This window comes from Ornithorhynchus anatinus, chromosome 3, assembly GCF_004115215.2.
Source record: "Ornithorhynchus anatinus isolate Pmale09 chromosome 3, mOrnAna1.pri.v4, whole genome shotgun sequence".
NCBI lineage: Eukaryota > Metazoa > Chordata > Mammalia > Monotremata > Ornithorhynchidae > Ornithorhynchus > Ornithorhynchus anatinus.
In genome coordinates, this window is record NC_041730.1 from 65,368,340 (window position 1) to 65,945,055 (window position 576,716).

The 576,716-nt window shown below is 44.7% G+C and overlaps 5 protein-coding genes, 1 long non-coding RNA gene and 4 other non-coding genes across 14 annotated transcripts; 4 read left to right on the forward strand and 6 right to left on the reverse strand.

The window, feature by feature from the left end:
• Positions 1 to 24,569: 24,569 nt before the first annotated feature.
• Positions 24,570 to 57,419, reverse strand: ACAA2 (acetyl-CoA acyltransferase 2). Its single transcript, XM_029060263.2, has 10 exons — positions 57,138 to 57,419; positions 47,100 to 47,266; positions 43,957 to 44,085; positions 42,098 to 42,214; positions 38,340 to 38,487; positions 35,755 to 35,930; positions 30,829 to 30,958; positions 28,870 to 28,940; positions 27,771 to 27,925; positions 24,570 to 25,089 (listed from the first exon to the last, which is right to left on the reverse strand). The coding sequence occupies exons 1-10, from the start codon at positions 57,151 to 57,153 to the stop codon at positions 25,005 to 25,007; spliced, it is 1,194 nt and encodes a 397-aa protein (XP_028916096.1). The 5' UTR covers positions 57,154 to 57,419; the 3' UTR covers positions 24,570 to 25,004.
• An 865-nt stretch (positions 57,420 to 58,284) lies between these two features.
• Positions 58,285 to 58,368, forward strand: LOC114810538. Its single transcript, XR_003758234.1, has one exon.
• A 4,313-nt stretch (positions 58,369 to 62,681) lies between these two features.
• Positions 62,682 to 62,819, reverse strand: LOC114810937. The gene has a single exon (XR_003758626.1). It is a non-coding gene; the product is annotated as a small nucleolar RNA SNORA7 (small nucleolar RNA).
• A 3,575-nt stretch (positions 62,820 to 66,394) lies between these two features.
• Positions 66,395 to 427,214, reverse strand: MYO5B (myosin VB). 3 transcript variants are annotated; one of them, XM_039911492.1, is made up of 40 exons: positions 426,992 to 427,214; positions 299,805 to 299,915; positions 290,021 to 290,192; positions 287,862 to 288,006; positions 258,780 to 258,936; positions 240,903 to 241,046; positions 239,089 to 239,170; positions 226,538 to 226,645; positions 223,555 to 223,664; positions 219,326 to 219,591; positions 202,943 to 203,024; positions 200,683 to 200,823; positions 192,702 to 192,824; positions 192,438 to 192,521; positions 181,174 to 181,326; positions 180,207 to 180,304; positions 174,557 to 174,643; positions 162,795 to 162,906; positions 153,453 to 153,664; positions 145,354 to 145,510; positions 144,417 to 144,656; positions 135,435 to 135,674; positions 125,351 to 125,435; positions 122,852 to 123,000; positions 121,383 to 121,502; positions 119,693 to 119,833; positions 109,780 to 109,842; positions 104,394 to 104,630; positions 103,660 to 103,760; positions 94,933 to 95,010; positions 91,891 to 92,089; positions 87,214 to 87,307; positions 85,425 to 85,565; positions 83,781 to 83,932; positions 81,699 to 81,788; positions 80,502 to 80,652; positions 79,066 to 79,351; positions 77,656 to 77,830; positions 72,953 to 73,033; positions 66,395 to 70,590 (listed from the first exon to the last, which is right to left on the reverse strand). In XM_039911492.1, the coding sequence occupies exons 1-40, from the start codon at positions 427,016 to 427,018 to the stop codon at positions 70,438 to 70,440; spliced, it is 5,547 nt and encodes a 1,848-aa protein (XP_039767426.1). In that variant the 5' UTR covers positions 427,019 to 427,214; the 3' UTR covers positions 66,395 to 70,437. The 3 variants fall into 3 exon arrangements, with proteins under 3 accessions (XP_039767426.1, XP_028916064.1, XP_028916062.1); XM_029060231.2 differs by having other exon boundaries at positions 85,425 to 85,568; positions 426,992 to 427,213; XM_029060229.2 differs by lacking the exon at positions 94,933 to 95,010 and having other exon boundaries at positions 85,425 to 85,568; positions 426,992 to 427,212.
• Positions 311,063 to 311,200, reverse strand: LOC114810556. The gene has a single exon (XR_003758252.1). It is a non-coding gene; the product is annotated as a small nucleolar RNA SNORA7 (small nucleolar RNA).
• Positions 406,242 to 406,379, forward strand: LOC114810741. Its single transcript, XR_003758436.1, has one exon. It is a non-coding gene; the product is annotated as a small nucleolar RNA SNORA7 (small nucleolar RNA).
• A 34,497-nt stretch (positions 427,215 to 461,711) lies between the features above and the next one.
• CFAP53 (cilia and flagella associated protein 53) lies at positions 461,712 to 490,618 on the reverse strand. Its single transcript, XM_029059859.2, has 8 exons — positions 490,415 to 490,618; positions 484,075 to 484,304; positions 479,246 to 479,419; positions 473,067 to 473,370; positions 469,989 to 470,207; positions 468,807 to 469,023; positions 464,474 to 464,576; positions 461,712 to 462,277 (listed from the first exon to the last, which is right to left on the reverse strand). The coding sequence occupies exons 1-8, from the start codon at positions 490,616 to 490,618 to the stop codon at positions 462,043 to 462,045; spliced, it is 1,686 nt and encodes a 561-aa protein (XP_028915692.1). The 3' UTR covers positions 461,712 to 462,042.
• A 9,392-nt stretch (positions 490,619 to 500,010) lies between these two features.
• On the forward strand, positions 500,011 to 524,300 carry LOC100077905 (tetraspanin-36-like). The gene is made up of 7 exons (XM_001508986.6): positions 500,011 to 500,199; positions 510,556 to 510,747; positions 512,859 to 512,933; positions 514,941 to 515,036; positions 517,871 to 518,023; positions 520,493 to 520,576; positions 522,851 to 524,300. The coding sequence occupies exons 1-7, from the start codon at positions 500,131 to 500,133 to the stop codon at positions 522,935 to 522,937; spliced, it is 756 nt and encodes a 251-aa protein (XP_001509036.1). The 5' UTR covers positions 500,011 to 500,130; the 3' UTR covers positions 522,938 to 524,300.
• A 1,427-nt stretch (positions 524,301 to 525,727) lies between these two features.
• Positions 525,728 to 546,362, forward strand: SKA1 (spindle and kinetochore associated complex subunit 1). Of its 3 annotated transcripts, XM_029061682.2 has the most exons (8): positions 525,728 to 525,788; positions 528,746 to 528,836; positions 531,104 to 531,228; positions 533,119 to 533,210; positions 535,175 to 535,312; positions 536,289 to 536,458; positions 539,280 to 539,396; positions 546,141 to 546,362. In XM_029061682.2, the coding sequence occupies exons 2-8, from the start codon at positions 528,749 to 528,751 to the stop codon at positions 546,146 to 546,148; spliced, it is 738 nt and encodes a 245-aa protein (XP_028917515.1). In that variant the 5' UTR covers positions 525,728 to 525,788; positions 528,746 to 528,748; the 3' UTR covers positions 546,149 to 546,362. The 3 variants fall into 3 exon arrangements, with proteins under 3 accessions (XP_028917515.1, XP_028917516.1, XP_001509072.2); XM_029061683.2 differs by lacking the exon at positions 539,280 to 539,396; XM_001509022.5 differs by lacking the exon at positions 546,141 to 546,362 and having other exon boundaries at positions 539,280 to 541,274.
• Positions 546,363 to 569,676: 23,314 nt separating this feature from the next.
• On the reverse strand, positions 569,677 to 575,053 carry LOC114810035. The gene is made up of 3 exons (XR_003757775.2): positions 574,927 to 575,053; positions 572,628 to 572,741; positions 569,677 to 569,981 (listed from the first exon to the last, which is right to left on the reverse strand). It is a non-coding gene; the product is annotated as an uncharacterized LOC114810035 (long non-coding RNA).
• Between the last annotated feature and the right edge of the window lie 1,663 nt (positions 575,054 to 576,716).

Sequence of the window (576,716 nt, forward strand, 5' to 3'; positions counted from 1 at the left end):
GGATGTTTTTGGGAGTAAATGTAACTGGAAGCTCTCACCCTAAGTTTGAGGCCCTCCTAAAGCTCTCTTGCCTGATATTTTCTTTCTCTTATCTCATTATTCTTTTCTCTTTTCCAGTCAAGACAGCCTCTTAGTCCTCCCCATCGTATTTTCCGTTCGTCCTGTCTCACGCTTGCTCTTAATCCCACTTTCTAAGCACTTAAACACTCACCCCGTTCCTACAACACTTATGCACGTATACATCACTCAGCTGCTTCCCTTACCCATATTTATTTTAATGCCCGCCTCCCCTGCTAGAACGTAAACTCCTTGAGGGCAGAGGTCGTGCCTCACAACTGTACTGTACCCTTCTAAGCATATAGGACACTACTCTGTGTTCAATAAATTCCTTTGAATGTTGGCAACATCAGTCAGTGGACTTAATGGAAATCTGATAGTGAGCCAAATAGAAGTGGACTCGCCGCTCCTTTCTGTTCATTTCTGATTGTTTTTCTGGTGCCTGTGTCCAGTGTGAAGGGGTTCTCTGTGTGTTTGCAGCTAGCAGATACTTCTTTTCCCAGCCTGGGCAGCAGAAGAAAGAGGAGATAGAACAAGAGAGGGGAGAGGGGTGTTTGTGCATTGTTCAGTGTTGGCAAGGGAAAGTTGAGAAGAAGCATGGCCTAGCAGATTGAACATGGGCCTGAAAGTCAAAAGGACAGGTGTTCTAATCCCAGATCCGCCAGTCATCTGCTGTGTGACCTTGGGCAAATCACTACATTTCTCTCTGCCTCAGTTACCTCATCTATAAAATGGGGATTAAGACTGTGAGCCCCATATGGGACATGGACCATGTCCAACCTGAGTAACTTGTGTCTACCGCAGTGCTTAATACAGTGCCTGGCACATAGTAAATGCTTAACAAATGCCATTAAACAAAATACAAGTTTTGAGGTCCAGAGAGTTTTCAAAAACCAAGGTATAGATGTGTGTCCTCCCTAGCTTTTAAGAAAAGTTGTCTCATCAGAAACTTTATACTGTGTAGATCCTCCAGGCAGAGCAAAGGGGGATGGCTGAGGAGGAATGTGCTAATCTTTTTCACAGGAACAAAAACCTTTCATCAAGAGCTGTCGGTCAGGCCCGACAGTAGTATCGAATAATGCAGGTATGATATGGGCACATTACACAAGGTTGGAGAGAGTGGGAGGAGGAAGAGAAAACTTAAGTCCCAACAGATGCCTGCCTTGAGACTGTTCTGCATCTGGAACCTCTAATTTGAGCATTGTGCTCCACATAATTTTCTTTCAAGTCTTTTGTAAGTAGATTATAAGGAGTGAACAAAGCTTCCCTCCCAAGCCAGGACATCAGCCATCTTTTCCACACCTGGACCTGGAGGGCATTTCTGAATCTTTGAGTCTGCGGTCTGGATCATTCTCTTCAATCAGTCTGTCTATGATATTTATTGACCACTTACTGTGGGCAGAACACTGTACTGAGCACTTAGGAGAGTACAATGCAATGGGCTTGATAGACATGTTCCCTGTCCACAAGGACCTTTAGGTCTGAAGGCTGACTCTGATATTGAGTTCTTTTCATCGTGGGGGTGGCCTCTTGCGAAGATCTCCTGGTGGGATTTTTTTCTCAGAGATACCGGGTACTCTAAGATGTTAATAATAATAATAATGTTGGTATTTGTTAAGTGCTTACTATGTGCCGAGCACTGTTCTAAGCGCTGGGGTAGACATAGGGGAATCAGGTTGTCCCACGTGGGGCTCACAGTCTTAATCCCCATTTTACAGATGAGGGAACTGAGGCACAGAGAAGTTAAGTGACTTGCCCACAGTCACACAGCCGACAAGTGGCAGAGCTGGGATTCAAACTCATGAACCCTGACTCCAAAGCCCGTGCTCTTTCCACTAAGCCACGAGATGTTGACGTAAGAGTGGCCATTCATTCTGTTTGAGTCTGGTATTCAGTTTTTGTGTCCCCTGTCTGGAACAAACCCAGCACCAGGAGTCTTTTTGAGCCACATTTTTATTTTTTGACTCCAGTCCCCTCAGCTGCAAGCCCAGTCACCTAGTTCTGTGGCCTGGAAGAGGCGCCTATGTTCACAGGGAACTGGGAAGGGAAAATAAAGACTCTGAAGCATGTGAGGGGGTGCAGGAGGCTCCCTGCCCCTCCACCCCAGATAAGAGTTGGAATACCATCTATTATTATCTCAGGATGGACTTGCACAAAAGGTTTCATAATGGTAATAATAGGTAATTGTGGTATTTGTTAAGCTTTTACTAGGAGCCAATTGCTGCAGCAGTTACAAGATAATCAGATCGGACATGGTCTCTGTCCCACATACGGTTACAGTCCCACATGTTCTCATTGCACTGTGCTGCCTGTCCGATATAATGTGCGGGACATCTTTCAGGTCTGGCTACCGCCCGGCCTCCACAAGAACCATCACTGACCATTCTCGCCGATGTGGTCGGAACTTCTGTCGTTTGGCTAATGGCTCCAAGTGTAGATTAATAAGTCCTCTGCTTCTCCTCCTCCTCCCTCTTTTGAGCCCCTTCCAGCAATGGGGCAGGGCGGTGAGAGGAAAAGAATGGGAGGGGAACGCAAATCTAGTTTTGCTGCTGCTGGTAAAAGACTAGGTGGGAATTGCTTGTCAATCATATTTATTGAGTACTTACTGTGGGCAGACCACTGTACTAAGCACTGGGAAGAGTACAGTATGACAGTAGAGCAGACCCATTCACTGTTCTCAACAAGCAATTACTAATAATAATAATGTTGGTATTTGTTAAGCGCTTACTATGTGCAGAGCACTGTTCTAAGCTCTGGGGTAGATACAGGGTAATCAGATCATCCCACACGAGGCTCACAGTCTTAATCCCCATTTTACAGATGAGGTAACTGAGGCCCAGAGAAGTTAAGTGACTTGCCCACAGTCACACAGCTAAGTGGCAGAGCTGGGATTCGAACCCATGACCTCTGACTCCTAAGCCCGTGCTCTTTCCACTGAGCCACGCTGCTTACTAGCTAAATTAGGATATAGGTTAATCTGAGGATTTGTTAACCGGCTCTCTGTCTGCCATTATCAGAGAGGATGAAAAGTTGGTTGATTTTTCTGGTACTTTTTTCTAAGCTCCTTCTTTCCATGAGAATACTTTCTAGCTAAATGCAGAGATTGTAGGAGGGAAGAAAGTGAGCATTTATGGATCCATTCACTGAACTAGGCCACCTGTTCCATGATTGACTCACTGGGAGACTTTGGTTCTAGCTCATCTAGTGGGTAAGAAATGGATTAGAGGATCCAAAATTAGAGTCTGTGAGGCAGTCAGTCATAAGCAGCATGGCTCAGTGGAAAGAGCCTGGGTTTCAGAGGTCATGGGTTCGACTCCCGGCTCTGCCACTTGTCAGCTGTGTGACTGTGGGCAAGTCACTTAACTTCTCTGTGCCTCAGTTACCTCATCTGTATAATGGGGATTAAGACTGTGAGCCCCACGTGGGACAACCTGATTCCCCTGTGTCTACCCCAGCGCTTAGAACAGTGCTCTGCACATAGTAAGTGCTTAACAAATACCAACATTATTATTATTATACTTATTGAGTGTTTACTGCTGCACTTGGGGGAGTACAATATAGCAATAAATAGACACATCCCCTGTCCACAACGAGGTTTGAGAGCAAGAATGCAGGTTGGGTGTCCCATGCTCACTTCCTGTTAATCTCTTTAAGTGCTGGGTCCTGGACCTGGACCAGCCTGGCCTAGTCACCAGAGAGAACCCCAAAATATGAAGAGATCTGACCCCCCCACTGTGGGTCCCAGTCTAAATCGAGATGCAATATGGTGTAGTGGATAGAGCACAGGCCTGAGAGTCAGAGGGTCATGGATTCTAATCCCAGCTCCTTCAATTTCTGCTGCGTAACCTTGAGCAAGTCACTTCACTTCTCTGTACCTCAGTTACCTCATTTGTAAAATGGGGATTGAGACTGTGAGCCCCAAGTGGGACAGGGACTGTGTCCCACTCGATCCACGGATCCACCCCTGTGCTTAGCACAGTGCTTGGCACATAGTAACTGCTTAACAAGTACCATTATCATTATTAAGTCTGGACTCAGGAACAAGACCCAGACCTCTAGAACTGACTAATAGCCCAGGCTACTCTGGTCCAGAGGCCCTTTCCTGCCCTGCTCCCCGCTTTCCCAGTCTGCTCCATCCTGCCCTGAAAGAGTTCAGTCTTAACTGGACAAGCCCTGGAAATTCCAGCCAACCAGTCCCATAGGAGACTCCTCACATTTTTGATCTTGTATGCGGAGAGAGAAATAGGGAGGTCATCCTCTCCTGACCTCTAGAGAGAGCGACTGCTCCAGCCAGAACAAAAAGTAGCAGTTCTGTTGGGCTTTTCCTGGATCCTGGGAGAGTCTCCAAGGTTCGTTGTGGGTAGGGAATGTGTCTATTACATTGTACTCTCCCAAGTGCTTAGTACAGTGCTCTGCCCTCAGTAAGCGCTCAATAAATATGATTGATTGAGAGATTCAAGCTGGCTGGGCTGCAGGAGTTAGCACCTATTCTGTGGCTGGCTCGACCGTCTCGGCCTCCCCCTCCCATTTCTTCCCTCCAGCATGTGACCCGCGGGCTCGTTGGGTCTCAAGTTTCCACATAGGACGATGTGGGCTGACTCTCAGCATCCAATCTCCGCCTTCGGTAGGACAGGCCGAACGGAAGGCTAGGAGGGTGGGTGGTGCTGTCGCACAAGGCCAAGCTGCCTCCGGTGGGAGGTAGAAAGCTGGACGGAGGAGGAAGAATAATGTCAGAGTCCCAAATGTGGAGCCTGCTCTCATTCAGTCCCTGGCAGCAGAATCATTCCTCCGCTGTTCTTACGTAGCAGTCTGCACCCCACCCCTTGCCCTCGGCCTATGTCCATCCAGGAGAACCTTTGCTCTCTCCTACTGACCAGAACATGGTTGCCACATCCTGGTCAGACAAGAAGTGGGCTGCTTCCTTCTCGGCATCCCCGGGGCCAAGGGGCTCCAAGTCGTTGGAGGAGCAGCAGGTGCTCAGGGAATAAGGGAAGAAGCTTGAGGGGTGAAGGAATTAGGCTTCGGCTGCAGCCAGAGGGATTTAGGCTAGACTCAAGGATGAATTTCCAGACAGCGTGGTTCAATATTGGAATAGGCTGCTGAGGGGGCACCTTGTGCAGAGGCATGTACTGGATGAAGGGCCACTGTTGACTTTTTGTTTTTTGGCTATGCTGGTTTGGAATCCTGGCCCCGAGGCCTCTTGGTCATTCCTAGATAGCTGGGGCTGGGGTCCCAGTAGGGAATCCAGGCTGGGGAGTTGTGTTGGTGAGGGGCTGCCTAGAGATAAGAATGGGGGTGGGTAGGATGCTGACTCCTAGCCCTAGCTCCTGCACAGTCGGGGGAAAAGCCAGTGAGGAGACGGAGGAGGGGGAACTAATTTCAGGAAGGATGGGAAAGATGTGGATTCATTCATTCATTCAATTGTACGTATTGAGCACTTATTGAGTGCAGAGCACTGTACTAAGCGCTTGGGAGAGTGCTATATAACAATAAACAGACACATCCCCTGCCCACAGTGAGTTTATGGTATGGAGTGGGAGACAGATGGAGTCTCCTCTCCTTATTGACAGATGAGTCTCAATCCCATCACCAAGGCTTCAGAACTAAGAACGTACGTGAAGAATTTAGTAGCAGTAGTTGTAGAAAGAGTGTTTACAGAGCTCCCACTGGAGACAGTGTGCTTGGGAAGTACAGAACCAAAAAGGGACATGTTCCCCGCCCAAATCAGGAAAGACAGGCTTATGAATATTTACAAATCCAGTCAATCAGTGATATTTGAGTGCTTACTATAGGCAGAGTACCGTACTGAGGTCTTGGGAAAGTAATAATAATAATTATAATAATGATGGCACTTGTTAAACACTTACTATGTGCAAAGCACTGTTCTAAGCGCTGGGGAGGATACAAATTTGATGAGGTTGTCCCACGTGGGACTCACAGTCTTAATGCCCATTTTACAGATGAGGTAACTGAGGCACAGAGAAAAAAGTTCAGTGACTTGCCCAATCTTACACAGCTGACAAGCGGCGGAGCAGGGATTTGAACTCATGACCTCTGGGTCCCAAGCCCGTGCTCTTTCCACTGAGCCATGCTGTTCCTACAGTGCAACAGAGACTCATTCTCTGCCCGCCAGGAGCTTGCAGTTTAGAGAGGGAGACAGACATTAAATTATGGATTGCTTTATGATATTTGTTGTGATCATTCATTCTGTCACATTTATTGAGCTCTTACTATGTGCAGAGCCTTGTGCTAAGCTTTTGGGAGAATACAATACAGGAATAATAAACAGTCACATTCTCTGCCCACAGTAAGGAGCTTGGGTTAGTGGAAAAAGCATGGTGTGGGAGTCAGAGGACATGAGTTCTAATCTCGGATCTGCCACTTATCTGCAGTGTGACCTTGGGCAAGCCACTTAACTTCTCTGTGGCTCAGTGCCTCAGTCATCTGCAAAATGGGGATTAAAATGGTGAGCCCCCATGGGGCAACCTGATTACCTTCTATCTATCTCAGTGCTTAGAAAAGTGCTCGGCACATAGTACGTGCTTAACAAATACCATAATTATTATTATTACTTTCTAGAGTGGTGGAGATAAACATCAATACAAATAAATAATAATGATGGCATTTGTTAAGCTCTTACTATGTGCAAAGCACTGCTCTAACCACTGGGGAGGATACAAGGTGATCAGGTTGTCCCACGTGGGACTCACAGTCCTAATCCCCATTTTACAAATGAGGTAACTGAGGCAGAGAGAAGTTAAGTGATTTGCCCAAAGTCACACAGCTGACAAGTGGTGGAATCGGGATTTGAACCCATGATCTCTGACTCCCCAGCCTGTGCTTTTTCCACTGAGTCACGCTGCTTCTTTGTAATTAAATTACAGATATGTACCTAAGTGCTGTGTAGCTGGGAGGGGGGAAAAGCAAAGGGAGCAAGTCAGGATGATGCAGAAGGGAGTGGAAGATGAGGAAAAGAGGGGCTTAGTCTGGGAAAGCCTCTTGGAGATGTGCCTACAATAAGGCTTTGGACGGGGGGAGTAAATGTCTGCCGGATTTGAGGAGGGAGGGCCTTCCAGGCAGAGGCTGGTCGTGGGCTAGGGGTTGGCAGTGAGGCAAGCGAGATCAAGGCACAGTGAGAAGGTTAGCACTAGAGGAACGAAGTGTGTGGTCTGGGTTGTAGAATTATAATAATAATAATAATAATAATGGCATTTGTTAAGCACTTACTATGTGATGGGCACTGTACTTAGTACAGTGCCGGGGTGGATACAAGCAAATCGGGTTCATTCATTCATTCAATCGTATTTCTTGAGGGCTTACCATATGCAGAGAACTGTACTAAGAACTTGGAAAGTACAATTCGACAACAGAGACGATCCCTACCCCAAAACGGGCTCACGGTCTAGAAGGGGGAGATAGACAACAAAACAAAAAAACACAAGTAGACAGGCATCAATACCTTCAGGATAGATAAACAGAATCATCAATATATGCACATCATTAATAAAACAAATAGAGTAATAAATACAAATATACACAGTGCTGTGGGGAGGGGAAAGGGATAGAGTGGAGGGAGGGAGTAGGGGCAATAGGGAGGGAAGGAGGAGCAGAAGGAAAGGGAGGGCTCAGTCTGGGAAGGCCTCCTGGAGGAGGTGAGCTCTCCGTAGGTGAGCTCTCAGTAGGGCTTTGAAGAGGGGAAGAGAGTTAGTTTGGCAGATGTGAGGAGGGAGGGCATTCCAGATCAGATGTAGGGCATGGGCCAGGGGTGGAAGGTGGGTCAGGTGAGAATAAGGTACAATGAGGGGGCTAGCGGGGTTGGACACAGTCCCTGTCCCACTTGGGGCTTACAGTCGCAATCCCCATTTTACAGATGAGTTAACTGAGGCCCAGAGCAGTGAAGTGACTTGCCCAAGGCCACACAGCAGACAAGTGGCAGAGTCAAGATTAGAACCCATGACCTTCTGATCCCAAGCCTCTACTCTGTTCATTACGCCATGCTGCTTGGAGAGGTGAGGTAGGAGGGGGCAAGGTGGTAGAGTGCTTTAAAGCCAATGGTGAGGGGGTTTTGTTTGATAGGAAGGTGGATGGGCAACAACTGGGGTTTTCTGAGGAGCAGGGTGACAGGTCCTGAATGTTTCGTAGAAAAATGATCTGAGTGAGGTGTGGGCTGGAGTGGGGAGAGACAGGAGGCTAGGAGGTCAGCAAGGAGGCTGATGCGATAACTGAGGCAGGATAGGATGAGCGACTGTATTAAAGTGGTAGCAGTTTGGGTGGAGAGGAAAGGGAAGATTTTAGCAATGTTATGAAGGTGGGACCGACAGGATTTAGTGATAGATTGAATATGTGGGTTGAATGACAGGTTACGGACTTGTGAGACAGGAAGGATGGTGGTGCCATCGTCAGTGATGGAAAAATCAAGCGAAGGACAGGGTTTGGGAGGGGAGATAAGGAGGTCTGTTTTGGACATGTCAAGTTTGAGGTGATGGGAGGACATCCAAGTAGAGATGTCTTGAAGGCAGGAGGAGATGTGAGACTGGAGAGAGGGAGAGAGATCAGGGTTGGAGATGTAGATTTGGGAATCATCCACAAAGAAGTGGTAGTTGAAGCAAATGAGTTCTCCAAGGGAGTGGGTGTAGATGAAGGATAGAAGGGGACCCAGAACTTAAACTTGAGGAACACCCACAGTTAGGGGGTGGGAGGCAGAGGAGGAGCCCGCAAAGGATACTGAAAAGAGCAGCCAGAAAGATAAGAGGAGAAGCAGGAGAGGACAGAGTCAGTGAAGCCAAGGTTGAATAACTTTTCCAGGAGAAGGGGGTGGTTCAAAGTGTCAAAGGCAACTGAAAGGTCAAGGAGGATTAGAATGGAGTAGAGGCCATTGGATTTGGCAATAAGATCATTGGTGACCTTTGAGAGGGAGGTTTCTGTTGAGTGAAGGGGGCAGAAGCCAGATTGGAGAAGGTCAAGAAGAGAATTGGAGGAGAGGAATTTGAGACAGTGGGTGTAGAGAACTTACTCAAGGAGTTTGGAGAGGAATGGTTGGCGGGAGATGAGGGCGATAACAGAATAGTGCTTGACACGTAATAATCAAGCCTCCTTGACCCCATGGCTCCCTCCTAAGTGCTGGAATAGATTCATTCATTTAATCAATTGTATTGATTGCTTACTGTGTGCAGAGCACTGTACTAAGCGCTTGGGAGAGTATATGATTCAAGTTGATCAGATCAAACTCAGTGACTGCCCAACATGGGATTCACAGTCTAAGTAGGAGGGAGAACAGATACTGAATCCCCATTTTACAGTTGAGAAAGCTGAGGTCACACAGCAGGCAAGTGGAAGAGCTATCCAGGCTTTTTGACTCCCAGGCTTATGCTTTTTCCACTAGGCCACGCTACTTCCCATACTGGACATAGGTGCCATGGGGCTGAGGGTCAGGTGAATGAAGGGTGCAAATCCAATTGCCCCGGTGATGCGGAAGGGAGAGGAAGTAGGGGAAATGAGAGCTGAGTTGGGGAAGACCTCTTGGAGGAGATGTGACTTTCATAAGGCTTTGAAAGTAGAGAAGCAGTTTTGCTTAGCAGATAGAGGATAGGTCTGGGAGTTAGAAGCACCTGAGTTCTAATCCCAGATTGGCCACTTCTCTGCTGTGTGATTTTAGTTAAGTCACTTAAATTCTCTGTGTCTCAGTTAACTCATCTGTAAAATGGGGATTAATACTATGAAATCCAGAGGGGATATGGATTGTAACCAAGCTCATCATCTTGTATTTACCCCAGCACTTAGTACAGGGCCTGGCGCATAGTAAGCATTTAATAAATACCATTTGAAAAAAAAAAAGATAGAGAGAATGTTAAGGCCAGAGACAGGATGTGGGCAGGATCAGTGGCGGGATCAGTAGTGAGATGAATGAGATTGAGCTACAACGACTAGGGTGACGGTAGAGGAGCGAAGTGTGCAGGCTGGATTGTAGTAGGAAATCAGAGAAACAAGTTAGAAGGGGCCAATGATAGAACAATTTAAAGTTGATGGCTAGGAGTTTCTGTTTGATGCAGAGGTGGATGGGCAACCACTGGAGGTTCTTGAGGAGTGGGGACAAGTGGACTGAATAAACTTCTTTAGAAAAATGATGTGGATGGCAGAATGAAGTATGGACTGGAGAGGGGAGAGAGAGAGGAGGCAGGGAAGTGAGCAAGGGGACTGTCCTTGATTGGAGACAATTCCAGTTAAGACAAATGGCACTTGCATCATTTCTAAGTTTTCACTGTTTAAGCTTTAGAGCACATTCATTTCAACCTTACAAGGCTAGCCTCCTTTCTGGCACTTGCTGTGGAGCACAGGAAAGGGAGAGAGAGAATGTTTAGGAGCTGAGGGGAAGATGGGAAGTTTATGCACTTTTGCACATATCCATAATTGTAATTATTATTATTAATGTCTGTCTCCCCTTCTAGGCTGTAAGCTCCTTTTGAACAAGGAACGTGCCTACCAACTCTGCTCTATTGTACTCTCCCAACCTCTTAGTACAGTGGTCTGCTCACAGTAAGTTCTCCGTAAATACATTTGATTGATTGATTCAGGTGGGATGATGGAGTGGGAGAAGTCAGGTGGGGTAGGAAGGATTACCTCACTGCCAGGAAAAGCCACCAGGGAGGGTCAGTACGTTCACTTCTGAGGAAGTTGGCTACCCTGCTCTAGCGCCTGTCTTACTCAACAGAGATTCATGAATGTGCTCTGTAATTGATGAACAAATGTGTGGATGAACAATTACACAGTTCTGGGTAGTGTTGGCAGAAATAGGATACCCAACCTTGGTTTAGGAACCAATCTCTCAATGTTGTTTCTAGAGGACAACTGGTTATGACTTCCAGTATTTCGATAGGACATAATTTTGGGGGAACCTACCAGGTTATAAGTCAGGGGACTGCTGGCAAAAGTATCAGCACAAGCAAGCGAATGGACAATTGAAAAACGCAAAAGCACAAGTGCATCTGTGGGGTGAATAAGAACAGAAGTGGAAAAATTGGTTGTTGCAACTAAATGACTTGGGGTATTGAGAATTAATTGGCAAAGACTTGATGAAAGTGAGATTTTAGGAAGGTTTTAAATACATGGAGAGCTGTGGCCTGTTGGCTTTGTCAGGGATGGGAAATCCAGGTTGGGTAATACTGTACGAAAGGTGATGGAGATGGAAGAGCCAAGAACAAGATGCAGTTGGAAGGCAGCTTAGGAGGAACAAAGAGAGTGAGCTGGGAAGTAGCGGGAGAAGAGAGAGGATATGTAAGAGGGGGTGAGATACTGGAGGGCCTTGAAGCCAATAATGAGGAGTTTCTGCTGGATGTGTGGGTTTTGAGTGGAAAGAGTTGCGTGTCGAGCAATACTTCAAGAAGATGATCTGTGCAGCTGTTGTAGGTATATTGGAAGAAGGAGAGGGGGGGAGGCAGGAAGACCAGGGAGAGAGCTGATACATCAGCCTGGCCATAAATAGTGAGAGCTTGGATCAGGGTGGTAACTGTTGGAGCAGAGAGGAAAAAGTGGTTCCTAGAAATGTATAGAAAGCAGGATTTGGAAGTAGGTTGTATGAGAATTGAAAGACAGAGAAGAGTCGAGGATGACAGCCAAGTGGTGGCCTTTTGTTGATAGGGAGGATGGTAGCATAAACTGAATTGGATTCTCCCAAGCACTTAATACGGTGGTCTGCATCCAGTAAATGCTACACATAGTCTGCACACTGATTAATGATGACAGGAAAGTAAGAAGGAGGAGGAGGACAAGTGGGATTAGGGATGGGGAATCTGAGTGGTTCTGTTTGACACAGCAAATCTGAGGCCTTGGTTGGACAGCTTTGTAAAGCTGTCCTAGAGGCCATAGGACATGCCGGATTTGTTGATCTAGGTGAGTGGACAAGTCACGCCTGGAGAGGTAGATCTGGGATTCTTCCGCAAACAGGTGGTAGCTGAAGCTATGTGAGTTGACGAGCTCCCTGTGAAAGATAAAGTGTAGAGTGAGAAGACTCGGGAACCCAGAACAGAGCTTGTGGAACAACCACTGTAAGATAAGAAGTCGAAGAGGAGCCAGGACTGGTCAGAAAGGTAGGAAGAGAACCAGGTTAATATTGGATCCACAAAACTGAGGCCTGATAGATTTTGAAGAGGAGAGAGTGGTCCACAGTGTCCAAAGCAGTTGAGAGGTCAAGAAAGATTGAGTATGAGATAGAGTCCTTTAAGGAGGTCAACGGTGACCTAAGGAAGTAGTCTCTATGGAGCAAAGGGGCCAAATGCCTGACTCAAGGGTTGAGAAGAGAATTAGTGGAAAGAGGCACTCAGTTGGTTTTGCCAGTTCCCCTTGTGTCCTTCCATCCCTGCCAGCTAGGCTGCCACTGGGGCAGCAGGTGTAGAAAGCGAGTAGGCAGATGGGGTGCAACCTATGGCTAGAGCAGCAGCTTGACTTAGTGGCAAGAGCACGGGCTTGGGAGTCAGAGGTTGTGGGTTCTAATTCCAACTCTGCCACTTATCAGCTGTGTGACTTTGGGCAAGTCACTTAACTTCTCTGTGCCTCAGTTACCTCATCTGTAAAATGGGGGTTAAAACTGTGAGTCCCACGTAGGACAACCTGATTACCTTGTATCTACCACAGCGCCTAGAACAGTGCTTGGCACATAGTAAGTGCTTAACAAGTACCATCATTATTATCATTATTGTGGCCAAGTGGATGCAGGTCTTTTGGTGTTATCAAACAGTCATATTTATTGAGAGCTTACTGTGTGCTGAGGGCTATACTAAGAGCTTGGGAGAGTAGTGTCAGAACTAATTTGCAGCCATGACGCCTGCAGCAAGATGTCATTGCTGTGTCGTAATGTGGCAAACAGGTGGGTGCCTGGGTCACCACCTTGGCAGCTGCCTCAGCCTTTACTGCCCAAGGATTCCTACCAAGCAAGATGCAGCAGATGGTTCCTCTGTTAGAACCCTTCATCCCTGATGGCCTGGTCTTGGCAGCCTCTCCTCTGCTTCTGGCTTTCGTTCCCCACATCCCAACTGCGGAGAGGTGTGGCTCAGACTTTGGGTGGGCAGGAGGTGGATGAGGATGTGACAGTGAAACTTACTGACTTTCAGAGAGGAGAACTAACGGTTCAAAAACCAGATTTTACCAGATTGGATCTTGCAAACCCCAGGACCAACTAGGTGACAATTTCTCAATAAAGGGAATGTGTTTTGGGGTGCTCAGAGTGGGACAGGGGATGGGACTGAGAAGAATCAGAATCAGAGGAAGAGGGTGAGATGGTACACACAGTAAGCACTCGATAAATACCATTGATAGGATGGGGGAAGGAGGAGACAGAGCGGTCAACCCCTATGTCCAAACTGATTACCTTGTAATAGCCCAGCGCTTAAAAGAGTGCTTGACACCCTATAATGCTTAACAAATGACATAATAATAATAATAATGATACCACACTCTCTCATCAAGGGGCTGCTGTGGCCTCCACTCAGATCACACCAGAGAGACTTTCCCACTGCCAATGCCATTTCCCATGCCATTTCGACCTGGTTGGAAATCTCCAGGGGAATTCTGGGAAGCAGCAGTGACAGCCCCACCCTGGTGGAAGCAGGGTGGGCTTCTGCTGCAATGGGTCAAGGGTCTCAGCAGCCTCTCCTCCAAGCCTCTGTTCCTCTATGCTCCTTCTCTGCCATCACAGTCTTCTCCCACCACACTAGCCAAAAGCAAAGCCCCAGTGAGTCCCTCCAGAGAGGCTTGGATGGAACTCCAAAATTTGGGAACACCTGCCTGACATTGACTATCTGGTCCCAGGGCCTTCTCCCTAGGATCCCCAAAATTGATAATTGTAATTAGGGTATTTAAGCGCTTACCATGGGCCACAATCGATCCTGTAGATGGACTTGCTTGACCCTCAATGAGGGAGAGAGTCCCTCTAACTCTTCCCCACCCACCCCCCTCCACCTCGTGTGGGCTTTGGTGGGGACGGGGAAAGCTAGAGACTGGTTACCACAATTGCTCAGGAAATCTAGAATTCCAAACAAGTGTTGGCAGGATTAACAGACTGTAAAAATTATATGTAACCTAAAGGAACCCTGGTTTTCATACTGCAGAAAGAAGCCTGCATGTTTACTGGGGAGTCTAAAGGGATTATAGTCCAAGGTAGTTATCCCACAGTTTCTTTTTTAACAAAACTAGCCCCTGGCCTGGGTTAGGGGACGTTGGGCTCGCAGGGTAAGGAGCTGCCATTCATCAGTTCCTGTTCTAAGCTTCCTCCCCCCAACTCACTTCTGAGCTCTTACCTTAGTGTCTTGGTTAGTTTCTGCCTCAGTTTCCTTAGCTGAAAAATGGGTTTAGCAATGATGAACTTTCCAGCTCTCTTCCAGTGCAGACCTGAGGATTTACGAGAGCATTACCGTGCTGTGGAGATCATTAAACTCCATCCTTTTTAGGGTGTTTCCTCCGAGGAAAAAATCTTCAACTCAAAGCTTCTCAGGACAGCATATTGGGACAGGATTTTCCGGGAGTTTTAAGAATGTTTGCGGGGGGGCGGGTGTGGGGGATGTGGAAGGAAAGAGGAGATTGGTTCCATTTCTATTGAACGTGGCTGTCTAAGACCCCAGTACATACTGTTGAGGTTTGTAATGTACCCAGATAAGCAGGAATGTTAATGGTGATTTCCTGTCTCTTTATTGCTCCTTGAAGTTGTACGCCAGCATTTTTTTAAGAGTCCCAGGAGCAAACTCATCCCCTCTTCATTGTTTGTCTTTAGTATTAAAAATGAGTTTAAGTTCCATGACAGGCCTGGCAATCACATCTTCCCAGCAAATGTCAGTATCTGGGAATCTGTTGGTGCTGGAGAAGAATCTGGCTGGGGCTTAGAAGGATTTGAGATGACTTATGATCTTGGTGGTTTGAATATAGAGGAATCAAACCAGTGATACGACACCCCAGATGCTTAAAGAAATTCCAAAGGGGCATCCGATGTCACACCCCTGGGGTCTCTCTAGGCAGCTGATGTACTATGGTGACTTGCAGTCTGGAAAGGGAAGGAATGAACCACTTTCATCTAGAAGAAGGTCTATTAAATGCTGAATCCTCTCCCCTCTTCAATCCAATTCAGTCAATTAATCACTACTATTTATTAAGTGCCCACTGTGGGTCAAGCACTGCAAGATTTTGGGAAACGGTGATAGAATGTAAGTCCCTTTAGGGCAGAGGTAACTAACAGGGGAAGCAGCACAAAATAATTTACAGGTAGGAGGAGGATAGAGAGATGAATAAGCGAATAAATATATTCTTCAGTGCTAGAGTGTGAATATTGATCAATCAGTTGCTTTTGTTGAACACTTACTGTGTGCAGAGCTTTGTACTAAGCACTTGGGAGAGCCCAATATAACAGAGTTGGTAGATACATTTCCTGCCCACAAAGAATTTACAGTTTAATAATAATAATAATAATACTAATGGTATTTGTTAAGTACTTACTGTGCGCCAAGCACTGTTCTAAGTGTTGGGTCAGATACAAGGTAATCAGTCCCATGTGGGGCTCACAGTCTTACTCCCCATTTTACAGATGAGGCAATTGAGGCACAGAGAAGTTAAGTGACTTGCCCAAAGTCACACAGCTGACAAATGGCAGAGCTGGGATTAGAACCCACAGCCTCTGATTCCCAACCCCGTGCTCTTTCCATTGAGCCATGCTGCTTCTATTTAGTGGGAGAGAGACACACATTTAAATAAATTACCGATATGAATGTATGTATGTATGAATGTTAGCACTGTGGGGCTGAGGGTGGGGTGAATATCAAGTGTTTAAAGGATACAGATCTAAGTGCATAGGTGACATGGAAGGGAGAGTGAGTAGGGGAGGTGAGCTTATTTGGGGAAGGCCTCTTGGGGGAGATATACCTTGAAGGTAGGGAGAGTGGTGGTTTGTCAGGTATGGAGGGAGAGGAGTTTCAGGACAAAGGGAGGAACTGGACAAGAATTTGACACCAAAACAGATGAAATCAAGGTACAGCGAATGTTAGAGGAGTGAAGCATTGTAGGCTGGGCTGTTGTAAGAAATCAGTGAAGGAAGATACTAGAGGGCGAGCTGATTGACTGCTTTAAAACTGATGGTAAAGAGTTTCTGTTTGATGAGAAGGTGGATGAACACTGGAGGTTCTGAGAAGTGAGGGAGTCGTAGACTGAGGTTTTGTTTATTAAAAAAATTGAGGGAGTCGTAGACTGAGGTAGGGGAAGCAGCGTGGCGCAGTGGAAAGAGCACGGGCTTTGGAGTCAGGGCTCATGAGTTCGAATCCCCGCTCTGCCACTTGTCAGCTGTGTGACTGTGGGCAAGTCACTTCACTTCTCTGTGCCTCAGTTCCCTCATCTGTAAAATGGGGATGAAGACTGTGAGCACCACGTGGGACAACCTGATTCCCCTGTGTTTACCCCAGCGCTTAGAACAGTGCTCTGCACGTAGTAAGCGCTTAACAAATACCAACATTAACAAATACCAACATTATTAAAAAAAGTGTTCCAGGCAGCAGGGTGAAACTTGGACAGGAGACAGGGAGGTCAGTGAGAAGGCTGATGCTCTTCTTCTACCCATTGGTCATAATTTCTGTTCTCCCTAAAATAACCTTCGTTCCCAATCTCATCCTTGGCTGACATCCTTCCTTTTACTTGTATCTTCCTCCTCCTTCAAATCTACCAGACCTCAGGTACCCTATCTACAAAGCCTTTCTGAAAATCCACACCCTCCAGGATACTTGAAGCAGCGTGGCTCAGTGGAAAGAGCCCGGGTTTGGGAGTCAGAGGTCATGGGTTTGAATCCCACCTCTGCCCCTTGTCAGCTGTGTGACTGTGGGCAAGTCACTTCACTTCTCTGTGCCTCAGTTCCCTCATCTGTAAAATGGGGGTGAAGACTGTGAGCCTCACGAGGGACAACCTCATTCCCCTGTATCTACCCCAGCGCTTAGAACAGTGCTCTGCACGTAGTAAGTGCTTAACAAATACCAACATTATTATTACTTGCCCCCTTTTCCCTTCTGCTTCCCCTGCTCCCCATTCCATAAGCCCTTCACTACATTGGATGTGTCTCCACTTTGGGTTGTAAGTTCCTGGAGAACAGGAACTGAGACGTTGACTTTTGCTGTCCTTTTCCAAGACTTAGTATGGTGCTTTGCACATGGTAAATGCTTCATGAATACTATTAATTGATTTGCACCCCCAGTTTTTGAGGGGCAGAGTGGTTGGAGATCTTGGTGGGCAAAGTGCTGCCAGTGTGGGGCTGAACTGGTCTCCCTAGTTTGGCACCCCCACTCCATTCTTACAGCTGGGCATCTTATAGCTGGGCACAGGACAGGGCAGGCTCTGGGACTCTGGGGCTCCCAGTGCTGTTAATCGCCTCCAGTAAGAAAGAAATTCCCAATCAGGAGCGAGCCAGTTGGTTGCCTGTTGCTGTTTGCCCTGTCTGGGAGCAGAGCTTTTTGAAGGATTCCCAAGTCAGGTAGACAATCAATCATATTTACTAATTCCTTACTGTTGTGCAGAACACTGTACTAAGCACCCGGGACACTACAATTCAACAATAAGCCTACACATTCCTGTCCCACAATGAGTTTACAATCTGGAGGGGAGGACAAGGTGTTCATTAGGGACTATATGTTTGGAACCTGATTCTGGCTTTCCTGGGTTCCACCACCACCTTTAATGGCAGTAGGGCTGTGATTGTAAAAGAACATCATCATCATTGGTATTTATTGAGGGCTAATAATGTGCAAAGCACTGTACTAAATGCTTGGGAGAGTACAATACAACAGTTGGTTGACACGTTCTCTGCTCACAGTGAGCTTACAGTCTAGATGGATACTAATATAAATAAATAATTTATAATATATAATTTAGAGATATGTACAAAAGTGCTGTGGGGTTGAGAGTGGAACAAATATCAAATGCCCAAAGGTCACAGATCCAAGGGCATAGATGCAGCAGAAGGGAAAAGAGAGCTTAATCAGGGACGGCCTCTTGGAGGAATTGTGACCTTAATAATGCCCTTACGTTGGGGAAGAGTGGTGGTCTGATGCATGTGGAGAGGAAGGGAGTTCCAGGCTAGGGGGAGGACATGGGCAAGAGGTAGGCCACGAGATAGATGAGATGGAGGTACTGTGAGGTGAGGTAGGAGGGGGAAAGCTGATAGAGTGCTCTAAAGCTGGTAGAAGGAGTTTCTGTTTGATGCTCGGGTGGATCCTCAACATAAGAAATGCCATCCCTGGGTCAGACCAATGGTTCAACCTGCTCAGTGTTTGTGGACAGTGGCAGATGATGCTCTGGTGGACAGAGTGGCATGATGGTGGCTGTGCTGGACATCCATCCTTAGGGGCCAATTAGTCCTAATTTTCATCTCTCCATCCCTAATTCATTGGGGACACGACCCCTCCGCATTCCTTAAGCATGTACATTTGACCTGCACAGTCTCTGGGCTGGATGGACCCTGGGTGGAAAGCTAGCTGTGGGTTCTATACAAGGGAGACTAACCTCCACCTTCCCAGGTATGCTTCATTTCATTCATTCATTCATTCAGTCATATTTATTGAGCACTTACTGTGTGCAGAGCACTGTACTCAGTGCTTGGGAGAGTATACCAGAACAATGAACAGGCACATTCCACCTGCTCCACCCAGCATTCAGTCTTTCCTGAGCTCTAACTCAGAGAAGCTTGGTGGAGTCGAGGGAGGGATGTGCGTAAAGGAGATGTCCTGTGGAGGGAATCTGTGTCCTTGGCAGAGGGGTTGAGAATCCAGGATCATCTGTAACTGGAGGGCAGATTCATTCATTCAATAGTATTTATTGAGCGCCTACTATGTGCAGAGCTGTACTAAGCGCTTGGAATGTACAAATCGGCAACAGATACAGTCCCTGCCCATTGATGGGCTTACAATCTAATCGGGGGAGGACAGGTTGCACCTGTCCTTCAATCAGTCAGTCAATTGTATTTTCTGAGCACTTACTGTGTGCAGAGCACTGAACTAAGTGCTTGGGAGAGTACATTACAAGAGTAAACAGACACATTCCCTGCCCACAGTGAGCTTCACTCTCTTTTTCTTCTCCCCTCTTCCATGAAACTCAGAGTGGGTTCAAAGCAGAAGGGAGGGAGCTGGAGGAGAGGATGATACTACGGAGGTCAGGGCCTCCACAGGTTCTGTATTTAGGTATCTACTTGACCTCTAACTGCGAGTATTGGAGGCTGCAAACAGTAAGAGGCTGCAAGTACTTAAGAAGCAGCATGGCTTAGTGGATAGAGCACAGTTCTGGGAGTCAGAAGCACCTGGGTTCTAATCCTGACTCCGCCACATGTCTGCTGCGTGACCTTGGGCAAGTCACTTAACTTCTCTGGGCCACAGTTACCTTATCTTACAGATTGGGATTAACAGTGTGAAACCCATGTGGGACAGGGACTGTGTCCAACCTGATTAACTTGTATCTACACCAGTGCTTGGAACAGTGCTTGGCACATAGTACCATAATATTATTATTATTATTATTATTACTTGAAGGCTGGAAGTACTTAGAGGCTGGTAGCTCCCGGTGACTATGTGGCTGTCCTACTGCCCTCCCTTCAAGACCGAGTGGCACTATCTGGACGGGGCAAGAGGAAGGAGGAAGGAAAGGGAAAAAAGGGAGGAGTGGGGCAGTGGTCTTAAGACTAACCCCAGCAGACACTCAGCCATGGGTTAACGTGGGCATTCTGGTGGCAGCATTAACTCATTCATTCTTTCACTGTGTGATCAATCAGTTGTATTGAGTCCCTACTGCTTGCAGAGCACTTGGAAAAATACAATAGTGCTAGTAGACAAAATCCCTGCCCTCAAAGAGGTTATCATCGAGCAGATTTTACCTGCTGCCCTTTGAATCACATCCTAACCCTATTTACCCATTCTGATCTGCAGCATGGCTGGGCTCTTCATGGGCCCGGTCAGGTACCCAGATTGTAGGAGGTCTCTAGAGGGAGGCCATGAGGCTGAAGCAAGGACTCTTTGGAGGGGAAGGGTGAGGATTTAAAGTCCAGGGGAAGAGGATAACATTTAAGAATAGAAGGGGCACTTTCCATCTCAGAGTCTGCTGAGGAGGAGAAGGTGGACTTTGTGGGGAAGGATCCTCAGGGCTCTTCATCTAACCATCCCTCTCTGCTTTCCAAACCCTTCTAGAAAGCCACCTCCTCCAAAAGGCATTTTCTGATTAATTTCCATCTTAGCAGTCATTTATTTGTCTATTTAATTCCTTGGTTTTTTTCACTGTATCCATGTTCTCCCTCTTATTGTATTTTTGGCAATTTGTGTCCACTCGCCTACCCACCTCCACCATTAGATTAACATCTCGTGGGTAAGTAGAAGTGTGGCGCAGTGGAAAGAGCACGGGCTTTGGAGTCAGGGCTCATGAGTTCGAATCCCAGCTCTGCCACTTGTCAACTGTGACTGTGGGCAAGTCACTTAACTTCTCTGTGCCTCAGTTCCCTCATCTGTAAAATGGGGATTAAGACTGTGAGCCCCACATGGGACAACCTGATTCCCCTGTGTCTACCCCAGCGCTTAGAACAGTGCTCTGCACATAGTAAGAGCTTAACAAATACCAACATTATTATTATTATTAGAAGTGCCTAGTACAGTAAATGCTTCGTCTGCTGTTATTGATGATGATCTTCATCATCATCTGTCATCTGTTGGATGTCATCTGTGAAGGAGGCCAGAACTGGAGGGAGTGTGATTTGTTAGGTGTCTATCTTCTCCGAAGATGATACCCCTGACTATGAAAGTTAATCTAGGGCAAATTGCTTACTCTCACACCTGTGCTTTCCATTAGGCCATGCTGCTTTTTTAAAAATCTTTGCCATTTTACTCCAGACTCCCTCTGGGACTCAGGCCATCTCTAGCTAGGCTCTCTCCTTGCAGGCATCTTCCCCTGCCAACAAAGGCTAGCCCAGTGGACATCTCCTCTGGGAATGTGTAGCACCCCTATTTAACTTCTCTGTACCCTAGTTACCTTATCTGTAAAATGGGGATTAAGACTGCGAGCCCTGTGTTGGACAGGGACTGTGCCTACCCTGATTAGCTTGTATCTATCCCAGCAGTTAGTACAGTGTCTGGCACATGATAAGTGCTTAACAAATACCATTCAAAAAAAAAAATAAGATGCTGTGTCATAGAACTGATCATGCCTCTGGGGACATTACCCTCAGCAAAGGATCTCACTCATGTGTTGAATTAGACTCGATTCAGATATTCGGTTCAATTATTAATAAAACCAGAAGACTCTGGCCTGGATTTAGGACACGTGAACTTCATCGCCTGCTCTAACGTGTTAACAGAGTGCCTCCTTGTGGCAGGCAAACAATTGAACGATTAGAGAGGGAGGACTCTTTTGTCAATGCTATTTATTGGAGCTTTCACTATTTGCAGAACACCTTATTAAGTACTTGAGAGAGTACAGGAGTAAGTAGAGCATCAAAGAGCTTACAATCCAGTGGGGAAGACGGGCATCAAAATAAATTACAGGTAGGGGGAACAACATAGTAAAATAATATGTGCGTGTGTGCTGTGCGGATAGACTCAAGAGGATGGAGAGAAATCAGGGTGGTCTTCCTGGAGGACATGTAATTTTAGTAGAGATTTGAAGTTGGGGATCTTTTGGCTGGGAAGTGGGAGTTCTAGACAGGAGGGAGGGCGAGAGATGATATTGAGGCCTAGTGAGTAGGACTGTATTAGTCTGAAGTGTGTGGGTTGGGTTGGGGGAGAGAGTGAGGTTGGACAGGAGGGGAAGAGCTGATTGCCTTAAAACCAAGGATGAGGAGTCTCTGCTTGGTGTGAAGATGAATGTCTGGCCGCTGGAGGTTTTTGAAGAGTGGAGCGAGAGATGTAGAATGATATATCAGAAAAATGAGCTGGCAACAGACTGAAATATGGATTGGAGGAAGGGGTGAGGCTGGAGCCAGAGAGGTCTGGGAGAATTTATATTACAAATTATAATAATAATAATAATGGCATTTGTTAGTAGCTGAAGTGGGAAATGACAGGATTTGGTAACAGACTGAATAATCAGAATGAGATGTTGAAGATGCCAGGTTTACAGGCTTGTAAGATGGATGACTGTGGTGTCAACAGTGACGGGAAAGTTGGGGTGAGGGAAGGTTTGGGAAGGATGAGGAGTTCATGTCGCATTTGAGACGGAACATCCACGTAGAGATATCCTGAAGGCCGGAGGAAACGCAGAGGTGAGGTCTGGGCTGGAGAGCACGATTTGGGACTCACCTGTTTAGAGACGGTAGTTGAAGTCATAGGAGCAGATGAGCTCCCCAAGGAAATTGGTGTCAATGGAGAAGAAAAGTAATTATTATTATTATTATATTAAGTGCTTACTATGTGCCAAGCACTGTTCTACTGCTGGGATAGATGCATGGTAGGTTGGACACAATCCCTGTCCCACATAGGGCTCACACTCTTAATCTCCATTTTATAGATGAGGTAACTGAGGCCCAGAGAAGTTAAGCGACTTGCCCAAGGTCACACAGCATACAAGTGATGGAGCTGGGATTAGAATCCATGACCTCCTGAGTCTCAGGCCTGTGCTCTAAACATTACCCAGAAGGGACCCACTCAGTCTGGGGGGAAGCAGAGGTGGATCTGTCAAAAGAGACTGACCAGGAGAGGCCAAAGAAGTAGGAAAATCAGAAGACAGCAAAATCAAAGTTATATAGTGTTTCTAAGGGAAGGGAGTGGTCCGCAGCATCAAATGGTGCTCAGAGGTCAAGGAGGATTGGGAAAAGCAGTGTGGTCTAATGGATAGAGCCCGGGCATGCAAGTAGGATCTGGGTTCTAATCCTTGCTCTGCCACTTGTCTGCTGGGTGAACATGAGCAAGTCACTAACTTCTCTGTGCCTCAGTTACCTCATCTGTAAAATGGAGATCAAGATTGTGAGCCCCATGTGGGACAGGGACCGTGTCCAACCACATTTGCTTGTATTCACCCCAGTGCTTAGAACAGTGTCTGACACATAGGGAAAGCTAAACAAATACCATGATTATTATTATTAGGATGGGGTACTGTCTTCTAGATTTGGGGCTCAAGGGGGTAGAACTTTAATCTTTCCTGTCCCAGTGTGTTTTCAAGGACTTTCCCCACCAGGAATCTGTAAAAGTGAAAACCTTACCTGCAGAGCAGGAGAGAGGTGGCTTTGGTAGTAGTGGAATCAGAAGGAAGGGTTAAGTGGCCAGCTCAGCACGAGTCTAGGGGGCATTGTCTTGGGTGACTTGCTTCATACCACAGGCCTCACAGATGTGGGCACCAGGCTGAGCGCCGGCAAACACCACCAGCTCTGTCCTTCTTGGAAGCCTCCCATGCATCCCCTGCCACCGTCACGGTTAGTGGGAGGTGAAGGAAGACTGAGCGTCTAGAAAAAAGGTATAGCAAGAAAATGAAGTGACCAAGGCAGAATGGGCAAAACTGACTTGATGAGCCATGACAATTGAGTCAAAAAGGTTCCGCTTTCCATGCATTGATTTTTTGCTGCCCACTGAGCTGTTTGTTCGGTGGTTTTGTTTGTTGTCTCCTGGCTTCCCCACAGGCGAATGACCTCCTGGGCGGCTGATGCTTTGAGGCCACCTTTGGTCTGGAAGCAGTGCTGCGAGTGTCTTTGTTTATCACACCTGTCTGCTACAGCTGAGGGGTCAGAGGAGACATGGAAGAGCTCAATGGCCCATCCTGGCTCACCCTTCTGCCATTTGGCTCAGCCCAAAAGGCCTGGGGGCAGCTCAGAAAATCCAGAGAGGCAGGATTTTCCACGCAGCCTATCGAAAAAGGAGCAACGTGATTTCTGCTAATCATCGAGGCTCTTCTTAGATGGCATCAAACCTAAGGTGACCAAAAGCCTCACCGTGGGTGGGAGTATCCCACTTCTCACCTCTTTATCTCACGGCATGGCTGTGGGACAGCTTACTTAACTCTTCCCTCTTGACCACACTTGCAAGCAACAGACAGATGGCAAGGAAGGAGAGGAAACAGGTGGCAAGGAATGGTGGCTTCCAGTCTTTCTTTCAAAATTTTTCCTGGGACCCAAATAATAATAATAATGATGGTGCTTGTTAAGCTCTTACTATTCATTCAATTGCATTTATTGAGCACTTACTGTGTGTAGAGCACTGTACTAAGTGCCGAGGTAGATACAAGTTAATTGGATTGGGCACAGTCCCATATGGTGCTTACACTCTTCATGGCCATTTTATAGGAGGTAACTCAGGCCCAGAGAAGTGCAGTGACTTACCCATGATCACAAAGCAGACACATGGGAGAGCTGGGATTAGAACCCAGGTCCTTCTGACTCCCAGGCCTGGGCTCTATCCACTAAACCATGCTGCTCCTCTAAAGCCAACCTTGCAAGTTACTGGAGCAGTAAAAGTCTATCCATCCCCCAAACTGCCATGCCTGCAAAGCCCAGTTCTCTTCCTTTTTTACCCCACTCTTTCAAAAACAGATCACACTGGTGGTGGTTTTTGAGAATTTATTAGGTGATGGAGCTGATAGCTTTCATTCTTGGAACGAGTGAACTACATGGGAGCAACAAGCAATGTAAATGCAACTTCCAAAACAAGAGAGAACCGGCTGAATCAGGAAGCTAAGGCACTGTTGGTGGATGACCCAGCATAGTAAGGCAGAGTTGGCAGAAGAGGTTTGGCAGGTATGTTATTTTCTTTGACGTTCTTTCTGTACCGCTATTTAACACTCAGAGCTATAATTTTATCCGTGTCTTTCTTTGCATGTTTAAAGTTTCCCTGAACACCGACTTCACCCGCAGGGGCCACCGTCCTGTCACTGCTGTAGCAGAGCGTGGTCCGTGTTTCTCCTTTGATTTTTCTCATGGATTTTCTTCAAGAAGCTGTTTGCAGGCTAAGGGGGTAGGGGAGAACAAAGACTTGTTCTCCTCAGGCTGTGTTCTGAATAAGGAGAGCGATGCCTTGGCCACCTCCAATGCACGCTGACCCAATGGCGTATTTTCCTCCACGACGTCTACAAAGCAAGCAATTGAAGTTGGTGAGTGAAAGTACAGGATAAAGTGACATGTTCATTGCCCACAAGGACCTTACATACTAACAGAGGAGGAGGCTACCAGAAATATTAACAGCAGAGTTAGGCTGTTTTCCTCACTCTCACCCATCACTGTGATGCTATCTTCAGGTATGTAAAACATAGGAATTTATTGACCCAAAAAACAATGGAAAACAGATACTGCCCAGGGTGTGATAATCCTCATTTTTCACCAGAAGGCCTGAATACAGTAAATTGCTTCCCTTCAAAGGCACCAATACCCAACACCATGCCCAGTGTCCTTCAACTGGATAGTAACTGTGCAATTTGCAATAGCCACCTAGAACTAGTCAACCCGTCACAGAAGTAACTACTACCTTAAATAATGTACAGAACTGCTCTTTATAAGCTGGTGCTATGTCAGGATGTTTTCACTTTCACTTTCACTTGTTTGTTTTTGAACAGCTGGCAACAATGGAAACATTCAGGCAACTTATTCAGACCCTCCAAATACAGTAGAGTTTTTTTATGGTATTTGTTAAGCATTTATTATGTGCCAGGCACCGTTTAAGCACTGGGGTAGATACAAGGTAATTAGGCTGGACACAGTTTATGTCCCACATGGGGCTTAGAGTCATAATCCCCATTTTACAGATGAGGTATGTGAGGCCCAGGGAAGTAAAGTGAGTGACTTGCCCAAGGTCACACAGCAGACAAGGGGTGAAGCTGGGACTAGAACCCGGGTCCTTCTGACTCTCACGTCTGTGTTCTATCTACTTTTGAGAAGCAGGATGGCGCTGTGGATAAAGCACAGGCCCGGGAGTCAGAAAGTCATGGGTTCTAATCCCAGCTTTGCCACTTGTTTGGGCAAGTCACTTCACTTCTCTGTGCCTCAGTTACCTCATCTGTAAAATGGGGATGGAGACTGAGCCCCATACGAGACAAGGAGTGTGTCCAACCCAATTTGCTTGTATCCACCCCTGTGCTTAGAACAGTGTCTGACACATTGTAAGCACTTTACAAATACAATTATTAGGCTATGCTGCTGCTCCTCCAGAAACACAGATCTCTGCTTGGCAGCAACACAGGGATACAGTTACTGAATTCTTCTGGGAAGAATTCCTCTGCATAATATGTAGGCTCCAACTCTGCCCTAAAATTCAGGTTTGGGTACTAAGTATGCAGTTCCCATCCAATTACCACTAACAAGCAATTTGGCCTAGTGGAAAGAGGACCTGGATTCTAATCCTGGCTCTGCTACTTGCCTGCTGTGTGATCCTCATCCAGTCACTTAACTTCTCTATGGCTCAGTTGCCTCATCTGTAAAATGGGGGTTCAAAACCTATTCTCCCTCCCCCTTAGGCTGTGAGCGCCATGTGGAACAGGGACTGTGACCGACTTGATTATCCTGTATCCACCCTGAGGCTTAGTACAGTACAGGGTAAGTGCTTAACAAATACCATAATCCATTAAATATGTGGGAGGTCACCTTCATCTTAATGTCATTTGTGGTGTCATTTATGTCAATACATAATATTGACATTATTATTTATAATGTCATTTATTCTTCTGAAGCTGAACTCTTTCACACCATATTTATTTGCATAATCTCCCCACTCCCAAATCAGGGAAGAGGCTATTACATTGGGACTTAAGGGAACAGGAGAGAAGGAAGAGAAAGGTAAGGTGACAGTTATTTTTCTACATTATGGTACTTGTTAATTGCTTACTATGTGCCAACATTAGTAGATATAAGGTAGGTTGGACACAGTCCCTGTTCCACATAGGGCTCACAGTCTAAACCCCCCAATTTACACATGAGGCCCAGAGAAATGAAGTGACTTGCCCTAGGTTACATAACAGATATGGGCAGAGCTGGGATTAGAACCCATAACCTCCCTGACTCACAGGCCCGTGCTCTATCCACTGAGCCACATATGTAATGAATTACAGTCACCCTCTTTTGCCTTACCTTTCTTCGCTGCCACCTCCCCGTCCTCTTTCCTCACAACTTCAAGGGATGGAACCATGGTCCCCCTTGACACTAGAGAGTCAAAAAGAGCCTTCTTCCTCTGCGGCAAGATTCTAACACCCATGGGCTGATTCTCTGTTCTGATTGCAGGCGGGCACCTGCCCCACAACTCTCATGTGCGCTCTTCTCTGCGTTGGAACAATGCAGAGTGCCCACTTGATGGATTCTTCTCTCCTGTATTCCTCCTGGGATGGGGAAGCCTGTGTTCCATTACTGACAAAGCTGCCAAAACCTCTTCCGTCCCCCAAATGATTCTTCGCCTTGTCTCGAAACATTGCAGGCTGTTCCCGGCCCAACCTCCCATTCTGAATTTCTCTTCCCCATGGTCGCCTTGCTCTTTGTGATTGCTTACTTGGGTTTTTCCCTAGGCCTGTCGCTGGGATCCTGCCCGTTTCATGCTTTGTGATGTGTCACCCAATCCGAGGGTGACGGAAGGGCCCGAGTGAGGAAAATCACCAACCTGACCTCTCTGGTAGGAAATATGTTTCCCTCGTTAGCAGGTAAGTTCCACGCGGGTGGGGCATGTGTCACTTTGCTAGGTACGCTGTGCAAACGAGTGGTAGTGAGTGCTGCTATCCCCCTTCCTTCTTCATGAATGCAGTGCTCAAATGCAGGGACTTGAAGCAGTTACCTTAACTCGTGAACCAGATGAGTGGTAATTCTTGATCCGGATCCTGCCAGCGGATGACCCAGTGCAATGGCTCCTCCGTTCACATTTGTTTTACTTGGGTCAAGGCCCAAACTCTTTTCAACCGCCAGATACTGAGCAGCAAAGGCCTCATTCACCTCAGAGAAAACAAAAGAAGAGTCAGGGCTTAACTCCTCCCAGCGGAGAGTGGCAGAAGCTCCAACACTTTCCAATGTACAAAGCCCTGGAACAGGAAACCCTGGAATGTATTCTGCGGGGGGCACAAAGTGGCCTTTAATGTCTTTTCCCATCTATGTTCTTTTAGATTCTCTGACACTACGACGCTGAATCCTTCCAGGAGACGGACCGTGAGGGATTTTACCAAGGAAATTTAATTCCCTAAAAAACGGGAATTCAAGTGAGAATGGAGGTGGAACCTGTCTTACAGGTGAGTTGGGGGAAAAATCCTGGGCCACCTTTAGAGCAGAGTGGTCGGTAATCTTGTAGCCTAGTGAACAGAACTTTACGCAGGCAGACTGGCTGGTTCTAGTTTGGGCTTCATCTATAGGCTGACCTTGACTCGGTCATCTAGCTTTTGAGTGACCCAGTCTCCTCAGGGATAAAATGAGGTCAATAGCCTGTCCTTGACCACTCTCAGAATGCTGCACAGACCGAGTTAATATCTGCAGTTTTTTGGGGAAATACAGTGCTCTGCATGATAAGCACTCAACAAACATTACTGAATGAATAAACTAACGTGACTCCAGGTAGTACTGGAAAAATCCTAATTCTTTAGCAATACAGCTTTTTCAAAATCTCAATAATAACAATTGCACAATTTGCTAAGTGTGTACTGTGTGCTGAGCACTGTAGTACATACAAGATCATCAGATCCCACATGAAGTTCAAAGTCTAAGTAGGTAGGAGAGTAAGTAATAAATCCCCATTTTTGAATCCCCACAGAAGTGACCTGATAGAGGTCACACAGCAGGAAAATGATCCTATGAACTCTATGATCCAAATGGGCATCAAAGCAAACAAGTTATATCTACACAGCACTAATATGCTGCAAAAGGCAGCCTGGTCTCTCTACTTTCCTTACCTCCACCAAATCCAGGTCTTTGAGACTCAACCCTGCCTTCTTCAGAGCCCCAGTGATGGCTGGCACAGGACCTAAACAGAATGAAAAATAATATTTAAATTCTCCCCTCTCCTTTTACAAAATCAATAGAAACAGGACAGAGCAATGACCAGATAGGTTTATCACAACTAAATTTGACTACCTCAGAAGCAGTACACCAAACTCCGCACTGACAAAATAGAGGTAGCCTTTGATAACAATAATAGTTAAGCGGTTACTATGTGCCCAGCACTGTTCTAGGCACTGGGGTAGATACAAGGTAATCAGGTTGTCCTACGTGGGGCTCACAGCCTTAATCCCCAAAAGTTTGGGATGGCGTTCTGCACACAGTAGCCCTTAAATACTGTGATTAAGATGGGTCGGCTTGACTCTCTCTTTCACTGTGGGTTCCTGATTTAAGACTGGATTCAATTTGAGGTTCCCATCATTCTTTCTACGGTGTGACATGGGATGAATTCATAGTCCCCAGATGGTAGTTCACTCACTGGCTTGAATATAGCTGTTCCCCATATTAATTTCAAAACAGAACAAGTGGAAATGTTCTTGGTAAAGAAAATGATTGAGCAATTTTTGGCTGTACAAAATAAAATCAACTTTTGGTACTGGCATTTAGCCTAATCTAGCTCAGGAATCCAGATCCTGTTTCCCATATATAAGAGAAGGGAAACTATGAGTTCTCTTCCTGTTGTCAATGCTAAATGAGACTGAAAGAACCTTTTAGAACCAATACCAAGTATCATTCATTCAACAGTATTTATTGAGCGCTTACTGTGTGCAGAGCAGGACCTAGTGGAAAGAGCCCATGCCTGGGAATCAGAGGATTTAAGTTCTAATCCCGGCTCTGCCACTTGTTCATTCATTCAGTAGCTCTTGGGCTAGTCCCTTAACTTCTCTGTGCCTCAGTTACCTCATCTGTAAAATGTGGATTAAGACTGTGAGCCCCACATGGGACATAGACTATGTCCAACCTGATTAGCTTGTATCTACCCCAGCATTTCATATAGTGCCTGGCACAAACTAAGAGCTTAACAAATACCAGTAGAAAAAAAAGCACCCTAGCTAAATAATTATTTAGCTCATAAACTACCAAGATTTACAAAACAAAGCTATTCTGCCAATCCCACAAGACCCAGTAATACCATCTGCAGGAAGTGTCTGGTCCCAGTAGATAGACTGGAAAGCACATGGGGACCTGTTGCTTCCCCATATGGCATCTGCAGCAACCTGAGGTTTTGCTCTGGGTCCAGGTAATCCTGGGGCTGGGAAAATTGCTTTAGCCTTCCCAGAAGACCCAGAACTGGATTCTGAAACTTGGTGGTCCTGCGCTTGGAAAAGACTAGCTGCCAGGACCAAATGACATGTATGTAAAATCCATTAGGGCATTCAAGGGTCCATCTATGTAGACAGTGAGACCACTGAAGGTCAGGCCCTCATTAGCTTGTAACTACCTCTGTACTTAACAAATACCACCATCATTATTCTTCTCTAGAATGTAAGATTGTTGTGGGCAGGAACGTTTCTTCCAACCTCTGTTGTACTGAACTCTCCCAGGCACTTAGTACAGAGCTCTGTACACAGTAAGGGCTCAATAACTACCACTGATCGAGCAAGCAAACCTTGGGGCCTTCAGCCCTCCGCTTGCTCTCTTCGAGAGCAGCATTACTGGGACAAAATTGGGGCTGTTTTCTTGAAGACAATGCTGGTGTGTCTTCACTGACCATATCCAAATGGCAATCCAACCCCAGCTGAGCCATGAAGAACCCATTTTCACTCTTAAACATGGCTAGTGGCCCAAGGAACTATCTCTCTCCTGCCACACTTGAACTCAATAACACCTCTGGCTTGGAACTAAAAATCTCCTTAACACTCCCCCACACCCCTAAATGAGAGAACTGAGTCATTTGCTTTTCTCCAATTTACCAATGCCCATGATAGAAGGGTCACAGCCAGCTGTGAAGTAGCTCACAATTCGTGCCAGTGGAGTGAGGTTGTGCTTTTTTACCGCATCTTCACTGGCTATGATTATTGCTCCGGCTCCATCAGACACGCCCTTAAAAACCAAAGCAACCAAGTTAGTATACTAATTCTGCGAACATCCTAAAGTGAAGAATAGGGATAAAACAGAGTGACTATGACACTGTTTTTAATCACGGAGAATTTGAGCCTGCAACATGACTTCTATTTCAGCACGAAAATGGATCCTTAGTTCCCATTTCTGAACAAAAATTTAGTCTTAGCTTTATACCGAGAAAACTGGGCTGGGTTATAATTTTCGACCATTGGATACTTTCAGAGTGACAATCAAGTCTAAAGGAGAAACTGGAATTCACAGGGAATGCAGCAATATATATTTTTTTTAACTGCATGTGTTCAGTCAAGATTACTAATAAACATAACTAAAAGGAATTTGGAGTTCAGTTTTTTAAATATTCACTGTGCAGAGCACTGTACTAAGCGCTGGAAAGAATACACAGTGGTGAGTTAGTCCCTGTCCCTTAGGAGGTTTACAATCTAAGAGTTTAAGTGGGGAGAAGGAATCAGAGACAGACATCAGCAGTGATGAAACACTACAACCCTCACAAAGTCTCAGGGGGGATGGAGTAGTCCAAGGGCAGGTGGGAAAATGCCAGGAGGGGAGGCAGTGGTAACCGCTGTGCTTTTCTTGACAGCAAGTGCTTTTGTGTCTAAACTAAATGCGTGGCGAATCCCTGGAAAATGTATTTCCTTGAGGAAAAAATATTTTCCAAATTAGGAAGAGTAGTAGTGATAATTATTTCATAGTAATAATCATTGTGGTATTTATTAAGAGCTTACTATGTGCCAAGTACTGCACTAAGAGCTGGGGTAGACACAGGATAGTCAGGTCCTACATGAGGCAAACAGAGTAAATAGGAGGGAGAACAAGTATTGAATCTCCATTTTGCAGATGAGTCAACTGAACCACAGAGAAGTTAAGTAACCTGCCCAACGTCACACAGCAGGTAAGTGGCAAAGCCAGGATTAGAACCCAGGTCCTCTGATTCAAAGGCTCATGCTCTTCCCACTAGGCAACACTGCTACAGAGTAACAGTATTTAGGTGTGTGTTTACCCTGTGTGGAGCCCTGTACTAAGTGCTGGACTATGAGGTGGGAATTAGACACTGCCTGGACCTCAAGGGACTCACAGTCTAAGTAAGGCCCTTTTTGGGAATGGGGTGGAGATGGAGGGGAGGAAGACAGGACTGAAGACAGACATTTAAGAAGTAATGAAACAATCATACCCTAAAACGACATAAGACAAAGGTAAATATACAGAATAAAAACCAAACCAGTAGGATGTTAGGGCTAGGGAAGTGGAACTTCAGGCTTCTCAGGGCTCAGAAACAGCAACCACTACTACCAGCCATGACAGCAATCCCAATGATGCTGCTTGAATGACCTTACAGCCAGACACATCAGGTACTCAGTCCACACCCACTTCTCTCCATTCCAGCTTATTCTGTACACCTTTCCTCTGCCCAGCTTTTAATAGCCTTCATCTCACTTTGATCCAATCACTGGTCACAGTGATAAGTATGTTTTTCTTCCCTGTTCTTTCTCTTAGCCCTTCAATCTCTGCACCAGACAGTGATGAGATTATGATCGCCTTACACCTACCCTGTACTTTGTCTAAACCTATTGAATAATATTGACTTGCCCAATCGATAAATCGTATTTATTGAGCACTTACTGTGTGCAGAGCATTGTACTAAGCGCTTGGGAGAGTACAGTATAACGACAGGTGGTAGACACAATCCCTGCCCACAAGGATCTTATGGTCTCGAGGCATACGGGTATTCTGCAGTTCTTTTCATTCAGCTCCTTTAAGCTTTCTCATTTTCACTCGCATTTGGGGATAACTAACTAGCTACAAGCTATCTGGCAGAATTGGAAGGAAAAAAAAAATAGCCAATTGCTGAATGCATTCCATTTATATTTAAAACATATTTAAAATGCACATTACATTATGTAATAGAAGAAATGTGGGAAACACTCTCTGAAGGACATGGACAAATGGGAGTTATTGAGGATGATCTTGAGCAATTTTATTTCTGTGTGGAGGATCAAAAAGCAGGCTAGATTGTGCCAGGATGAAATCGAGTGCAGAAGTCATTTAACCTTTTGTAAGGATTCTTTCAAGTAGGCCCCAAGCAAACACAAGACAGATACTCATTTCAAAGGAAGTTGAAATTATTATAGAATCAATAAATTTCTAAGGTCTCTGACCTCACAGACTTGAAGAATATATCTTAAATTTGGTAGTTGCTAGAGGGGAACTAAATGGTCAAATCCATCTTCTAACTGTATAGCCAATTCCTGGAATGCAGAAATACCAATTTCAAGGAAAAACCACGAATAGACAGGTTTTTAGCTCCCCAAACACACCAGGGCCTATTCCTGTCAAAAGCCTTATCTGATCCTTGAAGTGATCACACTGATTAGCTGAGCAAATTTTGAGCAATTAGCCATTAATAGTTGTACAATTTCTCCCCAGAGAAATCTTGAAAAGACCATTCTTAGTCTAAAAGCTGCATGTCCAATTTGTCAATTGTAGAGAATCACTTTACAGAATTCCAGGTAAATCATCTATCTTCATAATACTGAGCAAGCTGACTGTATCCAGAGTAACCTTTGTTCTCAAATTTGCCTAGGCCCCCGAGCCCTTAGCAAAAAACGGCAGGGACCAGATGGAGTGGGTGAGGGAAGTGAAACAGAAAAATCAACTGCTGCCTGCAGTTGCAGAAGAGGGACACAATCATTCCCAAAAGGCAGCACTGGTCAAACGAGAATTTCAACAAGCCCTTTGAGTTTTTTCCTTTCATATCCATCAAGGCAAACCCTGCAGCTAGTGCTACTTCTCAGCAGGTTGGTGCCACAGAAGGAGGTGAATTGGCCTGGCTACTCAGCCACCAGAAGAGACTGAATGAATGTGAATCCATCATCTTTTGAGAAGCAGTGGGGCCCGGTGAAAAGAGCAAGGCCTGGAAGTCAAAGGACCTGGGTTCTAGTCCTAGCTCTACCACTTGACTGCTGCGGGATCTAGGATAAGACATTTAACTTCTCTGTGCTTCAATCTCCTCATCTGTAAAATGGGGATTCAATACCTGTTCTTCCTCCTACTTAGACTGTGAGTCTCATGTAGTACAGGAACTGTGTCTAACTTGGTTATCTTGTACTGAGCATCAGTCTTAGTATAGTACTTAGCACACAGTAAGCTCCACGTAAATTCCACAATTAGTATTACTGGGGAATGTGAAACCACCAACCCAAGTAATTCTCTGCCTTAGGCAGCCCGGCTCAGTGGAAAGAGCACGGGCTTAGGAGTCAGAGGTCATGGGTTCTATTCTCAGCTCTGCCACCTGTCAGCTGTGTGACCTTGGGCAAGTCACTTAACTTCTCAGTGCCTCAGTTACCTCATCTGTAAAATGGGGATTAAGACTGTGAGCCTCACGTGGGACAATCTAATTACCCTGTATCTACCCCAGTGCTTAGAACAGTGCTCGGCACATAGTAAGCGCTTAACAAATACCAACATTATTATTACTATTTACCATCTTTTGTGGGAGAACAGCAATGAGGTAATTAAAAATGGACAAAAGCATGTTGATAAGATAGCTGTTCAACTACACTGAGCATTTATATTTGTGTTATCTATTTTTAAATTTCCGGGCGGAGTGTTGGGGACAGAAGTTAGGAGAAGCAGCGTGGCTCAGTGGAAAGAGCACGGGCTTTGGAGTCAGGGATCATGAGTTCGAATCCCAGCTCTGCCACTTGTCGGCTGTGTGACTGTGGGCAAGTCACTTAACTTCTCTGTGCCTCGGTTCCCTCATCTGTAAAATGGGGATTAAGACTGTGAGCCCCACGTGGGACAACCTGATTCCCCTATGTCTACCCCAGCGCTTAGAACAGTGCTCTGCACATAGTAAGCGCTTAACAAATACCAACATTATTATTATTAAGTGTATTCAGTCACCAAGGCTGACAGTGAAAGGTTCCCAAGGAGGAAGCAAAACTTTACAAGACAGTAGCAGTTCAGTGGTTGGGAGAAGCCAGGGAGAGGTCAGTCAATCATATTTATGAGTGTTTACTGTGTGCAGAGCACTGTACTAAGCACTTGGGAGAGAACAATATAACAATAAACAGACACATTCCCTGCCCACGATGAGCTTATAGGGACAATCTGAAAGGAACAGCATCGAAACCAAGGAAGATAGTAAAGAAAGCAATTTGGAGTCAGACATGGGAAGAACAGAGGAAAAAGGTGGAGGGCAAGACACAGGAGCAAAGGTGGGTTCCCTGGAGGAAGAGTGAGCAGGACAGTAAAAGCTAAGAGGAAGACGGAAGAGAGATGGGACTTAGTGGGAGTCAGCAAGTCAAGCAGCTTGGAGAACGGAAATTTACAGAACTCAATATTGAATAACTCATGCAGTTCTTTAGCTGCCAGCATTTAAAGAAATTAAGTGTGCATATATGTTTACGTATAAATTAGGTTTACATATATAGATGTATATATGAATATATATTTGTAAACTAGAGATCTTGGAATACAAATATAAAGGGAAGATGTTTAACACCTGTATCATCAGCCTGCTCAGGAGTAGCACTGGGTGATAGGGATTGCCTTGATAAACATGAAAAGGAAGAAACTCAAAAGCCTCACTGAACTTCAGATCCTGAAGTTTTCATGTGACTGTTGCTGCTGTAAGGAATGTTCTGCCACTGCAGCCAGTGACTGATTTTTCCTTGTCAACCTCCCTCACCCACTCCTGACACATTACTTACATTTACTTTTTATTTGCAGTTTAAGTAGCCCCTGGTTACACCTACCGAAGCATTTCCTGCGGTGACTGTTCCGTCTTTCTTGAAGACAGAAGGGAGTTTGGCTAACGACTCGAGTGTGGTCTGGGGCCGGGCATGTTCATCTACTTGTATGGTCTGTTTCCCTTTCTTTGTTTTCACTTCAATTGGCACCATCTCATTAGTAAAACAGCCTCCATCGTTAGCTGAAACAAGAATGGACATTTTCATGATCAATTAAAAAATGAAAGGTAAGGAGGGACAGAGAATAAGCAAAGTGCAGTACATCAATACCACTGATGGGTTGGTGTTACTCAATTTGCCTCATTAAATATTTATTGCAGACATTGATGACAAAATTCTGGCCTCACTCATCCCATGTCTGTCCACCAGACAGGAGTCAACAATAAGGGCTGAAAAGACCCAAAGTGGTGGCTTTCTGGCCTGCTCCCTCTTCCCACCCTCCCCCAGTACCTAAAGTTCCTGTCATGCTCTTGCTCCAGAACTCAAATGAAGAAGTGGCACCTACGACTGAATAATTTTTTTCTTCTCAAGAACATATTCCTCTGTTTGCCTGTAAAAGGTCAAAAACACTAGTTCCGGGTCTGCATCTTGTCCTCCATATCCCCCGTAAAGGATGAGAAGTTTACTTTTTGAATGAGTCTTACATTCAAAGGTTTTATGCTTGATGTTTTAGGCCTTCTGCAACCCTACTGGACAGAGGGCACCCAAAGAGGGCCCAGTGGAAAGCTGGGCTCCAGGAATGAAATCTGTATCATCTACTACATTACCACTGAGGCAGTTTCATAGCGGGCAGAAAAGCCAGGGAAAACGACAGCCACAAAAATCCGCAAATCAGTTCACTGAGACCAATCTTATGTCTCCATAAGGGCCTAAGCAAAGAAATCTGAAACTCAAGAAGTTTCTGATCAATGGGTTATGGTATGTTCAACTTAACTGATGGTATTTATTAAGCAATTACCGTGTGCAGAGCACTGTACTAAAAGCTTGGGAGAGTACAATAAAACAGAGCATTTGTCCAAAATAAGCTTATAGTCTAGAGGAAGAGTTTACAATCTAGAAGATACGCAAAGATGGGAAATATGACCAGATGTTGAGAATTTGGATAGTTGGGCCAAAACTAGAACTATTAAGGTACAGAAAATTAGTTGCATCTCCCTCAGCAGTCAACAGGTTTATAATGTTAAGGAAGAGGACCATGACCCAGTTAGCTTAATTGGTGTGGAATCAACAAGAGAGGATGGTCCATGGTCACAGAGGTGGGCATCGTCTTTGCTGGGCAAATTTACCTTACCTCAGCTTTTTCATCCATAAAATGGGAATGCTATCATTCAACTAACTCATTTTCATTTAATCGTGTTTATTGAGCACTTACTGTGTGCAGAGCACTGTACTAAGCACTTGGGAAAGTACAATACAACAATAAAGAGACACATTCCCTACCCATTACGAGCTTACAGCCTACAGGACGTGTGAGGGATCCCCCAAAATGAGTAGAGATCATCCGCAAATACTAATTGCTTCCTAAATGGTAATTTATTTATGGTAGGAGTTAATGGAGTTGGTTAAACATCAGTGGAACAAGATATCCATTTACCTTTTTTTCAAGACACAGTACAGTACTCAGCATATGGGAATAGCCTCCTTTCTCTAAGACAACAATAAGGTTTTTTATGGCACCTTCTACTTGTTAAAGGGCTGTTCAGTTCCCCTCTGTGTACAAACTGCTGGATGTAGGGATGGTGATTGTCCCTTAAAGACAGGGCTACTCTGAACATTTGTGAGGCCCTTTGGAAGCCTCCAGCTGAAAGGTATTTTGAAACCAAAAAAGTGACTGAGTTGGCCAGAAGGAAATGCTCTTTGGTTTGAAATCCACTAATAGTGACTCAAGGCACTTTAGTGACTGGAAAATGAAAGAACCTGAGTCATCAGGAGAACCTTCAGATAGCAAGTAATGTACCACTTTACCACCTTTACTAACTGTTCCCTTAACCACCAAAGTGTTGAAAGGAACAGCTCCCTCCAGACTTAATTCCCCAGAGGAGGGACACTTCCCTTCCCCTGCTGCTGCATCTCTGCCCACCCTTCCCCCCTCCACCGCCCGGTCCCAACCCCCATCCCCAATAATTTATCCAACACACCTAACAAACCTTGGAGAAAATCATTTCTCACTTTCAATTATGGGGTCACAGAAAAGGGACCATAAGTATTCCACATTCTAAAATCCATCTCGTGCCCAGTGAAAGTTGCTATCAAATAACAAAGGAGTGAGCCAATAAGTGAGATTAGAATCCACAAAAGAATTTCTGATGATCTAGCCAAAATATAAAGAGGCTTTGCCAGGGGAGTCAAATCGCCAAAAATGCTATGTTGGATTGAAAGACATTTCATGTGTGACTTTGATTAGACAATCTGAATAAATCTCATCTACTTACAATTAAGCTTCATATGAAACTGGAACTGTATCCAGCTTAATTAATTTGTATCTATCCTAGCCATTAGAAAATTCTTGACACATAGCAAGCACTTAACAAATACCATAAAAAAACAGAACTGTTTCTCTGCCTATTTTTGAAACAGTCAATTTTACTGACCAGCTTTCCATCTCTGTTGTGACTGAAGTGCGTATTTGTCACAGTCTTCTCTGCTTATTTTATGCTTGTCGGCAAGATTCTCCGCAGTGATTCCCATGGGTAGTTTAACATGTTGATCTGTCAATCCTTCCCACAGAGTGTCTACCAACTATTCAGGATATTGGGGAAAAAAGACAGAAGAGGGTTGTTACAATATGTTTCTTAATTATAGTATTTACCAGTTCATGGAATGCAGATAAAGGCATCTAAAAAATTAGAAATGAAAAATATCTGAGGTATTTGTATTGGAGTCAGTTGAATTTTGGGGAAGCCTACTTTGAAATTTTGGGATTTTTTAGTTTTCATTTTTAGCCCTTTAAATTGATTCACAATTAAAACAATTCAGAGCTTTATTTGAAAACAGGGGAACTGGGACTGCAATTCATCCAAATTAGATCCATGACATTATACTGGATTAGAAAATGGATTACTTAACTCAAAAGATCAGTTTTAAGAGAAAAGGCAGTTAGCTGCCAAATTGCTTACTAGCCAACTATGCACGTATTCAATAAATACAATGTGAAATACTGGTAAGGAATCAATGTCCTGGGTCCTCGTAGTCCTGGCTTTGCTAGGAAGAAAAAGTGTTGGTTTAGGCTACTGCTTGGGAGAAGCATTCATTATAGGGTCTGATTTATGGGGAGGGATACACTGAGAAGGTAGACAGCAAACTCATCTGTGGGCAAAGGACAGTGGCCAAAGAAATCCCAAGGTGTTTCAAGTGTTGGGGGATTTCAAAGTGAACTTTCAGGAGCTAACAGAAAAGATACAAATGAACAAAGTACATTGCCTATTTGCCATGTTTCTGGGTTTTCATCAGAGACTATCTGGTAAGACATTATGGCTCCAAATTAGAAGTTGAAGTTGAACAGTAATTGACACTTAGCAGGTGCTGAACAAGTGTCATTAAAAAAAAGCCCCTGAAAACCAAGGAGGTCCAAGAAGTGAACAGAAAATGAATAGGATAATTAGGTTATAATTAAAATTCCATTTGACTGCATGTTCCCTAAAGAGCAGAGACTCTGAGCAACTCACTTGGTTCAAGGGGGAATGAGTTCCCTCCCAACCACTGCCAATCCTCTGAACCTGCCACTGCTCATTTTATTTCTGCTCTCACCTCCATCCAGAGAAGCAGCAGCATGGCCTACAAGAGTATGGGCCTGTGAGTCAGAGCACCTGGATTCTAATGAGAGCCCTGCCACTTACCTGCTGTGTGACCTCGGACAAGTCACTTAACTTCTCTGTGCCTCAGTTCTCTCATATGCAGAATGGGAATTCAATACCTGCTCTCTCTCCTGCTTAGACTGTGAGCTCCATGTGGGACTTGACTACATCTACTACAGTGAATGGCATATGGTAAGTGCTTAACAAAAATGCTATTTATTAGTACCCACCAAACATTTGCAATTAAAGCCTTTACACAAGGTGGCTTACTTAATGCACTCCAAATTTGCCCAGTTTTATCCTCTAGATTGTGAGCTCATTGTGGACAGGGAATGTGTCTGTTTGTTGTTGTATTATACTTTCCCAAACTCTTAGTACAGTGCTTTGCACACAGTAAGTGCTCAATAAATATGACTGAATGAATCTTGTCTGCCTGACCATGACACTATAGGACACAAACTATATGTTTTCTGACTCTGACTTGCACAACATATAGGCTAGTGCTTTCTCCTAAAATTCTACAGATTAATTCCATGAAGGAATTCTGGAATTATTTGAGGATAATCTAGAGGTAGAGTATGCTACCCCTCTTTCTGTTTCAATCTCCATGACCCTCTTTAAAAGAAAAAAGGTATTTATTAAGCACTTACTCTGTGCGCTCAGGCACTGTACTGACTGCTGGTGTAAATACAAGCAAAATGGATTGGACACCGTTCCTGTCTCATTTAGGGCTCACAATCTCAATCGCCAATTTACAGATGAGGTAACTGAGGCCCAGTGAATTGCCTAAGGTCACACAGCAGAGAAGGGGCAGAGCAGGGATTAGAACCCATGAACTTCTGACTTCTATTTGCCAATACTCTGAACGTCAGTAGTGAGAGTCTCCCTCGACAGTAGGAGGGAAGTTAAGTAAGATCAGCCTTTTCACTCAATACCCATCTGTGCAGAAAAGGAGGCTTCTGGGGGAGCAGCATCCCCCTGCTCTGGGCTCTTCCACTTGTCTGCTGTGTGTGACCTTGGGCAAGTCACTTCACTTCTCTGTGCTTCTCCGTTACCTCATCTTTAAAATGGGGATTGAGATTGTGAGCCCCATGTGAGACAGGGACTGTGTCCAGCCCATCTGCCTTTATGTACCCCAGCACTTAGTACAGTGCCTGGCACACAGTAAGCCCTTAACAAATACCACAGTTACTATTAGTTATTTAGGCTTTAACTTTTTCTGTCCCACTCCACTCTGTTCAAGGGCTACTTCCATACCTGACCGCACCCTCCCTGGGGCTCTGAGGGATGAGGAAAAGTCGGTGCCCAAAAAGTAGAGCGTCACTGGTCCCACCCGGGCTGGCAGGATGTGAAGTTGATGCCATAGCACTGGGCGAGGTGGTTCAGCCTGGTTCTCAGAGGAGAAGGCTGGAGTTGCACCTTGTTTTGGAGAAGCGCTTTCTTACCAAACTGCTGAGTGCCCAGCGGTGGATCTGCAGTCCTTCCAAATACGCTCAGAGGCAAAAAATGACTGCCTGGTCAGACCTGCCTGACAGCACTACTCCCTACCACAACTACTTTTGCCACACATGTTCCTGCCATTTTCCATCTCTGGGCTTGAACTTGTTTGTTTTTTTTAAATGATATTTGTTAAGCATTTACTATGTGCCAGGCACTGTTCTATGTGCTGGAGTAGACTCAAGGTAATCAGGTTGGACACAGTCCATGTCCCACACAGGGCTCAAAGTCATAATCCCCATTTTACAGATGATGTAACTGAGGCACAGTGAAGTTATGAGACTTGCTTAAGGTCACAGAGTAGACAAGTGGCAAAGCCAGGACTAGAACCCAGGTCCTTCTGACTCCAGGCCCATGCTCCATCTACTAGACCATGCTCTTTCAAGAAAAGGAAAAGAGGAAAAGCCTGAATATGATATTCAAAACCAGGCAGGGGCTTTCAGGTGTCTGCTGGTGTTGAGGTCTCGGAGACACTCTGTTCTGTGTCCACAGACTGCACTTGCTATCCTTGCCCACACTGCATACTGCAACAGATTACCTTGCTGAGCGTAGGACTACTGGGTGAAAGTGGGAACAGTTAACTTCCACCACCGCAATGCATTTCCCATTGGGGATCGGACACACCTTTTCCCACTTCACCACTGGTGCCAGAACAACGCTCACCTAACATCAAGGGGGTCAGAAAGAGGCCCAGCTCTGTTGCCAAGGAGGATGGGTGAAAGTGACTCTTGGCATGACCCTCACCTACCCACGGATGCTATCTCTGTCAGCCACGCTGTTTCTGAACAGAAAGATAACTGTGATCCAGTGGGCAGACTGTTCAGGTTTCCCTTTTTCCTGGCTGCGCCCCACCTTTTGTCATTTCACAACTTGTTCTCACTTTGTGGGCCAAAGGGAAAGCTCAAATAAATACACTTTTCTACTCAGGCAGTGCTGGGAAAACGTTATGTGGGGAAAGAGATCGACACTAACTACAAAAAGTGAAGCTTGGGGATTTTCAAATGGGCTAGGATTCTTCAGACAACTCAATTAAAAAAAAAATCCAAAATGATTCCAACCTTCATGTCGGCTCCTAACTTGACTCCAAACCGTACATCTCTGACAGAAAAGGGAGTCTGGCTCATGCTTTCAGTGCCTCCGCAAAGGACGATTTCAGCATCTTTAGTACAGATTTCCTACAAAGGAGATAAAATAGACATCTTAATCAAGTTGAATATTTTTCTCGTGGCGATACTCTAGCTGAGCTTCACTGGGCCCGGTAGTAGTTCCCTGCAGGGGTGGGCGGAGAAGAGAAGGAGAAGGAGAGGAAGCTTAGAACCCCACCCTCCAGGACTCCTGGTGCTAGCAGATCCCAGGCTGCTTCAATACAGTGCTAGGGATTATAGCCCTAGCTATATGAGGAATGAACGCTGGACCCCGGATGTTTGTTTCTGGGGCTTAGAGCATGAAGGTTTTGGACAGTTTGCATTACTGTGGCTTCCAATGTGCCTTCTCTAAACTGTGGGTCGAAGCGGGTGATTACCCTGTATTTTAAGCAGGGTGGGCAGCCGTAGCTACCCTGCCCTGCCTCTTCTTCCCACCAGGACCTGGAACGAGGCCAGATTCTCTTCTTACCTGCAGCCCTGGACCCCAGTGAGGCATGCCCTAAGCCTTCCAATTAGTGGGCAGGCAGCTTGCGGAATGCCCCTGGGACAAGGGAGATGTTGGAGGCTTGGATCCATGGCAGTGGCCGTGTAAATCCCGTGGAGCCCTTTCATGCTTCTCCCCAGCCCTGAGCCTCCGTGGCCTTTCCCCACCATGAGCTTCGAGAGCCAGCTGCTTGGCTGGTGATGACTGCGGTGAACATGGTGTAAGTGGCAGCACAATACGGTCCTTCTCACTTTCCCTCTTCCCCACACTCCAGCTTTGGCTCCTTCGGGGTTAAGCACCAAGTTCAACCCTGGACTTGAAATGAAAAACGAGCACCCCAACTTTAAATTCTGCTCGGACTCCAGTTCCCATGTACTTCTTAGGACACCAAACCCAAACTCTATGTTGGGCCTATCGTGAGTAGGTTCCAGCACTGACTTCTCATCCCAGTTACCGTTTCTATAAACTCTAGAGTTTCGGGATACAACCTCAAGGCCCAGGGAAGAATTCAGAAGTCCAGTGGTTGGGGAGCCGGGGGGAACTGGGCTGGGGCTGAAGATGAGCTGAAATGGGAGAGATGTCTGGTTGAGAAAGGGGGAGCAGGGACAGGTTAAGGATGGGCCGGGATTTATCTGCTGTTCACCCAATGGCTTCACAGCAGTGAAGAAACCAGAATTACCAATCCCGTAATAGCTATCGAAACCCATTAATTTATATGCTAACAGTTTGAGCAAAACTTGTTTGAAATGTGTTCAAAGGTAGCATAGAAGATTTTGAAAGTATGTTCTGCTTCTTTTAGAGCACCGCTGAGGTAGAGCCAGGTTTTAGAGTGTCCTTGTCTGACATTCTGACCATGATACCCACCCCAGTTCATGTTTACTGGCTCCCTATAACCTCTGGCATAAAACAACTCTCTTCACCTTCAAGCTATCCTGCCACTCTGCCCTTGCTATATTTTTTTAAACAATCTATTTTCTGCTCCAGCATATGTCTCTGCCTCCTTCCTTCTTTTGCCCTACTTCTAAGCACTTTTCCCTGCTGTCTCATATGACTAGAAGAACCTTTTGCCATCTGACAACTGCCTTCTCGCAATCAAATCTCTCCGCAAGAGCCCCTTCTTTTGAATGAGGAATTTGTGGCTATTGAAAGATGACCAAAGTGGACTCAATAGTTTTGACCACATACCTTTTCAGGAAAGTGAATCACTAAGACCCTCGGGGCTATACTAACACCTGCCTTTCCCCCGAGTATTTTCCCAACCTTTCTCCAAACCACATCATCCCCATACCTGGCATCCACTGACTACAGACTGGAAACCGGAGCCACAGAGTCTATTAAGAGTGAGGGCTGGAACCTCCTTTGGAATTCCTACCCGCAAACCAACATGTCTGGCAAGGTAGGCAGCATCCGATGAACTCTAGGGTAAAAAAAAAAAATAAAAATCAATGACATTGGGAAAATGACAATGAACTTTAGGGGAGAAAAAAAAGACACCAATGATGTTGGGAACCTAGTAGGCCAAAAGTAAGCACCGGAAGAGTACAGCGAGGCCTAGAGGAAAGAGCCCAAACCTGGGAATCAGAGGATCTGGTTTCTAATCTTGGCTCTGCCATTTTCCCGCTGTGTGATCTTGGGCCAGTCACTGTATTCCTCTGTGCACAGTTTCTACATCTATAAAATGTAGATAAGATACCTGTTCTCTCTCCCACTGAGACTGTAAGTGCCATATGGGGCAAGGACTGTTTCAAAATTCATTATATTGCATTTAACCCAGCACTTAGTACAGCACTTCCACACAGTATGCACTTAAGAACCACAATTAGCATTATTTTTATTATCAGTAACAAGACACATGGAAACTCCCTTAAGAAGTTTACTGTTTAATGGGGGAAGAAAGCAAAAATTTAGAGATAGTTAAAGTCAGGGGAAGAACAAGTTTAAAGTACTTACATGTGCAAATGAAGGTATAAAGTACATAAGGGCTGAAGATAATAAAAATACACAAGGGTAAAGGGTGGGAAAAAAAAGGATCTTATGTTCCCTTTGTGGATCACAACACAGGTATATAAATATCAGTCACAGTCACTGAGCATCTACTATGTGTTAAGTCCTGTACCAGATCCTTGGGAACATACATGGAAGAGACACTGTCCCTAGCCTTGACAAGTTTACAGTCTAATGGGGGTGGCAAGCAAATATAAATTTCCAGATATACAGTAAAAGAATAAGAGCATGGGCTTAAATGGTAAGAAGAAAAATAAGAATTAAATATCACATACACATGAGTACTACACACCAACTGCTCCCTCACATATTCAGAGGCGGATAAGAAGAAATAAGATATGCGTATGGCCAAGCACTGGTAATCAAATATGATAAAGGATTTCTTGCCACAAATTTTGCAATGTCCTCAATGTAAACTACACTCATATTACCTTTATAGTTTCAGGACCTCCTGAAAATAGAGTGTATGTACAGTAGCTAACTTCCGATTACCTGCTTTTGATGGATCATTCTTCAAATTTCTCCAACCAGAACAGTCTGTAATAGTGGCTTTCTCCATGTTGGGATAGCTCACCACAAAACCCAGACAAATTGAGGGGAACAAATATATTTTCAACCAAAACTTAAATAAAAATAAAGATCTGCTTCCACAAAGAGGCTGACTGAAGTTTCTACCTAAGCAAAACTGTATTGTTTCCTTGCAAACTTTTTGGATTCCATGGGCCTGTTTGAAAGAGAGAAACTATTTTTAAGCCAAGGGAAAAAAGATCATTCTGAAACACTCATAGAGAGATATGTTAGCCTAAAACCACACCACCACTTACCCTAGCAGTCTATAGCCGGCATTTTTTTTAATGGTATTTGCTTAGTACTAATCTGCCAGACACTACTAAGCTCTGCAATAGACCCAAGCTAATCAGCTTGGACAAAGTCCACATCCCACATGGGGCTCACAACCTTAACCCCCATTTTACAGATGAGGTAACTGAGAACCAGAGATGTGAAGTGACTTACCCAAGGTCACACAGAAGACAAGTGGCGGAGCGGGAATTAGAACCCAGATGCTTTTGACTCCCTGACCCATTCTCTATCCATCAGGCCATGCTGCTTCACCTACCCTTCCAATCAATCATATTTATACTGTGTGCTAAGCACTATACTCAGCACTTGGGAGAGTACAATATAACAAACAGATTCCCTGCTTCTGATCACTGTTGCGATACTGGGGCTTTCCTGCCCTTCATTTGGAGGCAAGGCTGAAACTACCAGAAGGGAAAGGAGCATTCTGCTGTTATGGTGGTGGATGAGTAAGGCATGGTAACTGAAGTTGGGGACAGTAATAACGATCGCCTCCCCTCCCAGTGATCGTGAGGACAGACTGTAAACTCATTGTGGGCAGGGAATGTGTCTGTTTATTGTTATATTGTACTCTTCTAAGTGCCTAGGACAGCGCTCTGCACACAGTAAGCACTCAATAAATACGACTGAATGAATAAATCCACTAGGCTGAGGCCTCTCCATGCAGGTCAAAGGCTTTGACTCTTGGTCTAGAGCATGCCCTGTGCCACTGATGAAAACTCTGCAGCATATCAGAACAATTTTTGTTTTCACCAATTTATAGGAGAAAGCCCAAATGGAAAGTTAATTAGTCATGGTTGTGGTTGAGAAGGTAGCATCCAGGTCATAATAAACTGAATGAAGATTAATGTGTTTTTAAAGGAGGTGACCTTGTCTTTTCAACCTCTATAAACAATATATCCCTCTAGAGTATGGAATAAATAAATTTACTGCATACAGTTACATGGGGATAATGAACACTAAGAGAACGAAAATCGGTGGAAGAACATTTGAGAACTTTTAGCAATTTATATTTAGGAGTAAGGCCTATGGTTATTACTTTTAATAACTATTTGTGGAGCACCTAATATGTGCCATCCACTGTGCTAAACATAGGGACAGATTTAAAATAATCAGACCAGTCTCATTACTGAGGCAGGAGAAAACCAGGAAATCAAGTGGGATAAGGTTGGACTACACAGTTTCCAAAAAATGGCTCAAATGCCACTAAAAATGGCAAAATTATATTGAAGTCTTCATCAACAACTCTTCAGGTCAACCCAAATCAGAGAGTTTTCTAACAGCAATCACACACAAAAATATCAGGATTTTCAATAAAAATAATTCAGTGAGCCTCACAGAGGGAATAACTTTAAAAGATCAAAACCTTTGTGGTGACACCAAGAATTTTCTGGCAAGGAAAAAAAAGTTATTAAATTCAAAATGTTTTAAAACCTTCCTGAATGACTGTGACTCTTTAGGTGAAACCCGATGAATGGAAAAAGCTTTATATTTAGAAAGCTGGAGCAGGGACAAAATACTCATCAAGTGAGGGCAAATAAACATTTTCCTCCTGCCCCCAAAACTGACCTGGATGACATTGCCAACAATCACACTGTCAATAGCTTCCGGAGCGACTTTGCCAGCAGCCAAGGCAGCTCGAGCAGCGAATTCGCTTAAGTCGGTGGCTGTAAAATCCTTCAGCAAACCTCCGTAAGTCCCAAAGACTGTGCGCTTGGCAGCCACTATAAACACACCTAAAACAACAGGAGACAACAATCAGCTGATTAGGCAATCTTCAAGCTCGTAACCTTTCTCTTTACTAAGCCTACATGTTTCGATACCAGAAAAAGCTTTCTGTCTATGCAAAAGCTGGGGAATTCGGACTCTCGGGGACTCATAGTGCAGGTTTAAATTTTATTATAACCACAGCCCTAGTTTGCTGAGGTTGAGTCTCCCTACCTTTGGTAAGGAGGAAGTTACCTTGTGCAAACCTCTTGAAGGATAGACCGTTGCAGAATTAAAACAGGGAAACAGGAGAGGAAAAATCACGCCCATATCATGTGGTGGCTCTGCAAATATGCTCTTCCTGCAATTCCCATGGCCTCTAGATCGTAATCTCACTGTGGGCAGGGAATGTGTCTGTTATACTCCTGTGTTGTACTCTCCCAAGCGCTTAATAATAATAATAATAATAATAATAATAATAATAATAATGTTGGTATTTGTTAAGCGCTTACTATGTGCCGAGCACTGTTCTAAGCGCTGGGGTAGACAGAGGGGAATCAGGCTGTCCCACGTGGGGCTCATAGTGCTGTGCACCCAGTAAGCGCTCAATAAATACAATTGATCGATTCATCGCTCCAACTGTGGCACCGACCCTCAGAAACAGGAAGGCCAGAGCTGGAAGTGCAGTTGTGATTCGGCTAGATCACATGGCCCAACTCTTCCTCCGACACCAACTTCAAGTTTCTAATTCTATGCATTGAAAATAATTGCCTAGAACGTGTATTTCCTCAGCAAGTTAGCAATTAGCAAGGTGTTTTGAGGCATTGAGAAACAGTGACAAAAGGTCCACTTCAGCAGCAATCTCTTTTTTCCTGCTTTTGAGAAACTGTAATTGCTCTTGGATCTGTAGCCTTTGGACATTTGATATTTTGTCCCCACCCCACAGCACTTATATACATATCTTTAAATTATATACTAGATATTACTTATTTAAATTAATGTCGGTCTCCCCCTCTAGGTTGAAAGCTCACCGTGTGTGGGGAACGTGGCTGCTGACTCTGTTGTATTGTACTCTCCCAAGTGGTTAGTACAGTGCTTTGCACAGAGTAAGCACTCAATAAACAGGACTGAGTGATTACAATCCAATGGGTAAGTCAGAAAAGGAAATTCCTTAAGTGAAGGTTTCACAAACAGAGGTATCCATGTGTCCATTAGGACAGCGGTTTCCAATCGGGGTGAATTAGGAACTTTAAAAACTTCCAGGGACCACCACCTTTGATTGTAGTGCGTCCACTCAAACAAATAAAAGACGGGCTTTGGAGTCAGAGGTCATGGGTTCGAATCCTGGCTCGGCCACTTGTCAGCTGTGTGACTCTGGGCAAGTCACTTAACTTCTCGGTGCCTCAGTTACCTCATCTGTAAAATGGGGATTAAGACTGTGAGCCCCACGTGGGACAATCTGATTCCCCTGTGTCTACCCCTGCGCTTAGAACAGTGCTCGGCACCTAGTAAGCGCTTAACAAATACCAACATTATTATTATTATTATTAATGTGCCAAAGCAGGGCTTCCCATTTCAACCACCAGGAGCCGTATAAAAGTACAACTGCTCCTTCATCCCAACTTTCTCCCTGTCCCCTCAGAACTTTGGGTGCAGAGGGGGAGGGCGTATGTGGGCTTCCAGGCTGTGTCTCACCTACTTGGTGTACCCAAGCGGAACGGGCTGGCAAGCATTGCTCTTGGAGTTCACATTCCTAAACATGCCAATAAGTTACCCAGCTGCTCTGTCGCATTCCCTACTGCCTCACTCTTGAACTTAGTCCTAAATACTGCTTACGTGCATTACCAAAGAAAAAAAAATATCCTCTGTAGGTTTAGGGTCTCCAGGAGGCACGATTCATCCTGTCATGGAAATGGGACAAGTCCAAAATGTCGGGGGGAGATTGCTGCCTATTTCCAGTTGATCAGAGGGAAACTTTGAGAAGGAGGCAGCACTGGAAGCTCTCCCCTTTGGCTCTAAGGCTCCCCAGCCTGATATTTTCTATCTCATTTATTTTTCTCTTTTCCAGCCAAGAGAACCTCTTATTCTCCTTCCACCTATTTTTACTTCCTACTGCCTCACCCTTAAACTTAGTCCCAATTCCTAAGCACTTGTGTACACACTCGAACACTTCAATGTCTGTCTCCCCCTCTAGACCATACGCTCCGCTCCTCAAGGGCAGGGATCTGTTTACCACCTGTAATGCAATAATGATAATATTTGCTAAATCCTTACTATTTGCCAAGCCTTGCACTCTGCAGTAGGGTAGATACGAGATAAACAGGTTGGATGGGTCCCTGTCTCACGTGGGGTTCACAACCTAAGTAGCTCCCTGCACTCTCCCAAGTGTTTAGTACAATGCACTGCACAGAGCAAGTCTTCGCTAAGTGCCACTGGTTGATTGTTCACCAATGAGCATAGACTTTTTTCCTGTCCCCTACTGTGGATCTGTGCCCTCAGCTCATCCAAAGAAAATCTCTTAACCATCCCTCACTCTCAACTCTCCCGTTTTCAACCCGCTGCCACTTTCCCCCATTAGACGGTACACTCCTCGAGGGAGTGTACTTTAAATACTCCCAAACACCTAGTACAGTGTTCTGACACAACAGAAGGTCAACAAATGCTAATGAGATGGATGAATGGTGAAAGTTGGGAGGAGTTGGGCGTGTTGAAAGTCACTCTGTACATCCCAAAGCAGACATTCTTATACATTTAGGATAATTTCATACGTAGTCAAGAAAAAAGTATAACTGGGGTATTTGTTAAACGTGTACTCTGCGCTAAGCACGGTGCTAACTGTTCTGGGGTAATTACAACACAGTCAATTCAGGCACAGTCCCTATCCCACATGGGGAATCAGAGTCTGAGGGAAGGGAAAACAGGTTTTTCATCCCCATTTTACAGATGAGGAAACCGAGGAGCTGAGTGACTTGCCCAAGGTCACCCAGCTGGCAAGTGGCAGAGCTTGCATTAGAACCCAAGCCGTCTAACTCCCAATCTTTCCATCAGACCACTCTGCTTCACAGAAGTACTCTTATAAAGTGTCAACATTTCAGCTCCACTGGAGTAATATTAAAAAGTCTATTGGATTTCTCGGTTAGGCGAGCACAGCCAACTGTAGCCCTCCTTCCTCCTGCAAGCTTGCCTCTGCCCACAGAGGCTTCTGTCCTACTGCAAAAGGTGTGTGAATGGAATAAAGAATTGCAGACTAGAAGTACAGAAGACAACAGATGGAATATATTTATATATAAATATGCAAACCCATACATGAGATAGAGTACATGCCCAAGGAGGCAGAGAATGTGCATTTATTAAATGATAAACTCCCTGAGTGGTTTTGTTTTACTCTTCTAAGAACACTTTGAGGTGCTCTGCACTCAAAAGGTGCTCAATAAATACCATTGTTATATTTAATGGAAGAAAAAGACAGAATAGAAGGGAAACTCACATTCGCTTTCCGCTTTCCTCCATTTCTGATCATTTACAGCTCAGATGCTGAAGACTGGTTGCAAGCGATTCCTAGAGACCCTGACAACAGCCATCCCTGAAAAGTGGCCTAATGAAGAAAGCTGTGGATTCTTACCATTATAGGCAATTTAGACTTGAATTCTCTAATTAACTATCATTCACTTTGCCAAGTGGCAAAACTTCAGTCAAATTTTCAAACTGGATGTCAATTACTTCTTGAGGCACAAAGCTTCAAAGCTACCAAACTCAGACATTTTCAGGAGGTCTTTTTTTTAAAAAAAACATTTTAAAAAGATGCATAGACGAAAACGATTTCTCATATACATATCCCCTTTTTCTTCTTCTTCCTGTCTATACTTTATTTTAGTGTCTGATCTCCCCAGCTAGATCGTAATCTACATGATGGCAGGATCATGCCTATTAACTCAAAATACTCTCCGAGGGCTTAATACAGTGCTCGGCACTCAATCAGCCTGAATAAATACTACTGATTTCCAAGCAATGGCTTTCTAAATAACAATCTGAAATGAAGAAACCCAAAACTATTCAGTTTTGCTGTCCTTTGAAGCAGCATGGCATAGTGGATAGAGCACGGGCCTGGGAGTCGGAAGATCATGGGTTCTAATCTTGGCTCCATTTGTCTGCTTTGCCTTGGGCAAGTCACTTCACTTCTCCATGCCTCAGTTCCCTCATCTGTAAAATGGGGATTGAGACTGCGAGCCCCACGGGAGACAGGGACTGTATCCAACCCAATTTGCTTGGACAGTGTACAGTGCCTACCACAGAGTAAGCACTTAAAATTACCATAATTATTATTATTATTATTATTGATGGCAGGCAGTGATCATTCATTTAGGGGTCCATTAGCTCCCTCCCCTTTCCTTACACTTACCACATTGTGATTAGGCAGTTGAGCCAAGCCCAGGCAAGTTGTGGCTGGCGCAGTAGTTTGTGACCTTTGCCCATATAAAAATGAAAGCTGCCCCATATGGGTGACTACCGCCAGGCGCTTGGATCGGATCAGCGGGGGAAAGGCTCCCCAGGGGAGATTGGCTAGGCCGCCTCGGCCAAAGGAAGGGGGAGGGTTAAAGGGGCGATTGGGTGGGGAAAGGAGCAGGAAAAGGATGGAGTAAGAAACAGATAGGTTGAAGCCTGAGAGCCCGATACCATTCAAAAAGCCGGGGGAGAGAAAATGGGTCCAGCCAGTCCCAGGGAGAGAGAGTCGGTCAGTTGGTCAATTGTATTTATTGAGCGCTTACTGTGTACTAAGTGCTTGGGAGAGTACAATATTCAATAGACATATTCCCTGCCCACAATGAGGTTGCAGTCTAGAGGGGGGGAGTGCGCTGGGGAGGAGGAAATGGAGCAGGAGCAGGACAGAGATTGATGCATGAGAGGGAGCACTAAGCGGTGGCCAGGAAGGGGCTCACTGTGGGCAGGAAATGTGTCTATTTACTATTGTATTGTACTCTCCCAAGCGCTTAGTACAGTAAGTAAGAGCTCTTGGGGGAGATGTGACTTCACAAGGGCTTTTCAAGATGGGGAAAGCTATGGCCTCTCGGATTTAAAAATGGGAGGGAGTTCCAGGTAGGGAGTTCCAAAGAGGTAAGAGCAAGTCTGGGGAGTCAGGGGACCTGTTGGGTTTTCTTTATGGTATTTGTTAAGCGCTTAATATGTGCCAGGCAGGTTGGACACAGTCCATATCTCACGTGGGGCTCACAGTCTTAATCCCCGTTTTTCAGATGAGGTAACTGAGGCAAAGAGAAGTGCCTTGTCCAGAGTCACACAGCAGACATGTGATGGAGCTAGGATAAGGACAAAGGTCCTTCGGAAGCTGAGGTCTGTGTTCCATCCACTTGGCCAAGCTGCTTCTAATCCCAGCTCCACCACTTGCTAGCTGGGTGATCTTGGGCAAGTCGTTTAACTTGGGAATTAAACTCCAGTCTTCCCTCCCCTTAAAGCAACTGTCTAAGCCCTTGACCCATGACCCTCACATTGGACCAGGACTGTGTCTGCCCTTATTATCCCTACTCTTAGTAGAGTGCTTGGCACAAAGCACTGGTATTTTGGTATTTAACAAATCCCCCCAATTTTTATTATTATTAAGTCAGCGGTGGAAGAAACAGTGGGTAGGTTAGTTTGAGATAAATGAAGAGTGTGAAATGGGGTGCAGTGGAAGAAAAGAATGGCTGTGGAGGGTGAGAGACGATCGCGTGCCTAAAGCCAAAGGACTGAAGAGAGGGGAGACAGTGCAGCCAGCCAGATCAGCTGATGCAGTAATCAAGCTGGGACATGCTATGTGCTTGGATAAGCACGGAGAGGAGGAGGTGAACTCCACAAATTTTGTCTGGTGAGGGTGGGGGGGGGGGGCTGGGCGGGGAAATCAACAGAATTTGGCAAGGATTTGAAGAGAGGAAGGAGTCAAGGCCTACATAAGCATTGCAGGTTTCAGGAACTGGAAGGACGCGGCTGGCCTTTGCCGTGATGATAAAACAGCAGAAAAGCAGCATGGCTCAGTGGAAAGAGCACGGGCTTGGGAGTCAGAGGTCGTGGGTTCGAATTCCGGCTCTGCCACCTGTCAACTGTGTGACTGTGGGCAAGTCACTTAACTTCTCTGTGCCTCAGTTACCTCATCTGTAAAATGGGGATTAAGACTGTGAGCCTCACGTGGGACAACCTGATTACCCCGTATCTTCCCCAGCGCTTAGAACAGTGCTCTGCACATAGTAAGCACTTAACAAATATCAACATTATTATTATTATTCAATGTTGGTAGAGGAGAGGATTTGGTAAGGAAGAGTTTGGCTTGACCTGAGCCTTACTAGGGCCAGTAACTAGAGATCTACTGGGCTAGAGAGAAATAAATCAATCAATGCTATTTATTGGGTGCTTTCCACGCCTACACTAAACACTTGGGTGAGAACAGAGTTCACAATCATATTCCAGCTTCCAGTGTGGTGGGGGGTGGAGGGAAGACAGAAACTAATACTGCTAACTTCATAGATCCTGTGCAATCATACTATTGTGTGCTTACTAAGCACTTGAGAGAGTACAATATAACAGAGAGGGTAGGCACATTCCCTGCTCAAAAGCTTACAGTCTAGAGGGAGTGACAGACATTAATGTAAATAAATTACAGATATGTACACAAGTACTTGTGGGGCCAGGGGTGAATGAAGGGAGCAAATCAGGGTGACACAAAAAGGAGGGGGGCAAAATAGGAAATGAGGGCCTAGTCGGGGAAGGCCTCTTAGAGGAGATGAGCCTTCAATAAGGCTTTGAAGGTGGGGAGAGAAATTGTCTGCCGGATATGAAGAGGGAGGGTGTTCCAGGCCAGAAGCAAGTTAAGCAAGTCACTTAACTTGTCCGTGCCTCAGTTTCCTCATCTGTAAAATGGGGATTGAGACCTTGAGCCCCATGTGGGACGGGGTCTGTGTCCCACCCGATTTTTTTGTATCCATCCCAGTGTTCAGTACAGTGCCTCAGAACACAGTAGGCGCTTAAGAAATACGATCACTATGATTTCACGGTTTGAAGGAATGGAGTCGGAGGGGTGCATTCCCCAGGCCGTGCTCTGGGGTGACCCCGGGGGGCTGGAGGAGAGGGAGTGCCAGTGGATGTGGGCCCGAGTGGCTTAGTGGAAAGAGCCCGGGTTTGGGCGTCAGAGGTGGTGGGTTCTAATCCCGGCTCCCCCATTTGTCAAGTGTGTGACTTTGGGCAAGTCACTTCATCTCTATGCAGATGACACACAAATCTACATCTCTGCCCCTGTCCTCTCCCCCTCCCTTCAGGCTCGTATCTCCTCCTGCCTCGGGACGTCTCTACCTGGATGTCTGCCCGCCACCTAAAACTCAACATGTCTAACACTGAGCTCCTCACCTTCCCTCCCAAGCCCTGTTCCCTTCCTGACTTCCCTGTCACTGTGGATGGTACGACCATCCTTCCCGTCTCTCAAGCCCACAACCTCGGTGTCACCTTTGACTCGGCTCTCTCGTTCACCCCTCACATCCAATCCGTCACTGAGACCTGCCGGTCTCACCTTCATAATATCGCCAAGATCCGCCCTTTCCTCTCCACCCAAACGGCTACCTTACTGCTACGGGCTCTCGTTATATCCCGGCTAGACTACCGTGTCAGCCTTCTCTCTGACCTCCCTTCCTCCTCTCTCGCCCCGCTCCGGTCTATTCTTCACTCCGCTGCCCGGCTCATCTTCCCGCAGAAACGATCTGGGCATGTTACTCCCCTTCTTAAACAACTCCAGTGGTTGCCTATCGACCTCCGCTCCAAACAAAAACTCCTCACTCTAGGCTTCGAGGCTCTCCATCACCTTGCCCCCTCCTACCTCTCCTCCCTTCTCTCTTTCTACCGCCCACCCCGCACGCTCCGCTCCTCCGCCGCCCACCTTCTCACCGTCCCTCGGTCTCGCCTATCCCGCCGTCGACCCCTGGGCCACGTCCTCCCGCCGTCCTGGAATTCCCTCCCTTCTCACCTCCGCCAAACTAATTCTCTTCCCCTCTTCAAAGCCCGACTGAGAGCTCACCTCCTCCAAGAGGCCTTCCCAGACTGAGCTTCCCCTTTTCCTCTGCTCCCTCTGCTGCCCCTCTACTCCCCCCTTCACCTCCCCTCAGCTAAGTTCCCCCTTTCCCCCCCTTCCCCTCCTCTCCCTTCCCCTCCCCTCAGCACTATGCTCGTCCACTCATTTGTATATATTTTTATTGCCCTATTTTAATTAGATGTACATCCCCTTGATCCTATTTATTGCTATTGTTTTTGTCTGTCTCCCGCGATTAGACTGTAAGCCCGTCAATGCGCAGGAACTCTCTCTATCTGTTGCCAACTTGTCCATTCCAAGTGCTCTGCACATAGTAAACGCTGAATAAATACTATTGAATGAAACAGTGGAAAGAGCATGGGCTTTGGAGTCAGAGGCCATGGGTTCAAATCCGCGCTCTGCCACTTGTCAGCTGTGTGACTGTGGGCAAGTCACTTAACTTCTCTGTGCCTCAGTTCCCTCATCTGTAAAATGGGGATTAAAACAGTGAGCCCCACGTGGGACAACCTGATCAACCTGTATCTCCCCCAGTGCTTAGAACAGTGCTCTGCACATAGTAAGCGCTTTACAAATACCAACTTCTCTGGGCCCCCGTCAAACGGCAGGGACTGTATCTGTTGCTGACTTGTTCATTCCAAGCGCTTAGTAATAATAATAATAATGTTGGTATTTGTTAAGTGCTTACTATGTGCAGAGCACTGTTCTAAGCGCTGGGGTAGACAGAGGGGAATCAGGTTGTCCCACGTTGGGCTCACAGTCTTAATCCCCATTTTACAGATGAGGTAACTGAGGCACAGAGAAGTTAAGTGACTTGCCCACAGTCACACAGCTGACAAGTAGCCGAGCTGGGATTCATCATGACCTCTGACTCCCAAGCCCATGCTCTTTCCACTGAGCCACGCTTACAGTGCTCTGCACATAGTAAGCGCTCAATAAATACTATCGAATGAATGGGCCTCGGTTGCCTCATCTATAGAGGGGGGGATGAAGACTGTGAACCCCACATGGGTCAACCTGATTACCTTGTATCTACCCCAGCGCTTAGAACAATGCTTGGCACATAGTAAGCGCTTAACAAATACCATCACCATCTTTGATCCCTGACCTCCATCACCCTGGCACCCTCTAATTAAAATGTACTTTAGCGTATCCTAAAAGGCCGGGACATCTGAGAGAAGCAGTGTGGCTTAGTGGAAAGAGCCCGGGCTTGGGAGACAGAGGTCATGGGTTCTAATCCCGACTCCCCCACTTGTCAGCTGTGTAACCTTGGGCAAGTCACCTCACTTCTCTGGGCCTCAGTTTCCTCATCTGTAAAGGGGAGGATGAAGCCTGTGAGCCCCACATGGGTCAACCTGATTACCTTGTACCTACCCCAGAGCTTAGAACAGTGGTTGACACATAGTAAGCGATTAAAAAACATTACTACCATCACCGTATTTAATTCCTGACCTCAATCACCCTGGCACCCTGTACCTAAAAGGTACTTTAGCAAATCCTAAAAGGCCGGGATAGCTGAGAGAAGCAGCGTGGCTCAGTGGAAAGAGCCCGGGTTTGGGAGTCAGAGGTCGTGGGTTCGAATCCCAGCTCTGCCTCTTGTCAGCTGTGTGACTTTGGGCAAGTCACTTCACTTCTCAGTTCCCTCATCTGTCAAGGGGGGGGATGAAGGCGGTGAGCCCCACGTGGGACAACCTCATTCCCTGGTATCCCCCCCAGCGCTGAGAACAGTGCTTGGCACATAGTGAGCGCTTAAGAGAGGCCATTATCATCATCACCTTTGACCCCCGACCTCCATCACGACCCCTCTCCTTAGGGACAGGTCACTGGGGGGGGTCAGGACTCACCTCGGAGCAGGCCCATGGTCACCTGCTGCTGCTGCTGCTCTTCTTGTTGTTGCGGTGTGCGGCTGCTGTTGTGGCTGCAGCTGTTGCTGCTGTTCTGCCTGTTGTTGCTGCAGCTGTTGCGCCTGTTGTTGTTGCAGCGGTTGCAGCTGTTCTTGTTGCACTTGCGGCTGTTGCTGTGTGTTGCAGCTGTGGCAGTTGCTGCTGTTCTTGCAACGGTTGCTGCTTTCCTGCTGGTCCTGGTGAAGCCCGAAGGCCGCGCGCGCCGCCTCGATCCCGTGACGGGGCGGAGCGCGCGCTGCGTCTTCACCTTTCACCTACTTTCCCTCCGCCGGCCCCGCTGCTCAACCGCAACCCCACATTCGTCACGCTCGGCCCTCCGACCCTCGAAGATTTAGAAGCGGGGGGTAGAAAAAAAACAACCCCCAAACAACTTTCGGTTGACGTGCTCCGCTCCGCGTTTCAACTTTCTCTCCATCTTTTTTTTTTTTTAAAAAAAAACCTCTCTCAAACTAAGGCTGGCGGCGGGGCGGTTGGTCCCCTCTTCATGCCATCTGGCTGGGAATTTTTTCTGTCTGGTGCTCCTTCGGGGTCCCCAACTATGCTAAGATAGTCGGTTTTGGCGAATCTGCGATAGGAGGAAATGGGATGAATGATGGGCGGGGACGCGCGAGCTCGGGGACGCGCCGGGCGGGGGGGGCGGGGACGCGCGCGCCCGGGGACGCGCGCGGGGGCGGGGTGAAGCCGGGCGGAAGTGGGCTTGAAGGACAGGCTTGGGCAGACATGGGGGAGGAGTGGGCAAGGGCTTGGCAGGGCAGTTGATCGACCCCACATGATCCCATTATTTTCCTTATATGATCAGGCTTCACGACAAGGGCAGCCCTTGTTCGAAGCCTGAGGTGATTAGGAAACGCTGGCGATGGGGCTTAGGGTTCAGCGTGGGGCCTAGCGCAGCCTAGGACTGGCAGGCTTTTGAGGGTGGCCATTTTGAGGGCTTGGGGCCTAGTGCAGTTTGGCTCAGGCAGTCCTTGAGGGTGGCCATTTGGGGGGCAGGGAGCTGCTCAGGAGAGAGGGGCAATGGACTAGTTCCTTTGGCAGGAAGGGTGCGAGATGGAGGAGGGTCCTTTAGGAAAGGTGGTGGTGACCCCCGCGGTCTGTGATGACTGGCCCACTGCGCAATCCGAGTTCTCCGGAACTAAGTGATGGAAAGCGTGCTGAGAACAGACTGAGACCTCGGGGGTCACCGCCCGGATGAGCGCAGGGCCTGCAAGCTCCCCCCCAAGGCTCCCGCCACCTCCAGGGTGGCCTCCGGGATGGGCGAGGCGAGCTAGCGTGGCTCGGGAACTGCCACGGGGAGATGAGGAAAGTGCCCCAGGGGATGGGGAAGGGAACGGAAAAACTTGAACTGAACCGAAATCCCGTGGTCAGCCCAGGGTCAGGACAATACATTTTTAAATGGTGTTTGTTAAGCACTCCCAGCGGGTTGGTGACTCTTCTAAGCGCTGGGGTGGGTATGAGTTAATCAGGTCGGTCACAGTCCTGAACCACATCCTCCCTGAAAACTACTATCCTTGTCTCACAAGCCTCATAACCTTGGCATTTTTCTCAAGTAATCTTTCTTAACCCACGTATTCACTCTACCACCTAATCCTCTCAGTTTACCTTCCACAACATCTCTAGACTCCTCCATCCAAATTGCTACCAGGCTGGTCCAGTGAGCCTCACGTGGGACAACCTGATTACCCTATATCTCCCCCAGCGCTTAGAACAGTGCTCTGCACATAGTAAGCGCTTAACAAATGATTAGACTGTAAGCCCGTCGATTAGACTGTAAGCCCGTCAAAGGGCAGGGACTGTCTCTATCTGTTACCGATTTGTACTTTCCAAGCGCTTAGTACAGTGCTCTGCACATAGTAAGCGCTCAATAAATACTATTGAATGAAATACCAAATTCTTCTTCTTAGGTCCCACCTTGATTACTACATCAGCTTCCTCGCTGACCTCCCTGCCTCCTCTCTCTCCCCATCCTAGTCCTTATTTCACTCTGATGCCCAGGTCATTTTTCTAAAAAATCCATTCAGTCCATGTCTCCCCACTCCTCAAAAACCTCCAGTGGCTGTCTATCCACTTCCACAACAAACAGAAACTCCTTAACATCAACTTTAAGGCAGCCAACCTGCTCTATTTTAACACAAGCTGCACCCGCGGCTCCTCTTTAAAACCAATCCGTACCTCGATCTCATCTTGCCACCGACACCTTGCGCGCATTCTCCCTTAGATCTTGAACTCCTTTCTCCTTTCATATACAACATTCTCCCCACCTCCAAAATCTTATTAAAATCACATTTCCCTGACAGCCCTTTTTTTTCTCTTTTTATGTTATTCGTTTAGCACTTACTATATGGCAGGCACTCTACTAAGCACTGGGGTAGGTGCAAGCTAATCAGGCTGGACACAGTCCATGTCCCACCTGGGGCTCACAATCTTACTCCCCATTCTACAGATGAGGTGACTGAGGTAGAGAGAAGTTAAGTGACTTGCCCAAGATCACACAGCAGACAAGTGGTGGAGTCAGGATTAGGACCCAGGTCCTTCTGACTTCCAGGCCCATGCTCTATCCACTAGGCCATGCTTCACATGGAACTGCTCTGCTCTGTGGACCAGCAAAGCATTCAACATTGTAGGCTGCCAAATTATTTATCTGACTTCCTGAGGTTTGATATAAAACTCGTGAATGCGGGAGTCCAGCTGCCTGACATATCACAAGCAAACTGGAAAAGGGTTGCCCATCCACCTGTGCATCAAACAGAAATTCCTTATCATTGGTTTTAAAATACTTAATCACTTTGCCCCTCACCTTATCTTGCTGATTTCCTACTATAACCTAGCCCACACACTTCACTCCTCTAATGGCAACATATTCATTGTACCTTCATCTCATCTATCTCACCGCTGACTCTCGCTCATGTCCTGCCGCTGGCATGGAATTCCCTCCCCCTTCTTATGCAACAATCACTCTCCTAAGGCACATCTCCTCCAAAAAGGCCTTCCATGACTAAATAAATAAAATAAATGGTGGTATTTGTTAATCGCTTACTATGCGCAAAGCACTGTTCTATGCGCTGGGGGATACAAGGGGATCAGGTTGTCCCACGTGGGGCTCACAGTTTTAATCCCCATTTTCCAGTTGAGGTAACTGAGGCACAGAGAAGTTAAGTGACTTGCCCAAAGTCACATAGCTGGCAAGTGGCAGAGCTGGGATTAGAACCCACCACCTTTGACTCCCAAGCCCAGGCTCTTTCCACTGAGCCATGCTTTGGGCCAAAAAGGGAGTGTCAGAAGTGGGATTTGGGGAAATAAGGGACTAAACCTTATTATTGGTTATTGGTTTAGTCCCTTATTTCCCCAAATCCCTCTCCCTTCTGCATCACCCATGCACTTGCATTTGTACCCTTATTCATCCCACCCTCAGTCCCAGAGCACACATACAGATTCATAATTCCTTTTAATATCTATTTATCCCTTTAGGCTGAAAGCTCCTTGTACAGAGGGAACATGTCTACCAACTCTTCTATACTGCAAGCTACTGCAAGAGCTTAGTACAGTGCTCGGCACACAATAAGCGCTGCTCAATAAATATGATTGATTGATTGAAATGATGCTCTACCTATCCAATTATTGTGCAAGTAATAAACATCAGCCCAAGGGATATTTGCAGGATAGAACACTATTCTTATCAAATAGCATGAGATTAAGTAGACACTCCATATTTGCTGTTCATCTTCCAAGCCTTACATCTTACTTCTGGAAAGCCTTTCCTGCTTGAGTGAAACAATATGTAAAATTTCACCTGGTCCTACCCAATCAGTCAACCACTCCATGTTGAAAAACGATCTCATAGCAAGTCAAAGTTTCAGGTGTTCGCTTCATAGTTCTTTGAATACAGGCCTTTGTTTATATGGTCAGTACTCCTAGGGAGAATAGCCACTGGGATTTCCCCCTTCTCAAGCCTGTGAAACTCAATATAGAATGACATTTATTAGGTGAACCCTTAAAGTCATGGGAAAGGTAAATGGGACAAAGTTCATAGAAGAAACGCTGTGATAAAGAAAAAAAGTCACAATCCAAAGTAAAATAGAAACAGGAGGATCTAAGCAAGATAGAACATATTTCTCTAAACTGTAACTGACAGTGGAATTTAATGGATCGATTTCTACTCAGTTTGTGATGGGGTTGGTGTGAAAAAGAAAAAGTTTTCACAAGGAATACCCAAGGAGATATAATTCAGTGAAATTATGGCAAGAAGCATGAATGGAATAATGTAATCAAATGTTAGAAATTGGAGAATGTGAAGGATGGTATTATATAACTACTTTCAATCAATTGTATTCATTGAGTGCTTACTATGCGTAGAGCACTGTATTAAGGACTTGGAAGAGTACATTATAACAGAATTGGTAGATACTTTCCCTGCCTACAAGGGTCTTACATTCTAGAGACGGATAAATTGAAAAAAATTATGGATATATACATCAATGCTGTGGGACTGAGGGTGGGGTGAATATAAAGTACATAAGGGCACACATCCAAGAGCATAGATAACACAGAAGGGAGAGGGAGTAGGGGAAAAGAGTCCTTAATTAGGGAAGGCCTCTTAGAGGAGGTGCGATTGTATTAAGGTTTTGAAAGTGGAAAGAATGGTGGTCTGGAAGGGGAGGGAATTCCGGGCCAGAGGCAGAGTGTGAACATGAGATCAGTGGTGAGATAGATTAGATCAAGTTTATGGTGAGTAAGTTGGCATTAGAAGAGCAAAATGTATGGGCTGGGTTGTAACAGGAAATCAGGAAGGTAAGATAGGAGAGGGTGAGCTGACTGTCTTAAAGCCGAGGGTAAGGAGTTTCTGTTTGATATGGAAGTGAATGGGCAACCACTGGAGTGGGGAGATGTGGACTAACTTTTTATAGAAAATTGATTTGGGCACCAGAGTGAAATAAGGACAGGAGTGGGGAGAGACAGGAGGCAGGGAGGTCAGCGAAGAGGCTGAGGCAGAAATCGAGGCAGGAAAAGGTCAGTGCTTGGATCAACCTAGTAGCAGTTTGAATGAAGAGAAAAGGATGGATTTTAGTGATGTTGTGATGGTAAAACCAAGACCAATACCATTATCTGGGTAGAAATACCCTGTAAAACGCTACATCCTTCTAGCTGAATTTGTACTCACCAAACAGCCTTGGGATGTCATTTGCTTTTCCTAGCCTGTATTGCCCTGGGAAGTTGTCTTATGCTGTCAAGTCGTCTCTGACCCATAACAGTGCCATGGACACATCTCTCCCAGAACGCCCCACCTCCATCTGCAGTCATTCTGGTAGCATATCCACAGAGTGTTCTTGGTAAAAATACAGAAGTAGTTTACCATTTTTTTTTTGTTGGCATTTGTTAAGTGCTTACTATGTGCCGAGCACTGTTCACTGCTTCCTTCGGTGCAGTAAACTTAAGTCTCCACCCTTGATTCTCTCCCATGCCGCTGCTGCCCAGCACGGGTGAGTTTTGACTTGTAGAAGATGGCCTTTCATTCGCTAGCCACTGGCCAAGCTAGGAATGGAATGGACAGGCTTCTGCTTGACTCTCCCTCCCGTAGTCGAGACTGGTAGAGGACTGGAAACTCTCCAGGTGCGACCCTGAGAGGGGACCCTTGGGAAGACGGTACCACAGCCTTCTAGATGCACAGTAAATTGACATTCACTCTCCTGAACAATAATAGAACAGCCTATTTCTAGAGGTCTGGCGAGAAGAGCTTTAAGAATGCTGCTTTCCTGTATCCCCCACCCCCACCAAAAGGCCACCTCTGAGGGGGGTCCGAGAGTAGAAAAGCCTTGTAACAGCCAGATCTGGGCCCCCTCATACTCTGAGATGGGTCAGATGGCAAGATTTGGGTCAGATGGCAAGATTTGGGGGAGCTCAAAATGGGCCAGCGCCCATGTTGGGTTTAAAACAAGCTAAAAATCCTAAAACAGTTTAGGGCTGCATATTATGAGGAACTTCTAAATAGCAAAAAAAAAAAATTGATGGATGAAATTTCCCCAACACATAATGTCCATGACTGAGGTATGATGACTGCACATTTTATCATCCCAAAAGTAGTACTGCTTAGTTCTTTGCTAGAATAATGAACTTCTTATATAACTTTATGGGACAGGGCCCTGTCCTCAAATTTGCAGGTCAAAATACAGCCCTGGGAGACTGTCCAGGGATGGGGCCAAAAGGTAGGAAAGGGCAATGGGTACAGAGGGCAGGGGTCATGAACGCACACACACACACAGGCTCAAGCCCAGGGACAACTTACCAAGTCACCGCTGCTGTTTCTTGCCATCCCCACATCCAGCTGGGCACAGGAGCAGTGTTTTCCAGAATTGGTAAATATGCGGCCCAGGGCTCAAGCGGGACCCCTGAAACATGGAGCGGCTGATCGTGCCACTTTAGGGGGTGACTCCTCCTTGGGTGCCAGAAGCTGGGGCAGGGGTTAAAGCCAATAGGGGAGGGCACCTTTTGTGTTTGTTTTCTCCACTATGAGATTTTCCTGGCCAGAAGCCAGGGGGCCTAGGGATCCCTTTGGGCTGGATGTGGTTCCCACTATAGCCAGTTCCCGATGAGCCCAGGTGGGAGACACCTGGTAAGCTGATGTTGGAGTCCATGTTGAGACAGTCTGGAAGAAGAATCAAGTGATGCTCAGGGGCTTCGGCTCGATGGAGGCTGAGCTCTGTGCTCCACTCCGCCAACCCTCTGCAGCGTAGGATTACCTAACCGCACCCCCTCAGCCCCCAAAGTAAAACTCTGCTCCATCCCTGCCTTCACAATATGATTTCCTACTACTTTAACTACTTGCCAGGTAAACTGAGGTATTCCAAGTAACATTTCCACTTTTCCTGTTCCTTGAAACTCAGAGTTGGAGGCAGTATGGCCTAGTGGAAAAGACACAGGACAAGGAGACTCAGGTTCTAGTTCAGGACCTCTTAATAACTCTATGTGATCTTGGGCGAGTCACTTTCTCTCTCTCTGTGCCTCAGTTTCCCTATCTGTAAAATGGGGATACGATACTTGTTCTCCCTCCCTCAGACTGTGGGCCACATGTTGATATCTTGTCTCTACCTCAGTGCTAAATGCAATGCTTGGTATACAGTAGTCTCTTAATAAATACCATAGTAATCATTATTATAATGTTAAAGGATTTTTTAAAATGGTATTTGTAAAGCTCCATGTGCCAGGCACTGTACTAAGTACTGGGGTAGATACAAGCTAATCAGGTTGCACACAGTCCATGTCCCATATAGGGCTCACAGTCTTAATCCCCAGTGTTAACTCCTAGGTCTTTCAAAAAACTTAGTACAGTGCTTTGCACACAGTAAACGCTCAATAAATATGATTGACATACAATTGCATGAAAAACAGGGAGTGCCTTGTGAATTGTTGCCTCGTGAATAGAGCACAGGCCTGAGAGTCAGAAGGACCTGGGTTCTAATCCCTGCTCCATCACTTGTCTGCTGTGTGACCTTGGGCAAATCACTCTGGAAATCAGTTTCCCCATCTGTAAAATGGGGAATGAGACTGCGAGGCTCATGTCGAATGGGGACTGTGTCTAACCTGATAAGCTTGTATCTACCCACGTCCTTCCGACTATCAAACCTGTGCTCTATCCACTAAGCCTTGGAGTTTTCGCATTAAGATAATAATAATGTTGGTATTTGTTAAGCGCTTACTATGTGCAGAGCACTGTTCTAAGCGCTGGGGTAGATACAGGGTAATCAGGTTGTCCCACGTGAGGCTCACAGTCTTCATCCCCATTTTACAGATGACCTAACTGAAGCACAGAGAAGTTAAATGACTTGCCCATAGTCACACAGCTGACAAGTGGCAGAGCCAGGGTTCGAACCCATGACCTCTGACTCCCAAGCCCACGCTTTTTCCACTGCGACACGCTGAGGTAAAGTCACACTGAAGTACTCACCCCTCCTGACTCCATTTTGCCTGTGCACAAGCAGATCCTTTTAAAAAACGTAGCACACCGGGCCCAAGCAGGCTTGTCAGAAGACTCTTTCCTGCCCGTTCCTTAATTACATAATGGAAATACTTGTTAGGACAGAACTGAATACTAAAACTTAATACTAAACATACCAACACCGTGTTAATTGCCTGAAACCATGTAATAATAATGATAATGGTGGGTATTTATTAAGCACTTACTATGTGCCAAGGATTGCACTCATTTCTGGGGCTGGTACAAAATAATCTGGTCAGATACAGTTCCTGTCCCCCATGGATCTCATAGTTTCAGTAGGAGAATAGAAATTTAATCCCCATTTTATAGATGAGGAAACAGGCACAGAGAAATTAAGTGACTTGTCCAAGGTCGCATGACAGAAGCAGCATGGCCTAGTGGAAAGAGCACAGGCGTGAGAGTCAGAGGAGCTGAGTTCTAATCCCGGCTCCACTACGGATCTACTGTGTCACCTTGGGCAAGTCACTTAACTTTTCTATGCCTCAGCTTCCTCATTTGCAAAATGGGGATTCCATACCTGTTCTCCCTCCTACCATGTGGGATGTGACTATCTATCTACCCCAGTGCTTAGTACAGTCAGTGCTTGACATTTCATAAGTGCTTAACAAATACCAAAATTATTATTATTAACTGCCAGGATTAGATCCCAGGTCCTCTGATTCCCAACCCTTTCCACTAGACCATACTGTCTCATGTGATCTGCCTTAGATAGTCAAGGCTTAAAAATGGAGGACCTCATCTGTTTAACTTGTGCAGATACAAGGCCCCTGTTCAGTGCCCTCGGTTCTCTGCTGAGGATTCTGTCGCACTCTTTTGAACAACGATCCTTTTTCCCCTCCCACTCCCCCTTCCACCCCGAACTACTTTCCTCTGCCACATTACCCGATTCAACCAAAAACAGTCCTGTCAGTGCCAGGGGGAGAAAAAGGTTGACTCTGGCTGAATGAGGCACAATAGCTGCTCTTTGATGAGAAGGATTCAAATTTGGAAACACGAACCCTTGATTTGTTTCCCTAAGACGTATGTTTCCCACCCTTTCATTCACTTGTATTTGTTGAGTACTTACTGTGTGCAAAGCACTATACTAAGCACTTGGGAGAGTACAATATATCAATAAACAGACACATTCCCTGCCCACAACTACCTACAGTCTTTCTAGCCAAAATTCACTGGAAAGAATCCTGGATTGTATTGAGAGTTAAACACCACCTCATTTATTCAAAAGTATTTATTTCACAAATTTTTTTTTCCACAGCTGAATATTACAGCGACTATTACAAGCATTTTCCTATAAACAAAGGTGTAGTTTACAGATCGGTTTAAAATGGAAAAATATTTTTCTTTTCATCAGTAGTGTTTCAGCTAGAATATTAGATTCCCCCACCCCAGCCTGATTCAAACTTCTTTAGAAAGGTTGTAACCTTCTATATATCAATAGGTGGCAATGTTACCCCAGAATCTGGATGGGCTGGTGCCATAACACTACATTATTTTCCGAGTGTGCTATTTCAGATGAATCCTCTTTGCTAGCATGTATACTGAAGGAGGAAAAAAAATTGCTCTTTTGGCTTTTTATTAAAAAAAAAGAGTGTAAGAATGATCCTTGCGATTTATTTTCTGGGGTATTAATTCCTGTGCTGGGTCAGAATTTCTTTTCTTTGGCCAATGTAGCATCAGGGATAGGAGAGAAGTGAATGAAACGATCCGGGTTGTTCACTTATACTAGAAATTCTGGCTTATATCGGTACCCTTGGCAGAGGTAAAGCACTTACCGAGAGGTTCTACCCGGATGAGGAGAACAGGACTCTACAGGGGCAGATTTAGTAGCCAAAAGTGTATTGTTGTCAGTTATCCGCTACTCTGTGACCACAATATCAAGTCGATATCAATATCCAGTCAATCGTGAATAAATGGGTGCAGTGTATCGTTCACCCTAATGAAATGGGCTAGATTGGCCATGTATTGTTGAATGCTAAAGGATTTGACGGCAGTGCCACCTTTCAAAAAGTGTGATCCGGGCCTCTGAGCTAAAGCTTGAGGATTGTAGATGGTGGTGGTTGACTTGCCAAGCTCCCGATTTCCTTAGAAACAACTATAAAACTGCAGCTGTGGCAGATCAAAAGGAGCAGGTACAGACATGCGCATCAAGGAAAGACAAAAAGAGACTCCCATAAAAAAAAACTGTATCCTGCCTGTGCCCAGAAGTGCCGTAATAAAGCTGCGGAGTGGCTGCGGAGTGAGACCTCAGACCCGATGCATGCATTTGCAAATGTGAATGATCACCAGTTGCAGGAGGGAGATGCTGAATGATCTTTTGGGGGTTGGCGGGGAGGAGAGTAGGTAGCTCCCACATAATACTTACTTTAAAAAAAAAGTAATAAAGGAGTCATGTGATCTGTAAATATTTTGCTGCCTCTGTGATTTCTAGAAAGAGTTCAGTGTAATGTTTCAATGGAAAAATTATAAGCCCACTGGGATGCTATTAATATTCTTCCCACAGTAACATTTCCGTCAGAGAAATAGTGTTTGAGAAGTCAGTTACCTTAGTAACAGCTGAAGGCACATAGTGGGAAAAGTGCTCAACTTAATGATAAATAATTTAAAAATAAAGCTAGGTCTCTGAGATAAGGTATTCGCAAAGTTATAATTTCATATCGGTCTAAGTTCTACAAATCAAAATGCCATTCCTGATTTTCATGGACTTGAAATAGGCATGAGGGTGTGTCTAACTGAATTAGCCTAAAAAAACCCCTCCAAGAATAAAATAATGATATCATAAAGTTTTTGTACATTGAAGATTTTCTCTAAAGATTCCCCTTCCAAACAGTGACTAAGTGGATAAGTTAAATACAGCATTACAGACCCAAATGTTAAATAACCTATTCTTATGTATTACTATTCTTACCCTCCTTGAAAAGCACTTTTTAAATTATACACATAAATTAAGTTCTTTACAGCTCCAGTGAAAGACTTTTATCCCATGATGAATCTGAGCTCCAGTTTTACACCTGGGATAGATAATCTATAAGCCATTCATTCTACATATCCTTGGCAGGGGCAGTCATCAAGCAGAAGTTAAGGAACCTGCAAAGCCCGGGGGCATTACTGGGATAAATGATGCGTAAGGACAGCTGGGGAGAGTATTTGTATTTATACGGCTACTTTTTCATTCAAAGTGTCCTTTTGAATAGTCTGCTTTTCAACTCATCTGGTTATATAGAGGTTTAAAGATATTCCTTGCAGGAGAAGGAAGATTAAAACTTCCCAATAAAGTGCAACACAATTATTTTCAGGGTCCTTGAGCGGCTGGAGGCGGCCATATAAATGACTGTTGGCGGACCGTCCTTTGGAACCAAATAAGATTGGTTGCCAGACACAAAGGTCTACACCCAAGGTAACATGTTTGGCTCAGAGGTAGAGGAGGTCCTAGCCAAAAGTGACACGCTAACTGGGTTTGGGGACCCCACTGCACGCCCAAGGGGCTGCTGTGATGGCTGCCAGACAAGAGTCAGACTCAGAGGGAGAGGAGGGCAAGGGCCGGAGGCGGGGCTAGGAAAGGTTGACATGAGGGAAGCAGCAGGAGAGAACTTTGCACTGTGGCCATTTGGCCAAGTCAGGCAGGGAGCAGGACAGGGTGAGGTTGGGGTTGGGCATCATTGCTCTTATTCCCAGTCCCAACTTCCAGGAATACCTGGGCTACTGGGAAGGAGAACTGGGGTCATGGGGAGGAGAGGGGGGGAAGGAGGGGGCACCCCAGGACTTTGCAGAGTCACTACTGCCCTCTTGCCATCATGCCCAGGTGTCCTGGCTTAACTTCTCGTCCTTGGCAACGCTAATCGTTTTCTTCTTCTATTTCCAAATAGTGATTTTAATGGTAAAAGCCTCAAGAGAGCCAGTGCAAAGTACATAATGACACTGGAGTGTTTTAAAATAGACACTGACTTCTGAGAAATACCAACCCGTAGTTAAACACTACCATCTTACACTTTTGCAACTAGACGTGTACATTCATAGAATCAGTGTTGAACATGGCAAGTTCCTCTCTCCCCACCCCCAACATCCTTTCATTCTCGCTAGGGGAATTGCTAAAACCCCAAATTATCTTTGATTTGTGGCTTTTCATAAGCTAGACATTACGTTCGATTTGTACAAATCACATTCTTACATTCCAAAAATACCTTTTGATCTCAAGAAGAAGTTGCTGTTTGTTTTTCTGAGTTTGAATCACCCTAGGTTATTTATTTGATAATGAAATATCACTTACTTGCTTTCTGGACCCATGAGGCATTTCACCTTTAAGAAGGGTGATAGTGTTTTTGGTTTTCACTGCTGCCAGTCAAAAACTGGATGCTACTCCTGTCACTGCTCTTCGTCAACTTTCAGTCTCTGTGAATTACCTACGTAAAGGCCTCTAGTCTGGACACATGCAACATGGATTAAATCTAGGTACACAGCAAGCTCTCCTACCTCTTAACTGAGCAGTCTGAATTTACCAGAGGACAGCATCTTTAAAGTCACTCGCTCTTTCCATAAATCTACAGGTCTGTATAAAAGGAGGCTAAGTAGGGTCCTTCTCAGAAACTGATGCTCCAGGAAGCAACAATCAGCAAAACACTAAGGACTAGGGGAAAAGAACAGATGCCAACATCAGTGCCATCATCACTGAGATTGGGATAGATGCACAAGTGCATTGCGGGAATTTGGAGGACCTTTCCAAATAATCCTTCCATTCCCAATAGTATAACTCACTACACACCACTCAGGGCAACAACTGTTTACAACTGACTCTTCTCCCTGTGGAAATCTCAATTTGTGCCAAGAACATAATGTCTTCAATTCTTAGAAGCCCTCTGAAGGCAGATTAAATGCCTTATTTTGCAGTTGGTTTGACGTTTATGTGGATGAAGCTGTGAATAAAACTCTATCAGCTTCCCCTGGACAGGATTAGCTCTCCCTGACATGGGGAGACATTCTTACATAGCTATAGACTGCATTTAGTCTGAAATCAAACCATTAAAAAAAACACATCAAAAAACTTCTGTATTTCAAGTATTCTTATTCTGAGCTGCAGGCTATCAAGAAAAAAAATCACATTGAAGACCAGTGTCTTCTTATACTGCACGGTTCAGCATGTAGGGTTTCTTGAAAAATCTGATTTGGTCCATATTTACCGCATTAAAATAAAGATCCTTAAATTCATTTTGTTTTTGCTTAACTCATTGAGGCTGGAGCTGAGGTTGGCAGCCTTTGTCTTCAAACCTCGTTGAGAAATTCTAGGTTGAGAGAAGCTGGGATGTGAATAGAGTCCATGGTCAGGGATGACGGGTTGAAAGGAAACAAGACTGGGAACATGTGCTTGAAGTCTAAAAGCAGTTGCGGAGGGTCTTTTCGCTCCTGAAGCTGTGCCTAAGAGGAGGAAGAGGAGGGCGGGAGACAAGGAGGAGAGGACAAGTCAATCATTTTCCATGCTACTTGTGTTTTGCTTTACAGTGTCTTTTAGACTGTAAGCTAATTGTGGGCAGGGAACATGCCTACCAACTGTTTTATTGCACTCTCCCGAGCTCTCAGTTCAGTGCTCTGCACATAGTAAACACTCAATAAATATAATTGATTCCTTTAAATTTGTGGCCAAATGCAGGAGTAACATTTTGCATTACATATATGGCTGGTGCAAGAAACCTAGAGGAGAAAAGGAGACTTAACAGTCTGTTAGTATATGAAGGATGCCAGGAGGATGGGGTGGATCAGTTCTGCTTCATTTGCTCAGAGAGCCCAAGAGGTGAAATGGGCTTAAAAGTCAGAGAAAGCAAGTAAGGTTAGGTGAGAGGAGAGAAAGAACTTCAGGACTGGATGGTTGATTAAAACCCAGAAAAGTCTTCGAGACGTTTTGAACTAGGATAGGTCACCATCGGTCCTGAACATTTGCCTCCCTAGACCTCTTGAAGTCATCTTTGAAATTCAGATAAGAGTCACATCTAGGAAGGAAAATCTGGGAATCTCCAGGGTAAATCATCTTAAGAGACCTTAATTAAATAAACAGGGTAACCTAGTGGAAGCTTTTCCTTCAGGAAGACTATATTTATCACCAGGAGAGCAATTCGGCTTCTGTTGCATTAGAGTGCTCAATTACACCCAGAAATACCCTTTCGCGCACCTGCATTTTAGAGATGGCAAGGTGGAGAGATCCAAACTGGATGATGAATGCCAGACGTGGGATTTGAATTTACCACTACTGACTTCCAGTTTAGCCCACCGAACTGTATTGCCTCTTGAGGGAAAGAGTTCATTAAATGGGTCAGAATGATTTAATAACACAGCTGAACCAGGAATTTCCACGATCTTAAGATGAATCAGAGAGAGCTGGTCATGAGTCCTGTGTGCTATTTCACCTTTTCCTAAATGATCTGGACAGCATCACTGAAAGCATTTTTTTTTTGCAGCCAATGGTCTGAGAGTGGGAATTTGACCCATCCCTTGGTTGATGATTAGAATACAAATTGGAGAACTGGCCAAGGCAGAATGAAACTGAACAGGGTCAGGTCCATGGTAACACATGCAGAAAGGACTTTCCCACATATCAAATATATATATTATAAAATATATATATAAATATATATATAATGGCACTGAAATGCTGAATGAGAAGAGCTGAACAGAATATACTGAATGGATAACTCATTATTCCTAATAATATTATTATTCCTATATCATTCCTAATAATAATATTAACAGTAATAACATCAACAGCTGTGGTATTTGCTAAACACTCTGTGGCAAACACTGTGCTAAGCAGTGGGGCCTATAGAAGATAATCCGGCCAGACACAGGCCCTGTCCCATGTGGGGCTCTCACAGTTTAAGTAAGAAGGTGAACATGTACTGAACATGAACATGAACATGTCTACCAACTCTATTGTACCCTTCCAAGTGCTTAGTTCAGTGCTCTGCACACAGCAAGCGCTCAGTAAATATGATTGATTGATACTGAATCTTCATTTTACAGATGAGGAAATAGGCCCAGAGAAGCTGGATAACTTGGCCAGGGTATCACATCAGAAAAGAGGCAGAGCTGGGATTGGATCCTGGGTCCTCTGACTCCCAGGCCTGAGCTTTTTCCCACTAGACCATGCTTCACCGAGTTGTCTGAGGGCAAGTGGTTCAGATCATTAGAGTGGACCTGTTGTTGAAATTTTGAGTCTGAGAGACTGCTCTGGTAAAGTCCTGATGTGCACAAGATAGTACAGTGAGTTGTTCGTAGAGAACATCCATCAGTCAATGGTAGTCATTGACGCCGACTCTGTGCAGAGCACTGCCCTCAGCATTCGGGAGAATACAAGGGGAAGCAGCATGGTGTAATGGATTGAGCACAGACCTGGGAGTCAGAAGGACCTGGGTTCTAATCCCAGATCTGCCACTTGTCTGTTATGTGACCGTGGGCAAGACACTTACCTTCTTTGGGTCTCAGTTACTTCACCTGTAAAATGGGAATCGAGACTCAGAGCAACCTAACTTAGTACAGTGCCTGGCACATAGTAAGTGGTTAACAGATACCAAAAAAAAGAGAAAGCATTGGTCAGGGTTCTATGTCAGCCTTCTGTCTAAGCAGTTGGATAGTCCGACAAGTAACGATTTTCCAGCTTTGCCAGTACAGTTTAAGTAAGATGTTATCATCAAAGAAAAAAAGGGAAAAGTTAAAGCATTTCCTTTGGATTCTAGTAGTTGGTTCTGCTCTCCCCTTTCAGGAAGGTTACGTAGACTCCAAGACTCACCTGAATCGTTCGTATGAAGGCTACCGTCACTCGCTCTTCGAACTCATTCAGGGGAGTGTAGAGGTTTAGGATTTTCACAATCTGTGGGTAACAAAACAACACACCTTTAACAAAACCGCTGTTGTTTTACAGCATCACATGGCCACCCGACCAGGGCGAAAATGAAAACCCAGCAGCATCATGCTGACTCTCTCGATATTTTCTCACTGCCATGTAGTCCAACCTAGGGACTGTAGCATAGCTTAGGGAATGTGGTGAAGGAAGGTAAGAGGGATGTGGCGATTATCATCCATTCATTCAATCATATTTACTGAACATTTACTGGGTGCACATCATTGTACTAAGCACTTGGGTTAGTGCAATATAATACAGACACATTCCCTGCCTATAAGGAGCTCACAGTTTAGAGGGGGAGACAGACAATATAAATAAATAAATTACAGATATGTCCCTAAGTACTGTGGGACTGGGAGGGGGGATGAATAAAGGGAACAGGTCAGAGAGACGCAGAAGGGAGTGGGAGAAGATGAAAGGGGGGCTTAGTTAGGGAAGGTCGCATGGAGGAGACGTGCTTGGTCGCATGGAGGAGACGTGCTTTCAATAAGGTTTTCATTCATTCATTCAATAGTATTTATTGAGCGCTTACTATGTGCAGAGCACTGTACTAAGCGCTTGGGATGAACAAGTCGGCAACAGATAGAGACAGTCCCTGCCGTTTGACAGGCTTACAGTCTAATCGGGGGAGACGGACAGACAAGAACAATGGCACTAAACAGCGTCAAGGGGAAGAACATCTTGTAAAAACAATGGCAACTAAATAGAATCAAGGCGATGTACAATTCATTAACAAAATAAATAGGGTAACGAAAATATATACAGTTGAGCGGACGAGTACAGTGCTGTGGGGATGGGAAGGGAGAGGTGGAGGAGCAGAGGGAAAAGGGGAAAATGAGGCTTTAGCTGCGGAGAGGTAAAGGGGGGATGGCAGAGGGAGTAGAGGGGGAAGAGGAGCTCAGTCTGGGAAGGCCTCTTGGAGGAGGTGATTTTTAAGTAAGGTTTTGAAGAGGGAAAGAGAATCAGTTTGGCGGAGGTGAGGAGGGAGGGCGTTCCAGGACCGCGGGAGGACGTGACCCAGGGGTCGACGGCGGGATAGGCGAGACCGAGGGACGGCGAGGAGGTGGGCGGCAGAGGAGCGGAGCGTGCGGGGTGGGCGGTAGAAAGAGAGAAGGGAGGAGAGGTAGGAAGGGGCAAGGTGATGGAGAGCCTTGAAGCCTAGAGTGAGGAGTTTTTGTTTGGAGCGGAGGTCGATAGGCAACCACTGGAGTTGTTTAAGAAGGGGAGTGACATGCCCAGATCATTTCTGCGGGAAGATGAGCCGGGCAGCGGAGTGAAGAATAGACCGGAGTGGGGCGAGAGAGGAGGAAGGGAGGTCAGAGAGAAGGCTGACACAGTAGTCTAGCCGGGATATAACGAGAGCCCGTAATAGTAAGGTAGCCGTTTGGGTGGAGAGGAAAGGGCGGATCTTGGCGATATTGTAGAGGTGAAACCGGCAGGTCTCGGTAACGGATAGGATGTGTGGGGTGAACGAGAGGGACGAGTCAAGGATGACAACGAGATTGCGGGCCTGCGGGACGGGAAGGATGGTCGTGCCATCCACGGTGACGGAGAAGTCTGGGAGCGGACCGGGCTTGGGAGGGAAGATGAGGAGCTCAGTCTTGCTCATATTGAGTTTTAGGTGGCGGGCCGACATCCAGGTGGAGACGTCCCGGAGGCAGGAGGAGATGCGAGCCTGAAGGGAGGGGGAGAGGACAGGGGCGGAGATGTAGATCTGCGTGTCATCTGCGTAGAGATGGTAGTCAAAGCCGTGAGAGCGGATGAGTTCACCGAGGGAGTGAGTGTAAATGGAGAACAGAAGAGGGCCAAGAACTGACCCTTGAGGAACTCCAACAGTTAAAGGATGGGAGGGGGAGGAGGCTCCAGCGTAGGAGACCGAGAATGATCGGCCAGAGAGGTAAGAGGAGAACCAGGAGAGGACAGAGTCCGTGAAGCCAAGGTGAGATAAGGTATGGAGGAGGAGGGGATGGTCGACAGTGTCAAAGGCAGCAGAGAGGTCAAGGAGGATCAGAATGGAGTAGGAGCCATTGGATTTGGCAAGAAGGAGGTCATGGGTGACCTTAGAGAGAGCAGTCTCGGTAGAGCGGAGGGGACGGAAGCCAGATCGGAGGGGGTCTAGGAGAGAATGGGAGTTAAGGAATTCTAGGCATCGATTGTAGACGACTCGTTCTAAGATTTTGGAAAGGAAGGGTAGTAGGGAGATAGGACGATAACTGGAGGGGGAAGTGGGGTCAAGAGCGGGTTTTTTTAGGATGGGGGAGACGTGGGCATGTTTGAAGGCAGAGGGGAAGGAGCCCTTGGAGATTGAGTGGTTAAAAATAGAAGTTAAGGAAGGGAGGAGGGCAGGGGCGATGGTTTTAAGAAGGTGAGAGGGAATGGGGTCCGAGACGCAGGTGGAGGGGGTGGCACTTGCGAGGAGGGAGGAGATCTCCTCTGAGGATACTGCAGGGAAGGATGGGAAAGTAGGGGAGGGGGTTGTTGGGGGGGAGGGGAGAGGCGGAGGGGTGACTTTGGGGAGCTCAGACCTGATCGTGTTGATTTTCGTGAGGAAATAGGTGGCCAGATCATTAGGGGTGAGAGATGGGGGAGGGGGAGGAACAGGGGGCCTAAGGAGAGAGTTAAAGGTCCGGAACAATCGGCGGGGGTGACGGGCATGGGTGTCGATGAGGGAGGAGAAGAAGCTTTGCCTGGCGGAGGAGAGGGCAGAGTTAAGGCAGGAAAGGATAAATTTGAAGTGTGTGAGGTCGGCTTGGTGCTTGGACTTTCGCCAGCAGCGCTCAGCAGCTCGAGCATAGGAGCGTAGGAGGCGGACGGAGGAGGTGATCCGGGGCCGTGGGTTAGTGGAGCGAGAGCGGCGGAGGGAAAGGGGGGCGAGAGAGTCGAGATGAGTAGAGAGGGTGGAGTTGAGAGCGGAGACCCGCTCGTCGAGAGTGGGAAGAGAGGACAGGGTGGCAAGGTGAGGCGAGATGCTATTGGAAAGACGGATGGGATCGAGAGAGCGGAGGTCTCTGTGGGGCAGTAGCGAAGATTTGCAGGGGGAGGGAGTGTGAGAGATGAGGCAGGTGAGAAGGTTATGGTCAGAGAGAGGGATTTCAGAGTCGGTGAGGGAGGAGATAGTGCAGCGGTAGGAGATGACGAGATCGAGGGTGTGACCGAATCGGTGAGTGGGCGCGGTATGGTGGAGGAGGAGGTCGGCAGAGTCGAGGAGGGATAGCAGGCGGGCGGCAGAGGAGTCATCGGGTACATCCGTATGGATGTTGAAGTCTCCAAGGATCAGAGTGGGCAGAGAGAAGGAGAGGAGGAAGGTGAGAAAGGGGTCAAGGTGGTTGAAGAAGTTGGAGGTGGGACCGGGAGGGTGGTAGATGACGGCGACAAGTAACTGGAGTGGGTGGTAGAGGCGAATGATATGGGCTTCGAAGGAGGGGAAGGAGAGGGAGGGGGGAGGAGGGATAGTGCGGAAGTGGCATCGGGGCGAGAGGAGGAAGCCGACGCCTCCTCCCTTACCGGTGAGTCTGGGGGAGTGGGAGAAGGAGAGGGGTGGCAGATTCAGATTTGAGGAGGGAGGGCATTCCAGGCCAGAGGGAGGATGTGGGTGAGGGATCGGTGGTGAGATAGACAAGATCGAGGCACAGTGAGAAGGTTAGTATTAGAGGAGCAAAGTGTGCAGATTGGATCGTAGTAGGAGAGTAGCAAGGTGAGGTAGGAGGGGGCAAGGTGATTGAGTGCTTTAAAGCCAATGGTGAGGAGTTTCATGATCTGACGGCTGAGAATCATTCTAATACAGCTCCTAACTCAGGGGATCAAGTCTTCCTTGGGTTGGGCACCCTATTATAAACACCATGAGCTTCCGGGGCCCAAAAAAGTGCTTCAGTAGTTACAAAAAAACCTTCTTCCTTCCTGGGCACTCCTCCCTTGGGAACCCAAGGTACAGGAAGTCGCTAAGAAGCAGCGTGGCTTAGTGGACAGAGCACGGGCCTGGGAGTCAGTAGGAATGGGGATTATGTCAGACACAACATGTCTGTTGTGTGACCTGGAGCAAGTCACTTAACTTCTCTGGGCCTCAGTTATCTCATCTGCAAAAATAGGGATGAAGGGTGTGAGCCCCAAGTGGGACAGGGACTGTGTCCAACCTGATTCCCTTGTATCTACTCCAGCGCTTAGAACAGTACTTGGCACATAGTAAGCGTTTAACAAATACCATCATTATTAAAGGCGCAGGACCCAGGGTTGAGCAAATGCAGCGTCACCACTGCCCAACTGAGAACCACAACCTTGGCCTCCTCCCTGGGCCGTCAGAGTCATGGTGAGAAGTAGCAAGGTGTAGTGGATAGAGCACAAGCCTGGAAGTCAGAATGTCATGGGTTCTAATCCCAGATCTGCCACTTGTCTGCTGTGTGACCTTGGGCAAGTCACTTTGCTTCTCTGTGTCTCAGTTAGCCCATCTACAAAATGGGGATTAAGACGGTGAGCCCCATGTGCGTCAGGGACTGTAACTAACCTTATTTGCTGAACACACCTCAGAGCTTAGTACAGTGCACCCAGTAAGTCTTCGACAAATACCACAATTATGTTATTAATTAACAACAAACCTGCTGGGTGGTGAGGGAGGTGCACAGGGAGCAGATGGCCTCGGCGTCCTCGGAAGTCTTCTTCTTCAGCTGGAGGAGCTGGGCCGCCTGGATCAGGGGCTCCATGGTCAGCACCGCCCCGCTCTGATGGAGGTTCTTCCCCCGCAGCCACTCCTCCAGCTGGCTTATGTTGTACCTGCACTCACACGAGACAAAAGTGAAGCTGCAGGCACCGGCCTGGCAACCCCGAAGTGCCAAGAACCGGACCTGGCGTGAAGGCCACTTCCCTGCCCACCCTGCCCCAGCTGTGCTGGAGGCCCATTGCTCATTAAGTGCCCACGGGGCCCCAGCAATCAATCAATGGTATTAATTGAGCACTGATGAAGCACTTGGGAGAGCACAATAGAACCGAGTCAGTAGACGCAATCCCTGTCTTCAAGGAGCCGACAGCCTTGAGGGAGCTTATAGTCTACAGCATTGTAGAGGGCCTAGGAGGGGGCAACAAAATGACCCAAGCCAGTTCACTGGCCTGGGCTGCCATGCACACCCCCGTCCTAGCCATCTGCGGGGCATCTGCCCACCCCTCTGCTACGCTTATGTATTTGGCTTTGTACCCCTTAAGCACTTTGATACTCACTGTGTAAGTTCCCTATCTGTCATTCATTTTAATGTCTGTCTCCTCCTATAGAATGAAAGCTCCTTGTGGTCCAGGATCATGTTTATCAACTCTGTTGCTTTGTAATAATAATAACGTTAATTTTGATATTTGTTAAGAGCCTTCTTTGTGCCAGACATGTATTAAGCACTGGGGTGGATACAAGCAAATCGGGTTGGATGCAGTTCCTGTCCCACGTGGGGCTCACAGTCTTAATCCCCATTTTACAGATAAGGTAGCTGAGGCACAGAGAAGTCAAATGACCCAAGGCCACACAGCAGACCAGTGGCAGAGCCGGGATTAGAACCCATGACCTTCTGAATCTCAGGCCTGTGCCTTGTCCGCTACGCCATGCTGCTTCCCAAGTGCTTAGGGCAGTACTCTGCACACAGTAAGCATTCAATAAATACCACTGATGGATTGATTGATTGACAGACTCATGTGTCAGGCTCTGAGGAGGATCAGAGGGTAAATCGATTTAGACCCCTTTGCCCTCTAAACCCCTCACACTGCATTGTTCCTCCTCCCTGGCCTCAAGTGCCTCGGAAGGCTGGGACTCGATTTCCCCTTCGGTCCCAATCTCCCTTCTGTATGGGTGTGTTTATACACGCAGATATCGGTGAGTCATTCTTGGATTTTCAATGGGGCTGCTGCCCTCTGCCAAATTTCCCTATCCCAACTCTGCTCTGCAGGGATCGTGTCTGACTGTGGCACCTCGATTTGTGTCCCGGAATCCCCCTTTCCCAACCCCCCCTTCCTTATCCCCGTTCCCGTACCTGAGCTGCATTCCTGTGCTCCACGAACAGACATCCTTCCTCAGAAGGAGATTGTTGAGGGCCACAGCATTGATCATGTAGAAGAGCTGCTTGAAGACCTGCTGAATGATCTCGGGGTCGAGACCCTGGTCACACATGATGCTGTGAAAGGAATTCATCTGGCGAATAATGGCATCCAGGCAGTAGGAACTGTCCCCATCCACCATGCTGGACGACCGCTTCCTGTAGCCTGTGGGCTTCACTCCAGACAGACCCTGGATGCTTTCATTTTCCAACATGGCAGACACTGGAATGAAAACAGATTGGGGGTGAATGGATCCCAGAGAAGATTATGTCTTTCCCATAAAGGGGAGGCACCATAGCCTAGTGGAAGGAGTATGGACCTGGAAGGCAGGAGACCTGGGTTCTAGTTCTGGTGCTACCATTTGCCTGTTGGGAAACCTTGAGCAAGTCACTTACCCTCTTTATGCCTCAGTTCCTTCCTCAGTAAAATGGGGATAAAATAACTGATTTCCCTCTCTCCTACACTGGGAGCTCCCTGTGGGTCAGGAACTACCTTATATCAGCATTTCGCACAATGCTTGATTCAAGTGCTAAATATCTTCATAACATTCATATTCATTGCAGTACACTGAAGCACTCTGTTCTCAGATGATCTGGACTTGCAGACATTCTGGGTTTTAAATCCTCTTCACTCTTGGCAAGGGGAGAGGGGACTGACATCAGACTGGCTGTAGATTGTAAGCTCCTCGTAAACTCCATGTCCACCAACTCCTCTGCATTCTACCAAGTGGTTAGCACCAAGAGCTTGCAATGTGGTCTTTTGCATAACCTGTTGCTTAGGGGTTTCTCTTGTCACCTCTGTTCCCAAGCTAACCTCTGGAACTCATCGTTCCCTTTGCCTCATCTCTCACCTCCCAGATGGCTGCAAATCCTGCTACAGGGAGAGAGAAAAGTTAAGGTGTGTTGCCCCAACTCTGGGCAGTTTATCTCCCTGAACTCTAATAGGAGTGGGAGCTGGTGGCCTGGGTTCCAGTCCTGGCTTTAAAGAGGGACCCAAAGGGGGCCTTGGGGCAGATCATTCCTTCTCTTATTACCTTGTTTTGACTTTCTGTTCAGCCAACAGATTGCTGAAGATGTGCACAGCCTGGCTTCCTGGGGTAGGTGAGGGAGGGAGGACATATCGGCAGTGCATAAGAAGAAAAGGAAGGCCCAGGGCAAGGTGACTGACTACTCTTTCCCCACTGATTTCTGTCCGACCTCAAAAGTATCGCTTGCTCAGTGCTACGGTGCTGGGTGCCGGAGGGAAGCGTCATGTCTTGCCCCTCCTGGGGCAATCTGAGGTCAGGTGCTTGATCCAGGGAGATGCGGGGGGGCTGGGCCCTGAGACCCGGCCCGGAGGGGAAGCAGCATCGATCATGTTTCCAGGGGCTTACCTATCATAGGCTGCAGCATGCCCTCCGCGATCTTGATGAGCTGCTGATAGATCTGGATGGAAAGGTCACTCAGCACCTGGCGGTATTCGGTGAGGTCAAAGTTCTTGAGGCAGTGTTCGTTCTGCTTGGGGGTGTTCTGGGTCATGAAGCCCTGTCCGGGAGAAGGGATCCAGAGAGTTTCAGCAGATGCTTTCTTTCTCCTCCTTTCACCCACCCCGGCCTCACCCACCAGCAAAATATAATCCCAAACCATCTGTGCATCTGGATTTCAGCCTTCGCTATCAAAGAGATCCCCTTCTCTCCCTTTAAAACCTCCCAGCCTAAGGCATTTCAGTGTACCCTGCCTTGGAACATCAGTCTTGATATTTTTTTTAATGCTTGAATTTCAGGATTTGTTCCCTGGGTAGTTTTAGAGGCAGGGTGGGGAAGCTGGACTGTTGTAGCAGAATGCTTGGCCTGACAGGTGAGATGGTATAACATCATCCTTCTTTCCTTGGATCAATGTTATGCTCAGTGCCCTTTGTCATTAGGGAATCAGTCAATGCATCAATAAGTGAAGCAACATGTCCTAGTGGAGAGAGTACAGGCCTGGGAGTCAGAAGGACCTGGGTTCTAATCCTGGCTCTGTCACTTTTATGCTCTGGTAGAAAATCAATTCACTTCTCTGTGCCTCAGTTATCTCATCTGTAAAATGGGGATTAAGAGTGTGAGCCCCATAGGAGACAGGGACTGTGTCCAACTTGGTTTAACTTGTATCTAGAAGCACCATGCTTTAGTGGAAAGAGTACGGGCTTGGGAGTCAGAGGTCATGGGTTCTAAGCCCGCCTCTGCCACCCGTCAGTTGTGTGATCTTGGGAAAGTCACTTCACTTCTCTATGCCTCTATTACCTCATCTGTAAAATGGGGATGAAGACTGTGAGCCCCACGTGGGTCAATCTGATTACCTTGTATCTACCCCAGTGCTTAGAACTGTGCTTGGCACATAGTAAGCGCTTAACAAATACCAACATTATCATTATTATTACCCCATGCTTAGGACAGTGCTTGGCACATAGCAAGTGCCACAAGTAGTATAATTATTATGAAATGCTGGAAAGCAAAATTTAGGTGGCACTGAGCTTTCACATGGAAAGAAGAACACATTCCTTAAATTGATCAAGCCACAGTGACATTTTGGTCAGGTGGGCTGGTTCTCACCTCATCTCCGCTGTACTGTTTTAGGCAATGGAGGAGGCGACAGGCATTGGACAACCAGAACGATGTCATCTCGAAGTCTTCGTGGTGCTTCTGGAACGGAGAAAAGAGACACCCTCAGAGACTGTTGTTTTTTTATTGCACTCGCTGTTGTCTTGTACCCTCCCAAATGCTTAATACAGTGGTTTGCACACAGTAAGTGTTCAATAAATACGACTGAATGAATGACTGCCGTTCAGCCCTACACCAGGAGCGGAGGGCAGGGAGAAGCTCTGCCAGACCGCTGGGTCCCTCCCCATCCCTCTAGACTGAAAGCTCACTGTGGGCAGGGAACTTCTCTACCAACTCTTGTTATAATGTACACTCCCAAGCGCTAAATACAGTGCTCTGCACACAGTAAACGCTCAATAAATACCATTGATTGATACGCAGACGGGAGCCCTGGAAGTCCCACAAAATGCTGGGGATATCGTGGCAGTTTCTCTCCACAACTGCCACTGCAGCACTTCTGCATCTCCTAAGCCCATGAGTACTCACCGCTCTCCCACCCCCCACAGTACTTCTGTGCTTATCTTTAAACTTAGTTGTTTCCCTATCTTCATTTATTTTTCAGTCTCTTTGCCTAGATTGTATGTTACTCGTGGGCAGGGATTGTGTCTATTAACACTACTGTCCTCTCCAAAGTGCTTAGCCAATACTATCTGAGCGAGTTTTGATGCTACTCCGAAAAGGATTTAACTTGCTCATTTTTTTGTTGCCATTTTTAAATTATGGAATTTTAACTCATTTTACTTTGATTGATCACATTCTTATTCTTCTACATCTGACAATTACTCTGCCTTGCTTCAAATCCTTACTGAAGGCACATCTCCTCCAAGAAGTCTTCCTTAAACCCTCTTTTCCTCTTTTTCAACTCCCTTCTGTGTTACCCTGACTTACTCCCTTTATCCCAGCTCTGCCACTTGTCAGTTGTGTGACTGTGGGCAAGTCACTTCACTTCTCGGTGCCTCAGTTACCTCATCTGTAAAATGGGGATTAACTGTGAGCCTCACATGGGACAACATGATTCCCCTGTATCTCCCTCAGTGCTTAGAACAGTGTTCTGCACCTAGTAAGCACTTAACAAATACCACCATTATTATTCACCTCCCCCGTCCCAGCCCCACAGCACTTATGCACATATCTGTGATTTATTTATATTAACGTCTGTCTCCCCCTCTAGACTGTACGATTGTTGTGGGTGGGAACGTGTGATGTATTGTACTCTCCCAAGTGCCTAGTACAGCACTCTTCACACAGTAAGCACTAAATAAATATGACTGACTGCTCTCCCCCACTTAGACTGTGAGCTCCTTGTAGGCTAGGAACTGCATCTTGATTTGATTTTCGGGTAATTTCCCCTAGCAGTTAATACAGTGATTTGCAAACTTACAGAGTTGAATAAACATTAGTAGCCATAAAGGTCTTTCTGGGGTCTTTGCTTCTTCTTCAGTCTCTTTAAGATGGCCTCCTAGACAGAAGACACTAACTAAACTTGACACCCAACACAGCTGCATGGAGAGCGATGCTCTTCAAGCCAATATTTGCAAAATTGGTGACCTCTGCCATCTCTGAGGAGAAGAGGGACTTTTGTTGCTACTAGTAGGACAGGGATCACTATCACTTTAAGGAGGACAGGACCTTCTGCTGTAACTTTGTGGAGGACAGGGACTCCTCGTGCCACTTAGAGGAGGACAGAGGCCCCTGGTGTCACTCTGAGGAGGACAGAGGCCCCTGATGTCACTTTGAGGAGGACAGGGACTCCTATCACCTTAAGGAGGAGAGAAATTCCTGTCACTTTAAAGACAGATACCCCGGTCATTTTGAGGAGGACAGTGACCCCTGTGGCTTTGAGGAGGACAGGGACCCCTGATGTTTTGAGGAGAACAATGATCCCTGTCGCTCTGAGGAGGAAAGTGGCTCCTGTTGCTTTTAAGGAAGGATGCTTCTAGGAATCTTTTTTATTTCTGGCTGAGCTTGTGCAAGTAGGAAAAAAATAGGGAGGCAGTATAAGTTCATCAAGTTCATTTCAATCCAGGCTTTTACCTTTAGGACTTTCTTGATGCCATTGATGGTGGAGGTGAGCAAGGAGTGAACCTTCTGGTCATCGTTGATGTAATCTGCATGCCTGATGCACATGTAGAGGATGTAGGCGGGGAGACACGGCACTGTGCCTAACAGAGTCTGGGGCTTCAGATCTGTCAAATAAGAGACACTGTCAGGTTGAGGAGGGAGGCCCTCTGTGCTAAAAGTGTTTCATTCATTCATTCATTCAATTGTATTTACTTAGCGCTTACTGTGTGCAGAGCACTGTACTAAGCACTTGGAAAGTACAATTCAGCAACAAATAGAGACAATCCCTGCCCACAACGGGCTCACAGTCTAGAAGGGGGGAGACAGACTTCAAAACAAGTAAACAGGCATCAATATAAATACATTGAATTATAGATATATACACATCATTAATAAAAATAAACAGAATTATAGTTACGAATATGTACAAAAAATATTCATAAGTGCTGTGGGGCGGGAGGGGGGTAGAGCAAAGGGAGCGAGTCAGAATGATGGGGAGGGGAGGGAGAGCAGAGGAAAAGGGGGGCTTAGTCTGGGACTTTGTTTCAAAGTTTCAGCGTTATAGAGTTCCAAGTTTCAGAGACCTTGTTTAGAGTGACTCTCCTCTAAAATTGGATTACATTTCCTATAGGGGAGATCAGTGGTCTTACTGAAGATCGGGTTCTCTGGAAGGCTGAGATTTCCTATAAAATAGTCTCCTACCTAAGCTCTGGGCAGTCCCTAGAGGTGTGTGGTTTTAAGGGTCAGGGATCACTCTGGCCACTGTAGCAGCTCCATGGCCTTGGAAGTGGCACTGTGGGAACTGGGATTGGTTGTCAAAGGCGAGAAACATAATGGCTCCTATTGGGCCTTTAAGTTGGGTACTACCTGGGGAGGAGAGGGCAGGGCACAGCAAAAGCAGAGGAGGCTGTTCTCTCCTTTGCACCTTCCCAGCTCAGAGGCAGAATCAAAATCTCCACACATGTTAGTGCAGCAGCAACGCGCTGGCTGAAAAACCAAGCGACTGCCGTGTCCCGCCTCATTTCCCAAGCACCCATCACTCGAGCTGTACAGCCTAAATGAGTTTAATTAAAAAGCACATTACAGCACCCGTCCATCTTGATGAATGTGGAGGAAGACTTGCTCTGTTTCTTGGGCTAAGGTCCCTATCGCCCCGATCGAAGACGGGTCCCCCAGCAGAGCTCTATGGCCATGGTTCAGTCAGGCCACCTCCCTCCACTCCACTTGATTAAATACAAGCTCCTCTGTGATAGGTGCAGTGGGAACGTGAAATATTCTACCCGCAGGAAAGCACTGAAGCCTCCCTCCTATCAGAATCAAATCTAAGTCTGACTTAACCCCGCATCTAGTCTCTTGCCTCTCCGCTCCATTTCATCTCCCTGGAAGCCTCGGCTGCCCACCGAGACGCCCTGCTCCCTCCATTGGGTGGACCCCCTTCTCCCTGTGAAGCTTACTTACTAAGATTTAGAAGGACCCAGAGCCAAATCTGAGGCACTGGCTATTCCACTGGGCTGACTGTCCGAAAAATACCAAAGGCACAAGAACCGTTGATGAGCGGGAGGTAAGGACTGTGTCCGGGAGCAACAGACAGACAGGAAAATCAATGGGTGCTCTGACCTGTGACCAGATTTCGGATGAGAAGCGGCTCATCTTCTTTGTAGTATTCCAGCATCCCTTGGAAATCCTTCTCCTTGCGCTGGACGGCAACCTGTCTGTTGAGCTCATGCCTCTTCCTTTCACTCTGGGCTAGTGCCTGGGCTGCTGAATGGGGGATGAGACGGAGAAGTAGTCCAAGGGAGTGTCAGAACAAATGTTTAGCTATTGGGCTGAGCTCTACCCTGCAGCAGACCACAGCCTCAGGACACCTAATTGAATCACTCATTTCCCCAGCTCCAGTACAGCTGAGCACTGACTATGGGCTAAGCACTGGAGTAGGTACCAAATGATTACAGCGGATACAGTCCCTATCCCACATGGAGCTAATTTAAGTGGGAGATATTTTATCCTCATTTTATAGATTAGAAAACTGAGGAAAAGTGATTTGCCCAAGTTTACATAGAGACCAGTGATGGAGATGGGATTAGAAAGCAGGTGTCCTGTCTCTCAGTCTTGAGTCCTCTCCAGGAAGCCACACTGCTTCTCCATAGTGCAAATGATCCATTAAAGGACAAGCAAGAGAAGCCTGGATTCCTGGATCCAAAAGACAATCTCAAAAGTCACTCCCCATCTCCAAACAGACGTCACCTAATCATTCTAGAGGGATTGGGGTTGGTTTATCCAATAGGAAATGGGAAACTCCCCCATCTGCTCTCATCACTGCTCATACCACTGGGAAGTTCTCTCTCATGTAAATCCTAAAGTGATTGTTCTGGTTCTAGGAAGTATGGAACAAGAGTGAAAACTGCAGCGAGAAAGACTTCAGATAGACATGAGGCAGGACTAGAAAGCTAGCATGGTCTAGTGGAAAGAGCATGGGACTAAGACTCAGAAGACCTGGGTTCTGATCCTGACTCTGCCGCTTCTCTGCCATGTGACCTTGGCCATGTCACTTAACTCCTCTGAGCCTCAGTCATCTCATCTTTAAAATGAGAGAATAAGGCTGTGAATCCCACATGGGACAGGGACAGTGTCCAACTTGATTAACTTGTATTCATCCCAGTGCTTAGTTTAGTGCTTGGCAAATATTAAGCACTTAAATGCCATTATAGAGGAAAAAAAGAAAAAAAAAACTAGTGATAAGGGCTGGGAGACCTGAGGGAACAGCCGTATGATCAAGCAGTTAGGGAAGCAGTGTGACCTAGTGGATAGAGCATGGGTCTGGGAGTCGGAAAGACCTTGGTTCTAATCCCACGTGAGCTCCACATGAGACAGCGACTGTGTCCAACTTGATTAGCTTGTATTTTCTCCAGTGTTCAGAATAGTGTCTGGCACACAGTAAGCATTTAAATACCACTAAAAAAAGCTGTAGGAAACCTGGAGAACTATCATTTGTCAGGTGGGTATCAGGGAAACTGCCATCTGATGAGACGATTTTGTTCACGTTCCCCTCCTAGCAATTCCTCTCTCTCCATATTGCAGGATGGCAAACAGGGCCAGTGACGAGGGCCAGCCTCAACCAGTGGCTATCTGTTCACTGACAAGAAACTCTACAGGAATCCTTTCATGCCAGAGATGGTTCGAGAGTCACATCCCTTAGCCCCAGTCCAGGAAATGAGGAATCTGAGATGACGTTACAGCCTCACAACTGACTCTGCCCTCACTGTGCCCAGCAACTGAGAGAGCTCGGGCCAAACTGCCAGGGTTACCAAGAAGGTGAAGCAAAGTTACCTTGTAATGCTCAGGAAACGGGATTTCTGGTTCTCCACATCAACTTCCCAACCGGCTGCTCAAACCCCATGTCACTTACCTTCTAGATCCTGGACTTTCTTCATGTAAATCTTCAATTGCTTCTTCAGTTTCTTCTCATTTTTTTCCAGTTTTTCCACTACTTCCTTAAGGTCCTGAAATCAGGAGTAGAAAAATAAAGTTAATCCTAACATCCCCAAGGAAGGGAGGGGAGAAGCACTTGTCTCATACTGCATGGGCTGGCAGCTTCATCTCCGGCCACCTGCGGGTCGCTCCAGCTACCCTTTCCCTCTGTGCCCGTTGCCCGCTGTTCAGGCCCTCGGGAGTGTTGCACCATTCACTGCAAAGATAAGGTGGATTCCCCACTCAGTGACCCTTCAATCAAGCTTCCACATCTTTCTCTCTTTCTCTCTCTTTATGGTATTTGTTAAAGTGCTTACTCTGTGCCAGACACTGGGGTAGATATAAGCTAATCAGGTTGAACACAGTTCCTGCCTCGCAGAGTGCTCACAGTTCTAATCCCCATTTTACAGCAGAGGTACCTGAGGCATGGGGAAGTTAAGTGACTTGACTAAGGTCACCTAGCAGACACATGGCAGAGCTGGGATTAGAAGCCTTCCCAGCCCCACAGCACTTACGTACATATCTGTAATTTATTTATATTAATGTCCGCCTTCCCCTCTAGACTGTAAGCTCGTTATGGGCAACGACTGTGTCCGTTTATTGTTATAGTGTACTCTCTCGAGAGCTGAATACAGTGCTTGGTACAGAGTAAGCGCTTAACAAAATACCATTATTATTAACAACCAAACGACCCCAATTCTCTGGAGTCAAAGAACCTCTGGCTCCTCCCTTTATGCCTCCATTCAAAGAAAGACTAGTGAAGCCTTCTTGTTCGACTGTCCTGCTGCAAAAAAGAGCCCTGTGGTTCCAGCCCTCTAGACTGTAAGCTCACTGTGGGCAGGGAATGTATCTGCTTATTGTTATATTGTACTCTCCTAAATGCTTAGTACAGTGCTCTGTACACAGTAAATTCTCAATAAATACTATTGAATGAAGTCCACCCTATGAGGTCCAGCTCGGGGGTAGAAGAACTGGTCTCAGGACAAACCCGGTTTGAAAAACCAATGGGTTGGCGCTGTAGCCTCTTGGGAGTGAGGGAGAGGAAGGGGAGAAGGAGGAAGAATGAGAGAAAAAGGAAGGGAAAGAGAGAGAGGGGAAGACATGATAAGGGAAAGGAGGGGAGGAGAATACGAAAACAGAGAGGAGAGAAGAATAGGAGGAGAGGGGAGAAAATGGGGATGAATGGAAAACAAAGGGAAAAGAAAATGAGGGAGAAAAATGTGAGAGGAACCACTTCCACACATCCCCTGCCCCTGACAAACTCACCATATCCCTATTCTCCTCTCATTTTCACCCCCATACCCCCATCCCCAAAAATCCCCATTAACACCTCATCCCAAGCCACCCATCTCAAATTTGGCTGTTCTCTCCCGAGGGGGCTTTCCCTTCTCCGTCAGTCAGTCGGTCAATCACATTTATTCAGCACTTACTGTGTCCAGAGCATTATACTAAGCATTTGGGAGAGTACAATATAACAATGTATAGACACATTCCTTGCCCGCAACAACTTACAGTCTAGAGGGAAAGACAGACATTAATATAAATTACAGATATGAACGTAAGTGATGTGGGGCTGGTAGCGGGGGATGAATAAAGGGACAAGCCAGGGCAATGAAGAAGGAAATGGGAGAGGAGGAAAAGAGGGTTTAGTAAGGGAAGGAGATGTGTTTCAGTAAGGCTTTGAAGCTGGGGAGAGTAATTGTCTGTTGCATATGAGGAGGGAGGGAGTTCCAGGCCAGAGGTCCCAGCCTTAGCGGTAGGTGGAGGTTCCGGCCCGCTCCTCACCCACAGTGCTGTTTTCACACCATCTCATTCCCTCCATCTCACGGGGCAACATTGAACGCCGACTTCATCTGGCTCCTCCAGCCATCGAGGCTTCTAGCTGACCTATCAATCTCCTGGTGCCACATCTGCATTCCTGAGTCACTTTGATGTTTTTTCTCTTCTTCCTATTTCATTACCTCACAAATGGTTGGGTACTACACAATCTATGCTGACGATCTAGCTGACCCTCCTATACCACCCCCAAATCAACTCGGACACACACTACCTTTCTTCCCTGCCAGCTCCAACCTCTGACCCCACTAGAGATTTTACCTTCCACCTAAAGCCCCCCTGAGCAAATGGGACCATGTCTAATTCTTACCTCTCTATTCCCTCCCAGCACATAGTGCCGTGCTTAGCTCACAACAAGCACTTAATAAATATTACTATTATTATGATGATATTTTTGAAGAGCTATTTTCCAGGCACCATTCTAAGTGCTGGGGTGGATACAAGTTAATGAGAAGAGACACAGCCTCCATCCCACATGGGGTTCACAGATTAAGTAAGAGGGAGAAGGATTTAATCTCCATTTTACAGTTGAGGAAACTGAAAGTTGAGGCACAGAGCAGTTAAGTGATTTGCCCAAGGTCATACAGCAAGCAAGCTCATTGTGGGCAAGGAATGGGTCTGTTTATTGTTATATTGCACTCTCCAAAGCTCTTAGTACAGTGTTTTGCACACAGTAAACTCTCAATAAATATGACTCAATGAATGAATTGGCAGAACAGCGTGGTGCAGTGGAAAGAGCACGGGCTTTGGAGTCAGGGCTCATGAGTTCGAATCCCAGCTCTGCCACTTGTCAGCTGTGTGACTGTGGGCAAGTCACTTAACTTCTCTCTGCCTCAGTTCCCTCATCTGTAAAATGGGGATTAAGACTGTGAGCCCCATGTGGGACAGCCTGATTCCCCTGTGTTTATCCCAGCGCTTAGAACAGTGCTCTGCACATAGTAAGCGCTTAACAAATACCAACATTAAATTAAATTAAACCAGGATTAGAACCCAGGTCCTTTGACTCCCAGGCCCATGCACCTTCCACTATGCCATTTTGCTTCACTACTACTAAACCCTCAAAGCCTCTCCCATCTAACCCCGATGACCTTGCCACTTACCTAACTGGAAACATAGACACTGTACAATGTGCACTTCTCCAAGCCCCTTCCTTGCCTTTGAAAACCCCCATACTTCCACATCCTTGTCAATCTCTTCCCCAGCTGCCCTATGTGAAGAGCTCTCCGGCCTGCCCGCAAAATCCACCCCAACCCCTCTCACCTCTTGAAATCCCTGGCTTCCACTCTCCCTCCCTCTCTGCCATCTTTAATTCTCTGGTTCCTCCCCCTCCACTTTCAAACATGCTCCCTTTTGCTAAAAAAAACCCTTATTTGGATCCCACTCCTCCATTTTCATTAAAACTCTTTAAATGGGTGGTACACACGTGCTGCCTTCCCATCCTCTTTTTTTTTTAAGCGCTATTTGCCTGGTATGCTAAATCCCAGAGTAGAGATAATTAGTTGGAAACAGTCCTATCCATCACCTCTCTTCTTGCTCCTTTCCTATCAGGCTTTCACTCTTCTTCACTCCACCAAGACTGCACTCTCCAAGTCCACCAGTGACCTCCACAAGGCCACACCCAATAGATTCTACCCTGGGCCAATCCTCTTCGAACCCGTGGCCGCCTCTGACACTATCAACCATTCCATATTCCTGGAAATGCTATCCCATCTGTGGTCTACCTGATGTACAACTCTCCTGGTTCTCCTCCTCCCTCTTTCACTTTTCCTCCTCAGTTTCACACTAGGTCTTCCAGTTCTCACCTCCTAACTTTGAGAAGGCTCTGTTTCAGACCCTTTTTACCTTTCTTACCCTACATTCACTCCCTCGGGGGCCTCATGCACTTGCACAGCTTTAGCTACCACCTCTATCTCTACGCACAACTGGAGAAGCAGCATGTCCTAGTGGATAGAGCATGGCCCTGACATTCAGAAAGACCTGCATTCTAATCCCAGCTCTGCCACTTGTCTGCTGTATGACCTTGGACAAGTCACTTCACTTCTCTGTGCCTCTGATGCCTCATCTATAAAATGGGAATTAAGAATGTGAGCAGACGGTGGGCACCATATGGGACAGGGATTTCCTTGACAGCCCCTTTTCCCTTTTTTTACGTTACTTGTTTAGCACTTACTATATGCCAGGCACTGCATTAAGCACTGGCTTAGATACAAGCTAATCAGGTTGGACACAGTCCCTGTCTCATATGGTGCACCCAGTGCTTAGTACAGTCTTGGGTACATAGTGAGTGCTTAACAAATGCCATATAAATATAGAGACTCCCAAAACGACCTCACCAGCCACCAACTCTTTTCTCCTATACTATCATGTATTTCCTCTTAACCTTCTTTTTAAGATGAGTAGGGGAGCGCATTTAGATGGGAGAAGGTGGAGAGCACATGTGTGCCTGTGTGTGTGTCGGGGGGAGAGGGGTTTGGGTCTCCAATTCCTAATTCTGAGGTTTGCATGATTTTTAATGTGATCGAACACTGAAAATCCAAGGCACCTCCAAAATTATAAAGGGGCAGTGGCAGAAGCAGTTGTTTTGTTTGCTCAGCTGGGACTTGAGTGTTCATGGCAGGCTAAAACTCAGAGTTCAAGGCCCCCTCCCTGCCGCAGAGGGTGAGCTATCGCCTCAGATTTTGCCGTCTAAATCCCGAGCCTCCTTTGCCCAAACATCTCTGTCCCCAAGTGTCCCTGCCCCCAGGGACCACACCTCTAGGAGGTATCCGCTGCTCCTTACCAGGTTTTCGTTGGTCAGGCGAGTCATTTCTTGCTGGACTCCAAATTCCACCTGGGCTTCAGGTGATAAGAGCAGTGTCTGGCAGAAGGTTTGCTGCTGCTTCTCCATTTCCTCCTTCAGGCCTTCCACGCGGGCTTTGAGTGCTTCCACCTCTTCTTCGTGCTCTCTGCTCTGCGCCTGGAGCTGGGCCTCCAACAGCCTATCCCGGAAGGAAGAACACAGTGAATTGTGTAGGTCATGCAGCTTAGGCTGGGCACTGCCAAGTTCTGTTCCAGCACCTAGGATGGATTCTCCTCCAGAGGGTTATGGGGTGAAGCAGGGGAACTCCTTAACCAAGATATTCACTTTGGGGAGATCCTGGGGTCTTTCTGGGGTCAGGGCTGGGCAGTATATCTGACCAGCTAAAGGGGTTGGGAGAAGACCCTGTTGATTATTTCTTAAGCCATGCTAACTTCTCCCGAAGTTGGTAGCCCTAGTCATCCTGGAAAGCTCACTTTCAATCTCCTTACTTCCAACTTTATCTGCACCCAGGTGCCAACGTGTAGGGGCTTGAGATCAGATGGCTTCATGGAGAAGCATGGGACAGAGACCGGAGATCTGGATTCTAATCCCAGCTCTGCCACTGGCCTGCGATGTGACCATGGGGAAGGCACTTGGCTTCTCTGGGCCTCAGTTTCCTCATCTATAAGACACCCAATCTACCAAACTCTTAGGTTGTGAGCCCTGTGTAAAATGGAGATTGTGCTTGATTTAATTATCCTGTACTCGATCCAAATAGTGTGATGCTTGGCCCATAACAGAAGCTTGTATAACACTATAACTACTCTAGATCTGGCTTAGCCCCTTTTCTTCTATCACTTCAAAAATTAGCTCACATTATGGCTAATTATTTATATTGATTTCTGTCTCCCCCTGTGGGCAGGGAATGTGTCCATTTATTTTGTACTCTCCCAAGCACTTAGTACAGTACTTTGTACAGAGTAAGCACTCAGTAATATAGAATGAATGAATAAATGGCACACAAAACCCCCGCACCATACTTTGTATTTGGAGAAATGGCAATGTTGGGTTTTTATGGTGCAACGTGTTTGCTCTAGGTAACTCAATGGGAAAGCTCTCCTTGGGTCTACATTGTCCAAATGGTTCCTCCAAAGAGTTTACACGCACCACGAAAGTGGTCATTTCATGCCTGCACCTTTCACAAAGGGTTGGGATATGTCCATTCAGCTTAAGACTCATTTTAGAATTCAGAACGGAGTTTCACCTCTCAGCCATCACTTCAGTCAATGGTACTTACTGAGCACTTACTATGTGCAGAGCACTGTACTACATGGTTGGGAGAGTACCATATAACAGAATAATAAACACAATTCCTGCCCACGAGGAGCTAACAGTCAGCTGTTTCCAATGGCCCGGAGTAATGGGTTAGGAGAGTTGGCACCTTGCAGGAAGGTGAGAATGTTGGATCAGGGTGTCCCTGTCCCAGAGGATAACCATCCTATCCTCCATGTGGGCATCAGAGGCTTTGGGCCAGAGGGGCTCAGAAACAGGAAGTTGGCCAATGTGAAAGGGTGGAGCAATTTCTCTACTAAAGGTCTTGTGGACATTTGTTCTTTTTTTAAAAAAAAATGATATTTGTTAAGTGCTTACTATGCATCAAGCACTACATTAAGTGCTGGGGGTTGATACAAGTTAATTAGGTTGGACACAGTCCCTGCCCCACATAGGACTCACAATCTTAATCCCTATTTTACAGATGAGGAAACTGAGGCCCAAAGAAGTTAAGCAACTTGCCCAAAGTCACACAGCAGACAAGTGGCAGAGGCAGGATTAGAATTCAGGTCCTCCTGACTCCCAGGCCCATGCTTTATCCTCTAGGCTACACTGTTTCTCTGTGTCTTGCATCCTGCCCCTGCCTCTCTCCTCCACTGCCTGACCTGACCACCCTCATAGAAAAAAAGCAAAGCAGCATGGCCTAGTGGATAGAGTATGGACCAGGGAATCAGAAAGACCTGTGTTCTAAATCGCGGTTCCGCCATTTGTCTATGTGACCCTGGGAAAGTCACCCCACATCTCTGTGCCTCAGTCACCTCATTTGTGAAATGGAGATTAAGACTATGAGCCCCATGTGGGACATGAACTGTGTCCAACCTGACTAGCTTGTGTCTACCCCAGTGTTTAGTACAGTGCCTGGCACATAGTAAATGTAACAAATACCAAACAAAAATGCCATTAAAAAAAAAAGCAGGCTGGTAAATTTTGGATACTCATTTGAAAATCTGTGGTAACAGTAACAATTTTTAATTTGTCAGGGGTCTGCCACCCAAGGAAAACAAACATTTCCTAGACCACGCTACATCCCATGGAGAAGGTCAGAAATAAGCTTAAACTAATTTGCCGATACAGAGCATGCAAGGGAATGGAACATGGAAGAGACACTACCAGCCAGGGAAATCCATATCCTTTTCTAGAACAAGCTCATAGCCTTTCTGGGGAGATGTTGCTCTAGGGTTTTGGGTGAACCTGGTCTGACTTCTTTTCGCCTACTCCTAGGTACATTCTGGCCAGGGCTGGAGTTGAGCAAGGAGAGACCCTGGGGATATTAAATTTAGCAGGCCCTGATGGGGCGGAAGGGAGGGTGAGAACCATGATGCTTGTTGGTACACTGGATATGCTGCTCACCATGCAGGACTTTCCCATGATTGGTTGCTCTTTCTAATTGGCGCTCCTGGGCAGGTGAAGCAGGCACCCCCTCCTGCCACCCTGCGACCCCTACTTCAACCTAGTTGCACCCCTAGGTCTCTGATCTAGGCCTGATTGCCTAGCCCTCCATAATGCCATTCATGCCCCCGCCCATTCTCCCCACAATCCAGATAGACCTCGGTGGAATAAAATGTGCCAACACAGCCCAGATTTTAGCTGTCTGGCTAAAACTGCTCTGTTCTTCCCCGCCACTGAACAGAAGCCAAAGCAAGCACGTGAGGTGGGTGTGCAGACACAACAGATGCACTGGGAATGGAGGAGGAAAAGAAGAGATTTGACCTGGCAACTTGCTTTAGGCCTTGGTAGGCCAAGCCGAGTTCTCCATCTTCATTCAAATATCCCCAGTCCTCAGCCTTGCTAGAAACAAAGGACAGAGAAAAGAGAAAGCAGTGGATAGGAAAGAAAGGCAGAGGGTCAGCAACATCAGAAGGGAAAGCTAGGAGAACCCTACTGTGTCAGACCATACAGGAAAAGAGGCTCCCGGACAAGACTCCTCATTTCTCCCATCGGCAGTTTCTTCTAGGCCTCATTCAGTCTCTTTTAAGGGAGCAAAGCTCTGAGGTTGGCACCAGTCGCATCAGTGTGGTAGAGCAGAGGTAGGTGGATGATTCAAAAAGAGATAAATGTCTCCTATTTACCTACTGTGACATTGTGGTTGAGCAATGTTTGGAAAGAGCCCGAATAAAGTCCAGTGATTGCAGGGAATCACAAACTCATGCATACTGAAGAGTGCACTGGCCTGAATCAATCAATGGTTTTTTTTAATGGTATTTGTTAAGCACTTACTATGTACCAGACACCATACTAAGCGCTGGGGTAGATACAAGACAATCAGGGTGGACCTAGTCCACGTTTCACATGGGACTCACAGTTTTAATCCCTATTTTACAGATGAGGGCACAGAGAAGTGAAATGACTTGCCCAAAGTCACACAGCAGACATGTGGCAGAGTGCTTAATGGGTGCGGAACACTTATCCAACTACTTGGAAGAGTACAATATAACAGAGTTGGTAGACACTTTCCCTGGCCACGACAAGCTTATAATCCAGCTTCTGCATGAATGATTAAGAGAAGAAACAAGTAGCAGGAGCACGATCTCTGGAAAGTGATTAGTTGCAGGCCACCGATCAGAGACTCAAGTCAGGGACCCAAAGAAGAGACAGAGGGGCATCACAACTGTCCCTCCTACAAAATTCTGAGCTTTTAAAATCATTTGTCATTGTTTTAGTAGGAAACATCCTTGGTAAAGCAACCATGTTGGAGTAAAATGGCAGCAGCCTCTTTCTAAGGCACTAAAGGCTGTTTTACAGAATGATCCTGAATAATGGGATGCTTCATTGGAAAGTCTGCTAAATCTTTAGTCATCTGGGCTTCTGATTCCCCCTATGACTCTTCCCATTTCTCTCTGGGATACTTTTTCCAAGTTAAGGAAGAAGCAAACTGTGTCCTGGGCTCCAAATCTACTTCCCCCAAGAAGTCTTCCATCTTTAAAACACTCAATGAGCTCACCCTATCCTGCCTCATTTCACTGATTTACTGCCACAGACCCCGCACACTTCCCTCCCCTAGGACCATCTTACTCACTGAGCCCCGATCTTGCCTATCTCACCCCCGACTCCTTTCCCACCTCTACTTCCTAGCCTTGAACTCCTTCCCACTCCATATAGGTCAGACCATCACTTTCCCCATTTTCAAAGCACTATTCAGGTCACATCTCCTCCAAGAAGCCTTCCCTGATTAAGCCCTCTTTTCCCCCAGCTCCTTCTCCCTTCCACGTCAACTCTGCACTTGGATTTGTGACCTTCAGGGACTTGATATTCACCCTACCCTATGCACTTATGTTGTTGTCTTATGCTGTCAAGTCGGGTCCAGCCCATAGCGACGCCACATTCACCTCTCCCAAAACACCCCACTTCCATCTGCAATCATTCTGGTAGCGTATCCATAGTGTTTTTTTCGTAAAAATGTGGAAGTGGTTTACCACTGCCTCCTTCTGCGTAGTAACTGAGTCTCTGCCCTCGATTGTCTCCCGTGCCTCTGCTGCCCAGCACAGGGGAGTTTTGACTTGTAGTATATTGCCTTCCACTCAGTCACTGCGCAAGCTAGGGATGGCATGGGCATGCCTTTGCTTGACTCTCCCTCTCATGGCCAAGACTGTAATAATAATAATAATGCTGGAATTTGTTAAGCGCTTACTATGTGCAGGGCACTGTTCTAAGCGCTGAGGTAGATACAGGGTAATCAAGTTGTCCCACGTGAGGCTCACAGTTAATTCCCATTTTACAGATGAGGGTACTGAGGCCCAGAGAAGTTAAGTGACTTACCCACAGTCACACAGCTGACAAGTGGTGGAGCCAGAATTCGAACCCATGACCTCTGACTCCCAAGACTGTAGAGTACTGGAAACTCTCCAGGTGCAAACCTGAGAGGGCTGCACTTAAGTACATATCTTTAAATTATGTTAGCTACTTCATTCAATAGCATTTATTGAGGCTTACTGTATGCAAAGCACTGTACTAAGGACTTGGGAGAGTACAGTGTAACAACAGACACATTTCTGCCCACAGTGAGCTCACATTCTAGAGGGGGAGGCAGACATTAATATAAATAAATAGATGAATTAATAAATTACTGATCTATACATATGTGCTGTGGAGATGGGAGGGAGGATGAATGAAGGAGCAAGTAAGAGAGGTGAAGAAGGAAGGTGGGAGAAGAGGAGAGGAGGATTTAGTCAGGGGAGTCTTCTTGGAGATGTGCCTTGAATAAGGCAATAATTGGATATTTTTATTAATGTCTATCTCCCTCTCTAGACCATAAGCTCGTTGTGGGGAGGGAAGGTATCTTCTAGCTCTACTGTATTATACTCTCCCAAGCACTTTATACAGTGTTCTGCACAGAGTAAACGCTCAGTACATTTGATTGATTTTTAAAGAACAATCTACTGACTTCTCCCCTATGATGCATTCCTTCCATCCATTAATCAAAGCTTATGCCACCTTGTCCATCAGGTTTTTTCTAATCAAGCAGAAATAGAGTGTGAGCTGCACCCTCAAACAACTGCACCTCCTCCTCACCCCATGGCCAGATTGGGCTGTCCACCAGAGTGACTTTGTCTATCCTAGTTTCCAGCTGGTTAGTGCAGACAGCAGCCCAGGGACACAGAGGGCTGTCAACCTAAAGTCCAGGCAAGAAGGATGGTTGAAACGTTGGTAGACATGTTCTCTGCCCACAACAAACCTGTGGTCTAGGAGGGATACGGACTTTAATGTAAATAAATTATAGGCGTGTACATAAGAGCTGTGGGGCTGAGAGAGAGGTGAATAAAGGATGCAAATCCAAGTACCAGGATGATGCAGAAGGGAGTGGGAGAAGAAGAAATGAGGGCTTAGTTGGAAAGCCCTCTTGGAGGAGATGTCTTTTTTTTATAATGAGGCTTTGAAGGTAGGGATTGTGATCATCTGTCGGATATGAAGAAGGAAAGTAAGAAAAAGAAAACTTTAGATTGAAGTTTAGGTAGCTGGGTAGCCGATATACTTTTAAAACTATTCTGAAGGCCCGTCCTATGTTTAAACCTATTTTAAAGGGCCATCATCATACATTGGCAGGGCCTTGTTTAATATGAGATTTCTTTTTAACTCTACAATTAAGTATTAGTCATCAGGTGAAAGCACATTTCCAGCCACAGTTTGCCTTGATGCCCTCTAGACCTCGGGATGAAAAACTCTGAAACCTACAGCCAACTTCATGAGTTACACAAGTGCTTTGATCTTTCTGATCATGAAGGCCGCAGACAATTTCTTTTAGGTTAAAGGTCTGCAAATAATAAGGTGCAGAGGTCCCTGCCCAAGGCAGGGAAAGCACCTGTGACCTCAGAATGGCATAGAAGTAAGGTAAAACATGCTGTGGAAAAAGTTTGCTTTGCAAAGCCTGAGGGTCCCAGAGGCAGTTCTATCTTAATCTAAAGAGTGAAAAATGCCCATTTCCTGCTTCCCCACCAGGAGCAAAGTTAAGAATCTGTGCTTCCCCTAGCCACAGCTCAGTGATGATGATGATGGTATTTGTTAAGCGCTATGTGCCAAGCACTGTTCTAAATCGTGTTGTAGATACAAGGAAATCAGGTTGTCATTCATTCATTCATTCAATAGTATTTATTGAGTGCTTACTATGTACAGAGCACTGTACTAAGCGCTTGGAATGTACAAATCGGCAACAGATAGCGACAGTCCCTGCCCTCTGATGGGCTTACAGTCTAATTGGGGGAGACAGGCAGACGAGAACAATGGCAATAAATAGAGTCAAGGGGAAGAACATCTCATAAAAACAATGGCAAACAAATAGAATCAGGGTTATGTACATCTCATTAAACAAAGTGAACAAAATTCTCACAGTCTTAATCCCCATTTTACAGATGAGGGACCTGAGGCCCAGAGAAGTTAAGTGACTTGCCCAAGGTCACAGAGCAGACAGTGGAGGAGCCGGGATTAGAACCCACGTCCTCTGACTCCCAAGCCCATGCTCTTCCCACTAAGCCATGCTGCTTCTCAATGGAAACACTCCAACTCAGTGCAAAGCACACCCCACACAACGTTTAATCAATCAATCAGTGGCATTTATTGAATGCTTACTGAGTGCAGGGCATTTTACTCATTGAGTCCCCAGGAGAGTAAAATGTCATCCTGGCTAACTCTGAGAAGCAGTATGGCCTAGTGGATAGAGCACGGGCCTGGGAGTCAGAGGACTTGGGTTCTAATCCTGGATCCCCCATCTACGCTGCTGTGTGACCTTGGGCAATCACTTCATTTCTCTGTGCCTCAGTTCCCTCATCTGTAAAATGGGGATTAAAACCAGGAGCCCTGTGTGGGATGTGGACTGGGTCCAACCTCATTAGCTTGCATCTACCCCAACACTTAGTACACTGTCTGGCACATGGTAAGTGCTTAAATACCATTTAGAGGAAAAAAAAAAGGAATACCTAAACTTGGAATCAGCTCACACAGACTCAGCCCTTAAGGGCCAGATTCTTTCAGTATGCAGCGAGAAGCAGCGTGACCTATTGGTTAGAGCATGGGCCTGGAAGTCAGAAGGACCTGGGTTAATAATAAAAATGTTGGTATTTGTTAAGCGCTTACTATGTGCAGAGCACTGTTCTAAGCACTGGGGTAGATACAGGGTAATCAGAATGTCCCACATGAGGCACACAGTCTTGATCCCCATTTTACAGCTGAGGTAACTGAGGCTCAGAGAAGTGAAGTGACTTGCCCACAGTCCCACAGCTGACAAGTGGCAGTCGGGATTCAAACCCGTGACCTCTGACTCCCAAGCCCGGGCTCTTTCCACGGAGCCATGCTGCTTTTCCTGGCTCTGCCACTTGTCCGTGCTGTGACCTTGGACAACGTACTTCTCTGGGCCTCAGTTACCTCATTTGTAAAAAGGGGATTAAGACTGTGAGCTCCATGTGGGACATGGACTGTGTTCGACTTGATTAGCTTGTATCTATCCCAGTGGTTAGTACAGTGCTTGGACATGGGTTCGACTCCCAGCTCTGCCACTTGCCAGCTGTGTGACTGTGGGCAAGTCACTTAACTTCTCTGTGCCTCAGTTACCTCATCTGTAAAACGGGGATTAACTGTAGCCTCACGTGGGACAACCTGATTACCCTGTATCTGCCCCAGCGCTTAGAACAGTGCTCTGCACATAGTAAGCACTTAACAAATACCAACATTATTATTATTACAGTAGGTGCTTAACAAATACCAAAAAAAAAGACAAATGATTTGACCAGACTCACTTCACCAATCCCCAGGAGGCTGTGAACGCAGGGAGCCTGGAGATCAACAGGCTTGTACCTTTCTGACACCCACACAAGGGGTCAATGAGGACCAGGTGACCTCCAGGATGCCCCTGTGGGCACCAGTCAATCATATTTATTGAGGTCTTACTGTGTGCATAGCACCGTACTAAGCACTTGAAAGAATACAATATAATAAGCAGGCACATTCCCTGCCCACAACAAGCACCTGGGTTTGCATAAATATCCCTACCACCTATTCCCTTAGAAAGAAAGAGGGTCTCAGTATTGTCTATCTCAACCCTGACTTCTCAGTCACATCCTTCCTCTGGCCTGGAAATCCCTCCCTCTTCAAACCTGACAGACCATCACTCTCCCCACCTTCTAAGCCTTAATGAAGGCACATCTCCTCCAAGAGGCCAAGAATAAGCCCTCATTTCCTCTTTTCTCATTCCCTACTGCATTACCCTTGCCCTTGATTTGCTCCCTTTATTCACCCCTCCCTCAGACCCAAAGCACTTACATACTAGCAGTAATTTAGTTATATTAAAACCTGTCTTCCCCTGTAGCCTGTAAGCTCCTTCTGGGGAGGGTACATGTCTAACAACTCTGTTATAATGTACTCTCCCAAGTGCTTAAAACTGTGTTCTGCACACAGCAAGTGTTCAATAAATACGATTGATTGATTGAGTGAACCCTGACGAACTCACTCTAACAAAATTGCCATACCAGAAGAACCGAGTTTGGCTGGTTGTAACAACTTGTATGGCCTCGGGGTCTGTTCCTCTTGAAATGACCTTTTGTATCAGAATGAGGTTCTTGGGGAAACATTTTAGAAGTTTTGGAAATCCCAACCCTTTAAAACAAGGTGTGACAATTTTGCTAAGAGGAAATACATCGAGCAGCGTAAAAACTAATCTTAGTTTAAATCGAAAATGTTTACAGCCAAAAGAGAGCTTCTTTGCCAACAGAATGATGTCTGCGCTCCAAAGTCTGTCTGTTATTTAAGTCTGTGGACAATTTTCCTACGTCACTGGCTTTTCTTGGGTATAGGACGCAGGAACATTACTAATCAGAGGTGAAAAAAGTTCCCAAGATTCTGAATCTAAATACATCCAGTACAGACTCTTCTGAAACCCCAACACTGCTCACAAAAGGAATGTACAAATATAGATGAAACTGTTCCTTACCTACAGTGCTGAATTTCCATCTGCCTCTTAGTTCAGTAGATATTAAACTACAGTATTTTCTAAAAACAAAACATCATTTTGAACTCCTGAAAGATCCCCACGGCCGGAGTTATGACTAATGTTTTAGAATGCAGAGTCAGGAAGAATTACGATGCTTTTACGGTAATGAAGTTTTCTTTCACACAACAAAGAACCTGTAATCTATCTCCAACCCAACCTTGCCTTAAATATCCAGCCCAAGTTTGCTTCACTTTCTTCCCTCCCCCCGTCTCGTCCTCAATAAATATGGCTCTCCCTCTTCATTAGGAAAAAAAAACTTAATTGGCAGTAGAGTCATACATAGGTCATCTTTCAAAGAGTGAATCATTCACTCATACCAGCATATTTCACAGACGTTTTGGAGGGTTTCAGGGTTGTTACAGGCTGGAATTGAGGAGCTCCCAATACTCAATCAATGGTATTTATTAAGCCCAATAGCCTTTTTAGTGGGACCAGCTGCGCACTATGGGTTGAATGGGGGGGTTCTTTTATCTCAAAGCCCCCAACCCCTAGCCAGCTACACCCGCTCCCCACTTTTATGGTTTTCTGTCCTGCTGAGGGATAGAGAAGCTGGGTGTTTTGATTCTTGGGTAGAAGACTCATTTGGAACTGCCCCTCTCAGGGTGGGTGAGTGGCCTGGGAGGAAAGCAGAGAGGAGGGGTCGAAGAAGCCTTTGTGGCCACATGTAGTGGAAAACCCTGGAGAATCACGGCCAAATGTCCAGTTTCTGATAGTGTCAATTGCAGCTCTACCTCCTCCCCAAAAAAGTAGGTGGGAAGAATGGCGATATTCCAGGGACCAGATACTGACAGGGGGTCAAGGGGTTGAACCCTGTGGGTCCTAAGACCCCACCGGACAGGAGGGGAAGGAGGGAGCAGCAGGAAGGAGATCTGCTCCTCTCTACCAAGGCAAGAGGCACAATGGGCAAAGCCTGATTTTGGGGACTGGAGCCTTTGGCAACTGATTTCCCTTGCCCCATGGCTTTGCTTTCCCTTTATGGAGAGAGGAGATGTCACTTCGGAAGCTACTGAGGATCCTTATCTTTCACAAGGGGCTAAAAGGGATTTGCTAACCCTTCAGGAGCAGGAAAAAAAAGATCTGCTCCTAATACAATGGTAATAATAATAACTATGGTACGTTTAAAGCACTATGTTCCAAGCACTGTTTAAGCACTGGGGTAGAGACAAGTTAATCAGGTTGGACAGGTTGTCTTCCAACACCTTCCCTCCAACCCGAGCCTGTGTAATTTTAAAAATATCAAATGCAAAACTAGCTCTCTGTCTCCATCTCTCTCAAACCAATTCTACTCCTCGTGTGCAGCTTCTAAGCAAACCCTGAATGGGTGGAGATTTCCTCTTTCTGATCTTCCTCGACAACTCAGTCCTAATTCCAGCAACTCCCTCTTTGGCCAAGTCAGTGGCCAAAATCCATAGATAATCCCAAAATTTTATTTTAGCCGAGAACTTTGACCACTCCTGTCTACTGGGTGTTGGGCTACAACAGAGAAGAGGAGCAGTGTGGCCTAGTAGGTTAGATCCCAAGTCCTCTGACTCCTAGGCCCATGCTCTTTCCACTAGGTCAAACTGATTCTGCTGCTGGGCTTAGCAACAGCTGTTGCTGCCAGCAAGGATGGGAATGGAGAGGGGAGAAGAAGGGAATGGAGAGGTAAGGAAGGAAAAGGATGGGGGGGGCGGGGAATCTTGAATAATCTACAAATTGGGCTGAATTGTATCTGAATAACAGAGTATCGACTGAACAGTTAAACTTTGCCCTATGACTCCTGGGGGAATCTCTTATAGAGGCTTCACTGTATAGTAATTATTGATCAGTCATTATCACAGATCACCCAGTGAATCTGATTCAGGAGACGTCGAGGAGGAGCAATAATGGACTCTGTCCTTCAAACTCGGCCCGTCTCCAGTGACTTCCAAGTTGCCCCCATCCCCCTCCAAGGGCGCGCCTACCTGGTGCCAGATGGGACTTACCTGTTGGTCTGGCAGACCCCATGGTAGGCCTCGATTGCATCCTCTTGGTCGACGTGCTTCTCGCTGTTGGGCCAGCTTGTACGGGCGTTAATGTTGGGCTCCTAAATTTCCCCACGATAAAAACGCAGCATGTTTACATCACCGAAGTTTAAGCCACGAAATGTAAATGTGCTCACTCTGGCAGGGCTGGGATAGAGTTACCACAGGGGAGACGGCCCAGGACAAGGGGTACTTATGACCCTACCACAACTGCTGAGCAGCCCCGACACACCAACGGGCAGCAGTCCTGCTCTGCACAATGCTGGGAGGGTTTGGCCCATGATTCCCGAGTTTTATGGATAAACACAGTAACAAGACTAATCTCCCCCAGGAGCCTAATTGTTTTCAAGCAAAGGGCCACAGCAGGTGAGAGTGGAAGCTTCCAAGGTCCAGTCCGAGACAGCACCACAACCCCACATTTATCTCCCTCCTCTCCCAGGAGATGCTGGGAATTGGCGCCTCAGGCTGTTGTTGAGCTTAGAGTGCTTCAAGTTCCCAGTTGTTCTGAGCAATTCAAGAGACTCATCCAATCCCAAGGGTTGGGAGGGAATTTGAGGCGGGTCACGTGACCCTAATGGCCATGAGCCATACTCCCCCTCCTCCTCCCCTCTCCCCCACACACCTGACAATCCTGCCAAAGGGCGGGCAAACCGAAAAGACAAAGAAAATAGGAATTTAAAGCAGCCGCGGCTCACATTTCGGCCGGCCAGCCTCTTCTGGTCCGTGCTGACAATCTGGGTCCTCAGAATGAGCACCTCCTCCTTGCGGACCTCCAGTTCCTCGTTGGCCGACTTCAGCTGGTTCAGCAGGAGGGTGTAGCTGTCCTGGGTGTCATTGGTGGAGTTGTCCCGCGTGGCCTGGTCTGCCACGGCCTTCCTCAGTTCGTTGACCTCGTTCTTCAGTTTTTTGTTCTCTGACTCCAACTCTTGTCTCTGGAACAGACCCCGGCCCCATCTCAGCATCTCTCCCTCCAATTGGGCGAGCCTTCCTCTAGGAAGAATCCGCTCTCCCTCTACCTCACCCTGGCAGGCCTGGGAGTCAGGGTGGTATCCTGGGAGTCTGGGTGGTATCCATCTCCCCATTTCAGAGATGGAAACACAGCGGGCCAGGTGAAACTGGTAACTCCCAGGGGCGTGATGAGAATCGAGACCTTAAGGAGAGCAGGACCGCATTCTCTAGATTGTTAGCTCATTATGGGCAGGGAACATGTCTGGCTCATTCTCTTCTACCGTACTCTCCCAAGCGCTATGTACCCTGAACATAGTAAGCACTCAATAAATACCTTTGACTGATGGATTGAAACAGTTGACTTCTTTAGGGTAATGAAGGACTACCAAACACATCCATGATTCTCAGATTGGTATGTCTTCTAGTCCCACAGTGTTTTCAAAATGGATTCTGCCCCTTACCTAGTCTCCAACTGTAAACTGGACTATGATCGGTAGTTTCTCAAGGCTGAGACTTCGGCGAGTTGCTCCCGCCTCTTTTCCCCCTCCTTCATCCCTGCCCTGCTAAGCTGACCCACCTGCTAGGAGAACACAGGTGGATGGAAACCATAAGACACAAATAGCAACTGGTCCTGAACAAGGCTCCTGAACTGCACGTCACTGAGGAAGGAAAGGAGATGGAGGCATAGACTGCTACTCTCCAAGGTTTCTCAGTGTGGCTGTGTTTCTGCTGTCATCTTAGAATGGTGACTAGTTCCTGGATATCTCTGAACTCTGCTGGTGTTACATGCTCGAGAGAGTTTACTAAACTAAGCCCAGTCGTCCTTGGGTCAGTCTACAGACAGCAGGGGAGGCATACTCAGTGGAAAGAGCCTGGGCTTCGGAGTCAGAGGTCATGGGTTCGACTCCCGGATCTGCCCTTTGTCAGCTGTGTGACTGTGGGCAGGTCACTTCACTTCTCTGTGCCTCAGTTACCTCATCTATAAAATGGGGATGAAGACTGTGAGCCCCGTGTGGGACAACCTGATTACCCTGTATCTAACCCAGCGCTTAGAACAGTGCTCTGCACATAGTAAGTGCTTAACAAATGCCAACATTATTATTATTATACTGAACCTCTTAGACCAGCAGAGGGAGGTTTAGTGCTTTACTGCATCCACTGCTTGCACTTATGTATATATCTGCAACTTTATTTTTATTGATGTCTGTATCCCCCCCTCTACACTGTGAGCTCGTTGTGGTCAGGGACTGCTACCCTATATTGTTGTCTTGTACTTCCCCTAATGCTCTGCAGTGCTCTGCACACAGTAAGCATTTAATAAATACGATTGAATGAAGGAATGAACAGACTCCTCACAGTCAGGTTGAGTAACTCCTGCCAAAATTGTTAACATACTACTAGGCAGGGTTGCTGGGCATGGGGGAACTGGATTCACTGAATATTGATGACCTCAAAATATCTAATAATAATAATATGAGTTATTAGCAAGTAATAATAAGAAGAAGAATGTTGGTATTTGTTAAGCGCTTACTATGTGCAGAGCACTGTTCTAAGCGCTAGGGTAGATACAGGGTAATCAGGTTGTCCCACGTGAGGCTCACAGTCTTAATCCCCATTTTACAGATGAGGTAAATGAGGCACAGAGAAGTTAAGTGACTTGCTCACAGTCACACAGCTGACAAGTGGCAGAGCGGGGATTTGAACCCATGACCTCTGACTCCCAAGCTTGGACTCTTTCCACTGAGCCATGCTGCTTCTCTTAAGTACTCTTAACTACTTAAAATACTCTAATAGTAATACTAATGATCATTATTACTATATTATTATTAGGGTATTGCTAAAGTACTTACTATCTGCTAGGAACTGTACTAAGCACTGGGGTGGATACAAGCAAGCTGGGTTGGACACAGTCCCTGGCCCACGTGGGGCTCTCAGTCTCGTTCCCCATTTTACAGCTGAGGTAACTGAGGCACAGAGAAGTTAAAGGGACTTGCCCAAGGTCACACAGCAGACAAGTGCTGGAGCTGGGATTAGAACCCATGACCTTCTGACTCCCAGGCCCACGCTCTAATAATGTTGGTATTTGTTAAGCGCTTACTATGTGCCGAGCACTGTTCTAAGCGCTGGGGTAGACACAGGGTAATCAGGTTGTCCCACGTGAGGCTCACAGTTAATCCCCATTTTACAGATGAGGGAACTGAGGCACAGAGAAGTGAAGTGACTTGCCCACAGTCACACAGCTGCCAAGTGGCAGAGCTGGGATTCAAACTCATGACCTCTGACTCCCAAGCCCGTGCTCTTTCCACTGAGCCACGCTGCTTCTCTATCCACTACGCCATGCTGCTTCCCACTTGGAAAGCCCCATAGTGGAAAAACCAACATCAAATGGCTACTGCTCTGCTCAGAACCAGACCCCTGATGCTCCGAGAGGAAACAAAAAACTACTCTGGTCCAAAGGGGGCAGAGGGCAGCACCCCTGCCAAACCTGGGTGTTCCCTCTCTTTAGCCATCACAGGACTGGGGGTGGACTCCGTCTGGCCCCTGAAGGACACACAGGTGCGGCAGATGCCAGTCCTCCGTCTCTGTACCTCTGGGGCACGGGGAACCACCACTCTCTGAAGCCCCTGAAGGGACAATTTGCTCGATCAGCCTGGAACTGCAGAAGTTTCTGGCTCCAGCCAGTCACCTGGTCCCCAGTGGGAGCAGGGGTCTTTCCCACCAGGGAATGAGGGGTGCAGCCCAGGGGGAGGGGAAGGCGAGGAGGAGGGTCTTGAACTGTAAGCCCCTCATTAATTATGTTGGTATTTGTTAAGCGCTTACTATGTGCAGAGCACTGTTCTAAGAGCTCAGGTAGATACAGGGTAATCAAGTTGTCCCACGTGAGGCTCACGGTCTTAATCCCCATTTTACCGATGAGGTAACTGAGGCACAGAGAAGTTAAGTGATTTGCCCACAGTCACACAGCTGACAAATGGCGGAGCCGGGATTCAAACCCATGACCTCTGACTCCCAAGGCCGGGCTCTTTCCACTGAGCCACGTTGCCTCATCCACTGCTCCTGCCAGGCTGAGGTTGATGTCTGCACACTGTGGGCTCTCCATGTTGAAACACATGCAGGGTTGGAGGCCCTGCAGAACAGTGGGCAATGGGGAGCAAATTAGTGGCAACAGGGAGATCGGCAGCATGGCTTAGTGGATAAAGCACGGGCCTGGGAGTCAGAAGGACCCAGGTTCTAATCCCGGCTCTGCCACTTGTCTTGTCTGCTGTGGGGCCTTGGACAAGTCACCTAACTTCTTTGTGCCTCAGTTACCTCATGTGTAAAATGGGGATTAAGACTACAAGCCCCATGTGGGACAGGGAGCATGCCCAACCCGATTATCTTGTATCTACCCCAGTGCTTAGTACTTTCATTCGTTCAGTCATATTTTTTAAGTGCTTACTATATGCATAGCACTGTACTAAGCACTCGGGAGAATACAGTATAACAACAGATACATTCCTACCCACAACAAGCTCACAGTCTAGAGGGGGAGATATGAATATAAATGACCAGCACCTGGCACAGTGAAATACCAAATACCGATAGAAAAAGAAATACCAATAGAAAAAGAAAAAAAAATCGACTACCCTGCATGAGGCAGACAGCAGCTGCTGAGGCAGCCAGAGAGCGATAACTTGCTACAGATTCCCTAAGGAGCCCCAAGAAGGTGTCGCCTTAACTGGCATCACCAAGGTTTGGATGGTTGAAGACTTGAAGCCCTCCGATTCTTCTAGGAATCTGCCTCAAAATGGGATTTCCTGCCCACAGTCCTTCACCCCAGCAGTGGGAACATGTTGCTGCTCGGGAGAGACTGAGAGAGAGCTGCATAACATAGCATTTGTCCCTGCCAGTTCTTCAAAGGGATTTCAATCTAAAAAGCAACTTAAAGGAATGAAAGGAAAGCATTCACTGGAATCAACCTCCAGTGACCGTCCCTGTTTGTGCCAACTCTACCAATCACCTAGTCGCTCCTGGAAAGAAAAGGAGGGAAAGAGGCAAGTAAGTGAGACAGGGGAAGGGGGCAGAGGCTGGGCTAACTCGACTGCAGAAAGTCTCTCCGCAGCTTGGAATTGCCAGTTTTCCTTCATTCCACTGTTCCGGGGCCTTTTCGGCTCCAGGCTTCGCAGGACCAAGTGGTGGAGGATTCAGGAGGGAAGCAAGGGCTGGATGGGAAGCTGTTACATCTTCACAGAAGCCTGTGGCTGCTGGGGGCTCATGCCAAGGCCAGGCAAAATAGTCTGGTAAGCCACCTCCCTTGCTGACTGATGTCTGAAATGGGTATTAAAAGGAAACCCAGCTGGCCTTGCTGAAGGTGGCAATGATTTCTAGTCACTTGTGAGTGTGGCTGAAATGACCAGACGGACTTTTCCTCCAGCTGCAGGCAACAGGAACCTGTCAGCTGATCAGTCGGTGGGTGCGTAATTGTGCAGCGAACCAAACCAGACCCTCTCCTCCTGCTAGCCCACCCCAGGGCCATCCCATAGCAGAAGCCTTGGAGCTGGGGGAGAACGGGTTAATATTGGGAGAGGAGAGAGGCAAATGCATGCCCAAGCCTGAGAAACCAGAATTTCCTAGCTTGACTCCCTGTCAACATACCCTCTCCCTTCCTCTAAAACTGGACCTGAAAAGCTGAGAGACATCTGAGGAACACCTAGTTGTTAATGGGTTAAAGCTATTAGTCAGTCACACAGGCTCATTGCCATTTTGCAATGACCTCCGTGTCCCAGCAGTGTGTTCTGACACAGCATTAACAAGTTCATCAGAATTTTAGGCATGGCTTCGATTGTATCCTCTATCTGCCATAGCGCACAAAATGCTTTCAGCTGCTGATGTCATCAAAAGCCCAGATTAACTCACATTCAATTTCCTTCCTTTCCCTCACCTCCTGTGTTTCCCAGTGCTGTCAGCATCCAAGTGGCCGGGGTAAAAACAACTCTAAGCATTTGTTTCAACCTATGGGAGGCTAATTCCCCTTTGTGCCTGTCGACATCCAACTGATGTCATGGTTAACCCTGTCTCTTTGGCCTTAGGCTCCTCTCCATTTAGTAGCTGAGTCTGGTTTTAAAAGAAGGTGGTTTCAAACCAAGGCCTCACCTTCAGACTGTTGTAGGCCAGATCTGCCTCCTGGTCCATACCATCATCCTTCGGTTCGGTTACCTACACAAATTAAGAGAGAGAATTGTGACTGTCAAGAACTGGGAGAGATGTTCTCGGTGACTCTCTTCTTGAACTCCTGGGTGAAAAGCACTTCCTTAGAATGGTAGAAAGCGTGAAGGGAGGAGACCCCAATGACTTGATTTTCATATTTTCACACCCGCCTACTCCTCTCTTCCACCTTTTTGGTTTCAATAAGTTTAGGGGACAAAAGGTTTAGAGAAGCAGCGTGGCCTAGTGGAAAGTTCACAGGCCTGGGAGTCAGAGGACATTTTCATTCATTCAGTCGCATTTGTTGAGCGCTTACTGTGCACAGAGCCCTGTACTAAGCGCTTGAAAAGTACAATTCGGTAACAGATAGACACAATCTCTACCCAACAACAGGTTCACAGTCTAGATCGGGGAGACAGACAATGAAATAAAACAAGTAAACAGGCATCAGTAGCATCAAAATAAATAGAATTATAGATATATACACATCATTAATGGACTCTAATCCTGGCTCTGCCATTTGTCTGCCGTGTGACTTGGGCAAGTCACTTAACTTCTCTGTGCCATCACTTCGTCAACTGTAAAATGGGGATTCAGTGCCTGTTTTCCCTCCTACTTTGACTGTGAGCCCCATGAGGCACAGGGACTGCATCCAATCTATCTTGCATCTTTCCCAGCATTTAGTACAGTGCTTGGCACAAGTAAGCACTAAATACCATTAAAAAAAAATTCAAGAGGGAAAATGAGTGAAGAGGATTGAGAAGGCAGTTTAACAATTCCCATTTAACAGCTTCCTGGCAATTGGTGGCATATATGAAGGGAACATTTCTGGCAATCTCCTTGCCAGAACTCACTAGTTCCCTGAAAGGGTGAAACTTTCAAAATCAAGGTTGCCTAAAAGAAGTACCGCCATTAAAAAAGAATAAAGGAGATTAAATGACGAAGTTATAAAACAAATGAATATAGATGGACATGATGATGAGTAACACCCTTCTCAGCACTCGTGCATATATGTTCCCTCAACTTCTTCACTTTGGACCATTCAAGTTGCAAATATCATGTCTGCCTCCCCAGTTAGAGTGTAAGCCCCTGGTGGGCAGGTTTCATCATTATCTGATACTTCCCAAGCTCCTAGTACAGTGCACCACACCAAGTGGGCAACCAATAACTGCCACAATAACAAGCGCTTAGAACAGTGCTTGGCACATAGTAAATGCTTAAATTCCATTATTATTATTACTACTAATAATAATATAAGGCTGATCTTAAATTTAGTATTTTTCAGATGATCATCCTCATAATCTGGCTTTAACACTAACCCTGCAAATAGCCACTAGACCAGGAGGAGCAACCATGTAAAAAAGGCTGATTTTTTTTAAAGGAATTTATTAAGTGCTTACGTGTCAGGCATTGTACTAAGCACTGGGGTAGATACAAGATAATAACGTTGGACACAGTCCATGTCCCACATAGACAGTATTAATCCCCATTTTACAGATGAGGTAACTGAGGTTCAGAGAAGTTGAGTGGCTTGCCCAAGGTCACGCAGCAGACAAGTGGCTGTGCTCGGATAAGAACCCAGGTCCTTCTAACTTCCAGGCCCATTGGCTACTGCCACCTTTAACTTTCTGGGGAGCGGATGCATTGGAGGAATTTTAGAATCTATTTGTAGGCTAACTAAGCACTTACACAACCAGAACAAAACTGTTTCTGATGCTCTTTATTAGCTATTACTCTGTACCATGAACATTTTCAGCTATTTTTGAGAATTAGCAACCCCTCCCTACCTTAGATCATGCTTGCTAGGTGTCCCTGTATTTGCTCCAGGGCCTGCTACCATGCTGGCTCAAAGAAGTATGCTTAATAAACATTGTGGCGATCAGAGAGAGTCTGAATGGCTTCTCATATTTCTCACCCTGTTAAAAGAGCAATGTGGCTATACATTGGTTTATTTTCCATGTGGCCAAGAGAGCTGGATAACACCAATACCCCATCCAACACTCAACATTAACATCCAGCACCTCATCATGGGAATTTATATCTACATTTATGCCTACTTATGATAACCAGTGTTCCCTAGTGGAAACAGCTCAGGTCTGAGAGTCAGAGAACTTGGGTTCTGATCCCAGCTCTGCCATTTACCTGCTGTGTGATCTTGGACAAGTCACTTAACTTCTCTGATTCTCAGCTCCCTCATCTGCAAAATGGGGATTCAATTCTTGTTCTCTCTCCTATTTACTATGGGATCTGATTATCTTGAATCTAACCCAGCACCTAGTACAAAGCTTGATACACAGTAAGCACCTAACAAATATCTCAGTGATTTTTTAGGACGCTGAGCTCGTTGTGGGCAGGAATTGTCTTATTGCTGAATTGTACCATACAAGCGTTTAGTACAGTACTCTGCATACAGTAGGTGCTTAATAAATATGATTGAATGAATCAATGACTTGAGAATTCTCTCCTGGTTGATATAAATAACTTTTTCTTCCTTTGGTACTCTCAAAAGGAGCCACACATCTGACTTTTTTAATAGTATTTGTTAAGTACTTATGTGCCAGGCCCTGTTCGAAGTACTGGGGTAGATAGCAGCTAATCAGGTTAGACACAGTCCATGTCCCACATGGGACTCACAGTCATAATCCCCATTTTATAGATGAGGTAACTGAGGCACAGAGAAGTTAAGTAACCAAGGTAACACAGCAGACAAGTGACAGAGCGAGAATTAGAATCCAGGATCTTCTGACTCCCAGGCCCATGCTCTATCCCCTAGGCATCACTGCTTCTCCCTGACTTTGACACTAATCATCAATAGCAACATTAATTTTCCCGGGGTTTGAAATTTCATGAAGTATTTGATGCCTGCGATACAGAGAGAGTAGAGACACATTCATCCCAAGATCTTAGATTTCCACAAGACTTTGCCTGCCCACGTCCTACCAGAGATAAATTTCATTCAATTATTCCACCACTCAATACAGTGCATATTTGTAGTGTCTCCTGGGTGAATAGCCTTGATTTAAGTGCTTTGAGGGAAATGCTTACATGGAAAGAAAAAAAAAAATCCCAGCTGGCTGCCATCCTTCTTCTTTTGTCCTTTAACACTGGTGGGTTCAAGAGTTTGCCTTGGTGATACGAAGATTAACAGCCTGTGCTGCTTTGCTGACTGAGCACTGGACCTCAAGTAAGGAAATCTCCCTTCTGATGCTGCTCAGGCCCGAGAAAGGGGTCCCTCAACTTTTCTGAGCCTTGGTTGTGCACCTCCAAAATGGAAGGCAGGGCTGTGGCTGCTCAGGTTTTCCTTTGTAAAACCGAAGTTGCTTCCCAGATGTTCTGGAGAAGCAGCCTGGCCTAGCGGAAAGAGCCCGGGAGTCAGAGGACCAAGGTTCAAATCCCGGCTCTGACACGTGTCTGCTGCGTGACCTCGTGTGAGTCACTTACCTACTGTGCCTTAGTTTCCTCATCTGTAAAATGGGGATTCAAGAACTGTTCTTCCTCCTACTGAAATCGTGAGCCCCACGTGAGATAAGAAATTGTGTTGAACCCGATAAACTTGTATCTACCCCAGGGCTTAGAACAATGCTTGGAACATAGCACTTAAAATAATAATTATTATTATTACTATTATTACTATTTTCATTTTCCCCAGGGCTATGGTTCCAGAAGGGCAACTCCTAGATCAGCAACTTCGATTTTCTGTTCCTGCCTAGGGATGACAGGATGCACACTGGATTCCCTAGGGGACAAATGGCCAGGGTAACAAAGACCTATTTTACGCGACGGGTTTATGTGGGATTCATTGACCAAATTTGCATAAGAAAAATAACAGTAATTTTCCGGAACACATGAATAGGTGGGTAATAATGTTGGTATTTGTTAAGCGCTTACTATGTGCCGAGCACTGTTCTAAGCGCTGGGGTAGACATAGGGGAATCAGGTTGTCCCACATGGGGCTCACAGTCTTAATCCCCATTTTACAGATGAGGTAACTGAGGCCCAGAGAGGTTAAGTGACTTGCCCACAGTCACACAGCTGACAAGTGGCCGAGCCGGGATTCGAACTCATGACCTCTGACTCTAAAGCCCGTGCTCTTTCCCTGAGCCACGCTGCTTGGTGTAACAATTCAATTGTATTTATTGAGCTTACTGTGTGCAGAACACTGTACTAAGCGCTTGGAAAATACAAGTCAGCAATAAATAGAGACAATCCCTGCCCATAAGGGGCTCACAGTCTAGAAAAATCCCTGAGATATTTGTTACGAGTTACTATGTATCAAGCATTGTATTAAGTTCTGGAGTAGATACAAGAAAATCAAGTCCTACAGTAAATAGTACAGAGAGCAAGACTTGAATCCCCATTTTGCAGATGAGGAAGCTGAGAATCAGAGAAGTAAAGTGACTTTCCCAAGGTCACACAGCAGAGAAGTGGCAGAACTGGGATTAGAACCCAAGTTATCCGACTCTCAGACCTGCACTCTTTCCACTAGGGCCTACTGGTTTGCATAAGCAGATATAGTTGAAGGTATAAATTGGGAATGGGAAATGGGAAGCAGTGTGGCTTGGTGGAAAGAGCACGGGCCTGGGAGTCAGAGGTCATGGGTTCGAATCCCAGCTCTGCCACTTGCCAGCTGTGTAACTGTGGGCAAGTCACTTAACTGCTCTGTGCTTCAGTTACCTCATCTGTAAAATGGGGATTAAGACTGTGAGCCTCACATGGGACAACCTGATTACCCTGTATCTACCCCAGCGCTTAGAACAGTGTTCTACACATAGTAAGCGCTTAACAAATACCAACATTATTATTATTATAAATTTCCATGCTGAAGTGCTGGATGCTGATGTTGGGTATTGGATGAGGTGTTGGTTATGTCCAGCTCTCTTGGCTACATGGAAATAAACCACAGGATCACTGACACATGCCCCAACTCAAGAGAACCAGCACTGCAGAGTGGCTAGAGCATGGACCTGGGAGTCAGAAGGTCATGGGTTCTAATCTCAGTTCCGCCACTTCTCTGCTGTGTGACCTTGGGAAAGTCACTTTACTTCTCTGTGCCTCTGTTCCCTCATCTGTAAAATGGGGATTAAGCCTGTGAGTCCCACATGGGACAGGGACTGTGTCCAACCCAATTTGCTTTTCTCCACCTCAGCGCTTAGTACAGTGCCTGACACATAGTAAGCATTTAACAAATGCCATAATTATCATTATTTCGTTCTGGTATGACGATTATTTGGCCCTTCTGTCAACAGGGGAGAAGAGGCACACAAATTCATTCTATAGTATTTATTGAGCGCTTACTATGTGCAGAGCACTGTACTAAGCGCTTGGAATGTACAAATCAGTAACAGATAGAGACAGTTCCTGCCCTTTGACGGGCTTAGTCTAATTGAATAATGTTGGTATTTGTTAAGCGCTTACTATGTGCAGGGCACTGTTCTAAGTGCTGGGGTAGATACAGGGTAATCAGGTTGTCCCACGTGAGGCTCACAGTTAATCCCCATTTTACAGATGAGAGAACTGAGGCACAGAGAAGTTAAAGTGACTTGCCCACAGTCACACAGCTGACAAGTGGCAGAGCCGGGAGTCGAACCCATGACCTCTGACTCCGAAGCCCAGGCTCTTTCCACTGAGCCACGCTGCTTCCCCACAAATGAACTAAGGCCCGGAGTTGCTGTGATGCCTGATCCCAAACCCAGTCCCTGCTGGGGGAATGATCCGGGTCCTTCCCCTAGAGGTGGGATAAGCCCATATCCACCTCCCTCCCCGCAACCAATGCCCCACATGAATGGTCTGGGCTCCTGGCAGAGCCAGCCCATTGCAGCTGGGGCAAAGTGAGTGCCCTGAGGGCAAGAAGGCAAGGGAACAACAGGCAGAGAGCCACGCCCGTTTGAACCGGGGGTCTGTCGTTCGAGACAGTAGTACTGGGGCTTGTCACTGATGGGAACTGGATTTTTCCAGTGGCGGTCAGCGTGGACGAGGCGAGGCGGCTACCTCTGCCTCAGCCAAGCACAGCTGAGCAGGTTGGGTGATATCTTCCACCGAGCCTGCCTGCCCACCAGTCGCTTCTCCCCTTTGAGTCGGGCCCATCTTCTGTTCCCACCTCCCTGGTGGTTCCGATACGGGAGAGAGGAGCACTGTACAGGGTGCGCCGAGCGCTTGGCATGCTACGCTCACCAGAGAACGTGGCCCTTCTAATCTGCTGTTTGCTCCGTCCCCGCCCCTGGTTCCTGCCTCAGAATGAGTGCTCTCTCCCTGTTTCCCTTTTCTCCAGTTTCTTCCCTTGGCTGTGACCCTGTGCCAACCTTCCCCCGCAAACTCAATGCCCCCATTGAGCCATTCCAGTTAGAAAATATTTGATTTTCACCCCTGATTGCCAAACAAACCAGGGCCCTTCTGTGCTGTCTATGTATTTGGATCTGTGACATTTGGAAAAACTGATATCCACCTCACCCGCAACCCCACAGCACTTATGTACATATTTTAAATTATACATTATAAATTTATTCAAATTAATGCCTGTCTTCCCCTCTAGACCTTAAGCTCGTAAACTAGACCGTAAGTTCCCCGTGGGCGGGGAACGTGTTCGCTAATTCTGTTGTACTCTCCCAAGCGCTTAGTACAGTGCTCTGCACATAGCAAGTGTTCAATGAATACCACTGATTGATGAACAAATCATGGCAAGAGGAACTTTTGCGCATAAGACCATCAGTGTCCTATTTCACTAGTACAGTGCTGCCTCAGGGATGGGAAAGATGACTGCAAGTTTGCAGTCACTATTTGCTCTCTTCACCTTTAGAACATTTTACTCACATGGCAGACTACTTTTTTTTGTGGTATTTGGGAAGTGCTTACTATATGCCAGGCACTGTACTAAGCATTGGGGTAGATACAAGCTAATCAGTTTAAACACAGTCCCTATCCTTCAGGGGCCTCACAGTCTTAATCCCCATATTTCAGATGAGGTATCCGAGGCACAGAGAAGTGAAGTGACTTGCCCAAGGTCACAAAGCAGACAAGTGGCAGAGCCAGGATTAGACTCCAGATCCTTCTGACTCTCAGGCCTGTGCTCTATCCACTAGGCCACACTGCTTCTCTAAGGTTATTTAACCCTTAGCGGGAGAGCATAAACTCACCATATCCATAATACATACTTACATTTCTGTACACATTATAATTTACACGTATATATCCAAAATTTAATTTACACTGATAGCTGTCACCCTGCCAGACTGTAAGCTCACTATGGTTTGGGAATGTGTCTACCAACTCTGGTGAATTGTACTGTCCCAAGAGCTTAGTACAGTGCTTTGGACATAGTAAGCACTCAATAAATACCATTGACTGATTGATTGATTGATTAGCATGAAGTACGCATTTAGGAATGCTTGCAGAGGCCTCATGTTCAGAAGGGACTGGACCCACAGGTATTCTGAAGTTTCTAAATCTATCACCAGTCGCAAAAATGCACACATAGCGTGCATGTGTTTGTGTGTGTCTGCACCTATACTATCCTTCATTGTCTAGACCGAGAGGCTTCCGTTAGTGTTACTATCCACATGTGCAAGTGGATTTGAAAAGGCCCCCGTGTAATGACTTGTGGTTCTTTTTACATCGTATCCACAGCTCGTTGGCAGCCAGGGCCCATGGAGTCAGTCTCCAATTTCCCTCACCGGCCTTGTGAGCTGTAGTTCGGGAAAAGTCTTTGGTGGCGGAATGCTCAAGGCCTAGGTTGACTTTGCTGGCTCAGAGGCATTGCTACAATGTCCCAGCGGCAGTTTTCTGGATCGATAATGGCTCTAATTCATTCCGGGACTGGCCGGCCATCATCACTGCAGTCATTGGTGCTTCCAGGGAGTTAAATCATTTCCACATTGATTTTACATCCCATCGATTTCAGTGTCATTCCTCTCCCTTTCTCCAGGGCCAGAGAACACCGAGCCACAGATTTCCATTTCAGAAGAACAGCCTGGCTGACACTCCGTTTGGGACGAACAGGGTGGTTCGTTCCCAAGTCGACAGAATTGCCCCCTCAGCCTTATGACCTAGCTGGAGGTGGTATGGGTGGGGTAGCCAGGATTCTCACCTCAGCACCCCCGATTCTCTCTGGCTGAGTAAAGGACACTCCACAGGAGGGCACAGTCTCCTCCTCTGATCTCTGGTGCCCAGCTCTGCCCACTGTCAGGGATGACCAGGGGCCCAAAGTCTATGAGGCGATTCTTTAGCTAGAAACACTGGCCCAGATTTCAAGTTTTCAACATCACCCTGACCGTCTACATTTGGCAACGCAGGGAATAAAGAAATGAAACCCAATCTTGGCCCCGATCTGATCCAAGTTGTATCGCCTGATGCAATCTCCTTTCTCATTCATTTGATTAATTTCTCTCCAGGTAGTGTCTCTCCTAGCAGGCTATGTCATTTGTAAACCCAATCTTTTTACTCTCAAATCTGCAGATAACCACAGTTACTTAATCCATCAGGGAGTTTGAAATGCATAACCCTCTGTACTGCAGAGGGGATTTAAAAATAGCGACCCAGGGGAACCTCTATGGTACAGTCTTCTAGTGATCCCATGGGGAAGAAAGCTGCTGGGGAACAAAGCAGAGAGGAATGGCCTGCCCTTCCCGGTAAATCCCTTTATCCATCCAATCAATCAATCAGTGGTCTTTATTGAGCACTTATTATGTGCAGAGCACTGTACTAAGGGTTTGAGAGAGTACAACACAACAGAATTAGTGGATACATTCCCTGCCTATGATGATATAGAAAAGTTATCAGACTCAGTTGGGTCAAAAGAAGAGTACTCGATCAGGATATTTTGGAATCAAAGAAGGATGAGCTCCCGCATTTGACTGTGTGCTCGTTGAGGGCAGGAATTCTGCCATCCTTCTTTAGAACGTTTCCTAGGTAACTAGCACAGAGCCCTGCCGACTGGAGATGCTCAGGATGCAGTCAATTTGATGTTTCCTAGAAAACTAGATTAAGCTGACTGTGTGCATGTTCAAATGAGAAGTGGTGTGACTTAGTTAATAGAACATGGGCCTAGGGCTCAGAAGGACCTGGGTTCTAATTCCAACTCCTCTACTGGTCTACTGTGTGACCATGGGCAAGACACTTCACTTCTCCTTGCCTCACTTACCTCATCTTTAAAATGGGGATTAATAATAATAATAATAATAATGTTGGTATTTGTTAAGCGCTTACTATGTGCAGAGCACTGTTCTAAGCGCTGGGGTAGACACAGGGGAATCAGGTTGTCCCACATGGGGCTCACAGTTTTAATCCCCATTTTACAGATGAGGTAACTGAGGCACAGAGAAGTTAAGCGACTTGCCCACAGATTAAGACTATGAGGTTGTAGATTAGGGCCTGTGTCCAACCTGATTAGCTTTTATCTTCCCCAGCATTTCAGTGTCTGGGACATAGCCCTTAAATACCACAAAAATTAGAAAAAGCGATTTAGAGCAAGGGGTTGGTGTCTGGAAAACAACCATGCAGAGGACGGCTCTTGGTGTCTTGTCAAGGAGCTAGGCGGTAAGCTTGTTGTGGTCAGGGAACATGTCTACCAACTCTGTTGCATTGCACTCTCCCAAGCACTACGTACCCTGCAAGTCCTCAATAAATACCAATAAATACACCTAAGATAAAACGAACCGACCCTGACACTTAAATTCAGCGAGAACTCAGGGCATTTTGTTGGTACCTGCAGGGAGAAGCGCCTGTAAAGTTCAGTGACTTGCCTACTGTCACACAGCATTGGGTCATGGTGTATTTTCAACCAGCAGTGGGTAAGGGTATCCCATTGCCTTGTATTCTCATCCCATTCCCTGAGAAATTACAGTGGTTTTAATGAAGAAGCCTACCATACCTGGGCTTTCTTGTTTTCCTGTTGCTCTTTTTTCTCCAGCTGAGTTTGAAGCTTCTTCCTTTCTTGTTCCAGCTCTCTCACTCGCTTCTGGAGCTTTAAGAAGACAGTCATGTCCATGGCTGCTTTCTCCAAGCCAATTTCCTTCAAGAAAATGGGGGGGAGGGAGAGGGAGAGAAAGAGAGAGATGATTTTTTTTAACAGGTTAGAACCCCAATTCCAGCCCCACCAGACAGTTAGCCCATTGTGGGCAGGGAATGTGTTTGCTAACTCTGTTATATTGTGCTCTCCCAAGTACTTGGTACAGAGCTCTGCACAAAGTAAGTGTTCAATAAATATCCCTGATTGATCACGCTGTTACTTTTACCTCCAGCTGCACATCAGTTTTATAGGCATATAAAGTATACACTGCACATATCCCTTTCTACCATGAGAACATTAAAGACCAGAAAATTTGTTTTTTTCTTTCATAAACGAACACACATTTAAAATGGCTAATCAGGAAGCTAACAGCTAAATGGAGGCACAGGGGACTGTTTTCTGAAAATGAAAATGAGAAACTTCTAAACCCCATTCCATCCAGAAGACACTCACAAATTCAGATCATATTGCATGCTGTGATGTACTAATATGATCATTAATCACAGCAAATGCACTGTCAAACTCTGCTAGATTACACCTTGAAACAAAATTAACTCGTCTGGCGTGGAGGGCTCATTTATCTAAAAAATCCTGTAGTACCTGTTTTCAAGAGATATTTCAATTCAAGTTCATCCTTGGCGATCCTCTGGTGTGTGTGAGGATAGGTGCACATATGTGCACACGTATGTGAGCACACCTGACCCTGAGTCTTGGAATGGTATGGGAGAAGGAGTGCGACCTAGTGGAAAGAGCACATGCCTGGGAGTCAGGAGACTTGGGTTCTTGCCCTGGCTCTGCCATCTGCCTTCTGTGTGACTTAGGCAAGTCAATGAACTTTCCTCCTATGTAAAACGGTGCCTGTGGCCCAGAGAGTTCACTGTCATCAACCCAGTCATCAATCAATGGTACTTATTGAGCGCTTACTATGTGCAGAGGTCTGCCTTGGGACTACACCCTTGGGACTCTACACTTGGGAAAGTACAGTAGAACAGAGTTATTAGATGGTTCACTCTGCTTCCTGGATCATTTTTCTAAAATGTCATTCAGCACCCAAGTCTCCAAGCATTTCTCTTTCCATATTGCTCCTCTTTCAATTTCATCTGGGCTTTTGGAGGCCAGTGAATATTATAGCTATGGCAAGGCTCTGCAACATTATTTTCATGCATCCTGTTCAATGCCTTGCTGTAACATTTGCAGCTTGCTGTTTTACCCATCCTGTATACAGAATGATGGGAATCTCCTCCCTCTGCAGGTGCTCCAGGCCCAGAATAATGTCGTCAACAAATATCCCTCTAGAATGTAAGCTTGTCGCAGATAGGGAATGTGTCTACCAACACTGTTGTATTTACTCTCCCAAATGCTTAATGCAGTTCCCTGCATACAGTAAGTGCTCAATGAATCCACTGATGGACTGATATGAAATTCTGATTTCCAGAACAATGCTCTACCTAGTGTAGTCAGAGGAATTCGATGAAATTTGCAGAGTGGCCCCAAGACTCAGGCAGGCTGACTGGTTCATGACCCACGATGATTTTTGGCTGGTTTGACTTACCTCCACCTGCTGCATGGTGTCTTCGGTGTCTCCTATCTCGGATGTTGAGATTGAAGGGTAATTGGAGTCGGACTCCAGGCTGCTCTGATTCGATGGATTCCTCCTGTGCCCTGGGGTTTGCTGTCCAACGAGATCATTACATGTGTGATTTAACAGGCTGCAGTTTATGAAGGAGCAGTGGTAATAAGTGATGTTAATCTCATAGCAGCTGCAGCCCTGGGAATGTGCTTTTTGGCTTTTATGTTGCTAAAGAAAATTGGTATCATTAAATACGTGGAATGGTACTAATAGAAACTCTTCCCCAGCTGTTTTAATTACTCTCTATTGCCACAAAATAATGAAATTTCTACCCCAGGAAAACACTCTATGGCAAGGATTGAAAACCTTCCCCATTAATTAAATGCAAGGCCAATCCATTTAAAAATGCCTTTTGACATGATCCTTACTTCCGCAACTCCTTCACACATTGCTGGCTTGCAGACTTTCAAAAGGAAATTTGAGATTTTTATCATTCTATAGGTTTACGCATCATCATATTACCTTTCTTGCATATTCTGCTAGCATTAATATAACTCTCGCCTTTTTCCACACCTTCGTTACTGAGCTGGCAGTTTGATTTTATGAAAATCAAAAGATGTTAGAAATTGAACAATCCATTGATTTTCATTAAATTATTTCCTTTTTGACATAAGGCTCCATCTTAGAGCAAAACCAGCCTGTTTCTATGAACTTGTTTAGGTGGTGTAGGAATACATTTCTATAGGAAAATGTCACCTCAGGATAAATGTGCATTCGGTTTTGCCAAAATCCGGATTCTCACTGAATGTTTGGCCTAGAGTATTATTAGGGAATTAGGGAGAATGTTCATCCCACAACACAAACGTTTGGATACACTGAGACAGAAGAACTTGATGTGTGTGTGTGTGTGTGAGAGAGAGAGAGATAAAGAGAGAGAGAGAGAGAGAGAGAGAGAGAGAGAGAGAGAAAGAGAATGCTCTCGCAGGTCACTGGATCCTGGGCAACTGAATTTTACTTAATGTGGAGTTTTACAAGAATGCAATCCCACATTACAGCAAAACTGAGTTTATTGTTACTGAAATAAAGCAAACTTTTCTATCATAATGTTTTAATGTTTTTTAAAAAAAGGAATCTTGATTTGGAGCTTATATGAGATGCCAAAGTTCCCATGTGTGTGATATTTTTGAAGCCAGAACTAGAATGTCACAGCAGAAATCCTTTCAGACTTTTTTTTTATACAAATCAGAGATTTTATTAGAACTAGGAAATGCAGAAACACAAGTATCTGGAAATTTCCTTAAGAAGACATCTTTAAATTCCTTATAAAATAGAGTGAGAATTTCTAAATGTCTAAAATCCCCCCTGCAGAATGGGCTGGTCAAGACTACCCCTTTCTGCAATATTGTACTGGATTTCGATGGTGGGGGGCAAGGGTTGGGGGCCTCCTTTACCTTTATAATTGTCATCTCATCCCTCAGGTTGTCATATCTCTGCTCCAGCCGGGAATACTCCTTCACAAGATTCTGGTACCGTGATCTTTCGTCCTCCAGATCCTTTTTCATCAGCATGTTTTCCTTTATGGTGTTTTGGGCAAATTCATCTAAAAAGGACCACACATTAAATTACAATTTCTACTTCTGAAAGGATCTCTCTTACGTTTATCTCTAATTAATTGCTCATAAGAGGCTGCCTGAAGAGTTGAAACATCCACTCAGAATGAATCTACCCAGCCATCTCATGAACATCCTGGAAAATGGGAAAAACTCCAATCAATCCATTCATTCATTCATTCAATAGTATTTATTGAGCGCTTACTATGTGCAAAGCACTGTACTAAGCGCTTGGATCGTACAATTCAGCAACAGATAGAGACAATCCCTGCCCAATGATGGGCTCACAGTCTAACTGGGGGAGTCTAATCCAGCTGGCCTCAGAGGAAATGATGGAAGAAGATGATCCTCAATACCAGGGGAAGGGGACAGGACCCTGGGGGAAAAGCCAGAAATAAGTGTGGAGGCCCCGGTCGGTTTAAAGAACTGGGTTCTACTCTCATACTGCACAGCATCCTCTCTGCCTCTGTCTATCATCGAGACAGACGGAGGGGTCTGTGTCAGAGTTTGGCCCTCTGCTTCTCTTCCTGGAATTGCTAGAGGTGGGGTGAGGTTGTGGAAAGGTGAGGAGTGGGTGGGGAAAGACGGGCCCAGTTGTTAGAAAGGGTCAGAAGGACTGAATTTTCCTTTCTTCATTTCTTCCTGTCTTCATTTTCCCTGTCTCTGGTTCCATCAGACAATGGAATGTGAGGGGCTCCCAGGCTGGAAAAGGACATAATCCAATCAATCAATCAACTGTATTTATTGAACATTTACTATGAGCAGAGCACTGTATAAGTGCTTGGGTGAGTACAATGTAAAGGGATTGGAAGCACTCAGCCCTTCTCAACTGTCTTCAAAATCAGCACCGACTTTTAGAATTGCCAGCACTAAAGGCATTAATGCTGATCCTTTTAAAAAACATTTTCGGGGGTGCTGGAGGGCAAGAGGCAAGTGACAGAGGACAGGCATCCCTGGGGGCAGTGGTGATGATGAGTGATACTTGTGAGAACAAGACGGGCCCAGGCCAGGCCCACATGGACAGGAGTTCCACTACCCAATTAGCTGAAGCTTCAGTACAAGTGCAGTGCACCCCATCATTTCAGTAAAATGATAAAAAAAAAAAAGCAGTGAGTCAGCCTGGCCTAGTGGAAAGAGCTCAGGATTCTAGTCCCAGCTCTGGCATTGGCCTGCCGTGCCACCTTGGGCAAGTCATTTCATAATTCTGTGTCTCAGTACTCTCATCTACAAAACAGGGAAAAACTAGACCATGGACCCCATGAGCCATTAAGACTTTATGAGATCTGAAAATCTTTAATCCATTCCAGGACTTAGCACAGATTAAGTACTTAGTAAATAAAATAATAAAAATAATGTGGGTGCAAGTCATTATTTGGCCATTCCTTTCTTTTATGAGGATTTTAGAAGGCTTTTAAAAAAATTCAGGCTTGCTTCCTCTTCTCTTACACGCTGCCTTCCCCACACCTGATATGGCTTAACAAAAAGGCCAAACTGACTCTGTCCTGTAGATAGAGTCCTCTAGACTGTAAGTGCATTGTGAGCAGGGAAGGTGCTTATCAACTCTGTTGTACTATGTTCTCCTAAGCGCTTGTACAATGTTCTGCACACAAACACTCAATAAATATCACTGATTAATACAGCAAGAAGATTCTTTTTGCAGAGAAATGGCCCTATCTCAGGGAAGAGGGATTAGAGACTCACCTGGGGGTTACTAATATATATCTAGGTAAAGCAAGTTATTCACCTGCCTATTAATGTGCTGATTCAAGTGAACAAACTCCCCTTTCTTCTGGGGGATAAGTAGTATGAGTTGATTTTTTTTTTTTTAGACAGGCCCAGTCCTCATTAATCCCAGAAACACAAATGACATCTGGAAAAACCTCTTTTTGAGACAAAATGCATGGATTTTTCACTGGACTCTGCTACAGTCTGCCTTTTGAAATAATTCATTCTCTCATTCTTATCATCCTAAGATAAGTCTGACTCAGTGTTTCATTCATCACTGATATTGTGGCCCGGGGTTCCTCTGAAAATTCTTTGTGAGAATATTAGTAGAGCAGTTTTCCTGTTTAGCCACCCTGATAAAACCCCAAAATGTAATTTGAATGGGGGATTCTGTGGAAGCTCATTTCCTTCTTAATCCTGCCATGATTAAATCAGATTTCTTCTCTTTATTAATGTTCAGAAGCGAAACATGTAGACATGCTTGCAGCCTCTCGCAGGCAAATTTGAATGTGATGACAGTGAAGGGGGGGAAGGAATGGAAGTTGAAGGGATGAAAAACTTAAAAAAAAAGACTTTCCAATTTGCTGGTAAAGAACTATAAGCCTTTCCACTTACCTTTAGTTTGGCCAAGGATTTGGTTGTTGAGCTCCTCTTTTTCATGTTTCAAAAGAGCGTTTTCTTTCTCCAGAGCAGAGACTCGCTAAAAAAGAACATAGCAACAGCACGTTACCTTTTGGAATACAGGCCAATGCCAGGTCAGACCTCTTTTGAAGGGAAATAGCGTTTCACCTGGCTGAGTTTTCCTTTAGTTTTTCTTAAAAGAAAACAGTAACTAATCTCCTCCCCCCTCAATTTGGTAATTACTCTTGTTACTCTGAAAGCAAAAAACTCCACAAAAACAGACCTGGACCTGTGAAAAATTTCACTCACTAGCCTTGTTCTGCCTGCCAGATGTTCTTTGAAAAGGGTGTATTTAAAAGGATAATACTGTTCTCAGTGCTTGCAGACGCAGTAAGCTTATTACTGGGGATTGGTTTCATGATCCTGGAAATGCTAGAAAAGTAGAAACCCAAAGTGGGTTTTATGGAATACAAAGTTTACACTCTCAAGACTGTAAACTTCTTGTAGGCAGGAATCTTGTTCATCAACTCTTTCGTACTGTACTTTCCCAAGAGGTTCGTACACTGCTCTGTGCACAGTAACACTCAAACATTAATAATGGATCGATTGATGAATTTCCCCTTTCCCATTCTTTCTCCAGGCAGGTTTTAATATCTGGAAATCAAAAGATTTTGGTGTAACTTCTACCCACAGACTCAAAGGGTTTGACAACAGGGTCAGTATTTTTTTAATGGTATATGTTGAGCACTTACTATGCGCCAGGCATTGTACTGAGCGCTGGGATAGATACAAGTTAATCAGGTTGGACACAGTCCTTATCCCAAGTGTGGATCACAGTCTTAATCCCCACTTTACAGGAGATTGAGGCCCAGAGAAGTAAAGTGGCTTGCTCAAGGTCAAACAGCAGACAAGTGGCAGAGCTGAAATTCAAACTCAGGTCTGTGTTTCATCCACTGTGGTACACTGCCTCCCATTTTGCTTCTCAATGTGGCCTGAAATTCCCCTGTGAGGTAAGGGGAATAGGGGAGTCCTATCAGCCATGGTTTCTGGGACTCAGGGAGGATACCAGGCCTATCTTAGCTCCACAGCTCTCTGGGAAAGCCAGCCCCGAGGAGACCTCTGAGATTCTTCCTGACAATGGGATCTTGAATCACATTTCCCAGATCCCTGCCAATAGGGATAGAGATCTTCTCACAATCTCTGCTCAAGAAGGGTGGGAGTAAGGGCTGGGATTACTCTGTGTTTGACCCCTCCAACCCAGGCCTAATAGCTCCATGCAGAACCAGGTCGGCTTCAGGAAAAGCAGCAAGTAATAATAATAGTAATGATGATGGTATTTAAGTGCTATATGCCAAGCACTGTTCTAAGTACTGGGGTAGGTACAAGGTAATCAGGTTGTCCCACGTGGGGCTTTCAGTCTTAATCCCCCTTTTATAGATGAGGTAATGAGATGCAGAGAAGTGAAGTGACTTCCCCAAGGTCACAGAGCAGACAAGTGGCGGAGCTGAGATTAGAACCCACGACCTTCTGACTCCTTTACCATGCTGCTTCTCACAAGTAAAAAGGACCCATGTCAATCAGCAGGAGACCAGTACAGTTCAGGGCTCTCCACAGAGTAAGCATTCAATAAATGCCTCTGATTATCTGATTGATAGATGAGTTGTTGGGAACTGGGCAACAATCCCAATGACACAAGAGGTCTCCCAGCCCCTCTTCACCCAAGCTTTTCCCCACACACCTGGCAGCCAAAAGACCAAAGTTCTTGTAGGCCTTTGAGGGAGTACTTTGGTGTCACAAGACTGAGTTCCTCTTTTCCTAACTCCAGTTAAACTTTAGGCCAGATCTGAATTCTATGATTAGTTCAGGGCACTTGAGTTCCAGAGAGAAGCTGGCAAATTGAGGATTCTAGGAGGAAGGACTAAAGGATTCTGGGTCTGGGACTGGGGCCTCAGGAGAAATTAAATGAGGGAAAAACCAAAACCAAGTAAGGCCACAACCACCCCTGGTGTCAGTGTTGGAGGCTGCCACATTTCTGCAGGAGGTGTGGGTCAGTGTGAACCTTCTGCTACCTGGGCAGAACCACCTCTGGGTCTCTCCTGGCATCCTTGCACTGCATATGCCTCCTAGGGCTCTGCCTAGTGGCTCTGAAGTGTCTATGAGAAAAAGGATGTAGAGAGGCCAGGGCAGGGTTTTTATTGATGGGAAAAACCAGCCAGACCAGTAAACTACTGCTACAGGTTCCCAGAGTTTCTGTAGTTGGGCAGAGGTGAAGGGAGGGGGCAAAGGACAGCTGAACAAACTGTCTTCCTGCTGGATAAATGAAATACTTCCTCCATTAGATCAGCGATAACCTGGCAACTGCCCAAGGAGGACTCATTTTGGGCAACCCAACTCTACCTTCCCCTCTTCCAGTCCCACATCCCCCTCTGTAGTACAGTTTCTCTTTTGCCAGAAAGCCCAGATGGGCCGAATGATCAGCTCCGGAAATCATACTGCGCCTCCATTACTCTCAGGTCTATGGATTTGAATTAATCGAACGACAGGCATAATTTAAAAATTAGCTTTTTTGTTTCCAATGCCACTGGTTAATAGAGGTGGTTTTCCCCCTGTTCAAGTGAGTAAAACGGGACAATGTTTCTCCAGCTTGATGCTGAGTCCATTTCATTGGTTCAGGCTTGAAACTGAATATTTAACTGGAGGAATAAGGAGGTGGAAGTAAGTCAGTGGGGCTCATGAAGCACTGAGTGTGGAAAGGGCAGCTGGGACAGGGCCCCCATCCCTACAAGTTCAATGTATTCGAGAGTGAAGGTGAGTTGCTGCTTTCTCCTCAGGAACTCAGAGAAGCCGCATGGCCTTGTGGAAAAAGCACGGGCCTGGAAGTCAGAAGGACCTGGGTTCTGATTCCAGCTCAGTGACTTATCTGATGTGTGACCTTGGGCAAGTCACTTAACTTCTCTGTGCTTCAGTCTCTCTCATCTGTATAATGGGGACTAAGACTGTGAATTCCTTGTGGGACATTGCCTGTGTCCAACCTGATTAGCTTGTATCAACCCCAGAGCTTAATACAGTGCCTGGAACAGAGTAAACAGTTAACAGATATTATAAAAAAACAAACCCTCAAAACTCATGACCACTCATTTTGATGAAACTTTAGATGCCCCCGGAGGCGCTTGGCAACCAGAAACAGGAGAAGCTGGGACTCAGCCATGGCTCTCTAGGCAGCGGTCTGGTGTGGAGTGAGGTGGGACATTATCCCCTTCCCACATCTCTGGACTCTTCACAGTCTGGAATGTGAGCGGCCAGAACGTGGACACTCCCAGATTGAACATGACACTCCATTATCCCTAAAATTGAGCCCTGACACCTCCTCAAGGCAAGGCTCTGTTCCCTCAGAGGAATGGCAGCCCAACCGCTAACTCCTGGCCAACAGGAAGCTCCTGGAGCTGATCCAGGAGCTTGAGCTGCCACATTCCTCCATGGTACAGTGGGACCATCTGACAGCAGCAAACATCACACCCTCCCAAGAGGGATGGGGGAAGGGGAAGTGGAGAGACGGTGGCGTACGTTTGACCTCAACTTAAATTCCCCTGGCAGAGTCTGATTCCTTTGAGGCCCAGTCCAGTTTCTTCTAGAACCAGTGCCTTTGGACCCGAGCTAATTTACTGAGACACTGGCCGGTGTCCAACTTAACACAATGCTAATGATAAAGAAGCAGAATACACACTAATTCATGTGAGCTACTGGACCCACCCGCCCATGACTGAAAAGCCAAGATGCTTTTTATTCTCAACTCGAGGCTCGTCGGAGCCCTTCTGAGCAAAGGCTTTTGGACTTTTCTCTTGGGAGGGCCGGGTTTAAAGGTTTGAGAAGTTGTTTTTGCATCCACTCCTGCTTCTTGCCTTCTGATACCTAAATGCTTGGCTCTGACAAAACTGGGGTTTGCTACTCCTCTAGACTGTAAGCTCGTTGTGGGCAAGAAATGTGTCTACCAACTTTGTCATACTGTACTCTCCCAAGAGAACTGCACATAGTAAGTGCTCAGTAAATATGATTGATTGCTACAACGAGCCATCAATCAATGGGACATTAAGGGGAAATTTGCTCTTCTCACTTCAATCTATCGTATTTATTGAGTGCTTACTCTGTGCAGAGCATTCTTCTAAGCGCTTAGGAGAGTACAATATAAGAGTTAGTAGATAAGTTCCCTGCCCACAGTGAGCTTACAGTCCAGAGGATTTTCTGAAGAACTGGGTGAGAAGTAGCTCCACTTTTCCAATTGCCCAGCGAACGATTATACAGAATCTATTCAACTTAGAAACGGAACTTGATCCAAAGTAGCCCAGACTGTGGAAAATGCAGATACTTGATTCAGTCTAGATTTTCAAGGAAATAAGCCCAGGATCTATCAAGGGTCCATGCTGGCTGGAGAAAAAAAAAATCTGCATCCAATAGGTGTCCCTCTTGGAAATCCTTAGGCATGATGGAAAGCCTTGAGGATAAGCAATGTCAGTGTGCTTTACTTGTATACGATAAATGAAAGCCATTTTGTAGTTTAAAATTCATTTAACACCATTTTATACTCCTGAAAAATGAATTTAAACTATCTACCTCTATAGTGCTTATTGGGGCAACAAATCACAACATAAAACTGATATAAAAATTTGCTGTGCACACAGTAAGCACTCACTAAACATGACTGAATGAATGAATGCCTTAGTTCTGGTAATAGCATTTTTTCAAAATTAAAAAACCCTACTCCAAACTTTAGCCTCCATTTGAATAAAAGTCTTGAAAATAGTTATCTTCCTACTATAACATTTCTCATTCTTCCTATCATTAAACCCAGACCATACCATTTATTATTTTACTTCCTTAATGATAATAATAATGATGATGGTACTTGGAAAGTTCTTACTCTGTGCCTAGCAGTGTTCTAAGCACTGGGGTAGATACAAGGTAATCAGGTTGTCCAACGTGAGGCTCACAGTCTTCATCCCCATTTTACAAATGAAAGAACTGAGGCACAGAGAAGTTAAGTGACTTGCCCAAAGTCACACAGTTGATAAGTGGCAGAGCGGGATTGGAATTTAAGATTTCCCAGAACCGCCCCATCCTCTCCACCCAAACTACCATCACCCTGATCCTAGTTCTTGATATATTGCTATTAGATTACTGTATCAGCTTCCTCGCTGGTCTTTCTTCTTCCACCCTCTCTCCTTTTCGGTACATATTCCATGCTGCTGCACAGACCATGTTCCTGAAAGGTCACTCGGCACACCATTCTCCACTCCTTCAAAGCCTCTGACCCATGTTCCTCGGAAGTGAGCAAACACTCCTTACCACTACCAGCCAGGCTCTCCATCAGCTGATTCCACCTTACAGACAGAATTTGTCTTCCATGTTTTGAATTTACATCGTTTCATCTTTCCTATTGCATTGGTCTTCAAGCCCTTTCCCACCTTATTTTTCAGAGTGGGAGTCCTTGGAGGGCCAGGGACTGTATCAAACTTTCACATGTAGAGAAGCAGTGTGTCCTAGTAGACAGAACATGGGCCTGGGAGTCAGAAGAACAGGGGTTCTGATCTTGGCTCTGCCACTTGTCTGCTATGTGACCTCGGGTGAGTCATTTAACTTCTCTCTGCCTCAGTTACCTCGTGTAAAATTGGGATTGAGAAGCCCACATGGGACACGGACTGTGTCCAAACTAATTAGCTTGTACCTGCCCCAGCATTTAAAACAGTACCAGGCACATAGTAAGCACTTAATACCATAAAAATAAAAAAAATGAATATTATCACAACTATTACTGCTATATTTTTCACCTGACATTTTATAGCCTGCATTCTTCATTTCTTCCAAGCTTTTAACTGCACCTCACCCTCGATTCTTCCTCTTCTGGTCCATTGCTTCTGCTGTTTCCCCAGCCTGGAACCCCATCTCTCAGCCCCAATTCCATTGTACCACAGCTCTCCCCATTGGCAAAGAACTCCAAAAATCCCAAATTCTCCAAGAAGCCTTCCCCAACAAATTCACGACACCCTAGATCCATCACCCCCATAGCCACACTTAGCACCAATAGAATTAATTCCTATCCACAGTACCTATGTACATTTATATATTTAACTGTTCATTCAGTTATTTCATCCTGTCATACGTGACCTACTTCCTGACCTTTTTCCTCTTGCTCCCACTATTTGTAAATGCTTTATGTCTGTTTCCCCCACAAGATTGTAAGGTCACTGGGGATAGGGAACATCTATCTTGCAAACATATGGTAGCCTGTTCCCCACTCAATACTCAATTACCACTGATCGAAAGATTGAGAGGGTCCAGAGAAGAGTAACAAAAATAATGGAAGGGCTGAAAAATGGAAGGACTTAAGTGGAAAGGTTAAAGGAATTGGAGTTGCTTAGCTTAGAGAATTGGGGTTAAAGGGGTAACTAAGAGATGGTCTTATGTATAAGAAGGCTAATAGACTGGCAGCTCCACGTGGGCAAGGAACATGTCTCTCATTCCTGTTGTAGTGTACTCTCCCAAATGTTTAGTATAGTGCTTTGCACACAGTAAGTGCTCAATAAATTTGATTGATTTTATGAGGAGGCTGCTGACCAGCTGTATTCCATATTTACATGGGAATGGGTTGAAATTAAAGCAGAAGGCATCTTGGCTGGATGCAGTGAATGAGACAATCTATTTACTGAGCACTTACTGGTGCTGTAGTAAGCGCTTGGGAGAGAACAATATAACAGAGTTGGTAGACACATTCCCTCCCCAAAAGAAGCCTACAGTCTAGTAGGGGAGACAGATATAAAGATAAAGTACGGATATGCACACAAATGCTGAAGAACTTCATAACTTTCAGGATGATGAAACATGGTAAACAGCTTCCAAAGGAGAGTACACCTCCATCAACAGAGACTTTACTGAGAGAGTCGACAGTCATTTGTCCTAGTTGGTTTATTAGGGTTCCAGGGCAACAAGTCAGACTACACCGTAAAGCAGAGCATCCCCTGATTTGTTGGCCGTTAGTTGGCCCAATAAGTTACTCCCAATAAGTCACAGGCAGAGCCTGTGTTTCAATCTTTCTTACTGTGGACCTGGACAGAATCCTCCATATGGAAAGGGAGAACAGGGAACTAACGCAGAAGAGCCAGGGACATACAGGGTCACCAAAAAGAAAGGCTGATCGGGGGGATGGGAAGGGGGGAGTGGGAGGTGGAAGCCTACCCCCCATCATGGGCTGGACCTGGGAGATGAGAAGTCTCTGCCTGTTGGCCCCACTGTAAATGGAATTCCTGTCTCCTTGATCACCACGATATTAATAATAATAGTAATAATTGTGGCATTTGTTAAGCACTTACTATATGCCAAGTACCTTACTAAGCACCGGGGTGATACAAGCAAATCGGGTTGGACACAGTCCCTGCCCCAAGTGGGGCTCACAGTCTCAATCCCCATTGTACAGATGAAGTAACTGCGACACAGAGAAGTAAAGCAACTTGCCCATGTCACATGGCAGACGTGTGGTGGAGCGGGGATTAGAACCCATGACCTTCTGACTCCCAGGAATGCCATGCATTCCTGTATTAAACACTCAGAAAAGTCAATAGAGTTGGTAATAATGCTAATTAATAATTATGGCATTTAAGTGCTTACTATGTGCCAAGTATTGTACTAAGCACTGGAGAAAAGATGGCTGCTCGCAAGGAGCTTATCATCTAGATAGGGAAACAGAAGTTAAAATCAAATACAGAGAGGGGAAATATCAGAGTGTAAGCTATGTGCATAAGTGCTTTGGGGCTAAGCGTGGGATAAAATATCAAGTACCCCTTAAGACACAGATCCGAGTACATAGGCTATACAGAGAGGAAGGGTGGGAAGGGGAAGCAGCATGGCTTAGTGGATAGAGCATGGGCCTGGGAGTCAGAGAGACCTGCGTCCTAATTCCATCTCTGCCACTTATCTGTCATGTGACCTCGGGCAAGTCGCTTTACTTCTCTGTGCCTCAGTTACCTCTTCTGTAAAATGCAGAATAAGATTGTGAACCCCATGTGGGTTCAACCTGATTAGCTTGTATCTACCCCAGGGCTTAGATAGTGCCTGGGACATAGCGTGCTTAAGCAGCATGGCTCAGTGGAAAGAGCCCGGGCTTGGAAGTCAGAGGTCATGGGTTCTAATCCCGACTCCGCCACTTCTCAGCTGTATGACCTCGGGCAAGTCACTTCACTTCTCCGTGCCTCAGTTACCTCATCTGTAAAATGGGGGTGAAGACCGTGAGCCCTACGTGGGACAACCTGCTTACCTTGTATCTCCCCCAGCACTTAGAACAGTTCTTGGCACATAGTAAGTGCTTAAATACCAACATTATTATTATTAAATACCATAAAAAGGGGGGCTTAGTCAGGGAAGGCCTTCTTTACCAATGCCACATCCTTCCCTCCATAGCAGGGTTCACCCACTCTCCAGACTCCCTATTAATTTTACTCTTTTACTTTCCCTTCTGCATCATCTAAGCACTTTGGCCTGTACCCCTTTAAGCATTCTTAAACTCATCTGACTGCCCCCTCAGCCCTTCAGCCCTTATGGACATCTCCTCTAGACTCTAAGCTCCTTGGGGGTAGAGAACATGTCTACCAACTCCACTGTATTGTATTCTCCCAATCGCTCAGTACAGAGATCTGCACCCAGTAAGCACTCAATAGATGCTATTGATTGATTGATACTTTGCTACCTCCCCTATCTGTAAGCTCCTTAAAGGCAGAGATCATTTCTACCACCTCTATTCAATTGCACTTTCCCAAATGTTTAGTACAATGCTCTACACACAGTAAGCACTCAATAAATACACTGACTGAAGGATCTGCCTGCAGCAATTGTTTCCAGAGGCCTGAGTTCCCAGGACTGATTTCTACTAAAACCCAACAAGACCGTCAGCAGCAAAAAAGATTTCCCTGACTCCGCAAAAGAAAAAAAAGTGGAGATGAATGCACTGATTTAACTCTTTTATCTCATTTCTTTCAGGCCTATTTCAGTTGCTATTGTTCTGGGGCACTTAAGCACTTCCTATGTGTCAGGCACTGTTCTAAGTGTGTATGTAGGATGTGCACTGAGGTTTTTTTGTTTTAAATGGTATTTGTTAAGCACTTACTATGTATTAAGCACTGCTCTAGGCCCTAGGGCAGAATCAAGTTAATCAAGTCAAATAGTTCCTGTTCCACATGGGGCTCACAGTCTACATAGGAGGGAGAACAGATATTGAAACCCCATTTTGCCAGTTGAGGTAACTGAGGCAAAGAGAAGTTCAATGACTTTCCCAAGATCACACAGCTGGCAAGTGCAGAGCCAGAATTAGAACCCTGGTCCTCTGATTCTCAGTCCTGTGTTCTTTCCATTAGACCACGCTGCTTCTCACACTTCCGTTGGCGGTTGTTAACACAACTCCATCCTGCTAACTTCAGGAATCCACAGAGGAAAAAAAGCCCGGCTACAAATGCAATCCAAAGTGGCTCACAGCCCCAGGGTTCTATCACAGGCGCACAACATGAACCATGTTATTTATTCAGTGTACTTTCCCATAAACACATTACAATTGAGAGAGGAAAAGAGTAGAAAAACAGGAGGGAGGGATGAGGAATCGGAAACCGGGAGTTTTTCCCCTCCTTCCATCTGATGAAATCAAGATCCCAAACAGTGACTCTGGGGACCAGCCTGTGTGGAGACACCCCAATTGCCCCCCAACCCCAGCCGGTCCCGTAATCCCAACAGAAATTCATGAGGTAGGAGGGCACAGATGAGGGCTTTGTTGCAACTCAGAGTGGTGCTAAGAGGTGCTGGCAGAAAGAAGCGTTAGCTTTCCTTTGGCTTTTGATTCTAAGCCTCTCGAGTGCTTGGGAATTTAATAGGCAGGCATCAGACTGCTTGCTGTAAGGCTACAAGCACAGTGCTCCACTCCCAGTGGTGCTCAGTAAACATTATTGTCTGACCAACAGATGGGGACAAAGGACTCTGGGAGGATCCTGGATTTTCTGGTGGTGCTAGAATACGCTCCTGCTTCTGGCTGCAGCGGCCAGGGGCCTACCTTTCTCAGTTCATCCTTCTCTTGGGCATGGACATCCTCTAGGATCTTCTTCTCCGAGTGGGCTTTCCCGAGCTCCACCTTGAGGGTCTCGATTTCCTCTTGCAAACTGAGGCGCTGGCTGTCGTCCCCTCCCTGGCTCTGCTGGTAGCGGGCCAGCTCCTTCTTCAGCTTCTCCACCTCTATGGTGTGGGCAGAGGTCACTGTGGAAAGCTGCTCGTTCAGAGTCTTGAACTCTTTGTTCTATTAGGAGAAACCATCGAGCCATTGGGGAGGTGAGAGAAAGAGAGAAAGAGAAAAGTTATACGGGCTGGATGGAGGCACAAAAGCCGCAAGAAGAGGAACGACCAGGCAGAATCAAAATTACTATTTATGATGGTTTTTTTCCAGTCTTGCCAATGATCCTTATCCACAAAATCAAGCAAAATACAAAGGGGGGAAAAATCAATACCAACAACTCCAATAGAGTCACAAGAGCACTTAGCTCCTCTGGAACAAGAAAGAAAAAGTAGTTTTTTTCTAATAGGGGGCAGAGCAAACACGAGCAAGGAATGTGTCTGCTCTACTGTACTTTCCCAAGCGCTTAATACAGTGCTCTGCACACTGTAAGTGCTCAACAAATATGATTGACTGCATAGTTCTGGTCACAGTTTCCAAGGAAACAGAGTTCTTCAGTGCCCTGGGGCCACCACCCTTTGCTTTTCACGTTTCTCCACTGTTTCACGCCTGGCCCTGCTGCCCCCTTCTACAATGGGCTGCAACTTAAGAACAGGCAGGCGGACAAAGAGTCCCTTCAGGCTTCAAGCTCTACCTGGGGCAAGGTCTGGGTTTTCTTCCCCATTACCTGCCAGCCACCACCTGGCCCCAATCACCTCTCCCTCTTAATGGGCAGAGGCATGAAAACCAAGCCAGCCTGAGGCAAGGGAGCTGGAGGAGAGTTCGCTGACAAGGCCTGGTCCAAGCAGCGCTGGACACACAATGGGAACGTGATGTTGAGGAGACATTCCAGGCCGCTACACGGTCACACAAAGGAAAGTTAGGGCGTCCCACCACCACAAAAGCCCGCAAGTTACAGCCTGATACTCTAAACTTGTTGTGGGAAGGGAACATGTCTCCCAACTCTGTCTCCCAAGGGCTTTGTACAGTGCTCTGTACATAGAAAGTGCTTAATAAATACCACTGATTGATTCATACTCCACACGCCTATCCAGGGGTCACTCCTGCTCCTAAGGCCAGCTGTAATCCTGTCTAACTGGTTCCGCTTGAAATCTGGCATCCTGACCCTCCCTCAACCTCGGCCATTTTGTGTGTGAGCTGTGGATGACAGCCTGTGGATGGTCTTCTGGAGGGAGAGGATGTGCCCAAGTGGATGGTAGGGATCCGGCTCTCAGCATCCATCCACACACTGGTTCTCTTTGCGGCAAAAACCCACAAAGAGGAGTGGGATGGGGTGGGGTGAGAACAAATGGGGCTGTGGGTCCTTGGTTTATCTCACATTTTTCCAGCCAGGCAGAACCTCAATCTGGTACTGGAATGTGTAAAGAAGAAAGCAAAAGGAAATGGTCAAAAGAAGCTGTGTGGCCTAGTGGAAAGAGCCTGGGCCTGAGAGTCAGAGGACCTAGGTCCTAATTCATTCATTTAGTTGTATTTTTTGAGTGCTTACTATGTGCACAGCATTGTACTAAGTCCTTGGAAAGTACAATTTGGCAACAAATAGAGACAATCCCTAACAAACAATGGCCTAATCCTAGTTATGCCACTTTGCTGTGTGACCTTAGGCAAGTCACTTAACTTCTCTGTGCCTCAGTTCCTTCATCTGCAAAATGGGTATTCAATACCTGTTCTTCCTCTTAGTTACACTGTAAGCCCCACGTGGGACTTGATTATCTTGTATCTACCCCAGTCCTTAGTACAGTGCTTGACATAAAGGAAGCACTTAATAAATACCACAATTATCATTATTATTATTATTCATAGGGCAAGTTTTGAAGGAAGACTGCCTGGGGTCAGTGGCTTTGCTTGAAGTATCCTATAGGCTACAGGGCATGATATACACTTGATGATGTTCAGCAGGAGGTGGGGGAAATTGCAGGGCACCGGGGCCAAACTTTTCAAGGGGAAATTGCAGGGCACCTGGGCCAAACTTTTCAACTCCCAACTCCCAGCTGATAAACCTTTGCACTACCCCTCCAAGAAAACATTTTCCTGACTCTTATCTTGGAAGGATTTTTCTCAGCATCAGACAAAGAAAAGTGAGTTAGATTGTAATAAATCTGTCAGCAGCAAGCCTGGTTTTACTAAAGCGTAATCTCTTGAATGGCAACAAATCTCCGAGCTGAGGATTAATCTAGGAGGCTTTCCCCTTTGTTTGCTTACTTAATGCAGCCTGAGCCCAAGGCATCAGATCCTATAGGCCTGCAGCCCTGTGGGGCCTTAAAGAACTTGGGTACACATAGCACTGGGCTTGCTGGTTGCTTGGGCAGCCAAGTGGTGGAGCCGGGATTAGAACTCAGGTCCTTCTGACTCCCAGGCCTGTGCTCTCCCTGCTAGGACATGCTGCTTCTCATGCATTTAGCTTCTGTGGGACCTTGGGCAAATCACTTTAGTCCCCTTCTAGACTGTGAGCCCGTTGTTGGGTAGGGATTGTCTCTATCCCTTGCCGAACTGTACTTTCCAAGCGCTCAGTACAGTGCTCTGCACATAGCAAGCGCTCAGTAAATACTATTGAATGAATGAATAAGTTCTCTAAGCTCACTGTGGGCAGGGATTGCGTCTGCTAAATTTTTGTGTTATGCTCTTCCGAGCACTTAGTACAGTGCCCTGCACATGGTAAACTCTCAATATACAACTGATTGAATGATTAGCTCCTGGAGCCAAGCTCCCCTTCCTCAGCTAGAGTATGGATTTAGTCAATGTTATTTTTTTGAGTGCTGTACTGTGTGGCGGGAGCACGTGTACTAAGTTACTTAAGAACTGAGTGTCTGCTGTGGGCTGGGTTTCAGGTTTCTTCTAGGGATTTCCGTTGTGTGTCATATAAAGACAAAGGGCCCAACTTCTGTCTCCAATAATGTGCCACTAGAATCCTCCTCGAAGCCTGCTTACTGTCTCTTTCAACATCCTTGGACCCAGACTGACTGGAGTGAAACGTGAATCAGTGGGCTCCTTCAGATCTGCCTTGCACTTCCTGGCTGGAAGGCCAAAAGCAGGGCCTCCCCTATCTTAGAACCTGGGAGGGCAGTGAAGGTGATGGCAGAGGCTGCTTCTGCTAATGGAGGAGGCACTGTGCCTGCGGTTGTGATGATTGGACTCTGAGCCACTTTTGGTTTTTATTTTGTTGTGTGCCCTTGTCATTTATGTTTAAATATTTTTATTTCAACTCTCCATAAGTGCCAGTCACAAGTCCCTCTCCCACTTTATATTTTTAAATTGGGACCCCCCCCCCCCCCCGCCCCCCCCCCCCCCCCCCCCCCCCCCCCCCCCCCCCCCCCCCCCCCCCCCCCCCCCCCCCCCCCGGCAAGGGACAGGGAGTGTGCCTAATTTCCCAACCATGTGTGCTTTCACAGAATTTAGTAATAACAATAATAACGATAGTATTTGTTTAAGCTCTTGCTAGGTGCCAAGCACTGTTCTTAGTGCTGGATACAAGGTTATTAAGTTGTCCCAGGTGGGGCTCATGGTCTTAAGAGAAGCAGCAGGTTGTGGTTTAGTGGAAAGAGCAAGGGTTTAGGAGTCAGAGGTTCTGGGGTTCTAATCCCAGCTTTTGCCAACTATCAGCTGTGTGACTTTGGTCAAGTCGCTTAACTTCTCTGTACGCTCAGTTAACCTCATCTTGTAAAATGGGGATTAAGACTGGAGCCCCAGTGGGGGACAATCTGATTACCTTCTATCTACCTCAGCTCTGGTAGAACAGTGCTGGCACATAGTAAGCGCTTAACAAAATACTATTATTATTATTATTATTATTGTTAATCCCCATTTTACAGATGAGGGAACTGAGGCACAGAGAAGTTAAGTGACTTGTCCAAAGCCACACAGCTGACAATGGCAGAGCTGGGATGAGAATCCATGACCTCTGACTCCAAGCCCCGGCTCTTTCCACTGAGCCACGCTGCTTTCTCTAGTACAGTGTTCCGCACATGGTAACCCCTTAATCGATAGTATTACTATTCTCGTTACTACTCAAACAGCGGGTGGCTCTGCTCGGCTTGGTTAGTAATGTTATCATAATAGATTAAAGATTTATTTCCTCTACTAGGAGTCTTTAGCTCTCAAATCGATCATCTTGGCAAATGGGAGTCCTGAGGAGGAGAGGCTGCCCTTCAGCTGGGTGCAGGTGGTGAGTCCTTTGTGAGACAGGGTTGGGTGACTTTGTACTCGCCCCCAGTGCTTATACATACCCATGCTCGGCATAACAGCAAGTTCTCCACAAGAACTATCACCGCTCCTACTTCAATTTGGGGAGGACAAATGAGAGCAGGGAGGGCAAGGGTGGGGCTGCGCAAGCTCTAGTCTAGAAATGGCAGGTAACTGAAGGCATTCTACATTAGCTCTAGAATGGCCGCTAACGTGATGGTGCTTTAAGAGCTGCTGCTTGCACTCCCCTGGCTCTGGCTTCCTAGATGTATGATTTGCCTAACACCACTTTCCCCGATCACTGCTTAAGGCACCACAGGTGTCACGGGGGTGACAGGGACGGTCTTCCCCAGAGTGGTCTGAACTGGACCCTCGGCCTCGCTCAGCCCTAGCTCTCACTGAATCCCACTCGGGGCTGAAAGAAACTCCAAATGGTAGCTGACCTATTAGCTCTTGGAAGCCCAGCCCCTCCCAATCCTTACCTCCCACCTGAAATCCCTGTCCTTTTTCCATTCTTTCACTTAAAACAAGAAAGTGGCACTGCGTTATCCCTGGAATAGGGGCAGGGCTGGAGGGAGGGTCATGGAAGAGCCCAGGAAAATAACCGGATCTTCGAAGCAGCAGAACCTTTGCAGGATCCCAAAGATGCAGGGGTGGTGCCACACTCCGACCCACCTGCTCGGCCTGACTTAGGCCTCCTTTGGCTCATCCTCATATACTTCTCTTTCAGTCATCATCACCCTAAACACAGCACCTCCCAGGCAGGTTATGCACTCAACTTTCCTCTATGATTCCGGAGAAAAGAGGAAACCACGTCACCTTCCAAAGGCTAACTCTAGCTACAAAAACCCCATCTTCTCCAGGAAGCATTCACTGACTAAACCCTCATCCCCCAATCCCATTTCTCTCCCTACTGCATCACCTCTGCACCATCCCTTACCCTCACCCTACCTCTTGCCCCTACAACATTCATGTACTGATAATTAGTTGCTTCCCTACCTATAATTTATTTTAGTGTCTGTCTCCCCTGCTAGATTGTAAGCTCTTTGAGAGCTGCACTTTATGCTCTATTGAACTCTTCCAAGCTCTTACTACAGTGCTCAGCAGACAGTAAGCACTCAATAAATACCACTTATTGATGATTCAAGCAAGATGGAGTCTTTCCCCAATGCCCTGACCCCCCTGAATTGTTAACGCACCCTCTCTGAAGGAGAGAGGCCATTATCACCCCTGTTCCTTGACTGCTAGGGCATCTGCATGCCAATGAGATGCTAATGCCAGAGAAGCAACATGGCCTAGTAGATACAGCAAGGGACTGGAAGACAGAAGGACCTGGGTTCTAATCCCAGCTCCACTACTTGTTGGCTGTGTAAGCTTGTGTAAATCATTTCACTTCTCTGGGCCTCAGTTCTCTCATCTGTAAAATGGGGATTGAGTGTGAGCATGTGAGCCCTTTGTTGGGTAGGGATTGTCTCTGTTGCCGAATTGTACTTTCCAAGTGCTTAGTACAGTGCTCTGCACACAGTAAGTGCTCAATAAATATGATTGAATAAATCTGGGACCTTGGATCTGACACAAAGTAAACGCTTAACAAATACCACAAAAAATGTAAAAGGGCAGCCAGCTCTGGGGGATCCATACGCTGGCAGCACAGGTGTCTCCTTTGCAACTGTGGCTCGCCCTCAGCCCTGGATCCTTAAAAGGCACATCGGTCTTAATGGAGAAATTAGCTGGGTGAGATTTTTAAAATATCACATACAGTTTGGGAAAACAGGTGTTTTACTCAGAAATTTGTTCCTACCCTCACTCTTCTTCCATGAGCTCCCAAAATATGCTACAGCACTTACAGATGTTCTGGAGCAGGAAGTTTCAGCAGAATGCTCTTTTAAAAATAAGCCATGCCATAAATAGGCCTTTCAATTCTGCCTGTCTTTGATTTTCAACCACTTGGATCGCAGAATGCCTGGTTTATTTTTAACCTCCAGAATCAATTTAAAAGCCAGATTGTCAAGCCACGGAAATGAGGAGATTAAAGGTTGGAACTTCAGGGCTCCTTCCCAGGAGCACTTGAAAACACAGGGGTTTCAGCAGCCGATGAGCCGTGTATTTTCTGTTTTGGAGCTTTGAGGGTTAATCAGTGAAAACCGTACCATTCAAAAGCTGGACTGAGCATCCTGAGGCAGCTGAGAAAGCTTGAACAGTTTACCAACCACAGTTGGCTGTGTGTGAATCCACTTAATAAGATCCTATGGTCAGGAAAACTGTCACTTCTTTGCTTATATCCACTGCAGCGCTTAGTATAGTGCCTATTATAGTGTAAGCGCTTAGTAAATACCACAATTATTATTATTCGTTATCTTGTACCTTCCAAGTGCCTAGTGAAATGCAGCACATTGGGTGCTCAGTACTTACAACTGTTTTAGAGAGAGGCATTTGCTTGTTCATGGCTATTAGCACCCACGGAGGGGGTCAATTTGGATGACAATTCTGGCTTCACCAATGATAGGCTGAGTGACTCTGGGGAAATCATTTAATGTGCAAGTTTCCCTTCACATGCCATTTTTCCTAATGTCTAGAACTTACTGGTCTTGGAATAATGATAATAATAATGATCCATTCAATCGTATTTATTGAGCGCTTATCATGTGCAGAGCACTGTACTAAGCTATGTTAATAGTTTTGCTAAATGCCTACTATCTGTCAAGCACTGTACCAATTGCTAGGGTGGATACAGGTAATCTGGTGGGACACAGCTCCTGTCCCATAAGTGGCTCACAGTCTAAGTAGGAGGGAGAATGGGTACTGAATCTCCATTTTATAGACGAAAAAGCTGAGGCACAGAGTAGTTAAGTGACTTGTTGAAGGTCATACAGCAGGCAAGTGGTGGGGCCTAGTTCAGAACCTGGGTCCTCTGATTCCCAGGCCTGTTCTCTTTCCACCAGAACACATTGCTTATATGCTCCTGGATCCGCTGGAGTCAGAGGATCTGGGTTCTAATCCTGATCTGCCACTTATCTGCTATGTGACCTTTAGCAAATCAATTAACTTCTCTGTGCTAGAATTCCCTCATCTGCAAAATGGGGATTCAGTACCTGTTCTCCTTCCTTAGACTGTGAGTCCCATGTGGGACATGATTATCATGTATCTACCCCATGTTTAGTACAGAGATTGGCATGTAGTAAGCACTTAAATACCACAATTATTAGTATTTTTATTATATCCACTAATAATTTTACTGGGCAAGGTCAGTACTGAACATAAACTGGGGCTTGCTGACTGAGAAGAAGGCAACAAGCAGCGTCGCTTAGTGGATAGACCACGGGCCTGGGAATCAGAAGGACCTAGGTTCTAATTCTGGCTCTGCCACATGTCTGCTGTGTGACCTTGGGCAAGTCACTTCACTTCTCTGGGCCTCAGTTACCTCATCTGTAAAATGGGGATTAAGAGTGTGAGCCTCATGTGGGACAGGGACCTTGTCCAACCTGATAAACTTGTATCTACCCCAGCGATTAGAACAGCGCTTGGATCATATGAGAAGCAGTGTGGCTTAGTGGAAAGAGCCCAGGCTTGGGAGTCAGAGGTCGTGGGTTCTAATCCCGGCTCCGCCACTTGTCTGCTATGTGACCTTGGGCAAGTCACTTCATTTCTCTGTGCCTCAGTTACCTCATCTGTAAAAATGGGGATTAAAAAATGTGAGCCCCACGTGGGACAATCTGATTACCCTGTATCTAGCCCAGTGCTTAGAACAGTGCTCTGCACATAGTAAGCACTTAACAAATACCATTATTATGATTATTATCATAGTAAGCGCTTAACAAGAACCATAATTATCCCGACCAAAGACTAAGAAAATGAAATCATACAACGGATCTAGCAGTCAGTGGAAGTGGTTATATCTATGCCCAACTCAACGGAAAAGTGCAAAATTAGTATCCCTCCTCCAGAAATATGCCTGAACTCCTTCAGACCACTTAATTTCCCCAATACCCTGACCTGGGGAACCATGAGCTTAAGGTCACTGTAGAGATAATTAAGCTGAGGCTGAATCAAGTTAAGTGAAAGCAGTGCTCAGGGAAGAGTTCAGCTCTAAACTCATCCTGGATTTCCTGCTCTGATCCCTGGGGTGTACTGCCTCTCTCTGTTTTGTGTAGTGAGATTGCTTTATTCCTTCTACCTGGAAGGGTTCCCAGGCCAATAGCTCCTTCAGGACTAGCACATTTTCTAGAGCAAAGTGTCTAGAACATCTGTTTATCCCCTTCCCAAATGATGCCTTCAACGAGGGCCCCTTTCCCTCTTCTTCTCCCTCCTTCCAGGTGTCACTAGCCACGAGAAGCAGTGTGGCCTAGTGGAAAGAGCACGGATGTGCCTGGGAGTCAGAGGACCTGGGTTCTAACCCTGGCTCTTTCAACCGTTTGCTGGGTGACCCTGGGCAAGTCATTAATTTTTCTCTGCCTGTTACCTCATCTGTAAAATGAGGATTAAATCCTTCTCCCTCCAATTTAGATTATGAGCCCCATGTGGGACAGGGACTGGTAAACTTGTATCTACCACAGCAATGAGACTGGTGCTTGGGGCATAGTATGTGCTTACAAAGCACCATTGAAAAAAAAGGTGTCCAAGTGCACAACTCACCTGGTCATCAATCTTCCTCTGTAGCTGGACTACTTTGTTCTCCATCCCAACATTGAGCCGCTTCAGGTGCTGGGCAGACCGGGCCTCGATCTTGAGGGCCTTCAGCTCCCGCCTGGCCTTCAGTCGCCTGAAAGAGCACTGGATCACAATAGCCGCATTCCTTAACTGACGGAACCTCTTTCGGGCCATCCAGCCCCGGGAGTATTTCTGAACGATGGTGGCCTTGTGCTCCAACAGGACCTGGCAAGAGAATAAGTAACCATTAATTAGTCAATCAATGGTATTTATTGAGCGCTTACTGTGTGCAGAGTACTGCACTAAGTGCTTGGGAGAGTACAACAGAGTTGTTAGACATGTTCCTTGGCTGTAGCAGCTTATAGTCTAGAGGGAGAGACAGACATTAATATAAATAAATAATCATGCCAAGGGAGATCTAATTCAGCCTGTTGAGGGAGAAAGAGAGGCCTTTGTTCACTCAGGTTTCCACTTCTGGACATTTTTCAGCACGCTAGCCAATGTGCCAGAGTTGTTGTTAATGCATTTGTTAGGTGCTTTCACCTATGTGCCAGCCACTGTTCTAAGCACCGGGTGTGTTCGCTGAGCCACTCCAGCCTGCTGAACTCACACCGCAGCTAACGCAGCTTCCTCCGGTCTAATTTCCCTCCCAAACCACTTCAGATCATTCAGGTGATTAACTATGCAGATACCACCTCGCCCATGATTAACTATGCAGATACCACCTCGCCCACCCATCTGAACCTCTCACTGTGGTTCATCTGAGACCACTTTCCCCTCTACTCATCATCTTTGCCTGTCCAACTCCCGCTTTTTTTCCAATTTCCCATCTGGTCAGGTATTTCCCAGTCCAAGCCCCTTTCGCTTAGGGGCCACTGGGTGCCACTAGCCGGCACGGCCGGGTGGGAGGTCCGCCCAGTACCTGGCGATATGCTCTCCGCACGAACATGCCGCGGGTGAAGGCCTGGATGACGATGGCAGCACTGCGGATCCTCTGGTAGGCCTGGTAAATCCTCTGCATCCGATAGTACTTTTGCAGGACCGTGGCAGCTCTGGTTTGCCGTAGGTGCTCAGCCAGCCTGAGGAGCGGAGAGCACAGATGAGGCGGGAAGAGCCTTCCACCTGCTTCCCCAGCAGGAACCGGCTTCCCTCCCTGTTACCCATCCCTATCTTTCAAAAATCAGCCAGAAACCCCAGCTTGACCACTCCCCTGTCCCACCCAGAGATTGCAGATGTGAATCGCCTCTCTTCAGAACCACGTGAGCTGGCAGAGCCCAAGTCTTGCCAGTCTTCATAGTCCCAGCCTGGGTGCCAACTTTCCATAGTGTGTGTGGGGGATGAGTAAAGAGGGGTGAATAGGGGTTGGGATGGGACTGGCTAAAAACAGGCCAGAAAGCTACCATTTTAAGTCTTTAAGGTTCTGATTGGAAACTCTCAGTTCATTCATTCAATCTTACTTATTGATCACTTACTATGTGCCGAGGGCTATATTAAGCACTTGGAAAGTACAATACAGCAATAAAGAAAGACAATCCCTGCCCACAGCAGGTTTACAGTCTAGAGCAGGATCTTTTTGGAGACCTGAGATAGGCAAGGCTGGAAATTCAGTTCACATAGGAGAAGCAGCATGGCTTGATGGAAAGAGCACAGCCCTGGTTGTCAGAGGACTTGGGTCTTAAGCACAGCTCTGCCAATTGCCTGCTGTGTGATCTTGGGCAAGTTGCTTAGCTTCCTTGTGCCTCAGTTTCCTCAACTGTAAAATGAGGATTAAATACTGTTTTCCCATCTACTTAGACTGTGAACCCTATTTGAGGCAGGGACTATGTTAACTTGCATCTACCCTAATTCTTAGAACAGTGTTTGGTACTTAGTAAAACACATTTCAAATACCATAAAAAACCCCAAAAAACAAAACAGAAACACCACAGGGGTGATTGTTTTCTTAGCTCCTTGGAGATGGCGTCCATGGGCCCAGTGCAAACCTATCCTATTAAATGGGCATTTTCTGCTTAAATATGCTGGCCATCACTGCTTCACTTATGTATTTTAATTCAATGCTTTTGTTTTGTTCTTGCTCAATGACTCTACTTCTACTTACTCTCCCAATTGCCTAGTGCAGTGCTCTGTTCACAGGAGGCCCCTAGTAATTAGTATGGATGGCAATATTGGAAACGGCTAGATTTTACAAAGTGAAGACATCATGGCCATTCGGTACTGGGTGGAGAGAGTAATGGAGACTTAGGTGTTGAACAAGAAAAAGGGCAGAATTTAGATCTGATCCTGGACCTTATGCACGAAGTTCTTTCTTACACTTGGCTTTGGGTTGTGTTCTAGCCTGACAGTAAGAACACTTCTTCATTCCCCATTGAGCCACTTGAGGTCTCTAATGGGCTCAGTTAAATGTCTCCATCTTAATGCTTGGGGAAAAAACTGAGATCCCGGAAGAAAGATGTAAGAAGACACTTCCCATCAAACACCTCCAAGCCTCTTAGGTCTTCATCTTGTTTTCATAAATGGGTTTTCATTTTCAGTTTTCAGAAACAGAAAATCAAGGTAGTCGTAAAGCACTTACCATGTGCCAAGCACTGTTCTAAGCACTGAGGTGGATACAAGTTAATCGCATTGGACACAGACCCTGTCCCACATGGAGCTCACAGTATGAACAGGATTGAATCCCCATTTTACAAATGAAGAAACAGGTCCAGAGAAGTTAAGCGGCTTGTCCCAGATCACACAGCAGATAAATGGCAGAGCTGGGATCAAAACCTAATTCCTCTCACTTCCAGACCTGTGGTCTTCCCACTAGGCCAAGGACTTAAAATGTTTATTCGTGGTGTAAAGGTAGAGAGAGTCAATGTTAGGAAATTCAGGCAAAGTCCTGTAGGACTATTTCTCATTGAATTGTTATGAAATTCAGGCAAAGTCCTGTACGACTATTTCTCATTGAATTAATTATTGCTAATAGGCTGACAATGGCAAACCAATGATCTTGCACTGTAACAATTTTTTTTTATGGTATTTGTTAAGCACTTATTCTGTGCCAGGTGCTGTACTAAGCATGGGAATAGATAAAAGATCATCATGTTGGACACAGTCCATGTCCCACATGGGGCTCATGGCTTTCATCCCCATTTTCCAGATGAGGTAAATGAGGTGCAGAAGTTAAATGATTTGCCCAAAGTCACAGAGCAGACAAGAGGTGGAGCCAGGATTAGAACCGAGGTCCTCTGACTCCCAGGCCCGTGCTCTATCCATTAGGCAACACTGCTTCTAATCCTCTCTTCAGAGCTCCAAGTTCTTAAACTTTTGAAGTAAGTAAAGAAAACGAATGAAATCGTCAGCTTATTTTTCTTCCAAGATGCCTGAATTCTGAGAAAGTATTACTGTCTGACTTTAATAGCCATTACACATATACCTTCTTCCAAGAGAAAAAGAGAGGGAGGGAGATATAGGGGGAAAAAAATCAAGTGAGAACAACAAAGTCTACTGCCCGTCAGTTTTTGTAATTGCTTTTCACTCTCCCCGGATGTCATTTTATTTCAGATGTTTCATCTTCCAATTCTTAGAGTGGATGAACATCAAATGATTTAGTTGAGTGATTCCACTGACCTCTGAGTATCGGCTTTGGTGGGAGTGAGCAGAGGATGCCAAAACAAGGAGCAGACACTTGAGCTGATGTCCTCAGAATGTGTGCTAATTTGGGAGCTCTCCAGAGCTGAGGCCTGAGATGCAATCAGCTGTGGGATTAACCACCACCTGGACCCTAATGCTGCATGGGGGTGGGGAGGGCAGAAAGAGGAAGAATGGTGGTGGTGGGGGTGTGTGTGAAAACAAGATCAGAGGCCTGGCACTGCTCAGAGAATTAAAAAAAAAAAATCACAACTTCATTTCCCAGGTGGCTCATCTGATTGGCATCTGGACTGACCGTGGACAACTTGTTCTCAAGCCTGTGTCAAATAGGTTGCATTAGAAGTTCAACCATTAAATTAAAACTTAATTTAGCAATCTAGGCAAGTTTCTCTTTCCTCCTTACTCAACCCTCATCCACAACAGCAGGAGTCATTATTTGAGCCCTTCCACTGGGCAGAGGACTGAGGTCCTGCTGTTACGAAGGCAGAAAAAGGACAAGATTCCCTGCCCATAGAGAAGTTAATGTGGGAGCCAGGACAGAGAGAACTATCTGGATAGTCTGTTAGGGATAAATGCAATTGCCAGAGGCATGAACCAGCAACTATACACAATGTACAAACATACTTAAACATACACAAGATTTTCTGAGAAACATACATGTGCTGGTGTAATGGTGGGACCAGGGCCAGGAGGATGAGGTAAGCAGTTATACTACATCATGACTTCAGGAGGGTGTAAATTTTCTCACAGAGATTTGAAGCTGGGAAGGAGGTGAGGTGGGGGCTGGGGGTATTAAGGGAAATGGAGGATGTGACTTCTTATGTAGGAGGAAAGGAAGCCATCCCAGGAAACAGCATGGCTTAACAGAGCTCTGTAAATCAGAAGGAGCTGGGTTTTAACCCCAGCTCCACCACTTGTCTGCTGTGTGAGCTTGGGCAAATCACTTCACTTTTCTGTGTCTCAGTTCCCTCATCTGTATAATGGGGATTAAGACTGTGAGACCCATATGGGAAATGGACTGTGTCCAACCTGATCAACTCGTATCTACCCCAGCACATAATACAGTCCCTGACATAGACTAAGTGCTTAAAAAATACCACTGGGAAAAAAAAGGAACAGGGAATGGGATATGCCATTGCCTGGAAGCAAGCAGGATGGGAGGGTGGCAGTGAGCAGATTTCCTTGGGTGGAGCAGGAAAATAGGTTGGAATGAGGTTGGGGGGGTTGTAAAGGTGGGGCATCTGAAGAGACTGAAGCCCACCCTATTCAGATAGGTTCCTTTTCATCCCCATCCCTCCACATCCCTGGAATACTGGACAGTCATTCCTCTCTGCACCCAACTGTGCCAACAACAGCCTGCTCTGTCTTTACTTCTACTTTTTCCTACTCTGATACAGCTCAGCAAATTAGAGACAAGCCTGCTCAGACAGAATGCAAGATGTTGCCAAAACACAACTAAACAATAAAATCACACCATGATTTTACATAATTCCTTCAATCCTATCTTTCAAGGAGGGCAAAATATTTTTCACAGACTCTTATTCTCCCTCCCTACATCCTTAACAGGAAAGTAGTCAGTCAATGCTATCCTCATTTTACCATGTGGGGAAAGAAGCCCAGAGAAGTTGAATGACTTGGAGAAGATGATATAGCTTGGGATGGGGCAGATGTCTTGAATCCCAGTTTATGTAGCTTAACCACTCTGTAACTCCAAGACTGTGAAATTCTGCCCAAAGGGACACTTACAATCCTTGTCTGTTCTTTTTAGAATAAGGTCAAAATCTAACACATGTTTTTTCCATCAATCAATGCTATGAGCGCTTACTGTGTGCAGAGCACTGAACTGAACACTTGGCAGAGTGCATTGAAACACTACTCATAGATATGCTCCCTGCTCAAAATGAGGCATCATGGCCTAATAATAGAGCACGGGCCTGGGAGTCAGAAGGACCTGGGTTCTAATCCCAGCTCCATCACATCTTTGCTGGTAGACCTTGGGCAAATCAATCAATCAAACATTTATTGAGTGTTTATTATGTTCAGAGAACTGTACTGAGCACTTAGGAGAGTACAAGAGAATTAGCTGACACATTCTCTGTCCGTAACGAGTTTTCGGTCTAGAGGGGGAAGCCGCTTAACATCTCTGTGCCTCAGTTACCTCATCTGCAAAATGGGGATTAAGACTGTGAGCCCTATATGGACAGGGACTGGGTCTAACCTGATTAACTTGTATCTACCCCAGTGCTTAGAACAGTGCTTGGCATGTAGTCAGTGCTTAAGAAATACCATAAATTTTTTCCAAAAGCATGAGTTTACAGTCTAAGCTAGACTCATACTCCCAATCAGGCAACCAACAGTCTTTGCTGACCATGTGCAGTCTGCAAAGCACAATACTAAGCACTCAAGACACTCCAAAAAGAGGTAAGACACAATCCTTGTCCATCAGGAACTTCCCATCTATTTCAGAGTTCAGTCCCACACTCCAGAACTGTATGCTGGGAGCATCCAATGTCCACCAAGACTGGGCAATGTTCCTCTACCTCCCCATCACTCCTACCCCTTGGTGATAATGAGTTGAAACAGAAGCATATTTGCCATGGCCAGAGATGAATTAAGGGGGATCGATCCTTTCTGAAGGCAAGAAGATGATGTTTAAAAGTGCCCTCTAGCCTTGCCAGATAGCAACCCACAGCTGAAAAACCCTCAAACTCTCCCAATTCACCAAGTGAACTGGAGTGTTGGTGATAGTAGCATTGTTCTGGGGATAGTCTCCCAATTGCTTGAGTTAATGAACAAAATAAAAAAATCAGCACATCATGCATGCTCAGATACAGAACTCAAGATGTAATTGAAAAAAAAAAACTGAAAAGAAATCTTACATAGAAAATGTGTGCATTGTACTTAGAGCTCAAGAGAATGATTCATGCTTCCAGCATTGAAGTTTATCAGGCAGAATTAATCAGACTCTCACTACTTATGAATTAATACCTAAAATATATTTTTGGTCCATTATTGCTATCTCTCTAAGGATATTCTTATTAACCAATATCCTGGAAATGAATTTCTAATACTAGCTAAGAGAAGTGAGGGAGGCAGGCTGGAGAGATGAGGGAGCAGAAGCTGCTCCACTTATATCAAAGTTCATAGGGCAGAAATTGTGTCTTCCAATTCTATTTTACCCTCCCAAATACTCAGTACAGTGCTCAATACCACTGACTGATTCATCTAGGCATGTGTTTTGCTCTTCCACTGATTTTGACATGTAAATGAAATTCATGTCAGTGCATGGCTAATGACACCAAGAGGAAGTATTTTTTTTTAATTCTCTAAACTCCACTGCTCTTGAGTTCTGTTTAATATAATTAAATTAGGAAGATGTCAGGGATAGACCATCTGGGGTATTGTTTTTCCTGTCTATTCTGGTAAACTCTATGTGAAGAGTTGGGAGTGTAAGAACACTGCAGTAGTCACCATGATGGATACCAATCTAAAGGAAGGCATCAGATCAAGAACCAACCTGCAGAAAGCTAGGGAAGGGGACAGGGTCATGGGGGCATCTTGAAGGCAGAGGGACTGAGTGTGGAAGGAAGAAGGGGAAAAAGAGATGAAAATTCCTGCCATAAAGTACCCCCCTCTTCAACACCTAAGAATAGGGTGGGAACCTGGGAAAATAATCCCGCTAGCTCAGAGACAGACCTGTAGTCTCAGGAAGCCAGTCTTCAAGACCGTGTCTCTCCTCAGCATTGAAAAGAGAGGCTTGATGGGGAACTAGAAAATGATCTTCGAGGATAAGGAAGATTCTTGACCCAAAGTCTGGTCACTTACTATTTTCCTTTTCTTCTGGAGGCCAGTCCCTTAACTTTTTAGGCTCTAATTCCTCTAGACTGTAAACTTGTGGGCAGGGAATGTGCCTTCAAACTTTTTCTAGTCTCCCAAGAACTTAATATGATTGATTGATTGAATTTCCTCACCTGCAAAATGAGGATAATACCTGCCTCATCCTACTTCACAGGGATGGTATCAGGATGAAATGAGATACTTGATGTGAAAGTACTTTGGAAATAATAAAAGCATGGTACAAACTGAAAGAATTATGGATAACATTATTAGTTGAAGAGGGTAAAGACTTAATCTGCAGTCTGAGGTATGGATCAAGTAGAGGGAAGAATTGCCTAAGGGTTTGGGTTTTTAAACTGAACTGAAAAGTGGGTAACAAAGAAAGTTGTGGATTTTTAGGTGGAGTTTTTAGAAATGGAAGCAACATGGCTTAGTGGATAGAGGACAGGCCCGGAACTCAGACGGTCTAGGGTTTTAATCCTGGCTCTGCCACTTGTCTGCTGTGTGACCTTGCACAAGTTACTTCACTTCTCTGTTTCTCAGCTACTTCATTTGTAAAATGGGGATTAAGACTGTGAGCCCTATGTGGGAAAGGGTCTGTGTCCACACTGATTAACTTGTATCTAACCCAGCACTTAGTATACTGCCTGGCACATAGTAAGTGCTTAGCAAATATCATTAACAACACACAAAAACAAAACCAACAAGAAAACAGCAAATATTCACTCCTGCTAGGGATGGCTGATTCCTCCCTGGAGATAGCGGGGAGTTTAGCTGGCCTTGATGCTGAGATCTCCATGTGGGACCCACTGGGTACTGAAGAACTATGCAGGAATGACACTCACTGGGGAACTCCAAGCCAGGCTGGCTAGTGGACACCTGCTTTGTTCACTAGCACTCAAAGCACTCAATCACATTGCCCCCTCCTACCGCACCTTGCTACTCTCCTAACTCCAACCCAGCTGACAAACTTTACTCTTCTAATGCTAACCTTCTCACTGTACCTCGATCTCATCTATCTCCCCACAGACTTCACGCCCATGTCCTGCCTTTGGCCTGGAATGCCTTCCCTCTTCCTTTATTACAATTACTCCCCCACTCTTCAAAGCCTTACTGAAGGCACATTTCCTCCAAAGAGCCTTCCCAGACTAAGTCCTCCTTTGCTCTGCTCCCACTCCCTTTTGTGTCACTCTGACTTCCTCCCTTTATTCATCCTCCCTCCCAGCCCCACAGCACTATGTCCATATTTGTAATTTATTTATTTATATTAATGTCTTTCTCCCCCTTTAGACTGTAAGCTCATTTGGGGCAGGGACTATGTCTGTTTATTGTTATACTGTACTCTCCCAAGCGCTTAGTACAGTACTCTGCACACAGTAAGTGCTCAATAAATATGACTGACTGACTACTCTGGAGAACCAGCAGGCAGTGGCTAACTCTCTCACTGTATCACCCAATCTTCAGTCTCCTCGTCCCATGAGACATTTAACTGAACCAGTGAGCTGGGCGGCTTTCCTCAAAGGGGAAATAAGGGTGTCCTTCTCGACTGCTCACCTGCGAGCCAAGTATCCTCGTGTGTACTTCTGCAGGGTCATGGTGGCCCCTCGTAAACGACGATATTTCACCTTCTGCAGCCAGCCCCTCACGGTCTTCTGGATCATGATGGTGGCTGCCCGAAATTTGTCTGCCCGCAGCTTCTCCAAGTAGGCCACCTGGCCCGCCCGGAAAAAGATCTTCGTGCGACCGAACTGAAACTTGTCAGGGTCCTAAGGGAAGCAGAGAAGAAGGCTGGTTTGTTTTTACAGGAACTGTGGCCCAGTGGATTATCCCTCTCTTCTCTTGGAAACCTTAAGTTTCACCACCTTCCCTTTTCCTCCTAACAGATATATTGCCCTGTCCCTCCTACCTCCCAAGGAGAAACTACAAGCTGAGGTCAGGGTTTTGAGAAAGCCCAGACGCAAATACTGATTCACCAACACATAAAGCAGTGTGGCTTAGTGGCAAGAGCACAGACTTGGGAGTCAGAGGACATGGATTCTAACCCCAGCTCTGCCACTTGTCTGCTATGTGACCTTGGGTAAGTCAGTTAAATTCTCTGTGCCTCAGTTACATCATCTGTAAAATGGGGATTAAGACTGTCAGTTCCATGTGGGGACAACCCTGATTATTTTGTATCTACTCAGCACTTAGAACAGTGCTTGGCACATAGTAAGTGCTTAACAAGTACAATAATAATAATAATGTTGGTATTTGTTAAGCACTTACTATGTGCAGAGCACTGTTCTAAGCACTGGGGTAGATACAGGGTAATCAGGTTGTCCCCACGGGAGGCTCACAGTTAAATCCCCATTTTATAGATGAGGTAATGAGGCACAGAGAAGTTAGTGACTTGCCCACAGTCACACAGCTGACAAGTGGCAGAGCCGGGATTCGAACTCATGATCTCTGACTCCCAAGCCCGGACTCTTTCCACTGAGCCATGCTGCTTCTCCAATATAATAATAAAGACTTTAATATCACTCAGACATCCCTTGGTGGTATACCTTCACTCAGATGCACACGTGTCTACGCACAAATTAAAAATTCCCTCTCTCTTCCACATAGAAAATTTTTCCATAAACTCCTGGTGAGACAGTCAGTTGACCAATGCCATTTTAGAGATGGAGACACTTAGCTATCTAGAAAAAGACTGAAGATGTACTGGAATCCGAATGCCCTGCTGCCCTTGCAGTTAGAAGCAGCGTGGCTGGAGAAGCAGTGGTGGCTCAGTGGAAAGAGCATGGGCTTTGGAGTCAGGGCTCATGAGTTTGAATCCCAGCTCTGCCACTTGTCGGCTGTGTGACTGTGGGCAAGTCACTTAACTTCCTGTGCCTCAGTTCCCTCATCTGTAAAATGGGGATTAAGACTGTGAGCCCCACGTGGGACAACCTGATTCCCTATGTCTGCCCCAGCGCTTAGATCAGTGCTCGCACATAGTAAGCGCTTAACAAATACCAACATTATTATTTGCCCAGCTTGGGCCTATGAGCTGTGCTGCCCATCTTGAGGTCCCTTCTGGCTTACGCCTCATCTCCCTGTTGCCATTCCTATCCAAGCTCCTGGAATGGAAAATTGATGCTCAGGGGCTTCACTTCCTCTTCCCGACCCACTGCAATCAGGCTTTCGATCCCTTCACTCCATCGAGCCTGCGTGTCCTAAAGTCTCCAGGGACCTCTTTTAGCCAAACCCAAAGGGCTATAGTCCTCATTATTATTAATGCTAATGAGAAAATAATAATACAATGATATTTACTATGTACTTGCAGTGTGCAGAGCATTCCTAACTGCTTTGAAGGGTACAATTCAGCAGAGTATAATAATAATAATAAAAAAGTGGTATTTGTTAATAAAAGTAATTATATTTGTTAAGTGTTTACTATGTGCCAGGCATTATACTAAGCAGTAGGGTTGATACAAGCAAATTGGTTTGGACATATTCCCTGCCCCATTTGGGGATCACAGTCTCAATCCCCATTTTATAGGTGATGGAACTGAGACACAGAGCAGTAAAATGACTTGCCCAAAGGCTCACAGAAGACAAGTGGCGGGCTGGGATTAGAACCCATGACCTCTTTTGACTCCTAGGCCCAGTCACTATCCACTATACCATGCTGTTTCTGTATGTCAAGCACTTCTATAAGCATCTGGGTTAGATACAAAATGGAGAAGCAGCATAATGAAGCAATGGAAGCAAATGAGTTCTAAGAGAGTGGGTGTAGAGGGAGAACAGGAAGATCTAGAACTGAGCCTTGAAGGACCGCTAGAGTCAGAGGGTGGGAGGCAGAGGAGGAGCCAGGAAAGAGACCGAGAAGGAGTGGTCAGAGAGATAGGAGGAGAAACCAAGATGAGGACAGTTTTCAGTGAATCCAAGGTTCAATAAAGTTTCAAGGAGAAGGGAGTGGTCTACAGTTCCAAAGGCATCTGAGAGGTCTAGGAGGATTAGGAGGAGTAGAGGCTGTCAGATTTGGTGAGAAGAAGGTCATTGATTACTTTAGAGAGGGCTGTTTCTGTGAAGGGGGAGGAAGTTCACTCATTCAATAGTATTTATTGAGCGCTTACTATGTGCAGAGCACTGTACTAAGCGCTTGGGATGAACAAGTCAGCAACAGATAGAGACAGTCCCTGCCGTTTGATGGGCTTACAGTCTAATCGGGGGAGACGGACAGACAAGAACGATGGCAATAAACAGCGTCAAGGGGAAGAACATCTCGTAAAAACAATGGCAACTAAATAGAATCAAGGCGATGTACAATTCATTAACAAAATAAATAGGGTAACGAAAATATATACAGTTGAGCGGACGAGTACAGTGCTGTGGGGATGGGAAGGGAGAGGTGGAGGAGCAGAGGGAAAAGGGGAAAATGAGGCTTAGCTGCGGAGAGGTAAAGGGGGGATGGCAGAGGGAGTAGAGGGGGAAGAGGAGCTCAGTCTGGGAACACCTCTTGGAGGAGGTGATTTTTAAGTAGGGTTTTGAAGAGGGAAAGAGAATCAGTTTGGCGGAGGTGAGGAGGGAGGGCGTTCCGGGACCGCGGGAGGACGTGACCCAGGGGTCGACGGCGGGATAGGCGAGACCGAGGGACGGCGAGGAGGTGGGCGGCGGAGGAGCGGAGCGTGCGGGGTGGGCGGTAGAAAGAGAGAAGGGAGGAGAGGTAGGAAGGGGGCAAGGTGATGGAGAGCCTTGAAGCCTAGAGTGAGGAGTTTCTGTTTGGAGCGGAGGTCGATAGGCAACCACTGGAGTTGTTTAAGAAGGGGAGTGACACGCCCAGATCGTTTCTGCGGGAAGATGAGCCGGGCAGCGGAGTGAAGAATAGACCGGAGCGGGGGGCGAGAGAGGAGGAAGGGAGGTCAGAGAGAAGGCTGACACAGTAGTCTAGCCGGGATATAACGAGAGCCCGTAACAGTAAGGTAGCCGTCTGGGTGGAGAGGAAAGGGCGGATCTTGGCGATATTGTAGAGGTGAAACCCGGCAGGTCTCGGTAACGGATAGGAGTGTGGGGTGAACGAGAGGGACGAGTCAAGGATGACACCGAGATTGCGGGCCGAGAGACGGGAAGGATGGTCGTGCCATCCACGGTGATAGAGAAGTCTGGGAGAGGACCGGGTTTGGGAGGGAAGATGAGGAGCTCAGTCTTGCTCATGTTGAGTTTTAGGTGGCGGGCCGACATCCAGGTGGAGACATCCCGGAGGCAGGAGGAGATGCGAGCCTGAAGGGAGGGGGAGAGGACAGGGGCGGAGATGTAGATCTGCGTGTCATCTGCGTAGAGATGGTAGTCAAAGCCGTGAGAGCGGATGAGTTCACCGAGGGAGTGAGTGTAAATGGAGAACAGAAGAGGGCCAAGAACTGACCCTTGAGGAACTCCAACAGTTAAAGGATGGGAGGGGGGAGGAGGCTCCAGCGTAGGAGACCGAGAATGATCAGCCAGAGAGGTAAGAGGAGAACCAGGAGAAGACAGAGTCCGTGAAGCCAAGGTGAGATAAGGTATGGAGGAGGAGGGGATGGTCGACAGTGTCAAAGGCAGCAGAGAGGTCAAGGAGGATCAGAATGGAGTAGGAGCCATTGGATTTGGCAAGAAGGAGGTCACGGGTGACCTTAGAGAGAGCAGTCTCGGTAGAGTGGAGGGGACGGAAGCCAGATTGGAGGGGGTCTAGGAGAGAATGGGAGTTAAGGAATTCTAGGCATCGATTGTAGACGACTCGTTCTAAGATTTTGGAAAGGAAGGGTAGTAGGGAGATAGGACGATAACTGGAGGGGGAAGTGGGGTCAAGAGCGGGTTTTTTTAGGATGGGGGAGACGTGGGCATGTTTTGAAGGCAGAGGGGAAGGAGCCCTTGGAGATTGAGTGGTTAAAAATAGAAGTTAAGGAAGGTAGGAGGGCAGGGGCGATGGTTTTAAGAAGGTGAGAGGGGAATGGGGTCCGAGGCGCAGGTGGAGGGGGTGGCACTTGCGAGGAGGGAGGAGATCTCCTCTGAGGATACTGCAGGGAAGGATGGGAAAGTAGGGGAGGGGGTTGGTGGGGGGGGAGGGGAGAGGCGGAGGGGTGACTTTGGGGAGCTCAGACCTGATCGTGTTGATTTTCGTGAGGAAATAGGTGGCCAGATCATTGGGGGTGAGAGATGGGGGAGGGGGAGGAACAGGGGGCCTAAGGAGAGAGTTAAAGGTCTGGAACAATCGGCGGGGGTGACGGGCATGGGTGTCGATGAGGGAGGAGAAGAAGCTTTGCCTGGCGGAGGAGAGGGCAGAGTTAAGGCAGGAAAGGATAAATTTGAAGTGTTTGAGGTCAGCTTGGTGCTTGGACTTTCGCCAGCAGCGCTCAGCAGCTCGAGCATAGGAGCGTAGGAGGCGGACGGAGGAGGTGATCCAGGGCTGTGGGTTAGTGGAGCGAGAGCGGCGGAGGGAAAGGGGGGCGAGAGAGTCGAGATGAGTAGAGAGGGTGGAGTTGAGAGCGGAGACCTGATCGTCGAGAGTGGGAAGAGAGGACAGGGCGGCAAGGTGAGGAGAGATGCTATTGCAAAGACGGATGGGATCGAGAGAGCGGAGGTCTCTGTGGGGCAGTAGCGAAGATTTGCAGGGGGAGGGAGTGTGAGAGATGAGGCAGGTGAGAAGGTTATGGTCAGAGAGAGGGATTTCAGAGTCGGTGAGGGAGGAGATAGTGCAGCGGTAGCAGATGACGAGATCGAGGGTGTGACCGAGTCGGTGAGTGGGCGCAGTATGGTGGAGGAGGAGGTCGGCAGAGTCGAGGAGGGATAGCAGGCGGGTGGCAGAGGAGTCGTCGGGTACATCCATATGGATGTTGAAGTCTCCGAGGATCAGAGTGGGCAGAGAGAAGGAGAGAAGGAAGGTGAGAAAGGGGTCAAGGTGGTTGAAGAAGTCGGAGGTGGGACGGGAGGGCGGTAGATGACGGCGACAAGTAACCGGAGTGGGTGGTAGAGGCGAATGATATGGGCTTCGAAGGAGGGGAAGGAGAGGGAGGGGGGAGGAGGGATAGTGCGGAAGCGGCAACGGGGCGAGAGGAGGAAGCCGACGCCTCCTCCCTTACCGGTGAGTCTGGGGGAGTGGGAGAAGGAGAGGCCTCCGCTGGAGAGAGCGGCGGGAGAAGTCAGATTGGAGGAGATCTAGGAGAGAATTGGAGGAGAGGAAGGAGAGACAGTAGGTGTGAACAACTTTCACAAGTAGTTTGGAGAGAAATGGTAGGAGGGAAATGGGGTGATAAATGGAGAGAGCTGTGAGGTCAAGGGGGGACGGTTAGCAATTACATAAGCATGTTTGAAAGCAGTAGGGAAGAAGCTATTAGAAAGTGAACAGTCGCAGATAGCTAGTGTTTTAAAAAAGGTATGAAGGGATGGGTCAGAAGCACAGGTAGAGGAGGTAGATTTAGAGAGGAGGTGAGAGATTCATCTTGAGTCACTGTAGGGAACATGGGGGGGAGTCGAAGAGGGTGGAGGAAGAAGGGGGTATTGGAGAGAAGCAGGGGAGATTTTAGGGAGATCATGCCTGATCGTTTCAATTTTGCTGATGAAGTATGTAGCCAGGTCATCGGGGTGAGAGAGATGGTAGGGGCAAGGTGACAGGAGGTTTGAGAAGGGAGTTAAATGCTGAAAGGTAAATGTCTTGAACAGTCGCTGGTGGCAGTGGGCAGTGGAGTACGTTAGGAAAGAGAAGTATTGTTAGGCAGTGAAGAGCAAATCGAAGCAGCTAAGAATGAATTTAAGGTGGACAAGGTGAGAAAGACATCTAAATTGCCTCCAACCGTGCTTCGCAGCCCAGGCACAAGTGGCTGAGGCCAGAGCTCAGACCAACCCTCATTCACTATACCATGCTGCCTCCCCTTGATTGAGCTTTAGTTTCAAATCCCTGCCAGCTCAGGGTCTATCCTGACAAGGAAGGGCTGATAGGACTCCAGCATATAAGGTATGTATCTGATCAAATTTCCATGGCTTTAGAAGAAAAGGGAAGAGGAGGGTGGAGGGCTGCAAGAAGGGGACATATGCATAGGGAGCATGCCTACCAATTCGGTTGTACTGTACTCTCTCAAATGCTTAGTACTCTCTGCACACAGTAAGGGCTCAGTAAATACCATTAATTGATTGACTGATTGAAGGGAGCACTTTCCGGCTACTAAAGAGCAAAGGAACTAGTCTTCGATAAAACTGTGGTAGCTGCCTGACTCAGAAAGACCATAGAATTTGGAGATTTAGGACTCTCCCATCTCCTGCAAGACCACTCCTTTGATAGTCCACTCCCAGGCTAACCTTTATGTCTCCACTTTGCTCTTAATGATAATAATAATAATAATACTAATGATATTTGTTAAGCGCTATGTGCCAGGCACTGTAGTGGATACAAGCAGATCCAGTTGGACACAGTCCCTGCCCCAGGTGGGGCCCACAGTTTCAATCCCCATTTTACAGATGAAGTAACTGAAGCAGAGGGGGGAAATGACTGGCCCAAGGTCACACAGTAGATAGGTGGCAGAGCCAGAATTAGAACCCGTGATCTCCTGCCTCTCAGGCCCATGCTCTATCCACTAGGCCATGCTGCTCTTCCATGCTGCAGTGCTATTCTAGGAGTGTCCCCCACCATTACAAAGCCTGAGCTCTGCTCCTCTACTCTTGCTCTTGAGCTAAGGGAGTGGATGGAAAGCCAACTGAATTGAAGACCGACAAGAGCCCTTCTCCTCTTGCCCCAGCCCTGTCAGGACATCAAATGAGAATTGGGGCTCCAACAAGACTCTAGAAGCAGAGTCCGAGAGCCATGGTGGACGGCGAGGAGTGGTGGCATTAGGCAGTTCCTTCGAGATGCCCTGTCCTCTCGCTCCTTGGCTTTTTAGCACAGAGCAAATTACTATCTTAGAAGTCTCCCAGTGGGCTCCTGGGCTGCTCTGAATGTATATGGCCATTAAGAATTTGCCACCCAGCCAACCCTTCATGTTCATTGCCATTTCTCTCAATCATTCTGTATTCATATGCACTTAACGCTTGGCTTGAGGAGGAATGGGGAGCCTGCTGGAGTGTGTTCATGGTGATGATCAGATTTGCCAGCTCCTCTGCTTCTTAACCTGGACCCTGAATCACTCAGCCCATGACTGAACTTTCAGTCTTTTCAGCAGAGAAGGGTGATCCCCCAAAAAAAGAACACAAAAAAGGGGAAAATCTGAATTCTGTTTATTCTTCTAGGACTAAACCATTAGTTTTGACTGTGCAAAATGCCCTTTCTCCTTTTGTTATCTGTAGGTTTCTTCTCTTGTCTCCTTTACACAGAGTGCTTCTTCAAGGATGTCGAATATCCTCTGAAGTGGGAGTGCTGCAATCACATCTGAAACTTCTGTTCCAGCCTGATTATCTAGCTCTACCTCAGTGCTTAGTACAGTGCTTGACACATGATAAGCATTTAACAAGTACTACAATTATTATTATAATGACTGCTATTATTCTAAACCTGAGGGGCTACAGAGTGGAGGGGAAGGGAAAGGATGAGGGAAAATAAGAGACAATCAGGGCTTGAAGCTGGGAAGGGATCATTCTGTGGAAAAGCATTACCTCTTCTTCTCAAAGGCTGTCCAAAGTCACTAAGTGACAGGCTCTGTGATGATAATAATAATAATAATAGTGCTATTTGCTAAGTGCTTACTACATGAAAGGCACTGTACTAAGTGCTGGGGTGAACACAATTGTACATTCCAAGCGATTAGTACAGTGCTCTGCACATAGTAAGCGCTCAATAAATACTATTGAATGAATGAATGAATGAATGAACACAAGCAAATCAGGTTGGACACTGTCCCTATCCTGCATGGGGCTCACAGTCTTAATCCCCATTTTACAGATGAGGAAACTTTGGCCCAGATAAGTGAAGTGACTTACCCAAGGTCACACCGCAGATAAGAGGCAGAGCTGGAATTAGAACCCAGGACCTTCTGACTCCCAGGCCCATGCTAGACCACGCTGCTTTGAAAACCCAAAGAATTCACTTGGTGTATATAGTGAACAGTCCTCAACCCTGATCACCCCTAGGAGAGGAGCTATTTTAGTCTCTCCTCCATTGTATTATAAACACCTTAAGGGCAAGGATCAAATGCTCCATTGCACTCTCCCAGGTGCTTAGTATACCGCTTTGCGGAAAAAGGTGCTCAATAAATACCTATAGATGGTTGAGAAGCAGGAAGAGTGGCTAGAATCCTCTATAAATAGGCCTTGGGTGCTAGTCTAGGCTTGTCCCTCACCATCATAAAGCTTGAGCTCTGCTCCTCTGAGGGAGCTGTCAAAGGATGGAAGGCATGAAGCAAGAATGGAGTCTCAGGAGATACAAATACTGAGTATACTTTGCTGTTCTGGGCTAGGGGAGGGAAAGGGAAAAAGAGTTAGTTTGATGTTTAATCATTCTTTTTTTCTGTATTTGTCTTTGCCCCTCCTCTAGAGTGGAAGCTCCTTGTAGACCATGACTATTGCAACAGCTATTTTCCATTTATATGGTTTGTGTATATTCCCAAGTACCTCATAGGTTGCTATAAACAAAGAAAGGACTCAACAAACATAAGTACAAATAATGACAATCATATGGGTTTTTTCAGACACCCCCAAGCCCACAACACACGCATACCAACAGCACCAAGAACATGACCTTCAAACCCAGGAAAATCTGCAAATCCAGATTACTCCTGCATATCATGTTCCAGAGGGTTTCCCTGATCAGCTAGTGTCCCTAGCTTTCTGTTCTCTACACAATAAGCTCTTTGTGGGAAGGTAATGTGTCTGTTTATTGTTGGAGTATATGCTTCCAAGCACTTAATACAGTGCTCTGCACACAGTAAGTGCTCAATAAATGCAACTGAATTGAATGAATGACTGTTCTCCTTTGCTCACCTTTATGAGGCTTTCCAGGACCATTTTGCAGATCTCCTTTTTATCAGTCTTAGAGAGATCCCTCTTCTTGATGAGCACTCTGTACCTGTTGAAGAAGTCATGGTAGGCCCACCTGAAAGGAAAGCAAACACCATCAAGGAATGCACTAGGGGTCTGTGTTAAAACATCCTGACTCTTATAGTAACTAGCCAAATTGCGGTTCTCGCCAAAGCTCAGAGCCAGCTCCCGGTCATTTGCTTCTTTAAACTATTATGGCGCCCAGAGGCAGAAATAAAAATAAAGCTTATGCAGCTCTGGAATAGGGTTTTTTGGGAAAGGAGTGGGCCGACTCGGCAGTTGTTAATTTCTCTTTCCCTGGGCAATACTTCCTCTCCTGGGTCTCCAGGGTTATAAGGTTTTGTTGAATTGTTTCTCACATGACTGGCTATGGGTATCAACAAAGCTTCTGGTCATGGAACAAGGGACACTTCTCCCAGCTGAGTGGGTGGCCCGGACTCTGGGCCGCAGTGATCCAAACGTGGTCCGATGATCATTCCGATTGCCAAAGCTCCATTTTCCAACTAGGGAGAGGTATCTCCTTGCCACTGGCATTAGATTTACGGCAGCCAGACTGGATTGGGGAGATTGGTTCCTTTCCTGCCAAATTTTAGTTCTGCTGCAAATTAACCTTGCTAACTTATAGACCTCTCAGAAAGAGATTTAAATAGAAGCAACTAAAGTTTCTAACCCAGCCAAGGCCTGCTTTAATTAATTCAGGCCTGTGTAATGACAAGGAAAAGAGGAGCAAACTCCTCAAGCACTGAAGGAGAACTAGCATTTGACTAATTTCATACTCCAGAGCTGAGCTGGCCAGCACTGGTATGTACCAGGTTTGACAAAATGCAGTCTCTTTACACAGAAAAGTGCTATATAATTCTTTATAAGTTTGCTTTTGAAACGTGCATCAGTGCTTAATTAAAACGTACAAATACAACTTAGTATACTACGTGCCCCAATGAAAACCTGTCTGGCAGTGACAAGGGCACATGAGTGGCATGGTGAGAGCTGCTGGCACTATAATCTATTCTAAATAATAATAATAATAAAGGCATTTGTTAAGCACTTACTATGTGCCAGGCACTATACTACGCACTGGGGTGAATATAGGCAAATCGGGTTGGACACAGTTCCTGTCCCACATGGAGCTCACAGTCTCAATCCCCATTTTTACGGATGAGGGAACTGAGACCCAGAAAAGTGAAGTGACTTGCCCAAGGTCACACTGCAGACAAGTGGCAGAGCCGGTATTAGAACTCATGACCTTCTGACTCCCAGGCCCATGATCTACCCATTACCCCATTCTTCTGTGCTGGCTCTTGGTCCCGAAGTCTTAGAGACCCCATTATCTCAGGAAACACAGCTTGAAAAAGATTCCAATTTCAACTTCGTGTTCCGAGCTCTCTATGTAAAATAGATTACACCCTACATAGACCAGGGAGAGCAAACTGCAGCGTGCAAGCCCAGTGTGTCTCTTTTCCACTTTTTCTTTACAATGGTATTTGTTAAGTGCTTCCAATGTATCAGTCGCGGTTCTAAGAGTAGATAAAAGCTAATCAGGTTGGATACAGCCCATGTTCCATATGGGGCTCAGTCTTAATCCCCATTTTACAGATGAGATAACTGAGGTCCAGAGAAGTGAAGTGATTTGCCCATGATTACGCAGCAGACAGGTGGCACAGCTGGGATTGGAACCCAGGTTCATCTGACTCCCAGGCCCATGCTCTCTTCATTAGGCCACTCCGCTTCTCTACAGCCCTCAGTCCATCCTGACTCTCCTCTCCTAGACAAGCAGTGTGGCTTAGTGGATAGAAAATGGGCCTGGGAGTCAGGAGGACCTGAGTTCTAATCCCGGATCCACCACTCCTCAGCTGTTTGACCTTGGGGAAGTCACTTAACTTCTCTGAGCCTCAGTTACCTCATCTATAAAATGGAGATTAAGGCTTTGAGCTCCATGTGAGACATTCTGTCCAACTTGATTAGCTTCTATCTACCCCAGCGCTTAGTATAGTGCCTGGCACGTAGTGACCGCTTAATATCATAAAAAATAACAAAAACATAAAAACCCTCTCCTGTGGTTGCCACATACTAGGATAGTTTGCTGGGTTCTGTCATTTGTTTGTCACTATAGCACAGTGTTTGAAGCTAGATTTCACTAGGTCTAAAGTCAGGCTTTTGGTGTTCTGTAGGATAGCAACTGAATTAGGAGTGGGGGAGGTGTGCCATTAAAGCTTGACAATCGCCAGCAGATGCTCAATAAAAGCCATTACTCAACAACATGACAGCCAAGTGAAGACAGAGGAAAGAGCCTATCAAGGGCCAACCTCCTCATGTCACCAAACAGCTATTCTGACACTCTTTTCTCCCGGTTCCTGTGATGTGGAATCAGAGTGTGGAATCAACTTTTCCAGCACTTCATTTTGGTAAGAAAAAAACCCCTTGGGTTCATTCATTCTTGATCCAGGGAGCTGTTTTGCCTGGCTTCTAAATCTTTCTTACTCAGCACACATCGGAACAATAGCTCTTTAATGATTAATACATCCGAGCCATTTTGATGTAAACATTATTTCCAATTATTTTTCTCCTTCAAAGGATGTTTTGTTGAGTTTTTGCAGGCTGTTTTGTGGCATGAATAAACCCTTCTTCCTGCAGACCCATCAGTCCAGCAACCAAAATAAATCTTTAACAATTTCCATACAGTCTGGAAGCCAAAATCATTCAAAGTGGTTCTCGCCTGGATGGATCCTAAAAGCCTTCCAAGTCTTCCTGTAGCAGTTTGCTGTGCGAGAGAGTCTCTGGTTCAGGGTTCGAGATGACTTGACTTCACCAGGTCCGAATCAACCCAGAACAGGGTCGGGCCACATAATTTTAAAGAGGTTTAGCTTCACGGGATATAGATACCGGGCACCTAAGATTTTCTGCGGCAAGTGGTAGTTTTGGACTTTACTCTCTTAGATGCTGGAGACTCACCTCTCTGCCCACAAGGATATTGCTCTCTATAAAGTTGAAGATCTAAAGAAACCCTCTCGGAACTTCAGCAGATAGGGTAGTTGTATGTACTGGTATTTAGGATATTTTATTTTTTGATACCAACCACGTTGGACCAACTGAGAAAATGGGAAGAGGTTGTTTTTTAAAGTTAGACCTTCCCTGCTGTTCTTATCCTTTTTATGGTACCTGTTAAGTGCTTATTATATGCCAGTCACTGTAATAATAATTGTTACCATGTGCCAGGCACTGTATTAAGTTCTGGGGTAGATTCTAGATGATCAAGTCAGGTACAGCTCCTGTCCCTCAGAGGGATCAAAGTCTTAATCCCTATTTTACAGATGAGGTAATTGCAGCACAGAGAAGTTAAATGATTTGCCCAAGTGGTGGAGCCGGGATTAGAACCCAGGTCCTCAACTCTCAGGTCTGTATTCTTTCCACTAGGCCAAACTACTTCTCACTGATTGAATAGTGGGCTGCGAAGTGGCCTTGCAACCTTTCCTGGGGAGAGAAGGTCCACTCCTAGCCCTCCATGCTCAAGACCATTCATTCAATCATATTTATTGAGCATTTACTGTACGCAGAACACTTTACTAAGCACTTAAGACCATCTTAGCCTCCCAGAAAAGGATATTTATCTCCCATTCACTGTGCCGTAATGGGAACAAATTTGCTTTTGGTTATTTAAACAGTGCTCAGGTGATGCCTCAGTCTGCCAGTGGTTCCTGGCCCCAGAGCAATTCCCTAGCAGATGAAGGAGGAAACAATTTCACAGAACAAAGGGACTGAAAGAGTAGGAGCAAATGTAGGGGGAGGGATACATTCAACATTTCCACCTAAAGACAATGTCACACTGCTTTTATAGTTCAGGTTTCTGCAGAGGGACTAGGGTAGAATGACAGGAACAATAGGAGAAATGGCTCCATTCACAAGGACCCATGCCACAATTCAGATAGGAATGTTTGATGCCTGGAAAGTCGAGCGGCTGGCATTGCCTGCCAAAGGGCACTGAGCAACAGCGGCTGCCAACTCCACAAGTGGGAGCCAAATGTTGAAGAATCAAGCCTTTAAAGTGAAACAACAGACCTTCTAATGTCTGGCAACGGGAGACCACAGCGGAACAAAGGGGAACTCACAATGCTCCTCAAGATCTGAGCTGGAGTTTGTGCCAGAATTTATGCAGTCCCGACACTGGGAAAATGCAGAGCTCTTGTGACTCAAAGCCCATTTTAGTGGTTTTGAGGTGTCCTAAAAGTCTCTTGAGATCAATCAATGTTATTTATTGAATGCTTACCTTGTGCAGAGCACTGTATCAAGCAGTTGGAAGAGTACAATACAACGGAGTTGGTAGATACTTTCCCTGCCCACACTGAGCTTTCTGCAGGGGGGTCGATGCTATAGATCAGCTTACAAGTCAATACTCTATTATCAATCCATCAATTAAGTGTATTTGGACACAATACAGTAAGTAGATATGATCCCTGCCCTCAAGGAGCTTACAGTCTAGTGGAGGAGCTTGCAGTCCATAACCTGCTTTCCAGCAGTGTGTTCTTAAAGCTGTGTCAGGAGAAACCAGAAAGAGGAGGCATGAAACCTCACCATAGCCCATCCTTCTGAAGAGGGTAACAAAACTATCTGAGCAGGGTAACAAAGAAGTGGGAGACTGCAGGCCTCAGTGATCCTTTCGAGTGAAAAACAAGATAAGAACTGGAGCAGTAAATGAGGGATCATGAGCCCAAGGGGATCAAGGTGTGAAAAACTGGCAGTTAGATATCAGGATGCTGGGCATGGCTGAGGATGGTTTTAAGCCTGGAAAGAAGGGAGTGAGGTCTAGTAGAAAGGGCACAAGACTGGGAGCCAGGAGACCCAGGATCCAGCCCTGGCTCTGCTACTGCTCTGCTGTGTGACCTTGAGCAAGTCACTTAATCTCTCTGGGTGCCAGTTTCCTCATCAGTAAATGAGAGAAAAGTGACATGAAGAAGGTTTTGGAAAGAAAATAAAAGCACTTAACATATTTTTAAAAAGGAGCAGGAGGAATTTAGGTTCTGCTTTACAAAGGATTTCTCAGATCTGGAGGCTGTGAGATAGTCCTGTCTTTCTTGGGGGGTTTCTAAGACTAGACCAGAAAGCTCTATAACTAGGCTTGCTTAAATGGAGAGGAAAGGGTGGATCCTGGAAATGTTGTGGCGGAAAAACTGATGGGCTTTAGCCACAGGCTGCAATTCTAACTGAATGAAGGGGAATGGATTAAATGACCTCTTCCTAGCCCTGTGATTATCAGATCTTTACTCTCTTTTTTTAAATGGTATATGTTAAGGGTTTACTATGTGCCAGGTTCTGTACTAACTGCTGGAGTGAATACAAAATAATCAGGTTGGACACAGTCTCAGTCCCATGTCGGGCTCTGAAGTTAATTCCCATTTTACTGATGAACTAACTGAGGCACAGAGAAGTTAAGTGTCTTTCCCAAGGACACACACAGCAGACAAGTGGTAGACCTGGGTTTAGAATGTAGGGGTTTTGACTCTCAGGCCTGGGCTCTTTCCACTAGGCCATGCTACTTCTCTATAACCCATCTATAAACCATCAGTTAGTACTCTATTAGCCATGGAAATGGAAGTAAGTAGTGGACACCAGTTACATGCAACAGATAATTTATAATAAGAGAAGTAGTCTGGGCCTCTGCCAATAGCAAAGTGTGGGTACCACCATGTGGGGGAAAGTGGGAGGATGTGTAGGCTCACAGCTGGTGACAATCTTTCATGGATCATCCACAGAGAGGACTAACAATTGAGAATCAATTGCATTAGGGCAACGCTTTGCACAAAGCACTGCCAGGAGTTCTGAAGTAAAGGAAAACACAGTAGAAAGAGTGGGGGATTTAAGAAAGTATGAAGGAAGGAATTTTCAACAAAGTCAACACAACCCCAAATCCTCAAAGCCAGCTTTTTTTTAGTAGCTTGAGCAGTCTGCATCTTTTTTTACATTGCCTACCATACACCCATCCCATCACTGAGCTCCTAAAGAGAAAGACAAATTATAGTTGAGAGACATCTTCGGGACAGTGAACATAAAGCTCAGTGATGGATGGACTTTCGACATCCATAAGACAGTGCATTTATCACAGTGCTTAATGTACATGATAATGAACATATTTCTTAATGACTTTAGAGCATTCACACTGAATGATAACATTTTCACCTTATATCAGCTAGTAGTTGAAAGTACTGTTTCACCCCAGGATCAAAACAGGCTGATAGATCAATCTGGGAAAGAACTACCAGTTATATGAGTTCCCTGATGTATTTTAAAAAGCAGGCTTAGGGGAATATGGTACCAAAATAGCATTAGATAGCTTAGCCCAGCCACCTCACCCCTTTTTTTTTTGCCTCTATCTCCCCAGCTGACTAGATCTGTCCCTTTCCCAGCCCAGCAGTTAACTAAATCAAAAGGCAACTGGAGACATCTCTCCCCAGCATATATTTGAGGCTTTGAGCTTTTCAAAGCAAAATGGAGCACTTAGAGGGGAAGGGATGCAGGAAGATAGGTTTAGTTCCCCAAACAGCAAAGTTCCAATCTTCTCTTCTGCCTCCTTTTCCTTTGAAAATAGGACTTGTTTAGACAGCTATCAGTCTGAGCTTGCTTAAAAGCAATTTCATTGCATTATAGGTCAGGCTCTCTTAAGCTGATTTCTGCCAGATTAATTCTGTTTGATTCCCTCATGGCCTAGTGAGTAGAGCTCCTAGTGGGAGTCAGAAGGATCGGGGTTCTAATCCCAACTCTGCCACTTGACTACTGTGTGACCTTGGGCAAGTCACTTCACTTCTGTGTGCTTCAGTTACCTCAAATGTATGTAATATGGGGATTAAGACTGTGAGCCCCATGTGGGACATGGATTGGGTCCAAACCAATTTGCTTGTATCCACCCCAGAATTTAGTACAGTACCTGGAATATAGTAAGTGCTGAACAAATACCACAGTTATTATTATTATTATTATTTTGGGCAGGGACTTTGAATAGGACCAAATCTTCTAGCTGTGGAGACACATGAAGCTGGCTTGGGGAAAACCCATGAGAGCGTAGCCATGCTTCCTGTGCTCTGTCTGGCAAGGGGAATCAGCTGTCCTGGTGCAGCTCCTTAAAATCTGTACAGGGTTTTCTCCTCCTACAGCCTCGCCAGGAGTCAATGGATCTGAAAGTCAAACTCCAGGTAAAGGGGACAGGTGAGGCGCAAGTCAGTGGCTTCCCTTTCTCTGGAAGGAAGTTTTATGGCCACTGCAAAATGACTTTCTGAAAACTGGATTTGTAATCTCTTCTTCCACCATTTCCCCACAGCATGTGACCACTAAAAATATATACTAAAAAAGCCCAGGTGCCTGTTTGATTGGTTTTTAGAGAAGTGCCAGACAGCTGCCTATGAAATAATCAGGGAGAGTAGGACGAGTTAAGTGGAAGGAGAAGATTATTCATCAGAACACTCCAGAAGGGTCCGGTGGACTTCTGGGCAACTTGGCAGATGGAATTCTCTTCAGGTAGATGGAACACTTCCCTCCCTAGTCGGATGCTTCTGTAGGAATGTACAGAGAGGCAGATGTCACACTGTCAGCTGTAAAGACTGATTGCTTGGGCGATATGTGCAGGGGGGCAGATACTTCCATTTTAGGGAGGAGAAAGCTGAGTCCAGGAGGTTAGAGGCCAACCTTCCCCCATGGGTCAGTTTCATTCATTCATTCAATCATATTTATTGAGCGCTTACTCTGTGCAGAGCACTGGACTAAGCACTTGGGAGAGTACAATACAACAGTAAATAGACTCATTCCCTGCCCATAACAAGCTTACAGTCTAGAGTTTGGGCACTGTCTGGTACTAGAATCAGAGTCTGCAGGCTCCTCAGCGATGTGTCCTCTTTCTCGGGACTCAGCCCCCACAACACATCTGGAAACTATATACTGCAAGGCCTAATGTCTGCCCTGACTGAGTTGAGATGATGTTATCTTTTTAAAATCTTTTTTAATGGTATTTGCTAAGTGCTTCTGCACTGTACTAAGAGCTGGGGTAATTACAAGATAATCAAGTCAAAAACAGTCCATGTCCCACATGGGGCTTACAATCTTAATCTCCATTTTACAGATGAGATAACTGAGGCACAGAGAAGTTAAATGATTTGCCCAAGGTTATACAGCAGGAAAGTGGCAAAGCTGGCATTAGAACTCAGGTCCTTCTGACTCCCAGGCCCATGTTCTATCCACAAGGTTTTCCCACTTGAGTGTGATCTGGACACTCAGAAGCAGAATGAAAACACCATCAAAGGCTCTGAAAACTAGTGGAACAGATGAGCAAAGGACAAACTCTCTATTTGTATAGTACAGAGGATCTGGGTGGATACACCCCACAAAAAGGACACTTCTCCCCCTCTTCCCTCCCCCAAACACTTTCTTTCTCTCTGTGCTTTGCTTATAGTCACTGGACTCTATTTTCTGTGTTCCTTAATGATATATTTTCTTGAAAATTCAAATGTACTCTAATATATCAATTCCAAGAACAAAATTCCTCTTGGCCCAAGTCTAAAGTCTTGATAATGTTGTTTTGTCCAGGAAAACCCTATTCCTTTTCCGAACCTACTCAAGATAGTTGTGCTTTTGAAGAACTTGCCTGGAGAGGTATATTGGGGAATCAACTGAGCAGAGTTGGTAGTTGAAGCCGTGGGAGTGAAAGAGTTCTCTAAAGGAGTGGGCATAAGTGGAGAACAGAAGAGGACCTGCACCTGAGTCCCGAAGGACCCCCATAGTTAGCAGGTGGGAGACAGAGGAGGAGCCTGTGAAAGAAACTGAGAATGAACATTCAGACAAGATAAGACAACTAGGAGAGTTGGTGTTGGTGAAGCCGAGGTTAGATAATGTTTCCAGGAGAAGAGGGTCCACAGTGTCAACGGTAGCAGAGAAGTTGAGGATGATTAGGATGGAGTAGAGGTTATTGGATTTGGCAAGAAGGAAACCACTGGTGATCTTGGAGAGAGCATTTTCCATGGAGTGAAGGGTGAAGAAGCCAGACTGCAGAGAGTCAAGTAGTTGGAGGAGAGGAAGTGGAAGCAGTGAGTGTAGATAACATATTCAAGGGTTTGGAGAGGAATCATAATAGCATTAATAATAATAATAATAGTATTAAGTGCTTATCATGTATCAAGCACTGTACTAAGTGATGGGGTAGATACAAGATAATAAGATCTCACATGGGGCTCACAGTCTAAGGGGGAAGAACAGGCATGGAATCCCCATTTTGCAGATGAAGGAATGGAGGAACAGAGAAGTTACATGAATTGCCCAAGGTCACACAGCCGGTATGTGGCAGAGCTGGGATTAGGCTTCAGTTCCTCTGACTTTCAGGCACGTGTTCTTTCCACTAGACCATGCCGGTTTCCAGGAATGATAGAAGAGAGGTGGGGCAATAACTGGAGGGTGCCATGGAGTCAAGTGGGTATTTTAAGGATAAGGAAACACTGGATTGTTTGAAAGTAGTTGGAAGGGATCCCTTGGAAAGTGAGCAGTTGAAGATGGCAGTCAGGGAGGGAAAGAGGGAGGAGGAGACCTTTTTTTTTTTTATAAGATGAGGAGGGATGGTGTCAGAAGCATAGGTGGAGGGGGTAGAATGTAAGAGGAGGAGGGGAGGAATGTCCTCTTAAGATACTGCTGGGAAAGATGGGAGAGTGGAAGAGGGAGCAGGGAAGATTTTAGGGAGACCTGAGATCTGACTGACTGCCAGAACAGTCAGATTTAGGTGATGAGAAAAGGAGTTATGGATGGGCCTCATCATCTCACCAATGAGAACAGAATGACCGAAATGACAGCCTTCTTGGAATTTTCTGAATGAAATGTTTAGTGCCGGATGCTACTGAGAAGATACCGAGTAACAGCTGCAAGTCATTTAGCAGCCTTTCATGAAGTAGAAGAGTCCTCTGGTTACAGCAGAACAATTAGCTCCACCTCTAAGCCCTGGAGTCCAATTGATAACACTGGGCATATGTATGCTCAAATTTTCAATTCAATAGTATTTATTGAGCGCTTACTATGTGCAGAACACTGTACTAAGTGCTTGGAATATACAATTTGGCAACAGATAGAGACTATCCCTGCCCAATGACGGGCTTACAGTCTAATGGGGAAGACAGATGGACAAAAACAAAACAACATAAACATGATAAATAGAATCAAGGGAATGTACACCTCATTAACAAAATAAATAGGGAATAAAAATATATACAACTGAGCACAGTTCTGAAGGGAGGGGAAGGGAGGGGGGAGGGAAAGGGAGGGGGGAGGAGCAGAGGGAAAGGAGGCTTAGCTGAGGGGAGGTGAAGGGGGAGCAGAGGGAAAAGGGGAAACAGTCTGGGAAGGCCTCTTGGAGGAGGTGAGCTCTCAGTAGGGCTTTAAAGAGAGGAAGAGAGTTAGTTTGGTGGAGGTGAGGAGGGAGGGCATTCCAAGACAGCAGTAGGACATGGGCCAGAGGTCGACGGTGGGATAGGCATGAACAGGGGACGGTGAGGAGGTGAGCAGCAGAGGAGTGGAGCGTGTGGGATGGGCAGTAGAAGGAGAGAAGGGAGGAGAAGATGCTCAAATGCTCTCTGCCCAAGCCTCTGGCCTGGAACACCTTCCCTCTTCATTTCTGACAGGTGATCACTCTCCCCACCTTTTCTTTTTTTCATGTTTTTAACGGCACTTGTTAAGCACTTTTTATGTGCCAGGCACTGTATTAAGTACTGAGGTAGATCAAGCTAATCAGGTTGGATACAGTCCTTGTCCCACATGGGGCTCACTGTCTTAATCCCAATTTAACAGATGAGGTAATAGGGGCTCAGAGAAATTAAAAGACCTGCCCAAGGTCATGCTGCAGTCAAGTGGCTGAGCTGGGATTAGAAGCCAGGTCCTTTTAACTGCCAGGCCTGTTCTCTAACCACTAGGCAATGCTGCTTCTAAGCCTTCAAATCCTTATTGAAGGCACATCTCCAAGAGATTTTCCCTGATTAAGCCCTCTTTTCCCTTCTTCTTCTTCTCTCCTCTTCTTCCACTCCCTTCTGCGCCAACCCTGCACATGGCTCTGTACCCTTTATTCACCCATCCCTCAGTCCCCAGCCCCTCAGCACTTATGTACATATCAGTAATTTATTTAATAGTTGTCTCCCCTTCTAGATGCTAAACTCGTTGTGGGCAAGAAATGTTTGTACCAGCTCTGTTATACTGTCTCTCAGAAGCTTAGCACAGTGCTCTGCATACTGTAGGTGGTCAAAAAATATGATTGACTGACTGTTTTAGCAGGTAGGGGCAGGGGTGGGAGGAAGAGAAAGCAACTCTTGCCTGTCGCCCTGAAGAATGGGCTGCTCCCATTTTGGATTTTGAAACGCCGCTCAGATAAAGTTTGCTATTATTGGCTCATCTTCTTTTGAAGCCAAATCCAAACTCATATTTCCCTCAGCTTCCGCCTTTCCAGGCACACAATTTGGGAACTCTTGAACCACTTGCTGTTCTTAGCTAATTAATCTTAGCATTTGAACCTATTCCTCAATGACAGCAGGGAAATGCCAAGTGAGCTGTTAGTGGTGAATAGACTGAATGCAGAACAAGGGGTTGCTTTGCCTTTCACCCTTTTGGAGCCACGGGAGAGCTGGGAGATGGGGAGCCCAGCCCCTGTGAAAGACAAGACGCTCCAGGGGTTATCAGGTGAGCCGCACGTAGCAAAACATTACCTTGATGGGTATCCTGCTGCACTGATTCGGATAGTCTCCAATACTCCGCAGGCTCTTAGTTGCTGAACTGCTCTCTTGGGATCAAAGCTGGAAAACAACATTTGGGGATATGAACTCCTGCAGACACCACAGCTTCAGTGAAAACTCTTCACACATTCTGAGGGGAGAACCCAAGCAGTGTTGCCTAATGGATAGAGCACAGGCCATTTGTCTGCTGTGTGACCTTGGGTAAATCACTTTGCTTCTCTGTGCCTCAGTTACCTCATCTGGAAAATGGGGACTAAGTCTGTGAGCCCCATGTGGGACATAGAACAATGTCTGATACATAATAATAATAATTATGATACTTGTTAAGCACTTACTGTATGCCAAACACTGTGTTAAGCACTGGGGTAGATTCAAGTTAGGTTAGACACAGTCCCTGTCCCACAGAAGGCTCAAACTCTTAATCCCCATTTTACAAATATGGAAACTGAGGTTGAGAGAAATGAAGTGACTTGCCCAAGATCACACAGCAGACATGTGGCAGGGCAGGGGTTAGAACACATGACCTTCAGACTCCCAGGTCCATGCTCTAGCCACTAAGCCATGTTGCTTCTCCACGCAGTAAGTGCTTAACAAATACTACTTAAAAAAAAACAAACCAACTAGCATGCACACCCAGGTTCAGGGCCTGAAAGTAGGCAAAACTGGAAAGAAATGAGACTGGAAGCTTGTAAGAGTGTTAATAAAGGTATAAATTGCTAGTATCGAACTTTAAGCTAATTACCACTGCTCAATACGATCAGATGAATCAAGTCTATAATAATGTGAGAAAGACTTGTGACAATTGAGTAGGCTGGTAGGTTACCAACAAAAATTAGTCAATCAGTGGTATTCGAATGCCTACTGTGAACAGAGCAATAAGTAAATAAGTGCTTGGGAGACTACAACAGAATTAGTAGGTATGATCCCTGCAGTCAAGGAATGTACAAACTAGCAGGGAAGACAGACACTAAAATAAATTATAGTGCCTTAATGCTTAGTACAGTGCCTGGCACAGACACCATAAAAAAGTAAGATATTTAGAACTATTGGAGGGTGGGGGGAGAGGTGGAGAGGAAGGGCTTGCTCTGAAGTGGCAGTAGGTTTAGATATAGAGTGAGAAGATGATGAAAATCTCTCTGGTGATGTGATTTCAGAAGGGCCTTGAAGATAGGGAGATTCGTGGTTTATTGGGTATGAAACACCAGGCAGAAGGGACTGCTTGAGCAAGATGTCAGTGGCAAGAGAGACGAGGAGGAGACACAGAAAATAGGTTCCTTTAAATAAGCAAAGCCGGAGAGCTGGGGTGGAATGGGAGAGGAAAGGGGATAAGTAGCAGGGAGACAAAGTTGACTGAATGCCCTAAAGTCAATGGTAAGTAGCTACTGCTTGGTGAGGAGAGGAATGGGCAACCACTGGAAATAGTTTGAGGAGAGTTAGGAGACATGCAAAATGATGTTTAGTTAATTCTATTTGGTGAAGAGTTCACTGTTGACTGCTGAAAGAACAGTTCCAATGGAGCAGAGGGGTTGGAAGTTGGATTGAAGAGGGTCAAGGAGGGAGTTGAAAGAGAGGACATGGAGTCAGCGGATGTTGCAACCCATTTGAGGAGCTTGGGCAGGAATAGGGAAGCAGGATGGCCTAATGAAAAGAGTACGGACCAGGGTTCCAATTCTGCCTCCACCACTCATCTTCTCTGTTACCTTGGGCACATCATTTAACTTTCCTGTGCTTCATTTTCATCATCTGTAAAATGGGGATTAAATCCTACTCCCTTTTACTTATACTGTGATCCCCAAGTGGGACAGGGTCTTTATCCAACCTGATTATCCTGCAACTCGGACATGGCACATAGCAAGCGCTTTACAATACCTTAAAAAAAAGAGGACGCTAATCTCTGAAAAGTACATTGGGGTCAAGAGAGGATGTTGTTTAGCAAGGGGTGGGGGGCAGACGCGTGGGTGCATTTGAAGGTGGAGGAGAAGGAGCTGTCAGAGGGTGAGTGTTAGAAGCTGGAAGTCATGGAGGGAAGAAGAATGGATGCAAGGGATTTTATAAGGTGTGAAATGATGGGGACATTGGTGCTGGTGAAGGGGGTAGATTGTCTATGCAGGCAGGAGAACTGCCAGCAAAGCTAGCTTGGAGTTAAACATGGGCTTTATTCTTTCCTTCCTCCATGCTGGGAATTTACAGAGCAGAGTTTACTTTCAACCCCAGGTATCTGCAAGATTGATGTTGACTCAGGACTAAAGCCCGGTAGGACATGGGGCAGGCTGCTGGCTCATTTGCATGGAGGGAAATGAATTCTTTATTAACTACAGCAAACAGAAAGGATTACTGGTCAGAGGCTAACTACCCTCCACCATTACTCACATTCCGACAGAACCACTCGCTCCGGCAGGTTGTTCTAACCAGAACTGTTTGGAATCCTTGTTTGGATTGCCCCTATCGAATTATCAATGTCCAAAGAGTCATATTCTAATTAGCCTCATTAAAGAAGCCTGCAGGGACCTGTTCTGCTGACCAACCAATGTTGCTTATAACTCCGGGTGTCACCCTCTCTAAGGAAAAGAATAGGGCTGGGAAAAAGGAGGATTTACCTAGCTGAAGTGACTACTGCAAGGAAACAGCACTTTTTGTTAGAAAAAGTAAGGGGTCCCCAATCAGTGTTGCTTAGAGTACCAGGTTTCACCGTCTCTAAGGGAGCAAGATAGGGTCACTAGGTATAAAAAGGGTAAAAAGCACACAAGATCACCAGGCATAAGCAGGGTTAAAAGCACCATGGGTATATCTAGCTGGGATGCCATGAGACTTAGACAAAGCTGTAGAACCTGGAGCTCCCAGACATTAAATGCTCAAACCTCAGAGGCTTTGTCTTCTATAAATGGATTTGGACACTGTCCTTGGCTTAGAACGACCCAAAATGACTGTTTTGGGTCAACTACTTTTTGGGATGGTTGGTGAGCACTGTTTAAAAAGCACCATTAAAGAGAGAGAGTTAGGCTGATGAGATCCGTTAGGGTAATGGAATCACACACATGGGAATACAGATTCACACTGCTTGAAATTCGATTCCTGGTTCTTGTGTGCCACCTTTTAAACAGAGTCACTCTCTTATTTACGTGTCCTCATTCCTCCAAAGGCATGTTATGGAAGAGGAAGGAAAAGAATAGGGCTGGGAAAAAGGAGGATTTACTTAGCTGAAATGACTACCGCGAGGAAACAGCACTCTTTGTTAGAAAAAGTAAGGGGTCCCCAATCAGTGTTGCTTAATAATTTTGGTATTTGTTAAGCGCTTACTACGTGCAGAGCACTGTTCTAAGCGGTGGGGGAGATACAGGGTAATCAGGTGGTCCCACGTGAGGCTCACAGTCTTCATCCCCATTTTACAGATGAGGTAACTGAGGCCCAGTGAAGTGACTTGCCCACAGTCACACAGCTGACCAGTGGCAGAGCCGGGAGTCGAACCCATAGAATACCAGGTTTCACCCTAAGGCAGCACATAGGGTCACTAGGTATAAAAAGGGTAAAAAGCACCTGGGGTGTGCCCAAATGGGATTCCCTGAGGCAAAGAAGGGGTGTAGGCACTGGAACTCCTAACCATTACATGTTCAATCTCAGCAGCTTTGTCTTACAGCAGAAGAGCCTTCTAGAGAGAAGAGTATACATCCTGATGCTTGGGATTAGCATCATCATCTCTGCCCAAACATGAATCTGCCAGATCCCGAGGATCCTGGAGAACGTTTATATTTCCATGCATCGACGTCCTCTCCGACAGAACTGTGCATGTGGGCTGGGCTGGTCAGAAGGACTTTTTCCCCACAGCCTCAGTGACTGAGCCAAGTGGGGAAAGGGCAACTCTCTCATCTTCCCTCCCCTTGCTGTAAAGTTCCTTTCTGACACTGCATCTCCACACTTGAACTCTGCACTCCTGGAAGAAGCAGAGAGCTGGGGGCCTGGCTCATCGACTGGGTGGGAGCAGTGGACAGAATTCGGGCCTGGGAGTCAGAAGGCCCCGGGTTCTAATCCCAGCTCTGCCATATGTCTGCTGTGTGACCTTGGGCAAGTTGCTTAAATTTTCTGTGTCTCAGTTACTTCATCTGTAAAATGGGGTGAAGAGTGTGAGCCCCACGTGGGACAGGGATTATGTCCAACCTGATTAACTTTTATCTATCCCAGCACTTAGAATAGTGTTCAGCACATAGTAAGTGCTTAATAAGTACCATAGTGATTATTATTATTATGTTGGCAGCTATTTTCTCAGGCTGAGTTCAGAGCCCACTAAAGGTCTTTACCCCTATCCCCACCTCATGGTTAGTGTTCAAATGTAATTCCTTTTTTTTTCTGCTGAACTGTGCATTTTCTGCTGAAGATGACGACTGCTGAGTACAGTGGGAGAAGTCACCTGGTTTCAGAACTTGGCACTGTATCACAAGTCACAATCTGCTTAATTGATTTCCTGGGCAGTGAAGGCAAGTTTCCCCTCCTTCTTCCTCTTCAACCTCCACCTTCCAGCAAAAGAAGCTCATGGTCTCTGGCACTCCACGCCCCAGAGGCTTTACACCAGGAAGCCAGGTGGAACCTTTCAACCAGAGAGGTCGGAAAGAAGGGCACTTGACAAAAAGGAATCCCTGAGGTAATTACCTCAGTGATGGGGAAACAATTGATCACTGAGGCTAAGCACTCTAGGGATCCAGAATGGGTCAAATAGTGAAGTAATAAGGCAGTCACTTCTCCAGCAGAAGCTGGAGGAAGAGGGAAGACCCCTGAGAGACAAGGAGCTTGCTTGTGCCTTCCGGGACATTTTCGTAATGCTTCCCTCACTATCTGCTGATTATGACGTTGGGAAAGTCACTTTACATCTCTGTGCCTCAGTATCCTCAGTTGTAAAAAGGGGATTAAATATCTGTTCTCCCTCCTACTTAGATTGTGAGCCCCATGTGGGGAAGACATGGTGTTCAACCTGATTAACTCTTCCAAGCGCTTACTGCATCGCTCTCCACACAGTAAGCGCTCAATAAATACCACTGAATGAATGAAGCAACTTGTATTAATGGCTGTTTCCTCCTCTATTCTATAAGCTTGTTGTGGGCAGGGAGTGTGTCTAACAACTCTGTCATAATGTAGTTTCCCTAGTGCTTAGTACAGTGCTCTGCACTCAGCAAGGGCTGAATAAATATGATTGATTGCTTGAATATCAACATTCTGCTGTCAAGGCTCCCTGCTTTCACTGAAACTCTGCTAGGGGATCCTTTGCCCCAGGTCCTGGCCAGTGCAGAATTTCCCTCCCCAGAGCTAGCAGCCAGTGGATACCTGGGGTTCATTCAGGGTGAGGGGCAAGACCCAAGTTGATCTAGAAAGCAATCAATGCAGGAACAGAAAAGGTTACCCAGGGGTTACTACAAATGCCAGATAGCTCTGTGGAGTGGCCAACGAGGGCTGGGGCAGCAAGCCAAAAACCAGAGGGCAGAAAGAGTGACCATCTGTCATCCCTTCCACCTCCGGAGGAAGAGAGCGGCTGACATTGCAGCCCTGCTTAAATGACCCTGGGTGACACGCAGGATGGAGGGTGGGGGAGAGGCAGAAGCTCTGCCGGTGGCCTCCATGCTCTGGGCCCAGCACTTACTGGAACGGAAGCTTTTCGTCATTGGGTTTGATGCAGCGTACGTAGTGAGGAGTGGTGGCGTTCAGGGTCTCCATGAGCAAGTACAAAGAGGTGCGGAACTGGAAAAGATAAAAAAAAAATACCATTTTAAAACAGTCCCAAGAAGTGGGATTTTAGATACCTACTGCATTCTGGGTCAGTTGGCTTTTGGAGACCAAAAGGCCATCCCTGACGAACACGATGCGAAAAGGCCCAGGCTGATCTCCAGTATGGGGTCTCACTGACTGTGTGTTTAGTTTCAAAGGAGTCCTTATCCCAAGCATGGCTCCTGGCTGAGAAACCCATGGTCTGGGGGAGCAGTTGACCTCTTTTTTCTTCTCTATGGCTCCTCCCCTCCTCTCAGTGGCTGCGCTTAGATTCCCCTTACCTTCTGGGACTTTCCAATCAATCAGTGGAATTTCTTGAGTGCTTACTGAGTGCACAGCACTGTATTGGCTCTCTCCCTGTGGGTCTACTCCAAATCCCCTCAGGTACAATAGCCACCTCCTTTCCTTATGGGCTCCCTGGTTCTCTGTTTTTCTTCTGCAGATCACACTGTAATGCCCATCTACAGCACGGAGAAGGTTGAGTTCAAAAGCCCAGTAATCCCAAGGCAGTCCATGGCTCCCAAAATTGACTACAACCATGTTTTGTTTTGTTTGGTACTTCCCCCTATCAGGACTGTATTTTAGCATCTATCACCTCAGCCAGACTGTACACTCCTTGAAAGTAGTGAATGCTTCTGCTAACACTGACGATACTCGTTCAAGCACTTAGTACAGCGCTCTTCATAGAATAACCACTCAAAAAAAACCTCCCAACTACCTACTCTAGTATAGGTGCTCACCCATAACTCACTGCTCCAGAAAGCTCAGAGAGGGGCCGAAGCTACTGGGAGAGTAACAAGTCTTAGTTTTTCTTGGGTACTTGGGCCACGAGAGATTCTGACCTGGTGCCCGACAGTCTTCTTGTGTTCTTTGTTGGAAGCTTTCAAGGGAGGCTTGGAAGAGCGGATGCTGATTTTCGAAGGTGCTCCTTTTCCAGCTGAGGAGGTAGGTGCTGAATCTCTCTCATCTTGAAATAAGTCAGCCACCAGTGGGTACTAGAAATGTTAGAAGGTAAGCATGATCACCCGAGCTGAAACCCAGATGTGCAACGGCAGATGCCCCCCTCCCCTGTGGAGCCGTTCGAATGAACCCTGGTGGTCCTGAGGTTTCCAGTCTGCATTTCCCAGGGTCGAGGCGAGAGCTTTAGATAATCCCAAACCCACTCTGCTTTATTATGGTATTTGTAAAGTGCTTACTGGGTATCAAGCACTGTTCTAAGCACTGGGGTAGATACAAGTTAACCAGGATGGACACAGCCTCTGTTCCAAAAGGGTCTCAGTGTCTAAGTTGGAGGGAGATTTAACACCCATTTTACAGGTGAGTAAACTGAGGCACAAAGAAGTGACTTGCCTGAGGTTACACAGCACATTGGCAGAGCTCAAATTAAAATCCAGAACTGCTGACTCCCAGGCCTGCGCTCTTTCCATTAGGCAACACTGCTTCTCGTGGCCTCCTATCACTTTCCCAACCAAATCTTTTCCTACAGCTGCTAACATGGAGCCAAAAAGCTTATTTGCTTTTCTCTTTCCTCTATTCAGTTTCTGATATAGAGTCCTAAAAATAATGAAATGCATACTGAACAGAAACAGATCTTCTCACTGTACACTCACGTTCTGTGGACCACCCTAGGATCTGAGGAACCTCCTTCTGAATCTAATCCGCTGAAGCTCAACTCAAATAACTTGAAGATAGTAGGGTCTGACCCAGAGTATGGAACAAAAAGACTATTCCCTTTTCTGTCATTATCACATCCTTCTCCTGATTTCCAAATCAGATTTTATATTCAGAAGCCAAAAGCTCGGCTGCAACTCACTTAACCATGGAGTGACTAGTGCCTGTTTTCATTGTTGTGCACTGCCTCTTCCCTGTTGAGTTACATGATGGCTTTGAGCAAAATAGAAGAGAGAGGTGCCCAATGTAACACAAACCCTAGCCCTGGCAGTGAAAGTGAAAACCTCATTCTTATTCCAGCCTTGAAGATCCAAGCAAGGATTGCTTCGATGCTTCCCGACTAAGACTCTATCTCCATTTCAGTTGCAGGAAATTTGCTACACTCTTCTGCATTCCAAGGGATCTGAAAACAGTTGTTACTGTTCTCTTTGCTTTTCCAAGCCCATTCCCTCCCCTCCTTGTTCCTCTTTGTACACAGTGTGACAGGGTCACACACATTCACTCTAGGGAGGGGTCAGGCAGTTCCTGGATCCCAGGAGAATAAAGAAAACTTGCAGATGGGTTAAAAAAAAAAAGAATCAAATCGATCGACATGTTCTCTGGTATTTCCTCCATCATGGGTTCAGTTCTGTGAGGGGCTGAAGAGATAAATCTACTTTCCCTGCATTCCAGCTCTATTTAGGACCAATTTCCTGCCTAGTCTGTTCTGGGGTGGGGGGGGGTATTTGGTGGGGGGGGGCAGGGGTGTGTGGTCGTCATTTCTTGGCAGCATACATTGTAGTCCTCAAGGTTTGGAGGCGATTTGATGGATGGAACCCTAAAGCAGGTCTAGCTGCCTCGCCAGACAGGACCATAATCACCTCCATCTCAACAAGGACCTCAGAGTCAGAAGGTCACGGGTTCTTATCCCATCTCTGACACTTGTCTGCTGTGTGGCCTTGGGCAAGTCACTTTTCTTCTCTGTGCCTCAGTTATCTATCTGTAACATGGGGATTGAGACTGTGAGCCCCATGTGGAACAGGGACTGTGTCCAACCCAATTTGCTTGTATCCATCCCAGTGTTTAGTACAGTCCTTGGTACATAGTAAGTGCTTAACAAATACAATTATTAACGGAGTTATCCTGCTGGCCCCTTGGACAGTCTGTGGTCACAATGGCTCTGCAGAGGGTACAGTTCACACAAATGCACATGAGATCAAGGCCCAGCCAAGCCCCAGATGAAGAAAATGCAATTATAACAAAAATTTCTCAGTTCTCTAACACACTTTTCCACTGGCAAATGTCTGATTGTTGTTCTCTAAAAAGTTGAGAATCAATAGCAATTATGGTCCAGTATCCTTAGTAAGCAAATTGTCCTTCCTGGACAATCCTCAGTACATTCATTTCTTTAAAGGAAGATTGCTTTCTTTCTTTCTTTCTTGAACCAGCCATAGCTTAGAAGTACACAGACTACTGGAAATAACCACCTCCATATATGATCTTTTCAGCCAACCCTTCGATTTAAGGAGAGGAAGGCTTGCATTTTCATGATCTGATCGTTCACTGGCAGAGTGAAGCCCTTTATTAAAATGCCCTTCTACACTGCCAATGGCCCGTGGATATTTAGAGGGATTTCCACCCCATTTTTCCACTGACTTTAGTACTCCAAGAAAATGCTTCAGTTGCAGAAATCCACCTATGGATGGGTGTGTGACTAAAAAGGTCAATGTGAGTAACACACTCAGCTGCATTTTGCACGGGCACACACACACCCATATTGTTCTTTTCCGTGATGCTTTTTTTTTGTTGTTCATACAATCTAGCCCTGCCTCCATTGGGCCCTGCATTAAAATCTCTTAGTGATTTTATTCAGCTTTCCCACTTGAGGGGTTCACGTTTTTAGGAGTCGTCGATATACCCCCAATTTTCCATTTTACTTCCTGCTTAAGAAGTTTTTAGTCCCCTGGCTGAAAAAATCTGAAGAGGGTTTTACTGGCATAGACAAATATTCTTTTTCATCCGCACCAGGCTGACCAAGCAAGGACACTTAGGACACTTTCAGTGCAGAGCTAAAAGCACTAGGGGGAGTCATGGACTTCAGCCCTTTCCATATGGTTGAATTGTCCAGCAGTTGTTGGCCAGGCTGAATTTTTGATCTTTTTCATAGTGGATTTTGCCATTGACACCAGCAAATAATTATGGCACTTGTTAAGTGCTTACTGTGTGTCAAACACCATTCTAAGCCCAGAAGTAGATACAAGTTAATCAGGGCAGATCCATTTCCTGTCCCACAAGCAATCACAGTAGATGGGGGAACTGGTATCGAACTTTTTTTTTTAATGGTACTTGGTAATAATAATAATGTTGGTATTTGCTAAGCGCTTACTATGTGCAGAGCACTGTTCTAAGCTCAGGGGTAGATACAGGGTAATCAGGTTGTCCCACGTGAGGCTCACAGTCTTAATCCACACTTTACAGATGAGGTAACTGAGGCACAGAGAAGTTGTGACTTTCCCACAGTCACATAGCTGACAAGTGGCAGAGCTGGGATTCGAACCCATGATCAAGAACTTACTATGTGCCAGGCACTGTACTAACTGCAGGGATAGATAGAAGCTTATCAGGTTGGACACAGTCCATGTCCCACATGAAGATTTCACTATTAATCCCCATTTTACACATCTGGTAACGGAGGCACAGAGAAGTGAAGTGACTTGCCCAAGGTCACACCACAGATATGTGGCAGAGCGAGGATTAGAACCCAGGTCCTCCTGACTCCCGGGCCTGTGCTCTAGCCACCAGGCTACAGAGTCCTGAATGCTGAATGCAGCAAATATGGAATAACTCCAAGCATCCTGTTTCTCAAGGAACTCAGCTGCTGCAAACTATCTACTTTTCAAAAGTACACTGGAGCAAGTGTGAAAAGGCTGAATTCCCTAGTATTGATCTGGGGAAATTAATCAACTCATATTGGCAGGTTGAAATAATGATTGCCTCACTTACTAGGAAAGGGGATAAATATTATCCCCACCATACCCATGAGGGCACCGAAACCCAGAGAAGGCAAGAGATTTACTCTAATAATAATAATGATAGTATTAGTTAAGTGCTTACTATTTGTCAAGCACTGTTCTAAGCACTGGGGTGATTACAAGCTAATCAGGTTGGACATAGACCCTGTCCCATGTGGGGCTAACAGTCTTGATCTCCATTTTACAGAAGAAGAAACTGAGGCACAGAGAAGTTAAGTGACTTGCCCAAGGTCACACAGCAGTCAAGTTCAGCCCCATCAGTCCCAGGAAAGATCCAGGGGCTTGGGGGTTGCTGACCATTCCTGATCTCTCAAAGCTCCATCTAGATTAAAGTCCAGCCCTCTATCAATCAATCCATGGCATTTATTGAGCATTTTCTGGGTGTAGAGCACTGTACTAAGCATTTGGGAGAGTTCAACAGTCATCTTCAGATTACTCTGTAGCATAGCCAGGTTCAGTGCTCTTTCGCATGCTGTTGGTGCCAAGAGTGGGAGGAGCCCTGCATGGCCTTCTGGAAGAAGAAGAATAATGTTGGTATTTGTTAAGCGCTTACTATGTGCAGAGCACTGTTCTAAGTGCTGGGGTAGATACAGGGTCATCAGGTTGTCCCATGTGAGGCTCACAGTTAATGCACATTTTACAGATGAGGTAACTGAGGCACAGAGAAGTGAAGTGACTTGCTCAAGGTCACACAGCAGATAAGTGGCAGAGTCGGAATTCGAACCCACAACCTCTGACTCCCAAGCCCGGGCTCTTTCCACTGAGCCACGCTGAGCAACAATCTGGAGAACTGGTCTTTTTGGCCACGATGCTCCACAGCCTGCCTTGAAAAAGCACCTCTCTGAAGTCAAACTGGTGTTCAAAAGGAGGAGGAATTGCTGCTCAGATTCCTGTAGAAGTGGGTCTTGTCATGGAAGTAAATCAGGAAACTTCCCACAGAGTGCCACTGGGAAGAAAATATCCATCCTACTGAAATTCAGAACTTGTTTAGGAAGGTCATTTAGATCAACAGGGAGAGAAGCATGGGAAAACCAAGCCCTTTCAAGACTGATGCTCGTGCCAAGCTGTAGCCCCAGTCATTACTCCAAGGACAAGTTATTCCCCAGGGTGACAAGGATCTCGGTCACCCAGATCCACCTTGCTCAGTTTACCAATTTGCAGACTGTCCTCCTAATGAAGCTTTTCTGCTGCCTAATGCATCTCACCATCAGCTATGAAGCTGGTTAGTAGCAGGCAAATAAATGCTTTGAAAAGCAAGTAAGTCCTCTGATAGTTTTTAAAAGTCATTTTCTTGAGAGACATTTCTTTACTTCACCACTATTTTTAGATGCCCGGTAGCTGCAAAAGCAATTAGGCACATTATAAGCTCTTGTGCTGTACAGCTCGCTCAGCTAATTGCATTTTAATTAGCATAATACTATTTCACCTCCTCCTTGTGGGAGTCTTTCCGCAAACATCTCTTTTTTCCTAGTAGAGGCGATCACAAACCCCTGAAGAGTTTAGTTATTCACCATGATTGGTTAATTTCTTACCAGTTTACCCAAACAAAAGTAAAAGTGAAATTGATCTGCCACTGATGAGCAAACTATGTTTTAAGAGACAGTAGAGATGCTGAAATGCCCAATTACAGCTGTGCTCACTGAGCAATGGGAACCAAACAACCAATAATAACTGTGGTATTTGTTAAGTACTTACTATGCAACCAAGCATTTTTCTAAGTGCTGGGGTAGATATAAGGTAATCAGGTCGGACACAATCCCTGATCCAAATGGGGCTCACAGTTTTGATCCCCATTTTACAGATGAGGTAACTGAGGCCCAGAGAAGTGAAGTGACTTGCTTAAGGTCATACAACAGAAAAATGTGGCAGAGTCAGGATTAGATCCTACATCCTCTAACTCGCAGGCCCGTGTTCTTTCCACTAGGCCATGCTGCTTCTCGAATCAAGCAATGGGGGCAGGGTCGGAGGGCACGTGTGCCCAGACTCGGCTCCAGGTTAGATTCCAAGGGCAGTGCAGGACCCACACCCCCTGGCTGGACAAGATCTACCACTCCTGCTGTCCACTGACCCACCTCAGCGTTCATCTGCAGGCTCTGGCTGCTGTGGAGACCAAACCTAAATTGCAAATCCTTCCAAATCTGGAGCATATGAGGCTAAATTCTCAGGCAGCAGATGTCTACCCGGCTCCCTCTTTGGTGAAATCGCTCAGGACTTTTTTAAAAAAAAACTGTCTGCACATTCCCAACTTAATGATTTCTATGTGTTCAGTGTTGATTTGTGACAGAAATACTAACAGCAAATCCCGGCTTTCATTAAGTTGAAATGAGACTGCTGACAACATGACTGTTGAGACACCCGTGGGTTCTACAGTTCTAAAAACAAAACAAAAACAATGTTTGTTTTGTCCCAAGTAGATCTAGCCAGCACTTGCCTTTAATGGTGCAGTGACGGAATGGGATGTGAGGCTTGATAACCTCGGGTTCTCACTCCTCTTTACTGATCCCCATCACAGGGAGAGCGGTTCCTAGCTGGCCTATGTTCCAGTGGCCCTGAGTTCAGAAAGTGTGGCTTAGAGGAAAGAGCATGGGCCTGGAAGTCAGAGGACCTGGATTATAATTTCGACTCCACCAAGCGCCTGCTGTGTGACCTTAAACAAGCCTCCGTTCCCTCATCTACAAAACTGATAATTTAATACCTGTTCTCCCTCCTATTTAGACTGAGCCCCATGTGAGACCTGATTATCAATTTTTTTTAGTATTTGTTAAGTGCTATGTGCCAGGTACTGTTCTAAGCATGGGGTAGACTCAAAGTAATCAGGTTGAACATAGTTCCATGTTTCTCATGGGGCTCACAGTCTTAATCCCCATTTTACAGATGAGGTAACAGCATAAAGAAATTAAGTGACTTGCCTAAAGTCACATAGCAGACAAGTAGCAGAGCCAGAATTAGAACCCAGGTCCTTGTGACTCCCAGGCCCCTGCTTTATCCATTAGGCAACACTGCTTCTCCTATCTACCCCAATGCTTAGTACAGTGCTTGGCACAAAGTGAGTGCTTAACACACCTCACATATTATTGAAGTGAAGCAAAGCACTGTTCTAGGTCCTCATTCCCAGGTAATTGAACAAAATGCCACCCCTGACAAATGATCCCTACAGCTAAACCCATTAGAATCAAACCTTGGGTTTCAGGTAACTGCAGCAAGACAAGCAACCTTGTTGCTGGCTCCTATCCAGGCCTGTTTATGCGCTGTCCTGTTCCGTGCCTTCAAACTGGCTGTAATTACTGGAACATCCTGCATGGGTAAACTAAGGGATCCTTCACAGGGTCCCGACCAGGCAAAACACATTCAGGGGTTCAGGGATAAAGCTTGCCTTTCGTAGGCTTTAGGGGAAAACCGTCCCGTGTAAACAGGGGAATGGCCCAGCTAAGCATTTCCCTACAGAAATGCTTATTCCCTGGGATTTTTGGTTTTTTTCCGTGGCATTTAAGCACTTACTATGTGCCAGGCACTTATTCTTAGTGCTGGGGTAGATACGAACTAATCAGGTTGGACATAGTCCATGTGCCTGTGGGGCTCAGTCTTTTTAAAGATGAGGTAACTGAGGCCCAGAGAAATTAAGTGACTTGCCCAAGGTCACACAGCAGACAAGTGGCAGAGCTGGCATCTTCTGACTCCCAGGCCCATGCTCTCTCCAAAAGGTCATGCTGCTTCTCTGCTAGCCTTCTCTACTAGGGTTCACTGTTAACTGGCCCCTTGCGCAGGGTAGTAGCCGGCCCACTCCCAGGCCTCTATCGGAAATGACAACTGTCTAACGCCCGGACCAGTCTCGAGCCCAGAAGAGAAGCAAAGGAAAGGGGAATGGAGCCGCCTTTTTCCAAGCCAAGTGAGATTCAGTACTGGCTCACTGCAAGATGCTGATAACGCTGCCTAAATGACAGGCTAATTTCACTTTGCTGATAGGCTTTAGATAGATGAGATGAGGAGACGGTAAAAACCAACACCAGTCAAAGGGGTTTAGCTCCAAAGAGATGGGCTTGATTCATGGGCTGTCTGGATTCAAGAGTGATCCCTTTAGTAAAAGCACACGCAGGTGAACAAATCACCCAGGGATCAGGGCTTTATCTGGGCACAACTCTGCAGATTGTTTGGTCACAGGGTACCAAGGAAGTAGCTCCAGTCAAAATAAACTCTCCACTGAGCTTTTGTGCTGTGTTTCTATCTCAAGGTTTCCTTTTTTTTAATGGTGTTTTTTTTAAGTGTTTACTATGTGCCAGGCACTGTATTAAGCATTGAGGTAGATTGAAGCTAATCAATAGTCCATGTCCCACATGAAGCTCACAGTTTTAATCTCCATTTTCTAGAAGAGGTAACTGAAGCACAGAGGAGTGAAGAGATTTGCCTAGGGTCACATAGCAAAGTAGTGGAGTGGGATTAGAATCCAGGACATTTTGACTCCCAGGACAGTACTCTACCCACTAGGCTATGCTGCTTCTCATAATTGTTTGCCCCCACCACACAATTTCTTTCCCTGACATTGTTTCCAAGGTGAACACTGACAGCTTCAGGGGTTCCCAATTTAGGAGATTCTCATACCCAGTGGGGAAGGATTGGGTGAGAGTGAGAGACAGGAAAAAAAACCCAACCTGTTATTTAATTTTTAAAATGCTGTAGATTACATTTGGGAGGCATCATCAGTAATGATTAGCACAACTTAGTAAATTCATTTTATGATCATTTTGTGCTGACACCTTTTTCTGCAACTGTGGTAAAATATTTACTTGTTTACAGATTTGAATAATAATAATAGTCCATGTTACTGCTGACCGACTGACTGTAAGCTTCTAGAGAACAGGCTCTCCCTTTGAATGGCACCTGTCACAGAGCCATGCTCTAAATAAAAAGGCTATTAAGGGTCGAATAGGAAATAATTATACTTTAGAATAACCAAGTGATTTAGGGAGGATCCGAATGGCAAATGGGAGCATTTTGACAAGTGCTGTTTACAAGTAGGGCAGAGGATCCACAAAATTGGATAAGATATTGCTGCATTTTCAAAGATTCCAGCTAGTCAATCAATTTAATTTACTGAGTTTTTACCAGGCGCAGAGGGCCTTACTAAGTCTTAGACAAGGTACAATACAGAGTTGTTAAACATGATCCCTACCTACAAGGAGCTTAGAATCCACAGAAGGAGACACACAGTATAGGGGAAATAGTAGAGTATAAGGATAGCTACCTAAATACTGGGGGGCTGAAGGGAACATCAAAGTGCTTAAGGGTTACAGGCTTAAATGCATAGTCACTGCTGGGGGGGGGAGGGAGGATGGGGAAATAAAGGGGCTAGTTGGGGAAGGTCTCTTGGATGAGACATGATTTTAGGAAAATTTTGAAGGAGGGGAGAGTGGTGGACTGTCAGATAGGAATGGGGAGAGAGTTCCAGTCTCAAGGGAGAATGTGGGCAAGGGGTTGTTGGTGGCAGAGATGAAACTGAGGTACAAAGAGTAGGCTGATGTTAGAGGAGCAGAGTGTGTGAGGTAGGATGTAGCAGAAGATCAGCAAAGTTAGGTAGGGGGAAGAGAACTGATTGAGTTCCTTAAAACCAATGGCAAGGAGTTTCTGTTTGATGTGGAAGTGGATGGGCAACAGTTGGAGGTTTTTGAGCAGTAGGGGAATATGGACTGAATAATTTTTAAGAAAAACTATCAGGGCCGTAAAGTATGGTCTATATGGGAGAGAGACAGTAGGCAGGGAGGTTAGTGAGGAAGATGATGCAGTAGTCAAGGTGGGAAATTATAGTTTCTTGGATCACATTGGTAGCAGAGTGGATGGAGAGGAATGGGGGGATTCTAGATATACTGACAGATGAATGTGTCACACAATGTGTGGGTTGAATGACAGAGCCTTATTGATGGCACATCTCCTCCAGGAAGTCTTCCCTGACTGAGCCTTCTTCTCCTCTTCTCCCGCTCTCTTCTGCACCACTCATACTTGCAACTTCATCCTCTCTCCCATACCCAAGGCACATATGTATACATCTGTATATCTGCAATGTATTTATTATCTATTTATATTAATATCCATCTCCCCCTCTAGACTATGAGCTCATTGTGGGCAAAGAATGTGTTTGATACTAAAATGTACTCTCACCCAAGCACCTAGTACAGTGCTTTGCATACAATAAGCGCTCAATAAATATGATTAATAATAATAATCAGGTCAGACATGGCCCTCTCCCCATATGGGGCTCACAGAAAAGTAGGAGGGAGAAAGGAGAGAAGCAGCGTGGCGCAGTGAAAAGAGCACGGGCTTTGGAGTCAGGGCTCATGAGTTCGAATCCCAGCTATGCCACTTGTCAGCTGTGTGACTGTGGGAAAGTCACTTAACTTCTCTGTGCCTCAGTTCCCTCATCTGTAAAATGGGGATTAAGATTGTGAGCCCCACGTGGGACAACGTGATTCCCCTGTGTCTACCCCAGCGCTTAGAACAGTGCTCTGCACATAGTAAGCGCTTAACAAATACCAACATTATTATTATTATTAAAAGGTACTGAATCCCCATTTTACAAATGAGGAAACTGAGCAGGCAAGTGGCAGAGTTGGGATTAGAACCCAGGCCTCTTTGAGATTGATGGGCACAAAGAAGAGGCCCTTGCCATGTTCTCTGACAAAGGCTGGTGGCTGTAATCTCAGGCTTTCTACAATGGGGATGAGGGTGAAAAGTCAAACTGAGGTCACAGGGTCCCACACATCCCTCTGGCCAGTCAGGGAACCCACAGGGACCTGCAGATCCCAGTCCCAAGGCCAGTCAGATCCAAAAATCCTTGGAAAGGGTCATACCAAACCCACCTAGTTTCTTCAGTTCCTGTATCTCAAAAGGGGACATGGTATTAGGTTTCCACGCACACTGCCCACCCCCTCACATCCATACAAGATAATTATGTTGGTATTTCTTAAGTGCTTACTATGTGCAGAGCACTGTTCTAAGCACTGGGGTAGATACAGGGTAATCAGGTTGTCCACGTGAGGCTCACAGTTAATCCCCATTTTACAGATGAGGTAACTGAGGCACAGAGAAGTTGAGTGACTTGCCCACAGTCACACAGCTGACAAGTGACAGAGCCAGGATTCAAATCCATGACCTCTGACTCTCAAGCCCAGGCTCTTTCTACCGAGCCACGAAGGAACAAGGCAGAAATGTGCAGGAAGGGGTTCTGAGGATCCTGGAAGACAGTCCCCAAATGATTATCTAGCACCTTTCCTTTTTACCAATTTTTAGCTTCGGCTCATTTGATGCCCTCAACAGCACCTGGGCAGAGTAATCTCAAAGGGTCTGGTATTTAGGACACTGAAAATAATTTCATTTGTGCAGCAAGGAGATTAGGGAGCTTCCCCTGGATTATGTCCCAAGCCCCCTGCCTTTACCTTGCTGGCCTTCAGAATGTTGATCTGCTCCTCATGCACAGTGTCTCTGTTCTTCTCAAGAAACCCTTCGGAATGGTATTCCACCTGCAGCGCAGAAGGGAGGAACAATGAAACCACTGTTAAAGCCACAGACCAAGCAGTCTTTCTCCCAGTGATATCCCACTGGCATCTAGCTAGCTGGTCCTCCCTTAGATTTCCCCATGCTTGCCAATAAAGAAAGCTCAAGGTTGCTTTGAATAGTTAACCCGGGCAAGGGAGACTCACCTTATCTGCAAAATGAAGGACAATGAAGGAAGTATTGGACATGCGAGGCTTTTGGAAGTGTTGGCTGCTGGCATGGCGATCATACAATTTCTGAGCCCAGTTCTGGTCAGTTCCTTTGGGAACCTGAAAAACAGCCCCACAGATAGCACATTTTCCAATGAGGTGAAGACTGGTTAAAGCCATGAGAAAACTCTCAATAGCACCACTTCTCTAGCAGAGTCGGAGTCTTTGGAATGGATTCATCGGTTCCACATTAGAGACTTGAATCTGGACCCTGACAATTTCAGAACTCTGGAAGAAAACCTGGATCTTTTGACTTCAGAGTTTTCACCAATTTCTGAGCCCTCTGACCTGGGTTCCTTCCAACACTCCCTCAAATGAGAATCAGTTAAGCAACGGGGACCCACACAAGGCAGAGACATGTCCTCCACTTTAGGGGGTGGAAGGATGGGTTAAATTCCCTCTCCTTGGGTCCTTTTGGGAACAGAGTATAAGAGGGTCACGGAATCAGCACAGCTTATTGGATAGAGCACGGGCCTGGGAGTCAGAAGGACCTGGGTTTTAATCCCAGCTCCACCTCTTGTCTGCTGTGTGACCTCAGGCAAGTCACTTAACTTTTCTGTGCCTCAGTCACCTCATCTGTAAAATGGGGATTAATAGTGTGAGCTCCATTTGGGACATGGACTGTGTTCAACCTGATTAGCTTGTATCTACCCTATTGTGCTTATAACAGTGCCTGGCACATAGTAAGTGCTTAACAAATACCATAAAAAAAAAAGCAGAGAGAAGCTAACATGGAACACACAATGATGATACCTGTACTGATGAGACCAGTCTGCTTTCCAGTCGAAGTGAAAATTGATGAAAATACTAATTTTGACATTCATTTGTTAAGAACTTGCTATGCACCAAGCACTGTCCTAAGCACAGAATAGCTACGAATCAGTCAGGTAGGACACAGTCCCTGTCCCAGAAAGGGCTCACAGCCTAGGTAGGAGGGAGATCGGAGATATTTATTCCCCTTTTTAAAGATGTGGAAACTGAGGCACAGAGCAGGCATATGGTCCTTTGATTTCCAGCTCTGTGCTTGTTCCTCTAAACCATGTGTCAAAACTAAGTAGAACGATTCTCTCCAGACAGAATTGTTCCATGTGTATAGAAAATCTGCCCTGCCCCACCATTCCCTATACTTCAATTTTTCAGGATGATTCAATGTCATGAACACAGGCTCAACCTTGGGAGGGATTTCAAGACCCTTTCAAGTGGCCTCCATTCTGGACCCAGAAATTTGATAAAATGAGAACAACTTTATGCCAAGGAAACTGCTCTTGGTTGTTCCAAAGATTTAGCAGAAGCATGAAAATGTCTCCTATTTGTGGTTTGACATTAAAACGACGCATTAAAAATGGGTAATTAATTCTCAGGTTTGCAGTCCTTTCCTCATGCTAGTAGAAGGTTCCAAGTTGAACAAAATGAGCAGTTTGTTATTTGCATATAAAGAATGATCTTTATGTATATCCAAGCAGGCAGTGGTCTTCTCAGCCACAACCACAGGCCTGGCTGCCTTTATCTTTGAACATGAAGGACAGCTATATGGCTATATGGCAAGAATTCTCTACGCAGACTCGTTCAGGTTCTTGGCAGACTTCTTCAATATGTTTTATTCAAATCAAAATACAGTATGCAATAACACAACTCACAGGAACATCTTGGATTTTATACTAGATAGTGATTTTCCCAGTGGAGAAACTCTTTTAGCTGCTTGCTGTGCTCACAAAAAAGCAAATTTTGTCCACAAAGTATACATGACTGCACACTCAAATAAATCAGTGTTCAATTTGGATGCCAACCTTTGTGTCATGGGAGTCTAGACCTTCCTTAATATTGTTAGAGTTTGATATCCCTGATATACATTAATTTGCCTTTAGGCAAGGGAAAAGTTCCTAAAGTGAGATTGGCTTGGAAACTTTTGATTATGAATTGGCTGGTTTAGGTTAATGCCAGTTTTAGCCGGAGGTCCTGGATTTCAAGTCTAGGTGAGCCTGTAGACAAGCTCCCCTTTCCTGGACTGGAGCCATGAGGAGATCATGTTTCGTGTCGAGATCATCATTCTCTGTTTGAGTAGCTTGCCAATTGCTTCTTGAAAGACTGGAATTCCAAAGCAATCTTGCCAATTCTGGTCAATCAATCAATGGAATTTAACAAGTGCTGACTGTGTTCAGAGCACTGTACTAAGTGCTTTGGATAGTACAGAAAAACAGAGTTGGTAGACGGGTTTTCTGTCCACAAGTAGACTACAGTTCATGTGCAACTAGTCCTGTCTAACCTTCCTAAATGAGTCTACTAGCCACCAAGGTCACCAACCTTACTTCCAGGACCATAGAATTTGAACAAATAATAATGATAATGATAATAACGACATTTGTTAAGTACTTACTAAGTGCTAGGCACTGTACTAAATACTGGAGTCGATACAAGATAATCAAGTTGGACAGTCCCACTAGGGATCACAATCTTAATCCCCATTTTACATATGAAGTAACTAAGGGAAAGAGAAGTCAAGTGACTTACCCAAGGTCACACAGCAGACATGCAGTGGAGCCAGGATTAGAAACCAGGCCCTCTGTCTCCCAGGCCACTACACTGGAGTCAGCATGACTCAGTAGATAAAACATAAGCCTGGAAGTAAGGAGACCTGGGTTCTAGTCCCAGTTCCACCACTTACCTGCTTTGCTACTCTAAGCAAGTCATTTATCTTCTCCGTGTCTCAGGTTCTTCATCTGTAAAATGAGGATAAAATACCTTTTCTCCTTCCTCTTAGATTGTGAGACCTTTGAGGGACAGGGACTGTGTCCAAAATGATTTTCTTGTACCTAGTCCAGAATTTAGGACTGTACATAGCTCTTAGTAACTGGTTAACAAATACCAAAATTATTATTATTGTGATGATTATTACCATCTCTGCCCTTAATTTTCGGTAGAGGCTGGGTGATATTCCACTTCAAGACACCTTTCATATAAACTGCAGCATGGATTTTTCCCAGTCATCCCCCTGAAACCTCTATTCTCTCACCTTCCCGCTAACTTGCCGAACACAGAATAAAGTCCCCTAGATGAACAGTCAAGCATAATCAAGGTCACTTGCTTGGCTGTCATCTGACTGAGATGCATGGGCAACCAAGGCTGATGAATTTCTGAGTCTGATTGGAAGAGAGAGATTGACAAGTGACAGGAAAATCTCACTAACTGAACGTCTTTGTCCTTGTTCTTGTGGGCATGTGTGTGTGTGGCCCAAGGGGCCCAGGGAAGTGTCCTGAGAGCCACATAGACAGCAGAGTGGGAGGACAATGCTAAATGAAAAAACCACTTCACCCTGTCGTGGGGCATCAGGGGAGTGATAAAATAAAGACATTATATAGCAGAGCTGTTATCTCTACAAGTAATCAAGGGATTAAAGTGGTAACAGAAAGCCCACCCTATATCTTTATAAGCCTGAGGGAACAGGAATTCTGGAATTTATAGCTAAAAATGTAATGTTTTTTAATCTATCAATACACAGGTTTGCAGAGACTTCCACATATCCCTATCAAGATCTTCAGGTCTTTACCAGGAGGAAGTTCCTAGTTTGGGGTATGACCACCTTCCCAGGGAAAGAGAATGGGGCTAGGAGTCAGAGGGCCTGAATTATAATTCCAGCTTCACCATGTACCTATCTTCTGTGTGACCTTGGGTAAGTTACTTAACTTCTCTGTGCCTCAATTCCTTCACCTGAAAAATGGGTATTCAATACCTGTTCTCCCTCCTACTAAGACTGTGAGCCGCATGTAGGACCTGATCATCTTGTATCTACCCCAGTGCTTAGTACAGTGCTTGGCACATAGTATGGAAGCAGCATGGCCTAGGGGAAAGAGGACAGGCCCTGGAATCAGAGGACCTGGGTTCTAATCCTGGCTCTACCATATGTCTGCTGGGTGACCTGGGGCCATTCACTTAAGTTTTCTGTGCCTCAGTTCCCTCATCTGTAAGAAAAAAATGGGGATTAAGACTGTGAACCCCATGTGGGACTAGGACTGTATTCAACCTGATTAGATCATATCTACCCTAGAGCTCAGTAAAGTGTCTGGCACATAGTAAGCCCTTCGAAAGTACAAAAGGAAATGCACTTAAATACTACATTTATTCCCATTGCCTCATTTGGGCCTGATTTTATGCACTGCTCAATTATCACATTGGTAATGAGGGACACATCTGGTCTCTCAGGCCACAGGGGCAGCCACTCAAGACAATGGGCTTCCTATGCACTGGGGCTCAGCTTCTCCTTTCCTGCCAACCTAAACATCAGACAGCTTCTCAGATGATGATGTCGGACTGTTTGGTCAGGATTGGGCTTTCCATCATCGTAAATTGGAAACACCTTCATCCTCGTTCCTTCAGACAAGAGTAGTGGCACCTATAGCTGCTTCAGAGAATGGCTTAAAGGGGAGATTTTCTGCTATCTCTCTCTTGTTGCCGCTCAAGGCCCTTTTTATCTCAGGTTTCATCTTTCCTTTCCTACCTGAGACACGGCACAATTTCTAAATCCACCATCACCTTCTCTTCTGTTTTCAGATTCAAATTAAAACATCTGAACTTTCTTCCCCCTCCCTTTCTCAGTCTGGTTCCATCCTCTCTCTTTCTGAGGGATGGTTCTGGCCAGTGATATTTCCTGATCACCGCCCATTCGAGTCGCAGTACCTGATTCTATTCAATATTATTTCCTTCTTTCTTTCCCATCCTCCAAAGTGGTTCTGATATGCCCAGAAGAAAATATGCTCTTTGGAAATGAACTTGCTAGAAAATGTTGTACCGACCCAAAGGAGTCACTGCCACAGACCCCTCCTCCCAAACATTTTTAAGGGGCTCATTCTCTTGGAATGGCTGATCTCCAATGAAAGTTTTCACATTAAATTGTAAACTCCCTGAGGGCAAGGATCCTGTCTAGCAACTACTTTGCATTTTACTTTCCCAAGCACTTAGTACAGGGTTCTGCCCACAGTAAGCGCTCAATAAATACCATTCGTTGACTGTTACACCAGCACCACCACACCAAAATGAATGTATCAATCATATTTATTGCATGGTCACTGCCTGCAGAGCACTGTACTAAGCGTTTGGGAGACTACAATATGATACAGTGGGAAAACACATGCCCTGTCCACACCAAGCAAGGAGACAGACACTAATATAAATAAATTACAGATGTGTACATATGTGCTGTGGGGCTGAGGGATATGGATGAACAAAGGGTAGAAATCCAAGGGCAAGGCAATGTAGAAAGGACTGGGAGAAAATAAAATGAGGGCTAGGTCGGGGAAGGCCTCTTGGAGATGTGTTTTAAAAAGAATTTGAATGTGGGGAGAGTGATTGTCTGTAGGATATGAAGTGGGAGGGCATTCCAGGTCCAGAGGCAGGACGTGGACGAGGTAGTGGCGAGAAAGGTGAGAGTGAGATACAGTGAATAGATTGGCATTAGAAGAGCTAAGTGTGCGGGCTGGGTTGTAGAAGGAAATCAGGTAGATAAGGTAGAATGGGACAAGGTGAATGAGTGCTTTAAAGCCAGAGGTGACTTTCTTTTTGATGCTGAGGTGATTTGGGAGAAAAGAAGGGCGAGACTCCTTCCTTTGGGGTTTTAAGCTCACTAAAGTAAGGGTGGATTGACAGGTGAGCCCATATAAACTGCTAACCCAGTCAACCCAGGAATTAGGACTTGTGGAAGATTTGGGGCAAAGAGTTAAGCTTGTCACTTACTCAAGGAGAGCTTGCCCCCAAAGAATTTACACAATGCTACCTCTGAGCAGCAGATCAATGTTTTTCAAAATGCAAGAGTAGAGCTCCAGTAAGACGTAAGGAAGAACTCTTTGACCCCAATGATGATTAAGTCCAGGAAAGAAGTTACTGTAGAATTCCCAGCTTACAAAACAGAAGACTTGCTTCTAGGACAATTGCTTCAACAAAGCCTAAATTCTCACTATTGGCAGGGAATTTTGCTCCCATCTTCAGGTATGACACTTTTTCTGGTACGTAAACTTCCCTATGAGAACCTGGCAGGACTGTGAATTGAAGGATGTGTGGAGGTATATAGGATTTAAATTCTGCTCTGTTCCCTGTAAGGTGGGCAGAATTCCTTCATAGGCCCATGATGGCAAAACAATACACTTCCATTACAAAACCTATCACTGCAAGCTTGTTGTGGGCAGGGAATGTGTCCGTTATATTGTTATACTGTACTTACTTTCCCAAGCACTTAGTACAGTGCTCTACATAAAGTACAATCTCAATAAATATGAGTGACTGACAAGGATTTATTCAAAATTATCCATAAACCCCTCTGGTAAATAGTTCTCAGCCTAGGCTGCCTCTCAGAAACCTGCCTTCCTTACAGGAAACCTGTCATACTTGAAAAGTCCCAAGAGGAAAACTGCCTATCTGCTAGAAAAGACTAAGTGAAGGCCTGAAGAACCATCAAATTAATAAGGCCAGTTCACCGAGCTTGCACACGAGGAACAGCCACATCAGATGATAGTCTGAACTGTTTTGGACACATTATTCTCCAGAACCCAATTTAGGAGAATAAAGTGAGCTTCCAGAAAGCAGGTAGTAAATGCCACACATCAGGAATGAATCAAACCAGTAGGCCCTCTGGTTCTTCCCTGGAACTGGCTCTTCCATGTAGACAAGAAACATACCAGAAATCAAAACACCAATTCAACTGAGCATGTGAAGTCCCATCCAGATAGAATAAAATTAAAAACTAGGTATAGGCTGTAAGGTCATTATAGGCAGGGAATGTGTTTACCAACTCTGCTATATTGTACTCTCCAAGTGCTAAGTTCAGTGTTCTGCACACAGTAAAGTGATAAATTAATACCATTTATTGATGTAGGCTGTGGTTATTTTGGGCAGGATTGTGCATAACCTGCAGGGTTAATGTGGAGGGTCAGAGAATCTTTGTTCTTATCTCAGCTTTCTGGTGCCTCCTTTCCCCTAGTAAACCCAGGCACAAAAGTGTAAAAGATTTAGCTACCAATCAAATGGTACTTGAGTGTTTACTGCATGCAAAGAACTGACAGTTGGTAGATGCAATCCCAGCCCACAATGAGCTTTCAGTCTCGAGGGTGAGACAGACATTGAAATAAATACAGATTAAGAAATGGCAGGGTATAAGGATATGTATATGTGCTGTGGGGTTGAGGGTGGGGTCAATATCAAGGAATTAAAGAAGAAAAAAGCACCATGTGGTAGATTTCACTGTTTTGGGCTGTTTATTTTTCTCATTCCACTTGGTTTTTCTTTAAACCCTTTCTTTTGAGTTTCTGACCTACAGCTTGATTTCTTTCTGGAGACAAAAGTGTGCCCAAATTGGGCCCATTAATCTGTAATACAAGGTCTCTCCTTGTTGGGATGTGAGACCACACAAAACAAAAGCCTTTCTGCTCTTCAGTTCTAGCATTAAGATCTGGACCATTTCCAAAAGTTAAAAAGTTTGTGTCCCATTTGTTTACATACTCTATTTTTCTGTCCTGTGATATCAACATTTAACAAATGTGGAAAGACGAAGATGAGAAATACGATATTCAGTGAAGGAAGGGGTAAGCAGTTTGAAGGAAAAGAATAATATTGGTAAAACAACATGAACCACAACCAAACACAAGACAAACAGCTGCTGAAATGTAACTTTTCTTTTGAGAAACTCTAGGGGACTCTATATCAGAGAGCAGGCTGTAACATGAACAGAACCAGTGGTTTAATGGGGAACATCAGAAGGCATTGAGTCCCCATTCTATTTGTGCTTGCCATCAGCAGAATCCAAACCCTACTTTTCATGTCTTCTAAAAAGGAGGGGGCAGGGCTCAGATTCACTGGGATGTCCTTCCTTTCTCCTTCCTTCCCGCCTCCCTCCTTCCCCTGGCTTGAAAAACATCTTAGAAAATATCAGTTTTACCTTACATTCTTCATCCAGCAAGTCCAAGATACCCAGTTTAGCTTCTATTAGATCAATACAAGGCTGGTTATCGTAAAAATCTATAAGGGTCCAGGGAATTTGCTCTTTCATGTACTCCTCTTGCTCCAGTTTGAAAACATGCTAGGATCAAAAGGAAAAGAGAACATGAACACCTGGAAGGGCCCCCTTTTCTTACAATTCACACTACCTCACCCACCCCTCCCTGCCCCCCCCCCAACACTCCACTGCTAATCAGCAAGTATTAATCAAGCACCTACCACGAGTTTAGAGTGCCAGAGGAAGTTTTATCCACAAAGGAAATGAACTGGCAAAGCTTTGGGCATTAAGAGATGTCCTGGTCCCCAAGAGACAATGTTTCTTGTTCAGTCTTGGGAAATCAGCCAATCAGATGTGTGAACAGGTCAGGAAAACTTTATTTATGGCATTTGTTAAGCACTTACTATAGGCCAGGCACCGTACTAAGTGCTGGAATAGATACAAGTTAATCAAGTTGGACACAGCCCCTGTCCCACAGTGGGGCTTACAAGTCTTAATCTCCATTTTACAGTTGAGGTAACTGAACAAAGAGTAGTTTTGAGCTGTTTATTTTTCTTATTCCACTCAGTTTTTCTTTAAACTCTTTCTTCTCAGTTTCTGACATACAGAGGTTTGCACTGCAGACAAGTGGTGGAGCCAGGAGACAAATGATGGAGCTAGGACTAGAACCCAGATCCTTTCAACTTCCAGGCCTCTGCTCTATCCACTAGGCCATGCTGCTTCTCAAGATTACTCCAAGGTACCTTGTTCAGCTGTGTCTTTTCATGCAATCAAACCCCCACCCCACTTTACAGAACCAAAGGGCTTCTGGGGATGAGCCAAATAAGATCATTTTCTCTGCAAGGTCGGGCTCCTAGGCAAAGAATTCAACTGCTTGAGTGGAACAGCGTTGCTACTTCAGACCTTAATTTACAGTAAGAACAGTGAGTTCCAGCCACTTTCATTTGGTGATCAAACTGTGTGAGAAACCAGACTGAAACCTACTCTTTCATGTGGTCTGGAAGAATGATGTGCTCAGACATGGTAGAGAAGCAGCGTGGCTCACTGGAAAGAGCACGGGCTTTGGAGTCAGAGGTCATGGGTTCGAACCCCAGCTCTGCCACTTGCCAGCTGTGTGACTTTGGGCAAGTCACTTAACTTCTCGGTGCCTCAGTTCCCTCATCTGTAAAATGGGGATTAAGACTGTGAGCCCCACGTGGGACAACCTGATTCCCCTGTGTCTACCCCAGCGCTTAGAACAGTGCTCGGCACATAGTAAGCGCTTAACAAATACCAACATTATTATTATTATTATTACATGGGTAGGGCTCAGTTTATTTTTCAAGAGGTGCCAGAGCTCAAGGGATTGAATTTTACATTTTAAATGTTCCTTGACTTCGACTATGTAGCAACATTACTGTCAGTGTCACTGATAATAACTATAACACTGCCAAACATACCGGCAGAACAAGTATGGCACTGCATGAAGGTGATATGTTGGCAACATCTAGCAAGTTTACAAATATAAAATGGAGATTTTCTTTTTACTGGACCTGAAATGCAAAGATCAGAGCTTTCAAGGCTACAAAATTCCAAACCAGAGGTGCTGGGACTATCAGTTACCGACTCTGGCTTAAATTTAGCACCGAAATTGGGCCAGTTAGCCTTCTGGATGAGTGGGAACCACTTATCTAAAGCTTCAGGAGAGTCTCCCTGAATCACATGATGGGAGGCAGACTGTGAGCCCCCTCGTGGGACAGGGATTGGGTCTGACTTGATTAGCCACTAGCTACCTCAGTGCTTAGTGCAGTGCTCGGCACGTAGTGAGTGTTTAATAAATACCATTAACAAATTATTACGATTCTTATTAGCCAGAGCATAGACCTGAAAGTCAGGAGACCCAGGTTCTAATCCCACTACTGTGTTACCTTGGACAAGTCACTCAGTGTCTCTGGGTCTCAGTTCCTCATCTACAAAACTGAGATAAAATACCTTCTCTCCTTATTTTTCAGACAGTGAGACTGCCAATTTACTTATCTTGGATATACTCCAGTACTTAGTCCAGGGCTTGGCTCCTACTAAGCACTTAATAAACACCATAACTATGTAAAAGAATGAGAGCAGGTCCACTTTATGTGGGGGCAGAGCCAGGAAGCAAAGGACTGGGCCAGGGCAGGCAATGTTAATTAATGCTTGCTCCCCTGAGTGGGAAAGCCAATCTTACCGAGTTGAACTGCTGCTGGAGTTTTTCATTTGCGTAGTTGATGCAAAACTGTTCGAAGCTATTCACTTCAAAGGTTTCAAATCTGCACACAAAAAAAAAAAACCCAGAAAGCTAATGATAATAATAACTGGTATTTGGTAAGCACTTACTATGTGCCAGTCACTCTATTAACCACTGGGATGGATATAAACAAAACGAGAGATGAGTGGTTATCCTTGACTCTTCTCTCTCACTCAACCCACATATTCAATCCATCACTAAATCCTGTCATCTCCCCCTTCACAGAATCGTTAAAATCTGCCCTTTCCTTTCCATCTGAACTACACATTAATACAATCACTCCTTCTATCCCACCTGGATTACTGCAACAGCCTCCTTGTTGACCACCCAGCTTCCTGTCTCTCCCTGTTCCAGTCCTTATTTCACTCTGCTACCCAGATTATTTTTCTACAAAAACGTTCAGGAAATGTCACTCCACTCCTCAAAAATTTCCAGAGATTGCCTAACCATCTCCACATCAAACAAAAACTCCTCACCACTGGCTTTAAAGCACTCCATCACCTTTTCCCCTCCTACCTCACCTTGCTACTCTCCTACTACAACCCAGCCCACACACTTCTCTCCTCTAATGCTAACATTCTCACTGTGCATCGATCTCGCCTACCTTACTGCCGACCGCTCACCCACATCCTGCCTCTGGCCTGGAATGCCCTCAACCCTCAAATCCGACAGACAGTTAGTCTACCCTCCTTCAAATCCTTATTGAAAGGCACATCTCCTCCAGGAGGACTACCCTAAGCATCCCCTCTCCTCTTCTCCCACTCCTGTGTCGCTCTGACTTGCTCCTTCTGTTCTTCCCCTCTCCCAGCCCCAATGCACTTATGAACATATCTGTAATTTATTTTTCCATATTAATGTCTCTATCTCCACCTCTAGACTATAAGCTCATTGTGGGCAGATAATATATCTATTTACTGTTGACTGATATTCTCTCATGAGTTTAATACAGTGCTCTGCATACATTAAGTACTCAATCAATATGACTAAATGAATGAATGGATCCTCATAATGCCAAGGTTACAGGCTTGTGACCTAGGGAGGGTGGTGGTGCTGTCTACAGTAATGGGAAAGTCGGAGGGAAGACAAAATTTGCGTGGGAGTTCCGCTTTGGACACGTTAACTTTGGAGAGTCGGCAAGACATCCAAGTAGAGATGTCCTAATGGCAGGAACAAGTGTGAGACTACAGAGAATGAGTGCTTGTCACATAGAAGGCACTTTAACACCAAAATTAAATAATTGAAAGTATTTATTGTACTAGCATCTACCATTTCTTGTGGAAGATTCCCAAATCTACCTCTCCAGCCCTGATCTCTCTCTTCCTCTGCAGTGTTGCATTTTCTTTTGCCTGCACGGCATCTCTACTTGGATGACCCGACACCTCAAACTACACATGCTCAAAACTGGATATGCAGTTTTTATAAAAGTTACCCAGAATTGTGTTTTCAGTAATAGATGAAAAATGCAGCTATGTTGTAATGTATATGTCCAAAATTAGTCCAATCTTCCCCTTCCTAACTTTCCTTTCTCTGTCAATAACACCATAGTCTTCAGACTGCCCAAGTCCATCAGCTTGAGATCATATTCCTTAACTCACTGTCATTCAGCTCTCAGATTCATTCAGCTCTCAGATTCATTCACCTGCTAAATCCTGGCATTTCTTCTTCCACAACATTTCTTGGATCACCCTTTTCTCTCCACTCAAACAGCTATTATCCTGGCTCAAGCTCTCATCACAGTCAGTGGCATTTATTGAGCACTTACTGTGAGCAAAGCACTGTACTAAGCAATTCGGAGAGTACAATACAAATGAGTTGGTAGACATGTTTCCTGCCCACAAGTTGTTCCCAGTCTAAAGGGGGAGATAGAAATTAATACAAGTAAATATGCACATAAAGTTCTGAGGGGCTAAGGATGGGGTAAATATCAGGTTGGGTACAGATGGAAGTGAATAGGTGATGCAGAAGGGAGAGGGAGTAGAGAAAAAGGGCTTAATTGGGGAAGGCCTCTTGGAGGTGATGTGACTTCAATAAAGCTTTGAAGGTGGGGAGAGTAATGGTCTATCATATATGGATGGGGAGAGAAGTAGCATGACCTAGTGGATATAACATGGGCCTGGGAGTCAGGAGGACCTGGGTTCTAATCCCAGCTTCGCCACTTGTCTGCTGTGTGACCTTAGGTAAGTCACTTCACTTCTCTGTGCCTCAGTTACCTCACTGGTAAAATGGGCATTAAGACTGTGAGCACCATGTGGGACATGGACTGTGTCCAAGCTGATTAACCTGTATCTACCCCAATGCTTAGGTAAGTGCTTGTCACATAGGTGTTTAACAATTAAAATTTAAAAAAACAAGAGGGAGTTACACGTCGGGGGTAAGGTTTAGTGGCAAGACAAATGAGATCGAGGTATAATGAGTAGGCCAGCATTAGAGGAGTGAAGTGTGAAGGCTAGGCTGTAATAGGCTGTAATCTGAGGTAAGGTAGTAAGGGGAGAGCTGATTGACTGTTTTAAACCCAATGGTAATGAGTTTGCAGTTGGTCCCATTTTGGTTAAATCACTGAATCAATCCTTTCCCCCTTTAGTCTGTTCTTCGCACTGCTGCATAGGCCAGCTTTCTGAAACGTCACATCTCTCCAAGCCTCAAAAACCTCCAGTGGCCACCCATATCCTGCCACATTAAGCAGAATCTCCTTTCCAGTGACTTCAAGGCTCTCTACCAGCGTTCCTCACATACCTACTCTCTTATCGGGCACTCTTCAATACTTCCCAGCTCCTCTCCTAACTACCTCGCTTTTGACTCTTCAACTTCTAACGCTCTGCTCATGTCAGTCTGGATCTTCCTGCTCCATCAAAATCCACCTAAAAGCCCTCCTAAAATCCGACTTCCTCACGGAAGCCTGATGAAGTCCCAGAACCCCAGGTGTGTCAACAGAAGCAGTGTGGTCTAGTGGATAAATCAAGAGTTAGAAGGAGCTGGGTTCTAATCCTAGCTCCATCACTCATCTGCTGTGCGACCTTAAATTTTCTATGCCTCATTTGTGAAATGGGGATTAAGACTGTGAGCCCTATGGGAGACAGTGCCTGTGTCCAACCTGTATTTTGCTTCTGTTTCACTTTCCCCAGCATTTAGTACAATGTTTTGCACTCAGTAGACACTCAATAAATGTCATGGCTGATAAAGATGAGAATAAGAGATATTTTACTACAGGGTTTTTGAGTTGGTATCACCTCCCTACCAACTACACCTCAAACTAACTGTGATGTTCCTCATCACTCAGCGGGTGAAATTTTAACCAGAATCTGGGATTTTTGCAAGTGGTGTCTTGCTCCTCACAAGCACATGGACCCAGCTGGGGAGGCACTTCAATGCCAAACCTTCAGGATGGTGTGACCTGCGCTGGGCTCCGCTGGGATCACCTACAAGGGCATCTTTCCCCAACAGGAATTGTTCCAGACAGACAAAGATGACGCATTGTTTCACCTTCACTATCTGTCGCTTAATAGCTCCAGCTAGTGCTCCAGTAATGTGCCTCAGTTTCATCATTTGCTAAATGGGGGATTAAGTACCTGATCTCCCTCCTGTATTAGCTTGTGAGCCACCTGAGGGTGAAGTACTGTGTCACAGTCCAACCTCATTAACTGGTCTCTATCCCAGCATTTAGCACAGTGCTTGGAACATAGTTCAGCACTTAACAATTATTATTATTATTATTATCATTCATAATACAACCCTATCATTCATCATCTGGATGGGCAAACTGCGATGGCTAAGAAGGAAGACCCCTGCAAGCAGGGAACACGTCTATCACCTCTATTATATAGTAGTATCCAAACTGTCTAGGACAGTGCTCTACACACATTGTAACCGCTCAAGAAATACAACTGATTGAGAAGGTTTTCCACTAGATTAAGTGAAAAAGCGAGGTGGATAGACTGGGGGCTGCTTGAGGGATTAGCAGTTGGAACCATTCAATTAACGATGTGGACTGCACACCCATTGTGTTTACGGACTGGCAATAAGCATTGTGGACTTCTCAGCAGATGAAGATGACAAAGTCTCTGTCTTTGAAGTTTTTCAAATGTAGTGTGGGAGCAAAGACAAACACTCAAACACCAGCACAAGGAAAGATTTGTACAGAGCTAGAGTCAACGACAACACCCGCATACCTTGATCATCAATGGCTCATAAAAATGTAACAGGAAACAAATATTTCTGTTGGAGAAAGTATAAAAATCTATTTTACTGCTGCCCCTGAAGGAATCCTAGAGGTGTTAGTTAATCTGCAAATCGGGTATAGAGAAATTGTGTTAGTTTAATTCCTTTCCTACTATGTGTATTTTAATGCCAGGATTCCCAAGTTCATGATTGTGGTGCTGTGAAAATGAAAATGAGCATTTTTACAAGGGCTAAGAGTTCCGGGAGGTGTTTGGAGAGATATGGAGGCTAAACTGGAAAGATTTCATGACGTGGTTAAAAATGGACAGCAAGGCCAGGGGTGAAAATTCAATTAATAAAATCTGAAAGGGAAGACGATAGATTCAACCTGGCAACTGGTCAGATCACGGGAGTCGGGCAAGCTGGTGGAGTCTGGCTGCCCTGGACTGATAAAGGATTTAAATCCTTTCCACTTGTCACTCTGAAAGGTTTACATTTGTAACTCTCCTGGAAGAACATTCTCATTAATTTAAGATGGCCTGAAATTAGTTCATAATTTCCCTATTTTCAGGATATTATCTAGTAACAATTCCCCTGCCATCAAATGTAATTACTGTAATATAGGAGGCTACAGATAAGTGAGGATTCTCTTCCACATTTAAACTCTGGAAGAGAATTGACTGCAAAGAGAGCCAGGACTTAAGTGACATGGCAACTTTTTCTTTGCAATGAACTTATTATATTGGTAAGAATGCTTCCCAATCACTGCAGTGGCTTTAAGTCAACACAATGGATCAATTTATAATTCATATTAAAATGTCACAAAGAAATTTCTAAAACAGCAAGAATTGGATTTCACCTCCTTTTCTGTAAAATCAATCTCAGTAACGTCGAATCCAGCACACTTACATGCCATTTGGGAGAAGCAGAGAGAATGGAATACGAAGGAATAAGTGGAAGAGATGCTAGGATATTACAGGCAGGCTCTCAGCTACAACATTCTCTCCGGGGTAATGTGAGCCAAATGTTTGTTTCTAGGGATTCAGTGAGGAATGACCGATGATCACAAATCTCTTTGGAAAGAATAATAATAATAATTTGATATTTGCTAAGCGCTTACTATGTGCCAAGCACTTTCTAAGCACTGGGGTAGATACAAGGTAATCAGGTGGTCCCATGTGGGGCTCACAGTCTTAATCCCCATTTTACAGATAAGGGAATTGAGGCACAGAGAAGTTAAGTGACTTACCCAAAGTCACACAGCTGTCAAGTGGCAGAGGCAGGACTAAAATCCTTGACCTCTATCTCCCAAGCCCGGGCTCTTTCCACTAGGTCACACTGCTAAATGACAGCAGAAACCCTCAAGAGCTTCAGTTTACAAATACGCCAATGACTGAAGGTGGATTGTGTCTACCAACCCTATTGTATTCTCTCCAAAGGGCTTAGAGCAGGGCTTGGCACAGAGCAAGTGCTCAGTAAATACCACTGACTAAGTAGTTGGTCTATGGGACCTCTGAGGAAAACTGAAGGAACTAACACATCTGGACCTGAAGAAAAGGTGGAGAGAAGCTGGATAAGAGTATTTCAAGCCTAGTAAGCCATAGTAGTAGAAAGAGTAATTTTTAAGTACTGATGTGCAAAACACTGATATGAGTACTGGGAAAGAAATACTTGGATGACATAATCAATCATATTTTTTGAATGCTTCTTGGGTGCAAAGCACTGTACTAAGCACTTGGGAGAGTGTAGGCATTAACTGTGTGCTTACTGCATGAAGAGCACTGTACTAAATGTTTGGCAGAGTGCAATACAACAGCGTTGGTAGATACATTCCTCACCCACATTTAGACAATGTCTATACAAAGTATCAGAGGTTAATGGGCCCGCAGTTCACCTCTACTCGGGAGAAAATGGAAGGAAATGAGGACAAATTGTGACATGAAGGATTTAGTTTGAATATACAGGAGGACTTCTTAAAAATGTGGTTGTCAGCCACCAGACAGGCAGCTACTAAGCCTTTAAAGACAAGAGATACACTCCTATGCTGGATCTAGAGGCAGAGGCCTCACCTGTCTGGCCTCAGAAGTTTCATTTTAACTTTCAAATACTCTGAACATTTGTCAGTTAACCGCAGTGCTTTCCGCAGAGATGCAGTGCACCCCCGTTCTATCATTTTCTCATCATAAAGAATCCTCTCCTTCAGCCTCATGGGCATTTCTTAAAGTATTCAGGCCACTGAATTTCCACTTGGGCTCCATCGGCAGTTCCTCATGCTCCTTGGGGGAAATTCACACTCTAATCCTCCTGTACCTCTGGAGGTCAGGCTATCTCACCCTCAGGCTAACAGAGAGTCCAGGACTCTGTGGACCATTCAGGAAAGGGGTGAGCAGAAGTGAAGATGGCCGGCGTGGATCTGAAACCACTCAGTTTGACCTGAGCCAGACTGGCTGGGTCAGGGAGCGGGTCAAATAGCCATTCGATCCACTCCATTCCATCCTCTACCGCCAATCCTAGGAGCCCATCTTTCTCTCCGATTCACCCGGTTTCTCAGCAAACAAGCGGCTAACACAGCAACAGCAGCAATGTCCCTGCCTCCTCAGCATTTTGAACTCGGAAGTCAAAGACAGATGAAAGTGTATTTTTACCCAAGTGAAGCCGTTTTTTCCTCTACAGCGTGGAGGGATGGGGGATGGAGTAAGAGCTCTCTGTATATGTAATTAATCAAACCTGTGGATGGAAACACTTGCTTAATGTAATGTGAAAAGAAAAACCCTGTCTTGAAACTGCTAGGCTGTTTCCTATTAATTTCCAACTACCACCCAACTGAGAAAAGTCCTGCAGGCACCTTAACAGAGCCTTAAAGAATGGCTTTGGTCTGGGGTGGCTAACTGCTCTGGGATGACCAGTGTATTCACTCCTCAAATTGGGTGGGTGGGGGTGGAGAGGGGAAGAGAGGGGAGAGGACAGGAGGAGGGTAGAGAAGTGCTGCTCAATTATTTTTGTTCCAGATCTCCATAAAGCTCCCAACGTTCCCCAGTCCCATCTTTTCCCTCTAAAATGAAGTTTGGCAGGATTTCCAAGTGCTTGGGTAGCCTATCCTACCTCCATTTAGCAGAAGCAATGTGGACTAGTGAAAAGAGTACAGGCCTGGGAGTCAGAAGAATCTGGGTTCTAATCCCAGCTCTGTCACCTGTTTACTGTGCGACCTTCAGCAAATCACTTAACTTCAGTGTCCCTAGGTTACCCCATCTATAAAATGGGGATTAAGACTGAGCCCTGTGGGACAGGAGCTGTGTCCAAACTGATTAATTTGCATCTGCCCCAGCACTTAGTACAATGCCTGGCACAGAATAGGCATTTTAGACCATTAAAAAAAGTGGGCATAGTAATAGAGGCAAAAGAATGCAGAAGTAGATTTGGGGACTATGGTTACAGGATACTAGAGGTGACTGTGAGGATTCTTGCTCACAAGCCTCACTGTTGCCTAATGACAACTCAGAGTCAGTTTTGGTAGCTCAAGTGAAATTCTCCCATGATCATCTACAAGGAATCCCTATTGCATTACAAGAAACACTGAATTATGGGAAGGACTTTCAAAGAGGAAAGCTTCTGACATGGTTTACTCCAAAGCTTCTTCTCCTCCTCCTCCTTCCCTCCTCATCTGCTTTCTCTTATCAGCTTCAGAGGGCAGAGGGAGGCCATTAAAGGGGAGAGCAAGCAAGAAATGAGTACACAAAAAAAGGGAAGCAACGTTCCTACAGCCACTGGAAACTCCATGCTTCTCCCGGGGGAATCCCAGAGGCTAGCAATGACAATGACAAGCTAAAGCAATCATGTTTGCAATGAAGGCTAGGTGAACATAAGTGATTCACTTCAAAACTTCCTCAGGCTCCACCACAACACCTAACTTCAGAAGTCATCCTTGTCCCAGTGTCACCCCTGGCTCAAGGGAGAGTGCAAAGAATCCTATTCCACAGGGAGGAGGGCTGCACATCCATACCCTCAGCTGTCTTGATCACCAGCCTTCTTGCATACCCATGGTTACTACACTCCATTCCTTTCCTACTAAAGGAAATTTCTTCATTTTAGTCCACAATATGTATACCCACTCATTCACCCTTTTATGGAAATTTCACTACCTATTCCAGCCCAATGTAGATATCCGCAAACACTGTCAGGGGTGATCTTTAAGTTTGTGTTTCATTTACCTCTAGACTGTAATCTCACTGTGAGCAGGGAGAGTGTCTGCACACTCTGCTGTATTGTACTCTTCCAAGCCCTTAGTAGAGTGCTCTGCATACGGTAAGTGTTCAATAAATTCCACTGATGAAATACAATATTTGTCCAGGGTTGAAAAGAAATCAGGCCAAGACTAAAGGAAATCAGGCAATAGGTCTAGAACTGACTCAACTCTGCAGCTAATTCCAAAAACCCTTGTAAGAGACTCTGAGGATTGGAAAGGACTTCAAACAGAGATCTGGGTCCTTCCCCTGCCTCAGGCAGGGATCCAAGATGAGAACTTGTTTCTTGTCTGTTTTCAAAAAAATGTGTAGGAGAGGAGAACCCTCAGAATGTTCTCTGAGCCTACAGCCATGAGCAACTGGAGGAGGGGCTGTTGCAACAAGGAGAATGAATCAATGACTGGTTTATTATTTATATACTTATTAGACTTTTATGATTCCTTTCCTCTGAGGGTGCGGGCTGCTGAAAAAACATGCCTGCACCTGAAGATGTTTTGGGGGACCTCTCTGCCTCCTAAATATTGCAAGAAATACTTCATTATACAGAGCCTGTTTTCAAAGGATGGACTGAGGTATATCTTTGGACCTATCTGCTTCAGAGAAATGACAAAACCCTTGGGATTGCAGAAAGACAACAAGCAGTCAACGTGGAATATCTTAAACAGAAAGAGCAAATGCTGCCTTTGGGGAAAGGATAGAAAACTCTGTGTTGTTTATTCACTGGTACCAAAAGTAGCTCTGGACAACTATTTTTGGAGATAAAATAATAATTATAATAGTTCTGGAGTAGAGAGGGCCCTTTTGGGCCGGTTCAGACCCACTCCGGCCACCCTTCCGCTCACCTAAAACCACATCCTCCCCCTAGCCCGGATGTAACTTCTTCCCCCTCCACGTAAGGCAGACCACTTTCACAGCATTATGAAGGTCATATCTCCTCCAAGAGGCCTTCCCTGATTAAGCCCTACTTTCCCTGATTCGCTCTCCCGTCAGCATCATTTATCTATGTACTTGGGTCTGTGACCTTTGGACAGTTGAAATTCATCCCATCCCCAATCCTACAGCACTTACATACTTATATTTAAATTGTATATTATAAATGCCTTTTTAACATTAATGTTTATCTCTCTCTCTAGACTGTAAGGTTGTTACAGGCATGGAACTTGTCCACTAATTCTATTGTATTGTACTTTCCCAAGCCCTTAGTACAGTGGTTTACACATAGTAAGCACTCAAATACTACTGATTGATTATACAACTTGTTCACATAGTCAGATTTTTTGTTAATCCTTTAACATTCTTATAGCATACTGAAGGGAGTAAATCAGTTTCAATGGGCCAATATTAAAGGGCTGCCAAGCAGTGTTTCCTAGTGGAAAGAGCACAGGCTTGGAAGTCAGAGACATGGGTTCTATTTGTGGCTTTGTCATTTGTCTGCTGTGACATTTTGGGCAAGCCATTTAACTTCTCTGAGCATCATTTCCCTCATCTGTCAAATCAATCAATCATATTTATTGAGCACTTACTATGTGCAGAACTAAGTGCTTGGGAGAGTACAGAACAACAGAATTGGCAGAAAATTTCCCTGCCCATAACAAACTTGCATGGAGATTAGGACTGTGAACCCCATGTGGGGCAGGGTCTGTGTCCAACCTGATACCTTGTATCTAGCCAGCACTTAGAACAGTGCTCGACACATAGTAAGTGCTTATGAAACAGTGTTATCACTATTAGAGACTTTATGAGTCACCTTTTTCTTTCCCTTCTTGAAGGGATGATTTACTGATCCCCTAGGACAAAAGAGGCAGGAAACATGCAAAAAATATACTTAGATGGTGGTTAGAAATGTTCCCATCATAATTTAAAGATACTGGCTTGCTGCTGTTTCTTCGGAATGGGGATTGCCTGCTCAATGGTCTTGAATCAAATGGTCTTGAAAAGACATCTTCTGAATTTTGGCTAGGTGAGCTTCAGCTCGTAGGCATGCAATTCCGTAGGCGTTCCACTGGATGCTCTTTGGCATCCGTAGGCAGGAGAACTGAAAATGATTCAGGCAATTTTGGGTCTGTTACAACTAGGAGGAGGTGGAAACAACGTTTCCACCACCTCTCCCCCAACACCCACTTCACCCGGATGGAACTCTTTCTATTATTTCTCTCTTTTCTATATGGCTTTCCCTATTCTTATTCTTTCTATACCATGGGTACTCCACTTGCCAGTGTTACTCAGGACAAAAGAGGTTACTGACTCCTGCACTACAAATAAACTGTAATAGAAGAAAAGTTTTCCCCTTTGAAGGGAACAGACTAGGAATAATAATAATCAGTAATAATACTGGAGTGCTTACTATCTGCCAGGCATTCATTCTTTCATTCATTCAGCCATATTTCTTGAGCACTTACTGTGTGCAAAGCATTACTAAGCGATGGGATGGATACAAGCAAATTGGGTTAGACACAGTTCCTGTCCCACATGAGGTTCCAAGTCTTAAGCCCCATTTTACAGATGAGGTCACTGAGGCCCAAGGTCACACAGCAGACAAGTGGCAGAGCTGGGATTAGAACCCAAGTCCTTCTGACTCCCAGGCCCATGCTCTATTCACTAGGCCATGCTGCCTCCATCAAACCACAACATTATTGAGCAGCATCATCATTAACATTATTTAACGAGCATTTCCTGTGTGCAGAGCAATGAATCAAGCACTTGGGAGAGTACAATACAACAGAGTTGGTAGACACATTCCCTGCCCACAACAAGTTTACAGCAGACTGGGCAGTCTAGGCAGGGACTGTCTGTTATATTGTACTCTCCCAAACGCTTCGTACAGTGCTCTGCCCTTAGTAAGCCCTCAATAAATACAATTGACTGGCTAGAGGGAACTTAGTCCAGAGGCACATGCTATGTGCAGAGCACAGTATGGAGAAGTAGCATGGCATAATGAATAGAGCACTGGCCTGGGAGACGGATGGTCATGAGTTCTAATCCCGGCTCCACCACTTGTCTGGTGTTGGATCTTGGGCAAATCATTTCATTTCTCTCTGTCTCAGTTGCCTTATATATACAATGGGGATTGAGACTGTGAACCCCATGTGGGACTGGGACTATGTCCAACCTGATTTGCTTGTATCCACCCTAGCACTTAGAACAGTGTCTGGCACATTGTAAGTACTTAAATACCATAATTACCAGTATTAATTATTATTAAAACCTTGGAAGAGTCCAATTAGAAGAAAACATCCTTGTTATCAGGAGCTTCCAATCTAACAGCAGGGGGATGGACACAAAAAAACATTTACAGCTAGGAGGAAGAAGGAAAAATGGATATGTAATTCATCTGAAGACAAGCATGTCCTCAGGCTGTCTGATCTAAGGCCACTTTGCCCTGGAATATGATGATCTTTAACTCACTTTATAAAAATTGACTTTTCCTTCCACTTCAGGCCAGCCAGAGGCTGGAACACAGCCAACTTACAAAGGCATCTGTGCCAGAGAAGGAATACAGAATTCCACCTTTAGTGTTTAGTGCTGACAACTTCAGCGCCCTCTCCTTCAGGTTGCATGACACACTCGGAGACCATAAATTCCATTACGAAAATTAAATGACAAATAGGAGGGGAAAAGACTATTTGGGCAGGACCGGTGACATCTGGAGAGTCAGCAGAATTGGAAGCATTACCCAAGTTCTGCCCTGATGGTCTTTCTTCCCCTTTCTTCCCCAAGTATTGGGAAGTGAAATAACAGTACAACATTATACTACATAATTCATTATGAATTAAATTCATAATAGTGAAATAACATTACAATATAAGCACTCATAATTTATATCCCACAGTATCATTATAATAATGCTGCATCTTGATGTTTTACAAGACTTTATTTTTCCTAAAACTACTGATTGGAAATAACCTATTTTACCCTTATACAATATACAGGTTAGATAGGGTGATGTAAGTGTGATTCAATTTCCTGATAAGGAAACTGAGGCTCTCAGAGGCCTCACATAGCAGACCCAAGGGCAGAGCTGGAAAAAGGATCCAGGTCTTTTGCATGCTCTTTCCAGTAGATGAAGGGATTCCTATACCCCATTATAGAATTACAGTTTTATTACATGATTGTGCACATTAATGCCCGCCTTTTGCACTTTATGAGATTACTGTATCCTCCTACAACAAAAGGGTCAAGGGAAATCAACATCTAGGTGGCCTTAACCATGGTATGCCCTACTTCAGAAGACTAAGCCAATCATAAGAATTAAATAACATTCTTATTAAGGGGGTTTGAGAGCCTCAAAGTATTCATGCCAGAGGTAAAACAATTTATCTGTGAATTTATTTAACATTTACATCACGGCTGAGGAAAGGAAGTATTAGAAAGAAAGTATTACCTGCAGTCTTCTCCTACATGCCACCCAGGGCCCTTGTTCTCAATATTCTCTGCACATGCTGGGCTGGCAGGATTAAAGCAGCAGTAGAGCATCCTCAACATCTTTCATACCAGTCAGCCATGCTGTTTCTCCGGCACCCCACCCATTCTCTTCTCTGAACCATCAAGGAAAGTCCAACCCCATCCTGCCTTCCTTCACCGGGTGGTAAAGAGAAAAGCACTTGCAGCCCAGCACCACCTCCACAAAACCTCAGGGATGCTGATGGCTGCTGTAGTGATTACTGGGACTATAGGTTTTCCTTGGACTCTAAGCCATGAGGAGCCTGAAGTTCTTCTCTAGCCAAATCATTCTACAAATTTTTGCTTTTATGTACCTGCCCTTATCTCTTATGTTGTTTTACTGTTTTATTGTTTCATCGCTTCTTATGTGTCTGTTTCCAGTCCCCTCTCTCCTCTCTCATACTTTGTGGCTGTAAGCACCTATAGGACCAGGGACCAGGTTTGGGTCTTCTTTCCCAGTACACAGTACAGTTCTCTGTACAAAGCACTTACTATTATCATTTATGTAATGACAGAAACATTCAAGGCTCAGGCCCAACAAATGAATATGATCCTACAAGCTCAGTGATCTAACCTAATATTCTAATATGAACTGAATTTTGTAACGTCAGAAACACCAGGTGTTACCACCCCAGTAGAATAGATAAGGTACCTTGCCATCAGTGAACAAACCAAATATTCTGGAGTGCTGGAAGAAATGAATACATTCTTCTAGATTTGACTGTGAGATCTCCACGACTGTAAACTCATTGAGAGCAGGTACTCTTAGCACTTAGAACAATGCTTTGCACACAGCAGGCACTCAGTAAATACTACAGGTTGATTTATTGATTTTTTAAAATGATATTTGTTCAGCTCTTACTGTGTCAAATACTGTTCTAAGCACTGGGGTAGGTACAAGCAGATCCTAGTCTCCAGATCTTACCAGCCATCAGGCTCTAACTTGAGGGCACAACTTGAAAACAGTCTGCTCATTTAACCATTTCTTCTCATCTGTGGTATAACAACTGACTTGCTTCTCCAATTGCCACAAAGATGTGGTCTTTTAAGTTAGTACCAACACCTGAAATGGGGAATCTCTCTCACAAGGGCAGGCTTAGCAAAGGGCCTGAGGGGCTTCAGGCGCTCGGTCAATTAATAAAAAAGTCTTGACTTGCAAGCACAATCATAGCAGCTTAGCTATAGTTAGAGCTAAAATGTGTCTAGAAAGCTGGATTTAAAGGAGTCAATTTCTAGTATAATCTTCTGAGATGAATAGGGCTTTTCATTCCATTTTTCCCACAATAGATCTTTCGAACCCTCCACTGGATCCTAGTAACATGGTTTACTGCCAGATGCAGGGGATTTCACTGTTGTATCATTTTTCTCAAGACTAAACTTCTATCCTAAGGTCAAGGTTTTTATTTTTAATCCGAGGTCATTACTCTTCATTATTTAAAAGCTTCAGAGTAGCAAATTCAGCTTCTGAGAATGGAGCAAAGAAATATTCTGGAAGAGAGACTATAAAATGACCCAACTGAAACCACCTGATGATGAAATGGTGAAAGCTGAACATCATATCCAAATCAGTCAGTCAACCAAAGGTATTTACTGAGCACTTACTGAGTACAGAGCATTGTATTAAACACTTGGGAGAGTACATTACAATAGAGTTGGTAGATTCAATCCCTGAACACTAGGATCTTAGAGAATATAGAGAGAGTCAAGCACTAAAATAAATTACATATAGATATGTACACAAATCTTTGGGGGTAGGATGAAAAAAATCACTGTACTTACAGGGTACAGACAAGTGCATAGGAGACACAGAAGAGTGGGCAAATGGGGGAAGTAAGGGTTTAATCTGGGAAGACCTCTAGGTCTTAGAGGAGTTGCAATTTTAGAAGGGCTTTGAAGATGGTGAGAGTGGCACACTGTCAGATGACAAAATGTAAGAACTTCCAAGCCAGAGGGGAGGATGTGGGTAAGTGGATGGAGGTGAGAAAGGCAAGCTCAAGGTGAGTAGGTCAGCATTAGAGGAGCAAAGTGTGTGGACTGGGCTGCAGAAGAAGAACAGTGTGGTAAGAGAGGATGGGGAGAGCTGATTAAGTGCCTTAAACCTGATAGGAAGGAGTTTCTGTTTGATGAAACGTATTTGGACAATCACTGGAGGTCCCTGAGGAGAGGGGAATCAAGGTCTGAGGTGTTTTTTCTTCCTTTACAAAAATGATCCAGACCGTAGAGTGAAATATGAACTACTGATCGGAAAGAAAGGAAGCAGGGAGGTAACGAGGCTGCTGAAGTACTCAAAGCAGGGTATAAGAGCTTGGATTAGTGTGGTATCAGTTTGGATGGAAAGGAAAGGATTCTAGAGATATTGTAAGGCAGAACTGACAGAATTTGGTGTCATACAGGATATGTGGGTTGAATGAGAGAGACTAGTCGAGGATAATGCCAAGGTAATGGGCTAGTGAGACAGGAAGGATAGTGGTGTTATCTAAAGTTGTGGAAGACAGGGAGGTTGGGGTTTGGGTGGGAAGATAAGGAGTTCTGTTTTGGATATGTTAAGTTTGTGGTGTTCATGGGCTGTCCAAGTAGAGATGTCCTTAAGGCAAGGGGAAAGGTGAGACTGCAGAAAAGGTGAGCAATCAGGGCTGGAGAGGTAGATTTGGGAATCATCTGCATAGAGGTGGCAGTTAAAGCCATGGAAGTGAAAAAGTAAGGTGCAAATGCACTAGGAAGTAAGAGTAAACTCTGGTTACAGGGATAAAATACATGTAAAATACAAACAGGAATGAATACAATAGGAATACAATCCCTCTTCAATCCCTCTTGCAGCTGAGTGTTATCAAAGATTAAAACTATTTTCAAAATATGGAAACTAAAATGATCATGATTCTCTAAACTCTGATGTGTAACTAAACTATAAATCAGATTTAGTCAAATGACCTCTTTTGGAATTAGGATTCCTCTTTTCCCCAGTGTTTTAAGCCATTTCATGTCTGTAACGCATATCTGCATGAAATATCAATCCTCCAAATTGTCTTAGGATTCAGTTACAACCTCAAACAAAACCCCAAATGAAATATCTTCGCTACTGTTCAGAACAATCGCTGGGTACAGGTTAAGGCATTTTTAAGCTCTGCATATGAGTTAAGTGTGGGGAAGATTCAAGGTTGAGAGACACAGCCCCCGCCCCACATGGAGCTCACAACTATCTTATTCCTACTTTACAGATGTGAAAACTTAGGCCCCAAAAGCTTAAGTGACATGCTCACAGTCACACGGCAGGCCAGTGGCAGAACTGGAACTTGAGACCAGATCCACTGCCTCTCAGTCCTCTAAGAGGACTGAGGCCAAATTAGTTATCCTACAAATCATGTGTATTAAATACAGATGAGAAATTCTGTTGTTTTATGCAATTACCATGACTCTTGGTGAGAAATATTCAAGCACAGAAGCGAGCCAACACAAAGAACAAGGATGAAAGGAAGAAATACAGTCCTACCCGTAGATATCCAGGACGCCAATGAAAGAGTGCTGCTTGAGGGTGGTGTGTAGGGCTTTGTTGATGTGCTGCACAATCCAGTTGAACAGCTGGGCATAAATGTGCTTGGCCAGAGCGTTCCTGGCATTGATAACCTGCTGCACGGACATGGTCTTCACGTAGGTCTCGGAGGTTGTAACCAGTTTGCGGTGGCACAGCCAGTGTTCCATCTGGCTGTTTTCTACTCCCAGCAATCTGCAAAAATTGTTCAGGTGCTCATCGTGGGTCTGGGATTGAGAGAGACAAAGACATTCAGCAGGTGCATAGAGGGCCACAGCTGGCCAGACAACCCCCCTGCCTCACGGATAAGGACACCTGGAGAAGCAGCGTGGCTAAATGAAAAGAGCACAGGCTTTGGAGTCAGAGGTCATGGGTTCGAATCCCAGCTCTGCCACTTGTCAGCTGTGTGACTGTGGGCAAGTCACTTCACTTCTCTGTGCCTCAGTTACCTCATCTGTAAAATGGGGATTAAGACTGTGAGCCCCATGTGGGACAACCTGATTCCCCTGTATCTACCCCAGTGCTTAGAACAGTGCTCTGCACACAGTAAGCACTTAACAAATACCAACATTATTATTATTATTATTATTATGCCTGCAGGGAAAATAATAAAACAACCACAGGCGGGATTCCTAACTCTCAAGGATTCTATTTCCCTAGCAGTTGCTCCAGCTCAATTCATTCTCTCTCTCTCTCTAATAATTATAACAATAATAATACTTGTGGCATTTATTAAGTGCTTTCTATGTGCCAGACACTGTACTCTGCACTGGGGTGGATACAAGGTACCGGGGTGGACACAGTCCCTGTGCCATATGGAGCTCACAGTCTTCATCCCCATTTTACAGCAGAGGTAACAGAGGCACAGAAAAGTGAAGTGACTTGCACAAGGACACACAGCAGACAAGTATCAGATCTGGGATTAGAACCCATGTCTCTCTGACATCCAGGCCCATGCTCTATCCACTAGCCCCCACTGCTTCTCTCCTTCTCTCTCCCCCGACATCTCTGAAGAAAGACTATATATAACATAGCCAGTGTTATTGAAATTAGTCATTCCAGCAGCCAGTGACCACATTTCATTAGAGTTTTAAACAATACTAAACTTTTCTGGTGCTGTTAATTTCCAAACCGGTCACCTGCTGTCACTGCTTCTAATTTGAAGGAATTGGTTTCTTCATCCAAGGATGCGGAATACAAATTAATATTCTTGGGTTCAGGGTGTCATTAGATTGATACTAAAGCACAAAATTGAACAAAGGCAACCAACCTTCAGTGAAGTGGACATTAAGACCAGGGCATTATATAGCCCTGCCCTCCACATTTCCACATCTTCCACATCCAGGATGTGATTCAGGGTTCAAAGGAGAACTATTTTGGATTCTATTTTAAGACTCTTCATATAGTCACCTTCCCTCTCCCCAAACCTAGGCTAAGGAGAGAATTTCAAGCATGACCGCAAAAGGCATGACATTAGGCTAAATCTATTAATTCTTTAGAGGTAGTGAGATCTCCTGCCGTGATAAAAACTCAGTAAAAATGCAGCACCTGCTAGTATGAAGTTGGAACACAAAGGCCATGTACTAGACCTTGAGAGTGAAAGGTAGCACCAGTATCTGGGAAGATCAACTGGAGTAAATGGCATACAGGTAGCCGACTCCAATCTCTCTGCCTTGTTTTCCATCTATTGATAGCATGAACAGTTAAATGAGAAAAGGCTGATCTCATCCCATTTCACCGAAATCTGTAGGGTTTGTTGGAAAATGTGTTAACTCGCATTCAAAGCGCTCTTCAATAAAATTAGCTCATTCTGAACTATATCTCTTATGGACTTTCCCAATATTCATTTTCATGTGTCTAAATGCACCCGGGGAAGCTGATAAACCAGCTAAGAGCCCGATACCAAACTTATTAACAGGGAGCATAAAATGAATTCTTTAGAACCAGACGTGCTTCCACATAATAGTCTCAAATAGCTTATGGGACTAGTCTCCAAGAGCATGAGTTGCAGGATTTAAATGAGGGCTGTTCTCTGCAAATGAACACAGGTGACAGTCCTGTCATGTCCTGCTTCAACTTTATCTCCTCCAAATGACCTATTTCTGCAGCCACTTAGCACCAATAAAATTCAGACTTGCAAGGGATTCACAGATGCTGTTTCCCCTTGCATGTACTCCCCTTTTGCTGCCAGTCACAGCTCCGTGCCACAGACACAAAGTAGCACATCAACTGTAGTGCCTGAAGGTCTGTAGGCCTGGAATGAAGCCCTGTAAGAAACTGCCAACCAATGGAGAAGCTGACCCAATTCCAAGACTCTCCTTAGGTTTAAATGCCATCTTGATGGTACGTGACCTCCCAAGCCCCATTTGTCCCCTCGCTTGCCAAGTCTAATGAGCTGAATGGGTAGTGAGGTTTGGTTGCCAGGGAGGATTCTGGTAACAAAAGCAATCCCACCTTCTCACTTCTCAATAATCCATCGACAGATCAAAGGGGAAAGACACACACTGTAAAACTGGACCACAAAAGCCCAAGCCAAATCCACATTTTATTTGAGAAGCAGTGTGATCTAGGGGAGAGAGCATGGGTCTGGGATTCATGGGACTTGGATTCTAATCCCATCTCACCTCTGCCACTTATCTTCGCTGCTCTGTGCTCTCTGCGGTTCTCATCTGCAAAATGGGGACTCAATATCTGTTCTCTGACAGACTGGGAGCCCCATGTGGGACCTGCTTCTTGTATCTATCCCAATGCTTAGTACAGTGCTTGGCACATAGTAAGCACAGCATGGCCGAGTGGATAGAGCATGGATCTAGGAGTCAGAAGGACCTGAGTTCTAATCCTGGTTCTGCCACTTGTCTATTGTGACCTTGGGCAAGTCACTTCACTTTTCTGGGCCTCAGTTATCTCATCTATAAAATGGAGATTAAGACTATTAGCCCCATGTGAGACGTGGACTATGTTCAACCTGATTACCTTGTATCTACCCCAGTGCTTAGAACAGTGCCTGGCATATAGGAAGCACTTCAATACCCTATTAAAAAAATCTTAAATACCACAATTATCATTATTATTATTACTAATTCCTCTGCAGCAGGGCTTGCTCAGCTTATATATTCCTTTACCCCATTCCAACTGCTGATTAATAGTGATAACTGAGACGGATTTAGCATCCAACAATTATAATAAAGCTTAATTAATGATGCTAAATTCATTTAATATATTCAGCAATATGGAAGTAGATTAGTTTTATGGGCTCATATTGCCAAATATGTGTAACAAATTATTCCCAGCGTTCAAGTAATTGCATGACACATCTCCAAGACAACATTGGCAGTCAAGGTGCACAGTTTGATGCTTTAATGAAAAATAAAAACCAGAACAGGGCATGCTGCTTGGGCCTAGGGCAGTCTCTCCTGCCAGTCCAACCATTTTTACATTGTTGTAGTAAAACTGAAGTGACAACCCCAGAAGGAAGATGCCTCCAGCCCACTAAGTCAGTTACCCAATTTTCAATTAGGGTGGCCTGGCAGGACCAGGTTTAGAATTGACAGATAGGTTTCAAAGACCTATCTAATTGAACTAGATGTGGGGGCTTTTCATTCTGCTCAGAAGACCACAGGTTTGTCAGAAACCCAAGATGACTAAGGCTGGGAAATCCAGCCCAAATAAACTGAGGACATCTTCTGAGCACAGAAGACATTGGCCCTGCCAGGTGCTATTTTCCAGCAAAAAAAAAAAAAAGGTTAAGGCAAAGTGAGGCTTTCCAAAATAATGTGATATCATCTGCAGCACACATAATTTTTTTAATGGTACTTGTACAGCACTGTGTTCCAGGCAGATATAAGCTAGTCAAGTTGGACACATTTCACGTCCCACATGGAGCTCCCAGTCTTAATTTCATTTTATAGATGAGGTAGCTGAGGCACAGAAAAGCTAACTGGCTTGCCCAAGGCTGTGCAGTAGACCAGTGGTGGAGCCAAGATTAGAACTCAGGGCCTCTGACTCCCTGGCCTGTGTTCTTTTGACTAGGCCATGGAGAATGTTTTACTAAGGCCCAAATAGGAAATTAGGTTGAAAATGAACACATTCCTCATTGTGTTCCTTACTTGGAAGCCCACCTAAAATGGAAAATCTACAAAACCCAGAGTGAACCGTACATATGGCAACTTTGGTGCGGGCTAGGAACTTACTGAAATGCTACACGCCTCCCCATCTCGTTCAGCTTGAATGTCCACATTTCCAAGGTGCAGAATGGAAGCGATTATCTTAAAAATGTTCATTTGATGGGCTTCTCTCACTCCTAAAAGGAAAAGGAAAGAATACTAACCAATCTCTACCTCAAGAAAGAGAGCATTTACTTTCTTTAAAACATTTTATAGGATCTGATTTCCTTTCCGAGCTGATGATTTCAAAAACATCATCGATGCCCTCAACGAACGATCATCATTTAGAGTGACAGTTCAGTTGGCAAAAGGGCTCCTTTAAGTGAACTGTTAAATCCTCACCCTAAACTCTCCAATCAAAACAATTTTATTGCAGCTGGGTCAGCTAGCATTTAACTTATTTGAAAGCTAAAGATAAGGAGCAATCGTGAAGACTCATCTCGGACTTCATTTCAACCAGACGTTTCATGGACATTTTACGGCTCTACAAGGAAAGGTAATTTATTTGCCATAATTGTTCTCCAAAAATAATATCTTACAAACATCTGCGTTACCCATAAATATGGCAAACTAGAGAAAAGGAGTACTTTGAGTGATTTCTACTGGGATCATTCTGCTGGGATGAGCGACTACAAGCCAGCTGTTTAGTCCTGTTGAGAGTGTTGTCTGCATGTCTACACAGAGATCTGCAGGCACTATCTGGCTTTAAATCACTGTGGAGGCTTAATTAACAGTGCAAAATAAGGTAAAGATACATTTGAACTAGAATGAATACACACAAAACAATGTAGAAGACAACCAAGGTTAGCAGAAAAAGACAGAGATAGACAGACAGACACACCCACACTCCAACTGTGGCTGCCTACTATATCCCAAAATCAAAGCAGCATTATCTGTGAGAAGTAATGAGGCCTTATGAAAAGAGTTTAGGAGTCAGGAGACCTGAATTCTAATTCTAGCTCTGCCACTTGCCTGCTGTGAGACCCTGGCCAAGTCATTTATTAATCAATCAATGGTATTTATTGAGCACTTATTGTGTGCAGAGCACTGCACTAAGCACTTCCAAGAGTGCAACAGAATTAGTAGGTATGATCCATGCTCTTGAGAGCTTACAATCTAGTGGAAGTTCTCTGGACCTCAATTTCCCCATGTAAAATAGGCACTAAACACCCGTTCTTCTTCCCCTCTAGACTGTGGGATGGGGATTGTGTCCAATCTATCTTATATCTTCCCAGGCTTTACTTAGTACAGTGCTTGACACATAGGAAGCACTTAAATATTATTGTTATTATCATCATTATCATCATACCAGGCAAAGATTTGGTGACTTGAGGGCAAGAGATAAGGTCAAACTGCTGTTCTCCAGCAGGGAGTAGACCCCTTCTTTAGAATTTATTTCTAGGGGAAAACTCATTCTGCCTCTCAGCCAGTCCAGCAAATGTGTCCAAGAACAACCTACAGTCAGAATGGTATGAACATAGCCTCTCAAGACCCAGGCCCTTTTTCTCCCACCCCTCATCCATTCCAGGGAAGGTGGGATATCCATCACTTGGGGCAACTTTCTTTATTTCCTGAACTCTCTTAAACCTACCTCATTTCAAAAGGATGATGACGATGATGATATTTGCTTACTATGTGCCAAGCACTGTTCTAAACACTGGGGTCGATACCAGGTAATCAGATTGTTAAATGGCTTGCCACAGTCACACAGCAGACTAGTGGTGAAGCTGGGATTAGAACCCACATCCTCTGACTCCCAAGCCCATGCTCTTTCCACTAAGCCATGCTGGACCATCTTAATGTTTTGTTGGGGCCAGTTTGAGATAGAGGGCATTTTAAAAAGAGGCAGGGATTTCACATCAGTTAAAACACGTAGGTAGGAAATGGGGGAGACCTAGAGGACAGACTGCAGGGCTGGGTGTTCTCATTAAGGGGGAATTAAAGAAAAATTAAAATGATGGTTAAGTCTTTTAATTCCCACTTACTCCTGAAAAAAATAATCCCTCCAAGTAGAGCACGGATATTGAAGGCAACTGAAATGAGGGCTCAGTTCAGATATATGTTCAGTACTGGATTCTCCTTCTCGGGAAATGCAGAAGGGGACTCTTCCAGTGTAACAGGCAACTGCTGTTCAGAGGAGCAGCAGCAAGACCAGTTTCCAGAAGCTCTGTCTCCCACCTGCCAAGCTGGGGGGCAAGTCACATATCCTAGCCACATCCATCCAAGGGAATGAGAGGGAAAGCGCACTGGGTTTAGAGGAGAAAGATGGGAGAGGGCTGAGAGGAGAGGAAGGAAAATGGAAGAAACTAGAGGCAGGATAAGGACAATTAAAATTAAGTGTCTCCATCAGCTCTTTCAGGTCTTTAAAAGCACCAATAGATGGAAACTGGTAGAAGTCATGGTTTCCCTTTGCCTTCCTACGGAGCTGATCCTCAGGCACATCTCCACTTGCTGACATATTATTCTTCCATAATTTCCAACTGCCCACCCTAGATCACTAGGCAATCCCCGGGAAAGGTAAGGGAGGAAGCAATCAGAGAACACCACCTCACTGTCATAAAACAGGCAAACAGACAGGGAAAACACACTCAGCAACCTGGGAAACACCATCAAGAGGACAGTGCTGTATTTCTTGGGTGGTCTGAGGGCAGACAAGGGGTGCCATGCCAGAAGAAGACAGGGGAGGATGGGGAGGCAGTGTGAAGGGAGATAAAGCATGTTCCACAAGCCCCAACTTGGTAGAAGGAGGTTATGAGGGACCCGCTACTACTTGGCTCACAGTGACTCCAGGCTGGCCATGAAAATCTCTAATGTGTCACGACCAGTACCAGCTGTCTTGTTGAGGTGCGAGTTCTGTCTGTAGCCCGGGGAGCCTGTCAGAGCACTACAAACCCTCCTAGGCCTCTTGCCATCACCCTCACTGACATGTGAAAAACCAGTGAATCAGTGGCACCATCTGAACACTGCCCCCTCATGAAGCATCCTTTTCAGAGTTCCAACAACCTCATACCAAGAAGAGTGAAGGCCTGTCTGGTCTTTTCGAAGTCTTCGGCATCATCCACCCCTTCAATAGATGCGTCACGTCCCTGAGCGGCGTAGAAAAAGTCCTCGGCACATGCTGCGGAGGGGAAATGAGACAAAATGAGATCGGGGTGGAAGGTACCTGGAGACAGGGGTAGACCCCTGTTTGTGCTCAGCCCAATCAATCAGTCATATTTACTGAGTCCTTACTGTGTACAGTGCACTGTACTCAGCACTTGAGAGAGTTCAATATAACAGAGTTGGTAGAAATGTTCCCTGCTCACAACGAGCTTACGGTCTTCAGCGGGGTATTACAGACACTATTATAAATGAATAAATTAAAGGTATGTACATAAGTACTACAGGACCAAGGGAGGGGTGAATGAGGGGTGCAGATCTAAGTGCAAGGATGACGCAGAAGGACGTGAGAAAAGAAGAAATGAGAGCTGAGCTGGGAAAGGCCTCTTGGAGGAGATGTACTTTTAATAAGGTCCAGCATGTGGGGACTGACTTCCAGGGCCATGTCAGACCAGCTCAGAATGAGACAGAGCAGATTGTCTCTTCTCCTGCTCCCGCCGTCGAGGCAAAATGCTCAGTTAGATGTTCTGGAGCCAAGCAGCGGGGACATTTAAATGGAGGCCGGCTTTCCAAGACTCTGGTGAGCACTGCCTGAAGCTGCAGGCCTGCAGCAAGCTGTCCACTCCTCTCAGTCATCTAAAGGGGTCATGACTTTGAGGCATGCATTAAGGCAGGCAATTCTTTAAAACTTGAATCTTTTCATGCCTGTCAGGCTCAGACTATCTGAGCTAGAGAAGACCAGGGATGGGTCAGGTTGGACCCTAAAGATGCATCATCGTTAGTGGATAGGACATGGGCCTGGGAGTCAGAAGGACCTGGGTTCTAATCCAGCTCTGCCTCATGTCTGCTGTGTGATCTTTGGGAAAGTTACTTCACTTCTCTGGGCCTCAGTTACCTCATAGGTAAAATGGGGATTAAGACTGTGAGCCCCACGTGGGACAGGGACTGTGCTCAACCCGATCAACTTTTATCTACCCTAGTACTTAAAACAGTGCTTGGCACACAGGAAGTGCTTAACAAGTACCAGAATTATTTTTTTTTATTATGTGGCTTATGAAGAGCACTCCTCTAGACTGTAAGCTCGTTGTAGGCAGGGAACATGCCTACGAACTCTGTTGGACTTTCCCAAGTGCTTAGTTTAATGCTCTGCACATAGTAAGCGCTCAATAGGTACAACTGATTGATTACTCCTGTCAACAGTTTATCCAGGACGACTACTCTGGATTTGGGAGTTGGGCCTGCCACCCCTTTTTGCAGATTTTGATCTCAGGCCAGATACGACTGTTGAATCAGCAAGCATCCACACTGAACCCCAACCTGTTGCCCTACGTTGCCCAGGAGAAGAAAACCTTCAGTCTAGAGGTTTTTGGCAATTACTTGGGCGAAGCCTTGTATAAAGAGATTGATTGGGTCCCTTAGAGGTATGGGGGTAAGAGGAGAAAGACTAGTAATAATATGCTGATGGTATTTATTAAGTGCTAAGCTCTGGGGTAGATAAAGGATTATCAGTCCAGACAGCAGCCCTGTCCCACACAGTCTAAGAGGGAGGGAAAACAGATATTTTATCACCATTTTACAGATGAGGAAACTGAGGCCCAAGGTCACACACAGCAGCATGTAGGGGAGGCTAGAACCCAGGACTACTGATTCTTAGTCTTGTGCTCTTCCCACTAGGCAGGGAAGAATCACTGGATAAAAATTGAATGTAATCCACCAGAAACTGAACGTGAGATTCCATTCCAGGGTACCTAGTGCATGTAGTAAAGTATTAAAGTTTTTCCTGTTCTACAGCATTACTAAATTTTCCTTGATTCATACAAAGTTGAATTAGCTAATGGAATGCAGTCTTAGCTGACCTCAAAAGTATATACTGAACTCTTACAGAGTGCAGGGGACTGCGATAAGCACCTGTGAGAGAATAGTTAGTAAACATGATCTCCATCCTCATGGAGTTTTCAATCGACCAATCTCATCATCACCAAAAATTATATAGCACTTCATTCAATAGTATTTATTGAGCGCTTACTATGTGCAGAGCACTGTACTAAGCGCTTGGAATGAACAAGTCGGCAACAGATAGAGAAAGTCCCTGCCGTTTGACGGGCTTACAGTCTAATCGGGGGAGACAGACAGACGAGAACAATGGCAATAAATAGAGTCAAGGGGAAGAACATCTCGTAAAAACAGTGGCAACTAAATAGCACTTATCTTACCCTGACTTCCATAGAGCAGGCAACACCAAGGAGGATCTGGCACATATGTTGATTGCTCGATCAATGCTATTTATTGAACATCTGTGTGCAATGCTCTGTACTAAACACTTGGGAGGTAAGCACGTTCCTTGCCCACAAGGAGCTTGCAGTCTAGAGGAGAACACACATGGTCCCTGCCCTCAAATTGCTTATCATCTAAGGAGTGAAGGCACAGTCACATACACAGACTCACACTGCACTTATTCATTCATTCAATAGTATTTATGGAGCGCTTACTATGTGCAGGGCACTGTACTAAGCGCTTGGAATGTACAATTCAGCAACAGATAGAGACAATCCCTGCCCAATGACGGGCTCACAATTACAGTTGGGAATGAGTTGGGTGGAGGACAGGATTGTGGATGAAGTGGGGTAGTAGATAGAATTAACTACGGGAAGCTTTCTGAAGATAAAACAGGGATGAGGTAGGCCTTGAGTGATGATGTAAAGGAGAGAGATGTTATATAACAGGAAGGACAGGGGCAGCAGTTACATGCTTGAGATAGCAAACCCCTTTATGGGAGGGAGGGTGTCTTTTATTTCTATCATATACTAACAAGTTCCCTTGGAGAACTGATTCACTCCCCAAGACTTCAACTACCATCTCTATGGGGATGATTTCCAGATCTACGTCACCAGCCCCAATCTTTCTCTTTCTCCTTCTCTGCAGTGCTGCCTCATGCCACCTCCTTTCCTCCTGCCTTCAGGACATCTCTACTTGCAGGTTTCACCGGCCCTTCAAACTTAACATGGACAAACTCCTCATCTTTCCACCTAAACCCTGCCCTCCCCCTGACTTTTCCATCACTGAGGGCAGCACCACCATCCTCCCTGTCTCACAAGCCCATAACCTTGGCATTATACCTGACTCATCTCTCTCATTTAACCCACATATTCAATCTGCCACCAAATCCTGTTGGTTCTATCATCACAAAAATTGCTAAAATCGACATTAATCCAAGTATTTATCCTACCCCGATTTGATTAATAATCATCACAATAGTAATTATGGTACTTGTTAAGAGCTTATTATTCATTCACTCATTCAATCATATTTATTGAGCGCTTACTGTGTGCAGAGCACTGTACTAAGCACTTGGGAGAGTACAATACAATAATAAACAGACACATTCCCTGCCCACAATGATCTTACAGTGCTGGGAACACAAGCACTGTTTTAAACACTGGGGTAGATACAAGTCATTCAGGTTGGATGCAGTCTCTGTCCCACATGTGGCACACACTCTTAATCCCCATTTTACAGATGAGGTAACCGAGGCCCAGAGATGTTAAGTGACTTGCCCAAGGTCACATAGCAGACATGTGGTGGAGCTGTGATTAGATCCAGGTCCACGTGACTCCCCGGCCCTTGCTCTAACCACTAAGTCATGCTGCTCCTCCGATTACTGCATCAGTCTCCTTGCTGACCTTCTTGCCTCCTGTCTCTCTCCACTTCACTCTGATGTCCAGATCATTCTTCTAAAAGAACATTCAGTCTATCTTTCTCCACTCTTCAAGAACCTCCAATGTCTGCCCATCCATCTCTGTATCAAACGAAAATTCTTTACCAGTAAAACACTCAATCACTTTGCCCCTTCCTTTACCTTGCTGATTTTCTACAACCCAGCATGCTCACTTCACTCCTCAAATGCCAATCTACTTACTGTATGTTGAACTCTTCTTTCATGATGCCAAACCCTGGACCACATCTTGCCTCTTGTTTGAAACTCCCTCCTCCTCCATATCTGACAGTCACTCTCCCAACTTTCAAGCCTTATTAAAATCACATCTCCTCCAAGAGGCCACCTCTGATTAAGCCCTCATTTCCCCTACTTATTCCCTCTCCCTCTGCATCACCTATGCACTCTATTCACCCACCCTCAGCCTCCCAGCACTTAAGTACATAGCTGTAATTTAGTCTAATTTATGTCTCCCCATCTAGACTGTAAGTTCCTTGTGGGCAGGGAACATGTCTAACATGCGAAGCAGCATGGCTCAGTGGAAAGAGCATGGGCTTGGGAGTCAGAGGTCATGGGTTCAAATCCTGACTCTGCCACTTGTCAGCTGTGTGACCTTGGGCAAGTCACTTAACTTCTCTGTGCCTCAGTTGCCTTATCTGTAAAATGGGGATGAAGACTGTGAGCCCTACATGGGACAATCTGATTACCTTGTATCTACCCCAGTACTTAGAATAGTGCTTGGCACATAGTAAGCTCTTAACAAATACCAACATTATTATTATTATAAACAAATCTGTTATACTGTACTCTCCCAAGTGCAGTGCTCTGCACACAGCAGGCACTCAAATCTGACTGACTGATGGATCCAGGAACTGTGCTCTAGCCACAGTGGATACCCAGTAAATGATGCTATTGCAGCTGATAATGATGTAGAAGAGATCACTTGAGCAAAAGCTTTTTTCAGGTCATTTGATTAACGAGTAAGTAATGAAAGATGAAAATGATTCTGGGTTGGAAAGGAAGGGTTTATCCTTTTTGTGCAAAACAAATCCCCTGCAATCTGTGCACTCTATCTTTTAGATTACAAATTTTCGAGGCAGAAAGGACTCAACAGACCATTTTACTATACCCCTACCTCTAGACTGTAAACTCTTTATGGGAAAGGAACACGTCTGTGAATTCTGTTGTATTCTCCCAAGTGCTTACTACAGTGCTCTGCACATAATAAGCACTCAATAAATACCATTGATTAAGCTAGATAGCAGCTCAAAATTCCTGACTCTCCCTGTGAAATCTTCAGGAAACGAGCTTTTCTGACTCCCACAACAACTCATTCTAGCGTGAAAGCCTCCTCCCTCACTTCTAATGTCCTATGTGGGCAATGACACCCATCACTTTCTGAATTGTCCTGGGAAGAGGTGGACAATGGATGGGCAGGGTTCAAGGAAATGACATGAAGCAGCCTAAAAAAACCCACCAAGGGGTGCCAACAATGATAATCCTCAACTGCACCTCAGACTCCTTCCCCTAGGGAAGAGACCCAAGATTGCAAATCTCTGTTGAAATCATCGATCAGTGACATTTACTGAGTGTATACTTTGTGCAGAGCAGTGTTTAAGTGTTCGGGGGAGTACAATACAAAGGAGTTGGTACCCTCGTTCCCTGCTCACAATGACCTTAGAGTCTAGGGGGGAAAACAGGAGATGAAAAGAGGTTTAAACTGTGGCACCAGAAATTCAATTTCCTCTATGGACAGAATTTGCAAAGACTGTTCACCACTGGAATGAGTGATGATGGCACCCTTAAAAACAGGATCAAATCCAACTTGGATGGGATGGAGGTCTGGCTAGGAAGAAAATTTAGTTCACACTCATTCATTCGTCACCAATCTGGTGGCTCTTCTGAAGTTAAAGCTTGACATCAAGAAAAATTTCTCTCAAGCCATCAATGGTATTTATTGAGCACTTACTGTGTGCAGAGCACTGTACTAACTGCTTGGGAAAGTAGAATGGGTAGATGCAATTCCTGATTTTAACTCCCATCTTATCTTCAACCCATGTGTGAGACTATGGGCTCATTGTGGGCAGGGATTGTCTCTATTCCTGTATTGTATTTTCCCAAGCACTTAGTATAAGGCTTTGCACACAGTAAGTGCTCAATACAATTCAATGAATGAATGGATGACTCCCACCTCAGACATTAACTCGGCCTCCAACTAGCATTGATAAATATATAAGGTGAAATGTGCGCAGTAATTAAAAAAAAATGGTGAGTCTTGATAGCTGTCTAAAGGGAAAGGCCATTTGTGACTTTTTGGACAATGAGCCTTATATGGGACAGGGACTATATCTGATCTGTATCCAATGCAGAGCTCTTAGCCCTGGATATAGCACAGTGATGGTGTTTAATAAATACCGTTATGGTCCTGCTTCACTCTGAGGTCCGTATCAATTTTCTAAGAAAAAGTTAAGTCCATGTCTCCTCACTCCTCACAAAGCTCCAGTGGTTCCAGCAGAACCACTTCTAACCTTGTGGAACCTTATGGAACCATTTCCAACCTTCGGCATCCAACAGAAATTCCGTAACATCAGCTTTAAGGTGATCAGCTCTCTTCCTCCTATCTTACCTCACTGATCTCCTGCTACAACCCAATCTGCACCCTTCACTCTGCTCTAGTAATGCCAACCCACTCTCTGTACCCCTATCTCATCTATCCCACTGCTGAACCCCCTTGTCCACTGTCCTCTCTTGGGCCTGGGGCCTGGACTCCCTTCCCCTTCATATCTGACATTCTCCCCATATCCAAAGGCCTCATAAAATCACATTTCCTCTAAGAGGTCTTTCCAGGCTAAGCTCTCATTTTCCCTATCTGCCCTCCCCTCTGCAACATCTATGTACTTGGCTGTGTACCACTTAAGCAGCGTGGCTTAGTGGAAAGACTACAGGCTTGGGAGTCAGAGGTCGAGGGTTCTAATCCCACCTCCACCACTTGTCAGCTGTGTGACTTTGGGCAAGTCACTTAACTTCTCTGTGCCTCAGTTACCTCATCCGTAAAATGGGGATTAAAAGTGTGAGCTCTACATGGGACAACCTGATTACCCCATATCTACCTGAGCTTAGAACAGTGCTTGGCACATAGTAAGTGCTTAACAAATACCATAATTATTATTAATCACTTTGATGTTCACCTTAGCTCCACAGCACTTATGCACATATGCTTATACCCTACTATTTCCCTTCTCTGTAATTTATTTTAATGTCTATCTCCCCCTATAGACTGTAAGCTCTTTGTGGGCTGGGATCCCGTTTACCAAGGGCCAGGATCACTTGCACCAATTCCATGTCATTGTACTTTCCCAAGCGCTTAATACAGTACTGTGTACAGTAAGCATTCACAAAACACCACTGATTGATATCAGGGAATATGAACTTCTGAAGACGAGTTTATGACCTCTCCAGGACACTTCCAGCCCCAGGAGTCTTTGGTTATGTAAAAATATTAATGAGAATCTGGTTTTTCAGAGAGATGAAAAGCAAACTGTGAAAGTACCAAAATAGAAACAAGTGGAAGGGAGAAGGGGATCCACACTACTCATAAGTCAGGAATGACTTCCTAGAGGAGGTGAGAACTTTGATCTCTGAAGAGGTGGGAGGATGTTTGGGGAGTTAAAGAAAGAGGTGTGAATTCCAGGATCCAGGAGAAGCTCTGATCTTTGGAAGAGATCACTCATGGCTGCTCTTTTAACTTGTGATTTTTCTGAAGAATATCCAATCAGGCCTCTGTATGCACTATTCCATATTTATCTTTTTAAGATGAATAAAAACCTCAAGACAGCGAGTTCTTAAATTGAATGATGCTTGCAGGAAGTAGACAGCTCAGACCGGAAAAGACTTTTAATGACACTTGTCCATCATTCTGGGGGAACTTAATGAAGAAATTTTGATCTGAAGAGCTCAAAGTACATTTCTGAATGGTTTTCACAATCTTCCAAAAAGGGGAGTTGGAAGATTTATTTCCATTTTCATACGGAAAAGAGGAAGGAAGGAGGCAGTTGAATGAATGCTTTAGGGGCCTAAGGCATGAAGAGTGGAGGTGCTATATACAGCTCCCGAAGACTAAAACCCAGAATGAAAACAAGGAGGGGGTGAGAGAAAGGGAAGAGAGGGAAGAAACTAAAGAGGGAGCGAAAGGAAACAGGAAATTCACCCTCTGCCGCTGTGCCACCACCAGCAGCCAAACAGAAATCAGTAAGTCAATCGTATTTATTGAAAACTTACTGTGTGCAGAGCACTGTACTACATGCTTGAGAGAGTACAATATAAGAATAAACAAACTCATTCCCTGCCTATAAGGAGCTTACAGCCTAGAGGAGGAGACAGAAATTAATGTAAATGAATTACAGATATGTACATAAGTGCTATGGGTCTATGCAGGGGCAGGGCGTGGTGTGGGGGGCAATGAATAAAGGAAGCAAGTTAGAGGAATGCAGAAGGGAATGGGAGAAAAGGAAAGGAGGGCTTAGTCAGGGAAGGTCTCTTGGAGATATAGCTTGGCACTGGTGAGGGACCAACTCAGACCCTCTCAATCAAGCTGTAACTGGTAAGGCAGAGAGCCTTCTCTCCTTCCCAGCCCCTTCCCAACCCCCCTCCACCTCAGCCCTGAGAAGTTGACAGTCCTTGAGCTGCATAACTGCCCAGAGTAAATATGCAGAAAAAGGGGAGGGAAAGTATTTTGTGACTAAGCAATCAGAGAAAAGGTCATCACTAACAGAGCTGAGCCTACAAACACAAATTGATGATCTTGTTTACAAAAACAAATTCTACAAATGGTAGTAATTTTTCAGATGATTTTACAAATCAGAAGTGAGTTAAGCTGTCACCCTGCTCTGTGGCAGTGATTCTTAAGCGGGGGGTCTGGTCCTTCAGAGAGGGTCTGAAATGGTTCAAAGGGATGGTAGTGAAGAGTGGGTGGTGAGCGAGGACCCAGACTTCAGTGCTGTAATAGAGAGGAGTACAGTTGCAGCAATCATGACTTTGATCATGACTGACTTCAAGCTGGAAAGCCTAGCTTTTACTACCCACTGACATGTCCGCCCAAATATCATCACCCCGGGGATAAAATGGCACCATACAGTCTCCCTTCTAATAATAATAGTGATTGTGGTATTTGTAAGCCCTTACTTTGTGTCAAACTCTGTGCTCTGCACTGGGGTAGATGAAATGCAATCATATACAGGCAGGGAGGTCAGCAAGGAGGCTGATGCAGTCATCATGGTGGGATAGGATAAGTGCTTGGATTATCAGGGTAGCTGTTAGGATGGAGTGGAAAGAGCAGATTTTTGCAATGTTGGAAAGGTTGAACAGACAGGATTCAGTGACAGATTGAATATGTGAGTGGAATGAGAGGGAGTCCACCAACCAAAAATAAAGCTTTCTAAGTATTTATGCAGCACTCTTCAACCACAATCAAATTAATTCATAAAACTGTACACCTCTTTCCACAGTGTAAGATGGGAAAACAGAACATCCAACGATATGATTTGCCAAAATTCCTGAAAATGTCAGGGGTTGAAATTCCATCTGAACTCCGAGCATCTTGAATTTTCCTTCTGGGTTATGCTTTCTGGAACTCTCAAGATTTTGGCTTTCTTGCAGGAGAAGGAAACATGATACAGGACACACAGCATAGAAGATTTGTTGAATGGAATGATAGGAAGAGATTTGTAAAGCTCATCTTGCCATCCCCGTGAATTCAAGCAGGGCTTCACTAAAAACCTGGGAAGATAATTTAGCCTATAAATAACACTCGCTAGGGAGGAAGCCTCCACAATCCCTTTCAAACAGCTTTATCACAAATAAATTCTTCCGATGCTCTGATTTCCATCGTTCTTACTAAAACATACAGCCCACTGCTGCTACTTCTATTCTCAAAAGAGATGAAATTGTCTGTATCTTAATCTTTCTTAAATTTGAGGATGGTTATTCAATCATATCTCAGAATTCTTTTCTACAGGAAAATCACCTCTATTTCTTTGTCTCAAACCCCATTTTCTAGACTTAAATGTCTGTGTAGCTCTCCTCTGTAACCTCATGGGTTAAATTCCTGCCCTGATCAGTTATCTTTTGCTTTTGACCTTGAATATAAAGGCCCTGGAGCTCTCTCCCCCCAAGAAGCAGGGATAATCACACTCAGCTACTGAGAATATATCATGCAGATCTGTTTGAACTGGTAAGGAATTTTCAGAAATAAGGGATGAACAAAGCTACAATAGCATAGTCTCCTTAATCTCTGCTTCGGAACTGTTGTCAAGGACTTTAGCAAACACATTAACTTGTCAAACTGGACTACAGTTTTTTCACTTGTCCAGACCAACATCAAGCCCTTGCACCAGGCACTCCTTCTTCCTAACAATAGTGGACCCCTGCTTGAAATCATGAGGATGGCAAGATGAATTTTGGAACTCTTTTCTGGTTATTCTCTTCAGCAAATCTTCTCTGCTGTGTGATATGGATCATGCCAACAGCCATGCAAACAAAAGCCACTCCTTTGAAGACTTTCGGGTGTAAGGATGAGAATGGGAAAGGATGCTAAGGAATGCTGGGGATTCCCTTAAGATCTGAAGCTGTAAGGAGGGTGTTTGGCTCCCAGACCTCCTCTATTTTAGATATCAGGGCCGGCAATTTGCCAAACATCCCTGCTAAGCAGTCACAAGGCAAATCCAATGTCAGTCAGGGCACAAGACCACATTCAAGGCTTTTCATTTTGCTCCCTGTTCTTCAAGATTAAAAACTGAGTGGAGAAGTGCATGGAGTTAATTGAATTAGGTCATTGGTAACAACCCTAGCCGTACACCTGAGAGGCTTGTGTAACTCCCAGGCACACAGCTGGAGGAAAGTCATTTTTTCCACATCAGTGCACCAGGTAACCATCCTGGAATTAGAAGGATTTGCTCCTATTACCTCAAAGCCACATTCAGAAAAGCGATTCAATTATATCTAGATATCCCTATTGGCTATTTGATCAATTTCTACAAGTCATTTGAAAAAAAAGGTTTACCTTATCACAAGGTAATTCTAAAAGTAAAGCAATTGTCCATACTGGATGGGAAAGAGATAAGACATCAAGCACATTTTATCTAAGAGCCCAGCTCTAGGTTTTTGATAGTGGTAACAAAGTGGAGGGAATGAAAGTCAAAGCCAGAAGCCGATTCTTACAAAGAATGTTTCCATCCTGATACAGGATTCCTTTTTCCTCCTTTAGCTCAAATTGCAAGATTTTAGACCCAATAACAGAGTTCAGGATCAGAGTCAAGATTCAATCTGCATGTTTAAAAAACTTGATTTCTATGGCCATTCCATCCCTCACCTGACTCACTGGGTCTTTGCCTCACCCTTAACCCACTGGCTGTTTCCTGGAGCCAAGAGCAGGAAAGAGATTACAATCATTAAAACCTGTTTCTGGATCACCCTCCCTTTCAATTCTAGGAGGGGAAGGATCAGGGAAGATCAAAGTTCTTTTTTTTAATGTTATTTGTTAAGCATGTACCATGAACTAGGCACTGTACTAACCCTCAGGGAGACACAAGCTAGTCAGGTTGGACACAGTCTCAGTCCCACATGGGGCTCACAGTCTTAATCACTATTTTACAGACGAGGGAACTGAGGCACAGAGAAGTTAAGTGACTTGTCCAAGGTCACCGGGCAGACAAGTGGCAGACATGGAATTAGAACCCAGGCTCTTTGGACTCATAAGCTCATGCTCTATCCACTAGACCACACTGCTTCTTGCCTTAGGTTTAAAACAGATTGAGTGTTTCAAAGCTCAGACTACTTTGCCTACGTAGCATTCCAAACCTCAGAAATAAGACCCAAAAAGGAATCTCTGTTACCTATAATTATCACTGCACTGCACCAGAATCAACAGAGCATGATGCCATCACCACTGGAGTGGGCTTTTATCTGATGTCAATAGAGTGGTGACTCACCCTCAGACCTGGGTGAAGAGACCCTTTTTGTCAATACCTCACTCTCCCTCTGGATGCCTGGGTGTGGGCGTCAAACATGCCAGTCTGCTTGGAAACATCAAATATCCCCAACAGCTTGAAGTTTCACAGCTCTTGGGGTGTCTGCATTTTCATGTGACCATTGGTGACATAATTAATTTCTTATGGTGGACTAAGAAGCCTGGAGTAGAAAGTATTCTTTCCTCCTTCGTGATATTAAACACACACACCCTCCCTTTCTCTCTCTCCACTTCCCTAATTCCCCATCTTTCCATCTCTCTCTTCACACACACTCAGGAGTCTAAAACACAACTACTAATTTAATTGTGTGTTTTGGGTCAAAAAGAGCATGGCCTAGTGGAAAGAGCACTGCCTGGGGAGTTAGAAAGACCTGGTTTCTAATCCCAGCTCCAGCACTTGTCTGCTGTGTGACCTAGGACAAGTTACTACACCTTTCTGTACCTCAGTTATCTTACCTGTAAAATGAGATCTAGATTGTATGAGCTCTATGTGGACCTGGACTGTTCCCAACATGATTAACGTTTATCTACCTCAGAGCTTAGTATAGTTCCTGGCTCATAGTAAGTGATTAACAAATGCCATTCAAAAAAAAAAGGCCCTTAAAACGTTATGGTTAGTAACTCATTACAATTGAATGCTAAGAAGTAGAGGTAGAATCAACTGCAGCCTACCCAGCCGTAATTTTTAACCGCTACAGTCCAAACATTCTGCACCCTGACTACTTACTTAGTGCTAGCTCTTTAAACTCTGGAAGGCTGGCTGAGGCACAGAGCTGGTAGAAGATGTGATAATTCCTTTCGTCATCTGCCTGGAGTACAAAAAAAAAAAAGTTAGGTTTATTTTAGAAGTAATAACTGCCAAAATCACTTTATGGCCCTTTGAGCAGTCTCAAGAACAATTATCTATAGAATCTTCCCCCAGCTCTTTACTATTACCTTTATCCTCCTTTGTACAACCCTTTCCAACTCCAGCTCGCTCAGTCTCACATCCTGAGATGGTCTGGTCACCATTCTGGGCCTGAGGGTGCTCATCTTTCCTGAGAGTGTGTTCTTAGCTTTTATTCCCAACTTTGCCTAGTGAAATTAATCTATGAGGCCACCTCATAAAGGATGAGTGGAGTTCTGTGAACTGCCCAGCTCACTAGATGTTGGATCGGGGACAAGAATCCTTTACAGCTATATAGTGGTCTACTAAGAATCCTGGCATTTATTGAGAGTTTATTGTGGGCAGAGCACTCTATGTGCTTGGGAGAGTTCAAAAAAAAGAGTTGGTAGGCACATCCCTGCACTTAGAAAGTTAACAAGCAAGAAAAAGGGCAGGGCAACAACAAGGTATGTCATCCAAGAGCCTGGGGTTGGGTACCTCATGGAACAACACCAAGAAAAATGCAACAAAAGCAGCATATTAGTGACTCCAACTGGGTTCTTTAGGTCTGTATTACCCTGGATGAGTCCCATGAACACGGAGCTGATGAGAGGGGAAGCAGGGTGGCGTAGTAGCTAGAGCAGGGTCTGGGAGTCAGAAGAACCTGGGTTCTAATCCTGGCTCTGCCACTTGCCTGCTGAATGACGTTGGACAGGTCACTTCACTTCTCTGTGCCTCAGTTACCTTATCTCTAAAGTGGGGATTAAAACTGTGTGCCCCATATGGGAGAGAGCCTATATCCAACCCCATTAGCCTTTAACTCTCTCAGTGATCTATCCAATGCTTGGTACAGTGCCTGGCACTGTAAATGCTTAACAAATACCATAGGAATACCACTTCACCCTAACCCTAATCCAACTTCACCTTGAGTGTTTGCTCTCCTGGTCCCAACATTTCCTCCCTTCAGTGGTCCAGGAGGTTGGACTAGGAACCAGAACTGTGGAACAAAGCCGCACCCTGAGATGGAACCCAGAAGTCAGGAGTGGACTCCCAGGTGCTTTCCAATATCAAAGTTGGCCTCGTTAGTATGATTCAATTCTTAGGCCATCTGAGAGAAAAGTGATGGTGTATGCTGTTAAGAACGACAGACAAGCTTTGAGGAACAAAATGGGGTAGATGACAACGCCAGTGGCTAGGGCAGTATCACTCATGCTCTCCTGCCTTTGCCTCGCTAAAGCAGAGAGCGCAATGAGTGAATAAGCAGGCAGAGGTGCAGCACATTGCAAAGTGCATGTGAGGTCTTCACCTGCATTCGCTAGTGGCGGGCAGAACCAGGATTAAGACCCAGGTCTTCTGATTCACATAGCAGTGCTCTTTCCTCCATTGGATAATTGCAGGACTAGCCAAGGAGATAAGCAGGGAAGAGGCAACCTATCACTAAGAACTTTTAATTAGCAATGAAAGAACGCAAGAATATTGGAAAAAAAACCCCTACTCTCCACTATGAGGCATGGCTAAAGCACTTCATGAGCTACCTTCTTAGGCAGAGTTGTTTTGATAGGCTGAAAACAGATAAATGTTCTCTCTAACCAAACAAGCAAAATAGTCTGGACCCAAAAGGGATTAGAAACAAACTTAGAAATGAAGAATGTGGAGGAACATGCTGTGCTACTAACCTGAAACACAACTCTGGATTTTTCCAAAAGATATGTTCGCATGTTGGCACCGATGATGTGATATCTTTTATCAAAGCCGATCTGGATGTATTTTCCAAAACGACTACTGTTGTCATTCCGAGTGGTCTTAGCATTTCCAATGGCCTATTTGAAACAGAAAAGGATATGAAAAACAAAGGCAAAAACGAAAAAAACCCCTCTCCTCTCTACCCAGCAGCACTAAGAGGTGGGGTTGTGTGACATTTTAGAGGCACAAGTTGTCAATTTGTAAATAGCAAGTGCTTCAGAGAGGAAGTACTGGGAGGGAAGATTCCTCGGAGGATTTGTTGGCTGCAGTGATCAAAGCATTCAGCATTACACTAGGAGCGCGAAGGACATGCTGTCTTCGATAATATCCACTTTGAGAATCACCCTAGTTTATCTGTAATTTCTGAGGGAATGAAATGATAATTATATTAAATACCTTTGCATACTTTATCATTCTGAAGTTTCGAATGTGTTCTTCAAGCAACAACTTGAATAGTAGTCATGGCATTTATTGAGTGCTTACTGTGTGCACAGCACTGCATTTAATGTGGGGGGAAAAGTACACAGGAGGGCATTAGACCTTTTGAGAGATTCCCAATCTGTGAATATAGCCTGGGGAGAGGACTAGAACATACATACTGGGAGCAGCAAAACAATAAGACACTAAAACACTATAAAAGGCAAGGACAGATAGACAGTGTACAAAATAGAAACAGAAGTCAGTAGGATGCTGTGACTAAAGCAGAATTTCAGGCTCCTCGTGATTCAGAATCCAAAGAGCACCCTGGGGCTTGGGACCACAGCAACAGAGACCACAGCCACTATGTCTTCCCAAGATTTTATGGAGGCCTCATGCCGCAGGTGCTATTCTCTTGCCCACCGGGATGGTAGAAAGCACCACTGATAACATCCTTCCAATGAGTAGTGGCAGCCAGAGAGACAAACACAATTTTGGAGAGCTCCAGGAAGGTCTTTGAAAATGCAGTAAAAAGCATGGTTTGGCCACTGGTTTATTGAGGAAAGAAAACATTTGTCTAAGGGATTTGGCAATTATGAATTAGTTTTCTCAACAATAGCTCAGGTTCCTAGGGTTATCAGTCAACCCATCAACGGTATTTGAGCATTTACTAAATGCAGAGCACTGTATTAAGCATTTGGGAAAGTGTAATACAAAGGAGTTGGTGGACATGTTTTCTGCTCACAAGGAGTTTAGAATCTACAGGGGGAGACAGACATTAATATAAATTACAAAGAGGGAAAATAGTAGAGTATAAGGAGATGTACACAAGTGCTATTGGGGATTTAAGAATCAAAGTGCCTAAGGGGTACAGAGTCATGTAGAGAGTTGCCGCAGGGAGAGAGGACAGATAGAGGATAAGAGGATTTGGTCAGAGAATGCCTCTTGGAGGAGATGTGATTTGAGGAGGGTTTTGAAGAGGTACCATTGATTGGCCCAGTTTATAGGTCAGAAGACAGAGGACTTAGAGGAGCAAATGATGCACTGAAGGCCTGAGAAGGGAACTGAGGAAAGGATGTCAAATCAGGAATGAGCTCTTTCTACTGATGAGAGGCTCTGAGCTTCCAACAGTGCTCCAGCGCTTAGAACAGTGCCTGGCACTTGGTAAGCGCTTAACAAGTACCATCATTATTATTATTCCAATCATTTATTCATTCATTCAGTTGTATTTATTGAGGCTTACTGTGTATAGAGCAGTGTACTAAGCACTTGGGAAAGTACAACAATAAACAGTAATATTTCCTGTCCTCAACAAGCTCACATCTCAGACTGATTCTCCCCCTGCCACCCTGAAAAAATCTGCTGAGGGCAAGGAGCTGCACAGATTGCATTCTGCTGGCAAACTCCGATAATAATCCTGTGCTCTAGTGGATTGTAAGAAAATGAAATTTGCTCTCATGAAAAATTCAATAATAATCATAATTATAACCAAGGTATTTGTTAAACACCAGGGTCGGTACAGGATAATTAGTTCAGAGTCCCAGTTCTTGACCCAGGTGGGGCTGCAGTCTGAGAGAGAGGCATTTCTGGCGAAACAAAGAAACTGAGTCACTTAGGTGACTTATCCTAGATCACACAACAGGCAAATGGCAGAGCTGGGATTAGAATTCAGGTCTCTTGATTCCCAGTCCTATGTTCTTTCCACTAGGTCATGCTGCTTCTCAAAGAAGTTTCGCTGTCTACTTGACTGTTGGATTAGAAAGACCCTGTCAGAGGTGAGGAGCCTGAAAACCATTCCTTTAGCTATGCCCTGGTGGGACCATATCTGACAGGGATGAAACTGTGAGTGGCACTGCGCGAGCCACCACCTCTAAAATCAATTTTTTTGCACTGGCTCTCAGTCCTGTTGTCTCCGGACCGAGCCTAGTCAATCATTTTCACTGGGTAACTCCATCAAAATATTGCAACTCCTATTATTTTACCTAGTGAAGCAGCATGGCCTAGTGGACAGAGCGTGAGTCTAAGAGTCAGAGGACCTGTGTTCTAATCTCGGCTCTGCCATTTCTCTGCTGTGTGATTTTGAACAAGTCACAACTACTCTGTCCCTCAGTTCCTTAACTGCACAGTGGAGATTCAATACCTGTTCTTCCTCATACTTGGACTCTGAGCCCCTTATGAGCCCTGATCATCCCGTATCTACCCCAGAGCCTAGTACAGTTAGGTGCACATCGTAAGCACTTAACAAAAGCCACAATTATTATTGCTGTTGCATTATTGTTTATACTTTACTATTTCTTTCCTTGTGAGGCTACCACCAGTTCTATCTCCCCACCCCACCCCCTTTAGACTCTGAGTCCGCTTTGGGCGAAGACCTCGGTCAGCTCCAATATCCTCCTACCTTTCCCCAGCACGAGGATCATCGTCTGAAAACGGTAAGTGTTCAAGAAATGCAGCAAATGAGAAGCAGTGTTGCCTAGTGGATGGAGCATAGGCCTGGAAGTCATAGGATTTCATCATGGTGGTATTTAAGCGCTTACTATGTGCAAAGCACTGTTCTAAGCGGAGGGGGATACAGGGTGATCAGACTGTCCCATGTGGGGCTCAAAGTTTTAATCCCCATTTTACAGATGAGGTATCTGAGGCACAGGGAAGTTAAGTGACTTGCCCAAAGTCACACAGCTGGCAAGCGGCAGAGCCAGGAGTAGAACTTGACCTCTGACTCCCAAGCCCAGGCTCTCTCTTTCCACTGAGCCACTGTTGGGTTTTACCCCCAGATCTGCCAATTGCCTGCTGTGTGTGACCTTGGGCAAATCACTTCACTTCTCTGTGCCTGTTATCTCGTCTTCAAAATGGGGATTAAGACTGTGAGCCCCATGTGGGACGTACTGTGTCCAACCTGAGTAGCTTGTATATACCCCAGTGTTTTGTACAGTGCCAGGTACATAATAAACACTTAAATACCATGAAAAACAATAATAATATGGCAGGGGGCACATTACTCAGTTGCTAGAATGAAAATTGGAAAAGTGAGAAGTGGCCGTAAAATCATAGATTAATGAAAGCTCTTCTTCCAGGGGTGATTTTTGATGAGTTATATTAGAGAGGAAGGCTGGGAATGTTTGGAAGTATAGATGCCACCGAGAGCAACCATCACACTGTCCCCTAGAAGTGTCCTTTGGCATGATTTGGGACAGACTACTGAACTTTTGACCATTGGTCTGACCCAGTTTGACCCAGGTAATACCATTGGCATTATGGTAGCATGGAGTGGATTCGATCTTGCTCCCCAAATTACCACCAACTTTACATAAGGTTTCATATAACTTTTTGAATTTACTACTATTTTCTACAGGTCCAACTTCCTGTGGTAATTAATTAGCACTTGCTGTTGAAGAAGTGGTTGTTTTTTTTTTTCTTTGAACATACCCTCCTCAAGTTTCAATTGATGACCCTTAGTCTGTGTTGTGGAATTTGGTCAGCAACAGCTTTATATTTGCCCTGCTCATGTTCTGTATGATTTTGTAAATTTCACCCAGTCGATGAGTAGCATTTATTGAACACTCATTGAGTTAGGAGTACTTGGTAGAGTGCACTACAAGAGAGTTTTTAGGCCTGTTCCCTGCCTACAGGGAGCTTAAGGGTTAGGACCCCCCTCCCAGGTTTTCCATATTGGAAAGTTTCACCATTTTAGTTTTCCTGATGTGAAAGCTGCTCTGTCATGCTGTTCATTTTGGTTGTCCTTTGCAGTGTCATCTTCAGCTATGGATATGCATTTTATTAATAATAGTAATAATAATAATTATGGCATTTAAGTGCTTACTATGTGCCAAGCACTGTTCTAAGCACTGGGCTAGATAGAAGGTAAACAGGCTGTCCAACGTGAGGCTCACAGTCTTCACCTCCATTTTACAGATGAGGTAACTGAGGCACCAAGAAGTGAAGTGACTTGCCCAAAGTCACACAGCTGATAAGTGGCAGATCCGGGATTGGAACCCATGACCTCTGACTCCCAAGCCCGTGCTCTTTCCACTGAGCCATGCTGCTAGTCAAACCATGTTTTTTACCATATTTTCAATACCCTTCTTGGTGACGCCCAAAACTACATTGGTCTCTTTGACTGCTGCTACACATAGGGAATAGTCAATAATTACTTCACAGTCTGAGTTGTGAGCTTGTTGAGGACAGGCTTAGTGGAAAGATAACAGGCTTGAGAGTCAGAGGACGCAGGTACTAAATCCGGCTCCACCAATTCTATGCTGTGTGACCTTGGGCAAGCCACTTAACTTCTCTGTGCCTCAGAGTTACTTCATTTGTGACCCCTACGTGGGACAACCTGATTACCCTGTATCTACCCTGGTGCTTAGAACAGTGTGGCACATAGTAAGGGCTTAACAAATATCATAATTATTATAGTAAATGCTCAGTAAATACAACTGATTGATAAGACCCCGTGTTGCTACCTGATGGCCAATAACAGGAAAGGGAAGTACAAAAATCAATCAGTAGCATTTATTGGGTGTTTACTGTGCGTAGAGTAGTGTATAAATGCTTAGGAGAGCACAATATAACAGAGTTGGGAGATACGTTCCCTGCCCACATGGAGCTCACAGTCTACAGCAGAAGACAGCCATTAATATAAATTGTAAATATGGTCATAAAAGTGTTGTGGGACTGAGAGTGAGGTGCATATCAAGTGCCTAAAGGATACAGATCCAAGGGCAAAGGCAACCCAGAAAGGACAAATTTATGATGTAATGATGTAAAATGCCTTGGAAGCTATTGTTGTGGACCTAAAGTTCACGTAGGAGGAAAGTTGAAGCAGTGTGCCTAGTGGAAAGAACACAGGCCTGGGCATCAGAGGACTTGAGTTCTAAACTGTTCTAAACTCTAGATTGTAAATTCATTGCAAGCAGGGAATATGTCTGTTATATTGTTGTGTTGTACTCTCCCAAGCACTTAGTACAATGCTCTGCACACAGTAAATGCTCAATAAATACAATTGATTCTAATCCCAGCTCTGTCACTTGCCTGCTGCCTGAATTTAGGCAAGTCAATTAACTTCTCCGTGCCTCAGTTACCCATCTGAAAAATGGGGATTAGGACTGTAAACCTTATGCAGAACATGGACTTTGTCCAACTTGATTATCCTGTACCTATCCCATTGCTTACTATAGTGCCTGACACCTAGCAAGTGCTTAACAAATCCTTATTGAAGGCACAACTCCTCCAACAAAGCTTCCCTGACTAATCCCTCCTTTTCTCTTCTCGCACTCTCTTCTGTGTCACCCTGACTTGCTCCCTTTCTTTTAATCTCTGCTCCCAGCCCCACAGCACTTATTTGCATATCTACAATTTATTTATAGTAGTGTCTGTCTCCCCCTCTAGACTGTATATTCACTGTGGGCAGGGAATGTGTGTTCACTGTTATTTTATTAATAATGATAATAATGATGATGATGGTATTTGTTAAACGTTTATTATGCCAAGCACCATTTTAAGCGCTGGGGTAGAGACAAGGTAATCAGGTTGTCCCAAGTGGAGCTCACAGTCTGGAGGCACAGAGAAGTTAAAATGACTTGCCCAAAATCACACAGCTGACAAGTGGTAGAGCCAGGCTTAGAACTCACGTCCTCTGATTCCCAAGCCCGAGGTTTTTCCACTAAGCCACACTGCTTCTCCCAAGCATTTAGTACAGTGCTTTGCACACAGTAAGCACTCAATCAATACTATTGAATGAATTGAATGATATAACATTAAAAAACAGAAAAGGGACCCTTTGAGAGTTAGATTCTCCACTCACTGAGAAGTCCTTTCAGCCTCTACTCTGACACAAAGTCCAAGCAGGTAGGCACTCTTTAGACAGCACATTCCTGTTGGTCTTTGCTTTTGTTTGCTAGTTTTTTTAATGGTATTTGTTAAGTGCTTATTATATGTCAAACACTGTTCTAAGTATAGGGGTAGATACAAGTCAATCAGTTTGGACACAGTCCCTGTCCCACATGGGGCTTGCAGTTTAAGTTGGAGGGAGTAGGAATTAGTCCCCATTTTACAGTCGAGGACACCGAGGCACAGACGAGTTAAGTGACTTGCCCAAGCTCATGCAGCAAGTAAATGGCAGAAATGGGATTAAAACCCAGCTCCTCTGACTTCCAAGCCTGTGTTTTATCCACTAGACTGCACTGCATCTTCTTAGCAAACCTCTTTTGCATTATACAGACAAGATTACAGGACACTCGGGCCATTTTTGCCCTTCCTCTAACATTTACTCAATAATCAATTGGTTCTTGAATTAAATCACCCCCTTGGTGCTGACGAGCTCTTAGTCTGAGCCGGGAGCTATCGTGTATGCTCTGACAATATTAATGGTAAAAGGCAGTTGGCTAATTCCATGCCTCAAACCCCCAAGAAACCTTTCAATCAAAGAACTGCTGGTGAAACTAATCGTGGAGGGAATTCCAGCCACAGCAGACCCAGATCAAAATCGTGTCTGGAGCCGCTTCAGCTGTCCGGCTACAGTGGAAATAATGAAATGATTTCTTGGCCACTAATGACTGTGCTTTCTCAGAGGACCTTTGTCACAGGACTAAGGGCAAATCAACGGGAACCAGTATGGCCCTTGATTGGCATACCTCTGGAAAATAGTGTGTTTGTTAAGAAGTAGCAAAGACCATTTGGGCTAGCTGGTGATTTTATGGACTTGGATCCACCCATGGGCCAGAGGGGCAGATTGTCAGATGCTGGCTAAAAAGGGCCCCTAGTCTTCAGGTTCTGTCTCAAGACTAAAATCTAATCCTGGCTCTGCCACTTGTCTTCTGGTTGACCTTAGACCAGTCACTTAACTAATCCGTGCCACAGTTACCTCATCTGTTAAATGGAAATGAAACTGTGAGCCCTATTAGAGATGGAGATATCCAACCTGATTATCTTTTATCTATCCCAACATTTAGTACAGTGATTGGAATATAGTAAGTGCTTAACAAATTCCATTGGAAAGAAAAGAATAAGGTCTCTGGGCAGGGAATGAGTCTACTGACTCTGTGGTATTTTACTCTTCCAAGGGCTTAGTACAGTGCTCTGCATAGAGTAAGAACTCAAATACCACTGATTAGAGATTCTTGACTCATTCATCCTATTAAGAGCAAAGACAACAGGGTCTTGGAGGGCTCTCAAATCTCTCCCAAAACATTTTTGAGATCCCACTCACTACATAGCATTTTCTGAACACTCAGAGATTACTATCAAACTGAAATATTTTTCATGGGAAGGGAATGTTTCTACCAACTCTGTTGCATTGTACTTTCCCAACCGCTCAATATAGTACTCTGCACATATTAAACACTCAATTAATACCACTGATCAATTGATTGAATGTTTGATTGACAAAGTTTTCCTGGAAAGAGGGGGCAGAATGAATGCCAGACCAGGTTGGTTAGAATTGCTTTGCGTCAAACACATTTCCCATCTCACGTATCCCAGATTTGAAACCTAGCAACTCTATCATATTCCCCCCCACCCAAACTCCCCCTCTTCCCCCAAAAGGACCAAAGATTCACGTCTAGTAGATCTTGCAGCCCCAACTGGAAGAGAAGCAGGGAGGGGGGAGAGTGAAAGCAGTAACTCCATTATAACTGTAAAAAGAGCACAACTGGAATTTTAACTTTGCCCCCATACCAGGGGAAGCATGTTAAGATGTTTTTGTCAATTATTAGAAAAATGTGGTTCTCCATGGCTTGTCAGTTAATAATTTAATTTCTATAGGCAGGCCTTTTATCTTGATATACAGTTAGTTCCTGCAGATTTGCAGGGCAGAAATCAACATAGTTTTCACATAAATTGCTCCCATGCCTCATGTCCCTCACCCACAGCCATGTCAGCCAATACTCTCACTCCACCAAATCCAGACTCTCACCCATCTTGGAACCTCCCATCCCTAGATGGAAAAGGAGAGATCCTTAACTTTAGTGTCTCCAACAATCTCAACTCTCACACCTCTCCCCACCAGCCCCAATCTTCCTGCCCCACCAACCCCCAGCCCCAGATCTTGGCCAACTTCTGCTTATGTGGCTGAATGCATGCAGCTGGCTAATATCTGGGTTTCAGGCTGCCTTCTGCCATTACAAATTCACTCTACCTACCTATAACTCAGCTCTCTTTTCTGCTTGACTTTGTTATTTCTCCCTCTGACTCCTTGCCCACAACCTCCTCAAACTTTTCCAAACTTTCAACTCCTTCCTGAAGTCCCTAGTCCCCCCCCACCGCCCACTACTTCCTTCCCTAACCTTGATGACCTTGACAACTTCTTCAATGGCAAAATTCTGACCATAAAAGCATGAATTCCCTAAAGTCTCCCATCACTCCTCTACCCTCCACTGTGGCATATTGATCCTTATCCTGCTACTTGGCTGCTTCTCATGAGGTGCTCACCTGACTGCTTTCAAAATCCGCCCCTTCTAACTACACCACTGACCCTATTCTCCTCTCACCTCCTAAAAATCACTTGGCTCCCTTCTCCCTGGCCCCAGCCGCACTACTCTTTTCAACCTTGCACTCACTGATTCTTGATCCCCCTCTGTCGTCAAACATGCTCAAGTGTCCTTCTGAAACCTGAGCACATTAAAAACATCCTCTGAACCCCACAACTCCCTTCAGCTCTCATCTAGTCTCTCTGCTCCCAATCCTATCCCTATTTCAGGAATGAATTGTATACCAGCATTGCCTTCATTTCTTCCAAACCTGAGACACCAAGATGACCATTTTGTTGAGCATAGATCACACAGGTGGGGAAAGTCAGTCTGTCAATCCTATTTATTGAGTGCTTACTTTGTGCAGAGCACTGTCCTAAGAGCTTGGGAGAATACAGTATAACAGACACATTTCCTGGAATGGTGTGAACTACTGTCCCTTATTGAATGCAAACAATGAGAACAGTGTGGCCTAATGGGAAGAGCATTAGCCTGTCAGGCAGAGGACCTGAGTTCTAATTTCGGCTCTAACAAATGCTTGCTGTGTACCTTGGGCAAGTCATTTATCCTCTCTGTGCTTCAGTTCTCCTGACACAGAGTAAGCACTTAAAAATACCTTTTAAAAAAGCTAGTTTTGCTCAAGAGGTGAAATACTGAATTTAGTGACTTGGCTGCAACCAGGCTGCCAATCAGTAGCATGGCCTATGGCAAGAGCATGGGCTTGGGAGTCAGAGGATGTGAGTTCTAATCCCGGTTTGGCCACTTGTCTGCTGTGTGACCTTGGACAAGTCACTTCACTTCTGTCTGCCTCAGTTACCTCATCTGTAAAATGTGGATTAAAAACTATGAGTCCCATGTGGGACAACCTGATTATCTTGTATCTACCCCAGTGCTTGGAACAGTGCTTGGCACATATTAAGCACTTAAATACCATAATTATTATTACTATTATTATTATCAGATTCAAATGGAGATGGTGCCCCAATCTGACAGACAGCAGAAGGAGGTATCAAGATCCACAGAGAGAGAACTCTTTTGGAAGGGTCCTTTTGGAAGTTCATCTACATCTACCAGCTAAAAGCGGAATCAAGACAAAAACCCAACCATTCGGATTTACAGATCAGTGCTCTTTTTCTATGTTATTTATTACGTGCTTACTGTTTGTTAAACACTGTTTTGACTGCTATTGCTGTAGATACAGGTTAATTAGGTCAGACACAATCCCTGTCCTACATGGGGATCACAGTTTAAGAAGGAGAGAGAATAGGTATTTAATCCCCATTTTACAGTTGAGAAAACTGTGGCATAGAGAAGTTATGTGAATTGCCCAAGTTCACCAAGCAAGCAATTGGCAAAGGCAGGATTAGAACCCAGCTTCTCTGACTCCCAGGCCCGTGCTCTTTCCACTGGACCAATAGAAGGGTTGATGAGGGAGAAAAGCAAGCAAGAGGCGGCCTACCACTGACAGCTTTCATATACCTCCTCAAGGTGCCTTGTTTCTCACATGTCCCGCTATCGTCATCTGGCCCACGTCCTATTAATGACCCGGAATGTCCTCCCTCCTCACAGCTGCCAAACTAATTCTCTTCCCCTCTTCAAAGCCCTATTGAGAGCTCGCCTCCTCCAGGAGGCCTTCCCAGACTGAGCCCTCCCTTTCCCTCTGCCCCTCCTCCTTTCCCCATTGGCCTACTCCCTCCCTCTGCTCTACCCCCTTCCCCTCCCCACAGCACTTGTGTATATTTGTGTATATTGTTTATTACTCTATTTTATTAATGTGCATATATCTGTGATTCTATTTATCTATTTTGGTGGTATTGATGCCTGAGTACTTGTTTGGTTTTGCTGTGTCCCCCTTTTTGACTGTGAGCCCGTTGTTGGGCAGAGACTGTATCTGTTGCCGTATTGTACATTCCAAGCGCTTAGTACAGGTGCTCTGTACAAAGTAAGTGCTCAATAAATATGATTGAATGAATGAATGTAGGTGCATTTTCACCAAACCTGGAAATGAACTTAAATGTTGTTCAATCGGTGCTGGTGGCTGTGTCGATATCTGCCATAGGCTGTGGTAGATAGCCCGAAGAGTACTCCCTTGGGGCTGCTTCTTGGCACATCTGAAACACTTTGTCATTCAAGTGTCTGAGAATTGGAGAAGAGGTTTGCATCTCTTCTTGACCCACTACGGTACCAGGGGTAATAATAATAATACTATTTGTTAAGCACTATGTGCAAAGTGCTGGAGTAGATACATCCTAAACAGATTGGCCAGAGTTCCTGTCCTACACCGGTCTCACAGTCTAATTAGGAGGGAGAGCAGATATTGAGTTCCCATTTTAAAGATAAGGAAACTGAGGCACAGAGAAATTAAATGACTTAACTGGGGTCATACAGCAGATAAGTAGCAGAGCTGGGTTTATAACCTAGATCCCCTGACTTCCAGGCCCGTGCTCTTTCCACTAGGTCATGTTACTTCTAAGTCTGACTAGTAGGCTTTTTGGCCCTTTCACTCCACAAAGGCTCCACTCTCTAAGGTAATCAATAACTCTCTCTTAGCCACGTCCAGTAGGCTATACTACTTCCAAATCTTCTTCAACCTTTCAGCTAACGGGACCCTTTGACCACTCTCTCCTCCTCAAAACAGTGTCAAGCCACAGCTCTGCTGGTAGAATTATTCTGGTTTCCCTCCTCCTTCTCTGACCACTTCTTCTCAATTTCACTCGCTGGCTCCTCTTCTGCCTCTCACTCTCTTCCTGTGGGCATTCCTCAAGGCTCTGTTCTGGATCCCCTTCTTTTCTGGCTCTACATTGACTCTCTTGAGGATTCCATCAACTCAGATGGTTTCAGCCACCTCTCTGCAGGTGACTATTGAATTGACCTCTTGAGTCCTGACCCTTCCTCCAAGTTACCATCCAGAATCTCCTCTTGTGTCCGGGACATCTTCATTGGAACACTTCTCAGGCACCTCAAATTCAATAGTCTAAAATGAAACAACTCATATGCCCTGCTAAATTGACTACTCCCAACTTTCCCATCTCCAATGATAACATAACCATCATCCCCTGTCCCAGAAGCCTGTAAACTCAGTGTCATCTTGCACTTCTTGTTGCCATTCAGTTCTCCCATTTGATCTACTGCCAAATCCTGTCAATTCTACTTGTCTATCTCCCAGAACGCTACCACCTTCCTCTCCACCCAAACAGGTTCCACTCTAGTCCAAATTCTGGTCATATTAGAGCTAGATTATTGTATCAGCTTCCCTGCTGGCCTCCTTGTCCCCAGTCTCTACCTATTCCAATCTTCTTAAAGCATCTTTCGGCCCCTCCTCAAAACCCTGCACTGGTTTTCTGTGCCACTCCTCATCAAGCAACATATTTTTGCCCACTATTCAATAGCTGGTTCTCTTCATTCCTCCCAAGATAACCTGATTGTATCTCATTCTTGCTGCTCCAGCTTCCATCCCCCTCTCCACACTGTTCCCTGCACCTGGAACTCCCGCTTTTGCCCAAATCTGACAGACCATAGTTCTCCCCACATTCAACACCCTCCTGAAAGCCCACCTCCTCCAGCAAGCAGCAAATCTTCTGTGATTTAGTTCCCAGCATCCCAAATCACACCAACCCCCAACCATTACCAGAGCTTATATTTGCCTGATTCATTTTTTTCAATGATATTTGAGTGCTCACGGTGTGCAAAGCACCATACTAAGTGTTTGGGAAAGTATAATATAACAACAGACACATTCCCTGCCCACAATGAACTTACAGTCTAGAGTCTGCATACTCCAGACAGTCTACTGTTACCTATCCTCCACACTCTTGCATATATGCTATTAAATTGCACATTCAATTTCTTACTTGTACTACTCCATTAGTAAATATTTTTTTATTCCTGTCTCATATTAAACTGTAGTCTTCAGGAGGGCAGGGAAAGGTCATTTCTCTGTTTTATACTTCCCAAACACTTCAGTAGAGTGCCTTGCATCCAAGGGGTGCTCAGAAACTATTACTTTTATTACTACTTCTCCAGCTGGGGGGTCTGGGAAGAGTGAGTGGGAGAAATAGAGGAAGTTAAAAGGAGATTTGGCATCTTCTTGTCGCACTCTGGCATCATCTGCAGGGTCGGTGTCTAGTGGTTTTAGCTAGAGACCCACTCTCTTCCTTTGCTGGCACCAATCCAATTGGATTTCTTCCTAATGAAACAAAGGGGCCAAAGACTGGCAGAAGGGCAGAATCCTAAACGACTTTGTCACTGAACCACAATTAAATGCCTTAGGTTTACAGACTGGAATCAGAGTTGGCAGTGCAACTCTGTAATCATTTTGTTCTGTTCAGCTTGGAAGAACAAAGAAAGAAGAGAAAAGAGTGAGAACTGCAGTAATTTGGGAGCTCTGACTGTGAAGAATAATCAACCACGGGGTGGATTTTATTTTTCCAGTTTTCCTCAGTCCTTTTTTTTTATTGCATGCTTAGTAATCATATTTTCATTGCTCTCTGACCAATCAGTCAATGATATTTACTGAGTGCTTACTTTGTACTACACTAATCACTTTGGAGAGTACAATACCACAGAATTAGCAGAAGTGTTTCCTGCCCACAGTGAGTTTACAGACCACGCCCCAAAGATGCCAGAGCTGGGAAATTCCAATGCTGAGTGAGCCTCAAAGCAGTGGTAAATTCTCATCCCAAGAACCTGGCAATGTAAAATTAAAGAAATGAATTTGAATAAAAACTGATTGCAACATGAAGAGCTATGTCAGCAACAACAACAACAAAAAACTGCAGGAGCAAGATTTGGAAATAGTGACAGGGAATGTCCTGTTGATTAGCATCAGTGAAGTAGCAAAGCCACCAAACCCAGGAATGAATTTTCTTTTCAGTGGCATTTGTTAAGTGCTAACTATGCACCAAGCACTGGGGTAGATACAAGCCATTCATGTTGGACATAGTTCATGTCTGTCCCACATGGGGTTCACAGTCTCAATCCCTATTTTACAGATGAGGTAACTGCGGCACAGAGAACTGAAGTAACTTGCCCAAGGTCACACAGCAAACAAGTGGCAGAGCTGGGATTAGAACTCAGATCCCCTGACTCCCAGGCCCATGCTCTTTCCCCTAGACCACACTGCTTCTCACTTAAATGCCATTCCACAGGTACCAGTGCCTTGTATAAGTAGCTGTGATGGCTAGAAGGTGTTCACAGACCAGGCAGTCCCTTACTGCTGCTCAGTGGCCCATATGAACACTTTGCCATTCATGTGACTGAAAACTAGAGAAGAGGCAAGTGAAGGAACGTTTGCATTATGTGGGTTTAGCAGCACATTATTACCAAGGCCTGAGCATTTGCTGCCGCTCCATAGAAGAATTGTGCATTCATCTCCCTCTCGAAGCCTGATTGCCAAATCAGTGTTCACTCCTACAGAATATCATCTTGCCCTCCTCCCCAGCCCTCTCTCCTACTTTCTCTCTGCTGCAGCGTGGTACACAACCCGGGTCAATCAGGGAGATAAGACAAGAACTGTCCAAATTAGACCTGAGGGACTCTCAGGAATGATTCAAATTACAGTGTAATATGGGTGAAATATAGAGTCCAGAGTAGGATATTGTCTGTTCTGCTCGAATGCATGTTTTCATTGAAGAAAACAGAGAAGAATCAGAGAAAGCTTGCCCCATAATGAGCTTCTGTTCTCAGCATTTATTCATTCATTCAATTGTATTTTACCGAGTGCTTACGGGGTGCAAAGCACTGTACTAAGCACTTGGGAGTGTACAATAGAACAACAAACAGACACATTCCCTGCCCTCAACGAGCTCACAGTCTAGAGCTCTCAGCAGAACACCATCCACGCTGGTGCAAGTAGATTTGTCATTCAAGGTGTGAGTTCTATAGAACGATTTTCCAATAGCACGAAGGTCTCTGGACCCAAATTAGCACCTGATAATATAAGTGGCTGAAAGTCAGTTCCACCTTCAGTGGGGAAAAAAAAAATTACCCTATTGATCTACATTTATATTCCCAAGTAAGCTCTTTGGGTTGATGCCTTGGTGTCTGATCCCTTGCCTGCTGTTAGACTGGAATGAGAAACATCATCTCACCATATTTTCTCAGTTCAGCCTTCAAGTCCTGGCCCCCAGCTGTCATCAGAATGTTTGTAGAGCAGTGCTTATTAGAGCCTGTTTTTGGGTAGGGATTGTCTCTATTTGTTGTTGAATTGTACTTTCCAAACAGTACAGGCTCTGCATATAGTAAGTGCTCAATAAACATGACAATGAATGAACTAGCTCCTAGAACAGGGGACCAGCAACGGGGTCTCAGTCAGAACACACGGTGTGGACTTGGTTTACATGCTACAAGCCTCAACCTACAGGGGAACAGGAAAATGGGCCAACAGCCCAGGGTCAGGGGAGTCAGTCCCAAGGTTTCCTACAGCTGCAGGAGCAGGAATGGGGGTAGGGGATAAGAGTAGAGAGGGGTGGAGGGACAGAGAATGGGGGAAAGTGAGGAGGAAAAGAAACGGATAAAGGGAAAAAATAGGAAGAGGGTACAAGAGTGAAAAGAACAGAAGAGGTAGCTCACAGAAAAGGGTGCAAGACACCAGGAAGAGTGAAAGAGCTGAGCAGTAGATGTAAGGCGGTCAGTAACAACACCTGGGGATATTGGACACAAGTGATGCTGTGATGGATACTGTGCAGAATACTGAGCAATATCACCTGTATCACTTGATAATGGTTCAATAACAATAATAATAATGGTGTTTAATAATAATGTTATTTATTAAATGCTCACTATGTATAAAGCACTGTTCTAAGTGCTGGGGTAGATATGATCAATCAGGTTGGACACAGTTCTGGTTCCACATGGGACTCACAATCTTGATCCCCAGGTACAGAAAAGTTAATTGAAATAAAGATAAGTGAAGTGACTTGCTCAGGGTCACATAGCAGACAAGTAGTGGAGCCAGGACTAGAACCCAGATCCTTCTTACTCCCAGGCCCATGTTCTCTTCACTAGGCCATGCTGCTTCTCAAGCAGTATTTGTTTAACATTTACTATGTGCCATGCACTATACTAATCACTCTGCTGGCTACAAGCAAATTGGGCTGGACACAGTCCTTGTTCCACAGGGGGCTCACAGTCTCAACCTCCATTTTAAAGATGAGGTAACTTAGCCACAGAGAAGTGAAGTGACTTGCTCTAGGTCACACAGCAGTCAAGCGGCAGAGTGGGATTAGAACCCATGGCCTTCAGACTCCCAGGCCTGTGCGCTATCCACCATGCTACAAACAAAGCTTTTCTCCCAGGGTCCTCAGACCCTCCCTCCAGAGGCAATACATTTGTTTCCCAGTTCCCTGTATACTGAAGCCCAACTTCCAAGCCTTAAAAGTTAGCAGCAGAACTGAGGCAGAGAGCAGCCGGGCACTTGAAATAAAAATTCCAGACAGAAAGGACTCTAATGCCATATCTCTGCAGAGAGAGGGATTAGAGACTGGAGAGAGTGATGAATAAAAAGAAAAGAAAACAGAGCCAGGAAGAAGCAGCCCAACAGAAAAATGGAATGGTCTAGAGAAAAGGAGGGAAGAGAGAGGACAGGAGGAAAATGGCAGAGAGAGAGAAAATTATACAAGAAAGGAAAGGGGAGAAAGAAGAATGGGAGAAAGCAAAATTGAGCTTCTTGTCTAACCTAAATAAAAACTTGGTATTTCTCCTAGTGGCCTAGATTACTATAAAATACTTCAGACGGTATCCTACAATCTGGCTTAAAATGACAAAAAATTAGAAAAATATGCTTTCCCCATTTTTCTTTTCCCTTCAAAGCCTGGAGGTTCTGCTCCATCTTTTTTGCTGCACCAAGGTAAGAGATTTTTCTGCTTTTTACCCTGTTCACTGCCTCTGGACCTCTCCCTAACAACAGTTTCACTTATAAGGCAACAGTCTAAGTGGCTTGGCTGTGTCTACTGAGACACTCACATATGGAGATTTTAGAATATGTTTTCCCGAAGAGGTGACTTCTTTGGTCCCAATCAATACAGAAGGTAGTTGACAGAGTATTTGTCACTCTAAATATTATAAATTAAAGGCATCAATTCCATAGGCTGAAATACCTATTTGGGACCAGGACTACTGCAGTGTGCCTGTAAAACAAAGGCAGTTTTCATATGTGACTGGGGGTAGACTTTATTTCAATGGAGTTTACTGAGAACAGAACATCTATAAAATGTTCAGAGTGAAGAGAGTATGGAAAAGTGCTGAAAACCTGTAACATGGATGAACGAGCTAGAGACAGAAAAGACGTAAGAGAGGGGAGAGAAAGGGAAGAGAGAGAGGAAAGACAAACAGAGATACTGAGCCCTATCCATGGGTGCAAATGTGGCTAAAATGACCAAGACTTGAACACACAGTCCCTTTCACCACCTGAATACTTTAGATATTCCTCTATTCCCTGACTCATTCACTATTTGCAGTGCTTAGAATATGCTAACATTTTAATCCACACTAAAAAGCCAGCAATACCTCTGAAGTAAAAAAGCAGCATAAATAGAGAGGGAAAGGGGAAAAAAGATGTAAGTTTAAAACCTGAAGAAAGGATGTGAGACTGGGGGCAGTGTGGGGGGTGGGGAAGAAATGAGTAATTGGAAAAGAGAAGCAAGAGGACAAAGTTAATAATGAGACTGGCCTAAACTTTCCTTATCATCATCATTAAGCACATTATGGTCTCCCTTCCACAACATCATCAGTGAGCCCTTATTGAGTGCTTCACAGGCACACAGAAGACAAATTATATGGACCCAAAGTTGCCAAGTAGATTAACTCAGGTGAAACAATTTTGAAAACATGAATGAATGGTTCAAGAACACATTCCAAGTATTCCGGAGATCAACCACTAAAACCGCACAGATATAAGGAAACACAATGCAGGACATTGAGGGAAATCTCTACCTCCATGATAGGACTGGATGCGAGAACTTTCTCTTCAATGTTGGTTTCACTGGCAGAGCCTCCAACCGTGGCAAAGTAGCGCATGGCGTATTTGGCTGACACAGTCTTTCCAGCTCCAGACTCCCCGCTCACAATGATGGACTGGTTCTTTTCATCTCTGCACAGGCAAGGACAAATATTCGGATTAGCCACTTGAAGTTAAAGTTCAAGTCCCCAAAGACTTCAGGCATTTCAGGCAACACCCTGTAATTGCAAAACTAATTTGTACTCGAGCCACCAAATAAATTTGGGGTTGTCTTTTAAAACCAACACTAGCTTAGCATTCAACCTAAGATTAGTAGAGGAAAACAGCATTTGACTGCCTCTTAAAAGGCAGTATCCAACCAATCCACCTTGGGAAGAATTTGCTGTACAATCTCTTTATTCATCACCCCCCACCCCCAACCACCTCTCCCACCCCTCCATTGAAAGTAAAAGATTAGAAGAGTGGAAAATTGGGCCACTGGTTCAAAATTAGATCTCTACGTCAAAGGTAAAAAACATGTTGGGAAGCCTAGGAGATGGTAACGAACACACAAAAAATTGGATTATGTAGTGACATATTACATTTGGCCCCGAGAATGCACAAGTAGCAAAAATACACACTCCTCACTTAAAGGATTGGGGACTGGAATCAGCCATTTCTCTGGAAAATGACTTACAAGACAAAGTTTCTCAGTTAACTGCATTTACTGAATGTCTATTGAATGCCAAGTTCTTAACTAGGTGCTGGGGGAGTTATAAAGGAAGTAGGCATAGTCCCTGTGTTAAATGACCTGAAGTCAAATGAGTGATTTGTCAAGCACACCAAATGAATAAGGCTGTTTTTAAAAAAGGGATAGACAGTCCGCTTACTTTAACAATAAAGGAGAGACGAAAAACCCAAAGAGTCCAACCAGGAAATTCCATTTGCCTTTTCACAGCATAGAAGAGTAAAAGGAATTTGAAATTTAAAAGCAAAAAAGTACAAAAATAAAGTAAGGAAAAATAGAACAATGCAGAAATTCAATTACAGAGATCCCTTTAGTAGGATTTGGAGATAAACTGAGATTCTTATTGAATAAAATGTAAATATGACAAGGAATACCGTTTGGAATTTCCCAGGCTTAATCAATCTCCGCACCTGGAGTTTAAACTTTTCATCTCCTGGAATCAAGAATGGGAATATCTTTCCATGATTAAATGCTGCATCCTTTGATAGACCGGGAAGTATTTTACTTAGAAATTCAGAAGCAACAAACTAAGGGAAATGCATGAATGCAGGATGAGGAGATAGGGATACTGTCTTTATACTAGACACTTAAAAAATGACTGAACATGTGTAAATCTGAATCTAACATCTGACTTATTTTATGTTCCTAAAAAGTTGCAGAAGAGGACAAAATTTCAAGAGGCAGAGCACTAGCTGTGTCAGAACTGCAAGGGATGAAGGGTATCCTTGGAAAATAGCCCAGGACCCTTCTAACTAATGAAAATGGTTTGTAGCAAATTCAGAAAAAAGACACACAAGCACACACGCTAACAGCAAAATGACTTTGAGCCAAGATCTAGCTCTAGAGTGTCTAACTCTATAAAACAACAACAACAACTAAAAAACCAAACAGGCAACCTTAAGGACTAAAAAATGCCAATGAGATAATTCCTTTGAAACGAGCATCATGGCCTAGTGGACAGAGCACAGGCCCGGGAGTCAGGACTTTGGTTCTAATCCCAGCTCTTCCACTTCTCTTCTGTGTGAATTTGGGCAGCTCACAACTTCTCTGGCCTCAGTTCCCCTCATCTGTAAAATGGAGATTAAGACTGTGAACCCCATGTGGGACAGGGACTGTGTCCAACCTCATTTGCTTGAATCCACTCCAGCACTTAGTATAGTGCCTGGCTCATAGTAAGCACTTAAATTGTAATATTGTAGTATTATCATCATTAGTAAGCCCTGAGAAAGTTACTTAGTATTTCTATGCCTTGGTTTTCTCATCGTTCCTATCAGAGGTCCTGAAGCCTTAGTCACATGCTCTCAGGAAGCCCAGGATCCTTGAAGTACAAACTATAGTCACTGCACTGTTCAGGAAATTATTACTATTCCTACTTCCAATTCCCAGACATATCTTGTCTACCAACTCCATTATACTATACCCTGCAAAACACTTAGTATATTGCTCTGCACACAGTACACACTCAATATGATTGAGGATCTCTTTGACTAATGTTGTTCCTGCTGTCTGCTCCTGTACCACAATGGATTTTTCAATCTATCGATCATTTATTGAGCGATTACTGTGTGCAGAGCACTGTACTAAGTGCTTGAGAGAATATAATATAAAATATATTTCCCCTTCAAAAAATCCAATTTGAATAGCAAAGTAGCTGCCCATTTCCCTTCCACTATCAGCACGCCCCACAGACTCAGTCAACCTTGTCAAGCATCAAGGCTTCAGATTTGATCTGCCTGAACAGCCCCCAGAGGGATGTTTTCCCCTCATTTGTGGATGCCTTTTTGAGCTCTGAATGACCAAAAAGAATGAAGAGGCTTTGACTTTGCAGCCCTGAGGAGTGGGAGGGGAGGTTGCAGATAAAAGCCTAGGCCCACGCTATCAAATAACAAAGTCATTTCAATTATCTTGAAATGTGGGCGAATTGAGCGGTCTTGAAGGGTGCCTGGCTGACAAGTCATTCATTCACTCAACAACATATATTTAGTGCTCAGCGTGTGCGTGTGGAACATTGCTCTAGGGGCATTGCTCAGGAAGAACAAAGCATGTTTTCTGCATTTGAGGGGGAGGTACCGGGGGTAGGGGAGAAAGGAAGGTAAGAGGGGAGGAAAAGCTTCATCCTGTACATGCCACAGAGAAAAGTGGCAGGATCAGGGTACTGCCCTCTCAGCCAAGGGTTTCAATTCTGTCTCATTCCTGGGACACTCCAGGAAACAGGAAATGTAGTTATAAAGATTATTTTCGTGCCATCCTCAAATGCTCAGATGCTTTGCTACTGAGGGTAGTGCTATAGCTACCAGGTGCTTCAAGCAGCCAACACAGATTAATCTGTGGAAGATGGTGGAGCATGAGCCAGAAATGAAGTTCACTTTGCCATTACCTGGCCAACATACTCAACACTCTGCCCTCTCCAAGGTGAGGAGGTGCTAAAAAGGTAGAGGTCAGGTGAGGAGAGTGTGTGAGGGGGATTCTTTGGAATTAACGCTCCCCTCCGTGACAGAGCTGGTAATGTGTTATCAGCAGCTAGTGGAGCACCGAGTACATGGTTGTTAGTGTTTAACATGTATTAGGCTACTTTCGTGTGCCTGGTGCTGTTTGCAACACAATGAGAGCTGTGAGCCATGTCCACAAAAACCTTCCATTTTAAAATACACAAGACAGACACAAATGTAAACAGGCACCAGACAAAAAAACATTTTTCCAAAAACTGTTCTGTTCTTTTCTCCTGCTCTTTTCTCTTTCCTCAGTCACACCTCTGATTTGGGGAAAGGAGACTGGAGTGAGTCAGAAAGTAAAAAATGAGAGAAGGAATCCAACTTTTGGACCAGTACAGACCATGCTCTGGCTACGGTTGGAGACCCTGAAAAAGGCCATGCCTCTTAGATATCTTTTCTTGACCTTTGAACTAATGTGCACATGCAGAGTGAATGGTTACAGACTTTCCTCTCAGCAACTCAATACCAGCTGAGGATGCCAAATGAGGCATTTACTGGGGTGGCTAAGAGAACCACTGAACTGGTGGGAGAAGGAGAAAAACCAGAAGGCTTTGCAATGTGGCTCGCGTGTTTACCCCAACACTAACTTGTGCTTCCTCTCTTCGGGATGACCGACTGACATCCCTCCGTCATACACCTCTTTTAGACACTGTTTTCCAGAACTGAGCTACTCTAAACCACTTAACTTTGCCTTGTTAAAATGACAGTCCTCTGCTCTTCTAGGCCTGAGAAAGAAGGCAAAATGCTGGAAAGATTGAAGATCAGAGACTGTAGCCTGAACTGCCCAAGATAAGAACACTTGGGCCCCTGTGGAAAGATGGCTGACTCTGTGATCAACGGCCCATTTCCTGTACATTTGGTTTTCTTTCTAATTTTGAAAAATGCTGTGCTCACCTGCACATGTGGCCCACAGGGGCTTATGGTGTAGAAAAAGAATCAGCTAGCAGCACTTTCTAATGCAATCACCCTGCCAAATCAAGCTGTCCCCCAAATTTCCAGAAATGATTCATTCATTCCCTTCCCAGAACAGACTGAAAATACAAGACCATTAGAAACATCATTACAGGGGTCAGTGAAATAGCCCATATGGTCAACATTTTGAAGAATAATCAAAATCATAATCATAATCATAAGTATTAACTGCTTACTGCAAACCAAGCACTGTGCTAAACACTGGAGTAGCTACAAGATAATCAGATTGGACATAGTGACTGTTTTACACTGGGCTCTCAGTTTAAGAGGGAAGGAGAAGAAATATTTCATCCCTACTTTATAGATGAAGAAAAAGAGGTAGAGAGAAGTTAGGTGGTTTGCCCAAAGTTACCCAGCATGGAAATGGCAAAAGTGACTACTAGTCCCATGCTCTTTCCACGAAGTTACACAGATATCCGTGTCACAGATAACGGCACCAAAGGGTGCTCACAAGGACAGTCTGCTGGGTACTCTTATGGTTAGTCAGTCTCCAGCCACAACCCCTAACTTTTCCCTCTAACATGAACAAATGTGTTCTTTGGCCTCTTGGATCATCCTTAGGAGGCTAAGAGCTCTAGAATAACCCTGGCTTTTACTGTTAAGATGATATTAGGGACTCTCACCTCAAGCTCACTTTCTTAGAATCCAAACCTGGTAACAAAACCTGACATGATACTCCTAGGAGGGGACAGGTGGCAAACCAAAGCTGTTACACTAAAAGGCATCAGGAATAAAGGTAATTTATATAATCAGCAATTCAGGAGGGGAGGGAGATCTCAGAGGTTGGAAGTCCTGGCCCATCCTTCCTAAAAGGGCAGGGTCTGGATTCTTAAAAAGCTGATTCTCCTTATAGGATCCCCCTTGGAGAAACACACTGGATTTGGGAGTTCACAAAGACTCCTACATGGCGTCATCATTGCATACACAGGCAGTGTAACATAATGACATCATACCAAACACTGGGTGTAGCATAACCTGACACTTGGGGCTTGCAGTCTCAATCCCCATTTTACAGATGAGGTAACTAAGGCACAGAGAAGTGAAGTGACATCATTTACATCTCTCCTCTGATGATCACATCTAGGAGTCTTCCTGCTCTAAGCAGCAGAGATAGGACAGGGGAAATTTAGGAATTCTAAATCCCCCAATTCAGTTTCAGGACCTAGAGCACTGTTAGAGGTGTCCATTCATTCAATAGTATTTATTGAGCACTTACTATGTGCAGGGCACTGTACTAAGCATTGGAGCATGTACAAATCGGCAACAGATAGAGACAATCCCTGCTCAGTGATGGGCTCAATTGAACAACCAATTTATAAACCTGCAGAGGAAAAGAGGGGATTGACAGGAAATGTCAAACTGTCCCATTATCATTCAATTTCTTCCTCTGACTTGAGTGAATTAAGAAACATGTGAGGAAATGGGCACCCTGTAGGACTCTAGAAGGTATTGGATATGGGGATTCATGAGACCCTTAGGGAAAATATGAGAATAACAGATTAGCAAAAAACAGATTAGAAAGAAAGCTGAGTGACCTTGGGCTAGTCACTTAACTTCTCTCTGTCTCAGTTACCTCATCTGCAAAATGGGGATTTAGACTGTGAGTCCTGTGTGGGACAGGGACTCCGTCCTTCCAACCAAATTATCTTGTCTCTACCACCAGTGCTTAGTACAGTTCCTGGCATATAGTAAGCACTTAAGTACCATGAAAACAAAACAAAACAAATCAAAATGAACATAAAATGTATGTGCTGCTTCTGCTCTGGTACAGAATCAGGTTGTCAAAGGAAATATTCTGGGGTCAATACCATTCAATATTTCTATTAGCAAATCCATTCTGGCAAGCACTATCTCATGCCTTTTTCCTCTTCAGAAGAATGCTTCAAATGAGCCAGATGGAATGTACAGTTTGTTATTCTAAACGAAAGCGCTGAGAATGGCTTTTTTTCCCCTTCAGCTTCTTTCACGTCATGTGAAATTAATGCAAATTATTTGCAATACAGTAGTTTAACTTAGCTACAAAAAATAAAGATCACACCACTTCAAATTTCCACACCCCAGGGGGACTTCTGGGGTGTACTCTGTTACTCACTGGCTACAGAGTCCAGCCTTCATTAATGAGGAGATGATTATCTAGCCACATCTCTGCCTGACCTCTTCCTCCTGTGGCTTTATCTTTGGGACATTTCAGGATTTATCAGTTCTTCTTCCAGAAGGAGTACCCAGGAGGGACAGGAAAAGACTGATGATGTTGGTGGTTCAGCCCTGACTAAAAGTTATGCTGGGAAGGAGGGTCTCCCTTTTTTGCTTCAAATGAAGCTTTTGAATTCTTGGTGGCTTTTAATTACCCAGTCAATCAGCCAATTGAATGTGCAGAGCACTGTTCTAAGAGCTTGGGAGAGTCCATTACAATATAACGAAATATTGTCTGCCCACAAGACTCTCTTGGTTGCCCCAAACCACAAAGAAGCAAGAATTGACTGAACACTGAACAGAATCCAACACTAGAGAAATACTACCACACACTTGTACATTTGTAGTGTGAAGAAAACAATATCCAGACATATCCACTGCCTTCTTGCAATGCAACCTCCCCAAGAATAAAGTCTGTCTTGCTTACTGACTTGGCAAATCTCTGCCCAACCCTAATCCTACTCCATCTCTTCCCTCACCACTTTCCTGTCTCTCTGGAAATACCTTTACCAAGTCTTTTATACTCAACAGTGAATTTTTTTTTCTTTTTTAAATTTTAGTTTGAACTTCAGTAGCAACTGCCACCCCTTCTGCTCTCGCTTCCTCTTTATGGGCTCACAGCTTGGCAACCATGCCCCATCCAAAGCCAGGGGGATGGGGGAGACAGACCTGGGAGGAGACCACCACCCCCATGCCCACCAAATATCTCCTGAGTCCAACTCTGTCTCTGGAGCCAGGGATGAAGGGCAGAGCTGGAAACTGGGGAAGGAGAAGTGGGAAGAGAATCCAGGGGCTGCATGAGATTAAAATACTGTGCAGTGCAAAAGCTATGGAGGGGAAGAAGAGCACAAGGGGACCAGGGAAATATATGAGAAGTTGATTGGATAGGTTACAGTTGTATAACAAAAAGTCAATTATATAAAACAACCAATAAATAAGTGGCATTTCAATCGAGCAATCAATGGTATTTGAGCATTTACTGTGTGCAGAGAACTATACCTAAGCATCTGGGAGAATGCACTACAATAGAATTGGTAGCCACAATCTCTGTTTCTCAAGAAGCTTAAAATCTAGTCAGGGAGGCAGATGTTAAAGAATTACAGACAGATTTCCATTTCATAACTTGAAAGAATGCCCTTCTTTTGATAAAATAGCATGCTTACACAATATTTACAGATGGGCTGGTAGGTCTAGTCTTTCTTAATGCTAGACATTTTCCCACCAAAGTCACAACATATCAGTAAGGACAGTGCTAGTTCCCTGCTCTTTATTCTACAGGAGCTCAAGTTTTTAAAGTTGCCAAATCCCTGGATGGAATTCAACCCACCACTGGGGTCCTGGCATTTGTTGAATACAGACTGTGTTCACAGAACTGTATTACGTTCATTTAATCATTCATTCAATCATACAGCTTGTATCCACTCCAATGCTTAGTACAGTGCCAGTCACATAGTAAGCGCTTAAATGCTACAAAAAATTGAATTTTCAACCTTTTAATGTGTGTAAGATGGCAAGAGAGCTTTAGAATGCAGCACTCACAGCTGAAAAGATGGTGAAAAAGTTTGGCAGAACAAAAACAAAAGATTGGGGCAAGAGGGAGCTCAGAACGCCACACCAGAAAAGTCAACCTTAAGAAAAGGAGGAGAGGGTTATTCAGGGCAGACGTGAAGCAGCATGGTCAAGTGGAAAGAGCAGGAGCCTGAGACCCAGGAGACCTGGGTTCAAATGCCAGCTTTTCCACTTACCTGCTGTTCTTGGGCAAGTCACAACTTCTCTGTGCCTCAGTTCCCTTATCTGCACAATGGGGATTAAATGCCTGCGAGCCCCAACTGGGACAGGAACTGTTAGTGATCTGATTACCTTCTACCTACTACAGTGCTTAGTTCACTCCTTGGCCCATAGTAAGCACTTAACAAATACTTAAAAGTCCTCAAGAAGACTTTACCAAACAAGGAGAAGCTTGAGATTCAGTGCCAGCACAGGCAATGGATAGGGTGGCTGAAGAAAGAAAATAAAGAGACTTTCCCAAGCTTAAATACATTGAGCATAAAAGGGAAACCAAGAGACACTGTTTGGATAACAAAGCTTGGACATTTGAGGGTGCGATCCAATAGGAAGGTAGGAAGCATCGATAAAACATGCCCAGAGGAGGGATGCACAGGAATAGAAACACAAGAACATCGGTTGCCAGAATGTCAGGTGGCAAAGGATTTTTGGAGAGACTGAGCAAAGAGACTACAGGATCTGTGACCTTTGGGAATTTGACATTCACCCTACCCTCAGCCCCATAGCACTTCTGTGCATATCTTTGAATTACATACTATATAGATGTGATTTATATTGTCTCTCTCCCCCTCTAGACTGTAAATTGGTTATAGCCAGGGAATATGTCTGCTAATTCTGTTGTATTCTTCTTTCCCAAGCATTCAATACAGTCTGCATATTGCAAGCTCTCAGTAAAAACCACTGATTGATTGTCTCCCAAGCCCTTAGTACTATACTCGGCACACAGTAAGCACTTGATTAATGCCACTTATTAATCTGAAATTGGGACACCTGACATACAAACAAAAATTTTATGACAATTTCAGAGTGAAACAGTCCATTTTGCAGCAGAAGACTGTAGTATTCTTTTGTTTGGGGGAGTCAAAACTATGGAGTTTTCAGAGGGAACCATGGAAGCAGATTTGAAGGCACGGAAAAAGCAATGGAGAGTATCATGAAAGGAAGGAAGGAAGAAGGAATGGTATTGGAATGTTAAAGCCTTTCTAAATGAATACATTTTATTACAAGCTTGTTTTAAATGGTTGATTTTTGCAATATAAAAAAAATCTTTTTCCTGAAAAATGGGCACAACATTTTCTTTTCTTTCCCAACTTCACAGGAATGTCTTGAAGATTAATTATTATGTAAGAGTCACCCACCAGGAAAGGCAAAGCATAGATGATGAGTATGCTGGGCTCTCCAGAGGAGAGGTGCCATTAAAATCCAGTGAACAATTGCTCCTTGTTTCATTTTTTAATCTCCCCCTTCAGCTAAGTCGTATGCCTTCCTTCTCATAGAATAAAGATCACTTCTAGCTTATCTCACACTCTCCATAAACCCAATTCTTCAGTCACTTTTCCAGGCAGAGCATGAAGAAACTTGTCATTGTGACAGGATTTTTTTGTTTTCTTTTTGGGTATTTGTTAAGCATTTACACTAGGCCAGGCACTGGACTCAGTGCTAGGGTAGCTACAAGATAATTGGGTTGGACAAAATACTCTGCCCCACATAGGGCTCAAAGTCTTAATCCCCATGTTACAGATGAGGTAACTCAGGCACAAAGAAGGGAAGTGGCTTGCCCAAGGTCCCACAGCAGAAAAGTGGCCGAGCCAAGATTAGAAGCCAGGTCTGCTGACTCCCAGGCCCGAGTTCTTTCCACTAGGCCATGCTGCTCTTTCCATCTTGCAACAACGCAAGAGGATCTCCTGCACTGAATGTAAAAGTAGGACTGGGTGTGGGAGCCTAAACATTTCCCCTGGCCCTGAACCACCAAGCAGGGCCTGGCTGCTCAGGAGCAGCAGATCACCTGGCACCCTGTAGCTAAGGGTTAAGGTAGAGGTCAGAAATCCAAGCCCCAGCCTAACTGGTCAATTAGGGCCCTAGCCCAAGATGGCCTGGCCTCAGCCCCAACTACGGGCAGCCCAGCCCAGTATCAGTCATGGCATGGTGGCCAGACAGCAGGAACCAGAAAGTGCTCGGTGCTGTGTGGGAAATAGCCAGAAATCCATTTCCTGAAGGTCTCGTCTATGATGAAACCTCAAGTAGTCTCCAGCTTTGAGATCCCAACTATAACTCCAAAGCCCAATCCAGCTCTGCAGATTTTCAAAGAACATGGGGGAATTGATAATACCTGGAGACCAAGAATAGTCATTTCAAAAGAAAGAGCTTCTAAGCAATGAAGAAAACCATTTTTATAAGGGCAAATTTGAGGCATAAATTGGGGGTTGGGCATATAAACACACCCATTTATTAACAACAAGATGCCTCTCACATTTGTCAAGATGAATAAAAAACAATGGCTCATTATGGAAATCATGTCTGTTTTAATGATGATTAGTGGCAACAACTCTTCTGGAAGAGATTTGGGGGCCATGAATCATTTGCATGAGTATGAGTGGAATAATTGGAAGCTAAAGTAATCAAGACAATGTAATTTGCTGTTTGGACATTTTTTAAACATTGGGCTACCCCTAAACAGCCTCCTCCCTAGACAACAGAGTTTTTTTGGATAAATATGCTTCAAGTCTTCACAGCCACTGAAAAGTCCCAGGACGGCATTTCGAAAATGCAAATTACAAAGGTACAGGTATTTTAAAACCCTGGTAAGTCAGGAAAGATCTGGCTGGCTCAAATTAAGATATATTCTCATCACCAAATGTACACAGTTGCACCTACTTTTAGAAGGGGAAGAATAATGTGAATTAATGCTCCACTCCAGAGGCCAGTCATTCACTTCTATTTGAGCAGGGAGGCGGCAAGTCAAATAACACAAACAATACAAAACCTTCCAGAAGTCACAGCACACAACACCAAAAACAACAGCTCCATTTAAAAATTAAAAGTGAGAACACATATGAAAGTACAGTCTTTTCTTCAACAATTACTCTGTATGTGTGTGTGAGTGAGAGAGACAGACAGAGATGGACACTGGGGGAAAAGAATGAGACAAAGCCAGTTCCTTTGGGGCCTTACGAAGAAACAGAAAGCATGTACTTCCTGCTCTCTCCCACTCTAGGACTCCTTCTTTAGACTCTCCCCCTCTAGACTATAAGCCTGCTGTGGGGCAGGAAATGTATCTGTTTACTGTTGTATTGTACTCTCCCAAGCACTTAATACAGTGCTCTGCACACAGTATGTGCTCAATAAATGACTGACTGACTGCTGTCAAGGAGACCACACAGTGATAGGGAAGATGGGCCAGACTTCATTACAGTTTGACCAACCTTCCCCCTTACTAATGACCACTGAAGAAGGGAAGCTTGCTTTGCCAACTTGTAGCACAGTGGGCCACTGACTATTGCCAGGAGGGGCAAGGAATCTAAAAAATCTCTCCCTCCCTTGCCCCCACATGTGTGTGCACACAAACATAAACACCCGCCAAGTACTATCTTAGCTTATTTCAATGTTCGTCATTTGGAATAATGAATATTTAATCTACTCTTATTGTTTGTAATTCACTGTTGCTTGTTCTGTAAGGCTATCCTCCCCCACTAAGATTATGAGTCCCTTGTGGGATAGGGATCCTGCTTTAATTTATCTTGTATTTACCCCGGAGCTTATAGACCTCTTGGCACAGCATTCTCTCCCCAGCTTCAAAGCCCTGCTAAAATCGCTTCTGCTCCAAAAGGCCTTTCCTGACTAAGGTTTCACTTCCCCCATTCACCCTCTCTGTTTCTTATATACTTGGGTCTGTACAACTAAAGCACCTTGTCAACCCACCGCCACAGCACTTATTTCTGTATCTATCTGCAATCTATTTTAATGTCTGTCTCCCCATCTAGTCTCTAAACTCCTTGTAGGCAAGGATCATGTCTACCTACCCTATTTTATCATACTTGCTCAAGCATTTAGTACACTTCTCAGCACACTGTAAGCACCCAATGCACACCTCTGATTGATAACCTCTATAGTAACAAGGTTTGTTTTGAAAAAATTCCAGGTAACTATTTTGATGGTCTCAAATAACAGAGATCTTTTCTTTGTCACCTACCATTTTTGCCGAGCCAGTCCAATCTCCAGACTCCTCTACAGTCTCCTGTAACTCTTTCCAGTCCTCATTAAAATCTATTTTTGTCTTATTCAGACCCTTCTCCATCACCTGCATCTTTTCCCTCAATTTCCCCTTGCCTCATTCCCTCTCACAGACTCAGCTTCCAACTCTTGGTTCACTCTAATCATGCAGTCTCCTCCACTCAAGCATGTCCTTCATCTATCTCCTCTCCTCCCCATCTCCAGCCTCTGAGGCTTCTTTCCTCAAGGCCTCAACCACGGAACCATGCAAGAGACAATTATGCACTTAAGCAGCAACATCCCAGCCCTGTTTCAAATTCTCCTGGTGACAACTTTTCCACGGTCACCTTCTCTGTACCGGCTCAATCTTCAAAGCAGGCAATGAGATGGCTACTTTGGGTTTTTTTGGTTTGTATTTTTAACGATATTTGTTAAGTACTTAAAATGTGCCAGGCACTGTATTTAACACTGGGGTGGATAGACACAAGCAGTGTTGCCTAGTGGATAGAGAATGTGCCTGGTAGTCAGAAGGACCTGGATTCTAATCCTGGCTCTGCCACTTGTCTGCTGGGTGACCTTGGGCAAGTCAATTCACTTCTCTGTGCTTCAGTTAACTCATCTGTAAACCCCATATGAGACAGGGACTGTGTCCAACCCAATTTGCTTGTCTCCATCCTAGCACTTAGTACAGTGGCTAGCACATAGTAAGTGCTTAACAACTGCGGAGTTGTTATTATTATTGAACAAAGTCCATGTCCCAAATGGGACTCACAGTCTCAATACCTATTTCACAGATGAAGTAACAGGCACAGAGAAGTTAAGTGACTTGTCTAAGGTTGCACAGCAGACAAGTGGTGGAACTGAGATTAGAACTGAGTCCCAGGCCCATGTTCCATCCCCTAGGCCGCATTGAGTTTCTAAATTTGCATCCACACTGGAGGGCAATAAACCCATCTTGGATGGACAAACAAAGATCTATGAGTGACCATGCACACAAAAGGTACCCTGCAAAACGAATGAAGTATACGACATCCAGAATTAATCTCGGAGTCGTCTTCCACAGTTAGTACCATTATCCACTGTGCATCCCCTGTAATTTTCCTCAGAAGTGCAATTAAAGGCAGAGGTCAAAGCATTTTTTGTTATGAGCTTTGGCCATTCACACAGCTACACTTGCTGTGGCTGTGAAAAAGTCCCTCCAGATGTAGATGATGCATTAACTCAAGTCCCACAGTGTTCTGCGAAGGCAGCTAGAAATCTATCTTTTAAGGCACGATGAATTCCTGTTCATTGAAACCTTCAATATATTTATATTTCTTGGAGCAATAACCACCTATTCTGGTTCTGAGCCAGGGGAGTTAGGAAGAGAGCTAGGGAGCCATGGAGGTGATGGAAGCTGTGACAACATGGGCAAAAATTATTGGGGGAACCAGGGGAAGAAAGAGGAGAGGAGACTGTAAACTCCATGTTGGTAGGGAACGTCTAACAACTCTGTTGTAATGCATTCATTCATTTATTCAATCGTATTTATTGAGCACTTACTGTATGCCAGCACTATACTAAGCGCTTGGGGGCATACAATATAACAATAAACAGATACATTCCCTGCCCACAACGAGCTTACAGTTTAGAGGATGAGCTCACAGTGCTTAGTAAAGTGCTCATTAAATACCACATTCATTTCAGTGATGAGAAAGGAACCACAATGACCATTCATTCATTCAATAGTATTTATTGAGCGCTTACTATGTGCAGAGCACTGTACTAAGCGCTTGGGATGAACAAGTCGGCAACAGATACAATGCCTGCCGTTTGACGGGTTTACAGTCTAATCGGGGGAGACGGACAGACAAGAACGATGGCGATAAATAGAGTCAAGGGGAAGAACATCTCGTAAAAAAATGGCAACTAAATAGAATCAATGCAATGTACAATTCATTAACGAAATAAATAGGGTAATGGAAATATATACAGTTGAGCGGACGAGTACAGTGCTGAGGGGATGGGAAGGGAGAGGGGGAGGAGCAGAGGGAAAGGGGGAAAAGAGGGTTTAGGTGTGGAGAGGTGAAGGGGGGGTGGCAGAGGGAGTAGAGGGAGAAGAGGAGCTCAGTCTGGGAATGCCTCTTGGAGGAGGTGAGTTTTAAGTAGGGTTTTGAAGAGGGGAGTTTGGCGGAGGTGAGGAGGAAGGGTGTTCCGGGACCGCGGGAGGACGTGGCCCAGGGGTCGACGGCGGGATAGGCGAGACCGAGGGACGGTGAGGAGGTGGGCGGCAGAGGAGCGGAGCGTGCGGGGTGGGCGGTAGAAAGAGAGAAGGGAGGAGAGGTAGGAAGGGGCAAGGTGATGGAGAGCCTCGAAGCCTAGAGTGAGGAGTTTTTGTTTGGAGCGGAGGTCGATAGGCAACCACTGGAGTTGTTTAAGAAGGGGAGTGACATGCCCAGATCGTTTCTGCAGGAAGATGAGCCGGGCAGCGGAGTGAAGAATAGACTGGAGTGGGGCGAGAGAGGAGGAAGGGACAATGCTGAGGGTTGGGGTAAGGAAAAGTGGCTCGAGAATTTGGTGGGTACTGGGGTGGTAGGACAGAAAGAGAAACCTGGGATGGCAGTGGCAGAAGACCTGGAGGAAGAGGCAGCTCTCTTGGGTGGGCAGGTTGGGGGAAAAGAGGGAAAGAAGAAGCAAAGGTAAAGGGTAGAGTCTCCCATGGTAAACACAACTCTTTGGGACACTCCCTAGCTCTCCTACTTGGCTAAGGGAAACTCTAGCTGGGCCATTCCACTTAGGAGTGTATGAGGAGTGGGGGTTGAGGGAGAGGAAAGAAGGAAACGTATGGTTGGATCTCTCTAGCACCTCCCACCCCTCTTTTACCAAAGCTCCTTATGACCGCTCTTTTTTTTTTTTTAATGAAATTTGTAAAACTGCACTAAATGCTGAGGTGGATACAAGCAAATGAGGATGGACACAGTCCCCATCCCACATGAGGCTCACAATCTAAATTCCCATTTTCCAGATGGGGTTACTGAGGCCCGGAGAAGCAAAGTGTCTTCCCAAGGTCATACAGCAGACAAGTGGCAGAGCTGGGTTTAGAACTCAGGTCATTCTGACTCCCAGGCCTGTACTCTACCCACTAGGCAATGCTGCTTCCCCAGGGCAGCAGGATGTTGAATGGTGGGTGACAAAGTCCTCTAAATGCATAGGGGTTTCTTATCACTTACTATATCAGTGCAGCTAAGACGATGGTGATTATGGCACGTCCTTACATCAAGACGAGGTACGGAAACAGAAACGGAAGCACAGAAAGGATAAGTAACTTGTTACCGGTCACCTAGAAGAGCTGGAACCAGATGCCAGATTTCTTGACTTCCAGTTCAGGGCTCAGTCAACTAGAATATAGAGGTACCTTCAGCAGCAGAGCAAGCCACAATGAAAGGACTTGTCTTATTCCTCTGGCTTTCCTCTGAGCCTGCCACGTGGCTATAATTGGGTATTATACCCTTATTTACACAGTCTTATAAATTTCTTTTTCAACGAAAATCGATTTCTTTTCAAAAACAACAAAAATACCTCTTATCCTTCGCTCTTTGAGTATGAACTCTACATGGGACAACGACTATGTCTGATTTGATTATCTTCTATCTACCTACCCCAGTGCTTGGTACATAGAAATACTAGCATTAGTATTGTATTATCATGCATCTATCAAAGCTGCCTGAACTTACCAGTCTTCTAAGCAAATCAATAAAAGCTGATACATGGCAGGAAAGCTACCAAGGCATTTTGTAACCATTCCAGGACAATAATTTAAGTCTGTCTCCCCCATTAGCTTATGAGCACCTTCAGGGCAGGAAACTCTTGTCTTGCTTCTGTTGTAATAATGATAGTAATAGTAATAATGGTATTTGTTAAGCACTTACTATGCGACAGGCACTGTTCTAAGTGCCAGGGTAGATACAAGATATTCAGGTTGGACATAGTACCAGTCCTACATTGGGTTCACAGTCTTAATCCCCATTTTATAGATGAGGGAACTGAGACAGAGAGAAGTTAAGTGACTTGGCCAAGGTCACACAGCAGACAAGTGGTGGAGGTGGATCCAGGATTAGAATCCATGACCTATGGACTACCAGGACCGTGCTCTATCCACTAGGTCATGCTGCTCCTCTATTGTACTCTCTCAAGCACAAAATGTGTGACCTTGGGCAAGTCACTTCGGTTCTCTGTGTCTCACTCCCTCATCTGTAAAATGGGGACTGAGTCTTTGAGCCCCATGTGGGACAGGGACTGTGGCCAACCTGATAAACTTGTATCTACCCCAGCCCTTAGTTCAGTGCCTGGCACATAGTAAGCACTTAAATACCAAACTTATTATTATGACTATTATGTAGCATCCTTCACACAGCAAATGCTCAATAAATGGCATTATTTTTATTGAATAATGGTTTTTTTCTTAATTTAAACAACACGTTTTTCCCCCTGCAATGAAACTCAATGAGCTTTACCAATCCTTAACAGTTGGTAATAACCCAGACAACATAGACAGTAGACAAAAAGTCTACAAAGCATGGTAATGATCCATTTCCTTGTGGGCAAGGGAACATATCTACCAAATCTGTTTTACTGTCCTCTCCCAAGTCCTTAGTACAGTGCTGGGCACATAGTAAATGCTCAATAAATGATTCCCCTATTTTTGAAATAAAACAGATCCCAAAGTATAGTTATTTGCTACAATTCATTATTATAGGATTTTATTTTATTTCCAACCAGAGCTAAAATACGATCATGAATTCTGCTATCCAATGATGCAACCACAGACAAGTAGGTAGCAAACAATAAATAGCTTAACGTTGGGTAACTGATTAAGCATGGTGTCAACACGGCATTAAGATTCAGAACAAAACACAGGAGCCTCATGTGGAACAGGGACTGTGTCCCTTTTTTTGTGGTATTTGTTAAATGCTTACTATGTGTCAGGCACTGTTCTAAGAGCTGGGGTGGATACAAGTTTATCAGGTTGGCCACAGTCCCTGTCCCACATGGGGCTCACAGTCTCAATCCCCATTTTAGAGATGAGGTAACTGAGGCAGAGAGAAGTAAAGTGACTTGCCCAAGGTTCACACAGCACACATATGGCAGAGCCAGGATTAGAACCCATGACCTTCTGACCCCCAGGCCTATGCTTTATCCACCACGTCATGTAGGCAAGATGAGCCCATATGGGACAAACAATGTTAATGTATACACAAAAATAGAAGTAAACACGTGACAACCTCTCTAATTCAATTTCCTTAAACAAAGGAAAATGATAAAACTTGCTTTCCCCCTTTCCCAGGAATGCTCAATGAAAAAAGAGATACATTTGAGAAGTGTGAGAGCTCCATACTAATAGTATCTATTAGGTTCTTGCTATGAGCTAAGCATTTCACTGATTACTAGAATAGATACAAGATAATCAGAAGACACTGCCCTAATCCCTAATCCCTATCCTAATCAAGGGGACACAAAATCTAAGAGGTAAGGATATCATATCCCTGGTTTACTGATAAGGAAACTGAGGCACCGAGAACATAAATGACTTGCCAACAGTCACATGGGAGGCCCGTGCAGGAGCTGGGATTAGAATCCAGGTCATTTCACTCTGAGTCCCATAATCTTTCCACTGAGCCACCTTGGAAGAGATTTCTTCCTAGGGTCATCTCAGTCTGAAAAAGCACTTCAACCACAGGATGAGTCCAAAGTGACTGCTTTTCTTTCCCCAGATCTACCAAACCTGTCTATTTTCTGAGGAAAATAGCTGTTCACCTTCCAGATAGTGTCATGGATGTGCCAGAGTTTCATTTGTCACTTAGTATAATAACTGATGACTTCCTGGAGACAGGCACTGCCTTTTAAAATGAAATGCCGTTGATTTCCTGGCATTTAAAGACTTGTCCTCATCTTCTCTTGCTAAGGCCTCCCTCTGCTTGGAGGGTTAATCCATTGTTCTTAACCAGAGAGTACTCAGGATAAGGAGTAGATAAGCTTGAAGACACAAGGAAAATTATTAAGGTGGTGTGCTTTTTAATCTCTGATGGTAGGTATAAGGTTGTACAAGTTTTCTAAAAGGACACTCCATAATTCAAAGTTCTTTGGTCCTTGCTATTCCACCCTGGTGAACTGCTCCTGATTCTGAAAGTTACATCTTTTTAAAAGCAGGTGATCAATTAAGGGGGTTTTGTATTCTACAGTTCTGGCTATGGAGAGAACAAAATAAATTCTCATCATCCTTCAGTGCTCTGAACCTCATCTCTTCGTCTACTTCACACTCAAGGAACTTCCTGTGCAGGGCGGGGGTGGGGGGTGTGTGGCGAGAGAGAGGGAGGGGAAAAAAGAGAGACAGAAAAAAGAGAGAGAAAAAATGAGAGAGAGAAAAGAGAGAGAGAGAAAAGAGAGAGAGGACTGAAAGGATGCAGAGAGTGTTCTGCTTGATTTCGTTAACTCTGCTGACAGCCCAACAGATGACAAACTGCAGGAGGATTTTGATTTGAAATTAGCACAACCAAGGTGGAATGATAGGGTCTTTCACTGTCATGGGTGATGTCTACACTGTAAAAAAAACCTTGATACTTCTGGGTATTTTTAAAAGTTTGTCTCAATCTTAAACTGTAATTTACTAGTGACAGGGACCATATCTAATTCATTCCTGATGCACTCTCCTAAGTGATTAGAAGATTGCCGTAAACACAGTAAGCACTCAATAAATATGATTGATTGATGGCAGTCACTCAATCAACTGATTCTTGGACATTATTCACCAGAAGCCTTTCAGAAAAAAATACCTCAGTGACCTGGCTCTGTGTCTTCCTCAAGTGTACAGTGCTACCGAGGTAATGCGGAAGGGGATGGATGGCATTGGAGGATGATACTGAATTAGAAGCCAAGGACTGGAACTTTGTGTGGACAGTTACAACTCCAGTCCAAGTGGAATGCTGCCAGAGAGAGTACCATCTGGTAGACAGACAACTGAGAGTGGAGTCAAGACCCTTCCATCCAACTTCCAGCTCTGCCTCTAATTCACTGAGGACACAGGAGGTCCCCTCTCATTATTATCATGATTATTATTGTGGTATTGGTTAAGTGCTTACCATGTGTTTAAGCACTATTCTAAATCATGGAGTAGATACAAGTTAATCAGGCTGGACACAGTCCCTATCCAGGATGAGGCTCACAGTCAAAGTAACAGAGAGAAGAGGTATTAAATTCCCATTTTAGAGATGAATTGAGGTACCAAGAAGTTAAGTGATCCCCAGGTCACAGAACAGGCAGGTAGTAGAGCTGGAATTAGAACTCGGGTCTTCTGACTCCCAGGCCTCTTTTCACTAGGCCAGGCTACTACTAGGTGGAAGTAGATTCAGCAGAATTCTCAAGAAGCTGCTGTTGAAAGGGGGTGCACACAAGCAGGAAGGGCAAAACAAATGTTTCAAAAACAAAGGTTCAAACAGTGGACTTTTGGAAGACTACAGCAGGAGACGGTTCAACCTGACAGATGTGAAAGATGGAGTTACCGGCAGCTGGGGTGTAGTGGGGCAATTAGGATAAGAAGGGAGAGAGCGGATTGAGGGCCCCTAAAGCAAATGGTCAAAAGTTTCTCCTTGATGCAGAGAGGGCTGGGCAACTAGACTGAGGGGACTTGTGTAGAACAATTCTTTAGAAAAATCAAACCAGGCAGCAGAGAGAAGTATGGACTGCAGAGGCGAATGTCAAGGAGGGCCCCTACTCTTAATCTACTTTAATATCTATCTACCCCTGTAAACATCTAACATATCTAACAGCTCCATTGTGCTGTACTTTCCTAAGTGCTTAATATAGTGCTCTGCATGCAAATGCGCAATTCCACTGATTAATTGAGGTTGGTGCCGTAGAGTTGGAATACATGAAGTCATAGTGCTTGGATAGCAGGTTAGCAGCTGGGATGGAGAGGAAGCGGTGGCTTCTGTGACAATAGAGATGTTGTGGTGACAGACTGGTCTCAGGTGACAGGTGAGGTGTGCAGCGTGCAGCACAGCATAAAACTACCAAAATACATGAGGAAGGAATCTTGCTGTTCTCTGAATTCTAAATCTGCTAGTCCTTGCCTTGGCTTCTACCCATCACAATTCTCACTTTCTGCAATTGAGCTTTTAAGCCAGTCTTAATCAGTGGACTGTCTTCCTCAGCTAGTACATATTATTTAAACACATCAGGATAAATTTCAGGCAGAATCTGGTGGTTAATATGGAGTGAAAACCATTCAAATGATATGCAAATAAAAATGTCATATTCTCCTTCCAAACTTCACATTGGGTTAGTTTATTCCAATGAAAACTCTTTTGGGCACCTTGATAAATCAGGTTTTACTAGCAAGTCATTACTAAAATGGACAAAATAAAATGTCATTTTTAAAGCTGCCAATCACCACCACAAATAAGCCACATTGCAACTGTCCACAAAATTGGGAGAGTGCAGAGGGGTCCCTCTACAAGGTAAACACAAGAAATACCTCCAAATAAGTAACTCACTATACTGAATAATAATAATGATAATGGAATTTGGTAAGAATTTATCATGGAACAAGAATTATACTAAGCACTGGGGTGGATATAAAGTAATCAGAGAGGACACAGTCCCTGTCCTACAGAAGGCTCACATTCTAAAGAGGAGGGACGATTGGTATTTTACCCCCATTTTACAGATGAAAAAATTGAGACCTGAGAAATTGTGAGTTACTACCCACAAGATCACCCAAACATGTGGCTGAGCTGGGATTAGAATCCAAGTCCCCTGAGTCCAAAACTCATGCTCTTTCCACTAGGCCATGGGTGAACTGGATATATAGTGGATCACAGCTTTTTAACCTCAAGTCTTTTTATATAGTATTTAGTAAAAGCAGGGGCAGGGCAGGGATTATCTCTCTTTGTTGAATAGTACTTTCCAAGTGTTTAACAGAGTGCTCTGCACACAGTAAGTGCTCAGTAAATCCGATTGAACTGAATGAATGAATGAATGATAAGCGATATCTATGAAGTTATGATGAGAATGGGTTTGAAATCCCACAGCTATGTGCTTGGAAAATTGTTGAAAAAATAGTTTAATATTCTACCCACTCAAAAATGTAGAGTACTTCCCAATTTCACTGGGTTGCCGGCATTATTGACATGGTGTCCCAGAGCATTGCTGGTGCTTAATGAAGAGCAAATGATAAGCAGCATGGCTTAGTGGAAAGAACACGGGTTTGGGAGTCAGAGGATGTGGGTTCTAATCCTGGTTCTGCCACTTGTCTGCTGTGTGACCTTGGGCAAGTCACTTAACTTCTCTGTGCCTCAGTTATCTCATCTGTAAAATGGTGATTAAAAGTATGAGCCCCAGGTGGGACAACCTGATTACCCTCTATCTACTCCAGCACTTAGTGCTTGGCACAAAGTGAGAGCTTAAATACCATAATTATTAGTGTTATTATAATTATAAAAAGAAAGGAAAACATCACTGTGTATAATGGCATCATTATTATTACAATATGCTCGGGTAAGAGGCAGTATGGCCTAGTGAAAAGAGCATGAGACTTGGGTTCTAATTCTGACTCTGCCACTTGCCTGCTGTGTGACCTTGGGCAAGTCACTTAACATCTCTGTGCCTCAGTTCTCTTTTCTGAAAAATGGAGATTCGATACTTGTTCTCTCTCCTACTTAGAATGTGAGCCTCATGTGGCACCTGGTTATCTTATATCTATCCCAAGGCTTAGTTCTGTGCTTGGCACATAGTAAGCTTAATTAATACCACAATTATTATTATTATTATTGTGTTTTGCCACCAGTTGGCCAACAGTGACATTGTCTTCTTGAAGGTCGTGACCCTAATCACGGACTTTTACTTGTTACATATAAACAGCTTCTGGTTTATTATAAGTGCTCCCATCTCTTGAACTATAGACTTAGCTGTAGGTGAGAGCTTTGCTTTTTTTTTTTGTGTTAAGCATTTGCCATGTGCCAGGCACTATACTAACCACTGGGGTGGATAGAAAGTAATCAGGTTGACGCAATTCACCTCCATGTCCCACAAAGGGCTCAGAGTTTTCATCCCCATTTTACAGATGAAAACTTCAGAGAAAGTTACTTCTTTCTACAAACGAAGCAACTGAGGCATGGGGTAGTGAAACAACTCATCCAAGGTCACACAACAGACAAGCAACAGAGCTGGGATTAGAACCTAGGTCCCCTGACTCCCAGGCCTGTGCTCTTCCCACTAGGCCTGGCTGTTTCTGGATTATAAACTCAAGGGAGGGGACTATGTTCCTTTTAAACTCTATAATCCCTAATAGCATGTTTTCTTCTGAACAGATGCTTACTGCTTCAAATGGTTTGTAAAGACAAAACAATGGAGTTACTATATTAATGTCCTTTGACTGTGTATAGCACCATTCCTTATTCAAAGAAAAGCAGCATGAGAAAAACCTGACCATGGACCATTCAGTGGCAGAAGAGCTAAGGTGAGAATACGCACCGCGGCTATGAATCAAACAGGACCAGTTAATAGATGTTTAACTGGCCAGAAGCCAAAGTCTAGACATCTCCATCATCTTATGTCAGAAGGGACATTCATCATGATGCTAAGACAAAGTCAGACTTGACTGATGAGAAAACTCTAAGTTTTCAACCTGAAAATAGCCAATTCAATCCGAACATCACAAAGAAAACCATCCAATTTTAAGTTGCACAGGATAAATTCAGAGAATATAATATGATAGAGGTGGTAGATCCAGCCCCTATCCTCAAGTAACTACGACCTTTTGGGAATTTCTAAGATTACTAGATTGCGAAGTTTTATAGGCAGGGATCATGTCTACCAACTCAATTGTACTTAGCATACACTTATACTACCCTGAGCACAGTAGACCCTTAATAAATAACAAAGACTTATTGCCTTTGCATCAATTAATTGATAGTGTTTATTGAACACCTACTTACTGGATGCAAATCCCTGTACTGAGTAAAATACAAAATTTTACTGGCTGAGTAAAATACAACAGGGAAGAAGTCAGAATCCTTTCCTTCAGAAGTCTACACTGTAACAGGGGAAACACACAAAGTCATTTAAAAGTAGGTGAGAGCCTGGAGAGAGATATCTGGAAAACTGAGTGCTCAAAGAGTAGAAAAGCTGACATGTATGAAAAGGTTATGCGAGGTTGAGGAATCGTAAGTACTGAGGTGCTGAGTGGTCTATATAAAAAAAAAAAATCCAATCCAAATCTCAGAGTCAAATGTGGATTTAGAAAAGAGGCATTACTGCCAAACACTGTTCTCACTTACTTAACCAAGGGTTCCAGGTAACACTGAACCCCACAGCTGATTTGGACCAGCCATTTTGTCCATTCCCCTGGCTCCCGGAAGACCCAAACCTAAACACTGTCAGACAATTAATCAGTGGTATTTATTGAGTGCTTACTGTGTGCAGAGCCCCAAAGTAAGTGCTTGGGAAAGTACAACAGAGTTGGTAGATGTGCTTGATCCCTGACCACGAGTTTACAGTCTAGAGGGGGAGACATACCAATATTGATCCCAGTCTTAAAAATCTCCTTAGGTACTTTGCACAAATTTCTTGGTAATCACTCAGTATTTTCCATGCTTTGTAATCAGGAAGTTTTTCCCCTTTAGTCTGATTTGTTCCTGCCATGATTTAAGATCTTTCCCCCATGCTCCATTTCTTGGTGATATGGAAAATAGTTACTACCACCAGTACAGTGTCCCACAGGCACTTCAAGAGTGTTACGATAGCTCCTCCGAGTCCTACCTTCTTCAGATTAAACAGTTTCAGTCCCTTTAGCCTTCCCCCTATTTCTCCAAACCTTATTCATTTTTGTAGCTTTCTCCAGGCCTCTCAGAATTCTTAGAAACTAGGCACAAGACTACTGTAATGCCTGCAATAATGAATTCCACCATTCTCCTTCCACTGCCGACTGAGAAGCAACTGAAATCCTGCTTTGGCTTTCACGTACAGCTACCTTCAAATATACAACTCTGCTGGGCAGAGTTCTGTTCTTCTCTAAGTCCCTTTTAGCCTTCTTCAGATGTGTCAGGGTCCAACCTCTCTTCATCCATGGAAGCCAGGAGACGACCATGAAATACCCAGTTAAAGTGGTCCTAATTTCCACTCATCTCTCAGCATTTGTCATAGTTTTAGGACACGATTCAGGCAGCTGGAGTACAGAGGCTCTAATTTAATTTGACAAGCCAAGCATTAAAATCTCCTTCACAGCAGCCCTCCCCGTCCCATACCCCCCCCCCGCCCAAAAAAAGAAATACCACTGAGGGGCAAGCTTGAGAAAGTGTCAAGTCTAGCTGGCCAAATCTGTCTGCCATTTCTTGCTAATCAGGAAAAATCTGAGACAAGGAAGGCCAGGTCTCTGGATCCTAGAGCATCTCTAAAATTTTTCATGTGACACTGCCCCTGACAGATTTGAATTGGAAACAAGGGGCCAGAAGTAAGAGTATAATCAAAGCACTCCTGCAGAACACGTGCCTCTACTGAAGAGCGTTAATGCTATTTTCTCCTCTTTCAGATTTCATGTCTTGAATTTTTCCACTTATTGCCAAATCTACAGGGTTTCCTACACATCTCTTCTAGCAAACAAATTAATGTGATTTTAGCTGGTGGGGTTATTTTGCCACTAGTACAGAGAATCAAGGAAAAAAAAAATTCACCTGTGGGAGCCCCCACAAAACTGGGTGGAGGGAAAGGTGAGGAGGGCTGGATAAGTGGATGAAGGGGACTGTTATTTAAACTGAGAATTAATTACTGAGAATTAATTACTGGGTTTGTTTTTTCCCCTCCACCCTACCACCACCTTTCTTTACAGTTGTTCAGTGGTAAAACTGGCCTCACAATTTCAGGCCCGTGCTATGTCTCAGAGAAGTTAACAAGACAGTTGGGTGACAGAAAGCTTTGCATTTTCCATAGTTTTGTTTAATCCAAATGGTTCTACCTAGATCATCAAAAGCCCCGCAAAGAAATACCGTCTGACAGACCCTTGTGTCCTATGGTAACATTAAATATGGTCCCAAGCCTTGGAATAATCTCTATTATGGAATATATGGATTCCACTTTAAAGTGCCTTAAAATAAAGGGCATAAAATGAATACATTAGGACACAAATCCACGGCTACATAGTAGCAATCCTAAACACATATAAATGTATATACCCAACTGCTCCAATTGCATTTATCATCATCCTCTATCAACTCTGTTATATTGTATTCTTCCAAGCAGTCAGTATAGTGGTATGCACATAGTAAGAGCTCAATAAATAAAACTGATTATTTTCTATGTTGTTTTTGTTTTTATTTTTTCATCTTTCTTGATGTGACAGTTGCCAACTCCCTCTCCATACTTTTTTTCTAAGATTGTGGGCCTCTCAGGGGCTGTAAGACTGTGTCTAATTCTCATATATTCCCTCCTACCATTTCCTTCAGCACTTTGCATTTTGTGTATATTTTATTACCCTGTTTATTTTGTTAATGAGGTGTATATCTCCTTGATTCTATTTATCTTGATGATGTTGTCTTGTTTTTGTTTTGTTCTCTTTTGCTTTGCTCTCTGTCTCCCCCGTTTAGACTGTGAGCCCGTCATTGGGCAGGGATTGTCTCTATCTGTTGCCAAATTGTACATTCCAAGTGCTTAGGACAGTGCTCTGCACATAGTAAGTGCTCAATAAATACTACTGAGTGAATGAATAAGCATTTAATACTACTATTATTTCTACAATTACATTCCCCACATGAATGAAAGGCGGCCATTTAGCTGCTGGGGAATTTTGCATATGTCTGAATGACTCTATATTCAATAACTGACCCACAAGCCTGGGACTTAAATAGTAGATTTTGGATTTGGGGGATTCCTGCATTTTCAGTGACATAAACAAGGACATCCCCTCTGCTAGATGCAGAAAACAGAAGCATCCAGCACTGTGTTGCAATTTCAAGGCCACCTTTTGTTTCCTTGAGCTCAAGATGGTAGAAAGCCTGATTCTTGGAATCATAGGAAAACAGATTCCTAACAAGATGCTCCCTCCTCTTACGCTTTAACAATGGATAGACAGCTCTCTCCTTCGGCAACATATTTTATCCCCATAATATATACCTTCTTTCAGAGGCAAAAAAATTGATTTAGCTTCAAACAATAATGAATCAATAATTTATTGAGTGCCTACTATGCGCAGTGCACTGTACTAAGTGTTTGGGAGAGTATAATATAACAGTTGGTAGACAGGATCCCTGCCCACAGTGAATATTTGCAGAGTCTACAGAAAGCTGAAAATTAGTCATTTCCAGTCAAACTCCAACACCAAGGTCATTTGAGATCCACTGCTGCCAAAGCAGAGCACCCTTCACTCAACATTCCCTTGTCTCAGTGCTGCTGAATTCGCTCTGTCTGCACTTACAGACCAAACATTTGACTTTTTGCACACCAGAAGCAGAAGTATTCCAAGAACATTTGCAGAAAAGAAAAAAAAAGAATCAACTTCACAAGGGCCCAGAAGAAGAGATGCAACATGATGATGGCAGAACAGCCAGGGAAAGCCATTTTTCTCCATGTCAGGGGAAGCTCTTGTGAGAGAACTGGGGATTCATATTGTTCTGGCCTTCATTCAGAAGGTTCTTTAGGCTACCTGCCGTACGCCTCAAAGTTTGAGTTTTAATATACTTACCTAACATCCATATTGCTATCAAAGGTAAAGACAAGATTTATCTGAGAAATAGTATCCTGGACTTGAGATTAAACACACACTAAGTACTATTAATTTAATTACAGCTTTTCTTCCAAAGAGCGTAAAGTGATTTACATACAGTTACCCCTCTGGTTTTTCCAACCTACTGCAAGATAAGGGAGAGATTCTATCCCCATTTTTGAGATGGGATAACTAAGGCACTGAGGCTAAGTGACTTGCCCAAGATTACATAGCAAATATCTCAGCTGTGGGAATTGCTGGCCTGGAATTATTCATTTTTAGACAAAATCAAAAAAGTCAGTAAGCACATTACAACAATACCACTTTGACCTTCGAATTCTGAGCCATAAATACCAGGGAAACATGTTCCCTTAAGCATTCTGTCATGCCTAACTGGTGCTGTATGCTTTTAATCTACACTACAATAAATCACTCTTTTCCCCAACATCTAACCCATGAACAAAGAAAGAAGCTTGCCACTTTGAGGGAGATCTGTTTTATGGTTCTAGGTCAAACATCCAATAGCATATTAATATAGTCATCTATATTACCTCATTGTACATGAAAGGTTACAACTGGGTAGGATCAACCTTCTTACCAAATTTAGCACTTTTTATACATACACATATATAGGTATATAAATATATATGTGTACGTGTGTGTATATATCTTGTTTATTGTTCTCCACAACACAACTGGTTTTGAATGCAGTCACTATAATGAAACTGTTCAACATTGAAATGCTATAGATCCTCTAGAAGACTGCAAGCCCATTGTGGGCAAGTAATGTGTCTGTTTATTGTTGTATTGCACTCTCCCAAGCACTTAGTACAGTGCTCCGCCCACACTAAGCATTCAAAAAATGCAACTGAATCAGTTACAAGGCGTGTAAAATGGTCTTCTCTAGCAGAAGCTATGTCTGTTAAGAAATATGACAAACCCAATATGACAAACGGGGACTTCCACCAAAATACCTTTTTAGGCATGATCAACAACCTCACAATTCTCTCATCCCCAGAAGCCCACTACCTTGGTGCCATCTTCAACTCACATTACTTGGGAAGTACATAACAGAAATACAACCCATTTGAGGAGTTTGGACAAGAATGGAAGGGGTAGATAGGTTAATAGTTGGAGTGAGATCCAGAGAAGGCTTTTTGTGTTGGAGGAATATAAAGAAGTTTAAAGATAAAGGAAAAGGATCCATCAGACAACTGAAGATAGTGATTGGGGATTGGATGGGATTAGAAGCACAGGTAGAGGGGCTGAGCTTCATTTTGAAAACAAGTCGGTGATTTCCCCTCAAGAGATGGCTGAAAAGGATAGCAGAGTGAATATAAAAATGAGGAGGGGAGTTGGGAGATGGGGGGTAGATCTCTGGGAGTTATGTCAAATGGTTTTGATTTTGTCAACAGAGTAGTTGCCAAGTTAGCCCGTCAATTATATTTATTGAGTGCTTACTATGTGCAAAGCACTGTACTAAGTGCTTAGGAGAGTACAATAAACAATAGCCACATTCCCTGCCCACAGCAAGCTTATCCTTACTTGATAATATTCCCCCTCCTCTTCCACCCACAATATTAACTTCTCCTCATCAATTTCTATGCCTCTGCCCTATGCCTACCGACTTGTAACTCCCTTTTGAAGTTCCAGTGCCCCCATCTCCTCCCCTGCCCCCACATCCTCCAACTCCAGATGCACCGACTGTAGCTCGCTGTGGGCAGGACAAATTTGAAATGGTTCAATTCAGCCTGATACCAGCACTTTCCCCCAACTACATCAGAAATCAGATGCACCAGAACAGAGAAGACCTATTATGAAAGTGATCCAGGGCCAGGGGTTGCTGGGTGAGATCGGTGGAAGGATGAACAATGGGGCCAGGGAATTAAGAGCATGAATTTGTCCATCAGGAGAGGTTTGAGAGGGAGTCCAAGTGGGGCATAATGACCAGGGTTCTTAAGTGGAGGAGGTGGTCTGATGTGGACTTCAACCTAGCTACTTTCAGTGGTGAGAAGACCGTACTAGGAAACAGTGGGGAGTGGTTGCCAAGTTAAGCTATTTCCACTTCCAAGAAACCCTTAGCCCCCTTTACTCCCATCTTCTTTGGAGCAGCTGGTATAGTGAAAAATTGTCAAAGAGTGCAATTCTAAGGAGCTGAAATAACACTCACCTGGCCATCTGCTTGTAGGCCTCCTCGGCCACAGCAAAAATGTGAGGGTCCATGTCACCCATGTTTTGGCCGCTGTATGCGTAGATGACATCTTGTCCGTAGATTGGCAACTGTTCGTAGGGGTTAATGGCAACAAGCACAATGCCTAGGAACACACAGAAACACCCAGATTTAGGCAAAGTAACAATAAAGAGTCAACTTCCCCTGGACTCACCCATATAAGTCTGAACCCGAGAATGTCACACTCATTTTCCTTGGACAGGGATCGCTACCAACTCTATCACTTTCTCAAGCACTTATTACAGTGTTCTGCACACAGAAAGCACTTAATAAATATCACTGATTGATTGATTGAGGGGTCAGACTAGGAAATGGGGGCGAGGGTGCAATCCCAAACGGTCTCAAACCTGATCCTTCAGGGAGTGGACACAGAAGGAAGAGCCTGGAAAATGTACCCTTAGTTCACAATGAGGAAAGAGATTTGATGCTTTCTTCCCCTCCTTCTCACCACTGAGGTTCTGCTTTGACACCAATGGTAGGCCACAAACAGCCATCCCTGATAGGTATTTTCTTTCCCAAAAGAAAGATAATAATTATAGTACTTGTTAAGCTCTATGTGCCAAGCACTGTTCTAAGCACTGGGAGAAATATAAGGTAAACAGGCTGTCCCACATGGGGCTCACTGTCAATCCCCATTTTACAGATGAGGTAATTGAGGCACAGAGAAGTTAAGTGGCTTGCCCAAGGTCACACAGCAGACAAGTGGCAGAACCAGGATTAGAATCCGCATCCTCTGACTCCCCAGCCCTTGCTCTTTCCACTAACCCATGCTGCTTCTCTTGAACTTCATTCTGCAATGGGGAAAGAATTTTCGCTTGGCTTCCAGTAGCCCCGGTGTCAGTACCCACTTTGGCCCTCATCAATTTTCCCTCCCTCAGGGGCAGGGCTAGCTCAGGCAGTTTGGCAGCCCCAGATAAACCACGTTTTCATATCTCAGCAGGGGAGCATGAGGACTAAACTACAACCTATTAATGTCTGTCTCCTCTAGACTGTAAGCTCGCTGTGGACAGGAAATACATATATTTATTATGTTGTGCTCTCCCAAGCTTTTAGTACAGTGCTCTGCACACATTAAGCACTCAATATTAATGAATTAAATCTGAATGAATGAATAAACCTTTGATATTTCTCCTCTTCAACCTCCCACTCCTATGACTGACCAAGCTTTTGAAATATAGGTATATGTGTGTGCATACATACACAAACTGTACTCAAGATAATTCAAGCATAATTTACAGTCAGAACTCATCTTCAATAAAGATTGCCCTTACACCTTCAAAGCATTTAGTGTGGGAATGTTAGAAATCTGAAAACAGACCCTAAATTCACCCACCAAGGAACAGGGCTGCATGTACACTGCTCTTATCACTAGATATTCTACAGCACCTCTCAACACGAATGTACTACCGCCATGGTCCTCCGCCCCACAGAAAGGAAAGAGGAAGGGGTTTTCCAAAACTAAGAACTTAATTTATGGAGATCAGAGAATACAGTCTAAATTATGTTGGGAGTGTGGTCAATCTAATAATAATAATAATATTTTTAAGTGCTTACTATGTGCCAGGCACCGTACTAATAGAGATTCTGGGATATACGGTCCATGGACCTCAGAGCCTGATTTCCTCCTTGACAAGGTAAGCATGCTTAATAATCATGTTCATGTTGCTATGTTTAACTAAGAAATAACCCATCAGTTGCAAATTACACAAGATTCTCTGACAAAAAATACAATAAAATGAATGAAGTAGTTAGTAGGGGTAGTAATAGTAGCATGTATTGAGCACCTACTGGGTGCACTGTAATAAGGACTTACAAAAGTTCAACAAAAGCAAGAGACATGTTCTCTGGCCACCAGGAGCTTACACTCTAAAAGGGATTTACAAAGAGGGAGATCAGAATAACTGAGTACATAATTGAATAATCATATACACCTAAGTGCTGAGTATGGGTATAAATTATTTAAGTGTTAGAGATAGCTGTTGGTTTGATACAGTGGAGTTAGTATTATTATAATACTTGGAACTACAATGAGTTAGATGTTGTAAATGTCAAAAATCACAAAAATACTCACCATACATCAGGCCCCTAACCTCACTTACCACAGTAGGTGTATATGTGGTTCGACTCCAAGAAACGGACTTTTAAGTTGTGCAAAACTGCCGGTTCATGGAGATAGCTAAGAGCCGTCAAGTCATTTTCTCCCACCAAGATATCCGGATTCCGCAAGAAGGGGAACTGGTTGCTTTTGAGATCAAGTGGGTATTCGTAGATCTGAAGTAATGAAAATGGCAGACAAAAAAATTAAGTTATGGAACAAGAAACTAACTATTCTTACCCTATTCGCTCAATGCAGTCACTGTCATCAGATGAGTCAGGTCATGAGCAGTTAGAGTGAAATCTTACTCTACAGATTTCAAATGGAAAGGGGCAATTTATTCAGATGAGTGAAAAAGAAAATTCCAAACACTTACCTTCCATAGGCTATCAACCACGCTGAGACTTCACAGAACCAACAGATGTACCCCTTAGGCCTAAAAGTACAAACCTCAGACCTGATGGATGGATCGTCACATCCCCGGGACCACATCCAGAATCTCTGAGAAAATCACCTCATTCCTTTAATTAGAATCACTTGCTGTGTTCTTAATTTGGATGCCCTCACCTTCCTTCTCACACTAAGCTGCTCAGAGAAAGAGCACACCAAGTGAAGTGGCTGTAAAACTCACGGAGGGCCTTGGCCTAAATGTCTTTGGCTCTTTTTCAACCCAGGATCAGACACATGAGTTTAAATGACCAAACTACTTTTCTTCCTGCTTTTGTGTTTTCTCTTTTGGCTACTAGCAAATCTCAAGATGTTCTGAAATCAGAGAGAGAAAGGCACAGGGTTCCCAGAGAGAGGCAACATGTACCTCACAACACTCTCCAAGGCTTTCAAGGGATTGCATAAATTTAAAACTTGTTCCTGGAGGCCATAAAATGACTTCCTTTCCATGGTAATGCTCCAATATTAGCAGGCTCTTACTACTGGGACCATTTTACAAACCGACCTGCATACTCATGGGGGCAGACAATGAAGTCACAGATGGTCTGCATACAGGCTGAAAGGAAGGGGGAAGGTCAGCCTGCATGCCAAAGAGCATTGGCTTGTTCGTCTATCACCAGCTGAGCCCCAAAAGGTCCAACACATGGATTCCACTTAAATTTCAACTAGATGCAAAGAGGTGGGTTGAGGAAAAGGAAATTCACCAGGAAAAGACTGAATTCTTCACAAGTGCTTTCCAGTCTTTCAGAGATGTCAGCTAGGAGTTGCCTCAGATCCTTTCTTAGCTTAGAATGTGAATGGAGAGATTATTTGGAAGCTCAGGAGAGAAGGCTGTAGTCAACAGCAGAGATGCTCCCTATCTTGGGTGACAAAAGCAGAGTCTGGGCTAGAAGACTCTTCAAGAGCTCTTCCTGACCTGTGATGCTATGCCATCAAAGCTAATTTTTTTTACCTTGTGAATCTTTTCTTCTGTAATCCTCCACTCAATCTCTTGCCTTACCAAAGATGGTGGGCAATTTGCAATTCATAACAACATCCACTGGACTCTGAAGGGATCACAGCTTTGAATAATAATTGTGGCATTTGTTAAGTGCTTACTATGTACCAGCCACTGTACTAAGCCCTGGGGTGGATACAATTGAGTCAGGTTGAGCATAGCTTGGAACGTGGATCTGGCTTGGTCAGCCATCCAGGCCTAAGGAACGAACCCAGGAGGAACTGTCAAAATATATACCAGTTCAAAAACTCCCTTACCAGAATCCCAAACTCCAAGAGAAACTTGGGTCTCTTGTCGCCCCTCAACCCCTTTCCTCATCCTCCTTGCTCAGATGTTTAACTAGACCTGAAGGGCCAAGTAATTACCTTCAGGTAACCAGAAACTGTGAAGAACCTAGGAACCTGCCCACAGGCAGAGCTGTCTGGCCACACTGGGATCATGGTGCAGTGTTTTTCTGCAGCTTAAAAATATCACTTCCAGAAATATCAAGCTCAGAGCACCAATCTACGGTTGGTGAAGCAACATAGCCTACTGGAATGAGCATAGGTGTGGGAGTCAGAACGACCTGGGTTCTAATCCCAGCTCCACCACTTGTCTGCTGTGAGACCTTGGGCAAGTCACTTCATTTCTCTGTGACTCAGTTACCTAATCTGTAAAATGGAGATTGAGACTGTGAGCTCTATATGGAACCGGGACTGTGTCTGAACTGATTAGCTTGAATCTACTTCAGCGCTTAGTACAATGCCTGGCACAAAGTAAGTCCTTACAAATTCCATAAAAAAATATAAAATGAAGTGGTTGGGTAAAGGGGGAGACTCCAGACGGCTACCATACCTTCCTCAGCTTCCCCCTCATCTCGTCACGTGAGTAAAGCAGGCAAAGATGTGCTTGGGACCAAAACCTGGATACTTCTCTCTGAAGAGAGTCTTGGGTACTGGTAATGTTTGGCTCCTCCTACCAACATGTGGGTTTTCACCTCAACGGCCAACCCAGACGTGCATTCTTGGAATGGCATGTGGCATTCCTGTTTCTAGTTTTGGGGGCAACCTCTACTTAATTTTCCCTCAGCCTTCTCCATGAGATCAGCCCAGAAGGACTAGCCATCTCAAATGCCCAGATCCAATCAGAAAGTGGTTCTCCAGCTCACTTTCCCCAGGTCAGAGAAGTCTGACAGCATTTTTTGTTAACTACCTGTTGTTTTCTCTTTCACAGATCTGCACTTTCCAACTGCTTGTAAAAATCTGCCTCCTAGCTCTTTATGTGGAAACAATTGCCTCATGAGGAGGTAAAGATGGAACACTGGTGATTTAATTAAAGTAAAGAATGGCTGAGGGCACCAATAAGGTTGACAGAGGGGAAATGCCAACCCAAGCAAAAAAAAACAAACAAAAACCCTATTAAACCTGCCAAGTCAGCATTTGGAATTATAGATTACCTGGTATACACTGGAAGGGCCAGGAGTGGGGAAAAAGAGCAGAGCTGTCCAAGGGAAGAAAAAGACATAAAAGGAAGGATTTTTGCCAAACAGAAAATTGATTTCATTGCTGCTACTAGTTATGCCTATTATGGAAATACAGCTACTGTCCCATTTGAAATGTTCATCATGAAAAGTAATGGGAGTTGTGGATTTTAATAAGCAAAGGAAAATGGATTTCATCTTTGCAGGTAATTAGCTACCTTCAACCAGAAGCAGAGGTAGGTTTCATATTTGCACTTATGAGAGGTGTATGCTATTCTGCTGTAGTATCTGGGGAAATTTATTTAAGACTTAAAAACAATCATTTGCCCCTATTCCTGGTCCTGATAAGAATTTCTAGCAGATGAAGGATGTAGTAGGTGTTTTCTACCTATATATCCAGGGAGGAAGGTTAGTTAATAGAACCCCCAGAAGACTGTGGAATGTCATCAGTGTCCACAGAGCTTTAGATCATTATTTAGAGAAAGGCCATAGTGGGCTTTGTTGTCCAGGAAAGATTGGGTGAAATTTCTCTAGTAGCATTTTGGGTAAGAACAGGGGAGCAGCGTGACCTAGTGGATACAGCACAAGCCTGGGGGGTCAAAGGACCTAGGTTCTAATCTTGGCTCCACCATTTATCTTGACCATAGTCAAGTCATTTCTTTTCTAGTTGCTTGAGTTACCTCATCATCAAAATGAAGATTAAGACCATGAGCCCCATGAGAGCATGGACTGTGTCCATCATGATTAGCTTGTATCTAACCCAGTGCTTAGTACAATGCCTGGCACATAGTAAGCTCTCTCAACAAATAAAATAAAAAAACCATCAAACTCTGGTCACCTTTACAGTCTCATTTAGTCCCTTCAGATGTTTATTCACAAGGCTATTCTAGGGTGTCACCACCTCCCTGTGAAGGCACAGAAGGTGGGAACGACTGAAAGTCCAGGTGATTTACAGTCACTGGCAGCAAAAGAACTAAAACCCAGGACGCTGAAATCAAGTGACCTCTCCATCAGACTACGCTGACCTCCCCACAAGAAGGAACTGAAGAGCTCCTGTCTTCAATAGGTATGCATTTTGGTCTTTGTTTTCTATTTGTGTTTCACAACCTGGAGGTCAGGAGGCCCAAGGAGAGATCAGGGAGGAGGTCTACGTGGCCATTAAGTCTGCCTTTACCTGATAGCTGTTTAGTGGTCATGGCAGCATGCTTTACTGATACAACATCCTTCTTGTGCACAATCCAACTCTTTCTTTTCATCATCATCCCCCCATCAATATCTCTGCTTGTGAGCCTCTTACCTCTTTGGAGAAGGGCAAAGGATGCTTCCACTACTCTCCCTTTTCCTCCACACCTTAGAGAATCTGCCAGCATTTTTGCCTCTTTCATTATTTGTTTTTGGTAGCTTAGTAATGGGGCTACTGGGAGGCCTCTAGAGGTCATGAAAAGGTTCAAGACCCATTTCTCTGTAACCACCTAATAGCAAAAGCTCAAAGACTCTTCCCTTGAGTAGTCTAATGAATTCTTTGACTCATTAAGAGAATGGTCTGACAAAATAATGCCCCATTTGTGGTTTCCAAAACTATCAGACTGACTTGGTGACATACCCAGTTTTCTGAAAAAAATCCAGACAACTTGCAAAAGTCACCAGAATTAAAAAGGATCTACTTCATATAGCATAGTCTTGTAAACTCCTTCTAGTCTGTAAACTCATTGTGGGCAGGGAATATATCTGTTATATTCTCCCAAGGGTTAGTACAGTGCTTATCACACAATAAGTGCTTAGTAAGTACAATTGATTAATTAGCCATAGATAATGAGGGGATGAGAACAGCAAAAAATAAAACTAAAACCTCTAGTCATGGTTCATAATCCAGGGAAGCAGCATGGTGTAGTGGATACAGCACAGGCCTGAGAGTCAGAAGGTCATGGGTTCTCATCCCAGCTCAGCCACTTGACTGCTGCATGACTTTGGGCAAGTCACTTCACTTCTCGTGCCCCAGTTACCTCATCTGTAAATTGGGGATTGAGACTATGAGCCACAAATGGGACAGGGACTGTGACCAACCTGATTTGCTTGTAACCACCGCAGCACTTAGTACAGTGCCAGGCACATAGGAAGCACTTAACAAATACCACGATTATTACTAATAAATCATAATCCTGATATTTTTTATTTAGTCAAGATTGTTCCAAATATTGCCCATCAAAATGATGGGAACCTAGCTCAATTGTATTTTGCACAAATACAGCCAGGGGCAATGCAACTCAATTCCTGTCTTAGACTCAATTTAGCAGAAAGCAGCCTGATTGGAGAAAGTAATGGAACTGGGAATTTTAAGTGTCTTCTTCCAGGGAAAGGAAGGGAACTGTGGAGCAGACTCACTCACACCTCCACGGGCCTGACTCAGCACCACTGGGAGAAAGGAAAGTGCTGTGCAGTTAACATTAACTGAGGAGTCTCGGGCATAAATGAGAGGCCCTGACACTCCACATTTCCTTTTCTTGGTTTCCTAATTGACAATTTGGTACTAAGAATTTATCATCTGGAAATGCTTGTTTTAGCTCCATAAGAGGGAAAGCACCAGGAGGGCAAGGATAGTGTCCAATTCTTTCCATTGTGACCACTTCGGCACCCCCAATCCACCCAGGAGAAGGCCCTAACCAAAATGGATTAATCAACTACCAATAAGTAACTGACTGCAAGACTCTCAGTGGGTGGAAAGGGAAAAGAAAGATCAAGCTCACAGTTTTCTGGTTATTGTTTCCCTTACTATGCCATGAGCAGCAATGGAGTAGAGGATAAGCGTGTGGACCTGGGAGTCAGGAGGTCATAGGTTCTAATTTTGATTCTGTCACTGGTCTACTGTGTAACCTTGGAAAAATCACTTCATTTCTCTGGGCCTCAGTTACCTCATCTGTAAAACGGAGATTGAGCCTGTGAGCCCCAGGTGGGACAGGGACTGCGTCCAACCCAATTTGCTTGTATCCACCCCAGCACTTAGTACAGTGCCTGGCACACAGGAAGTGCTTAATACCACCATTATTATTATTATTATTATTGTTATTCCTAGCAACAGCAGCAGGACCAGCCTCCTGATTTGCAAACCCTTACTTATAGCAACAGCTGCTAGGATCAATCTCCTGATTTGCAAACTATGCAAAAAAGATTCTATTTCCTCCCCATTACCTCTTGTTCACTCCCAGAGGATTACATTCGGAGAATTGGAGGGATGTTTCTCAGACTGCTCCCAGCAGGCACTATATTTTGCTGATGAATGCTAGGCTTGTTTTATAAGGTGCTTTGTAAGCAAGCTAATTAAAAATTGTTAAGTTCATGAATCCATCTACCTCATCCTATTTTCTCAAGAAAAAAGTATTGGACACTTACATCGCCTGAAAGGACTGTCATTAACAGAGGTTGGAAGTAGAGCTATGTTTGGTAACTGCACAGTTACCCCAGAGTTCACCCAAGTTCTTCTCTATCACCCATGAATTAACTTTCTCTGTAGCCAAAGCTAGACCATTGCCCCCCCCAAAAGTGGTGGTAGGGTGGACAGAGCCTGGCATCGTTCCTGATGACCCAACCAGGACCTAGGTCAGTCCTGTCCTGGAGGTCCCCTGAGAGACCAGGTTGGTGATGTTGTCTAAGAAGTTTAGCTCCTCTCTAGGGGAAGACTAGGCCATCCTGGATTTGATCTGCCTCAGTACCAACCTCGTAAAACAAAAGCTCACCAGGCTTCACCATGGGCAGACGTTGGACCCCTTAGGATCTTCGGGCTTAGTCCTCTATGGCCACACCTAAAACTCAACCTGTCCAAAACTTAGCTCTTTATCTTCCTTCCCAAACCCGATCCTATTCCTGACTTCCCTGTCACTGTGTACGGTACGACCATCCTTCTCGTCTCACAGGCCTGCACCCTTGGTGTCATCCTTGATTCGGCTCTCTCATTCACCCCACACATCCAATCCATCACCAACACCTGCCGGTCTCACCTTTACAAAATCGCCAAGATCTGCCCTTTCCTCTCCATCCAAACAGCTATCCTGCTGGCACAAGCTCTCATAATATCCCGGCTGGATTATTGTGTCAACCTTCTCTCTGATCTCCCTTCCTCCTGTCTCTCCCCACTCCAGTCTATTCTTCTTTCCGCTGCCAGGATCATTTTCCTACAGAAACGCTCTGATTACTGGCTTAAAAACCTCCCCTCCTTAAAAATCTCCAAGGGTTGCCTATCAACCTCCACACAAAAACTCCTTACTCTTGGCTTCAAGGCTCTTCATCACCTTGCCCCCTCCTACCTCACCTCCCTTCTCTCTTTCTACTGCCCACCCCGTACACTTCGCTCCTATGCCGCCCTCCTCCTCACTGTTCCCCATTCATGCCTATCCCGCCATCAACCTCTGGCCCACGTCCTACTGCTGTCCTGGAATGCCCTCCCTCCTCACCTCCACCAAACTAACTCTCTTCCCCTCTTCAAAGCCCTATTGAGAGCTCACTTCCTCCAAGAGGCCTTCCCAGACTGAGCTACCCCCTTTTCCTTCTGCTCCCTCTGCTCCCCTTCCGCCCTCTGATCCTCACCCCTCTCCCTTCACCTCCCCTCAGCTAAGCCCCTTTTCCCTCTGCTCCTCCCCTTCCCCTCAGCACCGTGCTCATTTGTATATATTTTTTGTTATCCTATTTATTTTGTTAATGAGGTGAACATCCCCTTGATTCTATTTATCGGGATAATGTTGCTTTGTTTTTATTTCATTCTGTTTTATTCTGCCGTCTGTCTCCCCCAATTAGACTGTGAGCCTTTCACTGGGCAGGAATTGTGTCTATCTGCTGCCAAACTGTACAAAGCGTTTAGTACAGTGCTCTGCACATAGTAAGCGCTCAATAAATACTATTGAATGAATGAATGAACCCTACCCAGACAAGACCGAGGCTGCTTTCTTCACAAGCAGTGAGAATGAGTAGGAAATGGATATCCTCTGCCTTGTTTGCCCAGATGCTTTCACAGAGCCTTCTTGGGATAGCAAAATTGGGGGGGGGGGGGAATCTGAAAAACCAAAAAATTTCCAAGCAGAAGGAGGATACCCTTTGGGGATAGGTGATGGGGGAGGAGGCAGGGCTTGGAACATAATGGAATCTCCCCAGAGATCAGGACCAAGGCTCTTCTCAAGAACATAAATGGGATCTGGGAATTACCGTCAGGAACTCTGAAGGGTTGTGCCTCTATTTCCCAACTGTTTTGTCTTTAAGACTGCAGGAGTTGGGAGCATGGACACTGAGGTGAGGACAAACAGCAAGGGACTGAAAGTGGGGAAATTTCTCATTACCAGGATCTGAGTTCCAAGAAAAAAAAACATCCCAGCACAATGAGCTAAGGGAGCTGATTGATTCTGTAGGGAGAAACGACTGTAAATTGCCAGTCCCACTTCAAAATTAATAAGAAAATCTAATCACAATCTCTCTGCAGATGAAATACAACCACACTGCTTGACTTTTTGAGTGAGGAATAAAAGTGGGAGGGACCTAGGGGAAGGTTTCAAACTCTCCCCAATCCTTTTCTTTGGCTTTCAATTTATTGATGAGGTAAATATTCTGGCTACCCACTCAGACAGTGTCCACAAATTATTCATATGGCCTTTGGAGTGTTTTCAGCTGAGAAGGGAGGCATCTGTACTGTTAAGGAACCCAATAGGTGAGCCCCCTTGCCCTACCCAACCCCCACCTCATACCATCAAAAAAACACCCAATAATTGAAGCAAAAATTGTTAGTAAGAAGCATATTCTCTCATTTGTTGAAATGAGTTAGTGATTTTCATGCCATCCAAGTCCAGGATAGAACTATTTAAAGGGAGAAAATAAAATTAGGTTGTCTCCCTGGTCTATTGTACTTTCCCCAACACTTAGTACAGTGCTCTGAACACAGTAAATGCTCAATAAATACCATCAATTGATAGATTGATTCTCTCCCCACTCTACAAAGAGCAAAGGTGAAGTACAAAGTACCTAAGTGAGGTGTCAATGGTCTTCTACACTGAGTAAGGGGTCAAGTAGAAATTCAACCTCTCAGTTTCCAGCTGGCTTAAAACAGAAAAATAAAATCAATCAAGGGTATATATTGAGCACCTGTGTACTGACCACTGTACTAAGTGCTTGGGAAAACATACCACATCTTAAGGATATAATTATTAAGTGTCAAGTTGCTCTCTCCTTGTAATAACCTATAAAGCTAGGTAGCATCTCTGTGTCATGGCTTAGCAGAGGCTCTGTTGGAATTTGACAAACCATAATGAGAATAAGAATGGAAGTGTTAAAGCGCTGTAAGAATGTGCTTGAAAGATTCTTCCTGATATGGATTCACCAAAGGGATTTCCAAAGGCTAAAGGAATGGGAATTCTCATCCCACTTCCGGACTTTGAAAGACATCTTTTATGGAGATCTATCCATATCTATATATATAGATATAGAGACAGGGCTTGAAACGTAAAAGACTCTCTCCAGAGATCAGGACCAAGGCTCTACTCAAGAACATGCATGGGATCTGGGAATTAGCACCAGGAACTCTGAAGGATTGTGCCTCTTTTAAAATGTAATGTATACACATATATATAAAATAATGGATTTACATATATCTATATTCTAGATCTGCACTGTTTCATTATAACACAAGCTTCCCCAAGGCAGGTGCTGTGGCTGTGGATAAATGGAACATAACATAGCACTGTACCACGTCAACACTTAATGGTATCTGATGATGTGGAGAAGAAGCCCTTGAAGGGCTATGAGGAAGGAAATATAGTAAGCTCTCCCTCAAAACCCACTGAGTCATGGCAGGAAGCTGTTCAGTTCATCCATGGCTTTGGGCCACCAAGGACCTTGATGAGGAACACTCACAGTTTCATCTTCAAGTTTGAGTTGTAGGCTTTTATCTCCCTCTTTGTAGCCCTTTGTAATTTCTGCTGATCGCCATACGTCATCAGGGTCAGGGATCCAGACTCTTGTGAACTGAAATACAAAAGTGCAAATGAGTGAGGCCCGAAATGTACTTCTCTTCTATTTGGGGGGCTGAAGACGCAGTGAAGGGTGGCTTATTCCCCTTAAAATGAAAGTATGCTTTCTGCCACAGAAATGGTGGTATATCCACTGCCAAAGCCTTCAAAAGGGAGACACAACAAACCTTTACGCTCCCAGCCCTTCCCAAATCAGCCAGTAACCAGCAGTTCCTGGGAATCACTCAGGACTTGGCAAGAGAGGTAAGTAGGCATGTGACAACAGTCAGGAAGAGTCAAATCCCAGGCGCAGAGACAAAAAGGTGCCAAATATGTTGACACTGGGAAAATAATTAAAATTGAAACACTGAAGTACATTTTACATGCCTCGAATTGGTGTAATCCCTATGACAAAAATCAACTCAGTTGCTGCAAAGATTATAGGCAGAAAGCTTTTTTGTCACCAAACATCTCAGAAAACCTAAGAATTTGTGCTCTGTAAATATCAACCTACACACAGGCCCCTCTAATACGATTACAGGAAACAATCAGTTATCCAAATAAGGGTAACAGGGGGCTACTTCTCATAAAAATTTCAAGGACTAGGGTTCAACCATTTCAGGAGGTACACATCTAATTTCAAGTACTTGAATTTTTTTCATTTTAATCGCTCAAAATCACTTCAATTCAGACCCAGGAACTATTTCAATAATCAGCTTTTGTTTTTAGATTTGTGAACCCCCATGAGGGAAAGGGTCTGTGTCTAATTCCCACCTGTGTATTCTCTCAGTACTTAGTACAGTGCTCTGCACAGAGTAAGCATTCAAATACCATTGATTGATTAATAAATATTACTACTACTACCTCCTAGTTATGACGTAAGTCTCTCTACTGAGTTAGGCCAGGGCATGTAGTATGGAGGCCACCAACGGCTCACAACCACTCTCCCTAACTTGCTCTCAGAGGGGCTTCCTTAATAACTTTAATATGACCATTCATCTTACCTCTGTCCTCAATTGGCATTTCTTCCTACGGCTCAGTAAAATGTTTTCTTTCATATGGTCCTGTGACCTTTCAGAAGTAATAGCTTCCAATACTTTCTATCAGTGGTGTACCAAATGATGCAATTATACAGTACACCATGAATATTTATCTTTGTGACACCAATAAATTTGAATTCTTAGCTCTCCATTTGCATCAAGCAAGACAAAGGCCATTTATTCCTGGCATTGTGAAGCTAGTTCATTACTGAAGGGAGAAGCAAGTCCAGCTGGAATAGTTCACACTGCATCCTGTGACTAGAGTAGCCTGTCCTCTCCAAGTGAGCAAGATTCTGATTAGTGTAGCAATTTGCACAGCATGACCAATCACCCCCTTCTAACCTTTCTTGAAGCAGCTTCCTGGGATGAGCAGAGACAGTGGAATACCTTTATTGTGAACCTTGGTCCACTGCACTATAAGTTCGGTAGACTGTAAGCTCATTGTGGGTAAGGAATATGTCTTTTATTATTTTACTGTACTCTTCCAAGCACTTAGAAGAGTCCTCTGAATACAGTAAGTGCTCAATAAATACAATTGCCTGCCTAGGTTAGAGGATGGAAAGGGGAAGCCAAAGAGAGCAGAACTTCTGATCTTTAAAGCCCCATATCTTTCCAAGGATGGAATCTCTCACCCAAATGGGGACACTTTCACTCCTGCACTCAATATTCTGCATCTTTTACTGTACAGACAAATCTCTTGGATAATAATGATGATATCCTTTAAGCGCTTACTTTGTGCCAGGCACCGTACTAAGTGCCGGAATGGATACAAGTACCGAGTTGGACACGGTTCCTGTCCCCTGTGGGGCTCACAGTCTCAATTCCCATTTTACAGATGAGGTAACTGAGGCACAGAGAAGTGAAGTGACTTGCCCACGGTCACACAGCAAAGTGGCAGGGCCAGGATTAGAAACCATGACCCTCTGACTCCCAGACCCATGCTCTATTCACTATACCATGGTTTTGTGATCCCCTTGTAGTGACTCCACCTTGCCGCCCATTTCCTCTACCTTTTTTCACAGGGTAAAAGGATGAGTGCCTATGCTCCTCTCTGATGTCTCCATAATTTCCCAGCATCTTTATGGTTATGCTGCTTTAAGTCATGTCACTGCCTTTTCCACTACCACCAGGCATCAACCCCCAAATAGCCTCATCAAGCCACCCTTACTGAGAATACAGTTTTCATTAAGCATGACACTTAGGCATCTGCTGAATCTCAACAGGGTGAAGAGAGCATCTAGGCACTGCTCTATGACAGAGTCACCCTGAAACCTTGAGTTTGGTAGTAACCTCTCTGGGCCTCAGGATACTTAATTTACTGCCCAGGGATGATGTCTGAGAATAGGAAATCATAGAAAGGAGCTATGAAACATGGTCCTTCTGGTTACTCTAAGAGAACTTGGGGTAACTCTAATGCATTTCCAAGATGAACTTTGCCATCTTGGTAACCCTAATACTCCATATTTCAATTTTCATATTCTTACTGTGTCAGTAATACTGATGCCAAAAGTACTCTTTCCAGAAATAAACTTCCATTTAAATTTTATTCAAAATTCATTCTTCCCTCCCAAATCCTCTCCTTTACCTACGCTTCCCACCACAGTTGACAATGCTACTATCCTCCCTATACCTGAAGCATATAGTCATTATTATTATTCTTACTATGGTATTTGTTAAGAACTTACATGTCAGGTACTGTTCTAAGCACTAGGATAGATACAAGTTAATCAAGTTGGACAGTCCCCATCTCACATGGGGCTCACAGTCTAAGTAGGAGGGAGTAAAGGTATTTAACTCCATTTTGCAGTTGAGGAAACAGGCAGAGAGATAAGTGATTTGCTCAAGGTTACACAGTAAACAACTGGTAGAGATGGAATTAGAACCCACGTCCTCTGACCCCAAGACCCATGACCCAGTGGTCCACTAGGCCATGCCACTTCTTGGCCGATGATATCTGAGTGATGTTGGACAGTAAAATTGTGAAACAGTAAGTGCAGGAGTGGAAGCATCTTAGCGGGGTGAGAAGTTCCGTTAGCCATACGTAAGTATTCTCCTCACTCTCAGCCCCCACATTCAGTCAGTCACCAAATCTTTTCGGTACATCTCCTAGCTCCATCCTTTCTCCATCCAAACAAGGCACCATAATGGCCCATGAACCAATCCACCATCAATGGTATAATATTTATCTTTGTACTGTATAATATCCCAGCTTGACTACTGCATCATCTTCCTCACTAGTCTCCAGTCTCTTTCCTCTCCAGTCCATACTTCACTCTGCTGTGCAGATCACCTTTCTAAAATGTCATTCTGACCGAACCTCGCCATTCCTCAAAAATTTCCAGTGGTTATTCATGCACCTCTGCATAAAGCAGAAATTATTCACCATTGGATTTAAGGCATTCAAATCGGCAATCTGCTTCCTCTTAGCCAGTCTCCTCACTTGTTCCTCTGGAGATGATCTCCTCACTGTGCCTTGTTCTCTCCTCTCTCTGACATCTAGACCATGCCCTTCCCCATGCCTCAAACTCCTTCCTCCTTCAAATCTAACAGACTTCATATCGTCTCATCTTCACAGTCCTCTTGAAATTACATCTCCTTCCTATATTATTTTCTACTCTTCTCACATTATGTCCCTCACCCAGCTGCCTGTTCAGCACTTCTGAATTGTCTGAGCATTGTGAAATATCTTCCATTAGCCCTTCTGTATATACCTTATCAACCCGATTAATTCATGTACATTATCCCTTTTTCTCTTTCCTCCTCTCTGTAACTTATCTCAGTGTCTGCCTTCCTTACTAGAATGAAAGCTACTTGAGGGCAGGGCCATGTCTAATAATGGGACTGTACTGCCCCAATCAATTAGCTGAGTTTTCTGCACACAGCAGGAATTCAATAAGTACTACTGATTGTTCACCTCTAAATTAGAAGAAATAGAAAGCACTGAAAACCCAGCAATTACTTAAGTCTCAATCTTGCAAATTGCCACCTCAAATGGACTAGCCCATTAGTTTTTACAAGTGGCAGAGCAGAGAGCCCCTCCAGGGTGATTGGCCTATTTGCAAGTCTGATTTAGCCCGAGAATGGCATTGATTGCTTCCAGCCTATACAATATGTAGAGGAGATTATCTCCAAGAAGATGCCCCCTCCCCACCACACTTCTCCCATGTGAAAGCTGAATAGAATGCATAGATTTTCTCTTATCAGTGAGGGAATCATGTTTGGGCCAATTCCCTCCAAATGAGAGCATCCGGACAAGCTTCTGAGCTGGAGAGGAGATTGGCTATCCCGTGAATAGTATCTTCTAGGGAATATTCTCAAAACCGTTCTTTCACAAAAAGATGGCAATCGCTTTGAAGCATCCTCTCTTAGGATGCCTCATCCCGGGAGAAAGCAGACAGTACAAAGCAAAATTAAATATTGAGCAGACTGTCATTTTAATACACTTTATGAGGAAAAGGGAAATACTCCTTAGTTTGGGACAAAGATTTTGGTTTAGCTGTTGGTCTGCCCTCTCCCCAAAGCAATCCATAAAAAAAAGCCACCCCTCTTCTCACTCCCCATAAGGGAATCGATCTGGGAAAACAAGACAAGATCACTCAAGCACAACACGATTACAGCATCACTTAATTTAACACCACCATGTTCTAATGATGTTTAATTCATTCACATGGAAGTAAATAAACTAACAGGCCTACCCTAATTATGAAATAAATTATCTTGATTATTCCATTGGAAATAGCCTTGGGTGCTAACTAGAGGGTGCAGATGTCAGGATGAACCCTTTTCAGGACAAAAGCCTAGCTGGGTTCTCCCTGGAGATTGAACCAGTCAAATATCTTCATCTCCGGGCTACGCCGGAGGTGTGCTGTAGTCTCAGCATCCAACAGCCTGGATATCAAAGGATTAACACCCCAAGTCAACAGCCCCCATATTCCATCCTTCTTCAGGCCAATCCCAGGGGAGAAGTGGCAAAAGCAAGTTTTGAGGCAAGCCTGCAGTAGACCACAAATCACACCAATGAGCCCTGAAGCCAAACCCCGGCAGAGTTGGCAGGAAATCTTATGTCTGGTATATAGTGGCACTTTCTGACCACTTTGTCTTCCCATACACTCCCTGCCACCAGGATTCTCTACCCTGAAAAGACGTGGAAGCCAGTTTAGTCTTACCAGCCTCATCCTGGCCCAGACACCACCACCAACCTCTCCTAGGGAATGAAGAGGAATTCACTAAGAAAGGACACTGATTAACCCCTCACTGAGGATTTGCTATGGATAAAGTGCTTTTTAATCTTTTTTATTACATAAAATTCCAAAGATTAGAGCACTCTGAGGTAATAAACCTCCATTTAGAGAAACAAGAAAGTGAAATCATCAAGTCATTTCCCTGTTTCCCTGTGAGCAGGCTGAAAGTCCAATTACAACCAAATCTATATCCCAGAGAAAGATTGCTTCTGGAAACGGGGCCAGTGAAAGTTTAATTTAAGCCCTTGAAGCTTCACATGCGGCTATTTGACAGCAGACTTTCATGCTTACACGTGGATTTGGGCAGGTTGACAGATTCAGGAGGCACATTCCTTTCTATTTGGACTTTTTTCAAAGTTAGGGCTTAATAAAGGTGCTGGGGTCCCTTCTATCTGTAGAACCCCTCCGGCCATCTACATTTATATCATTGATCAATACACCTCAAAATATTAGCAAGAATAATTATTTCTGACTCAACCTGCTCACAAGAATGGTCTGAGCAGCTTGGGGGTGGGGGGAAAGAGTGGGAGTCATGTTCTTTTTTTAATGAATTTAGTTGCTTTCAGAGCAACTAGGCATTTTAAACAATAACTGAGATATTAACGAAGCCAAAGAAGTGCAGTATATTTACAAAGCAACTTTGAAAAGCACCGAGGCCTAGTAGATAGAACACATGCCAGGGAATCAGAAGGAAGCAGCGTGACTCAGTGGAACGAGCCCGGGCTTGGGAGTCAGAGGTTGTGGGTTCTAATCCCAGCTCCAATGCTTGTCAGCTGTGTGACCTTGGGCAAGTCACTTCACTTCTCTGTGCCTCAGTTCCCTCATCTGTAAAATGGGGATGAAGACTGTGAGCCCCATGTGGGACAACCTGATGACCTTGTATCTACCCCAGCACTTAGAACAGTGCTTGGCACATAGTAAGTGCTTAACAAATACCAACATTATTATTATTATTATTATTATTATTAATCCCAGCTCTGCCACTTGTCTGCTGTGTGATCTTGGACAAGTCACTTCACTTCTCTGTGCCTCAGTTACCTCATCTATAAAATGGGGACTAAGACTGTGAGTGTCATGTGGATAGAGGCTGCGTCCAACCTCAGCTTGCATCTACCTCAGTGCCTGGCATAAATTAAGCACTTACAAATACCTTAAAAAAAAAAGGCAGTACTCGTATGGTAAATCGAAAACCCATTTCCCTTGCATTCAGTGGCCTGGAAGGCACAAGGATAACACTTCATGGGTGCCCCAATAAGCATTAAAAAAAGAAAAAAAAAATCAATCACTCTAACTAAATTTATCTCATGAACACTTATATTTGAAGGACTTCTATCACAACCAAAATTCATGTCACAGCTAGGAAAATATCCTCATTCCCCTCTTTTAGAGAGCAACCAAAATGCTAATTTAAAAGTACGGAGGTAACTTGATTGCTAACTTTCATTTTGTTTTGCACCAAATGCAGAACCTTAAACAAGAGGAGATTATAAAACTTACTACTAAATGTCTCTCTCATGGTAAAAAGTCAAAGATGCCAATGTGTAGGATCAGATGAAAATATCTGTCATAAAAATATTTTTACTTCAGAGAGAGAAATTCTGCCAAACCATGGGGATAGAAAACATGCCGAGAGGTGGGAGATACACTTACAGTGGCTGCAGGATACATTAGAACACTTAAAAATAATTTTACACATACTAAGAGGAGCAACAGGGAAGCCATTAAGCTTTCAATGGCATTACACTGATTAGTACAATGGCCTAATAGAAGGGGCACAGGCCTGAGAGTCAAAGGACCTAGGCTCTAATCCTAGCTCTGCCATTGTCTGCTATATGACCTTGGCCAAGTTACAATTTTTCTGTGCCTTAGTTTTCTCATCTGCAAATTGGGGATTCAATATCTGTTCTCTCTTCTACTCAGACTGTAAGCCCCGATCATCTTTTATCTATCCGAGTACTTAGTACAATGCTTGGCACGCAGTGTTTAGTAAATCCTACAATTATTATTATTCTACCTCAAAGTCTGTTTCTGTGAACTTGGTCTTCAAAAAGGGTAATCAGGCTCAAAGCACCGTGGCAGGTGAGCCCACTTCTGAACCTGCTTCTAATGCGTGGAACTACTTTGTGCTTTTTAGTTTAGTTTTCTTTTAGTTTTAGTTTTTATTTGGTAAGTGCTTACTACATGCCAGATGCTGTACTAAGTGCTGGGGTGTGGACAAATCAATCAGGTTAGACACAGTCCCTCTCCCACATGGGGCTCACTGTGAGGCCCAGAGAAGTGAAGTGACTTGCTCAAGGTCTCACAACAGACAAATGGTAGGGTCGGGAACAGAACCCAGATCCTCTGACTCCTAGGCCTGGACTCTATCCACTAGGACATGCTGCTTTGAGAGCAGGGCTAGCAGCCCTGTCGACGAGTGACTCAACCACAATAGCTACAGTCAGGTACACCTGTGGTATGCCTTTTCTGCCTGTTCTATAATTATTCAATCAATCAGTGATATTTCTTGAGTGCAGAACACTGTACTAAGAGCTTGGGAGACTACAATACAACAGAATTAACAGACATTCCTTGCCCACAATGAGTTTACAGTCTAGAGGGATTAGAGATCATTTCTGAGAGGTGAAGGAGATAGATGGTGGCTGTAGGGGATCCAGACTGGTTTGGGTTATGGGCAGCGACTTTATCTGTTAATTCTGTTGTATTCTAGTATCCCAAGTGCTTAGTCTAGGGCTCTGCACAGAGCAAGCGCTCAATAAATTTAATCGATTGATTGAATTCAATCCTCTATTAGGTGAAAAGATGCAAAAGAGTTCAGATTGAGGATTTATGAGCTTCCCTGGCCACACAGCATGAATAGTAGTAATAATAATAACAATAATACAAGGAGGAGGAAAAGGAAAGAGGGAGGAGATGGGATAAAGTGGAGGGAGGAGGAGGGAGGGGAACAAGCACAAGCAATGAATGTGTTTAGTGCTGATTATGTGCCAAACACTGTGCCATGCCCTGGGAAAGTTACAATACAATCAAATCAGGAATAATCACTGTAACCACTTGGGGCTCACAGTTTACGTGGGAGGAAGGATAGGTATTTAATCCCCTTTTTAAAGGTGAAGAAGCTAGGATTAGAACCCAGTTCTTCGGACTCCCAGGCCTGCTCTCTTTCCACTAAGAGTGGTTTATCTCATTTTCAGAGATGAACTCACATCTCTTGAGCAACACCACCTGCCTGGATTCTGAGGTTTGCTCAGTAGGCATTTGGGTAACAGATAAGTTTCACCCGCTGTTAGAGTCACTTCGGCCCTACTTTCTCTATCAAAGCACCAGGTAGCCTGGAAAAGCCGCATCTGCCCAACGACCTTGAAGAGACTCCAGTCCTATGATAGCTGAAGAGACCAAATGTGGATACGCACACACACTGGTGGTGAGGAGAGACGATACTTCTCTTCACAAAGGCCGGGATCCTGCTGAACGGCAGGACTTTATCAGGAACACCAACCACAAACCCCCTGAGGAACAGCAGATCTGTTTGCTGGGAGCCATATTACCTGAGCATTAAGTATATCTTGCCCTCACTTTCTTTTCCTGAATACAACTAGCGAATGGAAACAATCCAAACTGGGAGAAAAGCCAAAATGCAATATGAATTATTAAAGATCAGAGGATTTTTGTAGTGTGGCATCTGGTAGGGGTTGAGAAACTAAAGGGATATTCAGAACCCATCCAACCAACACCGAGCTATTCACCGCCTCCGCCACCCTCAAATGCCAGCCCACACCTCATCGTGGTGGGGGAATAAAACCGCAAGGAACGGGAAAGTGCCAGCTGAGGCTAGGCCATCAGTGGAGAAAGGTTTTGACTGAAACCCTCCTAGAGGCATCTCACATGTGGGGCAGACAGCAGGAATCCTGAAAATGGTTAGCTAATGTGGGTGGTGAAGACTGTAACAATCACTCAGTGGTACTTATTGAGCACTTACTGTGGGCTGAGTGCTTGAGAAAGTACACACAATAGTGTCGGTAGACATAAACACTACCCACAAGGAGTTTATAGTCTACAGAGACAGACAGATGTTAAAATAGATGATGGATAGGGGAAATTGAAGAGTAAAAGAGTATTTACATAAAGAATGTGGGGTTGGAGTAACAAAATCCAGGAGCCACGTGCGGAGCTGAAGCAAAGGGGAGGGCAGATAGGAGAAATGAGAGTTTAGGGAAGGCCTCTTGGAGATGATGTGATTTTAGGAAGGTATTGAAGCAGGGGAGAATAGTGGACTGTCAGATATTAAGGAGAAGCAGCGAGGCATAATGGAAGAAGTAGGGGCCTGGGAGTCGGGGGACCTTTGTTCTAATCCCTACCCTGCCACCTGACTGCTGTGTGACCTTGGGCAAATCACTTCACATTTCTGCACCTCAGTTTCCTCATCTGTAAAATTGGGATTCAATACCTGTTCTCCCATCCACTAAAGCTGTAAGCCTGATGAGGGACTGTGGACAAGCTGATTATCTTGTATCTTCCCCAATGCTTGACACATCAAAAGTGCTTTAATAAATACTACAAATGCCACCATAATAATGAGGGCAGAGAGAGTTCCAAACCTGAGGGAGAACTGGGCAAGGGGTTGGTTGGGGGAGAGTCGAGCATTTCCACAATAGCTGGAGCAAGGCAATGGCCCCTGTGTCACGTCGCTAGAGCATGGCACTACGCGCTGCTGTGGCCACTTTAATGATAAATGAATCATTGCATGTAGAATTCTCACATGCACTTTGTATTTGCTCCTTGCCAATTTGCTCGTTGCTCTCCGTGCCCAAGCAAGAACGTGACTGTCAGGGACCAGAGGGCACGAGAGGCCTCAGCGCCGACCACCGGCGCTAGAAGCAATTCCTTTCTGCAGCTCTTGGTCCTGAAACCTTCAGATTAAACCGGGATTAGTCCATCACTGTGATAGGCGACTCTGGTGTTCATTTCCAAGAAGTGATAAGAATTTGAAGACAGGGACTGTGTCTTAAACCTTGTTGTCCTCTCCCAAGCTCAAAGTACACTGCTCTGCCCAAGGTGGGTCTTCAGTGGTAGTACTGAATGAGCAACTGAGGTCACAGCAACCTTCTGAGGAAAGAACACTCACTGTCTTCACCTCAGTTGCTGGTGGTTGGGTAGGCTTCCAAATTCCTTCTCTCTTCTCCTGCCAAAATCGAACCTCTCTCCCACAGAGCCCCAGCTAGTCTCTTTAGCGTAAACCAGCATCCCTTCCCCACCATCCTGCTGACTCTTTTTCCATGCCAATAATCCTTACTTCATCACATTCTACTTAGGTAAATTTCACAGTTTAGACTGTGAGCCCCATGTGGGCCAGGGACCATGTCTGACCTAATTATCTTTTACCTACCCCAGTGCTTAGTACAATAATAATAATAACGGTGGTATTTGTTAAGCTCTTACTATGTGCAAAGCACCGTTCTAAGCACTGGGGGGGATACAAGGTGATCAGGTTGTCCCATGAGGGGCTCACAGTTTTTAATCCCCATTTTCCAGATGAGGTAACTGAGGCCCAGAGAAGTGAAGCGAGTTGCCCAAAGTCACACAGCTGGCAAGCGGCAGATCTCGGGTTAGAACCCATGATCTCTGACTCCCAAGCCACGCTGCTTCTCTAATCTTGTCTTGTGTTCATGGTGCCGCTATGGATTAGAAATGACTCAAAGGTATATCTCTCTCAGAATGCCCCACACTCTATCTGCAATCGTTCTGGTAGTAATTCCATAGAGTTTTCTGGGTTAAAAAGAAAAAGTAAGTGGTTTACCACTGCTGCCTTCCACGCAGTGAACTCGAGGCTCCGGCTCTCGACTCTCTCCCATGCCGCTGCTGTCCAACATGGGTGAGTTTTGACTTGTAGCAGATTGCCTTCCACTCGCTAGCCACTGGCCAAGCTAGGAATGGAATGGGTATGCCTCTACTTGACTCTCCCTCCCATAGCTGAGACTGGTAGAGTACTGGAAACACTCCAGGTGCAACCCTGAGAGGGCATTTAGTAATGCATAATAAGCACTTAAAAATACCACTATCATTATTATTATTAGCTGCCTCCAGAAGCAATTCTCAGGTGTTTTTTTCTGAAACAAACTGGAAATCAACTATCCTGTAGAAAGGGGGCTTGACCAAGGAATGTTAGACAGCACTCAGAGCGATGAGGCAGATGGGAGAGCAGAATTAGTCTGGCTGGAGGCAGTGGAACAAGAGACGAACCATCCAGTGCTTAGAAAATAGTAATCAATAAAAGGTATTTAGTGCTTATTGGGTGCAGAGCACTGTACTAAGCATTCAGAGATTACAATATAACAGAATTGGTAAACACATTCCCTGCCCACAATTAGCTTACAGTCTAGAGGAGGAGACAGACATTACTATAAAGGATAGAATAAGACTTGCAAATGATTGTAAATTGGAAGCTAGAGTGAGCCTGTCAGCTAAGCAAATTACCATTACTCAAAGAACTTTAAAACGATGCCTCAGATTCCAATATAAGACCTGAGAAAGACTTTTGGGCGGACAGTGTCAGTAATGAATTCTAAATACTTAGCACTGAATTATTCTCTGGAGAGAGTTTAACTTAATCATACTAGCCAACAAAGAGAGAGGCTGGTGAGCCATAGCTTCTCAAAATAGCATGTTAAAGTACCAGGGCTTTTCTGTCCCAAGCTGGAAAGGTTAGGATATAAGAGTACTTCAGGGATAGCTTTTAATTTAGAAGTCCTTTCCTGCCAATGAGAGAGCTGTCAGCAGTTGGAAGATGAACCTGGCCTGACCCTTGCTTTTTCTTGGCCTCTCTTTTGGCACAGCACAATCCAAAGCAGGGGTAAGCATGACAGTCCACCATCATGACAAGTTTATTAAAAATTCCAGACTGAATGGATGAGGGCAAATTAGAGCCTTTTCAGATAGGGAACATGGAGCCTGTCTCAACCTAACCTAGGATGTGCTCAGCCTGAGCTAAGCTAGAATGGGTCAGCGCTTCCTTCTGTGTCATCCTAGCAGTTGGAATTGTACCCTTCAAGTACTTGATATTCACCCTACCCTCAGCCACAGAGCCCTTATGGACACATCCCCAATTTTACTCATATTAATGTCTGTCTTCCCCTCTAGGCTGTAAGTTCTGGATGGGCGGGGAACATGTCTACTAACTCTGTTGGACTGTACTCTTCCAAGTGCTTAGTACTTTGCTCTGCACACAGTAAGCATTCAATAAATGCCACTGACTGACATTGGTTAATTTCTAAGGTCGTTTTTGCTCTCATGGTCTGCTGAGAATTGCAGCCCAGGGTCAGCCTTGTTAGCAGAATCTCCCTAGCTGGCTATCCACACCCAGCCTTAGGCCAAGAAAGTTGCAGCAGGATCTGTAAAACCATTTGGTCCCTGCCCTTCCCACTACCCTACCAAGCCTCCTGGGCTCAAGATTTGTGATCTCCATAAGTAACCAAGACACTGTTCAGGATTCTTTGCCTTGAAAATGCCTTGCCCATCATTCATTCAACTGTATTTGAGTGCTTAAAGTGTGCAGAGCTCTGTACCAAGTGCTCAGGAGAGTACAATAACAAAATTCAGGAAGTTTCATGGGCTTAATTTGAAGCAATAATTTGACCAGTATTATATGATAAGCTCATTTTCCCAGATTTTGTAGGGCATGGAAGCCCAGGTACCATATACTGAGGCTGATTGTGGTAAAGATGCTGTAAACATAAACACTGTGAAATGTGGGGGCTTAGAGTAGCTGCACCATACAATGCCAACTCACTGCATTTACCTGGCCTTCAAAACATGGAAGAACTGTTAGCTACTTTCATAAGATGATACTGATATTGATATGATGGAATTAATTAAATGCTTATTATGTGCCAAGCACTGTTCTAAGTGCTGAAAAAAGGCTACATCCTCGTTCACCCCACAACATGTGGTGTTATTAAATGCTTTGGCTAAAATGCAGTTAGGGAAATAGGGACTGTTCACTGAAAATGTACCTATATCTGAAAAAGCCACAAGAGGTATGTCAGAATAATGCTACTAATAATAATACTATTCTTATTACTTGGTATTTGTTTAGTGCTTATTATGTTCCAGGCACTGTACCAAGCGTTGGGATGGATACGAGCAAATAAGGTTGGATAAAGTCCATGTCCCACAGTCTCTATCCCCATTTTACAGATGAGGTAACAGGCACAGGGAAGTGAAGTGTCTTGCCCAAGGTAACACAGCAGGCAAGTGGCAGAGCCGGGATTAAAGCCCATGACCTTCTATCTCTCAATCCTGTGCTCTATCCACTATACCATACTGAAGGGATGGGGCGAGTCAGAAGGTGGTGGTGTAGCCTGAGTTTTCCTTAACATGGGGCTCATCACGAATAGGTCCTAAAGTTGGAGGAGAGTTGAGTAGAGCCAAGTTTTATATTTTAAAATGGGCCTCTAGTTAGTATTCAAATTCAGCCTGCTGTTGCTTAACCCAGTTACATCTTATTTGGATAACTGCTTAAAAGAGTCTTTTTATGACGAGCATAATGAATATCATCAAGTTCCTTTAGCAGGAAGGCTGAGGAGCCTCCTTTAATAGGAATTACTTCACCCGCAAGGAAGCCAATGGAGGGTAAAACAGTGAGCTCCAAAAATGAACTTTCCCAGATCCCTCACCCAGAAATGAAGAGGAAGATGAACACAGAGAGGAGCCTCTGGACAGTTAAGCCTTGTTGTCAACAGAGCAGCCAATCAACTGGTTTTCAGCCATCTCTTAGGCAATAAAAAATATGGTGTCAGACACCTCCGTGTCTGGCTTTTTTTTCCCAATCAATGGTATTTATTGAATGCTTACTATGTGCAGAGCAGTGTACTAAGTGCTTGAGAGAGTACACTGCCACAGAATCAGCAGGCACGTTTCCTGCCCACAATGCACCCAGCGTTTTTCTACTTTGACTCCTGTTGCCAAGTTCCACGGCGTGTTAGCAGTGCCCATTTTTATTGAAAATGGGAGGGGAATTAAATGACTGGGGCAGGTGATACTGTCAGGAGTCCTCCTGAACACCTGGAGAAATGCTCTAGGTTTGGGTGGTGACAGGAAGATTTCCACAAAACAGGATATGAGTCATTAGGTCCCACTGACTTCTCAATGTAACACATGCGACATGAGTCCGGTATCTGCAAGAGATATCTTTGGCCATGTTAGTTGTCAACGTAGGTTAAATCCACTCCTTCCGAAGCAGTGCTAATTCTTTTAAGGTTGAAATGAAAGGCTGGGGCCTCTTTGCAACTCAGTAGCCAAAGGGTGTGTGAGCTGTATATTTGTGGAGTGAGTATGCTTAGGAGAAACTTCTATTACTTCCACTGAAATGACAAGGACACTTAACATGTTAATTGTCAGTGCCTGGATGGATTATTCCCCCTGACAACTTGGCAGACAGCATTAGCAATTTCATATTAAATATTTCATACAATGCCTTTAATACGATAAATCACACTTCATTTCCTTCTTCCATTCAAATTACTATGTGTTCTTCCAAGACTGCATGGGTGTTCCATAAATCCCTTCACCAATAAAATAGTCCCCTGAAAAAAGAACGCTCTTTAAGGTTGATTTTTCATTCAATGATTAACTTCTTAAATCTTAAATTGAGAAATGTGAAGGGTTTACACATGAATCACTTTAGAAAAAATTGATCAAAAACATGAAAAAATTAAAAAAAATGCAAAGAACTATGGTCCTGGGGCCATGTGCATTGTGGGCTTCAGCTACAAAGTAACAAAGATTGTGAGGGAAATATTATTACTGCATTTACTGAAAAATACTGCTGACCGCATCCACCCAGGATCATAGTGTGGCACAGCAAACAAGACTTTTGCAGCATTTCAGATGTAGAAGTACAGGGGATGACACCAAGACAACAAAATATTCCTAGGCCTTTCAAAAGTATTTGGCATCATCTATGGATCTGGATTCTGGAAATGGCTTGATAAATTCAGCTACCCTGAAAAAAATCAATCAATTGTATTTGAGTGCTGTGTGTAGAGCACCGTACTAAGCGCTTGGGACAGTACAATCTAGCAAAATAGAGTTGGTAGACATGTTCCCTGCCCACAACGAGTTTACAGTCTAGAGGACTGGAAAAGTCTATTGAGATCCTAAGACTACTTCATGGCTGGCCATGTCAAGAGTAGTAGGGAGCTTAGTCTGATCTTCTCAGCCAATGGGATAAAAGCAGGCATATATAGTAGGCCGAGGCTGTTCACTATAAACTAGGCAGCCATGGTGAAGGATACAACAACTTGTCGCCTATACTTCCTCTCTTTGGGGAAACTTCCAACTCAACAGGCCACTACCATCATCCAATGTCCTTGGGAGAGACAGAGTTGCTATGTGTAGATGACTTAGGACTTCAGGGTGGCCTCGTGGAAAGAACACGGGCCTGGGAGTCGGAGGTTCTGGATTCTAATCCCAGATCTGCTACTTACCTGCTGCGTGACTCTGGGCAAGTCACTTCACTTCTCTGTACCTCAGTTCCCTCATTTGTGAAATGGAGATAAAATACCTGTTCTTCCTCCCCTCTACCCCTCTAGACTGCGAAGCCCATGTTGGGCAGAGAAGCTGTCGGATCTGATTAGCGTGTATTTTCCCTTGGCTTAATTCAATGCTTGGCAGATAGTCGGTGCTTAAATGCCATGTAGAAGGACATCCAAAAAGATATGAAATGATTGTAAGGCATTTCACTGCATCAGTCAGACACTTTGTACCGATGAGAAGAAATGTGAAGAAAACTAAAGTGACGTATGAGCCTACGCTGGGGAAACCATACCCACAACCAAAATATCTCCATTGGCAACACAGAGCTCAATGCTGTCATAGAAGTCTGTTTCCTGGGCAGCATACTGGCCAACTAATAGACAGAGAAACAGAAAATCAAAAAAAGGTCAAGGGATCTTGTGGGAGACTGCTGAACAGAGTGCAGTGGCTGCAAGATATCGGGCTCCAATTTAAACTAAAGGTCTACAGAGCTGAGGATCGGTTCAACCCCCTTACAAAGCTTTGAGATCCGAACTACCCACAGAAGCTGTATCCTCTGACTGACTTGAAGATGAGTGTGCTCAAAAGTGTCACTGAAACTGCTCCAATCGTATTTATTGAGTGTTTACTGTGTGCAGAGCACCGTACTAAGCACTTGGGAGAGTAAAACAACGGACACATTCCCTGCCCATGACAATCTTACAGTCTGGAGGAGGAGGAGACAGAAGTTAATATAAATAAATGAATTGCAGATATGTACATAAGTGCTGTGGGGTTGGGAGGAGGGATGCATAAAGAGAGCAAACCAGGCCAAGGTAGAAGGGAGTGGGAGAAGAGGAAAGCAGGACTTAGGGAAGGACTCTTGGTGGAGATAAACCTTTGATAAGGCTATGAAGGCAGGGAGAGTAATTGTCAGTCAGATATGAGGAGGGAAGGAGTTTCAGGCCAGAGGCAGGATGCGGGCAATAGGTTGGTGGCAAGCTAGATGAGATTGAGGTACAGTGAGAAGGAGTAAGGTGTAGGGACTGGGTTGTAGTAGGAGAGCAAGATGAGGTATGACAGGGAAGGTGATTGAGTGCTTTAAAGACAAGTGACAAAGAAACACCCCAAACCAAGTCCTGGATCCAATTCAGTCTCCTGGCATTGCAGCTATGGTCGCCTCAAATGAACTTCACTGGGAGGAGAGAACAGATGACAGTAGGAAATCTTAACAGCTCCTGGGGTGGCAAAATGAAGTTGGGCAACCAAAAACAAGTAATGCAGAAGTCACGTTCTAAGAACAAAAAACTTCAGGCAATGCTTCAGCTCAACTGAAAACCAGGAGATAACGGTAGCCCACAGACCAAAATGGTGCACTGCACTCAAGGCAGGAACAGCTTTGACTAGAAGCTTGTAAGGGATGGGGGAAAAGAGAGGCCAACGAAAAAACAGCACCTGCAAACAACGGCTAACTAAAAGACGGTCTTTGCGTGTGCAGGGTGTTTGGATTCTAAGAGCTGCTTTGACCTTTTCAATCATATGTGTGACCCAAGTAAATTTCACTGCCTGGGGTATCTTCTTTGCTTACTAAATACAACCTTTTTTATGGAATTCATTGAAGTATTTACTATGTGCCAGGCACTGTGTGGATGCCATGCTCTGGGGTGGATACAAGCAAATTACGTTGGACACAGTCCCTGTCCCACGGGGGGCTCATAGTCTCAATCCTCATTTTACAGATGAGGTAACTGAAGGACAGAGAACTGAAATGACTTGCCCAACCTTCACACAGCAGGCAAGTGGCAGCGCCGGGATTAGACCCCAGATCTTTCAATTACTGCATTAATAAAGACAATCATATTTGTGAGTGCTTACTATGTTACCATGTTCTAAATACCATGCTAAACACTAGGGTAGATACTATAAGCTTCTTGTGGGCAGAGAATGTGTAAACCAACTGTTATACCATACTCAGCGTGCCTTAGTGGAAAGAGGACGAGCTTGGGAGTCAGAGGACATGGGTTCTAATCCCAGCTCACCACTTGTCTGCTGTGTGACCTTGGGCAAGCCAATTAACTTCTCTGTGCCTCAATTACCATATCTGTAAAATGGGGATGAAGAATGTGAGCTCGAAGTCGGACAATCTGATTACCGTGTATCTACCCCAGTGCTTGGAACAGTGCTCGGCACATGCTAAATACTTAAATACCATAATTATTATTTTCATTTTGTGCTTAGTACAGTGCTCAATAAATATGATTGATTGGACACAGGATAATCAAGCCAGACCATCTCTTTCATTCATTCATTCAATATTTATTGAACACTTGTTGTGTACAGAGCTCTGTACTAAGCACTTAGGAGAGTACAATGTAACAATAGTCAAATTCTCTGCTCACAACAAACCGCGGGCTAGAGGATGAGCTTACCATCTACAGGATGAGCTTACAATCTAGAGGACTATTTAAGAGGCAGGGAGAGTGGGCATCTTATTCCCATTTTACAGAAGAAGAACTGAGGTACAGAAAAGTTAAGGGACTCATCCAAGTCTCTCCGCAGGCCACTGGCAGAGCTGGAAAACAGGCCCCTTGACTCCTAGGTACCTGGGGGTGGCAGGCAATGGTAAGATGGGGTCTACACGTATACACTCCTGATTCTCCACCACTAACCTAGCCCTGTGACATCACTCCTCCCAGAAGAAACCAGTGGGCAAGTAGCGGCCTGTAACAGGTGTCTCTTGGGAGACAACATAGAAGGCACCCAAGGGGGCTGGAACGTTTTTATGCCTATTTCCCCATCGTGGCTACTTTCAAGGCATTTGTGGAAAATGAGTTTCTCAGAGTCTGAGTAGCTGCCAGATCTGAAAGTGATATCATACAAAGTAGAGATCCAAATCTAGATTCTCCTTTTCCAGAGAAGAAATGTCCACCTCTCCCTCTCTGTTCCACCATCTTCTTGGCTGGATGAAAGGTGAATAAGTTGACTTTCCTGTCTGGAAGGAAACCTTAACCCACTGGAGACAATGCTAGAGAAAACTCCTGAGAAGAGTGAGGAAGCAGGGACAGGCAATGAAAAAACATCCTCCCCATGGGCCCAGGGAGGGAAGAGCAAATGAGAAATATAGATAAAACAGGCAGGATATTAAAGCTTAATGGGAGCAAAAGCTATTGCTAAAATTCCTTTAAAAGTCATTCTACCTTGGATTTTCCTAGCACCTTTCTTCATAAGAATGCGAGGCCTCTTCACACCTATAATATTATTTGCAAGTCACAACTGCCATGGGGAAAAGAGGTAGGAGAAAGAAAGTACATATATAATCACGATTAAAATTATTAAACCATAATCCTTCGACCCAAACTAATTCAAAACAATAGTAGGATCCATCTAGTCTGTAAAAGAGAGATTAGATTTTCACTAAAACTCATGTTCCTAATCACTGCATTTCAAATAATATCAAATAATAACTATTATACCTGTGGTATTAGAGCTTATTAAGTGTTAAGCACCATAGGGTAGGGTAGGCACAATACAGTTTCTGTCCCTCAGGGACTCTTAGGAGGGAGAAGAACATCTATTGATCCCCACTTCACAGATGAGAAAACTGAGGCACTGAGCTGTTACATAACTTGCTGTGGTCAAACAGGAGGCAAGTAGCAAAGTTGGGGTTAGAACCCAGGCCCTCTGACACCCAGGCCTGTGCTCTTTCCACTAGGCCATGCTACTTCTCAAGATTCATGTGCAGCAGAATACCACATGCAGCTGGACTCATATTGCCAGTCAATATGAGGATTGACCCGCTCGATACAGTAAGTGGACCCGGAATGCAGGGAAGCATTTACCACCACTACTTAAGTAAAGACCATTGAGAACATGCCTAAATCCATAAAAAGAAAAATACCCACCAGCATTGGGAATTTAAAAAAAAAAAGGCTGAGATGTGCTTTTGTTATAGAATCATCAGTAAAGGTTCAGCAGGCCCTGGCTGGGAACCTCAATTAGCCTTCACTGAATTCTGGAAACCCTGGAAGGGCAGGTACTTTCTAAAATCTCTAATGCCATTTTGGAGAGTCATCTTGTGACTTCCAAAGCAGCCTCATAATAAAGCTACAGTGTGCATCCAAGGAGAAGGCAAAAACCAATCTACTCTGTTTTTTTGTTTTCTTTGTTGCATTTATTTATTTTATTGTGGGGGGGGGGAGGTTGGGATGCTGCACTAAACAAAAATGCTAGTTGTTCTGCAAAAGAGGATTCATCAAGAGATGTCCCAGTGCCTTAACAGCTCACAGGCCAATGTGCAAGAATAAAGAGAATGAATCTTTCCACTGACTATATTCCAACTCGGCTATTGTTTGAGAATGATAGAGCAGAAAAATGAAATTATAAGCATCGGAACGGCTCACAGCACAGCAACTTGAAAATCAAGCAATGGACATTCACATTCTTTAGTACCTTCCTCACTAAACCTCCCCCCAAAAGAAGCAATTTTTAGGAAGTTATGAAACTACTTGGAATATTGACTGAAGGGCATGGCAAGGGGGATGGATTGGTAAATGAAGGGTGAAAGAAAGAAAAAAAAGCAGACAAAAATTTGTCAATAATGAGGGATCGGTTAGCAGTCAGGGGACACTATCCCTCTCTGCCTCCCACCCCACAAAAACTAAAATAAAATTAGTGCACTTATCAGTCCACTAGGCTCCTAGAGTGTCCTTGGAGACTATTCTGGATTACTCCACTGTGGTATAATGGGCCTGAGTCTTCACTGATCAGGTAAACCCCCATTATTTTACTGCTCTACCAGAAGTTGGCAACCTTTTACTGCCACAGTGAAACCTTTAAAGAGCTGGTCCACAGAAAGCCAATCATACAATTTATGAGCACTTCTCAGGTGACAGATGAGGTCATTACATCCCACTGTGTATTGCACAATGTGATACTGTCACTGCTTCGCCCAGCTGCCTCTTGGCAAGAGCTCTTGCTACCAGCGGAGGAGGGGCACAGCATAATGGACTAGCTAACTTTCCACCTTCTCCTCCCACCAGGGATGCAGGAGGACGGTGCCTGGGCACGACTGATGCCATAGGCAGTAGCAGCCCAACGTTTTTCAGGGTGTTTGGCCGGGGCCCACACGCTTAGGCCAAAGTTCTGTTTGAAAGCCACAATTGAGCCACCAAAGAGGCAGCAGTTGCCGACCCCTAATGCTACAACCATGCCTCTCCAGTCATTGTTCTAACAGGAATTTTCTGTATTTTCACCAGGTAAAACAGAGGCACTGAGGGCCTCAATGACCTCCCCATTTTCCCTATTGGAACAATTGTATCAGAAGATTACACTCTCTGGCTTGTAGATGCATCTGTAGAGATTATTAGCAAATGGCCTTCCCTGGACCCAGAGCTGAAAGGACGTAAAGAAAGAAAATTTGCTTCATGACCCGCAGTGGGGCCTGTTTCTCAAGCACTCACAAGGGAGAGCGCTTTGTGACAGAGCCAACTTCCTCCTCGCTAGGGGAGGGAAGGGCAGCACCAGGCCGTCGGCCTTCCATTTGCTTGGCCACGCGGGGACATCACCGAGTGCTGCAGACGAAAGGAGTCATGAGACCAGAGAGGCCTAAATCTTCTGAACCCAATCATAGCGACAGACTTTCAGACTTCTATAATAACAATAATGAATACTTATGGTACTCGTTAACCACTTACTTTGAGCCAACCATAGTTCCAGGTGCTGGAGTAGATACAATTTAACCATGTTGGACACAAACCCTGTCCCCTACTAGGCTCACACTCTTAATCCCCAATTTTTACAGATGAGGTAACTGAGGCACAGAGAAGCTAAGTGACTTGCTCAAGGTCACAGCAGACAAGGGGAGGGGCCGGGATTAGAACCTATGGCTTTCTGATTCCCAGGCCATGTTTTATCCACTACACCATGCTGCTTCTATCTACACTGAAATACATTTGCATCGGCTGTGTGGCATAGTGGAGAAAGCACCAGCTCAGGAGTGAGAAGACGTGGGTTGTAATCCTGGCTCTGCCACTTATCTGCTGTGTGTGACCCTGGGCAAGCCACTTCACTTCTCTGGGCCTCAGTTACCTCATCTGTAAAATGGGGATTAGGACTGTGAGCCCCACATGGGACAACCCGATTACTTTGTATCTACCTCAGTGCTTAGAACAGTGCTTGGCAAATAGTTAAGCACTTCACAAATGCCACCATCAATGCATCAACCTCTTCTTCTCCTTCATAGACTGCTGTCAGTACCACACACATACGTAGCATGGAGCTGGGAGTCAGAAGGTCCTGGGTTCTAATCCAGGCTCAACCACCTATCTGCTATGTAATTTTGGGCAAGTCACTTCACTTCTCTGTGACTCAGTTATCTCATCTGTTAAATGGGGATTAAGACTGTGAACCCCAAGTGGGACATGGACTGTGTCCAACTTGATTATCTCTAGCCAAGTAATAACAATAATAATAATGTTGGTATTTGTTAAGCGCTTACTATGTGCAGAGCACTGTTCTAAGCGCTGGGGTAGATACAGGGTAATCAGGTTGTCCCACGTGAGGCTCACAGTCTTCATCCCCATTTTACAGATGAGGGAACTGAGGCACAGAGAAGTTAAGTGACTTGCCCACAGTCACACAGCTGACAAGTGGTAGAGCCGGCATTCGAATCCATAACCTCTGACTCCCAAGCCCGGGCTCTTTCCACTGAGCCACGCTGCAACTGTAATTTGTTCAAACGGCCGCCTTCCTCTCTCGACTTTGAGCTCTTTGTGGACAGAGGCCTCCCAACTCTGTCCTCTCCCAAGCGCTTAGAACAGTGCTCTACACACAGGAAGCGCTAGGTATAAGTATCATTGATTGACGAGCCAGCCCACTGAGCTCTTCCTTCCCCTGCTCTGCCAGCAGACGGGGACTGTGTCCAACCTGATTAATTTGTATTAACCACCCCCACTGCTTAGGACAGAGTGTGGCCCACTATGTGCTTAAAAGTATAATTATTATCGTTGTTAGAACAGAGAGAGCCTGCTGAGGAAGAGGAGATGGCGGCGACATCAGCGGTGAAAGCGGGGAGCCCCGAGGGGAAGCCGGACAAGGTGGCGGGGATGTGGACATAGTGAGCGCTAAACAAACACCATAAAAAAGAGCCATTAGAAAATGAGGCTCAATTTGATTTCTTGAACCACCCTATGACACAAGGGGCAAGAGGGAAGTGAAAACAGTACAATAATGAGGAATGCCATTCACATATACAAAGCTGTCTGTCCTGGATCTTTTCCTCTCTTCCCATTGACTTGAGTGCAAGAACATAAAAAAGAATGATAATCAACATGAAAAAGAACAGATCTGAATAGTACATAGTCAAGTCAAGTCCAATAGGCTATGCGTTTTAATGAAACAAACACAAACAAATTCAGAGCAAAATGAGTGTGGGATGCAGTTGGATGGATTGCTACCTGCCAATTTGTGTGGCAACTGGGTTCCAGTTTCCATTTAAAAAGTCCTACAATAAAAATCACCCTGGCTTACACCCAAACCCCAACTCGCAAAAGAAGGGATTAAACTAAAGATACATTTACAAAGTGCAATGAGAAAAATCTGCTAGTGAAAGGACATGTCCACTTGAGTAGGAGATGAACAAGGGCACTGTTCTGTGACAGCATCCAACTCCAGGACCAAAGAGTCTTTTCTACGGGAACACCCTTACTCAGATTGGAATTTCACCCCTTATAATGCTGGAGCATAGAATTTACCCTGCAAGTGAATCAAACCTGCTTTCTTCAGACAGTTAAGCCACAAAGAGTTCACCTTCCCTCTCTCCTCCCTAGACACAACCCCTTCTCCCTGACACAGATGTTCACAAACCATCCATCTCTACCATCCCTTTCTTCCTCAATTTCACTTAGCTTAATTGTTTTTACTCTACTATTTTCTGTGGCTCTGGGTCACATTTTTATGCAATTACAATTCTAAATTCATTAGTGACTGTTTGCCCAAATTGAAGAATATCTCCCATGTGCAGCTAGGTGGTTCCATACTGAGTTAATCCAGTTGCACAAATGTTCATTCCCCCATGAAATGGCAAATTTTGACCCATGCAGATTGATGTGTCACACGGTGGCACAGGCTCAGTTTAATTCTCTGCTCTTCCTTCAAATACAAATTGAATCCAGTGCAAGATTTCATCTAGCCAGATACACGAGGATATGCTCCTGCCAAGAGACTTTCATGAGAAAATAACCAAACACAGACATCTGCTATTGTGGGGTTGACATCAGCACCAGGGACAGGGGATAGCTAGAAAGACTCTTCTCGGGATCAGAAAAAGCTTGGGCAGTTTCATGGAAATAAGGACGTGGACAGAGCCTAAAAAAAAAAATTAGGATCATTTTATAGAAAGTTAGGTACCAATAGTAAAGCAGTATAATCCGGATTTGAAGCTATTATCCAGTGATGTAAAGCTAAGGTGCATAAGTGTTCAGTACATGCTCTGCATACATTAAGCACTCAATACATATCATTGATAAGACTTTCAAGAACACTTGAATTTCTAACAAGGGTCTTCCTTTTTTATATTATCACTACCTGTATAGAGCCAAATTCCACTTACTACATAGTAATATTGTTACAAAGAACGTCTTTGAGAGCCTGTGAAATAAAGAAATGATTTATTTCATCCCGCAGGACTATATAAGGTTGTAAACACGAGGCCAAGTCTCATGGCTATTAATTCTACCGTACTGTCCCAAGCACTTAATACAGTACTCTGGACCCAATGGGAGCTCAATAAATACTACTAATTCCACTGCATGAGTTAATACTACTAATTCCACTGCACGTTCATGAAGACAGTAGAATTATATAATAATAATGACATTTAAGTGCTTACTATGTACCAGGTACTATGCTAAGGACTAGGGTAGATAGAAGCAAAGTGGGTTGGACAAAGTCCCTCTGCCACATGGGGATCACAGTCTTAATCCCTATTTTCAGATGTGGTTACTGAGGCACAGAGAAGTTAAGTGACTTGCCCAAGGTCATACAGCAGGCAGGTGGTGGATCTGGGATTAGAACCCAGGTCCTCTGTCTCCCAGGCCCATGCTCTTTCCACTAGACCACACTGCTCCTCATCTACTCACATACTTTTTGCTGCCGACAGGAAGCAGATACTACACACTAATAACTCTTTTGTCTCTCACCTAATATTCAGTAAATGAATTTAGCTATTAAAATCTTGGTATATCAATTCTTTTAAATTGTCAGCGACAATTTTATGTTACTGCCTTTCCCTCCTCCTCTAACTCACTTTTTTTATGGGATTCTCAAGGGGTATGGGAGGGAAGTGAGTAATACTGGGAGTGTCTACTGCTGATAGACACATCCTAGAAACATGAGGAGCAAGAGAAAAGTGGCAAAGAAGTTGAGGAGGAACAGGGAATAGGACCAGGGAGTACTGGCTGCCATAGCTCCTCAGTAAGTGTGTGTGAAAATGATAGTGACTGGGCATAAAGCAACATTCTTTTTACCTTTGATTTTGTGAGCTGGATCATCGTAATAATAATAATGGTACTTGTTAAGCGCTATGTGCCAGGTGCTGGGGTGGACAGATACAAAATGGGTTTGGACACAGTCCCTGTCCCATGTGGGAGCCGGCTCACAGTCTCAATCCCCATTTTACAGATGAGGTAACTGAGGCCCAGAGAAGTGAAATGACTTGACCAAAGTCATAGAGCAGATAAGTGATTGAGCCGGGATTAGAATTTATGACCTTCTGACTCCCTGGCCCCGGGATTTATCCGCTACTCCATGCTGCTTCTCATGAATTGTTATTCTGACTCCAAATTTATCCCATGCCACTATCTTCCCAGGTGTTCAACAGAACATAGACTCCTAACCAACTAAGAGCCATGACAGCAGGAACCAGATATTTTAGCATTCTTCACAGTACCAAGAACACTTTGGGCACTGATGGGAGGCTAAGCGGGTGGAAAGGAGGAGCAGAGCCTGCTGAATGAATAGAAATAAAGGCAGTGACACAGGAAGGATCTATGAAACCCAAGTGCCAAGCATGTTCAGTGTTGAAAATTCAAAATTCAAGCTGTAGCCTTGTTCTCCCTTGGCTTCTGCACCACAACCAGGGTCATTGCCACTGAGAATGGGCAGAATTTGGTGCACTGATGGTGACTGCATAAGTTTCCTGCACAAGCTAATTAGCCTTCATAATAATAATAATGATGATAATAGTAATCGTGAATAACATACTATGTGCCAAGCACGGTACTAAGCTCGGAGTACATAGAAGATATTTGGGGGATGGGGCACAGTCCCTGCCCACATGATGCTGTCGAAGTAGGATGGAGAACAGGTATGAAATCCCACTTTTACAGATGAGGAAACAGGCACAAAAAAGCAGCTTGTCCAAGATCACATGGACAGTGAGTGGCAGAGCAGGGATTAGAATTTATGACTCCCAGGTCTGTGCTTTTTCCACTAGGCTATTTCCTTCTCATTTTTGTGAGGGTTTCAGGTTCCCGAGACACATGTGGTGCTCCTGCTAACTAGATAGAACTGGGGAAAGCAGCAAGGCCTAATGGATACAGCATGGGCCTGGGAGTCAGAAGGACCTGAGTTCTGCTGTGTGAACTTTGGCAAGTCACTTCACATCTCTGGGCCTCAGCTACCTCATCTATAAAATGGGAATTAAGACGGTGGAGACCCACGTAGGACATAGATTGTTCCTAACCTGATGATCTTGTATCTACCCCAGTGCTTAGTACAGTGCAAGACGCATAGTAAGCCCTTTACAAATGCCACAAATGCTATAGGAAAGCAAAAGAAACCAGCCTCTAATGCTGCCACTTCCATCGCAGGTGTGGCAACCTATACCCAGAAACTGTGGCCTGGAAATGGCTATTTAAAAAAGTTCCCCTCTGGCTCAGGCATTGGTGCCTCAACAGGAGCCAGATACAGTCATGCCAGCTATTAAGGGCTGATGTGCCACTCCCAGGGTGGATTCTGGGGGATGCCAATGTGGATGCCAAAGTCTCCTCTAAGGATGCAACTATGCTGTCCTTTTGAGAATAATCTATGCTCCGCTTGGATTTCAATCCTGTCCTTCAGAATCTACAGTATGAAGGGCACAATGTAATTCTTTTAATTCACTATCACAGAAAAAAGGATGTGGAAAATCCAATCCACCTTGTAATGACTATCTGTGCCCTTGTCAAGCATGTCCAACCTCCAGGACCTGAAATTGTTGGACCAAGACCAGAGAAAAAGCTGAGTAAAACAGAACAGGGCAAGCCAAAAGGTCAAAACCTCTTATACCTCAACTGACCAATGACAGTTTTTTGGCGGATTTTTTAATGATTTGCTAACCTCTTTCTATTTGTCAAGCACTGTTCTAAGTGCTAGGATAGATATAAGTTAATTAAATTGGATACAGTTCCTGTCCCGCATGGGGCTCACACATTAAATAGGAGGGAGAACAGGTATTGAATTCCCATTTTCCAGATGAGGAAACTGAGGCACATAAAAGGTAAGTGACTTACCCAAGGTCCAACAGCAGGTAAGTGTTGGAGCTGGGATTAAAAACCCAGTCCTCTGACTCCCAGACCCATGCTCTATCCACTAGGCCCCCTGAAATTTGGCTTCTGCCCCCTCCACTGCATGGAAAGTATCTTCTCTAAGGTCATCAGTGAGTTCCTTCTTGCCAATTCCAATGGCCTCTATCTCATCCTAATCCCCCTTGACTTCTCAGCTGTCTTGGACATTGTGAACCATCCCCTTCTGGAAATATCTGACTTTTGGTTCGCTGACATTGTCTTCTGGTTCTCATCTCTCTGGCTGCTCACTCTCAGTCTCTTTGACTAGCTTTTCCTCTGCCTCCCACCCTCCAACTATAGGAGTCCCTCACAGTTCAGTTCTGGATCTCCTACTCACCATCTACATCCACTACCTCGGTGAACTCATTCATTCCCATGATTCAACTGTATCTTCTCAGATGATTCCCAAACTTACCCCTTCAGCCCCTAATCTCTCTCCTTCTCTGCAGCTTCACATTTCCTCCTCCTTCCAGGATCTCTCTACTTAATTGTTCTGCTGACACCTCAACCTTATCAGGGCCAAAATAGACCCATCCAAACTCTGTCCTCCCCTTCGCATCACTATTGACAACACCATCATCCTTCCTGTCAAATCTATAGCCTCAACATTATCCTCGACTCATCTCTCAATGAACACATATATTAAATATTATATATATTCAGGTGATGATAAATCCTGAGGGTTCTTACCTTCAAAATCTCTCTAGAAACTGTCCCTCCTCTTCATCCATACTGTTATCACACTGATCCAAGCATTTATCATATCCTGCCTGGACTAATTCATCAGCCTCCTCTTGCTTCCTGTCTCTCCCGTCTCCAGTCCATACACACTTCACTCTGCTGAACAGATCATTTTTCTAAAAAACAAACTCTTCAGTCCATGTCTCCCAATCAATCACTCTTCAGAAACCTCCAGTGACTGCCCATCCACCTTTGCATCAAAGAGAAAACTTAGCAATGACTCATGCACTCAGCCAGCTCCTTCTCTTCTACCTTACCTCACTGATCTCCCATTACCACCCCACTCTCTTCACTCCTATACCACCCATCTACGCACTGTATTTCAATATCATCCATCTCACCACCAACCCCTTACCCACATCCTCCCTCTGACCTGGAACTCCCTTCCTATTCTCAGGGAATGTGTCTTCCAACTCTGTTATATTTTACTCTCTCAAGCACTTACTACAGTGCTCTGCACATTTAAGTGCTCAATATCATGGACTGATTGATGAACACTCTCCTCATCTTCAAAGCTTTATTAAAAAAACTCATCTCCTCCAAAAGTCCTTCCCTGACTAAGCCCTCATTTCCCCTATTTACCCCTCCCTCCATCACCCACTTGGATTTGGTTTAAACACTTGACAATCGCCCCAATCTCAGCCCTGCAGCACTTGAACATACCCTTATACTGGACCATTTCCTCCATTTGGAATTTATTCTAACATCTGCCTCCCCTTCTAGTCTGTAAACAACCTGTGGACAGGGATCATATACATCAACTCTCTCAAGCACTTACTACAGTGTTCTGCATACAGAAAGTGCTCAGTAAATACCACTGACTGATGGACTGACAGTGACTGGTGATGGGGGGAGTGGTGGATGGTGTGTGGATTGGTGTGAGGAAGGGTTACATTAGGGCAAGAGGGAAGATCACTACTGTAACCCCAGGTGTAATGATCTAGCCCCAAGGACCTCAGTGGTAAATCCAAGCAGCTGTCTTCGCCTGTTGAGAAAGCCAGCCTTGGGCCTACAAATCTACAGACCAAATGAACACCAGCAAAGATGGCCAATTTTGTTCATCATAATATCAGATCCTAATGATCTTGTGCTACACCAAACAAAACAACCACCCAGCAAGAGCATGATGGAGCATTTTGAAGTATTTTATCTGAACATAGATTCATTTATATACCCACTATCACTCAGGGATGATGGAATTTTTAAAATGCTTCCTGAATTTGTGGCCAAGGAAACTTTCAAAACATTCTGATGAGTAAGGTAGCAACATAGCAACACACACACTCCTCTTTTAATCCACTACCCTCACCAGCCATGAAAAGAATTTGGATGGAATTATCTTTGTCCTTAAAATAGACAAGATTTCTATGTCCTTAAAAATAGCACTAAATATGAATGGAGTTTTTCAAACCTAAGAAAGCTCAAAGGAGAAAAAGAAAATCAATCAGTGGACTTGAACCACTCAAAATCACTGTGTCTAACATTCTCAGAGCAGAGGGACAAATCCTAGGTGAATAATTCTGGACCATTACTCAAAGTGAGATGTTCGGGGGTTCCTTTTTATAATAACACCCAGAAATCTGAAGCTGTGGTTCCCCCAAATGTGCAAGAGTATTAGTCATCAGGCACAATATCGCAAACTCCACTTGAATCACTTGTCCTTGGGTAGGACATTCCAAAAAACTACCAGTGCCCTGGTTATTTAAAGAAAGAACAAGTTTAAATATTTAACAGGCAATCTTTCTGCTGGATAGTCCAACTCAAGTTGGGTCACCCATTCGTGCCCTGTGATTGAAAGGAAACCCAATTCAGCCAGAAAATACAAACACGTACAAAATATTCCTTCAAGTTGACGTTTTCAACGTCAATCTAAGAAAGAGCACATGGTCCAGTTAAACAGTTGGGGACTCATTTTGTCCCTCTCTCTCTCAGGATTTGCAGGATCAAGCCGGTGACCCTCTCTGAAATTGGTCATTCTGCCTGTAAGATGAAGGGGCTTCATCTTCATACATCTGGCAGGCCAATTGCAAGTGCTCATCAATTGGAATTAGCTTTGAGATTCCAGGAATAAACAAGCCTCTGAAACAACTTCCAGCAGGTAAAATGAGGCAGAAGTTGAAGCTGCAGCCAAAGTTGCATCGGTCTGCTGCCTCTGCTCCTGAGGCTCTGGAATGCACAGAGGGATAACTCCCTCCCCGGCCTGCATGAAACAGGCAGACATGTGGCAGCAGTTAGAACGCTGGGGAGGTTGTGCCTAATGGACTACAGACTGCCTCACCAAAGCTGTGAGGAAGGAGCTTGAGAATCATTCTTACTGCTTTTATCATCAGGTTTTGGTTTGTTTTGCTTTTTTTTTTTTATCACGGGCCTAAGCCAAGCTTACCACAGGGCTAAGCAGCACTTACTACAGTGCTCTGCACCCAGTAAACACTCAGTAAATACCACTGATGGATTCCCTGTGAGTCCCTTGCCTGTTTTTTTCCTTACCTAGGAAAGCAGCCTCTAAGCAGGCCAGCCAACTATTAAAGTTTGAAGACAATTCAATTTGATTATCAGTTAAAAGTATAGCTTCTTTCTTCCTGTAACTACTGAATTTCTTTCAACTGCTCCCCTAATTAGACACCAACTTAAACAATCCTCTTAAGTACTAACTGCAGTATGATAGCTCGGAGGCTTCTTAGAGAAACAACTAATTCTAGTATTTGAGCTTCAAATATTATTTTAAAAAATTGTACTTTAATGGCCCTGTCTTAAAAGTTTGTGGAGATGCAAGATTCTTGGACCACCACAATGAGTAGCGGGAATACCCTACCCCAGGAACTAGCTCTGCTAATACATTGAACTGACAGGGAACGGGGATAGCTGCAAGACATTATAAAAGCAAAGTGCTTTTATGAGCACAAAATAACTTCAGTAATATAACTTGACAGAAAATTTGAGATACACCTTTCTCTGCTAAAACACATGAAAATCCTAGTAAAATATTTACTGAGGAAAAAAATATCTTCACAGCAGGTGAAACTTGAAATGTAGTCAAGGAGATGTGTTCAAAAGAGAAAAAAGCTTGAAAAAGAATACTTTTTTTCTTGACTAGAGACTAAAGGTTTAACCAATTTTCTCAGTATTCCAAGTAGGAGTTGCTTGAAATTCTTTAGCGAAATCTGGATAAGTACAAAACATCTATAGCTGCTCTGCTTACTTATCCCCCCACCCTCAAACACACATACACACAAATATAAAACATTTCCAGTCAGCCCAGGATGTCCTGAACAAAGGAAGTGGCTTCCTGAACTGCAATGGTAAATAAATGATGAACCACATCTGTCTCAGCCCTCCATCCTATTCAAACCACCAGGGTCCATCGGGAGGAGTTAAGCTACAGTTTTACTTCCCCTGAGGCTCAAACATCTTTGAAATACAATCTCTTTACACAGACCCTGTATCCTAAAACCAACAGGATCCAGTTTAATGTCCCAAGACAGAGTAGCCAAACAATCTTTTCTCCTAATTAATCATGCTGGGACAAATTTCACACTCACTGAGCAGTATTGACTGAGTCGTGTGAAATGAGGGAAGCCAACAATTAATTATGCATATATACACATATGCATATATATGTATACATTAATATATATTAATGGTATTTGTTAAACATTTACTATGTGTCAAACACTGTTCTAGATTCTGGATGTATATGTTAGTCAGGTTGGACACAGTCCTTGTCCCAAGTGGGACTCACAGTCTAAGTATTTATTAAGTGCTTACTGTTTGCAGAGCACTGCACTAACTACTTGGGAGAGTATAATAAAACAGTGTTGGTAGACATGTTCTCTGCCAACAAGGAGTTCACAGTCTTGAGGGGAGAATGACATTAATATAAATAAATTATGAAATCTTTTCATGCTTTACAGGTGACCCAGCCCAAAGTTCTGGAGTTTTTTTTTTAACAGGAGGAGGAGGGAAGAATAGAAGAGGACTTTGCTCCTGGAGAGTTAGAGGCAGCAATTCTTCAGGGCAACAATAAAGGGTTCCTTTTTTTGCCTTCAGGGGCTCCCATGGCTTCTGCATCTCAGGGGAAGGACCCTTGACAACGAAATTTAACCCTACAACCAACCATAGTGAGAAAGAGATAATTACGGCACTAAGTTAAACAGAGTTTTTAGTATTCAAATCACAAAGTTCCTCAGTCTGGAGGAGGCGTTGAATTTTAGTGAGATCCAGTTTACTGTCTTCTCAAGGCAAATGAAAGCTTTCCTCGTCTCACCTGCTATTTACTATGCCATTACAGGAAGTCTAAACATTCAGGCTCTAGCCCTAACTAATTCTTCTGTTAATTCTTTTTTGAAATTGGACTGCATGCTTTTGCTTAATGAGGCATGTCCCCATTCCTGGAGACAGAGAGGTATGCGGTGTCAACATCTCCAACGGAGAGGAGTTTGACGGTACAGAAACACTGCAGTCGGACATCGGCTAGGTGGAAAAAGGGAAAATTAAGCAATGATCTGGCTCATTTGCCTTAGGTCTACTTGGGCCTAAAAGTGGATTTCTTGGTCTGAATTACCCAGTTAAGCTATCTGCATGGGGCAAATCATCTGGATAATTCATTCCCCACTTTTCACCTCCACTTCACTTAGGCTTACCATATACAGGCACTGTAAGGTCTGATGATGTCTCTAAAAAAGGTACGTGATAGTACAGGCATGGCCTAATGGATAGAGCAGGGGCCTGGGAGTCCGAAGGACCTGGGTTCTAATGCCGGCTCCACAACTTGTCTGCTGTGACCTTGGGCAAATCACTTAGCCTCAGTTACCTCATCTGTAAAATGGGAATTAATGTGCTTGTATCCAGCCTAATGTGCTGGCTTCTACCCCGGCGCTTAGTACACTGTCTGGCACATGGTAGGCACTTAAATGTAGTAAAAAGTGACTTGGGAAAGGATGAAATACATCTGCTGCCTCCACTTCCTCTCCTCCAATTTCTTTCTTGATCTTCTTCAATCTGACCTCATCCCTTACTTCGTATGACTGATTCTCTCTAAGGTCTCCATCAACTTCCTTCTGGTCAAGTAGAATAGACTTTCCTCTGTTCTAATCCTACTAACACTCTTTGGATCACTCCTTTCTCCTGGAAACACTATTCCTCTGACAGTACTCTCCTGCTTCCCCTCTAATCTTTGTAGCTGATCCTATTCTGTACCTTTCACCTTGCCCATGGCTTCCCACTCCATAACTGTGGGTTCTGCTCCACTCTGGATCCCCTTCTCTTCTCACTTTACACTCACTCCCTTGGGCACTCATCCATTCCCATGGCTTCAACTACCAACACTCATCCATTCCCATGGCTTCAACTACCACCTCTACATGAATAACTCCCAAATGTACCTAACTAGCTCCAACACTTGCCTGCTGTTGTGTCCTTCGGCAAATTCCATAACTTCTCTGTGCCTCTGTGTTCTCAGCTCCAAAATAAGGATTCAATTCCAGTTCTCCCTTCCACAAAGACTCTAAGCCCATTATGAGACAGGGTCTGTGTCCAACCTGATTAATTTGTATCTACCCCAGAGTTTAGAACAGTGCTTGACACACAGTAAGTGCTAAACAGATGATCTAAAAAACAAACAAAAAACAAGTAGCACTGACCTTCCCTGCCTTCTTTGCCACTGCATATGCCTCCTATCTCCAGGACATTTCTCCATAAGTGTTCCACTGGCACATCAAGCTCATTATGTCCAAAACTGAACCATGCATCTTCCCTCCCAAATCCTCCCCACCTCATTTTCTCATCATTGTTGACAGCACCACTATCTTCCCAGTCTCTCAAACTTGCAACCTTGGCATCAGAGAAGCAGCATGGCTCAGTGGAAACAGCACGAGTTTAGGAGTCAGAGGTCATGGGTTCTAATCCAGGCTCCACCGCCTGTCAGCTGTGTGACTTTGGGCAAGTCACCTACCTTCTCGGTGCCTCAGTTACCTCATCTGTAAAATCGGGATTAAGACTGAGTCTCACGACTGAGCTCCTCTTCTCCCTCTACTCCCTCTGCCACCCCCTCTTTACCTCTCCGCAGCTAAACACTCTTTTTCCCCTTTTCCCTCTGCTCCTCCACCTCTCCCTTCCCTTCACCACAGCACTGTACTCATCCGCTCAACTGTATATATTTCCATTGCCCTATTTATTTTGTTAATGAATTGTACATCGCCTTGATTCTATTTAGTTGCCATTGTTTTTACGAGATGTTCTTCCCCTCGACTCTATTTATTGCCATTGTTTTGTCTGTCCATCTCCCCCGATTAGACTGTAAGCCCGTCAAACGGCAGGGACTGTCTCTATCTGTTGCCAACTTGTTCATCCCAAGCGCTTAGTACAGTGCTCTGCACATAGTAAGCGCTCAATAAATACTATTGAATGAAATACTATTGAACCTGTTTACCTTGTATCTACCCCAGTGCTTAGAACAGTGCTCGGCACATAGTAAGTGCTTAACAAATACCAACATTATTATTATTATTGTTATTATCCTTGACTCCCCTCCTAAAACCCTCATATTCAGGCTGTAGCCAAACCTAGTCAGTTCTTCCTCCACAACATTTCCAGGATCTCCTGCTTCGCCTTTTGTTTTTAATGGTATTCATAAAATACTTATTGTGTTAGGCACTGTTCTAAGTGCTGGGGTAGATACAAGCTAATCAAGTTATTCACAGTCCATGTGCCGCAAGGGGCTTGCAGTCAATCCCCATTATTCAGATGAGCTGAGGCACATAGAAGTGAAGTGACTTACCCAAGGTCACAAAGCAGACAAACCACCATTACACTGGTGCATAAAGTGGCAATGTTTGCTGACTACTCCCCTCTCCAGGCCATATTTCACTCTATTTTCAGGATCACTTTTCTAAAATGTTTCTGCCCCCGTCTCCCCACACCTCAAAAACTTCACACTGTTGCTCATAATTTTCTGTATCCATCAGGAGCTTCTGACCATCACCTTTAAAGCAATCTGCTCTCTCCCTCCTACTTACAGATTCCCTTCTTTGACTTAATCCAGCTCTTTGTTCCTCTAAAAATCCTCATTCCTACCTCTTCTTTTAACCTCTTGCTCATTTCCTTCCCATGGCCTGGAATTCCCTCCTCATTAATATTAACAGCTCTCCCATCTTCAAATACTTCTGAAATAACATTTCCTCCAGGAGGCCTTCCTGATTCCTCTTCCCATTTCATATTTCCAAACTGCCACTGCAGCCCTTCCATAACACTTAAGCACTTAGTACTAATAACATTCACCATCCCACTGGAGTATTTGCATACGTATCTACTCTATTACTTCTTCCTATCATTAATTATGTATCTGTCTCTCCTGTCGCTCCCCATGTCTACTACAGCGTGGCTCAGTGGAAAGAGCCTGGGCTTGGGAGTCAGAGGTCATGGGTTCGAATCCTGACTCTGCCACTTGTCAGCTATGTGACTGTGGGTGAGTCACTTAACTTCTCTGGGCCTCAGTTACCTCATCTGTAAAATGGGGATTAAGACTGAGCCTCACGTGGGATAACCTGATTACCCGGTATCTACGCCAGCACTTACAACAGTACTCTGCACGTAGTAAGCGCTTAACAAATACCTACATTATTTATACTCTCCCAAGAATAGTGCTCTGCACACAGTAGGTACTTCTTAAAGGCTACTGATCGACTTTGGATCATTGATATTTAGCAGGAATAAGAGATTCTCTTTTCACCAAGCCATCAGAGCCCAACTCAAGTTAACTTGAGCCCACACACTTCGCCCCACTAATGACCACCTACTCGCTGTACCTCAGTCTCTTCTATCTCACTGCTGAACTCTCATTCACATCCTGCCTCTGGCCTGGAATGCTTTCACTCTTCATAACTAGATCACTTTTCCCACTTTCAAAGACCAAAAGCACATCTCCTCCAAGAGTCCTTTCCCAATTAAGCTCTCATTCCTCTTTTCCCATTCCCTTTTGTGTCACCTTTGCTCTTGGAATTGGACTGTTTATTCATCCCTCTCTTAGTCCCAGAGCACTCAGAGCACTGTTCAGATGAGTAATTTATATTAATGTCTGTTTCCTCCTCTAGACTATAAACTTGAAGGGCAGGGAACGGGTCTATCAATTCAGTTATATTATACTCTCCAAAGCACTTAGTACAGTGATTTGCACATAGTAAGCACTCACTAAATACTATTGATTGAGCTTTGATTTTCTTTAGACTGGACCAATAGCATAATTAGAATATCTTATAATTATATGGGATTTATACTTCCTAAGCTCCTGTCCAGATATTACATTGGTCCTTCATGCTATCCCATGTGGACAGGACAATTGAGCCGAAGAACTATTACCTCCCCAACAGAGTTTGGGAAACTAAGGCGCAGAGAGGTTAAGTGTCTTTCCTACCATCACCCAAGTCTTTGGTAGGATCAGACCAGAACCCAGATCTCCCTGTTTCCTGCCCAAAACAATCTTCAGTTGGAATGTGCTGCCTCCCTCCTTTTGTGGATTACTTTCCTTTACATTAATCTTTCCTTTAAACAATTTGGAAAAACCTGTTCATGGTGCTCCATCACTCATATCCCTAAGGTGGGGCAAACACGGGGAATGTTTTTTTCCTGAGACCTCACCCTATGTGAATCACAGTCTTCCAATCATACACACCCAGTAAACTCACACAAAAACCTAAAATGTTCTCTATTCCAAATCTTCCTGATCACAAACTATAAAAAGAGCAGTGAAACTTCAAGCCCAGCATAGTAAATAGAATATCACCTTAACGGCACTTGGTATATTTTATTTTGTAATTGTTTTACATTCAAATATGATTCAACATATAATCTACCAACCCATGTATGTTTCATTACACACCTAACCTAGCCAGGTCTCTCTGCCACTACTCCAACATAGAAGTCAAGAGTTCCTAAAGCAAAATGAAAAGGAGTCTTGAGGATGGATCCAGATGATTGGGGTTTTGGTTAATTTTTTTAATGGTATTTAAGTACTTACTAAGTGACAAACACTGAACTGAGTGCTGGGGTAGATACAAGGAAATTAGGTTGGAAATACAAGGAATACAAATTGGACACTATTTCTGACCCACATAGGGTTCACAGTCTAAATCGGAGGGAGGAGGATTCAATCTTTATTTTACAGATGAGGTAACTGAGGCACGGAGAAGTAACATGACTTGCCCATGGTCACACACCCAAGTGGTGGAGTGGCATTAGAACTCAGGCCCTGAGATTCCAGGTCCATTTTCTTTCCTCGGTGGGCTACCACCTTGGAAAACTAAATGATGTTTATAGCATGGCATTTAGAGGCATGTCCCAGCAATCAGAAAGCACAACCAACATCTGATGAACACTCTCAGAATATACTCGTGTTCCCAATTTCTCTTACACATTACTGAAGCTGAGTTTGAATGTGTATAAAAGTCTCTTTGTTGATTACTTTCTAGAGCTACAATTAGGTTTCCCCTACTCCCCTTCCCCTGAAAAATTCAACTACTTTATTTGGAGCCCTTAACCTAAAGGGTCATAGTGAAGGGTCAGAATATGCTAAGATTTGTTATTCAAGTGACCAGCCATCGGGAACCAAATCAAAAAGACCCTGCTTCCTGAGTTTCTGAACCAGTGACCAGGAACCAATGGTGTATCCTCAACTCCTCTCTGGTCCCTTATGGTATCGTGGGAAGACAGGTGTCACGCTAGCATCTCTCTGCCTTTCACGAGAGGCATGTTGGAGGCTGTAATTAACAGCAGGTATTGCCAGCCCCCGAGCTGCCTGGCTGAAGTGCAGGGCATTGGTAACTGCTCCCCCCACCTGGATTCAGATACCACTTATATCAGGCTGAGCTGCACCTACCAGGCCTTTGCCCATAACCCAAATCACACCCTTCTCCTCTCCGTTGTGAATCTCTCCCTCTGAGATTTTATGGCTACTATGAAGGGTAGAGGCGATGGGAATGGAAGGAAAGGAAAGAGAAATCGCATGAGGCCCTGAAGCAGTGGGATGAAAGAGGAAGATTTGGGGTCACTGTCCCTTTGGCTCCTACACACTGTTCCATTCTTCTGCAGAAGGACAGTGGGGGGAGTGTTTCCCCCGGGTTGAAAAGAAAATCATCCCATGTTAGAAATTTGTGAGAGGCTTTGAGGACCAGGTGACCAGCCTTTTGAACAAGACAGTAAGCACAGGCCTGCTTCTGGTCCCTCTGATTCAGCCACAGCTCTTTATTCCCAGAACTCCAATGGGGCTGGGGTATATGGCATAATGGGGATTTGGGGCTCATGCAGGGCATTAAAGAAGTTTATAGATCATGATCACTAACATGAAGGTCAGAAAGTCATGGGTTTGAATCCTGGCTCTGCCACGTATCCGCTGTGTGACTGAACTTTAACTTAACTTCTCTGCGCCTCATTTTCCTCATCTGTAAAATGAGGATTAAGGCTGTGAGCATTGTGGGGGACAGGAACTGTGTCCAACCAATTATATTGTATCTACCCCAGCACTTAGAACAGTGCCTGACATAGTAAGTGTTTAACAAATACCATTATTATTAACAACACTATTTCACTCCCTCCCACACTCAGCAATTACTCACTAAATACTACTTATTGATTGTATAGATTGAAGCTAAAATTTATGAGTCCTTAAGTAAATCCTCAATGGCAATACAAGAATTTAAGCTCTTCCAAAGTGACAATACCTTCAGCTTGAATAAATGTGGTTAAGAAAAACTTGTGTGTTTGGAAAGAATTGTCGGCAATCATTGTCTGCCTTCCAAAGACCCTATTTGTTTCAGACCAGTCTTGCAGCAGCCAGAAAACCTCAGGAAAATAAAACCAGAGCAATGGCTATCAGTTCTTCATCTCACACCCCACAAGTTAGGCACTTATGTTAAACCTAAAGACTCAGCAGGGAATGAAGCAAAATTGCCACTAACTACTACTATATCAAAACTCCCACAAAATTTTGGCAGAGCAGAATCAGTTTCAGGCTGAGGGTGATGCCAATGTGTTAAGCACGGGTTCTGTACTTGTTTACAATTTTGCACATGTGTTTTAGTTTTGATTCTGAATAAGATAATCAAGATAGACCTGTGACATCAGAATCACTGTTCAGGTCCCTAAATACCTGGAAATGCACTCAAGGCAAGTGAGTGGTTCAGCTGCCCGCAAATGTCAAATGGTACAGTCCAATCACAGTACCAAATGAGCAAATTTCAACCATTTGATCAAATAGAAGAATCGGGAGATGGAACAAGCAAAACCTGGCAGAGATATTATCAGTATTCTAGAAATAGCTTTCCAGGATTTGGAAAGGATGGATGCCAAAAAAAGAGAGTGATAAACTTCCTTAAGGCCAGATAATGCCTTTTCCAAATGAGAAAAGCCAGCAGCAACCAGCAAACATGTGACTATCCTCTTCAAGAATACGGGCCAGAGAAATGGAGCCCTTTCCATCTAATTTCATAGCTTCTAGGACCTCATTTCAGGGTTTTCTATCCTGCAGGGGTAAAAACTGGGTGCTCTCAAGAACTCTGCCACTCCAGAAGGTCAAGGCCAGAGCTGAACCAAACATGGGATCAGGGACTGCATTCAGCTGTCCACTGCACTCTTTCCAGCCTGCTAAAACTGGCTACGATAAAAATCACTGTTCATTAGAATACCTGTACCAAGTTTGTGACCCTGTTTATAGGAGCTGTTAATTTGCGTGGAGAGGACATGAAATATTCTTTCTATAATAAATGTCAGAATAATTTTATTGATCATTATTGTGAACATTGATGATTTTACATGGGAGGCCCTCAACAGCTTAATAAACTTGTCCGGTAGCTTTTTTTATGGTATTTGTTTAGCGCTTACTGTGTGCCAAGCTCTGTACTAAGCATTGGGGTGGATACATGCAAATTGGGTTGGACACAGTCCTTGTTCAACATGGGGCTCATAGTCTCAATCCTTATTTTACAGATGAGGTAATTAAGGCCCAAAATAATTGTGATTTACCCAATGTCACAGAGGAGACAAAAGGCAGAGCCTGGATTAGAAGCCAGGACCTTTTTCTATCTACTAGCCCACATTGCTTCTCTTTAGCCCAACATCTGCCAACTCCCAACCAGGCTTACTTATGTGGATTATGATTTGGGGGCAAATACACCATTACTTACCTCAACTCCAGGTAAATTTCTATGATCAATTTCACTACAGAATGTGCATTTGCCCTCAAAGCTTGTCCACAGCACTAATAAAACTGGGGATGGGAGAGGGTGGGAAGTAAGGGGGTGTTCTGGGAAGTGAAGCAAGATTAAAAGTTATGTTCCTGAAACTACTGGTTCCTGGGGTTTTGATTCTTCAAGACGTAGCATGAGAAGCAACATGGCCTAGTGGATAGATCTAAGGCCTGGGAGTCAGCAGGACACCTGATCCTGCCACTTGTCTGCTATATGACCTTGAGTAACACTTCATTTCTCTGAGCCTCAGTTACCTCATCTGTAAAATACAGATTAATGATGATGATGTTGGTACTTGTTAAGCGCTTACTATGTGCAGAGCACTATTCTAAGCGCTGGGGTAGATACAGGGTAATCAGGTTGTCCCATGTGAGGCTCAGTCTTCATCCCCATTTTACAGATGAGGTAACTGAGGCCCAGAGAAGTGCAAGCCCCATCTGGGACAGGGACTGTGTCCAACTTGATTACCTTGTATCTACCCCAATGCTTAGAACAGTGCCTGGCACATAGTAAGTGCTTAAAAGTACCATTAAAAAAAAGTACACTTATTAAGCTCACAGGCCAGTCAACCAATGAAGAGAGAGGAGGCAGGTAGCTCCTTTCACAAGGCTCTCTGCCTGGTCGATCATTCCAGTGGAGTCTGGGAGCCCGGTAGGATTCCTATCTCTGCTGTGGGTCTGGAATGTATCCTTGTTCCTGAAGACTTAGGCCTGAGGCTCATCTTTTTGTCAAAGGAGATTATCATCATCATCATCACCACACTGCTCTACTGCCAGCCTATTGCAGGCCTCTGTCGGACCCTCCTTCCTTGACCCTCAACCCTTTCAGGAGAGCAATGGGGCTGCCAACAGAGCCCATCCATCAAGGGATATAGAGACTAAATGGCAATGGATGATGACGTGATTTAGGCTCCTAGAGAGCAGGCATCATGTCTATTCTATTGTACTCTCCTAAGCACTTAGTGCATTTCTCTACACATAATATGAGCTTAATAAACCTTTTTTATGGTATTTCTTCAATTCTCACTATGTGCCAAGCACTGTATTAAGCACCAGCATAGGTACGACACAATCAGTTTGGACGCAGACCATATCCCACATGGGCTCACACTCTTAATCCCCATTTTTAAGAAGCAGCGTAGCTTAGTGGAAAGAACCTGGGCTTGGGAGTCAGAGGTTGTGGGTTCTAATTCCAGCTCTGCCACTTATCAGCTGTATGATTTTGGGCAAGTCACTTAACTTTTCTGTGCCTCATCTGTAAAATGGGGATTAAGATAGTGAGCCCCACATGGGACAACCTGATTACTTTTTATCTACCCCAGCACTTAGAACAATGTTTGGCACATACTGAGCATTTAAATATCATCATTATTATTTTACAGATGAGGTAACTAAGGCTCAGAGAAGTGAAGTGACAAGGTCGCGTAGCAGACAAGTGGCAGAGCCAAGATTAGAACTCAGGTCTTCTGACTCCCAGGCCCATCCTCTTTCCTCTAGGCCATGCTCCTTCTCTAGTGGTCATTGATTGTTTGACTGATTTGAGTTCATCAGCATAGCTTTAAACGAGATGTGGATATAGACTTTGAAACCAGAGTATCTTTTAGGGGATAAAGACTGCTGAGTCTACAAAACTGTTTTATGTCTTTGGATTGTAAACCCAAGTGCACACTGTACAAAGATGCATACAGTCCAGCTGCCAAATTTACTACGAACCTTCAAAGATGGGATATGTGATGCTTCCAAGAGGGTCAACTAAATTAGGAGGCTCTCAATGGGACAGTGATTTGCTCCTCTTTTTCATCCCTCACTCAGAGCCACAGCACTTATGTAAATAACTGTAATTTATTTATATTAATATCTGTTCCCCTCTCTAGACTAGTTCATCGTGGGCAAGGAACATGTCTACCAACTCTGTCCAGCCTGATTAACTCTTCCAAGCGCTTAGTAGAGTGTTTTGCACACAGTAAGTGTTCAATAAACGTGATTGACTGGTAGAGAGGTTTAGCAGTCCTCGGGAACAAAAAGCAGTTAAGACCTCTGGTGGTGTTCCTTCTCAATGTATGTTCCTATATGCATTTTAAAGTTCATATTTTCTGTTCGACCCTTCCCAACTTAAATATTTTCCCCATTACTAAATTTTCATTACCAAGACTCTTAAAATCATAATAAATTAAAACATGTCTTTATTATAACATTTCATTCAAGGAGCTAAAAGTGTTCGAAATGTATGGATGGAGAAATGAAAACCAAGAGTCAGAAGGGATTTACCCTTTAGGTTTGCTAAGCCTAGGATCAGAAGGCAGAGCTCTGGACACCTTGTCCGATCAGAGTTAATAAAGCCTGCGAGCACTGATCGGCCAGCTGCTGTGTTCCAGTCTCTATACTAGCCTTGTTTTGGGTCGAAGTATGCTCCAGATCGAGTCGGAGAACAGCAGCTGTCATTTCCATAGGTGTACCATGGCATCCAGCTGTGGCACTCACCAACAATTCAGCCACACCTGAAGCTGAGATTCATAACCCAGTTGGTCTCGGAGCTCCGGGCTGGGACCTTAAGGAAAATGTAAAAAAACCCACACCCACTTGTATCCACCTCAGCACTCAATACGGTGCCTGACATAGTAAGAGCTGAACAAATACTATTATCATTATTATTACCAGCCACTTCGGCAGTGTCTGCAAAAATAAGCAGATTTGCCTTTCCTCACTGATGTGTCTATTTTGCTATTTGCTAGAGAATTACTAAATAATAAAGTCCCAGCTTCCCTTCTTTATGTTGTCATGTTTAAGCCAAGTGTTTCCCAAAGCACCTGCCTATGCTAAATCAAAGACATCAGCTACCAAAAGTCACACAGTCAACAGAGAAGGTGGCATTAGAGCACCAACAATGCTGGTCAGACCACTGGCCCATCCTGCCCACTTTCTGACAGCAGCACTAAAACATCCCCCTCTCATAGCTTATGATGGATCTCTCATCCATGAATTTGTCCTTAAATCTGCTCGTATTTATAGCCTGTGCAATTGCTCTTGTTGGTGAAGTCCATAAATTTACCTCCCACTGGGTGAAGGTTTTTCATTTTATTTGTTTTAGTAATAATGGTATTTGTTAAGGGTTCACTACGTGCCAAGCACTGTTCTAAAAGCTGAAATGAACCAAACACTTTCAAGCCTATCTTCTTGTTGTGGAATTTCCTGAATAACAATCAATAAATGAATGGTATTTACTGAGTGCTTACTGTGTGGAGAGCACTGTACTAAATGCTTGGGAGAGGACGATGCAAGAGAATTAGCAGACACATTCCCTGCCCACAAGGAACTTCCAGTCTAGGGAGGTGAAAGACATTAAAATAAATCAGGGCTTTATACTTAAGAGCTGTGGGGCTGAAGGTGGGGTGAAAATCAAGAGCTCAATGGGAACACATTCAAGCACATAGGTGACACAGAAGGGAGGGGAGTTGGGGAAATGAGGACTTTAGGGTATGTGTCTTGGAGGAGATGAGATTTTTAGAGTGGTTTAAAAGGTAGGGAGGGCGGTGGTCTATCTTATATGAAGGGGGAGACGATACCAGGCCAGAGGGAGGATGTGGGCAAAGGGTCGGTGGCGAGATAGACAAAATCAGGGTATAGTGAATAGGTTGGCATTAGAGGAGCAAAGTGTGCAAATTGGGTTGTAGTAGAAAATCAGCAAGACAAAGAAGTTGGGGGGAGAGGAACTGATTGAGTGCTTTTAAAGTTAATGGTAAGGGACTTCTGTTTGATTTGGAGGTAGGTGGCAAGGGTCTTGAGGAGTGGGAGATATGAGAAGCAGCATGGCTTAATGGAAAGAGCTCAGGCTTGAGAATCAGAAGACATGGGTTCTAATCCCGGCTCCACCATTTGTCTGCTGTGTGACCTTGGGCACTCTTTGCCTCAGTTACCTCATCCGTAAAATGGGAATTAAGACTGTGAGCCCCCACGTGGGACAACCTGATTACCTTGTATCTACCCCAGAGCTTAGAACAGAACAATTGTTACTGATTAACTTCCCCACTATCATAGCTCTCAAAGCCCAATGGAAAGCCGGGAGGGCAGGGCAGGATTTGGAGTCCCTGATTGCTCTTCAGGAGGAAACGGTGAATGACAATCATAATTTTATCTCCAACTGGCGATTACAGGAGGTGGAGCTATATAGCTACATCTGCGTACAGCAACTTTCACCCCCAAAACCAAAGCAGTACGGCCTAGTGGAAAGATCATGAACCTGGGAGTCAAAGGACCTGGGTTCTAATACTGGATCCGCCACTTGTCTGCTGTGTGACATGAGGCAATAATAATAATAATAATGTTGGTATTTGTTAAGCGCTTACTATGTGCCGAGCACTGTTCTAAGCGCTGGGGTAGGCACAGGGGAATCAGGTTGTCCCACGTGGGGCTCACAGTCTTAATCCCCATTTTACAGATGAGGTAACTGAGACACAGAGAAGTTAAGTGACTTGCCCACAGTCACACAGCTGACAAGTGGCAGAGCTGGGATTCAAACTCATGACCTCTGACTCCAAAGCCCGTGCTCTTTCCACTGAGCCACGCTGCAAGTTTCTTGACTTCTCTGCACATGTTACCTCATCTGAAAAATGGGGATTAAGACTGTCAGCCTAAGTGGAACATGGATTGTGTCCAACTTGTGTCTACCCCAGTGTCTAGCACAGTTCCTGGCACTTAAGTGCTTAACAAATACCATTAAAATGCGGTGGGGGGGAGGGGGAGAGAGAGCAGTTTATTACAATCCGCAATTATATAAAAAGAGTGGCAATGGTGGCTCAATTTTACCTGCTTACCTTTCCCGATCAAAGATGATGCTACTGATAATATTGCTTCCAGTATACAAAGACGACGACAATTTTGACAAGCAGCATGGAGAGTGCCTGGATTGGTTTAAATACCTGAGATTGATGAATTATACAGATGTCTCACTTTGAATGTTAAGTACTACACAAACCAAAAGGCTACACCCAGAATGAATACAGCAATCTTCTTAGAAAATACAGTCATGCCATTTACTGATAAATCTATGTTAGTAGAAACTAACAATAACTTATTCCAATATTTATGATACAAGGAGCATGGTAAGTGCTTTGTGGTTTATGACTAGAAGAATGTTAATAGGGCAAAGTGGAATTAAACATCAAGTTAGCTAGTTGGAATTCTAACATATTGGATTTATCCATAATTCTTACCCTTCAAATTCAGAAAAAAATGACAATGATACGGACATGAAGAAGCATGAACTTTAAGAGATGAAGCCTAAACCAGAAACAGCATCACAGGGTCGGTCAGGGACACTTAGGCCTTTTAAGTCACACTTACTGCTGTGATTAAATTGGTAGAAAATGGAAGACAACTATATCCTAGGCAAATACATTTGAGTACATGGCAAAGTCCTTGAGAGCAGCTGATCTGCCCCTTTTTTCTACTGTAATCTCCTAATGGCTCAGTACAATGCTTTGGCTTCCAAAGAATCAATCAATGGTTTCATTACACACTTACTCTGTGCAGAGCACTGTTCTAACATATTAGAAGGTGACCTCACTGATAGACATTATCCCCGCCCTTGAGGATCTTACAATCTAGAAGAGTGACAGGCGCTAAAATAAATTACAGGCAGGAGGAAGCAACAGAGTTTAAAGTTCGAAAGGACAGGATGTGAGAAGCAGCATGGCGTAGTGGATGGATAGAACACGGTCTGGGAGTCAGAAAGTCATGGGTTCCAATCCTGGCTCCACAACATGTTTGCTGTGTGACCTTGGGCAAGCCACTTCCTTCTCCGGGCCTCAGTTACCTCATCTGTAAAATGGGGATTGTGACTGTGAGCTCCATGTGGGACAGGGACTGCATCTAATCCAATTTGCTTATATCCATCCCAGTGCTTAGTAGAGTGCTTGCACACAGTAAGCACTTTATACCATAATTATTATTATTAGAAATGCACAAGTGGTAGGTAGGAAGAAAAACAGGGTGGGGAGAAGAGAGATTGAACAGGAAAAGCCTCTTGGAGATGTGAGATTAGAAGAGAGCAGATAGAGGAGAACAGCGGTCTATCGGTTTTGCAGGAAGAGGAAGTAAACAACAAATATTTATTTAATAAATATTAATAAGAAATATATTGTGTACATTATTTGGAGGAAGAAGATGGGGGAAAGCTGAGAAGAATGTTTTCCTGGACTACAAAACATTTAAAATCAATAATGTTCAAGTCTCTGTGTGCCCAGAAGTCCACTAGAAACTTGGGAAAGTACAAAGCATAATAATAATATAACAATACTTACAGTATTTGTTAGGCACTGTGTGTCAAGAACTGTAGTCAGCACTGGGTTTGATACAAGATAGGAGATGTAACTCTAAGACATGGTCCTCCCTCTCAAGAATTTTAGCAATCTGAAGAGGAGCTTACATTTCATATCAAAATCTGCTCTCTAGGTTGTTAAATAGTAAAAGACCTGCATATCAGAGATGAATATTTCCCCAGGTATTTTCATTTAGAATGACTTCAGGTTTACAGAAGTCATTTTACAATTCCTCCTCACCTCTTTGCAATTTACATAAGCAAGAGCCTCCTCCTCCCCTCCACAAGTCAGTGGTTGAGTCAACTTGAGCGCATACAGCCCTAGATTTTATTCATTCATTCATTCAATAGTATTTATTGAGTGCTTACTATGTGCAGAGCACTGTACTAAGTGCTTGGAATGGACAAATCAGTAACAGATAGAGACAGTCCCTGCCCTTCGATGGGCTTACAGTCTAATCGGGGGAGACAGGCAGACAAGAACAGTAGCAGTAAATAGAATCAAGGGGATGAACATAATAGGGTAATGAAAATATATACAGTTGAGCGGATGAGTGCAGTGCTGAGGGGATGGGAAGGGAGAGGGGGAGGAGCAGAGGGAGATGAGGGGAAAAGAGGGTTAAGCTGCGGAGAAGTGAAGGGGGGCGGTAGAGGGAGTAGAGGGAGAAGGGGAGCTCAGTCTGGGAAGGCCTCTTGGAGGAGGTAAGCTGTAAGTAGGGTTTTGAAGAGGGGAAGAGAATTAGTTTGGCGGAGGTGAGGAGGGAGGGCATTCCAGGACAGTGGGAGGACGTTGTTCTTGTCTGTCTCCTGTCTGCCTGTCTCCCCCGATTAGACTGTAAGCCCATCAAACGGCGGGGACTGTCTCTATCTGTTGCCGACTTGTTCATTCCAAGCGCTTAGTACAGTGCTCTGCACATAGTAAGCGCTCAATAAATACTTTTGAATGAATGAATGAACGTGGCCCAGGGGTCAACGGCGGGATAGGCGAGAACGGGAGACAGTGAGGAGGTGGGCAGCCGAGGAGCGGAGCGTGCGGGGTGGGCGGTGGAAAGAGAGAAGGGAGGAGAGGTAGGAGGGAGCAAGGTGATGGTGTTGGGGAGCCTTGAAGCCTAGAGTGAGAAGTTTACAGTTTTTTGCTTGTTTTTCCCCCCCCCCCATGGTATTATTTTAAGTGCTTACTATGTGTCAAGCACTGTTCTAAGATAAAGACGAGTTAATAAAGCTGAATACAGTTCCTCTCCCACATGTGGCTCACAGTCTAAGCAAGTATTGAATCCCTATTTTACAGGAGAGGAAACAGGCAAAGGGAATTTAAGTTACTTGCCAGAGGTCACACAGCAGGAAAGTGGCTCCCAGGCCCATGCTTTATCTACTCGGCCACATTGCTTTCCAAACCTCACCCCCAAAACAGATTACAGCTTGAAACTGTTGAAACCTGTTACCCCTTTATGTTTTTTTCCTTCCATAGTCTTTTTTTGGCTGCCTTGATGAATGCATGGGGTTTGTAGTTGCAGGAGGCTGACCAGGTGTTCTCCAATCCCATAATAATCAAACACAAGGAAATTGGCTGAAATGGAAGCAGGGGAGATTTGGCTGGACAGAAGGAACAATATCTTCACAACCAGAATGAGGAAACCCTGGGACTGGCTGCTAAGGGAAGGAGTGGAGTCTCTGTCCTGGAGATCCTTAAGGAAAGAAGAGACAACCAATTGTGTTGGGTGACTTGATTCCTCACCTCCTTAGCAGTAGGAAGGCCGGGGCCAAGTGACTTCTCACAACTCCAAAACATGGTGTGGATCCCAGAATGAGTGCAAGCTATTGTGGACAGGGAATGTAGAGAAGCAGAGTGGCACAGTGGAAAGAGCACAGGCTTGGGAGTCAGAGGTTATGGGTTCTAATTCCAGCTCTGGCACTCATCAGCTGTGTGACTTTGGGCAAGTCACTTGCTTCTCTGTCCCTCAGTCACCTCATCTGTAAAATGGGGATTAAGACTGTGAGCCCCTGGTGGGACAACCTGATTACCTTGTATCTACCCCAGCACTTAAAACAGTGCTCGGCATATAGTAAGCACTTGCCATCATTATTATCTATCATGTGTTGTACTGTGCTCTCTCAAGTGCTTAGTAGAGTGCCCTGCACACAGTAGGCACTCAGCAAATACCACTGATTGATTTTTTGGGGGGGGAGTGTAAAGGATGGAAACGGTTAGGGCTCTTGCCTTCAAGAGCTAATAAGAACAAACAGGCGTTGAGTCGAATCACACTTGATGTGGTTGGTTACTTTCTCCAATGTGAAAAGCTTTTTCTATCTACAAACTCTGCTGTTTACTTCAGCAAGACATCTATTGAAGCAACACAATCAACAAAGCATAAACACCAAACCTTATCACCAACATTAGGCCTTTTAAAGACTTTCATCTAATTAACGATGCATTGATTCAGGATGACTGCTTATGAATAATGCAAGGTCAGAATGCTCTCCCAGGCACTGAAGGTTAATAGTTGCTTTTGTGGCCAACCCAAAATAAAAGAGTACAAGGGAGAAATTTGGGAATGATCCAAGCGGCTCTCTCTATCCTATCCCTCCCCCACAAAACATAATACGCTGTAGCATGTAAAGATCTCCCTTGAGCACCCTTTTGACTGGAGGCTCAGGGGCTCTCATTTGGGGAAGCAATAACTCTTGTAATAATAATAATGATGGTATTTGTTAAGTGCTTAGTATGTGCCAAGCACTGTTCTAAGCTCTGGGGGGCTACAGGGTAATCAGGTGGGGCTCACACTTTTAATTCCCATTTTACAGATGAGGTCAATTGAGGCACAGAGAAGTTAAGTGGTTTGCCCAAGGTCACATAGGTTTCCTCAATGTTTACAGATTTATGTGTCAGGACACAGAAGCCACAGATCCAATTTCCCATGGGCATTATATTGGAAACCCAGCCTCACTACAAGCTTCACAGCCCTGCTCATCACTCGACAGACACAATCCTTTAGTACTGGCTCAATTATTCAAGCCGGTGAGATGTTAATTTCTTTTCTTTCTGACTGATCGAGTGCAGTACTGTTATTATCAAGTTCAGACAATGGATTACAATTATTTTCCATGAACTAAAGAAACACCACAAAACATCATTAGAAAACAATTAGAGAGTGGAACTAGGGATTCCCAATACAAGAGGACCTGAGGCTTTGATCCACATCTTGGTTTGGAACACAAACAGGAAGGCCTTTGTGAAGATCACAACACTTCCTCCTAAGAATCACTCAACTATTCCTGGAGACCCTTAGACAGAATTCTGACCTTGGGCAATGTGCCAGGTATTTCCAATGATTCTGGAGTTTGACATGAACAGGGGACTTTCATAGAAAGCCTCAAAACTAAGGTGCAAACCAAACAGAAACCAGAAGACAGGCCAAAATGCATGATAAGCACCCTAAGTCGACTGCTCCAGCTTAAACCTCAGGAAGGAATAGCAGACACTGTGAGCCCCATGTGGGACAAGGGCTGAGTCCAACCTGATTTTCTTGTATCTACTGCAGTACTCAGCACACAGTAAGCACTTAACAAATACCATGATTATTATTATTAGTTCAGCTTCTCCATAAATGATACTTTCATCCCAGAACTCCATTTTGAGAATTAGAGCACTGACAAACAACCCATCCCACCATCACACCAGACAGATAGTCTCCTCCCAAAGGCTCAATATGCCTTCAGATCGCTCGGGAAATCGGTTCTCTCCCCATTCCTGGTGAGGCAGAAGCAATTTTATTATCCCCATTTTAAACATGGGGAAACTGAGGCTCAGAGATGTGCAGTGGCAAAGGTAGAGAACCTGGGCTTCATGGGCCTCCAACCTGCACATTAGCTTGCCAAACCCACACTTCTTGCTGGTTCTACCTTTGCCATTCTCAAGGTAAAACACCAAATGTGGCCCTTGGTGCTTTAACCAGAGGCTATGCAAGAGGTGAGAACAAGGGTGAGGATGAGGACAAGGAGGTGCAGTTTCAAGATGAAAAGGGGCAGGGAGGAGCTTTCTCCATTTCTATCCTAATTGGCTTCTGTTAACTGCTAAATCCCACCATCAACTCCCACAGTGCCCATTTCCACAGCAGCTCAATGGTCACAAAGGAGACCCTACATAAGACCAGAAAACATCACCCTGCAGACAAAGTGACTGACAACTGCTCATGTGTATGTCCTTCCAGCATGCTGACTTGGCCTACTTCCACAAAGGCAGCTGGATGATGGTCTAGATGCCAGGGATGATGTGGAAAGCCATCTCCTTTATTTTAGGCAATGTAAATGCCTCTGCCTAAAGAAACATGAGGGCCAGAATGAGGAGGGGAGGGGAAAGTAGGATCACTCCAAATATAAGGTGATTTGGAGAGGCCACAGACTGAGGCAACCAAGTAACCTAATCTTCTTCATTAGGTTCAGCCTCCTCAAAGCCTAGCCACGATCCTGGATGTGGGAAAAAGGATGAGGCAACCATATATCCATGGAGGAGGGCACTTTGGAAACCCTCAATATTTCCTGCCCCTGCTTGCTTCAAGAGCTGGAATCTGAGCTCCCCTAACTCTGCAAAAGCAATTATCCATGGCACCTGTTTCCCAAGCAACCTGGGTTTCATAGGCTCAGGCAGAACCTTTGTCTCTCCTTTGGTTGGGAACTCTGTTCTCTATCGAACTGAACACAGCGTATACCTCCAAGGAGAGAGTTGGGGGTTTCTAATAATAATAATAATAATTGTGGCACTTGTTAAGTACATATTATGCACCAGTCATTGTGTTAAGTGTTGGGGTAGATTCAATCAAATCATGTTGAGCACAGTTTATGTCCCACATGGGGTTCAGACTCTTAATCACCACTTTACAAGTGAGGTAACCGTGGTACAGAGAAGTAATAATAATAATAATTATGGTATTTGTTAAGCACTTACTACGTGCTAAGCACTGTTCTAAACGCTGGGATAGATATAAGGTTAACAGGTTGTCCCACATGGGGCTCACAGTCTTAATCCCCATTTTGCAGATGAGGTAACTGAAGCACAGAGAAGTTAAGTGACTTGCACAAAGTCACACAGCTGTTCAGTGGCGGAGCTGGGATTAGAACCCATGACCTCTGACTCCCAAGTCTGTGCTCTTTCCACTAAGCCACGCTGCTTAAGTGATTTGCCCAAGGTCACACAGCAGATAAGTGGTGGAGCTGGGATTAGAACCCAAGTCCTTCTGACTCCAGGCCTGTGCTCTATCCAGTAGGACACACTGCTTCTTTATGGGGGCAGAGGGCCAGGCCATGCTCTTCCCTCCCCTCTCCTAATCCCCAACAGTGGGGAATGCCCACAGCCTGCATTGTAGAAGTGGTATATTCTCTCAGTCCTACCAAAGGGTGAGAGGAGGTTCCAGATGTCAGGGAGCCAACTCAGATCTCAGAGGTCAGGCCCAGAATGATGGGGGGTGGGGAAAAAAAAAGAGTCTTCCCCTAAAGGTTCAGGGGGATATCTGTTGTCCCACCACATGGACACCCAGACCCCCAGAAATGATCGAATTACACTTAGGGTTTTAAAAAGCACCTGCATAAATAGCCAGGCACCAGATTCCTCCTCAACTCCTCGTGAGACTATTGAACTCTGATCACCCACGGGATGGGCATGGACTTTGAGCTGGAGCGGCTGAACCTGGTGGCACTGAGAGATTCCCTTATAAAATCTGGGGATACTTGGGAGCTCCAATAGGAGCAAATAATCAGGATCCCAGACACAAGCCGGGAAATAGCCCTGCCCCAGCCCATCTTTCCATAACTGCAAGAGTGTTCCCCACACTCAACTTTCTGTTTTTTTGTCCAGATGTTTATCGTTGACAAAGTTTTCCAGAATCTGCACAATCTAATTTTCTCCCCTTCCCTGAGAAGTGTCATCCATCAAAATCAAAGCACCTTAAGGATGCAAACTGTTCCTTAAATCTGGTTTTTCAAATTAAAAAGCAATGGGCATACTTCTTGCAGGGGTAGGACATGGAATTATGCTGGACTGGGTTCAAAAGCCTATTCAGGAAGCTTCTCCAGAGATTCTACCTGACTTTTTCATGCCAGTGGGAATTCATTATCAACATCATTTAACATTTCCAGACCCCTTTTCCATAGGCAGGTAATAATAACAATGACATTAAGCACTTACAGTGTATCAGGAACTAGGCTAAGCATTGGAGTAATAGCAACTGTGGAATTTGTTAAGCACTTACTATGTGCTGAACACTGAAGTAGATACAGTCAGACACAGGCCCTGCCTTACATGGGGCTCAGTCTAAGGGAGAGGGAGAACAGGTATTTAATTAACATTTTACAGATGAAGAAAGTTAGGCATGTCGAGGTTAAGTGACTTGACTAAGATCACATAGCAAAGAAATAAAGCTAGAACCCAGGTCTAACTCCCAAACCCATGCTTTTTTCTCTAGGCCTCGCTGCCCCTCAAAGGACAGGGCACTTGAAAGCTGTTTTATTAGACTCCCCCACCAGGTGAGTCGGGGCAGGCTGCAGTCAGGGAACTTTCCTTGGGTCACCAAACATGCCAACAGCAGAACACACAGTAGACTTTGGGCTGCCCTGAGATCTCACTGGCTGAATCCATTTTACCGTAAGCTCTTTATGGGTAGGAAATGTGTCGGCTAATTCTGCTGCACTGTACTCTCCCAAGCGCTTAGTACAGTGCTCTGCACACAGTCAGCGCTCAAGAGGTTGATCCACTGTCCTTAGACCCCTCCCATTCCAGCTCATTCCAAGTAGTTTTGAGAGCTGAAGATGTGGTTGAAGGCTGTTCTAGGCTCTTTTCCACTCCGGGGCCTTAAACACACTTGTGATTCCGTTCTGGTGAGATGGGGGAGGGTGGGTGGAGTCAGGGGTGGCTATCTGGGGGAAGCGGGGAGATGAGAGGCAGCAGGCAGGTCACTGGGAGCCTCTCCTCCCCCGTCAAAGACCAGCTTCCTGGACAACTGGTGACCTTCGCACTGCTCCCCGCCCTCTGGACTCTCAGGAGCTCTCTCTCCCTCGACAGCCCGACAGCCGGGAACTTGGATTCTGGACTGTCTGGGGAAACCCGACAGCTGCAAAGCAGGAACAAACAGCAGCACCAGTTTCTCATGCTGTTTAGGCACGAGGAGTTTCTCATGCTGAGATAAGCTGCTGCCTCTACTGAAGGAAAACAATCATATTTATTGAGTGTTTACTGTGTGCAGAGCACTGAACTAAGCACTTGAGAGAGTAATAATGATGGTATTTGTTAAGCGCTTACTATGTGCCAAGCACTATTCTAAACACAGGGGTAGATGCTAGGAAATCAGGTTGTACCACATGGTGCTCAGTCTTAACCCCCATTTTACAGATGAGGTAACTGAGGCCCAGAAACTGAGACAGCTGATCAGTGGCAGAGCCAGGATTAGAACCCACGACCTCTGACTCCCAAGCCCCTTCTCTTTCCACTAACCCATGCTGCTTCTCTATAACAGAGTTGGTAGACACATTCCGCGCCCATGATGAGCTCACAGTCTAGAGAGGGAGACAGACATTAATATAAACAAATTATGGATATGTACTTCAGTGCTATAGGGATGAGGGAGGGATGAATAACTGTAAACCCATCAAAGGGCAGGGAATGTCTTTTACCTATTTGTCCATTCCAAGCACTTAGTACAGTGCTCTGCACATAGTAAGCGCTCAGTAAATACTATTGAATGAATGAATGAATGAATGAAGGGAGTGAATTAGGGTGATTAGAAAGGGAGTGGAGAAAGAGGAAATGAGGGCTTAGGCAGGGAAGGCCTCTTGGAGAAGGTGGAGAGAGTTAATCTGTCATATATGAAAGAGGGAGAGAAACAAATCAGACTTAGACCTTACCAAAAAGCCTGAAAGATTAAGAGGCGTGTCTGTTTATTGCTGCACTGTACGCTCCCAAGCGCTTAGTATAGTGTTCTGTACACAGTAAGTGCTCAATAAATATTGATTCATTCAATTGTATTTATTGAGCACTTACTGTGTGCAGAGCACTACACTAAGCGTTTGGAAAGTACAATTCAGGAACAAATAGAGACAATCCCTGCCCACAACAGGTTCACAGTCGAGAAGCGGGGAGACAGACATGAGAACAAGTAAATAGGCATCAATAGCACCGATATAAATAGAATTATACAATATATACAGCATTAATAGAAATATAATTATAAATATGTACATATATACACAAGTGCTTTGAGGGGTGAGGAGGGCAGAGAAAGGGAGTGAGTCGGGGCGATGGGGAGGGGAGGGGGAGCAGAGGAAGAGGGGGGCTTAGTCTGGGAAGGCCTCCTGGAAGAGGTGAGCCTTCAGTAGGGTTTTGAAGGGGCGAAGAATTGAGAAGTCGGCTGTTGAATCAATCAATGGTATTTGAGACTTTACTGTGTTCAAGCACTGTACTGAGGGCTGGGGGGAGAACAAAAAGTTGGTAGCCATGATCTCTGCCCCCAGTTATCTTAGTTATGATGTGCCAAGCCCTGGGGTAGATTCACTATAAACATATGTGATGCAGTTCTGGTCCCAAAAGAGGCTCACAGTCTGAGGAGGAGGGAGTGGTGATGAGGAAACTGAGGCACAGAAAAACTAAATCAATAAAAGCTAAATCAATTTCCCTAGTCACCCAGCATGCAAGTGACAGGGTCTGGGTTTAGAATTCAAGACTCCCAACTCTGAGGCCCTTGGTCATTCCAGAAAGGTTCACAGTTCTGCCTACGCACATCCAGGCTGCTATTCTCTGCTTCAGGTAATAAATTGCTGGTGGGAGCTCCACGAGCAGCTGGGTCAAGAATAAAAGCTTCATAGTAATGAAGAGGACAGTAGCAATGATCCTACCCCTATGTTTAAGTCACAGCAAAGGTTGCAAACAGATTGGTTCCCGAGGAGGGAAAGAAACTGGGAAATGGGGCAGGGGGAACTCATCTCTCCTTTGGTGGCAACTGACTATCAGTAGTCAACTATGGCAGGAGCTGGGGCCAGGCCTGGGAGTCAGAGGACCTGGTTTCTAATCCTGGCTTTTACAGTCACTTTATTCCTCTGGCTTCATTTCCTTTATTTGTCAAGTGGGAATTCAATGTCTGTTCTCCCTCCTAGACTGAGAGCCCCATATGACACAATGTGTCCCCATGTGTCCAAACTGATTATCTTGTATCTACTCAAGGGCCAAGTACAGCGCTTGGCACATAGTAAAAGGCTTAAATGCCACAATCACTATTTGATTACTGATATTTTTTTTCCCCCAACAAAAAACGTTCAGTCCATGTCTCCCCATTCCTCAAGAACCTCTGATGGCTGCCCATCTGCCTCCATCGCAAGTAGAAACTTCTTACCATTGGCTTTAAAGCATTCAATCAGCTTGCCCCATCCTACCTAACCTCACTGATCTACTACAGCTCAGCCCACACTCCACTCCTTTAGCACCAGTTTACACATTGTGCCCTGATCTTGTCTGTGTCACTGCAGACTCCTTTCCCACCTCTTCCTCCTAGCCTCGAACTCCCTCCCCGTCCTTATACTCCAGACCACCACTCTCTCCATCTTCAAAGCATTATTGTCACATCTTCTCTAAGAGACCATCCCCAATTAAGCCCTCTTCTCGCCAGCTCACTCTCCTTTCTGCGTCGTCTATGCACTCGGATCTGTGACCTTTGGATAGTTGATACTCGCCCCACCCCCAATCAAACAGAGCTTATGTATATACCTTTAATTTACATATTACAAATTTTTATTTATTTATAGTAATGTCTGTCTCCCCCTTTAGCCTTTAAACTCGTTATAAGCAGGGTATGTGTCTTCTAATTCTGATGTACTGTACCCTCCCAAGTGCCTAGTATAGTGCTCTGCACATAGTAAGTGTTCAGTAAATACCACTGATTGACTGTTCATTATTATTATCATCATTATTACTGGGATTTGAAGAAGAGCCCTACTGAGAGGCACACAAATAGATAGGAACTTGCTCGCAGCCCTGCTAACGTTGCCAAAATGCCCAAGCACAGCCTGGAGAGGGTCTAGCTGACACTCGGCACTAAATCCTGCCCCACCCAAGCATCAACTCTCCAAATTACCTCTAACTTCTACCTTATCTGGCTCCAGGAATCAGTGTTCCAACATGCAGCTGATAAGAACCTATTTTCTCTAATAGCAGCACTGCAGGGGGAACTTATTTTCTATGGTAATGGAAGAGAACTCCAGCGGGAGATATGGATTATACTTGTGATTTATAACAATAATAATAATTATAGTATTTGTTAAGCACTTGCTATGAGCCAGGCACTGTTCTAAGTACTGGACACTGTTCTAAGTGAGGAAAAGGAGTCAGAGTAATTGTGGGAATAAAATAAGTCACCCACTTTTCCACAAATCTCTGTTTCTGAAGCATCCCATGCTGAAGGAAGACCAGGACTGGAAGAACACTGTCCTAGGGGGTCTTCATGACCCCAAGATCTTTCACTGCCCAGAACCCACAAGAATCTTAATCTGGTCCTGGGAGAAGTAGTGAGACCTAGTGGATAGAGCATAGGTGAGAATCAGCAGGACCTAGGTTCTAATCCTGGCTGCGCCACTTGTCTGCTGGGTGAACTTGAGTAAGTCACTCCACTTCTCTGGGCCTCAGTTACCTCATTTGTAAAATGGGGATTAAGACTGTGAGTCCCATTCTGGATCATGGACTATGTCCAATCTATCCCTGAGTCTAGTACAGTGCCTGGCATATAGTAAGTACTTAACAAATAACATTTTTACAAAAAAAGAAACCCAAAAAAAACCTCATAGGAAAAAAAAAAAGGAATGACTTCAGGATTCAGACTAGGGATTGTCTCTATCTGTTGCCGAATTGTACTTGCCAAGCACTTAGTACAGTGCTCTGCACACAGTAAGCGCTCAGTAAATTTGACTGAAGTGGAGAAAAGCTCATCACGGGCAGGAAATGTGTCTGTTATATTGTATTCTCCCAAGCACTTAGTACAGTGGTCTGCACACAATAAGCGCTCAATAAATATGAATGATTGATTGAGAACTTAACATGGCACAGCAACTAGGTGTCTTTTCACTCTCCATATTCCCTCCACCTTCTCCAATCACACCTTCGTCTGGACAGCAATTCAAAATCAGTGCAGAGGGAGGAGACCAGGTTTCAAGGAGGAAGAAGAGTGTGAGCAAGATGCTGGCAGCAAGAGAGGTGAACAGCGCATCTTTTCTCAGAGATGGCTGAAAAGAATGAGTTAATGTTGGGGTGGGAGAGACCTGGGGAGGTGAGATTTGGGGGAGTTCACCCCTGATGTTTTCAAAATAGTTGGCAAGATCTTCAGGGGTGAAACAGGAGGAGGTTGGAGCATTGGAGGCTTTGGGAGGGAGCAGAGAAGCGGTGTGACCTAGTGGACAGAGCAGAGGCCTGGGAGTCTGAAGGGCCTGTGTTCTAATCCTGGCTCCGCCACTTGTCTGCAGCTGGACTTTGGGCAAGTCACTCAACTTCACTGTGCCTCAGTTACCTCACCTGTAAAATGGGGATTAATACTGAGCATCTCATGTGGGACATGGACTGTGTCCAACCTGATTAGTACAACACTTGGCACATAAGTGCTTGACAAATACTATTTTAAAAAATAAATTAAGGTCGGGATTAGTTGGTGCGGTTTATGGGCATGATTCGTGCAAGCGCTTAGTACAGTGCTCAGCACATAGTAAGCACTCAATAAATATGATTGAATGAATGAATTCAGTAAGGATGGAGAAATAGCGTTGCTGAGGGGAGGAGTTTGCAGACATACTCGGAAAGGAAGAATTTGAGATGGTTGAAGTCACCCTGGTGCCTGAATTTCTGTTAACAGTGTTCTGCTGCAAGAGCAGAGGAGTGAAGGAAACAGATTGTGGAAAAGTGAGCATTATAAATGGTAGGCGGTGCAGGGTGCATTCTTTCAGCCCATCCAAAAGTGTCCTCAAATTTGGTTATATATCATGTGGGGGCATCCATGCTTCAAAATTAATGACATTCTTAATGCCTAATTTAATTAATTTGGTATCTGTTAAGCTCTCACTAGGTTGCAAGCACTGTATTAAGTGCTGAGGTAGGTACAAGGTAATTAGGTTACACACAGTCCCTGTCCCACAAAGGGCTCACAACCTAAATAGAAGGAAGAGCAGGTATTGAATTCCCATTTTATAGATGAAGGAGCTGAAATATGGAGATGTTAAGTAATCTGTCCAAGGTCACTGCAGGACTTGGATCTGGGTGTCTAGACAAAGTGCAAAGAAACAAGCCAGCCTCCCACAAGATCAAATGAAAGTGGGTTCAATTATCTCAGGAGAATTCCTATTTTGTGGCGTGTGCCTGATTTCCTCCCTAGTTTTGCCTGCCTTTCTATATTTCTCAGCTCATTAGCACTTCCTTAGAATGAGGTGGGCAGGAGACAGGAAAGGAGAGGAAACCCTGATTCATCAGTTTCAGGGCTCGATTTCTAAGGCTTGGGCCAGTCATCTCACCACACTCAACTACCTGGATTGAGAGTGACAAAAAGGGCCAATTCTGCCTGTCATATTGCTCTTCCTTTATAGAAACTGAGGTATGCACCCTTTATAAATAATTGATACAATCATTTCTACACATTATATACTTTCTAATACATCCATTAAATGGTAACTGGAATAAGGACTTGAAATTTCTGAATAATTTACATAGTCTACCGATTTCATGCCCTCTCCTCACAGCATTTGGAATCTTACTAAGACTTTCTCCTATTTCTCTGAGTAAGAATTGACGGCTGAGTGGCACTCCATTATGAGATGGGGTTTGGAGGTACCCACACCTCAGGTCATTCTTATAATAGGGGCCGCTACACAGCTCACCCTGCACTGAATTTAGCACCTGCAAATAACTGCAGGGTTTTCCCTAACAGCCACAACCAATCAAGAGTATTTATTGAGCACCTACTGAATGCAGAACACTATACTAATTCTTGGAATAATATACCACAGAGTAAGAAGACATGATTCTCAAGGAGTTTACCACACTGACTTCCTCCTATCGGCCATCCCACCTAGATGGTAGAGTTAGGTATTCTATACTTCTTTCTGTACTGCACTTCAAATAGCTGCCTCATTTGCCTTGCCCCTGGTTACTTCACCAGTTCACGCTCTTCCACCTTCCTGGATTGCTTTTCCATCTTTTTTAAACCACACCTTTTCTGAAGCATTCCCGCATTAACCACTCCTGACTGAATATTCCAATGCAGCTGCCCAGCATTACTTGCTGTCAATTATACTTCGGTTTCTGACTGGCTGAGACTATGTGCAAGGGCAGCAAAGTTCATGAAACTTGCCCCAAGCCAAACATACCCAGGTTCACCACAGGCCTGGGAAATGGCTCAGGGCAGGGGAAGGGATTGGTGGTGGAGGTACACTGCTAGTAAATCAATCCGGCTAGGGTATGAGGCACGGAGGAGAGTGGAAAAGGAAAGCAGGGAAAGGGGAAATGGCAGGTGGAAAGCATGGAAGTCTAGAGCTGGGAATTTTGATTGATTCTGTTTGCTGACTAGGTACTCAGGCATGAGACTGACAGGATTAAAGAAAAATCCGTAAAATATTCCATTTCACAAACCTTAAGAACGCAGTATGCAGTGCCCTCCTCCAGTTGTTCAGGAAATATCTCTACATTACCCCCAGTTCTAACAACAAAAATGTCCAGTAATGAAGTGTTTTGTCACTAATACCCTTCTCTGCTTCTTGTCCATGACAATCCTCCAGCCAGACCCTGTCCTATAAACAAAGCCAGTTTCAACAAGAATATTTCCCTCTTGAGAGGCTGAAAGATGAATCCAAATATATTTATAACTAGTTTAAGAAAAAAATAGCTGATTCCTTAGATCGTTCAATTCATCCTAAAGGACATCAGTGCACTTGGCATGTAAATACAGGGCAATGAATACAGGGCTGGTATCACAGGAGAGAAACAAGCCAACAGGATAAGACAATTGCCCAGGATCCTGGACGTTGTCTCATCTCTTCCCCCTCCACTTCCCCCTCCCCACCACCACCACCCATCTCGGGGGGCAGCCATAATGGGGCACAAACTCCATAGGACTCCTGGGAATAAAAGGTCCTAAATGAGACGGTTTTAGAAGCAGAGCCATTATGCCAACAAATACTCCTGCTCCTATTAACACTTCTCTCACCTCCTTCATTGTACCCCCTGCCAGAAGCTCCCACTTAACACTTTCTGGCTTTTCCTTCCTAAAAGGACAAACATTCCTGGAAATGATATTCCTTATCTTTCTAAATCTTGAGTGAGAGAAACAGGCTTCATACCCTACTTGATGAAGCCCCTATTTTCTCTTCTCTCACTCCCTTCTGCATCACCCTGATTTGCTCCCTTTATTCACCCCCTTCTCCCAGCCCCACAAGCGCTTATATACATATCCATAATTTAAGGTCTATCTCCTCCTCTAGACAATTAACTCATTGTGGGTAGGGAATGTGTCTACCAACTTTGTTATACTCAGTTAAGTGCCTAGTACAGTGTTCTGCACACAGTAAGTGCTCACTAAATATGATTGATATCTGTTGGGACTGGAAGCTGGACTGTAGGGTGAAAAGCACTTAGGAGTTGTAGTCAGGGACTCCCATGTACATGTGAGATTTGCAGTTGGCAGGTGCCAAACCCAGCGTGCCAGGGATTGAACAACCAAGATTAGAGACTCTCGTCAAAACTAGGGGGCAAAATAGTTAAACAATGCTTCCAAACGCATCCTTTCAATTTAGAAGAATTTAACACACCCACAAAACTATCCTTACACCACTTCTCAAACTTTCCCAGAAGCCCATAACCTGGATGTCATCCTTGACACTTTGCAACTGTTCAATTCTCATTCAGTATATTGCCAAACCCCTCTCAGGCACCCGGAGAGTTTCCAGTACTCTACCGGTCTCGACTACGGGACAGAGTCAAGCAAAAGAGACATATCCAGTCCATTCCTAGCTTGGCCAGTGGCTAGCAAGGGTAAGGCAATCTCCTGCAAGTCAAAATTCATCTGTGCTGGGCAGCAGCGGCATGGGAGAGAGTCGAGGGTGGAGACTCAGGTTTACTTTGCAGGAGGCAATAGTAAACTACTTCCATATTTTCACCAAGAAAACTCTATGGATACACTACTAGAATGACTGCATATGGAGGTGGGGTGTTGTGGGACAGATACGTCCACGACGTCACTATGGGTTGGAGACAACTTGACAGTGTAAGACAAGATATTGCCAAAATCCCACTGGTTTACCGACACATCTCCTGGATTCACCCGACTGACCATCCAAACTGCTATCATCTGATAGGAATGCTAGTCTCATTACTGAAAGCTCATTTGGGGCAGGGAATTGGTCTACCAACTCTGTTGTGCTGTATTCTCCCAGGTGCTTAATACAGTGCTCTGCACACAATAAGAGCTCAATAAATACCTTTGATAATGATGGTTATCACGAGTAGTCAACTGCCTTAGCCTCCCCACTGGTCTATCAGCCTCCCATCTCTTCCCACTAGTTCATACTACGGGCTGCTGCACTGATTACCTTTCTGAAGTACGGCTCAGTCCATATCTCTCCTAATAATAAACATAACTGTGCTACTGGTTAAGTGCTTTCTCTGTGCCAAGCACTGTACTAAGCACTGGGAAAGAGACAAGACAATCAGGTTGGATACAGCCCCTGTCCGACATGGGGCTCACAGCCTAAGTAGGAAGGAGAACAGGTATTGAATTCTCATTTTACTAAGGAAACGGAGGCACAGAATAATAATGATGGTATTTGTTAAGTGCTTATTATGTGCCATGCACTGTTCTAAGCACTGGGGGAGATACAATGTCATCAGGTTGTCCCACCTGGGGCTCACAGTCTTAATCCCCATTTTACAGATGGGGATTTAAAATGCACAGAGAAATTAACTGACTTGTCCAAAATCACACAGCTGATAAGTGGCAGAGTCGGCATTTGAACCCACGACCTCTGACTCCCAAGCCCGAGCTCTTTCCACTAAGTCACGCTCCTTCAGTCAATGGATTTGCCCAAGGTACTGGAAACCCCTACAGGCAAGTGGCAGAGCTGGGATTAGAACCCAGGTTCTCTTACTCCCAGACCCATTCTCTTTCCACTAAGCCAATGCTTCTCTCCTCAAAACTCTCTAATGGTTTGCTGTGTCTCACTCCATCAAACAAAGAAACCCCACAGCCTGTTTCAAGAGCCTCCAACATCTGCCTTACCTACTTACTCTCTTCATGTGCTATTCCCCAACTCAATATCTTTGTCCCTCCCAAGTCAACCTTCTAGCTGTTCTTTGCTCCTACTGTTCTGACTCAGAACCTCCCACCCCTCCCAGATCAGACTGACCACAGATCTCCCCAAAGCCAAAGCACTCCTAAGAACCCACCCCCTCCAATAAGCTTTCTCTGATTAATTTCCTAGCACCCTGAGCCACTCATTCATTCAATTCATTCAGTCATATTTATTGAGCCCTTACTGTGTGCAGAGCACTGCACTAAGCACTTGGGAGGGCACAATATAACAGAATTAGGAGAGTGCCCATAACGAGCACTCATGTACATAGCAGTCCTATTTACTTTGATGACTCTACTTGCAAATATTCTTGTCACCTCCATTAGTGTAGGCTCCTTGTGGGCAGGGAACATGTAATTTCCTTAGTCTATATTTCCCAAGCAGATAGTTCAGAACTCAATGAAAGTTAATATTAAAGCCAAGACTACAGAACCTCACCAATTACTATCAATTTCTAAAATGGAAATTCATCTACATTTTAGCTTCATCACACCTAAAAGACAAAGCACTCTGTCAACATACCAGCAGTGTTTAGAGCAAGCTACATAAGAATCTGTGAGAAACAGTGTGGCCCAGTGGAAAGAGCACAGGTCTGGGTTCTGATCCCAGTTCTGCCACTTGCCTGCTCTGTGACCTTGGGCAAATCTCTTAATTTCTCTGCCTCAGCTTCCTCAATGGCAAAATGGCGATGCAATACCTGTTCTCCTTCCTACTTACCCTGTGAGTCGCATGTGGGACAAGGACTGTATTCAGCCTGATTAACTTGTATTATCATTATTACTGTATTTATTGAGCACTTAGTATATAGAATTTAGGATAAGTTCTAAGCACTTGTATCTATCCCAGTGCTTAGAACAGTGCTTGGCACGTATTAAGTACACAAGCACCACACACACACACACACACAAATGAGTGGTGTAATTGTACACATAGTTATATAGTGAATACAACCCTCTCACCTCCATGTGCATAATTTCGTGGAGCAGAAGAGCTTTCACAAGTAGTTACATTCTGCACTTTCAATATGCATTTCTAAATCCTTAAAAACAATATCAACATTAACTTTGTCATTTAAAATAGGGAACATTTTTGTGGGGGCCTCAAACTGAATGGCCACAGCCCAAAGAAAAAGAGGGATGGTGATACCAGGGCCACAACCTAGAGTATCTTAATGACCAGGCTCAGAATACAAAAGCAAAATGACCTTTATGAATACAGACACAATAATCAATCTTATTTATTGAGTCCTTACTGTGTGCAGAGCACTGTACTAAGCACTTGGGGAAACAGAAGTTGGCAGAAACGTTCCCTGAATATAGATCTTTTTTGAATGATATTTTCATGGCTCACCTCCCTGATGCCAAGATCCTTCTGAAATGCTTTTGCAACTTCATTACCCAATTAGCGCTTAGAATAGAGCTTGACAGAGTAAGAACTTAACGAATACCATAATTATCGTTATCATCTTTTAGGAATCTTCCAAATCTACTCAATCACAATCCCCACATGATCACAAATTAAATTAAAAAATGAAAATTGGTTTTGATTTTTGGCTCCTGAACAGCCCCCAAATCCTCACTTTGTCCCCACATATTCTGAAAGTTGCTTCCTCCCTCAGAGGCAAACGAGTGCTCTGTAAAATAAGGATTTATGACTTTTTGCTTTTCAGATTTTAAAATTACAGACCAGTGTAACCCCTGTAGAACTATATGAGTGCTATTATTCCTCTCCTACATGCAAATGTAAGGCCCAGTGGAGTTAAAAGGAAGTAAATCTGTACAGCATAAATATCCTATGGCATTAGCCTGCAATCATAAATGAAGTTTGCTGTGCTTTTGAAATGATTTTATAATCAATTCTTTTCCCTACAAAGAGAAGCAGAATGGGATTCTTGGATTTATATAATAATAAAACCACTTAGCACTTAGATATCCCCTTGTACTTTCCAAATGTTTTACAATCAAGTATTGTACATTATTGTACAGTAAGCACTTACTGTACATAGAAACTAAAAATTAATGGCAGGCTGCACACCTCTTTCCCTGGCAGCCACAGCCAAGTCTGGCTAGGTTGACTAAGGAAATGAAAGAAATAAAAGGTAATAAATACAGTTCAATGGCAGCAATTGCTACACCAACGTTTAATGAAAATGGTCTTTTAATTCCTCTCTAACGTACTCCCCTCCACCAATCAAGAAAATGTTTGTCAAATAGTGAGGCTCATGGGATATATTTTCCCATCTTCACAGCCCTCCTTGAAATCAGATCTCCGCTAGGAGACCATCCCATATTAATTCCTAATCTCCCCAAATGATATCGCCCTCAAGAACCACCACAGTACTTTGGCATTTGGCAAACTCAGAACCTCACACTTCTGTACCTATCTTACACACCCTGTTAAGTACTAATTCATGCACATATCACCATCTTTCTTCTTCCTCCTAACTGTAATTTATTATAGTGTCTGTTACCACGCTATATAAACTACTTGGGGGCAGGATCAGATCTACTATCCCCACTGTACTCTCGCAAGTGATTGGTACAGTGCTCTGCACAGAGCAGGTGCTCAAAAAATACTACTGATTGTTTGACAGTGTTCTCCACCCCTTTTAACCCACCAAGAAGAAGCCAAAGGTATGTTTCTCTCCCTTTAATTGTGGTGCTTGTTTGGCACTTACTATGTACCAGGCACCAAGCACTGGAGTACTTACAAGATAATCTCATCTTAAGTAGAAAGGGAGAACAGGCACTGAATCCCCATTTTGGAAATCAGGGAACTGAGGCACAGAGAAGTTAAGTGACTTGCCCAAGGGCACACAGCAGATTCGTGGCTGAGCCGGGGTTAGAACCCAGGTCCTGTGCTCTTTCCACTAAGCCACACTGCTTCTAAGTACCTCTGGGGTACCTAGAAAACTGCTTGCATGTTTCCATCTTAGAAGATGAGTGGCTCTTTGTCCAGGGGCCTCACTGCTTTTAGATTTCTATTAAAATAAAAAAAAATCAGCTTCCTCTCTCTCAACCCCAATCACTACAGGCTTTCCCTCTTCCCAAGATCCTCCTTCCTGTAATTTGGTCATTATTTAGAGGTTTTTTATGTTAACAAGAAAATAAAACCCAATTCCTTAGATTCACGCCCCAAATTTCCTCCAGTTGTCTGTGTTTGAGAGAAAGTAAAGGAACCACAAGTGCAAGCTGCTCAAGGTGGGGAGATGCTGACCACTGGAACAGGGTATGAGACTACACATAGGCTGGCTTACCGCTGTTCTCACTGGGTTTACCAAGAAAAAAAAATAACAGGGAGTGGGGAGCAACGCATGGAGAATACTGCTAATAAACTCAAGCCTATTTATCTTTGCTTTATTCTTTTCGTAGTGCTTTTCTTTTTTCCAAAGTCCTTTTAGCAATCTTTATTTACCTCATTTGGTCCTTATAAAATCTCTGTGATATAAGGAGAGGTAGGGGCTGCTTTATAGGAAGCTGAGGTGCAGAATGGTTAAATAACATGCCCAAAGTTACCCAGCAGCAGCAGAGCCAAGATTAGAATCCAGATCCTCTAACTCTCAGACCCAGGCTCTTTCTTTTGGTAATATTTTAACTGTTTGTTGGGAGCAGTGAGGTACCTGGGAATTGAGCACACCCCCTCCGTCCCCAAATCCTGGTTGGTTGATATACTTATTACTTTTGGCATTTTAATTACTTTAACCTGCTTCATTGTGCTTCCATGACATTCCCCAGTCATGAATGTCTGTCCTTTGCCAATTAGATCGTGAGCCACAACCCTGTCTGAAGTTGACCTTTTGGAACTGATTCAGTTCTTATTCCTGTGCCTTGCACATACTATTAGATAAATATTAGCAATCATGATAATAATGACATGAAAGTGAGCTGGTTAATTATGATTAAATGGATGGACTAGAGAGTTCTGAATTGGTTCTCCTTTGTGGGAGCTGTATTCAATTTCCGGACCGGGATGGAGTTCATTACACCGTAAAAATTAAACTACAACAATAACCAACATCCAATTTTTCATAATTTGAATATGCTGAATTTAAAAGACCAAGTATTGTCATCAGTTAATGTTGCTGTGAAAATATCTTCAACAATTGCTAATTAGTCTTGCAAACATGATATTTGGGGGATGGAAGAGAGATATAATTTGTTTAGCAGTTTTATTTTTTTCTTATTTACTACAAAAAATATCACTCAAACTAATGGTACCAGATGGGAAATTTCCCTGTGATTTTCCCAGGGGATTTTTCTGAAAACAATTAATTTTTTGGGAGGGGGGGCAGTTTGGAACCCATCTGCTCCATTCCCTCTGTACTGGTACTGTACTTGTCTCAATACAGTACTGGTTCTGTGAGTTGTTTGTTACTTCCCTGGCCCGATATCACTGTCACTGAGGCACAAGATCTCCCACCCACATTCAGTCAGTCCAACAAAGGGCAAAGGCTTCCCAACCATCTCTGCCTCCAAAGGACAGCATTCCAGCTCAAGTTGGCCGAACTATACCTGGAACGACCAATGTTTCGTTGTTTGTTGGTGGGGTTTTTTTAATGGTACTTGCTATATGCCAGGCAATGTATTAAGCACTGGGGTAGACCAAGCTAACCTTATTTGCTTCAAATTTATCCTTTCCTGCCTTAACTCTGCCCTCTCCTCTGCCAGGCAAAACTACTTTTCTTCCCTCATTGACACCCATGCCTGTCATCCCCGCCAATTGCTCCAGACTTTTAACTCTCTCCTCAGGCCCCGTTCCTCCCTGTCTCCAATCCCTCACCCCCAACGATCTGGCCACCTACTTCACTATGAAAATTAACACTGTCAGGTCTGAGCTCCCCAAAGTCACTCCTCTCCCTACTCCATTCCCCCCCCCCCCCCACCACCACCACCCCGCTCCTATCCCTCTCCTCTACTTTCCCATCTTTCCCTGCAGTATCCTCAGAGGAGATCTCCTCCCTCCTTGCAAATGCCACCCCCTCCACCTGCGCCTCAGACCCCATTCCCGCTCACTTTATAAAAACTATCGCCTCTTCCCTCCTCCCCTCCTTAACTTCTATCTTTAACCGCTCACTCTCCAATGAGTGTGCCTTTAAACATGCCCATGTCTCCCCCATCCTAAAAAAAACCTCTCGACCCCACTTCCGCTTCCAGTTATCGCCCTATCTCCCTACTATCCTTCCTTTCCAAACTCCTAGAACGAGTCGTCTATACTCGCTGCCTTGAATTCCTCAACTCCAACTCTCTCCTGGACCCCCTCCAATCTGGCTTCCGTCCCCTCCACTCTACCGAGACTGCTCTCTCTAAGGTCACCCATGACCTCCTTCTTGCCAAATCCAATGGCTCCTACTCTATCCTAATCCTCCTCGACCTCTCAGCTGCCTTTGACACTGTCGACCATCCCCTTTTCCTCCACACTTTATCTCACCTTGGCTTCACAGACTACGTCCTCTCCTGGTTCTCCTCTTACCTTTCTGGCCACTCATTCTCGGTCTCCTTCACGGGCTCCTCCTCCCCTCTCATCCACTAACTGTAGGGGTTCCTCAAGGGTCAGTTCTTGGCCCTCTTCTGTTCTCCATCTACACTCACTCCCTTGGTGAACTCATTCACTCCCACCGCTTCAACTGTCAACTCTATGCAGATGACACCCAAATCTACATCTCCTCCCCTGTTCCCTCCTCCTCCCTTCAGGGTCGTATCGCCTCCTGCCTCCAGGACGTCTCCACCTGTATATCTGCCTGCCACCTAAAACTCAACATGTCCAAAACTGAGCTCCTTATCTTCCCTCCCAAACCCTGTCCTCTCCCTGACTTCCCTGTCACTGTGGACAGCACGACCATCCTTCCCGTCTCACAGGCCCGCAACCTTGGTGTCGTCCTTGACTCAGCTCTCTCACCCCACACAACCAGTCACCAACACCTGTCGGTCTCATCTTCACAACATCGCCAAGATCCGCCCTTTCCTCTCCATCCAATCTGCTATCGCACTGGTAAAAGCTCTCATAATAATAATAATGTTCGTATTTGTTAAGCACTTACTATGTGCAGAGCACTGTTCTAAGTGCTGGGGGAGATACAGGGTAGTCAGGTTGTTCCACGTGAGGCTCACAGTTAATCCCTATTTTACAGATGAGGGAACAGGCACAGAGAAGTTAAGTGACTTGCCCACAGTGACACAGCTGACAAGTGGTAGAGCTGGGATTCAAACCCATGACCCCTGGCTCCCAAGCCCGAGCTCTTTCCACTCTTCCCTCTGCTCCCCCTCTTCCCCTCCTCCCTACCCTCTGCTCTTCCCCCCTCTCCCTACCCTCTGCTCTTCCCCCCCTCCCTACCCTCTGCTCTTCCCCCCCTCCCTACCCTCTGCTCTTCCCCCCCTCCCTACCCTCTGCTCTTCCCCCCCTCCCTACCCTCTGCTCTTCCCCCCCTCCCTACCCTCTGCTCTTCCCCCCCCCACCCTCTGCTCTTCCCCTGTCCCCTCCCCTCAGCACTGTGCTCATTTGTATATTTTATTTATTACCCTATTTATTTTGCTAATGAGGTGTATATCTCCTTGATACTATTTATCTTGATGATGTTGTCTAGTTTTTGTTTTGTTCTCTTTTGCTTTGCTGTCTATCTCCCCCATTTAGACTGTCCCCCATTTAGACTGTAAGCCCGTCAACTGGGCAGGGATTTTCTCTGTTGCCGAATTGTACATTCTAAGCACGTGGTATAGTGCTCTGCACATAGTAAGTGTTCAATAAATACATTTGAATGAATACAAGATAATGAGGCTGGACACCATCTCTCTCCTTCGTGGATCTCACAGTTTAAATTATTAGCAAGAGGATTTAAGCCCCATTTTTACAGATGAGGAAACTCAGGCATAGAGGAGTTAAATGACTTGTCCAAAAATCACACAGCAGACAAGTGGCAGAGCCAGAATTAGAAAACAGGTCCTCTGTTTCCCAAGTCCATGTTCTTTCCATTAGGCCACACTGCCTATTGAGAGCTTACTGTGTGCAGAGCATTTTATTAAGCACTTGGAAATGTACAATAGCTCATTCATCCATCATTACGAAGGGGAAGGGCTCCGGCTCGCTTGTGACTCCTTTTCTTTAGAATGGCAGAGAATGTCAGCAAGAATCCCATTGCAACTTTCTCTTAGGAGACTGGGGGCATTCATGCTGGAGTCCTTTAAAACCTGCTGGCCCCAAGTAAGTTATTACCTATTTATCATTAAGCATGTGCACAAGACTGGGAGAAGCAGCGTGGCTCAGTAGAAAGAGCCCGGGCTTGGGAGTCAGAGGCCATGGGTTTGAATCCCGGCTCTGCCACCTGTCAGCTGTGTGACTGTGGGCAAGTCACTTCACTTCTCTGGGCCTCAGTTCCCTCATCTGTAAAATGGGGATTAACTGTGAGCCTCACATGGGACAACTTGGTTACCCTTTATCTCCCCCAGTGCTTAGAACAGTGCTCTGCACATAGTAAGCACTTAACAAATACCAACATTATTATTGTTTATGGACATTTACCCTGGGATCCATAAAGTCAAACTCAGCTCCCAGAGACAACTGCTGTGATACTGTGGGCAAGTCACTTAACTGCTCTGTGCCACAGTTTTCTGATCTGTAAAATGGAGTTAAAATCCTACCCCTTTCTAATTAGACTGTGAGCTCCATGTTGACAGGGACTCTGCCTAACTTGATTATCTTGTATCTACTCCAGTATTTAGTACAGTGCTTGACACATAGGAAGCATTTAACAAGAACCACAACAAGTAAAATACAAAAGCAACCTTCTCTACATAAAAGGAATGTTGGTACACAATCTTTCTAGCTTGATACAGGAAAAAAGAACCCACTGTGTGTGAATAAACAATACATATGAATATGTCTTACAATACAGAAAATAGATCTTTGATAAACCCAAGCCTCATTTCCATCACATATGGATGGGAACATTTGTTCAGGTACATGAAATTGTGTGGGGAAATGTTAACAAACTGGAATAGAGCAGGCATTTTAATTGACCCAAATAGGCATAAATCTCAGCACTAAACCTAAATACTTAAACAAATCATGGGAGGCCAAGCTCAACACTGCATAAAACAGGTTATTCAAATGATTTAGGGTCCATTCTAAATTGAGTTGCCTGCCATCTGCCATCTTGGAAACCAGCAAATAGAATAATATGATCACATTTGTTTAGGTGTAATATACCTCTGGAATTTCAAAATTCTATTTCTATTCTTCTTCTAAGACCCTTTTAAGACTCTTGAGAAAACTTGGCTTAAGTAAAATTAATTGCTGAAAGACTGAAAAAAGCCACAACCTCCCACACATGGAACGGAGGTATATTTTCCATCAGTTGAACAGTCACTCATTCTCTAAGGAAAACAAACACACATTTTTCAAGCACCACAGAAACATCCTATTTTCTGGTGACGGTAATTTTATTATAGGACATATTCCTATGAAGGGGTTTGGGAAAATGGAGTATATAAAAAAATGATGCAACAAGTTAATGTTTTAAAATGAGCACTGAGAGGAAAAAAAATTCCAGAGGATCTGTGGCTATATTCTACGGCAGGGATTTATTGTCAGGAACCACACACCTCTATCCTTTAAACTCCAAATTCCATCACTGAATTCCCTCAGAGGCTTTTTCTTTCAGCTAGGATTCCAGTTTAAACAGGAATCTCTCTCACTGCTGTTTCCAGAACTCCCAAGTTCTCCTGAAATGTGGGATTGCATTCTTGCAAGGAAAACTCACACTGAGCCCCCCCTTACTCATACTAATATTGCACCCTGTGCACTGACTATTTCTTCCAACACCATAACACGATTTGTACAAGCAGGCCTGCATTGTCAGATCAATGGTACCGAACACTTCTTTTGCATATACCACTGTACTAAGCACTTGGGAGAATAGAGACCAAGAGTGTGGTTTAGCAGAGGGAGCAAAGGCCTGGGATTCAGAGACCTGGGTTCTAATCCCAGCTCCACCACTTGTCTGCATGACCTTGGGCAAATCACTTAACTTCTGTGTGTCTCAGTTATCTGATCTGTAAAATGGAGATTAAGACTGTGAACCCCATGTTGGACATGGACTGTGTACAAGCTAATTAGCTTGCATCTACCCCAAGGCTTGGTACAATGCCTGGCACATAGTAAGTGCTGAAATACCAATTTTTAAAAAAGAAATCCTCCCAAATTCCCTTTCAACATCTTAGCCAAAAATGTATCATGAGGACAGACTTTAAGGTAGAATTGAGTACACTGGGAATATCCCCTCCAACACAATGACCATCGTGCAGACCGCTGAGAATTGATCTCTACGCGGCAAAGAGGCATGCCTAGGACAGCAGGACTGAGTAATCAATTTAAACCTCACCCCAGGCACAAGTGACCATCAAAATTTTCCTTAAGGCTATCTGGTGGTCCCAAATGCAACAGATTGACATAATGTGTGCCACTATTCACCCACTGTGCCAACTGCCCACACACTGCCCAAGAGTCATTCTTCCAAAGTTCAGGAACTGGGTTTTTTTCCTAACACAATTTCTTTCCAAGTGCTTCTGGCCACTGCAGTTCCACAGATATGTAGAGGCTGAAGGGGTGGGGGCAGTCTCTCTCTCATACACACACACACACACACCAGTAAGTGTGGCTTCCTACCATCCTTCCCCACAAACATACGACAAGGAGGATTTAAAGGAGGGCAAAGTCCAGGTGCCCACTCAACCCAAAGGGCAGCTCGTGGCCCCCACACTAGTCTGAGCTAGACCAGGCCTGTAACAAGACCAGAGCATTTCCAATTAAGTCCAAAAGACCCCTAATGGTGGGTTTCTGGTTTAGGAGCTCTAAGAAACCTTTCCCTTCTCAATCCCCATCTCTGCTAAAAATCCCTGATCCCATATGCAAAATAAAAAGCTGGTAGTTCTGGGGCAATGGTTGCAGAGTAACAAAAGGATTGAAAAATATAAAGTTCTCAGCTCCTAAACCTGAGAGAAACTCCACCAGGTCAAAGAAGAAGGGTCCACAGCATGGCTTAGTGGACAGAACACAGGGCTGGGAGCCAGAAAGACCTGGGTTCTCATCCTAGCTCTGCCGCTTGTCTGCTGTGTGACCTTGGGCAAGTCACTTCACTTCTCTGTGCCTCAGTTACCTCGTCTGGACAAATGGGGATTAAGACAATGAGACCTATGTGGGACAGGGATTGCGTCCAACTCAATTAGCTTGAATCTACCCCAGCGTTTAGTACAGTGCCTGACACATAGTGCTTAACAGATACCACAATCATTATTATAATGATTAAGAGAAGGGGAGGGGTAGAGGTACCAGGAGCCAACACTGGGCAGCTCAGCCCCTCCCAGCACCTAATAAGCCCTCCCAGCAAAGCACTGAACATGTTTTAAAGGGCAGAGACAGTCCCTGCTCTCTAGGAGTTTACAAACTAGTAGGTGAGAGAAGACAAACATTTATGAACATCAATATGCATATGTACATCTGCAAACAAGAAGAATTAGAGAATGGGTGGTATAACCAAGGAAAGCTTCTAGGAGGGATATGGTGAATGGAGATGGATACTTTCATCATAAGGTATGCGGTGAAGGAAAAATAGGGACATTAATCCACACATTAAGGAGAGTTAGAAAAGGAACCAGAGTCAAAAGCAAACACTGGGGGACCAGACGAGGTGGTTTCAAAGCAGCAAGAGCCTATGGCTGGAATGAAGAGTGTCAGGTGGGGCAGATGAGAAGTTGGAGCTGAGGAGAGGGCTCTACACTCTTCTACCCAGGTGGTCGAAACCCATATCCAACAGGCCACCCCGCTCCAAGCAGCCCAGCCAAACTCCCCAACTCAGTCCTCATTTCCCCTACTCCCTCTCCGTTCTGCATCACCTCTGCGCTTGGATCTAACAACAGTAGTAATAACTGTGGTATTTAAGTGCTTTCTAAGCTTAACTGTATGTACAGTTACGTACACACACAGTACCCAGACACTGTACTGACTGGGGTTAATATAAGCCGATTGGGTTGGACACAGTCCCTGTCCCACATGGAGCTCACAGTCTCAATCCCCATTTCACAGATGAGGTAATTGAAGCCCAGATAAGTGAAGTGAGTTGCTCAAAGTCACAAAGCAGACGAGTAGCAGAACCGGAATTAGAACCCAGGTCCTTCTGACTCCCAGGCCCGTGCTCTATCCACTACACCATGCCGCTTCTCTGGACACCACGCTGCTTCTGTGTACTCTTTAAGCACTTGATATTCACTGCTTCTGTGTACTCTTTAAGCACTTGATAATCACCCCACTCTCACCCGTAATTTAATTTTATGTCTGGTCTCTGCCATAGACTGTAAGCTCTTTGTAGGCAGTTCGTGCAGACCAGCTCTGTTGTATTGTACTCTCCCATTAGCTGATTGACCACTGACTCCTTAATCACCATTGTAATTTCTCAAAACCAAGACATCATTTATTGTTCTCATTGGGCCTCTTAGCCTAGAGAGAAAAAATAGAGGGAGGGAGAGGTGAAGAGATAAAGAGACAAAGAAAGCCACAAGATATAAAGCCCAAGACAGTGATTTGCCCCTGGATTAGAGAGGCACACTTCTTACATGATGCATGAAATCTGTAATTGAAGGATCTGGGGCCCAGCACTCTCTAAAGGATGTATGTTTGTCTGTCAGACACACACACACATACACCATCCTCCCCACCCCCATTAAAAGCACTGGCTCTAGCCTGAGCAGGAAGCACAAAGAATTAATCCATTACCTCAAGAGGCTCTGCCTGAACTTGCCAGACTTATACCTGAAAATTGTGACAAAGGAGTTTAGTCCTTAGCCCTTAATCAATAATGCACTTTAAAAATCTGCTTTTGTTCTTTTGGGGCAGGTTGAGCACCCTGCTGGCTGAGTAATCAGTCTGGGCACAGGCTGGAAAACTCATGGTATAAAGGAGGGGCTGGCCGGGGAGAGTGTGAGCCCCATGTGGAACAGCTGACATGCACCCTGAGTGGAAAGAATTAGGTTGCTTTATCTGTTGTAAAGTGGGAAAACTGATATAACATTTTTGTCTACTTTTCCAGAGAAGTTATAGGAGACTGTGGTCTAGTAGGCTGGGAGTCAGGTAAACCTGATTCTAGTCAGACCTCCAGAACTTGACTGCTGAGTGATTCTGGGCAAATTACTTAACCTCTCTAGTGCTCATTTTCCTCATCTTCAAAATGGAAATACAGTGTCTACTGTGCCTCCCTCTTTGACCGTGAGCCCTATGTGGGACAATTACTGTATCCAACCTGATTACCTTGTGTGCGCCTGGCATACAGCAAATGCTTAATAAATGATTATCAAATCTCATTTGTTCCCACTACATCCACATGAGTTACAGGAATTAGTACCATTTTTTAGATAGGGAAATCTCAGCCCAGAGAGGTTAATTGACATAAAGACACAGAGCAGGCAGAGTTGGACCTAAAATCTAGGCTTCCTGACTACCAGTCTTGCACACCTTCATAGGTGACACTCCCACTGGTTACCATAAGCGTAAACAGGGACTTGTGGTGGCTGAGAAAGCCCATAAAACCAGAACTGGATATCAGGCAAACCAATTTGCTTAATCCCACAGTGCCTCATCCCCAAATGGGACTCTCCCACCAGCTACAGAATTTTGCACATGAAAATCTGCCATCAGATTTTCTGGCTTTGGGGAAGAGGAGGAGGAGGAGGAGGAGGAAGTAGGGCCAGGACAATTAGAGAAGTCACTCAGCTCTCAGAGCACGAAACCCCAATATTAAGGGAAGGGCAGAGGGGCACAGGGAAGGAGGGCATGACTCAGAAAGGCAGAGGAAGAGCACTGGGGAGGGATGGCACGGGGGACAAGCCACACGCTTCTGCAGAGACTGACAGGCAGCCGGATTCTCTAAGTTAATTACTCTGCATTCATGCTTCACAAATACCACAGTTATGCAATTCCCCCTGCTGTTGCCAAGTTATGTTCTGAAGTAGGAATGCAAGACAAGTTCTTGGACAACACAAAGGGGGCACAATTTGAAATTCAGAGAAACAGGGGCTCTGTCTTACAAACACACAACACACACACACACACACACACACACACACTGTTCTTTGGGCAATCAGGGAATATTTAAGAAAGTTGGAAAACTTGCTTGTTTCTTAAATTCCTTCCTTGTGCCTGTTTCTTATACGACAATTCATTGGAAGTATTTTATTTTGAGAATTTCTACTATATGGAAAAGACAGAGCAGGAAGGACCTTGCCAGGTCATCTGCTCTAGTCCCCTGCCTCCAGACAAAAATAAAATTAGGTGTACTTTTTCATTATTCAAGCATCAGCCTATGTGACGATGAAAAAGCCAGCTCACTGAACCTAATGTAATTTCAGCCAGAGAAAAGACCCAAGAAGACAATCCCAAACCTTAATTCCCACCTGTGTATTTTCTCCTAGCATAGTGTAGTGCTTTGCACACAGTAAGTGCTTAATAAATTATATTACTACTATGTTAATCTTCCCACCCAAATCCTGTCCTTTTTCTGTCTTTCTCATCTCTGTAGAAAACACTATCCTGTCAGTTTTACCTTCACAACATGGCTAAAATCTCTCCTTTTGTCTCCATCCAAACTGCTACCATGCTGGTCTAAGCACTTATCCTAACCGGCTTTGACTACTGTATCATCTTCTTGCTGTCCTTCCTGCCTCCTCTCACTCCAGTCCTTACTTCACTCTGCTGATCATTTTTCTGAAAAACCACAATCTACGTCTCTGCCAAGCCCTTGCCAGTGTTCTACCTTTGACCTGGAACTCATTCATTCATTCAATAGTATTTACTGAGCGCTTACTATGTGCAGAGCACTGTACCAAGCACTTAGAATGTACAAATCAGCAACAGAGACAGTCCCTGCCCACTGATGGGCTTACAGTCTAATCGGGGGAGAGAGACAAAAACAATAGCAATAAACAGAATCAAGGGGATGTACATCTCATTAACAAAATAAATAGGGTAATAAAAATATATACAAATGAGCGGACGAGCACAGTGCTGAGGGGAAGGGAGAGGGAGAGGAGCAGAGGAAAGGGGAGGAAAAGGGGGCTTAGCTGAGGGGAGGTGAAGGGGGGGTAGAGAGGCAGGAGAGGGCCCCTTCTATACACAGCACTCTCCCCCTCTTCAAAGCCTTATTCAAATCACATCTCCTCCAAGAAGCCTTCCCCAATTAAGCCATTTCCCCTTCTCCCTCTCCCTTCTGCATCGCCGGTGTACTTGGATTTGTACCCTTTAGACACTGGCTATTCACCCCATCCTCTGCCTCAAAGCACTTATGTACATATCCAACATATCCCTGATTTACTCATTCGTATTAATGTCACTCTTCCCTCTAGACAGTGAGCTCCTTGTGGGTAGGGAATGTATCTACCAACTCTGTTGTACTGTACTCTTCCAAGCACATGAATGTGCTCTACACACAGTAAGCACTCAATAACTATCATTGATTAACTGATTAGCTAGATGTCTTGCAGGCAATATATGGAAAAGTGTATAAAAATTCCTAAACAAGGATTGCAGAGTGGTCATAAAGAAGCAAGAAATAAATAACATTAATGGCAAGATTCCAGCTGCTTAACTCTTCCCCCAGTTGAATTCTAGGAATCAGTGTTGCCTCAAAATTGCTGCCTAAGCAAATGCAGGCCAATTTCAATCTCCTGCCCTTATAAGGGCGTGCTACTGTACTGATAATCGAAAATCCAAGTTGGCACATCTCTCGCTGATGAAATAAATGGTTCTATGAGCCTGTCACAGGAACCTATGCTGAATTTAGAATCACTCAAGCATTAGGAATAAGCAATATGGATTTCCTGGATCCATTCCCTAAGACACTTCCAGAATGAATCCAGTTCATTTCCTGGAGAAATCCATCCTGGTGTCTGCATGTGACAAAATGAGTCAAAATTGAGTCTGAAGCCACCTGTGGGAATCTTTTACTACAAGAGGCAAATTTCCCTGCTTTTGCTGCTGTGGGTACAGTTCGTGGGGCGGGGGGCAGTTCCTGTGCCTAAAGGTATGTGTCAGTGTCCCTGGGACTACGCAGGTGCTTGGACAGAACGACAGTGATGAAATGACTTAATCAGTAGCAAAAACATTACTAATGGTAATATTTAAATGTTAATATCAAGATTGAATTTGTATTGAAAAATCTCAAAATTTGTGACAGCTTTGTTATGTATGTATTTTCCATTTTGAACTATCAGATCATCTTCCCATCCAAACCCTATTCTTCCTCATTTTTCCCATTACTGCTAGTAACACCACCCTCCTCCATTTTACATGTCCCTAACCTTAGCATTATCATTGCACAAAGTAAAAACTTATTAAACATTACTACCGACCTCTCCGATTCAACCCACATATTCAGTCTACCACCAAATCCTGTCAGTTCTACTTTCACAGTATCTCTAGAATCCAGCCCTTCGCCTCCATCCAAATGTTTTACCACTCTAATCCAAGGGTCTATTGTATCCTGCCTTGACTACTGCATTAGCCTCCTTGCTGACCTCCCTACCTCCTGTCTCTATCCTCTCTAGTCCATATTTCACTCTGCTGCCTGGATCATTTTTTTTGATAAATTGTTCAGTCTGTGTTCCCTAACCCTCAAAAACTTCCCGTGGTTGCCAATCCATGTACACATCAAACAGAAACTCCTTACCATCAGCTTTAAGGCATTCCCCTTCTAGAATGTGAGTTCGTTGTGAGTAGGGAATGTGTCTACCAACTCTGTTGTATTGTACTCTTCCAAGTGCTTACTACATTGCTCTGCACAAAGTAAATGCTTAATAAACGATTAATAGACACAAACACACAATATGGTCTTATGATAACTTCCTGCAAAAGGAAAGATTTGCAGAAGCCCAGGCCCCTAAAAGCCGTAAATCAATTCAATTTTGGTCAGGTGACTAAAAGGTGAGCATTCCAAAATGGACATTGCAGAACTTGGCACTGATTATTCCTCAACATGCTTTTAACTCAGTGTTTATGTGGTGAATTACACAAGAGGCCAAATCATTAAAAAACACAGGAAACCTCATGATAAAGGCAGAGCTTGGAGCAAAATGTTAGAAAAATACCATGATAGTCTCTTTCATAAATAACTGTGGGAGAAACAATTTCAATAGCCTACAAAATTCACTTGCCCTGCTCATGTCCACCAATCTTACACCTTGGCAGTGGTCCCAGATTTTCCATTTTGTAGAAAAAGCAGTGCCCAGAAGTTCTCGATAGCATTTTGGCCTGAGTGAACAAGTAGTGGGACAGGTAAGTTCATTCAGGAAGCAAACCTTCTTGGCTAACTGCAATCCTCGCTTGTTCTTCCTTAGTAGCGTCATCTGAGAGCTTAACACCCAACCCAAAACGATGCCAGAGCCAAACCAATCCTCTCTGGTGGTTTCAACACCTTAGAAACCCAAACATGTGAGCCATTCGGGAGCAGGCAAAAAGCAGTATTCAATCAAGGTGTTGAGTAGACTTGGGGTAGTCTTTTCACAAGCATGGAGAGATGGCTTTTAACCATGACAACATCTTGGCATCCAAAGTCTTCCGTGTTGCATTTCAGACGCACAGATGGGTAGGACAACCTCTATCTCCTGGCCATCTGCCTAGAGCTCAGAGGAGAGAAATTGCTACAACACAGCTATGGCTCAATCTGTCAATGCCTTAATGCCTTTCCAACTGAGAAGCCACTGTCTCCACCAACACCCATCATCCTTGCAAACGCTCCTTGCCAAAGTAAAAAGGCTGGCCCACTGTTGCTCAATATGGCCTGGCCAGAGCAGAGGAGGCTAAAGCCCATTTTCCTTGCAGAACAAGCTTGTTAAGGGAAGAGGGGGAGCAAAGAGCAGTTCAAGTCCTTTCTCCCATTAACATTTCCCCTCTCCACAATATGATTACCATGACTTGCCTGAATAAAACTTAAGCCTAAATGGCTCTTTTGTATGTGGTTGAATGAAATGATCTCTCCAAGACAACTACAGGTTAAAACTGCAAAATAGTTTTCCACTGTAGCACGAGTGGCCGCAGTGACAGTGTGTGCATAATTTGTTCAGAAGCTTCTCAAATCAAGTCAATCAACGGGATTTATCAAGCATTTACTGTACACAGAGCACGGTACTAAACACTTGGGAGAGTACAATAAAGCCCACAGGAGCTTTCAGACTAGAGGGGGAGATGACTGTTAGGGGAAGTGGCAGGCTCGGCATGTTGGAGAAGGTACTGTCGGAAATGCCGTTGCGACGGCAACAACTCTTGAGGCCCAGGAGAAAGGCTTGGAACTGGGCTCGAACAACCGCCCACTATAGCTGTCAGATTCAGAAATCTTAGTTAATGATGGAGGTTAATTCTTAGTTAAAAACACAGTCCCATTTCAAAAAAAAAAGTGTTTCTGCTCTGTCAAAAAAAAACAAAAAACCTCTCCCTGACAGTTCATTCAGAAGTCATTTGTAGGCACTTGGCAAAAAAAACAAAAAACAAACACCTTAGCCCAAAAGACAATTCTTGGTTTCAGTGGGGAAGACCAATGTAACTGTTTGAAGACAAGGGCAAAGAAGATGGTTATTCACACCCAGGTCCTGATATGCGACTTCTTTGTAGAGGCAGAGTAGGTCCGAAAAACACTCAAAATTCCCTTTTTAAGAAGTCATACCTTGACTCAGTGGAGCACTTATTTTTCCATAGTACTTTCATACCAACTCTCTCAATTTATCCCCCCAACATCCCAGTGAGGAATAATATTATGGCATTTGTTAAGCACTTACTATTTGCTGAGCACTGTTCTAAGAGCAGGGGTAATAATAATAATAATAATAATAATAATGTTGGTATTTGTTAAGCGCTTACTATGTGCCGAGCACTGTTCTAAGCACTGGGATAGACATAGGGGAATCAGGTTGTCCCACGTGGGGCTCACAGTCTTAATCCCCATTTTACAGATGAGGGAACTGAGGCACAGAGAAGTTAAGTGACTTGCCCACAGTCACACAGCCGACAAGTGGCAGAGCTGGGATTCGAATAGTCCCACATGGGGCTCATAGTCAATCTCCATTTTACAGATGAGGTAACAAGCACAGAGAAGGTAAGTGGTTTCCCCAAGGTCACACAGCAGAGAAGTAGGGTAATAGGTATTATTGTCTCTATTTTACAGTTGAGGAAAATGAGGCACAGAGAGTAATCTGCTCAAGGTCACACAGCAGTAATGTACTGAATGCTGGGGTACATATAAACTAATGAGGTTGGACACCATCCATGTCCCATGTAGGGCTCAAAGTCTTAATATCCATTTCACAGATGAGGAAACTGAAGCACAGAGGAATTAAATGAATTGCCCTAGGTCACACAGCAGACAAGTGATGAAGCTAGGATTAGAACCCAGGTCCATCTGACTCCCTCCCCTGTGCTCTATCCACCAGACTATGCTGCTTCCTTCACAGGACCTCTGTCAAATCTATCAAGACTTCTGTGATTCAATCAATAAATCAGTGGCATTCATTGAACATCTACTGAGACACTGAATTAAGTGCTTAGAAGAGTACAACAGAAGACATGCATATTTCCTGGATTCAAGTTTAGAATTTAAAAGTAGAGACGACCAAAAAATTAGACACAGAAAGCCAAGTAAAAGCAGAAAGCAATATAAAGGCATCCAGAAATAAGGAAATGAATGCAAATATTTAAGTAACACCTAGGTGAAAACATTCTTATGTACACAAGGGATGGGGAATAGATTAAAGCACTTAAGTGCCAAAAGTGTTGTTGGTCTCAACTGAGGTGCTGTGAATTAATCAGGGAAGGCTCCATGCAATAGGTGCTTTTTAAAAGGGTTTTTTAAAAATGGGGTCAACTGTGGTCCGTTGGATTTGGAGGAGAAGAACCCAGGATGGAAGGACAGCATGCACTAGGGGTTGAAGGTGAGAGAGCTGAGAGTAAAGTATAGTTGGAAGATAAACTTAGGAGGAACAATAAGTGTGAGCTGGGGAGTAGTGGGTGAAGAGGGCCAGTTTGTTAAATGGAGAGAGGGGGTTCAGTGCCTTCAAACCATTGGTGAGGAGTTTCTGCTTACTGTGAAGGCAGATGGGTAAAAATTTGAGGTTTTTGAGGAATGGAGAGATGTGTGCTGAAAGTTGATATAAGAGGAGTCATATACCAGCATGGACTTTATAGGTATTTCTTATGGAGGTACACACACAAACATACAATAATAATAATAATGACTAGGTATTTGTTAAGCACTCACTATATGCCAAGCACTGTTCTAAACACTGCAGTAGATACAAGGTAAACAGGTTGGACCCAGTCTCTGTCCCACATGGAGATCACAGTCTCAATCTTCATTTTACAGATGAGATAACAGACACAGACATCAAGTAACTTCCCCAAGGACACACAGTAGGCAAGTGGTAGAGCTGTGGTTAGAACCCAGGTCCTCTGACTCCCAGGCCAGTGGTCTTTCCACTAGGCCACTCTGCTTCCGGTCACACTTTGCACATAGACTCCCCTCTATTATGCTGTTGGATACTTTTGTCATCCCTATTACTTTGTACTTTCCCATTCGTTCCTTAGTATAACCCTAATCCCTGTTATTATCTGCTTCACTATGCAGCTGCTGGACACTAGATAAACCCAGGACTTCAACAGAGCAAACACATGCCCATTTCCCTTCTCACTCCTAAGCAAGCAACTCTCATTCCCTTCAGCCAAACAACATGAGAAAAGACACTCCAAACGTCCTCTCCCAACCACCAACCAAAAACCCTACATGAGCACAACAGATTGGTGAGCACTAAAAGAGAGGCAGAGAATAAAGCCTACTCTACAAAACGGAGTCAGCACTGCTGGACTAGAGCCTGGCTGCTCGCATCTCTCTGCCAGTCTCAATGTCGGGAGAAGGGGGACAAAATAATTCTGCTTCCGTCAGACACAACCTGTATCACTGTTTACTGACAACGCACAGGGCGAGTTACAAGGCTGTGGAAACCACAGCCCTAGCTCTAAGAATAGCATAAATCATTTTAGCCAGCACAAAGACATAAAAGTAGCAGGAAAGCCCGGGCTTATTTTTCTGTTTCACGAATTAGCTAAGAACTTTTCCTTAACAGCCATCAGAAGCATTTTAAGTCAAAAACACAATAGTGCTCAGACCTCAGACCATCACCAAGTTGACAGAGTACTTAATTCTGTGCCTGGCATACCCAGGAGGCTGATTATTACTATTTGTTGATAATGATATAGGCAGTACGGTGGTTAACAGGCACTTGTTCCTGGAGCTTAGATGCTGCTGGGCAGCAGACACTGGGGAAGCATTTAGCAAGAGAGAGGGAGAGAGAAAACGGCATAGAAACCTATTTGTCATAATGTCAGTAGGCGATAATGTGACATTTCAGAAGTTTCAAACAGCAGGAAAAAACCTGTCCCCCTCCATTATTTGGAGCAATTCTGGACCTCAACGCACATTCTCTGTGTGAACTATGAATCACTAATTATTCAGAAAGATCAGTATAAAGCCAATCTCAATCTGGGGCCAGATTTGCCCATAACTTTTGAGAAAAACATTTTTATGACTTTTGTGCCTGCAGTTTTTCTGATTAGGAATTTCTGCCTCAAAGCATTTCTGGTGAATAAGGCTTCCTCTTCCACTTGGGATGAGGGGTAGGGGACAGAAGGGACAAAACATACCTATCATAAGTGATTCTCAATCGGGAATGAGTGTAAAAATCAATTTATACAGGGAAGAAGCTGGGGGAATCGGGGGGAGGCATGGAGGGAGCCGCAGCAGAGGTGGCAGTGATGAGAGCCGTTATGACGCACCCTGCAGCCCGCTGAGGATGACAGGAATCCCGCAGGTCCCCAGGCTGGGTTGGAGGTCGCTCATGCCAGCCGGAAATGCAGGAAGAGGGAGTCCAGGCCGACTTTTTCTCCAGTGCCTCTCCTAGAGCCATGTTGGCTCACTCTAGGAACGGTCAACTAGTCGTCTGTCTGGCTTCCTGCAGCTTAGGCCCCACCCTCAGTCTCCGATGGACACTGGTTATACAGAGGGGTCAAGTCTGCTCCTCGGCACACATAACTCACCAGCTCATGCACCGTCATGGATCCTGGAGCCCCTGATCTGGAAGGCTCAGTACCAACAAAAAACCAAAAAGGCCTGCTTTGTAATAATAATTATTGTGGTATTTGTTAAGTGCTTACTGTGTGCCAGTTACTATACTAAGCACTGGGGTAGATACGAGCTAATCAGGTTGGATACAGTCCCTGCCCCACATGGGGCTCACAGTCTTCATCCCCATTTTACAGATGAGGGAACTGAGGCCCAGAGAAATGATGCGACTTGCCCAAGGTCACACAGCAGCCAAGTGGCAGAGTTGGGATTAGAACCCAGGTCCTTCTGACTCCCAGGCCTGTGCTCTAAGCCATGCCACTTTGTAATAGTTCAAACCATAACAGGCACACTGGCGTTTATTGTTTTACCACTGCCCCATTCGGGACCCTTCCAACTGACTTCCCCTGCTTACATTTGCCTACTACTTCCCCTCAGTTCTGGAGTAAACCTTCTCTAAAACCCTCCAGGGAAAAAAAAGGAGCATTCTCCCTAGTTCGCATGCATGCCTGTTCCAATTTTCCTCTGTTTCACAATAAGCCAATTCTGAGCATCAGGTCACAGGTGAACATGTATTTGCCCTTATTTGCCATGAGTAACAGGGCAGATCAGCAAATGTTATTTACCCCCTCCAGACTAGTATCTCCTTGTGATAATGTGCCTACCAACTCTATTGTATTGTACTCTCCCAAGCACTTTGTACACAGCTCTTTATACAGGATGTGATCAAATACCATCAACTGATTGACTGACATCCCTGAAAGGGAGTCTAGTTGGAAGCAGTTTAGGAGGAGGGGAATGGAAAAGTGTAGGTCCTGGCTGGTGGGGTTCAGAGATACAATATTTTCTCAGGTTTGGCTTTTGTCCTTAAAAGGGGACCCCGACCAGGCCCAAGGCTAGGTCTTCATGTAGACATACGGCTGGCAGGGGGGACCAGCACACAGTAAGCCCCCAGTAAATACAACCAACTTACTGACAGGAGAGCTGATATGAAAGTTGTCTTTCATCCCCTCCGGCCTACTTAAGCAAGTGCTCTCCACCTATTAGAAGTGGAGGGGGGGAGGTGTCTTCAGCAGGAGATGGGTGGGCCAAGATATTGGGGTGCTGACTTAAGAGGACCCCTGCCCTCCCATCTTATACAAAGAGGAATATTTTTACCACCTGAATAATCTATCGTATTTATTGACCACTCACTGTGAAGCCAAGAAAATGTAAACTGTTTGGTAGGTGCAAACCTAGGATGCATGAAATAGGCAATCAAGACCTTTCCTCTTTCCCTTCAGCCTCCCTGCTACCAATTACCCTTTCTCTCCTCCCGGACTTTAAAGTACCCAGTTTCCTGTGACTCTCAGGACTCCCTGCTATGGTACAATTTTGAGCCTGGTCCTTGAAAACTCATCTTTGCCCGGCTGCTAGGCACAGGGAAACCTGCCGGGAATCCCATGCACTAGATTGTAAGCTCCTTAGGGGCAGGGATCATGTCTACCAATTCTACTTATTCAGCTGGTACTCTCCCGAACACTGTGTACAGGGTTCTGAACACAGTAAGAACTCAAATACCATTGTTTGACTTAATCCAGCTATTAATAAACTGAAACTTCTTACACTGCCCATCTTCTCCCACAGACTTTGAGCCCCTTGAGGGCCAGGAATTGTGTCAAGTGAATTCATTCAGTCATATTTATTGAGTGCTTACTGTGTGCAGAACAGTTTACTACGCGCTTGGGAAAGTACAATATAACAATTAACAGTGATATTCCTTGCCCACATTGAGCTCACAGTCAAGATACTTTCCCAGTGCTTAGTAAAAGTGTTCTGCACACATTTTTGGCATAGTGGATAGAACATGGGCCTGGATGTCAGAAAGACCTAGGTTCTAATCCCAGCTCCACCTCTTGTCTGCTGTGTGACCTTGGGAAAGTCACTTAACTTCTCTGTACCTCAGTTACCTCATCTGTAAAATGGGGAATAAGACTGAGTCCCATGTGGAACAAGGACTGTGTCCAACCAGATTTGCTTGCATCCACCCCAGCGCTTAGTAAGGTGCCTAGCACACAGTAAGAGCTTAACACATGGCATCATTATTATTATTAGGCAATTAATGAATGTTATTACTGTCCTTCGCCTCAACTGAAGCAGTCATCCTTGTAATAATAATCACACTATGTGCCAAATACTGTACTAACTGTTGGAGTAACTACTATATATGCAGTCTAAGGGAGGGGAAGGCCCTCTGTTTGAAACATGATAAGGTGTGGGTAGGGCGAATGCTGATCGAATAAAGGCAGCCCAGAAAGGGATATTCTGGTTCAAATCAATCTCTGAGCTGAAAGATCTGTGGAAGCAGCATGTCCTAGTGGAAAAAGCACGGCCCAGGAATCAGAGGACCTAGGTTCTAATCCTGGCTCTGCCACTTACCTGCTGTGTGAAATTAGGCAAACCACTTAACTTTGTGCCTCAGTTACCACATCTGTAGAATGGAGACGAAACCCTCCTCCCCCGGACAGACTGATTCGTGTGGAACAGAGACCGTGTCCAACCTGATCGTGAATCTACCCCAGTGCTTATTGTCATGCCCAACACATAGGAAACATGTAGTAAGTACCATTAAAAAAAAAAAGGAATAGGAGGAGTATAAGAAAAAGCAAGTTACCATGTGAATTGAAGCTGATCAATCCCTAGCAGAAATGCAACATGTTTAGACCGGCCAAGCCCCTAGGGAATGATAATCCTAAAACAGATTCTCCAGTCCTCACCTCCAACATCAGCTAAAAACCACGAACAACCCACAGGGCTTCTCGGGGGGGGGGGGGGGGGGGGGGGGTCTGAAACCGTTTCACGGGAGAGAAAGCTGGATGCTGGAAAGCAGATCCAGCTTTCCCAAAATCCTCCAGTGAGCCAGCAGCTCACCTGTTTTAGCAATTTAGAAGTCTCATCTCACACATCTCAACCCATTAAACTGACCCTCTGCAAACAAGTGTGCTCCTTAGGGGGCAATCAAGATGCTTTTTCTATACCAGAAATTGTTACTTCCCCTTCAGATCTTCAACCCAAATGGTAGCAGTAAGTCACATTTTCCTTCACACTTCATTCTAAATGGTTGTTTCCTGACCCCTTGCACACCTGTCTCCTACACTCCCTTTTTTCCTCTCTCTCTCTCTATCACACCTACAAACAAAGAGAGAGAGAAAGCAAGCACATTGTATTGCCCTGGGAACAAAGGCCCAGAGTTTGCTTCCCTTATGAGAGAGAGGGGAGTGAAACAACAGGTTTTGCTATAATGAAAGCCTGATTCAAAGGCTAAAATGAGGAAGTGAAGAACTGGGAAGAGAGCATTCCTGGGCCTCTCTGGAAGTTACCCTGTAAGAGGCTGAGGTTCAGAGAATATCTATGTGCCAATCCACAGACGGAGAGATAGGCACTGACAGGATCAGATGCAACAATCCCAGTGACAGATGCATCTCTGCTCTGCCCTGCAGATTGGCGGAGGAAGGAGACTGTGACTCCTGCTACCTCTACTTGGGCGCCTTAAACATTGGGTGACACAGTAGAAGAGAATCTCAGAGGGCAGCTAGACTACCCTTCCCTCTATTTGCCGGTGCTCTAGTCTAGCTCATTTCCACACTCATTTACCCTGTTCTCGTCCCTCCCACTCCCAACCCCAGTCAAGGTCAGATTAACCCTGAAGAGAACATGCAGAAATCTCTACAAGCCAGGAGCTAGAATAGCCACCAGGGTCCTCCTGGGCCTTGATGGTGTAGTTTATTTCTCCTTGCCTGATCTCTCAAATTGACATATAAATTATCTTATGCTCTTTTCCCCTTGCTGCCTTATCCTGAGGCCTGGTGAACAAATCCATTCCTTCTGGAGAATATGCCCCAGTCCTACCGCTCTGTGGCCTTCCATATGAGCCCCTGCACCTGTAACCACATCCCCACCTCCAGTAGCCGGTCATACTTTTATGAGGGACAGTCCTATTCACAGGTAGTCTGTTCCCTGTCCAGTACAGATTCACATACCCACAGGAAAGTGGGTAACAAGGGAGATCGAGAAAGGAAGGGAGGGAATGAGAAAGGAGGAGCAAACAAGAGAAAAGAGATTATTAATAGAACTAGTCACCCCAAGTAGAATACTAAAGCCCAGAATTGTGAAATTATCTTTGGCTGTCACGTTCATAGGTAACTTGAATGTCTCCCTAATTGAAGCTGAAGAGAAATCACCCAAGCCCTGACTCAGGGATATTTAGCCCTTCGGACTGCTCGTGCTCAATGCCCCTGGGAGGGTGACATGGTGGTTTGCTGCAGCTCTCAGGATGAAGGGACAAAATGTAAAGATTTATTTATGAGTGGAAGCTCCCTCTGCTGAAGTGTACTGTGTGTGTGGTGCTTCAGCCACAATATGAACCAGTAACCAGCTGAACTTAGAAGGTTCAGGAACCCGAGGTTGAATTGTCCTCAGCCCTAAAAACAGTAGTCAGTGACAAAGAAAAGAAACAAGAGTTTCAGCTATCTTGTCTTAACCAAACACTCCTGCCTGAAAAAAATTCATTAAATCCTTACAAACCAGGTTGTGCTATTTCCTCTCTCCAACTGCTAGTTACCAGTTATATTAAATAATTTTCAAGTCAGTGTTTCTTCAATTGATTGATTTAGTCCCGACAGTGTCACCGGGCTGTCAGCCAAAAGAATTAATGGGAATTCAAATGGCTTCCAAAATTCTTACAATTAAAGGAACTCGGGAATTAAATGGAATTACTTTTACAAAGTCACCGTTTAAACAAGCTGCTCCACAGCACTAAATTTCTCTAGAAAAATCTTTCCCTGCTGATTTCAGAGAAAGGCATTTCTCACTGCAATATGAGACACCTCCCAAAGATCCCAGGTTTTAATGAGGTATTGAACTGACCTCAGAATTCTCCTGAGATCCTCATGAACCATTTCTAAAGTGCCAACATTATGGTGTGATCAATACCTAGTACCAGTTCATACTTTCACGAACTGTAAAAATAAAAGTCGCACTGACTAATCACTAAGATAGTACAATATAGTAGAATACAGTATAACGTGAATATCTTTATGCTTTAATGGAACAACTCCCTCAAGACACATTCACTCATTTATTGAGCACTTACTGTGTACAGAGCACTGTGCTCAGTGCTAAGGAGAGTACAATATAACAGAGTTGGTAGACATGTTCCCCGTCCCTGCAGGGACAAGCTTGCAGACTAGAGAAGGAGAAAGACTAATATAAATACACATATTATGGATATGTACATAAGTGCTGTGGGGCTGAGGAAGGGGTGAATAAAGGGTGTAAATTCAAGTGCAGTGGTGATCGAGAAGGGGAGTAGGAGGATAGGAAATGAGGTATTAGTTGGGGAAGGCCTCTTGAAGGAAATGGGCCTTCAATAAGGCTTTGGAGGTGGGGAGAGCTATCGTCTGTTGAATATGAAGAGGGTGTAAATTCCAGGCCAGAGGCAGCACTGGGAAAAGAAGTAGGCAGCAAGATAGACAAAATCAAGCTACAGTGAGCAGGTTGACATTAGAGGAATCAAGGGTACAGGCTGGGTTGCATTAGGAAACCAGCAAGGTGATGGAATGTTTTAAAGGCCAATGGCAAGGAGTTTCTGTTTGAGTCGGAAGTGGATGCACAACCACTGGAGGTTTTTGAGGAGTGGGGAAAACACGGATTCAATGGCTCTGTAGAAAATGATCCAGGTAGCAGAGTGAAGTATGGACTGGAGTGGAGAGAGACAGGAGGCAAGGAGGGCAGCGAGGAGGCTGAGGCAGTAATCAAGGCAGGATAAATGCTTGGAATAATGGGGTAGCAGTTTGGATGGAGAGGAAAAAGGCGGATTTTAGTGATGTTGCATAGGTTGAACTGACGAGATTTGGCGACAGATTGAATATGTGGGTTGAATGAGAGAGATGAGTTAAGGATAATGCCAAGGTTTAAGGGCTTGTGAGACATGGAGGATGGTGTGCTGTCTACAGTGTTAGGAAAGTCATGGAGAGGACAGGGTTTGGGTGAGAATATAAGGACTTCTGGTTTGGGACATGTTAAATTTGAGGTGTTGGCAGGAAATCCAAGTAGAGCTGTCCTGAAGGCAGGAGGAAATGGGAGACTGCAGAGGAGAGAGAGATCAGGGTTGGAGATATAGATTTGGGAATCATCCACATACAGGTGATAGTTGAAGCCATGGGACTAAATGAGTTCTTCAAGAGCCCACAGCCAGGGAACACAATGTGAGCAGGGAACGTGTCTAACTACACTGTTGCATTATACTCTCCCAAGTGCTTAGTACAGTGCTCTGCACATAGTAAGTGCTCAATAAATACCTAGCCTGATACTGTAGCAATCTTCTGCCGCTCTGCTGACATTAAAAAAAGACAACCCCTACAGTCGCTGTCCCCATATTCTGAAGATGTGGGCTCGGTGGAGCCCTGGGGTTATCCGTATGTTCACCAGTGAATTCTACGTGACAGAGAATGGTTTAAAATTACAGCAAGACAGAATTTAGACACAGGAAAAACGTTTTGATTCTCAGGACCTGGCAACAGAACTGGACAATGTTTTCCCACTGGGATGAGAAGGCTGACTTTGCAACCACCTTTTATTGTCTCCCTCCCTGCCACAAGAGTCAGTCAATTGTATTTATTGAGAGCTTAATGTGTGCAGAGCACTGTACTAAGTATTGCCATCCACCTTGGTGCTTGGCTTTTCTAGGGGTGAGGGAAAGCCTATCCTACCTAGCCTTCACCATCTGTTTTCCCCAGGTTCACCCCGGAGGCAGGGAGCAGGAGGAAGGAGGAGGAGGAGGAGGAGGAAGAAGAGGCATGGTCTCCCTATCCACAGGGCTCCCTGAGAGAGCATCCTGGAACAGGCAAGCTCGTGAGCTGGTGATGGCCCAGCAGCAGCACTACCAACTATGTGGTCATCTAAAGCACCCTGCAGTGGAATTCAGCTGCTCAAGTGGGTTCCCAGATTGCCAGCTAAAAGCTGCTCCCAGCTACTTTCCAAGTCCAGAGGCTCAGCATGGTTTCCTTCTTGGTCTCTCCCCCTGCACTTCTGTAGGACCCCAGGGAGGGGAAGACCAGGGGGCTGGAATCCCTTTCTACACCTCCATTGTCCACCATCCCAGGGCAACCACCTTGTTCTCCTTCCCAAGACTCTCCCCTGCTGCCACACCTACTCTGACAGTTCAGGGAGATGAAACTTCTGTCTCTGAAGGATTTAACAAAAACATCAAATAGAATACTATCTATCTTGGGTGATGCCGGTATTGTCTTTCCAGGAGGCTAAGAGTAGGACTGGGGGGGGGGGGGGGGGGTCTTCCTTTCTGGGCGGACCATCTCCCTCCCCATCCACTAGCTCTGGGGTCCCAAGCCACCGCCTGCAGGGGTGCAGGGCATCAGAAAAACAACTTGTAGAATGCTGGAGCAGACTGAGGAAGTCATGGCAGTGCGGCTGGAGGCAGTCAGCATTGCCCAGAGCAGTCAGTAAGTCATATTTATTGAGTGCTTATTGTGTGAAGAGCTCTGTACTAAGTGCTTAGGAGAGTACAATATAACAAAGATATTCCCTGTCCACAGGGAGTTTACAGTCTAGAGCAGGGAGGACTAGGCCCTCCGTGGAAGGACTGAATGAGTATTAATAATAATAATAATTGTGGAATTTGTTAAGTGCTTACTATGTGCCAAGCACTGTTCTAAGCACTGGGGTAGATAAAAGGTAAGTAGGTTGGACAGTGCCTGTCTCATATGGAGCTGATAGTCTCAATACCCACTTTACAGATGAGGAAACTGAGGCACAGAGAAATGAAGTGACTTGCCCAAGGTCACAGAGCAGACAAGCGGCAGAGCCAGGATTAGAACCCGGGTCCTTCTGACCCCCAAGCCTGTGTATTCTCACAGACATTGTTTTTATGGAATTGTGTTTCCTTTGTTGAATTTACCCTGTAGTCATTCCCTTAGTATCTGTCACTCCCTGCCTCTTCCTCAGCTCTGGATTATGAGAGTCCTGTGATCTGAGGACAGTCTCCAGCTAATGTTATTGGATTTCTCTAGTGCTTTGCATGTACGTGTTTAGTGAATGTCATTATTATTGGGAAGCAGTGTGGCTCAGTGGAAAGAGCCTAGGCTTCGGAGTCAGAGGTCATGAGTTCGACTCCCGGCTCTGCCACTTGTCAGCTGTGTGACTGTGGGCGAGTCACTTAACTTCTCTGTGCCTCAGTTACCTCATCTTTAAATGGGGATTAACTGTGAGCCTCATGTGGGACAACCTGATTCCCCTGTATCTACCCCAGCGCTTAGAACAGTGCTCTGCACATAGTAAGCGCTTAATACCAACATTAATGATTTCCACTTCCAGTTTCTGATGCTGTGAATTCCCTATGCAATCCAACAGAGTTCAACATACACGCCCTTCAGAACCCAGGAGGCAATGACTTCGCCATAGCAATATCACATTCCACTGGCATAATTTTTAAGATCAATTTATCGATAGTATTTATTGAACATCTATGATGTGTGGAACACCGAACTAAGCCCTTGGAAGAATATAATAGAATTAGAAGACAATCTCCCTTCTCAAGGAGTCTAATGAGGGGAAAGGAAATACAAAATATTTTACGGATAGGAGGAGAAGACCAAATGGGTACATAGATAAGTATGGGATTAAATAATGTACACAAGTCAATATTACATAACTGAGCACATAAATGCTTAACTGGCACAAAAGTACTGAGGTCAGGGGTAGTTAGGGGAAGAAGTCTTAGAGAGAAAATATGCTATATGGCCTAGTGGATGGGCCTGGAAGTCAGGAGGGCTTGGGTTTTAATCCTGCTCTGCCTCCTGTCTATGTGATCTTGGGCAAGTCACTTCACTTCTCTGTTTCTCAATTACCTTATTTGTAAAATGCAGATTAAGACTGTGAGTCCCATGTGGTATATGGACTCGCGTCCAGCTTAATTAGCTTGTATTTACCCCAACATTTAGGAAAGTGCCTGGCATATAAAAACTCTTAACTATTAAAAATTTAAAAAATTAATCAGAGAAGGTTTCTCAGAGGAAATGTGATTTCACAAGGGCTTAGAGGATGAGGAGATCAGTAAAGAGGGAGTGAGTTCCAGGCAGGAGGGAGGGTGTGAACAAGGGTTTAGAAATGGGAGAGTCTTCCAAAAGAGGCACAGTGAGAGGAAAGAGTGCGAACTGGGGTGTAGTGGGAGAAGAGAGTGGAAAGGGAAAAACAAAGAGAGTTGATGGAGTTCAAGTCTCCAAAATCTTTCAAAGGCAGGATTTGATTATTTTCCTTCATTGTTGCAGAGGGAAGACACTTCCACAGCTTCCTGTCTATGAAATATTGATGGAAACAGAACCAGTTAACCATTCAAGACTAAGTGGCAGGTGGAAATGCTTATGTGACAAGGGCTAAATAGATAAGGGCCGAGGAAAATTGAAATGACTCCTCCGTTCACCCGAGAGGACGTTTGGATTGATGAGAGGGGAGTCCCTGCAGCAGGTTATTTGGCCCTTGAGCAGTGAGCAGATAGGCAGTGTGGACTCTGGTAACCTCTAACTGGGGGGAAGAACTGAAATCTGAGGCTGGCTGGCCCTCCTACACTGCGTGGAATTTCCAGTAGAATTCCAGGAGCCTCCCTGAACTGGCAAAGGGCCTTCTGGATTTATCCGGTTTGATAGAGGGAACAAGTCTAGCCTGCACAATCCTGTGGGAAGGAGATTGTTGCGGAACAGACAGGCTATGTGATTAACCCAGGACTACAGACAGCCAGTAAGGGAGTCAGAAGAGAATTCAGTGTACGGCCAGGGATGCTGGAAGGGGACAAACACTTTGCCTCTCAGGCCCCCAAATCCAGCATTCAAACCAGTAGGTTGAGGAGCGGGGCCTAGTGGCCAGAACACGGGCCACTCCCCCGTTATCTGCTGTGTCACCTTGAGCAAGTCACAACTTCTCTGTGCCTCAGTTACCTCATATGTAAAATAGGGAATAAGACTGTGAGCCCCATGTGGGACATGGACTGTATCCAACTTCATTACCCCATATCTAGCCCGTGCTTAATTCAATGCCTGGCACATAGTAAGTGCTTAAATACCATAAAAAGAGGGTACCTGCACAGTTCCCTGGCCGCCCAGAAGGTTCTCCTCAAGTGCCCTTTCCTATCTTGAGCAGATCGGGAGTCTGATCTCCTCTTGGGGCCAAGCTTCTGTCAGGATGGAGGAATCCATCCATCGGGAATCATAGCTAGGCAACAAATGGGATCAATCTTTTTTTATAAAATGGTATTTGTTAAGGGCAGGGAATATCACTGTTTGTTATATTGTACTTTCCCAAGTGCTTAGTACAGTATTCTGCACACACATTTTACAGATGTGGAAATGAAGGGCAAAGAAGTTAAGTGGCTTGATCAAGTTCAAGCAACAGGTAAGTGGCAGAGCTGGAATTAGAAGACATGTCTCCTAATTCCCTGGCCTGTGCTCTTTCCACTAGGTCTTGCCGCAATGCCTTTTTCCTTTGTCCCACTACAGCTGGTGCGGTTCCCTGGCAGGGATGGAGCCAGCCTAGGATGGGAGAGGGGAGGGTGGCGATGGCTTCGCCCAGGCTTCCTTCCCCACACAATCCCATCCAGTCCTCACTTCCTCACATCCTCATTTGAGAAGCAGCATGGCCTAGTGGATAGAGCCTGGGCCTGGGAGTCAGAAGGACCTGGGTTCTGCTGGGTGACCCTGGGAAAGTCATTTTCCTTCTCTGTGCCTCAATTGCCACATCTGTAAAATGGGGATTAAGACTGCAAGCCCCACATGGGATATGTACAGAGTCCAACCTCATTCACTTGTACCTACCCTAGTGCTTAGCATAGGGTCTGCCACAGAGTAAGTGTTTTACAAATGCAATTAAAAAGAAGAAAAAACGAAACTTTTGAGGATTCTGGGCATGGAAGAACAGTAAATTCTCACATAAAATTCCTTGTACCATATGCCACCTGGGACCTTCTTGCCTCACACCCCTAGCAAACTAGGGGGATGTCCCTAAGGGCAAGGACAAACCCTGTTTACACCTCTTCTCCCCTGATTCACACCATCCCAGATGGCACATAGCAGGGAAAAGGCAGAGATGGTGGGGAGATGGAGAAAGGCAAAGGAGGAGGTGATGTTTATGAGCACAGGGCAGTCCCAGGAGGAGATCACATCTTTCAGAGTTTAGGGAATTGACGAGTCAGGGAATAACGAGGTTTCGCAAAGCCATGTGGAAGGCTGGTCTTACTTGGTCAACAAAAAGACTGAGGCATGGATGGCCGTCTGGGGCAGCAGGTAAAAGTCTGACGGACTTTGTCCCAAAGTAAAAATCTCCGTACCGTCACGGACAAAAATCCATACACAGCCCAGCACACTTGTTAGAACATGAGGATATTCCCCTATGAATTCCTGTTTTCCTCCAAGGGATCTACAACTTTAAATCAAATACCTCATAATGTTCTCATCTCCCAAAAATTCCAATGCTCTAATCTGGGTCAAGTGCAATTTGAGGGTTTGCTCAGCAACAATGAGAAGCAGCATGGTAGAACACAAGCCTGAGAGTCAGAAGGACCCTAATTCTAATCCCAGCTCTGCCACTTGTCTGCTGTTGTGACTTTAAACAAGTCACAATTTCTCTGTGCCTCAGTTACCTCATCTGTAAAGTGGGGAATAAGACTGTGAAGCCCATGTGAGATATGGATTGAGTTCAACCTGATGAGCTTGTATCTACCCCAGAGTTTAGTACAGTGTCTGGCACATAGTAAGCATTCAAGAGATACCATTAAAAAAATACCGTTTCTGAGCTTCTCCCTTTCCACCTGATTTTGCAGTGAATCTGCCAGTTTAACTCCAAGGTTCAAGGTCTCAGTCATCAGCATTGCTAACCTCCTCCACTGGCCACTACACACCTCCTCTTGAGAAATCATTACCACACATTAACTTCAGCACCATCACATTAGCCATGCCTGGCCTTTGATAAAAGAGTCCAAGATGAACTGCAGTGATATCACTTGACCTCAGCCTTTCTGGCCTAAAGCAATACTTGGAATCAAAGCGGTTTTACGAGAATCCTAAGTAGACAACCACATCATGGCCTGGGCTCCTTGAGGGGGAGAGACAGGAAGCAATAGAAAATGTTTAATGAAGCAAGGCCCAAAGCAAAGTCTAGGAATCTCAGAGTGGAGGGAGTGGTCCCCTGAAGCAAGGGGAGATTGAAGGAGAAATTGATAACTGTAAACTGCAAGTCATTGTGGGCAAGAGAGACTCATCCTGCAACTCTGTTCCCAAATGCTTACTCTGTTCCCAAATGCTCAGTACCATGTTCTGCACACTGTAAGCACTCAATAAATTATAATAATAATGACTTAAGTGCTTACTATGTGCAAAGCACTGTTCTAAGAGCTGGGGTAGATACAAGGTAATCCGGTTGTCCCACGTGGGGCTCACCATCTTAATCCCCATTTTACAGATGAGGTAACAGGCACAGAGAAGTGAAGTGGCTTGTCCAAGGTCACACGGCAATCAAGTGGCAGAGCTGGGATTAGAACTCATGTCCTCCGACTCCCAAGCCCGTGCTGTTTCCATTAAGCCACATGGCTTCCCATGATGAAGATCATAGGGTACACTGTGGGGGTGTTTAGCATCATCAGTGATATTTATTGAGTGCTTACTGGATACAGAGCCCTGTATTAAACATCTGTTGTGCTCTACTCTCTCTAGGGCTTAAGAATGGGAAAATTGCGAATAAGCCTCAGGCTCAAGACTTTTGAATTGACAACTAGCACAAAGTAACCAATTCTAGCCATCCCTCTCCCCATGAGCCTGTCTACCAACCCTGTTGCACTGTACTCTCCCAACCACTTGGCACAGTGTACTCCACACAGAATAAGTGCTCAGTAAATTGATTGATTGACATAAGAGAAGTCTACTTTGGTCTGCCTCTTTTACTTAGTTCTTATAAACACTCTAGGAGGGCTTGGCGATCAGCCGATAGGGACAGGACCTAGCTGTGCTAACATCTTCAATAGCGAACCAATGTGGCCCAGTGGCCTCTCACTTATGTGAGAGGGAAGGGATAACAGCACTGTAATAATAACGTTGGTATTTGTTAAGCGCTTACTATGTGCAGAGCACTGTTCTAAGCACTGAGATAGAGGCTAATCAGGTTGTCCCACATGAGGCTCACAGTCTTAATCCCCACTTTACAGATGAGGTGACTGAGGCACAGAGAAGTTAAGTGACTTGCCCACAGTCACACAGCTGACAAGTGGCAGAGCAGGGATTCAAACTCATGACCTCTGACTCCCAAGCCCGGGCTCTTTCCACTGAGCTACACTGTACAAAGCACTTGAGAGTACAACAATAGACACATTCCCTGCCCACAGTGAGCTAGCACAGGCCTGGGAGTTAGAGGATCTGAGTTCTAATCCCAGCTCCACTACTTGCTTTCTGTATGATCTTTGAAGAGTTAATTCACTTCTCTGGGCCTCAGTTTCCTCAACTGCAAAAAGGGGATTCAATGCTTGTTCTTCCTCCTACTTAGACTGTGAGCCACATGTGAACAGGGACTGTGTCTGCCCTGATTAACTTGTATCTACCTCAGCCCTTAGAACAGTACCTGACACATAGTAAGTGCTTAACAAATACATGAAAATTTAAAAAAAAAAAAAAAATGAAGGTCAGCACCACTACTCTAACAGCTTAATCTTTCCATAAGAGAACTGGGTGGTCCTGGTCCCTGTTAGACTTGACTGGGAAATGGGACCCAGCTACATACAAACCCATCACTGACACGGAGTTGAAATCAGTCCTGGAGTTCTGCTAATAATAAAAATTGTGATATATGTTAAGCACTTACTATGTCTCAAGCACTATATTAAATTCTGGGGTAGATACAAAACAATCAGGTCCCACGAGACTGTAAGCTCAATGTGGGCAAGGAATGTGTGTTATATTGTTGTACTGTACTCTCCCAAGTGCTTAGTACAGTGCTCTTCACACAGTAAATGCTCAACAATGCTCGACTGCCTGACTGACAAGAGCCTCACAGTCTAAGTAGGAAGAAGAAAACTACTGCATCCCCATTTTGCAGATGGAGGCACCGTTGCACAGAGAAGTTGAGTGACTTTCTCAAGGTCACACAGCAGACAAGTGGTGAAGTTAGGATTAGAACTCAGGTCTCTGATTCCCAGGCCAATGCTCTTTCCACTAGGCCATTCTATTTCTGGTATAAATCGCCAGCCTAATAACAGTATATTGCCCAAAGACATTTTTCTTTGATCAATTATATTTATTGAGAGTTTACTGTGTGCAGAGCACTGTACAAAGCAGTTGGGAGAGTACAATATAACAGACACTCCCTGCCCATAGTGAGTTTACAGTCTATTTTCTGTGTTTGGGTTTTTTTTTAAAAAAAAAAAAACCTAAAATAGCAGGGAAGCAATATACAAATTACTAAAGCATTACCCTGGATTAAGTGGTCAAAAAGACTTAATATTAAAAGCAAGTGTGGATTATTTGAATGGTCTCCCTCCAAGAAGTCACCAACTGTCCTTGAGAGGTTTGCCCTCTCAAAAGTTATTTTTTAAAAGCAGAAACATTTACCTTTATCACTAAATACAATATATGCTCTTGCATTTACGGTGGTTTCAATCAAGCAAATACAAGCCACAAACATCTACAAACAAAATGGGGTAAAGTCCATCTTCTTGGGCAGGTTTTTTGCCTCCAGGAAAATAAAAATTCAGCTGAACTGAAGCTTCTAAATTTCTCACTCCGCATGACTGAATTTTGTCCTGCACAATTTATGGCATGGGCAGGTATTACAGTGACTACCTCTTTACAAAAACAGAGATGCAACTTTCCAACTAAAAAGCCAGGAACATCAATTTCAGCCTCTCTGCCCTAGAACTCTAAACAGGAAAACAGCATAAAAGGTCAGCTAATCCATCCTCCTGCTCCCAATCTTCCTATAGATCTCTTCTGTTTAAAACATTTTCAAGGAAAAAAAAAAGACTACCACTAGATCTGTTCAGGGTTGAACATGCCACAGTCAGGAAATTCCAACTCAGTGGGGACAGGGAACAGTTCTTCAATACCGTCCCTACGGCTGATCCTCAAAGCACTGCCTGGAACAAGGGAGATGGTAAGGGGAATGGAGGCAAATAGTGTCTAATACACCACTTGAATCCCCTCATGAAGATGTAGGTTTCATTCTCTCACACCACTTTGATCAGCCACTGAAACATCTTCCTCTGCCAACTTGATCATCACCTTAAAGAAAGTCTAGACTTCCTGGGACATTTTTTTAAAATGTTGCACTACTTCCTCAACCCATTTGGCCCATGAATCCCCTTTCAAAGACCATCAGACCAACATATCTGACCTTCTACAAGGCCCCACACTGATTAATGCTTTTCATTGAGCATTTGAGTGCAGAGAAATGTGCTAAGCATTTGGGAGATAATGAGGGAAGGGAGTATGTCTAATGTTTTGTACCCTTCCAAGTGCTTAGTACAGTGCTCTGCCCAAGGTAAGAACTCCAAAAATACCATTTACAGATGGAATGAGAGAAGAAAAAGAAAAACAGCCGAGCTCTCAAGTATCTTATAGAAGGCAGATAGGCATAGATCCATCTATGATATTTATGGAGTGCTCACTGAAGGCATAGCATTGTACTAAGCGCTTGGGAGAGTAAAATACAACAGAGTTGGTAGACATGTTCTCTGCCCACAGTGAGTTCACAAGTGTAGAGATGACATAGAAATGAGAGCTCTTAGATTACTACCAACAGTTTATTGAGGGCTTATTGGATGATGAGCTCACAAATTCTACCCATCACCACCAGGTTTTCAACTTAGTGTGTTCTAGTTCCAGCTCCACCTTTTACATGCTCTGTTAACTTGGGCAGGGAATTTTGGTGAGGGCAGGGATTCACAGGATAGAGCAGGGGCCTGGGAGTCAGAAGGACCTGGGTTCTAAACCCAGCAGCGTGACCGAGTGGATAGAGCATGGGCCTAGGAGTCAAAAGGACCTAGGTTCTAATCCCGGCTCCACTACTTCTATGCTGTGTGATCTTGGGCAAGTCACTTCATTTCTCTATGCCGCTGTTACCTTATCTGTAAATTGGGGATTAAGACTGCGAGCCCCATGTGGGAAAGGGACTTTATCCAACCTGATACTTTGTAGATACCCCAGCGCTTAGTACAGTCAATGCTTAAATACCATAAATAAAATGGACTGTGTCTATCCTGATTAGCTTGTATCTACTCTAGGCTTCAAGGCTCTCCATCACCTTGCCCCTTCCTACCTCTCCTCCCTTCTCTCTTTCTACCACCCACCCCGCACGCTCCGCTCCTCTGCCGCCCACCTCCTCGCCGTCCCTAGGTCTCGCCTATCCCGCCGTCGACCCCTGGGCCACGTCCGCCTGCAGTCCTGGAATGCCCTCCCTCCTCACCTCCGACAATCTAATTCTCTTTCCCTCTTCAAATCCCTATTTAAAGCTCACCTCCTCCAAGAGGCCTTCCCAGACTGACCTCCCCCCTTTTTCCCTCTGCTCCCTCTACCCCCCCTTCACCTCTCCGCAGCTAAACCCTCTTCTCCCCTCCTTTCCCTCTCCTCCTCCCCCTCCCTGTCCCACCCCCTCAGCACTGTACTCATCCACTCAACTGTATATATCTTCATCACCCTATTTATTTTGTTTAATGAGATGTACAACACCCTGATTCTATTTGCCATTGTCTTTATGAGATGTTCTTCCCCTTGACTCTACTTATTGCCATTGTTCTTGTCTGCCTGTCTCCCCCGATTAGACTGTAAGCCCATCAAAGGGCAGGGACTGTCTCTGTTGCCGATATGTACATTCCAAGCGCTTAATACAGTGCTCTGAACATAGTAAGTGCTTAATAAATACTATTGAATGAATGAATGATTAGTTCAGCGCTTGGCACATAGTAAGTGCTTAACAAATACCATAAAAAAAAGATTAGACAGACCAATCAGGAAACAGACAACACACCTGAAAGAGCCCAGTTGGAGATTAGATCCTTGCCTTCCAATGACCCAACTGGTGGTTGAGGGATGAGAATAATTGAGGCACAGAGTTATGTAAACTGAAAATACTGCAGAGCAATCAAAGCCATGATTCCCCCTAGCCCAGGATCCACTCAGAGATGGCCAATACATTATGCTGAAGCTCAATTTAGGACTTTGGATGGAGCTCAGCCTGCAGATTCTGCATCCTCTCCAAAAGCCAACACCTAAACACACTGCCGGCTGAGGTGGCATGTGATTAATTAAGCCTCCCTGCCCAGTTGGGCAGCACAGATGGTAGCTTTATCAACAACCTAGACTTTCCAGGTCTGTGCTATTTTCAAACATTTGTTCCACTATGGCATCAACAGTACTGAATCAGAGGGCTAAGAATCCCTTACACATTCTAGCCTCATGAGCCAATTTGGTTTTTAAACTAGAAATATAATTTAATAAAGCATTCAATCTTATTTATTGAGTGCTTACTGTGTGCAAATCACTGTACTAAGTGCTCGGGAAGTTCAGTTCAGCAACAAAGAGAGACATTCCCTGCCTACATATAACTTCACTGGCAAAAGTAGCACTGGGGAGGGGGCAAACATTTTCAAACTTTCAGGCCACCACTGATGTCACCTGCTCCATCTGTTTCGAGGCAAGACACCTTTCGGGAGTCTTTTATATAGATTGAAAAAAAAAAACCAAACCAAAAAACACTTGGTAGTCTTAAAGTAGTGAATGCTTGTTTTGCCAAGATTGCGGTAACAAATACCACCTCTCAAAAATATAGTAATTCAAATAAACATTCAACTTTTAATCCTAAATTTGCTCTGTTCAAGATCCAATTTGCTCTGTTTGTCCTTACAGTAGCAGACAAGGAGGAACAAGTCTTCTGCCTTTCTATCTGTCCCCAATGGCTAATTTCTGTAGTATCAAGTTTGGCCTTTACACTCATTCTTATTCATTTTGAAGGGAAAGGTTAGGGGTATTTGGGATGTCTAGCCCTAATCACGGAGACTGATGTCAAGGAAAACTTTATTTTTTCATTACAGTATTTCTTAAGCACTTACCATGTGTCAAGCACGGTAACTAAACACTGGGGTTAGTTACAACTTAGTCAGGTCGGACATAGTCCCTTGTCTCACTGAGCTCACAGTCTAAAGAAGAGGGAGAACAGGTACTGAATCCCCATTTTACAGGTGAGGAAACTGAGGCTCAGAGAAGTTAAATAACTTACCCAAGGTCACACATCGGGCAAGTGGCAGATCTGGGATTAGAAGCAAGGTTCTCTGACTCTCAGATCCATGCTCTTTCCACTAGGCCAAGCTGTTTCTCCTTCTCACACGGGCTTCACATAGCCAACCAAAAAGTTCCTCCAAGGACTCTGTTGCCACTATTAGAGATCATCTGGACGGGAAGGACCATTGGTTAGGCCCAAGAATGGCACTGCTTTTCTCATTCTTACAGCTATTCCGGAAAGACTGTCAGTAAAGCAGCCTTTTATTTCTTCTGGGATCATCACAACTATGCTAAAGCTAAAGCTGGGACTATTAGCACGGTTTAGTGCATAGACCACAGATCTGGGAGTCAGAAAGTCATGGATACTAATCCTGGCTCTGCCATTTGTCTGCTGTGTGACCTTGGGCAAGTCATTTTGCTTCTCTGTCTCAGTTACCTGATCTCTAAAATGGAGATTGAGACTGTGAGCCCCTTGTGGGCAGGGACTGGGTCCAATCCAATTTGCTTGCATCCACTCCAACGCTTACTATAGTGCCGGCCACACAGTAAGCGCTTAACAAATACCATAATCATTTTTATTATTACTATTCATTAGGCTAGCACAGCGGGCTGAGTGGTCTGAGGAACAGAAGCTTACTCTACTCCCACCGGGGGATGGGAATGGTTCTGTTACCCACCGGGGGATGTCACGAGGGATGGGCCGACAGATGATGGCTCCTAAGCAGGCATCCTCTACTACCTGGGCCCAGAAGGAGCCTGCCCCAGCCAGCACTGGTGGAGATTATACCCACCAGTGTTGACACCCCCTCTAGACTGTAAACTCGTTGTGAACATGGAATGTGTCTGTTTACCGTTCTACTGTACTCTCCCAAGTGCTTAGTACGCTGTTCTGCACACAGTAAGTGCTCAATAAATACAAATGAATGAATGCAGCATGCTATAGTGGATAGAGCATGGGCCTGAGAGTCAGAAGATCACAAAGTTCTACTCCCATCTCTGCCACTTGTCTGCTGTATGAGCTAGGGCAAGTCCCTTCACTTCTCTGTACCTCATTTACCTGCTGTGTGAAATGGGGACAGACTGTGAGCCCCACATGGAACAGGGACTGTGTCCAACCTGATTTGCTTATATCCATCCCAGTGCTTAGTACAGTGCCTGGCACACAGTAAGTGCTTAACAAATACCACAATTACACAGGAGACACGGCCAGGAGACAAGAAATTTGAGTTTCTGACTTCACCACAGCATCAACCTCAGAAGACTTTATAGACTTGGGCTTCTCTTCCTCCTATCAACCCACACAGGTGGCTCAACCCTGGCCGGCTACAGTTACGGAAAGAGAAGCTTCCTTACAAAGAGCAGGGGAGTAGAAATGAGATCATGTTTGAAAAGATCTTTGAGATCTCCATGATAAGTGCTATTTAAAAGTGCAGTACACGATAATTATGAACACACCGCTCTGCTCCATAAGCAAAGTCGATTCCACAGCTGGAATTGTGAGTTAGGATGACAACTGCCCTCCCCACCCTGCTAACGCAAGGCACGAAAGAGGCTTGTACTCGTTGCCCTTGACTGAGCTTGAAAGAAGTCCGACAGGTTTGTCAACAGTCACTTCTACTGAAAATAAAAAGGCATTTGCTTTTCTCTGACCAACCAAAAACAGCCTTGGGTGGAGGCTGCTAGGCCTAAAGGAAAAAGCGCAGGACTGGGAGTCCACAACTTATCTACCTTGTGCCCTGGAGACCTGTCTAGGCCTTACTTTCCTCATCTGCACAGTAGGGATAAGATTGTGAGCCCTGGGTGGGATAGGGATTGTGTCTTCTCCAGGATTTAGCACATAGCGACCCTTTAATATGCCATAATAGATTAAAAATTAAGATGACCAGCTCCCTCTCTTTGAGGATGGACTTGAAAAGACACAAGTCCAAAGTTTTGTGGCAAGGGCTCAGCAGTGGTTTGACAACAGGTCCTATTCTTCAGTGAAGAGGGTTTTGCTCTGGTTTGAGTAAGACAAGACTGCCTTTCACCCTTTTGGCTATGTATGCTAATCATTTTTTTTTTTTAAAGTAACTGAGGAAAATACACTCTCAAAAGGTGGTGTCCCCCACATATTTACAGTTTCACTGTAATAGTCATATTTTTGGAGCACTTTTTCGTCAAAGAGCTTTCATTCATGACTGGCATCGCCCTATTACACCTGAGGGAAAGACAGCACACGTCTCATCCTGCCCATTTTGCAGAAAGTGAAGCTGCGGCACCAAAGATATGAGTGAGACAAAGTTAGCATGACATGACAACAGTGGCTGCTGATGAGTTTGCTCTGTTCCCTCAGCAACAGAGGGACACAGAATCAGAAAATGTTTGGATTCCCACACCGGGTGGAAAGGAGTCACTGCTGAAGCAAATTGAGGCTCACAGAACTACTAATTCCAGTTGATTGTAGCCATTCAACCATCACCAACAAATTTTTACAGAGCATTTTCGGGGAGAGTCCAAACACTAAGTCTCAGGGCATCTAGTGTAGCACTGAAATTAGACATGGTCCCTACATTCAAGGATCTTACCCAGCCCACAGGAACCCATTTATTTTTCTCGTTTCCCCAGGACTCAGACAAGCAGGGCTTTCAGAGGAAATGTCGTTAAAGCTCCCAGCAACCCTAACACTTCATCATATTAAAGGTACACAGAAATCCGTGAGAGTGATTGGCAGAGAGACCTGTGGGAAAGACATTCACAGGGCAGGTGCCAGGCAGAAGACTGATGAGGACGAGGCCTCCTTGGTCATTAAAAAAAAGTATCTTGAGGGCAGGCTGCATCCTGTTGAGTTTGAGGCACAGAATTAGGAGACAGTTTGGTATCTCACCGGGGAGGCTTTTAAAGATTGAAAATAAGGCAGAGGGTCATGCCAACCAGAGGACTACTAAACCGGTTTGGCATCCCCTTTTCATTTGGGGGAAATGGGTGGCATGAAATGCCCAGACATAACCCAGCTGCAGCTCTTAACTGCATGTTGCTTTCCAAGTGAGAAGAGAACCTACGCAACCTGCCCTTCTGATGTGTTTCTCAAATTCATCTGTACTTCCAAAATCACCCCGTGGTATGCTCTCCATAACACTGTTTCCAAGACTAATCCAAAAATTAAGTTCGGATATTAGCATATTCCAGACATTAAGTTTGAGAGATAAATGGGTCGCCACCAAATTTCATTTGATCACTTAAATGGCATTAAACACTCAAAGTGGAGCCTAACAAGTCTCATTCCCAGGATCTCTCATTCCCAAACCAAGCCTTTGGCTGTAGAAGGCTGAAAAGTGGAAGGGGTTGTTTGGAGCGGGTTTTGCCTTAGGGTTTTCCTTTACCACACACAGTACTTCATGTCGAAATAGCATATTTCCTCCAGGTCCTCACAGTCAGAGGAGCCAGTCAGAGGAGCCACAGTTAACAGACGGGAGGCATGAGGGGAACAGTGGTCAATCGATCATATTTACTGAGTGCTTACTGCGGGGAGAGTATCATACTAAGAGCTTGGGAGAGTATAACTTGGTTGGTAGACACGTTTCCTTCCCACAACAAATGAAACCAGAGACTCCTAAACGCTGTCCCGTATTTCTCACCACGCAACACATTGGCCTACTATGCTAACTTTTCGGCTTAGCCGGAAGTAAGGCAGAATGGGCCAGGACTCAGCTCCAGGATGTGGAAAAGCACTTAGTACAGTGCTCTGTGCACAGTGAGCGCTCAAATACGATTGAAAAGTCCACAGACCACATTCTGGGCACAAAAAGTGTTCTACTTCGCCCCTGGTTCTGTCTCTTGGTCTCCTACAGCCAGAGTCCAGGGAGGACCTGGGGGAACAGGGATTAGCCATATAGACCCTCTCAGGGCCACACCTGGAGAGTTTCTAGTACTCTACCAGTCTCGACTAAGGGAGGGAGAGTCAAACAGAGGCATATCCATTCCATTTTTAGCTTGGGCAATGGCTAGTGAGTGGAAGACAATCTGCTACAGGTAAAAACTCACCTGTGCTGGGCAGCAGTGGCACAGGAGAGAGTCGAGGGTGGGGACTCATGTTTACTGCACTGAAGGAGACAATGGTAAACCACTTCTGCATTTTTTACTAAGAAAACTCTATGGATACACTATCAGGACAATTGCAGATGGTGGTGGAGCATTCTGGAAGGGACATGTCCATGGCATCGCTATAGGTTGGAGATGACTCGACAGCATAAGACAAGACAAGGACATATAGAGGGAACTCTTTCCTTGCCTACCTTAAAAAGAGTCACAGGGAGTGAGCGCTGCTGGGGGAGGTGGTAGGAGGCAATGTTGCCAGAAGTATGGAACCACTCAGGGCCATTGAGCTGGCTCAGTCCCTTGGCATTGCCTCCCCATCTACCCAGGTGTTCAGAGCATGTCCCTATCACTTGCATCTCCTAGTGAATGGAGGCTCACCCAATCAGCTCCCTCCTCTCCCCCCTTCCTCTCTCACTTTCTCCCATGCCACTGGGGAGGACAATAGAAAAAGCTATTAATCACTTGCTTGAGAAGCAGCGTGGCTTAGTAGCTACAGCACAGGCCCGGGAGTCAGAAGGACCTGGGTTCTAGTCTTGACTGCACCACGTCTGCTGGGTGGCCTTGACTTCTCTGGGCCTCAGTTACCTCACCTGTAAAATGAAGATTCATACTGCAGGCCCCATGTGAGACAGGGACTGAATCCAACCTCATTTGCTTGTATCCATCCCAGCACATAGTACAGTGCCTGGCACACAGTAAGCTCTTAACTATCATAATTACATTATCATGATTACTACTACTACTACTGCTTTCTGTTGTGGGAGGTGAGGGGGAGTTTGTCCCCTGCTTGACAGGAGAAGCAGAACATGGAAAGGATAAAACAGATACTTAGGTTCTTGACCTACTGCCCAGCTCATGACATCATCACAGACCAAGCATGATAAGTACAACGTCATGGGCACTTAAGATAGAACATTTTTTTAGCCTGACCCATGACTTTCAAAACTTCTCCCTGGGTTAGTTTTCTGAGTTTCAAAAGTCTCTTGAGCAACTAGGGTCTAAACTCTGGACCCTTTCAATAGGGCAACAATTCAGCGTTCCACCTCTGAAGAGAGAGGATTTACCTTTAATTCATTACCTGCCTGTTCTGCCCGTCTGCTTGGCACTGTTTACGAAGGCAGGAACCACACAGACAGCAGCAGGGGTGAGGCGGCAAAGAGCCATCGGCCCAGATCTTCCCCAGCCAAGAGCTGGTGAGGATAACAACATTGCCCAATGCGGTGAATTCCGCTTCACGGATCACGCAGTGATACTGTGGAGCCAGAGGCAGTTGGAGGGCGGCACCACTTAACATCTCTCCCTCCTTCGGAGCTCAGCCCTCACCTCAGCTCTTCAAGGTCACCTCTAGAGATTGAGATTGCTCCAGCCTCCATCTTGGGGGCAGCGGGCACTCCACTCCACACTGCTGCAGGCTCCTGGATTAGCAGCCCTCCCCTAACCGCCCCCACACACACTTCCTCCAGTCTTGGCTGGCTTCACCACCTACAGCCCATCCCCCAAGGGAATGCTTCCCCACCATGAGCGAGTGATTACAGGCTCCACATAAACATCCTATTAAAATATGCTCAGGTTTAAGCTCTTTTCCCAGAGAGGAGAAACAGCCATTCCCTCCCACTGCCTTGCAGGCGAGTTTCGTTTATTTAGACCTGACACAAAGGAAAACAGGAAACCCTTGGCAGTAACTCCTTCTGAAAAGAGCACATTTCCCCTGAGAATCTGCCATCTCAGTTTCTCTCACCCGCTTACATTTCAGGATCACCAGGAGATTGGGATGAGAATCTACTGACATCCTGAGGCACTTTTAGTTGGACATCACCAGCCCAACTATGGAAATGTGGTTTTTGCCAGAATCATAAACAGAGTAAACAGAGAGAGAGACAGACAAAAAAGTCATCACACAACCAGCCCTGGGCTACCGAGCTCTGCCCCTCAGGCTTCAAAGATAGAAACAGATGGAGCGCTTCATATAATATTGACAGGAAATGTCAAACAAACTGTGGCTCCAGGCGTTTCTCTTTCTCTGCTTCTTCACTCAACTCCCTTCCTTTCTGCAGAGGAGTCTTCCAACTATATTCTCAACATTTCTAAAATCTGGAAACTTTTGCCTCAGATCAAAAAGCAGCATGGCCTAATGGAAGAACTATAGGATTGGGAGTTAGGAAATCCAGGATCAAATCCCAGCTCCACCACTTGCCTACTGAATGACTTGGGCAAGTAAACCATTTTACTTTTCTGGGCCTCAGTTTTGTCATCTGTAAAATGAAACAACTGTTCACCCTCATTCTGTAAGCCCCATATAGGTCAGGGACTGTGCCCAATCTGATCATTTTGCATGTTGCATGGCATTTGGATAGAGCATAAGCCTGGGAGTCAGGAGGTCATGGGTTCTAATCCCTGCTCCACCACTTGTCTGTTGTGTGACCTTGGGCAAATCACTTCGCTTCCCTGGGCCTCAGTTAACTCATCGGTAAAGTGGGGATTGAGAGTATGAGCCCAGCCTAGGATAAGGACTGTGTCCAATCCTATTTGCTTGTATCCAGCCTTGACAAATGCTACTATAATTATTAGAATTACTTTAAAAAAAAACATGAAACATTCAGTTAAATTTTAGGTGGATATGTTTGAATGACTTACTAAAACAGTCTCATTCTAAATTTCATAGCTCTCACTCGTGTCAATCAGTGCTATTTACTGAGCAAACACTGTACTATGCGATGTCCACAGTTAACTTTCCCATTTTCTTAAAAACACTTTTAAATGAATCAAGAGTTTATTAAGCACTATGTGCAGAGCACTGTACTAAGCGCTTGGGAGAGTACCATATAACAGAACAGACATATTCTCTGCCCAAGAGGAGCTTTCGGTCTAGAGGCAAGCGGAAAAGCAGTATGGCCTAGTGGAGGGGGTAAGGGAGGGAGTAAGAGCTAGAAAGATGACAATAAGGCACAGTGGAAAAAAGCATGGGACTGGGAGCCAGAGACCCTGGGTTCTACACCTGGCTCAGCCACATGTCTGCTGTGTGACTTTGGGAAAGTCACTCAACTTCTCTGTGTCTCAGTTTCCTCATCTGCAAAATAGGGATTAAGTCCTACTACCTCCTGCTTAGACCGTGAGCTCCAAATGGGACAGGGACTGTGTCCAACCTCACCCAGTACTCAGTACAGTGCTTGGCACATAATAAGCTCTTAATAACAATGCAACAGAGTTTGTAGACGCATGCCCTACCCACAGAAAGTTTAAGTCTAGAAGGATAGACAGAGAAAATAAATTACAGATATCTACTAAAGTGATGTTGGGCTGAGGGGAGGGGTGGTGAATACCAAGTGTTAATGGGTGCAGATGCAAGTGCATAGGCCATGCAGAAGGGAGAGGGAGAAGGGGAAATGAGGACAGGGTCAGGGAAGGCTTTGAAGGTGGACAGAATGGTGGTCCGTCGGGTATGGAGGAGGAAGAAGTTACAGGCCAGAGGGAAGACATGGACAAAGGGTCAGAGGTAAGATAAAAGAGATGGAGGTACTCTTAGTAAGTTGGCATTAGAGAAGGAAAGTGTGTGGGCTAGGCTGTAGAAGGAAATGGATAAGGTAGGAGAGGACAAGCTCATTGAATGCTTTACAAGTCAAAGGTAAGGAGATTCTGTTTGATGCGGAGATGGATGAACAACTCCTGGAGATTCTTGAGGAGAAGGGAGAGGTGGACTGAACGATTTTTAGAAGAATGATCCAGGCAGCAGACTAAAGAATGCAACTTAAGGTAATCGGGTAAAAAGGTAGTTTGGATTAATTAAGATCCAATATATGGCTTTTACTATGACTTAAAGCACGCACACACACCTTAGATGAAGTTTTCCTCTAGCATTTTTCCCAATGATTAGCATTTATTTGCTAATCATTAATAAACAAACCCAATTCCCAGATTTGGGGCTGCAGTGGCATCACACTAATGGCCTGAAAGAGCAATTTCACCTCCCCGGATACTTCATCTATTTCTGGGATGAGATTTGGGCTTCCAGAGACTCAAGCAGCCTCTGGAGGATCAGTATTAGGTTAGTACAGTTTTAGACTAGACACCCGGGCTGCAAGGGTTGTGGATCAGCAGGTTCTCAAAGGAAGCTGTAAAATTTTCCCTGGGGACCGGGAAAGGCAGGGGAGAAGCAGAACAAATATCTTTGTGTCTGGAATGGCTTAGGCAAGGCCGGGCTAGAAGCAGAGGTCCCTTCTCAGTGAAGAGTGACTTGCTTTTCCCTGGGGAGCTGTGGAGGAAATGGCGGGGATGCCTTGAGGAAGGGGTGCCCGGGCAAAGAGCTAGCAAGGAGGAAACTCGTTATGAGCAGGGAACGTGCTAACTGTTGTACTCTCCGAAGCACTTAGTCCAGTGTTCTGCACACAGTAAGTGCTCAATAAATACCACTGATTGAAAGAAACATGGTTTGAAGGGGCAGCTCGGGCCCTGCCTGCATATGACAACTACCCACAAAAGGAAAAAGTAGAAAGTTTCAAATCACAGCCTCTCCATCTTATATTTCAGAGGAGAGCTTGCTAAAAGCTCAATCAGCTCAGCCTCTCCTACCTTACCTTGCTCATTTCCTTCTACAGCCTAGCCCACACACTTTGCTTCTCTAATGCCAATTTACTCGGTGTACCTCAATCTCACCACCAACCCTCTGCCAATGTCCTCCCTCTGGCCTGGAACTTTCTCTTCCTCCATATCCAACAGACCACCATTGCACTCAGGAGAGTACAACACAACAGAATTAGCAGACATGTTTCCTGTCCATAACGAGCTTACAGTATAGAAGACTGTAAGTGTACTCAGCCGCTCTCCCGATGGTCTGGGAGTTGACAAAAGTGAACTCTTTGACTCTCTGGGTTGAGTTGACCCAAGTGACCTCTCCAGCCCCCAATGTATGGTCACTCCTTGCCCCAGTCCAGCATGCCCACACTCTACATAGGCTTGGGCCAGGTGGACAGCCTATAGCTGAGAGCTGAGGACCCAAAAGATGGATTCCACCATCTGCTCTAGCCCTTATCAGGTCAACCAACTGTTCTCTTGGGCTTCTGTTCACTTCAAGTCTTCAAAGGCCGCTTCTAAAATCTCCTCTCCTGTCAGGTGGTAGAGTGCTCACATTTTCCCAGAGGGTCCATAAAAGACCGTCTGTCTCCGTTCAGGCAAACACTTCTATCTCCTTACTCTTCCTTCTTTCAGACTGGGTGAGGCACAGAAGTAAGGGAAGTCTACCAGAAAGGCTCTACGAACCCTAAAGAGAGCACTCCCCAGCCTGAAGAAGTGTCCACCCCCGCCCCTCCCACACATCTCACAAAGAGATGAGGGTACCAAGCAAATAATACCCTGCCCCATGGAGTCTAGTGAGGGTCAGAGAGCAAAGAACCAGGTCTTCTTCCCACCTCTCTCTTACTCCGACATCCACACAACCATCTCTTCCTAGCCTGAACCACCACTACAACAAATGAAAGAATGAGGAAAAATTTGGCAGGGGAGGCTCTGAGCACCTACCTCACCAAGGCCCAAAGCCACATTAAAGGCACAATTACAAAACAAATTTCCAAATCCCACATAAACCTTCAAATTCCTACCCTTAGCTGGCAGAAACTGGCTGTGAGGTAGGCAAGGGCACTGCTATTTGTTGAGTACCTAAAATGCAGACATTGTCCAGAGGGGTTAGTTTACAAGCAAGACCCACAACTTGAGAATAAATTCACTACTAGGAAAAGCTGTAAGGTTCCAAATGGGGGCAGAGGTGTAAGGTTTTAGGATATTTATATTTGTACTTACGAGAAAGTGTCCTATTTTTCGGTCACTTTACATTATTCAGTGGTGGACTACTAATTAAAAATACTAACCTCTACAGCATAAGCAAAGCTGAGTATGAGTCTTTTGTTCCCATTACTCCCAACGCAGTAATGTGTTCTTTAATCTACTTCCTTTCTCATCCCCAGTCCAAAAGTGTCTGAAGCAAAAATCAATCGAATTTGAGTACTCCCTGTGTGCAGAGCACAGTACTAAGCGCTTGGGAAAGTACGATATAACAGAGTTGGTAAACATGCTCCCTGAAGGTAAACCCAGAGGCCTTCTGATGCCTTATTATGCAGCTAGGAAGGCAAGTGAAAATTTGATGACAGAGGTAGTGATTTTCCTTGCAAAGGACAAGGTGGCAGAAATCCAGGAAATCAAGTGAATATGTCTTTTGATGCTTGAGAGCTGTCTGCTGAGGATGTCTTCATTTGAGTGTGGACTTTCCTGACTTTAAATTCTGATTCTGCCAGTAACATACAATTCAGTTTTAATGCTTCAAAATGAGCAGAAACAAATGAGCCAGCTACTAATGGGAAGGGGAGACAGGTAAGAGGGAAGGAATTCCTATGGAAGAAGGAATTCCACTTCTGCTTCCCCTCCACCTCCCCATCCCCAACCCCCACTCCCCTTTGATGGAAAGCTCCTTGAAGTCAGGGATGTGTCCTATTTCTGTTGTAAGTTTCTCCCCAGATGAGATATGCACTGCTTAGAACACTACACTCGGCACACAGTAGGTGCTCAACAAATATTATTGATTGGGGAAATGGGGAAGGAGGAGGAAAGCATCTCCCCACAAGCTGGAATGGGGTTCATTAGCCAAGATTCTGCCAGTCTTCTGGGCACTAAACACCATTCAGACCGAGATCTTATATCTTGACTAGGAAATAAATCCCAACTGTTTCCTCCAGCCAAAATCTATGCTGAACCCTCCGTCTCCTTATTAAAATGGCAAACCCCCAAATTGTACCTGGATCCCTGCCTCCCCTGCTCCTGCTTACTAATAAGCGTATCTTTCCGCTGAATATGAATTTCCATAGGTTTCATCCCATCTGAGGGTGGATGAGGGGGCAAAGGGAGTCAATACAGCAGGATCAGGAATTATCTCATCCGTCAGGGGCAGGTCTTGCCTTTGTGCAAGACCAAAAAGGGCCTGCATTATTGCTGGCCGTACAAATGGATCATCAGGCTCACAAGAGCAGAATTCTTAGTATATCTCCTTTATGGAGAGAGAGGCGGTTTCCTAGTATGCCTCCATTTGATTTTAGGAGGGGGCACTGTAGCAAGCAACTCCACCCTTCAGATAGGATCAGAAGGAATAGCCTAATAATGCATGGATCAAACCACCAACCAAATTTACTGAGTACTGGGTGCAAAGCACTGAACTTAGCACTTGGGAGAGTACACTATAACAGAGTTGGTAGACATATTCCCTGCCCACAAAGAATTTACAGTCTAACATCTGTTTGCTTCATACCAAGGCTGTACCGTTCATGCAAATCACCAATGGGAATTAGAAAAATGGAGGATGACAATACTGAGGATCCTAAGAAGATCCAAAGAAGCTACAAAGCAGCCTCAAAAACAAGCAGTGAATTTGAAGAAATGGGTAATGCAATTTTTTCTTGTTGTTCTTGTTACATGCTTACTATGTTTCAAGCACTGTTCTAAGAGCTGGGGTAAATAATAAACAGGTTGGATGCAATTCTTCATAATCTAATCAAAGCAAATGCACAAAGGATGAAGAATCTCAGGTGCCTACTCAGATAAATACTATCGAAATGCATGAGGTAATAAAGATGATTCATTCATTTATTCAGTAGTATTTACTGAGTACATATTGTGTGCAATGCATTGTACTAAATGCTTGGAAGAATACAAAATAATGAAAAAGCTAACAGTCTAATGGGAGACTGCCAAGCAAAAATTGTAGTACAAAAGGTGAAAACAGTAAGAAACACAGGTATAACTGGAAAAATCAAGAGCAGTAAATTTAAGTAAATAAAATTGAATATACAGCTTTCAGGGAGATGGACTTCCAATAGGATGACCAGTAGAGTAACCATCCCATTCTCCCAGAAATACTAAGTAACCTGGACTCCCTGAAACACATTCCGGTTTACCATTCTATTCCTCAAAGCTGGGTTTGGCAAAATGGCCAATAACATAACACCCTCAGAAATCAGAGTGCAGAGCTGCATGTGTGCCAGGAACAAATTCAATGGGTAACTACCACGCGATGATAAGTTTCATTGTACTTGATGGATTACCACCCCTTGGGGGTATCCACTTTGCCTAGTAACGAAAACGAGGAAGAAACACAATTCACGTAAACAGTCTGATGTGTGATTCCCCCTTCACAAACTCTGTTTTGAGGCCTGCAAAATATCCCTGCCAAAGGGTAAGATTTGAAATTCCACTCAAAGAAGGGGGGAAAAAGTTTTCCTGAAAATGAAATCAACTGTTCCAGGATTTTGAGGCATCTATTTATAGCCCAAATGATAATATCCTTTCATTAATATCCAAACTTTGATTTTCTTAGGTTGTTCTTTCAGCATCTCAGGTATAGAGTAGAATATCTGCACACAGTAAGCGCTCAAATATGATTGATTGAATGAATGAATAAGGTCCTTGGGTCCGGTCCCTGAAACTTTTTTTTTTAACTGCATTTAAGCGCTTATGTACCAAGCACTGTACTAAGTGTTGGGAGTAGATACAAGTTAATCAGGTTGGGCATAGTCCCCGTCCCATATGGAGCTCTCAATCTAGAGGAGAGGGAGAACAGGCACTTAATCCCCATTTTACCAGTGAGAAAACTGAGGCACAGAAAAGCCAAATGACTTGCCCCAGATTATAAAACAGACAAGTGGCAGAGCTGGGATTAGAAGCCAGGTCCTCTGATTCTCAAGCCCAAGATCTTTTCATTAGGCCATGCTTCTTCTCTTCAGTTCTCCTCATGACTTAGATTTTAATCCTTCTGCCCAGGAAGTCACTCTATAGTGCGCAAAATGAATCCAGAGTTGCCCTCATTTTCATGCTTGGGAAAGTTGGTAATTTCTCTGTTCTTCCTCCACCACTCTTGGCATAAAGTCAATTTGCCATTCCTTTCTTCAAGGAAGAATAAATTAGGTGTTTGAGCATTTTCTGGTTTGTTTAATCAGGTTAACAATTATAGAATAGTTAAAGGACTGGACAGATTGGTAAAAAGAATGGAGGAAAGTATCAGTACCAGCTCCAAAGAACTGCAACGTGATCTTGGGCAATTATTTTTTCTGTTTAAGTACTTACCTTTGTCAAGCACTGTACAAACTCTGGGGTAGATACAAGGTAATTATGTTGGACACAGTCCCCATGTCCTATGGGGCTCACAGTCTAAGTAGGAATTTGCTTAACTTCCCTATGTCTCAATTTTTCCATCAGTAAATTGCACCTCCTGACTTCACAAAGATGTAGGGAGAATAAAATGAGATCAGAAGGAAGTAGCACTCGTGACATAAGAATACACACCGGATAATATCATGAAATATCGGCCTGGAACAGGGAGGACAAAACAAGGCCGATAGATTGTTTCACCCTCTGGGACCCTCAGCACAGGAAAGGTGCTTACAGTCAATCATATTGAGCCCTTACTGTGTGTAGAGCACTGTACTAAGTGACAGAGAGTACAACTAACAGTCACATTCCCTCCCCACAATGAGCTTACAGTCTAGAGGGGAAATGGAGCTGTCCACAAGTTGGGAGCCACCTAAAAGCTGCACCAAGTGCTTCTGCCTATTAACCTTCCCCCAACCCCACTCCTTAGCACAGCATCCAGGAGAAGCTCACACTGCCTTCAGCAGGTTAGAACTAGATAAGCGACCCTCCTGGCCAAATAATTGCCAGTCCTGCTTGAGACTATAAAAAGTAGGAGGGGCATTGGTGTCCACCCCAAAGAGTGATGGGGTTTCCAGCTGTGAAACATGGCCATTGTTTTTATTGACCCAGGTTTTTAAGCAAACACTCAAACTTCATTTAAACCAGGACAATACTAAAACATCTGAGCAGGCCTGAAAAGACCATCAAGATCAGGTCTTTCTGACCCATTAGCACATCAAGGTTGGTTTGTCACTCTCAAACCCCAAGCCATTTACTCTTCCCCACCTCAGCCCTCAAGATGAAAAGCTGACAGAGCTAGGGATGAAAATATTGATGGATGAGGCCTGCAAAATATCCTGGCCACAGGGCAAGATTTGAAATTCCATCCAAAGGGAGGTGTAAAAGGTGTTTCTGAAAACAGAACACAGAATCTATAGTGCCTTAGGTTAACTTCTTGGAAGACCCTGAGAAAATGGTTCTGCCCTCTGCTGAAAAACAGGCAAGCTACCTGCTCCCTCTACTTCATGAGGATACTGAGAGTTTTGAACAGATTCTGTAAAGTCCTTGGACCTGACTAGAGAAAGATACTTCCATTAATACAGCAGGCTTACACATACCAACATTCACCCTGAGGAGAAAACTGTGTAGATCAGGACATGACCAAAACCATGGGTAGTTGGAAAATGGAAGATTATGTGCACAGTTCTCAGGCAAACCTATATCAACTTGGAGAAGCAGCATGACCTAGTGGATAAAGTATGGGCCTGGGAGTCAGAAGGATCTGGATTCTAATCCCGGCTCTGCTGCTTGTCTGTGGCGTGACCTTGGGTGAGTTGCTTAACTTCTCTGTGCTTCTGTTACCTCATCTTTAATAATGGGGATGAATACTGTGAACCCCCGTGGGACATGGACTGTGTCCAACCTGATTAGCTTGTATCTACCCCAGTGATTAGTACAGAGGCTGGCACATACTAAGTGCTTAAATACCATTAAAAAAAATAATTTCACAACTGCATCACCTAAATCTATTACCCCACTGTTTTCCTAAAAAGATTCATATAGTAGAAAGTCAGTGGTGTGAACAGAATTTCCTGGACCTTTAAAGGGTTCAATAGTCTACTGACAACAAATTCCAGTATAAACAGATAGACTTTCTGCTGGACATCTTGAAGACTTTACTAGCATGAGAATAATTCGTGTCAGGGTCCTAAATAGCACATGTTTCCAGCAACCCAGTTTTTAATTAAAAGACAGTAGAAAAGAGACCCCAGATGATGTCCATTCCCAGGAACAAAGGGCAGACCTGCAAATCTACTATTCTTAATTATCCACTAGTCAGTTCCCTGCAATCTAATTTTGTTCCTAGTGCTCTCCAGTAGCAGTAATATTTAAACAGTTACTGCCCTAAGAGCTGTAACCATCACATACACTTCAAATCTTGCTCCCTGCTGCAGTGTCCCTCTCCTGGCCCGCAGTAGCCTTCCCCACTGTCCACAGGAACCTAAGCCACTTTGAATTTTCTGATGTTTGGAAGCAGCATGGCAAAGTGGATAGGGCACAAGCTTGGAGCACAAGCTTGGGGGTCAGAAGGTTGTGGGTTCTAACCCCAGCTCTCCTACTTGTCTGCTGAGTGATCTTGGGCAAGTCACTTCACTTCTCTGGGCCTCAGTTTCCTCATCTCTAAAATAGGGATTAAGACTGGGAGCCCCATGTGGGACATGGACTGTGTCCAACCCGATTTGCTTGTCTCCACCCCAGCACACACTAAGCACACATACCAGGATTATCATTATTAGTAGAAGTAGTATCCATGCCATCACTTTCTTTCATTATTGAAGAAAAGGGGACGATTATTACTCTAACCCACAACACCCTTAGCCCAGGACTTTTTTATGGTGTTTGTTAAGTGCTTACTATGTGCCGGGCACCGTACTAAGCACTGGGGTAGATGGAAGTTAATCAGGTGGGACACAGATCATGTCTCACAAGGGGCTCAGAGTCTCAATCCTCATTTACAGACAAGTTAACTGAGGCACAGAGAAGTGAAGTGACTTGTCTAAGGTCAAACAACAGATAAGTGGCAAAGTCAGGAATAGAACCAGGTCCTTCTGACTTCCAGGCCTGTGCTCTAAAACCACTAAACCATGCTGCACCCACAAGAAACATACCCAGGACAGTCTTTCCACTTGCCAAAATCACATTTGTAACTAATTGTGGTGATTGGCAAGCTTGTTTGCAGGGAGAAATGAGCTTTAAGCTAATGACCTAGGGTTTCTCCAGGCCAGCCACAATGCAAACCAATTAGGGTTCCGAGAGAAAAGAGTCAACTCCCTGAATTACACGCAGCAACAGTCCAGGGTATGTTAGCGTTTTTTAAGATGCCATTTCAACAGCATATGTGGTTTGAAATGCTGAAAGCTTACTCGGAAAAAATCGTTAAATATCTTTTTTATGATACACCTGATCACTCCACCACACATCTCAGCAACAAGAGAAGAGTAGCTGGGGTCAGTGTGAAAGTTGGCATCTTTCAAGAGGGTAATAATAGTTTACGAGCCAATGAATACGTTTAAAGAAGGGCATTATAAACCCATTGACTCGAGTTCAGAAGTGTGAGTTTGATTGTTCTTCTTGGGGATTAGAGCCCCACTGACCTGGGCAAATTAAAGAGGGCAGCATTAACATTCAGCAGGACAAGGACACCTTCAAAAGCTGAATTTCGGGCCCAGTGAAAGGTAGGACAGAGGCACTGATCATGCTTCAAAGTTTGACCTCATCTCAGTATTCTTCTTTTGGAGTCAATTCTGAAGAACTCACAATGGTGGTGGGCACCGCTTCAGCGAGAGCCATTCCAGATAATTGAAATCACAAATAATGCAAAATCTGAATCGCTTCCCTCTTTACAACCTTTTCTCTGAGCTGCTAGTATGGGGTAGAAATTGTTGGCCTGAATTCCACCTTCTTTCTCTGCTTCATACACAACCAGCAGGTGAAGATGCTCACCAGCAGTGAGAAGCCGAGTGGCCTGTTGAAAAGAGCACAGCCTGGGAGTCAGAGGACATGAGTTCCACTCTCGGCTCTGCCACTTGCCTTCTCTATGTCCCTCGTCAAATAATTTACCTTCTCAGTGCTTCAGCTTACTCATCGGTAAACTGGGGATTCAATACCTGCTCTACCTCCCCATTAGACTTGGACTCCATGTGGGACAAGAACTGGGTCCAACATAATTATCTTGTACCTAGTCCAGTGCTAGCACTCTGAAAGCACTTAAAAATTATTATTTTTTAAAGAGCCTATCTTCTTCCTAGAGGAGAAAAGCAGCATGGCCTAGTGGATAGAGTATGGTTTTAGGAGTCAGAAGGACCAGGATTGTAATCCTGGCTCTGCCACCTGTCTGTTGTGTGACCTTGGGCAAGTCACTTCACTTCCCTGTGCCTCAGTTACCTCATCTGTAAAATGGGGATTAAGACTGTGAGGCCCACGTGGGACAGGGACTGTGTACAACCTGACTTGCTTGTGTCCACACCAATGTGCAGTAAAATGCCTGGCACATAGCAAGTGCTTAAATACCACAATTATTATTAAAGCAAGGAACCTGGGTAAACAACAAACTCTTAACCCTGCATAATTGACATACACAAAAATCTAGGAGAATGTTTCGTTTTAGAAAATAGAAGTGATAGCATTTACTGAGCACTCACTGGGTACAATACACTGTATTAAACACTTGGGAAGTGCACAACAAGCAAGTGACCCACATCCTGCCCACAGGGAGTTTACATACTAATGAGTGTGGGGCAGGGGGAGAGACATAAAAGCATTTATGAACAGATAAAACAAATAATTGAAAATACAATCAAAAAACCGTGTGCACACCTAAGTGCTGAAGATGGGTATAGCTAAGTAGATAAATAGTTTATGACTTGAGATGCTGGGGTGAACTGGAAGGATGTATTAGAAGAAATAGTTAATCTTACACTCTGATATATCAGTGATGCCCTATTTGAGGCTTTTTTGTCAAACCAAAGTAGAAACGCACTTGGATACTTAGGTTTGGGGAAGATCCTCTGACAATCTATTTACCCACAGCATACGGTTAGTTTCAAGCTCGTATCAGGGTTCATATAGCATGTTATTTTGATGATGACCAAATAAAGACAATACGGCAGTGTTTTACTATTTTTGACTTTCTGCATTATAGCTGGGACTGTTTGCTATTAGCGGCAACCATGCATCATCCAGACAAATGGAAACCACGTTAGCAATAAACCCAAAAATCTTCTGATGCAAGAGCAATCTGTTCAAGGGTAACAGAGGTTGTTTGGATCCTATGTCATAGAAGGTGAGGTATCATCTTTTGTCTAAAGGAATACAAAGACTACTTACATGCTACTCTACAACTTGACCTTCTAAGAAAATGAGGTGGTGACAAACATATAGAGGGCATTTAAGGTGACAACTATTCTTTCTAACTGGAAGGTGGAGGGGACAGGCGGAAGAGAGGCGTGGCTCAGTGGAAAGAGCCTGGGCTTGGGAGTCAGAGATCATGGGTTTGAATCCCAGCTCTGCCACTTGTCAGCTATGTGACTTTGGGCAAGTCACTTCACTTCTCTGTGCCTCAGTTACCTCATCTGTAAAATGGGGATTAAGACTGTGAGCCTCATGTGGGACAACCTGATTACCCTGTAACGACCCCAGCGCTTAGAACAGTGCTCCGCACATAATAAGCGCTTAACAAATACCAACATTATTAAGAGCAGACACATTTGATTTTTGAGATATCAGTAAGTACTACTTTCACCTTTTAGCCCCCCTAAAACAGGTCACCTTTTCCAATCAGTGGTATTTAATAAAGCTTACTTTGTGTAGTGTACTAAGCACTTGGGAGAGTAGAATGAAGAGATAGGATCCCTGCCCTCAAGATGCTTACAATCTGCTGGGGGAAACAGACAAAATATATTACAACTGCATATTTGTACATAAGTGCTGTGGGACTGAGGGTGGGATGAGCAGTAGAGTGCATAGATGGTTTGATACCCCACTTTTAATTTAAATTGAGCCCTTTCCCCAACTCATCCTTCAACTCAACTGAAAATGGGAAGCAATGTGGTGTGGTGGATAGAGCATGGGCTTGACACAGGTCATGGGATTAGAAACTTCTGCCACAGCTTTGCCACTTGTCTGCTGTGTGGGCTTGGGCAAGTCACTTAACTTCTCTGTGCCTCAGTTGCCTCATGTGTAAAATGGGAATTAAGACTGTGAGCCCCATGTGGGACAGGGACTGTGTTCACCCCGATTTGCTTGTATTCACCCTAGCGCTTAGTACAATGCCTGGAATATAATAAGCCCTTAAATATAATTTTTTTTTTTTATTTACTCTTCTACCAGTAGCCACCTCTAAAGAAAAGTTTAGGTCAGTTGTGTTCTAAAATCTCTCAGGGGATAAAGAGAACTTCAGAGCCCAGCCACAATAAATAAGCTGCTCTTCTGCAACAGACTCCACACCCCCAGAAACAATTCCTAGCGGAAGAGAGGGAGATCAGTCAATCAAATTTATTGAGGGCTTACTGCGTGCAGGGAATTGTGCTAAGCACTTGGGAGAGTGCAATATAATGGAATTGGTAGACATGTTCCCTGCCCATGGAACAGAGAGGGAAATGCCATTAAGTGCTCAGTCCTGAAAAGGTGGACATAACTTTTTCCACAGACACCCCCACCTCCTTCTTCAAAACACACTCACTGGGTGCCCAGCACTATATTTGGCACTTGTACACCAAGGTCGCAATAAATGATGGCATTAAGAGTTCAATGTGTGCCAAGGACTCCTCTAAGCGCTGGGGTGGATACAAAAGAGTGAGATCACCTTCAGTCCCTGTCCCACATGGGACTCACAGTCTAAAGAGTGAGGACAGCAAGTTTCTCATTCCCATTTTTGCAGTGATGAAACTGAGGCCCCAAAGGTGTTAAAGTAGCTTGTCTAAGGTCATTCAGCTGGCAGTGGCAAAACTAGGTTGAAAACCTCTAGACTGAAAGCTCGTTGAGGGCAGTGAAAATGTCTTAACAACTCTGTTGTAGTGTATTCTCCCAAGCGCTCAGTATAGCGTTCTGCCCACAGTAAGTACTCAAATATCACTGATGATACTGGGGACTCTCATCCCCATGTGAGTCCCATGCAGAACAGTGACTATGTGCAATCTGATTGACTTCTCTCTGAGTGCCTAGAACAGTGTCTGACACATCGGAAGCGCTTAAAATACCATAAAAAAAATCAGCCTCTGAAAAATCAATTCACGTCCCCTGCCTTCATACACCCTAATGAATCAACTCGGCCACTTGTCAGCTGTGTGACTTTGGGCAAGTCACTTAACTTCTCGGTGCCTCAGTTACCTCATCTGTAAAATGGGGGTGCAGACTGAGCCCCACGTGGGACACCCTGATTCCCCTGTGTCTACCCCAGCGCTTAGAACAGTGCTCGGCACATAGTGAGCGCTTAACAAATACCAACATTATTATTATTAATAGCATTTACTGAGTACTTGTTCTTTGTTAGACAGTGTGGAAGTGCTTAAGTGGCAATACCGATGGGGAAGGGGGCGGTGAGAGAAAGAGGGTAGTGAGATGAGAGATCAGGGAAGGTCCCCAGGAGGACAGGTGATTTAGAAGGGCAGAACAGAGATGGGCCAGATGAGAGGGGAGAGGGAATTCCAGGTCATGAGCAAGATGTCGGCACCAAAAGGGATGTGAATGAAACACAGTGAGTAAATTGGCTTGTGAGAAGCAGTGTGTGCAGTCTGGGGTGAAGTGAGAGAGGAGCGAGAATAAGCAGAGTGGAAAGAGATGATTGAGTGCCTTAAACTCAATGGCCTAGAGTTTCTCCTTGATGAGGAGAGGACTGGCAACCGCCGGAAGGTTTTGAGGAGTTCAAAGCCATGGTTCTGTCTGTCAGTGTAATGTGCTGAGAAAATGCACCTTACTTATGACTAGGCCCATCTAAACATGTCTCTGGAACAGCAACCATCGTCAGAAGCTGCTTTCAACACTTTCCCCCGAAATTCATCTACCAAATAACTGTTTCCATCATCCATAATGCATTACTGTTGACATCATGAGGCTGTGTTTACTACACTGGGGATTGAAATAAATATAACAATAGTTATTTTAATAATACACTGCAATGAAAAGCAAACTTCTTCCACAGGAAACTACAAAGTACATAAATGCTACCAAGTGCCAGGCATGTGTTTAGAAACAAATGTATTCCCCATTTCGATGTTTTACTAGCAAGAGAAATGCCACCTCCAGTTTTTATGACACAAGTTTAGCCTTGAGCAGTCACCACAGTTTCACTTCAGATCATAAATAGGACATCCTATCCAGAACTTTTGATACACCTTTGTCGCATGAATCCTTAGCCAATCCTCATCAGAAAAAGAGAACAAAGTTACTCCCCAACCACTCACCCGGGTACATTCTCTGCTCTATTAACCTGGGGGCAACTACAGTAGAAACACAAAAGTGCAAAAGGGAAATTTCTTAACTCAATTAAGACCTTTCATGGTCTGGGAGCTTTTCAGGCAATGACAAACAGGCAAATGCTACAATCCATCAATCGTATTTATTAAGCGCTTACTGTGCAGACCACGGCACCAAGCATTCGGAAGAGTGCAATATAACAGAGTGAGCAGACTCAAGTCACAATAATTCTGTGGTTCTTTACTACTTCAACTGAATAACCCGTGCCGATGGACAGGGGAGAAATGCTTATAGTTAATAAGACACCTGTACTCGGCTGTGAATGTTTAGTCTAACACCCTCCCCATATCAGAAGATGTGATATTTTAATTGGGGGCTTCTCCGAAACACCCTGGTTTAAGCAGATTCTTTAAATTCCTAAAAAGTGTCAGCAAAATCTCCAAAGGATGGGATGCTCCCGTTTAAAAAAATCCGTTTACCACCCTGGCTCTGGCTTTTCCAGATAGGCAGCGTCGGTCAGAGCGACGGACATGAGGAGGTACTTCTCCAGGGACCCCATTTTGGGGACGGGGTGGGGGGCATGAAGGGAGATGCCCCTTCTAAAGGGCCATGAGGAATCCTAAGAGTGTTTCGCTGGAAATCAAGCCACCGCCAGCTGCAACCGCCCCCTCTTCTCCCTTGAGTTCACACCAGCTTAAAGGGTTTTTCCTCGCTTCCCACCGGGAGCCCCCTTCCTTCCCCTCCCAAGCCAACTCCCCTTGGGAAGCCCGGGAGGGCGGTGGCAATACTAATAACAATAATTGTGGTATTTATTTAGCGCTTCCCGTGTGCCAGGCACCGTACTAAGCGCTGGGGTGGATAGAAGCAAATCGGGTTGGACACAGTCCCCTGTCCCACACAGGGCTCAGGGTCTCAATCCCCGTTTCTACAGATGAGGCAACTGAGGCCGAGAGAAGTGAAGTGACTTGTCCAGGGTCACACAGCACACAAGTGGCAGAGCCGGGATTTGTATAATAATGGATTTTGTTAAGCGCTTACTATGTGCCAAGCACTGTTCTAAGCGCTAGGGTAGATACAAGGTTGTCCCACGTGGGGCTCACAGGCTTCATCCCCATTTTACAGATGGGGTAACAGACACGGAGAAATTAAGTGACTCGTCCAAACTCACCCAGCTGACAAGGGGCAGAGCCGGGATTAGAACCCACCTTCTTTCCACTAAGCCACGCCCTTCCTTTGCGCAGAGCACTGTATTAAGCGCTCGGGCGGGTACAGCGCAATGAGAATTGGACACATTCCCCTTCCACAACGAGTTTACAATCTAGGAGGTCTGTTCGGGATGTGGAAGCTCGAGGCTGAAAAGGAGGTGGAGGAGGAGGAGGAGAAGCAGCACGGGTCGCGCAGGGTGGAGATCGCAGGGTGGCCACCTGGGATCTCAGGAGCGTGGCGAAGCTCCCCTGTGCGCTGCCTCTCCGGGCTCGCACCTTTTTTGGGGCGATGGTGGATTCCCCCACCCTCCTCGGCAGGGATGGGCCACTCCTTGGACACCTCTGCCCCAAAACCCAGCATCTCTCTCTCGCTCTGTCTCACACAAAAAAACACTTGCAATTCCAAAACACCTGCGAAAAACCAAATCAGACTCCCCTCTCCGCACCGGGCCCGCTCACTCTCTCTCTACTTTTCCCAAAGCTATCCCTCCCAACGCACTGGCCACTTTCTCTTCCCACCTATATGATCTCTCTTCCCCCCCGTCTCCCATTCCACCCGTATTTATCCAGTCGTATTTACTGAGCCCTTACTGTGTGCAGAGCACTGTACTAAGCGCTTGCAAAGTACAATCCGTCCCCCCCTCCCCTTTAATATCTGGTTCGCCCTCTGCTCTCTACACTACGGGGAAGCACGTGGCTCAGTGGAAAGAGCACGGCTTTAGGAGTCAGAGGTCACGGGTTCTAATGCCGGCCCCGCCACCTGTCAGCTGTGTGACTTTGGGCCAGTCACTTCACTTCTCGCTGCCTCAGCTACTTTATCTGTAAAACGGGGATTAAGACTGTGAGCCTCACGTGGGACAACCTGATTACTGTACCTACCCCAGCGCTTAGAACAGTGCTCGACACGTAGTAAGCGCTTAATACCAACTTTATTATTATGATTACAGGGAAGCGGCCTGGCCTAGTGGTAAAAACCCAGAGGGTCACGCGTTCTAATCCCGCCTCGGCCACTTGCCTGCTGTGTGACCTTGGCCAAGTCACTTCACTGCGCTTCAATTCCCTCACCTGTAAAATGGGGATTAAGAGTGTGAGTCCCATGTGGGATAGGGACTGCGCCCAACCTGATTTGCTTGGATTCACCCCAGCGCTTGGTACAGTGCCCGGCCCAAAGTAAGCCCTTAACAGATACCACAGTTGATATTATTATTACACTGGCCTGTCGGCAAGGGGTAAGACGGAGGGGCGGGGGGGATTCAGGAGGACCCAGTACGGTCTTCAGCAGCTGCAGTGCACCAGGGGAGGGGAGAGGCAGGAAAGAGGACAGGGCGGTGACGGCGGGGTGAGGGGCGCTCAGTCCTGACCCCCCCGTGGAACCGTGATGGCCAAGGAGGGCGCGCAGGAGGAGGAGAGAGGGGGGAGGGATGGCAAGAAGAGGGGGGAGGGAGGGATGGCAAGAAGAGGGGGGAGGGAGGGATGGCAAGAAGAGGGGGGAGGGAGGGATGGCAAGAAGAGGGGGGAGGGAGGGATGGCAAGAAGAGGGGGGAGGGAGGGATGGCAAGAAGAGGGGGGAGGGAGGGATGGCAAGAAGAGGGGGGAGGGAGGGATGGCAAGAAGAGGGGGGAGGGAGGGATGGCAAGAAGAGGGGGGAGGGAGGGATGGCAAGAAGAGGGGGGAGGGAGGGATGGCAAGAAGGGGGGGGGAGGGAGGGATGGCAAGAAGGGGGGGGAGGGATGGCAAGAGGAGGGGGGGAGGGATGGCAAGAGGAGGGGGGGAGGGATGGCAAGAGGAGGGGGGGAGGGATGGCAAGAGGAGGGGGGGAGGGATGGCAAGAGGAGGGGGGAGAGGGAAAGCCGCAGAGACGGAAAGGGAGAAGGTGGTGGGTCGCCGGACAGCAGCCCCGAGGGGGCACCTGGCGGATCTGGGGGGTCAGAGAGGAGAGCCGGGCACGCCACCCGGACGGCAAAACTTTCTCCGGCAGGCCCAAGTTGGGGAGATCCGAGGCGGATGGGAGGCTTCTCCCCACCGACCTCCCAACCTCGTCCTTCTTCCCACCCCAGGACAGTCACCCGCCGGAGGGGGGAGGGGGGGCAGCGGCCGGGGGCAGCCGTGCCAGGCCTCCCAAAGGGGCCGGGCGGGGGCGGGGCTCCCACCCCCCCCCCCCAAAGGGGGCCGGGGGAGACGCGGGGCCCCCCACGGGCGACTCTCACCTGACTGTAGAGCTCGCAGAGCGACATGATCCCGACGGGGGAGCCGGCCTTCCACGCCCAGTCCGGCCGCTGCCCGTTCACACCACCGCCTGCCAGTCCTGCGCCATCTTCCTGCCGTGGCAAAGAGTTTTCTTGGTGGTGGGGGGGGGGGGCTTGGGTTTCCTTCTTCCCTTCCCTCTCCGCCCGGCTCCGGGGCGCAGCCAGATCCCCTCTCCTCCGGCTCGACCTTTAATCCGGCGGGTGGAGCTGGCAGGAGGAGGAGGAGAAGGAGGAGCGAGAGGCGGGGCCGGGCTGGAGCCGCTCCCCGCTCAGGTATGGGGAGGTGCGGGAGGAGGAGGAGGCCTCCACCCTGCTCCCCCGCACCTGCGATCTCTTTCCCTCTCGCCCAGCCCTGCCGGGTCCGGGTGCGAGGCAGGATGCGCCGTGCCCCCTCTTGCTGCCGGTCCTCGACGCCCCCCAGGCCGTGCCCACCTTTGGCCCGGGGGCCGGTCCTGGGGCGGGCACACCTGGATAGCCACGTGGCGACCCTGCGGGGAGGCCCGCCAGGTGCGGCTCCTCAGCATCTCGGGGCTCCTTAAAGCCAGGAACACGATAATCATAATGTTGATATTCGTTAAGCGCTTACTATGTGCCGAGCACTGTTCTCAGCGCTGGAGGTAGATGCAAGGTGATCGGGTGTTCCCACGTGAGGCTCCCAGTCTGTGACAGATGAAGGCACTGAGGCCCAGAGAAGTGACTCGCCCACGGTCACCCAGCTGCCAAGTGGCGGAGCAGGGATTCGAACCCATGGCCTCTGGCTCCCAAGCCCGGACTTTTTCCATTGAGCCGGGCCCGGCAGGTGTGGCTCCTCATCATCGCGGGGCTCCTTAAATCCAGGGACATGATAATCGTACTGTTGGTATTCGTTAAGCGCTTGCTATGTGCCGAGCACTGTTCTCAGCGCTGAGGTAGATGCAAGGTGATCGGGTCGTCCCACGTGAGGCTCACAGTCTTCATCCCCATTTGACAGTTGAGGGAACTGAGGCACAGTGAAGTGACTTGCCCACAGTCACCCAGCTGCCAAGTGGCGGAGTAGGGATTCGAACCCACGGCCTCTCACTCCCAAGCCCGGGCTTTTTCCATTGAGCCGGCCCTGCGGGGAGGCCGGCGGTGACCCGGGCCTGGCAAGTGCGGCTCATCATCATCGCGGGGCTCGTTAAAACCAGGGACATAATAACCACGGTGGTATTTCTTAAGTGCTTACTTGGTGCAGAGCACTGTCCTAAGCGCTTGGAATGTAGAATGCGCCAACAGAGAGAGACCATCCCTGCCCAGTGACGGGCTCACGGTCTAAACGGGGGAGGCAGAAGCAAGGTAAAACAGAACAAAACTAAAACAAGACCACATCCTCAAGATAAATTCATTCATTCATTCAATAGTATTTATTGAGCACTTACAATGTGCAGAGCACTGTACTAAGGGCTTGAAATGTACATTTCAGCAACAGGGAGAGGCGATCCCTGCCCAGTGACGGGCTCACAGTCTAAAAGGGGGAGATAGCAAGGCAAAATAGAACAAATCAAAAACAAGACAACATTGTAAAAGATCAGTTCATTCATTCAGTAGTAGTTATTGAGAGCTTACTATATGCAGAGCACTGTCTTAAGCGCTTGGAATGTACAATTGGACAACAGATAGAGACAATCCCTGCCCAATGATGGACTCACAGTCTAAATGGGGGAGACAGCAGAGCAAAACAGAACAAAACAAGACAACATCATCAAGATAAATAGAATCGAGGAGATATATACTTCATTAACAAAATAAATTGGGTAATAAATAATATATAAAGGTGAGCACAGTGCTGAGGGGAAGGAGGAAGAGTATAGGGTGGGAGGGGGAGCAGAGGGAAAGGGGAGGCTCAGTCTGGAAAGGAGGGTGGGGACATAATGGTCGTATTTCTTAAGCACTTACTGTGTTCAAAGCACTGTTCTAAGCGCTGGGAGGATGCAGGGGTGATCAGATTGACCCTCGTGGGGCTCACAGGTTTAATCTCCATTTTACAGAGGAGGGAACTGAGGTGTGGAGAAGTTAAGTGTCTTGCCCAAAGTCACACGGCTGGCAAGCAGCAGAGCGGGGATTAGAACCCATGACCTCTGACTCCCAAGCCCAGAGTCTTTCCACTGAGTCACGCTGACCTCGGTGAAAAAGCAGGAGAGAAAGAACATCTGCTCTTTTTGAAATGCGGTGGTGGAGAAGGCTTGGGCGAAGAGCATGAATGGCCCGAAAAAAACACACAAATGGATCTGGAAGCAAATTAAGCCCAAGTGGGCTTGGGAAAGCCAAATGACTCGGCTCGGGTTAGCGTATTTTGGACACATAATCGGGAGGACTAATCCTCTGGAGAAGACTCTAATGCTTGGAAAAGTCTGGAAAAGGAGGAAGAGACAGACCAGGAGCTGGATGGAAAGAGACCGTAACGATGTCAACGGAAGAACTGTTAGGTTGCCGATTATGGCAGAGGATAAGACGTTCTGGAGAAAGAATGTCCATGGAGTCACTATGAATCGGAAATGACTAGACAGCACTTAATAATGAAATCAGAAATGACAGCACTTAATAATGATAACGTTCAGCTCTTACTATGCACCAAGCACTGTTCTAAGCACTAGGGTAGATACAAACTAATCAGGTTGAGCATAGTCCCTGTCCCACCTGCGGCTCACTATCTTAATCCTCATTTTACAGAGGAGAAAACTCAGGCCTAGGGAAGTTAAGTGACTTGCCCAAGGTCACACAGCAGATATGTGGCAGAGTGGGGATTAGAACCCATGTCCTTCTGACTCCCAAGCCTGTGCTCTCTCCACTAAGCCACACACACTTTCTCCCTCTCTCACTCAAGAGAATGGAAAATGCAGTGCACAGACATACACAACTGGCATCTCCCTTTATAATAAATGTATGTAATTGTCAAAGATGACCGTGAAGGTGAAATTCACTCCTGAGTGCATATGTGGATAAAAGATGCTATGAGATACCCTGTTCCCCAAGTTCTGATCACACTGTGCTCACACAAAAACACCCAGGAAGGAGTCATATCTGTTTATTGCAGGCTGTAGTGATGTGATCACTTTTGCCTCCCTGTCTCACAGTGCTTTCAAAGCATCTGCTCCAGAAGAGCCACTCCTCTCAAGTATTTAGTACAATGCTCTGCACACAATAACTGCTCAGTAAATACCAATCAGTTGTATTTAATGAGCGCTTACTGTGTGTAGAGTACTGTACCAAGCACTTGGGAGAGCACGTTCCTTGCCTACAATGAGCTTAGATGGAGAGACAGACGTCGCTATAACAACAGACATCAATATAAATGTTATAGATACGACATAAGTGCCGTGAGGCTGAGGAGGAGTGAATAAAGGGTGCAAGTGCAAGGGCGATGCAGAAGTGAGTGGAAGAAAAGGAAATGAGGGCTTAGTCAGGGAATACCTCTTGGAGGAGATGGGCTTTTAATATGGTTTTTAAGGTGGGGAGAGTGATCACCTGTCAGATATGAAAAAGGAGGGCATTCCAGGCCAGAGGCAGGACATAGGCGAAAAGTCAGAAGCAAGATAGATGAGATCAAGGCACAGTGAATAATAGGTTGACATTAGAGGAACAAAGTGTGCGGGCTGGGTTGTAGTTGTAAATCAGGGAGGTAAAGTGAGCGGGCAAAGTGACTGTTTTAAAGCAAATGGTAAGGAGTTTCTGCTTGATCTGGAGGAGGATGATCAGCCACTGGAGGTCCTTGTTGAGTGGGGAAACATAGACTGAACAGTTTGCAGAAAAAAGATCTGGGCAGCACAATGAAGTAAAGACTGGAGTGGGAGGAGATAGGAGATGGAGGTCAGCAAGGAGGATGATGCAGTAATCTAGTTGGGATAGGATGAGTGCTTGATCTAGCGTGGTAGCAGTTATGGACTTGTGAGACAGGGAAGATGGTGGTACAGTGGTGGAAAAGTCAGGAGAAGGACAAGGTTTGGGGGAGAAGATAAGAAAGTATGAGGCTGCAGAGGAGAGAGATTAGGGCTGGAGATGTAGACTGGGGAGTCATCCTCATAAAGATGGTAGTTGAATCCATGGGAGCAAATGAGTTTTCCAAGGGAGTGGATGTAAATGGAGAATAGAAGGAGACCTAGAACAGAACCTTGAAGGACTTCCATAGTTAGGGGTTGAGAAGGAGAGGAGAAATTTGTGAAAGTGATTAAGACTGAGCAGCCAGGGAGAAGGGGACAGGGGCAGTGAAATCAAGATTGGTTAATGTTAATAATGTTAATAGGTCGAGGAGGATTAGGATTGAATAGAGGCCATTGGATATGTTAAGAAGGAGATCTTTGGTGACCTTTCAGAGGGTAGTTTCTGTGCAGCGAAGGGGGGGGGGACGCTAGATTGGAGGAGGTCAAGGGGAGAAGGTGAAGATAGCAGGACAACTCACTTAAGGAGTTTGGAGAGGAATGGTAGAAAGGAGACGGAGCAATAACTGGGAGGAGCCATGAGAGCAAGAGAGGGACTTTTTAGGATGATGAGACAGGAGCAAGTTGGAAAAGAGTGGGGGAAAAGACACTGGAGAATGAACAGTTGAAGATGGTGGAAAGGAATGGGGCAAGCGCTTTGATAAAGTGGGAAGGGATGGGATCAGAAAGGCAGGTGGAGGGGGTGGATTTTTGAAAAGAGGGAGGAGATGTCCCCCTGAGATACAGCTGGAAAAGATGGGAGAGAGTGGAAGGAGGAGGGATTGGTGAGGAGCAGAGGGTTTGAGTGATTGTGGAAAGTCAGGCTGGTTTCTCTGTGGCAGTTGTTTTCAGCTGGGATGTCCAAGTGTCCAAGCAGCTGTTGGCATTCATTCAATCATATTTATTGAGCACTTACTGTGTGCAGAGCACTGTATTATATCCTGCTGTACCTCACTGTTCTCACATGCCTCACCTAACACAACTCTGTTGAGATGAGCATAGCTTCAGCACCAGGAAATTGACTTAATAACACGATCTTGTCTTAACATTTGATATTCTAGTGTATCCCAAGTGATGCTGTGGGAACTGCTTAAGAAATCAGATGCGGCAGCTTCAGGGAGCCTGTGTTTTGCAGCCCTAGAGAAGGTTGGAAAGTACTAAGAGTCTGTAGACCTTTCATTTAATCGGGAACTTTATTCTACCCTGTTTAATGTAAAATATGCTGGCCTTCTTGATGTTATTTTTAACTGCTTGCTTAGGGAGTGGTTGGTCAGTGTGCTGCTAAAGTAGCAGAATTTTCCAGTGCTATTTAGTGTGTTGTCACTGTTTGGGCTGTGTGGGCAGTTTCCCTGGTGCGGGCTGATTTGTTATCTTGATTTTCTTTAGATTTACCGTCAGTCTCTAATCCCTGATTTATTGGTAGAAGTTTACAAAAACTTGCTTGTCTCCTTGGGTGCCTTTTTGGCCTGGCATTTGCTAGTGCGATTTCTGAATGATTTCTTCTAGGGCTGGAGATGATTCTCCAAGTCTCTTGAGTTGGAAAAGTTTCCCACATTAATCAATAGTATTACGGTATTTAAGTATTTTACTATGTGTCTAGCACTGCTCTGAACAGAGGGGTAGTTGAGGAGACCGATGCAGTAGTCAAGTTAGACCTTGGACCACTTTGTTGAAGGTCTGGCTGGAGAGAAAGGGGTGAACTCTGGAGGTGGTGTGAAGATAGAGCAAAGTGGATTTTGTACCTGAACGAACATTGGGAAGAGAGAGAAAGAGGAATAAAGGATAATACCACAGTTGTGAACTTGAAAAACAGGGAGAATGGTGGTGTGAGCAGGATCGAATATCCCTGTTTCACCCCATTGCTGATGGAGAATGGACTGAATAGGGCACTACCGGTTCTGCTCTCATAAGGTCTTGGAAAACACTTCATAAGTCTGTTTTTGGCTTGTTTTTAAAAATTACATTAAGCACGTACTCTGTGCCAGGCACTGTATTAAGCGCTGCCGTGGAAGCAAAATAATTGGGTTGGACATAGTCTCTGTCCCACAGAGGGCTCACAGTCTTAATCCCCATTTTACAGATGAGGTCACTGAGGCACAGAGAAGTGCCTCAGAGAAGCAGTGTGGCTCAGTGGAAAGAGCACGGGCTTTGGAGTCAGAGGTCATGAGTTCGTATCTCAGCTCTGCCACTTGTCAGCTGTGTGACTGTGGGCAAGTCACTTCACTTCTCTGTGCCTCAGTGACCTCATCTGTAAAATGGGGATTAAGACTGTGAGCCCCACGTGGGACATCCTGATTCCCCTGTGTCTACCCCAGCGCTTAGAACAGTGCTCGGCACATAGTAAGCGCTTAACAAATACCAACATTATTAAGTTAAAGGACTTGCACAAGTTCACACGGCCGACAAGTGGCGGAGCCGGATTTAGAACCCACGTGCTTCGGATTCCCAGGCCCGTGCTCTATCCACAAGGCCATGCAGCTTCCACCGCTTTTTCTTTATCTGACATCCTGCAAAGAGCACATCCACTTCTGACGTACTGCGATGTAACACCCCATTGTGATTCTGGGAGTGTACAGTCAGCAATATTCTTCAGCAGTCGATCCAGGAATACTCCGGCTAGGTCATTGCTGGCAGTGGAGAGTAGTGAAGTGTCATGAAAATTTCCACGGTCTTGCTTTTTTCCTTTTTTCCTGACGATGGTAATGAGCTCTCTGAAACTGTGAGGTATTTATTCAGTCTTCCGAAGGTGAGGAAGAGTTTGTGTAGGTTTTTAAGCAAGGTTTTTCCTCCTACTTCTGGAACTCAGCAGATATGCTATCCAGTGAGAAGTAGTGTGGTCTAGTGGAGAGAGCATGAGCTTGGAAGTCAGAGGATTTGAGTTCTAATCCCAGCTCTACCGCTCTTCTGCTATGTGGCCTTGAGTAAGTCACTAAACCTCACTGCCTGTTTCCCCACTTTACAGAGGAGGTAACTGAGATACAGAGAAGTAAAGTGACTTGCCCAAGGCCACACAGCAAGGAATTGGCAGGATTAGAACTCAGGTCCTCTGACTCCCAGGCCTGTGCTCTTTCCACTAGACCACCCTGCTTCTCTAAGTTTTCGTGAGTCTGACTGCTCTCAGGATACTAAGGGTGACTCCACATCTTGGCATTTGGGAAGGTTTTCTGTGATTTGAAGGGTGTCATCTTCAAACAGGAGCTGCGTTGAGCTAGTACGTGCTTAATAAAGACCATAATTATAAATGAATGGCCACTGTGCTCATCTCTGGCTGCAGCAAAGATGAAGTCAGGCTACTAGGAATCCCGGAAGAAGTGTCCCTCCCCGGCCTGGCCACAAATTCTAGGAGTGACTCTGAAAATAGCTCCTCTCTGTGAAGTGATAATGTAGCCTGTATGGCAGGAGCTGGTTCAATTTAGCTAAAAGGGAACATTTACAGTAGTCCATAACAATGATAATATAGCAATACTCCGAGGGATGAACTTTTCTTCATCAGGGAAGCAGCATGACTTGGTGGAAAGAACCCGGGCCTCAGCCGACAAGTGGAGGAGCTGGGAGTAGAGCCCAGGTCCTTAAATACTACTGTTATTAGTAATAATAAATTGTTGGGAATCTTGTATGCTGTCTCACAAGGGTCAAGTTTGGCTAGATTCATCTGCAATTACAGGACTGCTCTTTGGCTCAACTGGCAGTAATTTTCCTCTTTTCTCCATACCTAGGGCATCTAGCAGTCCTGTTACAGACTTCCAGGTCACCGCCCACATCATTCCCTAGGGAAAGACCTGCCCTGTCTACATCCTCTGGCGAGAAGGGCCTCTGGGTCCCCCACACGAGTCTTTTCCACCACATTTGTATTTTTGCGGAGAAACATCCTCAGGGAGAAATGACTGAATGGGTGCTTTAAGGTACAGCTGTTTGGTCTCAGATTGAATGCTCACCTGCTTTTGGCAAATCATGAATTTCATTAGCAGTGCAGAGCAGTTTTCTGCTGATGAGCTGCATACTTGTTCTGCCATCAGAAGCAGGAGATGCAGTTCAGTAATAGTTAACAGGCCTGTCCCTGGGGTGCAGTTTAACACGGGTCCAAACTGACTGCAAGGTATTTTGGGGGGAAAGGTAAGATATAGGCTTTTAGACCCAATTAGATTGTGAGCAACCTGGTTAAATTTGCCTACCTCAGTACTTAGAGCAGTGCTTGACACATAATAAGTTCTTAACAAATATAATAATTATTGGGGGCTTACTGTGTCCAGTGCACCATACTAAGCACTTGGGAAAGTACAGTACAGCTGACATTAGTAGACACAATCCTTCCTTGTCCACAAGCTTAAAAGTCTACAGGGGGAGACAGACATTAAAATAGATTAGGGACAGGAGAAATAGAGTATAAAAATATTTACATAAGTCTTGTGAATTGGGGTATCGAAGTGATGATAATAATTGTATCTGTGAAGCGTACTAAGTGATGGGGTAGATACGAGTTAATTGGGTCGGACGACAGTCCCTGTCTCACACAGGGCTCATGGACTTAAATCCCCATTTTACAGATGAGGTAACTGAAGCACAGAGAAGTGAAGTGACTTGCATAAGATCACACAGCAGACAAGTAGCAGAGTCGGGGTTAGAACCCAGGTCCTTCTGACTCCATATAGGGGTACCCAGCCAAGTGCCTTTCTGTCATCTCTCCCAAAGCTGTGGGAATCCCTAGAGAGAGAAGGTGTGGGGACCCAGGTCTCTGGGTTTCTGGAAGGTTGAGGGCCTACAGTTTTGGAGAAAAGGCCTTTGCCTTCTTCTTCTCTAGGAAAGGAGCCACGTCCAGGAGTAGCAGCGGTTGGCAACTGATCCCTGGACCACTTTTAACTGTCAATAATTTATACATGGATTGTCCCGGGCTCCCTCAACAACAGTGGGCAAACAGGGTCTAGGTGACACATCAGCAAGCAAGTAAGCCATTTCTTATTTTCACTTTGGGCAGGGAAAGTATCTACCAGCTCTGTTGTATTGTACTTTCCCAAGTTCTTAGTACAATGTTCTGCACACAGCCCTCAATAAATACAATTGATTTGATTTTTTATGCTTCCTTCCCCGGATGACCCAGAAAAGGGAGCTTCTGGGTAAGCAGGTTTCCCCTGCTCCTGGCTTCCTGGCTGGTGTGCTGCACAGAGTGTGGGCTTTCACTTTAATCATTTTCCCTTTCTCTATTCCATTCCTCCACTAACCACTGTCATTTCTAGATGGTACCTTTTTCGATCAGGGCCCTGGGTGAGAATAAGAATGGTCATTATGCAAAAAAGGACAACACAGCAGCTAGCCAGAGGTGGAACTGACAACATAGCAGCAGGCAAGGCTGAGTGGGGCCTGAAGAGGGTTGGCTGTGGCTCCAATGGCAGCATCTTGTTTTAGATCAGTGTCTCCTCATGGAGAGGACACTGATGGGCAGCATCGGTCAGGAAATTATCTTTTCAGATCTGCCTCAGGGTAGGAAGTGATCGGTTGGTTTTGTACCTCTGCCTTCGCCTGCCTCCTCTATACTTTAAGTAAGCTCGCTGTGGTCAGGGAACGTGCCCGCCAACTCTGCTGTATTGTGCTCCCCCAAGCATTTAGTGTAGCGCACTGCACACAGTAAGTGCTCAGTAAATATAACTGATGATGATTTCCCCTGCCCTGGTGCTACTGAAGCGCACTTTCTAGCACAGTTCTGTCCATCACTCAGTGAGTGTCTACTATGTGCAGAGCACTGTACTAAGTGCTTGAGAGAGTACCGTACAACAGAGTTGGTAGGCACACTCCCTGCCCACAAGATTGAGACAGACATTAATATAAATAAATTACAAACATTTTGTCATAAGGATAACTGTAGGTTATTTATAGTTTTGATGTTCTTTTGTATTTCTTGTTTTCGCTTTTAATAAGGGTGGTATTTGTTAAGCACTTAGTGTGCCAATCACTGGGGTAGATACAAGTAAATCAGGTCAGTCACGGTCTCTGTTCCACACAGGACTCACAGTCTAAGTGGGAAGGAGAGTGGATACTAAATCCGCATTTTCTAGATGAGGAAACTGAGCTGTGGAGAGAGGCAGCATGGCTCAGTGAAAAGAGCCCGGGCTTGGAAGTCAAAAGGTCATGGGTTCGAATCCCGGCTTTGCCACTTGCCAGCTGTGTGACTGTGGGTAAGTCACTTAACTTCTCTATGCTTCAGTTCCCTCATCTGTAAAATGGGGATTAAGACTGTGAGCTTCACGTGGGACAACCTGATTACCCTGTATCTACCCCAGCGCTTAAAACAGTGCTCTGCACATAGTAAGCACTTAACAAATCCCAACATTATTAAGTCACTTGGCCAGAGCCACACAGCAGGCAAGTGGTGGAGCAGGGATTAGAATACAGGTCCTCTGTCTCTAAGACCTGTGATCTTTGCACTAGGCCTTGCTGCTTCTCTTTTCTGCTTTTCACAAGAAAGAGGAAAAGACTCCACCAGTTTTCACTCCGACACGCTGAACACCACACTCAACGATGGCTCAGCAAATGGGTGAAGGCAGAGTGGTGTGTGCTGCTGAGCGAACCCGTGGGTATTCAGTTCTGGGACCAGTGACTGCACCAGTTCTCCTGACCCAACTTGGCATCTTGCCACGCACACCGCCTGGCACAAGGAGCCTGGGCCCAGGACTACATTGCCCCGCCTCAGTCCTGCCCTCTTGCTCTTTTACTCCAGCCTAACGTTATGTCTGCTCCATCTGCTCCCTTCTCTCTCTCACACAGCCCTCTGAATTCTCCCAGGACCCGCTCCCAGGCGGAATTGCTTCCCGTTCATTCCTTAACAGGCAGGTCTCTTCCCTCCTTTCCTCCAAGTCTCTCTTTCAGACTCCATTCTTATTTTGTTGTATCTTAGGATTTCTGTAAAATGACTCCCTTTTCCTGAGGTGGATTGGAATCAACTCCAAACCTCAGTTGATTAAGGGGGTTGGAAAATGCTATAAGAGCTCCAGGAATAGCTAAAGGAACGGAGATCGTTTAGCGTGGAGAGTCAATCGATACTACTACTAATAATAATGGTGGTATTTGTTAAGCGCTTACTATGTGCAAAACACTGTTCTAAGTGCTGGGAAGGTTATCAGGTTGTCCCACGTGGGGCTCACAGTCTTAATCCCCATTTTACAGATGAGGTTACTGAGGCACAGAGAAGTTAAGTGACTTGGCCAAAGTCACACAGCCGGCAAGCGGCAGAGCAGGGATTAAAACCCACGACCTCTGACTCCCAAGCCCGGCCTCTTATTGAGCACTTACTGCATCCAAAGCCCTGTGCTTGGGAGAGAACAATAGAATTGATGGACTCTATCGTCGGACTCGACTTTGGCACAATAGAGGCGGGGAGAGCTGTTGGGGTGGGCAGATAGGATAAATGAGGAGAAATCACGCTCAAGGCCCCCAACCCAAACACGAGGCCCAGTTTAAATTCAGAGTTTGCCAGCTCGCTGATCGATTGCTGAAGCAACCAACTACTTCGGATATGAGATAACTTTCTGTCCCTTGGAGTTTCTGTCAGAGGCACCTGCTCTCAGAGCCTGTGGTGCCAAAATCCTTTATTTCCCCCCACCAGCACCCAGCCTGAGCCTGCTCTCTCTCCAAGACATCTCGTGCCCTCTTCTGGCCAGCGGCCGCCCCTGCTTGCACTGGGACGGAGAGAAGTAACAGTAAATCCGTCCCATCCATCACTTCATTCATTTAATCTTATTTACTGAGCGCTTACTGTGTGCAGATCATTGTACTAAGCACTTAGGAAATACAGCACTAAACAGTGACATTCCCTGCCCACAACGAACTGACAGTCTAGAAGGGTGGAGGAGACAGACATCACTACAAATAAATAAAATGACCGCTATGTTCTTATGTACTTGGGACCGGGAGGGGGAAAAAGCAAAAGGAACAAGTCAGAACGACTCTGAAAGGAGTGGGAGATGAGGAAAAGTGGGGCTTATTTAGTCCGAGAAAGCCTCTTGGAGGAGTTGTGCCTTCGATAAGGCTTTGAAGGGAGAAAGAGTAATTGGCGGATTTGAGGAGGGAGGACATTCCAGGCCAGAGGCAGGACAGGCAAAAGCTATCACTTGCATGTTTGGCAATCAATCGATGGTTTTTATAGAGCACTTATTATGTGCAGAGCATTGTACAAAACACTTGAAAGAGTACAATATAACTGAATTAGTGGGCACCTTCCCTGTAAGCTCATTGTGGGCAGAGAATGTGTCTGTCTATTGTTATATTTTACTCTCTCAAGCGCTTGCTACAGTGCTCTGCACACTGAGCTCTCACTAAATACGATCAAATGAATGAATGAACATGCTTACAGTCTAGAGACAAACTAAGTAATCAGGTAATCGGGTAGGGGGTGGTAGAAACCCTGGAACCAGCTCTGGAGGTCAGAGGTCCCCAGCCCATCCTAGATTGTGTTAGACTCCCTGCCGGGCTCTTTCCCCTCAGCCACAGAAAGGAGACATGGCCTTCCGGGAAGGGAATATGTTTGCAGGCCTCACGAGCATTTTCTTTGACTTCTTAGAGTTCACTGCCCTCTTTCCGCATCTCTCACTTTGACCTGTTAGAATATGAACTCCAAGTGGGCGTGTCTTTTGCCTTTAGTGTCCTCGCCCAAGTGGGCAGCACAAGCTGCTTTTGACTGATTGATTGATTCACCCCTTTGCTTCTGGATAAATCAAGATAGAAGAGCTCAGACATCTCTTTGTTGCCAAGGGACAGAAAGGCTTTTCCAGGCCCCGGATCAAACTGCATCTTTCGGTGAAGCCCCGTGGACAAGTGAGAGGTGAATGGGAACGACTGGAATGGAGGATCACACAAAGTCGTATCCACGCAAACTTAATTACCAGTCGAAAGCTGACTATACCTGAATGAAAATAGCCCGTGAAATCCACTTCCAGTCAGGGCTGCCTAGCAATTACTTGCATCTCAATCAAAGGAGATATCGCTCCTAAGGAAGATACAGTAGTAATCAGGGTTGTATTTACATTTATACCAAAAGTCCTGGCATTGGCGATGTCTAGCTCCGGCCACGGCTGGGAGCATGGATGTGATTGAGATTTTTCAATAATGCTGAAACCTGGAGTTGGGTTCTCTTGAACGCCTGTATTGTTGGTCAGGGGCTGGAACGGGGTAGCTCTTTAAAAAATACCCTCCGTCTCACCTTCCACTGACTGTTAACAAGTGTGGTATTTGTTAAATGCTTACTGGGTGCTAAGTCCTGGGATAGATATAGTACAATGGGGCTCACAGTCTAATGGGAAATGAGAATAGGCATTTAATCCCCATTTTATGGATGAGTAAACTGAAGCACAGAAAAAGTAATTGTCTCGCCCAATGCCACACAGCAGTCAAGTGGCAGGACAGGAATTAAAACTCAGATCTTCTGACTCCCAGGCTCACCTTCTTTCCATTAGGCCTGTTGATATGTATTGAACACCTGGTGTTTTTCATCTCTGCCATTAACAGATTAAAATGGGAATTCAAATACCTAGATTATTTTTCTTTTGAAATACCTGCAAGCAAATTTTAGTTGGTATGAATTACTATTAACTTGCATGGAATCCACTGAACCCTCCTAAAATCACATCACCTCCAAGAGGCCTTTCCTAATTAATTAATCATTTCCCCTACCTGCCCTCCTTTTTATGTTACCCATGCACTTGGCTGTGTACTCCTTGAGCAATTTGATACTTACCCCAGAGCACTTCTGTACATATCTTATTCTCTACTATTTCCCCTAACTGTAATTTATTTTAAAGTCTGCCTTCCTCTGTAAGACTCATTGTAAGCTCATTATGGGCAGGGACCATATTTACTAACTCTGTGGCACTGTACTTTCTCAGGTGCTTAGAATAGTGCTCTGCACTCAATAAATGCCATTGACTGGCTTACCTATCATCCTGATGAAAGGAGTATTCAGAGAACCCCAGATACTTTATACGGAAGCTGGGAAAGGATCCACTTGTGTAAACTTAGGGAAATAGCAAGCCTAGTGAATAGGCCTGGGAGTCAGAAATTCTGCGTTCTAATTCTTTCTCTGACAATTGTCTGCTGTGTGACTTTGGACAAGTCACTTCATCTCTCTGTGCCTCAATTACCTCATCTGTAAAATGGGGATTAAGACTGGGAGCCTCACTTAGGACAGGGATTGGGTCCAAACCGATTTTGCTTCTAACCACCCCAGTGCTTAATACAGTGCTTTGCAATAATAATGATAATAATAAACTTGAGGTGGGGAGTTGATTGATTTCCTGAAACCTTCAGTTTGCCCAGGACCTGGCTCCCAGTCTCATATCATCCATGGCTTGGGAACTGGGACCCCAGTTAAAGTAAATCTGGGGGCCTAATTCTCTCCAAGCAGATCCAAATGATTACTGCAGGTGGAAGATGACTATCAGTGAAGCAGATGCTCAAGGACCAGGCAAGAAAGTTCCAACTTCAAACCTGTCACTGCTGGGAAAGCTGAGAGGAAACCAAATCTGAAAGACCAAAATAAGTCAATAGTGGCTGCAGACCCCTGAAACCAGGGCTGTAGTCATAACAACAGGTAGTGCTTAACCTGCCCCAAATTAACCATGTCCCAGGGTAGTTAATTTCTCAATAGTTGTGGTATTTATTAAGCCCTATGTGCCAGGCACTGTTCTATGCACTGGGGTAGCTACAAGATAATAGGGTGGGACACAGTCTTTGTCCCACATAGGGCTCACAGTCATAATCCCATTTTACAGATGAGGTAACTGAGGCACAGGTAAGTGAAGTGACTTACCCAAGGTCACACAGCAGACAAGAGGTGGAGCTGGGATTAGAACCCAGGTCCTTCTGACTCCCAAGCTCATGTTCTTATTCATTCATTCATTCAATAGTATTTATTGAGCGCTTTCTATGTGCAGAGCACTGTACTAAGCACTTGGAATGTACAATTGGGCAACAGATAGAGACAATCCCTGCCCATTGACGGGCTCACAGTCTAATCGGGGGAGACAGATGGACAAAAACAATAGCAATAAATAGAATCAAGGGGATATACATCTCATTAACAAAATAAATAGGGTAATAAAAATATATGCCTCTTAACCTCTAGGCCACGCTGCTTCTCTCAGTGGCACCTTGTCACACTACCTCCTTGGGTCTGAGATAATTGAGGCCCAAAAATGCTTATCCAACACCCTCTTGCCTGGAATGTTTCCTCAGGAATTTTGGAGAGTCACGATCACGACCCGGAGAATGGTTTATTTTCAGTGGAGGCAGCTTGTACGCACCCTGAAATTGTCTTGAAATTCAGGTGAGGCTTTCTGCCCTGGCTGGGAACCAGGTTCATTTACATAAAGTGCAGGTGTGTGATCACAGGCTTTATCAAAGGGAAAGCGGAACTGTGCCTAGAAATGTAAATATAGTTTTAAGTGGCAAGAGGAATTTTATGTCTCGATGATGAAAATTGTACAAAATTAATAGCCTAGACTCAAGAGATCATCTATTCATAGGAATTGTACATTAATGAGTATTGTAACAGGAGGTACCTGGTCTGCAAAGCCCCTCTAAAACATGCATATAGGTTATCCACATTTGTTGAACTCAGTGCCAACTGAAAGCAGCTTGGCCTAGTGGACAGAGCACAGGCCTGGGATTCAGAGGACCTGAGTTTTAATCCTGATTCTGTCACACGTCTGCCATGTGACCTTGGACAAGTCACTTAAATTCTCTGTCCCTCAGTTAACTCATCTGTAAAATGGAGAATAAGACGGTGAGCCCCACATGGGACATGGACTGTGTTCAACCTGATTACCTTGTCTCTATGCCCCAGCTCTGAAGACAGTGCCTGGACCGCAGTAAGTGCTTAATAAATACCATTAAAAAAAAACAACAGACACCATCTACCATCTGTAATTCTTTTTCTTAAGGAAGAAAACTTCACATCTGTTTCTGAATGTTGGTCCAGAGACAAAATTCTCAGTTGAGCTTATATGTAGGATCTCAGGGGGAAATTACCAGAATGATGAATGCCTTTGTTCTTATCCTAGGAAAAAGAGAGAGAGAGATGGGACAGGTGAAAGACTAGCCTTGGAGAGCATAGCTATTCCACTACATACTTCTGCATACCACTACATCTTACTACCTATGTCTGGGAGATCTTATGGGTGCTACATAGGCACACAGAATAGCCTTGATGTCCTGGAAAAAGCAATCCTGATAGAGTGATGCCAAGCAGTAATGGGCCTAGTTACGCCTGAGCCCATGGCAGGACTGTGTTTGGGTCCCTTTTCCCTCCCACCTACAAATCTTTCTCTTCCTCCAGGTTCAGATCATATCCCCTTCTGGACATCTAGATTACCACAGATCCTGCCACCCACTCTCCAGGGCAGTGGTACCAGCTCATGGATCGGAATTCTCTGTGGGAGAACAAGAAAGATATGCCAGGAGGGGTGTGTGGAGGCACGGCAGGTGAGGAGGTTGTGGTCAGATAGAGGGATTTCAGAGTTGGTGAGGGTACAGATTGTACAGTGATTTGAGGTGACGAGATCGAGTGTGTGTCCAAGTTGGTGAGTGGGTGAGTAGGAGTGGAGCAGGAGGTCAGTGTAGTTGAGGAGTGATAAAAAAAATGGGTGGTGGAATTGTTGTCAGGAAAATCTGTGTAGATTTTGAAGTCCCAAGGATCAGTGTATGGACAGAGAAAGCAAGAAGGAATGTGAGAAAGGATCAAAATGGTTCAGAAAGTTGGAGGTGGGATCTGGGGTCGGTAGATAACAGCAACTAGTAACTGGAGTGGGTGGTGAAGGCAGATGATATGGGCTTCCGAGAAAGGGAAAGAGAGGGATGGTAAAGATGCAAAGTGGGAAAGTGGAATTTGGGAGCAAAAAGGAAGCCCACTCGTTCCCCTTTCCCAGTGAGTCTTGTGTGGAGTGGGAGAAGATGAGGTCCCCTCCAGTGAGAGTGGCAGGGGAGACAGTGTCACCTGGTGAGAGCCAGGTTTCAGGGATAGTGAGGAGGAGCAGTTACTGAGTAGGGACTGGTCAATGATGAAAGGAAGCTTTACCATGACGGAGTGAAGGTGAGGGTGTTACACAGGCCGCACTTGACTGAGGCTGTGGGGGTGGTAAGGGTGTTGGGGGAGGGAGCTAGATGCGAGGAGGGGTTAGATGGGAGTAAACTGGCCGGGCGCCAGTGTGAGGGAGGGGGATGAATGAAGGTGCTGGGATGGGATAACAAGAATGGGGAGTGGGAAGAGGGGGTGGTGCAAGGGTTGGGGAATGATTTGATTGGAGGGAGGGGATTTAGGGAATTTGGTGGAGTCAGAGAAATTTAAAGCTTGTAGGTTGTCAACAGCAGTAGCAACTTAATCCGGTGGTTTTGTGAGTAAATTGCTGAAGTGCATGCAAATCCTTGGGGCCTGGAGTGTGAACAAGCTAACGATTAGGAGTGACAGGAGGACTGGGTTGATGTATAGGCAGGCAGCTGGTGATCTGGAAAAATCTGGGTCGTTGTCACCAAGGTGTCAGACAGCCACACCTACTTGGTGTTCTCCACTGTGGATTCAGACTAGGCCACAAAATCTACGTGCCTGGTATGTGTACAGTAGACAGTGGTTCCCATGTTCGATGCTCTGGACTGACTGAGTCAGTGCAACCAAGAAGAGATCTGTGTGTCTGCAGGCAACTCTCCATCCTGGACAATGTTAGATGATCTATGCCTCTAAATGAAACTTCAGTGTTCTAGCAGATAAATTTGAATAAAAATGTAGTAAAATGAGATGAAACTTCCATACATCATTTGGAAAATAACGTTTTACAAGTCTCTGTATCAGGATAACACACTGAGGAAAGAGATGAGTGTAATTTAATTGGGACATAGTCTCAGAGATAATTCCATTACCCATTAGTCATGGATGAGATTAAATATATTGGGTGCTTTTCACTGGTAACTGGATCCATCAATCAGTAGTATTAATGAGCACGGGAGAGTACAATAAAGTTAGCAATAATAATAATAATAATAATTGTGGTATTTGTTAAGTTCTTACTATGTGCCACGCACACAGGATATGCACTAATCTCTGGGGTGAACACAGGCAAATCAGGTTGGACACAGTCCCTGTTCCACATGGGACTCACAATCTTAATCCCCACTTTCCAGATGAAGTAACTGAACCAAAGAGAAGTGTAGTGACTTGCCCAAGGTATTGCCATAATCAAGTGGCAGAGTGGGATTAGATCCCGGGTCCTTCTGACTACTAGGCCCACACTTTATTCACTAGGCCACACTGCTTCTCTGACAGTCCCTGCCCTCAAGAAGTTTACAGCCTATTGGGGGAGTCTATTTTTGGTCTACAAAAAGGAGGAAGCAATTGGGTTTGTCGGAAGAGCATTCTGTAATTTCCCTTTAGTAGTTTATCCAAATATATAGTGAAAATAGGTTTTATGGAAGATCTGAGAGAATGGTTAAGCTCTGTTTCCATGTGTTAGGGTGATATTAATGTTCAAAGAGCTATTCATTCACCTCGGGTCCCAGAGTCAACATTTGGACAGAGAGGGCTCCTGGTTTTCAGGAATTTTTAGTCTAGTAGACATGGCTGCTGAAATGTTTGGCTTTGGTGGCCTCATTTTGTCACCTATAAAATAAGGTTCACCACAATGCTTTCTCTGTAGGAATCTGCAGAAAAGTTGTTCTGTACTTCTGCTGTAAAGGTTGGTGGATCATTTCCTTAGTAGATGCTAACAGAGAGACAGCCAATGAGGCTGGTCCAGGAGAAGCAACGTGGCCTAATGAATAGAGCATGGACCTGGGAGTCAGAAGGATCTGGATTCTAATTACGGCTCTGCCACGTGTCTGCTGGGTGACCCTGGGCAAGTCACTTCACTTCTCTGGGCCTCAGCTACCTCACCTGTAAAATGGAGATTAAGACCGTGAGCCCCAAGTGAGATACGATTTTTATACAACCTGATTAACTTGTATCTATCCCAGAACATAGAGCTTATGAGCTTAGAGGTACATAGCAAGCGCTTAACAAATACTGTTAAAAAAGGAGGAGAGGATCCCCAAAGGCTAGAAAAAGATCAAAAGAGAGTGGGGGGGACTCCAACTGGCTCCACCCAGCTACTTAGAGCTCCCTTAGGCTTGCTCCCTACCCCTCACACAGCTCCGGGAAATCCAGATGGTCAGCTGTGCCAGGACTGCTCTGAAGGAAAAAAACCAAAAACCCTGGGGATGACAAGGCCTGCCACCTGCTATTCCACAAACCTTATGGAATTGTCCAAGGAACAGGCCAGTGAGTCAGGTTATGTGCATCGATGTTTTCGATCTCACCAGCTCGCGTGGATTGGATCGCTCCACCAGTAGCGTTGCTTAACTCAAAGGACAACTACATACACATACGAGTTATTGACATTACCCAGTTTTGTATCTCAAGTGGATTTCACCATCAGTGGTGTCTTCAAGAATGAAGCACAACTATATACATATTTAAAGTGTTTTTATCCATATTTAGCTGAACCTGCTGCCGAACGCTAAAGTAATAGGCAGGTGTTTTTTTTTTAACCACAAGTTAAACTAAGTATGGATTCAGCACATTTTGTTTACTGATAAATTAAATGTTCAAATAACAATATAGACATCAGATCTCTGGGCATATACATTCTAGCCATGTATATTCCCAACCCTGGATTAAATTACTTGGGGTTTTGTTCTAATAGCAATTGCTGTTAGGTTTCACACAGATTCCCGCTGCCTTATGTGATAAGCGCTATGGGTTGGGAAGCAAACATGCAGTACACACACACATTCACACATCCATGATTACAGTAACAGGTCAGAAAGTAGCTGGCATCAATATTGACCTGCACGTACCGGGAAATTTCCATCAACTGGGTTAGGATCAGAGTGACCAGCCAAGGAGCAGATTCATGTTCTTACCCTGTTAGCTGGGATCATGTTCCAGAAACTAAAATGTGAGAAAGATGGTAGATGCTGTACATTTTACTTCAGACCTCTAGAAGGCTCAGCAGGTTCTACGAATCAAAGTCACAGGGCAGAACAGCTGAGTATTCATAATGCCTGGGCAATATTCCAGCGGGACAGGATGTGTCAGCTCAGGGTCCAAGGCGGGGTGAGGGGAGAGCAGGTTTGTAATCTCTGTTTTACAGATGAGGAAACTGAGGCACAGAGAAGTAAAATGATTTGCCCAAGATCACACCGCAGGCAAGAGAAAGAGCTGGGATTAGAACCTATGTCACCTGGCTCCCAGATCTGTGCTCTTTCCACTAATGCACAACATCCTCATAATAATCCAAGGGGGAGAGGCGGATGTAACAGTTCCCATTTTTCAGATGAAGAAACTGAAGTTCCAAAAAGTTAAATGCTTTGTCCAAGACAAACAGAGTCTATGAATGAAAATAACTGAAGTAATTAATCATTTGTAGGTGTGAAACTGATCAAGTTGCAGGAAGGTTTCCAGTGGTTGTCTGGACTCCCCCCTACCTTCAGGGAGATGTTGTGCATGGATAGAGAAAAGCTCAATGTAGAGAAACTCCCAGTGTTCAGCCTTCAGTCTTCTGGGCATTCTTAGTCCCAGCAAACAGATCATAAGGGTCAGAATGTTTTGTAACTCAAGGAAAGAGCAATATTTGTAAACAGTACTGTAATGAGAAGCAGTGTGGCTTGATGGAAAAAACACAGGCCTGGAATCCAGAATATTTGGGTTCTAATTCTGGATCTGCCACTTGCCTGCAAGTCACTTAACTTCTTTGGGCCTCTGTTTTCTTATCTATAAAATGGGTATTCAATACCTGTTTCCCTCCTGCTTAGACTGTGAACCCCACTTGGGAAAGGGACTGTGTCTAACATATCTACCTCAGGGCTTAGAACAGTGCTTGACACCTAGTAAGGGCTTAACAAATGCTCTTCCTCCTCCTTCTCTTCTGTATCTTCATCCTTCATCCTTCTTCTTTTCTCTCTAAATAATCAGACTGGGTTCAGTAGGTGTCATCCTAATGAAAGTTGAATCACCCAATTAATTGCATTTATTGAGCCCTTGCTGTGTGCAGAACACTGGACTAAGCACTTGGAAGAGTACAATATAACAGTTAGTGGACACAGTCCCTGGTCAGAGCAAGTTTACAGAATGACAGGAGGGCTAGGAATTCTCATAAAACATAATTAAAGTGTTATGTTTGGCATTTAGTAAGTGCTAAAGTTCTTTAAGACAGTTCAGATCAAAGTTCCAAGCCACAAAACTACAGTTGCCATCTGGGTGACATTCTGAGAAAGCTAGTCTATCAGAATTAGAGGTTCCATCTGTGAAAAATGCAGGTAGCTTTAGGTATTTTTCAAATGTTCAGCATTCCATCACACAAATTTAGTGGAAAGAATTAGGATAGAAATGGGGAAAACTAAATCAGATCCAAATGCTTACAATACCACTAGTTGTATGGGCTTGCTTGGAAAAACAGTGTAATGGTTCCTCTTAATATAAAAATTGTGGTATCTGTTAAGTATATAGCATGTTCCCGAGCACTGTATTAAATGCTGGGATAGACACAAGATAATCAGGATGGACCCAATCCTTGTCTCATTTCCATCCTCATTGTGTGGACTTTCCTTTCAACATCCCTAAATTTCCTTCTAATTTCCTCATCTAGCAATTCATTCAATCGTATTTACTGAGCGCTTACTATGTGCAGAGCACTGTACTAAGCACTTGGAATGTTCAATTTGGCAACAGAGACAATCCCTGCCCAACAAAAGGCTCACAGTCTAAACGATGGAAAAGCCCCCTTGAGTGGTCTAACTTTTCTAACATCCCGGTAATACATTTGTCTTTTCCCTGTAATAACATTTCGGGGACCCTGAATTTAAGTCATATATGAATTTATCCAAACTTTTCTTGATCTGATGTGTTCTACCTGTGCACCTTCTTAGGATAACACATTATATATCCTCACTTTTTGGAATAATCACAGCGAACAGCACTATAAATTGAGAGGTAATTTATACCCTTTGAGCCTCTTTCCCATTGACTCTCACAGGAAGCCTAAACAAGGAATAGCCTTTTGCCGTGTAGACCACGAATCATAAAATATCTTTTTGCCGAGATCTCTGAGGCTTTGCTGTCTAAAAACCTATTATTTTATTGGATGAAATTCTCATCTAAATTCTGGGCTGCTGTTTGCCCAGTTTATGTAGGGTAATCAAAATATCAGATGGCTGTTTTATGGAAAGAAAAATACTAATGCATGTGTATAATTTATGGTTGGTGTAGGCAAAAGAGGGCTTGATGGATTTGCCCCAAGAAGTCATGCTAGGAAATGCTAAGGCTCTGGCACACACCAACACAAATGACCAAAAAAGCCTGGTATTTGTTAAGAGTTTACCATATGCCAAGCGCTGTTCTAAACATTGGTATAGATAAAAGATCATCAGGTTCCACATGGGGTTCACAGTCCAAGTGGAAGGGGGAATAGGTATTGAATCCTCATTTTACAGATGAGGTAACTGAGGCACAGAGAAGTTAAGTGACTTGCCCAAGGTCACACAGCAGACAGGTGGGAGAACCAGGATTAAAAGCCCAGATCCCCTGTCATCTGAGTCATACAGGCCCCGCTCTAGGTTGTAAGCTCTTTGTGGGCAGGGAATGTATCTACTAACTCTGTTTTATTGTGTTCTCCCAAGCACTTACTACTGTGCTTGGCACATAATAAACATTCAATAAATACAACTAATTGACTGTTTGGTTGATATGAGTCATTAGCATGAGAAGTTTGTATCATCACTTACTTGCTGGTGATCTTGGGCAAGCCACTTCACTTCTCAGTGCCTCAGTTCCCACATCTGCAAAATAGGGATTCAATATGCATTCTCTGACGTAGACTGTGAGTCCCATATGGGACCTGACTACCTTGTATCTACCTTCGTGCCTATTACAGTGCTTGGCATATAAGGGCTTAACAATAATAATAATAATAATGTTGGTATTTGTTAAGCGCTTACTATGTGCAGAACACTGTTCTGAGTGCTGGGATAGATACAGGGTAATCAGGTTGTCCCATATGAGGCTCACAGTCTTAATCCCCGTTTTACAGATGAGGTAACTGAGGCATAGAGAAGTTAAGTGACTTGCTCGTAGTCACACAACTGACAAGCGGCAGAGCCAGGATTCGAACCCATGACTTCTGACTCCCAAGCCCGTGCTCTTTCCACCGAGCCAAGCTGCTTAACTAATGCTAACCTTCTCACTGTACTTTGATCTCGTCTATCTCGCTGCCGACCTCTCGCTCACATGCTGCCTCTGGCCTACAACACCCTCTCTCCTCATATCAGACAAATAATTGTTCTCCCCCACTTCACAACTTAAGGGACATCTCCTCCAAGAAACCTTCCCTGACTCTCCTTTTCTCCCACTCCCTTCTGCGCCACTCTTACTTGATCCTTCATTCATTCTCCCTCCGATCCCCACAGCACATAAGTATATATCTGTAATTTATTTATACATCGTATTGTAAATATATTGTAAATAGATTTATTTATATTAACGTTTGTCTCCCCCTTTAGACTGTGAGCTCGCTGTGGGCAGGAATGTGTCTGTTGTTATAGTATACTCTCTCAAGCACTTAGTACAGTGCTTTGCACACAGTAAGCTCTCAATAAATACAGTTGAATGAAAGAATGAACTGAACCAATAGCACAATTATTACATAGAAAGAGCCATTTTGTGGGAGACTCTGGAACTGTGAGAGATTTCCAGCATGGCCTCGATCTGAGAGCATCTTCTTCCTCTGAGATTCAACTAAATTCCTCCCAGAATTTTTTTTTTTAATTTTGAGGGGAAAGAAGTTACCAGATATCTCCTAAGACATCATGTGAGGGCAAGTTGGTGGGAAGATTTTTTTTAAAAAGCCAAAGATGTGGCATCCAGAGCCCCTCTGGATATGGGTTCTGCAGAGAATTACAGTCCAGGTCAGAACTACAGTTAGGCTTGAGTTCTGTGCTTGCCCAGAATATAAAGGGGAAAGTCTTCCCACTTTCCCTTTAGGTATAAGGAGCCTTTCAACTCAAGCAGCCAGCTGCATGGCGGGATTCATGTCACACAGGGAGACCCAGCCAGGATGAAAAGATGCCAGAGTCCTGGTCCTCTGATTTCAGACAGGGTGAAAAGATGCCAGAGTCTCGGTGCTCTGTTTTCAGACAGGGAAGAGTCCTTGCTGCCAGGGATCAAAGGGAAATTACTTAGTGGCAAAGGAATGTTTGCCCTTATTACCATTTTCTGAAAATAAGTTTTGTGATGTCTTTAAGCAAAGGATGACCGTGAATTTTCCCTTTATCTAAAGCAGGTTCATTCCACTAGTGCACCGTAACATTAAAGCTGTATTGGGCCTCAAATCTGATCTACACCCTTACGTTTCTACTTTTCATAAAGGCAGCATCGGCCAGAAAGGCCAAAATAGATAACCTTTGGTAATTGCTTTTGCTCAGTCTTAATTGGATTATGTTTATGTGCTGAGTCAGTGTTCCTGTGACCAAGTTAAAAACTTAGAAAAAGTACTCTCCAGCCAGATCAGTGTTCATATGGTAAGCGCAGTCCTCTTGAAGATGCCCCTTAAATTTCTGATAAATGGCAAAAAGTGTGAGTCAGATGACTTTTTAAATTCCTGCCTGTGGCCACCCCGCCACAGAATTCTGTCTGGGAGCCTTTGTGGTGTCAGAATGGCACAAACGATACAATTTCTGGATCAGACTAATGGTCCAACAGCCCAGTGCTCTGGTCTCTGGTGGTGGCAAACAGGAGGCTTCAAGGACCATGATCTCCCTCCTTGCTATCCATCCTCATGGCTGTAAATGAGCTGCCATCCCTAACTTGCCCATTCTCCATCCTTTGCTCAAGTGTCTCCCCAACAGAGTGAGGCTGCATCACGAAGGTCTGGGGTGCTGATAGGCTGACTGTGCTCGAAAACCACAGTTGAATACATCACTTAAAAGTAAACCGTGACTCAGTGGAAAATGCCTAGGACTGGGAGTCAGGACTCCCAGGTTCTGAACTAAGTACTGCTATGGGCCATCTTTGGGACCTTGGGCAAGTCATTTAATAATGTTGGTATTTGTTAAGTGCTTACTATGTGCAGAGCACTGTTCTAAGCGCTGGGGGAGATACAAGGTCATCAGGTTGTCCCACATTAGGCTCACAGTCTTCATCCCCATTTTACAGATGAGGTAACTGAGGCACAGAGAAGTTAAGTGACTTGCCCACAGTCACACAGCTGACAAATGGCAGAGCCGGGATTCGAACCCACTGAGCCACGCTGCTTCCCCTAAAGCTGTCGGGGCCTCAGTTTCCTCCCCTGTGAATTGGGGATAAAATAATATTGTGCCCCGTTTGGAAAAGGGACTGTGTCAGATTTCAACACCTTGTATCTATCCCAGTATTTAGTTCAGAGTGTTTAATAAGTTCCATGATTAATCTACTAGTAAAGCACTGCCCTGTTAACTTGATCACTACTTATGTACATGTCTGTAATTTATTTATATTAATGCCTGTCTCTCTCTTTAGACTGTAAACTCGTTGTGGGCAGGGAATGTGTCTGTTATATAGACTGTAAGCCCGTCAAACGGCAGGGACTGTCTCTATCTGTTGCTGACTTGTTCATTCCAAGCGCTTAGTACAGTGCTCTGCACATAGTAAGCGCTCAATAAATACTATTGAATGAAATACTATTGAATATAGTTAGATTGTACTCTCCCATGTGCTTAGTACAGTGCTCCACACACAGTACGTGATCAGTAAATAAAATTGACAGACTGACTGATTAACGCTATCCTCGCATTCCAGTTGTCAGTAAGAGCAAATGTTCACCTCCGCTGTTGTACCTTGCCTTTTTTTTATGGAATTTAAATACTTACTCTATATCAGATGCTGTACTAAGTGCTGGGGTAGATACAAGCTAATCAGGGTGGACACGGTTCCTGATTTGTGGAGCTCACAGTCTTAATCCCCATTTTACTGCTGAGGTAACTGAGGCACAGAGAAATGAAGTAACTTGACCAAAGTCACACAGCAGATAAGTGACAGAGCTGTGATTAGCACGCAGGTTAATTAGATCCCAGGTCCTTCTGACTCCCAGGCCTATGGTCTATCCACGAGGCCCCACTGTACTTCCCTCAATTTTCCATCATATCTGCCTGACCTTATCCTCGACTTCAAGCTATCAATCAATCGTATTTGTTGAACACTTACTGGGTGCAGAGCACTGTAGTAAGCACATGGGACAGTATGATATAACAATATAACAGAGTTGGTAGACACATTCCCTGCCCATGGTGAGTTTACAGTCTAGAGTGCAGCTTTAGGTCAAGATCTAACCTGCTAGGGATTCCTTGACGCTTGTTCCCATGAATCCCTCCTCACGCCAACCATTCCCTCCATCCAAAAAACTTTCCCCTTGCCCTACTCCTTGGGCGATTTTCAGGCTGTGGCTATTTGAGTTAGCAGCAGAGCTGGGATTCAAGCTAAGCCCATGGATTTTCAATCTGTTATTTCGCCCTTGAGCCACAGTAGAGGCTTTAGGTCTTTAAAAGTATTGTGAAATGCAATCCCAGCACCTCAAGAACTTCCATAAACTGCACACTCTGCTTTTTTTTAGGGCCAGTTGGAAAAAAGGAAAGGAAGGCAATTAATGATGAAGGAAAAATTGCATTGTAGTACCCCATATCTGTCAGTCTATGCATACGCATAACCATTTTTCTAACACCACATCATGCTGTGTCCAGAAAGATGCCTGTAATTGGCAGAATGTTCCTTCATATTCTAGTCAAAACACATGGTATAAACAAGCATTTTGGAAGAATTGACTGTATTCATCAAGATTCCCACCCTCAGGTAAGGGCCCCTGCCCTCCAAAAATGGACTTTCATTTCTCTGGAAAGTCTCTCTAAAGCAGACAGGCTTTGGTTCCCAACTCATTCTGAATTAACGGGATTTACCTGTATTATATATTTAATCAATTTAAAACAATATGAGTTCTCCCCTTCGGGAGAAATAGGCTCCTTCTCCTCAAGTTGTCCGGTGCAATTAAAAGTTATAAGTTGCTGCATGGAGGTAACACTGTAGATGGACTTTTATGTTATCTGCAGAACTATTCAAGGAAACCAGTTTATTGATTTAGAGTACAGCTTTTAAGGACTGAAATGGTTAACTTCACTAATTGAATCCCTTATGATTTAGCCAGTGTGTGTCTGAATTCAGAAGCTTGGCAGGTGCCTCTTCTCTCTCCCCCAATTCTTTGTCCTCCAGCTGCAGGTTACAATGTCCTCAAGTATCAGTTTTTCATTTTTCTCTTTGGGTACATGCCTAATAATAATATCGAGGACAGGAACACCTTGTTCTCCCATTAATTCAGTTTGATTTTTAAAGAATGAAAAGGACCAAGTAGTTAACGGGATTGAAAATGATCAATAGTGGCTTAGGTCTCAAGAACCTGTCCCAAAACAACGTGGCCTGGTGTAAAAAGAGTACGGGCCTGAGAGTCAGAAGACTTAGATTCTAATCCCAGCTCTGCCAAGTGTCTGTGTGACCTTGGGCAAGTCATTTAACTTCTCTGTGCCTCGGTTCCCTCATCTGTAAAATGGGAATTAAGACTGTGAACATAGAATGAATCCAACCTGATCAGTTTGGGACATAGAATGAATCCAACCTGATCAGTTTGTATCTTCCCCAGTGCTTAGTACGGTGTGTAGCACACAGCGCTTAACTCTATATTTTAAGCTCATTATGGGCAGGGAACATCACTAATTCTATCAAATTACACTTTCCCAAGCACTTAGTACAGTGATCTACACAGTGTAGGTGCTCAATAAACACAATTGATTGATTGATTAAGGAGTGCCACTTAAAAAAAGCATTTTTGGTGGGCTCAGGTCAAAAAGCTACTTGTGATGATCACAAGGTTCAGGAATCGCAAACTTTCAAGCTTGAGGAATCACAACAGCTCGAATACATTGCCCGCGAGATGTGGTCTTCTAATCTATCTGTAGAATAAACTACAGATTGTGCTTTGGTTTGAAGGCACACTGCTAATGGTGAGTTTATACTCAGGTATCTGAGCATCACACTAAGAATGACTTGCATTGTTTGCCCATAAAAATACCTTCAGGATGAAGGCTACTGAGACCAGAGGTTAGGAGGGGAAAAGTTTATCCTACCACCGGTAGGACATGGGCTTGAGCTGTTTTTCCAGTCATGGTGATGGTTTATTCTGAGACATCGGCACTCCCTTGCCTGATCCCTCTGTGCCCAGTTATGCAATGTAAGACAACTGGCAGAATGAACGGGTGTAATCTGTCATCACAAAACAAAATATCTTTGAGACCTCAATGGCAACAGACACCACTGAGCCCTCACCCTTTTGATAAATCATTAAATTTGATATTCGGTGGCTTAGTAAGGGTTGGGGGAGACTTCCTAAAACAAAACCAAGGGAAAAAGTAGAAGCAAGAGAAACAAAAAGATACTGTTGTCCTTCATTCAGCCAGATTGACCAGAAGCAAAGTACGGCAGGAGCCTAGGCAGGTGAGACGAATGCATCAGGGACCAGTGCAGCATCGCCAGATAGTCATTGATGTCTATCAGAAAATCTGTAGGGACTGTTCCCAGCAATTGTCTGACTGAGAAACCACCCCCGTGCAGAAACTGATCTGGTGAAGAAAGAACTCTCCGAAACAAAATGTATGCTGCACCCATGTCCACGACCCTTCCTCCTATGTTATCTAACAGTGACACTGTTCTTCCTGAGAGATGACTGTTCCCATCATCACCTAGTGCCCAGGTCAGAAGGGGTAGATGTGGAAGTGACATCTGTAGAGAGCGAAGGACTGTGAGAGAAAAGATGACCAATCTAAACAAGGTAAAGGCCCATCGTCTTCACCACGCTCCACCAGCCCAAAAGAGCAGAGAAGACCTCTTCCTCAGAAGCCACCATTTCTGGATCAGGCCAGTGGAAAGCAAATTAAAAAGAAGACTGGCTTATCTTGCTTACTGCACTCCTGTGGCATCAATCCGGTTTTTGCGCTATTGTCAAGAAAGATACTCGCTACCGAATGCATCAAGTATTGGCAAGTAGAATGGGCTTCACTGTGTCCTCCATTGCAAAAGACAATCCACATTTCCAAACCATAGAGGGGGTCATCTCCCATTTCCCATTCAACTGGCCAATTTCTGTGTATCCATGTATCCCTAAAGGCTAAATCTCATTATATCCTCTACTTCACCGTAAGCATTAATGTATAAATGTTGATTACTACACCTCTAATTACAATCATCAATTATGTGCCCAACACATCACTCTGAAGGGAGTCTTCATTTTCAGTCCCCTATTAATCTTGTGGGTGATTTAGTCTTTCTTAAGGACCATTGGAGTCTTGCAAGATTTCTTGATCTTGTTTGAATAATGAAAAAGGATCATTCTCCTTGGGGAATAGAGGCGTGTGTGTTTATGCGTGTATGTGTGTGTGTGTGTGTGTGTGTGTGTGAGAGAGAGAGAGAGAGAGATTTCTGGAAGTAGTCAAAGATCTCTCCATTTCTCCTTGATTAGTCTGATCTGTATTGACAAGCTTGGTTCTCAAAGACCTGTCTCAAAACAATGTGGCCTAGTGGGAAGCACATGAGCCTGGGAGTCAGAAGACTGTGGGTTCTAATCACGGCTCCACCACTTGTGTGCTCAGTGACTTTGGGCATGTCACTTTACTTCTCTGTGCCTCAGTTACCTCATCTGTAAAATGGGGATTAAGACTGTGAGTCCCATGTGAGACAGGGACTGTGTCCAACCTGATTAGTTTGTATCTACTCCAGGGCTTAGTACGCTGCCTGGCACAGAGTAAATGCTTATCTCAGACCATAAAAAAGGCTATGGATATAACAGTGGCTTTGTAGAATCCCTCTGATATAACTTTGAGGTATAATTCTCAAACAGATCTGGCCATCTAACTTTAATTCCAAGATTTGGGGGATCCAAAATATTTAGCTCCAAGATATAACATGAAATCTCCTTTCTCTCATTGGCTCTAAGTTTTTTACATCCTCCTGAATGTCTCATTTTCAATGATGCCAACTAATCTCTTAATGACTAGTCACTTAGAAAGAATTTCTCTTCTCATTACCAACTCTGCTGGAAACCACCCATTTACCAGGAGATGAGAAGCCAATAAACCAATAATCCTTTATACAAGTTTTTCATCTGGCTTTTTACCATAAATAGCAAAGTGTAAGCAGTGTGGCCTACTTGAAAGAGCATTGACCCGGGGTCAATGGATGTGAGTTCTAATCCTGTTCGGCTGCCTGTCTACTGTGTGACCTTGGGTAGGCCACTTAAATTTTTTGTGCCTCAGTTTCCTCATCTATGAAATGGGGACAAGATACCTGTTCTCCCTTCCTCTGAGATTATGAGCTCCCACTGATGAATAGGAACTACATCTGACCTGCTTATCTAGTCCTGTGCTTAGTACAGTGCTTGGCACATAGTAACCGCTTAACAAATAAACACACACACACTTTCACCAGTTTATTAGATTGTGGGTAATTTGATGTGCTGTGGCAAAAGTGTCAGTCTCTCACAAACCGTATGTATTCTGACCTGGAAAACTGGGAGTAATAATCACTGACAAATTTGTGGGGGCAAGGGGAAATTCCTTACTATATAAATATCACTTTCAGGCTAGCTTTCACCGACTTGCTGTTCACACTGGGCAAATAGAGAATGATAATGCACTGAAACAAGATATATCTTTCAGATCTAAGTGAATAGATCACTGTTTGCTTTCTCATACTTTCTGGTCATGACGAGGTAAGGTTTAAAAGGCTCTCTAAAGACACTGAAACCTCAAGCAGGTTATCGATGTCAATCTTATCCTACATTCATTTTTTGCATTGCTCAGTTTGTAGGTATCATTCATAATATGCAATTCCTTTTGGATGTTCCAGAGGATTATGATATCCTTTCCTTTGAAAATTATTCCTTCTATTACGAGAGTTGAACCTGGTTTAGTGGTAAAAGCTAAGGATTGGAAGTCAGGAGATACAGATTCTACTCCTGGCTCCACCATTTGCCTGTTGGGAGGCTGGGATAGTCACTTGACTTTTTGTGTCTTTACCTCATCTGTGAAAGGACGATAAGATACCTATTTATCCCCTTCTCAGATTGTGAGTCCTATGTGGGCAGGGACTGTGTCCAATCTGATTATCTTGTATCTAACTACCAACCAATCAGTAGTATTTACTGAATGCCTACTCCATGAAGACCACTGTTCTAAGCATTTGGGACAATTGAATAAAGTTAGTAGACCCAGTCCTTGCCCTCAGAGAGCTTAGTAGGAGCTTAGTAAACACCATCTTTATAATTATAATTTGAAGTTATTATCTTCTCATACTGTGCAGGCTTTTTTCTTCTAGCCTATCTTAATTTAATACCTTAAGGGAAATATGACTATTATTCCTTTCACTATTTCTGCATTTATTTCTTGCAACTTGTTGTCAACTCCTTGGAGTACCCACTTTTAAAATTCATATAAGTATGCCCCAAAACCTGTTTTATGGTCACCTCTGTAGAACTATGCTCTATTTAGTACCAGCCATGTAGATATTACTCTACATATTATATCTGCTGCTTGCATGAACTTCCCTGAGCTTTGATCACAACCACATCACACTTTTGAAGCTTTATAATCATTTCACGGTTTTCTGAATAACATTTGCAGAACTTTGTGGTCTGTTTCCATATGCATTCTGGCTAAATGAAGTATACTGACTGAATCTGCCCCAGGTAACAATATTCTCAGTAGCTCCTTTTAGATCCAGGCTTATCTGATTTCTGTCTCTTTCATATGCCACAACTTGTCAAAGATCCCAATTCTGAGGAAATATTATATCCAAGTTTGAGATGATGCACCTACAGAAAGTTTTGTGGTCTTACTGAGATCATGAAAGTTAGCTCTAGTCCTTGAATTGGCTCTTGCTTTAATGTTTGCCTGGGTGTTTACTGTTGCCACTCAGAACACCATTTAGTGATTCAAACAATCAGTCAATCACATTTATTGGGTTCTTACTGTATGCAGAGCACTGTACTAAGTACTTGGGGGAGTACAACAGAGTTGGTAGACATGTTCCCTGCCCACAGTGAGCATACGGTCTAGAGGGGGAGACAGACATTAATATGAATAAGTAAATTATGTATACGTACATGTGTTGTGGGGCTGAAGGAGGGGTAAATAAAGGGGGCCAATTCAAGTGCAAGATGACACTGGAGTGGGAGAAGAGGAAATGAGGGCTTAGTCAGGGAAGGTCACTTGGAGGAAATAAGCCTTCAATCTGCTTCTCCAGGAAGATCCTCAAAGGTGTATCTTTTGTGGCCAGATTTATGCCACCAAATTATTACCATCCCCAAAAACTGTTTCACTCTCCTTTGCCTGGCTCAAGGCATAGAACATCAATATACTGAACTTTCTTCTTGTCAGGTTTCACTGAAATAAATGTCTAACACTAAGGATTTTACACTTTTATATTGTGAGCCCCACAAGGGACAGAGTCCGAGTCTAACTCCCACCAGTACATTTTCCCTCAGAGCTTAGGGCAGTGCTCTGCACACAGTAGGCACTTACTAAATCCTGTTACTACTAAAGTTCAATTCTAAACCCCTAAAACACCCACTGCTCTCTAATTTCCAGTTTGCTGTTCTGGGTGATTCTAAAACTTCCCCCAGCCCTGCTCTGCTTTTCCCAAGTGGTGAAATCATGCACGGAGGTGTCCATTCTTGTTTGTGCTCACAGATCGATCATGTGGGACTTTATAGACTCCAGGAACTGATGCAGTGCCAAAAGGTAACTTTAGAAAGCCATTCCTCCCAATCAGGGTATTAAACAATCATAATTTAGAGCTTTCCTCAATCAGCTTGATCTGCCAAAATCCTGAAGAGGCAACTCATTTGCTGAAAAATTTTGCATTTGCAAATTAGGCTATATTCTCTATTCTAGTTGGCAATTTGAAATGTTCCCTTTTTACTGCCCTGTTCAAGTCTCTAGGATCCAAACATAGACACAGCTGGCCCTTGGGTGTTTCCATAATGGCCAGGAAGCACAGCCATCCCATTTCATTGGTTCCTGAATTTTTGAGTAATGTGCCTTTTCCCCTCCCTTGTTAAGCTCCGCTTTAACTTTAGCATGAAGATAAAGCACTTCTAAAATCCCACCTCCTCCGGGAATTGCTTCCAATTAGTTTTCTAAGTCCCAAATCTTGACAAAGTAACAGATTTATGTATTTATAGTCCCATTAGCACTTATCTATATATGGATATTCAGTTGTGCCTTCAATGATCAATTCTGATTGGTTCTGATATTTTACCTTGACAAAAAATAATTGTGGTATTTGTTAAGCGCTTACTCTGTACCAGGCATTGTACTAAGTCCTGGGGTGGATACAAGTAAATTGGATTGGACACAGTCCCTGTCCCACATGAGGCTCACAGTCTTAATCCCCATTTTACAGATGAGATAACTGAGGCACAGATGAGTGAAGTGACTTGCCCAAGGTCGCACAGCAGACAAGTAGTGAAGCCAGGATTAGCTCTTTCCATTAGGCCATGCTGCCTCTATGACTTTTGTTCATATCTATGAATTGTATATTATCAATTACTCATTGATATTAATATGTCTCCTCCTTTAGGCTGCAACATCACTATGGGCAGAGAACATATCTACCATCTCTGTTGTATTGTACTAGTCCAGGTATATTTAGTATAGTACTCTGAACACAGTAAGCACTTAATAAATGCCATCGATGAAGATGATGATGATGATGTTGTTGATTACATTGCTTTCTGGGTGTGCAAATAGTTCAGAAAAAACTTAGCCAATATTGTTTCTAAATGGATTAAATAGACAAGCAGTGTGGCCAGTGGAAAAAGCATTGACCTGGGAGCCAAAAGACCTGGGTTCTAATCCTGAATCCACCACTTGTCTGCTATGTGACCTTGGGCTAGTCATTTATCTGTGACTCAGTTACCTCATCTGTAAAATGGAGATTATGATTTTGAGCCCCTCATGGGTCACGGACTATGTCCAACTTGATTAGCTTGTATCCACCCTAACACTTAACACGGTGCCTGGCACGTTGTAAGCACTTAACAAATATCACAAAAAGAAAAAAAATGCATGCATTTTCTCTCTAATAAGCAGTTAATATTAGAAAATACAGATTAGTGAAGGTGTTTTGGGCCTGCATGTGAATAAAGGGTGTACACTGTCTTGACAGCTCATGATGGTAATTGAAAACAAATCCCATAATACTATGTTTCTGTGATAGAAACAAATCCACCAAGTGATACTGTATAAAACATTGGATATTCTTCAAAGTAAAACACCCACACATGTTTCTAGACTGTGAGCCTATCATTGGGCAGGGATTGTCTCTATCTGTTGCTGAACTCTACTTTCCAAGTGCTGAGTACAGTGCTTTGCACACAATAAGTGCTCAATATATATATGATTGAATGATTGTCCTCCTTTCCAACATCACCAGTTTTTTTTTCCCTTGGAAATAAAACCAAAGTTTATTTTACAAATTTTAGTACAATCTTGGGAGATACAAATATTATATAATCCTCACAAAGGCCAGGATGTCAAATGTGAGCAAGTTTATATTCTGATTAACCTTATTTCCTTGAGCTTAGTTATAAATCTTAAAAAACAGACTCAACATTCAGTTTCCATTTTTCACCTCAGTTGTGTATTCTTGGTCGGACAAAATATATAATATTTAATTAAATAATATTTCCATCATCCTCGATCAGAATTCAATGCCTTTTAAAACTTGGTTTTTCAAAACGTAATACCTTCTCCAATTTACACAGAGGAGCAAACACTCATTTAATGAAAAAGAAAACAATTTCTGGGATTTGTTATTTAAAAAGAACTTCACGGAAAAGCTGGAAGAATAGAAAGTTCATCCGTGAGGTAGGAGGGAGTTACAAATCAACTACAGGATATTTAGATATATTGGAACAGTGAACTAAAAATCAATCAGTAATATTGATTTCAAGACGATGTTGGAAATTCAGCAAAAGTTGTTCTTCGCATGGGATGGATGTTTTTAGGACTAATATCTTGGTTCAAAATAACTTGTTTAATTTTCTCGTGATAAGCCTTCTCTGCCTGTAGACCCTCTTCATATTCTCTCCGTTCCTCTTCTTTGGCTGTGGTCCGGGCCTGCTCCTGGTGGGCTATTTGAGCTTGTAGATGCTCCCGGTACTCCATGGCCAGGTGCGCTCGTCTAGAAATAATAGAAATGTCAGGATGCAAAATGTGAAAGTGGACCATTCAGATTCCCTTCACTTACCGCTCTCTTATTCTCTCCTGCAAAACCAAATGATTTCTCCTGCCATTAAAGTTGATTAGCAATTAAATCCAAATAAAACCTCTTAAAATAATCAGTGGCATATAATGCCAATTTTACAGGAAACATTGCATTTCAGGGAGTTCTTGGATCTATTTTTATCATGCTCCACATTCCCAAACACAATTGGCTGAAGGTTGGGGGAGATGAGAATGGTAGGGAGAGAAGGAAATACCAGAGGATAAGTACATATTAAGAATCAATGGATTCAATTTTAGCATGGAAGAAGAAGAGTGTAAAAGACTGTCCCGTCTTAGAAGTAATGAGGTTGTCTTAATCCCCATCTGTAAAATGGGGATTAAAAGTGTGTGAGCCCCACGTGGGACAACCTGATTCCCCTGTATCTCTCCCGGAGCTTAGAACAGTGCTCGGCACCTAGTAAGCGCTTAACAAATCCCAACATTATTATTATTATTGTCTTTCTGAGGACAAATGATCTACTCAGGTAACTCCATGGTCTAGACTGTAAACTCATTGTGGGCAGGGAATGTGACCTTTAATTCAGTAGCATGCTCTCCCAAGTGCTTAATACAGTGCTCTGCACATAGTAAGCACTCAATAAATACAATCGATTGATTGATTGACTGGGGCCACCTTTTAAAAGGTCTTCTACCTTCTCCACAGGGGTATAGGAATGACTGTTGTGAGTTAACTAGAACATTTGGAGCTCCTTCTCCTCTAGACCCATCCCCCTCCTCTAGATGTAAGTTCGTTGTGGGCAGGGAACATGTCTACCAACTCTGTTATATTGTACTCTCCCAAGTGCTTAGTACAGTGCACTGCACTCAGTCAGTGCTCGATAAATCCGATTGACTGATTGATTGATTCGCTAATGACAGCAAAGCCCTAACAGGCAGAACTCGGGTTTGAACCAAAAGCAGTGCTCATCCCACTGGACCAACAGGAGGGATAATGTCAGAGAGTAAAACCCAGAATACTGGGATGAATGTCAAGGAGAACAAATATATGATTTGCGTGGTTTAGTGGAAAGAGCACGGGCTTGGGAGTCAGAATACGTGGGTTCTAATTCTGGCTCCGTCACTTGTCTGCTGGATGATCACTTAACTTCTCTGTACCTCAGTTATCTCATCTGTAAAATGAGGATTAAGACTGTGAGCCCCATGTGGAACAACCTGATTACCTTGCATCTACCCCAGCACTTAGAACAGTGTTTGGCACATAGTAAGTGCTTAATAAATGCGATTATTATTATTATTATTATTATTCAAGCATCCTTTTGCCACTGTTGGAGACAGAAGAGTGAGATTTATGGATTATATATATATATATATATAGTATTTGTTAAGCACTATGTGCCAGGCACTGTACCAAATGCTGGGTAAATGCACACTACTCATTTGGACACAAACCATGTCCCACATGGAGGACACAGCCTTTTTCCCATTTTACAGATAAAGTAACTGCGGCACAGAGAAATTAAGTGACTTGTTGCATTATGATCTGTTGGGAATGACACTTGACATTATGAGAATTAAACTTATTTTTATTTGTGGGTTCTCTCTGGTTTTTAGTAGAAAATAAGACAGGTGGAAGCTTGGCTTGGGACAACACGAAGAGCTGAGACAATCATGATGCACACCCCAGTGGGAAGAGAGTGAAGCTTGTCTCGAAAACTTGTATCTACTCCAGTGTTTAGATTAGTGCTCGACCCATAGTAAGTGCTTAACAAATACCACAAAGAGAGAGAGAGAGAGAAAGGGACAGAAGATGAGGCAGAAATTGGTAGGAAGGAACACAGGCATCCAAGGAAAAGGGTCTTGCTGCAACATTGCTGGAGCCTAAGATCTGCTGCCTTTGTCAGCTCTTGTTTGTAAAGAGAGAAAAGGAGGATGAGAGGAAGGTGGGAGGAATAGGGCCTTAGCTGTCAGAGTTAGTGCTCTTTAAAGGCAGCCCTTGTTTTTCAGTTCTAAATAGGGACAAAACCACCTCATCTTGATTTGGGAGCAGAAGAGTACTATGAATAATAATCTGTGCCAGATTCATAATGGGCTGGGTGGATAATAAATAGCATTCTTTTCACTCTAAGAGAGCAGAGAAAGAGTGTTACTGTACCTTGCATTATGTTCCATTTCTTCATAGTTTAGTTTTTTAAGACTTTCCTCAAATTGTTCTTGCTCCTGAGCTAGTTCTTCTTGTTTTTTTGCATTTATTTCCACTGAAAAAGATAAAAGTAAATTTAATTCCAACCTTCAGGTTATCAATGGTCTAAAACACAAGTTTTACAAAGAAAATGATGGCTTGCCATTATTTGAGGGATGGCTTAGGTAAGGTCCTGCCTGGATGCGGGACAACGGGCCTGAAGATCTTTTGAGACTGTGTAAGCCTCCTCACTGGTTTTCTTGTCTCCAGCCTCTCCTCTCTTCAGTTCATATTCCTCTCTGTTTGGACGGATCATCTTCTTGAAGCATAACTCGGCACGTGCCTCTCCACTCGTCAGAAACCTCCAATGGCTACTCACCTCCTTCTACATCAAGCAGACACTCCTTTACACTGGGTTCAAGGCTCACCATAGCTTTCTCTATGTTTCATACTGGCTCTTTTAATCACTGCTCCTCAGCTTGGATACTGTTGGCTTCCTAGATCATTTTCAAAATGGACCTCCCCCTTGATCCTAGCACCTCTGGACCTTGTTCATATTCTTCCCCAGCCCGTAACTTCCTCTCCATTCCCAGTTTATCAGACCATACATCTCCCCATCTCCTAAAAATCATCATCATCAATGGTACTTATTGAGGACTTTCTCTGTGCAGAGCACTGTACTAAGCGCTCGGGAGAGTACACATTCCCTGTCCACAGTGACTTTACAGTCTAAAATCCCACCTTTCAGGAAGCCTTCCCTGGTTAACTCATAGCACCCTAAATGTGTCACCCCAATAGCCACCCTTACTTAGTATTTAGAAACGTCTTACTGCTATGCCTAGCCTTAATAATTATGTACAATGATACATGCAATTATTAATTCAGTTTTTTCATTCTGACATAGTTATACTTCGATCCAACAGTATGTGGTATTTACTGAGAGTTTACTGTGTGTGCAGAGTATTCATTCATTCATTCAATCACATTTATTGAGCACTTACTATGTGCAGAGCACTGCACTAAGTGCTTAGAAAGTACAATTCGACAACAGATAGAGGCAATCCCTACCCAACAACGGGCTCACAGTCTAGAAGGGGGAGACAGACAACAGAACAAAACACAGAGCACTGTACTGAGCACCTGAGAGAGTTCAATTCCAAAGAGTAAGTATAGATGATTTCTGCCCACAAGGAGTTTACAGACAGATCTTCCTCCTGCTTTTACTATTTTAAAAACTTTGTATCTGTCTGTCTCTCTTTCGATTGTCAGGTCACTGAGGGCAGGAAACGTGGGACGTGTTTCTGTTACATTCTCCCAAGCACTTACTACAGTGCTTCGTGCTCAATAAACCTAGCATTCAGAAAGTGTTCCACAATACCACAGATTGGTTGATTAGGACCTCTTCCACTCCTAGAATCTAAGGACAAAAGATGTTAGGGTTTTTTTTTTCTATGTTATTTGTTAAGTGCTTTCTAGGTGCCAGGCACTGTACTAAGCAGTGGGGTAGATATAAAGTAATTAGTTTGGACATAGTCACCGTCCCATATGGGGTTCCCAGTCTTAATGCCCATTTTACAGATGAGGTAACTGAGGCACAGAGAAGTTAAGTGACTTGCCCAAGATCATACAGCAGTGAAGATAGAGAATGGATAGAGCATGGGCCTGGAAGACCAAAGAAACTGGGTTCTAATCCCAGCTCCATCATCTGTCTGCTGTGGACTAAGGCCAAGTCATTCAACTTCTCTGTACCTCAGTTACCTCATCTGTAAAATGAGGATTATAATTGTGAGCCCGATTATAATTTTGTGTGTCCAAAGTGATTAGCTTGTCTCTACCCCATCACTTAGTACAGTGTCTGGAATATAGTAAGTAAAAAAAAAATACTATTAAGAAAAATAGTGGCAGAGCCAAGATTAGAACCCAGGTCCTTCTGACTCCCAGGCCTGTGCTCTATCCACTAGGACATACTGTTTCTCTATAGTTATTCTTTATGACCTTTTCCATGAATAATTCCAATCGGAGATTGAAATAATTTTCGTCTGTCAGCTTGACGTTTACTGGGCTGGGTGGGCACAGTGGAGATGGCCAGGGCAGCTGATAAAAGGCTTGTGGGGAAAACTCCAAGGTTGTTGTTGGATTGGAAACGATCCTCCAACCAGCACCAAACTGAGACTTTGTCCTGATATATGGTAGGCAGTTGGAAAATCAACACATCCACCAGATGATTGGGATTTTAGCAGAATTTGAGCTTGACTCCATGTACTCCGTCTATTCTGCTCTAACCAGCACTTACCTGGAACCAGAGAGAGTATCCTTTAGATGTGGCTCTGGTATCAACCCGAAGCCTGACTCGCAGGCTATTGGGGTTGACCTTTTTTTGTGGTATTTGTTAAGCACTTATTTGTTAGGCACTGTACTAAGCTCTGGGGTAGATACAAGCTAGTCAGGTCGGACATAGTCCCTGTCCCACGTGACGCTCATGGGTCTTAATCCCCATTTTACAGATGAGGTAATTGAGGTACAGAGACATGAAGTGACTTGCCCGAGGTCACAAAGCAGACAAGTGGAAGAGGTGGGATTAGAACTCAGGTCCCTCTGACTCCCAGGTCTAACAATAATAATAATAACGTTGGTATTTGTTAAGCGCTTACTATGTGCCGAGCACCGTTCTAAGCGCTGGGGTAGATACGGGGTCATCAGGTTGTCCCACGTGAGGCTCACAGTTAATCCCCATTTTACAGATGAGGTAACTGAGGCACAGAGAAGTGAAGTGACTTGCCCACAGTCACACAGCTGACAAGTGGCAGAGCCGGGAGTCGAACTCATGACCTCTGACTCCCAAGCCCGTGCTCTTTCCACTGAGCCACGCTGCTTCTCTGTGTTCTATAGGTCTGTGTTATATAGACCTATAGACCTATATAGACCTATACAGACCTATAAGATAGGTCTGTGTTCTATCCACTAGGCTACACTGCTTCCATCCTTTGGGTTCTGGTATCCTTTGGGTTCTAGGCATCTGTCAACCCAATGGCTCTGCCTATGGGTCAAGCTTCAGGTTGGCACATGCCTAGAACCCAGCGGATACCAGAGTCAGAAAATGCTGGCTGCAGCTGACGATTGGCATGTGGAAATCTCCTGAGCTTTACATCAGGTCTTGGCCCAGATGTCCATAATGAGTAGGAAAAGAAATTCTTTTCTAAATCTAGGATCTTGAGATTAGATCAAGTGCAATAGGGCTCCCAACTTGGGGAGTTGATCTTGCAATTCGCCCCAAGGATATATCTCTGCATAAGAGATTTATTTCCGAGCTGACCCAAGATTGGCATAGTTCAGGCATGCTTAGTGAAATTTGAAGGTAATCAAAAAAGGGCTATGTAGCTAAAATGCTTCTTCAGATTCTCTGTAGAGGAATTTTTGTGTGAAAGAGGTATCGCCCATCTGTAAGCCCATTTGTTCTAAGAAAGAACAGAATCGTAGGCTCACTCACCTCAATTGGGCAGGTTCATATTTAAACTACATCTAGGTGAATATACTTTCTAGTTAATCACCCACTGCCTTGTTTGACGATCACTGCAGTCAGAAGTCTTCCTATGTCAAATTCCTTGTATTACAATTTAAATCTATCTCCTGTGGTCATAGCATTAGAGGAACAGTGATGCCAATGGAAAGAGTCTGAGCCCGGGAATCTGGAGGTCTGAGTTCTAATCCTGGCTCCACCACTGGCCTGTTGTGTGATCTTGGACGAGTCACTTAACTTCTCTGTGCTCAGTTTCCTTATCTGGAAAATGAGGATTAAATACCTGTTCTCCCTTTCACTTAGATTGTGAGCTTTAAGTGGGGCAGGGAATTTGACTGAGCACTTAGCACATAATGAGCACTTAGTTACCATAATTATCATTAATAGCAGTAGTATTAATAATAATAGAGGAATGGGAGAACAGTCACGGTTTTGCAGTCACTTCCAATTTCTTTTAAAACTTCTCCCAATATTGCCAAGAGAGTTTCCAAGCCTCCTGGCATTTTTCCCACGAGATAGTTGAGTGACTTAACCAACATGCTCTCCATTAATCAATCATATTTATTGAGCGCCTATTGTGCACAGAATACTGTTCTAAGCACTTGGGAGAGTACAATACAACAGAGTTGATAGACGTTCCCTGCTATAATCTAGAGATTTAACCATGTTGGTTAATTAGAACAAAGAGAAGTACAAATCATAAATATTATATAGTATGGTTTTATAAAGTTACTGCAGTTAAGAGATTGGATTTACATCCATACATATTAAGGTACTTTAGTCTCTTACACTTTTCTTGAATTTGCAGCTGCCGGGTATCCATAATGTCTTTCATTAGTTCTTTTCTTGCTTCCTTTGCCAGTCTTAATTGCTCGGCCTTCTTTGCCCATGACCTCTCCATCTCTGCTTTCACTATTTGTTCCAATTCTTTCTCCTGAAGTTTCTCCTGTTCCAGTAGCTGGGCCTTGTATTCGAGATAGAGCTTCTGTTCCTTATGCAGAACCTTCTACAGAACACAAGGGAGGTGATTCAGATATTTTGACAGTGATGCCTCGGTCCCCCCAACAAAAAGTATGAAGCGATTTTGGTTTGATTTCATTCAAATTAATTTAGTTAAAATAATCCTGCTTAACATTAAAACGAATGTTGGAAAAGATTGACTTTGGACTAATGTTTCAAAGCATTAGACTACAGTTCATGTTGTTTTTAAAGCTGCAAAGATACTTTATGAAACCAGGATACTATTTTAATACTTCATTTAAATTATCTATATGGAAGACTGGTTTGTGAAACCCAGCTATTGACCATATTTATATTCTGAGCTAAGAGATCACTGCTGTGACGATGGATGGAATTTGACGATATCTTTCAATGGGGATGCTTGGTGATTAGAGCACTTCACTAAGTCAGAGCTTTAGTTTCTGTTTCAGAAATTCGTTACAGAGCCTAAAAAGTGGTGATTTGAAACGACATTCCATTTTTCTTCATAAACTCATAGGGGACTAGAGTTGGAAGACAGTCTGTCAGAACACCTACTCTGACCTCATGCCTCATAGGGGAAGCAGCATGGCTCAGCGGAAAGAGCCTGGGCTTCGGAGTCAGAGGTCATGGGTTCGACTCCGGCTCTGCCACTTAGCTGTGTGACTGAGGGCAAGTCACTTAACTTCTCTGTGCCTCAGTTATCTCATCTGTAAAATGGGGATTAATGGCATTTATTGAGCATTAATTGTGTACAGAGCAGTGTGCTAAGCACTTGGGAAAATACAGCCTAATAAAGCTCCGCAAGGAGCTTACAAACCCCAGTTGTTTTAATCTGTCCCTGTTTTCCAAACTAGTCCTCAATTACGTCACCTTTCCCTGGACCCTGATTCGCTTAAAAAAAAAAATTCACAATGAAGAACTCAAAGAGACAGAGAGCAAAACAATTTGTAAAGTGGGTTCAGATTGCCAAATAGAGTTCAAAGGCCTTACTCTTTTTTGTCTTTTTTCCTCAGCTTCTGACTCTAATCCTTGGAGAGCCTGTCCTATAAGCTCCATATCTAAATTAAGCTCGTCTTGCTGTTCCCGTTGAACCCGTTCCATCTTCTCTCGGACTGATTGGTCGAACATGTCTCTGATTTCCTGCTGTTTCCGCATCTTCTCCTTCTGAACTTTCTCGTCCTCTAGTTTAATCGATGCTCTTTCCTCTTCCTAAAAGCAACAGACATACACTTCTAGCAAGTTCACTCAGCAGTTGAGGAAAGTCAAGTTAAATGTTAATTTAAAAAGGGGAATGTGATGGATCGTGATGGACCTTTTAGAAAAGAAGCTCCAATCTCCACATCTTGATTGGGCAGATAGACAGAACAAGGGCTATTTAAATCGACAAGAAGTAATTATATCTCTCATAATGTTGTAACGATATGGTGCTTGGGCTCTGTAAATGGAAACAGAAACTACTCAAGTATCCAAAAACATAAAAAATCTGGAGAAGCAGCATGGCTCAGTGGAAAGAGCATGGGCTTTGGAATCAGAGGTCATGTTTCTAATCCCAGTTCCGCCATTTGTCAGCTCTGTGACTTTGGGCAAGTTACTTAACTTCTCTGTGCCTCAGTTACCTCATCCGTAAAATGTGGATTAAGACTGTGAACCCCACATGGCACAACCTGATCACCTTGTATCCCCCCCAGTGCTTAGAACAGTGCTTTGCACATAGTAAACACTTAAATGCTATCATTATTATCATTATTATTATTATATTTTGCTCCTCTTTCTTTGCTTCTTGAATCTTCCTTCCTTCATTTCTCACTTTGTCTGCCCCAACTCAGATGATCCAGTTAAGCATCAGGAACAAGAGAAGTCTTGGGAGGAAGCCCTTGAGAGTAGTTGAGGATGGGGCTACCTTCTGAAGGTCGGAATGGACACCAAATGTTTGCACTGGCTATCAAATCCATTTTGGGAGGTGAGGGGTCACAAAAAAGGGCTGACAAAGACAGTGCTGGAGCTAGGCTGCCAGGGGACTCTGCGGTGACTTCCTAATTTGCAATGCATATTTGGGCTGGAGAAGACCCGTAGCCAACGCCAGCCCTGGGAGCCATGGCGGGAAACCAAATTTCTAGGACTTATTCAAGATCAGTCTTCTCTATATAATATGGTAATTATGTTTTCGAAGGACCTCATATTACAGGAAAATTACATTATATTAACCACTGACTCAAAGGGCATGAGTAGAGGAGTAGAAGGGTTGAAGAAACCACCATGACTGACATTTTTCTACTCAAATTCTAATCTCAATGCCCACCATTCTTACAGTGCTTCACGGCCTTGGCCCTCATTGCTGTTTTATGGTATGAAAGACTATAAAGTTGTTAAAGCACAAAGAAGCCATACGATATAGTTCAGTACAATAAAACTAAGGCAGAGGCTGGGAAGCATAATAGCATCACACCTTGGTTGATGCAAAACATAGTTTCTTCCTATTCTGAAATCTTCTTGTGCCTTCAGTAACTGGCTCATGCTATGCCAGAACAGACTCGTGTTGACAGAAGATCCTTCTCTAATTCTTCCACTGGGTTATGTGGAAATTGTGCGATCAAAGAACATGGTAGGGTAGAACTAACTGTGTTTGTGGGTCTGGGGAGTTTCAGGGCTGGACTCTGGACCAACTCATTCTTGGAATCATCAGATGAAAGAGAGCATCGGGTTACCCTCAAGAAACCTCAGCAATGTCTTTTTAGCTAGTCTACCCTGGTTACGATCGGAGATGGCTTTGTTTCCTGCTCTGAGGACAGCAGAAACCATAATGAAAAGAAGACCGAACAATAGCTTTGTATTCATTCAGTCAGTCAGTTGTATTCATTGAGCACTTTCTGTGTGCAAAGCACTGTACTAAGCCCTATGGAAGTTTCACATCATATTTAATAGCGAGCGTCGGGCCAGGCAGGATATGGAGCACCACTGCCAATGAATCACTGTAAAGTGAATCCCCACTTAATCCCTCAATCCCTCCTTGAATTTTGTTACTGTTTATTTTTGTCTGTGTTTGCTTGTATCATGTAACTAAGCCCTGCAATTCATAACTTAAAAAGTCAACTTTATCGCTAAGAGTTGCCGATTAAACCACAACGAAGCCGGTATTGGAGCGCTGCAGGGATCCCACTCATGTTGGAGGAGAATGAAGTGTGCTGAGAAAGTCCCGTTCTAGTGGTCTTTCACTTGCCTAGGTGGCCATTCTCTTTCATTTTGCCGACTTCTGAATAAAGAAATTGAGGCAGTTTTTCCAAGGGGTCTCCACCTTATCCACCTACAGCCACCCTCCTCCTGTCTCAGCAGATGTGAAGGTAGCACCAGGGATCAGAGCTCTGAGCAATAAGTATGTACATCTGACTTGCCTAGGGGACTCGGGGAAAGAAATGACTGCCTTAAATAAAGAAGCCATGGGATATTATTATTATTACTGTTTCATTACGAATAACTGTGCTTACTATGGGCCCAGACACTGTACTAAGCACTTGGGTAAATATGAGATAATCAGGTCGGACACAATCCCTGTCCCACATAGGGCTCAAAAGCTTAATCCCCATTTTACAGAGGAGATAACTGAGGCACAGAAAAGGCAACTGACTTGCCTAAGGTCTTAAAGCAGAAAAATAGTGGAGCTGGGATTAGAACCCCGATCCACCTGATTCCCAGGACCATGCTCTATCCACTGCATCTGCGGCTTCTCTATTAGCCATGAACCCCAGAAGAAAAACTCCCTTTTGCAGATACTTGAAATTGTCTTCTACAGTGGGCTGAGGGGGCTAGGTGATATTTTGGGCTTCATCAAGTCCTGGACTTTTTAGAAATCTAGGACTAATGACTTCAAATGAATTCTCAAATCTGGAAAGGGCAAAGTGAGAAGAGATTTTGAACTGCAAAACCTTTTAAGTCCTCAAAGTCCTTGATCTCCCTAAGTCAATATTTTAGAAACCATGATGATACATAGTGATGCAAACATGAGGACAAGGTGCGTGTATAGATCTGTAAAACAACCTCTCAGGAGAGGAAGACATCAAAATAAAAAGCTACCAGTAATTGGGCCTCTTCTTCCTTCCGGCGCTGGACTTCTCTTTTTTGAGCTTGATGTTCGGCTATTTGGGCATTCAAATCAAGAAGGTTTTTTTCCCCTTTTCTCGCTCGTTTCTCAGCCTCTTCAGCTTCTCGCCTGTCCTTGGCTAATCTGTCCTCTTCCCAGAGCTCTCTGAATAGCTCTTCTTCTCTCTGCTTTTGTTTCTTCAGTTCCTCTTTAAGTGCCAGCTGGACCTTCCTATCTGCATCTACCTCCTTAGCATTGGTCTGTTTCAAGATTTCACGCAGCGTCTCACAGTCTTCTCTAACGGTCGATAGGGAAAAAAGAAACAAAAAAAATGAACAAACCTGTCTTGAGAGCATCCTTAGAACTAATGTGATGGCAATACGTGTCGCCCAAGTTTAGTATAATAATCTTGAGTTTCAGCTGTGTCGTATTTAGAATACATCTAGTCTTTGGTTAGAAGATGATAATAATAATGATGAAAAATTATGGTATTGGTTGAAAGCTTACTCTGTGATAAGGACTGTTTTAAGCGCTAGTGTAGATCCAAGATAATCAGATTGGACACAGTTCTTGGCCTATAGGGAGCTCACAGTCTAAATGGGAGAGGGAACAGGTATTAAATCCCCATTCTGCAGATGAGGAGACTGAGGCACAGAGAAGTTAAGCGACTTTGCTCAAGGTCACATAGAAGGTAAGTGGCAAAGCCGGCACTAATAATAATAATAATGTTGGTATTTCTTAAGCGCTTACTATGTGCAGAGCACTGTTCTAAGCGCTGGGGTAGACGCAGGGGAATCAGGTTGTCCCACGTGGGGCTCACAGTCTTAATCCCCATTTTACAGATGAGGTCACTGAGGCACAGAGAAGTGAAGTGACTTGCCCACAGTCACACAGCTGACAAGTGGCAGAGGTGGGATTTGAACTCATGACCTCTGACTCCAAAGCCCGGGCTCTTTCCACTGGGCCACGCTGCTTCTTCTAGAACCCAGGTCCTCTGACTTCCAGGCCGGTGCTCTTTCCACTTGGAAATGTTATTTCTACAAGGATGGGCTCCTCGTGGGCAGCTAATGTGTCACTTCCTTGTTTTGGACTTCCTAAGCAATTTTGTAAAGTGCACCACACTCCATAGCTGCTTAGAGGTTACAATTAGTACTAATTCTACTATTACCAATAATAATCATTATGGCACTTTTAATCACTCACTGTGCTAAGCGCTGGGACAGATAAAAAGTTATCAGATGGCACACTGGTCCCTGTCCCCCATAGGGCTTCCAATCTATTTTATCCCCATTTTACAGATGAGGAAACTGAAGCTCAGAGAGGTCAGTGACTTGCCCAGTGTCCCACAGCAGGCCAGTGGCAGGGATCTGGGACTAGAACCCAGGTCTTCTGGTTCCTAGTCCTGTGTTCCTTCCACTAAGCTGCTTCTTCCTCCTCCTTCTCCTCCTCCTTCTCCTCCTCCTTCTCCTCCTCCTCCCCCTCAGACTTCCTTACACTAGTTCATTTTTTTTTTACTTGAAAGTATTCCTGTCAAATTACCAAGACTTAAAAACTCCCATTTTGGCCTTTTTATCTGATCTAGGGCTTAAAGAAGGTTATTTTGGCTTTAACATGAAGTGGCATCAGGATGGAGAGGAGAGAGGCTGGTCAGTGGGAGTTTGCATTAGTCCAAGGGAGAGCAGCGTGGCTTAGTGGAAAGAACACAGGCTTGGGAGTCAGAGGTCGTGGGTTCTAACCTTCTAACCCCAACTCTGTCACCTGTCAACTGTGTGACTTTGGGCAAGTCACTTCACTTCTCTATGCCTCAGTTACCTCATCTGTAAAATGGGGATTGAGACTGTGAGCCCCACGTGGGACAACCCAATAACCGTGTATCTATTTCAGTGCTTGGCACATAATAGGCTCTTAACAAATACCATTATTATTATTATTACTATAGGATGAGAGGGTTTGGGTGTGAGGACCAAAAAGAAAGGACAACTCCATGGGATGAATGGGAGGGAATAACAATATTTTTCCAATGTCTGCATGTGGGAACAATAGAAAGACACCTGGAAGATGACACTAAAATTGTGAGCCTGAGAATCTGGAATAAAAATAATAATAATAATAATAACAATTATGGTATTTTTTAAGTGCTTACTATGTGCCAAGAACTGTTCTGAGGGGGTAGATGCAAGGTAATCAGGTTAGACAAAGTCCCTGTCCCACATGAGGCTCACATTCTTAATCCCCTTTTTACAGATGAGATAACTGAGGCACAGAGAAGTGAAGTGACTTGTCCAAGTTCACACAGCAGACAACTGGTGGATCTGATATTAGAACCCATGACCTTTTGACTCCCAAGCCCATGTTCTTGCCATTAGGCTGGGCTGCTTTCCAGCAGTGTGGAAGGATGGGGTAGGGAATAAGAGGTTTGGAGAATTATTTTAAAAGAAAAATAAAGGCCTGTGTCTGTCTCATGAAGATGAAATGAAGGTGGGCAGGGAACATTTCTGCCAATTCTGTTATATTATACTCTCCCATGCATTTAGTATAGTACTCTGCACACAGTAAGCGCTCAATAGTGTGGCTCAGTGGAAAGAACACAGGCTGGGGAGTCAGAGGTCATGGGTTCAAATCCCAGTTCAGCCGCTTGCCAGCTGTGTGACTTTGGGCAAGTCGCTTAACTTTTCTGTGCCTCAGTTACCGCATCTGTAAAATGGGGATGAAGACTGTGAGCCTCACGTGGGACAATCTGATCCCCTCGTATCCTCCCTAGTGCTTAGAACAGTGCTTTGCACATAGTAAGCACTTAAGAAATGCCATAATTATTATTAATAAACACTAGTGATTGATTGATCACACTTGTGTACATATCCTTATACGCTCAATTCCTTCCCCTATCTAAATTGATTTTAGTGTCTGTCTCCCCATCCGGTAATACAGGCATCGCATTTACCAACACTGTTGTACTCTTCCCAAGCGTGTAGTTCAGCAGCATGTAATAAGCACTCAATCAATACCAATGATTGATTGACTGAGATTGAGATCTCTCCTAGGCAGAGAGATATGACATAGGGAGGGAGAAGTGATGCATCTGAGAATTAAGTACCCATATGTATTAGCTAGAACCATGTGAATTAATATGATCTAAGAGACAGAGAGAAGATGTAGTTTTAGAGGAAGAAGAGCTGAGGGAACATCCATATCAGCAAATGGTAGATGAGGAGAGATCACCAGAAGAAACGTTAAAGGAGGGGTCAGGGAGGGAAAAGGAATACCAAGACCTAAGGAGATTATTTTAAAACATATTCATAAAGCAATTTATAACCAAGGCTTCAAGATAAAAACACTGGTTAACAGCAGAATCTCTTGTTGCCTGTGTAACTGGGCAGTCAATCAATCCATCAATCACTGGCATTTACCGAGCACTTACTATGTCCAGAACACCATTCTAAGCGCTTGGGAGAGTACAATTTAACAGAATTAGCAGACAAATTCCCTGCCCATAATGAACGTAAAGTCTAGAGAGGCAGAGTGGGATAGGCATGAGTCAACGTTGCCTAGTGGATAGAGCACAGGCCTGGGAGTCAGAAGGACCTGGGTTTAGTGCGGTGCTCTGCACACGGTAAGCACTCACTAAATACGATCGAATGGATATTCCCTGTTCTGCCACTTGAATGATGAGTGACCTCGGGAAAGTCACTTTATATTTTCCGTGCTTCAGCTACCTTATCTGTAAAGTGGGGATTAAAGCCCCATGTGGGACTTGGACTGTGTCCAACCTGATTAGCTTGTATCTACCCCAGTGTTCAGTACAGTGCCTGGCATGTAGTAAGTGCTTAACAAATACCATTAAAAAAGTTAGAAATGACACTATCATCACTGACTCCACTCTTTGATTGGGTATATCCAATTTACGAATTAGAAATACAAATCTAGAAGTCTTTTCAAAGTCATTAAGGTTGTCTATATCAGATGGGTTAAAATGCAATTTTTTTGGAGTGCAAGCATAAAAATGGACCCATTTTTTAAATATAGACAGGATTTTGCCATCTTCTCATTTCCATTCTGTAGTCCTCAGTCCTTTGAAATGGCTGAAGGTCACTCAAAGCTTGAATCTTTAGGTCTGATGGCTTCCATTTGACCAAATCCTGTAACACTGGGGTTGGCAAGATCTTTGATTTAGCTATAATCAAACTACTAAAATTATTCAGCACCACAAATCCCAGGTAATCAAAACTCTGGGGAATCCTCCAGGAAAAATAGGAAATAAATAGATAAAAGTTTTCAAGAGTTTGAATTCTAATATAAAAACACTGTCATGGCTTGATTCCATCAAAATGATTCCTGTAAAGCAGCTTTTATAGCAACTCTAAACATCTGTTCCCCCAGATGGTAGTTTAACTTCTTCATTTTACTCTCCTAAGCTTCTTAACATTAAAATTGCAGTCTGTATATAGTAATTTTACAGAAAGCCGCAACTAAATGTACTCCCTTTATCAGCATTAAAATGGACAGGGTTGCTAGGATAACTGCTTCCTCCCAATTGTATCCAATGTTGTCATAGAATGGGCTATTGGGATAGTTTTTATGTAAATATTGGGGCATTGTAATTCTTTTTTAAAGAAGCAAATGACCCCCCAGGCTAAAGCAGATAGGTTGTAACTTTAACTAGGATTGTGAAAATGAATTCCTGTTCTCTATTGTCAATAACATAGAAGAAGAAAAGGAAGGTAATAAAACAGAAGGACCCATAAAAGATGCTGGTGGTTTCCTTATAATAGCTTAAAACACCTCATTTAATTCAGTGAATATTCCTGGGCCCAGTTCCTCAGAAAATGCATCAAAATAATTATCAACACTAAAGTAATAACAGTTTGCATTTATATAGCACTTTAATTTTCCAAAGAACCTTCACTGCTTTATTTGCCTTCACAAAATTTTTGAAGTAGAGAGGGACAGACATTATTATTTCCATTTTCAAAATAAGGAAACTGAGGCAGGCAGGGGGCAGAGAAGCAGCGTGGCTCGGTGGAAAGAGCACGGGCTTTGGAGTCAGAGGTCATGAGTTTGTATCCCAGCTCTGCCGCTTGTCAGCTGTGTGACTATGGGCAAGTCACTTCACTTCTCTGTGCCTCAGTTCTCTCATTTGTAAAATGGGGATTAAGACTGTGAGCCCCACGTGGGACAACCTGATTCCCCTGTGTCTACTTACTTAGAACAGTGCTCTGCACATAGTAAGCACTTAACCAATACCAACATTATTATAAATGATGTGTGTAATGCTTGGCACCTAGTAAATGTTTAACAAAGACCACAGTTATTATTATTATTATTGTTATTAGCCAACTAGGGTCTATGATTTCCTTAGCATCTCAAAGGCTAGAGACACCACAACTTACTTTGCTATTAGTCAGTAAGTTCAAATCCCAGCTCTGCCACTTGTCGGCTATGTGACTGTGGGCAAGTCACTTAACTTCTCGGGGGCCTCAGTTCCCTCATCTGTAAAATGGGGATTAAGACTGTGAGCCCCACGTGAGACAACCTGATTCCCCTATGTCTACCCCAGCGCTTAGAACAGTGTTCGGCACATAGTAAGCGCTTAACAAATACCGACATTATTATTAACATTATTAAGTTCTTATTTCCAACCAAGTTATCTCTTGCTTCGATTATACAGAAAACCAGGAACATGAAGATCCAATTTAACTCCTCACAAAAAGGGGAGGTTCCACTTTTTAAAATGGTATTTATGCACTTACTAAAAGATAGATTGGCCATAATCCCTGTCCCACATGAGGCTCACAGTCTAAGTAGGAGAGAGTAGCATTGAATCCCCATTTTACAGATGAGGTAACCAAGGCACAGAGAGGACATGCCCAAGGTCACACAGCAAACAAGCGGTGGAGATGAGATTAGAACACAGGTCCTCTGACTCGCAGGCCTGTGCTCTTTCCATGCTGCTTCCTTTGGAAACTGCTCTAGGGAAATTCCCTTTCATATAACATTGTCCCGGGCAACTAAGCTAAACAATTCCTTCTTCTTCAACCGGAAAGTTGAGGTGCTCAGTGATTCTCTAATAGATATTTGGGTATCCAATATATAGAACCTGCTGTCATTTATTTTTCAAATTGACAGTGACAACAGTTTCCTATTGAATATACATTCTAAATCGTAACTGACTTACCTGAACTGTTGATCCCGTTTCTCAGCAACTAGTTTCTGTCTCTCTTTTTCTTTTTTCTCTAATAAAAAAGTAGCTCGTTCTCTCATTTTCTGTTTTCTGTCCTCAAATGTTTCTTCTTTTGATTCCATTTCCACAAAGAACTCCTTTTCTTCGGCTGCCAGGAGTTCTCGAAGCCTGAAATGGAGAAAAAAAAACAGAAACAAAACTGTCCTCTATTGCACTTAGTATTTCATTAATTTATATGAGAAAAAAATATGTTTTAATATGACATATCTAATAGCCAGATACACATAAAGTGACAGTTGTCTTTCCTTACCTGATGTGAGCTCACTGTTTAAGCAGTGAAAGTTCACAAACTGACCAATATATCTCTATTAGAGAAGACGAGGTAAAATATTGTTTGCAAAAGAAGGAAGATGGAGAAGCCCTTAATTTTAAAATACTCAGTTATTTGATTAAACCTGCTGTTTGGACTAACTCCATCATCAGACTAGACGGTTTCCTAGGACACTAGGTCTTAAAATGGTTTTCTGGGTATTAAGGTGGTTTGGCACAATGACACCATTGGGAGACTGGGTTAACTGTGCCCTACCCTTTCTACAGAAATCATGCAAAAGGAAGAGTTTCTAGGTCACTAGAAAAATGCCGGAATGCCAGTGCCAGATTACCTGGTAGGAAAACCGTGGGAGTCAGCACGCAACCCACTTCTTCTAATGCCAAACTACTCACTGTACCTTGATCTCATCCATCTCACTGTTCTGCCTCTGGCATGGAACACACCCCTTCTTCATATTCATTCAATCGTCTTTATTCATTCAATAGTATTTATTGAGCGCTTACTATGTGCAGAGCACTGGACTAAGTGCTTGGAATGAACAAGTCCGCAACAGATAGAGACAGTCCCTGCCGTTTGACGGGCTTACGGTCTAATCGGGGGAGACGGACAGACGAGAACGATGGCAATAAATAGAGTCGAGGGGAAGAACATCTCGTAAAAACCGATGGCAACTAAATAGAATCGAGGCGATGTACATTTCATTAACAAAATTAATAGGGTAACGATAATATATACAGTTGAGCGGACGAGTACAGTGCCGAGGGGATGAGAAGGGAGAGGGGGAGGAGCAGAGGGAAATGGGGGGAAAAGAGGGTTAAGCTGCGGAGAGGTGAAGGGGGGTGGTAGAGGGAGTAGAGGGAGAAGAGGAGCTCGGTCTGGGAAGGCCTCTTGGAGGAGGTGAGTTTTAAGTAGGGTTTTGAAGAGGGGAAGAGAATCAGTTTGGCGGAGGTGAGGAGGGAGGGCGTTCCGGGACCGCGGGAGGACGTGGGCCGGGGGTCGACGGCAGGATAGGCGAGACCGAGGGACGGTGAGGAGGTGGGCGGCGGAGGAGCGGAGCGTGCGGGGTGGGCGGTAGAAAGAGAGAAGGGAGGAGAGGTAGGAAGGGGCAGGGTGATGGAGAGCATTGAATTTATTGAGCACTTACTGAATACAGAGCACTGTCCTGAGCACTTGGGAGAGTACAGTACCCCAATAAATAGATATATCCCTATCCACAACGAGCTTACATCCTCTCTCCTTACCTTCAAAGCCTTTTTAAAAGCTCATCTCCTCCAAGAGGCTTCCCTGACTAAGTCCTCATCTCCTCTTCTCCCACTTCCTTCTGGATTGGCTTTGCATTGGGATTTGCACCCTTTATTCACCCCTCCCTCAGCCCCACGGCAATGTCAGTCCATCAATCATATTTATTAAGCATTTCCTGTGTGTAAGTCACTGTACTAAGCGCTGGGGAGATTACAACATAATATAACAGAAACATTCCCTGCCTACAACGACCTTGCAATCTAGAGGTGGAGAGAGACATTAATGTATAAAATAAATTATGGCTATGTACATAAGTGCTATGGGGCTGGGAGGGGGAGTGAATAAAGGGAGGGAGTCAAGGCAACACAGAAGGGAGGGGGAAAAGAGGAAACGAGGGCTTAGTCAGGGAGGTCTTTTGAAGAAGAAGGTTTTGAAGGTGGGGAGAGTAATTGTCTATTGTGTCTATTGAATATGTAAAGGGAAGGCGTTCCAGGCCAGAAGCAGGACGTGGAACAGAGATCAGCATCGAGCTAGACGAGATTGAGGTACAGTGAGTAGGTTGGCGTTAGAGGAATGAAGTGTGAGGGCTGGGTTATAGTAGGAAAGCAGTGAGGTGAGGTAGGAGGGGCCAAGGTGATTGAGTGCTTTAAAGCCAATACTAAGGAGTTTCTGTTTGATACAGAGGTGGATGGACCACCACCGGAGGTTCTTGAGAAGTGGAGAAACAGAGACTCAACGTTTTTGTAGAAAAATTATCCAGATGGCAGAGTGAAGTATGGACTGGACTGGGGAGAGAGAGAAGGCCGGGAAGTCGACGAAGAGGCTGATCGAGTAGTCGAGAAGAGATGGGATACGTGTTTGGATTAATACGGTAGCTGCTTGGATGGAAAGGAAAAGGCAGATTTTAGCCATGTCGTGAAGGTTGAACTGACGGGATTTAGCGATAGAGTGAATATGAGGGTTGAATGAGAGAGAGAAGTCAAGGATGATGCCAAGGTTATGGGCTTGTGAAACAGGAAAGATGTTGGGAAAGTGATGTGAAAGTCAGGAGGAGGACAGGTTGTGGGTGGGATGATAAGGAGTCCTGTTTTGGACAAGTTAAGTTTGAGGTGACGGCAGGACATCCAAGAAGAGATGTCTGGAAGGCAGGAGAGAGATCAGGGTTGAAGATGTAAATTTGGGAATCGGCTGCATAGAGGTGAAAATTGAAGCCGTGGGAGCGAATGAGTTCTTCAACGGAATGGGTGTAGATGGAGAATAAAAAGGGATCTAGAACTGAACCTTGAGGAACCCCCACAGTTAGGGGGTGGGAGGAGAGGAGGAGCCCACGAAAGAGGCTAAGAATGAACGCTCAGAGAGATAGGAAGAAAATCAGGAGAGGGCAGTGTCAGTGAACCCCAGTTTAGATGATGTTTTCAGGAGGAGGGGGTGTCGATAGTGTCGAAGGCAGCTGAGAGGTTGAGGAGGATTAGGATGGAGCACTTATGTAGATACCTGAAATATATTTATTTATATTGACATAGTATAATTTATTATGCTATGATTGTATCGATATAATAATTATTAATATATTAATATATCAGTGTGGTTTAGTGGAATGAGCCCGGGCTTGGGAGCCAGAGGACATGAGTTCTAATCCCAGATCTGCCCTGCCACTTGTCTGCTGTGTGACCTGGGGCAAGTCACTTAACTTATCTGCGCCTCAGTTCCCTCGTCTGTAAAATAAAAATTAAGACTGTGAGCCCCACGTGGGACAAGCTGATTACCTTGTATCTACCCCAGCACTTAGAACAGTGCTTGGCACATAGTAAGCGCTTAACAAATACCATTATTATTACTATGGTTTAATTACTAATAATTATAGTGCAATATAATTATTATGAATTAATATGAATATATCTCCACCTAGTCTGAAAGCTTTTTGTGGGCAGGGAACGTGTCTACCAACTCTGTTATACTGTACCCTCCCAAGCCCTTAGTACAGTGCTCCACAAACACTAATTGACTGATTGAATAATTGATTGGAGAGAGCTTAGGTAATTATGGGTGAAATTGTTAGCAATGGTAATGAATTTTGTGAGTCCGTAAATCCTCACCGCTTTTCAACCATCCTTATCATATATAATAATGTTGGTATTTGTTAAGCACTTACTATGTGCGGAGCGCTGTTCTAAGTGCTGGGGTAGATACAGAGGCTCACAGTCTTAATCCCCATTTTACATATGAGGGAACTGAGGCACAGAGAAGTTAAGTGACTTGCCCACAGTCACCCAGCTGACAAGTGGTAGAACCGGGATACGAACCCGTGACCTCTGACTCCCAAGCCCGGGCTCGTTCCACTGAGCCAAGCTGCTTCTCCATACTCCACTTATTTATTCCTCTTTCCTTTGACATGCTGACACCAGGTGTATCATTCTGTCCTCCTGCTCCCACTATTATTTGTATGTAATTTGTGTCTTCCTATCTCCCCATCAAATTGTAGATTCCTTGAGGACAGGGACAGTGCCTTTCATTGCCATTATAAACCATAAGCCTCCTCTAGATTGTAACCTCCCTGTCTGAACGTCTACCAAATTTGAAATCCTGTACTGTCCCAAGGTCTTAGTTCAGCGCTCTACACACAGTAAGCGCTTAATAGATGTAATCCCGGTGTGGGCGGGGATTTTCTCTCTTTATTGCTGAATTGTACTTTCCAAGCGCTTAGTACAGGGCTCTGCATACAGCAAGCGATCACTAAAGCAGTGTGGCTCAGTGGAAAGAGCCTGGGCTTGGGAGTCATAGGTCATGGGTTCAAATCCCAGCTCTGCCACTTGTCAGCTGTGTGACTGTGGGCAAGTCGCTTATCTTCTCTGTGCTTGTTACCTCATCTGTAAAATGGGGATTAAGACTGTGAGCCTCAAGTGGGAGAACCTGATTACCCTGTATCTACCCCAGCGCTTAGAACAGCGCTCTGCACATAGTAAGCGCTTAACAAATTCCAACATTATTATTATTATTAATAAATACAATTGAATGAATGAATGAATGGATACCCCTGTATGGTTGTACTTTCCAAGCACCTAGTACAGCGTTCTAGCTAAAATATGTGCTCGGTGAATGCTGTCGATTGAGATATCAAGGGACTTAATATAAAGTAAATGTGAATTACATATAATTTATTTTAGAAAGCTGAAGCTATATTTTATTTATAGATTTTTCCAGAATAGCAAGGTTTTTAACTCTCACGACGATTCTAGCGTACATGAAATACCTCTCTCTCCTGGCTTCAGTATCCATCAAAACCCCCTGCATTGCTTGATCGACCTTCATCTGCAAAGACTTATTAAAAATTCTGCGGTCGCTGTGGCGTTGCCATTCATTCTTCAGACACTGTTGTTCAGTCTTCTTCATAGAGGCCAAATTAGCTGCAAAGATCTGTTCATCGTGTCTGCTTTTCAAGACGTCATGGTCTCTAGGTTTGGCTAAAGGAAGCTTGGCTTTCTGCAAAGAAAAATTCCATTTTTGCATTAAAGCAGAACTAAAGGCAATCTTTTAATTAATTATAATGAATTGCAAAGGGCAGTGCCAAGTTAAAAATTACTCGGGGTTCTTGTTTGTTCATTGTCTGGGTAACCATTCCTAATCCCAACTAACATTTATCTTGAACATTTTATTAGGACCGCCTTTGTAGTGAGAGTTCCAATTCTGAAGAAGAGTCTCTTGTGGATTAAGCAGGTTTTTAAACTTGAGATTCTCATTTGCCCACCACCTAATTCCTTCTCGGATTCACGGAGATCCCATTTTCAGGGCACAGAATAAAATGGACATTGACTAAGGTGGGCTATGGTGGTATGGATTGCTCATCACCAACAGCCAGGTAGCTGCCTAGATCTAGTGATCCGGAGCCTGGGAAAATCTCTCCACAATGCAGATTCTGCTCTCTCACCGCCAATGAAACGTCTCACTCCAAGGTCACCGATGACCCCCTATTGAACTCTATCTACCGTAATCCTCTTTGATGTCTCATCAGCTTTTGATAACGTGGCTACCCACGTCTCCCAGAAACACCATCCAATCTTGGTTTCTCTGACACTATCCTTACCTGGTTCCCCTTCTACCTGTTTTTCACGGGGTCTTCTTCAGTCAGTCAATCAATGGTATTTATTGAGTGCTTACTATATGCAGAGCACTGTACTAAGCTCTTGGGAGAGTATGATAAAATAGAATTAGCAGACATGTTCCCTGCCCATAACGAGCTTAAAGTCTAGCGGGGGAAGAAGACGTTAATGTTGGTATCTGTTAAGCCCTTACTATGTGCAGCGCACCGTTCTAAGCACTGGGGTAGATACAGGGTAATCAGGTTGTCCCACATGAGGCGCACAGTTAATCCCCATTTTACAGATGAGGTAACTGAGGCACAGAGAAGGGAAGTGACTTGCCCACAGTCACACAGCTGACAAGTGGCAGAGCCGGGAGTCTAACCCATGACCTCTGACTCCGAAGCCCAGGCTCTTTCCACTGAGCCACGCTGCTTCTCTAATGTTGGTATTTGTTAAGCGCTTACTATGTGCAGAGCACTGTTCTGAGCGCTGGGGGAGATACGGGGTCATCAGGTTGCCCCACATGAGGCTCACAGTCTTCTGTCAATGATTTAGTAATTTAAAATATATAATTGAAAGATATGTACATTAATGCCGTGGGTTGAATATCAACTGTCCAAAAGTCACAGTTCCAAGTGCACAGATGATGAAGAAGAGAGAGCAAGCTGGGAAAAAGTGGTCTTAATCAGGGAAGGGCTCTTGGAGAAGATGTCCAACCTGACTAGTTTGTACCTACCCCGGCACTTAAAACAGTGCTTTACACATAGTAAGTGCTTAAGTAATACCAGTATTATTAACAAATACAATTATTAACAAATATCATTATTATTAAGAAACACCATTATTATATGTGACCTTAATAATGCTTTGAAGGTGGGAGAGAGTGGTGGTCTGTTCGCTCTCCGACAGCTTCTTCCCCACTGATTTCAAACATGCTCATGTCTCCCCTATCCTATAAAAATCCCTCCCTTAAGCACATGGTTCCCTCCAGTTATCGCCTCATGTCCCTCCTACCATTCCTCTCCAAACTCCTTGAGCGAGTTGTCTACACCCGCTGTCTCAAGTTCCTCTCCTCCAATGTTCTCCTTGACCCCCTCCAATCTGGCTTCTTCTCCCTTAACTCCAGAGAAATTGACCTATCAAAGGTCACAAATGATCTCCTTGTTGTCAAATTCAATGGCCTCTACTCCATCCTAATCCTCCTCAACTTCTCAGCTGCCTTTACCCCTGTGGACCACCTCTTTCTCCTGGAAACATCATCCAAACTCGGCTTCACTGAAACTGTCCTCTTCTGGTTCTCCTCCTATGTCTCTGGCTGTGCATTCTCTGGCTCTTCTGCAGGCTCCTCCTCTGCCTCCCACCCCTAACTGTGGGGGTCCCTCAAGGTTCGGTTCTGGGTCCCCTTCTATTTTCCTTCTACACCCACTCCCTTGGAGAACTCATTCACTCCTGTGGCTTCAAACATCACCTCTAAGCAGATGATTCCCAATTCTACATCTCCAGCTTTGACCTCGCTCCCTCTCTTCAGTCTCACATTTTCCCTCTGCCTTCAAGACATCTCTACTTGGATATCCTATTTGTACCTCAAGCTTAACGTATCCAAAACAGAACTCCTACTCTTCCCATCCAAACACTGTAGTGATTTTCCCATCACTACAGACAGAAAGTCAGCTTGACAGACTATCTCCGTAACCTTGGCATTATCCTTCTTGAATCGTCTCTCTCATTCAACCCGCCTATTCCATCTATCGCTAAATCCTGTCGGTTCAACATCGCTAAAATCTGCCCTTTCCTCTCTATCCAAACTGCTATTAAGTTTATTCAAGCACTTATCCTATCCCACCTTGATTATTCATCAGCCTCAGTGCAGACCTCCATGCCTCCTGCTTCTCCCCACTCTGGTCTAAACTTCACTCTGCTGCATGGGTCACTTTGTACAAAAACATTCAGTTCATGCTTCCTCACTCCTCAAAAACTTCCTGACTCTCAACTTTAAATCACTCAGTCAGCCTGCCCCTTACCTCTCAGATGTCCTACTGTAACCCAGCCCGCACACTTTGCTCCTCTAATGCCAACCTGTTCACTGTACTTCGAGCTCATCTATCTTGCCGCCGACCTCTCACCCACACCCTGCATCTGGCCTGGGACGCCTTCCTCTTCCGATCCAACGGACAATTACTCTCCCCACCTTTAGAGCCTTATTGAAGGCACGTCCTCTCCAAGAGGCCTTCCCCGAGTAAGCCCTCGTCCCACATCCTACCTCTGGCCTGAAACACCCTCCCTCCTCACATCCTGCAAGCTAGGACACGTCTCCCCTTCAAAGCCCCACTGAAAGCTCACCTCTTCCAGGTGGCCTTCCCAGACATTTCCTCTGCTCCTCCTCTCCTTCCCATTGCCTCGACTCCCTCCCTCTGCTCTACCCACCTCCCCAGCCCACGGAACTTGTGTATATATGTACATATTTATTATTCTATTTTATTAGTGATGTGTATATATCTATAATTCTGTTTACTGATTGATGTCATCGATGGCCGTCTACTTGTTTTGTTTTGTTGTCTGCCTCCCCGCTTCTACACTGTGAGCCCGTTGTTGTGTAGGGATCATCTCTATTTGTTACTGAATTGTACTTTCCAAGCACTTAGTACAGTGGTCTGCACAGAGTAAGCCCTCAATAAATAAGATTGAATGAATGAATGAATGAATGAATTTACTTTACTCCCATTCCCTTCTATGTTACCCTGATTTTCTCCCTTTTTTCACCCTTTCCTCAACTCCACAGCACTTATGTACATATCTGTAATTTACTAATTTATATTAATGTCTGTCTCCGTCTCCAGTTAGTCAATCGATCGTTTTTCTTGAGCACTTATCGTGTGCAGAGCACTGAACTAAGCACTTGGGAGAGTATAACAGACACATTCCCTGCCCACAGTGAGTTTAACATCTAGACTGTGGGCAGGGAATGTACCTACCAATGTGTTACATTGTTCTATTGTACTGTCCCAAGTGCTTAGTACAGTGCTCTGCATACATTAAGCATTCAGTAAATACCACTGATCGATTGACTGCTTGATGATTCCCAAATCTATCTCTCCAGCCCCAACCTCTCTACGGTCTCACTTTTCCTCCTGGCTTCAGGACATCTCTACTTGGTTGTCTTGCCAACACCTCGAGCTCAATATGTCTAAAACTCAACTCAACATCTTCCTTCCCAGACCCTGTCCTCCCCTGGACTTTCCCATCACCGTTGCCGAAACACCACCATCCTACCCGTCTCACAATTCCATCATCCTGCCATTTTCCTTAACTCCTCTCGTGCTTCCAAACTGCATATTTTGTTAGTCATCAAATCTTGGCAGTTCTTCCTGTATACCTCCAGAATCCACCCATTTTCTCTATCCAAACTGCCGCTACTCTGTCCACACGCTTGTTATAGCTCAACAAGACTATTTCATCAATCTTCTCCCTGATCCCCCTACCTCCGGCTTCTCCCCTCTCCAATCCCTGCTTCATTCTGCTGCCCATATTTTTCTAAAACCTAGTTTTGTTTATGCCTCCCCACCCCTCAAAAATCTTCATTGGTTGCCCATTATTCTCCGCATCAAGTAGAAACTTCGGACCGTAAGATTTCAGACGCTTAATCAGCTTTTTCCCCCACAACTATTCAGCCTCTATGTTTCACTTCTCTCGCTATCAGCCTTCTATCTATGCCTCGTGCTTATCTCTCTCTGTTCATGTTCCCTCTCCTGCCTGAAATTTCTTCCCAGTTCATATCCAGTAAACCATTACTCTACTCATCTTCAAAGCGTTACTAAAATAATTATTTCCTCCAGGAAATTATTCCTGACAAGTCCCTCATCTCCCCATCGTATTCCCCCCACTACTGTATCGCCCTTACATTTGAATCCCTACTCCCTAAGCATTTAGGTACTCACCTCACCCTCTGACCCCTATAGCACTTATGCACAGACCTTTAACTATATTATTCCCGCCCATTCCCTGCACTTGAAATCCCCCGCTACACTGTAAGCTCCTTGAGGGGAGAACTATATACGTCTACTAATTCTATTGCATTCTCACTGGCGCTTAGCAGAACATTCCGCACAAAGAAAGCTCTCAGTAAATATTATTGATCCATTGAGAAACAGAGTGGAGTGGAAAGAAGGCTGGGAGTCAGGAGACCAGGGTTCTTATGCCAGCTCCGCCACATGGTTCGGCAAGACACTTCATTTCTCTGTGCCTCAGTTTCCCCATTCGCCAAGACGGGGCTATGATACTGTTCTCCCTTCCCGTTAGACTGGGAGCCCCACGTGGGATAGGGACTGAATTCATTTTCGGTCGTACTTCTTGAGTGCTTCCCGTGAGCAAAGCATCAAAGCAGAGAGAGGCAGCCTGGCTCAGTGGAAAGAGCATGGGCTTTGGAGTCAGAGGTCATGGGTTCAAATCCCGGCTCGGCCATTTGTCAGCTGTGTGACTTTGGGCAAGTCACTTCACTTCTCGGTGCCTCAGTTCCCTCATCTGTAAAATGGGGATTAAGACTGTGAGCCCCACGTGGGACAACCTGATTCCCCTGTGTCTACCCCAGCGCTTAGAACAGTGCTCGGCACATAGTAAGCGCTTAACAAATACCAACATCTGACGATCTTGTGGCTACACAAGCGCTTAGTAGAGCGTTTGGATCTGATTATACTGTATCGACAGCGCTTAGTTCAGACAGCGTGGCTCAGTGGAAAGAGCCCGGGCTGGGGAGGCTGAGGTCATAGGTTCGAATCCCGCCTCTGCCACTTGTCAGCTGTGTGACTGAGGGCAAGTCACTTCACTTCTCTGTGCCTCAGCTACCTCATCTGTAAAATGGGGATGAAGACTGTGAGCCTCATTCGTTCATTCATTCAATAGTATTTATTGAGCGCTTACTCTGTGCAGAGCACCGTACTAAGTGCTTGGAATGGACAAATCGGCAACAGATAGAGATGGTCCCTGCCCGCTGACAAGCTTACAGTCTAATCGGGGGGGACAGACAGACAAAAACAATAGCAATAAATAGATTCAAGGGGAAGAACATCTCATTAAAACAATAACAATAAATAGAATCAAGGTGATGTACATCTCATTAACAAAATAAATAGGGTAATAAAAATATATACAACTGAGCGGCATGTGGGACGACATGATGACCCTGTATCTCCCCCAGCGCTTAGAACAGTGCTCTGCACATAGTAAGCGCTCAACAAGTACCAACATTATTATTATCGGTCAGCTCTTGCCTACCACACACGACAATCGTGGTTATTGATGGATCGATCGGCAGTGAGGATGGGGATTTGGAGGGAGGGGGAGCTTCGGCTCTAACGTTCCGAAATGGGGGGGCTTCGGCTGAAACTCATTCATTCAATAGTATTTATTGAGCGCTTACTATGTGCAGAGCACTGTACTAAGCGCTTGGAATGAACAAGTCGGCAACAGATAGAGACGGTCCCTGCCGTCTGATCATCCCCAACGCCCTCCTCTTACCAGCGCCACGGAGTGAGGAGTGGGACCCTTCACCTCCCGGATTCTGTTGGGGTACATCATCTTCCCCCCGTCCCTGCGGCCGCCGCCTCTTCTCAGCGTCGGGTTGCAGAGGCGGTTGCTACGGCGACGCGGGCCGCGGTCGCCATGGCAGCGGGGCGCAGCCAATGAGGGAGCGGGAGCTGGAGCTGCTGGACCTTCGTTCATTCATTCATTCAATAGTATTTATTGAGCGCTTACTATGTGCAGAGCACTGTCCTAAGCGCTCGGAATGGACAAATCGGCAACAGAGACAGTCCCTGCCCATTGACGGGCTTACAGTCTAATCCGGGGAGACAGACAATAATAAAAATGTTGGTATTTGTTAAGCGCTTACTATGTGCCGAGCACTGTTCTAAGCGCTGGGGGAGATACAGGGTAATCGGGTCGTCCCACGTGAGGCTCACAGTTAATCCCCTTTTTACAGATGAGGTAACTGAGGCACAGAGAAGTGAAGTGACTTGCCCACAGTCACACGGCTGACAAGTGGCAGAGCGGGAAGTCGAACCCATGACCTCTGACTCCCCAGCCCGGGCTCTTTCCACTGAGCCAAGCTGCTTCTCTATGACCTTATCCTTGGTCACTTCTGCAGATGACCCCTACCCCCGACTCCCCCAGAGCTTGGCCGTGGCTGCGCTGGGAGATGGGATGTGTCTATCGATCAAGCCGTATTTATTGAGCGCTCACTATGTGCAGAGCCCTGTACTTAGCGCTTGGGGAGTACGATGCACCTGAGTACTCCCCCGAGATTTATGTTTATATCTGTCCCCTCCTTTCGACCGTAAGCTCGTTGTGAGCAGGGAACGAGTAGTAGTGCACTCTTAGTACAGTGCTTTGCACACAGTAATTTTGTTAATGAGATGTACATCGCCTTGATTCTATTTATTTGCTATTGTTTTAATGAGATGTTCATCTCCTTCATGCTATTTATTGCTATTGCTCTTGTCTGTCCCTCTCCCCCGATTAGACCGTAAGCCCGTCAAAGGGGAGGGACTGTCTCTGTTACCGATCTGTACATTCCAAGCGCTTAATACGGTGCTCTGCACATAGTAAGCGCTCAATAAATACTATTGAATGAATGAATGAATACAGTTAAATGAATAAATGAATGAACAGAGTTGGTAGGCACGTTCCCTGCCCACATCGAGCCCATTTCCCTCCTACTCTTTCTGTCCAAACTCCTAGAACGAGTCGTCTACACTCGCTGCCTCGAATTCCTCAACTCCAACTCTGTCCCGGACCCCCTCCAATCTGGCTTCCGGCCCATCCACTCCACCGAAACCGCCCTCTCAAAGGTCACCCATGACCACCTTCTTGACAAATCCAGTGGCTTCTACTCTATCTTAATCCTCCTCGACCTCTCAGCTGCCTTGACACTGTTGACCATCTCCTTCTCCTCGACACGCCAACCTTGGCTTCACGGACTCCGTCCTTTTCTGTTTCTCCTCTTATCTTTCTGGCCGTTCATTCTAGGTCTCCTTCACGGGCTCCTCCTCCCCTTCCCGTCCCCTAACTGTAGAGGTTCCTCAAGGGTCAGTTCTAGGTCCCCTTCTGTTCTCCATCTATGCTCACTCCCTTGGTGAACTCATTCGCTCCCACGGCTTCAACTATCATCTCTATGCAGATGCTATCCAAATCTACATCTCCTCCCCTATTCTCTCTCCCTCCCGCCAAGCTCGTATCTCCTCCCGCCTAAAGGACATCTCCACCTGGTTGTCTGCCCGCTACCTAAAACTCAACGTGTCCAAGACTGAGCTCCTTATCGTCCTTCCCAAACCTTGTCTTATCCCTGAATTTCCCATCACTATGGATGGCACGACCATCCTTCCCATCTCACAGGCCCGCAACCTCGGTGTCATCATTGACTCCGCTCTCTCATTCACCCCACACATCCAGTCCATCACCAAACCTGCCGGTCTCACCTTCACGTCATCACCAGGATCCACCCTTTCCTCTCCATCCAAACCTCTGCCCGACTGGATTATTGCCTCAGCATCCTTTCTGATCTCCCAACCTCCTGCCTCTCCCCACCGCAGTGTATACTTCACTCTGCTGCCCAGGTTATCTTTCTACAGAAACGCTCTGGGCAAGTTACCCTCCTCCTCAAAAATTTCCAGAGGTTGCCTATCCAGCTTCCATGAAGCAAAAACCCCTCATTCTTGGCTTCAAAGCTCTCCCCACCTTGGCCCCTCCTACCTCACCTCCCTTCTCTCCTTTTACAGCCCAGCCCGCACACTCTGTCCCTCTGTCGCTCACCTCCTCACTGTGCCTCGTTCTCATCTGTCCTGCCGTCGACCCCAGGCCCACATCCTACCTCTGTCCCGGAATGCCCTCCCTCTCCACATCCGCCACACTAGCTCACTTCCCCCCTTCAAAGCCCTACTGAGAGCTCACCTCCTCCAGGAGGCCTCCCCAGACTGAGCCCCCCTTTCCCTCTGCTCCTCCTCCCCTCCCCATCACCCCTACTCCCTCCATCTGCTCTATCCCTCCTCCCCCACAGCACTTGTGTATATATGTGCATATGGATTATTCTATTTATTTTAACAATGATGTGTATATATCTATAATTCTGTTTATTAATTTTTTGATGCTATTGATGCCTGTCTACTTGTTTCGTTTTGTTGTCTGTCTCCCCCCTTCTAGACTGTGACCCCATTGTTGGGTAGGGAATGTATCTGTTGCTGAATTGTACTTTCCAAGCGCTCAGTACAGTGCTCTGCACACAGTAAGTGCTCAATAAATATGACTGAATGAATCAATCAATCAATCTTACAGTCTAGAAGGGTGGTTAACCTGCAGAGGGGTCCTGTTGAAGCCAGCTGCAAATGGGTTTGGGGGACAAATTTTTCTAAATAGGAGAGAGAAAATTTACCTTCATTACCAGCTTGATTTTTTACCAGAGTATGACTGAAATTTTTGTGACATATCAAAATTATCTTTTGGCAGAAGACAAGGCACTTGTCCGTGCTCCTAGGTGCATACCGATGCTCCCTGGCAGACAGTACGGGAGCAACAATTTCCCTAAGGAAGATCTCTTGATCCTTGTTGATAATGATGAACCTGTCTGTGGCAGGAACTACCACTTAGAAGGGGATAATGGAGGCCATAAAACGTTTTTAGGGTTGCACCCGTTATCATTTGAAAAAAATCCTTTCCTTTAAAAATCCCATAAAAACTAACAAAATTGACATTTGTAATGAGAAGGAAGCACAAAGATTGAAAATAATTCCTCTCATTCTGTTACCTGTAATGGATTCAGATTTTTTTAAAGAGAAGCCATTAAGATGATGAATTATAATTAACTCAGGTTTTTCAAGACATTTTAGGAATGTACACAAGAACTCTTGCTCTCCCTACACACTGTTCGTTTGTTGACAGAGATTCAGAGATAATAATTAGCAAAACTTCTTGCCCAGAATCTAAGCACATATCTCTCTCCCTAGAGCTCGCACTGGGTGAGAGCTCGTTGTGGGGAGGGAATGTGTCTACCAACTCCAATGTATTGTTCTCTGCCAGATGCTTAGTACAGTGCTCTGCACACAGTAACTACTCAATGAGTACCACTGATTGATTTATTCAGTGGACATTTTTATCTGGTAATGATATCTCTTGCAAGATTAAGTTTTGGTCTTATTTTAGGACAGAAACATGTCCCAGGTTCCTTGTGGGTCCATATCACATCTACGAAAGCTACTGTACTTTTCCAAGTGCATAGTACAATGCTCTGCACACAGTAAGCACCCAATAAATGCTACTGATTGATTGACTGATTCATAGGCCCAGCACCACCACTGGACTGCTGTGTCACCTTGGGCAAATCACTTTACCTCTCTATGCCTCAGTATCATCATCTTTAAATGGGGTTGAAAATACCTGCTGTCTCAATCAGTCATATTCACTGAACGCTCACCGTGCGCGAACACTGTACTAAGCATTTGGGAGAGTACAACACATCAACATCTCGTCCTCCTACCCCACAGGGATGTTATGGGATAAGCAGTGTGAAAGCGCTTAGGAAAAATAAAAGCACTTTTTCAAGAAATAAGATATTTACATTACTGAGTCATGATCCTTGAAGTGTCCCACAAGACTAAAGGTATCTGTTATTTACAGCTTTGCAGCTTTTTGCAGTCTTTCCAGCACATCTCTACAAACTCCAGATATGGGAAATTGAAAAGCCATATTACTGAAATCAGAATTCTTTACGGTACTTGTTAAGTGCTTACTATGTTCCAGGCACTGTATTAAGCGCCGGGGTAGATACAAGCTAATCAGGTTGGACACAGTCCGTAACCCACAGGGGCCTCATTGTCTAAATCCCCATTTTACCAATGAGGTAACTGAAGCACAGAGAAGTGAAGTGGCTTATCCAAGGTCACACAACAGTCTCGTGGCAGAACTGGGATCAGAACTCAGGTCCTTCTGACTCCCAGGCCCTGTACTCTACTCACTAGGCACCCTGCTTCTCAAAGCTCCCTATCTTTTGATGGGAAACAGTAATAACAATAATAATTATTATGGTATGTGTTAAGTGCTTACTGTGTTCCAAGTCCTGTTCTGAGCACTGGGGTAGATACAGGGTAATCAGTTTGCCCCACATGGGACTCACAGTTTTAATCCCCATTTTACAGATGAGGTAACTGAGGCACAGAGAAATTAAGTGACTCGCCCAAGGTAATACAGCAGATAGTTGGCAGAGCCGGGATTATAACACACGTCCTCTGACTCCCATGCCCTTGGTCTTTCCAAACTGTATACTCAGTGGCACCTGGGAGAGGGAGTGTGGTGCCTTTAAAAAAATCAAACAAAACTATTGAAATTCTAGTTCTTCAAATTTCTGAGCAGACAAGAAAGACATTTTTCAAGCTTTATTGGAGTTGTAGAAGAGTAATGTTATTCTACCATCTAGTGGTTTCAGAAGTATTTTGCTCTTTTTACTAGGGCACACATTAAGTGCTTACTATGTGCCAAGCACTAAGATCAGTGCAAAATGATCAGATTGGATGCAGTGCTTGCTTTACCAGTGATCACAATTAAAGAGGTAGAGAATACTTAAATGCCAGGACAGCTGGTTACAAAACTGACTATAGAATATGAAGAAGTCTTCTTTTTAAGGTGTTTTTTTTTTGTTCCCGTTATCCCTATCTACGAAATGGGATACACCCTTCTTATCCAACAGACCTAGTCTCTTCCCACCTCTAAAGCCTTATTAAATCACATCTCCTCCAAAAGGACTTCCCTGATTAAGTCCTCTTTTCTGGATCTCCCTCTCCTTTCTGTGTTGCCTACGCACTTGACTCTGTACCCTTTAAGCGCTTGATATTCACCCTGCACTCAGTCCTATAACAATTATGTAAATATCCATAATTTTTACCAGGCTAAGAGCTCCTTCAGGTCCAGGATCATATCTATCAACTCTGTGCACTGTACTTTCCCCAGCACGGTAAGTGCTCAATGAATACCACTGATCGAGTCACTGATTGATAGTGTTTTTCCAAAAACTAAATTAGAAAAATGAAAGGGATGACTTTAAAAAGTTTTGAGATTTTTAAAAGAAAAATACTGTATTTTTTTATGTTGCCCTTTGCGGTTGAATATGCGGTTTAGTTTACCTTGGGATAGATGTGTGGTTGAAAAGTTAGATATGGGACTGATAGTCTGAATTGTTCTGACTTTACAACGGTTGTTCCTGCTGTGCTGACATGTTTACTCTTTGTAGAACCTGGTGCTATAGGCTAAATTCAGATATTTACTTAAGATACTGGCTTTAAAAAACTTGACAATAAACTTTAGGAAAAGCTTCACTCAAGATTCAGAATACAGCTGATATAAGGAATTGATAGAGAGGCAAAATCCAAATACATTAAGGGTTTTTATCCTTTGCCTCAGGCCATCAAAAGGGAACTACAAAGTCTTCCAGCCAATCTAATAACAACCTACATCGTGGTTTTGCCTTACACACTATTCCACAGGATATCTGAATCATTTTTAGATAGGCTGACCATACATTCCAGTTGAGCAGAAACAGTCTTTGATTTTTGTAGCCTCTCCTGGATGCTCTGTAGGAAAAAATCAATACAAATGTTTTGAAGAGGGTCCATCCTGGCTGAGCTGGTTAAGTTACCTTGCATCATCTCCTGAACTTACTGTTCTGACTGATTTCAAGTCCTGGGGCAGCCACATCTGGACAGTTCATCCTCAATAGCTACTCAATTTAAGCCCATCGAATTCTGAACTCGTTAGGAAAGATGCAGAACGTTGGGTGATTCTCACCCTGCCAACACCACCATCACACTTCCTCCTCTCTCCCTCCACCTTATTTCTTTGCTGCATCCTCCAGGAAAGAAGAGAAAGCACATGATGTCCTTGTTTACAACAAAAATAAAGCAAGCAGGACAATAATAATAGTGATTGTGGTATTAGTTAAGCACGTATTGTGTTTCAGGCACTGTACTAAGCGCTGGGGTGATTACAAGCAAATCGGGTTGGACACAGTCCCTGTCCCACATGGGGCTCCCAGTCTCGATCCCCACTTTACAGATGAGGTAACTGAGGCACAAGGTCAAACAGCAGGCAAGTGGCGGAGCTGGGATTAGAACCCAGAACAGTGTGACTCCGAGGCCCGTGTTCTATCCACTTTGCCAAATTGCATGATAGAAAATTTTGGTTCAGTAAATTGTTCCTGTTATCTATAGTGGGCTCTCCTCATCTCTAGACAGATTTTTGTCATTAAAGTTTCAAGTGTAAACCAGAACTTTTATGAACATTAGCATTCCAGACTGGATAAAGACTCGCCCACACTCACAACACTCTCTTTGTGGACAAAAGGGAACAGGGAGTGTTGGAATAGTTGATATGCAAGGTGTGGAGTATGCAAAAATCTTTAGGAGAAAATAATAAGAGATGAGCAGGAAGGATGAGGTGGGACAGATGCTGGTAGTAGCAAATGAGCACGAGAGAATTAACTTCAGGGTAAGATAGTGATCCAATCATCTTCAAGACAATGGAGCCAAAGGCTGATTAACTTTGAAAAATGGTATAGTGACTGTGAAGAAACAAAAGGACAAGAAGACTCCTTCCCCTCTCTGAATGGTCAGACAAGAAGATTCTCCCAGTACAGAGGTCATTCAATCACTCCAGCACCATGGCCTAGTGGAAAGAACACAGGCCTGGGAGTCAGAGGACCTGGGTTCTAATCCTGGCTCTGCAAATGCTTGCTGAGTGACTTGGGGCAAGTCCCTTAAATATTCTGTGCTTCAGTTCTCCTGTTCTCCCTCCTTTTTAGACTGTGTGCCCCATGTGGGACAGAGACAGTGTCCAACCTAATTAACTTGATCTACCCCCAGTCTTAGAACAGTGTTTGACACATAGTAAGTGCTTAACACATAGCGTAAAAAGAATCAGTGGTATTTCAGGCCAGCCTAACAGTGACCATTTGAAAGAACGGCACAAAATCTACCCAGAAAGGGGCCGGAGAAAGTGACATCATGCCTGAGCCTCTACATGTGACACTCAACCAGAACAACCCCAGATTATTCAGACACATCCTAGAATATGCAGAAGCACCTCAGCCACTCAAGCAGTGATGCTAGAGATGGGAAAACTCACCTTTGGGGCAGAACTGGAATATTGGAAGAGCATGGAATATTGGAAGGAGTTAAATAAAAGTTTAGAGGAGAGTTCAGGATCCCCTCCCCGCCATCCCAATCCCCAGACCAAGGGGACAACTAGCTGGAGTGCCAGTGTGGGGTAATCATTCTCCAATACATCCAGTAAATAACATTCTTTAATAATAATAATGTTGGTATTTGTTAAGTGCTTACTATGTGCCGAGCACTGTTCTAAGCGCTGGGGTAGACATAGGGGAATCAGGTTGTCCCACGTGGGGCTCACAGTCTTAATCCCCATTTTACAGATGAGGGAACTGAGGCACAGAGAAGTGAAGTGACTTGCCCACAGTCACACAGCCGACAAGTGGCAGAGCTGGGATTCGAACTCATGAGCCCTGACTCCAAAGCCCATGCTCTTTCCACTGAGCCACGTGATTGTGCCAGCTCTGAGGGATCATGGCTTTTGGGGGGATTCTCTTACAGGGAACCCCAAACACTGATGACGGAAGGTTGTCGTTGGCAACAGGGAATTCAGGCATTGGTTCTTTCCTATAAAAGTCACTTAGACCAATGAATCATTTTGGAGAAAGCGGGACTTTATGAAAGCGAGCCAATCAATTGTTAAGGGGCAATTCACTCCTGCTAATGAGATGAAGAAGCTATTTCCAGGAAGATGAAATTGCTGTGAATTTGCAACAGAAAAATGTCTGGCATTGGAGCCTAATCAACTCTGCCAAGTGATAAATCCCGAGCAGCACTGAAAACAACCAGTGATTTAGCTTGTGAGGGGAAATGCCAGTAGGCTGGTGAGAGAAAAAAAGAGAGAAATCGTCAGGAAGCCATATATGAACAATGAGGCACTTCAAACATTGCTCAGCATCCTCCTGACTGCCCTGCCCAAGAATGAGATGAAAGCACCGTTGAGCATCAGGCAGTTTTGAAATCCAAAAAAGGAGTTTATCAAGTGAATTAGTCACTGGTCTGAATCTAAAGTGAGAAATGAGAAATGATAAAGGTCATCTTTGAAAAAAACATTTGGGTAATAAGAAATATAAATTCACAAAAGAAGTAGTGTTCAGGCCCAAGGTTTCAGATGAGAATGAAGCATTTGTGTGCTGAGGTTTGATATGTTTGCTGAATGCAAAACTATGCTTTGTCAGCTGACTTAATGGAATGTGGAATTAGGTTGAGGGCACCACATGCCTGTTTTGGAAATAAGCTCTCTCATTTTAATGTCTCTTTTATGATGTTCTTTAATTTCACAAAAATACCTTTTCCCCGCTTAAGGCTGTACTTTATAGCATTCCAAATATGGCCTGGAGACCAGTTCCTAAATAACAAAACCCTTTACAGTCCACAGTGCGTTACTTGAATCTTCGGGAAACAGAAAGGGACAGCTGATGATAGGATCTCCTGATAAGAATGCCAGTTATCTATAGTGGGACTAGCATTCGTCTGTGTAATAGTAATAATAATAATCATGGTATCTGTTAAGTGCTTACTATGTGCCAAGCACTGTTCTAAGCGCTGAGAGAGATACAAAGTTATGAAGTTGTCCCACGTGGGATTCACAGTCTTAATCCCCATTTTACAACTGAGGAAACTGAGGCTCAGAGGAGTTAAGCAGCTCACCCAAGGTCACACAGCAGACAAGTGGCAGGGTCGGGTCAGAACCCACGTCCTCTGACTCCCAAGCCCGTGCTCTTTCCATTAAGCCATGCCGCTTCCCTGTGTAGACAGTTACTTGGTGAAAGTCCCAGAGTGAGTTTGAGTTTAGAGTAACCAATGATCAGGAGTCAAAAATTACCACCCTCCGACCCCACACACAAACACGCTCCCCTAAAGAGAAATCAAGTTCCACCCAGGGCTCTACTACAATCATGTTTTGTTTGTTCCTGGACATTACAGGGCATGTGACTGGGCTGGATGATACGTGAGTCATGTGATGGGCGAGCTCAGTCTCAGCCAAGAAGCTGAGAAGCGTGGGAGTCCAGAAACCCGACACACTACCTCGAGTTGGAAGGCAGACGGCACGCACTGACCCTACCCTTGGCTCTAGGAACCTTTCTGATGGCGAGGCTGGACTGTGGGATGATAACCTCCAAGTCAGTACTTCTGCTGCTCAGTCTAATCTTTTTGGTAAGTGGGGGACGTGATTCTTTTCATAGTTCTCCCTGCCATTCTTCTTGCTTCCTCCTTTTGGGGCCGAGAACGGCCGGCTAGCTCAAAAACATTGTTTTTACTAGATAAAAGGAAGAGAAATGGCGCAGTCAGTTGATCTGCCCTGAAGGAGAACTGAAAGCACTAGAGAGAAGTTAGGAGATGTTGCTATAAGAATGAGCATTTTTATGTTCTGTTATTTTCCTCCCCTAAAATCGAGAAAAACTGGTAATCTCATCTAGGGTACATTCATTTTTGAACTAAGCTTAAAGAGTAGTTTTGTTACTAAAAAATAAAAAACACTAATAGATTATGCTTTTAAGGGATGCATTTATTTATTTAGTAATTTATTTATGAGAAATTTTCAGGGGGCCCAAGTTTTAACTGGAAATTCAGGAGTTTGCATGACCATATCACTGTAATCAATCAATCGATCAAGCAATCACATTTGTTGAGCACTTACTGTATGAGAGAGTATCAGAATAACAACATAACACTCATTCATTCAATCATATTTATTGAGCGCTTACTGTGTGCAAACACTGTGCTAAGCATTTGGGAGAATACAGGGACATTTGTCCCTCATTTCTAGAAATGTTTGGTATCACTTCAGTTCCCAGAGCACAAAAACTCTGAGATTTGAGGTCGTGAAAGTAGAGGTAATTCTATCAAGCCCAAGCAGAAGTTTTTTTGCTTTGTTGAAAAACAGTGGAACATCTTGCTGCAGTTCTGAGTGAATAACTCGATATTCACTGAAGCATTTGTCTGAGACCAGAAGAGAATCAGAGCTCAAAATTACTAATGTTAGGAATTCAGAGCTGAAATACCTTCCCAGCAGATTTGTGGTAAAGGCAGTTCATCACTATCATCATCACTATATCAACTGTATTGTTAAATAGGTTGACAGTGACTAAATTCTCACTTTACATGTGCTTATAAAAATTCAGGACTTCATTTTTAACCAGTATACCAGCCTTGGTTTACCAGCATTCTGGAATTTGTTTTCATTATTTAAATAACCAAATATTTTTGTGGAAAAGAAAACTCAGGGTGTGTAGAATACTACTGATGCCATAATTATGCCTTGCTCTTTATTAAGAAATAATCGATTATATGATGCAAAACTGCTGAGCATATGAGTATTCAGTTTTTTTATCAATATTCTTCTCCTTGCACTAGAACATAAGACTTAAGAAAAGATTTAAGGAAATGGGTCAGATTAAGGATCTATCCAGCCCAGTATCTGGTCTCCCAAAGTGGTAATAAAATGCATGAAGGAAACTTATTCTTGCCTTCCTCTGTGTGAGGAAACTTTGATGGGTGCTCCTTGTCCTGGGTTTTAGGATTTGGCCCAACTGCTTTTCTACCATGACACTGCTGCGTGTTAAAAACAACAACAAAAAGCCAAAACCAACAGTTGACATATCAGGAACACTAGTTCTTTTCCAAGTGCCTTGATTATTAACCTGTAAAACAGAGGCAATAAAGTGGACTCGCTTTTCTAGTCTTATTTAATTCAATTAATATTTCACTACATGCAATAGTGTATTTTTTTTCAATAATTCAACATACTTTCTTTGGCAAATATCTGTCTTTCTTGATGTGTTCATTTACTTTTGGAAACCATTTAATTTTCGTGGAAGTTGAACCAACTGCAAAAATGTACGGGAAATTTGGATTTCATTAATTTGGCTATGGTTTTGCATTGAATTTATCTTGGCATGAAATCATCATCATCATCAGTGGTAGATTCTGGGAATGTCTATCTCCCCCTCTATTCTGTTGCAGGCAGGGAGCATATCCACTAATTCTATTGTATTGAATTCTCTCAAGTGCTTAGTACAGTGCTCTGCACACAGTAAGCACTCGGTAAATACCATTGATTTATTGAGACAGGAGGCAAGGAAGTCAGCAAGGAGGCTGATACAGCCATCAAGCAGGGATAGGATAAGTGCTTGGATTAACACAGGAGCAGTTGGGTTGGAAAGGAAAAGGTGGGTTTTAACGATGTTGTTGGTTGAACCAACAGGATTTAATGATGGCTTGAATATGTGGGTTGAATGAGAGAGAGGAGTCATGGATGACACCCAGGTTACAGGTTTGTGAGACAGGAAGGGTGGCGGTGCCGTCTACAGTGAAAGAAGGGAATAAAGAAGTTGAGCATGTTTGTGATTGAAAAAGAGACTTTGAAGGGATGTCCCTCTGAAAATAACTTAGCAGAAATTCCCAAAGCACCTTACATTGACCCAGACCTAAAGGAAATATATTTATTAATCAATCATTACAATTTTGCAAAATTGCAACATATAGGAAGCAGCATGGCCTAGTGGATGATGCACGGGCCTGGAAGTCAGAGGATGTGGGTTCTAATCCCAGCCCTTCCACTTGCCCTGACCTTGGGCAAGGCACTTCACTTCTCTGTGACTCAGTTTCCTCATCTGTAAAATGGGGATTCAATTCTTGTTCTCATGCCTACCTAGAATGTGAGCCCCATGAGGGTCAGGGTCGTGTCTGACCTGATTAACGTATACCAACCCTAGTGCTTAGAACAGTAATTGAAACATAGTAAAGTGCTTAACAAATACCACTAAAAAAAACCAAACCAGAAACACTGGTCATGGCTTTACCTTGTCATCCTTATTCAAACAAGGCCGGGATTACCATATGATTATATAAAATGTGAAACAGACCCCTGATTATAGCTGATTAGCAGGAAGTGATTTTTTTTCAGCGACTTCATTAGGAATGAGATATTAATTCTCTACACACTGATTTTATATAGTTACTGCAAATGGAATTGATCTTATGGCATTACATTTTAAAACCATGATTTCTAATTAAACATAATTGGTAGAAACTGCAAAGCTAACTTCTAAAAATGTAGTTCAGAATGTTTTAAAGGAAATAGTACCTGGAGTCAGTTACAGAGTACCATTTAAATGACCCAAGAATATCATCATAAGAATGCAATTGGATAATTATAAATATTAAAGGACAGATGAAGTCTCCACAGATCAGGGAAAGTTCATTCTGCCAGTGCCAATTTAAAAGACAGTATAGTTCTTCAGTTTTGATTGTACCTAAATTACTTATATTTCCTGCTCCATTAGCCCTCCAAGAAAATCCCACATTAATTACATAAATAAAGATATTGACTAATTCAGTAGCTCACAGCTCACATGATGCTGTAATTCTCAACTGTGTACTCCCAATTTATAAAAGCCACATTCATCGGGTGAAATACTCCATTCTAATGCATTTCCTCCAAACTAGATCCAGTATAGCACTGTACAGAAAAATATGTATAGCCTCACCAGTTCAACATCTGTTGTTTTACAATTATTGTCCTGAGGAAGCATCTAAAAAATTACAAGTGTGTCCCTAAAGTTTGAGATTCTTGACTCTAACAGATTTGCCCTCCATTCACCGCAATTCAATTTACTTTTCAGGGATATTCTTGGAAATCTAAGGAAACTGTTGTAGGTAGGCCCCAAATTGACAAAGTCCGGGGCTTCCAATGGACTGCAGTATTACTTAAGTCTTCCTCCTCCATTTAGAGGTATCTTACATGACTTAAGTGAAATAAACGGATTATTAAACTTGCTATTTTTTGTAATGGAGGAAAACAACCCTTATTTACTCCTCTATTTTAGGAGAATATATACTAGTAAGAATTTGTTTCACTTCCACATTTTCAGCAGTGCTAGAAATATCTGTTTGTGAGTACTTCTGGGGGATTCCAAATTTATCTTTGCAGTTCTGGTCACCTTCCTCTCTTGAAAATGGAACAAAATCACGTTGACACCACACTGGTCTGCTAAATTAGAAATATATATGAGAATGTTTTAGTTTTCTCATTTGGAGTCTTCAGTCTTATTGTACAACATCTTTTTAATGGTTTAATAGTAAATATTGTGGTATTTGCTAAGCGCTTACTATGTGCCAAGCACTGAACTAAGTCTTGGGGTAGATGCAAGATAATCCATTAGTCTGTCAATCAACTGTATTTACTGAGCACTTACTGTGTGTGGAGCACTGTACTGAGTACTGGGGAGAGTACAACACAATATAACCGACACATTCCCTGCCCACAGCAAACACATTCTGGAGTGAGAGACAAATATAAATAAATTATAGATATGTACCTAAGTGCTGTGGGTCTCGGGGGCTTCCGGTAAATAAAGGGATCAAGTCAGGGTGACACAGAAGGGAGTGGGAAAAGAGGAAATGAGGGCTCAGTTAGGGAAAACCATTTGGAGGAGATGTACCTCAAATAAGGCTATGGAGGTGGGCAGAGTAATTGTCTGTTGGATATGAAAAGGGAAGGTGTTCCAGGACAGAATCAGGATGTGGGCAAGGGGTTGGTGGCGAGATAGACGAGACCCAGATAAAGTGAGTAGGTTGGCATTAGAAAAACAAAGTGTGCGGGCTGTAGTAGGAAAACAGCGAGGTGAGGTAGGAGGGGGCAAGGTGATTGAGTGCTTTAAAGCCGATGTTGAGGAGTTTCTGTTTGATGCAGAGGTGGATGGGCAACCACTGGAGATACTTGAGGAGTGGGGAAATATGGACAGGATGTTTTTGTAGAAAAATGATCTGGGCAGCAGGGTGAAGTATGGACTGCAGTAGGGAAAGACAGGAGGCAGCAGAGCCAACAAGAAAGCTGATACAATAATCAAGGTGGGATAGGATAAGTGCTTGGATTTACAAGGTAGCAGTTTGGATGGAGAGGAAAGGACCGACTGTGAGCCCGTTGTTGGGTGGGGAAGGTCTCTATCTGTTGCCGAATTGTACTTTCCAAGCGCTTAATACAGTGCTCTGCACACAGTAAGCGCTCAATAAATAAAACTGAATGAATGAATGATCGATTTTAGCATTCTTGCGAAGGTTAATCCGACAGGATTCAGTGATAGATTGAATAGGAGGGTTGAATGAGAGAGGACTGTCAAAGATAAAGCCAAGGTTATAGGCTCGTGATGCAGGAAGATGCCACATGGGGCTCACAGTCTAAGTAGAAGGGACGACAGGTATTGAATCCCTATTTTACAGATGGCAGAACTGAAGCACAGGGAAGTTAAATGACTTGCCCCAGGTCACACAGCAGGTAGTTGGCGGAGCTGGGATTAGAACCGGATCCTCTGACTCCCAGACCCGTGCTCTCTCCACTAGGCCAAGCTGCTTGCAATGTCTGGTTACAGTGTCTGAAAGGTAACAGTTACATCTTAGTTATCTGGATCGAGGAGTTGGCATTGGAATGGGGTTGCAGTGATAATCTGGGTTTCTGCGGAAGTGAAATTCACCAGTGTTGTGGAACCACTGAAAGTCCAATGTCAAAGTTCAATTTCTTCTCAGGAAGGGGCAGCAGTACACTCACAAATAGCATCCTCTTTTATAGTACCCTCCTCCCGTCATCCTTTATCTTGGCCTACCATTACAAATGACCACCCCCAACCCCAATTTAGAACATCTTTTTCACTCCTCTGTGCCCGACCAAGTGTTTTGTTACATGTACCCTCCCACATGCTTAGTACAGTGTTACGCACACTGTAAGTGCTCAATAAATGATTGAATGACTAAATGAATTAATTTTGTTTTTAAGACTCTATTCGACTCCTTTCCACCATGAGGCATTTCTTGAGTAGCTCTATATGATTCTCTTGCTCTACTAACCTTGAATTTCCCCATAAAGTTTATAACTTAGTATTGTCTATTAGGCATGAAGAAAGAGCACAGGCTTGGATGCCAGATGACCTGGGTTCTATTCACCGGCTCCACCACTTACTTGTTGTGGGAATTTGGGCGAGTCATTTCACTTCTCCTGTAACCTGGGGTCGCAATACCGGTTCTCCCTCTCCTCTAGACTTGAGAACCTCATGTGGGAAAGGGACTGTGTCCAACTTGATTTTCTTATATCTAACCCAGCACTTAGTACAGTGCTTTGCACAGAGTAAATCCTTAAGAAATACCACAGTTATTATTATTACTAGGCTGCAATATAGTAAGCATATGTTTTGTAATAATAATAATAATAACGTTGGTATTTGTTAAGCGCTTACCATGTGCCCAGCACAGTTCTAAGCACTGGGGTAGATACAAGGTAGTCAGGTCATACCATGTAGGGCTCACAGTCTTCATCCCCATTTTACAGATGAGGTAACTGAGGCACAGAGAAGTGAAGTGACTTGCCCAAGATCACACAGCTGATAAACCGAGGAGCTGGGATTAGAACCCATGACCTCTGACTCCCAAGCCCAGGCTCTTTCCACTGACCCATGCTGCTTCTCATGTTTTATGTTTATCCTGTGTCATCCATTATATTGTAAATATTCAATATCCCTCATGGTCAGGAGACAGGGTTTCTTCCTCCTTTAACTCCTCATTGCAAATGTATAGTGCTCTGCAATCAGTGGATGCTCGAGGAAATAGATTACCATATCTTAGAATATGTATTTCAAGTTTCATTCAGAGAAGGTTTCAATAGAAGTCATTCATCACGATCATGCGCCTTCAAGCATAGTGAATGTTGCTAATTAGAACTGTATAATATTATGTAAGGAATATCACACCTGTGACTTAATTAGTGAATTGATGATTTCTGAGTCCCAGGGAGTAATAATAATAATGTTGGTATTTGTTAAGCGCTTACTATGTGCAGAGCACTGTTCTAAGCGCTGGGGTAGATACAAGGTAATCAGGTTGTCCCACATGAGGCTCACAGTCCTAATCCCCATTTTACAGATGAGATAACTGAGGCCCCGAGAAGTTAAGTGACTTGCCCACAGTCACACAGCTGCCAAGTGGCAGAGCTGGAATTCGAACCCATGACCTCCGACTCCCAAGCCCAGGCTCGTTCCACTGAGCCACGCTGCCTCTCTAAGAAACTATGAGGTTCAGAGAAGGCTTGTGGGAAAAGTTTGAGTCACAAATCTAGTAGAAATGGACATATATCAAATTTTAGCAGGAAGTCAGGTAATTTGAATTCAGGTTGCCCTGTCCCAATCCGCTGCCCAGCATTCAGGTTTGTTTCGTTTTATTCTGTTTGATGTTTGTTTTGTTTTCATGGCATTTACTATGTTCTAAGCAATGTACTAAGTACTGGGGTAGGTGCAAGATTATGAGGTGGGACACAGTCTCTTGTTCCACATGGAGCTCACCGTCTAAGTAGGAGGGAGTAGAGTTTAACCCCCTTTTTTCAGATGAGGAAACTGAGGCACAGAGAAGCTAAATGACTTACTTGCCAAGGTCACAGAGGAGACAAGTAGTGGAATGGGGATTAGAACTCTTTCCATTTAGGTGGATGGCAGGTTTTTCTGTGTGTGTGTGCGTGTGTGTGTAGAGGAGACCTATGGTATTTGTTAAGTGCTTTACTATGTGCCAAGCACTGTACTAAGTGCTAGGGTAGATGCAAGCTGATCAGGTTCGACAGAGTCCGTGTCCCACATGGGGCTCACAGTCTTAATCTCCATTTTACAGTTGAGGCACTGAGGCTCAGAGAAGCTAGGTGGGTTGCCCAAGATCACACAGCAGACAAGTGACAGAGCCGGAATTATAATCCAGGTCCTCTGATTCCCAGGCTGGTGCTAGTTCCACTAGGGTTACCCCCTCCACATTCTGGTGGGGACAGGCAGAGTGGGGAAGAAGAAAGGAGCTAAGGATCGGGAAGTACCAGGGAGAGGCAGAGCTGGCTTTAGACTTTTGGTGGAGATGGGAAAAAACGTGGAGGTCTGGAGGTGGGAAAAATGCACGGCCCCCTTCCATTTCAGATGACATGATCATGTGTTTATCTTGGGGAACTCCAGAGCTCCTATCTATCCTTTTCCCTGGAGTCATTGGGTTCCCCTCCAGGGTGCTTTTCACACAAGCACCATTTCCAACTTAGGTGGGAAGAGGGTGGCTGCCAGTGCCGCCACTTCTGCTCCCCTCTAGACTTTAAGCTCATCGTGGGCAGGGAATATCTGTTATATTGTTATACTGTACTCTGCCAAGTGCTTAGTACTAGTGCTCTACACACAGTAAGTGCTCAGTAAATATGGTTGACTGGCTGCTGCTTCTCCGTTGACAACGTACCCTGAGTTGCCTGCCTCACCGCCTGAAGCCAACCCTAAGGGAAGGGGCAACAGGGGAGAGGAGTGGCTTGAGATGGGCAGGAGGAGGGAAGGAAAGGGAGAGTTTAGAGCAATGGATGGAGCAGAAAATAAGAGCATCCCTGAGAGGGAGGAAGATATACAGGGACACACCAAAACAGAAGAGAGCACTGAGTTGCAGGGGAAAAAAGGAATAAACAGGGGAATTGATGAGAGACACTAGGAGGGAAAGAAAAAGAAAGAGGGAGAAAAGGGATGGTGAAAGAGAAAGAGATGATGAGGGTCAAAGACAATAAGTTGAGGCAGATAAATGGAGAACAAGGGCAGGAAGATCAAGGGGAGGAAATCTCTGAGAATTCAAGATGGAAACAATGAAAAGGAAAGGGATAGGAAGAGAAGGAAAGCTTCATAGCATCTATTAAACTCAGGCAAAAAACAGGTATTTCCACTTATGAAATCTCAATTTCTCATTCCCATTCCACCACTCCAAAACATCTGAATCCTTTTCAGTGCTCTCTGCAGACAGATGTTTTTATCTTTTCTCACTTGCACATGCCCTAGCCTGCATCTTAAGAAGAAAAAGTCGTTACTGGGCTTAATTAGGCTGGAGGAGGAGAGGCGAAAGAGGACTTAGTAATTCTCTCCAATTTATGCAAAGAAATGAGGATGATAATAGTATCTTCCACTGAGAACGAAGGGTGAGCCTTGGTCCTGAGACTGTAGAATCAAGAGCTTGCTAGAAGGAATTGATTTTAATGCTAGCGGCTTACACCTTGCCACTCACACTCTCTTCCCTGCCAGTTCTGTTCTGACTGGGGGGAGAGTGTGCAGTGATTGAACAGGCAGGCCGGAGTGCAGCACAATGTGAAATGCACGTAGAGGTTTTTGAACGCTTGTTCTATTTTCAACCAAACGACCACAGCTTAGTGCCGATGTTGCCCCGTAGCACCGCGAATCAGAAGGTTGTTGCTTTGGTAGCCGCTGGGGTCTTCGACACTTACACTGGCCAATTATTTTTCCTGATTACTGCAGGGCCTGTCCACCTCTAGGAATGTTCTAGGTGGTTCTTGGGTCAGTTCAGTCACCATGGAAGGCATGCCCTCCCAGTGGATAGAACAGGAGCTAGGGGCTAAAACATGGACCAGCTCCACTTCAAACAGAAATTCCTTACTAACGGCTTTAAAGCAGTCAATCACCTTGCCCCTTCCTACCTCACCTCGCTGCTCTCCTACTACAATTCAGAATGCATACTTTGCTCCTCTAATGCCAACCTTCTCACTGTACTTCGATCTCATCCATCTTGCAGGCAACCTCTTGCCCACATCCTACCTCTGGCCTAGAAACCCCTCCCTCTTCATATCCTATGGACAATTACTCTCCCCACCTATAAAATCATAGTGAAGACACATCTCCTCCAAGAGACCTTCCTTGACTAAGCCCTCATTTCCTCTTCTCCCATTCCTTTCTGGGTCACTCTTGCACTTAAATTTGCTCCCGTTATTCAGCCCCACATCACTTACGGACGTATCTTTATTTATATTAATGTCTGTCTCTCCTTCTAGACTGTAAGCTCGGTATGGGTAAGGAATGTGTCTACCAACTCTGTTATACTGTTATTTTGTACTCTACCAAGAGCTTAGTACCCTGCTCTCTACACATAATAAGTGCTTAATAAATATGATTTATTGATTGATCGAGTGTTAGAAACCAGGTCTCCTTGATTTACAAACCAGTGCTATTTCCATCTGATGAACAGCAGGGCTAATACAAAGCAAAAGCACATAAGTGATTAGCATTTATTCTCTTTTTCTATTGAGTATACTGCTTATAGTGAAGCAATTTAAATTGAGATTATATATTATATTGCCACGGTGTCAATACAATCCCCTATTTTGTTGATTTTTATTTTAAGAAAAGTTTGGACAATTGTATTTCTGATATGATCTGAGTGGATTTCTGGATCATTGTGGGCAGGGAACGTGGCTACCAACTCTGCTATGTTATACTGCACACTCCCAAGCACTTAGTACAGTGCTCTGCACATGAGCACTCAGTAAATATGATTGATTGACTGTGCTTTGAGCATTCATTACATTTGTTATAAAACCAAATTTGGGAATTTTTCTATTGAAAAATCCATTTATTTAAAACACAGAAATCAAACAGAGGCAAAGTTATCCCCTTGTCCATTTCATGACATCTTTAGTTCAGGAAGGCATTTATTATGTGGAAAAATAACTTCTGAGTATTTTAGACTGCAGGAGTGGCCCTTGGATGTGTCGGAGGGAGCTTCATCACAGCCTATGAGGACTACGATGCCTTCTTCAAGGATGAGCACATCTTGCTGCCCGCTATCATCATCATAATAGTTGCTATCGTGATGGTTTTGGTTGGGATTATTGGCTGTTTTGTCACAATCAGAGAGTCCCCTGTTGGACTCCGGCTTGTAAGTATTACTTTTCCTGCCTCCCGTTGAATGCCTTGTTTGGAATGAAACTCAGAGGTCTGGCCAGCTCACTCGGGTGTACGCAAGGTCATTTTACCCCCTCACCAATTCTGACTAATATCAGGGTTGCAGCTGATTACCGGCCAGTCGGTAATTACCGGCCATGCATGTGATCAGGACAGTTCCTTCCCCAGAGTTGGGAGGCAGCACAATATCTATCAGAACCAGGGTTGATTTGTGTTGGAGTTTACTAAGGCTCTGCTCCCTCAGTCTGGGGAAAAACAGTGGCATCCGTAATCCCAGGTTTACAGGGACTGGAAGAATCATTGCCCCAGCACAAGTGGGCGGTCCTTTAGTTTTTTTTATTTTTTAAAGGTATTAAGGGCTTACTACATGCTGAGCGCTGTTCTAAGCACTAGGGTTGACATAAGTTTATCAGGTTGAACAGAGTTCCTGATCCTCATGGGGCTCACGGTCTAGGAAGGAGGGAGTAGGATTTAATTCCCCTTTTTACACATGAGGAAATGAAGGTACAGAGAAGTAAAGTGATTTGCCGTAGGTCTCACAGCAGTCAAGTGGCAAAGCTGGGATTAGAACCCAAGTCCTATGACTCCCAGGCCTATGGTCTTGCCACTAGGCCACGCTGCTCTATCTGAAAAAGAGAGAGATGTCTTTTCACATCATTTGAAACATACACTGTAGAAGATATGGAGGTGTTCTGAGACCATAAATCTCCCCATTTTCAAACCCTGCTGAATCCCTACCTCCTCCAGGTGGTTTTCACAAATAAGTCTCCTTCTCCCCAAATCTCCTCCTCTCTATTCTCACCTCACTTTTCATTGCACCTCTGTACATATTGTTTTACATACTTCTTCCTCCTTTTTATAAATTCTTTTATGTCTGTCTCCCCAGTGAGATTGTATGCTCCTTGTAGGCAGTTTTGTGTCCACAATGTCTACTGTGCTCTTCCAAGTGCTTAGTACAGTGTTCTGCACGGAGTAGGCACTAAGTAAATACCAGTGATCAATATGCTCTACAAACCTGTTTCAATCTTTTTGTATTACTGATCAACACATTTTTAAAGAAGGGTAGTAGTCCTTGGACCTCACACTTATTCCACTTGCAGGTCTTTCTCTGTATTGCTTATTGATCATTCACTGATCTATTCCTTAAATATTGTGTGATGACAAAAATTGACAGAAAGGTTAATTCAAAAGCACAGAGTAATATGGCTCAAAGCGATTTTGAGAAGTCATCTGGGTCAGCCCCCTACTTTCAAGCAGAGAAACGACTAAACTATCCAGCTGAACAGGTCACAAAGTATATTAAAACGAAAACTGCTTGCTCTGAAGTCTCTCTGCTATTTAACTGGTTATGTCCTTTGCAAGATCAGGCACCACAAAGTTGTTTTTTTTCTTAGTTTGATCTTTCAAACTGCTGGGATTCCTACTGATTGCCAGGAAGACAGCTGACCCAACTTTTTCAGTTTTAAAATCTTCCTTTGAAAAGCGACATTAGCCTAGAGAAATCATCTTGTAGGTTCATTTGAGTGTCATGGACTTTGTGTGGTATGGTATTCTTCACAAATATATTTTATTGTTAAATGCCACTGTGAGCAGAGATCGTCTCTCCTTATCGCTGTATTGTACTTTCCAAGCACTTACTACAGTGTTCTGCACACAGTAAGAGAAGCACTGTGGCTCAGTAGAAAGAGCACGGGCTTGGGGTTCAGAGGTCATGAGTTCTAATTCCGGCTCTGCCACTTGTCAGCTGTGTGACTTGGGGCAAGACACCCAACTTCTCTGTGCCTCAGTTACCTTGTCTATGAAATGGGGATTAAGACTGTGAGCCCCACGTGGGACAACCTGATCACCTTATATCCTCTCCAGCGCTTAGAACAGTGCTTTGCACATAGTGAGTGCTTAACAAATGCCATCATCAATAAATACGATTGAATGAATATATAATCAGTGCTTCATTTGGGACTCCAGTATGGACTGGGAAGAGAAGCAAGGGCAAGATGGAGTGGAATTTACCTCTTAGTTTTGTGAAAATGCATGTATTTTCTTCCTGAAACATTAAACCACTGTCACCTCCTCTTTTCACTTTAGTTCCTGGTCATTCTCTTGCTGATGTTTATTACAGAAGTAATGGCTTTCATCTTGGGATTTGTGTACAGGCAGAAGGTAAGTGAAATACTCAAAAGAGTGCCCCTAACCTACAATAATTAAATTACTATTACCACACAAAAAAGTGACCCTATCCTGCAGATATATATGACTCTTACTATAGCAAGAGTGTCCATACCCTATAGGTATTAAATTACTATTACCACAGTAAAACAGTATCCCTACCCTACAATTACTAAATAACTATTACCACAGTAAAAGAGTGCCGTTACTCAACTGGTATTTTATCACTATTACCACAGTAAATAATAATAGTAATAACTGTGGCATTTCTTAAGCGCTTACTATATGCCAAGCTCTGTTCTAAGAGCTGGGGTAGATACATGGTAATTAGGTTGGGCATAGTCCCTGCCCCACATGGGGATCGTAACCTTAATCCCCATTTTACAGATGAAGTAACTGAGGCACAGAGAAGTTAAGTGAGTTGTCCAAGGGCACACAGCAGACATGTGACAGAGGCAGGATTAAAACCCGTGTCGTCTGACTCCCAGGCCCATGTTCCTCCCACTAGGCCACGCTGGTTCTAACAAAAGAGCACCCCCTACTCTGCAGGTATTAGATTATTATTTCCACACCAAAAGAGTGCCCTTACCCCAAAGGTATTAAATTACTACTACCATAGGAAAAGGTACAGAACATAGAGTATAGCGGAAAAACAATTAAATACTGTATAGGGTGAGAGTGGATGGTTTATATGAATCTTTCAGGGATAGCATTCTAAAAGTCAGTGATTCTCTCAAGGAGTTCTTAATTTTGGTGTTCTCCCAATGAAGTTATTAAAATACTAAATTGTTGAAAATTAATCGACCGTATTTTTGAAAAAGTATTTTCCATTTATTCTATTTAATTATTAAATGTCTCATAGTTTTCACTTGAAACCCAGGCTCATTATTAGTTTAACGTGTAAACAGGGTGACCCAAAATAATTATTTGGCTGCAATAGCAATTGTAGTAAACTTTTTTTAGATCCACTGCTCTGGTTCCATGTGATAATTAGGAAAAGCGAATTTATTCTGAGAGTAAATGTAAAAACTTAGTTGCTCAACAAAGTTTACAGAGATCTTGAGGTTAACTCTAAAATGGTTGGTAGTAAGGGCACCGGTCTGATGGATTATCTGCCAGCCACAGAATGAAGAGGATTGTGTAACAGATCAAATAGAATACAGTCTATGTTTAATGGATGCAACAGATAACGCTTGATCTGGGGTTAAAATTAATTTCTGATTTTCTGGGAAACCCTTTCCAGGTGAACTTGTTAGGAGGATTATCTAAAGTCCCCCAGACAGGCATCCAGGGGCTGCTCTAAATTGATGATCAGTGATAAGCCTGAGGGTGACTGAGGTCACATTCCCATCTGCACCAAGAAAATCCTTCTTCTATATAAAGGTTTTTATTTTTAATTCTGAAAATAAGGCTGGCATCAAATTCTGTTACTGGGGAAGCACTGCGTCCAACTCGGCTCTTGTAGGCGAGCAGTAAGCAGGGCTAACTTTCAGGATCCTGTGGCCAGGAGCAAACCCAGATCGGAAACCGCTCAAGACTGGTCTAGAAAGTACCAGTTAAGTAGAGCTGGGGAAGAGTGGCTGAGGAGTGGAATATCCTTTACTTCTGCTACGCCTTTCTCCTTCTTGACTCCAAGAAGGTTCTTGACTCAAGAGAGGGTGCGTTGAAAAAAATAATGATTTTTTGTGACCTACTCAGCCCGACGTGGCCTACATGATTCATTCATGCAGAGCCGAGGGGCCTGGATCAACAGCTCCACTGAACCAGGTTTACCAGGCCCTTAATCAATCAACTGTATTTCTTGAGCCCTTACTGTGTGCAGAGCCCTGTACTAAGCACTTTGGAGAGTACAGTGTATCGAACACATTCCCCGCCCCCGGCGAGTTTACAGCCTTAATGAAGAAGTGGCGAAGCTGAGGGCGGGGAGCAGCGAGGATCCTGGGACAGGGGTCTGGCTCAGGATTGTGGCAAGCTACCCTAAACAAAAATACATTTTCACAGGTGGTGACAGAGGTACAAAGCACCATGCTTACAATCTTCCAGACATATGGTGGAAAGAATCCGGAGACAGAGATGGTGGATTTCTGGCAGAATCAGGTATAGTACTGGTAGACAATTTCTGATTGTTTTTGAAAGGCCTGTTAGCATTTATAGATCTTAGTGATTAAAAATAAAAAAGTAGTATCCAAATGGTCACCGTTTCTTTCCATTCCTTCAACCATTACTGAAAATTTATGATCCTTTGTTGATGTGCTCCAAGTATTTATTTAGTATTATGTTGCCCTGCACAGAAAATATTTCAATATATAAGCCTCATGAAGCCAATATGAAGATCAACTAAAGAACCCTTATAGACAACCAGCAGATTTGAATTTTCATTTGTAGGTCTTTGTCTTTACAACTCTGACCCAACAGCCACCCTTAAAGCTTATGCACCTTATTCCTAGCCTCAGCCCTTTTGTACATATAATATGTACATTGTATTTTGTATACATTGTATGTATTTTGTACATATAAACGAATAAATATTCGTTTGTATATTAATTATGCATTCTGTTTTTTCACCATAACATAGTTGAAATTCTTCCTGTTATATACTGCTCCTCCTACTCTTTGTAAAATCATTTTTGTCTTCCTGTCTCTGCCTTTTGATTGTATATTCCTTGAGGGCAGGAAATGTGTCTTGCTTCTGTTATACTTTCCCAGGGGCTTAGTGCAGAGTTTCACACTCAGTGTGCACTCCAGAAATAACACAAATGAACTGACTTTGACCCAGTATTCTACAAAGATCTGATGGTGACTGACTATGTCAGTGTAGGGTTTGTCAAACTGTGGGGCACAACCCCTGGTAGGCTAAGAAGGAGAAGCAGCGTGGCTCAGTGGAAAAAGCCGGGGCTTGGGAGTCAGAGGTCATGGGTTCTAATCCCGGCTCCACAGTTTGCCAGCTGTGTGACTTTGGGCAAGTCACTTAACTCCTCTATGCCTCAATTACCTCATCTGTAAAATGGGGATGAGCCCCACGTGGGACAACCTGATCACCTTGTCTCCCCCAGTGCTTAGAACAGTGCTTTGTACATAGTTAGTGCTTAAGAAATACCACCATTTATTATTATTTTTATTTCATTTTTAATGGTATTGGTAAGTGCTTACTCATGTGCCAGGCACTGCACTAAGCACTGGGGTAGATACAAGACAATCAGATTGGAACACAGTCCACATGGGGCTCACAGTCTTATTTCCCAATTTTCAGATGAGGTAACTGAGGCACAGAGAAGTAAAGTGGCTTGCCCAAGGTTACACTGCAGACAAATACAGGTCCTGAGATTAGAATACTGGTCCTCTGATTCCCAGGCTCTTGCTTTGGGTTGCAGAGATTGAAACCACAACTTTTTTTTCTATGGTACTTGTTAATTGCTGACTATATGCTAGGCACTGTACTAAACACTAGGGTAGCACAAGATAATTATGTTGGACATAGTCCATGTCCCACATAGAGCTCACAGTCTTAATCCCCATTATACAGATGAGGTAACTGAGGCACAGAGAAATGAAGCGACTTGCCCAGCATCACTCAGCAGATAAGTGGCAGAGACAGAATTAGAACCCAGGTCCTTCTGACTCCCAGGCCTGTGCTCTATCCACTAGACTACACTGCTTTCAAGATGTTTCCTCCACAATACTTCCCAGAACCACCCCTTCTTTTCCATTCAAAGGCCAACAATCTGGCTCAGACACTCAAACCCAATGTGGGCCAGAGATTGTGTCCGATCCATTTACCTTGGATCTATCCCACTTAATGAATAATAATAATAATGTTGGTATTGGTTTAGCGCTTACTATGTGCAGAGCACTGTTCTAAGCGCTGGGGGAGATACAGGGTCATCAGGTTGTCCCACATGAGGCTCACAGTTAATCCCCATTTTACAGATGAGGTAACTGAGGGACAGAGAAGTTAAGTGACTTGCCCACCGTCACCCATCTGACAAGTGGCAGAGCTGGGATTTGAACTCACGACCTCTGACTCCCAAGCCCGTGATCTTTCCACTGAGCCACGCTGCAAATACCATTATTACATCCACTAGAATATAGTTCTCTATCCACTAGTCAACGCTGCTTCTCCTCACTTAATAGCAATAATGATAAAAACACTTGCTAAGCACTTACTGTGTGCCTGCTCTAAGTGCTGGAGTAGATTCATTCATTCATTCGATAGTATTTATTGAGCACTTACTATATGCAGAGATACAAGGTAGACAGGTTGGAGACAGTCCCTGTCCCACATAGAGCTCACAGTCTTAATCCCCATTTTCAGATGAGTTAACCGAGGCCCAGAGAAGTGAAGTGGCTTGCCCAAGGTCACACAGCAGACACGCGGTAGAGTGGGATAAGAACTCATGACCTTCCGACACCTAGGCCTGCGCTCTATCCGCTAAGCCACGCTGCTTCTCCGTCCAAAATAGTTGTTGGCTGAGGTTCCAGTGAAAGTTTTTGGCACATCCCTTTCCTTCCCACTCGATCATCACTGCTCTGCTTTTCATCTAGTCCACTCCAGTGCTCCACCTCCTTTCCCCTCCCTCCTACCATGTCACTTCCCATTAGCACCTTCTCTTTTTGTCAAACTCTCCCAGGAACCCTGCCTCCTGGGTGAAGGGAGATGTTACCATTCCTCACCTTTCCAAATAGGTGAAGTCTTGATTCACTTCTGAATGTTGGGTGGAGAGTTGACATGGCAGGGAGAGAAATGGGAACCATCAGGAGGATCATGGCATGAAAAAGTTCGAGAAGCTCTTCCCTAGTTCAGAGCTGTATTCCCTTTTTGAAATTTCCCACCCTGCAGATGTAAAGTCCACGATTAGTACTGATTACTAATTAGTACTGATTAGAGAGAATACTAGACTGGAAAATTAATATTTCTTCATTCTGTTTCACAGTTTCAGTGTTGCGGTGTAAATAATTATACTGACTGGACTGTTACTCAGTGGTTCAATAGCACTGGAAGCAACAGTGTCCCTCAGAGTTGTTGCAAACCGGAATTTAAGAACTGCACAGGACTTCTCAGTGAACCTCAAGAACTCAATACAATGGTAAGAAACACCCTCAGGTACTCTAACTCACACTGATTTTTTTTAATGCTATTTGTTAAGGGCTTACCGTGAGCCAGGCACTGTGCTAAGCACTGGGGTAGATTCAAGCTAATTAGGTTGGACAGAGTCCATGTCCCACATGGGGCTTGCAGTCTTAATCCTCATTTTAAAGATGAGGTAACTGAGGCAGAGACATGTTAAGTGACTTGCCCAAGGTCACAGAGCAGACAAATGGTGGATCCAGAATTAGAACCCAGGTCCTTCTGACTCCCAGGCCCGTGCCCAATCCATTAGGTTGTGCTGCTTCTCTACTTCATTGATGCTATCTGATTTCCCATAATATAGGATCCACTTTGGCTTCTCCTTGGGAATTATTAAAGAAAAAGTCAAATTCGGCATAAGGGAAGATGTACTTTGAGTTCTGTGTACTTAACTTCTAGAGAGTCTAGTCATTTTCCCAAACCAAAAGGAAATGTCAAATCCTAGATTTGAGACCTTTGACAGTAATGTGACATCTCCAAAATGTCTACGACAAGTTTCAGTGTCAATCCTACACTTTGTTCTCCTAACACTTTCCATTCCTTTATTTTGATGAACTCACTAATTATTGTGTCTGGAATGTTTAGAATGAGTGGATGTTAGCCTTCAAAGCGGTCTCTGCCTTCAAACAAAATCACAGAAAAATAATGTAAATCAAACCTGTGTCCAGATTTGCCGGGAACGCCATAAAAATAGATGAAGTTCAGAAAGGAAGTTGGTATCCTTAAAAGAAAGGATACACAGGTGACTTTCTTCACTTCAGTGCTTGGAAATGTATTATTACTGCAGTACATATTTTCTAAATGGTGGCGTCATAGTCTGAACAAGTTAATGTAGCTTGCTGGAATTGATTTACAACCCGCTGAGGATAGGGGGATGACTATCAGTGGAAAAGAACCCACTGAATTTTTACAGAATTTAAATATAGTATCTTACTTGAGCACTGTCGACTGTCGTGAAGATGTAACTTACTAGAGGTCTGCTGTGTTTCCCATCTAGCAGTTGGTGATATGTTACAAAAATGGGCTGTTTATTTCAGGGATTATGTGCTCCTCTGTAGATGGTGCTGAAATCTGTCTCCCCCTTTGTAATTTTGCATTTCGCTTTGTTTTCAAGGTATTCGGGGCATCTTCCCTCCAGCACTTCTAGAAATGATCTCTTCAGCTTCTTTCCCAAACCCTCTCCTTCACCTAATTTTCCCATCACAGTTAACACCACCACCATCATCCCTGCCTACCAAGCCTGCAACCATTATCCTTAGCTTCTCATTCTCTTTCAACTCGGCCATTGGGTCTATTAAATCCGGTGGTTTGGGTTTTTTAATAGTATTTGTTAAGCACTTACTATGTGCCAAGCACAGTACTAAGAGTTGAGGTAGATTCAAGCTAATCAGGTTGGACACTGCCCCTGTCCCACATGGAGCTCATAGTCTTAATCACCATTTTACAGATGAGGAAATTTAGTGGCAGATAAGTAGCAGAACCAGGAGTAGAACCCAGATCCTTCTGACTCCCAGGCTTGTTCTCTATCCATTAGGCCTTGCTGCTTCAAAGGTGTTTCCTCCACCACATTTCTCAGAACCTCCCTTTCCTCTCCATTTGAACGACCACCAACCTGGCTCAGACGCTCAAACCCTTTGTGGGCCAGAGACTGGTCAATCTGTTTACCTTGTATCTACCCCAGTCCATGGCCTAGCGGCAAGAGCGCGGGCTTGGGAGTGAGAGGACCTGGGTTCTAATCCCGGCTCCTCCACTTATCTGCTGTGTGACCTTGAGCAAGTCACTTAACTTCTCTATGCCTTAGTTACCTCATCTGTAAAATGGGAATTTAGACTGTGAGCCCCATGTGGGACAACTTGATCACCTTCTATCTACCCCAGTGCTTAGAACAGTGGTTGGCACATAGTAAGCACTTAACACATACTATTATTATTATAAATAATATTATTATAAATAATAATAATAGATACCATTATTATGGCACATTTTGATTACTATATCAGGTGCCTCATTAGTCTCCCTGCCTCCAGGCACTCCAGTCCATATTTCATTATCCTGCCCTCAGATTACCTGCCTAAAATGTCATTCTGCACATGTTTCTTTCCAGAATATATTTCAGCATTCATAGTAATTGCAGCTATCCATTTTTCTCTTCCTCAAATAGAAGCTCTGACCATTGCTTTTAAGGCATTCCATCATCTCACACCCCTTTACCCAAACACTTTCCTCTCTTACGACACCCCAACTCACACTCTCCATTTCTTTCCATACTTACCTTTTCACTGTGCCCATTTCTAACCCCAGCCCCAGGCTAATGCCCTTCTTCCTGTGTGGAACTCCCTCTTCAAATTTACAAGACCTCAAACTCACTGAATTTACTATACTTTTCCTTAAATATATAATGGGGTAATGACTTTTTTCTTCCCGACAGGGCTGTGCAGGAATAATGGAATCTCATATAAAGGATCTCATCAACTACACTATGATTGTCATCTTAGGATTTGCTATTGTGAAGGTATTTACCAATAGATTTACTGCTTCCTTGACAAATAAGCGCATAACTTACCCTGTTTATTTTGAACCCCAAATTGCTGGTCTCTGAGGACACAAAACTTCCATCAGAAACTGCAGAACTGAGAATTCCTTCTGCAGAATATGAACCCTAAGCCATGAGTTGACCTGAAAATATAGTCCCTTAGCACCTCATTGCTGAAATAATTAAAATGAAGGCTTTCTAAAAAGGCTATAAGGTGATAGTTTGGTTTCAAGATGAAATAATCATGAGCCAGAATAATTATGCTGATATTAACAGCAATTATTAATTCAGAGGCTTCTTTCCACTTAAGATTTCTAGGTGATTCTGCTATTTTTGTCCAGCTCCATTCATTGTCTGTCTATCACACTTGCTTACAGACCTAGTTGCTCCCAACTGTTGCTATCCATCAGGCTGCTGGGAGCTTTCAAAAATGGTGCAAGCGCTTTTGAAAGCATGGTGATGAGGGCTTGCAAACACCCCAGTCGCATACCTGGGTCACGTGGCTACTCCGAGTCTCATTTTTGGTCGGCGCTGCCAACTACCAAAATTTAACCAAAAGGGTAAAAAAAAATTTAGAATTTAGAATTTTAAAGGGTTGTGTGCAGTTTGGCTTGCCATGTAGGATGTGAAGTTCTGATGACAAATATTCATTATGTGATTAGCGCCAGTCGGAGAGTCATTCATCACCACCATCATCAGTGGCATTTATTGAGGGCTTACTGTGTGCGGAGCACTGCACTAAACGCTTGGGAGAGTACAATACCTCAGAGTTGGTAGATAAATTCCCTGCTCACAACAGGCTTACGTTCTAGAGGGGGAGACAGACATTGATATAGGGCAGCAGCTCAAGTCACGACTTCAGCTTGCTTGAGTTCGTGCAAGCTAAGGAGGGAGCTTGGAGCAGGGTAGTGGCAGAGAGGAAGCGGCAGGGACATCAAGCAGAAAAAGCCCTAAAATAGTCACCTCACCATCATGGAAAGGTACAGACCACAGGAAATCAAAAGTCTGTTCCTGCTGATGTGGGAGGTGTTATAGTAGTGCTGTAAGCGCCTGGTACAGTGTTCTGCACACAGTAAGTGCTCGATAATTATGAATGAATGCAGTCGAATGCAGTGATGATGGATTCGTCTGTCAGGAATGACACGTGGCCCTCAGTCCTGAGGCTTCAGTACCGAGAACCTGTGCAGAGGAATTGGTTAAAGTACTAGTGGCTCATGAAGAGCTACTCCCATTCTGTTTACCCTGCCGGTCGTGATCCCGATGGGGCAGTGAGCAAGTAGACATTGCAAAGTGCAGGTGAAGGATTTTTACATTAAGGACCCATTTGCAACTAGTGTGAGGGCAGCAGAAGGCTGATACTGGACCACAGTTCCATGAACCAGTAGGCGGTTACCTTGGCAGCAACTGCCTTCTTAGGCCCCATCAGCCAGGTTTTCGTTTGTTTGTTTGTTTGTTTTTATGGCACTGTACTAAGCACTGGAGTACAAGCTAATTTGGTTGGGCACAGACCCTGCCCCACATGGGGCTCCCAGTCTTAATCTCCATTTTGCAGATGAGGTGACTGAGGCACAGAGAAGGCAAGTGACTCACCTAAGGTCACCCAGCAGACACGTGACAGACCCGGGATTAGAACCCAGATCCTCCTGCCCCGAGGCCCATGTTCTATCCACTCGGCCTCGCTGCTTCTCCCAATTCCTGTCAATGTTTACAATTCCCGTTGGGTTTGCCTACTTCACAGTATACGCTAGATCAGAAGGTTCGATCAGAAGGTTTCACCACTAAGAGTTTAGCCCAAGAAGGCGAAACAGATGTTAGAAGTCAGGCCTCCAGATTCTCAGAACTGTGTTTTTGACACTGAACATCTGGATGCAGGGAACAGAAAAACCGCCAGTACCTGCAAACACTTACCTTTCTCTCCAGCTCCACCTCGTGCGCTGGACAAAAGACATGGAGGGCAGAGAACCTGTTGTGGACAGGGTACATATCCAACACCTCTGCTGTATTGTATTCTCCCAAGGCACTCAAAAAATTCTATTGATTGACTGATCGATTAAGCTACGGCTAGGATTTCACAGGAGGAGATGAGACATCAAACAAAGCTAAAACGAAGACCTCTGTCAGCGTTTGTCTGGATTACGTGAATTTGCTCGGGAACAGTAATGTAGATTAGGATGCCATTTTGAGGTTGACGCCTTTAAAGATAAATAACTTTTTTCCAAACCTGTTTTCTCAGAGTATGCTTTTACCTTTCAGTTTTTTGGAATGCTGAGTATCTTGGTAATCGCGTGTAAGAAGATCGACAATGGATATCAGCCCCTGTACTCAGGAGTGTTTGCTTGAACAGACAAGATGAGAGGATGATTCTTCACTGGATCCTTGGGCAAATAAGGCTTTTAGAGATTATTCCCAAATAGGTTGTGCTGATTGCTGTTATTAAATATTTTATTAACACTTGAACAAAGATACTTATTGCTTTGGAAGTTTTTTTTCGGGGGGTGGGGGGGGGGGCTACATAGTGAGAAATGGAATATGACTTGCAGTTGAAAACATTTCAGATACTGCTCCTCAGATTTCTTACTCTTAAAATCTTTGAACCCAAGTATGTAATTTCAGATTATTCTAAAACTGAGGTAAAGACTTTCCAGTCTACCACTCATTCAGGGTATAAACTGGTTCTCTTGCAATTTTTAAAATTCTTTTGGTATCTCCTCTATAATTAACACTCATTTTGAAGAGTTTCGTTTTCTATAAAATAATAAAATTATTATAGTCATTAAATTTGCTTGAAAACACTGTGATTGACATAGAGGGGACCTTCCAGATAAATTTCTATGACTTGTCTCTTTTCCATGAAAATGTGAATTTAAAATGCAGTATTCAGGATTTTCTAGCATTGATTTTTAAGTCATTTAGTGGTTTATTAGACTAATTTTAGCTTTGAACCTGAATAATACCCACTTTTTGTTAAAAAAAACTGCCCTGTAAACATTTTCTACTTCATAACTTTTGGTTCAGCATTGTTCTTGCCTTTTTAAATTTTAAAGTCTTAAACCTGGAAATATGTCTGCCACAGATTGAGATAAACTACTACATGTTGACAGCACATCTCACTAAAGACTGTATTTAATTATTCTTTGCAACAAATGAACTCCCATATACATTTTTATGAAAATAACACCATGTCCTAACTTCCCCCTTTTTAGTAACTTCTTCCCCTCCAAGTTCTGAGTATCCTTTGGAATAAGAACAATTTCAAGACATCTTTGTGATTTTTAAAGGTCAAGCTTTGAAATCATTCAACAGAGCTTTTAAAGCATTAGAGGACTGGAAGAATTATTATGTACCAAATTGAGAATTTAAGGAAACAGAAAAAAAATGAGCCCAATAAAAGAGACAACTATCTTAAAAGAAAGTATGTACACTATTTTCAAGAAGTGAAGTATTGAAAGAATTATTTAGTTAATGTTGCTTACATCCTACATTGGTTTTTCATGACTAGCTATGGAAGGTAATGATAAATTAAATGCACTTATTTTCATTCTAATATTGCACTGTCTAAATGTATTTTCATGATAACTTTCACATCCTGAGGGTAATGTCACCTATTTATCATCACTTGTCTGTCTATTGTCAGCTATTAGTGCTCAGGAAGCCCTTTTTTATTCATTTTAGCAAAATAATAAAATACAACTGATTACTTAAATATCAGTTAGCTCTTGGTTCCTTCCTAATCCCCATTCCCCCCATTTTCACCTTAAAAAAAACAACACTTGCAAGTTGAATAATATTGCCATTAATATAGTGGCTCCGTCTGTCATGTCTATCTCTTTCACCTATTTCAATCAATCAGCATGGCTCAGTGGAAAGAGCCTGGTTTGGGGAGCCAGAGGTCATGGGTTCTAATCCCAACTCTGCCACTTGTCAGCTATGTGGCTTTGGGCAAGTCACTTAATTTCTCTGTGCCTCAGTGACCTCATCTGTAAAATGGGGATGAAGACTGTGAGCCCCATGTGGGACAATGTGATTACCTTGTATCCCCCCAGCGCTTAGAACAGTGCTCTGCACATGGTAAGCACTTGAGAAATGCCATCATTATTATCAATCAATCAATAGTATTTCCTGAGCATCTACTAAGTGTACAGCAGATTAGTTGGGAAAGTACGTTGTAATTAGCAGGCATGATCCCTGATCCTATAGGATTTTATGAAATTTTTTTTGCACTATTTTGAGTTTTGTTTATAGTGTATTACTCGGATCTTATTTTAGCTCTCTGGTGAAGGGCATAATGACTTTTTTCTAGTATTTTTCTAAATGAACAAAGGCTATCCAAAAAATCACGTAATTGGGAAAAAATTTTGAGAAAAATGAATGAACGAATAAATGAACATGAATGAATGAATGAATGAAGGCATGAACGCATGAATGAATGAATGAATGAATGAAGGCAGGAACGCATGAATGAATGAATGAACGAACGCATGAATGAATGAATGAACGAACGCGTGAATGAATGAATGAACGAACGCATGAATGAACGAACGAACGCGTGAATGAATGAATGAAGGCAGGGACGCAGGAATTAATGAAGGCATAAACGCATGAATGAATGAATGAACGCATGCATGAATGAATGAATGGATGAACGCATGAATGAACGAATGAATGAATGAACGAACGAATGAATGATTTTACGAATGAATGAACGAATTAATTTACGAATGAATGAATGGTTTTACGAATGAATGAACGAACGAATTAATTTACAAATGAACGAAAGAATGGATGAACGAATGAACAAACGAATGAACGAACGAACGAATTAATTTACGAATGAACGAATGGACGAACGAACGAACGAACGAACGAACGAACGAACGAACGAACGAATGAGTGAATGAATGAACGAACGAACGAATGAATGCGTGAATGAATGAACGAATGACTGAATGAAAGAACGAGCGAACGACTAAACGAACGAACGAAGGCCAGAACGCTAGAACGAACGAATGAATGATTGAGGGCAAGCCCGACCTCAAGATGGCGCAGCCGCCCTCGGCGGAGCGTCCGTCACCAGGGAGACGGGGCGGGAGATCTCGCGAGAGCCCACGCATGCGCACAGGCCGGGGTTGGGGCGGGAATTCCAACGGCCGCTCCTCGCTCCCGCCGCCGCCGCCGTCCGTCGCTCGGCTCCGTGAGTCCCTCCTCCCCTGAGCGTTCAGTCCTTCCGCCGGGCCTATTTATTGAGCGCCTACCGTGGGCAGAGCGCGCTGGACTCGCCGCGGGGGAGGGGACGGCTCGGCAGCGATTCACTCCCTCCCCGGGCTTCGGCGGCCGGGGGGGGCGGGGGGAGGGGCAGTCATTCAGTCAGCATTCATTCCTCATTCATTCATTCACGCGATAGTATGGATGGAGCGCCTACTGTGGGCAGAGCACTGGACTAGGCGCTTAAAAGGGACAGTTGGGCAGCAGAGAGAGGGGAGGAGCAGTCATTCTTTCCTCATTCATTCATCATTCATTCCTCATTCATTCATGCAATAGTATGGATGGAGCGCCTACTGTGGGCAGAGCACTGGACTAAGCGCTTAAAAGGGACAGTTGGGCAACAGAGAGAGGGGAGGAGCAGTCATTCTTTCCTCCTTCATTCATTCCTCCTTCATTCATTCATCATTCATTCCTCATTCATTCATTCATGCAATAGTATGGATGGAGCGCTTACTGTGGGCAGAGCACTGGACTAGGCGCTTAAAAGGGACAGTTGGGCAGCAGAGAGAGGGGAGGAGCAGTCATTCTTTCCTCCTTCATTCATTCCTCCTTCATTCATTCCTCATTCATTCATTCACGCAATAGTATGGATGGAGCGCCTACTGTGTGCAGAGCACTGGACTAAGCGCTTAAAAGGGACAGTTGGGCAGCAGAGAGAGGGGAGGAGCAGTCATTCTTTCCTCCTTCATTCATTCCTCCTTCATTCATTCATCATTCATTCATTCATGCGATAGTATGGATGGAGCGCTTACTGTGTGCAGAGCACTGGACTAGGCGCTTAAAAGGGACAGTTGGGCAGCAGAGAGAGGGGAGGAGCAGTCATTCTTTCCTCCTTCATTCATTCCTCCTTCATTCATTCATCATTCATTCCTCATTCATTCATGCAATAGTATGGATGGAGCGCCTACTGTGTGCAGAGCACTGGACTAAGCGCTTAAAAGGGACAGTTGGGCAACAGAGAGAGGGGAGGAGCAGTCATTCTTTCCTCCTTCATTCATTCCTCCTACATTCATTCATCATTCATTCTTCATTCATTCAGTAGTATGGATGGAGCGCCTACTGTGTGCAGAGCACTGGACTAAGCGCTGGGAAGGGACAACTGGGCAACAGAGAGAGGGGAGGGGCAGTCATTCTTTCATCCTTCATTCATTCCTCCCTCACTCATTCATTCCTCATTCATTCATTCAATAGTACGGATGGAGCGCCTACTGTGTGCAGAGCACTGGACTAAGCGCTGGAAATGGATAACTGGGCAACAGAGAAAGGGGAAGGGCAGTCATTCTCTCATCATTCATTCATTCCTCCATCATTCATTCATCATTCATTCACTCAATAGTATGAATGGAGCGCTTACTGTGTGCAGAGCACTGGACTAAGCGCTGGGAAGGGACAGTTGGGCAACAGAGAGAGGGGAGGGGCAGTCATTCGTTCATCATTCATTCATTCAGTAGTATTGATGGAGCACTTACTGTGTGCAGAGCACTGGACTAAGCGCTGGGAATGGACAATTGGGCAACAGAGAGAGACCATCCCACGAGAAGCAGCGTGGCTCAGTGGAAAGAGGCCAGGCTTGGGAGTCAGAGGTCCTGGGTTCGAATCCCTGCTCTGCCGCTTGTCAGCTGGGTGACGTTGGGCAAGTCACTTAACTTCTCCGGACCTCAGTGACCTCATCTGCAAAATGGGGGTGAAGACTGTGAGCCTCACGTGGGACAACCTGATGACCCTGTATCTACCCCAGCGCTTAGAACAGTGCTCTGCACATAGTAAGCGCTTAACAAATACCAACATTATTATTATCATCCCCGCCCAGTGACGGGCTCACGGTCTAAATGGAGGAGACAGACAGAACCCAACAAAACAAGACAACATCATCAAGATAAATAGAATCAAGGGGATGTATTCATTCAGTGGCATTTATTGAGCGCTTACTATGTGCAGAGCACTGTACTAAGTGCTCGGAATGTACAAATTGGCAACAGAGACGGTCTATCTATAGAGACAGATAGAGATGTACACCTCTTTAACAAAATAGGGTAATCAATAATGTATACAGGTGAGCACAGTGCTGAGGGGAAGCAGAGGGAAAGGGGAGCTCAGTCTGGTTGATCACTGATCATCATTGATAATAATAATAATGTTGGTATTAAGCGCTTACTATGTGCAAAGCACTGTTCTAAGCTCTGGGCGGGGGTACAAGGTGATCAGGTTGTCCCTCATGGGGCTCACAGTCTTCATCCCCATTTCACAGATGAGGTAACTGAGGCCCAGAGAAGTGAATCATGTTATGATGTTGGTATTTGTTAAGCGCTTACTATGTGCCGAGCACTGTTCTAAGCGCTGGGGTAGAGACAGGGGAATCAGGTTGTCCCACGTGGGGCTCACGGTCTTCATCCCCATTTTACAGATGAGGCCACTGAGGCACCGAGAAGTGAAGTGACTTGCCCAAGGTCACACGGCTGACAAGCGGCAGAGCCGGGATTAGAACCCACGACCTCTGACTCCCAAGCCCGGGCTCTCTCCACTGAGCCACGCTGCTTCCGATCAACCAGTGGTCTTTACTGAGTGCTTACTATGTGCAGAGCACTGCTTTAAGCACTGGGAAGGGTACCACAACAGAATTTAGCGGGTTCGTTCCCTGCCCCTAATGAGGTAGGTCCTTCTTGCTCCCAGGCTGGCGCTCTATCCACTAGACCACACTGCCTCTTGGGACTCATTTCGGTGATCTGTTTGGGAAAGCCGAGAGAAGCGCGTGACTTTGGCAGGCCTCCTCACCTAGCCCAGCTGGTCAGATGTCGCCCGCTGCCCTCGCGCTGTGTCTTACAACCTAGTAAAGCCAAGAGGAAGGGGACTCACTTTGCATTTCGTGTGGATTCTTTCTCCCGTTAGGGTATGGGTTCTTCAGACCTAGAAGACTTATGCTCCCACATCAACGGAAAGATTTCGAATATAAAAAAAACTCTACAGTTAAGAAACATCGGTAAGCCACGTCTTCCTGTAGTTTCCTTTTGGATGCTTCAATCCGGGGTATTGGGGCTCCCTCCCAAACGAACCAGGCCCGGGGAGTCAGAGGTCGTGAGTTCGAATCCCGGCTCTGCAACCTGTCAGCCGTGTGACTGTGGGCAAGTCACTTCACTTCTCTGTGCCTCAGTGACCTCATCTGTAAAAGGGGGATTAACTGTGAGCCTCACGTGGGACAACCTGACGACCCTGGATCTACCCCAGCGCTCAGAACAGTGTTCTGCACATAGTTAGCGCTTAAAAAATGCCCACATCGTTATTAGTAGGTTACGCAATAAGGTTAGGGAAATGAGAGATGAGTCAGGAAAAGCTTTTGGAAGAGATGCGACTTTTTTCATAGAGCTTTGATGATGGAGAGAGGGGTGGTCTGCCAGATGTGAAAGGGGAGAGAGTTTCAGGCAAGAGGGAAGAGCCAAAACCGTGTGTGAATGCTATGACTACTTGTCCGATATTGCAGTGCAGGTGAAGAAGGTTGGGCTGGGCTCTTCACCGCATCCGGCTGGTAAAAATCGAATCGTATAACCACTACGATATTTACTTGGAGCTCAAGAGTCCAGGATTTAATTTCTATTCTGCCTGTATTGTACTCTCCCAAGCACTTAGTGCAGTGTTCCACACACAGTAAGTGCTCAATAGGTACCTTTGATGATGATGTCGAAGGTGTGAGCCAAAGGTCAACAGCGTGAAAGAGGAGAGCGAGGCACCGTGAATAGCTTGGCATTAGAGGAGCAAAGCTTATGGGATGGGTGAGAGTGGGAGAGGAGTGAGGATAGATAATGGGGAGAGAGAGAGAGGGAGCAATCAATCATATTTATTCTTAATGTGTGCAGAGCAGTGTACTAAGCGCTTAGGAGAGTACAATATAGTAGAGTTGGTGCGCACATTCTCTCCCCGCAAGAAGCTTACAGTCTACTGGAATTGGGCAATCACTGAAGGTTTTTGAGGGGTGGAGAGCCGTGTGCAAACCGTGTTTTAGAAATATCCGGACAACCGAGGAGAGCAACAATTTGAAAGGGGAGAGATCCAAGTCAGGGAGGCCGGCAAGGAGACCGATGCGGTAGTTGAGATGGGTTAGGATAAGTGCTTAGACCAGCGTGGGCTCAGTTTTGGATGGAGATGAAGGGACGGATTCTAGATTATGTTGTTAAGATAATCGACTGGATTCCCGGATAGGCCAACAGGTCAACGGCGTGTGAGCAGCCGCACGCACATCCGCCAAAAAATAAAGTTGGGCCCCGCTGGATATTGTCTTTACATTTTAGTTGGCATCGTCGGATGTACAGTTGCCTGTATGACAGGGGCAACCTCCCTGAGTGTGGCAACCTCTCTGTCTTGTCTTATGCTGTGCGACATCTCCGACCCATAGCGATGCCACGGGCGCATCTCTCCCGAAACGCCCCACTTCCATCTGCGACCATTCTGCTAGTGGATCCAGTTTTCTTGGTAAAAATGCGGAAGTGGTTTACCGTTGCCTTCTTCCACGCAGTAAACTTGAGTCTCCTTCCTCGACTCTGTCCCACGCCGCCGCTTCCCGGCACATGGGGAGTTTTGACTTGTAGCTGATGGCCTTCCGCTCGCTAGCCACTGCCCGAGCTGGGAATAATAACGTATTTGTTAAGCGCTTACTATGTACAGAGCACTGTTCTAAGCGCTGGGGGAGATACAGGGTAATAAGGTTGTCCCACGTGAGGCTCACAGAGAAGAGAAGCAGCGTGGCTCAGTGGAAAGAGCACGGGCTTTGGAGTCATGGCTCATGAGTTCGAATCCCAGCTCTGCCACTTGTCGGCTGTGTGACTGTGGGCAAGTCACTTCACTTCTCTGGGCCTCAGTTCCCTCATCTGTAAAATGGGGATGAAGACTGTGAGCCCCACGTGGGACAACCTGATTCCCCTATGTCTACCCCAGCGCTTAGAACAGTGCTCGGCACATAGTAAGCGCTTAACAAATACCAATATTATTACAGTTAATCCCCATTTTACAGATGAGGTCACTGAGGCACAGAGAAGTTAAGTAACTTGCCCACAGTCACACAGCTGACAGGTGGCAGAGCAGGGATTCGAACCTATGACCTCCGACTCCCAAGCCCGGACAGGCCTCGGCTTGACTCTTCCTCCCGCAGCTGAGACTGGTAGAGGACTGGGAACTCTCCAGGTGTGGTCCTGAGAAAGGAAGCTCGCTGTAGAGTTGATCTCACGATTTATTCAGCCTTTATCTCTGTTTTAATAGGGCAGGAGCCATCCTTGAAGGCAGTGCTGAGTAAAATAGGATACGAAATGTCTCTTCTAAATGAATTTTTAAACAAACTGGAGCTGGAAGTTCAACGTCAAGAACATCTGAGGAATTCCCTTAAGGTAAACAAAAATGTTTGTCTTTTAAAAATAATGCAAGCCTAAATTTTCCTTTACCTAGCAAGCCAAGAAAAATGATCTATATTGCAAATGGAGCAGGATTTAGCTTTTTCATTTTCAAGAAAATAGCAAGAAAGTGAGCCCCCCTGACGGACAGGGACCGTGCCTAATTCCCACCTGCGTATTTTCTCCCAGCGCTTAGTACAGCGGTCTGCGCACGGCAAGCACTTAGCAAATACTATTATTACTACTACTAAACAAGTAAAAGAATATTCGAGATTGACATTTAAAACAAGATTAGATAAGCGATTTGCTTGGATAGGAGAGATTCAAAATGGGCAAGTTTCAGGAAGGTAGGAATCGAGGCACTTGCAAATAACAGCAACCACAGTGCATTAATGGTTCATATTTAGGTGACCCATATCCAGGCACCTCCACCATCACGAGAATCAGTTTGTCCTTTGAGTCTCACCCCAGCCCTGTAAGACTGATGGAAATATTCTTATGTTTTACTATTGCCCTCATCCCTAATCTATTTTAATGTCTGTCTGTCCCTGAAGACTGTCAGCTCCTCGTGGACAGGGAGCAGGTCTATCAACTCTTGTACTTTCCCGATCGCGTAGTTCAGTGTTCTGCGCACAGTGAGCGCTCGTTAAATGCCATTGTTTGATTGAGTGACTATAGGTAAACTGCTGTCTACTGGCCATATAATAGTTGATGATAGGGTTGTGGTCTGATTTTAGAGCGGGATTTGGATTAGAGCAGTCCATCCTTGTGTTTACTCCAACTTCTCTAACAGTACTTGACAAGCTCTTATCAGACAAATACCAAAATAGTAATGGAAAATAGATTTCAGGCCCCTTATACTATCACTGGGGGAATCATCCCTCTGACATTGTCGAATGGGCAGGGAGGAGGATACTTTTTTTTAATACTAATACTTTGTATTTATAGAGAGCTTAATTTTTCCAAAGCACTTTCACGTCAAGGGCTTTCCCACCCCTCTAGACTAAGCTCACTTGTGGGCAGGGAATGTGCTTACTGTCGTATTGTACTCTCCCAAGTGCTTAGTATAGTGCTCTGCACACAGTGAGCACTCAATAAATACGATTAAATGAATGAACCAATCAATTTTCTCAGTTTATCCTCATGATATGCTGATGAGAAAGCGAGAAGACATTATTACCCCTATTTCACAAAGGAGGAAACTGAGGAACAAAGTGTCTGAGGTTATGGAGCGGGCCGGAAGTAAGACTGGGCAGAGTTAAAGTTTAGGTGGACTTTTTTTTAATGGTATTTGTTAAGCATTTACTGTGTGCCAGGCAGTGTACTGAGTGCTGGGGCAGACACAAGCTAATCAGCTTGGACAGTCTGTGTGGGGGTCACAGTTTTAACCCCCATTTTGTAGCTGAGGTAACTGAGGCACAGAAAAGCTAAGTGACTTGCCCAGGGTCACACAGCAGACAGGTGGCGGAGCTGGCATTAGAAGCCAGGTCCTTCTGACTCCCAGGCAAACAAGATTTTGCTTAGATTAAGAAAATATGTGACACCTCAAGTATTAAATTTAGTTTGGAATGATTTGAATATTTGACAATATTCAATACTGAATGTTGAGATCTGATTATATTGTTTGTGCCCTGGAAATTTCAGAGGAAAAATAATTTGCAGTCCCCAAACTTCAGAATATTAAGTCATTCTTCTTAACCTGCCACATTAATTCTGTAAACTATTCAAGTCTACCAGCTTCTTAGAGATTTATCATTTCCTACTAGCTGTTTTGTTACCTAGCTATTCCGTGACACTTCTTCAGCTGTGTCTGGACACACTTTTAGAATCTTTCAAGCTGTTCTATTTTAAATCGACCGTAAAGAGGACGATACTTTTTATTTTTAGGAGCTCCAAGAATCTATTGAAGGAGACTATAAAGAAGTAGAGCACCTCAAGGAAAACGTTCCTCCCCATCTTCCCCAAGTAAATCAAAGTTGGTAAGTGTATTTGTGTTGATGGTGAAATTTCCGATCAGTGGCTTTTACACGGTTAAAATAGAAGCAAAACTGCATGCTGCATGGAGGTGTAGTTACATCCTTCAGTTTTACTGGTAGTTAATGTCTTGGCAGTGTGGAGGGGGAGACCGTCATAATCAGAGACTTAGAAAGATCAGCTACGCAAACCTGCGTAAGAAAGTTTAACAGACTGTGATCATTCTTTTGGGTTTCATTATCTGTATGACTGAATTGTGTCTATCAGCAAAGACTTTTAAGACCCTCGGGAGACAAGTAAGTAAGGCTTCTGGGAAGCAGTCTGTTTTTTTTTTTTTATTTAGAAGGGCAACCTCGAGTTCACTTTAAAATGCCTGGAATCAAGAGCTGCTGATTTGCAGTAGGAGATTTCCAACTTTAAGGGCCACCTGCTTAGTCAATTTTTTTGATTTCTCAGGTGTTTATTTCCGGGCACAAGGGCTCGAACCTTAGGGCCCTGCATGTACTAGGTGCTGTATAGAACTTTAAAAAAATCTTGGTACTTAATTGCGGAAAACTTGTGGTCCAAATGGCTACAGTGTATGAACCTACTACAGGTACAAATAGGGGAAAGAAAAAAATTCAGGAAAGACGGATCTCTGTGTAAATACGTAAAATATTGAAGTTTTATTGTAATCTTCCTGCGTCTAGTTATATTAAGAAAAAACATGAATTTTTGCTTGGACCATTCACCGGATAGACTGCTCTACTTTCAGGCTGGCAAGTGGGTATGGTTGGATGGAGCAGGAGGTTTCAATAGTGAGAGGAAGCAGGGGAGTCATCAGGAACAACCACATGGTTAGCAAAGCCCCGAGGATCAGGGAAGGAGAGACGGAAGGGGAGAGAGCCCTCAAAACGACTCCAAGGAGTAGAGATGGAACCAGAGCTAACTGGGTGCAGAGCACTGTACTAAGCGCTTGGGAGAGTACAATTCTTTAGTGTGGGTAGCCACCATCCTTGCCCTCAGGAGCTTACAATGTAGCAGAAATTCAGGGAGATGGATGCCATCACTCAGAAGCAGTTTTTCCCTTCCTTTCCCCTCACTCGTTTACCATCCAAATCTTTGCACACACTCAAACTCAGGTACTTTGTGCACACATCTGGGACACCCTGCCCCGCCTCTCTCCCATCCTCCCTCGAAAAGAACGATAAACTTACCCATCCAAACATCTTTAGCTTGAGCAGCCAGAGCAGCAGCAGCACCAGTGAGCGAAGGGAAGTGTCAGAGCAGCTACGGCTCCTTCCCTTGCTTCTCCAGTTCACTCCTCCCCGAAGACACCTCGATGAATAAGTCTTTCCAGCTCTGTCAGCGTGGATGAATGTTTCTGGGGAATGGAGTTGGAGAGGAAATTAGCACATTTAAGCGTATATTTTGGCAGTCTTCCTCTAGGAAGCAGTGCTGCAGGAAGTTCATTCATTTGTTTTTATTGAGCGCTTACTGTGTGCAAACCACTGTACTAAATGTTTGGGAGTTGGAAGGGGCTGTGTAGGGAAAGCTGGGTAAGTGCATGAGCATAATAATGATGATGATGGTATTTGCTAAGTGCTTACTATGTGCCAGGTACTGGGGTGGATACAAACAAATCAAGTTGGACACAGTTCCTGTCCCACATAGGGCGCTCAGTCTCAATCCCCATTTTACAGATGAGGTAACTAAGGCACAGAGAAGTGAAGTGACTGTCCCAAGATCACACAGCAACCAAGTGGCAGAGCCAGGATTAGAACTCATGACCTTCTGACTCCCAGGCCTGTGCTCTATCCACTACGCCCTGCTGCTCAGATGCGCATGAGGGAAGCAGCACGGTGGTGGATCGAATAAAATTAGCAAATGATTCAATGTAACAATCTTGAATAGCTCATTTCCAAGCTGGATACTTCTGGTATCGGGATGTCACCTGTTGATCTAGAAACGCTCTTAACTTATCCTGCAGCAGTGCGGGACCCAATGTGAAAACTGAAGAACAAGACCCAGTGGCAGAACCTGGACATACAAAGAAATTGTTAAAACAGCAAAAAATGATTAAAGAAGCCTTATTAATAACTGCGGCTGAATTCAACACTGTTCCTGCGTAAGTATGCTTATACTTCTTTAATATCAGGCTCGCGTGATTTCAGCTAGTTTTAGTCATAAGACTTGCTCGTATTGATTACTGTGAATAGCGGGTCACATGACTTGAATTTCTTGCAAAGTAACACAGTTGCTGTTTTGTTTAAAATAGTAGGGCCATTTCATCAGTATATTTTTGAAATATAATACCTTTGAAATTTAACGGGTAAGACCATACCCATTACAGGATTTTATTTGCTTAAATTCAGATAAGGAAAAGATCATCACCAGGGGTGTTTATTAACTGCCAACTGTGTGCGGAGCAGTACATTAACTGCTTGATAGAATTCACTAGAAACAAACGACAGTGCCCTCATTTTAGGGATTTTATATGTAATTTTCCATCAGTACATCTGTCGTGGCAATTTCATTTCAAAAATATTCTTTCGTTCTGTTAGGAGTGACTTTCATTTTGCTGTACTCTTCTCTGGGATATTTAAGGTGGATATTCATTTTAGGGTGGGAATAGAGTTTATTTTACGTCGGGAGCTCGTGGGATTGACTGCTTTTCTGACCACTCCACCTCTTTTCTACTTTTCACCCGTTCTCCCTCCTCTGCTCTGGGGACAATGTGTGGGGGAACCAGGACTGACCTGTTATGGCATTGCTTATCCTCTCAAAATGATAGGATACCATTTTCGATTAAGAATGGCAGAGACCTCACCAAGTAGAACACCTTTATCACTTGGGTAAGCGTATGTTGATATGCTGCCATTTCTGTGTATTTGAACATAGGTTGAAGCTTATGCTTCATTGGTTGCTGATCTGTAATTATTCCTTTGAGGGCAAACTATCTGTATTTAAATGAGAAAATGGTCCCAGCCTTATTCTGTTAACTACCAAATCCAACGGGATACAGTTATTTGTCATAGAAATTGAAGTATATTATAAATACCACTATCTTTATGACCTTTTTTCAATCTGGGGCTTCTTTTAAGGTATATGAAATCTCGTTTGACATACTGTCAGATTAATGATGTTGTTCAAGAAATCAACAAGGCAGTGACTAGTAAATATAAGATTCTCCAACAACCAAAAAAATCTATGAGTTCTGCAGTCAGAAATCTCTACCACAGATTCCTTGAAGAAGAAACCAAGGATACTAAAGGTACGTAATGTGACTTACTTGGAAATATGGCAAATTAAAACATTAAACTAAAACAGGGAAGGGAAACCATTCCCCTGATAATAGCCATTAGAAGAAATTTTTCCACATCTTGATCCTTTACACTAGAAAATACTGCCTAGTCTCAATTGCCATTATGAGTCAGTCCAGAAATGTAACTCTAAATATAGATCAATAGAGATCTATTCTATATTTGCCAATATCAAAATCTGTCCCTCTGTAGCGATATCTATATATTAAATCTCTCTTCCAGCACACCATTTCTGAGTTAATCGATCATGTTTTTTAAGGCTTAAGGAAGGTTAAACTATTTAGAACCAGTGAATTCCTTAGTTTATTCTTCAGAGTATATCAGTAGCCGGTAGAGATTGTGGAAAGAGCTTCAAGAAGGGGATTGAATCTCTTTTATTGATTAAATTAAAAGATTGAATTCATTTAATTAATGCTGCGAAGTATAGCCTCACAGGGACTCCAGCTGGCTAGGTGGTCTCTAGCCAGTTGACCATCTTGATGGAGAAGTGTTTTGGGGGAGTTGGGGAGTTTTGGGAGTTGGATATGTCTAAAGGTGAATGGCCATTATTAATTAATAATTACAAATCATCAAACATCATCATGGCATGTGTTTCGATCCGCTCCATGCTACGTAAATATGATCTGATTAATGTTGTGGAATATTACTGCGAGTACTTTGTACTTCTCCATGGTGAATCCTCATGCATTAATGGAGTAAGAACTGAAGCCTCATCTTCAGAAGACAAATGTTGGTCACAATTACTCTTTCAGGTCACACATTACTCTTGGGTAAATGGAATGCTTCGTGAAGAAGCGCTCAGTTAAACCTAGTACCTCAGCGTTTCCTGTCTTTGTGCGTCAGGCTTTTCCAAGGAGCAGGGCCTCTGGTTATAACCAATTAATCGTATTTATTGAGTGCTTACTATGTGCAGAGTACTATAGTAAGCACTTGAGAGAATACAATATAAGAGAGTGGGTAAACTCGTTCCCTGTCCTCCCTGAGCATACACTCTAGAGTCTACAAGGGGGAGACAAAGATTAATATAAATAAATTACAGATATGTGCATAATAAGAATAATATGATGATGATGATGGTATTGGTTAAGCGCTTACTCAGTGTCAAGACTCTTCTAAGTGCTGAGGTTGTGTCAAGCTAACCAGGTTGGACACAGTCCCTTGTTCCACATGGGGCTCACGGTCTTAATCCCCATTTTACAGATGAGGAAACTGAGGCACAGAGAAGTTAAGTCCAAGGTCACACAGCAGATAATTAGCAGAGTCGGGATTAAATCCCAGGTCCTTCTGACTTCCAGGCCTGACAACTAGGCCATGCTGCTTCCTAGGCCATGGGACTTCCTAAGTGCCATAGGTCTGAGGGAGGGGTAAATGAAGGGAGCAAATCCAAGGACAAGGTTGATGCAGAAGGGAGTGGGAGAAGAGGTGATTAGGGTTTAAGAAAGGGCTCTTGGAGATGTGCCTTCAGTAAGGCTTTGAAGGTGGGGATATGTCTAAAGGTGAATGGCCATTATTATCTAATAATCACAAATTATCTAATGTTCTGCTGTTGAAAGTCCCGTAATCAATAAAACAAATCACTAATATAGTTCCCCAAACCAGCTCTAACCCCAGAAATTGAAGTTGTGTTGATTTTAAATTTTAGAAACGCAAATCAGAATTAGTTGGTGATTGACTTTTAAGTTTTAGGCTATCTGCCACTCCTCCTGTCCGTTCCCAAAATCTGCCTCAAAAATTGATGTCAGCCTGCCTACCTGGCTGACAAAAAACCATGGGTTTGCTATTCTCGTTGTGGGCAAGGAACACGTTTACAGAGTCTGTTATATTGTACTCTCCAAGCGCTCAGTACAGCGCCCTGTACACCATGAGCGCCCAAAAAATATGATTGATTCTACACTCGTATTGGCGGCTTTGTCAGCCCACGTAGCCTGTCCTGCTTCAGAGGTAGAGAAGGCGAGGGATGGTGCAGATGAGATGGCGCAAAAGCATTATGAGGAGGGGTAGGAACAGACTGATTCCTCTCTGAGCCCGACGGAATGGCAGAATGTGAGTCCCCCGTGGGAGAGACTGGCGGGGAAGGCGGAGTCGCCTAGAATGAGCCAGTGGTCATTCAGTGGTGGCAAGGAGGAGCAGGGGGTGGGAAATTTGCCCATGATGGAATAGGGATTTCGCAGGCCTCACCCACGAAGCGGGAAATGGAACTGGAATGTGTTGAGCAGAGAGTGGGATGCGTAAGTCATGGCGAAGTCCTGACCCTCGAGGACCGCGGCTTCCAATTCCTGGTTTTGAGGGACTGTAGCTTACAGTCCCTGGTCCTGAGAACGTGCAGAAGTCAAAGGGAGGAATGGCACGGTTTCTTGAGCCGACGGGCCACAGTGCAGAGTTGAGAGAGAGAGCATGATGAGGGGAGGGAGTAACGCCCCCCGAGATTTCGGAGACAAAGCGGCGAGGGCGGTCGATCCTCGGAACTGGAGAAAACGCCGGGTCAGAGCCTCCTTACTAGGCACGTCACTAGGACCTGGTGGTGTAATTTGAAATTTTTAGCAGTCTCTTGTTCAGGATACATCGAAGGCATCTCATTGAATAACTGGCACTATATAGCATTAGATCATATCAGTAAATGGATAACTTCAGTGATACAAAAATGACTTCTCTTGCAAATATGAAGGTTCCATCCTGTCAGAAAACACTGTTATGCTAATATCAAAGTATTAATGCCGATTGTCGGAACAGTTTATTGTTTGGTAACACTAATGTAAACCTGTCTATTTTCAGGTCAGTTCTTTATAGTGGAGGCCGATATAAAGGAGTTCACTAATCTGAAGCTCGACAAGCGGTTCCATGTGATACTGAACATTTTGCGGCACTGTAGGCGACTGTCAGAAGTGCGAGGTGCAGGACTTGTCCGTTACGTTATCTCCTAACATGTCCCCGTCATTTTCCTCATCACCTTTGACCATAATGTTTTTATCAGCGTTTTTGCTACTTTTTTTATTTTAAAATAAAAGCAACACTTGCTGGGGTACCTTTGCATTTACAAATAGTTGAGGAATTTAAACTTTGAATCTGGTTTTGCTTAATAAGGAGGAAGTTTTGAATAATAAACGTGATGTTTATTAAGTGCTTACGAAGATCCAAAGCACTGTTATATTGTACTCTCCCAACCACTTGGTACAGCACTCTGCATATAGTGAGCGCTCAATAAATATGATCGATTGATTCTACACTTGTATCGTCGGCCCTGTTAGCCCACGTATCCTGTTCTGCTTCAGAGGTAGAGAAGGTGAGGGATGGTGCAGATGAGATGGCTCAAAAGCATTAAGCGTCACGTGGGGGCTAGGAGCAGGCCGATTCCTCTCTGGGAGTCCAAGGGAGTGGCAGAATGTGAGTCCCCCTTGGGAGAGATTGGCAGAGACTGGACTTGAACTTTGACTCAGCCTTGCTGATTCCTCAGGAAACCTTGTGGTCTGTAAAAATTTTAGCACTTACCTAGCAAAGCATTAAATTTGGGTGGAATTTTTTCATGAACCCTATTTCCTGATTACCTAGAAGTAAAACATACCGCAGTGATCAGTAAACACAAATTTTCTTTACTATCCCTTGCTTGACTCGTTATTGAGCGTTCATTTTCTTTTGCTGGGTAACTGGTGCAATTACCGGTGAATATTTTGAATGCGAGATCAGGGCAGCATCTCGGAAACCTAAATAATGCAATTTCCTTTCCTTCTAATAGGCTCAGCAGTTGTCGAAGGGACTGCTTTGTAAACATCAAATGTTCTGATTAAAAAGATTCGTTGGCATAGGTATACACCATTTGCTTAATAGATACCGCTGGTTTAATCACTAGTAGTTTAGTTGGGAGGCAGTAAATTGGACTAATCTCTGGAAATAATGTTGTCTTTTCCATTTCAAGTAAATACTGTGGAAAAATAGTGAGAAATTCAAACCTGTTGAATAGTAAATGACTACAGTTCTTAGCTCTGTAATTTTTGGCGAAGACTTTCAGAACAGTAGTCTCAACAAGGATGAGTTCAAACTGACTGGAAAATAAGTTTGCAAGATTCAAAAAGTGTTTTAGAAACAGGCATGAGAACAGATTCTGCATATTTATGGTAGTTCAAAGAAATAAGGGAAGGACTATGAACTGTACCACCAGCTTGAGCAACACAGTCTCAAAAAATGTGACTTCTTGTGGTTTTTGATTTGTCCGAATTGTCATTTTGAAGAGATCTGGTCCTCATCCTTTTTTGCGTGTTTTATTTTAAAAAGACTCTGATCTTTAGAAAGAGTAATTCTTAAAACAAATTTGGCCATGATTCAGATTGGATCTAGCCTTTCTAATCTGGCTTCGTGTATCATAAAAGGTATTAATCCTGTGATATGAAACTGCCTGGTTGGATTGTAAGTACTGCTTACCATTTTAATATTTTCTCTGTGGGAAACTGATAATCTTAATAGGCTTTTAATTAACTAGCATGCCCACTTTCTATTTGGAGCAGAAGAAGTATTTTGGCTCCATCTCCTTCACTTTCAGATTTCTTTTCCTGCGTTTCCAATTTTCCTTGCCTTGCTCCAAGGAAAGCCTCCTACCCCCTTGTGGTTGAATGTAGCTTTTTAGACCTGAGACTTTCTGGCTCAACTGCCGACTTCCAGACTTAATGAAATACTTCAGTTTAGCAACAAATCTTTAAAAGCCAAATGTATTGCCTTGCTACGCTGGTTAATAAACATCCACCTGATTTTGGGCTTTATCAAGCTCTTGAAACGTCAGTAGCGTTTTTGTTCAATTGGTAGCATTAAGAGCACATCGTTGTTGAAAATACCGAGAAGGTTCTTCTACTGGAAACACTGGAAGCATCAGAAACTAAAGATTATGTCGATTAAAGCATATTACCATGAGTGGATCCCCACCATGATTATTTACAGTAATTGAGAGTCTTCAGTGTGCAGGTGTTGAGAGATTTTCTACAAGTCTACCATGCTCCCTGCCTTCAAAGGAGTGAACAGTAGAGTGAACTAACTTCCCCTTTCTCTATTTCCATCTCCATCTAAAGTGCCCATTCTTCCCTCCCAGAAGCAGCACCCCCTTATGCCATCTGGCAGTCTAATCTTCCTGTCTTTTTCTTCTCTCCTGTGGGCTAATCATTCATTTGTTCATTGAATCGTATTTATTGAGCGCTTACTGTGTGCAGAGCACTTTACTAAGCTCTTGGACAGTACAATTCAACAATAAAGAGAGACGATCCCTGTCCACCCCGGGCTTACAGTCCAGAAGGGGAATCTGTCCAATTTTGTCCGTCAGCCAGTCGATAGTATTAATTGAGTCCTTACAGTGTGCAGAGCACCAGGGAGAGTGCGTATAATAGTAAACAGATACATTCCCTGCCCACAACAAGCTTATTCATTCGACCTTATTTATTAAACACCGTGTGCAGAGTACTGTACTAAGCAGTTGGAAAAGTCCAATACAGCTTACAGTCTAGAGAGGGAAAGGTGAAACCACAAAAGGCAGGTTTATCTGTTGGCGGTGTGCAGTATGCTGGTAGTTAATATAGTACGCTATCTCTCCCTTCTATAGTGTGAGCCCGTCATTGGGCAGGGATTGTCTCTATCTGTTGCCGAATTGTACATTCCGAGTGCTTAATAATGTTGATATTTGTTAAGCGCTTACTATGTGCAGAGCACTGTTCTAAGTGCTGGGGTAGACACGGGGGAATCAGGTTGTCCCACGTGGGGCTCACAGTCTTAATCCCCATTTTCCAGAAGAGGTAACAGCTGAGGCACAGAGAAGTGAAGTGACTTGCCCACAGTCCCACGGCTGACAAGTGGCGGAGCCGGGAGTAGAACCCATGTCCTCTGACTCCAAAGCCCGTGCTCTTTCCACTGAGCCACGCTGCTTAGTACAGTGCTCTGCACATAGTAAGCGCTCAATAAATACCATGGAATGAACGAATGGATGGTGAGATAGTACATAATGTCGTCTTTGCCCTCCCCAAGCTGCACTTTGGATTGCAATTTTGGAGTTTTTGAATCTACTTTTCTAAAAAGCACGCTCATATTGCCCTCTAGTGGTTACAGAGATTAAAGAGCAGGAAAGTGAGGGGTAAATAAGAGCACTGTACGGTACAGAAATGAGCAGGCAGACTCACGATTATAATAATGATAGTATTTGTTAAGTGCTTACTATGTGCCAAGCACTGTACTAAGCCCTGGGCTAGATCCAAGGTGATCAGGTTAGTCCCTGTCTCACATGGGGCGCAAAGTCTAAGTAGAAAGCACAGATGAGTAAACTGAGGCACAGAGAAGTTAAGGGACTTGCCCAAAGCCACTCAGCAGGTAAGCGAGAGAGTCAGGATGAGAACCCACGTCCTCAAGCCTGGGTTCTTTGCCCTAGATCAAGCCGCTTCTCTACAATACCACCGGGTTAGGTTCCTTGAAATTGTGGTTGTGTCAAGTGGATATATCATAATGTGTATTTTATGAATTAGGATCCATTTCAGAAGCAAGACATTTTTGGAAAGGTTTCAGCAGATATAGCTGGTTTCACATTAACTGCGTTGTGTTTTTTTTTGTCAGTTTGCCCCCATGACTTCCCTCAATCTCAGTTCTCCGACCCTCTCCTGATGTAGGCTTTTTTCTGCTTTCCCTCCTAGTCTCCTCTCATCCTTCTTCTGATTATTAAAAATAATGTTTTGGTGACTGTCAAATTAAAGGTCTCTAGCATCAGGTGGTCTTAATGAATAGGGAAGTGGGGGAGATGGCAAGGGATTGAGGGGTGCCCATCCCCAAAGGTTGGACATTGTGGATTTCCCCAGGCAAATGGAAATTTTCACCCAGAGAAGATCGAGAGGCCTTCTTCTTTTTCCCAATGCTGAGCATTTCCTGAGGTTAAACCACAACTGAGATGGTGAGGAAGGGAGGAGAAGAGGGGAAGGGTGACACCAGGATAGTGGGTGTCAACAGGCAGATGATACTTAAGTTTCCCACCTCCTTGATTTGGGGCTGGGACTGCAAAGGTTGTGGGCTAGACTATTCTTCTAGGAGCCTTGGCCCATGTAAGCATGAGGAAGAAATTCCTGTGAATATATTCTGGGACCATGTTGGCTCTTTTTAATGATAATAATGACGGCATTTGTTAAGCGCTTGCTATGTGCCAAGCACTGTTCTAAGCGCTAGGGGGGATAGAAGGTGATCAGGTTGTCCCACGTGGGGCTCACAGTCTTAATCCCTTTTTAAAGATGAGGGAACTGAGGCACAGAGAAGTTGTGACTCGCCCAAAATCACACAGCTGACAAGCAGCCGAGCCGGGATTAGAACCCAAGACCTCTGACTCCCAAGCCCGGGCTCTTTCCACTGAGCCAAGCTGCTTGCTGACTAGAATTTAGCTTGGAGTCCACTGGGATTCTCAGCTCTTTCTCTGCTCTATTGCTACCTAGCTAGCCTAGCTAGTCATTTCTCATTCTGAATTTGGGTTGTGCAGTGCTTGATTACTTATTGGATTTCATCCTGATCTTGCAGTAATAATAATAATAATGGTACTTGTTAGGCACTTACTACATGACAAGCACTGTTCTAAGCACTGGGGTAGATAATAATGTTGGTATTTGTTAAGCGCTTACTATGTGCAGAGCACTGTTCTAAGCGCTGAGGTAGATACAGGGTAATCAGATTGTCCCACGTGAGGCTCACAGTTAATCCTCTTTTTACAGATGAGGTAACTGAGGCCCAGAGAAGTTAAGTGACTTGCCCACAGTCACACAGCTGACAAGTGGCAGAGCCAGGATTCGAACCCATGACCTCTGACTCCCAAGCCCGGGCTCTTTCCACTGCGCCACGCTGCTTCTCGTGATAAAATTTAATCACGTTGGATCCAGTCCCTGTCCCGCATTGGGCTCACACTCTTAATCCCCTTTCTTACAGGTGAGGTAACTGAGGCACAGAGAAGGTCACACAGCAGACGTGAGGCAGAGCTGGGATTAGAACTCAAGTCCTTCTGACCCCTAGGCCCTTGCTCTATCCACTACACCACACATTCCACATTATCAAAACTACTTTTAATTTTATTCTTGACTTCCAAGTTGCATAGTAGCTTTTTGCATCCCTAGAAGACACGACTAACAGTGGAATCACTTATGAGACGGGCGGTGATTGAATAGCAGAGAAGCAGCATGGCCTAATGGCAAGAGCACGGGCCTGGGAGTCAGAGGACGTGGGTTCTAATCCCGGCTCCGCCACTTGTCTGCTGTTTGACCTTGGGCAAGCCACTTCACTTCTCTGTGCCTCAGTTACCTCATCTGTAAAATGGGGATTAAGACTGTAAACCCCATGTGGGACAACCTGATTTCCCCAGAGCTTAGTGCTTGGCACATAGTCAGTGCTTAACACAGGCTATCATTGTCATTATTATTATTGTTAATAGGCCAGTGGGTGATCTGTCATCTTGGCCACTTTACGCACACAAAAAGGGAGTCCCTTGTTGAGAGGAGGAGTTCTCTTCTTGGGAACTTGACTGATATTTAGAGCGGCATCCGGGACCGCTCTGGGAGTCATTTCATTTCCTTCCCCATCATGGTTGGAGCAGGCCCCCTCCACTCACATGGAACTCTGGACCTGGTGAAGAGGTCGTTGTTTTGGTAAGTCGGAGCAATTCTCCCGAGGGTATCAGAGAAGGGTAGAGCCAGAGAAGGGTTCACGAAACATAAGGTCCCCAGCTGCAACACCGTAACCTGGACGTGATCCGACGCGGCTCGGAGCGACACGGCCATGTATTAGTTTATATCATAGCTGTTTTCCCTTCGGGACTCTCAACAGAGTGATCTGAATTCTCAAATCTCCATGTAGCCTCATTTTAATTTGCACTTCTCAAGTTCTCATTCACTTTCTCCGGGTGACACAAATGTCTCCTGTGAATAACACTTTTTATTCTCTCGAAAATAGGGTGTTTGCGGTGCCTAGCGTTTTTCGCCTCCTCGTCTCGTTCGTTATGAAGCTTTTGCTCCTAAAGTGCCACTCCTTCCTTGACAGCAATATTCCTCTCTGGTCTATCCTCTGCAATTAGCACCCAATTTTCAATTGGAATGCAGCACTCCCTGGAGTTTAAATAAGATATTTCCTCCTTCATACTTGCTTTTGGTTTCCAAATTTCAGTTCCCCATATAGCAGGCGTTTGCTTATCCTGCTGTTGTTCATTTTCCTAACGTGTCCCACGGTGTAGCCGTGTCACGGTGAACATAGCCGTGATGCCGAGAGACTGGCTTCGTTCCGGAACCTCATCGTCCGTGATCTTGTCTTGCCATTTAGTATTGAGGATGGCGCTCGTCAGTGATGCTGGTGGAACTGCTCGAGGGGTCAGATGTGGTCCCTTTGCGGGGTCTGGATCTCTCAGCTATGGAGTAGCCTGGACAACACTACAGTTCTGTAGTCCTACAGTGTGGTCTGAAGGTTAATACATTGCTGTCACCATGCTCTGACAATCCTCCAAAGGATGTGGTGGCTTTCTTGATTTCGTCTGTACTCGTCTGTCATTTCGGTGTTTGTCAGCGTGCCGCTACCTGGGCAACAGGATTCTGTTAGCCAGATCTCTCTCCAGTTAATTGTCCCATTAATTCTAATTGATTCTTCTGCTTTCTGCACTAGGAAAATGACCCCGAAGCAATCGTAAACCCCAAGAGATCCTCTGTGGCCTACTGGATAATTTTGTACTTCATCATCATCATCTTCATAGACATTCAATATTTATTAAGCACTTGTAAGTGCCTTGGACTGAATTTTCCCATCTTCTGAGGGCACGGTTTCCCCTCCCTTATCACAACCCCCTCTTACTTTGATGAAGAAATGCTTTAAAGAGCTTTAAACGTGTCCAGTTTTGTGGTGTTTGGGGAATTTGCAATCGAAGCAGACTGGATGAGTGCCGCATTAAAAGAAAAAAATGCCCAGAAGCATTCATGTTGACTGAGCTTTAGCTGAATCCTTTGATGAGCGGTCTAATTAGGGAGAGTTATTTGAAAGACGGTTTGTTCTGGGCTACCCAGGCAGTAGAAACCTAAAATCTATCTCACCTGCATTCCCCATGTAAACAACCAATAATTTGGACCACAGCTATTTAATGTTTCTGGTCTCCAAAGTTTAACTGAGGAACAAAGGAAACCATCACAGACGTTTTCAAAGGAACAGTTCCACGTTTCATAACGCCAGAGGATTAAGTGAATAAATATCACTTATTCATTAAAATTGTATGAATGAAAAAAAAGCACACCTTCCTATGATTCCTTTGATTCAGGACTCTTTACTGGCGGTTTGGTTCAGTTCTGTTGAGGGTGAATAATAAATGCTCTGTACCTGATCTGACATTTAGCAAACTTGCCAAAAGAAGCATAATCACTTAAAGAACAATTACATTCAGAGGGGAGTTCTATTATTGAAAAAGAACCATGGCAACATCTCAGTGAATTGAGTAGGTTTATACAATGGTGTACGTAGTCGTGTGTTTCATCCGTATGTGCAGGGTGGATTTGCGCACGATCCTTCTATCGTATCCATCCAGAGCTTAGGCAACTGAGTATTTAAATTGTATTTGGACTAAGGACGAACAGCACACAAGGACAAGGGCATCATTGAAGGGACAGGAGAAGCCTGAAGAGAAGCCTGTATTATATCAGAGTAAGGCGTAAGCCCTCAAAAATACTCTTATCCCAGAAGGATCTACTGATAGGTAGTTTGAACGGGGGTGGAATGTTTAATAGTATTTGAGTGCTTAGTCTGTGCAGAACACTGTACTTAGCATTTGGGAGAGAATAAGAGAGTTAGTAGACATGATCCCTGCTTTTAAGCAGCTCAAAAATCTATCAGGTAAGACAGACCCTAGAAGGAATGACAGGTAAGGGGAAGTAAGAATTTAAAGCACTCTCTGTAAGTGCTGAGGAGAGAAAAGGGTGGGATGTCTAAGTGGGTGAGAACTCAATCCACAGGTGACAGAGTAAGGGGAGAGATGAGATTAATGTAATGTATTCCAATACAATAGGACTTTGGAACAAAATCTGGTCCTTTCATCAGGTGGAATGACCTCTAAAACTTTTGTTTTTCATTTAACAAGTGAGCAATCGTACTTTGGTTATGGGAGAATGTTAAGTAACTACAGTAAATACTCATTAGTACCTCGTTGTTTCAAAAAGTTATGTCTACAGTTGTGTGTCCCTATAAAATTTGACAAATGAAGTACTGTTGCTCAAAATTTCATCCTATGATTTCCCTAAGGGCACCTGACACTTGTCATACATTACATCACCTCACCGCCACCACCACATATATGGAGTGGTACAAAAAGAGGATAACCAGTGTCATCTTTTCTATGTTTATCCTGGGAAAAGATAAGCCAACCATGAGAGGTAAATGTAGAAAGCGAGGGAATGCCCGGAATCCTCAGCGAATGTTGTTTTCTGACCATTGACAAGAGATCAGGGCTCACAGAGGGAGAAAAGAAAAGAACATTGGTTCTACTGTGGCTGGTGGAGAAGGAGCTTTTGCAGGGAGCCAAATCAAAAATGTTTATTTGGAACTTTCCTCTCCATCATCTTGGAATTTCTCCATGGCCTTTCATGGATTCTTGACTCCTACTTTGGGAAACAGTGACTTTGAAGTCAGTGGCCAGGATCAAGAGGAAAGATAACTAACTTTCTAGCCTTATATCTCCACAGACACCCCAGTTTCTCTTTCCCTCCTTCCTTCATATGGTGCTTCCCACTCTGCTCTCCTGGCAGTAAATGGGTGCACAGGAGTAAACCAGAAGAGTAGAAAGGATGGGAAGTGAGCTGATGCAGGAGTCGGAAGGGTAGAGACATTGGATAATGATAATAAAAAATTATTATTGCTCTTAAGTGCTTATAGTGTGCCAGGCCCTGGGATCAAAAATACTCTTCTCCCAGAAGGATCTACAGAGAGGTAGTTTGAACGGGAGTGGAATGTTTAATAGTATTTGAGTGCTTACTCTGTGCAGAGCACTGTACTAAGCATTTGGGAGAGAAAAAGAGGACTTCGCAGTCTTAGACCCCATTTTGCAGATATGGTAAACTGAGGCACGGAGCAGTGAGGTGACACGCTTAGAACAGTGCTTGGCCCATAGTAAGCGCTTGACAAATACCATCATCATCACTTGACCAAGGTCACACAGTAGACAATACTGCGAGTCCATTGTGGGCAGGAATTGTCTGTCTTGATTGCTGCACTGTACTTTCTAAGCGCATAGAATAGCGTTTGGCACACGGCAAGTGCTCAGTAAATACAACTGAATGAATGAATGAATGAAGTGGTGGAGAATCCAGGTCCTCCTGACTCCGACGGTTTGGTCTCAATCCACTAGGCCATTCTGCTTCTCACACTGTCACTCAGATTCTCATTCTCTCTCTGTTTCTCTCTTTCTCTTTCATGCCTTCAGGGCCCTGCCTTTCAAAGAGTAGCAAAGAGCCCTATGTGCCAAGATTAGATTTCAAGTGATTATCTCCAAAAAGAGCACCATCGAAAGACAAACCACTGAGTGCAATGATGATAAAAGCCACATTTTGACTTCTGAAGAAGAGGAACTCATACAGGAGTTGACAAAGCATGGCTACCCCTAAAGGGGAATAGGTTTGCCCATCTGATTCATCTAATTCCACTACAATGAGGACAATAGCACAAAGGGACTTCTTTCAGAGGAGCTTCTTCCATGGCAAAGTATGACTTATTCATGCTCTCCAAACAGAGACAGTCATTCAGGCCCCCAAAGCCCTGCAGGTGGGTGCTTAAAAGACAACCCTTCAATTAAAAGCAGAGCGGCTCCTTTTGGCTCCCGGGTCCTGAAAGCAGCTGCTAGCGTGGGGAGAGCTCCTAGGAAGAAGCAGCGGTGGAGCTAAATGCCAGCTGGTCTGCTCAGGGAAGCATCGCTCCGAGCTAGGGTGGCCAAGCTTCAAGATTTCGGCTGGCCTGGCCCCGTACCGATACGAATAGGGCACCAGTGGCCCGATATCCGATGTCTGATATTTTAATTTTAAGTGCCCAGTCTCCTACCCACCGAATTCCACAGTTCAGGCAAGGCACCGGTGTTTGCAGGCACCTGGGAGACAATCATATTTACTGAGCACTTACTGTGTGCAGAGCACTGTACTAAGTGCTTAGGAGAGTACGATATGACAGTATGAGAGTTGGTAGATACATTCCCTACCCACAGAAGCTTACAATCTATAAGGGGAGACAGACATTAATGTGAATAAACTACTGATACGTATCTGTCGTGGGGCTGAGGAAGGGGGGATTGAAGGGAGCAGATCGGGCGTGGGAGAAGAGGAAAGGAGGGCTCAGGGAAGGTCTCTTGGAAATGTGCCTTCAGTAAGGGGTAGGTAGGGAGGGTGATTGTCAGATATGAAGAGGGAGAGTGTTCCAGACTAGGAGCAGGACGTGGGCGAGAGGTTGGTGGAGAGATAGACAAGATCGAGGTACAGTGAGTAGATTGGCATTAGGGGAGCAAATTGGGCGGGCTGGGTTGCAGTAGGAGAGCAGTGAGGTGAGGTAGGAGGGAGCAAGGTGAGTGCTTTGAGTGGGAAGTGAGGGCAATGGCTCTTAAGCAAGTGGGCGGGCTGGGGGACTGCTGGAGAAATGATCTACGTGGGGGTCAACTTGGTGCGCTTGCCTCAAATGGCACATTTGGATGCCGTCACATTACCCCTAATCCCTGGCATAATGTATGTGACCCCACACGTTTGGGTGCGAGGGGTGTAAATGACCAGCTTTGTCTGGACTGACCGAGTGCTGCCGACTTTTGCCTCCTGAACATAAGGAAAGCAAGATTAGTCACTTCTAGGGTCTTCCTAATTTGTAGTATCAAACCACTAAGGCATGTTGCTGTTGAAGTAATGAAGGACATAATTCCAAATACCCCTATTAAACTTTTATCCCGACATCTAGGGAGAGCTTGGAGTAAATGCAGTGCCACAGTGAAACAGTAGAGGGGATAAAGAAGAAGGAAAGTCGGTATACCGAACTATTGGATTTTCATGCCCAGTGTGGGCGAGAGGTTGTCAGGCTTGTAGTTTCACTGCTGGGAACATCATCTTCAACCCGAAGAAAAACTACTACTGAGTATTTCTTAACCGATAAAGAATTTACAAGTTTGGGTTTGTCCAACAGGATGCTAATCACATCTGGGGCAGACCCTGATTGTCAAAATTTGGGGGCTCCTTTCGGAGGTGCAACTGAGGACAGTGGATTAAAGGAGACCTAGAGAACTTTATTCTGTAGCATCTGTGAACCACATTCCCAGAAGCTTACAGTTCCCAGATTCATCCGGGTACGAGAGCCGATCAGCAAGCTTCTGGAATTCAGGAAAAGAAATCGTGGCAGGCTTTCTCTTCCGTCCTGCTGGGACATAATGATTGTAGTGTTTGTTAAGCACTTATTAAGCACTGGGGTTGGATAGATACAAGATAATCAGGGAGGACACTGTCCCCGTTCCACATAGGGCTCACAGTCTAATGGGGGAGGAAGAACAGGTATTGAACCCTCATTTTGCAGAAGAGGAAACTGAGGCACAGAGAATAATAATAATAATGTTGGTATTTGTTAAGTGCTTACTATGCGCAGAGCACTGTTCTAAGCGCTGGGGTAGACACAGGGAATCAGGTTGTCCCACGTAGGGCTTACAGTCTTAATCCCCATTTTACAGATGAGGTAACTGAGGCCCAGAGAAGTGAAGTGACTCGCCCACAGTCACACAGCTGACAAGTGGCAGAGCTGGGATTCGAACCCATGACCTCTGACTCCAAAGCCCGGGCTCTTTCCACTGAGCCCCACTGCCCAAGATCACACAGCAAGCATTGGAGTAGACTCTGCTAGCCCTGCCGGATGTCCTGACCGAATGCGCTGGTTTGAGTGGGCACATATATTCAGAACTAACTTTGCATGTCTAGGAAAGTTTGCTTGCTTGTTACACTGATTTTGAGGAGGGAGGGGATGATGGTAATTAAAATAGTATTTTAAGCCTCTACGGTATGCAAAGCACTGCACAGAGAACTAGGAAAAAAAACCCACAGCACCTAGGGGGTTCACAATTGGGGTTAGGGGTAGCAGACATATAATGTCTGATGAAAGATAAAGATGAAACCTTATAAGCATATAAGAGACAAGGAGCGTGGCTCGGTGGAAAGAGCTCGGGCGTGGGAGTCGGAGGTCATGGGTTTGAATCCCAGCTCTACCACCTCTCAGCTGGGTGACTGTGGGCAAGTCACTTCACTTCTCTGTGCCTCAGTTACCTCATCTGTAAAAGGGGGATTGACTGTGAGCCTCACGTGGGACAACCTGATGACCCTGTATCTCCCCCAGCGCTTAGAACAGTGCTCTGCACATAGTAAGCGCTTAACAAATATACCAACGTTATTATAATGGTTAATATGGCAAGAGCAATAGGGATTGTGGATAGCGGGGCAGGGTTTCAGACCATCTGTGCGTCCGATCAACAATCATAAAAATCACAGCCCTCGCTTTCCCATTATTCTGCAAGTTGAGGGCCCGTCACTGCCGTCGGTTTGAGCCCTTTTTGGCCTAGAGCAAGATATGATGGGAATTCTACTGGTAGGTGTGGGTGGGGTGGGGTAGCTTCTCTCCCATACAGTTGCTCTGGCAATCTGAGGCGAGGGGACTGTTTTTTGTTTTGTTTTTATGGTATTTATTAAGTGCTTACTATCTGCCAGGCACTGCAGTATGTGCCGGGGCAGATCCAATCAGATTAGACCCAGTTCTTGTCCCACATGGGACTCACAATCTAAAATCCCCATTTTCCAGGTGAGGGAACTGAGGCCCAGAGAAGTGAAGCGACTCACCCAAGGTCACACAGCAGACAAGTGACGAAGCCGGAATTAGAATCCGGGTCCTTCTGTCTCGCAGGTCCGAGCTTTAACCGTCAGGCCACGCTAACCCACTAAGGCACGTGCTAGTGCTAGCCCACACTGCTTGGCTGGAAAGTCATGCTGCTGCCAGTGCTTGAGTCTATCTCAGAGTGGTTCAGGGGTCAAAGGGAGTCTCAGTGGCACGGACCTGTTTATATCGAGTGGTGCGTGGCATTTAGCGGCTGGCGTCCGGTTTAGCTTCCTCCTTTGTCTCCCTGGGTGTTTAATAAAGCACTCTATCTCCTCTTTCCTCACCTCGCGGCTCTCCTCCTACAACCCAACCTGCACTCTTCTCCCCTCTAATGGCAACCTATTCGATGTATCACAGTCTTGTCTAGCTCTTCAACGACCTCTCGCCCCAGCACTTAGAACAGTGCTTGGGACATCGTAAGCGCTTAACAAATATCATTATTATTATTATGTTCTGCCTCTGACCTGGACCACCCTCCCTCTTTGTATCTGGCAAGCAACAGTTCTCCCCACCTTCAAAGCCTTATTGAAGGCACATCTCCTCCAAGAGGCCTTCCCTGATTAAGCTCTCATTTCCTCTTCTCCCACTCTCTTCTGTGCTGCCCTGATTTGCTCCTTTTATTCACTACCCCTCAGCACTTAACGTACATATCCGTAATTTATTTATTCATATTAATGTCCGTCTCCCCCGTCGACTGTCAGTTCCTCATGGGCAGGGAATTTGTCTACTAACTGTTGTTATGGTGTACTCTCCCAAGTGCTTAGAAGCAGCGTGCCTCAGTGCAAAGAGCCCGGGCTTGGGAGTCAGAGGTCGTGGGTTCAAATCCCAGCTCTGCCACTTGGCAGCTGTGTGACTTTGGGCAAGTCACTTCACTTCTCTGTGCCTCAGTTACCTCATCTGTAAAATGGGGATTAAAACTGTGAGCCCCACGTGGGACAACCTGATCACCTTGTATCCCCCTAGCGCTTAGAACAGTGCTTTGCACATAGTAAGCGCTTAACAAATGCCACCATTATTATTACAGTGCTCTGCGTACAGTTAGTGCTCAGTAAATATGATTGATTGATTGTTATTTATTGAGAGCTTATGGTGGTCAGAGCACTGTACTAAGCACTTAGGAAAGCAAAGGTAATAGAGTTGGTAGAAACGCTCCCTGCTCACAAGGAGGTTACAGGAGGAGACAGACAAGGGAAATAAATTATAGATTCATTCATTCAATAGTATTTATTGAGCGCTTACTATGTGCAGAGCACTGTACTAAGCGCTTGGGATGAACAAGTCGGCAACAGATAGAGACAGTCCCTGCCGTTTGATGGGCTTACAGTCTAATCGGGGGAGACGGACAGACGAGAACAATGGCAATAAACAGAGTCAAGGGGAAGAACATCTCGTAAAAACAATGGCAACTAAATAGAATCAAGGCGATGTACAATTCATTAACAAAATAAATAGGGTAACGAAAATATATACAGTTGAGCGGACGAGTACAGTGCTGTGGGGATGGGAAGGGAGAGGTGGAGGTACAGTAGTAAGGCATACAGTAGAGTAAAAGGTTTGTTTTTATGGTATTTGTTAAGTGCTTGCTAAGTGCCAGGCACCATACTGAGCACTGGGGTAGATATCAGGTCGGATACAGTCCCTGTCCCACGTGGGACTCACAGTCTTAATCCCCATTTTACAGTTGAGGTAACAGAGACACAGAGGAGTGACTTGCTCAAGGTCACACAGCAGATAAGTGGTGGAGCCGGGATTTGATTCCAGGTCCTTCTGACTCCCAGGCCCGTGCTCTATCCACTAGACCAAGTGCTGCGGACCTGGGGTCGTTACCAGAATGCTTAAGAGGTACCCAGCCGAGTGCAGAGTCAGAGCACACGGGAAGGCAGGTAGGGGAAACGAGAGTTAGTTTCTGTACCTAAATTCTGAGCATTTAAAAAATGACTAGAGGCGTCATGAACTTCTCTCAGATTCCTGCCCCAGTAACCTTGATACACCAGTTCTCACTAAATAGTGAGTGCCATCTTGCGACCAATCAATCAATCAGTTGTATTTACTGAACGCTTACTGCTTGCAAAGCACTCTACTAAGCACTTAGGAGAGTACAATATCACACGATAACTAATCGGTAGAATTGTCGGTTGGAATTGGGAGCCAGGAGATCTTACAAAACATGGAATCTTACAAGTATACCTGCAGAGATTTACTTCTTCAGGATCTTGAGCACAAAAGAAGCAAAGGATCCGACTAAATCATTTCTTCATTTCCTTTCCAGTGCTCCGAAGTTTTTAACGGTTATAACATCTCCGAGGGGGAATCGGTAACCCTAGTCCGGTGTTTACAGATGGGGCAGGAAGGTGAAATCATTTACAAATGACTCAGTGGAGGAGTTGGAAGAGAACCTTAAATCTCTCTCTTCCTAATCCGCTGCTGGCTTGTGAGCCACACGAACCATCATTTGGAGTGTTTCACCTCAAAGTGCTTTGAGAAAGTCGCCAAAGTCGCCAAACCTGTTTCTCTTTGGTTGTAAATAAGTCGATGGGGCTGGCTCAGAGCATTTAATAAGATGTGAAATGTTATTCCTTAAAAAAAGCATAGGAATATGATGAAAATAACTGTGGTTTTTGTTAATAATAATAATAATAATGTTGATATTTGTTAAGCACTTACTATGTGCAGGGCACTGTTCTAAGCGCTGGGGTAGATACAGGGTAATCAGGTTGTCCCACGTGAGACTCACCAGTTGATCCCCATTTTACAGATGAGGGAACTGAGGCACAGAGAAGTGAAGTGACTTGCCCACAGTCACACAGCTGACAAGTGGCAGAGCCGGGATTCGAACCCATGAACTCTGACTCCCAAGCCCGGGCTCTTTCCACTGAGCCACGCTGTTAAGCGCTTAGTGTGTGCCTAGCAGTGTACTATGCGCTGGGATGGATACAAGATCTTCAGGTCCCACATGCGGCTCACACTCTTAAGTAGGAGGAAACAGGAACTGAACCCCCATTTTGCAGATGAGAGAACTGAAGCACAAGGAAACAATATTTCTGGCTGTATTTAAATATTGAAACAACATTCCTGGCTGTTTATGATTGAGAAACAGCATGACCCAGTGGCAAGAGCACGGGCTTGGGAGTCAGAGGTCGTGGGTTCTAATCCCACCTCTGCCACTTGTCTGCTGTTTGACCTTGGGCAAGTCACTTAACTTCTCTGTGCCTCGGCTACCTCATTTGCAAAATAGGGATTAAGACTGTGAGCCTCACGTGGGACAACCTGATCACCTTGTATCTACCCCAGCGTTTAGGACAGTGCTTGGCACATGGTAAGTGCTTAACAAATGCCATAGTTATTTTTATTAATTATTAAAGAAGCAAAATGATCTGCTTAAGTCCACACAGCAGGCTAGTGAAGAAACTGAGATTAGAACCCAGGTCCCGTGATTCCCAGGCTCCTTCCACTTGGCCACGCTGCTTCGCAATCATAAACAGCCAGAGATACTGTTTCAAAACAGTCAGAAATGCTGTTATGGGGCGGTTCATCAAAATTTAGAGTAGGGACTCTGAGTTACTGTAGAGGGGTGAACCAGGGGGCTACTAATCACGATGCCACTGCCCAGCTGGAGGTGTTGGTTTGGCAGTATCCACAGCTCTTGTACAGCAGCTACCCTGTCTTGGAGAATAGAATGGAATTAGTCCAGAAGGGGCAAATTCAAACTGGAGACAAATAACCCCCTTCAAAGGAAGCCGAGATAGGAGACGCTCTAAAGAGTTTTAATGGTCCAGGGGACCTGAAGGAAGAGTCAACTCAGAGGGATTTCTACTGATAACTGAAGCAGAGAAGCAGCCCAGAGGGAGAGGCCTTCTAATTTCAGAGAATCTCCAGAGAACATTAGACTTACACAGCTCCTGTTACCCCTGCAGGATATCAAAGATTTGTGAAATGATTTATGTTTTCAAGCCAGGCAACAGCCCCATTACAGTAAATGGAGACCGATAAACCAGTCTCACAGATTAGGGGGCATTGTTAGGATCGATTGATTGATTGATGCTCTGGTGATTAAACCAGTCAGTGCAGATTGTATGAACAACGAAGGCCAGCTTTCTATGTACTCGTAGCTAAATACGGCTAACTTTTTGCCGCTTCTTTCCCTCTGCTCCTTATCTCTCCTCTGGCATTTCCTATCTGCACGCCTCTTATGAAGAGTGTGCCCTATTTTCCCTAAGTCTGCCCACTTAAGGAGTCTACTTGCTAATTCACCAAGATTAGGGCTAGTCCCTTAGGCAGGGCAGCAACAGGGCATAGAGATAAGAAGAACTGAATGGGACTGCGCATTGTGTTTTGTCCTGCCTCCACCTCAGATGTGAGCCTGAGTTGGCAGATTTTGGCTGGGTTCAGGCCTGGAGGATTTGAGGCGGGCTACAGGGGACTCCCCAGCTCAGGGTCGTACCTGAAGAGTTTCCAGTCGTCTTCCAGTCTCGACTATTGGAAGGAGAGTCAAGCAGAGGCCTACCCGTTCTATTCCCAGCTTGGGGCAGTGGCTAGAGAGTGGAAGGCAATCTGCTCCAAGTCAAAACTCACCCGTGCAGGGCCGCAGCGTCACGGAAGAGAGTTGAGGGCGGAGACTCAAGTTGACTGCACGGAAGGAGGCGGTGATAAATCGCTTCTATATTTTTACCAAGAAAACTCTACTGATCCACTACCGGAAGGATTGCAGATGGAGATGGGACATTCTGGGAGAGGTGTGTCCACGGTATCGTTATGAGTTGGAGATGACAGCATAAGACAAGACAAGGCAGGGGACTCGGGAATTTTGAGCCATTGCAGATCAATTCCAGTCTGAAGTAGGGGAATTCCATATTTTCCACTTTTGCCCACCGCTCCATTATTTCCTCATACCTGTCATGTAGTTTAGTGCCTGCCTCCCCTGCTAGACTGTTTGCTTCTTGAAAACAGGGTCACGTCTACTAAAGAAGCAGCGTGGCCTAGTAAAGAAGCGGTGTGGCTTAGTGGACGGAGCACGGGACGGGGAATCAGAAGGTTCTGGAATCTAAATCCGGCTCCTCCACTTGCCGGCTGTGCGACCCTGGGCAAATCCCTCTCCCCAGCCTTGCCAGAGCAATGGAGAATCCGGAAGACTCGACCTTCAGCTACTGGGTCACGTTGGTGAGGAGCTGTTTAGAAAGTGTAGAAAGGCACCAGTTGGAGAGGATCGAATTCCAGTAATAGCGTGTGAAACGGGCAAGGGCACAGCCGTGCCTGCCGCTGGAAGAGATCACGGATGCTGCCCTGTGGGCACACGCTGGACCCACTTCAAATGCACGCTGTTCGCTCCGTGGTGACCGGTCGAGAAAGCAGGGATGGTTCAGACCAACTCGTCACCGCTTCTACTTGCCTTAGGCTAACGCGTTGTCTCCACTATGGACGCGTCTCTCCCAGAAGGCCCCACCTCCATCTGCAATCGTTCCGGAAGTGGATCCATAGAGTTTTCTTGGTAAAAATACAGAAGTGGTTTACCGCTGCCTTCTTCCGTGCAGTAAACTTGAGTCTCCACCCTCGACTGTCTCCCGTGCCACCGCTGTCCAGCACAGGTGAGTTTTGACTTGTGGCAGGTTGCCTTCCACTCGCTAACCACTACCCAAGCTAGGAATGGAATGGGTAGGCCTCTGCTTGACTCTCCCTCCCATGGCCAATACTGTAGACTACTGGAAGCTCTCCAGGTGCGATCCTGAGAGGGGCACCACGGCTGCTGTAGCAACCCAGGTTCCTGTGTGAGGCAGAGCTCTTCATGCATGTGGATGAAAACTTACCATCAACCAGTGTCTTGAATATGAAGAGGGCATACGGAGTGCATATGAGGAAATACATATAAAGTACCTCTAAAGAATATGAAAAATACGTGCGAACGCATCACTGATTTTGCAGGCTGGAGGCTTTAGTAAGATTATTTTTTCTTGATCGGGGAGGAATTTTTTTTCAGGGACTTTGAATGTTTAATGTTCCCACTATTTTTTATGAGATGCTCCAGGAATAAAAGTTTGGTCAAACTGTCTTTCTTCGTGGTATGTAATTACACCCTGCTTGCCCTGAGCCCAAAGCAGTGAAAGCTGATTTTTATCTACTATGTTCTGGGCAGGAACTGATCTTCAACGAAGCAAAATGATTTAGATCCACTGTCTTCATCAGCAAGAGCAGCTTCTCTAGCTCAGCTGGGACAACACAGTTATCTCAGTTGCTCTCGCTCCGATTTCTAGATTTATTAACTGACTGAGGTTGTTTAGATTGTGTTGCAGAACAAAGTGGGAAATTAATATTTTTCCCATTAACACATTATGCTAAACTCAGGGTCATCTTTCATCTGAAAACCAATTACCTCAGTAACAGAATTTTTCTCCCATTGCTAAGCTTGTCAGAAATTATGCTGAAAAAGCATCTTTATGGATCACATAACAACGAAGGCAGAATTTGGCAGGAAAATGAGATTGGGTAATCACTACTTGAAGCAGATTAAGTATTTTGGGGCTAAGTGGCTTTGTTCCTTCTTTACTGTTAAATTATTAATAACTATTAATTACATTAATAGCTATAATGATGTTTTGTGTTCTTTAGCAATTGTTTCTAAGAATTCTAAATGCTTACAGATAGCTTCCAAGGTGTACTTCTACAGAAGGCAGGTGACAAGTACCATTTCTGTTTTCCAGTTGGGGAAATTGAGGTACAAGGAAACTGAATATTTCACCTCAAGTCAGGGGTTGCAAGAGAATTCTCCTGTCATTGAGAGTCCATCACATTAGTGGGTCAGTACAGGCACATTTAGTGTAACTTTTTTAGGTTCATATTCCGGTTCAGTATATTATTCCTTTATTCATTCATTCAGTCATATTTATTGAATGTTTATTGTGTGCAGAGCACTGTTCTAAGTGCTTAATCTTTGGGCACAGGTGTAAAGGGCATCCCAGAATAATAATAATAATTGTGGTATTTGTTAAGCGCTTTACTGTATGCCAGGCACTATACTAAGTGCTGGGGTGGCTACAAGCAATTTGGGTTGGACACAGTCCATATCCCACATGGGACTCACACTCTTAATCCCCATTTTACAGATGAGGGAACTGAGGAACAGAGAAGTGAGGTGAGTTGCCCAAAGTCACTCAGTAGACAAGGGGCCTTTCCAGACTAAGCCTTCCTTACTTTTCCTCAGCTCCCACTCCCTTCCGCATCACCCGGACTCGCTCCCTTTGCTCTTCCCTCCTCTCCCCTCCCCTCCCCACTTGTGTATATATGTGTATATGTATATTTCTATTTATACTAATGCCTGTTTACTTGTTCTGATGTCTGTCTCACCTTCTCTAGACTGTGAACCCACTGTGTGCAGGAATTGTCTCTATTGCTGTGTTGTACTTTCCAAGCACTTAGAACAGTGCTCTGCACACAGTAAGCACTCAATCAATATGATGGTGGAGCCTGGACCGGAACCCGGGACTTTCTGACTCCCAGGCCCATGCTCTATCCACTACACCATGCTGCAGGGCGGCCATTGGCTGGTTTGCTTTTGGTCTGTCCCACTCTGGTACTGTATGTGAGGAGGAAGTTGGTAAAGGGATGTCAGCTATTCCTGAGTCCATCAGGTTTCTAGCAAAATCCAGGAGAGGAGAGAAAGGGAGCCGGGAAAAGTGCCAGAAAAGGAGAGGGGCAAAAGAATTGTGAGCCCCAAGTGGGACAGGGACCAAGACTGATTTGATTACCTTGCATCTACCTCACTGCTTAGCACAGTGCTTGGCACATAGCCTTTTTTTGATGATATCTGTTAAGCGCTTACTGTGAGTCAAGTACTGTACTATGTGCTGGGGTAGATACAAGCTAATTAGGTTGGGAAACAGTCCCTGTCCCACCTGGGGCTCACAATAAATCCCCATTTTACAGATGAGGTAACTGAGGCCCAGAGAAGTGAAGTGACTTGCCCCGGGTCACACGGCAGATGAGTGGTGGAGCCAGGATTAGAACCCAGGGCCTTCTGACCCCCAGGCTCGTGCTCTATCCACTATCCACTATGCCGTGTTGCTTCCGCTGCTAGAACAAAAACACCTAGAGAGAGATGTTGCCCCATTCAGAATAGGAACTTCAACATGTCGTTGGAGAGAGATTCCGCCCGTGAGTTGGTCCAACCGATCCAGGGGCGGTCTAGCAACCCGAATGGGTCCAAATGGTCTACCTACATTTGGGATCCTTTCAGTCTTCCCCATCCCCATCTGTGCAGCCTAGTATAATCTTAGAAAAACATCTTAAACCATTCAAATGGTGTGATTAGCACTCAGTACGGTGCTAAGTGCTTAATACAGTGCTCTGCACACAGTAAGCACTCAATAAATACGATTGAGTGATAAGGCTCCTTTGTCCACTGGGTGAACTGGGCATGGTTCTTCTGCCAGGGGGTCCAGGGCAATTGATTCTACATTCCCTCTGTCACTCTTCTCTCTGCTGTGCTGCTGCTCTGGTATCAATATAGCCCTGGCTAGCCTGACGGAGGAAGGATGCAGATAGCAACATGGCCCGGTGGCTAGAGCATGGGCCCGGGAGTCAGAAGACCACGGTTTCTAATCCCGGCTCTGCCACGTGTCTGCTGTGTGACCTTGGACAAGTACTTGACTTCTCTTGGCCTCGGTTACCTCATCTGTAAAATGAGGATTTGAGACTGCGAGCCCCATGTGGGAAAGGGACTGTCCAATCCCATTTGCTTGTATCCACCCCAGCACTCAGAACAGTGCTTGGCATACAACAAGGGCTTAACAGATGCCATTATTATTATTATTACAACAAGAAAGACCCAGCTAAGGGGATCGTTCGCCCAGATTCATACCGGGATGTCCAGTTTTCAGCCATCCTATTTTTTGTCCAGCTGATACAGAACCAAATGCTTTTATATCCATTTTTAAAGTTTTGATGCTGGGCCCCCCTCCATAGATCCCCACCAATCAATCAATCATATTTTTAGAGCATTGTGCTAAGCTCTTGAGACAGTACCATATAACAGATAGTAGGCACCTTCCCTGCCCACAAAGAACTTATAGTCTAGAGAAACAGCGTGGCCTAATGGATAGAGCAGAGGCTTGGGAGTCAGGAGGAACTGGTTTCTAATCCCATCTCCTCCACTTGTCTGCTGTGTGACCTTGGACAGGTCACTTAACTTCTCTATGCCTCCGTTACCTTATCTCTAAAATGGTGATTAAAACTGCGAGCCCAAGTAGGGACAAGGACTGTGTCCAAATTGATTTTCTTGTATCTGCTCCAGCACTTAGTACAGTGCTTGGCACATAGTACGTACTTAAATATTTTCGTCTCTCCCTCTAGACCGTAAGCTCATTATGGGCAGGGGATGTGTCTGTTAATTTTGTTGTATTGTGCTCTCCCAAGTGCTTAGTACAGTGCTCTTCACATAGTAAGCCCTCAATAAATACCATTGAATGAATGAATGGGACAATCCCTGCCCAGTGACGGGCTCACAGTCTAATCAGTGAAGCACCTTTCTCGCTCTGGCCTAACGCAGAAGAAAGTTCTAATATCCCAGGCCTTTTTGGATCTTCAGTCCTGCCATATAGGACTCCCCCGGTCCAGTACAGTGCTCTGCACACAGTAAGCATTCAATAAATACGATTGAATGAATGTACATCTGTAAAACCTGAAAAGGTAAATGTGACCCATGAAGTAGCACTATGAAGGGAATGGAAAAGAGAAAAGGATAAAAAGACAAGGAGAGAGAGGGGAAGGAATAAAGGAAACAGAGAGGGGCATAGTAATAATAATTATATTCATTAAGTGCTTACCACGTGCCAAACGCTTTACTAAGTGCTGGGGTGGATTCAAGGTAATCAGGTCCCACATTCTAAAAATAGGAGGGAGAACAGGTACTGAATCTTCATATCGCAGAGGGACAGTGAAGTGAAATGCCCAAGGTCACACAACAGCCAAGTGGTGGAGCCGGGAATAGAGCCCAGGTCCTCTCACGCCCAGGTCTGTGCTCTTTCCGTTCGGCCACACTGTTTCAGGGAACAGGGTAAGAAGAAAAGAGAGGTGGGAGGAAGCTAGCGGGGAGGGGTAACTCATTTAACTACTGCCCTCTGCCTCCCCTGAACCCAGAACTGTGCGGCCTACCTCTCCTGTCTGCCTCCCTCAGCCCCCAAATCCTTCTGCCCTCTGGTTTCTCCTCTCTGTATCATAGTTTCCTTATCTGCAAAATGTGGATACTAATCCAGGGGCTGTGAAAGAAACAGCTAATTGCAGGGGGCTTTAGAACTAGGAAATCCCATGTGAAAGCTTTGATAATTACCCTAACTCTCAGCAGAAAACAAAAACAGGTTTCTTCGGTGGAGACCAAGGGAGATTCAGATCTCCCCATCCTCCCAGACGTTTCATAACAGAGCGGTGGACATGCCCCCGGTGCTGAATGCTCATATATTATTGATGCCCCAGCCGAGAGGAGGAAGGAGCACATGCAGATATCAGATGAGACAATTAAAATAGCTCTTTCTGAAAGGAAACGGGGCAGGTTCCTCCTGCTTCTTGGCATGTGGAGAGAAAATCACAGTCACAGTTTACGTTAAGGAGCTCCAGAGCACATGACCACCTCTTCATTTACCGGGTGAGAGGCTGTGTCTGACAGATCCTAGGACTCCTGCAAGTGTGTGACTTTTTTTTTTTCCACATAGTTCGTTATCTTGTGCTTTTCGCTCAGAGAGATAGGATTTAGCTTGCTCAGCAAGTGCCAGAGGCGGGTATTAATGACTGCCAAGCATCTTAGAGGTAGTTGGGTCGGTTGAGAAAATGTGGGAATGTGCAGTGTGGGGAAAGCAGAGGAAGACGACCAAGGTTTTTTCACAGATGCAGTTGAAATATTTTGCACAAAAATAAAAGCTAGTGATTCTGGGGCACCCAGAATCCTTCTGTTCCCCTCACCCCTGTCCCTCTAAAAGGTTTGTAGGATTCTAATCAGATTATCAAATTCTTGGGGATAGATGCTCTGCACAATAGTCATGTAATAAATACATGGTTGCGTGTTTCCCAGGTGGCCAGGACGATACCCTGTATAAGGTAGGCACTCAGTCGACGCCGTTGGTTATAAAACGAACACCGCTGTTGGCAATCCTGAGTATTTTGATCCATCCACTCTTCTACAAATTTTCCTGCTTTATCCTCCTCAACTGACTACTAATTCTCTTCAAATGGCCCCCACAAGTGAGCTTGTAACTTTTCCCATTTAGTTCAATCTTATTTAGTGAGCAACTGTATGCAAAGCACTGTACTAAGAGCGTGGGAGAGTACACTATACCAGAGAAGCAGCGTGGCTTAGTGGAAAGAGCAGGGGCTTGGGAGTCCTGGGTCGTGGGTTCTAATCCTGCTTACGCCACTTGTCAGTTGTGTGACTGTGGGCAAGTCTCTTCACTTCTCTGTGCCTCAGTTACCTCATCTGTAAAATGGGGATTAAAACTGTGAGCCCCACGTGGGACAACCTGATCACTCTGTATCTACCCCGCGCTTAGAACGGCGCTCTGCACATAGTAAACGCTTAACAAATACCAACATTAATTAATTAATACCTTGGCAAGTCACTTAACTTCTCTGTACCTCAGTTACCTCATCTGTAAAAATGGGGATTAAAAAATGTGAGCCCCACGTGGGACAATCTGATTACCCTGTATCTACCCCGCGCTTAGAACAGTGCTCTGCACACAGTAAGCGCTTAACAAATACCATAATCATTCATAGACATTCATTCGATCATAAATATCGAACGCTTACTGTGTACAGAGCATTGTACCAAGCGCTTGGAAGAATACAATACACCCATAAACAGCCACTTTCCCTGCCTACAAGGGGCTTACAGTCTAAAGTGGGGAGACAGACATCAGTACAAATAAATAAAATGACAGCTGTGTACATAAGTAGTGTGGGGCTGGGAGGGGGGGAGAACAAAAGGAGCAAGTCAGGGCTAAGCAGAAGGGAGTGGGAGATGAGGACCCATTCCCTGCCAACGACGAGCTCACAGTCTAGAGGGGGAGACAGGCATTAATATAAATAAATAAACAAATAAATAAATGCATAAATTGCAGGTGCGCTCTGAGACCCAGGCACAATCCATCAACCAATCAATAACGATTTTACGCCTTTACTCTGTGCAAAGCACTTTGGCGTCCCATAGCCCCCTGTCAGCCATACCCGGGGTGAGGCCTGATGGAACAGAAGCAGCACACGTCTAGATTCGGAATGGATAGGGCCTCTCCTTTTCCTCTGCATTTGCCCCATGCAGGCTAGCAGCAGAAGCAGCAGTAGGTGGGCCTCCTGGAATATGGAAAGTGGCCCAGCTCGGCCTACTGCTGCTTCTTCAGCGTGACCTTCAGCCCCTGCTGGATGTAGAAGCTGTTGAGAGGTGCCTGAGGGAAGGCAGAGGGGGAGAAGGGCTGCCTTAGTAGAGCCCCGAATAGACCTGGGAAGAAGGGAACACGGCTGAGGAGCTCAAAGGGACTGCACCCTTGCAAAACACTCGGAAGGACCTCCCCAGTTTCCAAATCAGCGGGAAATCACATCCTCTCAAAGGGATGGCGGATAGTGGCTCCACCTTTGCGAATTTAGTAGATCCACCCCTTGTCTCTCTAGTCCAGCCACCCCCTTTTCTCCGTTCCCATAGATTGGCCAGCCTCCCCTCCCCACACCTGAATTTACTTCCCGGCTGCCCCCCTAGTCCTTATGCACCCCACCTTCATTCTACACCTGGACTTGTAATCATTATTTATCTTCCTACAGCTCCAACTTGATGGATCGCACTGCTGCTTCTGCCCCCGCCCTTTCCGCGCCCTGCTGTTCCAGCACTGATCGGTCATATTTGAGGGCTTACTATGTGCAGCACACTGTCCTAAGCGCTTGGGAGAGTAAATATAAGGTAGGGGCACTGGAGCAAAAGGTGCGTGGGGTGGGGTGGAGCGGGTGGTGACGGGGAGGAAGAGGAAGGGAGCAGAGACGAAGTCCCAAGACTCTGAGAGCTGGAACAGCTGAAATGAGGCTCATCATGTTATAGGACCGTGAAAAATTTCTGTAAGACAAGATGAATGTGAAGGTCACGGGGAAATGGGGAGACAGGAAACTCTCAATGCCGAGGGAAAGGCCTCAGCACTCCATGGAAGGGGAAGGAGGAAGGGAGAGTACCTCATGGGCGTGAGAGGGCTAACTTTACATCACTTGACAGAAGGTAAGTTCTTAGATAGAGTAGCCTTAGAGTAACTCCTGTCAACACTGCCTTCCTAAATATCGATAATAATGATGGTATTTTGTTAAGCATTTACTATGTGCCGAGCACTGTTCTCAGTCCTGGGATAGATACAAGGTTATCAGGTTGGACACAATCCCTGTCCCACGTTGGGCTCACAGTCTTACAGCGTGGCTTAGTGGAAAGAACACGGGCTTGGGAGTCGGCGGTCATGAGTTCTAATCCTGCTCCACCTCTTGTCAGGTGTGAGACTCTGGGCAAGTCGCTTAACTTCTCTTTGCCTCAGTTGCCTCATCTGTAAAATGGGGATAAAGACGATGAGCCCCACATGGGACAACGTGTGGCTCGGTGGAAAGAGCCTGGGCTTGGGAGTCAGAGGTCACGGGTTCGAATCCCGGCTCTGCCCCTTGTCAGCTGTGTGACTGTGGGCAAGTCACTTAACTTCTCTGGGCCTCAGTGACCTCATCTGTAAAATGGGGATTAAGACTGTGAACCTCACGTGGGACGACCTGATTACCCTGTATCTACCCCAGCGCTTAGAACAGTGCTCTGCACGTAGTAAGCGCTTAACAAATACCAACATTATTATCATTATTACCCCAACACCTAGAACAGTGCTTGGCTCGTAGTAAGTGCTTAACAAATACATCATTATTATTAGTTATTATTATTATTATTTCCACTAGGCTGTGCTCCTTCTCATTATAAGAGCTCTTGAAAAATACTGCTGAATGAATAAAGGAACGAATGAGTTGGAAATTATGAGCCACAGCATACTTAATCTGACTCATTCAGAAGAAGTCAGTGGAACTGAGTTAGGAGTCAGGCCCCCAAGGCTGTGACTTTGCCGTTGCCTTTGTTTGGGAGGAGAGAGATTTCATTCTAAATGTAGCTCCGGCCTAGTGGGCGGATTTGCTTCCCATCATGGGACCGCAGATCTTCACCTGCAGCTTCCCAAAGCATCCTGTTTCGGCTCTGCCTCTGCCGCACAACTGCACGAAATCACGACTTTATTTAACAGTTCCTAAGCCCTCGGAGCGTGCCAGACATTCTACACTATTTGCACAGAGAACGATTTTGTCGGCATAGAACAAACCCAATAGCAGGTTGAAGGGATTTTACAGCATCCACCTCTTTAGATTTCCCACACATCAGCCAACTGCCACTGGATAATAATACTGATGGTATTTGTTAAGCGCTTACTATGTGCAAAGCACTCTTCTAAGCGCCGGGGGGATACAAGGTGAGCAGGTTGCCCCACGTGGGGCTCACAGTCTTAATCCCCATTTTACAGAGGAGAATGTAAATGAGGCACAGAGAAGTGAAGTGACTTGCCCAGAGTCACACAGCTGACAAGCGGCAGAGCCGGAATTAGAACCCATGACCTCTGACTCCCAAGCCCGGGTTCTCTCCTCTGAGCCACGCTGCTTCTCTGGATGCTCTGATGCTACTCTTTTTTGTCTTGCTCAGCAAGATAAAACTCAGAAGTGTTAAGGGAGGGACATGAAGGTAGAATATATTGTTTCTCCATGAGGTTGCCTCGATCGACTTAGCAATTAATAATAATAACGATAATAATAATCACGATGATGGTACTCGTTAAGCACTTACTTTGTGCCAAGCACCGTTCTCAGGGCCGGGGTAGATACAAGTTGATCAGGTTGGACACAATCCCCGTCCCACGTGGGGCTCACGGTCTTAATCCCCATTTTACAGATGAGGTCACTGAGACACAGTGAAATGAAGTGACCTGCCCAACGTCACCCAGCAGATATGTGGCAGAGTCGGGATTAGAACCCGGGTCCTCTGACTCCCAGGCCCATTCTCTGTCCATTAAGCCACACTGATTCCTCCAGTTTACCCAGTTCCCAGCTGCTGATCAAGGGTTTTGACCCCTTCTTTTCACTGCCAGCTTGGGAGTGCCCAGTGCCCCATGGTCTCTTGGGTGGTAGTGGGCTCAGTTTTGAGGGCTGGAAAACCTGAAATTCTCTTTGTCAAATTGGCAGTCGAGCTGTCTACAGGGGCATCAGCTTGGGCTCGAAGACTTGGACTGGGGGATACATTTGCCTTACAATAGAGAAGCAGCGTGGCTCAGAGGAAAGAGCCCAGGCTTGGGAGTCAGAGTTCATGGGTTCGTATCCCGGCTCTGTCACCTGTCAGCTGTGTGACTGTGGGCAGGTCACTTCACTTCTTGGGCTTCAGTTCCCTCATCTGTCAAATGGGGATGAAGACTGTGAGCCTCACGTGGGACAACCTAATTCCCCTGTATCTACCCCAGTGCTTAGAACAGTGCTCTGCACAGAGTAAGCGCTTAACAAATGCCAACATTATTATTTGCCTCAGAAGTTTTACATCAGTCTCCACTGTACAGTCCCTGTCTGTGCTAGATTGTTGGTTTGCTTTGCTGCCTGTCTCCCCGGTTTAGACTGTGAGCTCGTCATTGGGCAGGGATCGTCTCTGTTGCCGAATTATACATTCCAAGCGCTTAGTACAGTGCTCTGCACATAGTGAGTGCTCAATAAATACCAATGAATGAATGAATGAATGAATGACTACCCTTAGGCATCCCCAACGCATGCCAGAATCTGCTGGATTAATCAATCAATCAATCAATCAGTGGTATTTATTGAGTGCTTACTATGTGCAGAACACTGTACTAAGTGCTTGGGTAAGTAGTTGATAGGCATGATCCCTGCCCACAAGGAGCTTAAGTTTAGAGGGGGAGACAAATTAAAATAGGAGGTGGAAAAATGGCAGGGTATAAGAACATATATATAACACTGTGGGGCTGCAAGTGGGGCGCTTAAAGGGTACAGATCTAAGAGAAGCAGCATGGCCTAGTTGATAGAGCACAAGCCTGGGAGTCAGTAGGACCTGCGTTCTAACTCTAGCTCTGCCATTTGTCTGCTTTGTGACCTTGGGCAAGTCACTTAACTCCTCTGTGCCTCAGTTACCTCACCTGTAAAATGGGGATTAAGACAGCGAACCCCATGTGGGACAGGAGTTGTGTCCAACCCGATTCGCTTCTATCTACCCCAGTGCTTAGTACAGTGCCTGGCACACAGTAAATGCTTTAACAGAGACCATAAAAAATGGTGCACAGGAAACACAGAAGGGAGAATAGGAGAAATGAGAGCTTGGGGAAGGCCTCTTGGAGGAGATGTGATTTTAGTAAGGTTAGGAGGTGGACGGAGGGATGGTCTGTTGTATTTGAAGGAGGAAGGAATTCCAGGCCGGAGAGAGGATCTGGTGCTATAGACAAAACTGAGGTAGAGAAAATAGATTAGAGTTAGTGGAACTAAGTACACAGGCTGGGTCGTGGTAGGGGATCCGCAGCAAGGTAAGGTAGGAGGGGGGCAGTTGATTGCCTTAAAGTCGATGTTAATGTGTTTTTGCTTGATGTGGAGGTGGATGGGCAACCGACAGAGGTTTCTGAGTGGGTAGGAAGACATGGGCTGAATCTTTTTTAGAACCCAGACATCTGCTCACTAAACTAGTACAGGAATCCCACTGTTCACGGTTACTGTTCTGACAGTGTGTGCCTTATATAGGTATCCTGGCATGGGTGGATTTTCTAATTTCATCATTCAGTTGTGTCAATCTGGCTGGTACCCACAAAATGAGCACCAGTAATTTCAAAACTCTGCCTGCCCTGTTGGTATTTGTTAAGCGCTTACTATGTGCAGAGCACTGTTCTAAGCGCTGGGGTAGACACAGGGGAATCAGGTTGTCCCGCGTGGGGCTCACAGTCTTCATCCCCATTCTACAGATGAGGGAACTGAGGCACAGAGAAGTTAAGTGACTTGCCCACAGTCACACAGCTGACAAGTGGCAGAGCTGGGATTCGAACTCATGAACCCTGACTCCAAAGCCTGTGCTCTTTCCACTGTGCCACGCTGCTTCCCTGTATCCTTCTAGCCATGTCTCAACTTCTGTGGAACATCTGTAGCAGGGATGTTTAGCCGTGGGAGTTGGGAGGCGGGCAGAGCTTTTTCTGGTGAATTTAGCGGGGGGTAGAAATGTAAATAAGAGGACTTCTGATAGCAAAGTTGCACTGAACATCTTTGTTGGTCAAGTTCCTCCTTGTTGATCCTCAAATATATGTCACTGTGTAAATGTGAAGTCTTAATATTTACTCTCCTGTAATCCATGTGAAAACACGACCTCAGATTATGATTCCCCAAAGCCTTCCCTGAAGGACAGAACAGAATCCATAGAGCAGGAAATTTCCTGTTTGCTGAGGTTTCTGATCATTCTTCTCCAAGGAAGGGATTGAAGACTAATACTTCACAGCTGCTCTTCAGAAATCCCGGGGTGAAGGGGTGGAACCCATCTTGATTTCAGTCAACCTAGAGGGAAAGTCCAGCAACAGAAATGCATTATGCCCTTGCCACAGTTCATTCATTCATTCAATCGTATTTATTATCATTATTATTATTGTTAATAATAATGGTAGTTAAATGCTTACTATGTTCCAGGCACTGTACTAAATGCTGGAGCATTGTACTAAGTGCTGGATAATAATTATGGTACTTGTTAAGTAGTTACTGCGCCAAGCACTGTTCTAAGTGCTGGAGTAGGTACAAGGTAATCAGGTTGGACACAGTCCCTGTCCCGCATAGGGCTCACACTCTTAATCCCCATTTTACAGATGAGGTAACTGAGACCCAGAAAATGGAAGTGACTTGCCCAAGGTCACGCAGAAGACACGCGATAGAGCCGGGATTAGAATCCATGACCTTCTGACTCCCAGGCTCAGGCTCTATCCACTAAGCCATGAGCAGAGCACTGTACTAAGTGCTTCTACAATACAACAATAATCAGACCCATTCCCTGCCCGCAGTGACTTACAGTCCTGAAGGAGGGGGAAGACAGTTACTGCCTTATCCACCTCCCAGGCTGGTAAAAGTCCACAGAAAGGTAGTCTGTCCCATTCTCTTTGGACCCTCCCCTACCCATCTAATGAGACTTCGGGTCCACGGGCTAATCTGTGCCTATAGACAACCTCAGAAATACATCACAGCTCCTTCTATTTTCTGGGGTCATCAGGGTGCCCTTGGCTTAAAACATTTTTGGGAAAACTCTGCCTGACCTCAAACCTGAGAGTACATTTGTGAATTGAAGACACATTACAAATAGTCCCCACCATGCTGTTCTGGACAGGAAATCTGGGACATGGGCGTGGCCTGTGCCTCTGTGGCCTGGGGTTGGAAAATGGACTCAGATACTGGAGTTCTGTTTTTTTTTAATGGCATTTGCTAAGTGCTTACTATGTGCCAAGGACTATTCTAAGTGCTGGGGTAGATACAAGGTCATCAGGTTGTCCCACGTGGGGTTCACAGTCTTAATCTCCAGTTTACAGATGAGGTAACTGAGACACGGAGAAGTGAAGTGGCTTGCCCAAGGTCACACAGTTGACAAGTGGCGGAGCCGGGATTAGAACCCATGATTTCTGACTCCCAAGTCTGGGCTCTCTCCACTAAGTCATGCTGCTTCTCATTCTATTCTTAGTGTTGCCTCTGATTAACTTGGGTATCTGGGACAAGTTATTGATTCTCTCAGAGCCTCTTTCCCATTTGGAAAATAGAGAAGGAAATTTCTTCCCTCTATTTCCCAAAGTGAGAAGAAGCTGCATAAGATTCTCTAGACTCTAAGCTCATACGGGCAGGGAACATGTCTGCTTATTAATGTTGGTATTTGTTAAGCGCTTACTATGTGCAGAGCACTGTTCTAAGCGCTGGGGTAGATACAGGGTAATCAGGTTGTCCCACGTGAGGCTCACAGTTAATCCCCATTTTACAGATGAGGTAACTGAGGCACAGAGAAGTGAAGTGACTTGCCCACAGTCATACAGCTGACAAGTCTTTATTCTCTTGGCTTGTACTCTTACAAGTGTGGCTCAGTGGAAAGAGCCCAGGCTTGGGAGTCAGAAGTCATGGGTTCGAATCTTGGCTCTGCCACATGGCAGCTGTGTGACTGTGGGCAAGTCACTTCACATCTCTGGGTCTCAGTGACTTCATCTGTGAAATGGGGATTAAGACTGGGATCCTCACGTGGGCCGACCTGATGACCCTGTATCTCCCCCAGCGCTTAGAACAGTCCTCTGCACGTAGTAAGGGCTTAACAAATACCAACGTTATTATTATCATTATTACTCTTCCAAGGGCTTAAGACAGTGCTCTGCACATAACAAACACTCAATATATACCACTGATTGATTAATTGATTGAAAGACATTGACTATGCCAGCAAGGGCACGACTAACGTTTATTTCATTTTTTTTTAAATTCCAAACTCATTTTTCTTCTTCAAAGCACAGCCTTGTCTTGAGGTCAGCCAAAGTGGAATTTGCAATTCGTATATTTTGAATAAAGATACTTTCAGAATATCTTTATCTCAAAACTCATTAACGTCCGGTTGCCTCAGTTTCCTAATCTGAAAAATGAGGATTCAATACCTGTTCTCCCTCCCCCTTAGACTGTGAGCCCTGTAGAGGACAGGGACTGTGTCTGACCGGATTGTCTGGTAGTGCTTAGTGTAACGCTTGACACATAGTAAACACTTGACAAATACCATAGTCATTATTATTTTCATTAAGCGCTTGGTACGATGTTCTGCATTCACTAAATTCCACTGATTGATAGTAATAAGATTCTGTCTTAAATTGTCAGCACAAAGAGGAAGGAGAGAGAGAGAGAAGTGAGAAAGAACAAAAGAGACACAGCTTCATGGGAGTGAGAACCTAGTTTAACAGCCTTCTGGCTACATGCTACACTGACTGTTCTCTGGGCCCAACATCAGAGCGGCTGACTTTCATTTTGAGAACTTCCGAACTGGAAAAAGAGTCACCAGTAAGCTTCACTTACTCAGCCCTCTGTTTTTACAAGGGCTCTAATTAGCAGTTTTTAATTAGTCAGTAATGTGCACTCATCTCTATAAAGCAAACGTTTTCATCTTTTTGAAAAAACTGTTCCTCTGCGCTCTCAAGGGTTTACCTGAAGTGCCCCCATGATATTCAAGATATTCTTTCCCCTCCAGCAGCCTCTGTCTCTGGCTGGATACGCCGCATGATGTGATAGGGTCTCCCAAATCTGACCGCTCCTCACCACCTGAGTTAGAGAGAGCGGCATCCAATAACATTGCATTCTTGGTGGTGACCGAGGCAGGAAATAATCAATCAATAGTATTTATTAAGCACTAAATGCTTGCAGAACACTGTACCGAATGCTTGGGAGAGTAGAAGGGAGTAGCTAGTAGCCAAAGGTAGAGGAAGCCATTAGGTAGGAGACCCCTTTCCCACCACTTTTTTGCCCCTACCCGTCTCCTGTTGGCCGACCTCCCCTGGCTCTCTGCCGGAGTCTCCAGGGAGCAGTTCATGGTCATTATTACCGTTATTATCAGTCGTAATAATAATGATGATAATGATAATGGCATTTGTTAAGTGCTTCCTGTGCACCAAGCTCTGTGCAAAGCACTTGGGTAGATGCGTGAGAATCAAGCCCTGTGCTAAATGGAGTTCATAGCGACAGATCATCCAAATGCTGTCCCTGTGCTAAAAGGGAAGCAGCGTGGCTCAGTGGAAAGAGCCTGGGCTTGGGAGTCAGAGGTCATGAGTTCGACTCCCGGCTCTGCCACTTGTCAGCTGTGTGACTGTGGGCAAGTCACTTCACTTCTCTGTGCCTCAGTTACCTCATCTGTAAAATGGGGATTAACTGTGAGCCTCACATGGGACAACCTGATTACCCTGTATCTATCCCAGCGCTTAGAACAGTGCTCTGCACGTAGTAAGCGCTTAACAAATACCAACATTATATCCGTAATTCATTTATTTATATTAGACTGTATCTAGACTGTAAACTCACTTTAAACAGGGAACGTGCATACCAACTCTGCTATATTGTTCCCTTCCAAGTGCTGTGCACACAGTAAGCGCTCAATAAATGCAATTGGTTGAGTGATTGATTGCATCCCATACATGTTAGGATCATGACCCTGGAGGTCACAGATGAATTTTTCTTTTCATATGGTATTCGTTAATCTCTTACTCTGTGGCAGGCACAGTACTAAGCACCGGGGTAGAATCAAGCTATTCAGGTTGGATACAGTCCCTGTCCCATATGGGGCTCACAGTCTTAATCCCCACTTTACAGAAGAGGAAACTGAGACACAGAAAAGTGAAGTGACTTGCCTAAGGTCACACAGCAGACAAATGGTGGAGGCAGAATTCGAACCCAGGTCCTTCTGATTCCCAGGCCCTTGCTCTATGTACTAGGCCTTACTGGAAGTAGCTGAGAATGCTGCTGTGCTGCTGCCTTTGATGCTGTAAATTATTCACTGTCTCTGACTCTGACTCCCTTCCCTCCTAGAGAGGGCCCAAGAAGAAGGTGTACAAAATGTAATACATCACAGCCAGGAATCCACTGAAGGTTACACTACACAACAGAGCCTCATTTTCTATTATCTGGAGAGATAGGAGGGCTTCCCCAATCCCTCCATTTATATGAACTCTCTTGCCCTTCTATTTCCTTCACCTCTCTCATGCCTTCTCCAGCCTATGGTCTTACAAATTAAATATTCTATCCAAGATATCAGTGGAACAAGGGTTCAGTATTTCAGAATTACAGTGTTACTATTACAATATCTGAGAACTAATATGGGGAATGCTAGCAAGTTAACTGAGATGAATTTTGAGTGAATGAAATGAATATCTGGAAGCTGTTGTAAAACTCAGGTACTCAACATTCCTTCTAGTCATCCAATGCTACACTGCCAAACTGATGTGCTTCCACACAAGAAAGCTGCTTGGCAAATGGCCCTGTGGACATAGATGCCAACTCCAAGGGGGCCAGAGGGGAATCGCCTCCACAGAGGCCTGAACTGGCCCCTCCAGCCTCTCTCAGCCCAGGCCTCTGCCAAGACTCGAGAGTTTATAATCAGTAGTAGTAATGGTGATAATGCTGTTTACTGAGCACTCACTGCATGCAGAACACTGTACTAAGTGCTAGGAGAGAATACACAGGTGGGAATTAGACACGTTCCCCGAACCTTGAGGGAGGTCATCATCTAAAGAGTTCAAGTGGGGAGAAGGAATTTTTAGACAGACATATCAGGAGTGATCAAACATTAAAACATAACACCAATACACAAAAGACCGAAAAGGCCCCACGTGGTGGCTTTCTGGCTTGTTAGTTCTCTGAAACCTATCCCCTCCTAGACTCCATTCTCCCAACCCTCCAAATACCCCTTTATGCCCACACTCAAAATGAGAAGTTAGTACTTCTATCCAGAGACTACCTATAGGAAGGGTTACAATCCTCTCCTGGAGCCTTTTGTAAGCTGAAAGTCTGTGTTTTCCGTGCCCCAAGGTCTTCAGCAGAGCTCGTCCACATGATCACACATCAAAGTGGTAGAAGGAAAAGCTGAAATCCTCAAGAAAAAAACTTCTGTTACATCTGCTTTCATGACAAATATATTTGTATATTATTTCCGGAAATTTTCAGGCAACAGGATCTCAGTACCTTCGACTATCATCTGCTCTGGGCACTTACTTTCTCCCTGAAGTCATCATGCTCTAGTTTGGACCCAGTGAATCTCTCTCCACACACCAACCATCACCTCGTTAGTAAGAGACGAGGAGCTAGAGATGACACAGAGAAGAAAAATCTGTTTTCAGGAAAATGGGGTTATTACAAGAATTTTTTTCAAAAGGCAACCTCTGTGATGCAATAAGCATGCAGGCACAGATCGGAATGCAGCAAATGGAGCCGGGTTTCTGTGTGGGAGAAAATCGGTGAGGGGGTGTAAAAAACTTGCCCTTCAAAAGACAACCAGCTGTTCTGCCCAACTTAACCAAACAGATTGCTAGTTTGCTGTCAGAGTATGAGTACTTTCTATATTTAGCCAAGGCCTGAAATGAATGAAGGTGGGTTTTTTTTGAATGCACTTTTAAAATGCCTTTCACTGTAAACAAGCCCCTCAGCTAAGAAGAATTAAGAAGAGTGAAATAAATTGAAGGTAAAATGAGCCATCTCATGCTTCCTGGGGAATTTATAGCAGACACTTTGAAGTGCTCTGATTTTCTAATTGGACAGGTAGCAAGAATCTGCCACATTAATCTGATTCAGTGTCACGTAGAAAAACTATAACAAAGTTGGGAGGTCAAACCTATTTGAAAATCAGCGTGGCTCAGTGGAAAGAGCATGGGCTTTGGAGTCAGGGCTCATGAGTTCGAATCCCAGCTCTGCCACTTGTCGGCTGTGTGGCTGTGGGCAAGTCACTTAACTTCTCTGGGCCTCAGTTCCCTCATCTGTAAAATGGGGATTAAGCCTGTGAGCCCCACGTGGGACAACCTGATTCCCCTATGTCTACCCCAGCGCTTAGAACAGTGCTCTGCACATAGTAAGCGCTTAACAAATACCAACATTATTATTATTATTACTCTCCAGCCATTGACCTCTTGCTCCTGGTCTCCCTTCTGCCTGGAACTCCTTCCCTTTTCACATTCTTCAAACCACCGCTCTTCCACCTTCAAACTGTATCCTCCTGAGCAGTCACTTGAGCACCTCTGTCTCTGAATCCTCATCTCTCCCTTCCTCCCACCATCTACTTCTCACTGCTAACCTTCTCACTGTACCTCAGTCTTGTCTAGCTCACCGGTCATGTCTATCTCACTGGCAAGTCCTGCTTCTGGCCTGGAACAACTTAGCTCCTCAAATCCAACAGACAATTATTCTCCTACCTTTCAAAGTCGATTGAAGGCACTTCTCCTCCAATAAGCCCTCTCTGACTAAATCCTCCTTTTCTCTTCTCCCACTCCCCTCTGCATCTTCCTGACTTGCTCCCTTCATTCTTCCCCCTCCCAGCCCTACAGCACTTATGTAGATATCTGTAATTTATTTATGTTAATGTCTGCCTCCCTCTTTAGACTGTAAGCTCATTGTCGGGAGGGAATGTATCTGTTATATTGTACTCTCACAAGTGCTTAGTCAGGACTCAGTACTCAGGACTCAGTCAAGTCAGTACTGGGCTCTGCACACAGTAAACATTTAATAAACACAACTGAATGGCTCTACCCCCCTTCCCCT

Coding starts and splice junctions, on each gene's coding strand:
- ACAA2 (XM_029060263.2), bottom strand. Junction 44,086..47,099: donor TTGTTGGCAATGTCATCCAG/GTCAGTTTTGGG, acceptor TTTTTACCCTAG/AGTTCATCGGATGCTGCCTA. Junction 38,488..42,097: donor AGTTAGGAGCCGACATGAAG/GTTGGAATCATT, acceptor TATCCTGAATAG/TTGGTAGACACTCTGTGGGA.
- MYO5B (XM_029060231.2), bottom strand. CDS start 427,018: ATGTCGCTCTGCGAGCTCTACAGTCAG. Junction 258,937..287,861: donor GCCTACAAGCAGATGGCCAG/GTGAGTGTTATT, acceptor TTGCCTGTGCAG/AGATGAAAAGAACCAGTCCA. Junction 73,034..77,655: donor CCTCCCTCACCACCCAGCAG/GTTTGTTGTTAA, acceptor TGTTACCCACAG/ATTGTGAAAATCCTAAACCT.
- CFAP53 (XM_029059859.2), bottom strand. CDS start 490,618: ATGAACGAAGGTCCAGCAGCTCCAGCTCCCGCTCCCTCATTGGCTGCG. Junction 479,420..484,074: donor ACTGAAGCCAGGAGAGAGAG/GTATTTCATGTA, acceptor TCTCCATTTCAG/GCTTCGAGAACTCCTGGCAG. Junction 473,371..479,245: donor AAACGGGATCAACAGTTCAG/GTAAGTCAGTTA, acceptor ATCGACCGTTAG/AGAAGACTGTGAGACGCTGC.
- LOC100077905 (XM_001508986.6), top strand. CDS start 500,131: ATGGCGAGGCTGGACTGTGGGATGATAACCTCCAAGTCAGTACTTCTG. Junction 515,037..517,870: donor TGGATTTCTGGCAGAATCAG/GTATAGTACTGG, acceptor TCTGTTTCACAG/TTTCAGTGTTGCGGTGTAAA. Junction 520,577..522,850: donor TAGGATTTGCTATTGTGAAG/GTATTTACCAAT, acceptor TTTACCTTTCAG/TTTTTTGGAATGCTGAGTAT.
- SKA1 (XM_001509022.5), top strand. CDS start 528,749: ATGGGTTCTTCAGACCTAGAAGACTTATGCTCCCACATCAACGGAAAG. Junction 528,837..531,103: donor TCTACAGTTAAGAAACATCG/GTAAGCCACGTC, acceptor CTGTTTTAATAG/GGCAGGAGCCATCCTTGAAG. Junction 536,459..539,279: donor AGAAACCAAGGATACTAAAG/GTACGTAATGTG, acceptor GTCTATTTTCAG/GTCAGTTCTTTATAGTGGAG.